General features: G+C 47.3%; 27 protein-coding genes and 4 long non-coding RNA genes across 71 annotated transcripts in view; 21 read left to right on the top strand and 10 right to left on the bottom strand.

The window, feature by feature from the left end:
* Positions 1-502, top strand: part of LOC116796904 (transient receptor potential cation channel subfamily V member 2-like) — a 14,064-nt gene extending 13,562 nt beyond the window's left edge. For all 6 annotated transcript variants that reach the window (XM_032707908.1, XM_032707904.1, XM_032707907.1 and 3 more), the window contains one exon: positions 1-502. This exon is cut by the window's left edge. Coding sequence is in view for 5 of the 6 variants with exons in the window: in XM_032707904.1 (XP_032563795.1) it covers positions 1-88 (88 nt within the window). In the remaining variant the exon portion in view is untranslated.
* Positions 503-742: 240 nt separating this feature from the next.
* LOC116796910 lies at positions 743-10,071 on the top strand. The gene is made up of 5 exons (XR_004360523.1): positions 743-5,779; positions 6,111-6,241; positions 7,473-7,600; positions 8,948-9,015; positions 9,669-10,071. It is a non-coding gene; the product is annotated as an uncharacterized LOC116796910 (long non-coding RNA).
* Positions 10,072-11,812: 1,741 nt separating this feature from the next.
* Positions 11,813-15,661, bottom strand: HASPIN (histone H3 associated protein kinase). The gene has a single exon (XM_032707902.1). The coding sequence runs from the start codon at positions 15,555-15,557 to the stop codon at positions 12,918-12,920; it is 2,640 nt and encodes an 879-aa protein (XP_032563793.1). The 5' UTR covers positions 15,558-15,661; the 3' UTR covers positions 11,813-12,917.
* An 8,390-nt stretch (positions 15,662-24,051) lies between these two features.
* On the top strand, positions 24,052-36,098 carry P2RX5 (purinergic receptor P2X 5). 2 transcript variants are annotated; one of them, XM_032707912.1, is made up of 12 exons: positions 24,052-24,287; positions 26,242-26,392; positions 28,024-28,143; positions 29,512-29,587; positions 29,919-30,015; positions 30,404-30,484; positions 31,256-31,394; positions 32,019-32,155; positions 32,416-32,509; positions 33,033-33,098; positions 33,314-33,396; positions 33,824-36,098. In XM_032707912.1, the coding sequence occupies exons 1-12, from the start codon at positions 24,151-24,153 to the stop codon at positions 33,897-33,899; spliced, it is 1,257 nt and encodes a 418-aa protein (XP_032563803.1). In that variant the 5' UTR covers positions 24,052-24,150; the 3' UTR covers positions 33,900-36,098. The 2 variants fall into 2 exon arrangements, with proteins under 2 accessions (XP_032563803.1, XP_032563804.1); XM_032707913.1 differs by having other exon boundaries at positions 24,058-24,287; positions 28,024-28,095.
* Positions 36,099-36,800: 702 nt separating this feature from the next.
* Positions 36,801-37,660, bottom strand: EMC6 (ER membrane protein complex subunit 6). Of its 3 annotated transcripts, none has more exons than XM_032707431.1 (3): positions 37,610-37,660; positions 37,432-37,489; positions 36,801-37,327 (listed from the first exon to the last, which is right to left on the bottom strand). In XM_032707431.1, exon 3 carries the CDS (start codon positions 37,291-37,293, stop codon positions 36,961-36,963), a length of 333 nt encoding a protein of 110 aa, XP_032563322.1. In that variant the 5' UTR covers positions 37,294-37,327; positions 37,432-37,489; positions 37,610-37,660; the 3' UTR covers positions 36,801-36,960. The 3 variants fall into 3 exon arrangements, with proteins under 3 accessions (XP_032563322.1, XP_032563323.1, XP_032563321.1); XM_032707432.1 differs by having other exon boundaries at positions 37,606-37,637; XM_032707430.1 differs by lacking the exon at positions 37,610-37,660 and having other exon boundaries at positions 37,432-37,577.
* Positions 37,661-37,724: 64 nt separating this feature from the next.
* Positions 37,725-42,013, top strand: TAX1BP3 (Tax1 binding protein 3). 2 transcript variants are annotated; one of them, XM_032707605.1, is made up of 4 exons: positions 37,725-37,829; positions 39,706-39,825; positions 40,121-40,198; positions 40,423-42,013. In XM_032707605.1, exons 1-4 carry the CDS (start codon positions 37,791-37,793, stop codon positions 40,558-40,560), a joined length of 375 nt encoding a protein of 124 aa, XP_032563496.1. In that variant the 5' UTR covers positions 37,725-37,790; the 3' UTR covers positions 40,561-42,013. The 2 variants fall into 2 exon arrangements, with proteins under 2 accessions (XP_032563496.1, XP_032563498.1); XM_032707607.1 differs by lacking the exon at positions 37,725-37,829 and adding an exon at positions 37,867-37,965.
* A 572-nt stretch (positions 42,014-42,585) lies between these two features.
* CTNS (cystinosin, lysosomal cystine transporter) lies at positions 42,586-49,977 on the bottom strand. 2 transcript variants are annotated; one of them, XM_032707600.1, is made up of 11 exons: positions 49,686-49,977; positions 49,179-49,252; positions 48,029-48,107; positions 47,359-47,443; positions 47,165-47,268; positions 46,076-46,207; positions 45,271-45,370; positions 45,057-45,176; positions 43,967-44,137; positions 43,655-43,772; positions 42,586-43,300 (listed from the first exon to the last, which is right to left on the bottom strand). In XM_032707600.1, the coding sequence occupies exons 2-11, from the start codon at positions 49,240-49,242 to the stop codon at positions 43,170-43,172; spliced, it is 1,104 nt and encodes a 367-aa protein (XP_032563491.1). In that variant the 5' UTR covers positions 49,243-49,252; positions 49,686-49,977; the 3' UTR covers positions 42,586-43,169. The 2 variants fall into 2 exon arrangements, with proteins under 2 accessions (XP_032563491.1, XP_032563492.1); XM_032707601.1 differs by lacking the exon at positions 49,686-49,977 and adding an exon at positions 49,409-49,427.
* On the top strand, positions 49,874-58,061 carry SHPK (sedoheptulokinase). Its single transcript, XM_032707593.1, has 7 exons — positions 49,874-50,371; positions 51,400-51,541; positions 53,854-54,037; positions 55,195-55,347; positions 56,433-56,608; positions 56,718-56,918; positions 57,644-58,061. Exons 1-7 carry the CDS (start codon positions 50,150-50,152, stop codon positions 58,036-58,038), a joined length of 1,473 nt encoding a protein of 490 aa, XP_032563484.1. The 5' UTR covers positions 49,874-50,149; the 3' UTR covers positions 58,039-58,061.
* Positions 58,062-60,222: 2,161 nt separating this feature from the next.
* Positions 60,223-78,529, top strand: TRPV1 (transient receptor potential cation channel subfamily V member 1). Of its 6 annotated transcripts, XM_032707565.1 has the most exons (18): positions 60,225-61,257; positions 63,439-63,754; positions 64,310-64,476; positions 64,770-64,922; positions 65,283-65,423; positions 65,868-66,166; positions 66,741-66,917; positions 67,151-67,315; positions 67,583-67,678; positions 68,280-68,350; positions 68,786-68,951; positions 69,686-69,752; positions 70,175-70,491; positions 71,077-71,204; positions 71,457-71,572; positions 72,128-72,284; positions 73,008-73,127; positions 78,438-78,529. In XM_032707565.1, exons 2-17 carry the CDS (start codon positions 63,453-63,455, stop codon positions 73,060-73,062), a joined length of 2,577 nt encoding a protein of 858 aa, XP_032563456.1. In that variant the 5' UTR covers positions 60,225-61,257; positions 63,439-63,452; the 3' UTR covers positions 73,063-73,127; positions 78,438-78,529. The 6 variants fall into 6 exon arrangements, with proteins under 6 accessions (XP_032563460.1, XP_032563459.1, XP_032563456.1 ...); XM_032707568.1 differs by lacking the exons at positions 73,008-73,127; positions 78,438-78,529 and having other exon boundaries at positions 60,224-61,257; positions 67,100-67,315; positions 71,711-72,242; XM_032707567.1 differs by lacking the exons at positions 73,008-73,127; positions 78,438-78,529 and having other exon boundaries at positions 67,100-67,315; positions 71,457-71,994; positions 72,128-72,236.
* Positions 78,530-82,921: 4,392 nt separating this feature from the next.
* On the top strand, positions 82,922-102,391 carry TRPV3 (transient receptor potential cation channel subfamily V member 3). Of its 2 annotated transcripts, XR_004360491.1 has the most exons (19): positions 82,922-83,022; positions 86,966-87,088; positions 89,999-90,103; positions 91,673-91,759; positions 92,470-92,627; positions 92,884-93,060; positions 93,243-93,383; positions 93,574-93,854; positions 94,527-94,703; positions 95,338-95,496; positions 95,952-96,053; positions 96,631-96,704; positions 97,124-97,289; positions 97,795-97,861; positions 98,199-98,470; positions 98,932-99,044; positions 99,649-99,719; positions 100,337-100,877; positions 101,621-101,682. XR_004360491.1 is itself a non-coding variant. In XM_032707570.1 (18 exons), exons 2-18 carry the CDS (start codon positions 86,970-86,972, stop codon positions 100,429-100,431), a joined length of 2,364 nt encoding a protein of 787 aa, XP_032563461.1. In that variant the 5' UTR covers positions 82,922-83,022; positions 86,966-86,969; the 3' UTR covers positions 100,432-102,391. The 2 variants fall into 2 exon arrangements, 1 of the variants encoding a protein (XP_032563461.1); XM_032707570.1 differs by having other exon boundaries at positions 100,337-102,391.
* Positions 84,830-111,981, bottom strand: ASPA (aspartoacylase). 2 transcript variants are annotated; one of them, XM_032707602.1, is made up of 8 exons: positions 111,820-111,981; positions 109,859-110,127; positions 107,277-107,472; positions 106,018-106,111; positions 105,145-105,252; positions 104,417-104,526; positions 102,383-103,881; positions 84,830-84,840 (listed from the first exon to the last, which is right to left on the bottom strand). In XM_032707602.1, the coding sequence occupies exons 1-7, from the start codon at positions 111,829-111,831 to the stop codon at positions 103,669-103,671; spliced, it is 1,002 nt and encodes a 333-aa protein (XP_032563493.1). In that variant the 5' UTR covers positions 111,832-111,981; the 3' UTR covers positions 84,830-84,840; positions 102,383-103,668. The 2 variants fall into 2 exon arrangements, with proteins under 2 accessions (XP_032563493.1, XP_032563494.1); XM_032707603.1 differs by lacking the exon at positions 111,820-111,981 and adding an exon at positions 110,816-110,833.
* A 741-nt stretch (positions 111,982-112,722) lies between these two features.
* Positions 112,723-156,367, top strand: SPATA22 (spermatogenesis associated 22). Of its 7 annotated transcripts, XR_004360494.1 has the most exons (11): positions 112,723-113,050; positions 114,118-114,210; positions 114,628-114,756; positions 115,485-115,539; positions 115,675-115,770; positions 116,763-117,081; positions 117,404-117,533; positions 118,220-118,317; positions 124,967-125,194; positions 126,406-126,555; positions 156,245-156,367. XR_004360494.1 is itself a non-coding variant. In XM_032707597.1 (10 exons), exons 2-9 carry the CDS (start codon positions 114,168-114,170, stop codon positions 125,144-125,146), a joined length of 1,050 nt encoding a protein of 349 aa, XP_032563488.1. In that variant the 5' UTR covers positions 112,723-113,050; positions 114,118-114,167; the 3' UTR covers positions 125,147-125,194; positions 126,406-127,134. The 7 variants fall into 7 exon arrangements, 6 of the variants coding, with proteins under 6 accessions (XP_032563488.1, XP_032563490.1, XP_032563485.1 ...); XM_032707597.1 differs by lacking the exon at positions 156,245-156,367 and having other exon boundaries at positions 126,406-127,134; XM_032707599.1 differs by lacking the exons at positions 124,967-125,194; positions 126,406-126,555; positions 156,245-156,367 and adding an exon at positions 119,505-120,096.
* On the bottom strand, positions 120,855-180,597 carry LOC116796740 (transmembrane protein 211-like). The gene is made up of 3 exons (XM_032707604.1): positions 180,281-180,597; positions 169,666-169,804; positions 120,855-123,079 (listed from the first exon to the last, which is right to left on the bottom strand). The coding sequence occupies exons 1-3, from the start codon at positions 180,566-180,568 to the stop codon at positions 122,853-122,855; spliced, it is 654 nt and encodes a 217-aa protein (XP_032563495.1). The 5' UTR covers positions 180,569-180,597; the 3' UTR covers positions 120,855-122,852.
* Positions 178,805-182,815, top strand: LOC116796742. Of its 3 annotated transcripts, none has more exons than XR_004360497.1 (4): positions 178,805-179,014; positions 181,059-181,462; positions 182,058-182,126; positions 182,590-182,815. It is a non-coding gene; the product is annotated as an uncharacterized LOC116796742 (long non-coding RNA). The 3 variants fall into 3 exon arrangements; XR_004360496.1 differs by lacking the exon at positions 178,805-179,014 and having other exon boundaries at positions 180,824-181,203; positions 181,279-181,462; XR_004360495.1 differs by lacking the exon at positions 178,805-179,014 and having other exon boundaries at positions 180,824-181,462.
* Positions 182,816-185,609: 2,794 nt separating this feature from the next.
* Positions 185,610-204,361, top strand: AKAP10 (A-kinase anchoring protein 10). 3 transcript variants are annotated; one of them, XM_032707574.1, is made up of 15 exons: positions 185,612-185,906; positions 189,436-189,483; positions 191,519-191,701; positions 192,009-192,563; positions 193,977-194,075; positions 194,508-194,592; positions 194,952-195,075; positions 196,134-196,270; positions 197,322-197,466; positions 198,171-198,344; positions 199,554-199,663; positions 200,518-200,600; positions 201,185-201,237; positions 201,873-201,968; positions 202,994-204,361. In XM_032707574.1, exons 1-15 carry the CDS (start codon positions 185,744-185,746, stop codon positions 202,997-202,999), a joined length of 2,061 nt encoding a protein of 686 aa, XP_032563465.1. In that variant the 5' UTR covers positions 185,612-185,743; the 3' UTR covers positions 203,000-204,361. The 3 variants fall into 3 exon arrangements, with proteins under 3 accessions (XP_032563463.1, XP_032563464.1, XP_032563465.1); XM_032707572.1 differs by lacking the exon at positions 202,994-204,361 and having other exon boundaries at positions 185,610-185,906; positions 201,873-202,211; XM_032707573.1 differs by lacking the exons at positions 189,436-189,483; positions 202,994-204,361 and having other exon boundaries at positions 185,610-185,906; positions 201,873-202,211.
* On the bottom strand, positions 187,689-211,849 carry LOC116796744. Its single transcript, XR_004360499.1, has 3 exons — positions 205,569-211,849; positions 189,746-189,970; positions 187,689-189,045 (listed from the first exon to the last, which is right to left on the bottom strand). It is a non-coding gene; the product is annotated as an uncharacterized LOC116796744 (long non-coding RNA).
* Positions 205,039-212,843, top strand: NLE1 (notchless homolog 1). 3 transcript variants are annotated; one of them, XM_032707588.1, is made up of 13 exons: positions 205,039-205,073; positions 205,358-205,501; positions 205,587-205,804; positions 205,909-205,988; positions 206,248-206,324; positions 207,613-207,710; positions 209,095-209,287; positions 209,742-209,877; positions 210,247-210,293; positions 210,447-210,649; positions 211,542-211,701; positions 211,791-211,861; positions 212,338-212,843. In XM_032707588.1, the coding sequence occupies exons 1-13, from the start codon at positions 205,065-205,067 to the stop codon at positions 212,348-212,350; spliced, it is 1,449 nt and encodes a 482-aa protein (XP_032563479.1). In that variant the 5' UTR covers positions 205,039-205,064; the 3' UTR covers positions 212,351-212,843. The 3 variants fall into 3 exon arrangements, with proteins under 3 accessions (XP_032563479.1, XP_032563477.1, XP_032563478.1); XM_032707586.1 differs by having other exon boundaries at positions 211,972-212,842; XM_032707587.1 differs by lacking the exon at positions 205,039-205,073 and adding an exon at positions 205,079-205,138 and having other exon boundaries at positions 211,972-212,842.
* Positions 212,844-218,863: 6,020 nt separating this feature from the next.
* On the top strand, positions 218,864-257,138 carry ULK2 (unc-51 like autophagy activating kinase 2). The gene is made up of 28 exons (XM_032707563.1): positions 218,864-219,546; positions 220,718-220,810; positions 221,952-221,993; positions 231,068-231,100; positions 231,446-231,482; positions 232,708-232,881; positions 233,930-234,003; positions 234,533-234,634; positions 234,987-235,045; positions 235,362-235,444; positions 238,233-238,283; positions 238,659-238,747; positions 239,501-239,672; positions 240,557-240,617; positions 240,858-240,950; positions 243,965-244,102; positions 245,125-245,270; positions 245,498-245,578; positions 248,333-248,619; positions 248,744-248,937; positions 249,410-249,519; positions 250,093-250,245; positions 250,953-251,161; positions 252,406-252,584; positions 253,518-253,636; positions 254,014-254,171; positions 255,075-255,210; positions 255,297-257,138. The coding sequence occupies exons 1-28, from the start codon at positions 219,454-219,456 to the stop codon at positions 255,362-255,364; spliced, it is 3,234 nt and encodes a 1,077-aa protein (XP_032563454.1). The 5' UTR covers positions 218,864-219,453; the 3' UTR covers positions 255,365-257,138.
* A 4,218-nt stretch (positions 257,139-261,356) lies between these two features.
* Positions 261,357-275,087, top strand: LOC116796734 (aldehyde dehydrogenase family 3 member A2-like). 3 transcript variants are annotated; one of them, XM_032707591.1, is made up of 11 exons: positions 261,357-261,474; positions 270,428-270,601; positions 270,819-271,050; positions 271,138-271,223; positions 271,312-271,520; positions 271,657-271,774; positions 271,896-272,037; positions 272,200-272,366; positions 272,952-273,051; positions 273,795-274,030; positions 274,176-275,087. In XM_032707591.1, exons 2-11 carry the CDS (start codon positions 270,440-270,442, stop codon positions 274,188-274,190), a joined length of 1,467 nt encoding a protein of 488 aa, XP_032563482.1. In that variant the 5' UTR covers positions 261,357-261,474; positions 270,428-270,439; the 3' UTR covers positions 274,191-275,087. The 3 variants fall into 3 exon arrangements, with proteins under 3 accessions (XP_032563482.1, XP_032563483.1, XP_032563481.1); XM_032707592.1 differs by lacking the exon at positions 261,357-261,474 and adding an exon at positions 261,950-262,065; XM_032707590.1 differs by lacking the exon at positions 261,357-261,474 and adding an exon at positions 269,661-269,755.
* ALDH3A2 (aldehyde dehydrogenase 3 family member A2) lies at positions 261,368-269,090 on the top strand. Of its 7 annotated transcripts, none has more exons than XM_032707579.1 (12): positions 261,368-261,474; positions 262,156-262,329; positions 262,722-262,953; positions 263,041-263,126; positions 263,989-264,197; positions 264,334-264,451; positions 264,573-264,714; positions 264,885-265,051; positions 265,184-265,283; positions 266,013-266,248; positions 267,191-267,314; positions 267,616-269,090. In XM_032707579.1, the coding sequence occupies exons 2-11, from the start codon at positions 262,168-262,170 to the stop codon at positions 267,269-267,271; spliced, it is 1,533 nt and encodes a 510-aa protein (XP_032563470.1). In that variant the 5' UTR covers positions 261,368-261,474; positions 262,156-262,167; the 3' UTR covers positions 267,272-267,314; positions 267,616-269,090. The 7 variants fall into 7 exon arrangements, with proteins under 7 accessions (XP_032563470.1, XP_032563474.1, XP_032563475.1 ...); XM_032707583.1 differs by having other exon boundaries at positions 267,734-269,090; XM_032707581.1 differs by lacking the exon at positions 261,368-261,474 and adding an exon at positions 261,556-261,647.
* A 102-nt stretch (positions 275,088-275,189) lies between the features above and the next one.
* LOC116796729 (multidrug and toxin extrusion protein 1-like) lies at positions 275,190-282,404 on the bottom strand. 3 transcript variants are annotated; one of them, XM_032707576.1, is made up of 19 exons: positions 282,132-282,404; positions 281,563-281,647; positions 281,068-281,313; positions 280,869-280,970; positions 280,616-280,684; positions 280,215-280,363; positions 280,068-280,110; positions 279,940-279,984; positions 279,464-279,561; positions 279,197-279,294; positions 278,541-278,654; positions 278,351-278,418; positions 277,981-278,089; positions 277,753-277,828; positions 277,605-277,674; positions 277,171-277,303; positions 276,718-276,812; positions 276,145-276,292; positions 275,190-275,751 (listed from the first exon to the last, which is right to left on the bottom strand). In XM_032707576.1, exons 3-19 carry the CDS (start codon positions 281,266-281,268, stop codon positions 275,531-275,533), a joined length of 1,839 nt encoding a protein of 612 aa, XP_032563467.1. In that variant the 5' UTR covers positions 281,269-281,313; positions 281,563-281,647; positions 282,132-282,404; the 3' UTR covers positions 275,190-275,530. The 3 variants fall into 3 exon arrangements, with proteins under 3 accessions (XP_032563467.1, XP_032563466.1, XP_032563468.1); XM_032707575.1 differs by having other exon boundaries at positions 281,068-281,400; XM_032707577.1 differs by having other exon boundaries at positions 281,068-281,403.
* On the top strand, positions 281,345-290,670 carry LOC116796743. The gene is made up of 8 exons (XR_004360498.1): positions 281,345-281,356; positions 282,061-282,176; positions 285,136-285,302; positions 286,033-286,178; positions 286,294-287,729; positions 288,016-289,078; positions 289,979-290,125; positions 290,584-290,670. It is a non-coding gene; the product is annotated as an uncharacterized LOC116796743 (long non-coding RNA).
* Positions 282,511-292,120, bottom strand: LOC116796730 (multidrug and toxin extrusion protein 2-like). The gene is made up of 17 exons (XM_032707578.1): positions 292,007-292,120; positions 290,000-290,101; positions 289,413-289,481; positions 288,905-289,053; positions 288,702-288,744; positions 287,989-288,033; positions 287,508-287,605; positions 287,176-287,273; positions 286,735-286,848; positions 286,441-286,508; positions 286,046-286,154; positions 285,580-285,655; positions 285,220-285,289; positions 284,492-284,624; positions 284,066-284,160; positions 283,752-283,833; positions 282,511-283,364 (listed from the first exon to the last, which is right to left on the bottom strand). Exons 1-17 carry the CDS (start codon positions 292,109-292,111, stop codon positions 283,123-283,125), a joined length of 1,698 nt encoding a protein of 565 aa, XP_032563469.1. The 5' UTR covers positions 292,112-292,120; the 3' UTR covers positions 282,511-283,122.
* Positions 292,121-298,359: 6,239 nt separating this feature from the next.
* On the top strand, positions 298,360-347,417 carry NXN (nucleoredoxin). Its single transcript, XM_032707713.1, has 8 exons — positions 298,360-298,734; positions 333,648-333,765; positions 335,152-335,285; positions 335,638-335,738; positions 336,259-336,365; positions 341,207-341,386; positions 343,904-344,028; positions 346,222-347,417. Exons 1-8 carry the CDS (start codon positions 298,417-298,419, stop codon positions 346,402-346,404), a joined length of 1,266 nt encoding a protein of 421 aa, XP_032563604.1. The 5' UTR covers positions 298,360-298,416; the 3' UTR covers positions 346,405-347,417.
* A 939-nt stretch (positions 347,418-348,356) lies between these two features.
* MRM3 (mitochondrial rRNA methyltransferase 3) lies at positions 348,357-350,926 on the bottom strand. Its single transcript, XM_032707870.1, has 4 exons — positions 350,667-350,926; positions 349,753-349,997; positions 349,196-349,363; positions 348,357-349,011 (listed from the first exon to the last, which is right to left on the bottom strand). The coding sequence occupies exons 1-4, from the start codon at positions 350,924-350,926 to the stop codon at positions 348,452-348,454; spliced, it is 1,233 nt and encodes a 410-aa protein (XP_032563761.1). The 3' UTR covers positions 348,357-348,451.
* Positions 350,927-350,984: 58 nt separating this feature from the next.
* Positions 350,985-355,774, top strand: GLOD4 (glyoxalase domain containing 4). Its single transcript, XM_032707759.1, has 9 exons — positions 350,985-351,115; positions 351,581-351,630; positions 352,266-352,386; positions 352,836-352,980; positions 353,185-353,321; positions 353,630-353,716; positions 353,882-353,995; positions 354,083-354,169; positions 354,685-355,774. Exons 1-9 carry the CDS (start codon positions 351,026-351,028, stop codon positions 354,748-354,750), a joined length of 897 nt encoding a protein of 298 aa, XP_032563650.1. The 5' UTR covers positions 350,985-351,025; the 3' UTR covers positions 354,751-355,774.
* Positions 355,775-356,375: 601 nt separating this feature from the next.
* On the top strand, positions 356,376-364,294 carry GEMIN4 (gem nuclear organelle associated protein 4). Its single transcript, XM_032707690.1, has 5 exons — positions 356,376-356,481; positions 356,562-359,818; positions 360,564-360,676; positions 362,308-362,435; positions 362,838-364,294. The coding sequence occupies exons 1-2, from the start codon at positions 356,472-356,474 to the stop codon at positions 359,759-359,761; spliced, it is 3,210 nt and encodes a 1,069-aa protein (XP_032563581.1). The 5' UTR covers positions 356,376-356,471; the 3' UTR covers positions 359,762-359,818; positions 360,564-360,676; positions 362,308-362,435; positions 362,838-364,294.
* Positions 361,442-366,502, bottom strand: TLCD3A (TLC domain containing 3A). Its single transcript, XM_032707691.1, has 5 exons — positions 366,104-366,502; positions 365,365-365,448; positions 363,075-363,288; positions 362,865-362,960; positions 361,442-362,408 (listed from the first exon to the last, which is right to left on the bottom strand). Exons 1-5 carry the CDS (start codon positions 366,223-366,225, stop codon positions 362,139-362,141), a joined length of 786 nt encoding a protein of 261 aa, XP_032563582.1. The 5' UTR covers positions 366,226-366,502; the 3' UTR covers positions 361,442-362,138.
* Positions 366,503-366,612: 110 nt separating this feature from the next.
* On the top strand, positions 366,613-430,987 carry VPS53 (VPS53 subunit of GARP complex). Its single transcript, XM_032707545.1, has 22 exons — positions 366,613-366,728; positions 369,003-369,083; positions 370,017-370,066; positions 370,853-370,919; positions 385,739-385,825; positions 386,102-386,217; positions 387,367-387,486; positions 392,955-393,033; positions 393,967-394,110; positions 395,388-395,530; positions 396,198-396,339; positions 397,266-397,367; positions 400,740-400,834; positions 405,477-405,719; positions 407,152-407,299; positions 408,205-408,287; positions 411,789-411,867; positions 416,905-417,053; positions 422,127-422,196; positions 424,501-424,638; positions 427,551-427,655; positions 428,046-430,987. The coding sequence occupies exons 1-22, from the start codon at positions 366,645-366,647 to the stop codon at positions 428,214-428,216; spliced, it is 2,496 nt and encodes an 831-aa protein (XP_032563436.1). The 5' UTR covers positions 366,613-366,644; the 3' UTR covers positions 428,217-430,987.
* A 3,028-nt stretch (positions 430,988-434,015) lies between these two features.
* Positions 434,016-439,811, top strand: RFLNB (refilin B). The gene is made up of 3 exons (XM_032707761.1): positions 434,016-434,219; positions 435,675-435,784; positions 437,062-439,811. Exons 1-3 carry the CDS (start codon positions 434,016-434,018, stop codon positions 437,390-437,392), a joined length of 645 nt encoding a protein of 214 aa, XP_032563652.1. The 3' UTR covers positions 437,393-439,811.
* Positions 439,812-447,447: 7,636 nt separating this feature from the next.
* RPH3AL (rabphilin 3A like (without C2 domains)) lies at positions 447,448-487,271 on the top strand. Of its 2 annotated transcripts, XM_032707529.1 has the most exons (10): positions 447,506-447,532; positions 453,822-453,860; positions 454,822-454,933; positions 456,252-456,395; positions 458,338-458,467; positions 462,328-462,414; positions 471,542-471,716; positions 478,202-478,315; positions 478,751-478,933; positions 484,364-487,271. In XM_032707529.1, the coding sequence occupies exons 2-10, from the start codon at positions 453,824-453,826 to the stop codon at positions 484,396-484,398; spliced, it is 1,017 nt and encodes a 338-aa protein (XP_032563420.1). In that variant the 5' UTR covers positions 447,506-447,532; positions 453,822-453,823; the 3' UTR covers positions 484,399-487,271. The 2 variants fall into 2 exon arrangements, with proteins under 2 accessions (XP_032563421.1, XP_032563420.1); XM_032707530.1 differs by lacking the exon at positions 453,822-453,860 and having other exon boundaries at positions 447,448-447,532.
* The last annotated feature ends 12,471 nt before the right edge of the window (positions 487,272-499,742 follow it).

The following is a 499,742-nucleotide window of genomic DNA, read 5'->3' on the forward strand; positions in this document are numbered from 1 at the left end:
AGCTGCCTCAGAGGAACAGTCACTCCTGCAGCCCCAGCCATCAGCAACAGAGATGATGCCTTTGCAGGGACAAAACAGAGATCTTTGACAGGTTTTCTGAGTTGCAACCTTGCTCCCATCTCCAAAGGAGTAGTTCTTCCTATAGCAGCTGGAAGAATTGAAGGCATTATCAGTATTAAAGTGCATTTTGTCGAGGACTGTGGTTCAGCCTGTGGCTTTAAATACTTTTATGCACTTTAATCATTAATTTCCTTTGAAGAAACTATTTTTACTCAACTTTCTCTGCCTGACACTTTCTTACTGCTATGTCTAAAGATACAAGAGCAAGAGCGAGCTCCTGGGGCAGTGGGGAGTGGTCTCTGGGAAGGCAGTGCTCCCTGAGCTGGAGCTCAGGAATAATGCTGATGCAGTGACCTAGAAAAGAGTGGGTCGACTTATTCTTTTGTCACAAGAGACTGAACTGAAGTGCTTTGGAGTAAAAAATGTCATAGAGTCATAAAAAGTTGCTCAGGGTGGAGTTGGCTTCTGTGCAAAGCGCTGCTGGTGTGAGGCACGAGCGGACAAATACTCAGTGTGCAGTCAGCAAGAGCTGCTCTGAGTGTCTGTGGCAGCACCTGCAGTGCTCTGTGGTCAGTCCACATCAGAATCCCCATTTTACAGTATTGGAATGAAATCCTTTGCACAATGTGCACGTTTGCTTAAAAGCACAAAAGCTGATGTGGATTTCCCGGACCTGTAAGTTCACACGGTGAATTTTGGAGACATCTGTCTCTCACAGGTTGCTCTGTCTCTGTAATAAGCAGCAGCAGAATCCTGCTCGTGGCTCTGAGAGACTGATGGGCCAAAACTTACTGTGTGGTTGACACTTCCTGTCAGTCTTGGCAGTCTTGGCATCCTGTCTTGCTGCAAACGTTTGCAAGGACCTCATTGCTTTCTGTGACGTGCACCCTGCCCCAGGCAGGAGGGGCAGCCTAAACTCTGTGGAAAAGAGATAAAAACGAGCTGTCTCACTTTTCACTATATTTAAGTATAATAACGTGATATTTCTGTAAACTGTCAATATAGCAAGTTTGCTTCATTGAAAATATTCATCCTTGGATATATTTCTAGTGTTTCAGTCTTTCTCAAAAAGCAGGAGAAGGTTTGATCAGTGTGGACTCTAAGGCCTTATCTAATTCCTGATGACATTTCCCCCAGTGCTGTGCTGCCCTCACTGCTGTGCCAGTTAACTTGTTTTTCACGACCTCCTGTCAGTTTGTGCAGCCACATCTGAGCATTGAGCAGCTGATGCTGCCCTGGATGAACCTTCCACACAGGGAATAATGATACCCCCAGGAAAGCTGCAGACTCTGGGTGTTGGCCTTCCCTTCAGTGAGATAAACTATGCAGCTTGAGATCTCTGCCTCATTTCTGCTCTGGAGGAGGCTTGGAGGTTTGTCTTTTGGAGACAACCATCCTAATCCTCACAGCCTGCACGTGGCTGGCAGCAGAAACATTGCCTTAAAACTTCGTCCTGCACTTAAATGGGTTCTTCCCCTGTGTTGGGCAATTCCCCTGGAGCTTCACCCCATTGGGGCTCTGAGTGCTAACTGACTTTTCTCTCTCCAGCTCCTGTTGTTTTCTTGCTTTGTGAAGCCTTCAGCTGCTTTTCCCATCTATGGCTCTGTCCTAAGTGTTCCCAAGATTTGGCAAGGTGCTCACACTGCACAAAAAGATCATCTGGCATATGATAAATCTACTGCTGTGCTTGGTGCTTTGCTGTGGTAGGGAGACTTTGAGAATCTCAGAGAATGCAGAATCAGATCTACCATCCCTGTCTGGAGTCCTGATAAATAACAAAAGAGAAATCTTGCTTCCTGGTAGTTTTGGAAAGCTGTGGGCTGTGACAGCTTGCTTCCAACATAACCTGCCTCTTCAGCCATTCCCTCAACCTCCTTCTCTTTACATCCCTTCCTTAAGCTTGCAGTGCTCATTTATCTTCTGATCTGCATCAAGAATGTTCTGCTGTGAAACAGGGCTTGGCATTCCCTGTGCTCCCCAATCCCACCACAGCCCACCAGTCCCAGGCCTCCCGAGCTCATGGATAAAGGGTGATGGGCAGGGAGAGGCCTGTGCAGCAAACAGACATGTCCAGTTGGTGGGAGGCTGCTGTCCAGCTCTTTGATGTGCTATGGAAAAAAGGGGATTTTTGAGGAGTTGCCACCTCTCTGCAGTGAGGATGAGTCAGCACTGGGGAGATTATCATCTGTAGCCTCCCAGTGCACGAGGCTCCCCTTTGGTTTCACCAGCTGAACCACTTCCCGGTTTGGTCCCGTTACAGACAGGAAGGCTGGCTGGGATTTGTTTCGTGGGATGTCTGCAGTTCCTGGCAAGAGGAAGGACTTACAAGCTGGGTCATAGCTTTGAAGGCCCAGCAGGATTTTGGGATCCACACTTAATAGATCATAATATTTTGTCAGGAAACACTTCAGTCATTTACACAAGAAATCATGAACAGATGAACTGTCTTCTCCCTTCTACCTCTTGTGACAGGAGAACCCACCTGCATGTGAACCCCTTCCTGGGCAGATGGGGAGGGTTTGCAGGGCTCTGGCAAAGCAGGAACCTTTCACAGTCACCAGTGAAGGAACAGCTGCAGTTTCTCTCCTCTGTCTGCTCTGTGTGTATGAGCCACAGAGACTCTGCAGGCCCAGCCATGCCAAGAAGAAAAGGCACCAGCAGCTCCCAGTGCTTTCCACACAGGGTTAGGAATTTTCCAACCCTCTCCTGTGTGCTTTGGTCAGAGTTGCTTGGCTCCTGGCAGGGTGGGATAGGAATGTGGACCTTGGGCTTCCAAACTTCACATGGGCACTCTTTGCCTGCCCACTGCTCCCTGTGCCTTCTCCAGAGGCTCCAAGTGCTTCCCACCTCACAGTGATCGACCTCACAGCCTATCTGTGCAATTTTCTTCAAAGAAACTTCATGTCTGGTTTGTGTAGCTCCTAATCCCCCACAAGGCCATTTTCCTCAGGGGCAGAGGTGGAGTCAAGACTCTCCCATTCCTCAGATGTTTTGCACATTTTATTTTGCTGTTGGATTTCCCCCCCCCACCCCACCCCGTTTTTCCAAAGCCTGCTCTGAAGCTGGAGCCAGCAAGGGGAGGTGTATCCGTGCCTCAGTTGATTCCCTCTCTCTTCATCTCTTCATGACCCCACTTGCAACTGAACATACTTTCCATTGCCTCTGGAGCTCGCAAAGGGAGCCTTGGAAATGTGACAGCCCAAGGGCCCCGACAAAGAACAGATGCTTTCTGTAAGTCCCACAAGCTGCACAGGGTCTGAAGGGCTGCAGCTGGTGAATTTTGCAGCTGGACTCTTCCTGGAGCTGCCTCTCGCTTTTGGGCTTTAAGAAATTTCATTATTTGTTGCTCTGGGACTAAAACAAAAATAAAGTTGGGGAGGGGAAAGACATTTTAAAAGAAAACTTCTGCTTTGCAACCTCACGTCTGCTTCAGCAGCACAAAAAAAAGTGGGGCCTGGCAGGAGCAGGCAAAGGCTCAGAAAGACGTGACTGTGTCTGGCACAGAACTGTTACTAAATCTGAGTGGAAAGGGTGGTTTTTTTGCTTCCTCTTTTAACATAATCTTATTTTTTCAGTTCGGATTTGTGAGATGTGGAGTGTTACAGCATTTCTGGACTGTGAGGATGGTTGTCAAATGCTAACACAGGGAGTCCTTAAAGGATGAGAGTTGGAGGTAGCTGAAAAGTGTCCATGTGATTTGTTGCACTCTTTTCTGAGAATTCTTGGAAAATTTAGACTGTCTGGGTAAAGAGAGCCACATCTCTATTCCACTGGGAGGAAGATCCATCTCCAGTTGACAGCTTTGGTTTTGCTGGTGCTCACATCCCCAATACAAAAGTCAGGGACTCAGTCACGTTGCAAATAAAATAATTTTGCTCTTTTGGAGTCCTTTGGCGTAAAACCTTGGTCCATGCAGGACAGGAATGATCCCTGTCCTTTGTCAGGAGAGGGAAGCAGTGGCTGCTGAGAGGCCTGGTGACCACTCAGCAGCTTTGGCTGCAAGGACAACGCTGATCCAGTTCTGCTAAAACCTTCCTGCAGTGAGCTGGGGGCTGCAGCTGCTGCTCTGGTGCTGGGCAGGCACCTGGTGTGTCTCCAGGGTCCTGCAGGAGCTGGTGGAACCACTCCAGAGTCCAGGAGAGGCTGCAGGAGTTGTTAGCCAGGTAACACTGCCCTGTGCCAACCTGCTCTGCAGTGCCAGAGGCAACTGCCCTCTGTTCCTGCAGTGTGTTGCCTCTGCAGCAGGTACCTGAAGGAATCATGAAATTTGGAAAAAGACTGGGAAAAAATTTCCCTGACTGGGGTGTGGTGTATTTATGTTCTGTTCTCATGGTTCGTGGGGAGGGAGGTCGTCAGCTTTGTTGTTCTTTTTCCGCTGTCAAACTGTTGAATAATGATTCTGTTGCTGCTAAACTGGTTACAGGATCTGTCCCTGAGGATGGCTGTAATAAAATAAATAATAGGAAATGATCCACATATAAGTAGATATGTGGTGTTTTGTTCTAAAAATTGCCTTACTCTGCTGCAAAGGACACCCATCCTACAAAGCTATATATAGAGAATTCCAGGGAAAAGGCTGCTTGTCTTTTTCTGGAGCACAGGTTGGATCTTATTTAGGGTCTGAGCTCTGCCCACTTGACGTGAGCCATGATGGGGTGACAGATCCTCTCCTTGCTGGAGCTCCGTTTGATCGGGGGAAGAAGGGAGGGTTTACGTCCATCGCCTGGAGACAGAGGTGAAAACACTGGTAGCGTAAACACTCCATGTTGGGGATTTTCCAGCCGTGCCTAAGCAGTGACAAATAAAACATTCCTGCTTTGTGCTCCCGCTGGACGTGCTCTCCCTGTATGGTAGAGGACTGCGGGCTGCAGCCAGCGCTCCTGCCTGAGGCACGAGCAAATGAAAGAGAAATAAAAAAATAGAACTCTTCAGTACAAGAAATAAAACCATTCAGGACTTAAGGTGTACTCCCATCCCAGAGTGGTAAAATCCTGGTTTTTGTCTGGACACAGACAAGTTTTTAGTGCAGCCCTTGCCCTGCCAAGTGTTCTGTGCAACACTCGTGTTGTTGGGGAGCTGCTGAAACTTTGGATCCCAGGACATGGAGAAAACAAGTGTTGTGTGGCCCTGGCTGCAGGATCTGTCACACAATACCCAGAATAGAAGTTAATTGTGTCATTTTGAATGAGAAGTGAACTTTAGCAGCAGACCAGGAGGGAACCCTCCTTGGTGCACTGCTAGAATTTGCTCAGGGCACGCACAGGATGGTTGGAAAAAACCCAGCCTGGGCATGTCAGGATTCAAATAACGTGCACCCTCTCGTGGTTTATTCCTGTCACAGGGTGAGCACACCGGATGGTTTCTGTGTGGAACAGGCTGGGGATCCCCTCAGCTGCTGTTGATTTAAGAAAAGACTTACACTAAGATTTGTTCTGTATTTTATGGGGTTTTTTTCAATGTAAGAGCTATGCTACATTTGCTGTAAAAGGATTTCTGTCTTCAGTGTTTTTCAGACTCATTCTTTCACCTTGAAAGGCCAGTTCAATGTGCAGGTGACCTGTCCCTTGGCAAAGTTTGGGTTGACACCAGTGGGGATGGATATGAGGATACTGCAGCTGGAGCCCCCCTTGAAGATCAGCTTTCAAACCATTCCTCTTTTGGCAGCACTTCCACCTTTAATAAAGGTGATAAAGACAAGATCAAGGGCTCTGTTTCCCAGGTAGGTGTGTTTCCTTAGAGTGAAAAGCTGGTGTTTTTGTAGCAAGAGGCTGGAGGGAGGACCTGCACATTTCATTGGGGTGACACATTTGCAGATGGTTTGTGTCACTCCTGCTTAACTCCTAATTATTCACCTGTCTGGGGAGGCAAAGGAGCTTCAGGTGCTGCTCCAGAACAGCCTTTTCCATTACAGGCTGTTAACTGTCAGTATTTTGCATCTCAGGGGTGTTACAAAATCATCCCCACAGCAGCCTGGTGAAAAGAAGTGTATTTTCCCCAGGACAGGGGAGAGATCCTGACTTCTATTTGTTGATGTTTCCCCCCTGTTTTAGAGAGTAAAAAGCTCTGGAATTTCTTCAGGACTCCAGTATTTTGGACACTCCATTGCTGGTGGCTTTGATTTCCCTAATGATGGTCTCCAAGACAGGGCAGCAGGATCTCTGGAGAACGTGACTCTGCTCTGGTAGGTAATAAATGTTATTTTTTGGTGTGCTGGGGAAATGCTTCAAAGACAAATATAGAATCTGTGTTCCAAGCAGTGTGACATTATTCTATTTTTAATTCAGCATCAGAGGGACATAAAAAAATCTTTCCCAGTGCTAGAAATTATATAAAATATAAACCCTTTAGTTCAAGCTGCAAAGGCTTTTGCCTTTGTATGTCTAAAGCTTTGAGCAAGTATGAGATAGTGAACATAAAGGGATTAACACAGATCCAGGTCTGCCTGCAATTCAGCACTGATAGTTTAGGTCATTTAGACAAAAAATAACTTATTTACATACTGTCCCTCATTTTCAGTCACACACCTGCTCAGACAGCTGAGTGACCTGTGCAGTTCACAAAGGCTGAGACAGGGCAGATGCATTTGATTTTTCTTCTTGCATTTTGTATTTGAAAAACAAAATTCTAGATAAAGAGAGAACTGGAACTGATGGATAATGTGTTTATCTAATGGAAACATAAACAGGGTGTTTAATTCTGAAGCTCTGCCCTCACTGGTGTATTTTGGCTGTCTGTGCCTCCAGGCCCTTGGGATTTTGTGTGTTCTGAACGTTCCCAGCAGAAACTGGGATTGCTGTAAATAGGCCAGCCTGGTCCAGGTGACAAACCATGGAAACACTGAGCAATTCTTGTTCTTGCTGCCAGGCTTCCTTAAAACATTTTAATGTTTGAGTTCCAAAATTTATAGTTGATTCTGTTCCTTATCAGTAATTCACTGACTAGCTTGAGACCAGCTGTCCAGTCTCACCAGCAGGAGACTCAACCCTGAGAGAATCCTGATTTTCCAAAATAACAGCCTTGTTACAGCAAAACTATGCTTTGGTACAATCTCAGCTTTACTTCAGTGTCTCAACAAGGTAAAAACTGGGAATTGTGACCAGGTTGGAAAGTGCTGTCTCTACAGGGAGAAAGCAAACACAAGGAGGTTGGTTTTCACAATGTGTAGCTGAATTACTGACCACATTACCCAGGGAAAGGCATGGGAGGCAAATGTATAAAATGATCCAAACAAACATTTGAGGAGCTCGTGGTCCACTGATGGCTGTTAAACACAGTGGCCCAAAGAAAACATCCGAGCCAGAAGGTCCCTAAATATGCCAGGAGATGGAAACTGGAGCAGAGATGACGTGTCAGGACTTGTGCATTTTAATGCCTGGATATTTTCTTAACTTTTTGATCTTCCTTTCTTGTAGCCATGTGAGGTCCACTGTTTTTCCAGGGTTTTTCTGAGAATTAAACATGAGAAAAATGATAACATGGAGTTTCCTGTTCCTTGTTCCTATGCTGGACAGACACTACCTATCAGAAAATGCATTTTCAGGTAATAAAACACAAGCAAAGAGCTTTTTCTCTGTCCAGGATACAGTTTTTACTACTAAAAATAATTTTTTAAAAAAGTGGTTTTGTTAGCCATTGCATGTCATCTGCCCTCTGCTGCCTTCCTACTTTATTCTAGGTAGATTTAGGCCCAGGTTTTCCCCAAACAGATACTCCTGTCTTGTTTGGAGAATCTCATCTCTAAGGTTCAACCTCAAATCTGCTAAAAACTTTTGACCACATTTGTCCTGTGCCCCTGTGCAACATGAGATCAGGTGTTTCCTGTGAAGAAGGTACAAGATCTGTGTATTTTGTGCAGTACTTTTCAGATATTGAGCTCTCCACTGGAACTTGGATCAAGACTTATTATTTGAATGGGGTATTTGGTAGTAACAACCCTATAAATTTTATAATGAAGTCATTTAAAAAATAATTAAATTTTCAAATAATTTTTTTAGTTTGTTTGTTCCAAAACAGCATTTGGGACATTACAAACTTGTCATAAACTTCAAGGTTCAGTCTGACATCCTGTCTCCTCTGTTGCAGTGTAGTACAGGGTTCCTGCAAGCTAATCCAGCTCTTTTTCAGTCTGAAATCCCAATCACAGCTTCTGAGAAAACTCCATAAAGCTCTGTAAAGAGGCATCTTTTGCTGCTTTAGTAGCAGATAGGAGTCTTTCCCACAATTCAATATTTAATTAGGTGTCCATAAAGCTTAGGACAGAGAAGTGAGGACAACATTTAGCCCTGAGCAGTAATGAACACTAATGACCATTGTCAGGCTCTCAGGCATTATGATGTTGAGGGTACATTTATTTCCTAACAATAATTCATGAGATTCTTTAGTGTTGGCCAGCGTTGCTTAGTACTTACACACATATCTAATTATTAATTATCACTGAACTTCTCCAGAAACATCAGCCACAGGCAGTAGATATTTATTGATGAATAAAACTATTGCTAAAGGAAAATATAGTGTGTCTCTAATCTGGCACAGCGTATGAACATATTTATTCAAGAAAAAAATATCATATCTGGAAAAGAAATTAATATCATTGCCCTGTAGCAATCCAGGAGTAAACAACTGGCATTTCTTTGACAAGACCTTGTCCCCAGTGAAGACTTCTCATGCTGTTGGTAATAAACCTTATTCTGGGAGCTGAACTACAAAACATCATCAATTTAGGACTGACTTATCACTAGAGGGTCTTTTAGTTCCAGCTTCTCCTCAGCTGAGGTCATGGGAACTTTGGGTTTCAGAGGATGTGTGTGTATATGCAAAGATATTCTGAATCTGCTCCCTTAGAAAAATTAGGACTGTTTGGTGTGACCTGATCTGTGTTTGCTTTCAGTTCCCTGGCATGGACTGCAGCAGCAGGACTGTCTGTGCTGCTCATTTGGCTTTGACAAGGCAGATTTGGTGAGTCATGGTAGTTTTGTTATCCAGATTTTGCATTTAGAGTTCATATAAAATGTCATCTTTGTGCAAAAGACGTTTTCTTCGAATTCTCAGTGTTGTCCTCTTGCTGACATGACTTTCCATTCAATTCATCCTTTCCATAATACCACAATTCACACAGTGCTCTCTGTGCCTCTGTGGGCATGGCTGGGTGTTCTCAAGGCTGGGAATCTCAGAGCACAGACCAAGCTTTGAACAACTACAATCATCCTAAAAATCCCAGCACTGGCATTTAATTATGAACATAAGATTTTGGTTCAGGCTGATGCACAGCACTACAGCAAAGAGCTGCTCAGTTCCCCTGGCCTTACATAAACCAGAAGGCATCACTTCATTGTAAAAATATACCCTGGAGATTGACTGAAGAGCTGATCAAGTGGAACAGAGCTTAAAGTCAGCCTTGTTGTAAAACAGGAGAGATAAAATGTTACATAAAGCATGGAAGTGTCTGCCTTTGATATTAAGAAGCATTTTCCTACACACCCTGGATATTGAATAATTAATTGGGCTATTGCATTGTCCTGCCTGTGAAAGCAATTGGAGGGAGTAATTCCCAGAACCAGGATGCTTCAGGCCTCTCATTAAAAAAAGACCCTTTTCCTGTCTGATTCTAGATAGGAGTCACTGCTGGGCCACACTGAAGAGTGCCCATGAACGTTTCACTAATGGAGGTGACTCCTGTGCGACAACTCCTGTCCTGAACCACCCCAAAAACTTATTTTGGGAAGGTGACAGCCAAGGTGGGGTTGTAGAACAGCCCCACAGCTCACAGCAAACTGCTGAAAGGAAACCCAGCACAGACACTGAAGCAATTTATTACCCAAACAAACCTTGCAATGAGCTCCAGGGGAGGGAGGGAGCATTTCAGTTGTTAGGACTAGAGCCTAAATACTGGATTTATCTGATTTAAGGCTCTCAAGCTTTTATTGGGCTATTTGTGCCTAATTCGTTTTATGGGAGCAGACCCAGGCTGAGTTGAATTTCCCAGTGTTTTTATCTAGCATTAAGAGCGTTCCTGATCCTTTGGCAGCCATCCTCTCCTGCTGGTCACTGTGGCCAACCAACACCACTATCTGCTGCAGTCTGTGACTGCAGAACTGGGCAGCCTGTGCTCAAGGAGACAACTGTGAGTAGAAATCATTAATTTCCCTTTTCCCTGCCTCTAAATGATACTCTGAGTAGCTGCTCTTCATCCTTTTTCTCTACAACCAGGCCAGAGCTGCTCTTCCTTCTAAATTCAGGTCATGGCTGGGGGGGGCATTTCCTCAAGGCAAGAGATAATTTTTATATTCCTGCACTAAATGTCTGATTTTTCCAGGAGGGAATGATGGGCAGAAAATACACCAGTCACCATGTTTTATCAGTACCCTGGTGAGTTAGAGTATTTACAGGGTAACTGATATTTTGCCTGTCTTTTCCCTCAAAATAGGCAAAATTTTCAGAGATTTAGCAATTAAATGAAAGCATGATCCAAAATAGGTCTGCAATCACCATGAATATCACTGACTGGTGTTGTCTTCATCATAAAATCCACTGTGAACTGGAAACACCAGAATTCCTACCTGGAGATCATTTGACTTATCAGTCACTGGTTACATGAAACCAGGCTTGTTCTTTTGAGCCTTCCAAAGCCTTTAGATCCATGTGAAAAATCTTCCCTTAGGATAATTTTGACTTTGCTCATTCTTCCTTGTTTCAGTAAAAGATGGAGCACCCTTGAAGGGCCTAATTTAGGTGTAGCACAAATTAAAAAAAACCCTCGTGTTTTCTGAAGTGGCAAACTGGGTTCTGGCATCCTCCTTCCTTAGCAGGGAGAACAGAGCATTAAAATATATAACCCTGCTCTGTTCCAAGTAAAGCTTTCACTCCAAGTGACTGGGATGAAAATATTTATTCAGGGCATTTATCTTGATTAGGAGGAAGTTACCATTCTGATTCCTTTCTTGGAATTTATGGGGAACTGACTCCCATTAAAATTTATGGGCACTGGCTAGTACACAAGATTTTTTTCTGTATTTATTTTAATCAGAGAGCATCTTTAAAAAGAAAATGAGGGCTCATCTGTGGCAGCTGCACTGCCTTGGAAGCACAGTTTAAGGCAAAGGTTTCTATATTAATTTAATGTTCAGCTCTGTGAGGGGTAGAAGCTTTAAATTTTGACTAATGAAAATCACTACGTGTTCACAAATGAGCAAACTGGTTTGCAGGGAAACATTCCAAGGCAATGGCAGCTTTCAAAATCTGTAGTAACAACGGGCTGCTCCAACACCACTGCCCCATGTCACCCCTGGGCTGGCACCTCTCCTTTCTTAGTTCCTGCCACTGTCCCATCCTTCCTGCACAGCCCAAATCAGCAGTTCTCAAACCACAGAAACAAAGGACCAAGGCAGGCAAAGAATAACATGGTTTATCCTTTTTTTTTTTTTTTAAAGCATAAATGCAAATAGCACCATTGTGACTGAAGAACATCCCTTATATCAGATAAGCATTCACTGCAGTTCTTACCAAGTAGGTTTACAGAATATTCAAATTTATTGCATTACTTAGTCAATTAGAGATGAAAACAAGATTGAGAGGATGCCTGGTAAGATCCCAGTACAATTTCCATCTTAATAATTTCAAGCACTGCAGGTTGTTGAGTCGCTTTCTGTGGTACTGGACAGCACAAGGAGAGTCTGGAAGGCAGAACAGTAAAACCATCACAGCTGGGGGTACTCAGGGTCTCCAACTGCTGAGCTTGTACAAAGAAGACTTCAAGAAAGGGTCAAAGATGCTTTTAATTGGTAAAGTGCACATATACACATTTACATAGACAGGCTGCACAGAGAGCACTCCAGTTATAATGAATTTGATGATGCTGCCTCTTAATTTCTTAATGCATCTGTGTCACTGGTTAACAATCTAATTCACTTTTCACTTGGTCAGTTGTTCTCTTTAGACCAGTTTCTTTAATGAATGTGAATACTGGCAAAGGACTTCTGAAAACAAAGAGCTGGGATTTAATGTAAGGATAGCTTCCAATTTAGGGCACCTGGTGCACCTGCAGTCAGGACTAAAGAACAACTATTACCTTCTGCATTTTCTTCTGTGATAAATGGAGAAATTGCTTCAAGTGCTACTACCAAGTTACAGATTTGGGTTCCTATCAGCATACAAGGTCACAAAATTACCACCATCAAAACCACATCAAGAACACACATACTTTGTCTTATTTTTTTTCAAAATCAGATACATCTTCCTTGGTCCTTAAGAGAGGGAACCCCCTCCCCATATATTCCAGATTAGTGGGTTTAAAACACTTTACAGAAACTTTTACATATTAACATTTTGTACCATCATTCCAGGTAGAAATTTCACCAAACTGAACAAAAGTTCTGTTTTAAAAACTAAATAAAAGGGTGGATTTTCCCCTTTCTGTCTCCAGTGAAGCAACAATGTTCACCCTCGTCCTCACTGTCCAGAACTGAAGGGTTTTTTCCTTTAAAAAAGAAAATGTAAAAAGCCAATATAGTAAGAAAACAACCTTTAATAATCTAAGACTAAAAAGGTAAAAAAAAATTATGTGAAATTCAAAGCATTTATTGAGCCTTAATTTATTTATTCAAACCTTTCTCAAAAGTCCACTTGACAAAAGTTGACACAAGTCAACAGGAAGGGTTGTCTCCCCTCCACCACCCCTCAAAACCAGTAGATATGGAAAAATCTTAGAGCAGAAGACTTTTTGGGGGGATTTTTTTAGACATTTTTTATAGTGTATTATTCACACTGGGAATCATAACACTTCATTGTGCCAACGTGTAAAAAGATCATGTATCCAAAAAAAAAGCAGAGGAGAAAGGCAGAATCAGTGACTTAGTCCTTGGTCACTGGAAAAGGCTGCTGTTGAGTAAAACATCGTGGGCAGACTCGAAGGTCAGCACCTCCTTGTGGAACTTGGTGAGCTGTGTCTTTGTTTTCCTCAGGGCAGGAGTTGTTGCCTTTCTCTTGTACCTCATGTCATTCAAAAGTTTATCTGCCAGGTAGTGCAGCCAGAGGACGTTGCTGTGAGGGTGATAGTCAGTCCAGCAGTTGGAATTCTCTGCTTTCATCTGCCTGTAGATGTCAAACTGGTAGTCCCCTGTGCCTTGGAACAGCTCCTCATCCGTGGAGAGGTCACAGAACACGGTCAGCCCATCCTTCTCCAGCCGGGACAGGGTGTAGTCGATGATGTTGACGTGAATCCCTGCTGTGGGGATCGTGTGTGTTGCCCCATTCAGCACATATTGAAGTTCCTTTGCATCTGTTTTTTTGACCAGCACGTTCCCCCAGTGCAGGTCCCTGTGCTCGAAGTGCAGTTCCTGCTCTGCCACGGCCAGGGAGGCAGTGACCTGGTGCAAAATGCTTTTTGCTGATTCCACTGAGGAGAAACTGCACCTCTTGTGCTCCAAGTCACTGCCTCCAAATTCAAACTCCAGAACCATGAAGAGCTGCTCGTCCCCAAAAAGGTCTGGCCGGTCGTTTTCTGATCCCATTTCTTTGTGGTATTTGTCCCAGGCTTCCAGGAGATACTTGGGATAGGCCCCTTGGACACAGTGCACAGAGTACAGGCTGATGAACCCAACAGTCCTATTCACAGATTCCTCAGACAGAAGACTGAGTTCTTTTGAAATTATTACCTCAGGCAGAATCTCCCCAAAGCTCTTTTGAGCTTCACCATTTACTTTCTCAGTCCCTTCAATGGGAATTATTTTTAGGGCCACGGGCCCTCTCTCACTGTTGATCTGGAACACCTCTCCAAACACCCCTTCTCCAATTTTCTTGCAATCTTTCATCTTATCTAAAGGAATGCATTCCTCAAAAGCAACAGGCCCTTCCTGGTGGCATTCCCCAAACACCTTCTCTGCGTCTGTAAGCATCAGCTCCAGGACAGAGGAATCCCTGGGAGCCAGCAGGATAATGGAGGAGGCAGACCAGGAGCAGCCCTGAGCCCTCCCAGCCGACAGGCTGGCTTGGTACCCTGACAGCTGGGATTTCCCTGCCGGGGTACAGAGGATGCTGCTGCAGAAACTGTCCTCAGTGGTCACTCTCTTCTTCTTATGGAAGGACAGGGACGCTCGAACTCTGGCCCAGGAATACGAGCTATTGAGGAGTGAACAGTCATTATCTCTTACATCTACAGACATCTCCAGAACACCCTTCTGCGCTCGTTTTTGCCTCGCCTGTGGTCTGAGGGAGGAGTTGTTAGGCTGCTGCTGCCTCTTGTTTTTGAGCCTTTTTGGGCGGAGCCTCGTGTGCCTCCCCCAGCGGCTGGCGCTGAAGCCACTGATACAGGCTTTCCTGCAGGTGCTGCCCTCTCCAGAGCCTTGGAAAGGCTTGGTCCTTTTATATTTACTCTCCAAGATTCCTGGGCGGCCCACGGGAGATTCTGGCTGCTGGCAGGTGGGTTGAACATCAGCCTTTTTGTTGAGCTTCATGCTCACCATCCTCCTTGGCACCTCCTGACGGTCCAAGACCACCACTGGCACGAGCTGGTACCCCTTGGCTGGGCCTGTGTGACAACCCGAGCTCCCTTTTGCTGAGTCTCTGGTGAGATGCTCACGCTGCCCATCAGAAGTGGCACCGTCGCAGGGCGCAGCGAGCTGTGTCTCACCCCGAGCGGGCGACAAAGCGCTTGGGGATTTCTGTGAGGTCGAGGCAGCTTGTGCCCGGCAGGGCTCCCCCCGCACCGACGACCTCAGCACACGGCGGGGCTCCTGCAGCCCCGGGTCGGGCTCAGCGCTCTCGAGTGAGATCCACTCCTGCTCCTTCTCCTCCTCCTCCTCCTCCTCGGTGCTGTTCCTGCCCCGCAGCGCCGGGCGCTGCCCCGAGCGATGCCCGGCGGGCGGCGGGTGATGTTCCAGCCCCGATCCGCTCTCTATGGTGGTGCTGAGCAGGAGCGGGGCGAGCCGGACCTGCGGGGCGCGGCGGCGGGGGCGGCGGGGCGGGGGGCTGTCCCCGAGCCCCGAGCACGACCCGGAGCCGCCGTCGGTGGCGGAGCTGAACAAGACGAGGCTGCCGGCGGCGGGCGGGGCGGGGCGGCGGGGCCGCGCCGGGGGCGGCCATTGCGGGGTGCTGCACAGCAGCGGGGCAGCCGCGGGGCACGGCGGGCCCTGCCGGCGGCGCCGGGCACGGCGCGGCGGGGACGGGGAGGGCGAGGAGAGGGACGGGGAAGACGAGGAGAGGGGCGAGGAGAGGGACGGCTCCGGCTCCTGGTTCTCTTTCCCCCGCGTCTCCCGCCTGCGGTCCCGCAGCCGCTGGGCCCAGGCCCGGCGCTTACCCCCGGCCCGCGGCCGGCAGTCGCTGGGCGGCAAGAAGTCCGGGTCGTCCTCCGAGCGCGCGGATAAGGCGCTGGAACCGGCCGAGGTGGAGCTGAAGAAGCGCTTGCGGTCCTGCGGCGGCGAGATCCAGCGGTCGGGCGGCTGCAGCGGGCGCAGGTACCCGGCGCGGCGGGAGTAGGTGCGGAGGAGGCGCGGCCGCGGCAGCATCGCGGGGAGGGAGGGAAGGAGGGAGGGATGGATGGAAGGAAGGAAGGAGGGAGAGAAGGATCCCGGATCCCCGGGCCGGGGGAGCGCGCCCGCCGCCCGTTCAAACCGCTATCGCGAGAGCGCGCGAGAGCGCGGCGGGGCCCGCCGCACCGGGGCGGGGCCGGGGGAGGACACGCCCCCATTGACCACGCCCTCCTATCCCGGTCCCGGTCCTGGTCCTGGTCCTGGTCCTGCTCTCCCGCAGTGTCCCGGCGGTGCTGGCACCGGCCGCTGCCGTGTCACAGACCCGCTCCGCTGCCTGTCAGAGCCCCCGGCACGGGCGGTGCCAGCGCTGCTCCATCCAGGCCCGCAGGGACGCGTCACGGCAGGACTGGCTTTACACGTGTGTTCTGTACATGCTCATACATGTGTGTATATGTAGACATGTATTTATACATGTGCAAATGTGTGTATATCTATGTATGCATGTGTTCTATACATATCTATGTATGCATGTGTTCTATACATGTCCATACATGTATATATGTACACATGTATCCTATACATGTGCATACATATATGTGTATATATGTATCCTATACATGTGCATACATGTATATATGTACACATGTATCCTATACATGTGCATACATGCATATATGTGTGTATATATGTATATATGTATTCTATACATATGCATACATGTAAATATGTGTGTGTATGTATGTATACATGCATTCTATACATGTGCATACATGTACATATATATGTATATATGTGTATACCTGTACTCTACACATGTGCATTCATGTATATATATATCTATACATGTATTTTATACATGTGCACACGTGTATATATATGTATACATGTGTTCTATACGTGTGCATAGAATGTAATTCTATATTACATTTTTATAGAATTTGTATGTATATGTATGTATATATATCTGTGCATATTACATTTTATAGGATTCTGTACATGTACATAGAATATGATGTGTGTGTGTACACGTGCACATGTGCTCAACACGTGTGTACAGAATACATGTGTCACTTTACTGAGAGGGTGATGAGGCCCTGGTGCAGGTTTAGCCTGGGGAGGTTGTGAATGCCCCTGCCCTGGCAGTGCTCAAAGCCAGGTTGGATAAGTCTTGGAGCAACCTGGTTCTAGTGGGAGGTGTCCCTGCACATGGAAGGAGGGGTTTGGGAGTAGGTGGTCTTTTAAGGTCACTTCCAACCCTCATTTCATGGTTCTGTGTTTACACGTGTGTACGTGAATACAGGTATTCTACATGTGTGAAAATACACACGTATTTTCCATGCATGTATGGTTCTGTTTCCCACCCCCGCAGAGCAACAGGGAAGTTTTATTCACGGAACTGTCTCCCAGCAGGCACTCAGTGCTCAGCAGAGGTGCTGCAGCTCTCCTGCTTCCTCCCGAAATTGCTCCTTGTGCAATGACTCTTAGAGCACTCCAGGCTTTTGCCGCTCCTGGTGTTGTCACAGCCATAACTCAGGCTGTGGACACGGGACACAGCTTGGTGGCAGCACAGGACCGTGTGCTTCTTGCAGTCTGAGTGAGGCTTTGCTGAAAAGCAGCTGAGGTTTCGTTCCTTTTGTTTCTTTTTCCATAGTTCTTAAAAAGCAGAACTGCTGGTCCCTGGAAAAATCACCTTGAGCAGAGGACTCGAGTTGGGTCTGAAAGAGGAGATGTGAGGGTCACACAGGCAGCTGGGCCCTTCTGTTGGGGCAGGAACAAGTGGGACATCCTGGTGGTTTTGCTGAGTCTAGAGAATTGATCAAGTCCCAGAGTTAAATTCTGGACCTTTTGTTCTGCCACTGAGTTTAGTGAAATCAGGTTTTGACTGTAGGACAGAAGCAGAGGGAGGTTATTTGCTAGTGCAGATCAGAAAAGCTTTTAGGGTACTTTATTGAACTCTGTATTGATGCAGCCAACACAGAGGCCTCTTGTCCTCTCAGGGATTTCAATATCAATATTCCCTCTCTTTCCCAAGAATGGACACTTGGTAGTGTTCCTATCTCTGTCCCTATTTGTGTGGTTGTTTTATTTCTGTCGTGTTTGCTTGACCATAAACCCCACAGATCTAATGTGTTTATAGACAGCAGTAGATTAAACAAAGATTACTCATTCAGACCTTCAAAAGACAAAAAAGTTCCTGTCTCCTTTGGTTTAACCAATATTGTCTGATGCAAAACTAACAAGCAATCTTTTTCTCCTTTTTTTTCTTTTTTTTCCCCATAATTTCTTCTCTGAATTAAGTTTCCCTGATTACTTGGATCTCTTTTGTTGTCCCTGAAGGCTCTCAAAGAGGTCAGCTCTTGCAGTGGGTAATGATATTTTCCTTTTTAGATGTTTTTTCTTAAATGCATTACAGAGTTCTGTGACTTGTAATTTCCGGTGAGTGCCATCCGACCATTTAATTCTTTGCAATCACTGCAGCAGCTGCCAAACACATTTGCAGTAATTGGATGGCACTTAAGGGATTAGCCAAGACTGCCAAGACTCGAGTCATCCAAACCACAGCTGGGTTTTTGTGCTGTTTCCATGGGAGCCTTGCTGTGTCGGCTTCTAAATTTATTTGCAATCTGCATTTTGAATCACATCCCCTGTGCAAAAGCCTTGTCAACATTTGTGGCCTCTCTGCGTGGCCCTGACTCTTGTGCACTCTGGCAGTGGCACAGTTATGGCACCTCCCTGAATGACAGAAAATTTGCAGATGCCCCTTTCAGAGTCGTTGAAGGTCCGACCCCAGCCAGGTTTAGGGTGTTGGCAGCTGTTTGGGGTCCAGGTGTCAGGGGCAGAGAAGCTGCTGCAGATGTTCCAGAGGCCTCTGAGCTGTCAGGATGGTTCATGACCTTTATGCAAAGGTGGCAGAGGGTTTGCAGAGCCACAGGTTCTTGGTTTCACCACCGTGTTCAGCCTTACGTTTCTTCACTGTTTTGTGCTTCCCACGGGAGGGCAGGATGTGTTTTGTGATGCTGCTTTAATCAGGGATGACACCAGCTGCTTATGGCTTTCCCATATGCCAGGAAGACTCCCAAACCTTGGGTTACAATTCCATCAGTGTGCTCAGAAGCTGCTGGGTTCATGTTGGAACGGAGGGAATGCCATGGCCTGGTGGCAGCAGGAGAAAGGGAGCTCTGCTGCTCAGGAAAGCTTAGCAGGAAAAGGGCATCAGTAGTTCTTCATTATTAAGTGCAGGGTGCTGACATGAGAACATCGAATAGGAGAGCTTTTCTGGGCTCAGGAGCCTGTTGGGGCAGCTTTATTTGGAGGTAATTGAATTGCAGCCCAAAAGAGACATTTCCTGTCCTTTATTATAACAGAGTGAGTGAGCTGGAATGATGCTGCCCTGCCACAGGCAGATTCCTTTGACCCTCTCCCTCCCAGCTTGGCTAAACTGGCTCCAGTAGGTCTGTGCAGCACAGCTGGGACACTTCAGCCTCTGCCATCAGCAGGTCTAGGGTGAGCTCAGGTGCCAGGCTGAGGGGGCTGCTCAGGAAACCTTTTCCTCTGGGAGTCAGGTCTGAGCAGCACCTGTGTTTCCCTTTGGCTGGAAGGAGTTACCACTTGGTAATTCCAGGGAGGAAAGGACAGAGGCCTCAGTCTACACTTTCTACCTCTTTCCTTGAGGAAGGTGAAGGAAGGGGATGAAGTTTTCTCCTCAAGGTAAGCTCTGGTAGGGGTATCAAGCCAGGACCAGTTTCTTGTCTTTCCAGGTCAGGAATGACACGTGTTGACAAAGAAGTAAATACTGATCAATCTGATGTATTCAAGAGCAGGACCTCACCTTTAAATCAGTGGTTCATGTGAATACACATTTTATTAAACACATTCAGCTTTCAGGCTTGGATTCAACATTCCCTAATTTCCCAACAATGCTTTTATTGGCTGACTTTAGAAGGTGAATTCATTGCAACACAGCACTGCACAACTCTGCTATCACTGCACTCAGTCTCTGAGCAGTGTTTTATGTGCACTTTAATTCCTGTTACCTGTTTCAGTGCCAGCACTGTCACAGAACAGGGCATGATGGCTTGGCTTCATTAGATGTGTAATATTTTTCCTTCCTCTCTGTTCCTCTTCCTCCAGCACTTTCCTTCTTGGGTTGGGGGAGAGGAGTGGGTAAATGTTCCAGCTAATAATAACAACACTCCTACATGCTATAGAGGAGATTCAAGACTTGGGGAATAACCTGGAATGCATTCAAAGGCTGTAAATGGCTCTCCTGGAAGTGGAGAGCTGAATCAAGGACAGAATATGTTCTGGAACTTCAGAACTCTTCCAGTTCTCACTCCTACAGACAGTTCAGGATGCTCCTGTGGATAATGACAGATTCTTCCCCCAAATTCCCTTTCCCTTGTGGCTGGGTGTGCAGCTCTGCTAATTAAGAGGACAAACACAGAGGCTGATTTACCCTGCAAAGTCACAGCCAGGGTTGCAAGAGAAGCTGAACAGAGCATTTTTCACTGTGGGCTGCACACACATTTCTGGTTTTTACATCCAAACCCATCACCTTCAGAAAGCAGCTCATGCTTGGTGGTGCTGATTTCCATGTGTTTCCGTGTGTACGAGCTGTGGTTTGAAAGCAACTTCCTCTTCAACCTGTTCAACCCTTCACCTTGTTTTTTTGTAGATGTTGACTTACCAGTATGACAGTATGAGAAGAAACCACTAATGGAGAGAGCTGCCCTTCCCACTGTTCATTTCCTTGCCAAAATAGCTTGTCTCCTATCTACATCCTCTCCTCCTCGTCTCTCTGCTATTTCAGTAGCTGGTCTGGCGCCTGTTTCTGAGGGATGATGGACCTGCATCACTCAAACATTTGCTGCAGGAGCATTTCAGTGCTGGAGAAATGTCTCAGCATTTATGAGTCAGCCCCGTGCCTTTGGGAGCTGATGGTTTCTGTTGCACTTGACAGTCAGTAAAGGGTGGGTGGAGTGGGAATCATGGAGAGAATTGATACCTGGGGGGTGACTATTTGGCTCTGGAAGTGAACAAGACAAGTGCCTAAAACAGGCACCTCCAGGGCTCTCTGCCACTGCCTGGAAAGCATCTGGTCTTCTTTGGGTGTAATTTAAAGATATTACTGGGCTGATCTTGAAATCTTTCTATGCCACACTATCATAGAGACAGACGTGACCTTACTGTGTTTCAAATGCCCCTGGATCAGGGCAGGGGCTTAAAGTTTAATTTCCACAGTCCCTTAATGTGGCATTTGCAGGCTCCTGAGCGAGCTGAGATCAGCTCCAGGGCAGCTTAACAGCAAGGAGCTGCTGACAGGTGGAGGGAAAGTAGGTGAGGAGCAGTCTGGGCAGGCAGGGATGTCATTAGTCACATGGACTCACAGGATACATGAGACAATTACTGTGAACAGTGTGAGGAATTAAGTACAGGTGTAACATGTCAGGAATAAAAAATAGAGAAAGGGGCAGTTTCAGTCCTGTTTGTGATTCCCCCTGTGAGAATTTTGGGGCTGAGAAAACACCACTCATGGGAATGGAGCAGAACCATTTTTTTTTCATGGCAAACTCAAAGTGTGGGACTCATAAAGGAAGAGATCTTGCAGGGAAGATCCAGCCTCAGTCCCTTGAGAAGGACTAAAAGAAACTACGGTTTTTTTAATCTTTCACTGATGATGGTTTGATTTTGTTAGGTTATTTACTCCCCCGCTGCAAATGAAACTGCTTATGTTTGAACACCCAAAGACACTTCAAGAAACACACCAGCAGACTTGATTTCCAGGCAAGAAAAGAAAAAAAAATGAGGCTGTGAAAACCAGGTGATGAAAAGAATATTTGTGAGAGCGTTCAAAAAAGTACCAGCTAAGTTGTTTTCGCAGCTCAGCAGCAGCAACAGCTTTGTCAGCAAAAATGTAGCTCGTACTGAGCAGTATGCAGAATATTCTGAGGCACATTTGATACAAGTTGAAACTTTTTGTTCCAAAACAGCTATTGCAACTGTGCTCCTACTCGATGTTTTAAAAGAACCAAGAAAAGTGCCAGCTTTACATTCTCTTTTTTTTATTTTAGTGGTCAAACCTGGAGCAGAACACTTCTCACTCTAAGGAACATTTTTTTTCTAACCTGTGTAAATCTTTTCTCAGATTAATTGACCTGGAAATTATTACAAAGACTCAGAGCAGACCTGTGTCTGTGCCACCAAGTAAAACCAGGCCGGGAGGTAACACACTGTTTAACTGCTGGCAGTTTAACTGATCTCAGTCTGTGCAGTCCCCCGACAGATGAGGAAGATGGAGATGGAGAAGGGGGGGTCTTAAGACACCACCAAGGGCTGAATTGTCTCCTCTGGTACTTAATTTGTCCATGAACTTGTGTGTCCTCAGTGTAGCAGGAGAGATGGTGGAGGCAGCCCTGAGCCATGGGATACCCTCACTCTTTAGTCCTGTCCCTGGAGCAGATCCAGCAGGGCCAGGGCAAGCAGGGAGTGTTCCTGTGGGACCAGCCCCATGGTCAGAAATGATGCTTGGCTGTTACATCCTTGCAAAAGGTCTCATCTAGAGGCAGACTGGGCAGGAGATCAGGTGGTGGGTCCTTTGGGATGCTCCTGTCTCCATCCAACTCTGGTTCCTGGAGCTGGGTCAGTCTCCCTGAGCTCTAACTGCTTGGCTCTGGGGTTTGGGCAGTGGAGAGGGAAGACAGGCTGAGCTCACTTTTCCTCCTTACTCATTTCTGGATTCATGGACCACTGTGGTCTCCTTCCTTTCTGCAGGAGCATGTTTTCAATGAGGGTTTTGTATTACTTGGTTATTGTATGTTTTAAGATTTTATTTGTGCTTCAGGCTTTCACATAGAGGACCTTTAAGACTGGATCTGGTGATGGTCTGGTCTGTAGGAATCTGGTAAGGAGTGGGGGGTGCAGTGGCCAAATACAGATCAAGGAAGAGGTAAAGCATGAAGAACAGATGCTTGAGAGGGAAAGGGGGCTCCAGGAGGGGCTTGGGGAGCAGCCAAAATGCTTTGTGAGCAAAGAGGGGCCACCCCTGGGGGGAATGCAGGCAGGGAAAGGAGGGGTCATGGCAGTGGGAGAGATGAGCAGGACCAGCCCTCAGCTTGTGCTGAGGCTGAAGGGTGGCTGCAGTGTTTGGGAGCGGGGTTGGGGCTATCCCTGAGCCAGGGGTGGCCTCTCCCACACTTTGGGCACACGTGGGGGAGTGGATGGGGGGTGCACAGGAGTGGGGGACTCACTCCCTGAGCAGCCCTTCACCCCAGAGCCCCTTGTGACAGAGCCAGTGCAGAGTGGGGCTGGGGAGTGCAGCAGCCACAGGGTTAAAAGGAGGCCACAGGCAGGTTTGTGCTCTAATTTTGCAGGTGCTGGAGAAAGGCTTCTTTTGCTTTGCAGAGAAACTCTAGGGATGGCTCTGGCATGAGGCACAAAATGAGTGGTTTTTTCCTTATTACGCTGTTTGTGATTCTCTCGTGATTTGGAGCAACCTTGTCACACACATTAAAAATCAGATCTAGATGTTTAGATTTGATATGGAATTTAAGGAGGCTGAAGGACAACATTTTCATAAAACCTGAGATCTTGAGAATGATTCTCCCAGGGAAGAGAATTTGGCAGGGGAGTACTACAATTGGCAGTACTAGTAACGACTTTATTGTTATTACTAATAGAAATAAAAGGAGATACAGGAGCACAGTAACTGTTAATGGCAAACAAAGGTAAATTGCAGGAAATTATATTCCTCCAAATGAGTTTAGCCAAGTTTCTGGCTCTTTCTGTAATTCATTGCTGCAGTGAGCTGGGGAGCAAAGGCAGCTGCTGTGTCATGGTTGGACCTTCAGTGGCCTTGTGCTGTTGGTCTGTAATGACTGAGGATGGAATTGGGGCAGCTCCAAAAGCTCCAGAACCTCATAAAACTGAGAGTTGGGTCTTTAGCTGTCAGAGGGTGGCAGCCTTTGGGGTAAGGTGTGACTGGCCTGGCTGGGAACCTCTTGCCCACATTGTTTCCTGAAACAAAACCAGCCTGCTTGCCCCGTCTGTCACCTGTGCTTGTTTCCTCAGGTCCAGTTTTAAGAAATTATTGTCTGTGATGATTGATCCTTAACCACGTGTAGAGTTCATTTATTAGTTCCTTAATTTGGGGATTTGGTGGGGTTTTGTAGCCAGGCAAATATTTTGGGTGACTGTCAAAGACCTCAGTACACATGTGAATGTTTAAGAAATTAAAAATTTAACCCGATGCTTTGTCATCCTGTAAAGGCTGAAGAAAGGCTTTAATCCTTAGCAGTGGGAGACTGTAACTGTGCCACCTTGGATGCTGCAACATGGTCTCATGCTATAACATGTTTCGTTCTGATCATTTTGTGATGGACAGGAGCCTGGGGACAAAACTGATGGGGGCAGGGGGGTTCCCCCAGGGGATGAATCAGCTGGAAAGCAGCTCAGGGAGGATCTGATCTTAGCGCAGCTGCTGGTTTGTGAGCCGAGAGCCGCCGGGGAGCAGCTGACAGGAGGGAGGAGATCAGTGCGAGGGGTTGGTGTGTCGGGTTTCCAGGCAGGGCACGTGTGGGGAGCGAGAGCTGCGAGCGCTGCTCCAGCCTCCGGAGCGCGGCGAGCCGGGACCATGGGGCAGGTGGCTTGGAAGGCTTTATTCCTGTCGCTTTTTGACTACAAAACGGAGAAATACGTCATTGCCAAGAACAAGAAGGTGGGGATCCTCTACCGAGTGGTGCAGCTCTCCGTGCTGGCTTACCTGGTGGGGTAAGGATCACCCTGTGTTTCACGTGCTGCTGGGGTTGCCTTTGCTTGCTGTGCTGTGTAAGGATCAATGTAGGATACTCTGCACACAGAGACATCCTGCTGTGCCTCCTGATTTTAATGCAGATAGCTAGGCGTGTTGGTACAGCTGGATTTTGTAATGTCTGGTAGGTTATATCTGGTTTTTCACCTGCTAGGGATCACTAGATTCGGCTCTACCTTTCAGATTAAGGTCTGGTTAAAAATAGCCCCAGTGCCATTGTGGCTTTGTACTGCATTATTTATACCTTTATTTCTGTATTCGGTGGGAATGGTGCCAAACCTTAACACCTGACTCATTAGGAACAGTAGCATTTATGGCCACGGTGCTGAGCCTTGGGACACACCTGGGTTATCTGCAGGACAGCACGACAAGCTCAAGCCTAGATGGGAGGGAACCCAGCAGAAAGTGGGAGATTTCTTTGCTGGAGTGGGCTGCAGCAGCCGGGGCTGTGGGGGCTGAGGCAGTGGGAATTTTGGCTGCCTTGCATTCATTTCAGAGCAGGGCGAGCTGGCATGGAAATAGCTGGAGCAGCACTCAGGAAAGGCCCAGTTCTGTAAGAGTCTGGTCACACTGGTGTGTAATGGGCACAGTGATAGTCCTTGCAGGCTCAGACCCGGAATTATCCAACCTCTATGTGATGCTTGTGCCATCGCTTCCTGAGTTTCTGAGGCTTTTCAGAATGTGATACCTAAGTCTGTACCCCCTTTGTGCTTCTGAGTCCCTTCACCTTTCTTGCACCTCGTGTTTTCACTGATTAAATATAGCAGAGTCATTTTTATGTGCCGGGTTTATTTATAGAAGGCTGTGCAGTCCCAGAGCCTGCTCTAGTGAGCAGAGCATGAGTGAAGTCTCAGCAGTCTGGCATGGACTGGCTGCTAAAGGAGCAATCCTGTGGATAACACTGCTGAGGACATATCCTCTGTCCAAGAGGGATCCAGCACGACCAGTGGCTGTGAGTGGACAGTGACTGGCTATTTTCCTCCCTTGGCATCTATTGCCTTCTGCAAACCCTTGGCACTGATGGTCCCTGCAGTGACTCCTTGGCCGGGGTTATGGCTCAGGAACATGTACCTGTTCAAAGGCTGGCTTGGGGTGGGGATCATCAAACCCCTCTAGATTGTTTCCTGCCACTGCCATTTCTTCCACCATTCACTGCAGAAAATAAGGATCTGCTTTTGAGCCCTCCTGGGAGAGAAAATGAGTGTTCTCGGGAAAACGGGAAAGTAGGAAACTTCACAGGGGTGGGGAGTGTTGTTATCCAGGTTTGTCACATGTAGCAGTGTTGCCGGTGCTGCTCAGCCTGGGATGGCCCTTTCCCTCCCTGAGTGCACTGCAGGTCAGTGCACTGCCAAAGGGAGCTCTGCCAGCAGAGCCAGCCTGGGTCCCTCTCCTAAAACCTGCCCCAGCACCCTCAGCTTCTTCAAGGGTCTGAATATTCCCTACAGATTAGGAGTATCCAGCTCACCTGCAGGAGTTGCATCTCCCCAGCCATGGATTGTTGCTGGCTGGCAGCCCAGTGGCAAGGGGCTAAAGTGGGAGAGTCAGGCACTTGTGAAAACAGCCACACTCTTCACTGCAACCTGCAAAAGCTTGTTTTGTTTCTCACCTCGAGGAAAGCAGAGCCCTGTCCTCCCTCTTTCCTCTTCTGAGGTTGCTGAGTGTAGCACAGGACCGTGAGGGGGGAGGCTTTGGTTTTTTACCTCATGACCAGTTGTTATGTATTTCCCTGCTGTGGATAAGCACAGCTTGTGTCAAAGAGTTTATTCTATATTTGTGGCAGCAGTTGCAGAGGGTTTGGTGTCATTGACATGCTTGGATTTACTCTTGGATGGTATTTGACCTTGGTGTGAATCTCCTCTGGTTGACTTGTTCCCTGAACCCCCCCTAATGCTGCTGCCTGCTGTGTTCACACAGGTGGGTGTTTGTTGTCAAGAAAGGCTATCAGGACACAGACACATCTCTCCAGAGCTCTGTCATCACCAAGCTGAAAGGGGTGGCCTTCACCAACACCTCGGAGCTGGGGGAGAGGCTGTGGGATGTCGCAGACTACGTCATCCCTCCACAGGTTGGCATCACCCTGTTGCTGCTCTGCCACTCAGCTTCCAGCATGATTGAAGTGATGTATCCAGGTGTTCCCTGTGGATAACCGGGAGTTGGGCCACGAGAAGGCAATGCTGGGCCTTCTCTTAGGTCTTTCCCACAAATATTAGAGCAACCTGGTTTCTCAGGTCCGTGATGTTTGGGAAGCAGAAATCCCGTGGATTTCTCAGCTGAGCAGTGTCTGCTCACCTCTGTTCCTGGATTAGAACAGATGTGCACAGAGCAGGGGGAGATGGAAAGAAAATGTGGTGCAATTAAGAGTGATGAGGGTTGCTGGAAACGTGTCTGGTTAAACCTGCCCTGCTGCTTCCTTGGCTTGGACACAGTGAGATGCACAGGGGAGAGGTGGCAGCAGATATGGCCCAACAACAGTTGGAATTTGCCCAGCTGTGCTTGCCAGGGCAGTTGTGCTTTCCCTACATGGAAGGATATGAGGGGAAAACCAGGGTCCTGTGCTGACAGGGCAGAAAGCTATAAATTGAACAATTTAACTGCCTGTACATAAGAATAAAACTTCCCTTCCTCCCGCTGCACTCCCCAGACCTGTGACTGTGCTCTCTGCTTCCACCAGTTTCAGTGCAAAGTCTCAGCCCCACATGTGCTGTGCAGCAGGAGGGTTGGGAATGTGCTTGTGGTGCCTCAGTCCCTGCCTTGGGGACATTGAACAAGTGGCTGGGGTGCACACCCAGGGATGAAATGGTGGCACTGACCAGTATTTTAACTTGCCAGATGTTTCTCCTGTGCCTCAATGGTCTTGTTACTGCATGTTGGCTTACTGGGAAGCCTTGTAGGGTGGTGGGCTGAGTGAAGAGAGCCAGCTCTGCCCCTGGGCTGCTGTGCTGTGCCACCTAGCCTGTAGGGCTGTGGCTTCAGGAGCACAAATATTGTGCCCCGGTGTCCACCTGCCTCCAGCAGCCTCAGGGGTGTTAGACCATGGGCTCATGGTGATGTCTGTGGGCTGTGAGACCACAAAGCCTCACAAGCTTTCCTGCCCCATGTGTGAATTGGTGTTTTACTGCTGCACATCTCAGCTCAGCCATGAGCTGCATCCTGCCTGGGTTTTGAGGAGTTCCTAAATGCCTGCTACCAGTGCACTGAGTGCTCTGCTGACTACTGTGTGATCTCTGTCATGTCACCTTGGGCAGAAGGGTCCTGGTGGGTCCGGGTGGGCTGGTGTGTGCTGGAGAGACCTGGGTAGTGGAGCAGGAGGCAGTGAGGGCTGGGAGAAACCCTGTCTCCTCCAAGCTCTATTGTCACAGAGGGAAACCTGAGATCTCTGATTTTTATCTGCAGCAGGCAGGGCTGTGTGTTGGAAGGGGGTCTCTGTGGTGGATGTGGGATTTTTGTGAGAGCTCAGGGCTGCCCTGCCTCCCCCCAGGACCGTGGGCTGGCTCTCATGGTTGTGTGTGCACCCACAGCAGGAGGGACCTCATCCAAACAAATATGCAGACAAAGGGTGCTGTTGTATCAAAGCCTGAAAGCACTCTGAAGAGAGGGAGGTTGTAGTCTTCTGCAGAGAGCTGCATCCTCCTTGTAACAAGTACTTTGAAAGTAAACCAGGTTTTCTAACCTTTCCTACTTTACTCTTTTTTTTAGGGTGAAAGCGTCTTCTTTGTCATGACGAATCTGATCGTGACCCCAAACCAGAGACAAGCCACCTGTCCTGAGGTAGGAAGAACTGAGCCCCTCGGCCCCCAGACCCCCACAAAACCAGGGGTAAGAACTGACAGAGGACACCTGGGGAGCAACGACCAGAGGAAGGACGGAAGGCGAACGGTTTTTCTCTGTAGTGTGATATCTCGGTTGGGAAATCAGACTGGTTGCTGCAAACCTGGGAGGCTCAGCTGTCTTAATTTCCAGAGGCACTGATCGTGTAGAGCCTTCCCGACTTGAGGTGAAGGTGTTGGATTTCTGCCCAAACCAGGCAGTGATTGCTCAGGGTCAGAGAAGGCCGTGGGAAAACAACTTGGAGGTGACTCAGTGTAGTTACGGGTAGAGGAGACTCTCTAAGAGCCCCATCCTGGGAAGAGCTGAACACTCGGGCTTTCATTGCCTTCCAGACACAGGAGGGTTCTTAGCACCTTCCAGAACAGAGGCATGAGGTCTTTATGTCATGTGGAAATGTCCTCTGTGGAGACGTGGCTGGGAACGGGCTGGAGCCTGGGGAAGGAGGGCCTGGCAGTGCAGGGAGTGCTGTGTCCCTCTGGCAGAGGTGGATTTTCCAGGGCCGGGAGCACCGCTGGATTGTTGAGGACACGGCTGTCCTCTAGTGGCTGCAGGAACCCACCGTGCAACCGGGAGAGGAGCAGTTTAGGACTGGAGAGCTCGTAGATTAGATCCCCGAGGTAGGGTTATCTCTTAGAGTGAAGCACCGTGGCCTCCAGGCTGGTTTTGGTGAGTGCCTGGTAATGTTCTGGGTTTTTTCCACAGTCTGTCCCTCTCCAGACTGAGCAGAACCCAAAATCAGGACTGTGTGTGAATCCTGGTGTTCCTGGTGGTGTGGTATGCCGAGCTGTTTGCATGACCCACAGTTACCACTTCAGCTGCATCTTTTTAGTGTTCATATTGAAAGGGAGTAAACAATGTTAGCTTGAATCTTACTAAATAGCTTCAACTTTGTAAGTTTGTAGTTCTTACTTAAACATTGGTTAATGATAGGAAGAAGGAATTACATTAACAAAACATGCAGTTGTGTTCAGTGACCTTTACACCCCAGAGAACTAAAAAAACCAGAAGATTGTTTAGGTAGACAAAACTAAACCAAGTTATCTTTAACTAAAGATTTGATGTCGATGTCTTGTAAAAATAAGATATGAAACTATTTCAAGGATTGTTAGGTAGAAGAAATTTAGGTTGTCTTTAACTAAAGATTGATGCTAGTGCCTTGTAACAATAAGACTGTCAGGGAGGGGCTTGGGATGCTGAAGTCTAGAAATGCTCATGAAATCTTTTTTTCAATATAGAGAATTCCCCCCACAGCAGCAGCACTTTCTTACCCCTCTGAGTCCTGTGTCCTGTTGCAGGTCTCACTTCTGTCCTCAGAGTTCTGTGATTCTGATCCTGTGATTCTCTTGCACTTTGCAGAGTGCCAGCATTCCCGATGCCCTGTGTCACAAGGACGAGGACTGCCTGGAAGGGGAAGCAGTGGTGGCTGGCAATGGTAAGGGAAGGGTCCTTCCTCCTGTGCTGTGTTTGGTGTCCTTCAGAGGCCTCAGCCTGGTTACACTCCCAGAGATCTCTGATTACAGAGAGCAGCAAAGCCTTTCCTTTCTTTACTATCTTCCATTGAGTTGCTGCCTTGCTTACAGCTCTGTGGTGGCTGGGCCAGGGCACCCCGGGCTGCTCAGAGAAGCAACAAGAGAGTGTTTGTTCCAGCTGAGAGGCCCTTTCACAGCAGGGAGGAGAGAGAAAATCATCTATTTTCATGTGCCCTGTAGGCAAGGAGAGGAGGTGACTGCTCTGTGTGACCTTTTCTGTGTGTCTGCTCGCAGGGGTTAAGACTGGCCGTTGTTTGAAAGACAGGGACAGCACCAGAGGGACTTGTGAGATACTGGCCTGGTGCCCAGTGGAGAAAAGATCCAAGCCCAAGTACGTGGCCGTCCTATCCTGTTTCCAAGCTTGAGTTGCTTGGCTTGTGTGTCACTCAGGGCAGTTTCTGTGTTCCCTCTGCTTGGGTGCTTGCTGAATGTTGGCTGTTCAGGGCAGGAGGGAGCTCTGCAAGGCCTCCCTGGCAGGATTGGCCCTCTGCTCCCCATGCTTAGCTCACTGGCTGTCCCAGGGCTGTTCCCAGCTCTCAGGGTATCCCCTAAACCTGCACCCTCCTCACCAACTCCTTTCTGGCAGTGTGGGAAAAGTGGCATGGCTGGCCTGGTGCCATCCAACCTATTGGATGAGGCTGTTTCTAAAATGGCAATTCAAGATTTAGCATGTGGGCAGGGTACAAATCTAAGACAGAGAACAAACCTTTCTTTTCCAGGAAACCACTTCTTGGCAGTGCAGAAAACTTCACTGTTTACATCAAGAACTCAATTCGCTTCCCCAAGTTTAAGTTCTCCAAGTAAGTGCAGGTGCTCAGAGATCCCTCTGTCCTCTCCACTGTGGAACCAATAACCTCTGTTTGCTCCACTGTCCTTCTCCTGCTGGAGGGCTGGGCTGGGGAGGTGGGTATTCCCTCTGCTTTGGCTTCAGGCTGTGCAGAAACAAGGAGATAACGAGGGCTTGGAGCTTCTCAGAGAGCAACTGGGAAAAGGAAGACTGTCCTTCCCCAGATGGGGTCTGGTGGCTCCTACAGCTTGGGATGCAGCACAGCTCCTAAAGCAGATGGACCTGGCATAGTCCTGAGCTGCTTCTGCTCAACAGATATTCCTCCTCTTCCACAAAAATGACGGTGCCTGGACAAGGCTGGGAAAAATGCAAATTTAAAAATAGTTGTGTGCTTTTGCTGCTGCAGAATGAGCAAACTAAAGCAGTGTAGAAAGGAGCGTGTTCTGGTTATTCTCCTGGGCTCAGATAGGCATTTCTAGCATCCTTATTGGTTTGCCTTGAGAAACCAGGTGGCCTTGGAGCAGTCTGGCAGCCTGCTCCATGCCAGTCCTTTCTTGAGCCCAGATCCAGATGGCCAAGTCCCTGTCTGTCCTGGAGGTCATTTTGGGAGGGGCAGGCTGCTTTCCCTGGGCCAGCAGCGGGGTGGCTTACGGGGTGACAGGGCTGGTGGCACGGGGCCATTTCTGGGCTGTTGGAAAAATCTCTTGTCTCTGCAGTCTTGGTGCAGGCTGTGGAGGCAAGGAAAGAGGGAGATAAGGCAGATTTCCCTGTTCTCTACATGCAGGATGAATGTGCTGGCAACTGACAATGAGTCCTACCTGAAGACCTGCCGCTACAGCGCCGAGCATCCCTACTGCCCCATCTTCGTGCTGGGGAACATCGTCCGCTGGGCTGGGGGCAACTTCCAGGAAATGGCCTTGGGGGTAGGAGTGTCCCTCGGGCTCACATGTCTTCCCAGCTGTCTGTTCTGTGTGCTGGGTGGCCGTGAGGGAAGTCACTGCCCACTGCCCAGGGAATTGCCTCCTGTCCAGGCTGCACTGGAGAGATGCCAGTGCTTAAAGTCAAGCTGGTCCCATTTATCCTGTCCCCAGGGAATGGGAGCCAGGGTGATGTGGGTCCTCTGGAAGAGCCGGTCGAGTCAGTGATCTGTTATTCTGCCCAAACCTCTGCCAGCAGGGATTCTTTGTTTAATTTCAACATTACTGCACCATTGGTTTAAACCCAGAACTTCAGGAACTCTGTCCCTGCATAAAAGAGAATCTTCTCAATTGAAGTATGGTACAGCCACTTAAATTAGTGAAATCAGTGTCCTGGGAGAAAGCTCCTCAGATATGAGCACAGGAAAGGCTGGGGTTGTGTGTAGAGTAATGGGATTAATATCACACACCTGAACTCAGCCCATCCAGGGGTGTGTGTGCTCATGTCTGGGACCAGAAGTGCAGCTGTTCTTGTCCCTGGGGAAAACTCGCCCAAGGGCCTGACAAATTTGAAGACACTTTAACTGAACTAAGCTTAAACAACTCACCCTGTCTCTCTCTTTTGTTAAGGGTGGTGTGATAGGAATTCAGATTGAATGGAACTGTGATCTTGATAAAGCCCCTTCTGAATGTAATCCTCACTATTCTTTTAGCCGGCTGGATAACAAGTCTGCAGAAACGTCCATCTCTTCTGGGTACAACTTCAGGTGGGTAAAGAGGAGGCCACGATCAGTACTGCAGTTGGGCTGGGCTGGTTTGACTTCAGGAGCTGGAGGTTGGCAGTGGAGTGGCACCAGCCTGTGCCAGGCACTGCCCCAGCCAAGCACAGTGCGCTGCAGGGGAAGGAGGGAGGGAATTGTGCTCCTGGCAGGCTAAAGTTGGTTTTGACAGGGGAACAGATCTGTTTGAAGAGACAAGTGAATTCAGAGGGGCAGATGGAGTTAAAACCAGCATTGCTGTGTTCCAGGTTTGCCAAATATTACCGGGATGCTGAGGGGGTCGACTACCGGACGCTCATTAAAGCCTACGGAATCCGCTTCGATGTGATGGTGAATGGCAAGGTGAGGTCCCAGGCCAGAATATTCCAGAGCATGGAGAGAAAAAACTTGGGGACATTTCTCAGTGGGAAGGCAGCTCTGGGATGAGGGAAGCCTCTTTGGCTTGTCATAGGAAAGGGCTCTTCCCATCTGTCCACGTGGAGCTAACCCTGCATTAGAGAGATGACCTGGAATGCAGCTGAGCCTGCAGCTCCCCTACCTAAAAGCAGGCTCATGGAAAGCCCAACAGAAGTAAATACACCTCAGAGACTTATTTCTATGCATATGCACTGCAGAAAAAAAAAAAAAAGCCTAATCCAGGGATGATGCAAGCTCAGAACTGCAGCCAGGGACAGTTGGATCTGAGGCACACACAGACCTTTACCCTCCAAGATTGTTCACTGCAGATCTGCCGTGGTTGTGTCTGCTCCATGGCAACAAAACACACCCACAGGCAGCAGCAGCTTCCCCTGGGCAGTACCACGCCCTTCAGTTTGTTCTGTGGGTTGTTCTCTCACCGATTCCTTCATGACTTTTCTTCTTCCAGGCAGGGAAATTTAACATCATTCCCACCGTTATCAACATCAGTTCAGGGCTGGCGCTCATGGGAGCGGTAAGTGAATGTTTTGTCTCAAAGTATCATATTGGGACCCAGACCCCTCCTGTAGCTGTAAGGGGGGAGAAATATAATATATATAACCCCATAAAATGCTTGGAGAATGAATGAAAACACAGCTTCTATGAGTTATTCTTTAATTAATGCTCATTGCTAATGAGATCAGAACACTTCTATTCCAAAGATAAAACACAAGTTCTTTCTCTTTGCAGGGAGCCTTCTTTTGTGACCTGGTGTTGCTGTATCTGATTAAGAAGAGTAACTTTTATCGAGGCAAAAAGTACGAGGAAGTGAAGTAAGTGGGCTTGGCTTTGTGTTAATGTCATGGCTTGTTGTTATGAATAATAGAAACAGGAGGAGATACAGGAGCAGAGTAACTGTCAATGGCAAAGACCCATTCCAGGGAAATATATTCCTCCAAATGAGTTTAGCCAAGTTTCTGGCTACCTCTGTAATTCACTGCTGCAGCGAGCTGGGGAGCAAAGGCAGCTGCTCTGTCAGGGCTGGACTGTCAATGACCTTGTACTGTTGGTCCCTAGTGATTGAGGGTGAAATTGGGGCAGCTCCAAAAGCCTCATAAAACACAGATATAGGGATTAGCTGTACAGAGGGTTCTCTGGGGTAAGATATGACTGGCCTGGCTGGGAACCTCTTATTCATGTTACTTCCTAAAATAAAACCAGCCTGCTTGCCCTGTCTGTCACCTGTGCTTGTTTCCTCAGGTCCAATTCCAGGAAGTCATTGTCTAGTCCAACACCAAATGGGAATCAGAGCCCAGACCAGCTGGGTGGGCTCTAAGCACAGCAGTGGCTCTGCCAGCTGGACTTGTGCTCCAGGAAAACCACACAGGTGTGAAACCACACCAGCACTGGGAGGTGGAGATCAGGGATACTGTCTATTACCAGGATTCCCAGAGGAAAAAAATGTCCTATAAAGACCACCCTTCTTCCCTGAGATTTCCCTGGTATCCTGAGCTTGCAACAGTGTGTCGTCACTATGGATTTATAAAAGGATTTTATAAAAGGACAAAGAAGGCACCAAGCGAATGTTTTTATACCCACTGATAGATATATCTGTACCTACACCAATAGCCAGCATTGTCCTGTGGCTGTGCTTTGATTCCATCTGTGGGAGAGCTGTGATGGGAACCACCAGTGGCACTTTGAGAAGGGCTGAGGCTGAGATCCAACCTGTCTCCTGCTCCGCTGCCTTCCAGCCGCCGCTTCCAGCTCCTGCCCGTGTGACGTGCGTGCTCAGGCGTGAAGCAGCAGGACTGCTCTGGGGCAGGAAAATGTGGAATTTGAACAGCTCTCAGAGCTGGGGAAGGGGCTGTTGTCCTGTAGGGGCTGTGGCAGGGTGGGGCAGTCACTCCCATGGGGGTGTGTAACCATTAGGGCTGAAAACGGTGCTTCTCCAGGAAAAGCCTTCCCAAGGTGCTCCGCTCGTCTCAGGAACAGCAGGAGCAGGTCCTGCCCAGCTCTGCACGGAGAACCATGGCTGGGGCCCAGCTGCCTCACCTGCTGCCCCATCCCTGCTCCCAGCTGGCTCAGAGAACCAACATTTCAGAGCCCAGGGCAGGGAAGAGCAGCAGAGCAGGGCTCTGCAGCAAGGCAGGGACAGGCAGTTTTGGGGTTCATAGTGAGAGAAATGGGGGTTAATGCGCTGAAAAGCAACACGGCCCTGGGAGCACCTGCACAGGGGTGGGTTTAGGTTCTGCCTCCTTTGTTCAGTGCCTGGTTTCATTTGCTCTGTATTGTCCTTCCTGCATCACTTACCAATTGCTCGTGGTGGGCAGTTCTGGATGGGACACTGAAAGCTTCTGTGTTTCTCATAGCACCCTGAACTGCACTGCAGATGGAAAAGGGGAGCTTTGCCAGGCTCCCCCAAATCCACCAACAGCAGGGAGATTTAAAGACATCTGTGCTACTTCAGTGCTCTGGTAACTTCCAGGAAATACAAGTGCTTGTTTCTCAGCAGAGAAATCAGTCTCACTGCAGCCCGTTTTGTCAGTTTATGCTCGTGTGGAGATGTAACTAATTTCTGAAAAGGGCTTATGGAACATCATTGTTTAAATTTTGCATTTTCTTGAGCTGACAGGAACTGACTCACCAGCTCCTGAAGACAGCAGTGAATCAATATTTCTGCCTCATTTAGAGCTTGCACAGCATGGCTGAGCAGAGTTCTGGAAGTGCTGACAGTCACCACTTACTGGGAGTCCTTGTGACAATTGATTGAATGTTTCTGTGCACTCTGAATACCAAGATTTAAGGGCTCCTGCTGCAGTGTCCTTACACATTTCTGGACAGAGGGAAGGTGGCCTTCAGGGAGCTGCTGCCATTGAGTGTCTGCACAAATGGCACCAGCAGCTGCACCCACCTCTGCTTTAACTTCTTTGAAGCAGTTGTTCTGAGGTACAGGTTGATTCTAAATTAAAATTCACATGTTAGCAGTGTCAAACTCTGAATTCAGTCATTGATAGCAACCCCACCCAGTCTAGTTCACTCCCTCTGCTTCTGTATTGAGACAAAAATGTAGCTAGAAAATAGAACTAAGCAGTGGAGGTAATTTAGTTTAAGCTGTGTACCTCTGACCTCATCCAAAACCTCCTCTCTTCGTGCCAGAAGCCTCTTCTCTAGGCAAACACCACTCACCATGTGTGTAACTGCACCAATACAACAGCCCAGGCTTTTGACTGTCAAGGGTTAATTCTAGTTGAGTAATTTTCAGATGGTGAAATACATGGTGAACCCCACATGTGGCATCAAGCCCAGGTACAACCCATGGAGACCAAGCTGCTCATCACAACATGTAGAGCTGACTGTGCTCTGCTGAAACCACTGTTTTAACTTGACAAAACAACCTCCTCTTGTCAGAGGACCAAAGCTATTTCCTGAATTTAAGTCCTCAGGCCTCCAAAATTCCCTACAACCTTTCCCTTCTTTATACTGTTTAACACAATTCCCACAACCCTTGCTGTTAATAAAACATAACCAGATTTCTTCTCAGGAGCTTGTTTCTTGAGTTTGATTTTTTTTTTCTCATTGTATTTAACATACAGCAATAAAATGTGTCCCTTTAGGGCAGTGCTCCCCAAGACTGTTCTGTACAGGGTGTATCAGGTTTCACACATCACCTTCTTTTGGTGAAACTCTGATGTAAGGAAGTCAGTTGAGCAGGGGCAGGGCTAGAGGAAAGGTATTACCTGTATGGTGGTGGAATTGTCCTCTCTGGAACCACAATGCTGCACTGGTCACTTATAGAACATGCCAGCAGGTTCACAGGGGTGTTGGTTGTCTGTGGATCATTTGACACAGCAGTACTAAAAACGAGTGAAGTGTTTGACTTGTGAGAGCACCATTTAGTGACTTTTCTGGTGGCCAGTGTCATTTACAGTTACATGTACAGACAGCAGTTGTGGGAGAGAACATTTGCACTAGCAACTCAAATACATTTCTGTACCAAACCTTTACTTACACCTAATTACATGGGTCAGTGGATTATTTCAGAGCTGTTACACACTGCTCCAGCAGGATTTGTGTGTAGGGGCAGGTAGCAAATCCAGAGGGGACTGTAACTGGTATGTCTTACCCAAAGAAAGGATACAAGGGATTACATTAACCAAACCCACATCTGTGTCTGCATTTAGGGACAGAAATTATCCCTTAGCCAGCAAACAAACACTCACAGGAGGCATCCAAGTGGTGCTTCACATTCAGTTTTAATTAGAACAGTGCTACTGATTAATTTGTATTCGGACATAATTTACCGACAGCATTAATGACACGAGCCATGGAAAACAGCTTGGAAGGTGAGCTGGCCTATTGTGTAGTGACTTTTGGCAACAGTCCTCGTGCCCCGCTCAGTACACGTGGACCATCCCGTACAGGAAAGTCCAGAACAGGACGTAGGTGAAGAGCCCCCCCACGAGCCCCCCCGTGAAGAGCGGCCGCCGCGACTTGAAGTACTTGTTCCACCGCCGCCCGGCCTTCAGCACCAGCAGCACGGAGAGCAGGACGGAGGCCAGGAAGTAGAAGATGAAGCCGTGCAGGCCGGTGAGGCCGAGGATGCCGGCGGTGGCGCCCGACAGGGCGGACACGGAGGTGCGGCAATAGTCCAGGATGGCCGCGTTGCCCCGCACGGCCGCCTCGCTGATGAACTGCGGCCCCTCGCGCTTGGCCACCACGGCGGCCATGGCTCCACCAGCGACCTCCTGGCTCGCAGCGGCACTGGGGTGAAGCACAGACAAGGCTGTACGAGCCCGACAAGGCTGTGAGAGCCCGCCCGCCCTCAGCGCGCCGGCCCCTCAGAGGCCCTCCCGCCCCCACGGTACCTCTCATCCACGGCGGCGCGCAGCTCCGCGGGACCGCCGCTCCGTCACGCCTCGCACCCTGCCAAGGGACAGCACACAGCGCCCGTCACCGGGCCCGACCGCCACCTCCCGCCCCGCCGGTCCAGTCCGGTCTGGACCTCCCGCCCCGCGGTCCCCGCCGGGCCCGACCCGCACCTACCGCGCCGCCGGCACCGCCCGCCCGCCATCTTGGCGCGGGGGCCGACGGGACGCGGCCGCGCGCGGGGCGCGGCGCGGGAGGGGCGGCACCCGATTGGTTGGAGGTGGGAGGGGGGCGGAGCCGGACCAGGCGCTTTTGTTCGGGCGGCGACGGGAGGGGAAAGAGAGAGAGGGAGAGAGAGATGGCGTTTGTACCGGGACAGCCCGTCACCGCCGTGGTGGTGAGCGGGGACAGGGGGCACGGGGGGAGATGGCGTTTGTACCGGGACAGCCCGTCACCGCCGTGGTGGTGAGCGGGGACAGGGGGCACGGGGGGAGATGGCGTTTGTACCGGGACAGCCCGTCACCGCCGTGGTGGTGAGCGGGGACAGGGGGCACGGGGGGAGATGGCGTTTGTACTGGGATGCCCGGTCTCCGCTGTCGTGCTGAGGTGGGACGGGGCGGGAGGGGTACCGCTCCGGGGGCTGCTGGTGAGGATGGGGGTGGCCCAGGACCACCCTGCAGGCTGTCAGGGGGTGGAGGTCCCGGGCCAGCCCCGGTCCGTGGGTGCGTGGAGGGAGCGGGCGAAGGGTGCGGGACGGGACGGGGGCACCACGCTGGGAGCTGCTGAGGGGACTGGCACGGGGACAGAGGTGGCGGTGCCGGTGCCGCCCGGCAGCGCCCTGCGGGCTGTCAGCGGGCGGAGGTGCCCGGCGGCGGTGGAGGGAGCGGGCGAAGGGCGCAGTCCGCAGCGCCGCCGGCCCCGGTGGCCGCGGGGGCTGTCAGAGCTCGGCCGGCCCCGCCGGGCACTCGGGGCACAAGCGCCTCTGCGCTCCCGGGTGGGAGAACTGGGGGGAAGGTCCGCCGGCCCGAGGGATAACAGACCCCTGCCCAGGCCCGCCGGCTGCTCGGGTGTTGCTTGAGAAAAAGAGGGAACGAGTGGCTGTGGTCTCCTGAAGTGCCTTCTACCGGTATCGCTGGTGTGGTGCCCGCTCTGCCAGGGCAGGGGCAGGATAAAGCACCTGCTTGTCTGGGTGGGGTTTAGGAAGCAGAGCTTTTAAAGTGAGGTAATTGCACACGGTGCAAGTGGAGGACTCTGCACCTTCGGTGGTTGGAATATTAAAGGTGGTTGTGCTCTGGGAGTGTGACTGGTACCTCGGCTGGAACGGGCTGCACAGCCCCCAGTGTCTGAGAGCTGACAGCCTTGAGAACACGGACTCTGTCCTGCTGTGGATCCCACCCTGGATCCACTGATCCCAGTCAGTCTGGATCCCAGGGAGGGTCTGAGTCCAGCGCCTGTGAGGAATTCTCACAGAATGGTTTGGGTTGGAAGGGACCTTTAAAGGTCACTTCATTGAGCCCCTGGAATAAGCAGGAACATCTTCCACTAGATAAGGCTGAACCACCTTTTGAGGGCTTATTGTGCCAGTTAAGACTGTGGCTTTTCATCGTGGCTCAGGAATTGCTGGCATTTGTACAATGCTGACATAATGCATAAAGCTTGTCAGAGGCCTCTGTGCATCTGGCAGTGAGGAACCTGCCCCTGGATTACTAAAGTGTGGATAAATTATCCTGAAAAAGATCCATCCTAATAATAGGTTGTCATTTCTGCTGATAGGACTAGCGGGAACACAGGGCACGTGGATAACAAGTGAGATGAGTCTGGTCATGAGTGACTACTGGTTATCAAGGCATGAGTCATGTTTAAAGAGACCTGGTCTGGTTTTAGTGTTGTTCCCTTCTATCCCCGGGCAGGGGATAAAGCTCTGAGTAATTAAGGTGCTTGGCTGTGTCATGGCATGAGAACCCTTGGGCTGAACATGGAATGGCTTCCTGTCCTGCTCCTCTGTGACAGAACAGTTCAGAGCCACCTGCTGTCAACACCAGGGCTGTGTGGCTGACAGCAAATGCCAGAGGACAGTTCTGTGCTGCCAGGGGGTTTAGAGCTGTCTGCTTACAGTACACAAGGGTACCAAGCTCTGGGCAGCCTCCTCTGGTGGGTGTGTGGGATCTCTGTGAAAGACAATCTGACTGGATCTTAAATATTTGTGTCTGAAACACCCAAGATTCCTTCCAATCATCACAACACTCAGCTATTTTCTCTCCTTCTCTTTTCAGCAAAGAATTGAAATCCATAAGCTTCGTCAGGGTGACAATTTGATTCTGGGATTCAGCATCGGGGGTGGCATCGATCAGGACCCAACCCAGAATCCTTTCTCTGAAGACAAGACTGACAAGGTCAGATGCTCTTTTCCTGTAGCAACTCCTTCTCCAAAAGGCTGAGGGATCCAACTCACCATCTTTGTCCTCTCACACCACTACTACTGAAGTTACTCTGTTTCCTCATTATCACTTGCAAAGTGAGGTTGTTTAAATGACCTCTCCACTTTTTCTATTGTCCAACATTGCACAAGCCTCTTTTTTAAACTCGAATTCCATAGTACACTACAAAGTATTTTTGCATTGTAGTAGAATGGCCCTTGAGTATTTAAGGCTCCCATCTTTAGGGAATGAACCCTTCATTTTTTCCCAGGGTATCTATGTAACGAGGGTGACAGAGGGAGGCCCAGCGGAAGTTGCAGGACTCCAGATTGGAGACAAGATCATGCAGGTAAACACCAAGATAACACAGCACCAACACAGCACCATGTGCACACTGCAGACAAGCCTCTGTTGGGGGAAAACGTCGTCTGGGTACTTCCCAGGACAGTTTGTGGGGTTTATTTATAAACTGAGCTGTGGCATAAGCACATCCACTGCATGGTTCTGATAGAACACTAACAGGACACCTGTGAGTCCTTGCACCTGCCTCATTTTATGGTTTTTTCCCCCCAGGTGAATGGCTGGGATATGACAATGGTGACCCATGACCAGGCTAGGAAGAGGCTGACAAAAAGGAACGAGGAGGTGGTACGGCTGCTGGTGACCAGGCAATCCCTGCAGAAGGCTGTGCAGCAATCCATGATGTCCTAATCAATCATGGAGCTGGGGCAGGGTTAGGGAGGGAGATGTATAGACTGGTATCAAAGAAAGAAGCAAATGCTAGACTGGAACAGGTTGTCTGGAAGGGGTGCACGTTCCTACCTGTGGTAAACACTACTTTATTTTAACTTCCTCTGGTGTAACTGGCAGTAGTAAAACAATAGTCCCCTAGTCCCCTCAGTAGAGTGCTTCTCTAAAGTCTGCCCTGCAGGTACATGGCAAGACTTTTGTCATCATGGCTTTTGGGACAGGACAAACTGTAGTTAACTAAGAGCAACTGGAAAAGCCTTAATTTTGACAGGATTCTCCTGTAACACAAAAGCTTCCTATTTTAAGAGGAAATGTGGCTTCTGCTATGAAAAACCAGAGGGTTTGCTGTGCCTAAGCTTTTAGAAGTGAGCTGTCCTGTCCCTTCCATGCTATCAAATGAAAATGCCAGAATTAAGAGTTGCACACTGCTGTGGGGAGGAGCACTGTACTAATCCCACACCGTGTGCGAGCTGGAGAGTGTGCTGAAGGGTTTGGGGCATTACAGTTCCCTGCAAAGATTCCATGTACAGAGCAGCCTCTTCAGACAAGAAACAACTGAGTAGCACAGAAGTATTAGATTAATCTTTGTGAAGTACACTACAGCTTCATGGACACTACAGTTCAGCCTCCCTGGCAAAGTAAAACCTTAATTCTCCTTGTTCCCAAGTAATTTGGAGCCTCAGATGAACTGAGTTTAAATTAAGGGAATATGGAGCAGGAAAGAAAACAATGTTGCTGAACTTACCAAAAAAAGCTGCTCGTATCTGTAGAGTTTTCAGTTCTTCATTCCACTTCTATCAGACTTGAAATGGGAGGGGTGGATTTTGGTTTGTCTTCTAGAAGACTTTGTGTAAATCACTGATTTATTGGATGGAAGATATGAATATGCCAGTAACTTGCAAAAGTGCCTCTTGACCAAATTTAAACTTCTGGTAGTTGTTTAAATCAACATGCCACCAGGATTGAGGATTCTTGCTGCGACACTAAGTTCATGATCTGGCATCCTGTGGTTTGTTAGCCAGCCAGCTTTACAGTTACCCAAAAACTGGAGTTTTTAATCCTCTTCAGCTGATTTATACATATCTGTACTTCCCTTAAGCAGTCTTCAGGTAAGCTGTTGTAAATGGAACATGAGGAGGTGGCAGACTAACTTATTCAGTACATTACTGCTGTGCCATGTTGTGATTGATGCATCTCAGACTGTTATATGCACACCAGCAGATGCCTATTTACCAATTTTATATCTATGGAATTACTACAATCCTGCTTTTGAATTTTTGTAACTTAAGAATTCCGTGGTAAATTTTAAGTCTTTCAAGCTGAAGTTATTTTTGTTACTATAAAGGATACACTGCTATTTGTACTGCTATTTCACTTGATTTTACACACAATAAAACAAAGTTGGATTTCCTGAGCTGTTTCTCCTTACTTTTAAGAGTGCCACATCATTTGGATGCCTCCAGCTGAGACCTTTTTTCTGCCTTGAAGTAGATTCTGGACTGAGGTTAGTAAGGTCTGGTTTCACTGGTGGGTATTTGTGGTGTTACTGAGCTGTCAAGCTTCACCTGGGCTCTAGCAGAGGAGAACCTGCTTTTCCTTAGATTGACACCTAGTAAAACACATCAGGTTTTAAGCATTCAATTATTCAAGCACAAATGCATAGATTCCCTTCTACTTCTTTTAAAAGGTCTAGCACTTACCTTCCAAGTAATTCAAGACCTTGATCTCTACCTTGAGAGTACCATGCATAGTTAGAAAGTTGCCCAGGAACAAAAGCTTATGCTTAAACTTGAATCATGGGGCTGTTAACATGGCCCACTCATCTGATAAATCTTTAATCTTTACCATCCACCCATTAGGATTTAGGGCATGTCAGTACAACTGAGCAAAATGAAGTTAGCAACTGGAAGTATTCTGAGCACTTGTCTTAGCACCTTTGAAAGAGTGAAATAAGTGAAATAAGAATAGAAATAAGAATATAGTTTCTGCTTCTTAGAATTTTTTTTTAATAAAGAGATAAAATTCTAATATTTGTGCATTTGTTACCAACCCCATTGTTGTTATGTCCCACTCTGGCTGTTATCTGCCAGCCTGAGTGGTGCTGCACTGTGAGCTGTCTGAGGAGTCAGCAGCAGCACTTGGATCCACAGTCTTCAGTCATTACATTAAGATACTAAGTGGTTGCTTAAACAAGATCTCAGATTTTTGGAAGACAGAACTCTTGTTCTTTGTGCTTCACTCCCCATCAGAAAGACATCACTCTGGTCTTTCTCTTTCCTGTTGTTAATGAAAAATAGCCACGTGTTGCTTGGAGTGCTCAAGCTAAACTGTGTGTGCAGCTTCAACAGGCACGAGTCTCCCGTGTGCAAGTGGTGGCCAGAGAGCTTGCTGTCCTTAAGGCATCTGGTAATCAGTGTTTGACAAGGCAACATTCCACACCAGAGAGGATCAAATTGTAGACACAGATCAGAATCAGTATTCCTGGTGACTGGCAGCAGGAATCTTGAAAGCCCTCAGCCAGGGTAGGTGCGAGTTCAGTTTAAAGTTTTTGTCCCCACAAGTGATGTTTGTTATTCACAAGGTTCATACCCTCGTCTCCTGTAAAGGCAGTAGTGCTGGACCATAAAAACAATATCAAAGATGATGGAGAAGACACCCAGGCCAAACTTGGTTGGATCTCCAAAGATTAATTTCCACTGATCTGTCAAACACAAAATTAGAGTTAAGTCTAACTCCTCAAGTGTAGTCTTGTCTCAAGACCACGAGGTCAGGCCATGCATGTTAGAGAAGTTCATGATTATTACCTGGACTGCTTAGACACACCTTAGGACTGACTGGAATGCACATCTTTTGCAAAGCTAATAATAACTGTTCCTGTGCTTTCTTCGGAATAGCTACTTCATTTTATATCTTGAGGGAGTATGAGCAGATTCTTTATTCTTTGTAAAAGAACAGCTCCCCATACCCCAGCACAAACATCATCCTCCTGAGATAACCTGCTGGTTTATATCTGCTTTGTAGCAGGGCCTCCCACCCAGCTCAGTTCCAGGCTTACCATTGTTGTATGACTGCAAAAACATCTGGAGAAGGCTGAAGCTTCCGCCAGTGAAGTCCAGTAATACATTTCCAATGCTCCATCCCTCAGTGCTTTTCCGACGGAAATTCATGTAAGCCTGGGAGTGTAACAAGGAGTCAGTCAGTGTGTCATGCACAGGCATTTGAGAGTAACATTTAAGCAGCTTCAGGTATAACTACGCTGGTTTTGTCACAAAAAGCCTTAATAAATAATCACTGGTAGTTTAGTATAGTCAGAGCACACACTGCAGGCTTAAGATTGTAGCAGAAAAGCAAAAAAGTTCAGATTTACCTGAGGAAAATATTTTATCAGTGTGACTGCTAACTTAATGTAGGAGAAGCAGAATAAGAACTGTAGCCAAGTCATCTCCTCAGCTGCAGCAAGAAACAGTGTTGTGAAGGTGAAGATCCAGGCAAGTGCCAGTAGTCCAACAACAACTTTGGATACTTTCTGACCCGCTCTCTGAAATAGAAACACAGATACAGTTTGGTCTGGCCATACATCCCCAGACACTAAGATACAGTTTGCCCATGACTGTGCAACATTACAGTCCAAACCTGTTTTACCAGTCAGGCTGGTACCACAAGGGAACTTTAAAATTAAGCAAGTGCTACAGCAACCAGGTGTAGGTTTGCAAGAGCTGATGAGAAATATTCATATCAATATTTTGAAACACTGCTGTCCCTGAGTAAGGGGGAAACAATTCTGGAGTATTTATAGTGCATAATCTGTAACAATCTCCCAAATTCAGTCTGATGATATGAAGAGTTCCTATGTATTCAAAAGGCTGATAATGCCATTATGGTAAAAGATGACTATTGCACCTGGCAGTGGGGACAGATGGGCTGTTACAGTTTTGGGTTTAGCATCACCAAAGGAAGAACCCCAAGAGAGAAACAGTTACCATCTAGAGAAAATTGGCTTGTTCAGATCAGAGGCTTTTACATGAGAATTAAACAAAGAACCACCTGACTGTAAAAATCAATCAGTCTCACCTGAAAAGGTGTGAATTGTAAAAGGGCATTTACAGCTGTTTTAGGTAAAAGAAGTTGAAAAAAAGCTGCAAGTTTGAATTGGTAATCTATATGCTGGCCAGAGATCTGCTTGGGAACTTTATGAATCTGGCTGTTTGCCTCAGTTATTATGAGTCCCTAAGGAACTTTACTTATAAGCTCAGAACATCCATCAGGCTGAAGCAGATACGATCAGTGGAGTTGTTGCTCACTTAGGAAAGATGAAGGCAGCTGGATTGTAAAGCCTGGCTTTTGGGAAGGCAGTGAAAGTGCAGTGAAGAGGATTTTGGAGCCCCAAAGGAGCGGTGAGGTGCCCGGCAGAGGGAGCTCTGCCAGAATCGACAGATGAACCCGGCACCCAGACCCACCTCGTAGATGCAGCACTGAATGATGGTGAGGAGAGTCAGAGTTACTGCGTGGAGACTGAAGAAAACATCATTGATGGCCACGGGGTTCACCCCGCTGGGATAACTGACCAAGAATTCCTCCTAAAGGTAAGAGAAACCAAAACCAGCCACATGTCTTAATTCCCTTCTGTAGATACCCAACCCCTGGCAAGTATTTACAGAGAATCATGCTCACCTTAATCAAGGGGATCCAGAAAAGGCCAACGTTAAACACACTGTATGCTATAAAGCCAGTGAGGTTTAATGCTATAAAGTCAAAGCTTAGTCCAACAACACTAGAGTAGGGGAAAAAAAAAAAGAAAAACATGCATCAGAGCACTACAGGCAGTTCCAGGGACAGCTTGACCCTAAAATGTACTGATTTATAGGCAATTCCTGATTAAGCAAAAGCCTCAAGCACTGTGACCACACAATGCTGTGAGTTCATGAGGAAGCAAGGTGCAATAACATAGCTCTCACTGACCAGGTTGTGCCTCTGGTGTTTAACTTGACCCCTCCATAAGTTCAGCTTGTCTGATAAATCCATTCCAGCCTGAGGCACTAGTGCATTTCTGCCAGAATAAATGCTTTAGTTCTTATATATAATCATGTTTCTCCTTAGAGTCACTTAGTTTAAGGGGAGCTGGCTTAATGATGACACTACAAGGAAGGGTCTGAGAAACAGCTCTCAAGGCTGCAACCTTTAAAAGGTTGCACAACTGGGTCAGGCAGATGATTTGCAACATCACACCAAAGGCAATGGGGAAATCTCTATCACAGATTAGTACTGGATGCCAAACCTTAGGATCAGGTGTTCATAGGATGCACTTAGTTTCCCCTAACCAGCATGTATAACAGCTCACTGGGGCTGCAATTTGCCTTGTTTTTTTCCCATCTTTCCATGGATAATTCACAATAACCAAGATGGAGGTAACTGAAGCTATGAACAGGATTTTCAGGAGTGCTTAAGTGACTTGCAAACACATCTTAAGCCTCTTTACCTTTTTCGTCGCCAGTTCTCAAAGAGTTGAGGATAAAAGGAGATGGACCAGGCAACAAAATAGATCCAGCCAATCACCTCATCAGCATATCTCACTATGATGCTATGGATCACTTGGAATCGAATTCTAGGTCTGATGGTTAATGCAAAAAGAATTAGTTAATTCTTTTTCAGGAAATTTTGTCTTGCTCTGCTTTGAGAGAGGAAATAGAGTTCAGGTGTTGAGAAAAGACAATGAAGATTCAGTTGGTTGCAGTTGAGTTGCTCCCCTTTTCTTTAGTGTCCTTGTTATGTTCGGGACATCTCTCACTCTTACCCCCCCTTTCCTTCTTGCCTGACTCTTTTCCTTTCCATTCTTTTACCACAGGACTGTTCAAAAAGGTCATCTCGTGCCTATGCTTCCACTCTCTTAGCTCAAGGTTCTGTTAGGCAAGAGAGTGTTGCACTTTCCACACTCTGTCAGCAAAGCCTCATGATTGTGCCTGTCCTGTGAGCGTTCCACGTGCTCACCTCTGCATTTGCTTCGAGTCTTAAAAGCAGAAGCAAAACCAGGAAGTAAAACAGGAGCATCTTGTTGCTCAGTGACATCTGGGCAACAAGTGAATACTGTCCAGCTTTCTCCATCTTGCTAGACTTTTCCTGTGAGGGAGAACTGGCACCTGTGAGAAGAGGGCTGCCTTAACTAGAAAGCAAAGCACCTGTATGTCAAGGTAGTGATGTGGGTGCACAGCTGCACCAGGCTATTAGAAATCCAGAACAAAGCCTGCACAGAAAGATCAGTATCCCCCTGGACACTGACAACCAAATGCTTCCCAGACTGGAAAATCTGGCATGTAGTTTTCATGCTTTTGGGAAGAGTTATTAAAACCAGACTAAGGAGCTGTCATAACTCAGCTATTTAGTAACTAAATCTAAAATACCAAGATTATCACTCTGCTTCCATGCCCTCTATTTATCTGAACACCCTGGGGTTTGCTGGAGGTTATCACATCTTCTCAACTACATCCCATTTTACTACAAGGAGGGAATAGTTACCCCAAAGTTTAGAAAGCTATAGGAGAGTAAGTGGAACTAAAAAACAGCTTCTCACCCAGTTAAGTTGGAATTAGTGGCATAAAGATAAACTGTTACTTGTCCAACATCGTCTGCTTTCACTTGGAAGTCTGCTTTAGTGTGACCTGCAGGGAACTGTACCTGCAAAGCAAAGTAGAGGGAAGAGAAAGGAATTGCACCACACCAGCAGGAGCCTTTTGTTTAAGGTCACAAGTCTGTTCTGTCACTTACTTCATCAGGCAGTTCAACGATGGTGCTGTTCTTTGAGGAGTGTGTAATATTAAGAGTTATCACCAGTGTCTCATTTAATGGAGCCCTGTGAAGGCAGAAAAAAACAGGTCAGGCTGGTGCCTGAGTTCAGAGATTGCTGCAGGGATGTGGGGGAGTATCTGCTAAATCCTCTCAGCAATGAGCAGCCCACACACAGCAGTCCCTGACTGGTACTCGGAGAAACACCAGTACCCAAGTGTGTGAGCATTGTACTGGTTCTTTTATCTGAACTAGAGAGGGCACCAGACATTATGTGGCCACATTTTAACTCCCTCTTCTCCATAAAAGTGGCAGAGAAAAGTCATTGCCACCAGGATCCCATCCTTGTGCTCATTAACCCTTGCTGGTAAGGAGGGGCAGAAACAATGCACTTGTACTTGGGGTGATGAAGGACTGAAATTACAGCAGTAAGACAAAACAAAAAAACCCTAAAAAAAACCCCTCTCCAAGTGACACAGTCCTGCACATCTTTCCTAGAGAACTCCACTGAGCATTTGTCCAGGAGGCTATCCTTCTAGGAAATGCAAGTTTCTCTTAAGCATCAATTTTTAGAAATGGAGGAACTGTAAATTCATTTATGGAGGACAGCCCCTGTTCCAAAGGGAAAGTAAAGCTGCAATCATGACTTTACCTCAGAGAGATGGTGACGTTTGTTGAACTTCCACTTTCTAAAGAAACCACTTCAGGGACAGACAATATAATGACTCCATCTGAGGGGAAAAAAAACCACCCACACAAATCTCAATTACTATGAACAGCTTCTTCAGAAGAACAACCTATTTTCTTTTGTGCCATAGACATTTCGTCAACTGGTACCTGCAGTATCAGATCAATCACATTAGTACACGTGAAAAACAGCAAAGGGAGTACAGCAACTAAAGGTACTGAAGTTAAGGTGACTAAAAAAAGGAGAAGTAAATAATTGTCACTTGAACATGTTGCAAGGAAGCAATTTAAATATGTGAAGTTCAACAAAAGGTCGTGCCAAGTGAAGGCCACAGAATACTACCACACTGATTTTTGATGTGATCCTAGTAATCTAAGAGTCATAAATGCCCAAAATTTAGTTTAAAATTGCTTCTTGGATCACAAATTAAAACCAGGTACCTAGATATCCAAGGGAATGTACATTTACTATCTTAACACTTCAAAATCTCAAGCACCTTACTTACAGTGCTCTGAAATATTGAATTAAGGGGTACATTGTACAACACCCCAGCTATGTTGTACCACATCATGCTCTTAAGAGGGCAAGATTCCAAGTGCCAGTACAACCACTATCAAAACCTGAAGCTGGTCAGATGTCACCAGTTTTGACAGGTGGAATCTAAACTTATTTTATTCATTATGTGTTTAAAAGACACAAGAGACAAGGTGAAAAAGCAAAGAGCCGCATAAAAATACAATGAGAAACGGAGAGATAAACAGTTTGCACAGATTGGCCTGGACACTTTCTTTCTTTTTACTGTTGCCACATATCACACAGTGTTCTTAAGAAGTTATTTCAGCGCAGAGGAGGTCCTCAGTTTATCACTGGCTGCATCCCAGGCAGTATTTAATCTGCTTCTACAGATTTTGGAGCGTGAGGCGAGGGCTCCCCCACAACAGTGCCTGGGCAGAGCACTGACACCAAGCCACGGTACTGTGTGAGAGAAGAGCAGATGGGAACGTGTCACAGGTATCCCTGGAGAGCTGTAATGGAATAACTGGAGAGCTGCCCTCTTCCACCTCTTGCTGGTCTGGAGCCCTGTGGGGCCAAACTGGGATGACCAAACACTCACCGCCAGGCCCCGGCAACACAAGAAAGAGGCTCAGCAGAGCGGGCAGCAGGTACCGCGTCCTCATGGTGGAAAAGCTGCAGAGAAAGCGGGGAGAAGCTTTGCTCAGGTCCCACGCGTTTCGAGGGGGGCACAGCCCATCCACTCAGGCGGCACCCGAGGCAAATAGCTCCCCTCTCAGCACCGCGGCCCCCAGCCCGGCCGAGGCACCCCCAGCACCCCTCAGAAAGCACCGATCTCCCAGTCCCTCTGTGTGCCCGGACTGCCCGGGAACATCTTTACATCTTTACTTCAGCTCTTGTCCCATGACGAACCCCCTCCCAACCCCAACGCGCAAGACTACAAATCTCGGCAGCCCCCGCGCCCTCGCCAGCCCCCCGCCGCTGGCAGCGCGCCGCGGGGCACGCTGGGACTTGTAGTCCCGCCGCCGTCCCCTCGGGAGCCCCGGCGGAGCGGGGCACCCGGTGCTTTGGGACATGCGGCGGTACCGGGGAGCGGGAGAACACCCACCTCCTTCAGCGCCCGGCGCCGTCCCGGCTCTTCCCTTTTCAGCTCTCACGTGAGGCGATCGCCTGTGGACTCTCCGCCCAGCGCCCACCGCGCCGCTGCGGCCGCCCCCGGGGCCATCTTGGGTGTGGCGGAGCGGGTCGGTGAGGGGGGAGTGTTGCGAGAGGGGACGAGGCGGGCTGGGCGCTGTCCTGGCTTGATTTTTGTCAAGAAGTCTGGTTTTCGACAAAAAGTCTGGCTTAAGGGTGCGGGTGTCAGCGGAGAGGGCTGGGGAAGGGGCGGTTTGTCACTCTCAGGGTGAAGGGGTAGTGGCCGGGGAGCGCTGAGGGGGAGGCACCCTCGGCCTGAGGGCAAAGTCCAGGTCGCAAAGTCCAGGCTCCCGTTCCTGGGAGCCCACACCGCGTGTGCCCTCGGCTCTTGGAGGCTGGTAACTCCTCCGGGGCACAAGGAACCGTGTGGGGCTCGGCATGGTGGGTGTCGGTCCCCCTGGATGCGGTGGGCAAGCTGACAGCGGTCCCCTCACGGCCATGGCGGGCAGCCCTGAGCCCACCTGGGTGCTGGGCATAGACCTGGGCACCACGTCGGTGAAGGTGGCCCTGGTGACAGGGACAGAGCGAGGGCTGGCGCTGGCACAGAGCTGCTCCAGGGAGACGCAGGCACACACCGATAGCCTGGAAGCTGGACCGCAGGTAAGGGCTGGCAGGGAGCACTGGTGGAAATTGCAGGACACCAGCCTTGCCTTGTCGTGCCTGGGTTTTGCTACACTGTGCAGACTCCAGTGGTTTTCTTGGATTGTTTTATGCCGAGATTGACAGATGGTTGCTGTGTGTTTGTGGATACCTGAAACTAGAGTTAAAACACTCCCCGTTCCCTGTTCAAGGAAGTCAGGTAGAGCTGCTTGATTTAAGAAAGACCCAGGTTTTGAAAAGTTGCCCAAGACTATCTGAAACTATTCTCCCATGAACCACCACCTTGTCTTTGACACTCCCAGTCAGGGAACAGCAACCACTTGCCAGCTGGAAGGGTATTAGGTACTTTATTGTGAGATGGAATCCTAACTGGAAATTCCCAGTGGAAATAACCAGGAACATGTACTCCTATAAAAGATCTTTTCATCCATTGTGTTGGTCAGTCTAAAAAAAGGATGAATCAGTCATAAAAAATGCTCATCAATATTTCTCTGGCCTAGTATTGTAGTGAGTCCAGGGCTAATTTCTAAGCAAAGATACCAAACAGGCCAACCCTCCTCCCTACAGCCATGTTCGTGCAGTCAAAAGTACCTGTGCACAAAGTTCACATTTGTTTGTAGACTAATATTTGAGTAGTTTTGTTTGTGATCTTGATACTGGTCTGTCACAAAGTAATCTGGATCTTTGAAAGTGTGAAAGCTGCCATAGAGCTTCTTGAGGCAGAGTTTGGTCAGTTTGATGAGCAGAGCAGTTTGCTGGGTAGTTCTAGGAATAAAATATTCAGAAGTGAAATATCAACATCATGAAAATCTTCTCAGCTTCCTAGTATTTGTTCTTAGTTTTTGTGGGTTTGTGGGGTTTTTTGGATGTTTTTCCTTTTTACAGTTTAGCAGTGAATGTTGCTCTAATACACGCTGTTAAGCTAAATGAGTTCTGTTCTTCACTTCTGACTAGAGCAGCCTTGTTTAATAAATACACTGGGTGAATCCTAATGGCTGCATGCTCAGGGTGGTGCTTTCTGATTGCAGGGAATGGAGCAGAATGTCCAGAGAATAATAAGAGCACTGAATGAGTGCCTTGCTGCTCTACCTCAGCAGCAGCTCCAGCGAGTCACCCACATTGGGATTTCAGGACAAATGCATGGGGTTGTGTTCTGGAAGAGTGATAAAGGTAACATTAATTCTTTAACATTCCTCTTCAGAGTTAACAGTAAATTTTAGCACTGAAATGGTTCTGTGATTAAACTGCTGTGTATTCACTTTGGTCTTCTGTAAAACAGAATTAACAGGTCATCTTCTGTGAGAATTTTGCTTTTTTTTCTGGAATTTCAGCTCCTTGTATAGTTAATGATATTGTTTGCACAGATTAGTTAAAGGACTTAGTCTAATGAGATCCCTGCAGAGTCAGCACAATTATATGAAGGAGGAATAACATATTTGTGGCTTGTTAATTGTGAGTAGCTTTGGGGGGATGCTGTCCAGCATCTCCATAACTTTCTGGGTTTTTTTCCCCCCCAAATGTCAAGCCATTTTTTTCCTACCAAGTTGTAGACTGTCATGTTGCATTCATTTTGTTGCTTATGCTTCTGTTAGTAGGAGCTGAAAAAGGACTATGGTCACGATTCTGGATGCTCAGCTGCTTGGCAAGACCTCAGAAACAAAATCAGCTGCAGTGAGGTGGTCACGTGGGGCTTGACTGTGCAAATACCCAGATCATCCTTGTGACAGTGAGGATACTGGAAAAATCCAGGCCTTGGATTGCCAGCCCTCTGAGATAGGGGTGGATTATCTTCTTATCTTCTTATAGCCTTATAAATCTGCTGAAGTCTGAAGCTTCCAGAGTGTGGTTCCATGTCTTCTTTCTTTTTACCTTATGATGTGCATATAATCGGAACAATTATCTATAAATACAATTATACGAGTCTTACTATAATAGGAGTTATGCAGACTAAGCAAAGATTTATTGGAAACCATAGATTAGGTTTCCCAGAAGTGCCAGTCACTGCCTATCAGAAATTGTCAAGGTCTTAATTGCTTGAAGAGACACTCTACTATTAATTTCTGGCTGTAATTTTATGTTAAATTCGAAAATGATTAGAAAGAAAGAAATCCAAAGGCTGATGGACTGAAGGAGCTGTTTTGCTTTCCATGTGTCCCAAGAGCTACATAACAAAGCCTCCTGGGTTCATAGACACAGGTTCTTATGTCATATTGGTAAATATTTTATGTCCTAAAGCCACATGCCACTTTAGTTTCATTTCTATCAAGTGAAAGAGGGTGTTTGCTCTCATTTGTTTTGAGTGGACTAAGTGAATCCAGGACCTTTGGGACACAAATAAAATTTTTAGTAGCATCCTTTGGGATTAGATTTATGGTTACTAATATTTCTTAGAATCCATTTAAGACTAGAAAAGCAAACCAATTGGAAATTCGGTTCCAACGGACTTGATAGAACAGGGAATTAAGGGAACAAGCAAGAGTATGTGTTTTGCTTTGCATGTTTCACATGGCACTTCCCAGCTTTCTTGGCTGCTCTTTGCTGTGTGAGTGTGGTTTATCCAGCCCAAGAATGACTTTTTTAGCCATATTTAAGTGAGTCAGGCAGCTGGGTCTCTTCTCTGACCTGTAGGACAAGTGGCACAGCACAGCTTGAAACTCTGCTCCCTGGCCAAAACCCAGGAATTTGCCTCAGTTTCAGAGCCAGCTGGAGACAGTGAGTGGCCTGTCCTGTCCCTGCCCTGTGTCCAGGGAGAGGCCAGGGCTGAGCCCTGGAGTGTGCTGGCAAACATCACGTGCCAGTGCTTGAGCCCTGCCTCTCAGGTGAAAGAATGTGAAGGTTTCATCAAAGCTCTAGAGTTCTGTGTTCAAAAGGAATGTGCTGGACTGGTAAAACTGAGTTAAACCCTGATCTACTTTGGTGAAGCTTCGCTGCACAGCACAGGGGAGGGTTACTCTTTAGTACTTTGCAGTCCATTGTTTAATATTTACAGATCCAAGTTTCATACTGGCTTAAAAGGTGATGAAACTTGGTGTCTCCATCATGGGCAGTTCATTGCTACCACAGCATTCTCCAGGTTGTGATGTGGCAGATCCCAGTTGAGGTTTATATGTGAGAGCTGCCATATCAGCTCCTTGCCTCCCACAGCAGAACTGTGGTTGGGGTTTTTTTGTGGCTCACCTGCTGTTTAAGTATCTTTAATATCTTAAAGTGCAAGTGGCTTGCTCCTTTAGGCACTGGGAGTGCTTAGAGAAAAGGAAGGCCTTGGATAGCATCCTCTGTTTTAGCAAAGGATGACTGGCATTATGACATTATCTAGGGCTGAAAACCATGACCAGATAATTTCATTACAACCTCTGCTGGCTCCATTTCTGCTCTTTTTCCAGTATGTTGAACAAATTATCAAGCGTGTCCAGAAATGAGGGATGCCAGGCAGGGCTGCACTGCAGGGAGTCCCTGGATTTCTTGGATACTTTGTGTTTCAGGTTGCAAGTGGACAGAGTGTGGCACAGGCCCTGCCTTTGAGCCACAGGACGTCAGTCACCTGGTGACTTGGCAGGACGGCCGCTGCAGTCCCACCTTCCTCTCTTCTCTTCCTCTGCCACAGTCAGACGTGAGCTTGGCTACAGGATTTGGATGTGCCACAGTCTACTGGTATTTAAAGAAGAGGTACATTGCTTCTCAAAAGGGCTTCTGTGACAGGCAGTTTCTCATCTTGAATTTATGTGGCAATTCCTATTCCTGTAGCACGTTAAAGCTGCTGCAGGCTGAGGGGCTGCGTTTCTCTGTAATCATAATCTTAATTAAGTTGTCAAACAATATTTAAAATGGCAGTATTTAATATAAACTGTATGCAACTGAGCACACAAGAGTCTCTGACCTCATAAAATTACTACACATTTCTAACAAAAAGAAAAGCTTCTGACCATAGAGTAACAGAAGCTTTAAAGTATCACAGAATAATTGTAGTCCATTGTACCGGTCAGAGGAGCTCTGCTAATGCAGTTTGAACACTGTCATTTTGCCTTGTGCTGTTTATGAAAATACCAACATGCCTAAAGCAGTCACAGAGTGCTTGGTCTGGTTGCTGCCAGATGCTAAAACAAAAAGCCTCTAAATTAATTTCAGTTCCTTCCTTCCTCAGACGCTGAGGTCCTCATGAGGTGTTATGAGTGCTCTGCTTTGTTGTGGCATGTTTGCAGAGGATATAATTTTTCACTTATGACTTGGCATCAGCAAGGTTTGCTCTTCAGTTTCATCTTTCTCAGAGAGCCAGAGTCTTCCTCTGCAATGAGCTCAGGTTCAATAATGGGGAAAAAATTATTATTAGATCTTGGTTTCTTCCAGTATGTCTCCAGCAAATATATGGAATATGGTGTGATCCTACTTTAGAGCTGCATTGTTTCACCATTTGATACATTTCCATTCATATAATTTGTGTATCCCTGGCCAACTGTGGGAGTTTACCTATTTTTCTCAAATGCTCCAGGGTCAACCAAGTGCCACTTTTTTCATGCAAACAATTACTACTTTCCTGGTAACTTTTGCAATGCTGTGCTTTTGAACCAAGATAATTCATTCCTTAAAGCTGCTGTCTCTCCATCTTCCATCAGGAGATAAGTATTGCTGCAGCTTGGAAAACAAATTCCATTTAAAAAAAACAAACCAAACCAACAAAATGCAGGTTGATCACTGAGGTGGCAGTTTAATTTTTAGATGAGACCACACGTGTCAAGTTCTCTGTAGCAATGGAAGTTGTCTTGCTCCCACTGCCTTATAGCAAAATACCCTTACTGGTTTTGTTTTTAAAATGTCTTGTTTAAAAGTCCAGATTTTCTGAAGGCTTATGACGCAGCTGGCACTATCCAGGACTACGTGGTTGCCATGTTGTGTGACCTGAAGAAGCCACTCATGTCTGTCCAGAATGCTGCCAGCTGGGGATATTTTAATTCCAGAAGCAAAAGCTGGAATACTGACATGTAAGTGCTAAGGTCATTCAGTGGGGCCTGTGCACTGCACCTCTTTGGGCTCTGAGTATCAATGTGCTACAGAGAAAAAGGGGTTGAAAGTTACTCCTAATCAGTTGTGACCTGTACTGCTGAACTCCTGAGTATTGAGAGTTTGCTCTGGTTTGTGAAGTGTATCTGTTTAAATCTTGTAAAATCTGCTACAGTATTTTTAGAAATACCTGCCCCCAGCAGAGCTGAGAGACTCAATGAGTCCTTGTATAGCAAACTGTTCTCTCCTTTTCCATGGTGGGATGGGATGATGGGAATGGGCAAGTGCACGTTGCAGCCATGGTGTTCCCTCATGGCAAAGGCAGTTATCACTCTCTTAGTTCTTTCAGCTGAGCTGCTTCATAACTTACTTGTTATAATACTTAAGACTTACTTGTGATAATACTTAAGGGTTATTAAGCTACAGGAAATCTTATAGGGAATCAGTTTATTTATTTACTTGTTTATTTTAATGATTTACTCTTTCAGGACTGAGTGCTAAGGCCTTATATATTCAGGGCTTAGGTTAGGCCAGGACTCCAAGGTGAAAGATCTTCTCATCAAGGTATGAAAGAGTGACAGAAACTTGCATTTTGCCAACTGAACTTTTACTAATGTGGAGTTGTTGCTGTAGCACTGTAGTGTTGTCTTGCAGCTGATTGCATAAGGAGTTTGTTTGGTTTTGAACCACTAATTGCATGACATCTTAAGTTCTTTGACACTTAGCTGCATTTTTTGCTGTTTTTTGATTGTCCCTTTACCCTGGAACTGCTTGTCCATGTGACATCAGCAGGTTAAACTTGCTGAACACGTACTGTATGATCTCAGGTATTCAGATTGCATATAAAGGAAAGCTATATATTCTTCTAGACTATTCTAGTTTACCCAGCCCACTGGACTGGAATGCTGCCCCTGTCCAGGACAGAGCTTTCTAAATAGGTGAAAGCCTCCATAAATCCAGCAGCCACAAATATATGGACAGCTTCATCTGTGACTTCAAAGAGGTCTTTGTAGTCATGCCACAGTTCCCATACTGCTTTCCTCCAATAATGTTGTTCTGATTACAGATTGAAAAGCTCCGGCTTTCCTGTTCACTTGCTTCCAGAGGTGGGAGACCCCGGAAGCATTGCAGGCAGGACAACCCGTGCATGGCATGGAATACCCAAAGGAGTAAAAGTAGGAGTTGCTCTGGGAGATTTCCAGTGCTCTGTTTATTCCTGTCTGACTGAGAGGACTGATGCAGGTATGGTAATTTTGGTATCTGATTTGATTTACTCGTCGTCCTCCTTCAGGGTGGCTCAGTAAAACACTGATTTTTTTTTTTTCTTTTTTTAATTTCTTTTGTGTTCTAGTTCTTAATATCAGTACCTCTGCTCAGCTGACCATCTCAATGCCCCCTGGTTTCCAGCCTCCAGACACACCAGATCCTTCCTCAGCTGTTACTTATTTTCCCTACTTCAACGGGGACTACTTGGCAGTGGCAGCATCGCTCAGCGGAGGCAACGTGCTGGCAACATTTGTGGGCATGGTGGCACAGTGGACAGGGGAGCTGGGTAAGTCATGCCAAGGAGAGTTGAAGCTTAAAATTGAGGTTGATCATCAAGGTAAAAGGAAGCTGAGGCAAAGGAACAAGCCTAGAGCTGTTCTGTCCTGCCATACAGGGAATGAGGATGTAACTCTTGGGCCAGGCTTCCTAGATCTCTGGAATTTCCTGCTTATGAACATGCTGGGACAGTCATGCTTGGACTCCACATTCACATTGCCTCTAGGTCTTCTTTGGTTTCAAGGACAGAAGAGAATTATTTTGTGCAAGTTGATTTTCACAAGGAAAAGCTAGCAGATTTGAGGACAACAGCCTCTAATTTTGTGTGACTGCAGTCCAGAGGAGTCCCTTGGTTGGATCAGTTGCTTTTTGCAGAACTCTAATGGATTTTAAGACTCAAACTCGTGTTATGTCTTCTAAGTGCTTTAAGTGTGGTCTTCACAGGTTTTTTAATAATCTCTTGGGTTTTGCAATACAAAAGTGAGCTCTGAAATTGTTCTTTCAGCAAGTACTTGAGGTGAGCTTCGCATTCACGTGGAATCCAGCCACTGAAGCTGCTCTCTGCCATTAGTGCCTGGTGTTGTTTTGTGTAACTTAGCACAGGAATAGCTGTATTGTCAGGAAAGGCAGTTTCAGAGAAGGTTTCTAGTGTCACATATCCTGGATGCAACTGAGTGGGAGAACTGTGGTTCATAATCCTGGAAAAAAGAGTAACCTGGTATTTCCCGTCTGCAGGACTTCAGGTCCAGGAGTCTGCCATCTATCCAAGGATAATCCAAGCAGCCTTGGCCCAAAACCACAGCAAACTCTCAGTCCACCCAACCATATTTGGAGAGAGACACATTCCTGAGCAGTTGGGATCAGTGACCAACATTGCTGCCTCTGAGCTGTCCCTGGGCCACGTCACCAGAGCTCTGTGCCGTGGGATTGTCCAGAACCTCTGCTCCATGTTACCTGTGCAGCGCCTGAGGGACGTGGGCGTGAGGAGGATCCTGGGCAGTGGGAGTGCCCTGGCCAGGAATGAGGTGCTGAAGCAGGAAGTGGAAAGGGCTTTTCCATTCCCTGTGGTTTACGGGAAAGATGTTGATGCTGCTGTGGGGGCTGCCATGGTGATGTTCCATGGGAAATAAAGTGGTTATTTGGAATGGCCTGAGATGGAAGCTTCTGTTTTCTTCCTGACTCTACAGTGTTTCTTTTCACTTTATTCCACATGCAGTCTCACTCATTACAGAGGGAAAAAGCCCCAGCACTTAATGTCCACTTCTTCTGAGTCTGCACATTTCGGTGCTCTGTCATTCCCATTTGTGAAATGAGCAGTAATTACCACATTACATTTGTCTGAGTGACTTGGAGAGATCCATTAACTTCCTGCATAAAATGATACTTCATACAAGGCTCATTTTCCTGGTAGGAATAAGTTTGGAAGGACTAGGAGAGAAGAGCAGCTGTAACTTAGTCTGATGCTTTCATTAGAGACTTCTTGTCCTTAAGCTGTCTCACAGTATACAGACAGGCAGCAGACCAAGGTGTCAGCCTTGTTTGGGGGGGTTTGGTGGCTCCTGCTCGGAACAAATCCCAGTTTTCATGGATTGCATGTTGTCTCTGTAAAAGATGGAATGATACCTTGGCTTGAACATCGACAGAATAGTGAAAATAAAACATGGAGGGTTGTTTCTATTCTATTTTTTTCTACTCTGTTTGGGTGCAGTGGACTAAGGTCAAAGGCATGACTAGGCTGTTACCATGACTGGAGATGCCTGGAGTGCAGGGATTATGGCCAAGTGGAAAATGCATTTATAGGGTGAGAAGTAATTCTTTTCTTTATTTGACATACATAATTATGTTTGAATTTTGGATCAGGGCCTCTCTGAAACAGTCAGAATTGTGATAAACTGGAGGAGCTATGTTACTGTGTTTGATCTGAAGGTGTTTCTGATTCTGCCCTTCCTGTATTGTGTCAAATTAAGCATTAATCAATTAGCTAGACTAATCTGATTTTAATGTTGGGTATTGCTCATGTGCATTCCCTTAAAATTTCCATGGTTTTGTCCCCTGTATTATGCTCTTAGACTTTATTTCTTCCCTTACTCTTTATTTTAATGTGAAAACATTTTCTAGTTTCAGACTAAACCAAGATACATGTACACTTCTTTTGCTCAAATGACCTGGGGAAGCAAGGAAGGTGTTTCATGTTATCCAGATACAGTTCCATTACTAGGCAGCAGATGTTTCCACTGAAATATGGACGTAGATTCCTATCTTGCTCATTAGCAACATCAGGACTGACATTTTTATAGTGAAAAAGCTGTGCTGAGTTCTGAGATCTTAACTACAGAGATGCTGAATTTCCAACTCCCTCCACCCTCTCTGTGTGCATCTGTTCCATGTCATGTTTAGGGAACTGCTGGCATATGAAGGAATTACAGAGAAAATGTAGACTAGATGAAAGAAAACCCTTAACTTGTTATATGTTGTTTTCTCTCTTACATTAGTATAAATTATTTTTGCATCAGCATATCTGCTTTCATTTTTATTGAATAATTGGAAAGAGCTGATAATACTGTTCCAGTGCCCTGTTACCCATGAGATCAAGTGGCATTTAATTCCAGGAGCTGGTAAATCATGGCCTGGTTTGAGGTTCTATTAGCAAAGGCAAGGCTGTCTCTGAGCTGCAGGCCAGCCCTGGATACATCTTTAGGATCTCTGGCACATCTGCTGATGGTTTTCCATTTGCAGTGATGGAAAGGGCTCTTAGTGGGTAACATCCCTCTCAAGCACAGAAGTTGCACAAAGCCTTTGCAGCATGTTGGAGGCAGGCCCAAGGAAAAGGAATAAATTCCTTCTTGCTTATCACTGGCTTGTTTTGACAAGCATTCACATCTAAAAACAAGGTCCCTGCTCAGATGGAATATGATATGTCCAACAACTATTGAAAAAAGCAATGGAGGAGGAGATAACATCTTCCCAGGAAACACAAGCCAAGGAGCTGCTAAAGGAGGCATCAGGAAGCAGCAGAAAGCTCCCAAAGCACATCCATCGAAGCACAGTGAGACTGAAAGGAGCTGATGCCTGGAATGGGAGAAGAGGGAGAAGGAACATTTAGGAAAAGGCAGCAGCAAGAAGCCAGAGACTGAATAAGGGAGATCCTCCACTGCTCCATGGAGTTTTCCTACTGAGTCCCTGCTTTGGAAATAGGGAAAGAGTTAATTGTGATGCTGAGTGAGAGGCTTTGCTCAGCAGAGCTCCAGGAGCAGCAGCTGAGGACCTGCCTCGTTGGTAATCTGTACTTATGCATTAATAAATAGGCTTGTTACTCCATTTGATACAATGCCATAGGGTGTTCTAAGGAGCATAATTAGTTTGCTATTAAATAGGCAAATGTATAATTCTTTTATACATCTATGGATAGACAGATAGATGGCAAGACTAGAAAGACAGCTGCCTTTTGCAAAACGTAGCACAGATAATTTCATTAAATAATTTCATAATCTACTCAAAACCTCAGGAGGCTTGGGGGTTGCTCCCAACCCATCAGCCCAGCCTCTGGAAAAACTCTTTCTCTAGACTAGTTTTTGTCAGAAAGATTGTATGTAAATTATATATTTAACAATATTTGACACAGTTCTTTATTTTTAAGGGTGTTGGATCCATCCTGGATTAGGTGAGATATTTTTCCTAATTACATTAATATTTAGAAGCTGACTGTTACCTATATAATTTAAATAAAACCTAGTAGGGATGTGGAACAATGGAAAGGCTTTAGGACTTTCTGTCATTGGTTCTTGCTCAGCTCTGTTCTGAATCAGCTTATCTTTAAAATAATTATCTCTAAATTAGCCACTCAAGAAAGATGTCCAGAAAGATGACTGTGGCACATTTTACAAAGTTTTGGAAATTGAAATTAAACTGTGACTCACAGAAACAATTGTTGTCTGATGGTTTGGGTGTTTTTTTGCAAAGTTGAGTGTATTTACAAAGAGGAAATCTGGAGAAGAATATCCATTACTAAATGCAATTAAAGGGGAGAAAAAAACAACAGCAACTCACTGCAATTCTTGTAAAGAGCTCTGCTAAACCTCTGGGAATCGAAGCCACTGATGCTTCTGGTTCCAGAATTGTTCTTAATTATCTTATTGCTCTATTCTCTGTTCTTCTAGTGAACTTCCCTTGATTCTAAAAATCAGCACATACCACACTTTTGCAGACAAATGAAGTGGAGAAGCAAACTCTGAGGGCTTTTCAATCCAGGCACCCTGGAGGAGGAATATCTGGCACCAAATTCCTGTAGATCAGTGGGTGCTTACTGAGACTGGACTATTTTTTGGAAGACGGGATTTTTGTCAGTATTTGTAAGTTCTGCATGTATATTTGCTGTTAGTTCTTTTTAAACTCTATTATTTATTATAAGTTGTGATGTGGCAAGGCATTCTATCAGAAATATTTCCTTATCTCATTTATTTAGTCAAATTTCAATGTATAAGGGTTTCAGAGAGTTCAAGTAGTTTATGTGTTTAGTAGAATAGATAATATTTTTTTAAAGAATCCTTCCACAGAATTGTGAAGCTTATTCCCTTGCAAATTCATACTCATGAGGAAATGCAGCTTTGTCTTCCTTATCAAATATATTTTCAACAGGGTTTAGAAAGGAAAGCACATATAATGACTAGAGTAGGTCTGAGCAATTGCCAGGGAGACAGGATTGAGCCTATTCTGCACATTTTAACATTACATTTATTCTGTAGGAAATAAGTGATTGTATTTTCCATGGCCATCTCGCTGATGTTTTTGGCTCAATCCACATTAATTTAAATAAGAGAAAAAATTAAAATTATACATGACTGTATTCCCACTGTATATTTTTCTATTTTTTTATAGAACTGGGTTTATTCCTTTTCTACTGAAATAGTTGTTCTACTGTAATTTTAGTATCCTATTCCAAATGGAAATATTTTGATTTCTTATTTATAGAACAATTAAGTTAATAAGTTATTATGTTATTCTTTCTGAGTGATTCTAAAGACACAAAGAACTTGAAAGGCGAGTGAGTTAAATTGCAGTTATTAGTGTTTTGTCCATATGATGCTGGTTTGCTTCCAGTAACGCTAAATGTGCAAGTTTGGAATTGATGTTTTCTTTACATGGAAAATACAAATGCCTGACCAAAGTTTCTTTCCTGTCTTGCACAGAAGAAGGTAAGTGACCCTTGATGTAAGTATGAAGTATTCCCATAGAACTGAAAATCCAGCTTTAATGTACAGTGTGGGTTTGCAGACAACCGTCAGAATATTCTGGTGAAGAGAAACAACCTTGAAGTGTGTTTATGATGTTGTTTTCACACTGAATTTACACAGACTACTGACCACTGTAATGTGGTTTATAATGTAAGGCTTTTTAAAGATTTTGTGACATTCCTGTGCTCAAAGCTGTAGGATTTCCAAGCAATGTAGGATTTCAGAGAATGTTTCTAAGCCAGCAGTGCAGCAGTTTGAGTATGATGTATTCCTGTCTCCACTGCTGGAGTTCTAGAACATTTTGAATTCAGTGGCATGAAGATAGCATTTGTCTGATTAAAACAGTTTGATAAGAAACCAAAAAGAAAAAAAGGCATCCTGCTCTACTTTCAGTGGAGTATCTTGTCTGTGAGGGAGGGGAGGCCCTGGCACAGGTTCCCCAGAGAAGCTGTGGCTGCCCCATCCCTGGAGGTGTTCAAGGCCACGTTGGACAGGGCTTGGAGCAACCTGGGATAGTGGAAGGTGTCCCTGCCCATGGCAGAGGGCTTGGAATGAGATGATCTTTAAGGTCCCTTCCCACCCAGACTATTCTGTGGTTCTGCCTTTGTTAACTTGTGTCAAGTTCTTTGTGGTTGTAAATCAGACGGGATCAGACGTGTGGTCTTACAGGCACCTCTTATCTGTGGTAACCTTTCCCTTTCTGTTTCTGTGTCTCATGTTTGAGGTGACACTCCTCTCTTGAGAATCACAAGCTCCAATTTTCATCAAGCACTGCTATAATTCTGGCAAAGCCATTAAGTGATAGTTTTCCTGTGTGCAGTAAGCCCTCTGTGCTCAGCATCCCAGACATACCGTGGTGGCACAAACAGGCTGTTTTCACATGCCTGATATAATCTTGAGAATAAATTGTGGCACAAACCAGCTAGAAAGTAGAGAAGAAAAGTAGAGATTGTTGAGGCTTGAGATTATTTGGGTTTTACCAATGACTGGAGGAGGATGAAGCCCTAGTTTTAAGTAGGAATCAGCTCTGCAGTGGGATGGCTGGCAAGCTCTGGGTTGCTCTGACTTGCTTTGTCCATTCTGAAATGGGTAAGGGCAGTGGGGACAGGAACAACATGGAGGTAATGACCTACTAAACTGTTCCAACTCTGTGCACAGTGAATCTGTGTCCATCTGCCTCATTTCTGGGATGAGAGCAACCAATCCACTCCCTGCTGTTCATGGAGAGTGGTCTGAGGCAAAAGGGAACTTGTGGCCCTGTAAAATGCTGACTTGAGGTGTTTGTGTCCTTCCTCACAGACTGCCTGCTCATCATGTCTTCAATTCTTGGGAAGATGAAGAAATTTGGCAGTTTTGACATGGAGGAATCTGAAGTGGCAGATGAACACACAGAAGGGGAGGACTCTGTCCTGGAAACATCTGAGAACTCCCAGGGCCCACCCAGCACCAGGGCACAGCCACCCAAAAGCAACATCTTTGCAAGGCGTGGGCGGTTTGTGATGGGGGACAGTGACAAGGACATGGCTCCCATGGACTCCTTTTACCAGATGGATCACCTGGTGGCACCTTCTGTCATCAAATTTAATGTCAATTTGGAGAGGGGGAAACTTCACAAGTAAGTTTGCCCCTTCCCAAGATGTGGTTGTAAGGAATAGTTTGACAACTGCAGACCATGGCTCTTAGAGCACCGTTTGGTCTCTCCACATGAGCACGACTGGTTTTTTCAGTTTCACTATTTTCTCTGCCAAAATAAGGAGTGTTGCAACTGAAAGGGACAATGGCTGTTTTGGCATCTCTGAAAATTCAGAGAATCCATGGATATTTTGCCCAAAATTAGCAGTAGGCCTTAATTGACTGTTCAGTGAATGGACATCACTCAGAATGAGAACAAGGGATTGCCTGGCTCCAGGCCTGCAGTTTCACTGCCATACTTGAGTGCCTCTTCTGAGTCTTGTTGTCAGTTTTTCAGCAAGTGATACACAACTTTATCAGAACAGTTGCTTGCAGGCTTTGTTGATCTTGTAGTCTTTGCAGATCTGTCTATTCTGACCTGTACTTACTACTTCACACAAGCAAATGAAAAATAGTATTCTGTTAGTTTTACAAAAAGTCTGTTAAATCTCTAACTTTTAGTATCTGATCTTTAGTAACTGAAATTTACCCCTGTTAGGCTCCTGTCTGCAGATTCCATCACAGGCTGCTCAGAAAAAGCTTTCAAGTTTTACGATCGCAGAAGGATCTTTGATGCTGTAGCCCGAGGCAACACAAAGGACCTGAGTGACCTGCTACTCTACCTTAATAGAACCTTCAAGCACCTCACAGATGAGGAGTTCAAAGGTACCCTTTAGTGGCACATACCTTCAGTTGCCCTCTTCTTCTTCCAGTAGTGCTCCTGAGATGAAAACAAAAAAATGATAATTATGTTATATGTCTGCAGGAGGTCCTTTAATAGCCACTACTGCCCTATTGATTGGGCAACCCATTGATTGTAAGGTTACAGGAGCTGAAATTTTTTGTGAAAAGCCTAAATGAGTTTCCTTGTCTTTTGAAAAGCACCTCATTAATTCCTGCTTGCCTGGATATAGATGGTGGGTCTGTAATAACAAAACCTTCAATGTTTTGTGTTATAGAGCCTGAAACTGGGAAAACCTGTTTACTGAAAGCCATGCTGAACCTGCATGATGGGAAAAATGATACCATCCCCTTGCTGCTGGATATTGCAAGAAAAACTGGAACTCTGAAAGAGTTTGTTAATGCAGAATATACTGACAACTACTACAAGGGTAAGAGAAATGGCTGCTACAGGGGAACCTCAGGGTGCTGACTGAGTCTCCTGCATGAGGCCTTATGCCTGAGGATGCAGCACCCCAAAGTTCCAGTGTGTGATTAACAATCTGTGCATTTGTGCTGGGAGTGTGTTCTGTGCAATATTCTGCCATTTTTGATATACAGTGATTTAATAGCAAGTTCAGGGAATGTCCATTTGCTGTTTGTGTGGGTTTTTTTCTGTTCAGTTCTAGAGCTTTTTAGTCTGCAAAGCTCTCAGTTCCACCATCTGACATGGAGCTGAGTGAATTGCAGTGCTGAAAGCTCTCAGTGTGTACTAAGTGCTGAAGATCTCTGTCTGATGGGTGTCTCTGTAGGCCAGACTGCTCTTCACATCGCCATCGAGAGAAGGAACATGTACCTGGTGAAGCTCTTGGTCCAGAATGGAGCAGATGTTCATGCACGAGCCTGTGGGGAGTTCTTCAGGAAAATCAAAGGGAAATCTGGCTTTTATTTTGGTAGGATTGAGCACAGTATGGACTTTATTGATTGAGTTATCCTAGCATCACCCCAAGTGCAAGCTGTTAAATAATCCTGTTTATGTGGGACTGGAGGCTCAGATGCCAGATGGGTTGTTCCACCATCAGGACAAATATTTACTCCTGAGCTTATAAACTGAGTTTATAAACAAACACAGTTGGTAGTTGATGGCGTTCAGTGTGAGCTTGGTGTTCTCTGAACACTGTATCCTTGGAAGGGTTGTAACCTTCTGCTCCTGTCCTGTCAGTGCTTTTTTTAAGCAGCTGTGTTTCTGTCATGCAGTTAAAACCAAAGAAAATCTGATTTGAACAGCTATCACAAAAATTGGTGCCGTGTCAGAGGAATCCACCTTTTCTTAGTGCAAGATGAAAACAACATGAACTTCATATTTTCTGACCACTCCTTCCCTTTACTTCCTGTAGGGGAGCTGCCCTTGTCCCTGGCTGCCTGCACCAACCAGCTCTGCATTGTGAAATTCCTGCTGGAGAATCCCTACCAGGCAGCTGACATTGCTGCTGAGGACTCCATGGGCAACATGGTCCTGCACACCCTGGTGGAGATTGCAGATAACACTAAGGATAACACCAAGTTTGTAACCAAGATGTACAATAACATATTGATCCTTGGTGCCAAAATTAATCCAATCCTGAAGCTGGAAGAGCTCACCAACAAGAAAGGGCTGACTCCATTAACCCTGGCAGCCAAAACAGGGAAGATAGGGGTAGGTGAGACAAGGTGTTTAACTGTCCTGTTATTGTATCAAGTTATAGAGAGCACATGTAAAATATTTATGCAAGATGGGGTTTGTAACTTTATTATTGGGGCCTTTTAGTTAATAGGAACTGATGCTGAAGTTTAACATGCAAACCTGCAGAGCCCTTAAAGGCCATGAAATGTGTGTGTGTGTATGTGCCCAGCTGGTGTTATTCATACACCCCTGGCAGCCCAAGAGGAAACCACTGGAGCCCTTGTACTTTTGACTGCTGATATAACTCATCTTCTGGCAGTCCCCATTCAAAGTGACTGTGTGCTCAGAGAGGTGTAACACACACCTCTGCTTTTCTCTTGCAGTTCTGAAGCAGATAATGCCACGCTGTAAGAGGTATTTATATTTCTCATCTCCCAGCATCCAGTAAGAAAATGAACTGTGTTTCCTTGAGAATGCAGTGCTCCAGTGGTTTGGCCTCAGCTCAGTTAAACTAGGGAGAAATTACCCATCCTTTCATGTAGAGATGCTGAGGGACAAGAAGTCCATTAGCACTGACATGTTGGTTGTATTGTTCTTTTGCAATTAGATTTTCGCTTACATCCTCAGACGAGAGATCAAAGATCCCGAGTGCAGACACCTGTCCAGGAAGTTCACTGAATGGGCATATGGACCTGTCCACTCCTCTCTTTATGACCTGTCCTGTATAGACACATGTGAGAAAAATTCAGTGCTGGAGATTCTTGCCTACAGCAGTGAGACACCAGTGAGTATTGCACCTCCTTTGCATTTTATTCCCAGGCTGGGGGACTGCTGGGGAAGAGCTTCATGTTCCACACAGTGCACCTTCTGCCTCCTTTCCATAAAAGAGCAGTCTCCCCTCCTGAGTTTAAGGGAACAAGAGGGAACGTTTGCTGAAGATGAATATAATTTGTTTTTCTTTCAAAGTCTGATACATGCTGGTCCCAGCAAGACTCTCCTCTTTCTCCTTCTGCTCAGAACCGGCACGAGATGCTGCTGGTGGAGCCCCTTAACAGGCTCCTGCAAGACAAGTGGGACCGGTTTGTCAAACACTTGTTTTACTTCAACTTCTTTGTCTATACCTTGCACATCAGCATCCTCACTGCAGCTGCTTACTACAGACCTGTACAGAAGGACCAAAAGGTATGTCACTGTGGCATGTGTCAGGGGAGCCACCCAGTGCATGACATCCCAGATCTGCCTCCCATTTGAATGTGTGCTCCTAACATCAGAAATGTCCTCTTTCCTGAAGGGAGGAGGGAGATTTTGACCCTGCTTGATTCCCAGTCTCGCTGCAGCACATTCAGAAACTTAACCTGTTGCCCCCCCCAATGTAGTTGCTTTAGGCTGCTGGCAAGGCCAGGTCTTTCCTGTCTCCAGTTCTGCTGAACATCTTCCTGTCTTATACAGCCTCCCTTCACCTTTGGTTACACCACTGGGGAGTATTTTCGAGTGACTGGAGAGATCCTGAGCGTTCTGGGAGGCCTCTATTTTTTTTTCAGAGGGGTAAGATATTTGAAAATTTCCCTTTTGCTGTTTGGGTAGATGTAGGGGAGAGTCAAACAAACTTTTCCTATTCATTAGCATTGCCTGCTAAAATGATCCATGTTTTAGTCAAGAGCGACAGATCTTTTTCTTAGGCCTGATTAGGAGTTCTCAGTTTACTAATGAGCTAAGATACATTTTTATCTATTTATAAAAAAAGGTTCTCCTTAGAAGGCAACGAGCATCTTGGCAATTAGCCTTGCCAAAGCTTAAGGGTGGGGTATTGCAAACAGCCAGCCCTCCACTAAAGGTTACCTGGCTTAGCCTAAAGTCCCTCAGCTTCCCTTTGGCAGCCAATGGAAAGGGTGCAGTGAATCCCAGGTCCTCAAACAGTGACTGAATAGGTTGTTGTCTTCAAAAGAGACACCAGATGTGAGAGAATTCAAGTGTTGCTGGGAGAGTCCTCCTGAGATATTGTACCAGTGCTGTTTTCCAGCTGTTCTTGTGATTGTAATAGGTACCAGCTCCCTGGTACAGGGCTCAGGGCTCAGTTGATGCATTCACAGGTGATAGTTAATCCCTCCTTGATGCAAACCTGGTCTTGGTTTCCTTTTCTTTCCAGATACAATATTTCGTGCAGAGGCGCCCGTCACTCAAGACGCTGATCATTGATGGCTACAGTGAGGTTCTTTTGTAAGCTCCAATATCTTTGGTTGCATCCCAGCCAGAAACAGATGAGTGTGTGAGATCTGTAGTTCTGGCTGAAGCCACCTGTAATAGGTAGATGCTTTGCTATAATTTCCTGGGTCTTTACAGCAGAGTAGCCAGTGGATATCACTGAACAGATGGATCTGGGGCAGTGACCTCCTTTGGAGGTAAGGCAAATTAAGTGTCTAGATGTTCAGTGACTGTGTCATGCAGCAGAGTTAGGAATAGATCTCCAAGCTGGACTTACCCACTGGATGTGCAGAAATCCTCCCACTGCTAAAGGGAGCTTTGCCTCTTCCCAACTGGAGTGCACTAAACAGGGGGAATCCCTCATTCTGCTGTACACCCCATGGGGCTCCTCTGTTCCCACCACCTGTGGCCAGCTCAGCCCTCTGCATTCAGACCATGCTTGTCTTTCAGCTTTGTTCACTCCTTGCTCCTCCTGAGCTCCGTGGTGCTGTACTTCTGTGGCCAGGAACTCTACGTGGCTTCCATGGTGTTCTCCTTGGCACTGGGCTGGGCCAACATGCTCTACTACACCCGGGGCTTCCAGCAGATGGGCATTTACTCTGTCATGATTGCCAAGGTCAGTGCAGGGAGCAGGTGTGCCCAGAGTGGGACACTGCTGCCAACAGCCCCATTTCCAGGAGACATGTTGCCATATCTGCCTCCATAATGCCCCTGGGAAAGCTCATAACACTCTGCTTAACTTTACTGTTGTCTAGTGATAAAATTTAAGTGATGTAGAAAAACCCCCTGCTCCTCATCCATACATTTTATAGCAGCCTTGATATGATGATGATGATTTTTATTAGCTGCCATGCTTCAAAATAACTATGATTGGACAAGCATGGATGAAAGGAGACTGAGAACAGTGCAGACTGCTCTGGTGTGAAATGGCCCAGCTTTCCACCAGCTGGAAATTTCTTTAGGTATCGTTCAAATGTTACCAAACAGAGAAATTAGCTAAGAGGCTGGCTAATTAACTAGCTGGCTAATAAACCTCTCTGTATGGTGTAGACAGCCAGTCCAAGAGGGGAAGAAAGCTTCAACTGTCTTAATGTGGTTTATACTCACAAAGAGGAAACTATTTGACAGGCATATGTGTTGCATATGTGTGTAAACTGTTGCATGAATAACAGAGAAAAATGTTTTCTGTATTAAAGTTTATCATCTCAGCAGGATAAACAACAGTTTAATGCATGAACAGCCAGTTCATGCAAATGCCTTCTTGAGCTGAAGCAGGATTTTCTACCCGGTTTTGGTGCAGTTTATATTCAAGTTTTAGCAATATAAAACTACTCTGTTTTCATGTTGCAGATGATCCTTAGAGATCTGTGTCGCTTCATGTTTGTCTATCTAGTGTTCCTCTTGGGATTTTCTACAGGTAATTTTCTGATTGGAGTTACTTTGTGTTACTTTAGAGAGTTTTGGAAAATGTTATTTTTCAAGTTGCTTAGACTTTTTGTTTCCAACTAAAAACTAAAAAATTAGCCTAATTACAAAAAATATCTCTTCAGAATAACAATGATCTGTAGTAGTTTCATGCAGCTTTTCATCCCTGGGTCTCAAAATGCTTTCCAAAGCTGATGGAAAAGCATTCAGTTGTCCTGTTCTGTGTAGAGAAAGCTGAGGCAATACCTTCTGAGAGGTGTCAGTTATAGGGAATATTTATAGGGCAATTTCCCTGGAGTCAATGTACCATGAGGATAACATGCTTTACCTTTATAGTCATTTCATTGCTTGCAAAGGAATTATGATCCCAAACTGTATTTTCATCCTGCCTATGTGATTCTTCTTTTGCAACAGCTGTGGTGACTTTAATTGAGGATGACAATGAGGGGCAAGAGACAAATACCTCTGACTATTCCCGCTGCTGCCACGTGAGACGAGGCCGCACGTCCTACAACAGCCTGTATTACACCTGCCTGGAGCTTTTCAAGTTCACTATTGGGATGGGGGACCTGGAGTTCACAGAGAACTACAGGTTCAAGTCTGTGTTTGTCATCCTCTTGGTTCTCTATGTCATCCTCACGTACATCCTCCTGCTCAACATGCTCATTGCGCTGATGGGGGAAACCGTGAACAAAATTGCCCAGGAGAGCAAGAGCATCTGGAAACTCCAGGTATGTTGGTTCTGGGAGGCTGCTATCCAAGAAAGAGAGTGTGGGGAATCATCAGAAATTTCAGAGAGAATCTTTAGGAACCGACATGTTTCTAAATAACAGGTCACTGCTTCTTTCTGATTCCCCTGAACAGCTCCTGAAAAAAGTATATTAGTTCCTTTTCCGTGTATATTTGATGTTTTGCCTGAGCAGATGTTCCCAGTGTTCCACAGATGTTCAGAATTTAAGAAAAGAAGTACTTTTGTAATTAGACAAAATTATTTGGGCTTTTGATGATGGAAAATCCTGATCAGACTATGGAGCCAGGGATTATGCAAGGGGAAAAGCAATCTTTACCAGACTCTCAAAGGCACATCAGTTTTTGTTTGAGGTAAGAAAGGGAACTTCATAGTTCTAATCACAGGGCAGTAATTGAGCATTTTTAATGACATTAACAGAGGGTGAGATTTCAGAGGTGGTTGCAGTGACTGCTCTAAGATGATGACAATGATAAATACGGAAGGTTTATAAAATAAAGGCAGGATTCAGGATTTGTATGTCTTTGACCAGCAGCCTCTCAGTGCTCTGCTTTCTCTTACCTGGCAGAGAGCCATCACAATCTTGGATATCGAAAACAGCTACTTGAACTGTTTGAAGAGCTCATTCCGGTCCGGGAAGCAAGTCTTGGTGGGGATCACACCTGATGGCCAAGATGATTACAGATGGTGCTTTAGGTAACCTGTCTGTGTGTCAAACGAACAGTCTTTTGTAGACAAACAACATTAAGGCATCTGGTGGTAGGAAGCAGAACTTTCCCCCTGGAGCACTCTGAAAAGTAGCTCACTAGTACTGTCTACAGTAGTCAGTTTAATCTGATTTTTAGGTCAGATCTGAGGCTTGAGAGGTGGCAGTTTGTGATAAAAACTCATCCTGGAGTTGTCTGGTGATGCTTAGAATAGATATTGGGTTTGTTGTTCTCTCCCCAGGGTTGATGAAGTGAACTGGTCCACATGGAATACGAATCTGGGCATAATTAACGAAGACCCCGGGTACTCTGGGGACCTCAGACGGAATCTGAGTTTCTCTATTAAACCTGGCAGAGGTGAGGGCTTCAGTGACCTAAATCCTAGTATGGGCTACACACTGGAGACAGTAGCAGCATGGATTAATTGTTAGAGGGCACTCAGTGTTATGCACTTACTGATAATTCAGTAACTAAGTTTATGTCATTTCCCATCAGCACAAAATGTGAAGGATGAAGTGGGCTCATCACTCACAGCAGTTTGACTCTTGGGAATAAAACCCCCATAGATCTGTCATTCTGAATGAAGATTTTACAAGAAGATAACATGTAAATCCTGAGGAGATGGAGCAGTGTATGATGGCAACCAGATAGCCAGGAGGAGCCTTTTGGAGGCCCCAAGCCCTACAGTTTGGGAGCTGAGCCCCCAGCACAGAAATATTTAACTGTGCAATCAGTCTCTGCTGTACTTGCCAGCTGAAATATGGAAAACTCATGCAACAGTATGGGCAAGAAAACCACAAAGCTCTTTCTTCCTGCTTCTTTCTTCTTCTTTCATCAGCTTCCTTTTTAAACCACTTGGATATTTTCTGATTCTGTGGAGGGGGGAAAATTAACCATTCCTTTCCTTTGTAGTTTCAGGGAAACACTGGAAAACATTGGTTCCGCTTTTAAGAGATGGAAGCAGGAGAGAAGATACTCACAAGCTACCAGAGGAAGTCAAATTAAAACCTGTTTTGGAACCTTATTATGAGCCAGAAGATTCTGAGGTGTTGAAGGAGTCACTTCCAAAGTCAGTCTAATCTTGCTTTATTTTTAGGAAGAAGTTTCATTCTAGTTGTCTGTGTTGGCCCTGCTGGAAAAAGGCCAGAGGACTTAGGAAGTTACTGTGTGCAAGGATTCACTAAGTATGCTAAATAAAATACTTGTTGTTTAAGCTCATGTCTTCATGGTTATTTTTAGCATAACCTTCTGTCTGCTTTTAATCTCTTTCTTTTAAGAAGTATTTTTATGAGCTGCCATACACCCTGATTTTGTGCCTTTGCTGCCTCAAAACCCAACCAACCAAACTATTATGACACTGGAGATGGACTCATAAAAGAGCAGTGAAAATCACCATAGATATGTTCCTGTGAGAAAAGTTTCTTGGAAAGCAGATAAATAAATGGGACAGGAAAAGAATACAAAATAATGAATGGTCTAGAGATGTTATTCTTTTCTCATAACACAAGAACAAATACACTCTGTGAAATTTGAAAGGTTGAATAGTCAAAACCGATGAAATAAATGTTTCTCTTACACTGTCTGAGTAAACTCCAGAAATTCACAGTTATTTTTACTGAGGCTGAAGGCTTAACAAGATCCCAAATTTGACATTTATTTAGATAACAGATGAACTTTGCACAAAGTAAGAGATAGTGGTGATACAGAATATATGTTTCAAAGGTCAGATGTATAATAATGTACAACAATAATAATCTTGAAATCAGAAAGTTTTTGTTCTTGACTTTGACAGCAACCACAGGGGGAAAGAAATCTGGTGCTGCAAATCCATCAGGAAAACTATCTGAGAGAGAAAATAGGCAGATGTTCTAAAACTACAGATGGGAGCTCTGGAAAGAGAGGAGAGTGTAAGGTAAATCGTTTTGCTTTCTTTCCTTGCATCACTAAAGCACTTAAGAGTTCACAGCCTTTACTGCCCACGTCAGTGTGCACATACAAGTGTCCTTAAGTCATCAGGGTGTTTGATTGTGGGTTTCAGTCGTTCCTCTGGCTGCATCTGAAGAACAGTTGTGCTCAAGTGCTGCTGTGAAACCAGCCCAGAGCACACCCAGGCTGTGCCAGGGCGAGCCCGTGGTGCTGGGCTGTGACACACCCCCCGTGCTCCGGGAACACTCACCTGAGTCACTGCAGTTGGAATATGACACACTGGAGGGGCCCCGTGGAAATCACTGGGAAAACTGGAAATCAAAGACATGGAAAATGGAGCCAACCTTTGAAACACAGTTTTCATCAATACAGCCTGTAATTTTTCTGCATTTTCAGATACTGAAACATTCTTAAAGAGAAGCAATCAGTGTATTTACACACAGGTTGCCCTTTGCTGCTACAACTGTGAGATGAAGTTTTGGGTTGTGTGCCATCACTTCTCTTTCTGGGGTCAGGGTTTCTCACCCTGTTCCTTTCTCATGGGGCACTACAGCACTATATTTGAACAAAATCTTCAAACATCCAGCTGCTTTATTTGAAATAGTAGCACCATCTAGAGGACTAGTAATTCTTGTTTCTTTGGTTAGCATCATTCAGGACAAATGTAGTTTTATTTTCACAGAGTTTGTAGGGTAGAACCAGAGAAACTTGCCAAAGGATTTGAAAGAAATGCTTGAAAAAAATCAGAATTTAAACCGGAAATAATCAGAATTTAATGTCTCTGGTGGACAGGGAAACCACAAAGGATGTTTAAAGCAGTATGTTTAATTCCATACCAATTTCAATATCAAAGGTGTATCTCTAAACACTTGGTAGCAGTCTCTGTAAGTTCCACTAAAGGCTTCGTTACACTCCATGCTAAACATGGCAAGAGACAATCCACATGTAAACCAAGCACAGCCAAATAGGCAAGACAAGCTGAGACAGTGTAACAATTTATTATTAAAACTATTTAGAATAAATGTAGAAAGGGGCTGACCAGCAAAACATCGTTGATTGTCTCTATGCCTTTGTGTTCCCGGCCAAATTTGTGCTTGGAGGGACACCAGGATCATAATATAGCTGGAAAGCATTCAGGAAATTTGTTTTCCCTGGGAGGGATCCATTTCTCATAATTATCAGCCTGAGTAGAGGCCTAATCCATTGCTTAAATTCCACCTTGATTTACAGCAAGTGCCTATCCAGAAGGATTGATCAGCTGCCCTGGGTAACCTGAACAGATTATACACCTCTGCCTTCCTGCTCCAACAAAGTTACTAATTGCAGGAGACTTCTTAATAAAAACCAGAAATGCCAGAATTCAGGCTGAAAACATGCATCAGTATAGTGCTGTGGTTAAGAATGTAAATGCCCTATACTTGTGGGATAGGGTGGTGCTGGTGGGGTTTTTGGTTACATTTTTAAAATCCTTAGTCTTGTCTGGGAAGCAAACAATATTATCCCATTTCTCCAGAGGGAGTTATTACCAACCTCTCAGAATTTCCAGCTATACCATCCCTCAGTTCCTGCAGTGGGCAGAAATTTGTTTCCCACAGATGGGGAAGCAGAGCTTGGCAGTGACTCCAACCCACTGTTGCACACGTTTATTCAGACTCAGCCAGGGCTCTGTTTGCCAGTTTACTTCCTTCATTTTCATTCCACCTCAGCACAGGGAATTACCTTTGGAGATGAAGGTGGGTCTGTTCAGGCAGACAGGGTGGGATGCCTGGAGGGGGCACACTTGCTCTGAAGGGACAGACTCTCATGCTGGAGGGCTCCAACTAACCCCAAGGGAAGAGAGGTGGCTTGTCAGGAAGTGTTTGTCCTTTAAAAATACCTTTACCAGGACCAGCACCTTTCTGTTCCTACTTGTAAACACCTACACTGAGGAGGAGAATGGCCTTGTAACAAATTATCTTTACTTGGGTTCTTTTATGGAGGTTTTGCTCAGCTTGGCAGACATATTTTGCAGGATATCTTGCAGAATCTTGAGCCCTTGGGGAGTTTTTTAGTTTGTAGTTTGCATAGTTGTTTCCCACTGAGCATGTTTAGAAACAACACATGGTTCCCATGCTGTTCTTTGGGGCTTGCAGGTGGTAAAAATCTGTCCTCTCACAGTTATTAATCACATTAATTTGTGTCCACACTAAGTGCTTAATATGAGATGATCAGGTTGAACAACTGTATATAACCACCAGTTCCCAATAACCACATGGGCACAAAAGCCAAAGAAATGGAGGGTGTTGATGTGCTCACCTCCTGTCTGTGGGTGACAGCTGTAATTAGCAGTGACTGCAAATGTGTGTGGGATGGAGGCAGCAAGAGAGCTGAGCTGGGCTGCCCTGCACTGGGAGGTGAGAATGGACTGATGAACCCGTGGGAAACCAAAGACATGATCTCAGTATTTACAGCATTGCCATACCTGAGATGCAACTGCTCTTGTCAGCCATGAAAACTGAATGGTTGTGCCTTTCAAACTCCAACGATTTCTGAGTTAGTTAAGAAAAACATACACTCTGACTGAAGAACTTGGAGCCACACGACCTGTTCGTGTGCACTTGTGCCCTCTGCCACAGCTGCAGTGGAAGCTGGAGTGTGAATAGCCCTCGTGCTAATTAAACATTCACGTTAATCACTTCTCAGAGCTGCTTTTAGTGGGGTCCACGGCAGAGCAGGGCCCACAAGAGGGCCCCCAAGCCATGTTTAGGGCTGCTGCTGGTCCCTCTGGGGCACCCCAGAACTGACTGGCCCCAGTTCAGCCCCTCTCCCACTGATGCCACTGTCTTGCTCTGCTGCCTCTGATCGTATTAATTATGCAGAATTATATTTATTTTTGCTAAATGCCAGCTAATTCTGCCACTCTTCTGAGGCATCTGTATGACACTAGCACATTACTCAGTCCTGCATCTTTGCTGGAGCCCCCAGTACTCAAAAATCCACAAGGTGTGTATGCCCAGCAAGTGCTGCTGTGCTACAAAACACAGGGGATCCTGCCAACCCCATGGCTTTAAGGGATAGAGCCAGTGGACTCAGGTTCTGATGCTTCAAGTTTTCAGAATCCCATAAATAGGATTTTTATACAGTGTTTTTCAACAAGCTGTTGTGGTAGATTTTCCAAATTCAGAAAAATTCCAGGAACATTAAAAATGCCCGATATGCTGATGATCAGGCAGTGTCCTGGATGTTTAACACCAGCTTGCACACATTAGAGAGAATCCTCCTGCAGTGAAAGGTGCTCCTTACATGTCTGCTCCATTAGGCACAGGCATGGATTTACTAGGGCTTGGGAGGAAGGGGTTTTAATTGACACTGCCAGATGCAGCATAGGCATCCTGGGTCTTCTTGATGTGGTTATAGGGCTCTGAAGTGCTTTCCATCACCCACATCATGCACACTGGGATGACTTCTGACTCTGGAATAGTTTCCACAGAGAAAATATGGACCCGATTCCTCCTACATCTGATGTTAATCTTCAAAATACGTGGTGGAGGGCACCTATTTCTCTGGGAAGGAGGAGAAATCAACCAACTGATCTCACTGGATTTCTCTCTTCCTGGCGTGTTGGTGATGCTGTGGCTGAGCTACGTCACCATTAGTAACACTTCCCGTTTCAGAGTGCAGGGAATGAGTGGGCTCCAGGAGACGCCAACATTTCCAGAATCACGGAGGTTTTCAGACTTCATCATCATCCAGAGCAGGGTTTCTCAGTCATGGCCCTAATCAGCCTCTAAAATCAACATTTTAGTCACCTGAATGTTGGCTTGAAAACTCGTGTCCCCTGGAATTGCCGTGTCAGCTGGTGAGAGCAATTCCAGATTACAGGAACTAAAGGAAGTGTCCTACTCACTTGGCCTGTAAGAGCATGTCACTAAGTCTAAGTCATTTCTTTCAAAGCTGACATAGTAGGTTTATCCCAGACATTCCTCTTATTCCAGAGGAGAATGCGGATAATGAACCACGTAGAGAAGAGGGATCCTGTCCCCAGTTCCTGTGAGTCAGAGGGGGAAAGCCAGGAGTGTTTAATTGGCAAAGAGGAAGACACAAGGAAGAAAATGTCCCTCATTACCAGAAAGATACAGGAGAGCTGAGTTTAGGGCTGGAAACAGGTAAAGATTTCTGAAGAGGAGGATTTGCAAGGGCACATGGAAACAGCTATTTCTGAAATAAGCCCTGAATAACTGAAAGTTGAAGCACTGACAAAGAGAGAAGATGATTTGCATAATAAAAGAGGTTTTAATTAGAATAATGGGTTTAAACTGAGACAGGGAAAATGTATCCTGAAAAGATGATCTTCCTGTGGGGCACATACAATGTGTGTCTGCCCAAAGAACTCCCTTTGGAATCACGAGAAGTTTCAAATATCAGCCCATATAAGCAGATAATCCAGTGCCATCCTGATTGCAGGAATGGGGGACCTGCAGGTTTTAGATCTTGTTTTGGGGAACCAAAGTAACTGAGGATTTATCTCAATTGGTAGATGTTCACCTTCAGTTCTGCTTCCCTTAATTTCCAGAAATAACTTGACAAAAAGTGGAAGGGGCCTGCAGAGACTTAATTTTGTTATAGTTAGTGAGCATCTCATATGCTGCTACAGTGGATGCAAAGTTTGGTTTTCAGTTTAAGATGTGAGAGTGGGTGAATTTTTGTTCCACTCACATTTTTTATGGGTCTAAATAGATTTTTGGAGGGGGAAGGGGAGCGAATTATTCCCCAGATTTAGATGGATGAGACAGATAAAAATATTTTCCTTTTAAAAAGAGAGATTTAATGTTCCTAATCAAATGACTAAACTATTAGTTCAACCCAAAATTATTATGACATGCAAGTTCCTCCCCAGCTGTGGTGATCACCCTCCAAAAACTGCTTGAGTCAAACAGTGGCAGAACAAACTTGAGGAGAAAAATGTAGTGTATAGGTGGGGCCAACGCTTTCTTCACGGTGTGTTCCCTCAGGCATTTTCATGTTGCTTAATTCCTCTGCACTGCTCAGCCTTACCAGAAACTCTGCACCACAACTGAAGATTTACTGAGGGTACAAGCTCAGCTGAAATAGTTGGAGAATGACCATGACCTAGCTGGGAATGTGAGGCTCAGCAGCCAAGAGAAGGTTGAAGGTTGTGCTCTGGGAGGCCTCTCTGAAGTGGGATGTGTCGCAAAGGAGATTTGGCTCCCTCCTGGGTGACTGTGAACTGAGAGCCAATGGAAATAAAAAGTGCCATCTCACGGTCTTAAAACTGGTTTTATTTTTTCCTCCAAAGGTTTCATGCTTGTCTGAGCCTCTCCCAGTGACTGTGGCCCACAGCACCAGCAGCAAGGACACGCTCACAGGACAGGGACAAGAAGCACCCACCACCTCACACATCTGTGGGGTGTGTACAGTGAGGACTGGCAAAGGGCTCTGTAGGTTTGTTCTGTTACTTTTTGCCTTAGGAGTGGCAGGGGACACTTAACAAAAGCACAAATGCAGGAAAAGACACAGGAAAAGAGTTACAGATCCGTTCTCCCCATTGTTTGTTATTATCTTGTGCTTATCTCATGTAACTTAACCAAGACAAGGGATAACTATGACCTGAAGTCAAATACTGATGCCACTTGCAAAAAGCGGATTTTTACTGCACTTATTTCAACTTACTCCATATTTAATCTATCCCTGCATAGGGAATTGGCCACAGGTGTGGGAATTAGAGAGATTCAGGTGGAAGTGATCACACTACCAGGTGGAGAGAGGGTATAATAAGGTAGGGAGGGAGACAGCTTTCTTTCTTTGGCAAGGGTGGGGTGGGTGGAAGCTGAGATACAGGATTGGGTTCATCTCTGCTCTGTTATTCTTAGTGCTTACATTAGCATAGTCTCTGGAAGCCCTGACCATGGTTCAGCAGGGCACTACTCAAATGCAGAATATAAATGTTCGTGTTCCCAAGCTCAGCTATTAAGAAGGAAGAAAAGAGCAGAGACAGACTGAGGAGTGTCATGGGCTACTCATTGTGATGAGCAGGAAGGAGTCTCAGGGCAGCAGCAGCACTGTAGCTGGAGAGCTGCTTGAATTGGGCCCAGGAAGCAGAGTTTAGAGGAATAGGAATTAATTAGGATGTCTAACTATTGGATAATTATGGCAGTCCCTACAATAATGCTGTTTCTTTGGCACACTGGACTCATCCACCTTTGTTTTTTTTCCCAAGCAAAAGAAGAAGCTGCATAGTGCCATAATTGCACTGGAGGCTTCAGTAACTCTTCTCTATCTTTCTGTGAATGGGACTGTTCTTTTATGGCCAGAATCCTGGGGGATAAAATCTCCAGGCATGTATGTCATGCAAATATGCATAACAACATTGCTGAAGAGGCTGACTTGTCCCTGCAGTCCAGACTGCACCAACTGGTAAGTGATACCCCAGTATTTTCCTGGAATGATTTTCCACAAGTCTGTTAGGTGATAGTCACACACACTTACAGGCTAATTCATTTCTCTCTGTTGCTCAGCTGCATAAAACAACCTCTTATCTCACAGTTTATGAGCATATTATTTAAATAATTGCAAGTGCTACTCAGTTGCCTGGAGTGGTGTGAAAACTCTTTGTACATGTGTGCAGCAGCACAGATAAGATCCCAGAACAAGTTTAACTTCACAGGTAAATCTTCATGTGGCTTTTCAACATAAACTATACTGCTAGCATTGAAGACATACACCTTCTTTTAAAACCATAGTCTCTGTGGGATGTTTTGTGGATTCTTCCCACAACAGATCAACAACTCTGAGTCCTTTTCAGACAGTTTAAATGGCCTTTTTCCACAGTGAAAAATCATGGAAGATTCCTGTATATCAATTAAATACTATGGAACTGGAATTGGAATTCCACTATGGTGGAATTGGGCTGCTACTACTACTTGGAGTGCTCAGTGTTTTAATACTTAAATTGTGGATTATTTTTAAGGAGTGGGGAATGGAATGATGACAGTAAGTAATTTACAATTATTCTTGCTGTTACCTAATGTTAAAAATGCTTTCAGATAATGGCTCTTCCCCTTAGTGACTACCAGTTAGGGTACTGAAAATCACAGAATTAAATACAAAATCTGAATAACTTTTAATGTGGGTTTGACTGGGACCATGTCATGTATTAGCAGAGGAACAAATGCAGCTGACTTGCTGATGTCAGATGGCAGAACTCCAAATGCTCAATCCCTCCCATCTGGGGTTTCCTTCATCTTGTTCATTTTGGTTTCTAGTGAGTCTAGCACTTGCTAGGAAAACAAAATAATGCCAGATAGGACTTCTGCTGCTTATTTGTTCTGCACAGGCTATCCAATGCTATTGTTTTCAAGTAATTTTTAATAAGGGATGCATGTTATTAATATTCCTGACCCTTATGGCATCTCTTTAGTAGCTGGAGCAGCTGGCAAGTGCTGTAAAGCTCTATAAAATGGTCTACATAGTCATGATAGAGCCTATTGCAAAACCCTCCATGGCTTCTGAAAAATGCTGGCCTTGTCAGAAACCTCAGGGTGGAGCAGGTTAATGATTAAAACTGTAAGAAAATGTTTGCACGAGTGTGACTTACTGTACTTCTGCCTCTCATTTCCTGGCTCTTAAGCCTGTCCTTAAAAATAGCTCAGTTCAGGCCATCCTATGGGTGGCATGGGATGTTCTTGTCTGTTTTCAGGCAGATCAGCTCCAAGCAGTCTGGGCTGCAGTTCCCTAAATCTCACACTTGCACAGGGAAGGCCACACTCAGGTTCAGTGAGTCAAGGCTGTCCTTGTAATGCAGCAAGAAGCTGTTAACACAGAGCAGGCAGGATGGAGTGTAACCTGTGTGTGTGAACTGTCAACAGCTCACACAATCTTCTGCACCTCTCCACAGGCAGGTTTGGAGCAGGGCTCTGCCTCTCTTGCTGTAGCTTGTCCCAGTTTTTCTCTTTGGATAACTGCCACTACATTACAAATAGACCACACTGCTAGGGCCTATATTCTGCTAAACCACACAGATCTGGGTGCTTTCAGATATAGCTGCTTTCTGAGTTCAAAGTCCTGCTTGCTGCCAAACCCATTTTCTCTCCTTAGCAGAAGAATTTCTGTTGCTGTGGTTGATGCCAGAGGTAAAGCAACAGTCCTCAAATGCACCTTCACCCAGATTTAATGTAGCTTTGCCTCTTTTCACATTTCTATCCTCAGAGCGACTTCAATTAAACAGTTTCTCACAGTTTGTGTTGAGAACTGAGCTGCTGCTCTCCCAGGCAGGATGAAATGGCAAGATTCAGTCCCTTTTCCAGGTCATTACACCAGCAGGTAAGAGACCATCAAAGCAGCTGACTCTGGGTTGTCACGTGTTAACTCGGGCACAGTCATTTGACAAGATGTGAACAATATCTCCTGGTACAGGGTTTGGAATATATCACCACAAATTTGTGTTGGGCAAAGCTTGATGTGTGCTCAGCACTTCCAACCAAAGGGATCCCCTGATGCCAAATCCAACCGGCCTGGGCCTGTTTTCCCACACAGCTCCTGGGAAGCTGGTTCATTACAGGGAACAGTGCAGTGCTCCTGGCATTTCACACAGTGAGATCTGAGGCAAATGGAATACCCAGCAGTCCTGTTTTTAAAGATATCTACTTCACAGGAAGAGTTTAGCTGCAGTTTGTAAGTATATTTTAAAGCCATATTCTTTGCATTAAAATGCCTGGATCTAGGGCATAGTATCCTAAGATATTTTGGTTTTACTTCCAAATTTTTGTTCTACCTCCTACAAAAAAAAGAAGGCCACCAAAAACCCACAAAAACTTGGCTCTTTCTTCCCCTGGCTACAGCTGGGCAAAGATTCCTGTTCTGCTGCCTGCATGGTTCACCTTAAACTCCCATCTAATAATCAAGTAAAGACCAGCAGCTGTAATTGCACCTTGCAGGTCTCACAGGCAAAGACACACAAGTTTTTAACGTACTATTTCTGGTGATAAAGGAGGAACTCTATAAAAAGAGCAGAAGAACTTACGGTCACTCTTCTGGCATGTTCCAGAACAGAATTCTGCATCAGCCATTACTCAACAGCTCAGAATTAGCAAAGCTGAGACATGCAGCACAAAGTAACACCAGGACTGTTTATGTGAAACCCAACTGTCTGTGTTCCCACAGCCCCTCTGGGTACACATTCATCAGAAACTATTATAGGTGGGGAAAGATCTAAACACGCCCACCGTGTTTTCACTGACATTATCGCTGTGAAATAAGATTTTTCTAAGGCCTTTTCTAATTCTTCAAAGTAATAGCAAAATCTTTTTGCTTGCTGGAGCACTTAGCAGGGTCCTTTCCTCATTTCTGCTTTGGAGTAGTTCCGTGCTATATAATAAACTGAGCATGACATAAAGGGGGTCATTTACAACCCAAATGCATGTGCATAACCATTTTCCTTTGAAAACAGTATGTAAACTGCAGAGCAGTGATGGTTTGAGATATTCTACTGCTGCCATTAAGTCATCCCTGAGCAACTCAGCTTTAGTAACATTTCAGTGTATAATTATTGCGTGTGTGTGTGTGTGTCATCCCACTTTGGCAGCTGGGAGGTAAAGGCTTTGTTGTCTAGCGAGTTCCTCTCTGCTCCCTAATTTCAGACGTAGCAAACCCCGTACGGCCGCGGCGCTCCGGCGCTGGCCCTGTCTGAGCTCCCCAGCTGAGCACCCTGGATGACTGGAGAAGGGGGGTTTGGCGTTTTTAGGATAGTTTTGAGCTCGAATGTGGTTTTACTCCTTTGGCAGATGAGCTCTGGATGTTGTTGCAGCATCAGCAGGGCCCTGCTTTGATCCTTGGGCCGTTCCGAGGCTCCTCGTCCCCGCCGGAATGGAGGTGTCGTAAGCAGGGTAAGTTCTCCGGGAGCTCTGTGGGTGTTTGGGGCAGGTGATGTTTCTGGAGAGAGTGAAATCTTCAAGAGACAAACACAAAAACCAGCTGTTCAAAAGGAGAAGGTTTTTCTGTCGTGCTTGTTTCTGTTTTTCTAGTTTATAAACCCTGAGCTGTGCCACGCCGACTCTTTGGGCATTCAGGAGTGAAGAAAGATAGACCTGATTTCATTTGTATTTGCCAGCCCCAAATCACTGTTGCACTTCCTAATTCCTGTGCCAAGGGGATCCAAAATATAATATCATACAGGCCAAACTTTATTACATTCATCTTCCACTGAAAGTTTCAGTTACTGTGGAGACCGTTGAAAGTAAAATCCCCAGACCTTTTAGAATAGTTTTTATTTCAACTCAGTAAAATTTCTTCTTTTTATTTAATTCAGAAATAAGCTTAAAGCACTTTTCCTCAGGGAAAAACATTGCTTTTCAGAGTCTTTTGAAACTTCTGTTAGGAAAAACCTTCATAGAAAAGAACAAATGTCTCCCCGAGAAGCAAATGATTTTTTGATAGTGCATACTAATGCCCCTCAAAAGTTTAAAAATCTTACAAAAATATGAAACTCTTTTTTATCAAGTGAAACTTTCTGCTGATAGGACTCATAATGCTTTAAGTAATGCACAAAAGTCAAAATGAAGTTTTATCAGCTTTCCCCTCGGGGAGGGGAATTTCTTTTTTATGAGCCAGTAAGAAATTAGGTCGCAGGTGCTGGCAAGTGTCATGGGCTGTTTGGAAGGATCCTGTGAATGGAACAGCTATTGACAGTCACTTCCACTCCTCTGCCCCCAGGGAAGAAGAGACCTTTGTGCCACGATATCACAGCTGAGGGTTTCTTTTGATTTGTAGGATTCTCTGCTTAACCACTTCTTTTATAGTTATTGAGCTGTGAAGTTATAGGTATGTATGATTTTTCTTGTTCTCAGGCAAGCATAAGGTGAGTCTGTGATAGTGTGTAAAGTGCCTGCTTACTGTAGGAATGGCAGAATCCCATTCACCATTACAGATAAATACTCTGCTGGGGGTCAGATACCAAGTCCTCGATGTCCTCAGATCCCCTTCAAAGTAATTCTCAATACTATAAATCAATGCAGTGGTTTTGTCTTGCTGCCGACTTCAAATAAGCCACTTCCCTGGTGGCCTGTAAGTAACAATTAACTTGATAATGGGAGTAGAAAATAGTTACAATAAAAGACAACGCTCCATATCAGGTTACATAAGTGACATGATGTGACACTTTTCAGGCTGTTGCACTATTTTTCTCTACATGTCATAGATTAGAGAAAATGATAGTGCCCTGGAAGCTGCTGATGAAGGCCCTGGCTTAGTTTTCCTGTAAGCATACAATTAATCGTGATTAAAAATGAAGCAGACGCTACCTCAGCACTGTAACGAGGTACCTCTGCTGTTGTGCCTGCAGTTATTTACTTGTGCAGGCTGAGATCTCATTTAAAACAAGCTTGCTTTTTGGCTGACACTACAGTCAAATGTCCTGTGTGCTTTTGAAAGCTTAGCCCCTGTATACAAAAGTGAAAATCTTTTTCCTTCCCAGAGTGTTTTCTTGTACTGCTGATGGTTCAGCAGCCCTTCATCATCCAGTACAGCTCCAATGCTATCTTTGACTATTTTCATCTCTCCTAAATGATGCAGCCTGTGCTTGAGCCACTGCTAAAATCTCTGTGGTGAACACTGGCTGCAGATGAGGCTTTGAGCTGCTGCCCTTGCAGAAACGTGTTGCCGTGTCTGAGCAGCTCCAGCATCACTCACAAAGGAGAGGCTCTTCCCTGTGGCCACTGTGTGCTTTAGACATTTAACCTTGGTCTTTATTTCTCCAGCTCTTCCTGCCACTCTCTCTGACCCCTCTGACTTTGCTCACCTCCCAGCTGTGCCCCTCTCAATTTGGCAACTCCTTTTGCTGACACACTTTTGGAATTTTTAGTCTGTTTCCAGTTATTCTCTTGCTTTAAAGTCACTCATTTAGTGCAGCTGTTTAATACCCATCTCCATCATATTCTGGTCCCCTCATATGTGATTTATGTCCAGTGCCACATTTGCCTCTTCCTTGAGATGGGAAATGTCTTTGTCCATACACTGCTTTGTATTCTTAAAGTACTTAGTAAGAAGTAAATAGCAGAATTATTTATGAACTGAGTAAGACAACAGTCATTTGTTTTAGCTGTGTTAAGACTAAATGTTTATCAGTGTATTCACTGACACAACATGTGTCTAGAGACTACGTGAATTGCATTTCCAATGGCACAGACAAAAACCTTTCTCCTGCCTCGACTGTGTAATATCCAAGTTCAGTTCTTTTGTGCATTTACTGTAGTGAAAGCTACAGCGTACTTTGTATGCAAGTGTACTAAGTAAAAATATTTTCTCTTTGTAAATTATTTCTATGGAAGTTGTGATATGAATTCTTAGGAAATGCATCCAAACCAGGCGCGTTTCCAAGTTGCTCTAGTGTGAACACATCTATCAATGGTAGAAAACACAATAAAAATTTATTTCCATGCCTATTTCTTAAGCCAACCTTTGCAAGGTAAGGACTCCTTTCCAATATTTGAAATTCCTATTCCATTTAGTGCCAAGAAACGACAGCTGCACTTACATGTGTTTGGGCCCTGTAAGTTCTCAGTTCTCTGTATGTGGGATTGAAAATTCCCATAATTAAACATTTGTTGTTTATGCATTAATAGACTCTATTCAAATATCAATGTATTTGATATTCCTGGCTCCTCTCTCACACCAGGTGTCATGTCTTTTCAAACACACTCCTCAATCTGCTTTTTGTATCTTGATATTCCCATAATGAAGGAATCCTGGAAGGAATCACCGACAGCACTGTGACAGGAGCAGAAAGTTTTGTGTGTACATTTGTCACATTAAGGAGAGTGGAGTAGGAGGGAAGAAATGTGTAGTTCATTTTGTGCAAACTTGCAGGCAAATTATTTTTGCCATTTGTCCTTGGGTATGGAGGGCACTCCCCTCATTTCCTGGGAAATGCATCCCTGACCTCGTAATGGTTTTTACATTCAGTGAATTTTAATGTATCCTGAACTCACCTTCTCGCTTTCAAATTATCCTGGGTGATTTAAAATGATGCCCTTGAGTGTTAGATTGAGAAACAGGGAGATAGTTATTCATTATTACTTATAGAATTCATGCTGTGGGTGTTCAGAAGCAGGTAATGTGCATTAAGATCCTTTTGTGTCATGTGGTGGTGACAATTTCCATCCAGTAGAATCACGATTTTTTTTTCTTTTTCCTGAAGAAATGTTGAGAAATGTCACCAGGACACAAACATTCTGGATATTATGCATGTGATGGTTTAGCTGAGCTCAACCTGGGCATTGGATTCAGTCTCTTACTTCAGCTATTCTAAGGCAGTGAAAAGTTTCAAGGATTTTGTTGTTCACTACCTTTCGTGTCTGGAACCTTCCTTCAAATGTTGTATCAGTTGCACAGACCTTCTTGAAATTTTTATGGAATTTACCACTTTTCTGAAATTGTCTTGGACAAAGCAGACTACTGAGATTAACTGTAAATATTCACAAACTTTAGAGGTACTTCTAAAAGTCATTGAGCTCTTTTCTTCTCTGAATAACATCCACTGTTGTTGTGATTGACAGATCCCCTTCAGTTTAATTTAGGCACAGGCTTGAATTTATACTTCTACTGGTGCCACTTTTAATGGTACTTCTCCTAGAATTAAATTTAATGAGTCAAGTATAAAACCCTCCTGCTTTGATACATGAAATGGCATGTCCTTAACAACTGAAAAATGAAAAACTTAAAAAAAGCCCAATCAATATTTGTGTGTTTATTTGTGTATAAATAAGCAATTTGGTCACTATACTTCCTTCAAATGAACAGGAGTCAAGTAACCATGAAATCTCTCTGCTGCAGGAACATGATTAAAGATAACAACGAAGTTGTTCCACTAATGGGCAAGAAAACAAATCCATCTGGAATTCCCCCTTCAAACCAGCAAGAGAAAAAGGTGACTGAAAGCACCCCCACGAAGAAAAGGTAGGACTCAGCTCAGCCTAAACCACTAAAACTCCCTGGTTTATCTCCTTTAGTTGATGTTGGCACTGAAATACCACTGACATCTGTATTTACACTGCAAATATGAATGAGAGAGACCTGGTAACACAAGATGCCTTCACATGACCATGCTTATGCTGTTTATGAGTGGAAGAGTTAGGAACACATATGATGTGTTTACTCTAATGGGACAAATATTTAACCCTTGTCCCAGAGCCATCAGGCTCATATACCAGTCTTTAAAGTCTGTTTCTGATCTATTTTGATTAACAATACTTCATTGTTTTATAAAATATTCACTTTAATTCATAATTTATATTAGAGATTAATGAAGGGACTAAGGGTTTGTATTTAATATGAGTGGGGAAATATAAGCTGTAATTCCTGCCTGATACCATGCTATTGAAGGGAACTAAGTTGCTGTAGAGCGAGGATGAATTTTCATTCATAAACTTTTCACTCTGGATGATAATTACCAGTTATTATGGCAATTTCTGAAACTCTGAAGGCCTAGGCAATTGTGGCTGTTCTGACATTTATAATTCTCAATAATCAGAGGAATCACTTTTCACAGAAATGGTGCCATTAGTTATTTGAGACCCACTGCCTGGGTGGTCCAATTTGTCTTTCTGTCATTAAATTCCAAAAGAGAAGCTCTTTGGTGGCATATGGGGGAGACGAGGTGTCTGAACAGCTCGTGATACACCCAGTACTTCAAAAAGGGGCAGTTCCATGGGAGATTGTGTGGTTGTAAGAACACTGCCAAACCCAAGCCCTTAATTACTTACCTCATATCTCACATTCAATTTTGTGGCCTCCATAACAGTAACCTTGGGGTTTTTCCCACCTCTCACACCAAGAGAGGTGTGGCCCACAACATTCCTGTGATACACAGCACCAAGGTCCCGTGAATTTTAATGCTGGGGTTTAACATGTTCTATTAATTATATGTTCCTGTGCTGCTTTATCCTGTTGCTGCAAGACACTTCCTCCAACTGTACCACCAGCAGCTGCTGCACTTCCAGGGTGGCATCTCTCACTCAACAAAATGTACTGGCAATATGCATTTTCTTGAAAGACAATGACATTCTCTTCTTGAAGGCTCAGGAATTTGGACTAACAGTATATAATTAAGTACAGGAAAACTGGGAGGAGGCTGCAAACGTTGTCAGAGCCTGCTGATGTTTGTGGGCAGTGCACCAGGGCCATGTAAGCACTTGGGTATTTGCTGGCAGCTCTCCAACTGCTTTGCACGGTGGCTTTGGGGTTTTTTTTCCCCCATGATATCCCCAGGTAACCCACATGCCAGGGTAGGTGAGGTCTGGCAGCCTCCAAAAGAGGGTTCACTCCATAGCTGCTGTACCTGCCAAAACCTTCAGCAGGAACACACTGCTGGGAGAGCAGGAGCTGCTCTGAGACATCAGCCTGTGATGCACTGTCCCCTCAGGTGAGAAGGTCCAGCAGAGCCTAGGCCTTGGCACTTCTGGCTTTAGGGAGCCTCACTGTAGCCTTCAAGAAGTCCCTGTTGGGACAGCTCCTGCACTTCATGGTCAGGGAATGCAAAAAACCAGGATGAACCCCTGTTTTTTCCACTCCTCCACAATCCCTCTGCCAAGTCCAGACCTCAGTGAAACAGCAGTGACTGGCACAAGTGATGGTCCTGGTTCTGTCTGGGTTTTTCCTACCCCCTGCCCAGGTAATTTCAGGGACACAGTCCTGCTCACCAGAAGTGACATTTTACTTGCTGTCTGCTTAGAACACATTCACAGGCATATCTCAAATGTTAAAAGGTCATAAAAGTTTAAATAACTACACACTGAATTATCACTTGGGTCACCAAGCCATTGGAAAGTGAGATGAATTAGGTCATGCTGGTTTTAGCAAACATCAGCAGGTTGTTCAGTAGGGTTCTAATAACACTACATTTTAGCATTAGTACATGTACTTGACTTCAACAGGATTCTTTGGGGAAGATGCAGTTAAAAAAGAGAAACAAATCCCCTGTGGACTAAATCATAAATATTAAACGAATTGAAAGCATTTTCCAGGTGACTACTGGAACATTTTTAGAAATGTAACACAGTTTCTGAACAACAGCCCATGTGGGAGTTGCTACACCCACCACTGGAACTTCTCTCCCTGTGGTGAACTGTAGCAATGTTTTAGTGAGATCCAGTAATACCAAGCCATTGATTTTTGCCTCTCAACTCTGCAGGCTTTTAAAGGATGATATCTTGCTGTTCTTTTCATTTGCCTTTTCTGTGTTGCTTCAAATTATATTTTTCACTATAAATAATTACATATATATTTATATAATTATTTATCAGGAAAAAAATAGTTAAATGTCATGCATGACTGTCAAGAGGACACAGTCAGTCCTGGCTGGTGGAAATGCCTGATGTCATTTAACATGTGACCTTTCAAACATTCTGATTTCATCATTATCACTGCTGATGGGTTTGAAATGATCCATCTGATGGCTCCTGGCTGGAGAAACAGGGAGTAGGATGCAGTAGATTAAAAAGCAGTTGTGTGTGTGTAGCTGGGCAGTGACTGGGATTGCATTTGGCTCTTTGCACTGGAGCTGAATGCAAGGCTGGTTTAGGGCTGCTGGGGTTGCTCTCAGACATGTCAGGATCTGATGCTATGTGTTCTAAAAATACCTTAGGAATTTTACCCATCTGCCAGCATGAACGAGCTGGGCACAGTGCTGGAGGTTGGGATCTCCCCAGGGGAAAGCAGAAAAGCCTCTGTTCCAGCATCTTGTTAGGTAATGCCAGAAAAGATTAATTGTCAAGCCTGCCCTAGGTATGTACTTGTAGAGCTCTGCTTGGTCTGTGGTTGGACTTGTCTTTTATTACTAATATTTTTTAAATGCACTGTCTTCAACAGTTCCCACTTTTTCCTGGAGATTGATGGTTTTGAAAGCAATGCCACTCCAAATAACACATCTCCCCCTGTGTTTTCAAAACCAATGGATTCAAATATTCGACCCTGGTAAGTTATGATGCATCTGCAATAGTCAGACTGCAAATATATCTATTTTCTTTCCAGCAGCTACTCCTTATTTCCCCTTAGACTCCAGGGCTAGAATTTCACATGAGTTTTCGTAGCTTCTGGTCACTTCAAAGACAGAACTTCACTGGAGTCCATTGTTGATCAGTATCTTTATCTACTGCTGACACTTGCATGGAATAAATCAGGCCTCAGTTTTGAGTAATTTTAAAATCAGTACTTTTTTTATTCTTAGCCTGTCATTAATGATACATTAGAACAAACTCCACAGCTTAATTTAGCAAACCCTGTTCCCAGCTGGGTGCTGACGTCCTCCCTCTATTGCTCATTAGCAATCAAACAACATGGAAATGCTGAGTGTGAAATATTTAAAGCAGCCATTTATGCTGAATGAATAGAGGAAAATTATGACTGGGAAGAATGCACATCATTTTTAAAAATGTGTGAGGTGCCAACAGCCAATAACGATGAATAAAGGGAAATATGTAACAAATCTGCCAAAAGCCCAGAATGGCCAAAGGTTTTTGTGTTTCTGATGGGTGTCTGCTCAGCTTTTTGGAATTAGCTGACAACCTGATTTTGGTTTCAGAGGAGAGGTATCCAAATTTCTTCCTCTCATTCAGGGGCTGACCTGCACAAGACACACACAGTTTTTGCCAGAGATTCCTCAGTTTTCTGCAGGAATGACAGATGGGATAAAACCAGACTCTGAGCTCCCAGCTTTAGTTCAAAGGGAAGGGAATTCCTTCAGAGCAGTGCTGGACACTTGCATGGCTGTCCATGCATCTGTTTTGTCAATAACTTATAGTTCAGATTCCTGAAATTATTAACCTGAGGTAGTTCATCAAATCTGAACCTTGCAGAAAACAAAAATAAAAGTAAGAAAAATTATATTGAGTTTTAAAGTCAGATCTGCTTGTAAGGCTGTCTGGAAATTATGTACAGCAATTACAAAATACCAATTCCATTGAAATTCTCTAAATATATTACCTAAATACGTATTTAAGGCCCAGTCCTCAACTTTTTTTTAGCTGCAGCTTCCATTCAAGTCAGCCACAAAGTGTTCCTGAGTTGCCAACAGTGTTCTGTGTAGTAAAACTTCAGGTAAATCACTTCCATTCTGGGTTTGCAACCCACATGCTTCTACTAATTTAGCACTTGTTTTGTGGCAAATGACAAATTAAGCATGTGAAAAGGAAGATTGTAGCATTCAGGATGATGCATAAAATGCAGTGATCATTTAAAAAAAAAAAAGGAAGAAAAAACTTCTCACATTTTCAGGATCTGTAGCGAAATAATATAACACAAAGCAGATTGCTTTTCTAATGTGTTTTCTAAAAATATAATAAAATCCTGTGAGTCTCTCAATTTTTACCACTTATTTTAAAATTCATGTGGGAGATAAAATTCCAATGTTAAAATGCACAATTTCAAATTAGACTAATTTTAGCTCTGCTGTAGATACTGCCTCCTACCACTGACTGATTCTTCATGCAGTTTGCTGAAATATCTTTTAATATCTTTGCACATGTGCTTTTCTGTTTTCTTTAGTGCTTCTGGAAATGGGGAAGACATGGATTCCCCACAGTCTCTTCAGGATGATGCCACTGAGTATAGTCCTAATGTGGACAGTTGCTGGTGAGTGGAGACAGGAATATTTCTCAGTACATTTTCAGCAGATTAAGTTTATGACAGGGAAGATATTCCTTATTTTACCTGCCATTGTTTAAGGAAAAAGGTCACGTGTGTGCACACATTTCTGATTCCTCTATAATTAAATGTTGAATTAAACAACTCTAATCTCTGCTATTCTCAGATTTCATGCTTAGTGTGAGGATTCTTCATACATAAAGTCTGTTTTCTAGATGACAACACAGGACCTACACACCATGCACAGCTTGGCATGAGCTGGGGGTGTTTCTGACTGGGGGAATTATTAAATCATTCTTATTCCAGAATAATGGATGATCAGGAAAGAGGTGTTAGATATGAGGTTAAAAACTATCTTCTGCTGGAGTGCAGCATCAGGAACCTCAGCACTGAAGTCAGTGAGTTGTGGGCAGATCAGAGAAGTATTTCTCAGCCTTTGTTCTGGGTGAACTGGTGAGAACACAAAACAAAATACTTGAAAAATGTGCTGGTTTATTATAAAACACTTCAATAACCACTTACCTGCAAATAAGCAAACTGGGAAACGTTCTGTGAGATCCATGCCGAGATATATGTGGAAGCAGGGCAGGTATGTGTTGTCTGAGGCAAGTAATTGTATTTTTATTCCCTCTTCAGTAGAAAATAACATAAAAAAATAGTAAATGTAATCAGGAATTTCGTTATTTCTTACAATCCAGTGCTAACATGTCCCAGGGACCTGAGCAGACCAGTGCCAGGAAGAAGCTGAAGCGATTCCTGTTCCGGGCAGTGTCAGAGGGGAACGTGGAGGAGCTGCAGCGTCTGCTGGGGGAGCTGAAGGAGCGATCCAGTGCCTGCACAAACATGACTGTGCCAGGTGAGGGGTGCAGATACCCAGGGGAAGATTGTTGGCTCTTCTGGCAGCACATTTGTAGCCTAAAACTGGGAATTATCTCTGTGCAGCAGCTACTCCCCTGTGAATTTGGATCTGTCTGGAGTTATGGTGGTGGAATGTCCAACGGGAAAACCAGTGGCAAAGAGTTTATGTTCATATATATCCTTCAGGTTTCACCCCTAATTAACAAAAGTTTAGTAAATCATGCTGATCTAATCCTAAAATTTCACTCTTGTAGATTATCTGATGAAAAAATTCACAGCTTCAGATACCGGCAAAACTTGTCTGATGAAAGCTCTGCTGAACATCAACGAGAACACAAATGAGATAGTGAATATGCTCCTGTCCTTTGCAGAAGAAAATGGTATTCTGGAGAGATTTATCAATGCAGCTTACACAGAAGAGGCATATAAAGGTACTGCCATCTGATACCAGTTTCAGGTATATGGTTAAACATACCATCCATAAAATACCATTCTCCTCAAACACTCTAATGATGGTTTAAATTCCTAAACTAACTTTAATTCATTTATTCACTGTGAAATATCATTGATATTTCAGAATGTACTTGAGAGATTCCTGTGTCTGTTTTTCCAGGCCAGACAGCTCTAAATATTGCCATTGAGAGGAGACAGTATGAAATAACCCAGAGCCTCATAGAAAAAGGAGCTGATGTCAATGCCCATGCCCAGGGTATTTTCTTTAATCCCAAACATAAGCATGAAGGCTTTTATTTTGGTAAGTGGAAATGTGATCTTTCTGGAAAAGTTAGGAAGGAATACCCAAAGCTTTTATAAAACAAGAGCTTAACTCAATACAATCAATACATAAATGTACTTTCATATGTTAAGATTCTTAACACAGTCACTCTTTTATAATCTGATTTGTAATAAAACATGAACACATGTTGTATTTTATGATTTTGTAGGTGAAACTGCGCTGGCATTAGCTGCCTGTACCAACCAACCAGACATAATTCAACTGTTAATGGACAATGCCAGGACTAATATTTCTTCTCAGGATTCCAGAGGAAACAATATCCTCCATGCATTAGTTACTGTGGCAGAGGACTCCAAAACTCAGAATGACTTTGTAATCAGAATGTATGATATGATATTGTTGAAAAGTAAAGACAAAAATTTGGAAACAACAAAGAATAAGGAGGGTTTGACACCACTACAGTTGGCTGCAAAAACTGGGAAATTAGAGGTGGGTATTATTTCAGAAGCATCTAAGAGAAACTAGTGCTCTGACACTTCCTTTTTCAGCCTGGTTATGCTGTTATGTATCAGTAGTATTTAGTGAGCTGATTTTGTTTAAAACACAAGCAAACATTTTCATTGCCACCTTGCTTCTACCTTTCAAGGTTTCCCTGTAACTCCCCCTCTCTGTACAAAATATACATTGTTTAAAAACAGCTTGGCAAACCCTTCTGTTGCACAGAAACTCAGAAATTCTGCATTTATTACCATATTGCACTTATGCAGTCTTTGAACAGTTTCAGAAAACTCACTGGAACTGCTCTGTTACACTGCTGTAGAATTTGTTTTTCAGAAATCTGCTGAACTGTAAAAAATTGGCAATGGGATGATTTAGAAAAGAATTGTTTGAGCTGAAGGAAGACATAAATGAACACATGGAAAATTTTGCTTTTATCCTTTAGAAAAATTACTCTGACAGAAAATATGGAGGCATTAGAAACTCTGTATTTAATTCTTGGAGGTCTTTCATCTCCAACACACAATTACAAATACACTGACTTTGCACAACTGTACAAAATGTGACAGGCAAAAGGTTGGGGTTTGGGCCGGTATGTTCATGTGCTTTCCCCTTTCCCATGACCAACACAGCTGCTCACAAATGATCCTGTTAATGTTTTAGATTCTGAAATACATCCTGAGCAGAGAGATCAGAGAGAAGCCAAACAGGAGCCTGTCAAGAAAATTCACAGACTGGGCTTATGGTCCTGTTCAGTCTTCTCTGTATGACCTGACAGAACTGGACACCACTGCAGACAACTCAGTGCTGGAAATCATTGTCTATAACACAAATATTGGTGTAAGTTACCTATTTTTAAAATACAGATCCATTTTTTCCTGACAGTACACTCATTTCAGATGTGTTAGTCTATGTATTCCAATGAATTACTTGTAAAAGTAAACTGTAATTTTTGTTCTCGGTTTTTGTATTGGGAGCAAGATAAATTTTATACCTCCTGTAGATGGTCACCTGTAAGTGAATATGCATTCAGCTCCTGAAACATGGGCTAGGCATTTTGGGAATGTCTTTTCCTACATTAGAAGCATTAATTTACCTTGTGTTTAAGTATGGCCAAGCTGGTCAGGCCAAATAAACTTCACTTAATAGGTATGTATTTTACATGTTTAGGAGTGTTTGCTTTTCAAAGCCAGAATTTTACATTTGCTGAATTCTAATACTGCCATAAAACCATAAGACCAGAATTTCACATGGCAATTTTATCTCAATCATAACTTACCAGACAGAGAATGGCAGGTTACCCCAGCATGAGTGGGAGCTGTCCCATTGCATCTTGTCACGTTGGGGTCTGACCCGTCTCTGAGCACAGATGTGTTTCTGGATCAGAAAGGGTGGGAACTGAATGAAATGCACAAAGTACATGACTGAAATTCAAGTCTTAATTGGTTTATTTTGGGGTTTTTTTCCCCTACAGAACCGTCATGAAATGCTGACTTTGGAGCCTCTGAATTCCCTCCTGCGAATGAAATGGAAGAAGTTTGCACGACACATGTTTTTTATGTCGTGCTGTTTTTATTTCCTGTACAATGTAACTTTAACATTAGTTTCCTACCACAGGCCTAATGAAAATAAAGTGAGTACAGTGACTGAATCTCACTAAATTTCACTGACTTAAAATGCAGTAGGGTTTCCTGAATTATACTGAAAATGCTAAACCAGAAGCAGTTGTGGGAATATCTGACTGTGGGGAGACCAGGCTCTGCCACGTCAGGTACCTGGAAGGAAGGAGAGCAGTAAGAGGATATAACTACATTTGCATTTTGTGAAAATGACCCAAAATACAAATACATGACACAAAGACAGGTTGTTAAATTTCTAAAAGTGTGGAGAAGGTATTTTTCTGTTAAGAGAGAAACTTCTGCTATTTCAAATACATATCTGTGAAGGGGCTAATTCTTTAAATCCACCGTGAAAAAAATCCTTACAGAAAGGGAAAGAAATTGTGTACCCATGTGGGGAGGTTTCTTGTTGCTTTGCCTTTTACCCTTCAGGTAAAACTGAGTCTTTAATTTTGGACCTGTCTTGCAGGCTCCACCTTATCCACTTGCTCTGACACGTGGAGTGGGATGGCTGCAGCTGTCAGGACAGGTGATGGTTATGTTAGGAGCAATATTTTTAGCCATTAAGGAGGTAAGACTTTTTATTAACAAATATATCAATAACTACATGAAGAACTTCTCTAGATTTATGAACATGCTGCTGCTGACTTTATTGATATCCACAATACATGTGGAGTATCTTTGATATGTGTAACTTTTTAAGTCTTTGGCACAATACATCCCTTACCAGAATGACCCTGGTTGTATATTTGAATGCACCTGTATTGCTCTGTGAAACAGCTATGAGGGTGTTTTCCCTTCAAATTTTCAAGGCAGAGATTTGATATTTTTATAACATCAACATTGTCAAATTACTGGCTTTAAGGACACTTTTGAATTAGAACTTCTACTGGAAAAAACATGGTATAATTTTGCCAAATACTGGAAGTCATTAAACCCAGTAACTTTTAAATTATGCCAGACATGACAGAATTTTAAACTTAGAAGTTACAGCTGTATAAAAAAACCCAACTCTATTTCTGGAAGTTATCATGTCTTATTAGGAGATGCATTATTTTAGAACACCAATGAAATTATTTTGAAAACTAGATTTTGAGACCTGTTTTCCCTCACGACCACATCTATATTTTCTATATCTGTCTACACAGAGTGTAGCCATCTTTCTGCTCAGGCCTTCAGACCTGCAGTCAATTCTCTCTGATGCCTGGTTCCACTTTGCATTGTAAGTCTGATGTGCACATATATATTTTATGCTCTGTATAAAATGCTTCTGTATCTCATGGTCACAGAGAATGTGCTGCTGTAGCAAATGCTCATCTTTTTCTCTAGATTATCAGATTTAGAGGGATGGATGTAATCTTACCTGCAGCTTTTCTGTAAGAGCTGTTTTGGGGAGAATAGTTCACTGAAAGTCAGCTTTAATAAATATAATCCTTATATATTGATATAATTACACCACCTGTACTGATCTATTTTATTGTTAAAAAATAATGGCAATATTCATGGGGAGAATACAAAGCAGAATGCAATTACAAACTAAGCATAAAGAGTGAAGAAGTCTTGTTTTCATATTTTTCCACTGTGTTGTTAGTTTTGTGCTAGTAATTTCTCTTTTACATATATGTGTTTGTTTTTTAACAGTTTTATACAAGCTTTGCTTGTGATCTTCTCTGTCTTTTTGTACTTGTTTTCCTACAAAGAACACCTCGTGTGTCTTGTTTTGGCAATGGCCCTTGGATGGGCCAATATGCTCTATTTCACCAGAGGTTTCCAGTCCATGGGCATTTACAGTGTGATGATTCAAAAGGCAAGTTTTTCTCTTGTTTTACCTCCTTTACAGTCCTCATTTGTTCTACAATCCATATCAAGTACATTCAGCAATTTAGGTGTATTTTATAGTTCATATTGAAATATCTTATTTTCAATTTATACATATTATTTCAGCAGGGCACAGTAGATAACTTCAGTGGCAGAATCTAGTTTATATCTTCAAACCGACATTTTATTATATTAAATTATTGTACTAAATATAATTGTGGTTTTTTTCAACAAATGTAGTTCTGCAATTTAATTGCATCATATGCTATAATGTCTGTATTGTACAGAATTAGTCACCCTCACTCAACACATCAGGCTCTCAAGCATGAGATAACAAATCAGACCTTTATGTTTCTCATTGAGACTAAACCAGTTTACTCAATGAAAGCAGTCTGATACTTTACTGTGTGCCTCACCTGTATCCCTGCAGAATTCATAAGCATAAAACTAGTCCTCAGTTTTACTTTCTGACAACAATTTCATTTAATTTCTAGGTCATCCTGCAAGATGTGATAAAATTCTTAGTTGTCTATATCGTGTTTTTGCTGGGATTTGGCGTAGGTAAATATTACTGGAGAAAAGCACTGATGCTCTGTGTGAGTAAAAATTTTAGCATTCTTATGAATAAGAACCCTGTTTTCATGATGAGAGCTCATGTTGGGGTTTCTTCTGGATATTAAGTTTAGATGTGAACAGATGAGTCATTTGGCTCTTAATTGCCTGCAACTCCATTAGGACGTGGGCTCTTTCTGCTTCCTGGAAATCCCTCATCTGGCTGCTGTGTGTTGCTGGGCAGCTCTGGCTCTCTTTCCCAGTGCACTGTGAATTCTTTAGGATAAAATGCCACGTATTCCTGAAGCATGACTGTGATTGAAATTTCCTCCTGCTTTCTCCTCAGCTCTTGCTGCCTTGATCGAGACCTGCCACGAGGGCGGCGAATGCCATTCCAACAGCAGCCTGGGACCTGTGCTGATGGATCTCTTCAAGCTCACCCTGGGACTGGGGGATCTGGAGATCCAGCAAAACTCCAAGTATCCTGTCCTGTTTCTTCTGCTCCTCATAACTTTTGTTGTGTTGACTTTTGTTCTCCTCTTGAACATGCTGATTGCGCTGATGGGAGAAACAGTGGAGGATATTTCTAAAGAGAGCGAGCACATCTGGAAACTCCAGGTTTGTTTGGGAGTTTTTGTGAAGTCCAGATGCTTGGGCTAAAATCTCTTGAGCTATGTCTATGGTAACTCTTATGCTGACAGAACAGGTTAGGCATTAATGATAATCCTCATTCATGTATGTGAGTGACTAATGGAAATAACTAATTTCAGTGTCAGAGAATTGTAATAACTTCAGATTTAACAACTTCTAAAAGTAATATTGTGGCTTGGATTTCCAACCCATGCACTGTCACATACCTTTATGACTTTTGCTCTCCTGGATATGGTGTTTCACCATCACCAGGAATCTGTGAATCCCTATTTTCCCACACAGACAATCAGTGATGTGCCACGTTATTTGGTGTTGCTTGTGGGTGGTGGGATGGAGGCTTGACATGTTGTAATGAAGCTGCAAACTGCATATGCTGTGGAATCAGACAATGTTGGACATGGTTAACCATACTCATTTATTGTTAATAGAGAGCCAGAACCATTTTGGAATTTGAAAAATTCTTGCCAAAATGTTTGAGGAAAAAATTCCAACTGGGGGAGCGGTGTAAAGTGGCTGAGAACGACACCAGGGTGTGTTTAAGGTAAAGCAAAGCTAGATCACTGTGCTACCAATTCTGCCTTGTAGGCTGCTTCAAGGTTACTTCTCCTCTTTAAAATATTCCTAGTATCTCTACAAATTGTACTGGGTGTACAAAAATATAATTTGGGGTGTTTTTTTCAGTTGCGACCAATTGTTTTAAAAAGGAGAAGGTGTAGATAATTTTTCTTTTGTAAGAAAACAGATTTTCATCTTCATATATGTCTTTACTGTGCAAATATCAAGTCTGCTTGCAGTAAATGTTACTTTGTCATAATCTCCTTTGAATGTTAGCTTAGAAGGAATTATATTTAAATTGATTGCTATTTGGTGATTAGCATATTAAAGAACGATGCTGGTTTATCAAAAATACTGAAGGTGTGTTTCAAGCTGTACTCACAATGTGTTAAATTATAAAGCAGTCTTAGTATTATTCTCACCTTCATGTGGTACCTAACACTGCAAGGGACAGTCAGCCTTTTAGTCCCAGGAAAGCAGGTGTAGGTGGTAAAGTGTGACAATCCCAAGAAAGAATAAAAAGGAAAGAGCAGCAGTGTAGCTGGGAGATAATGCATGATAATAACACAACTTATATCCAATATAAACAGGATTAATGAAGTGAAATGGACCGAGTGGAAAACACATGTTTCATTTATTAATGAAGATCCAGGGCCAACAGGTACTGTAGGATTTTATGACACTGTATTTTTGAAAGCTTTTCTTATAAATGCTTGGATATAATTTTACACCTTTAAAACCATAAAATCACATAATCTAAATGTTCAACCACACTTTACTGCTGCAAAAACTAATAGTTTACATGGTAGGGGTGTTAAATTATTTTAAAAGATTTGGAGTGAGGGTTGGTTACAAACATTTAATGATTTGTGATAGGTATTGGATGACAAATTGCTGCTGATAAATGTGGACCAGGAAATCCAAGAGACTCCTCTGCTGCCAGTGCTGGAGTGCTGTGGAAAAATGAGCTCAACCTGAGGTGTCCAATGTCCCTCTGGCAGCAGGAGTCAGGACACAACAGGGGCATGTGAGGACCTGGGAGACTTGTTCTGAAGTTTCTTCTTGAGCCAATTAGCATTTATATTGCTTAAAGAACGAGCTCAGTAATATGGAAAAGGGGCAGCCAGAACAATTTGTGTGAGATATGGTAGTAAACTGACAACTTGCTGTTTAAATAAATGCATATTTTTCACAAAAAAAGAAAGATGTAAAAAACTTTGATCTTGCATACACAGTTTCTACCATATCCTGTTTTGTTTACAATGCATTTTTTTGCAGATCCAAGCAAAATTCAAGATAATTCAAGAACTAATAGCAAAAACACCTTGAATACGTTTGAAGAAATGGATGATTTGCCTGAAACTTCCGTTTAGCTTGTGCTGTATTTGATATGTGGCTGTTCTGAAGGTTAAAAAGCATCAGCAGTGGATGCTGAAAGCTTTGTGGATGTTTTGGACAGCTGTAACCAGCTGAAACACGAACTTTCAGTGACACAGTCTGATGGCTTGAACCCATTTAATCAGGGCAGCTGAGCTGAAATAAAATGGACTATTCACTGGTTCAGCTTTGAGCCTCTCAAACCATTGCTGTCCAAGTTTGTGTGATGCTACTCAAACTTGGCTCTAGATGTTTAACTGGATAAAAAAGGTCAAATGTGAGATATTTCTTCCTTTTGTGGAAAATTAAGGTCATCGCGATCCCAATCTGCCGGTTTTTGGAATCTCTAACTCATGAGAAACTCATTTTGTACTCTGAACAAAGTTAATTTCTTGCAATGGAGCAAAGGAAAGCATTTCAGTTCTGAAGACGACTAAATGAAGTATGTTATTTTGAAATAACCAAGTTCTGGATGCATTTGCAGCTTTTGCATTGACTGTCAGTGCTATTGGAGGCTCAGTCCCACAAGTTGGAGAAGCCTCTTCAGGTCCCAGTAGCTTTGCCTGATCTGTTTTCCTCTGTGCAGTCCCCAGGGTATAATATGGTGTTTACTGCTCTTTATTTATTACTAAGTGTTTGTGTCTCCCCATAAAATAATAGGGCAGAAATATCACTCATGATGGAGGATATTTCTGACTTTGTCCCACTCACGATGTCTTTACTTTTCCTCCTTGGCTTTTCCGTGCTGTTGCATCTTGCTACATAAAATAAGTTATTGCCTTGGAGGTTCTTCTGAATTCATTTCTGCATTCAACCACTTCAGGAAAATAAGTCAGTATTTCTTCCCAAAATGAACAGAATAAGTTCAGTGCAATGCAATTGCAGACTTGTTTTTATTCAGAGAACTATGTAATGCATTTCTGTGGCACTTTTTATTTCGCTACCTGTGATGACCTAGTACTATGAATTATATTTTTAGTTTTCTATTTCATGTGTAAACATAAAAAGAAATATTTGTTCTATGTACTTTTAAATTTCAATTAATACATGATGTGTATTCAGTGTCATGGCTTTTCATCAGATCTGTCCACGTGGTGCCTGTTTTAAAGGTGCTGTTTTAGGCAAGGCTCGGGGGAGCTCAGTTCTGTGTTTGAATGATAATAAGAATTGCATTGGATTTTACAGCCAAGCCTGCTGTGGGCAAAATGATCCCAAGGACTTTCTTACCCCAGAAGAGAACGTGAGGGAAGGACAGCACAGAGCTGTTTGCAGGGATTGGGAATGTGGCTCTCACTGCCCAACCAGCCTCCTACAGATGCTGAATCCTGTGTTTCCTACCACGGATGGATGGGATCCAGTGGAAACCTTCAGTTGTGTTTGTACAGGGCAGAGGAATTTGAGGGGAAGGACCTTCACAGACCATGGAATACCTGAGCATTGTTTGCCTTTCTTAGTAGGAAATGGGAGTACGAGAAGAAAAATTCCTGTGGTCTTGGAATCTTTCATCTTTGCTGGTTAATTTTGCACCGAAACTGCCAACAAAGGACTTGCCTTGGGACTCCACAGTTCTGTTTGGATCCTTTTCAGGGCCAGTTCTTATACAAAGGAAAAAAAAATACCTCTTCACACATACTCAGGAGACAGAGAGAACCACGTTTCTGTGGGTTGTCACTGAACACAGGCTGAGAGGATGTGCTGTGCCAGTGTCCAGGTACAAAACCGAATGGACAAAGTGAGGAAGGAGCTCAGGGGCTGTTTCTGAAAGTTCTTACTGAGGAAACACCCTCCTTGTGTGGCCACAGAGCTCTGGCAGATCACACAGGCTGGCTCCTGTCTCGAGGCTCTCACCAAGGACACTGTGAATGATGACTGGAGCAGGTGATTCTGTGCTTTTTATACAGAAATGTTTATTTAAATTAAAGAAATAAAACTTGTAACTCAGCAAACATTCTGTCCTCTGTTTTTATTTGATTGCCATAGGAGTTACACAAAGACAAGGAAAAAATACTTTAAATTTAGTAGTAAATAGGGAAGACATCACTTTTCAAAAGGTATAATGTGGGAGTTATCTGGACAATTAGTCTTTCAGTTAATAGTTATTTAGAGTATCCTTATGAAAGTTCTTAATGTTTATCACTAAATTGTCAAATATGTTAAAAACAACTTAAGAAAATAAATTAAACCCCCATTTTCTTCTCTTTCTCAGTTCCTATGACAGACTTTCTCTCTGCAGATACAGAACAAGTCTCGAAATTCTGAGAAGTCTCCCCATGTGGAATCCTTCTGAATTTCCGTTCTGAAATACTCAGGTATGGTTTGTGCATTGCTCCTCATCAAAACCCAAGTAATTGCTTAAATCTTGCCTTTTTCTCTGAAAACTTTTGGGGTACAACAGCTGATGAAAGTTTTGTTTGGAAAATGTTATCAGCAGTAGGTGGATACATCTAGGAAGTTAAATGACTGTAAACTTCTGGGTTTTTCCATTGCAATAGAAATTTTCTCCTAAAGGTTCACTGGTTAAGCACATCTTTTCTTTCTGAATTTCAGTATTGCTCCAGTGTGTTTCCAACTACTCAGTACTTCCTAAAGTCAACCCTTTCGGTCTTTGAATCAGTGTTCAATCAGAAAGAGCTTGAATTAATCTTGTAATACTCGAAAAAGCTTTACATTTCTTTTTAGTGTATTTTTCTCAGGAATCCTGTATTTTTAGCTTATTTTTATCTTCGTAAGTATAAAAAGAAAAACAAAAAAACCACCAAGGCCTCCACTTCAGCACAGTGGGAATTAGTCACATATGCAGATAATATCATTTATTATATACCTTTGTTTCTCTCTCCTCAGCTGTTCCTTTGTCTCATATTTTGTAAGTTTATCTGAGGAATTAGTTTCAAGGCTCTCACCCCATTTTAAAAAGTGTTGGTTATTGGAGGTTTGGGGTTATAAAATAGAAAAACTGTAGGGTTTTTTATATATAATGTAGTTTTGTGGATAAGCATCTTCATAAAAACTTCATAAAATATTCTTTACATCTCTAGGAATCCTTTAGAACAAGTAAACAGGAGTCATAATCAGCATTCTGACAGTATGTCTCATCTTAAAAGTGCTCAGCAAGGTTAATTAAATTACAATTTAAAATTAGATTCTGCATTTACCTATTTATTCCATGAATTACTGCTGAATGACCCTGGATTTCACAAAGAAACACTTTTTTACAGAAAATCCATAATAAACTCTTAAGAAGTGCTCTGGTTTGAGACTGAGGACCTGAGGTGTTTTGCATTGAGTTTAATTTTCTCTGTTTTTACAAAAGCTTGTTTCTTTTCATAATATGCAGCTTCATTAATAAATGTTGGATAGACTGTGCAGTTCCCTTGATATGGAATTACTTTTCCATCAAGAGTCAAAAACAGAGGATCACCGTTGTTCAGTGGCTGCCAGTCTTGATCCTTAGGGAAAGAAAATAAATAGGATATATTTACTTTCAAGTTTTTATATATTCTGTAATTCCTGAGTTTATGCTCAATAATTATAATTTCTGCAGTTTGTGACAAAAGCTTTTAGAAGAATTCCTTTTAATCTGCAGCTGGTAATTTTAGGTGTCTGGCCCTCATTTTCAGGCTGGTAGAGAATTCAGTGGTAGAGGTGAACTAGAAGGAAACTGCAGATGCTCACAATTGATTAAATATATTCTAAAACATTTTAGAATTCAAAATTAGATTTATATTTTAAAATATAAGCTATCATATTGTCTTTTTCTTTCCAGTTTTAGGTTCATAACTCATTTTAGATTCAGTGATTCCCAAGTCAGTCCCTGAAACAGTGATGACCTTAGTGAACCATAGGGAATGTCTGCAGTATTCAATGAACCCATTGGGAATATTGGCATTTTAAATATTTATTACTAAAATACACAACAATGTAGCAGGAGCAACACAAGAATACGTAGAAAATGTCAGAAACAGAAACTATTCTAGCATTTACCTGCAGTTTAGGGTGAATAATAGCAATAATTTCATCATTCTTATTCCTGGGATAATCTACTTTCTCCATTATTTTAAAAACCTCGATTGTACACGGCGGAAATTCCTTTCCTGGAAAGAATGAATGCAATTTAATGTCAAAATGAACAACTGCCTGTTAAAAAGAACAATACATTATTTATTCTCTTTAGAATGGCTCAAACCATTGGGTTGTCCCCTCAAAGTGAGTTGCAAAATGAAGATCCAGTCACATATTGTAGCATATGAAGCCCAGGCCTAAATTTGCTGCTGAAATGTGACTTTTCCCTGTATAGTTAAAAAGATCTATTTTGTAGACTGAGAAATCAATGAGAGGCCTGTGTTTGCTAATGCTGCACAGCACAGAATGGTATCAGTGGTATTTAATCTTTACCATTCCAGCACAATAATGGAAATTCTGACATGCAAAACTGCATTATGTTCCTTCTACTTCCAAAAAAAAAACCAAACCCCCACTGATAAAATGTACTCTGAAAGAATTTTAAATACCTATTTTGTCAGGATGTATTTTAAATAGTACCCTGGTCTGACCAAATCTTACCAAATGTATTGAGTTTAATTTTAGAGAGCAGTTCTCTCCCTGTCCCTTTGTACCTGTTTAAGGGTAAAAATGTTGTAGCCCAGCCTATTTTAAATATTCCCTTAAAACAGCCCACTGACATGACACAGGAGGTTGTAATCTCTCATTACCTTCATTAAAAAGCTGCACAAAATCAAGGCCATGTTTGACAATCTTCCTCATTTTGTCCAAAATATCAGCTCTAGCAACACCTTGTGGCTGGGGCCCCACCTCGACACCTGTTTGCAGATGAGAGAGGTTATTAATGTTGCAATAATACATCACAGGCTTACACTGCACAGCAAAAATAGGTGTCTGATGGGTCAGTGTTTAATGTTTTTAAGAAGAATTGTAAAGCACAGTTCTGTGAGATTTAAGGCAACAGATAATTTAGCTCACCAATCTGGGTCAGTTAAAGAATTGTATGTACATTTCTGAGTGTGCTATGAGGGTAAGAGAAAGAGCCAATATGTATTTGTTTCTCTTATTCTTTTCCTCATGCTTGTCTATTCATGCTGCATTTTAGAGAATTCATTGTTTAATAGGAAAAGCAAACTAGTGATTATTTTTTTGTTATGGTTGTGATTCTGTAAATGAAAAAGTTAACCAATTCCATGCAGAACATCAGTTCCCCTTCCTTTATCACATCATCTCTTCCTGACTAACAAACAGTGTTTCAGCTTTATTTAGAGGACATAAACATTGATTTTCTGGTTCTGTTACTTCCTCCTTCTCCTCGTATATTATAAATATTTTCTGCAAAAAGTGAGTTAATTGAGTTTAAGAATTTCCATCTGGCTCCTGTATTTCACAAGCCAGAACTCTGATTGTGTAAATCAGAACTCTTCAGAAGAATGAATAATCATATAAATTCAATTCAATAAGCATATTGTCAAACAAACAACTACTGGTGATCATAACGCAGTGAAACGAACACATCTGGAAACAGCCACGTTTTAAATCATTTATGGTGGCTTAAAATAGTCTTTAGTTTTCATATTTACCGACAGGATGTTTTGCTACAGATCGAGTGGTTGCATATTTCAGGCTGGGATGTTCGATGAGCAGAGCAGGGCAGAGTTCTGGAGCCAAAGCCTTCTGTGGAGACGGTTTAAAGATGTCTTTGTTATGCAAATGGTTTAAAATGTTGTGCCACAAAAGATTACTGATGCAGAAGTGATTTACACAATGTCTTCAATATGTTGCCTTTATTTCGAGGCCCTCAAGGAAGTAGGACATCTTTAGAAAATGCACAAAGCTGTGTTTGTTGGTCTCAGTTCCATTAACTCGGGCCAGGCAGCTCCACTGAACCACAACTGAGCACAGTTCTAGTCTGAGACTGCCAGCAGAGAAAAATCCCCTCAGCAGGGTTCCAAAACTTAGAACTGAAATACTCTAAAGCAGATTTCAACTTTGCTTTGGTTTTATTTTGGTTTTAAGCGTTAGATTCTGTTATGAGGACACAGATTGTGAATTAAGTCTTATTTCAATCTTCTTTTTTGCCATTTTTGCTGGTTTAGACATCTTTCTTGATGACTGCCCCCCCATTGCCCTTCATGTAATTTCAGTTTTCTGTAGCTCCAAATATCTTAGAAAGATTTACATGGAATACATATCATAAGAAAAAATTAAAATGTTAAAATAGACCTTGTTTCTAAGGAAAAAAAAAATTAAAATTCCACACCTTTGGCCCAACCTGGATTCCATCAGTCATTGTCACTAGAATTCAACCAGCACTTTTGCAAACCTGACTCTATTAAAATTTATCAGCTTCAGGAACAGCAGAATCAAACAGATTCTAAAGCCATATCACTATTCCTATAAATACTCATGAAGGGAACATTTCTCATTACCCAGTTCCATTATTTTTTACATGTCTTTATTTAATGAAATTAATGTTTAACTATTTAGCATGTGTGACCCAAATTTATCCAAGTTCCTGACAGATCAGTGTGAAAGCAGATTAAATTACATTAATTTTCATAGATGTTATTCTAAGCATTCCTTTTTGCCCATCAGTCTTACTAATGCTCATTTTAATACATGAAGATTATTATGATGATTTAAAATCTGAATTACTTGATATTATAATCAAATTATTAATTATCTCTGATTAAAAAAGCCCATCCTATGAGTAATTAAATATTTTAAACAGTTTTGCAGAATAAAAAATAGTATATTTAAAGAAACTACAAAATAATATATAGTAATACAACATTACAACTAATAATCTATTTTAATAGTTCATTTAAATTAGTTTTACCTTGATATAATGAACCATTTGAATTGTAAAGTCATCCCTGGAGTTTTCAAGAATAAGGGTACCACCCATGTTAGAAGTGGTGTTGTGAAGGTCAAAAATAAGGTCATAGGCATCATCACTACCTTTTGGACCAAATATATGATTGATTTCCTGAGCCCTTCTCACTTCATATGGAATATCTTCCACCACTGGCCTGCTGTTAATATCAGCACAAAGAAATTAGTGAGCTCATTCCATGGCTTTACAGTCAACAAAACATGTGTAGCCTTTTCTTTTGACTTTAATTCCATAATGGACTGGAGTTGAAATCACCTATTTAATTACCAAACTCTTAAAACTGGCTGAATTTGTGCTTGAAAAAAGCAAGTGGGATTGTTCCACAGGTGTTACTGTTATGTGTCTTGTGCAGAGGGGTGTTAGAATCATTCAGTCTGATTTTAGCTGGAGACAATTTACTTCTCTCATTTCTTTGCATCCCAAAATTTCCCTCATGCATAAAACCAACTAAAAGTTCATCAATATCTTGAAGCACTTCCAAGACTGGATCCACTTCCTACTGATGACTATTCAGACATCAGTCCATGATGTTTTGCCTTGGACATCACTCTCAAGGTCTTTTGTAACTTGTTTTATTTCTTATCTTCTTGTATTCTATGGCTTTCAGTCTCAAAGCTCACAGAATATTTTGCTGCCTCAAATCTGTTCCTCCTGAGTTTTAATACTTGTGATTTCAGGTGACTCAGCCTGTATTATGCTTTAAAAAAAAATAGGTCTCAGCCTAAGGAAATGTCTGGGATCTGCTTCCAGTGTGTGTGAGGGCTCTGTAGGACACAGGACACATCCATCCTGGGTAATAACAGTGTATAAAGCTTCTGTGGCCTCAGACCTGGTCCCTGTGGACAGTAAATCTGGTTTGGATGACAGGCTTGGGACACCACCCGAGTACAGTCCAGACACACCTGCAGTGTTTTGCACTAAATTCAGTTTTCTTTCCCAATACAGCTCGAGCTTTGTAAGATTTGAATTTTGTAAGAAATACTGGTATTATGTTGCATAAAGAAAGGTTTTTTTGTGAAATGCTAACAAAACACCTTACTAATTGCATGGGTATTTAAGCATCACAGGAGGTTGCTGAGGAAAATTATGGGATCACCACTGCTGGATCATTAGAAATGGCAAGACATAATCTGCTAGGAATGTCTACATGCAGTTGATCCACTGGTGTGATGGAGGTGGATTAGATTTTTTACGTGAGCCCCTAAAGCTCCTTTTTCTATTTCTGCCTCTATGTATCACATAATCTACCTTTGTATTCTTTAGTTCTGTCTTTGGAATTTGAGGTTTCTTCACATAAGACTCTTAAATTTATGCTTCTTATTGAAGCCAATGGGACTTACACCATTTACTTGGAGTAGTATAAGGATTTCACTCTTCTTATTATTTTGTAAAATCTTAATTTATAATCTTGAAGGTTCTACACTGAAAGGGATCACTCCAAATAGTCACAGTGCTTTAACAGGACCAGGCAACTTAATAGGATTTACTGAGGAGTATTATTTAAAAAATGAAGACAACCTGCAGGTGTCTTAATCTGCTGTTTTTTCAAGTGTTTTATGTTCAAAGCAGCTGAAAGCAAACAAAACCACTTCTGGTTTTTGTATGTTTTTCCTAAATAAACAATTAAAAGAATGACCTCAACGCTTATGTGTTAACATCTGTTTATCTCAGATATAATAATCAACAAAAAAATTCTAAGATGAAGAGACAGCTGAAAAGGTGTGCAGGGTAAGAGTAACTATGTTTGCAAAATATATGCAATATGTATTTCCTTCGGTGGTATTCACCTTTACCATTAAAAGTGTTCTGAAACAGAATTACCTGGTTAGCATGCAACTATACCAGGAATAAGAATGTTTATACAGCAAAGTACACCTCTGGAATAGGTATCTCAAGAGCACAGAAACTTCAAATCCTATTCAAATTGTAAAATCACTTACTATTTTACAGTAATTACAGGTTGCATTTCTTCTAAAATAATGAGTCAGTTAAATTATTGAGATTTTTTGGCTATCCTTTTGCCATAGATTATTTCTAACTTAGCTAATTTCAAGTTTTCATCTGTTACTGTACATAAGTGGAATTAAATACAGTTCCCTGCTTTGTGTTCCATTCTTTCAGATACTCGGATGTCAACACTTAAATTGCTTTTATCTGCCATTTCCTGCAAGTGTAATTGTATTCAGAAGAGCTCCAAAGCTAAATTGCACAAGACAGTGAGAAATAATGACTTCGCAACCCAGAACTGTGATACTCCAATTCACACAAATACAGCTGATCTAATACTATTTTAAAATGCTGTGTTTAAGGTAATGTGTTGGCTCGAGAGTCATTCTGCCAGCAATAGGACTGAATCTGTTAACACTCGTGCAGTTCATTCTTTTTTGGGTTAAAGGTCAGTGATTTCAGTTATGTGACCGCACAGTTAAAGCAGCAGCGGAACTCGCGTTAACACTTTAATCTGGAAAGGATTTTTAAAACTACAGTTTTAAAAGTAAAACAACAGAAAGTCCAACTGTTCTTACCCAAGACTGTCAGGGTCGAAAAGCCGGTTGAGATCACAGTCAATGTATCTCGTGCACTTCTCCACAGCTCTGGGGTTGGTGAGAAATGGTTTCACTTCCATTCCAGGTCTTTGGATCTCAGCTCCGTTCTCTTGCCAGTGCCTGACCAGTAACACCCCTGATAACTCATTGCCATGAGTTCCCCCGAAGATACCGACCCGTCTCACCGGAGGTTCAGCAAGAGCAGAGGAGGAGGAGGAAGTCATGCTTTTCAGCAGCTCTGACAATTGCTGAAGGCAAACCAGAAAATAATGGTAAAGTAAAACGTTTCCCTCCAAAAAGAAAAAAAAAGTTCTTTTCAGTAGGAGACTCTTTAAGCCTGTTTAGGTCAGATGGGAAAGAAAGTGAATGAACATTTCTCTAAGAGTTCTCGACTCCTGTTTTGAGGTGGGAGTTGCCAACCTGACCCTCCTCCCTCCCAAGGAGCCTCCCCTCCGGTTTCCGTATTTAGTAACGTCTCCAAGGCTGCTCATGGTACTGTTACACAGTTCAAAAGTTAACTTCTCCAGGAAACCTCTAATAATATATGCTATGTAGGTAAATCCTGTGCTAATGACAGTATAAAAGACTTCTTTAATGTAAACTTTAATAAGGCACTTATATATCTCTGACATTTCTGCACTGCAAACTACGTGTAACAAGTATTCTCATGTACATTTGGTTGCATAAATATTACACTATACAAGGGCAGAATAATTTAAAGGGAGCAAAACCAGTAGAATAAGAATCGTATCTTGGCTCTAGTCCTGCACAAAATGCTGAAACATCAAGTATTTTAATCTAAAAAACCAAGAACAGCTGAGTTCCTCAAAGCATGTTGGGGCTTGTACGACCTTTTTCGTTTTAGAAATCTGAAGAACAGTGATTAGAAGGAACACGAGCTGAAATTACAGTGCAATTTATCCATGACTGACTTACCAAGCGTTCCTGGCTCCAGTTCTATCTCGGGATCTGCTAACACAGACCTCTAACACACTGAAACAACTTTGCCAGGGACAACCCTCTAACTTCTGCAGTCTCTTGCTAAAAAGGAAACAGATCTAGACCGCAATGGGACAATAGTTGTGTTCTTCCCCCCAAAAAAACTTAGTCAGCAACTTTTCTTCCATTTCCAAAAGCTTCCGAAAAGGCTTCTGAAACTTAAGCCAAAAAGCAGCTGTAACTTCCATCCTGAGGATCAAAGCATTTAGAATAAACGGTCTTAATAACAGAAAAATAAGTTTTACTGCTGTCAGTGACAGAAGTATTTGCAATTAGTATCTGACACGCAATATAAACATAAAAAAAAATGTTACACTGCAAGGGAATAAAGAATGTTTATTGAACAATTCCTTTTTATTAAGATTACACTCCAGTGACTGAGAGAGTGTTTGGCTAGTGCCTGGGAGAGGCTTTATAAGCCAGGCTGACAGACTGTAGGTCTAGGAAAAGCTAAACAGGATTTATCTAGACAAGTTCTGCCAGGAATATATTTCCTACAAAAGTTCCTCTCTCTGTTTCAGTTTATGCATTCAGATTTGCTGAACCTTACAGCAAGTTAATACAGAGAGACTGTTTACTTTAACACTCAACTGTATTGCTCCTGTACTTAGATGCTGTCAGATATTTAATCAGAGTAAGTAATTTATTAAACAAAGTAGTAAAGTTGTATTTTACAGCTCTGGACAGTCTGTGCTGTCCTTTGACCTGTCTCTTCAGTGGTGGTGCCAAAATGACCATTGACACACTGCCCGAAAACACGATTTGTGATCGGTATCTGGGTTTGCTGCATTTAAACACAGCATCAGTTTGAGGAATAAATGGCAAAATGCAAATGTGCAGGGCTAGAACATATAGTTTGTCTTTTATTGCTGCTAGCACTGTAATGGTTATAACTCCTTCCAAAAAGCTGAATGAAACACAGAGAGCGTCTGTGTGCTTCCCTCATTTAACATGCAAGAAGTTTGTCTCCTGAGAGCAGTGTTCTTAGGACAGTGACAGTGAATTTCCAAACATGAGTTTAGGAACCAAAGCCGTGGAGGTTTCTTTTATCCCCTTAGAGCACTTATGGTCCAAACACTTTAACTCCTGGTCTCCCAGGACAGGCACCCACCAATTTGGGGATAAATGTAAACACTTGGAAAGTTTTAACTCTTCAGAAATAAACACTGGGACCAATCCCTTGTTCCCATGCTTTGCCAATGTTTGCACTCTGAAAAATGATGTAGGCTATTTAGTTTATTAAGAATTCAGATTGGCTTGATGTGCTACATACAGATGTGTGGTTGTGCATCTGAGAGCTTGGTGTGCAAGCCACGAGCTGAAAAACATATGTAATAATAACATGTAAATGAAATTAAGCCTAGCTATTAAGGTCATGAAGGTACGTGTATGTGTGTGTATATATACAGTGTATAGAACTGCAATGTGGCTCTCCAGAGCCTTCCAAGGCTGAAGAAAAAGCATTACAAAACAGGCTCCAAGCACAGTGCCGAGCACTGTTTTGCACAGTTGAAACCAGCCACGTGTAAAAGCCAGAACAGTGGCTGAAGAGGAAAACAACGTGAAATTGTGGATAATTTTATTTACATCCACGTCTGTGTTCACACATTTGTGGGGATTCAGCTCCTGCCCCGTGTTCTCTTAGGCTGACGCTGGACACCACGTGGGCCAGTTTACACGTGGTAATTAAGTCCCACCTAGGACTGATTTAATGGTTCCTGGGAGCCGCGCTCCTCGCCCCAGCCCGGGCCGGGGGGTTCCCTCAGCGGGGCTCCCGCAGCCCCTTCCCGCCATTTTCGCACCGCCTGAGGCGTGAGCGCGCGGCTGAGTGTCCGTTATTTTTGGCGGGCTTCGCCTCAGGGCTGACCCTCACCCCTGTCCCTCAACCCGGTCCCTCAGGGCTGACCCTCATCCCTCGTCCTTGTCGCTCATCCCAGTCCCTTAGGGCTGACCCTCACTCCACTCGCTCAGCCCGACGGCGCCAGAGCCCTCAGCCCGCGGCCGGCGCTGCCGCCTCCGTGTGAGGCACTGCGAGGGTCGCCCTGCTCTCCCTGAGCTTACTGTTTTTCTACAGCGTTTTCTCTGGGTTTTAGTTGCTTATCTTCAGAAGAGGCCAGAAAACAACACGCTCTAAGCTCCTATGCGGTGCAAAAACTCTCTATAAAGTGAAATGTAAAACTTAATGGGGTTTTATTTTACAAGTGTTTTACTGGGGGCCATTAGGTTTCATAGTGCTAGGAATATGCTTTAAATTGTATAATAACAATGGACTAGAGGCTGCTTTAATGTCATCGCACGTGTAATTGATGTATCTCACAGAAGTAAAGACTAAATTGATCTATTAGTCAGCTGTGGTAGAAGCTGTGCTTCATTCTTATTAACATCTTTAATAGCTGCGTACGGTTAACTGTCAGATCAAAATAAATGTAGAGGGAATGTCTTGTATTATTTATACATCTAAATATGCAGTATTATTCATATGCCACTGAAGGCGATATGCATCAGTAGCTAAATCTGATAAAATAGCAAGCAAAGCTGCATATAGTCTCTGTAGTACCCTCAGTGTGTACAGTAATACACAAAGATTACAAATAGATTAATCAAAAACCAAATATGGCAAACTACCTATAACTAACATGCTAATATATATTTCTTTTGTTTGTAATATTTGGTTTATAGTAATGTCTTTTTGATTTGTGATGTACTTTATGTATGAGGGAATTGGCTAAAGGTTTTAGATCTGTACCATGAAGTACAGAAAATAAGTTTATTTTTGAACCATGATGCTATTTTTCACAGAATAATTAAATTGGTTTTGTCTTCAAAGCTTTGTACCTTGTCATCACCTTTGGCTGCAACGTATAAATATGCATTTTTTTATTAGTGTTTCATTTACAGGAATTTAAAAAAAAAATAATCCTAGTATTTGGAGGTATGCGTAGTTTTAAATTCAGGATTGAATTCAATATTTTTTCAGCACTTAAAAAAAGTAGAGAATACAACTTTTACTTCAAAAATGTAATCATTTGGGCCTTTAATCTGCAAAAACCAGTTGCATGTTATGTATGTACCTGTGGATCTTCTAAATGCACTACAGCTGCTTGTATGTTTTAGGCTTGTGTCTGAAGTGATGCCAGTCATTGAGTCTGCAGAGTTCACAGAAACTGCCAAAATCACATAAAATTTGGATGTGTTTACGGCATTAATTAGTTTACTTTGCTTATCTAACTTCCATACAGCAAATCTGGAGTAATCAATACATCGTTGCCTGTTAAGACTCAGCAAAGAAATGAAAAGGAGTTTTGGTGACACCTCAACTCGCAGCACAGCAGGTACTGCCCTTGTTTTGTGCTTTACCATTCAGACCTCACTATCCTTTTATATATAAATATATTTTTTTATATATATACACACACATAACTATACGTGCAGTGTGCACACAGGATGTTCAGAATTCAGCCCTAGATCCCCATTTCCTGAGTGGACTTCAATGGGTTACCTGTTTATTATAGCACAGGGCAAGATTTTGGATGGAGTCAAGGAACTGGCCACTCAGGGAAAGGTTTCCTTCACAAGATTATGTGCAAGACAGAGGGCTGGGAATGTGAGTTCTGTGACAGAATGGTCTGTTATGTGTTTATGAAATGTAATTACTATGGGTGATGTAAAATAACTGTTAAGTCATTTTATTTATTTATTTTACGTGTTTTGCTATTAATATGGTATTATTACTTGAATTTTAATTTTAGGTTGTCTGCCTGTACCACTGTTCAATCAGAAAAAAAGAACTAGACAGCCCCTCACTTCAAATCCAATTAAAAATGAGCCAGGTGCCAGTTCTGGGACTCGTCCATATGACTTCTCTCCCACATCATTTGGTAAATAAGATATATTTTATTTTTTTTTTAGAGGCTCTAAATCAAATAAATCTTAACTTCCTGATTGTATTCTATGTAATCAGACATTGTCTTTATCAAGAACTTTATGCACCCTTTATATCTATTTCTGAAAAGTTCATTATGTAAAAATTGTCCTCCAGGAAACTTCTTTCTCTTCCATACAATTGAGCTTTTTATACTTTGTGCCTAGAGGGAGTTTGACTCTTTGTGTGTTGGAGAATGAAGTAGCACTGGCAGTTAAATCGAGTCTCTTGAAACCGACCTTTTGTTTTCAGTTGATTTCAATCAACATTCAAGTCCTGTGTTACAAGAAGAAACATTTATAAGATGTCTTTCTTGTAGTCCAGAAAGGAACTTCTGTTCTTCAGTTTGGGCTTGGAAAGAACAGTGGAGAATTCTGCCTTTAGTGCTTTCATTATGGTCTACTTGTAATAAAGTTAAAAAGTTTCCTTATAATACAGTAAAAAAGTCTAATGTTTGTAAGTGAACCGTTGTCTAGAGAAGCAACCTACTTGTTAGAAGTTGCCTTATAATTACAAATATCAAAGGATTCCACTCCCTTTTTTTTTTTCACCTTCTCCTTCCTGCGTGAGCCTGTTTGTGGGACATTAGGCAGATATAGAGTAGGAGCCCTATATAGTAGACCTATTACCTTTCAATCTTCTCTGTTTGTACCCATATTCAATCCTTTGCCTTTTGAAAATTAGGCTGGGGAACTGCAAACCCAGAAGTGGCTGAACTGCAGAAAGCAGCAAACAGTGGGTATGTAAAAGCAGGTTATTTGTTGCTTTTTGATTTTTATTTGGATACTAATTGTTTCACAAACTATGCTCCATGTGTCTGTCTTACAATAAAGCTGCTACTATGTCACTGATACTTTAAACTTATATTTGAAAGCCAAACAGAACATCAGATGGCTCCTTCCCTCATGAAACCACCAAATGCATCAAAGTTTAATTTAGCAAATGCTGGAAAAAACTTGGCTGCCTGCAGGTTGGTGGAGTCTTTAATGTCTATTATCCTTCCTTTTTGTTCTCATGTGAAAATACATCTTACATTTTCCCATATTCCTGTAGCATTCAGAGAGACCCTTTTAATTCTCAGATCGTCACTGTAGTCCTAAATAATTACATTGTGCTTATGAGCCAAACCCCACTGAAATGACATATCTTTCTTTCCAGTGTACCTAATGAGGCCTATTAATTAGACCTAATATCAGGCCTATAATTCAGTCTTACCATAAAAGTTGATCGAATTTTGCTGGTAATTTTCTGAGATTTGCCTTTACTTGAAGTTTTGCCCACTTCCAACCCAAATTTATCAATAGGCTCAAATAAGATTCTATCAGTTTATTTTATATAAAAACTTTTAATTAAGACTGAATATAACTGTGCTTTTACAGATTCAGGAAAAGCTGACAGATTCTGATGTTTGGAGCTGGCAGGAAAACTTCCAGCAATGTTACAACTGTCCATTTGTTCCCTTCCTCCTGTTCCTTTCCAAGGGCAAAAAGAGAGTGAATGTTTCAAACAAGACAAAATGGAACAGGATTAATTTCTGAGCTGCCTTTATTAAAGAACTGTGTTAGAAATAATAATGTCAGCACTAGAGTTTGTTGTAAAATGATTTCCTCAGTGATGGTGGTAGAAGAATTTGGAAACATCACTCTCAGAAGAAACTTTGTTTATTTTACTTTAGACTTATGGAAAAAAATGTGAATCTTGGATCAGGAAAGATCCCTTGTACAGGGCAGGATAATAACTGAGCAAAGTTTTAAGGCCTGTTGAAGTCAGCTGGATTTATGCACAGGTGTGATCCCTGCCCTGCACGTGGATTTATTTCAGTGTATACTCAAGTGCTCTGAGTCTGGATGTTTTTAAAGCTAAAGCAACAATACATAGATTATTTTTATATACCTTAATTATGTATCTGAGTATTCAGAACAGATACTGTGATACTGAACTGTGTCTGATGTTGCATTGCAGGAACAGAAATGAGTATACTCTGAGTAACACAGCAGATTCAAGGTCTGATAGTGGAATTACTCGAAAGTTTGGGAACCTTTCAAATAATTGGAAAACTGTCCAGCAGCAAAAACCCCCTGGTAACCATCGTAATTCATCTCAGCTCCTGAAAACAGAAACCAGCCAGACAAACACAGCTAAAGGACAGTGGCCAGTGAAACCTAACCCTGCATCAAGAAGTCTGCAGGGTCATAGTCCAGCATATAAATTTAACTACAATATTCAGCAAAATAAAATGAATGGAAACCAAATTGATTTTGTCCCAGAAGAAAAAAGTCAGGTAAAACTTATGGGGAGGGTTAATAGGAATACACAATGAAGAAAGCAGTAAAAAAAAAAACTGATGAAAGATGAAGCTTTTGTCAGCCCAAGCTGTCTTCATAAACACTTAAGTTTCTGAAAATTTAGAATTGAGATTTTTCATACTATAATAATTACAAATCCTCAGCATTATGTTATAAACTTACAAGGAGTTGTTTGTATATTCTGAACAAATGCTCTAATGTAAATATTGGCTATTTAGCATAATATATAAATGTCTATGTGCCTTACAAAATTACGAGTGTATATGTCTAACTTGAGCTTTTGTCCTCCTCTGAAAGGAAGTTCCATCATCTCAAATAAAAATTAGAGACAAAAGGAATTCTTTGCGAGTCCTGTCTGCAGTCATTGAAAGTCTGAGGCACTGGAGTCAATATTCTTACAAAACTGCACTGTTATTTGAAGTCTTAGGTAAGCACAGCTGATTGGGCTATAACTGATAATAGTGGTAGGGCAATAGTGAGAGAGAATTTTATTCACTTTCGGCACAATAGCTGAAATACTTAAACCCGTAAAATGTTGCTGTGAGCACCATCTAATTTTCCTTCTGGGAGATCCATTCAGCTATCAAAGGTGACTGAAATAGGTACAAAATTAATAATTCAGTCATCTTCCAACATTTAAGCTTTTCCCATGCTGTTTATTTTCTTTCCTTGTTTTTAGAATGTGTTACAATCAATTTTCCTATTTTACAGGAACCTTCTGTAGAGAGGTACTGTTTGACAATAATTCTTAATACAATTAATGTAGGAATAGATTCAAGTCTGGGGTACTTCTAAATATAGGTACAGACTTTTAGTGCATTACACTTTGCATTTAATTGCTGTTGTCTGAGAAATGAACATGACAAAAGGCTGAAATGACTAAACTTTACAACAAGGTGAATAAGAATGTACAGTCTGTTGGCATCTCAGCTATTGTTTTGACAAGATTGCAGATATTTAAAGTTGATTTGCATGTGTTCCCACAGAAAGCTGATGCTGACTTGATATATCTCAGTGTTTTTGTGTAGTAAATGATGTTTGGTGTCTTGGGGTATCATTCTTAGTACTGCTCTTTGTTTACACCATGATTTCTGATTTCTGTAAATGGCACAGGCACACTGGATTCTGCAGTCACACCTGGAGCTTATGGGGCAAAGAACTTTCTTCTGAGAGATGGAAAGGAGACCCTGCCTTGTGTGTTTTATGAAATTGTGAGTATTCTGTGTCTGTACATAACACAGGCTCCAATCCCTTTTATGAAGTTAATAATATGTTGTTCTGATAAAGCAGAAATATTCTGTGTAGAAGGCAGGCTAGATGCTTATACCATATTGATCCCAAACTAGAGCAATAATCCTGTGAGTACTTAGGCATCCTTAGACTTCTGTTTCAGAAAAAAAGGTGGGACTTTCAGTTTAGCTTTTAGGTAGTTGATAATAACAAAAAAGCTGATGCAAATTCCTTCTGTTTGATGTTCTTCAGAATCCAGCCCCGCAGAAAGCTTTTATGGTAGGTGACATAATTGTTTTATTTGTTTATTATGCTTTGATGAAGGACCGTGAGCTTCCAAGACTAATTAGAGGCCGAGTGCACAGGTGCATGGGAAACTATGATGCAAAAAGGAACATTTTCAAGTGCGTCTCTGTAAGACCAGCAACTGCTCCAGAACAGAACACTTTCCAAGACTTTGTGAAAATTGCAGATGCTGAGATGACAGCATATGTAAAAACAATGAATGAAATGTAGAAGTTGAAATGGTTTCTCTAATTTTCACTGATCGTTACCCAGAAAGGCTGGACATGCTAAAACATTTCCCAAAGCTAACAGGGAGAATCTGGTTAAATAATTGGAAATATCACTGTGCTGTGTTAGCCAACAAATGTTAGTAACAATGTTTTGTTTTCACTATTACTTTCTTTAACTTACTCAGTTAAATATGCAATAACAGGCTTTTGTTACATAGTAGATTAGACTTTACTAGAGAAATTCTGAATTAAAATGCTAAATTTTGCAGTAAGGCAACTGTCTTAGAATTCAGATTTCCATTGCTTTGCATTACCTTCAATTTTGAGAAATTCCTTCAATACTTGTTTCAAAATGTTGACTGTATAATTCTCTTGAGGAGTATTTGGTCATGGTTTAATAGGTAACAAACATCACAAAGTTCTCTGGGTGGAAAGTAAAAAGATAGTCTTTATTCCTCTTCAGTTCCAAATAACAGGTGCCCTTTCCTTTGCTGGATGACAAGAACATGTGTAAAAGCTTTGCTAGAAATGAACATAATAGGTGCTACATAAAGATTCCACAGGATGCAGCTGTATCTGCCAGGTATTCCTTGGGTTCCCATTTATATGCTATCTGATTCTTTTTCTTTTTTTTTTTTTAAACAAATAATCAGTATAACACCTGTATAAAATAGCAACAGACCCTGAAGCTGTAGGAAGATTCCTCAAGGACACAGAGGAAGTCGAAAAGAAAGAATTATTTGAAGGCAGAACTTCCTTGCCTTTGCCATATAAACACCTTTCATGAGGGATGGACCATGCACATGTTTATGTGCCTTTTGCCTTCAGACATTGACTTTCACAGGTTATTCCTGCTGGTTCTATTTCCTTTTCCCCTACTTCAAAAGCTTTGTAGCAGATCTGTTGGGAGTTGTAAAACAAAAGACTTGTCAAGAAAATAGCAAACAGGATGGGGTTTTTTTATTATTTTATTATACAGTGTTGGCAATTGGAAATTTCACATTTAAAATAATTGAAATATTGTATCCAACAAGTCAAATACAGAAAACAGTTAATATTCTAAAAAGGAGCCAGCTAGTCAACGCAGAAACACATTAATGGAAAATACAGCTTTTAGTTACACTTAAAAAATTATATATTTAGAATAAAACTTGAACCTGGTCCAGTAAATTGTTTGACTTGCAACAGGAAAACGCTTTTACACAGTTTAACGCGCAGACAGTCTTTGTTTAAAAAAGTGATCTGTCAGTGTCAGCACATGTATTGTCAGCAACAGCCCCCCAGTGTTCCAGTTGAGATCTAAGGTATGTGCTTTACTAACTGCTGTAAGAATCACTTGCATTATCACCTCCACCTTCTGTGCTAAGCTGGTTCTGAGCATGGATGTGTCAAGGAGAGCTTTGTCTCTCCATTGTGGTGGTCACATACACATATTTGATTCCCTTTGTACATTATAAAATGTTAAAGTAAGTTGCACGTGGAAGCATTAGCTTAACTCATAAAAGGTGCAGAATATTACAGGATGCAGAGGCTGATGATGTTCACAACAGAAGCTGAGGTTTAAGAAGTAAAGGATTTGGTACAGCAGTGTTGTGAATGGTAAGACTCTGCCATAACAGTATTTTAAAATTACAGAGGAAGCTTGAACTCTGGGACCAGGCCTGTTATCAACACCACCCCAGAGTTGTAGTCCCACTGATTCCAGTTGAATGATTGATGCTTCCAGTTCTGCACACTGAAAGTTACATTAATAAGTAATGGCAGGAATAGGTCGTTTGTGTCTACTGGGTATGTTATGGCTGTTAATAAAAATCTAAAATGATTTTACTTTCAGTAAGTGTTTAGATCTTTGCAAAAAAAAAAGTTCCTACTTTACACTAACAAATCACTTTTTCTAGTGAAACATTAAGTGAACAGTTGTAAACATTACACAAAACAGAAAAAACCCTACACAATACAGTTTATACACACTACTCAACATTTTTCAGTTGTTGGGTGGTTTCTTTTTAACCATATTGATCCTGTCTTGTATAATGGTTCTAGTGTAAAGGCACAGGTTGGTTAGGAAAGAAAAGCCTGCATCTCTGTCTCTCTACTTCATGGTGATTATTTTCTTTTTGCATGTTGTTTGTTATTCCTCACTTTTCTGACTCTTGTATGAAAATTATCCATTTCAGCCATTCATTAAAAAAAGTGTAAGACAGTACTGAAAAGCACAGTACTGTACAGAAGTGACTGAAATTTATTCTTCTTACTTTAGGGCATTCCTTCAACCTATTTTGTTAAATATTTAGAAGATTTAATTTCCTAGTGCCTGTGAGCAGAAGTGCATGTGCTCTCTCTTTCTCAGTGTACTTCATTCTACGTTGGAATCTGTATTTTCAAAGATTAGTAATGGAACTTGATACATTTGTGTGCAGAATTTGCTCTTAGAGTGCCTGGAAATGTAACAACAGGACAATTATTTTGGAAAACAGCACAACTTTCCGCTGAAGTTTAGAAGGGTGAGGAATGTAAACAAGACTGCAGAAGTCTTTGATGTATATTAAGATAACACAGTGATTGTTCCATCTGTTTGCATTTTCTTGTACATCCTCAACACGTCTCTGTCTGTCCCTTCACATACACCTTCCGTTACAAACAATAAAAATTCAGGAATCAGTTGGACTCAGCTAAGTGAAGAACAATAAATTTGGTCACCTGGTTTGTGCCAAAACACAAAACTAAGAAGTACATCTCTGAATTAAATATAATCTATGTGATTTTTCTTTTTTAATAAATAATAGAAAATAAAAGATGAGAATAGAATTAGAATCCTATTTCTATTTAAAAGGAAAAACACAACAGGTGGGTGAGATTAGAACCCAATGTTTCTTTTGCTTAAGGCAATCAAGTGCACTTATTTCAATGCTTGATAGTAATGAATTCAGTGCTATTGTGGAAATCAGACCTCACAAAATTCCCATACAGACTAATGAAATATGGCCATTTGCTAGTTCTGACACAGCATCAGATTCTTATTAGTTGTGTTCAATAGCATTTCACTTCACTTTTGTCTTTTTACAGCAATGGACTCTTAATTGTAATGGAAATACTAGAATCTAGTTCATTCTGGCTTGTATTATCACTACATGTAAGGGCCATCGGGCACAGACAGTTTTGTAAACAGAGAGTTTTGTTTTCAGCCTTAAAAAATAAACAGTACACCCCAAAATCTAAAGTTGTAATAATTCAATGAATTTTGTAAAATTCCACTTAAAATTATAATTTAAGAAACACCAAAACCGAATTCTTAGCATTTTTTACCCCTGTTGCTAAAACTATTAAATCATCATGAAGCCTTTGGAAGTAGTTACATCTCTCAGAAAAAAAAAATAAATCTAAACTTTATGCAAGTCTTCATGCAGAGGACTCTAAATCTTGGCAATTAGAGCAGTAGTAAAAAATGTGCCCACAACTTACAATACATATATAGACTAAAAAGAAACTTTTTTCTTGTATACAATTCTTTTTAGCTATCAAGCTTAATTTTAGGCCGTGGCTACTAGGAGGTGCTTTTTTTCACTAATCAAAATAATTGTAACAAAATATCAGAATTGATTTTAAAGTTACTGGGTTCAGAAAAGTTTTGACGTTTAATAATATATCAAAAGTGAATTGAAGCTTTTAAGACTTACGATTTTGAGACACATAAGAAACTGGGAGGTAGACAGATGTTTTGAGGATAAACGGATTTTTTTTTTTTTTTTTGCCTAAGGCATTATGCCACTGTTTGTTTAGAGCAGTGTAAAGGCTGCTGATTAATCTTATTTCAATTCCAGAGTGTTCTCTGCTCGCACTTACGGAAGACTATCAATGCACTTTTGGTCTTTGTGAATCTGACCTTCTCTTCCCCATCTCCTTTCCTCTCTTTAGCAACACAGCTAACTGGAAGTGCTATCATAATTTCTGCCCATTACCTGTAGACAGGAATGTTCTGTTCTTGAAACAGTAATAAAATACTATAAAATAGTAGGTATTGGAGTTGGAGATATGTGCTCTTTTGGTGCATATTTTGCAAAGAATGGTAAAAAGACAGACAACATGACCCCAACAATTGCCAGCATGTACCCCCACCCAATCTGGCAGTCTCCTGCATAGTAGATGTCTGAGTTCTCACAGAATCTCTTCACAGTAGCAGAGTTGAAACCAAAAGGGTAAACCAAAAGCCCAGAAGCCATAATGAACACTAGAGAGGAGAAAGAAAACACACCAGTTATTATCGAACGTTAATTCCATTGGAAAAAAAAAAAATCCTTATCTTAGAAAGGCAAATATATCTTAAAATCAACGGGAAAAGTCATAGCTTAACACACCCCTTATGACTGGCAGATTCTCTTCCTTTTCATAATTACCTCTTGTGCACAGCAGTGGTGGGACATGGCAGCAAGGTGGGATTTTTTCATGAGAGCTCTTGCCACTACACAACTTCAGAAACGCTCCAATCCAAATTATGAAGCCATGTCAAAAGTATGATGATTCAGATATAATGGAATCCAGAGGAGAATTCCTAAGTTTGCAGATTCCAAACCAGCTCCATTTTCTTCTCAACAGCATTTTTGTGCTTGAGACAAACAATTATTTTGTTCTGCCAAGTAAAAACTTTCAGTGAAAGAGTTCAAATGTAGTTTTCCAGATTCTGCTCGTGAGGTTCTGGCAATGTGAGCACTTTCTCATTATTCTCATTAGTACAGACTCAAATTGTTTAAAAAAATCCCAAAGACTGTGAGATAAAAACCAATCCAATAACTTTTAGCAGTGGAGTCTCTCACTAAAGGGTTTTGAATTCTCTCTGTAAACGTAAGGATTAGAAAAGTTTTCAACCTAAGGTTGAGACCTAAAATATTAAGACCTAAAGTTCTTATATTACCTAATTTTGACAGCTTGGGCTCCAAAAGCACCAAATAAATACAACAGGACATGCTGTAAAAGTCTAAAGGTTCAGTATGTAAAGACACAGGGCTAAAGAAGGAAATTTCTCCAAGTGAGGCATCTTTTACTCCTTCTAGTCAAAGAGGTCTAAAATAAAAGCAAAGCTTAAGCCAGTCCTTGATGTTGGAAAGCCAGACTTGCCTCCTGCAATTACCCTGCATTATCCATTAGCTTTTAATAGACCTTCACAGATTTTACAGTCTTTAATGAATATAACGTTACATTTAAAGATCATGGCTTACGCAATTAATTTAACGAACATCAGGACCACTTGCCCAACTTTGCAAATAAGGCTGCCCAAGGTTTAAATCATGGCTATGATAAAGATGCATTAAAATCCTCCAGGAGCAGCTCTTGGAGCCTGTTTCTGCCCTCCTTGGGAGAGAAGAGGTGCTGAGCCAGGCTGATGTGAGGGGGTTACACCATCCCAGCACTGTGTGGTTGAGAGAACACTGAGAAACTGTGTTTTCTTCTCTGTCCTTTCTGCTCATGAATTACCACTGCATTTTAAATCTATATTGTATTTTAAAAGGCTTTCTGTTATGTACTGAAAAGATACCATGGAGCAGTCCTTTTTCCTGCCTTCCCATTCTCCCAGGATATTGTTCTGTTCAAATTCAGGGTAGTGATTCAAGAACAGCAGCAATCAGAAGTAACAGTTATGTTTGAGCTGATAGATAATTCATCACCAGCAAACATCTAATGAAACATTAGGATTGTAAAACAAACACTACATGCTATTCTCTGTGTTTGTAATTGCCTTTCAGTTAGGGCATGTGCATATAACTCCAATTATAATATTGGAAAGGCTTAATCTTAAAAGTATCCACTAAAAACAGGCAATCACTCATTAATCTTTTTTAATTAAAAACCACTTTAATAAGCTTGAGGGCTGGATGAAGTCAAAAAGTTTAACACACTCAGCCTGTGAAGTCCCTGAATAATTTGAATTAAACCTTTCCTTCTAGTCTAAATGGAACTGCTGAGTTAATCCCTTGTAGAAAACAGTAAGACAAAGAAAATGAAAGCTAAAAGGAGAGAAACTGGAGCAGCAGCAAAACTGCCAGTGTTTCCCTCTGGGTATCTCACTGAGGGGGACAAAGAGAATTGTTCAGTGGTTGCTGTGGCCTTCCTCTCTTTCCAGGCACAAGGTGATGCTGCAGGAGACAGTGAAGGGGAAAGTCCTTCCCAGCACAAGGAACATCCCCAGCACATCTCACACTCCCTGATCCTCAACCAGCTGCCCCTGCTGGAGGTGCCCAGGACAGGAAGGAGCCCACAGACCTGGACACTGAGTTCTTGGCAGCTGTGTTTCTGCATTTAGGGTCTGACATTACCCAAACATGCAGAAGCTGAAGCTAAATACAAAGAAGTAAGTTATATTATGCAGATCTCCTCTCACTACACACATATGACACCACTAAAACCAGTATAAAATGAAAATATACTAAAAGTGGAGCTAAACTAGACACACATGCCTGAGAGACTGTGGTGTCCAGTGGGTGCACAGAACGACCTCAGTGCCACCCAGACTGCTCAACTACATGAGGAATCTGGAAACAGCCCCGGGGTGCAAAACCTTCTGTAAAATGTTGGCAAAGTGAGCCAGTTTTAAGAGAAACAGCCACTGCTCTGAGCAACAATCAGGTCTAAAAGTAAAATTTCAGTTTGTTCATCTTTTCAAAGCTGAAATAGTCCTTGCATCTCATTTGGTGAAAAAAAAAAGTGATGCAGAATTGGAAACAATCTTTTTTGTCATAAAATCCTTTGCTTACTGTTAAACTTCACTGTTTTTCTGACACTGTCTCAACCCCTTGCTCTGCTTCACATATCTGTCCATATATGTTTTCTTTTTGATTGGGTTACACAGAATTATTTTGAAGGTTGTGCTTGACAGTGACACCAGTGTTTTGATTACCACTTGGTGCTGATGTTGCATGGTGTGATTTGATGGAAGAAGCTTTATTTTTTTGAAGGCTACAAATAATCTGTCACAGCTGAATGTACGTGTTCACATATCAAACGGGCTAAAAAGTTACCCATGGTTTCATATCCTCAGGCATGTCATAGAATGACCTCATTATTCTCATTTAGGTGCCCTCTTTCTTACAAAGACTCCAAATATTGAATAGCCCGTCATTATCCGCAGAAGCCAAGCTTTCAGGCATGGTGCTAATGACTCCTTAATGGGGCTGTCTGTCAGCAGCACAGTGAGCTGGGAGAGCACACAAAGAAACAGTGGGGCTCCATTTAGGCTCCTCGTAGAACACTTACGCCTCTGCACGGCTTTCCAACAACAAACAGCACTTTTAGAGGTGTCAGAATACAGCAGTGAGTGCATTTCACCCTTCAGTGGGGTGTAATCCTGCTGTCGAACAAGGTGATAAGGCCAGACAACATATTTGGGGTCTGTTCTACAGCGGGAAGCCAATTGAGTGTGAGGGGACTTGCTGGTAAAATGGGGAGTTGAGTTCTTTTTTTAACATGGCTTGACTGATCATTTGATTCATCTCCCATCAGATGCTGGGTCCTGTTAAAAACATGCTTTTCTTTGTTTGTTTTTTTTTTTTATCTGACACACAGTGTTTGTTATTGCTGGGTCTGCATCACCTGAGTTCTCACACGTGGTGTTTGTTGTTGCTGAGTCCTCATCACCTGAGTCCTCCCCAGTAACTCCCAGCCACTGCTGACTGCAGGGCAGCCCAAAGGCAAGTCCAGCACAGTGGGTCAACAGTAAGTCATATTTTATTTCTACTTTATAATCTCTTGCCCTCCCAGACAGTTACAGTCTCACCCTCATCCTTTTTGCTTCTCTGGTGTCCTACAGCCAGGTGGTAAATGGCAGTTTCTCCTCTGAAGGGTTTGAGAGCCAAGGCTTGGTTTTATTTTTACGAAGTAGATTTCTGAAGTTGTTTGATTTCTAAAGAAAACAAAGGACGGCACTTCTTCCAGGGGAAATGGGGCTTTTTGTAGCAAAAAAATTGTTGGTGATAATAGTGAATCAATGGCACTTCTACTCAAGGAAAAAAGAATTTGCTGCTATTTTAAAATCTAATAATCTATATCTCCTTATCACTGCAATGGTTTATTCATTTCATTAAGATCCTGTAAAACTGTTTAATTATTTAAATCCATCACATACCATTTTCCAGTTTATTTTAAACCAAGTCAAAGCACTGCAGTTCTCTGGAGGGTGTGCAGAGGGCACCAGTGTACAAGGCTCTCAGATACCATGACAAAAAAAGGCTATTTCCATTTCCACTTCTTTTGGCAAGACTGATGGAGTTTTCAACATATGAAACACAATAATTGAATAGTTTTCTGCATTGTGAATGAGGAATGTTTAAACTTGGCTAAGTTTGTGTTTATCCTTCCATACTGGTGTTGAAATGGATGGAAATCCAGAGGTGGATCACTGTTTTATTTTATTGTGTTTGTTAGTATGTTTAGATGATGTGTAGTACTAGTACTTATCACCAGCAGTAAAATATGATGTGTGCATGAATTTTCTTCCTAGAATTACCTGCTGTAAGGGGATTAGTTTGTCTTAGAAGTTTAATTTGCTTACTTTAGGAGTATATTGTATTCCTGATACTTGTGACAATGACAGATTAATTGCAAGCTTGTGGGACATATCAGAAAATCATTAGAATTAGGGCTGAATCATAGGCAAGCAAGAGTATTGTTCCAACCCTATTACAGATTATCACAGTCTTATGTCTTCTTGGAAGATTTTTATTGACAGAGCTTAATCTACCAAAGCAATTTTCAATCACCTCATCAAGAAGTTTCCTCTTACATATAATCCATTACCTCCCTTATTAAAGCTGGCAGTTCTTATGTACAATCAGTTGACTTTGAATAACATATTTTGTCTCAGTTTCATACAGTTTATTAACCTAATAATTTTATTAGCTCCTCTTCAGCTTTTCTTTGTGTTTATGTGATTTTTACTTACATAATTTAAAATGAGCAAGCAGATGCTGATATTTTTGTAGCATGCCTGAAGGGTTTCTACGTTTGAGGTATTTTGGGCATAGGTGGTTTAAATTCTCTTGTACAAAAAGGAGGTACCTATATATCTCTTCCATATATATCTCTTCCAACAGCTGGGAACATAAAGACAAGGCTAAATAAGATGCAAGGTTATTGTTGGCAATAGCTGCACATGAGTGTACAAAGAGAAACTTAGAAATTTCCTTTTAAGTACTTCAGAAAAGGAGGAATTCCCTAGACCTGGGGGGAGCTGAAATATATCTGAAATCAGCAGGCATCATTTTAAATGCCTGTTACATATAAGTAAAATAAACAGGAAAGCGACTGTAAAATAAACAGGAAAGTGACCTGTCAAAGATAAAAGAAACCAAACAAAATCCTACTGTTAGGGAAACAAAACTTTGGGAGGGGTGAGGCAAACAGGGAGCACTGTTAAATGCCATTCTGCTCTGCTGAGCTCCTGGCAGGTGCACAGCAGGTACCTGTAGCTCAAACTCTTGGAAGCAGCCCTGGCAATTATTCCCTCCAAGGAAACCAAAATGAAGAGCAGGGAGAAGGGATAATAATGCCCATATACTTGGTATCAAGATGTAGCTGCCTCCCTTTGTAACTGAACAAAGAGCTGGAACTCATAATAATGGCACAGCCACTCCTGACACATCACAGTTTAGCTCTTCCTTGGAAAGAATTATTCCATTGGCGTCATTTCAGTCAAACATGTTGTGATTTGAGGAGCATCTATCAGTGCTGGACTGTTGCCAAATAAGTAGATTATAGCAGTTCCTTTTCTGGCTTTTCTAAATGGTGCAACTCACGAGCTCACACTTAGCAGCTGTAATATAAATGCAGTTGTAAGGAAAGCTGTGTAGCTTGTCAAACCCCTTTGTAGCTAACAAAGGAAATGCATTCGTTTGTACCACGTCTCCAAACTCTGTATTTAAATAAATGCTGAGTATTGTGACTCCAGCTCACAAGCTAAGGAGCTGCATCAGATATAGTAACTTGTATTTTTATACATATACATATATGCAAAACTATGGGGAAATATATTTATATCAAAAGCTGGGAAGTGTTTTCCATTTCAGTTTATTTGGATTTAGCCGAGGTGGAATAGGAACAGGTTATTTTGAATAAAGCTAGCACTGAAATAAGGGTGCCCATACACCTCTTTTACACATCTTTTTAGTGCTCCTTCAATACCCTGTTCAGGTTCTGTTGGCACAACTCCCACACTCAGACCCTCATTCCACAAATAGCCTGTTTCAGAAATGTGTAACAATTGTAGGAATAGCTGAATCTACCTCCCTTATTAAGTGAAGGGAGTGGAATCTCACTATCCAGACTTTGGAATAGAAATTCTCTGAAGCCATCACAGAGGTAATTGGGCTTGGTAATTACTGCATTAGCTGCAAGTTTATTAAGGGCCACAAAAGGAAATGCCATGCCAGTGACCTTTGGGGCTGCATTTCACAGCATGTTTTCTACATGAGAACAAATGATGAAACTTCACTATTTCTGCCAAGTGAGTGGTAGCTTTGGTGAAGATTTATGGCTGTAATCTGGTAATCTATGGGCCTAATCATGCAGTTATAGAGTTGCATGTCATTTACTCAAAAAGGCTGAAATGATCTAGCACTGTGTAGACTGTGGTGAAGGAGTGCATTTTGTCATCTGCAAGGTTAGAAGAAATACAGCCTCTTTAGCAGACTGTAAAAGAGAGACAAGAGCTAATGTTTCTCAAAATAGCAGCCTGTTACACAAAATTTTACAAGAGTCAGAGGGCTAAGAAATGGGGACTGTCAGATGCACTCTCATTTGGAAACCATTATGATTTTCCTCTTTTGTACCGCTTCAATAATTATATAGATTTTCTTTTCTTTTTTCTTTTGAAATTATTTAAGTCATGCTCACTTCATCTCTTTCAGAGCAGCAAACACAGAACAGACTAATAATGTAATATTGACATATTTAAGTGTTGGATTCTTTATCTGAGAGCAGCATGTTCAGAATGTATCGTGCCTGTAATGTGCCTGTGTTCCCTTATCTCTGTGTTATGTTCTATTCAACAGTTAGGAAGTGCTAATAAAAAGTGCATATTTCAGTTGTTCTATTTTAGGTAAACATAACATGGTACACATTTCCTAAGCAATGCACATTGGTTAACTGTGCAACTCCCTTTCTACAAATAGAAATAGGGGTGGCAAACGCTTTGCTTCTCAATTAACCTACCCATGCCAAATCCAGTATGTTCTTCAGCACAAACAGGGAGTTAAATTGATGCCTGAAAATTTAAATTAATGCTTCTTTTTGTGATCTTTTGGCTAAGAACAAGAGCAGCTTCAGCTTAGCATCTGATGCATTCCCTAGCAAGGAACAGTGTCAGCCCGGGCCCATGTGCAGCTGGAAGCAGCGAGGGAGCAGACACATTATACTGTCTTTGCTTTGGAGCCAGCTCACCTGGGGAGGGGAGATGCTGCCCAGCCTGCAGCAGGTCTTGGCTCCTGCTCTGGCTGTCAAATCCAAGTTCTTAAATAGCTATTTAGAACAGGGGCTGAGGTCCAAAAGACAGGCAGTGATGTGTAGATCACCTGAAATGTCACGATTCGACATGACACATTTGCTCCCTTCTCCTCCCCACCTGCTCGCCCCACAGGTCTGCTTTAAATCAATCTTCTCACCTCTCCCAAGACTCACAATTTAAGCAGAGCAGACGCTGATGAAAACAGATTTATAATGAAGCTGGTGGCCATTAAATACCAGCCTTACACCAGAGGTGACCTTATTGTAAAGCGTTGTACAGTGAATTTATTGTGACTTTGCACATTCTCTACCTTGTCTCGCAGGCTGCAGACGTGGCAGCCGAGGCAGTGGTGGCGGGAGGTCTGAGAATAATGCCCACGTCTCACTTCATTACAGCTGCACTTCACATCCCAGCAGTCTTCAAGCCTCAGGGACAGCACATTCATTACCTCTTTCAGAGACATGTATTTTACATATATGGCTAAAAGGTGATTAGAATCCCTGACAGAACAGCATTTTATCTGGAATGCAACCATGAAAAATCCGTGCCGAAAACAAAAAAGACATCCTACATCCCTCTCCTAATTGATTTAAGCTACAAAGACCAGCCTCAGTTTTCCCGGGGCGCAGGAACTGCCAGGAAGACACAAATTGCATGTTTTCAAATCTCCTTATAAAAACTCCTTGACAGGGGGTTGAAACCGGAGTTTTGTGTTTCTCAGATGTCCTAGTGCTGTGAATGTCATCAGTCAGCAGAAGCACACGTGCTGCCACCTGATCATAAAGAGCAGTTCTGTAACAACCCTCATTTCACGCTGCTGATTCCAGCCCTCCATAAATCAGCAACACCACAAGTAATGTTGGAAATAATCGTGTGCTCCCGAGCTCCCCTCTTTTACGGCCCAGGTGCCACACAGCTGTAGCCATATGGTAGAACACATCCTGCTGAAGTGGGTTTTAGCAGCACCTCCAGCAGTGATGCTCCCTGAGTGCTTGGAAGCTTTTTAATGCTGCAAACTGGAGAAGTGCAGGTGTACTCAGTGGTACCACTGCAGTGGTTTTCCCAACCTTTAAAAAACGTCATAAATGGAATCAACTCTGGCTTAAACCAGATGCTCTGCAGCTGAGAAATGGGGCAGCAACTGCTGCTTCACTGAAAGCTGCCTGGAAATGCAGGAGGTGAGCCCAGAGCTGATCCTCAGGCAAGTCTGCTACGTGTTACACTCTGACCCAGCCTCCCTCAGTCAGTGCACCCTCTTTCTGCCATCCAGCTTTTCTTCCTGGGCAGGTTTGCTCACACTGGTTGCTGTCAGTGCAGATGAATCAAAATATGAGCACCTCATATTTTGGCTTCAGCCATGTTTGACCCCTGTGCTCCTCAGCCAAGTCTTACACAGCAACTCTGAGGAACGTGTCCTCCTAAAACACGTGGTCAAAACACTACCAGGCTGGTTGTGCTGGTCCAGCCACCGCTCAGCTGGCAGCAGACAGGTCTACTTTAAAGAAGCCCCAACCACCTCTCACACAAGAGGTTGATTTAGTCCAAGGCTGCTGGAAGAAATGAGCCAAAAGTCAGGTGGCATCTCAGTGCTGAGCACCCTGTGGGGCTGCCAGTGGGAAGGACCAGAATTCTCTTCACCTCCCACTGTGGACACTGTTTACAGGCACCTGAGCAAGTCCCTGGGCAATGGCCCCTGTCACCTGCAAGTTTGCCATTCTAGTGCACTTCAGAGGCAGGTTTGGGCTCATATACCCTCCCTGCTGCACAGAACAAGAAACCCAACACTCACTGATGTGTTCTTCAGTTCCCAGCTTGTAAACATACAAATTAACTTCAGGGCATAGGAAAACAACAACAACAACAAAAAAGAGTTGAGTTCTGAGGCAGAGCTACCTAGATTAGAAAAATCATGTAGAAATCCAGAGTAGTGATAGAAATGCCCCAAATTACAAGCTGAATAAAAGTGATTTGGGATATTTGATGATACTTATCAGGTCAGCCCAGCTGCACAATTTCCCATCTCCAATTAAACCAAAAGGCCCAGACTTCCTCCTTCATTAATGCCTTTGAAGGATTTAATGAGTTACTTCATCAGGTTAATAAATCCCTTCAATAACTTTATTACACTTTGGTACAATTATTCACGTGGTGCAGCTAACAAATGATCATCATTTATATTTCCTGACAGAATAACTTAGTTAATATATTTGGACCATGAAATACAAAATCCATAAATAAACTATGGGGACAACTGAATGTCTATGTGGGGGAGGGTCTTTTTCTGTCTCCAGTTAAGGCTGCATTGGAAATCCTGTCTGTTGTGCAAGTAACTTCAGGCAATGCTAAGGAGAACTGCAGGAGGTTGGTGCCCCTGGCAATGTCCCGCTTCCCACTGAGTGTTTAGAGGGGAGATGAGCTGCTGCAGCACATGTGCCACTGCACATAACCCATATTTATTTCCTCCAGCACTCTATCAGGTTTAAAATCCAGCTTCATAAAGGCTGTTCCATTCCCTGAGGTTAAAATCTCCGGCTGATTTTGACGAGGCGCGGTGACACCATCAGAAAATAGCATTCTATTCTGGAAATTATTTTAAAACTGGATTGAATCGGTTGCCATGCCATTTGTTTTTCCTGTGGCATCATAGTAAATGACATCATCAACAAAATAACCTTAGGGGCAAGGGTGTTTGCAGAATCTTAACCTCCGAATGGCCAGCAGTATTACAGCTTCCTATTACCAGATTAATAATATTTATGGTAGGTAGACTGCAAGAATGGGACCACACCATTTATTTACTTACACTTGATAGCCACCTCTGGCAAGAACAAATTTCCCATTAATCACCATCTTATCTCTGTAAGAAACAGTTACTCTCAAGGACATCTGTATTATTCCCATTGTTTTATTAATACAAGAATAGCTCTGCTACGGATTTTTTGACATTGAACTTTATTTATTTTCTAGATTTTCTTTTCTAAGGGAAGCTGAAATGCTTAAATAGACATTGAACTTTTTTAATAAAAAAGCTACTTAAGGCCCCAACCATAGCGAGAGACATATTTCTCTGAATATATTTTTATGTAAAGAAACTGCAAATCAGTATCTCTTTCTTCTCTTTTTCATCTGCTGAAACTCCAGTTGTGAATTCTAAGTTTCTCCAGGGAGTGCAGATGACCTTGTTAACTTGTGAGAGTGCCAGAAAAGCAGTGCCCTCCAGTCTAGGGGGTCAGGGAAGTGCAGCCAGTTTCTAAGCTCAGATCTTGTAATCAAAAAATGTATATTTCTCTCCCCTTTCACGTAGTCTATAGGTAGCATTTTAAACCTTACACATGATATTGGGCTCCAGGATAATTTTTTTTTCTAATTTTTCAAAAGCACTGCATCATATATTTTAATCTTTAAAAAAGAAATCAATACAGGCCCAGCAGGGGACAATATCAGACGGCCAAATTCTCTTTCATGTGAGAAAAGCATCAGTGGAAAGACTTCCATGAGCTGAAATTTGTGGAAGTTTCTCCCAGTTTGGCTCTGCTTAGTTTCCTAAACCAGAAGATGGTTCCAGATAAGCACAGGTCTCAGGACAGCTGGAGGGACCAGGGCTCTTCCCACTAGCCCTGGATTGACTTGTGTGCAATCTGCTCTGAAATAATGAAGCCACAGATTCCCATTTCCTTTCCTTTGGGCTCCAAGTGCCACACAGAGCGCAGGGCAGCAGGGACTGTGACTGCAGAGGAGACATGAGCAGCATTTAGCAGCTGCTTTCCCCTGCAACCCCCTCAGCTCTGGCTGGGGCAGCAGGAGCTCGTGATGCTCCTGTGGTTTAGACAGAGCAAAGCAAAGGACTCTGCCACCAGCCAGCCCTGTTCCCCCCTCTCTCTCCATCTGTCTCAGCCAGGGCACAGCAGACAGCCTCCACACTGGTTGTGCTCATCCACCCTGCAGGCCAGAGTGTCCTTTCCATGGAAACCAGAGCCTGAAGATGGAGGAAGGAAAGAAAGAGGAGAGCCAGTCTGTGCCCTCTTCAGAAGTGGCCAAGTGCTTGGCAGGAAGGACATACACCCTGTTGCCCAAACTCAAGTAATTTATCTTGCACTAAAGCCTTATGCAATACCAGAATTAGCTGTTTGTGCTAGTGGAAGGGGTGCCTATTAATGTTAATTTGCTGTTTAATTAGGTGTCCAATACCATACAATGGTGAGACACTTGCTTGGACGGGACAAGCCCCCTAATTGTCAGGTGAACACACATCACCTGCCTCCTAAACTGAAGCATTGCTCACACAGCAATTACTCTGAAGTCTGTCAAATGTGATTTAACCAGTAATTTGTTTGCAAAGTGAAAGGTGTGCTTTCAAATGTAGCAAAGGACCCTGTCCTCTTCCTGTCCCTGTGCTGGACCCAAGCCATGCTGGTCCTGCCCCAGCACACCTCGGGGACATGTCAGGTGTGGGTGGGGTTGGCTGAGCCAGGAGAGCAGAGGGGGCCCTGCAAGCCCTCGGTGAGTCTGTGCTGGTTTGGCAGGTTCTGGTGACCAGGTGATGACTGTGTGTCAGTGGGGTGTGAGGATGCTGCTGGAGGAACACCAGCCCTGCAGATGGGTTTCTCTGACTCAGGCACCTCTGCTCAGCTGTGCCTGCCCAGCTCCCCCCAGCCCTGCTGAGAGTTGGGACCCCCCCTCTGCCACAGGCACGGGCCCCAAGGCTGCCAACCCCACACCACAGCAGTGAGAAAAACCTCAGGCAGGCACTGTGTGACAGGGGCTTCCTTCAGGACTGACAAAAACAACCCCACAGCATTTCCATCTTCTTGCATTTAAATGTTTGAGTTAATAACATTTATGGGGCAGCACGGAGAAATGAACTTAAATACATCATTTGTCATCTTGGGATACTGAATTACACCATTACTGAAAGAGATACAGAGAAATGTGTCCAATAAACAGAGTGTAGTTTGTACAATTTGCTTCGCATTTTCCATATCCTGGAACAAGCACAGGATAGTCAGGCTCCTTAATGATCATAATATATGTGCAGAAAGAGCAGTTCCCTGAGGGCTCCTGATTAATCAGGGAAATACTCATTTGTTCTGGCAGAAGTGATGTGCATCTAGGCAGGGCAAATGATGAACCCTAAGTGCACACAGCAGCCATCAGGGGCCAAAAGTTTCCATCCATTTAACTCATTTTCCCTCTAAGAAGAAAAAAAAAAAACCATCACCAGGACACAACAGCACTTGTTCTTGATCCCAGTTCCTTTAGGGTTTTGTCTTGCAAAGGCAGAAAGAGGCCCTGCATTCATGTTAGAGACTTCCAAACTAAGACATCCCTGCTGCTTCCTTAGACACACCATCCAGGGGAGGATACAAGGTCTCAGCTGCAGGATCTGATTACTGTGTGAGGGACTTGGGAACAAGTTATAAGATTTAAAAGATTTTTTCATCAGCTGATCTAAATCCCTGCCTGGATTTTTAGTACCCAAGAAATGCGCCCGCTGATTCCAATCCTTCCTCCCCTCTAGCAGAGCCATTAATTTTGTGGTTTGGCACAGTTGTTGCCACCTAGAAGTTTGCAGGGTGGTGTTTGGTAGGAAGGAGGTGAATCCTCTGTGCTGTTACACGTATTTTTCTGGTGTTCATTTTCAAATTAGCCACAGAAAGGCCAAACTAAAAGCAGATGTCTCATACTTTTCTCTGTACATTTGGAAGTTCAGTCATGGAAATATCTTTGTCAGATAAATGAATTCCAGGTCATTGGGATAAACAGATGCAATAAAATACTCGTGTGTAGGAGAAAGCCTGGACAAAAATGTGATCCAACAACTCTTCAAGGAAATTGCTGTGTAAGAGATCCAGCTTTGAGGCTTACCCCAGGCTTCTGCATAACATGATAGTTAGTACTTTAAATTGGAGAAAATGTGATGGGATCTTTTAACATTTTTCCACTTGCTTTTTCAATTTCATGGGATCAGCAGAAAGGGAAGGAAACCAAAGCTGAACTAATGCTGTGCTTTTGCTTCCACCACTGCCTGAACACATGGCAGAGATCTCCTGGTGGAGAACTGAGTAGCTGTTACCCTTCTTATGGACATCCCAAAATTGCCAGGAAATGTGGATTTTTGACTTGTTTTCAACACAACATGAGAAAGAGGAAAACCAGAAATAAATGGGAAGGCCGAAATATAATTGGAAAGAAGTGGTTATTTAGTTTGGCTACTGATTTATTAATGCATGATAGTTACTTACTGAGGAATAAACCCTCACTTAAAAATGTTCCTCAGCTCTAGCTGGGATTATTTACGGGAAATAAAAGCAGTTAAAGAATTAGAATGAAATCCTGCACGTACTGAGTCAACAGAAATGTTGCCACTGACCTCATTAGGCCAGGTTTTGGCCCCAGATATCTACAAAGAACCACAATTCTCTTGCAGTGTGACTAGCAGATTAATATTTGACAACACCAGTGTATCTTTCCCTACAGAATCCTTCGTTTTTATGCAGCCAACCTAAAAACTATGCTCCACAAGTTTGTGTTTCAGTGCAAGACAGACAGTGTTCCATGTTCCTTTTAGGCTGTTTGCCCAACGTTGCCATTCCCATTTGGCTTAAGCACTTTCTGAAATTATTATTTTGCCTCCATGTCCCTTATAAGAATTTTTGTCCTCTGAGGTATCTGCTTTCTCAGCAGCAATTTTAAGGCATTTCAGACTACAGAAGTAATATAAAATGGACGCTGTTGCTCGTATGTATCATAAAGCATGTGATCCTTTAACCTTGTCCTTCTAAACCCATAAGCACTCGCTTTACTCCAGTGATTCACCATATGCTTTTGCAAGGAACATTTTGCACCTGCCACCACAATACAGGACAAATGCCAGCTTTGCAGGAGAAAACATTAACTAATTTACACAAAGCCTTAGGTGGTCTATTAGCCCTGCATAAAAACAAGAACTTGTAATTACTGGATCCAGGGACAGAATTAAACTTGATTGACTACAAAAGAAGCAACAAGTGGAACAATTAACAACAAAGCCCCAGTAAACTCCTCTGATGGGAAGCCATGGGCTGGCTGAGTGTGACAGCTCCATGTCTGCCTCTGCTGTCCCAAGGGATGTGTCCACAGCAAACCTTTAACTTCAGACAGGTGAGCTCCTGTCAGAATCACAGTTCAGCTCTCTGCTGATCCGCTGTGGGTTGTGTAAGACGCAACCAATAACTTACTCAGCACAGTAGTAGCCTTCTAGCATCATTAATTTTGTCAATTCATTCTTTCCCCTGTGTTTCTGGACATGGTGGTTGCTCCTCCCTGGCTGATGCCATTTCAAAAGGATACAGCTCAGTGGAGCATCATGAGCCCAACCTGGCAGTGCAGCAGATCCTGTCCCGCAAACCTGATGGAATAGTTGCTCTGTAGGCTTAAGTTCATTAAGGTAATTGCAACTGGTCAGTGTCACAGGTGCACAGCTAAATTTGGGATGGCAAAACCCATCCCAAAGAAAAGCATCTCCACTTTCCAGCTCCCCAGCCACGCAGGTTAATTGCAAGTTCTCTGCCAGTGCCTGAGGTAAGGCGGGAACCTGGGGGGTTCTGTCGCAGCTTCCGTCCACAGTTTGATTTAATGCCCTCTCTGAGCAATTGCATCTCAGTGCTTGCAATAAGGAAATGTCATAAAGGTACCTGCTGCCTGGTCCAATATCTTTTGGCTTTGACAGTTCAAATTTACAGCTTTAATTCAGGAGCCTGGAAGCCTTGTATTATGTACACACTTAGCAGAGGGCTGAAGGAACAATATTTTATAGAGTTGACCTGTGATCAGTGACCCATGGAGGATATAACCCCTCAGACTCTGTGAAATTACTTGCAGACAAATTCACGGTCCAGATTGTCCAGTGGCAAATTACAAAGTCCTAATCAAACCCCAGTGTGCCTGGATGGACCAACTGGAATGTTTTGCCTCCGTACAATAAAGAGTTGAGCTTTCAGCAGCTTGAACAAGTGCTCAACAGGGTTCTCTCACCCTTGAGCATGCAGGAACTGGGTCAGGGAGTGTTTAAGCAGAGGTGAAGGGAAGTAGCCACTGCCTAGACTGCTCCCCCATCCCAGGGGGAGGCCCACTTGGACGTTCCTGCTCCTTTTGCAATCCAATTTACATCCCACGTCTCTGCTACCTCTGTGTTCCCAGGGGTCACGTTGGGGGCTGTTATGAACTGCAGGCACAGCAGCACTGCAAACCTCCCCAGTGTGTGCAGGAGATGCAGCTGTTTAATGAGCCCTGCTGTCATTACAGCAAAATGACTCAAGGACTTTCTTAAAAAAGCCTCTTATTTATGGTATCATACATTACCTTAATGCCTTTTTGCTGGGAGGTGCTTTGAAATACTGTGCAAACATTACAAGGTGGTTCTGAAATAATGGGAATTTAAACATAGTCTAACAAGGAAAACATAAATATTGGATGGAAGAGAAAGAATTTGTTGCAATTTGCTGAAATCTTCAGCAAACGAGTGTCCTTAGGAAAAGTAGGCACTTCTGAGCTGGAGTTGTACAGCATATCTTGCACATAGGTGCAAGTGTGTGCTCTGGCACAGCTTCCTGATGGAGAGGTCTATGTGTGAAGTGTAAAAATTAGTAAGAATTTCCTCCTACCAGGAAAGCTACCTAAACCCCAACTTTATGAAACAATGCTATTATTTACCTGTAATATTCAGAAAGCAAGAGCTACTTTTTCCAGGCAGTGTTTCAGTTTTTCAAGAGAATGTTAAAAACCTGTACTGATGTCCAGTCCTCATCAAAGCTTTCCATAACCCTGACTACAGTTAACCTTCTACCTCTGCCACCCCACTCTGAAGTTTTCCTTCTTACTGAGTTTCATGTGTTTTCCCTCTGCTGTCAGTTTTATACCTGCTGCTATTCCATGACTTACCCAAAATTATCTCTGACTTCACCTGGCCCATCAAACTCCTCCCATCCCTTCCATCAAATTTCAATGACATCCTCACTTTTTTTCCTTTTTTTTTTTTGGTAAAGTAGAGATAAAATTTTTTTATTGTGTCCAGTTTGTATTTTACAGCATTAGTTTTAGTTTGTGCTTTAATCTGTTGTGGAGAGATGGGAAATTTGATTTGTGCCAACCTCTGTGTGTGTGAGAACAGCCTTTCTTTTGCCAGATAAACACAGTCTAGATGAGCCCTCAATGAACTATCTCTGGGCATCCCTGTTTGAACAAGAAAAATATCTGCAGTACCTATGTGGTGAATAAAGGAGATATCTGGGGTGTGCTTATTTAAACCTGGCCAGGTCCTCATGTTCCTACAGGGGATAATTACAGGTGAAATCTTAAACAGAAATGTCTTAATCCAAGTGGGATCATCTGCCAGTGCCCTTCCCATCAAAACTCAAACAGCAGCAAGGAAATGAAGTGGTAATGACAGGGCTTCCACTTAGCCTCTAAATCTTTTTTTCTTAGGTGTCCATATTTTAATGAAATTTATATGCTTTTTAATGTAGGAGACGTTTTGATGATCTGAGATACAGCCTCTAATTAAACATTCTGTAATTAATCTTGGTTTATCTATGTAAAATGCCAAGGAATTCGAGCAAGCCAGGTTAAGCCCTACTTAAACTCCAGGACGTGCAGGGAAGACAGTGTCTAACACCAGGCTTTATAAAGCTCTCCTGGGAGCAGAAGGGTGGCTGTTGGTGCTGTGTTGAGGCTGGATGTGCTCCCAGCCCAGCAGCCCACGAGCCTCTTGCCTCTCTTAACTATTTATTCAATCATTTTTCCCCAGCCTTTGATGAGATTCCCATATGGGATGTGGCATTTATGAAGCCACAGATTACTTTAATCTGAAAAGAACGTTTTGGGAAACACACAGACGACATAAATATACTGAGTTTTGAATGTCTTGGTTCTCACGTGCCAACGTGTAGCATCGCATCCCAGAAAAATACATTTTAAATAATAATTTTAATGAATTTGTGGAGGGTCTGGCTCCTGTCCTGTAGGCAGATCTATGCTATGCTTGCCTTTGTTTGCTACATCTGTGAAAGATCCATTATTTTTCCATAGTGTAAATGATCTCATTTCTGTTGCTTTCCCTGCGACACAGTGCCATGCTCATTCCTCCTTCGAAAATTTCAGGAAGAGAAGCAATTTGTAAGAATGACAGGAAAATGGCTTCTCATCTGTGTACACCACAGCAATCTGACACACAGAGAGAGGCTCTGGTGAGATTCACAAATCCTAATTCCCACTGAGTTTCGAGCAGTCCAGATTAATAAAAAAAAAATAAAAATTCACATCGACCAATTTGATCATAAAGATTCTAATTCAGCACAGGTTAATTGAGAAGTCAGATTTACTGCTATCACTTCTGGAGAGGAGGGAGATAAGCGAACACAATGACTCTTTATCAACAATATGGAGACTTCATTTAAAGAGAGAGCATTAGGTTACAGGCTGGAAGATTAGTAGCAATCAGCCTGCTCTCAGAAAAGAAAATGCACTGGGTGATAAAGATAGAAGGCATGAAGCTGGGTGCACAGAAATGAGGTTTGATGCCAAATATTACAGGTCAGATCTGAGCTATCTGTCAAGTTGGCACTGATCATTGCTGATGCACAATTATTACTACTCACCTGTGATCAGGTCATTTACCTCTATCAAGTCAATGGCTCCTCCCACCCATTTCATTTGCTAATGGCATTTTAATGAAAAAAAAAAGTCCATCTAATATCTCTTTGAGATGACTAACCATTGTATAATAGTACATAATGGTATATGAAATACATTTACTTTTTCCCAATCACCCATAAAAAGATATCAGCTGTTATTCTGTTCCTTAGCCACAACCCCATAAATCTGAGTGCAGTTCTGCCTTTAAAGGTGGCAGGCTTATTTTTCCTTTTTCTTTGTGTGCCATGTGTTTTCCATACCAAAAAGTGCCTGTTTTGTTGCGAATGACAGAAGAAGAATTTAAAGGGATGCTGGAGGATCATAAAGACTCCCTTCTATCCAATCCCAAGCAGGCATTCACCTTATTGTTCTGCTGACTAAAGAATTAGAAACTATTAATATTGTCTCTGCTGGCAGGTCAGAAAAATACTTATTCTGTAGTCGAGCAGATTAATCCAAAGGGGGAAATAACCCTGCAAAGCCCTGCACAAGCTGGGTCTCTAACCAATCCACTTTCTAAAGCCAGATGTTTTCAATCTGTTCAAGTGTTAATCTCATGATACGTCTTTTGATGCCTGGTGAAATGATTTCAACATGTATTGAACTATTAGAGAATTCATGTAATTAGTGCAGTTATTATTCCTTATGAAGGAGAAGGGATGAAGCCCTATCAGTGATTTTTCAGTCATATGCTCATGTTAATTACTGAGGTGTGTTGGGACCTCTTACCATTAGGTTTTTTGATGATGCTCTGGATGCTGCCCAACTTTAGCTACTCTTTTCAAAGAAACTTACAGTGAAGTCAGACACAGGATAATACTGGGTAAGGGGGCAGGGCTGAGGTCAGAGGTAACTGTTTTACAGAGCCCATGACAGGTATGAAAATAGATTTGCCAATGAAGGCACTGGAACCCAGTCTCTGATATTTACTCCAGCAAAAACTGGGTAACCATGAAATGTAGTTATTCCTGAAAAATGGAGATTTTTTTTTTTTCCCTTCTTATACACACCTTCTTAGTCTTTTCTTGGCATAACTTTGGTCTGCTCTGATAAGGAGCTGGTTTGAAATACGGCAGCCAGACTGTGAGTTTCAAGCCAGGGTCCCTTCTGTGGCAGGTGCTGATGGGATCTGCTGTCAGGGCCCACTGTGAGAAGAATAATGGCTTGTGAGAGGGAAGGTTACAAGTGGGGTCAGGAGGCAGCTCAGGAAGCCTCGTGTTTCATGTCAAGGGTCTTAAAGGGTCTGGGAGGGCTGCAAAAACCTTCCTCTGGGGCTGCTGACTGACAGATCAGTGTTGTGATAGTAAACTGATTTGGATAAATCATGTTGATCTGCCATTTGCAAAAGGCTTTAAGAGAGCTGTTGGCGAGTCCCTGGGACATCCTAGATCAAATCCATAGGAAAAAAAAGGAGCTTATGCCTTCCTCTGTGTCCTGCTGGCATCCCAGAGCAGCACCTCCACGCCAGGGAGCTGCCCAGCCTTAAACTGCCTTTTCCCCTCTCGTGAGTCTCCCCAGACATCCTGGTTCCCCAAGGGCCGTTTAGCCCCTAAATCCTTCAGCAAAGTCCCTTTGCCTCACAAGCAGACAGTGGGGTTTGTCTGTGGGAACTGGCTGGCAGGGAATACGTGCAGTTGCAGACGTCTGTGTTACCCACACGGGGTGAGGAGTTTATCGTGGGGCTTAAGGGAGTGTGGTGTGAGGTGAGGAAGAGGAATCGGTTTAAAATTAAAATGAGGATTTTTCAACTCGTCCTTAATATTTATAAGGCTCCTTTTGCCTCACAGACAAATCCTCCAAGAGGAGATGGAAAGCTGCTCATCCTTATTTCTTGTGCCTTTAGTTCAGCTCCTCATTGTTTATACTACTCTAAGCAAAATAACTGCTCTGGAAACACAGTCATTTACAAAATTCAGCCTACTAAGCCTTAAACAGCAGAGACATGTCCTGCTATGTTTGTTCCTTTGTTGTTGCTATGGCATTACCACACATTTTTCCATGTAGGAAAGGAAATCCCGTGGAGACCAGATAATAAAGGCTTGAATTTCCAGGGCACAGTGTCCGTCTCGCCTCTTGACCTGTTTGACACCCTCTTTCACCAAACCCGCATTCACTGAGTCCCAATAAACAGCCAGCCATCAAAGGAGACACTTTAAAAGGATTGCTCATGGTTGGCCTTGATGAAATATACATTGGAAAAGCTGCATTTTAATCACCTTTGGAGTTCTGCATTTCAAAAATGGTTTTGTTTAACTACATCAGACTTGTCATTCAGGGAAGTTTCCTTCCGTAGGATGCCTGCATTTAAAAGTCAAGTTAACCAAACCCAAACAAATTTCCCAGGAGGCTGTAACAAACCAGACAAGCGTCTGACGCGCCCGGCTCTGACCTCTGCACTGTACCAGGTGTATCCCTGCTATCTGCAAGGGTCTGAGATGCTGCCTGGTTATCCAACATCACCAATTCTCAACATGAGGTGTCATGAGGATTCATCAAAACCACTGCGTCTTGCTTGTTGGAACAACCTTGGCCTAAACTCTCCACTTGCCTTGACATTAGTTTGCAAAGATTAATCCTGTGCCCCAGCCAGCCTGCTCTGCCCAAAGCCCCCAATCATTCTGGGTTGCACAGAGTCGTTGTGCCTTGTTCTGTCTTGGAAATAACTTTCATGGTGTTACCTGAAATTACCTTTTGCATACATGTTAAAATTAACCATGTGTTAATACAAGGTTGTAAAATGCTCCAGGACATTCCTCCTATGTGAATTTTCATCCAGGCCAATATACAAGGAAGTTATCATACTCAGAACCATCATCTTCAACTTATTGTAATGCATATGTAGTTATGATTTAAGTAAGTGTCACCTGTTCATGTAGTTATTCGGGCAGAGTGTGCAGCTCATAACTGACTAAAGAGCAAACATCTCAAACTCAGAATTGTTCTGATGCAGAATAACATGGTTAGTTTGGGCCAGACTTTTTGGGCTTCATTTGTTGTCTGTCTTCCACTGCTGTCACTTCTCTGTGACATAATTCAGAGGCACTGGCCTGGCCATCCAGGGCCTTGTATCCTCTCATCTTTCCAAACTCCATATCCATATTGCACACAGGATATTGCAGCCAGAAGACAACACCAGCCAGCACAGGATAATCTGCCAGAGGCAACAAACATATAGCTTGTGGCCTTGCAAATTCTTCAGACAACACAGGCAAACAAACAGCAGCTTTACAGACTTAATGGATTTTAATGGATTTGATGGATTCTGCATCAGCAGTTTCTAATGCAACATCTAAAGAGGAAAAGTTCCCTTCCCACAGAGATTCTGAGGAGAACTGAACTGACAGTGCAAAGGCTCCTCTTTGCAACACTTGGATGCTGTGAAAGAGAACTCAATGGCCAGAGTCAAAATCTTCATCTGTTTTGAGATGTCACAGTTTTCCAGGGATAGGAACTGAGCTGTGTCCATGCCAGGGCTTGTCCCGTTCCACAGAACTTAATAGTGGCAAAAGACACCAGTAAACCATGACCTCCTTGATCAGGGCTGTTTGACTCAATTCCCCAGAGCTGGTGGAGAGAAAGCACAGAAACTGGGGCTGCAAGTCTGCTCCCACGCCCAGAGGGAAGCTGTGACTTTAGATGGAGAGTTGTTCTGCAGTTACCAGAAAGAAGACAAAGCCTCAAATTCCTTTGTTGAGTCCAGACACATTCCTCCTAGTCACATATCCTTGACTTTGTTACTTTTGAACTTCAGCTATTGATAAATAAATTGGTTTACAAACCAGAGAGTAAATCACCCTTCACTGCTGAGCTACTATTGTGCCACTCATTTGTAAGGGAGCTTTCAAGCTTGTTTTTTAATCAGTTTGGCTTGACATTTTCTTTTCCTACTATTATTTATGAGCTCTATCTTATGAATGGATTATGTAAAATAGTTTAATTCCAGTTGTGGCAATTTCTCAGATGCTATCACACAAAAGCTTGCTTTGACTAGAACACTCAGGTCCAGATTTTGTTCTCAGCTGTGCTGATACAAATTAGACCATCATCCACAGAGATCAGAAAGGCTTTCCTCAGATTTACAACTGCTACGAGCATTTAGGAAAAACTCTGAGCAATGCTTTTCTCAGAGTAAGCAAAGGCTGCCTCTCAGCAGCGTGTTCTGCAGACGGGGTCAACCCACTTAGCCACCGTCCTCAGCTCAGAAACTGAACCTGATGATTCTTCTTGCAAGGAATTATCACTGCATTCAGCTGTGACTTGACTGCTTTTGTTGGAATGGCGGAAATGTGGATGGGTGGATTTTTGAACAATTTCTAAGATTTTGGGTGCACTCAGTGGCTTTCAAGCACCTAAAACCTCAGTGGCTAATTAAAGCAAGCACATTAGTCCCCTTTTGATGGCAGGTGTTAGCTCTCCTCTGTGAGAGAACAGGCTACTACTGTAGCAAACCAACAGCTCTCGAGCCTTTGCCCATAAAAACTATCTCCAGATGCCAAAAATCTTGCCAGTTATTACTCTCCATTTCACAGGTTTCTCTGATCTCTCAGCACCTGACTTTGCACCTGAGTGTGGAGCAGAGAACATGTGAAAACAAGAGCTTTGTTGCTAAGGGGCACTTGGTCTGTATTATTGCTGTTTGTTTCCCTGTGCTAAATGCAGGTTCATTCCCCGGGATGAAGCACGTGCTGTGTCCTGCAGCAGCTGCAGCTGAGGTTCAGTGTCATGCAGAGGAGAGAGAAAGAACAGTGGCTACAAATTTCTGCTGTGTGTTTGCTCACTCAGGTTATTGCTCCGTGGTTTTCTGGACTCAGGTCACTTGGTCAAGGCCCAGCTCTGCACCCACCCGAGGTTGTGTCAGAGCAGGAGCCTCCCAAGGAGGCAGCCTGTGCTCTGCCACTTGCAAGCCAAACGGGTCACATTTGTCACCTCAGCACACGAACTAGGAATTGTTCATTTGTATGATGTTCTTGTGACAACATGGAGCCATGAAGATGATGGATGTCACACAAACCATTACAGGGCACTTTTTCAATGACTGCAAACACAGAGCAAGGCGAAAGGAATGCGGTTTTGTGCGTGTAAATGGAGCAATTACAACCAGAGGCACGAGGACTGAATGTCTGCAATCAGTCCCTTGGTTGAAGGCCTCTCAGCTGAGCTACCCAGGGCTTTCCAGGCGTGCCTGGTTTGCATCCAGACAAGGAGAGCAGGCAGGACCTGCACTGCCCAGGCTGATGCCTGAGGCCTGACACAGTGTGGCCAATGAGTTTTGCTGGTGCTCTGCTGCACCCAACACAACTCTTCCCTGTTTGAACTACAGAGGTCCCAAACACCAGCCTTTCCTATCCAGCACAAGGTCTGTAAAAGTAATTTATCCTTATTTAGAAAGGCATGTTATTCTAATGGCATCCCATGCCAGGCATGATACAGTTTAAAGGTTCCTCCCTGGTTACAAATGTGACCTTCATTAACTTGTCTTTGTGCGCCGAAATCTACAGGAACAGCTCATTGCATTTTCAATTTAATTTAATTTGAATGATAATTTAAAAGTTGTTTGATGCAAATGCGACCATCTGCATCCTCACAGCTGACACAGTTTTTAAAGATGAGTTTGTCAGCAGGGGTGGGGGGAGCTTGATGGGAAATAAGAGCCACGAGCTCCCAGGAGTAAACTGAGTGCCTGGGGCTGAATGAGGAAAAGGAGAGGAGCTGAGTCAAGCAAGTGCTGGTTATCAAAGTTGTACGTGACTATTTGAGTTTGGAGCAGTGATTACAAGTCATCAGACCATCCCAGCTCGTGGCACTGCTTGTCTGAGCCGTAGTAACTGCCCCAGGTATGTGCTCATCAGACCTGTTGGGACATAAAACACATGGAAACTCGACTGCCAGGAGGGGCTGAGCCAGGTTCTGCACCGCCCTGTGCACGGAGCTCCAGTGCCTGGCAAAGACACTGGCTATGCCTCTTGTTATGGTTTTAATTACTGCCAGTAACAACAGTGTCCTCAAACTAAGAGCTCACAGTGACTGTGTATGATGTAGAAAAAAGCTCTTGTTTTGCTCTGGCTAAATTTAAGCTGTAGGTTTCTGGGAACAAGTGCCTGCCTATTCCTCCCCTCTGCTGTGCACCCTGCAGTACTCAGTGCTTGAGGATGGTAAATAATAATAATAATAACAGTGCTAATGGCTGTTTGTTCACACTTGGTACTTTGAATAATTCGATAAAACTGAAACCCTGAAGTGTTGTGCTGACTTTTCTAGAACTTGGTCCAGCTTGACTCCTGATTTCCTCCTTGAGTAGTCTGATAAAATGGGCTGTGTCCAACTCAGGCTTTTGAAAAGGAGCCAGTGGAAACATTTTGCCCCTAATGCTTCCCTGGAAGCCTTGGTCAGGAAGGATGGAAAGGAGCTCCTTGCTGAGCCCTCACTCGGCAGCAACAGTGCTTCTACCCCAGGGAATCCTGCTTGGAGACTGGCACCCCAGGAGGCTCCAACAAAACCTACGTGAACTCTGCTGCAAGGGCGAGCAAAGGGAAGGGAGCTGGGGAGGGAATTAAATCACTTGTACCCTGAAAATCTTCTGTACTTCAAATAATGCTTTTTTTGGCACCTGTGTGCAACAGCCATTGCACTGGTGCTCTGGGAATGTGCTTGAAAGCTTTTAACTAAATTTGCAAGCATCATCTCCCTTGCCAGTGCGAGTCAGAATGAGGGAAATGAGAAAAATGACCCTTTCCAATCAGGAGGGATGATTGGCTTGGCACTGTCTGTGGCTTGGGAGACCTGGTTTTAATTCTTAGCACAACCCTGTGTTCCTGAGAGGCTGAATTCTCTCTTCTAGTGACACTCAAACTTCAGTGCTCCCCAAGAGCAGGCCATACCCATCTCTGCTCTCTTCTGGGTGCTGCTCTCCTCAACAGCAAAATATGAGCACGTGCTACTTCAGCACAGTGGAGCTGTAAGCACAGGCTGTGCCACAGCACTCCCAAAGAAGACAGACCCCTTTTTAAAAATGAGAGTGCAGGTTATGAACTGTGGGGTTTATTTAAACCTAGGAAATAGATGAAATATTGTTGGAGAAACAGCACTTGCCGTTGCAGAGACTTAACTACTGATGCATTAATCTAATATTTTTCTCACCCTTCCTTTAAACCCATGTTTTCTGCTATTTCTCTTGAGATCCTTAAATTGGGACATGAGAGATCACAACACCTTTGACAGCAGTTGCCTAGAATTCCCCATACAGCTCAGGGTGTTTTATTTCCCCATGTTTCAGGTGCCCCTGAGAGCTGTGTTAGCAGTCAGTCAGGAATACCAAAGCTTAGAGCTGCTTGTGTGGCTGCATCTGAGAGAGCACGAGGCACAAATGACTTTGTTAAAACTTGGTCCCATTTAAAGTTTACAAGCAGCCCATCAGCATCCCTGGCTCTCTATCCAACTAAATGTAGCGATCTGATTTCTAATGTATGGCTTGCTCTGCAAATGTTATTTTGACTGTATTTATGGGCATTAAAATGTTATTTAAGTCAGTTTTTGGGAACAAGCAAGAGTGTTCCCTGGTTTTCTTATGAGAGAACAGACTGAGTCAATGAGGTGAACAGAGAAGCTGAGAAGGTGGTTGGGAACAGAAGCTTTAAATTGCGACTGTGAGGCTGATTTCTGCTCCTTCTGCTCTGTGTCAGTGCTGCTTCTCTCCAAACCCATTAGAGAAACACTTAACAGAAAAAGGCAACCCCCTGGGAGAGCCTTCCACCTCCTGTAGAGATTTGGAAGAGAGCTTGCATCTACCCATTAGAGAAAAAGTACTTTTAGCTTTCAAGTTCAAATGATGGATCCAAACAACATATGCTAGAACTGAACACAGTCTTGCTGGGAGGGGACTTGCCAAATCTAAGCCTGCTCAAGCAATAAATAATAATACTAATTAGGCTCCTTCCCTCAGGAGCACCCAGTTTTGTGATAGTGATACAACAGGGCATTGCAGCCTCTCTTCTTAACAGATATTCAGAACATCACTGAAATGTTAAAAAAAAAACCCAAACAACACGCACACAAAACCACTTTTCTTGAAAACAGCCGGTTATAGACAGTTATGTTACTTGTGACTCTGTTTTCCTATCGCTTTATATCAGCCACTTCTGAAAAAAAATAAGAAAAAAAAAAGGAAACAGCAGCTGGTCTGACTATTGCATTGCTATGCAAGACAGGGAAAGCAGCTATTTTATATGAATACTGATTGCAACGTGAGAAAACTATGGACACACTTTAATTTTCTCACAATACTTAGTTTCCTGGTATCAAACATCTCTGTGATAGAAATCTTAGAGTTTGGCTTTCAAGAGGCAAAATCACTATAACTGGTGTGTTAGAAGGACTGCAGATTTCATCTGTCACTGAAAATCCTTCTGTGCTTCCTCTACAAACACACAAGCATCAAATGGTGGAGCTCTTCCAAGGCTGTCAGCTCAAATACCCTTTACTGGCCTGGAAGATGCTTATAAAGGGAAGTTTCAGAAACAGGGATGAGAAGACTCATGTTTCAGCTTCTCCAGGCTTGTTGCAAAAACTCCCACTACATGCATTGCCCCTTGCTGCTAGTTCAGCAGCAGGGCTGGGAATTCAGCTATTTTTTTCCCTCTGGATGTCTAAGCTTTGGCTTTTTCCTCTGCCTAAACCTTGAAACGAGTGAGAGGAAATGAGTGGTGCTTTTCCAGCGGCAGCTCTGCCAAGCCCAGTTGGAAAGCCGTGGCTGATGTGCCATTTAGTGCCATGAGCAGCCAGCAGTACTGGTGCAAGGGGGGCTGTTAGTGCCTTTGTTGTAGGAGAATTTTAGCACTGCTGGGGTAGGAACCCCCCAACAGCTTGGTAACTAGGCCCTCACCCCCTCGTGTCCTCATAAATTAAACATAACAGCAGCTCCTGCAGACAACCGTGTTCTAATAAATCATGTAAATAGTCTGGGAGATTCACTGCCCTTTATTTCACTTGAGTCCCGTAACTCAGCTGTTAATTGGATCTGAGATAAAATCTGTTTTACTGCACGTTCCCTACCCAGGGTTCTGTAAAGTTCTTTCCAGAATAATAACCTATAGCGTTTCCCTCTTTGTTTTGCTCCCCTCTGGCACCAAGGAGAGCAGTGAGGCAGCACTGCCAGGTTCAGGAGCATTTTCCTTCCTCGTGGCTCTCCCAGTTTGCCCATCAGCTCCAGTGTCCCAGGGGAGGCTCACCCTGGTTTTTGCAATGGCAGCACAGCTGCCGACACTCGGCTGCTCCTGCCTCCAGTCCCAAAGCAGTGGTTTCCAAGGGGCCTGGCAAAGCAAAACCCCTTTGGAGCAATTATCCAAGGCTGTTCTAACCAGCAAATACTTTATCCTAATGGTAAGCTTGTTTGTCAGAAAGACATTAGAAAGTTTTGGTGGTTTAATTGGTGTAATGCACCTTTTCAGCTGGAAAATGTCATTGATGAAACAGATGCGGGATGTATAACCAAATAGGCTTTTGGAGGGTTTTTTTTTCCTTGGGAAAGGGAACCCCAGTTGTTTGCCCCTTGCTTTCCACTAATTGCATCACAGAAGAAATTTGATGCCTTTTTAGGATAGCTGGTTAAAGAGATGAATAAAACTTTCACCTCTGGGACTGAGGAAAGAGGAGCTTTTTTTCAGGATGTTCTCTCAAAACTCAAATGGTTTTAGCAAGAAGATTTTGCTGCAAGGTCTCTTGCCTAGAAACTGTCACCTCCCTGGTGCTGTCCTGTGCAGAATGTGTGGCACCAATTCGGGATGTGGCCCCTTTTCCCTGGAAAGCACCTTGCCCGTGCCTTGCTGGGCACAGAGGTGACACAGCACATCTGCTGAGCTACAGCTGCCTGGATACTGGGTTTATTGTTAGAGACCTAACCTGAACCGGTATCTCGGAGCAACAGCAACATAATTAGCTTCAGCAATTAACACTGCTTAACTGAAGCTGCTGCAGGACCAAAGGCGCTTTTTTAGACCGCAGAAGCAGCAATTACCATTTCATTAAGGTAACAAGCCTAGAGAGGCTACTGAGCCTGCTGGGGTCTGCTGATCTAATTTTGGGAGCCATCGGTAAGCCCTAGGGACATTAAAGTGAGATGCATCAAGTCTTTCATCACCACGTTTGGAAAGCTGAGTGGAAAGTGGCATTTTCTTGGTGAAGGGTCACCTCAGTGTACAGCTGAGGTGGCACTGGGCAGCATTAACTCCGAAAAGCAGGTGGGTGCAGTTGGGTCTGTACAGCCCAAAGACTGAACATGGGGCTTCATGGGACCCCAGGAGGCAGAGGTGGTTCAGGGAGGCTCTTCCACCTCCAGCTTTCAGGTTCTACCTCTAATTTCCTGTTTTATCAGTAGCCCCAAGCAAACATCCTTTTTGTTAGTGTTCTGGAGCAGAATCTATTTGTGCACCAGTTTCACGTTCAGTTCTTTGGCTGGTTTGGTTTGAAACATGTGTTGGGAAACAGGCACTTTTATTTTTGCTGGGTTTGTGGGGTTTTTTTAAGTCTTGTCTGCAGCTGTGGCTTGGTGGTTTGTTCACCTTAAATCTGAGGTCAGTTCTGCCTTGAGGAGAAGGGGCTGACACCACACAGCCAGGTGTTAATGCTCTAGGTCAGAGTGACCAGGTACAGTCACCCCTGTGGAGTTGGGATGGTGGGGAATCATCCCATGCATATACAGCTTTGGAGTACCAGGTTTCAAAACCCATTAGCTGTAATACACTGCATGTCCCTCCCTGCCGCCATCATTTGTGCATATTAAACTCCAGCTAACACAGCAAACAGTGTTTAGTGGTTTTTCTGGGAAATACCACCATAGAATCAGCAGAACATACCTTTTTTTTTTTTTTTTTTTACTGTTCCTTGGCATAACAGAGGGAAAAAAACCATCCTGCTATGAAGATGTCTGATATTCTAAGGGTTACTACCCAATGCAGCTGCTAATGGAGCCTCTTTTCCTTGCAATCTGCTTTGCTTTTCTCTCTGCTTTATGTAACCAGTAATTGTCAGTAATCTGGAAGTTTGCTAAAAAAATAGGCACAGAGCTGTACTTCTGGGAAAGGGACTGATATGATAGAGTCAAGAACTTTCTAAATAGCAGTTTTATTGGACAGTGTTTCTTGCAGCCAACAAGGAGAGCTTTGGTGTCTCTTCTGAATCAATGCTGTTGGGGTTTGGAGAAACATTCCTATGGGATATACATTTTTTATTTCCATAAGGGCTTTCTCAAAAGAGCCTGTTTCTGGACATGCTAGAAAAGTTGGAAGGCTTTCCTATTTCCTGAAGATGAAAACTTACTAAGGAGGAGAAAGTGTGTTGCCCCATTCGCTCGTTACTTTGATTAAGTGAGAAGTTTTTATTTATGACTGTGTATCAGGCTTGGGATTTTCGAGGGGGAAGAATAAGAAGGGAGTCTCTAATCTGGCTTCCATTGAGTTTCTGCCACTGGGCTGCATGGAAGGGAAGGAGCTTGGCAATGGGACACCCCTTGACAGGCTGGGGACAGGCTCCCTCCCTGTGATGTTGGCGTTCAACACCCTCTGAAACTCTGTGACCCCAGCGCTGGTCACCAGCGTTTGTCACAGCTCATTACACAGCAGGAATGTGGAAGCCCAGTGACCTTTCCCAGAGGGACAGGCAGAAAAGCAATGGCACAAAAGAGGGAGGAAAATGTCGTACACTTCAGAAGGGAAATAATTGAATGTTATTGTGATGGAAAACACGGGGCTGACAACGGGCAGGGACAAAAATGTTCCTTTCAGGGTGTTGGCTGTGGGCTTTGGACTTCTATTCAGCTGGGTGCAGCTTCCCTTGCTGTAACCTTTGGCTACCAGGGAATTTCAGCAGGCTGGGGAATAGCTCTCAGATATCAGTGACAGTGGAGCATGGGGAGTTTGAGCACTTTGGTGATGTGCTGGAGCAAGGATCAGAGGTGGGAGAGCTGGGGATGTCCTGCATGGCTGCCAGGCAAAGGAAGGGGGGGGGCCAAAAGGGACATTTCTAAACCTCTTAAAAAATCAAGGCAAACTTTCAGCCTTTGTCCTCAAAGCTCTCCAGCTTCTGTAGTGGGAGATTGGAGCCCCTGGGACTGCTCCCAGCTGTGGCTCCAGAGTTTCTCCTTTGAAAAGGTCCATGTTTCCAACCAACTTGTTCCTCCCTTCATTTTACTTCCAGTTTTTATTTAATCTGACTTCTCCTGTCTCCTGAGACAAACTGATTAATTCTTTTCCCCTTCGTAGTCCCCTGAGTCCCTTGTTCAATCTTTCCTGCCTCAGTGAGATCTTAATAAATGCTGCCTGTGGCTGGAAGTGGAATTGGGTCTTGGCACTGTAATTAATTCTTTACTTCCTCCATGGCTTCAATATGCTATTTACAGCCGTCAGCTCCTGCAGGAGGGGAGGTTTGCAGGCTGCCTCCAACTTTTCCCTCTGATTAATGTGTTTTATCCACCTTGCTTTCTTCTTGCTCTTTTGCATTTTTTTGCTTTGCCCTGTATCCAGTTTACTGCTGACATATGAAAACACTGATGGACTTCCAGTTACAATGCAATCTCAGAGACAATTGCCAGGCTTTTCTGTTTGCTGGTGCTCTGTTATTTAAAAGCCTCTTAGTCCAGGCTGGCTGCTTGTGGCAGGACATCCAGACCCATTGCAGCTGCATGACCATGCTCTGACTGTAATCTAAGTGCTTTCTGTAGCCTCCAGCAGCAGCTTGCAGGATTTTAACTCCAGCACACTGACTGTCAGCCCAGGGAGTGCTTTGGAGGCATTGCACAGGAGGAGGAGGATGGAAGCAACTTGGAGGGAGGTGGGTGAGATGCAGCATGAATCTCTAGGAGGATTGGAAGGCCTGAATGAGGAAAGGGTTTGTGGCTGCTGGCAGATCAGCAGAGGGGAGCACAGTGAATGCTTGAAGCCTGCAAACACTATAGAATTATGTAGGCTGATACCATGGAATATAAATAGGAGTGGATAGAAATTAATCTAGGGGTAATTGGGCTGAGTGGGGGAGCTGCTCCTTGCTGGCTGTGGGAGCTTCCAGCAGGGAAGGAAGCCCCTGTTTGATATTGAGGGAAGTGCCCCAACCTTCTGCCTGGGACCTGCTCAGGGTTTCAGCAGTGAGCTGGAAAGCTGCAGTCAATATGCCAGTGAGGAAGCGAATGCAAATTTCCTCCTTCTCTCTCTTTTGGGTGAGATTTATGCCACCTCCACATGCACAGCCTCCTGGCAGCAATAAATCACAGAGGGGGAGGGAATGTTGCAAGGAAACTGTTACCCTGCAGTTTCTGCATCTGCTGCTGGACATGGAGCCCCAGCAGGGCAATCCTGGTGCAGGACAGGCTCCCACTCCTTCCCACTGCTACACTGGAGACCACCCTCCAGAGCCTGAGGATTTACCTTTTTAGTCATCTGCCTTCCCTCCTTCTGGTGCAAGTGTTGCTTGTGTGCCCAGGCTGGGTTGGAGCCCGTCAAGCCCACCCTGGCAGACAGGTCTGTTAGAGATGAGCCCTTTGCCTGCTCTGTGCCAAAGTCTTCCCCAGCCTGTGATGAGCTGGGCACCCCCAGAACTCCAGGCCTGGGCTGCTCTGCAGACCTAAAACTGGTGGTGTTTCAGCAGTGCCCTCACCCATTTGGACCCATCGAAAATCCACAAGGGCTGGAGGGCCTGGCCCAGCCCAAATCGTGGCTGTGCCCAGCTCTGCCCACAACTGGTATGGGTGGGAAGCACTCTGCTCCATCCCAGTGAGCATTAACTCTGCTCACCCTGCAGGTCTGGTACAGCTTCCTTGACCCCTCTGTCACCTGACAGAGGTGTCTGAGTTCAGCTCAGGGAAAGCAGAAGAGTCATGAAAGCAAAATCAGGAAATGTGCCCTAACAGTACCTCTCATCTGGGGACTAGAGAAGCACCAGCAGCCCCCCCCTCTCCTTGGGCACTCTCAGCTGTCACCTCTGCACTGCAGAAATGGAGGCAGGGCAGGGCCACAGACAGGAAAGCTCTTGGCACTCATACCAACCCTGCAGGGCAGTAGCTCAGTGCTCTGCTCCAGTTTGCAATTCCTGACAAAACCAACCAGCTGATCTGACAGACCTTGTCTTTCCCCAGTAGCCTCAGCCACCTTCTGGCCTTACCTTGCAGCCCCCCTGCTCCTGGGACTCTGGCTGGGCAGCTCAGGACTGGAGGCACAGGAGATGCTGATCCCACGAGCAGAAAGCACAAGAAGACACAGAAGGGACAAGTTCCCTCCAGTGCATCGTGCTGAGCCCAACACGCTCCACTCCCCAGCACCCCTGCAGCTCTGCAGGGCTCAGCCAGGGGAATGAGCCCTGCTCCAGGGGAATCCGGGTCCAACCTCTGGGGAAAGGCATTTGGCTGCTGCCTGGGAGCACCTGACTGTGGTTTAATCCCCTCTCAGGGCAGAGCTCTGACCAGCCCCCAGCACAACTAGGACAGCTAAAAATACTCGGTGCACAGAGGAAGTAGTAATTTGGGCAGGACTGAGCCAAAGTGATTTATCTCAAATCAAAAGGTTCAAGAGGTGCAAAACATGGTCCCATCAGGTCAAGCATCAGAAAAGGAGCAAAGATGTGAAGCAGTTGCAGGCCTTAAGGAAAGCAGTAAAATCTAAGGATTTTGCTAAACTTCACAGCAAGAGCAGCAGAGCCTGTAGCAGCAGTGTGGGGAGGTGCCTGCTGATTTCTCCACCATATGCTGACTTTACCTTTACTGTCAGTCTAAATTCTGCCAATTATTAAATTATCCAACTTGCAGCAGGAACGCAGTTAGATGTGATCCAAATGGTGTCACTACAATTATGGTAATTATCTGAAAACAAGCCAATTAATTCCCTCCTCCTCATGCCAGTTGGTACCAAGATAGCAGCTGTTCGAGGCAAATTTGTTATCACATTACTGTACATTTGTTAAAGGTTGAGGTTATAGATTCTAGCCTTTTAAATATTAAAAATGCTATAAAGTCATGGAGTGCATAACATATTAGGATTTTTTTTTTTAAAAATGTCGCAAAGGGAGAAATTTCTTTTATATGCCAAGAGAGCTGGTGGGGAAGTGATTTACTCCTGATGGCTGGCTGGAAATGTGTACTTTGCAATCAGCAGACAACCAAGCTATAAATTAACCTGTGGCAGCTTGTTACCTCTACCCATGTAAAATGAACTAAATGCAGAAGTTTTCTGAGGATCTTTTACATTTCTCTTTTGTCAGTTTTTGGCGTTCAGGGTGCTCAACACATCTAGAGGCATCTTGCAGGATTGGCCCCTCTACTGGATGCACTTTCAGCAGCTCGTTCAGTTTGTCAAGTCTTTTGGCTCATTTAATCCTGTGAGAAGCAGCATCACTCCCTGATGGAGAGTGAAGCATAGGAGAGCTCAGTCTGCCCAGGTAAAGTGAGTTGGGCCAACACTGGGCAGAGCCATGGGAAACACTCCACCCAGGTGAAGAGGCTCCTGAAAAGTCATGTTATTTAGGCATCTTTTACTTTTGACCCGTTCATTGCTAAAGGTGTCAACATGCAGAGCCACTGCCAGAGGTGCAAAGGAAGTGCCCTCAGAGCACAGATCACAGTGACCTCTTGTTTTGCACAGACCTTCCTTGCAGAAACTGGAGTCTTTCATCTCATGTTAGCCACCATATCCTTGCTTGGACTGACCTTAAGTTTTTTTCCATGTGATGTTTTGAAATCTTTGGCTTTGATGTGCATAAAACACTCCTTTCAATAAATGTCAAAAGCAGATTAGAGAAAATTAAATGGCAGAAAGAAGAGATTCTGCCTTTTGGCTTGAACAGCGTTTTCATGACAACTGAATGAATCTGCTATGAAAAATGTGAATTTCCCTCTCAGTGCTCAAGGTACATGCCAGTGGGATCTGTTTATATCTGTGAGCTTAATATACACCCCCATGCATCCAAAATTCCCTGCAGCTTGTGTGCAGCCACAGAGCCAAGGCACAGGGCAGAGCCCAGCTCCCGGGAGCAGGTTAGTGGCATTATCCTGCTGCTTTGCTTGAAATAATTAGCTGTGCTCACAGATGACCTTCTCAGCAAGCCCTAAAGGCTGACAGATTTGGGTTATATTGGAGCAATGGAGAGCAGCACGTTGCAGAGTGCCCCTCCTGGAGAAATCCTGCTGCTCACTCCACTGCCAGCCCCAGGAGCTGGAGCTGGGCATCACGGTGCCCACGCAGCTGCAGCAGGGGGGCTTCTCACTCCCACAGGCAGAGGATGCAGCCACTGGGCTCCACCACTTCCCTGGGCATCCCTGGTGCCTTCCAACATTCTTAACTGATACCATCTGCTTTCCTTTTCCTTTCCCAGGAAGTTCTTGTGGCTGTCAGAGCCCTGTGCCAGGACTCTCATTTGGGGTTGTGTCCAGTTCCTACTCCCTCGGCAACACGTGAAATACCACCTCCCACAGGAGAGTGCAGGTATGCTCTTCCCTCCTGATCACTCAATTCTTCCTTGTTATCATTTAAGATTTACTTATTACCTTCATCCTTTTGCTTCACATGAAGTTATTTTCATGTTTGTTGCCCGTTAAAACTGCCCAGTTCAGATTTCACCCTGTTAAGCAGCAAAACATTCAACCACAAGGATTACATTTGATAGTGGTTTTTAAAAAAAAAAGTAAAAAAGTAATCCAGGCAGTCCCCTGCCCAGTCACAGCACTAGATATGAGTGAGTGTGTAAACAGGTTTCTGCTTATCAGTCCTGCTGCTATCTGCTGCACACAAACTGCTCAGCCTCACAAAATCCAATTTCCAAGAGGTTAGAGGAGGGAACTGTCTGCAGAAACACAGCAATACAAATCTCCAAAGCCACAGCCCTCATTATGCTGATGCTGAAGAGAGCAATGATGCTTGATGACTCCTGGCACCTAAAGGTGAAGTTTACTTTTGTGGCTTTGATTAGAATCAGCCCAGCTTTGCCACGGGGTTGTTGCCTCCTGTTTTTCCATGCTTTTGTGGTGGGTCAGAGGAAGTGGTTGAGCTCCCACTGTGGCCTGAGCGGGCACTGGGCAGGGGGGGTCTGCAGTGCACCCTGGCCTGGCAGCACAACCATCACCTTCTGTTTTCCCCTAAAAAGCTTGGAAACTCAACTTGGAAACAGTGACACACCAGCAGGAGAGACAGGAACACAGCCACTGCCTCCCATGGGGTGCCTGTACCAGGCATGGAGTGAGCAGGAGAAGTGGTGTGTTCAAGGTACAATGTTTTGAGCTTTTGCCCAAGACCTGGATGGGGGCAGATGCTGCAGCTCAATCCTGGAAGAGCTGAGCCCTCCAAGTGCCTGCTGGCACTGGGGAGGAAGGAGCGCAGCACTGGGGATGCCACTGGGGCTGGACCTTCTGACTTGGCTGCTGTAGGTGACAGCAGGAAGGATAGAGCAGCATCCAGGGGCAGAAGGGATGTGAGATATAAAAGGAAAATGTCCCTCAGCCCCTGTCACAGACACGAGCTCTTTGTTTATTCCCAGATAGAGTGATCAGGCAGCAGCCAGCCCACCTCTGCTCCCAACACCTCCTGTGAAGGGCTGTTGCCCAGAAGTTCACCACATCAGTAAAAATGCAAACTGTGAGCTGATTAGATATTCATAGATAGTCTTTCTTGATTAGCTCACCATTAATATTTCAATGTCAGAACTGGATGCATACTGCCTCCCTGCTCTCTTCCTTCCTGCTTAATTAATTTTGACCATCACCAACAACAGTCTCCGACAGATAGCAGAAATTGAAGTGGGCTGTTCCATGACTTTGCTTGCTGTAAACAGCTATTTGCAATTCCTTTTCATACATCACCCAGCCGTGACAAAGAGATCACGGTAGCAGAAAATGAGTCTCCCTCGTAAGGACTTCAGAGCTCTGAGAGAACATTTGCTTATTCAATAAAAATAATCAAATAGACAATGCAGTAGGCACAACTTGGCAACAAGATTTGTGTCTCACCTAGCAATCAGCTGGCTGTTATGCCATTAAATAAAAAGAAAGGGAGAGAATTGTTAATTTATCTTTAAGAAGAAAGGGCCTTTGATGTAGGGTAGCTCATAAAAGCCGTGATGTGGCCCAGCTGTGAGGGGGTGTGATCATTGCTGCAGCCCCAGCAGTGGTATGAGCAGCTCACTTCATAAAATGCAGGTTGCATGGCTGCCTGATGCCCAGCACACACATCCATGGCTGATAACAGGACGTGCTGCTAATAGTCTGTTTGATTTTATTGATGTGCTCAAGATATATGGGGGCAGGAGGAGCAGTGAGGCAGCAATTATACAGCAGTGTTTGTTCCACCCCAGCCCAGGGGACTGTCTGCCTTCGTCCTCCTGGGCCTGCAGGGATGGGGAGCTCTCCTGCATGACAGGAGGGCAGTTGCCACCTTCCAGGTCCACAGGGTCCTGACACAACACACACACTGGGATTGCTGTCACAATGTGCCTGCCTGGGACCAAAGGCAGCACTGGGTTTAGGGAAACAGTATTTTTGTCTTTCTGTGCTGTCTTTTTGTCTTGCTGAGCTGCAAAATAAGCCCTCTGCTACTGGACATGCTCCACCTCTCTATCCATTGCTGCAAATCACCCTGCCCCAAGCTCCAGCCTCTCCTTTCCCAGGGAATACACCCTGATGGTGACCCAAAGGAAGCAGAAAGGCAGGAGCAGCGTGTTGCAGCCTTGCTAAGCTCCATCCCCTCCACACTGTAACTCAGGCTGTTAAATGCCTGGCCAGAGCTCACCATCTGCTTCCAGTCTTCTAGGAATACCACTGAGTAATTCAATCAAAAAGGAGAAGATCCTTGTTTCACCGCATCATAAGTCACTCTTCAAGTAATTATAATTTTATACCCCTATCAGGAGCAACAGGGGCTGTTCATTTTATGGGCTTTAGCAGCCAGAACTGTGCTTCTGCCAAGGTTATGCCTGGGAGGAGAACACAATTTAACATTTCCTCAGCCATCCAAGGCTTATCCATGTTTTTAGCTTTCTGGTTAGGCAAGTGAATAAAGCCCTGAAGGACCAAGGCCTTTGACCAGGAGTGCTGTTACTAGAGAGCATAGAAAATATGCTGGCTTGGACCAGAAGAGCCAACCAAACTATCAGCATGAAGTTGATTCCCAGTGGTGTGAACATGCCAGGTCTGCCCTTCCAGGGCAATGCACAGAGCAGCTTCTGCAGCACAGTGATTGCTGCCTAACCAGGGAGCAAAATTCTACTTTATCCCAGCAGCTGGAGGACACACAGCACTCCATCCCTCTCACACTGCCTTAGAGAGGTCAGATGAGATTAGTTCAGGGGAAAATCCCTACCCACTTGTTCCATCCAAAGTGCCTTGGATGCAAGTCATAGGACTCAAAAAAAATAAAATAGTCTTACAAAAAGATCCAAAAAGGAGCCTTTTGTCCTTTCTGGAGCCTTCTGATGCTCTTTGGGGTAATTTCCCCACTTAGACACTTCCCCTATCCTGTCTCCCCAGGCAGCCATCCCTTAGCACCATTGTCCTTTCCAGGGCCAGTGCTCCACCAGATGTTCAGTCTTTTAAACAAATTTATTCCCTTGACTTTGAAAAGGGCTTCACCATGTTCCCATCTGTGTTTACACTCCGTGCAGGGTAAATTTCTCCTCTGAGCAGATCTGTTCCTCACCAGCACAGGAATCCGACTCAGCACAGATCCTGACAGGAAGACAGAGCAAAACATTTCCGAGCCAGCGCTCGCCTGGGAGCTGTGCTACGTGTCCACACGAGGACTGAGACCTCTGCCAGACTTCCTGCATTGTCAGGCTGTGCAAAAAGGAAGTGGATCTGGCCCAGAGCCACTGCTCCTGTGTCTGCTCCCAGACCTGGCTCCCCAGCTCACCCAGTACCACCTCCCAGTTATCCAGGATGCTGAAGTCCAATGCTCTTCAGAGCAATCAAAGCAGGACTGAAATGCTCTGTGTCCCACCCAGGCAGCCAGGAGCCCACAGTCAACTGGGACCCTCACGGTCAACCAGGGCTGTAGGTGTTGGAAAGACTCATTTTGGTTCTGTTCTCAGGGAAATCCTCTCTCCGTGCATCCCTGCTCCTAAAGCCAGACTGGCTGATACATGGACACAGCCATTTTTAACTGCCTGGGCAATCTGTGACACAAAGGACAGTGAGCAGCTGCCACCCAGATTTATCACCCTGCTCACCAGGGATGGGCCAACACATCTCTGCTGTACAGGAATAGCAAGGCCCCATAATGACTTCCAAGGTGGATCTACAGATAACATGAGCTTCATCTAATCTCAGGAACACAGATTTTGAGGCACTTGGGGGGTTCAATTCTTCACCCTAAATTGATATCAACCTTCAGGTTTCAAGGCAGAACCTTGGTGCCGGCAGACAAGTGTATGAGCTGATGGCATCTCTGTAAACTGTCCTGCTCTGTGTCCTGAGAGCTCCTTGTATGTTCAGATGCCTGTTAAATTACAGCCAGGATCCAAACAGCCCAGCAAACATTTATGTCTCCCACCAAGGCCATCTTCTTGCTGCTCATATTGGTTTAGAACATCTCAATAGGCCAAAAACTTCCAGCATTGGCAGACAGAGAGAGCTGAGAACTGGGGATGACCAAAGCTCCCTGAAATGCATCCTTGAGCAGACTGAACTGCAAACTGCTCCTGACAGCCCCGAGCTCTCTGTCAGCATCAGAGAGGACAGGGAGGCTTTTCTTCTCAGCATTACACCCTGCACTCAGTCCAGACGGATGAGTGAATAAAGATGACAAGATCTCTACACAATTGCTTCAGGATGCAGAAATTCACCTATGAGCTCCTTCCCCGCAGCAAGGGAGGATATTCTGGTGGTCCTGAAGGGGGTTTGCAGGGGTCTGTGTCCATCTTCCCAGCCAACAAACATGAGCCAAGCAAGGTGGGGGAGAGGGAAAAGTCAAACTGTTTATGAAGAGAAACATCAGCCGAACACATAATCACATAGCAAGGAGGTCAGGAGACAGGATTCTTAGCACTGTGGGCATGCAACAAGCAGGCTGGGCAGCCACTAATCACAGCTATTAAATGATAAATGCTCTGTAGCCTTGTAGGATCTGGTTTGTTATGCAACCTGAACTTGGTTGCATAACAAGAGGGACCCTCTCCTGCAGTGGTTCTGTCCTGCAACAACCAACAAGCACAGTTAAGCTTCATTAAAACCATTATTAAAGCCACCTCTTGCCAAAAATTCATGAGGGGCCCTGCTTGGAAAGGTATGGCTGTTCCAGTAACACCCCTGAACTCCACCCTGGTGCCTTGAAAATGTTAGAATGAGAGTAAATGTCATGTCTTGTAGAAGAAGGAACTGCCTGTAAACTGAATGGAGAGTCAAAGGCAAAGAGAAGCAAATGAAATATGGATTTTCCCATCTGAAGCACGTGGCTCTGGCACAGTGCTGGGCTCCTTGGGGCTTGTATTTCCTCAGGGGCAGCAGAGTTGGAGTCCCAGTGGCACCCGTTATTTGTAGTTTCCATTTATTACAAAGCACTGTTATTATTTACAAAATATACTTTTTTTATGGGCTGCTACTGCATCCAAGTGCAATAACTGGTCTAAGCTCAAATCCCTAGGAGAACTGTTGAAAGAGAAGCAATTCAGCCACATATTAATATGACAAGGATTTCCCCAGGTTTAAAGGAATGGAAAATATGTTTTGTACAAGTGAAATAGTTCTTTCTTGCAGTATAAAGCTGCTCTTTTCCAATGATAGCAATGAAAGGATATTGCTTCTGTCACTGATGCCACTGGAAATGTATTGCCCCTCTCCAAGGAACCAATGAAAGGACATGGCTGGTTTATTCTCTAAATAAGGCTACTGAGAAATACACTGCTGAGTCCCCGGCCTGGAGGGAGGGCAAAGGCACCAAGTCAGTAGGTTTATGCCAAAAAGCACCTGGAGAAAATCAAAGCATAGTTTGAGAACTAAGCAGAGGAAAGAAAACTGTTCAAAAGTCAGCTGGTAATTAATCCCTGCCTCCCCTCACCGGGGTGGAGCAGGGCTCAGCTGTACAGCACAGCCAGGACCTGGCCCTTTCTCCCTCAGCAGCTCTGCACCTTGTCTGAAATGAGCTTAAACCCTGGGGAAGGCTGATCTACGCTCAACCTGTGGCAGGGAGCCTGGCTGTGAGCAGAGCTGCCAGCCCCTCTCCCTTTTGCTGCTATTGTTCAATGGTCTGGCTCTCCAGTGAAGATTTTAGGTTTTGGAAGTAAAATCAGGAAATGGTTCTCAAATCAAGATGTTCTATCACTTGAATGCATGCACTGAAGTGAGCACAGAGAAATTACTGTTTCAGCAAAGTAAAGGTTTCCTCCGGTGAAAGGCTGAAGTTGAGTCGATGTTTGTGGTTCCACTTTCGTGCTTGTCCACCTGCTCCCTGCAACAGGGTTCAGAGCAGTCCCTGCTCCAGGACACACTGGCACAAGGCCCAGGATGGTCATGGCTTTTACTGAGTTGAATTCTGGAGAAAACTGCCAAAAAATGCAGCAGAAGAGGACTCGTATCAGTGAAAGTGAAAAAATGAGAGCACAGGTAACTCAGGTTTAAGCAATGCTGGTGCTGGAGTGAAGCACCTCTTGGGCTGGGCTGTGACTGAGCCCCTCTCCAGCACCCTGGCAGCAGGCTCCTACCCTCAGATATTCATTAATTGTGTCAGGAATTAGTGAGAGCCCACTGACTGAATAATAATGTGTCAGAGGCAGTTTTTTGACTTTGCTAATGTAATTAAAGCAAGCAGGGAGGAAAGCCTTGCACCAGGGAAGGAACCAGGGTTCCTGACAGTGTGAGTCAAGACAAGGGGAGAACAGAAGAGCTGCCCTTGCAACTCAGGAGCTGGATTCATCACCAGACTCAGCTTTTATGCTGCTGTGTTTTACTTTCCTGCCCAAGCACCTTGCACCAAGGCTGGACTTGGCTTATTTTTGGCACTGCTTCTCTTGCTTAGCCAAATCTTGCAGTTTTGAGGGACCTTTCCTAAATGGCTGGAAACAGCTTTATGGCAACATTTTTTTAATGCTTCTCTGATGATTGAACACATCCAGCAACATCCTTGCATCAGGATTGAGCATGTTTTTCAAGACTGCCACAAGAAGAGGGACCACGTGGGCCCTGCGATAAAAGCCCCGACGCTATTTTTAAACAGGGATGGGGGAAGCTTTGGGTGATTTTAAATCAAATCAGTGCCTGGACAACAGGGCTCTGCTTCCCCCTGCCTCTGCTGCCAAGTTCCTCTTCCCAATCCCAGGGATGTCTTGTGACAAACAACCCTCAGCTTCAACAGGATGGGGCTCTGGAGCCGCCGCAGCCACAAACACGTCCATCAGGAAACTGGCTGTGGGTCGGCCCGGCCTGGGCTGGGAGGGAGGGGGTGGGAAAGGCTGCACAGCCTGGGAACAGCTCCCACCCTCGTCTCCTCAGCCATCCCTGAACATTTTTAGCGTCGGTTGCAGCGCTGGCCTCCCAACCCCAAACTGTCCCCTGCCCTGGGGACGCGTCTGCTCCATTTATGTCCCCTCACAGAGGTGCTGTGGGGGCCGTGCTGTGGCACTGCTGCACCCGGGAGCACTGGGTGGTTCCCACTGCCCGGTGGCCCCTGCAGCATCCTTGGGCATTGCTATCCAGCACTCCCGAGAGCTGCTGGTGCCACAAGTCCTTCAGTGCACTGAAAGGCACTTCAGGGGAGGTGCCTTCCCCTGGCTGTTATTTCAATCATGATTTCTTGGGGAGGAATCCAAGACTTTGCATGGGAGTGATGGCTGCAGGGAAGGGAAGAGTTTCACAGGCTCCTAATGGCAGGTCAGTAATTACCAGGCAGCCACGACCCCTCTATTTGCTGCTCTGTGGCTACACTAGCAAAGGTCAGAGTATCCAGGCAGCTTGGTTGTACACCCTCCTGGTGCTGTTTTTATCTAAGTTACTAATTACACATTACCTGTATGTCACCAGGCTGATCAATAGGAGTCTGAGGAATCAATATGGATGTGGATGACAGTGCTGTTTGCCATTCAGAGCCTGCACACGCTGGGAAAAACAGGGCACCATCGATCCCAAAGGTGGGCTGAGATGCAGGGCAGGATGGAAGGCACACTGAGGGGGGAGGACCACACTGCCTTCCCAAATGACACTGACACAGACACTGAGACAGTGTCCTGGCCAGGGATCTGCCATGGCTGTGCTCCCCCTAGCATGTGCCTGCATCCCAAGACTGGGGCAAACCTCCCACCCCGCAGCTCTCCCTTGGGAATGGCACAAGCCACTTTCATCTAGGTTGCTTTTCAGTCCTTGGGACTTAGTACATTTAAACGGTTCACACTGATCTGAAAATTGACAATTCTCCCTCTTTATGTATTCTTACTGGGTGATCAGTGCCTGAAGTAATCACAGGCTACTTCAAAAATCACAAGGTCTCCTGTGAGACCATTTTGCTTTGCTGTTTAACTGACCAAAAGCTGAGGCCACCTCTATAATGCCATCATGTTGCTGCCAGCAAGAGAGGTCTTGGCTGCAGAATGCAATCAAATTTTGCAGGAAGAAGCTCTTGAGACTGCCATGAAATTTGGGATTACAGCGTGGCTAAATGAGGGAATTGCATAACTGGGGCTTTCTGCCTGTCTTGCTGGAGTTCTGTGACTGTTCTGATTCTGTCGTAGCGATGCTGGGAAATTGCTCTTTGAAACCAAAAGAGCCCTAGAAAGGCATAGGCAGGTCAGGATCATTTGCCCTCAGCACTGGGTTTGTCATGAACAGTGAGTTGATGGTGGTAGGATCAGACAGAGAGCAGTGTGGGGTAAAAGCAAAACTCTCCCTGAAGGCTTCCTCATGCTTGACTGTGCCTGTGCCCTCAACAAGGTGCAAAGCTCTGCAGCCCTCTCCTGTCAGGCCACTTCCCAGGTGCTTCTTGGAGACCAGGGAATGGATCAGCAGCCATGGGGCAGCTGAGGTGTTGGACCAGCCACCCCTGGCCAGCAAAGCAAGAGCCCTTTGCCTGAAAAGCACGTGGCGAAAAGCTTTGAAAAAGCAACACAATCCTGGGTTTATTGAGGCTTCTAGGGTAGCAAAAGGAGCCTTGGAGGGAGGCTGCTAGTCCTGACTGAAGACTTGTTGCCTTTCCTAAGCAGCAGATGGAATCGACTCCAGTGCTAGAATAGTCACCAGGAGCTTAATCCTACAGAAGACCCATAATCCTTCCCTTAGTCCCACCAGCCCCAAAAGCAGAAAGCTGCCCAGATTTGCTGTTTGGTGGGGTTTACTCAGCCTCAGTTACAATCTCAGTTGTCACAGTAGCGAGCCTCATTCCCATGGGAGTGCAGATGCTCCTGGGCCAGGGAGCAGACACGGTCCATGCTGGAAATCTGGCAGAGGCTGCCCTGACTCCAGGCAGCCCCAGCCTTCAGGACGCTCCTCTAACTCAGTGACACTGCTGGGGCTGTGTGGGCTGTGACAGCTCAGAGCAGAGCCTTGGGGCTCCCCAGGGCATCACTGACAGGTCCCGTGGGTGAAGCCAGTGCCTGACACACCAGGATGGCCCCATATTCCTTCCAGCCACTGGAAGGAGCAGTCACTGACAGTCACTCGAAATCTGGTCTAAGAGCTTTGCAAAGACAAGCTGTAATGTCCAGCTATAAACCACAGGCCCTTGGCCAGCACGTGGAAGCCACCAGAGAGGTTGTACAGGAACAACCAGCTCTGGAGAACATTCTCTGCCCTCTCCATACAGCCCCATACAGCAGGAAACATTTCTCCCTGGAATTAACTCCTCTATTTTTAAAATCCCAGCAAAGAGGCTTTTGCTGAAGAATGACTGTGGCAGGATTTCAGCTGTGCCCCCATTTGCCCTCCTTGTCCCTGGGCTTTGTCCCAGGACCCCTCTCCATCAGCAGTGATGGGCTGCAGCTGGGGACTGGGGCAGCCCACTGACCCACACATAAATGGGCCAGCTTGGCTGCCCCAACTTCTTTGAAGAGGCTCCTCTGCAGGATCCTCCCAGAAATTTAATTTCAGTGAGCTGACACCACAAATGGGGAGTGAACCCCATCTCTAATCTCTCAGGAGCAGCTTTGACTTTGTGAGAGCTGAGCAAATGTTCTTTTATCCTTCCCCCTCTCCCTGTTGCTCCTTTACTCTTTCATTAGGGCTCATCCTCTTGCCATTTGTGTGGAGATGTTGGTTTGTTTATTTTCTGTGGGGTGGATACCAAGCATCAGGAATCATGTGTTCAACCTATGGTGGCAATTAGCCCAGCTTTGAACCCTGATGGCATGTCTGCATCTGCAATTAGTGCTCTGCTCTGCTCTGTCTGTGTGAGATTTCTATCTTCCTTCCTTCTGGGTCTGGAAAAGGCACAACTTGGATCTCTAAAAAAATTGCAAGAAAGTGTTAAAGCTGTAGCTTGACTGCCCTTGTTGTGGGGCTGTTCTCAGGATTGATTCCTGAACCAAACAGGAATCAGTCCTTGGCCTCTGCACCTGGATTTATGCAAGTGCAGCTCGGAGCATCTGTCTGAGACAGTGCAGAGCCTGTGGGAACTGATTCTGGCTCTGCTGGTGCCTCTGCTCATGCACTTTATGGCCTGTTTCATGCTCCTGGCTCAATGCACCTGGCTCTTTATTAGGACATCACATTACCCGAGTCAATGTTTTATAGTATTAAGCTTATTTACTTGTGTCTTTGGTGCTCTGCAAAATACCTCAAGTTGGATTTTTGGGATGGGAAAATGGGAGCAAAATTTGGATTTCGGGGGGGGAAGTGTCAGGGCAGGCAAAGGAAAGGTCCCTGTAGGACCTGATGTGCTTCAGGGAAACCTGAAGGGTTTGGGAGAAATATGGTCCCCTCCTCCTTCCCAGTGCTCTGCCAGCATCTCGTGGCGTTCCCCTGGCAGAGTTGCACACCCCCCACCATCAGAAAGCTGCTCTACCAAACCTCATGGGCTTGCTCTGCTTTCATTCTCTCCCATATAAATTCACCTATCCTAAAATCCCTGTTTTTCTCTGAGACAATGTGATTTTTGGGGAGCAGTTTCTCTCCCTGTCACCTGCAACCGATTTCTATTGAAGAGCTTCCTCCTGGGGAGGGGGTAGAAAACAGGGAGAGAAATTATGGAGGGGCAGCATTTCTGAATCCAAATACATTAAACTATTTAATTCTGTTGACTCAGGGCTGCCTGGCTCTGAATGGGAATTAATCCACAGTGCACAAAATTAAAAAGCACATGACAAAATGCTTAGCAAGGCACTGCCAGGGTTTAAAGCAGCCCATTAGCTTGCTCGAATGTACCCAGTAAATTTTCATTTGTCAATAACGCTTAGAGCCTACAGTTTATTTACAGCCTGTTCAATATTACCAGCACCCCTCGGAGCGCCTCATTTGTATTTATCTGCCACAGTCGCTTTCCTTTCCAGGGACTCTTCCTAATCCCTTGCTTTGTAACTGCTTGTCTTGTTGCAGAGCCAGACGCAGCAGGAATGTGTCCCCCCGCCACAGGCAAAGGTAATGTGGGGTTACCCCTTTCCATCCTAATTATGCCCTGCATGGGAGGCCACCTGCAAGGCCACCCTGAGCTGCCTCCCAGTGACCCACCCCATCCCCGGGATGGGGCTGGGACCTGCTGCCATGGGGCTCCACCAGTGTCCTGCACCCAGGGGACCCGTTGGCTGCAGCCACCAGCCCGCATAGAGGGGTGATGGGAACCCCCAAACTGGGAGATGGGGATAGGCACAAGCAGCTACCTCTAGGGACCCACAGCCTGGCCGAGCTGGAGCAGCCATGGCTCCTCCATCTGCCCCAAATCAGCTCCCGTGGGATGAGCCCTGGTGAGGAGAGCGTGTAACAGGATTTCCCCCCAAAGCTGCTTGAATGCTGCCAGGCAGATAACAAAGCCTGGCTGACCCTGAGGATTTCTCCAAGGAAAGGAGTTTATTCTTGGGCACAGACATGAACGGGCAGTTTAATCTCCTGTCGTGGCTCATGTCCAGTTGAGGTGGTTTGGTCCAACACTTCAGCTCACAGAGACGTGGAGAACTGGTCTTGGGTGGAGTTTATCCCTCCACAGGGAGGGCAGCAGGAGGACAGACCTTCCCCAGCTGCCTGCCTTCTCCCCTCTGCACTAGCACTCCTCTGAGGCAGAGGTACAGGCAATTCAATGCAACTATAAGTGGATGCAGCATCAAGGAGGGGGGGGGGCTGGGGAAATACAGGACAGGTTGGGCAACTACCTGTCTCAGGTGTAAAGCTCAGAGAGGAAGATCCTTCCAGAGGCTAACCATTAACAAAATGGCCCAAATGGAACTGCAAACTTCACAGGGGACATCTACCCCGGGAGGTGCAGCAGCATCCTGCCAGCAGCCAGCTTGGTCTCCACTACTCACCACAGCTCCCTGTCCTACACAAGATCCTGAGCCAGGAGCAGTGAGCAGGACCTGCAGCTCTGGCTCTGCCAACAGACCTGTGTATGTGGTGGAAGGTGACATTCAATAGATTCTACAAGGGTGGATGCAGGAGGCGGTTCCTGAAGAGCCACTCGCTTTACTCCCAGTGTTGGCTGGGGTTTCCAAGCACCTCTTGCTGCTGAGATCCGACATTCCGTGAACAGACACCCCATCCTCCCACCCCAAAGAGCCAAGGCCCCGTCACTTGCCTGCTGCTGTCTGCATGTATCCAGCCAGGGTGCAGACTCGCCGCTCGCAGGCTCCGCCGGGCAGCAGGACAGCGACGATGGCCAGCAGGGAGCTGAGGGCCAGCAGGGCACAGCCGCCCGCACACAGCACGGCGCTCGTCTGCAAGGACACAGGGGCTGTCAGCGAGTCACCCCCGCTCTGTCCCCACCACACCTCCCCACAAATCCCCCCTCTGCAACTGGGAAGTGGGGCCACGTCACAGGTGACTTCTCCCACCTTCTCCCTTCCACCTTGTGTTGCTTAAATTCACCGTTAGGTCTGAGCCCACAGTTCACCCCTCACCCGGTCCCAGGGGTTATCAGTATTTGGGTTACAGTGTAATAGCAAATGTATGACATGCATGAGGGGCCATGTCACTATTACACGTGCCATTAGATGTCTGTGATGTGTGTCGGTGCCTCTGCTGAGGGTGAAATCTTGTGTCAGTGCCCACCCCAGTAGGACTGGCAATGAGGGGGGATTTTGCCACTGATGCTCCACAGTGGGGATCCCACTGTACTGCAAAGGTTCCATTGTAGCTCTGCCAATACAGCGGGCTGCTCCTACCTCCTGCCCAGCTCACCTCCAGCAGCCTAAAAACTGGGAATAGCACTAATTTATGGCAAAACAGGTCACCCTTGGGTACAGGTGCCCAATCACTGCACCGTTCCTGTTTCTGTCCCCATTGCAGGTGATGTTTCCACCTCTGCCAACGGGATGGCACTGGCAGCGAGCTCGTCCCTGTACCAGCCAGAGGCACAGTGTGGCCAGGGATGGTGAGAGGACCTGTGACCCTCCTCCTCCAGCACCCAGCTCGTGGCAGCAATCAAAGAGCGTGAGGGCACCTTGGCCCCAGCACTGCGGCAGCCATGTCAACTCCTGTCATTTCACAGCAAATTCCATGGAATGTTTCTGGCTTTGGTGAGTCACCCTGCAGTAACATCCGCCTCAGCTCCCTCAGGCACTACAGCTCTAAGACAGGTCTCATTCCCATCCTCCTGACAAGCCTTGCTTTTGTAACCTGGGCAGGAGCTGCCCTGAGGAGCTCAGGTCCCACTTCCACCCTCGTCCAGCCCTCTTGTCCTGCTGAGACATCCTGGTTAGGAATGCATAACTTTCCTTCTTTATTTTTCCCCCTATATATGAGCTTTTGGGCAGCCATGGTTACTACAGAAACAAACCCAATATGTGTTTCCATTTGGCCCCTCTCACCAAAGCTGTTACAAATCAGGAGTAAATAATCTGCGAAATGTAAGTTATCCTGCAGGAACCACAGGCAGGCTGAGTGGGGGAAGAGGAATTGGATTTACCCTTGGCTATGGGGGCTCCAAACAGCTAGAAAAACTCCTCCCACTAGTGGTGTGGCCCCACAGGTCTGGCACTGCCCTCATCTACCTGTGTTATTCACTGGTGAGCTGGTTTTTAGCAGCTGGACTGGAAAGTGCTGGATGGCACAGCCACTGCCTGCAGGGTCCTGCTTGGGAGCTGCCACTGCTCCAAAAGGGACACACTGGTTCTGGTGAGGGACAGGCCAGGGGAGCATGGTCACAATCCTGTCACCCTGGTGTGAGTGTTTCCCTCCATGCTGTGCAGTGATTAGAAATCAGCATCTTATTTATAGCCTACTTATGCACTGCACAAGCAATGCAAATGCTGTCCCAGCAATAAATTAATTCCTGACATGCAATGTAAAAGGCACAGCAGTGCAAACGGCTACCCAGAGAAATGGAGAGGCTGTTCCAGCAGGGATATCTGCTCCTCTCTGTGCCTTCCAAGTCACTGAGATCTGAACAAAGTGCTGCAAAGTTAGGACACCCCATCAGGGACAGGATAGCTGCCCTGTCTGTACCCCAGGAGGGATCCACAGGGTTTGGGGTGGGGTGGGGTGGGTGACCCCATCGCACACACACCCTCCCATCGTCGGGCCCTGTGGGGAGAGCAGCCCCAGCCCTGCTCTCCACCACTCCCAAGGCAGCAGTGTGGTGAGGAAATCAGGATTCATAACAAAAAAAGGATTACTCTGCCTGGCATCTGCATTTCACCTTCCGCCCGGCAAAACCATCCTCCTTTGCGAGGACCATTAATAATTTAGAGCGATGAATTTTTCAGCAGAAGGGGGTCTTGTGAAGCAGGCTGGTTCCTCTCTCATGTGAAGCATATTATTTTTAATGATCTAGGTTTTCCTTAATTGTGGTAGCACAAATCCCCTAAAAACTCACAGCTCCTGCTGGAAACAACCGATGAGCCGCTCGGGCTGCTAATCCCCATGGAGAGGTGTGAAGATGTTTTTCAGGACAAAGTGACATGAAAAAGGGTACAAACAGGATGGGTGCAGGTGAGTGTTACACTGACTGAAGAGCTGGGTCTGGTTTGGGACCTGCCATGAGCGTTTGGAAACAAGAGTGTAGAGTCCCAGGGTCACAGCACTCTGATGTGCACAGTGGTGGCCAAAGAACCATCAAATCCAACCAGGCACTGGCAAAGGGAACTAAGGTCTTGTGAATAAATGTGAGAAAATTCATGTGGACAAGAGGTGTAGGTAAATGGTGAGGGTTGGTTTCTGCCATGTGGGCCAGGAATGCTGGAACACCAAATGGCCATAGGGCAGCTCTAGGGGCAGAAGGGGCAATGCCACTGAGAAGGTTTATGTGGGGCACAAGGGATGGCAGGGGAACAGCTGTCCCAACATAGAGGACAATGGAAAAGGCACAGCACAGGGCAGATGCAAGAGACCCTGCTGCACACTGACACTCTTGGTCTGGTTCCCACGTTATGCCAGGACACCACGGCCAGAGGTGCCTGAACACAAGGTGTGTGCTGTTGTCACCTCCCAAAACACTGGATATGCTCTTGGAAACCAGAAATTTTTCCTTTTGTCATGACCTTTCCAGGGCTTCAGCTGGGAACTATTTCAAGTGCTCCTGTCCTGTCCTGGAGTCACACCTGCAGGTCAAACAGCCACTTTTGAAGGAAAATAACAAGGCTTAAGTTTGAAGAAGTCCATGGAGCAAAGGTACAAAACAGCAGCAGCTAAAACCCTCTCCTCCCCACTGAGTAGCACCTCCCTCTCTCTCTTCCCTGTTTGTGCCTGTTGCATCTTGAGCAGAAAGGAGAGGATGCAGGAAACAGGATGCAAAGGCTGAAACCCAAAAATAGACTGGGGTGGGGGGAAAACTGGGATGCACAGAGGCTGCCTCTGAGAGCCCAGTCAGGGACAGGGAAAAGCCCATTCCTCTCAGCACAGAGCACAGCTCCCAGTGCAAATCCTGCCAGGGAGCAGCAGGACTGGGTGAGCTGCCCACCCCTGGGCACTGCAGACCCTCGAAGGTGCCAGGGAGACCCCTGGGGGGAGCCTGGGGCTGTGAGCAATCCTGCCTCTGCCACGCAGGGAAAAGACATAAAACCATGTCAGATTTTCTGCTCCCGCTCCCAGGGAGATTAATTGTTTATCCCCAAACAAATTAATCGTCCCCTGGTGGGACTGTAAATATGCCTTTATGTAGCGTAATAAATTCCGATTAACAACAATCCCCTGCCCGTTATTTTAGTATGTTACAGGTCTGACATGAGCCGTGGCTGTGCCATTCACTGAGCAATAAATCTGATGAAGATGCTGTTTCATTCACAAAAAAAAAAAAAAAATCAAAATTAGGATGTCACATAATGACTGTCCTGGGAAGAATTCCTTAATATCCCTAATGAAAACTTTTTAAAAATTAACTCATCTTTTGAAACCAGAAACCATGGCTTTCCAGCTTAAAGTGGAAAGGGTGAAGGGAGAAAAATCTGTCCAATCCAACGAGTTAGTTCTGAGAAATGTTACATGGTATTTGGCTTGGCAGAGATAAACCAAGTTGGCAAAGCTCCTGCCATCACATCCTGTGAACTGGGTCACACCACGATGCACATTAGTTTATTAATGCAATTTATTAATTGGAACTTGACCACCCCCAACAGCTGCTATGCTGGATGGACCCAGAGCTGTAGGCTGAGGGAAGCATTACAGACTGCTCGGGTGTTTCAGCCCTGCTCAGAAGCTTAAGCATCTTTGGAAATGGGAGCAGAAAATAAATATCCTAAATAACTAGGAAATAAAGCCACAGGCTAAGTGAGAAAAAAAAAGTGAGGGTCACAGTGTGTCTGGCTTTCTAGGGATGTCTGTTGAGACAGAAAATGTTTGAGAAACCCCAAATGAGCTGGAAAAAAAGGGTAAATTCAATTGTAAGAGAAGAGGGGGGAAAATTAATCAAATCATTTTCATTTTTACAGGCTGTCCCTTCCTATCAGAGCTCTGTGTGATTAAATACTCATTATAGGAATATGTTTTGGGGTTAAACTGGGTAGTGCTGTACCTGGAGAGGTAGCAAGCAAACGGACACCAAGGTTTTACACTTGTTAAAAAAAATAAATCAATGCTGGGTGGAGGTGCTGAGAGGTGACCGGGGGTTTGAGTTTTGCAGCAGTGCTGGCAAAGACCCAGGTGCCTTCTCCTTGGGCAGAGGTGCAAGGGATTTGGTAAAACCAGGGAATATCCATCTGGGCACAGCAGAGAGGCTCCTGCCTCGGTGGGAGACGCTGCCTGTGCAGGGTGGGTGGATGGAGCCTCGCAGCTTGTTCATATTTCCCCCACACAAGTCACAGAAACAAACATCCGCCATCTGGTCGGCATTAAAGCGACGGCCAGGAAGAGGATCCCACACGTCCCCATCTTCTCCTCCCCGGCAATTACCTTCCTTTCAGCGCCATCTGAGAGCTCTCTCCTTCCTATTTGATCTTCCCTCTCCTTCATCCCGGCTCCCATGCAAATGACATCCCCTGCCCAGGAGTGCTGTGAAGTGCCCAGTGTTGTCCGATGGGGATGGTGGGAGCGGGTCCAACCTCCCCAGACCAGCCCGGCAGTAACACAGAGCCCCAGGGGTGATGCTGCCGGGGAGGTGGTGATGTCCCAGTGCCCTGAGATGGGATGTTTTGGCCTGGGGCACACAGAGAAGGAGAGGAGCTAACAAGGCTCCAGCCCTAATTTCTTCCTCTTCAAATGCAGGATTTGGTTGATGGGGACCTGCCCACACCACAGCATGCACAGGGAATACCTCTTCCCGGCCCAGATTTAGCTGCTTGTGCACAAGCATCTAAATGCACAAAATTCAGCACCACCTGCACCAGGACACAGCTCAGCCAGTTCCAGCCTTCCAGGAAACTTTCCCACTATCCAGCTAATCAGGGTATTCACTAAAACACCAGAGGGGTTAATGCCCAAACTGATTCAAGGCGGGAGGGGGGGGAAGGCATTTTTTTAATTAGAGAGAAAATAAGAGACAGATAATATGTCTGATGAATTAAGGCTGTCTCTCAGTGCCATTGCATCTGGGGATGCTGGAAAGCAGTTCCTAATGGCACTGCTTTATCTAAGAGGATGATGGATAGTGGTGAAAGAGAGAAAAAAGGGAAAAAGTAAGACATTAGCACATCAATGGTGTGCCTGTGACCTCCATCAAGGGATGTGAACCAACTTAATGAAATTTTAATTAGGCAGCAAGCAGTGCTCTGTCGCTGGGTACCAGATCAGCCCTTCTTACCCAAGCTCTGTTATTATCCTTCCTTGGGATAAGCCCTTTCCTGGCACTGGCAGCAAAGCTGGGCTCATCGCCTTGGCCAGGGAATGCCCCACAGGTCACACCACTCTCCCATCTGGCTTTTCCTCACAAAGCCAGTGGAGAGGAGCCTGAAGGGAGTGGGACTTGCAGCCTCAAGAGGATGGAGGGAATGTCCCACTGCCAAAATGCCCCTGCTGTGTCCCTGCCACGCTGTGCCAGATTCTGCTCTGGGCCCTGCAAAGGGGAAATGCAACATTCACCCCAAAATGTCTCTGGTGCACCAGGACAATGCCCTTCCCAAGGCCCGGGGTTCAGGATTTGCTCTTCGCCAAGCAGGTGTGTGGGCAGGTGACCCAGTGTGAACTGACCATCACTGTCACGAGTGGCCACATCTCAGCTGAGCCCCAGTCCCTGCCCAGCCCCTGCAGCCCAAGCAGCAGCCCCAGGGCTGGCACCCACCTCTCCCTGCTTTTGTTTAAGTCAAAGCAGCTTCCATCTCCCTTTGAAAGCAGTGGATAGAATTAACCCTGAGAGCAGCCTGTCTGCATTTCCAATTAACCTGACCTCCCCTGGCCCACCCATAAGCTGGTCCTGTCTCAGCACCCCTTTCAGCCCAGCTTAGCAGTGAGCAGGTCACTGGTCAGTGAGTCCTGGTGGTGGTTTGTGGCTCGGGCACTGAAACGTGGGGCCACAGCCCAGGAATTACAGGTTTCCCGAACACTGGGTGTTTTCTGTTCTGTTAATGTAGGTCAAAAAGCTCTGGGTGGCTGATGAAAGGAGATAAAGTTTACTGCGAGGCAAATGTGCATGGAGGGAAAAATGGTGATTTCAAGAATTCCTTACACTTAGGACTTAACAACTCTTGCCAACGCTGTGTGAGTGCAATTAAAAATCAAATGGACTGGTAGAGTCAACCAGGAAAGATCTGCTCTCTTGGGAAGTTCTTAGGTTGAGGAGCTAAAAGGTGATTTCCTGATAATCTCAAATTAACATGTTGGCTTGATACATGACTGGAGGTACAGCAGACCCTGCCCAAGAGCCAGCACACACATGGCTCCCTGCTTGGGTCATATTGCAAGCCAGGGACTCCTAAAATACTCATCTCTCCCTTGTGCCAGAGCCTGCACTAGAAGAGGAGTGACAGATTTTCCAAATATCTTCCCATCTCCATGAGCAATCTCCTGATTCACTGAGATCAGGGCTGCTGTGTAACTACTCTGCAAACCTGACCCGAGCAGGCAAACCTCAGATGACATCGGGGACCCAGGGCTGGACTGACACGGCGAGAAACCAGCAATGAAGGTTTATGAAACCCTGCAGCATTTCCCAGTGAAAGGGTAAGTAGGTTTACTTTACATTTTCACTAAGCTTTACTGAGTCTTTTCAATTCCTGCTTGAAAAACCAGGAAAGACCCACTTGAGGAACTCCTGGGGTCGTACAAAGCCTTTCCCCCGTCCTGAGCAGGTTGTTTTGGGCTCTGCTCCAGCATGGCATCACTGGCTCCATAGGCAAATGGTCCATGTGGTTTTACCCTGACTATTATGGGCTGATCAGTGTCTTTGTTATTTTAAATTACATGCTTGGCAAAGCCTGAAAATAATTGGAGACTATCTGGAAAAATAAAAATAGAAATTTGAAATGTGGCAGCACTAGCTTCCAAAGTGCAGCACTGAGATAGGAACCCATGAGCCAAATGCTCCCACTGAAAGAGAAGATAAATTAGCTCAGGATGAAGCACTACTTTGCATGTACACATAGGCACACAGTGATCTGGCACCCGGAAAAAGAAGAGTACTGAGATGCAGTGAAACAGCTCAGAGCTCAAAAGTTCACTGGTTTCTCCCAGCTCTACCTGTTGGCCTCCCAAAGCAATCCCCTCTCCCCACAGTGCCTGCACCCCTTGGGACATCCCTCTCCAGCCCTCACAGCTCCAGGACTCCCCACAATGGATCCTCCTTTCCATTAATTGTCTGTGTAAGGGCCTCACTCATAAATTGGCTGGGCAATCTCACCATCCTTTCTCCTCACCTGGCTCCAGCCAGACCCTTTCCAGTTCCCATCAGCTCCTGCATGGTCTCAGCCTGTCCTCAACATCTCCAGCCATCGAGAATATTTTATTATATTCTAATCCATCAAATAACCATCGTGATGCTGAGCACGGTGCAAAGCCTCAGCAGCCTGAGCACTGACAGGGTTAAATTAAAGGTACCCATGATATTAGAGAGCTGCAAAGTAATTATGAAAGGAAGCAGAAAAAAAGCCAGCAACTCTAAGCAGACATGAAGGCCCTCTTAAGAGAAGAAAGGCATGTTAATTAACCTCCAGACATGATTCAAAGCATCATTTGTAGCATGATTAACATAATCCCCCAAGTGCACACACAAACGGCATTAACGATCATTTGCAGGACTGAACGGCTCCCCCACCCCTTCAACAAATCGGCACATTTGAGCAGGGAAACCGCTGGAAACGTGCACGTTTCAGGAAACAAAAAGAACAACGTTCCCCAGGGACGGATACCCCGGCTGTGCCCACCCCGTGTGCTGCAGGTGAGCATCGTCCCCAGGTGTGCTCTCAGCATCCTCCCCAGGTGCTCTCAGCATCCCCCCAGATGCGCCACCAGCTTCACTCTGGAAGAACTCTTGACCCTGTGTCACCTTTTGCTCCCTTTGCCAGCCACAGCTCACACCCTCCTCACCAGCCTCTGCCACTTCAGCAAACGCTGGGGGCAGTTTTCAGAAGCTCCCGGATTCCTGTCAATGTTTGGCTCGTGGCTTTCGTTTTAAAAAGGAGCTGCCCACCAGATTGCTTGAAAGATTGGAAATGAATGCCACAGTTCTGAAAGCAAAGAAAAAAAGAGCCACAATTTCCCCATCTCTCCAAAAAGCAGAATCTCCCGCTCGAACTCGTGGACAGGGTTCCCAGCACTCGGCTCCCCCCGTCCTGAGCACCGAGGCGTGTGGGCTTGGAGGCTGCTCATGCAAGAAAGCCAAAGCTGTCACCTGCCTCAGCAAAGCTGTCAGGGATATTTTATCATATTCCACCCCATCAAATAACCATCACAACAGGTATTCCCACAGTCATCATGGCAGAAAGCTGGTAGGGGAGCACTTTCCTCTGAAAGCCACTGCACGGTTTGTTGTTCATTAATTATCTGGGCGGTATTAATAAAAGTGACATGGACATGTCACCAAAATCCCCTGTTAACTCCACTCAGTACTGTGATATTCATCCTTCCACAGCCCAAGCTCAGAGGCTTTGCACTACTTTGTATTCTGGATGTCAGTGTTTTCAGAGGCTGAAGCTTGTTCAAATGAGTCACTGCTGAGCTTCGTTATCTTTAAAGTTTGTTATTACTTGGGAGTGTTTATCTGCATCACATTTGCAAAAACATCTGAACAAAGGCCAGCCCATGGAAACAAGAGCATTTTTGCACCTTTTTATATAAATAGGAAGGAGTTTATACAGCTGGTTCTTTTCTTTGCAATTCACAATATTTGCCTTTAATGCCAATTTTAAGGACCGTGATGGGATTTAAGCAATCACAGGCAGACCCGGTGTCCTGGGAGAGATAACAGCGCAGCTCCACGGCAGGCTGAGCACCCCAGCTGCTGACATCCTTTGTGCCGGGCACAGCCACGACCTCTGGGGATGCTGCCCTGTACTGTGATCTGGAGGAAGTCCAAGCTTGTGTGTTCTGAGCAGCAGCAGTGAAATCGCACTCACGACCTCGGGGTAAGAAGCTAAGAATGAAGGGAGAGGAGGAAGAAAGGGCAGGGGCAAGCAGGGGGCGGGATATTGGGACCAGGCTTTGTGTGGTCCCAGTGTGACAGGCAGCTCTTTGTCACCCTGGGACACCACAGCAACCCCAGGCCCCATGGGACAAGCGGGGAGGCCTTGGCCTCCTTCCTCCCAAAACCTGGTAAGGGCATCACCCAGGGGGGCTGGGCAGAGGGCAACCACAGTGTCCCCCGTCCAGGCTCGATTTCTGGATCCACGTGTCCCAGGGCCAGCGGTTTCAGCCACCTCCCTGCTCCCTCCTGCCCAGCAAACTCAGCTGGCAAGTGATGCTCAATACCCCGCTGGGAAGCAGCAAAACCCCTCCAGCTTCTCCCCCGACTCCCTCCCTCCCGCAGGAGCCTGCCCGGGGCAGGTCAGAGGGGTGGGAGGCCCCGGCAGGGCGGGGTGGCCAGGTCAGACCTGTGGTACGGCCGGGATGTGCCCACGGCCTCACTCGGGCTGCACTGACCCCCACACCAGCACGAGGCTTCCATGCAGCACCCCAAGCACAGCCAGGCATCCCAAAGTGGGATGTGACTCCATAGGGACCGAGGGATACCCAGGGGGTGCTGAGGGGATGCTCAGAGGCAGGACATGGGGGGATGCAGGGGATGAAAGGTATGCTGGAGAGCAGCACAGGAAGATGCAGATGATGCTCGAAGGCAGTGTGGGGGATGCAGGGGATGCCCGGGATGCTCAGGGCAGGACAGAGATGCTGGAACATGTCTGGAGGACAGGACAGGGGATGCTGGAGTGATGACAGGGGGTCCTCAGGGACGCGAGGAGAACTGAGAGATACTGGAGAGTCTGGAGCAGGTCTGGGGGGATGCCAGGAGGTGATGAGGTGACGTTGGGGAGCCCAGAGCAGGCAAGGGAGGATGCAGAGGAGGCGATGGGGGATGCAGGGGAACCCGAACCAGGCAGGGGGGGATTCTGGGGATGCCGGGGAGCTCGAAGCAGACAGGGGGGATACCGGGGAGGTGATGGGTGATGCCAGAGAGCCGAGGGAAGGGCAGGCGGGATGCCGGGGAGGTGACATAGGATGCCGGGGAAGTGATGGGGGATGCCGGGGAGCCCGAAGCAGGCAGGGGGGGATGCCGGGTCGGTGATGGGAGATGCCCGGGATCCAGAGAAGGGCAGGCGGGATGCCGGGGAGGTGACAAGGGATGCCGGGGAGCCCGGGGGAGGCGGTGAGGGGTGCCGCGGCGGGGAGGCGCTCACCTGCCAGGAACCGGAGGGGATGTCTCCGAAGCCGCCGGGGCCGGCGGAGCCGTGGCAGCCCCGGGGCGGGCCGGCGCAGCGCCAGAGCAACCCGAAGCCGGCGGCGGCTCGGCCGGGCGGCAGCAGCCAGGCCGGGGAGAGGAAGGCGGCGGCGCAGGCGGCCAGGAGGCCGGCGGAGAGCAGCGCCCAGAAGCAGCCGACGCCGCTGCACATGGTGCGCCGGCGGGGCTGGGAGCCCGCGCCCCGCGCCGCCCCCGCGCTCGCCACCGGCACCGGCACCGACAGCATCGGCGGCGCGGGGCGGCCCGCGGGGCCGGGCGCGGGGCCGGAGCGCTGCCCGCGCCCCTGCGCGCTGCCTGCGCGCTGCCTGCGCCGCCCGCCCCGCGGGGCGCGGCTGAGCACGGGCGCGGTTGCGACACCCGCGGCGGGCGGGGGGAATCCCGGAGCGGTCACCTGCGCGCACGGTTTTGGGCTGGTTTACGCCGTTTCGCTGCGGGGCGGCCGCTAAAGAGTCGTTTTATTCCTGCGGTTGCCGGTGATGTTTTTAACACACGCACGCTCCCCCCACCAGTGCGATGCTGCGGCTCCGCGCCCGCTGCGATCCCGGACGGGGACACGCGTGGGGAAGGAGGGTTTGCGGGGGGTTTCTCGCAGCCTGAGTGTCACCGTGTGTGGGGGGGATTTAAAAACGCGGGGTCGGCGGCTCCTCCGTGAGAGGGAGATCTGCTCGGGGTCTGCTCGCTTTGAGCGATGTCAATTCTATCCCTTAATCCCGCAGGTTTCTCCAAAGTCTTGGGGGCAGAGTGGGGAGCGAGAGAGGCAAAGCGGCTGCCCGGGAGCCTGCGCTTACTTTAGGTGTAAAAGCTGCGCCTCCCAGTGCAGATGGATTTTTACAACAGTCATTCGGAAACTTCATGGATCAGGTTTTATTCCTTCTAAACCTCCCGGTCGCTGTCGCTGTGCAGCAGGAATTGATGTCTTGTCCTTACGCCTCGCAGATCTGACGAGGTTTTCTCGACCTCCAGAAGCTCAGCTGTCCCCCCGGGCGGTCCCACGTCCATCAGCCACAATCCAAAAGAGCCAAATCCTTTCTTAATATAGCAAAAAATATCTTTATCCCACCCGAACGTCCTCAGCCGTGTTTAAGGCACTTAACTGCCGACACCGCTGAAACAGTTAAAGGTATTTTGGTCAAAAAAAAAGGTTTTCCTTCAGATCCGGGGTGCGTTGCCTGGTGTCTCAGTTGCAGCCTTTGGAGCGGGCTCAGAGCCCGGCGGTGCTGGGAAGCCCGTGCGGTTCCCGGCAGCAGAAGCCGGGGGCTTGGCACCCTCTCCTGGTGTGCGCCCGGAGTGCTGCGGCAGGAGCCGGGCTGCCCCGGGAGCGAACCGATGGCAAATCATCCGCACTTCCAGCTCAGTTCACGGGCACAACCTCCGGGATAACGCGCCGCGGTTCCGTCTGGATGCAGCGTTTGGGCTTCACGGGGGTGTGTCTTGTCCTGTGGGACATCCTCCGTGGGGATGCTGCTTGTCCTGTGACTTCCACGAGAGTTTCAAACGGACAAAATCACACTCAGCCTTGTTTTTTCCCCATATCCCTGGGTTGCAAAAATCCTCGAGAGCTGCCATGTGCTGCATCACTTCTCGTACTCCTTGAGGCGTTTAGAAAAGCAAAGACGGGAAAATAAAAAGCGTAAATGGAGAAATACAGAAAATGGTCTTAAACTAGATTATTATTTTTTTAACTTTTCACTTAAACTAGATTATTGTTTTTCAAGTATTTAGTACACCGTAGAATGGCCAAAAACTTGGGAAAAACAAGGCGGATTGGAGAAAGGTCATCTGAGGTGAGTCCCACACAGCTCTGGCAATTCCATGTGGGCAGAGCGGAGGTGGGAACAAGCTGCTTTGTTTTCACTAATTCAGAATAATTCCGGAGTGGCACTAAAGCCCTGCAGAAAAGGCTTCCTTGCTGGAGGAGCAGCCTGGGGAAAGGCTCAGAACCTGGTGCATGAGGGCTTTTCTGCTTGTCTCTGCTCCTGCTCAGTGCTCCTTCCCCAGAGCTCAACTGCCCAGCTCATCTCCAGCAGCTCTTCTGCTGGGACTGAGCCTGTTTTTCCCCTTCCCCCCACCCATTTTACGCTTCAAACCTCAAGTTTTAACCCACCCGCTCACCCACTGAGAGTCACCTCTTGCTTGTGCCCAACCAGCAGGCATGGAGGAACAAACCTCCCTGCTCGGGCATGTGCTCAGTGGAAGGAGACAAGGAGGAGTTGCAATGTTTTAATGAAACCAGTTATTTTTTTCCAGGCTGGGACTGGGAGAATTCCCTTCTTTGAAATCCCCAGCAGAGTTGAGAAGCAGGTACCAACCCTCCTGTTCCCATGGACTGAGGTCAGCCACATCCAAATTTGCTGGGAATTCTGTATGTGCATGCAGACACTTGTTTTACCATTAAAAAAAAATAAAAAGGAGGAAAATATAAGTCTGTAATTGAAGCTGCTGAGACTGCAGTTTCAGAGCAGCCCTGCTGTGATGTATCAGTTCCTTCTTCTTCATTTTCCAGCTTCCCCAGCATCCTGTTGTGCACCAATATATGTCTGTGCTGCATCTTTCCCACTCTCCCCACCACTAATTCTTGGATTCCTAGTGATTATGCCTGTATTGCTTATTTTGCAAGATGTCTGATTTTTTGTTTGAAATAATACTGTATTATTTTTTTAACAGTTCCAATGGCAATGTTTGGAATATATGGTTTTTAAGCTCTAGTGTGTTTCTGTACAAAGGCATTCTTGACTCTTTATATATTTTGGGCATTATTACTGATTGCAGAGTAAGATCTCGGCTGTTAAAGCCCTTTGTCATATAGTTTTTATTATTTGTATTCCCAAAGTAGTGAGAAGTCTAAATGTGAGAGAGAATCCCAGCATCATGTGAATACATGTAAACAAATGGACTGCCCCACAGATGTGAGAAATGGGAATGGCCTCTAACATGATTTGTTACATTTGTGTTTTTGTGCTGTAACTGAGCAGGGCAGTTCCCTGTGATTAATTACCCACCTCAAAGACGCCAAAGTCTTGTTCTGCTTTATTAGTTCTGTCCAAACAAGATCACTCCATTTAGATCTTATTAAAGTTTGTTTATTTTTCTAGCTGTGGAGAGGGAAAAATCACCAGGCAGTGAGGCTTTTTTTTTTTTTTATTTGAATATTTTAATTCAGGGAGGAGTCCCTCAGCTTCTCTGACATTGGCCAACCCATGTCCTGAAGTCATGTTTCAGCTGATTGCTCAGACAATTAAACTCTCACGTGCTGTTAAAGACTCCGGAACCTGCTGTCACTCACTCTTCCAGTTCAGATCTCCAGTGACCAACTGCAGATTGGAGCTTCAACCCTTCTCCACATTCCCAGAAAGGGGAGAAAATTTCAGTCCAGGAAAGGTAATTCGTGCCAGACTCTCGTATCTTGAGGTTTCCTCAGTTATCCAGAATCTGATGCAAGAAAATTGAATTATCCCAAAGACTCTGACAGGTTGGATGAGGTTTTTGGAAAAGGAGCTGCTGCTTGAAAATGAGTTGCAACATAGAAGGTTTTCCTCACCAAGTGGGATGAGCAATGCCTGCAATTCACCCACCCCAAAGGATGTAAATCACTGCATTCTTCTTCAACCCCAACACTGAAACCCAAGAGGAGTGGGTGCAAATTTCTTTGACAGAGGCTGTTAATTCAGTGTTCCCTGAGTCATCCCATTCTTTCCTATTTGCTCATGTTTTGAATGTTTTAGTCTACTAGCAGTCTCTTAGGTTATGTGCCAATTAAATAACTCCATTCATTATGCAGAAACCATATAGGATAGTTCATTATCCTCCAACCAGCCTCTGGGCATGTGTACAAAACTGTATCAAAGAGCATCAGTTAACAAAAACAATATCAAAAGAGAAAATGCAGTTGCTACAGGGTGTTGATCAGCTGCACCATCCTGCCCAAGAGACGGCTCCAGACCAGCCCTGGAAGATCCCCATGTACCTTTTATGCAATTTACAATTTATGAGTGTTAATTACTGAGTGTTTGTAAAGAGCTTTGGAACACTTGGGTGAAAGATGGTGCAGGAACTTTCATAATGATTATTAATCACATCATTTTCTCGTGGCTCAAGCACTGAGGGCAGGACAGTTACATGGCAGAGGGGTGACACGGGGGTGGCAGAGGAAGAGCTGCAGCTGCTCTCTGGGTCCGTGCCTCAGTTTCTTCATACACAAACCTGAATTTATAACAATAATCTTTATACAGTGTTCTCAAAGCATTTATATCAGAGATCTGCTCCTCAGAGATCAACCTGAGTGCTGAGTTATAATGACAAACGTCCTTGGTGGCTGAGGAAAGAGCAGATTTGCCTCGGGAGGATAATTAAGAGGATTTTTGTGGCAGGATCCGGGACGCAGACGGAACTGACTTATCAGACAGTGATTGCCAGGACCCGGCAGTGTCCCCACGTCCTGACGGGCGCTATGCAGCCTGGCAGGGATTTCTGGTGTGTCCGGGTGGTTTGGGATGGAATGACGGAGCTGCCACATTCCTGCAGCACACAAGGCACCGACTGGGACCATGATGTGCCCTTGGCATGAGGGACCAGAGCTGGGGCTGCAGAGCCCACAGACCCCTGGCAGGGGTCAGATGGGGGCCAGGGCTGGCCATCCGTCCCCGTGTCCATCCCCTCTGCTGTGGCCCCCGTGGCCAAAGGGGACATTTTGGGTCACATCCCAGAGGTCTCCAGATTCTTTGCAGGGCACTTGGCTCTCGTGGCCCTGCTATGGCACTTGCCCGCTGTCCCCTCCCCTCAGGGCCATTGTCCCCTGCCCTCAGGGCTCTCCCCTGCCTTCTGGACCATTGTCCCCTGCCCTCAGGACCACTGTCCTCTGCCCTCAGGGCCATTGTTCCCTGCCCTCAGGGCTCTCCTCTGCCCTCAGGACCACAGTCCCCTGCCCTCAGAGCTCTCTGTCACCCGTGCCCACGGGACGCGCCCGAGTTGCCGCAGCGTCCCCAGATCACCTGTGCCCTCAACCAAGATGGCAGCCCCCGCCTCCCCCGGCCCGGCGCCCCTAGCCCTGATCAAAGATGGCCGCCTCCCCTCCCTCACAGCTGTGGACCCTCGCGGGCTGCTTGCCCTCACCCAACATGGCCGCCACGAGCCATCCCCCTATTGGCCGTCTCGCCCGACGCCGTGGCGGCCATGTTGAGTGCGGGCACGTCCCGCCGTGCCGCGCGGCGGCGTTGGGCGGAAGCGGGCGCGGGGCGGTTGTTGACAACATGGCGGCCGCGGGCGCCGCCACGGGAGGAAGAGGCGGAGGGAGCGGCGGCGGCGGGCGGGGGCAGGAGCCCCATTCATAGGGACCGGCCCGCGCCCTCCCTGCCTCCCGCCTTCCCCCGGCCCGCCGGCCGCTGAGCCCCCCCTCCCCGGCGCTATGTCCTTCTTCAGGAGGAAAGGCAGGGGGGCGGCGGCGGGCGGGCGGCCGCCGGGATCGTCCCCCGCGCGGCTGCCGGGCCCCGGCCCTGCCGCTCCGGCCGCGGTGAGCGGGCCCCGCGAGGACGGCCGGGCCCTGCGGAGCGGGCTGGGCGGGAATGACGGTGAGTGTCCCCCCCCGGGGGTGGGGGGGCTCTGAGGGGATCGCGGGGTCTCGACCCCTGGTGAGCAGCTCCGAGCGCGGACCCGGGCGGAGAGGGGCCTGTGACACCCCCCACACCTCCCGCGGGCTCTGAGCCTTTTAGCGCTTTACAGGTTATTTTGTCACAATGCTGACGTACGTGGGTTTTTACAAAAATACAGTAGGCTAGAAATGTACAGCGGCGGCTGAAGACCCCAGTTAAAAAGGGAGCTCATCGCACCGAGCTCTTTGTGGAAGCCAGAGGAGTCACTGGCAGGTTATTTTGTCATTGGTTTGTTATGGAGCACAAGATTGGAAATTTAGGACTCCTGAATTATTTATAACGCTCCAATGGCACAAATGGATGTGGTTTAAGTGTTGTTTGAGAGTGGAGCGTTTTGAGGGCGCTTGTGCTCGTTCTGCAGTGAGGGGCACTGTGCTGTCAGTCCCCACAGCTGTGGTTTGGGTGGTTTTTATACAAAGCAGCACCTTTTAGGAGGGGCCTTTTGGGACAGTTCTGTCACCTCGTGACTCTGTAGCTCGAGCAGTGCAACCATTGATCTTTGCCAGTGGCTGATGCAGCGCTGTCCTAAAGCCTTTCTCGATTACTGAACCCAAAATGCACATCTTGGGAGGGAAGAACGTGGTATCTGAGGTGGTGATGTTGCTCTTGGCTGAAACGTCCTCTGGAGCTTGCTCAGCCAAAGTAGCAACACTGAAAATGTCATTCCTCGTAGAGGTTAGTTCTGGAAGAAATGTGTCTAAAATGTTCTTATCAGCAGATACGAAGACTCTGGAAGTCCACTGAGGGCTTTGCAAGTGCCATAATCCTTTTTGCAGTGCTTACATTCAAACATTGAGCTGCAGAATGAAACTTTCATAGTGGTTCTAAACTCTTCAAAACCAGCTTTTGCTGCTTCATTGGTGGGAATTGTGGAGCTGATATTCCGTCCTGGTGCGTGATCATAGGGACAAGGTCAGCTTGGGTGGAAGCTTTCTCAGGGAGAAAGGAATGAAATGTCTGATTATCTGAGATGTGTAATTGAGGATCTGTGTTCCTTTGATTAAAGGATCTTTGGTCAAAGAGGCAAATCAGCACTAAATGCCCGAGAGAGACGCTGTGAAGGAGAGAAGAGGAGTAACCTTTCATCTGGGCTGTACATAAAATACTACTTTGTGTGATCTCCATTTTTAGATTTGGCTTTTAGAGAAGATTTAAACTGCAGCTGGGAGAAAAGTAGCACTTTAAAGCTTAGGATAAAACTTTAGACCCATGCAGTCCAAAAAACATACAAACACCAGGGTTCTTGGGGTGAGCTGTTGTCGTTTAGGAGGATGTTGCACTGGGTAAAAATCAGAACTATTTTTAAATTAATTCATGACAAGGATCAAAAAACAAGAGTGAAATGTTTTTGTAGCTCGGGCCGTAAAATAAAGGCCTGGGAGACTGAGGGTGGATAATGGGTTGAGAAATCAAAGTGTAACAGTCGAAGCAGCAGCCGGGCGCTCGAGGGCAGGTTATGAAACTGCTGCCAGTGGATCAGACGGGTGACACGCTCATCCCTGGGGGTACCTTGGGAATAACGTGCAGCCCCCCTGGGAGGTTTGCACTGGGTTTTGTACACTGTCTCCTGGGTTTGTTCATTCTTGAGCGTTTCAGGATGCGAATTGAAATTCCCGAACGTCACGTGAGGGTTTGGCGCGTGACCCCTTTGGAATGGGGTTGGCTGCTGGAAATCTCACGCACCCTCAGCCCTCGGTTTCACACAGACACCACGGGACATCCGCTTTTTGAGGGAAGTGAAAGTAAATTCACGCAGTGAAACCTCACTCCCTGAAATTTGATGTTGCCATAGATAGGAGTTTGCTTTGTCCTCTGGAGTTAAGGACATTCCTTTGTTGGGCTCCAAGCTGCTGGGGACAGAGGCAGCCTGTGTGTAAGGGGTTTGGAGCTGGAACCTGGAGTTTGTATTACCAGTAGTAAGTAGGTAATTAGAGAGGAACTGAATAGTTGGTAAGAAGGAACAGGCCTATTTAGACTGAAAATAGGCTTATGGAGGGCTCTTGTGTGAAACTCGGGAATTACTACTGATAGTTAGGAACAGGTTTGATGAAATACTGGAATAATTTTGGAAAGAGAAGGGTTTGTAGTGCTGTGTAGAGGTTGCTCCGTTCCCTTTGTGCCTCAGTGCTACCTCAGACACGCAGATTTTCTCAGGGATTTCTCTCCCGCCCATCAGCTCCCAGTTATGTAAAAGGCTGGTTACTCTGTCACAGCTGCTTCCGGGTGGCAGGAGGTCAGTTTGTGAAGAATCCACCGCTTTTAATGGACACTTAAATGTCTCTGTCAGAGGACGTGCTCGCTGGTAGCTTAAATTTTAAACCCCCAGTTGCCAGTTTGCAGCCCTGCAGCTTTTTCTCCTGGCAGGGAGGGCTGGCAGGCAGCGCTGCAGCCACCGGGGCAGGGCAATTATGTAACCGGAGACTGGAGTTTCCCTTTAAAATATTTAAAATCCCTAAGTCAGGATAGGAAGAGGTTGGGTTTTGTGTTTTTTGTTGTTTTTTTTTTTAATCTGCTTGTGTTTTGTGATGTAAATGTGGTGATTGTGCTGGGCTGTGAGTTGTGGTTGTGTTTGGAAGGACTCCACAGTGCTGTTCAGGGATGACCTATTTGTAGTCAATAATCCTCGCCTGGAGCAGTGGGAGAAGGTTTCTGTGGTAGATCACGTTCTCCAATATCACCACTTCATTTTTTCCCCCTGTTTATGCCATCCTGTTTATGTATTATGTTTATGTACTGCTTGGGTTCCTTTATTTTTGTTTTAAACAGATTTCCTCATTCGCTTCCTTTCGGAGCTTCCTTTAAAAAAATAATAATATTTTTTAAAACATTCCCCCAAACACTCTTCCATCACAGCTTTTTAAACTGTTATCTCCCCATCAGTTGCTTGCCTGAGGTTTGGTGATGATTAAGCAATACTGTTTGTGAGAGAATTAAGTATTGGCAGTGTGTTTCCAGAACATTTCCGTGGTATCCATCATGACTGAGGAGTCGTGAGGCTCTGGCTTTGTGGAGCTGGTTCCATGTCATCTCTTCAGTGGTGTGAGTTGTGCTGCTCCTCCTGTAATAGGAGGGAGATGTTTTTAGGTGTGTGATTTCTATTTCACAGAGTGCATCAGCCAGTGCCCTAAACTTAAAACATCCCTTTCCCATTCTTCCCAGAGCCTGGCTTTAATTCTATGGACAGCAGACATCTTCCTCTGTGGTAATTTTAACATAATATTAATTTGTGGATGATAAGATTTTCCTTTTGAAAATAAACCAACAGGAAAGCTTTGAAAGCCTCTGTCAGTTACTGGGTGTGCATATTTAAGGGAGAGATCAGTTTTAACAAAAGCATGGCTTACATCTGCCTCTGAGACTTGCTGAAGTTGGGAATTCTGTGTCCATTCTCAGGTAAATGCCACTAGTCACCCAAAATAGCATTAACATTTTCCCTTGTATTTTACAGTGAAAGGCAAAGAACAAGAAAACACCACAGATGTGAAAGCAATTAAAAGTAAGATCAATGTTTTGTCTATAAATTCAGATCTGTCCTGTCATCTGCCATTTTTACCTTACCCAGCAGGATCATTTCCTTACACTGAGCGCAGATTTGACCTGTGCATCAAACCCAAAACAAACCCAAAACTTAATTCTGTTTCTGAGTATTTATAGTAACTAATCTTTCCTACTCATCTTGCTGAATCTGTAGGTGCAGAGGGTTATTAAATTATGTCAGCCGTGAGCTTTAATTCAAAGTGATCAGGCAAGTCGGTCACCTTGTGCATGGTGGTTATTCCTTATCTGCAACAAATTGCTCCTGCAGTTTCTTGCTCACACATGGTGTCCTTTGGAGTTTGGAAAATGCAGCTTCACTGTGTCTGCAGGATATGGTTTAACTCTGCCTGATGTGGCTTGTGAGGCTGAAGGTGCAAATCCTGGTGAGAAGGAATAGATGTTCTGCTGCTGCTCCTCCATGTGGTACAGAGATCTTGCTGCTAAATCTGTTAGAAAAGGGAAAAAAGTCATGATGGAAAAGAAATGTATAAACTGTAGGAAAACAAGTTTGCTTATCCTGTCAGTTTTTCTTGCAGTACTAAAAGGAGATGAGGTAAATGCATGAATCTGGTCTGTTACTTTTATACCCTCAGACAAAATCCTGTTTCTGTACTTGTTAATGTGTTATCTGCATATCAAGAGAGAAATAAAGACTTTTTTTCACCTTGGTGGTCTCTCAAATCAAATATGGGAAACAGTAAGTTGTGTATGACATGATGTGGTGCTCTCCTGAGGCTTTGGAACAGGTGTTTGACCCTTAGATAAAGTAGAATAATTTTTTCTCAAATGTCCATCGTACAGAATTAAACTTGAATCTAATTTACAAAAGCCTGAAGCGTTGTGAGGAGTGTGGCTCTGGTTCTCATGAGTAGCTTCCACCAGGTTCTCCCATTGCTGCCCTCCCTTGGCCTTGGAAAAAAAGGTATTTTCTCCATCGTTGCTGGTATGAAATACCAAAGGCTTTGTAAGAAGCAGCAAGTGGTGTCTGGGTACCAAACACTTCACAGTAACTCAAATGTTTTAACTCACCTGTACCATTGCTCCTGAGGGATCTGTTACCGTGACATGCGAGTCTGAAATTGTCGACTTCTGCCAGCATGTGTCATAAAATTGGGAATAAAAATAAAGTGATGCATCATGGAAGTCATAAACCCCAAGTTTCTTGACACCTTGATGAAACACATCACTGGGAAGTGGTGTGCTGAGATAACGTGTCATCTGACGTGCTTTATTTTTGAGTCAGAGGTGTAAGATGTCCCTGCATGACATCCCAGTCGAAGGCAGCTTCCTGAGAGCTTTGGAAACTGCTGTGAACATGTTTTGTTATTTTCAGCTTTGTCATCAGTTGACAATTAGTTGATGCCTTTTCACTGGCAGAGGTTTGTGAGAGGAAGTTCTTCTTTGTTCTTTTTTGTTCCAACACCCAGTCATGTCCTAAAACAGCCAGAGGGGGTTAAGCTCACATGGGTTTCACAGAAGTATTGCCTTACTGCTTCTTTTCCTCTTAGAACCAAGTGGAGACAACAAAAATATTTTTGAAAAATCCTCTTGTTAAAACTCACAGATAGCCTTGTGGTTCAGGGGCTTGTAACACACCTTTAGCCTTCAAAAAGGCATGGAAATGGATTGGCAGGAGCACTGGAATGAAACTAAATTGTTGACAGAGTATTGAGCTATTGATAGTGGTTATCAAAGAAACAGGAAGACTCAGGAATAATATTTCACGTGTGAACTTAGACTTGGCCTCTCTTGCTTTGCTGCTGAATAAGGAAAATCGATTTGGGTGGGAGTGAATTTATTCTTGCTGTAATAAAACTCGTGGTCTTCCCTCTTGTCAGAGCCTTGATCAAAGATAACACACAGTGGTACAATGAGGTTTTAATAAGGCTGAATCTTGCAAACTCCCTGGCTCATTCTGGGGTGCTTAGCGTTGGGTTCTGTTTAAAAGAGGTCTTGGGGTCCTTGTGTTTTAATCATTCCTGTCTTGATTCCAGCTCCAATCCTGGTACATTCCCCTCAAAGAAGCACTAGAAATCATGCCTTGCTGGAGGCTGCAGGACCAAGCCATGTGGCCATTAATGCCATCTCTGCCAACATGGACTCTTTTTCCAGCAGCCGGACAGCTGCCCTTAAGAAGCAGCCAAGTCACATGGAAGCTGCTCATTTTGGAGACTTAGGTAAGGCCTCATCACCTCTGGAATAATGTCAGCATTCCTTTTTTGTTTCTGGTACACTCACCATCCCTTGGTTTTCAGGCAAGTAGATGGGTAATAAGAATGTGGCTGCTGTTACAGTAACATCTCTGTTACCCGGGAGGGTTTTTGAATTGGGACAGCAGTTTGTGTGTTTAAAAAGGTTGCTTTACTTTGTGTTCCACCATTGTTTTGGAATTGTCCTGCAATGTAGCTGTGAAGAGGCACTTTTGTGTCCAACACCCACCTCTGCAGTACAAAATGGAGTCATTTCCTCTGTGTTTTCCTTTAGGCAGATCGTGTCTGAATTATCAGGCTGAAGAGACCAAATCAAGCCTTTCAAAGACCCTTGAACAAGTCCTGCAGGACAGTGTAGCCCTCCCTTATTTCATCCAGTTCATGGAGCTGCGCAGGATGGAACACTTGGTGAAGTTCTGGTTAGAGGCCGAGAGCTTCCACTCCACGACGTGGTCCCGCATCCGCGCGCACAGCCTGAACACCGTGAAGCAGAGCTCCCTGGCAGAGCCAGTGTCACCCTCCAAACAGCAGGAATTGGCATCATCTCCTCCAGCTGGGTTGCTTGAGGAGAGACTGGAGGATTCTGGCGCAGCCCGGCTGCTCCGGGCCGAGCCCGCGGCGTCGGGCAGGAAGGACAGAACTGGGAACAGCCAGAACCACGTGCTCCCGGGGCAGGAGTGTGGCAGTGCCAGTGTTCTTTGTCTAAGAAAGTCGGAGACAGGGACTCACTCTCTTCCAGCTGAGCAGCAAGAATCTTCCAAGCTTTCAGTATCAAATAGAAACAGCCCCTCCTCTGCACTAAAGGACTTGTCAGGAAAACTCATGAAAAGTAAGTGCTGTGTGTTCCCTTTCGTTGAAAAGGTGGGAAATGGGGAGTGTGCAGGGAGCTGCCTCAGCTCTCATGTTCTGAGCAAGTATGGTGGGATGTTGGGAGGAAAAGAATTTTATGTATCAGTGATATTAACTTGCTGTGTCAGCTACTGGTCAGTTTGAACTGTGTATTCTTTGTCTCAATTAAAAGTAAATATACTGCTGAAGAGACTTCAAAATCATTATGTGCTCAATAAGCTTAGGTTACTTCTGTTCTTACATCTGTAATTGTAAGAAATGAAGATGAACATTGCAATGTCCTGTTCTTCCCTCAACTGTCCCATCCCACCTTGAAAGAATTGCAGAAAATTTGGATGAAGGGGCTGAGAATTGATAATTAACTTTGTATGGAAGGTAAATATCCTGTATCACGTAAAATGACATAAGTAATGATTACAAGAGGTTACAAGAAGTGGGTAGAGATCTGTGTGTGGAATGTACTGTTTTTGTTCTTGGATTTATTTGCTAGAGTTCCTCCCCTTGTAACTGATTTGTTGTCATTTGGATTCCACCTCTTCAGAGGCTACTGGAAGTGAGGATGAAATTAAAATAAGCTACATGCAGAGTAACCTGCTTCTCTACTTTGCATCTACTCAGTCCTCCCTCATTTGTGCAAGTTTACAGACAAAAAGGGAACATTTCTTTCTTCATATCAGTTCCTTTTGTTTGCCCAACTGTTTCCTCGTGTTGCATCCCTTTCTCTTTGTTTTGTCTTTCTCATTTGGTTCTTTATCATGTGCCTCCACAGTACATAACCTCAGCCCCAAAGTCACTGAAACAAGGGAAATTATATTTTAGTCATGAAAAGCACCTCTGTCTTCTTATGCCTAAAAAGAATTTGAAAGCACTGATCCTTCTTGAGAAATCTGAAAAGCATTTTAGTGTAATTTTTTTCTCTCTTCCAGAGCAGAATCCCAAGTCTCAAAAGATGATGTGTAAAGCACACAACTTGTTTGAGGCATCCCATTTTAAGATTTTTTTTTTTTCCTTTTAGTTCCTTTATTATTCCAGTGATTTCTTTGTGATGAGAGCTAGAAATTGGGAACTTCACTTGCCAGAAAGGTGCTGCTTCTGGGACTAAGGTGTGCAGCTGAGGAAGCAGGTGCTGCCTTGTCTGGTGGCAGGGACAATTCAGAGCACGTTGCTTTATTCTATTTTAGTCCATGCTGGGCTTTTTGTGACCTGGCTGGAGATCACACAGCCACTGCAGCTTCTCAGCAGCAGAGTATCCAGCAGTGCACTGAAAGCTTCATTGGAGGGAACTTGTTGATGAGAATGAGACACTTGCTTTTCTGAAGAGCAGATGTTTGTTATTCACTCCTTGTTTCAGACCAAGGAATTCAGAGTTTGACTCTGTGTTTCTTCCTTGCAGGTATAGAACGGGATGCAGTTAGTACTTTTACCAAATATATTTCTCCAGATGCTGCTAAACCAATCCCTATTACAGAAGCAATGAGAAATGACATAGTTGGTAAGAATTAATGCTGGTTACTCATCTCAGAGCTGCTCCTTCCCTATAAAAGTGTATCTTTAATACCTCACACACTTGCATTTATTTTTATTTCTATGAATTTTAAAGTCAGTTGTAAAATGCTAGTAGATTACAGGTATCAGTAGGTCTGACCTTTCAGTAGTGATGTGCAATATCCCCAGAAGAAATTTCAGAGATTTTACTTAAATTAGGGAAAGAATTACTGGTGGTTATGGAGGGGATCCAAATTTGAGTCTCAATCAAACATTTTAGCCATAGTATTATCATTTGGCCACCCGCAGTACTTTAAAAGCTCTTTTTGCTCAGCCAGAACCAGTTGATTCTAGTGGATTTGAACTGCAGTTTTTCAGTCACTAGTCACAGTTCCATCAGCCAAATTCATATTAAAATTGCCCTGGTCTTTCTTTGCAGCAAAGATTTGTGGGGAAGATGGCCAAGTGGACCCCAACTGTTTTGTTACAGCACAGTCCATAGTGTTTAATGCAATGGAACAAGAGTAAGTTGATGGAATGGTTGGGATTCTCATGTCTCTTGTCCTTTTGCTAAAGGTTCTGTTAAAAGTGTTTATGGACACATAACCACATAAGCATTTTTCTGTGCAGCCTTCTGTATTTGCAGCTGCCCAGATCCCTCCCTCCAAACCCATTCTCGTGCTCACCTGCTGCAGTTGGCTGTGCACGCTGTTGTTGTGTTCTCTATCTCTTTCTTGTGTTGTCTGTAAACCTGCCCTGTTTCTTGCTTGTTCTGCTTTTATCCAACTGAAAGTATCAGACTTCTGGGTGAGAGCTGGTTGGTTCTTAGGGTGCCCTGAATGCTGGGGACCCTCCATACCTGATTGTCCCTCTCTCTGTGCAGGCACTTTAGCGAGTTTTTACGAAGTCATCATTTCTGTAAATACCAGATTGAGGTGCTGACTAGTGGGACTGTGTATCTGGCTGACATCCTCTTCTGTGAGTCAGCCCTGTTCTACTTCTCTGAGGTGAGTGTCAGGCTTTGGGTTTGCTTTTGTATTCCTTTCTAGCAAATGAAAAAACCTGTTCATTCCTCGATGGCTTTGGATTAGATATTAGGAAGAAATTCTTCCCTGTGAGGGTGGGGAGGCCCTGGCACAGGTCACCCACAGAAGCTGTGGCTGCCCCATCTCTGGAAGTGTCCAAGGCCAGGTTGGAAGGGGCTTGGAGCAACCTGGGATACTGGAAGGTGTCCCTGCCCATGGCAGGGGATTGGAATGAGATACTATTTAAGGTCTTTTCCAAGCCAAACCGTTTTGTCATTCTATGACTAATATCATTTTAAAAAAATGAGGTGTACCTTTTTCTGGGAAAAAATGCATGAAATTATTTCCTGCTCACATGTAGAACTAATTCAGTTGTTCAGACCCATCCACTGTATTGTGGAATGAGTATTTGTGCACATCTTCTCCAGTCAGTGAGTGCTTCTGAGTGTCTCTTTGCTTTGTAGAAGCTTTGACATAGTCGTCTTGACCTTGCAAATTGAAGCAATGACTTTGAAAGCCTTAAGTGTTATTACAGATAACAAATCGTTCAGCAGTGTTATGTGGAGAGGGCACCAGGTTGGGATGTGATAGGTTAAATGTGGGATTTCACAGTTTCAGGGTCCTGCACCTTTAGGGAATCAGCTCTTGAAATACTTGTCCTGGCAGCCTGACAAGCTGATGTAGTTTGGAACAGCAGGTGGGGAAGCTGAGACAATGTGCTGAGTTCAGTGTAAACTAAGTATAGCATGAAAATGGTGGTTTCTGTCTCTAGTGTGAGACAAATAAATAGTTGTTTGGAATCTAAATGTGAAAATCTGTATAGAAATGAAATCTCAGAAGTTTTTAATTTTTTTTAAAAACTAAATCTGTCTGCAACAGGAAAAATAAAAATATTTCTCTGTCCTGGTGACAATTCTGCATCACTAATATACGGACCATGTTTCTTGTTTCAAATGGGAAGGAGAAGCTTTGTCTATGCTTATTGAAAGTTTCTTGCTAAACTTCTTTAATTTCTCCTTTTTTTGTGATTTCCCTTCCAGTACATGGAGAAGGAAGATGCAGTTAATGTACTGCAGTTCTGGTTGGCAGCAGATAACTTCCAGTCTCAACTTGCTGCCAAAAAAGGCCAGTATGATGGGCAGGAAGCACAGAACGATGCCATGATTTTATATGACAAGTAAGGGAGTTCAGCAGTTCCTTGCTTTTGTGCTTGTAGTTTTGTGTTGCACTGTGCAAAAGGAAAATTTCATTTTCAAACCAAAACTCTGCAGTCCTGTGCTGTTCTGCTGAGATGCATTTTATTCAGGTTTGCACACAGGAACTTTTCACATTTTTCCTTATACATGAGGAGAAAATCCTTACAAGGATTCCATTCTTAAACATAATTCAGAATTTTCAAGACTCGATTGCTTGAGTTTGTTTGGTTTGAAGTATCAAAGCTGATTGGTTGCCATTTGAAAATGTAAAGGATTCAGACCTAATAGCAGCTACATCACTGTAGAAAATCCTTAATGTCCAGATACTGTTGTCCATATAAAGGCTGTAGGAACTGTTATCACACATAATAAAAGCTTGTTCTTAATGTTACAAATTATTTAGTGCTTGTTCTTACTATTACAAATTGTGTTCTTTTTTTTTAAGGAAGCAGTCAGATCCTTTTTAGTATCAAGACTTTCAGGGGAGGAACTTTTCTCCTTTAATTTGTGCTTCACTTTAGCAATAAGACAACTGGAAGACAAACATCAAAACTGCTTCCAGGAAAAGTCTGTTCTTAAGCTTAAGTGTGACTCCTTACCACGAGTTTGTTGAGTTATTACCCCAGGAGGAGATAATAATTGGAGAGGAAGCAAACAATTCAGCCTGAGGCTCATCACACCCATCCATAAACTCAGCTTTCAGTGATCTGAGCAGCAGAGCAAATGCTGCTTCAGAGTTCTGGGTGTTTCCTGCTCCATTCCAGCTTCCCTGTCCAAAGCTGTGTCACGTTCTGCTCACCAGTGATCACATCATGCTCTGCTGCTTTTATCTGTTGTGCCTTCAGGGCAGGGCTCTGAGAACCATATCTGTGAGCAGGGTGTTCTCACCTGCAGTACCTGTAGTTCTCACCTGTGGTCAGTGGGGACCAGGTGTGTGCAGGTTTTGGAGTGTCATTACTTCAGGGCCTGGGGGACAGGTGGGCTCTGACCACCTGCAAAGGTTTGCAAATCTCTCTGTTATTTGTGCTGCAGGTACTTCTCCCTCCAGGCCACTCATCCCCTGGGCTTTGATGACTCGGTGAGGCTGGAGATCGAATCCAACATCTGCAGGGAGGGGGGGCCTCTCCCCAACTGCTTCACCACTCCCTTAAGGCAGGCGTGGACCACCATGGAGACGGTGAGACCCCTCCTTCAGAGCGGGTTTGACGGTTAGAGAGGTGATGTGGAGGTTCTGCAGTGTCCCCTTCAGCATCCCTGATTTGTCCTGTTCTTTTACTGGCTTCCTGTTTGCCTGGATAATAGATAATAGCTCTGGTAAAATTTGCTAGGCTGTTTCCCCCAGCCTGATTTGAAGATACCACCCACTGGCTGCTGTTAATGCTCTGTGAAATGTTTGTCTCGGGTAATTAGTGCAGTTTAATGGAAGTAACAGAATTTCCTCCCGTGTGAATTGCTATCAACAGCTTATTTTATATCTTTAGAAAATTTTCCTTTCTCCTAGTAGGAGTTGTTTGCAAGTCTGATATCAGTGCTGTGGCTAATAATGTAACGCTGGGGTACCCAGATACTAGAAATGAGTGATTTGATTCTGGAGCTGCAGATGGGTTTGAACAACATAGCAAAATACCTGTAAGCTGTTGGACTGTCAGGCTTAGTTTCTAAAGGGGAAAAAAGATCTGAGCTTCAGCTCCTGTACTGGAGGGTTTGGTTAATAGGCAGTTGGATTTGTTCATTTTGCAGGAGGATTAAAATTTAAAGCAATGCAGTTGCTAATCCAGAATAATTCCGTGTGTGGACACTTCTGTTTGTGTTCTGTCTACCCAAGGACTGAGATGCTTGTGTGGCAGCTTCGGATTAAAGAGGATTCTTTCTGTCTCTCAGGTTTTTTTACCTGGTTTCTTGTCCAGCAACCTTTACTACAAGTACTTGAACGATCTCATCCATTCAGTACGAGGAGATGAATTCCAAGGAGGGAATATTGCACTGAGTATCCATGGCCATGGCAGCTCTCCTGACAGTGATTCCATAGGGGCCCCGGATGGCTCTGCCTCCCAGGTACGGATTCCTTGGTTTGATTCTCTTCCAGCAAATGCTGCAGTAGCTTTTCTGTGTCTGTATCCAAGTTCATACACTGTAAGGAAATATCTCATGATTTGAAGCTTCCCATTCCACTTTTATTTAAAGCCTGTTCCATTAGGATGTGTTTAACCTACTGCTGCTAAGTTCTGTCAGATATTGGCAGGGAAGGGTATCTGTGGTATTTGTTGTACCCAAAGCCTTGTGCTACTTTTAGTGCTTTGCCATCAAAGTTATATTTTTATTAAGCTGTTAATATTACTGAACACTGTTTCATAGTGCCATAACATTTAAAAACTCTTTTTATTAGAAATACCCTTTTTTTTAATCAATAGGAAGCTGTTGTAACTTGGAAGCTGTACTACCTGCTTGTAGTATATTTAAACCTCCAAATTTGCAAGGAGGGAATATTCCTCCCCTAGTTGCAAAGTGGGGAATAGAATCTGTGCTCTTGAAAACATCCTGCTGCTTGATAGTCTGAGCAGGGGGAACTGCTGGTAATTGGCTGGATGGTTTAGGAAATGAAGTGCTGCACTCAGTGCTGTACATTCCTGCTTGTCTGAATAGGAGAATCTCTGGCTCTCTGCATATTTTTGCATAAAGAGCAGCACTTAGGCAGAGCAGCAGGGAAGGAGGTTGCAAGGCAGCTGCCATGGATGTTTCTGTTCTGTGCCCAGGTGATAATGGATCTCTGTGTGTTCCTGCTCTCCCTGCTGTTGCTCTGATGTTACCTTGGCTCTTTTCATGATCTTACATAAATACTCCAGGCCAGAAGATAAATGTTTGTTCTCCGTGCACGGGGGAGGCATCTGTGTTTGGGAATTGCTTCCCAAGTGCATGAGAGGGATGAGTGAAGCTTTGGAGGTGGTTCAGTGCTTCAGGCTCACAACAGATGATTTGTGTGCACACACAGATCTGTTGAGCTGATAATGCTCAGCCCTGACACATGTGTGCTGACCTGGGCAGTGTGTCTTTGGCTCTGGTCATAGAACTTTGTCATCCTCTGTTTAAAAACAATGTCATACTGAGGTAGGAATTCATGGCTGAGTAGATGCTTTCTAATTGCTTTATGCTCATTTAGAGACTTGTTGGAGGTCTATCTAAGTGTTAAAAGCACTATAATTGCAGTTTTGTTAAGAAACTGAGTTGTCTGCATTGGGCACTAATACTTAGAATTTTTATTTGTAGTCCAATGTCAAAAAGGCTAATGTTAAAATCCTGAAAAATTTTGATGAAGCAATAATTGTAGATGCTGCAAGTCTGGATCCAGAATCCTTATATCAACGAACATATGCAGGGTAAGGTTCATTTCAGTGTATCTCATCCTTTCTGGTTACATGTTTCACCTCTGTTTCATATTTGCCCTGTCCTCCTGCATGGAGAGTAGGCCTAAACAGAAGATATTAATCCATGTCTTAGCATGTGAAACTAAATTTATATCAGAAGTGTGATTTAACACTAATAGTGAATGTTTCTCTGACCAGAATGGCAGCCAGAAAAATATTTCCGATTTATTTTTCTCTTTGTCCCAGTTATTATTCCTCTTTGATCCCAAAATACAGCCAAGTAGCTCCTATTTGGGGTTGGAAGAGAAAAGAATAAGTTCAGGCAACTTTGGTATTGTAATGGGCAAAGGGAAGTTTATTTCTTCCTACCCTCATGGAAGAGAAGGGCTTATACTTCATTTCTTTAGCTGATTGTACAGTTGCTCTTTGTTATAAAGCTCTTCTGCTCTGTGGATCTCGTACAGAAATTGTTCCTATAGCTACCTGGCTTTTCTATTGCACACCAGTCTTTTGTCCTTTCAGGTCCTGTAAACTGTTTCTCCCTCGTGACATGTTTTTGTGATAGTGCAGAGCACTTGCCAGCCCTGCCTGCTGATAGTCCATGACTGAGTCACTGAAGCATTTGCCTGCTTCTGGTTTCTAGAAGAACTTTTCGGATACTCTTCAAATTCAGATGCATGAGAAGAGCGGGAGGTTTTTCCCAGTGTATCAATTTTAGGTGGAAGAGATGGTGCTGGGTAAAATGTCAGTCTCCTGACCCTGGAGTCTTTGTTGTGGTTGCTTTGTTGTTTTCCTGACTGGTAGCTTTCCATAATGCCAAAGCTGTCCTGGTAACCCATATGGTTCTTTACCCCTCCTCTCCTCAGGAAGATGACATTTGGACGTGTCAGCGACCTGGGACAGTTCATCAGAGAATCTGAACCAGAGCCTGATGTCAAAAAATCAAAAGGTTTGCTTTCCTCTTTCTCTGCATTCCTGTAAACATCTGCAGAGCTGCTCTCTTCCCTACTGCAGTCAAGAGAAGCAGGATTCTTGACTCTTTCCAGATCTGTTTTAAGCCAAATAGAGCTGTTTAGGGGATTGTCCTATACTGAAGCAAACCCCATCTCTGGCCCAGTTTCCTATCCAAATTCTGCTTTTCTGGTCCAGCTGGACTCCAGGGAGTATGAGCAGCCTGTGGGAGTCGGAGCTGTCGATGGAACCTGGCAGGGATGGAAGCTGCTAGCAGCTGAGCTGATGATCAAACCTTCAAAGATTTAGTCTCGAGATGAGAAATAACTGCAGCTCTCCACATGCTTCCCACCCAGGCTGGGACCTGCTGTTAGTGCTGCTTTCCAGCTCTGGTAAAGGCGGATGGTTTGGGCTCAGTGTCCATGAACTGTGGCTCCCACACAGTCCCTTGTCTCTCATGCCACTCCTCTGTGCCCTCGAATGCCAGCAGTGCAACCCCTTCAGAGGGATGACAGGAATTAGCTTTGGGAGAGCTGTGTGCCACAGCTTGCTGACATACCTTGCTGCTTGTTTTTATCTCAGGGTCCATGTTTTCACAAGCAATGAAGAAATGGGTTCAAGGAAACACAGACGAGGTGTGTCCTCTTTTCATGTTGTCCTTGTGACTTACTTTCCAGTATATATAAGGGAGATAAAGTATTAAAGTCCTTAATCCTGGCTGTTTCTCTCAGTATCTTTTTTGCTGCACCAACAAGAACTGTGAGACTGTGTGCTAAATATAATCTGATTGCATGGATGTGTGAAACTAGTTTGATCTTTGCCAGTGCTTGCTGGTTTAACTAATATAATGGTTAAATGTGTGCCTGCAGTCCGAGTTTTTCTTATTGTGGTGTTATATAAAATCATAGAATGGTTAGGATTGGAAGGGACCTTAAAGATCAAGTAGGAGTGGAGGTGCTGTTGTTTGGTTTTTACCACAAAGTGACCACTGTACATGGATTACAGGCTGCATTTTTCCCCCTTAGAAGGCTTTGGACAAATCCCCAACAGCCAAATCTAAAAACTTCCCTAACTCTCTTGGAAACTGCATCGAGCTGTAAATATAAAAATAAAAGCCAGGTGCGTTTCCATCGAGGGAGACACGTTTGTACAGGTCACTGAGTTGTGGAGGTTAACCACGACTCCAAGTGCATTGTGCTGAAGGCACTGTGTTTTTATTTCAAGAACCTGAAGCTATAACTGTATTTTGGGGCTGTTTTTTCCACGGCAGGCTCAAGAAGAGATGGCTTGGAGGATAGCAAAGATGATAGTCAACGACGTCATGCAGCAGGCACAATGCGAACAGCCTTCGGAGAAGGTTACGAAGGTAAGGGGGTGGAAAGGCTGCCTGTCTTCATCTGGCTCAGGCCAGGCTGTGGGAGGAGCAGAGCTCTCACTTGCCTTCCTCGTGCCTCTGAAACCCACGCTGGTAAATGTTCAAACTGGCATAGCATGATATGAAGAAACAAAGGTTGGAAGTGTTTCGGCCTACGGATGATGTAGGAATTTCTTAACAGATGCCCGTGGTGGTTCTCCTCTGCAGGCATTAAGCTGGTCTTAGTTTGAGTCTTTACAAACCACTTCATTAGTTAAAAGGGTGATTTGTGTTGCAGGATCAATACTGTAATTCCTTACTTGAGTTCACACTTGCTGTTTCTTGTTAATCAATACTTGTACATCTGCCTAAAATGTCAGTAAAACTCTGCGGTGGGGAAGTTGTCTCGTTGGGTGCTCTCATTTACACAGTTCTGTCCTTAGACTTTGAAAGGACACAGCAGCCCTGGCCATAGGCTGGGGGTTTAGTGTTGGGTGGTGGTGTTTGGTGACTGTGGTGTTGTTCAGCCCGTGTGTTCTCTGTTTAGTTCTGATGCAGCAGTTAGATTTGGTGAAATGTTGGTGACAGCAGGTTACCAAGTTAATGTCTGGTACTTCTGACTGCCTAAAAATTAACTGGCATTATGTTTAGTTGTGGAAGGTAATTTAGTTATTGGAGCCAAATAGGTGAATCCATAGTTTCACTATGTGGCTGCTTCCTTTCTAATAGACCAGTTATGTTTAAATAACTTGTATAATGATTTCATTTGATAGCTTGGCTGCAATTCCAGTCTGGCTGGATGAAAAGGTCCCTCAGCACAGTATTTAGAAATATCAAGTGGCTGCAGATGCTCTGGATTCAATTATGCAAATAATCAAAAGGTTGAGTGTGTTGGGATTAGATTTGGGGTTTTTTCTCTCTCAAACTCAAACATACCTGGCTTCAATGTTTTTAAGCACAAAATATCTTTCTATTGAGCAATTGCCTTTGTGTGTTTTATGGTAGAATGTTCTCTAACCCTGTTTTTCCTTTTCCAGCTATGATTTTAGAAACTCCAGAACAGGAAATCTGTTTTTCCACTTTGAGAATGAATGAACTTTCCCTTTTGGTGGATTCTTTAACACAGCCAATAAAAACAAAGCACTGTTACTCCAACCGAGATCTCCCTCATTTCTAAGGAAGAATGAAAGAGAAGCAATCCTGTACCTCCACTGTAGAGAGTGAAGAAACACTTTTTCCTGTTGTATGTGGCATTCACAGTAATGATGGTTTTTAGAAATGAAGATGCAGTTTACAAATGTGTCACTGAGAAACTGTGATTGACTTCACAACTACTTGACCCTGTCTCAAAAAGACTTTTAAGCAAAATGTCTGGAATGGGACACAGGCCACAGCAGAGGGGAAGGTTTTGCTGTAATTTCTAGTTCTACTACTTGTAATTTTTAAACACAATTGCAAAGGCCTCGGGGCACATCCCCTCCACTGGCCACTGGAGAGGTGAACCTGGAAGGGTGAATTCGTGGGCAGTGAATGACCTAGAAAGTTCTTAAGTTTTATTTTCCGTTACTTGAAATAGATGAGTATTCAACTGTAAGATAAATGTATTTTACTTCATAACTACATTAACTTTGAGGGCAGGATAGAAGGATCAGGAGCAGTGTAACTCCTCCTTGCTGAGCTCGTGCCCCTGCACACACACCCCCCCTGCTTCCACCCCAGAGCACACTCGGATCCTGCACCTGGGCAGCTCCCAAGCCACGGCTCCGAGCAGGTTGGACCCTGGAAACTGCTCCATTTTCTGTCCTCTCCATCCCACGAGCGAGGAAAAAAAGTAATTGCTGCCATCCTCCACTGCTTGTTGTCCTCCAACCAACACAGTATCTAATTCCAGATGTTTGGTTTACAAAGAAAAGCAATTCTTAATGACCTCTGGCCTTCTTCCTGACACTGTCAACACTTACTATGTTACACAGCACCTCTTTTTTTTTTTTTTTTTTTCCAGTGAATTGATTTTTGCAGGGTATCAGAAGTACTCAGCGTCTCACCATTATGTTACTGCTGCATTTTTAGTATACAACACTTATTTTGGGTCTTTTTTTTTTTTTTACTCTGATGATTGCTTTTTTCCTCAAACTTGTGCAAAGAAATCACTATGCGAAGAACTCAAATCATTTCCAATGTTCAGAATATCTTGATTGACTAGCAAGTGTTATTCTGTTGCAATATTCGATTGTATAGAGACACACTGTATTGTCTACGAAAAAGCAAAAAGAAAAAAAAGGCTGTGTATAGGTTTTTGGTACTATGTACCACCTCTTATTTCTCTCATAACTAAGCATTCATGTACTTAAAACATACTATATTTAATTGTGTTTTGATTTAAAATATATAAATATTAAAATTTGTGTCAATTTTCTGTTTTCCTGGGATTTGGAAGTTACGTGGGGTTTTTTTAGTGTGAGTTTTAGGGGGTTATAAAAGAAACAAATCCCTGAATGCTTTGTCCTTGGCAGTTGTGGCCACGTTTCCTTAATGGGTTTTGTTAATGGCAGTATGGTGAAATACTAAATAATACTACTACTAATAATCCAATCTACAGGGCTAAATCACAGGACATGTCAGAATTGGCTGGGAAAGGGGCAGGGCTTGGTGCTGTAGTGCAGTATTGAACTGTGCATGCTTGAATCCTCTTCTGTGCAGGAATTTAACCCCTCACCTGTTCTTGCTTTGAGGCTGACTCGGTTTTCCAGCTGGGCAGGATCCGGTGAGTGTGTTCAGGGATTAGAGGCCCCGGGTTTGGGTGTGAATATTGCACAGGGCTGAGTTCCTTAAGCTGTTGTGCTGTCTGGGGTGGATGTGGTCACATGGAGTGTGAGACTCGGCTGACCTTGAGTCTTTTCTAGTCTAGTTTCCGTCCCGAACACCGGAGGTGTGTTTTGGAAGGGCACCAAACCCCCTCGTGTGGGCGGCGCGGGCGGTGTCCCGGGGGAGTCTCGAACCCGCGGCTCGCGGTCGGCGCTGCCCGCCGGCCGCCAGGGGGCAGCAACGCCGCGTTCGGCCGCTCCCGCCGCGGCCACGCCCCTTCCGGCCCACGTGGGGCGCGCGCACATGGCCGCGGTGAGCGGGAGCGGGATCGGGGAGTGGGGCGGGATTGCTGGAATTCCACGTGGGATGCTGGGCGGGTGGGGATGCTGGGGCGCTCTGGGGTTCCCCCGTGGGCCTCCCGCTGACCCCATCCCGCGCGGGGTCCTGCTCAGTGCGGGGGGTTTCTCCCTCCCCCGGTGTCCACGCCGGGTCCCCCCGTAGCGGCTCCTTCTCCCCCACGCGGGTATCGTTGCCCGGGTGGGGGGCTGTCTCCGCTCCCCGGTGGGGTTCCCGGCCCTGAGCGCGCTGTCCCGCAGAACATGTCGCCGGACGAGGATGTGCAGCGGCTCCTGATCCAGTTTCGGGATGAGGCAGGAGAGTCCCTGGGCTCGCCCTTCGACGTCCCGGTCACCATCACCCCAGACAAGCTGCAGCTGGTCTGCAACGCCCTCCTGCAGAAGGTGAGAACCCTCCCGAACTGCCCCGGCACTCCCGAGCCCTACCCGGAGCCGCCCCTCGCTACCTCACCTGCCCTTTCTCCCGCAGGATGAGCCGGTGCCTCTGGCCTTCTTCGTCCACGATGCCGAGATTGTGGCGTCGCTGGAGAAGACCCTGGCGGGGCAGAGCGTGGAGACGGAGAAGGTGCTGGACATCATCTACCAGCCACAGGCGGTGTTCCGGGTGCGGGCGGTGACGCGCTGCACCAGCTCCCTCGAGGGGCACACCGAGGCCGTCATCTCCGTGGCCTTCAGCCCCACCGGAAAGTACGAGGGGCTGCCTGCAGGCGGGGGGCTCGGGGCGAGGCAGCAGCTGCTCTTGTCCTCTCCTGGGGACACTGTGCTGAGCCGGGGTCTTCATCCTCTCCCAGGTACCTGGCGAGCGGCTCTGGAGACACCACCGTCCGCTTCTGGGATCTCAGCACGGAGACGCCGCAGTTCACGGCCAAAGGTGGGTGTGGGGTGTCCCTCAGGGACCCCCTGCCTGCTTGGGGGACAAGCAGAGCAGAGCCTGGTGCTGCCTGAGCTGTGTAGGAGAACCGTGGCTTGGGGAGGGAGGGGCTCTCTTTAACGAAGTGGTAGAAGAGGGGCTGGCCAGGCGGAACACAGGGGGTTCCCCCTGTCTTGTACTTCCTTGGAGTGGCTTCCTGCTGGGACACTGAGGATAATCACAGCTCTCCACTCATGCCCACTCGTGCTCTCTCTGCCAGGTCACCGGCACTGGGTGCTCAGCATCGCCTGGTCACCGGATGGCAAGAAACTGGCCTCGGGCTGCAAGAACGGCCAGGTACGTGTTGGCTCCCTCTGTGTGGGACTGGGGGTCTGTGGGAGCTTGGAGACCCTCTGCAGCCCCATTCTGAACTCAAACCAAACTTGGTGAAGGGCTGTGAGGGATTAGGGGCGAAGGCTTGTGTTTCCTGGGCTGTGAGGAGTGTATGCAGTTGTTTTGAGCAGGATTCCTGTTCCCCAGAGGAGCTTTATGTGTGGATGCGTTGTGGTATTGCAAGTAGTGTCTCCAGACTCTGTGCCAGGCAGAGCTCTGGCTTTGTCACCTTGTGGACCTCTTGTTGCTGAGTCCTGCTGTCTTGTGGCAGATGCTTTTCCCTCCGTGCAGGAAAGAGTCCAGGCTCTAGATGTGATCCTTGACAGGCGGCTCTATCACAAGGGAGATGTCTGGATTGAGAATGGTTATTGCCCAGCGAGTCCAGGGCTGCTGTTAGTGTGACCCAGACATGCAGCAGCGGCCTGTTTTGCAGCGTTCTCACGCAGATACAGCCAAATTCCCTCTTGTAGGAATGTGAGGGCGGCTCTGCCCTGGCTGTGGGGAAGAATGTATGTGCTTAAGGTGCAGAAATGCCTCGGGAAGCGGGAGCACTCAGCTGAATGCGAGTCAGGAACTTGCTGAGCCGTAGAGGGGCAGTGGCTCACTCTGACCTTCGAACAATCTGGGAGCAGTGAGAGCAGCCGTGGAACTGCCAAGGTTGTGATTCTGTCCCCAAGGAAACAGGCTGGACCAGGATGGTTCTGCCGTGGTTCGGTGCTGGTCTGGCTTTAATCGAACCCAGGGAGCTGCTTGTCCTCTATTTCCCTATTTTTCCCAGGTTCTCAAGTAGGAGATGACTAATACCTTGGCTCTTTAGATGAACATTTATGTAGAGAGAGAATCAACAAGAGAAAACCGGCATGTGTCCCACCCACAGAATCTGATAATAAGCAGCACTTAGCGCGCTGCGGCTTTCGTTGCGCTCTGCAAACGCTCACTGAGTCTCTGGCACGGGGTGGCTTTTTGGGGACCTGTATCCGTTTTGAGTTGAGTCAGATAATTTAGTCAGATAATTTGTAGCAGCAGCGCTGTAGGCAGAGAGGAGGGCAGTCAGCTCTCATTCTTTTGGGTGTCAGCTGACGGCTGCAGGGATCTGGAAAGGCATCCAGCCCCCTTCCCTTGCTCCTCCTGCCTCTGCCAGTTTCAGCGGACACCAGGGACACCTTTGCTTCCTAAACGGAGCTCCAGCGTCCCTGGGATTCACATGATGTCTGTGGCCTGACGTGACCCTCTCGCTTCCTCTCTTGGACAGATATTTCTCTGGGACCCAGCCACGGGCAGCCAGATCGGCCGGGTGCTGTCTGGCCACTCCAAATGGATCACGTGTCTGTGCTGGGAACCGCTCCACATGTAAGTGAAGGGCCAGCCCAGCCCTTCCCCTTGACTCCTATGGAAAAGAGCAGCCTGACCTGAAGGGCATTGCTCCTGTTTGCCTTTCTCCTGTTATGGGAAAAAGCATGTGCAGGAGAACGCCTCCCAAGGTGGGCTGGGAAAAATGTGTCCAGCTGGGAGAGCCAGGAGCCCCAGCCATGAAGTCACTGTCAGGCTGTGCCTCTTTTCCCCTGTGTAAAAGACATACCTGCCTCTGGAAAGCACTGCTTTTGTGGTGCTGGACAAATATTTGGTGTGCTCCTCCATGGCATGCTGAGCTGGGAGCAGGGAAGCCTGGAGGTCCCCAAGTGCAGGCTCTGCAGAGCATTCCCTCCTGCTCTCCTGATCCTGCTGGCCTCTGTCATCCTGTTTGTTTATCATGAGGGATGATTAACTGTGCAATCCCCTTATCCCTTTGATCAGCTAAAGCTCCCTCTGGGAGAGGTGGGTGGAGGGGGCAGTTATAGCCAGTAATCCAAGACGTTATAGAAATAAATAAAAAAAGGAAGAAAAAGGGTCCCTTCAGTGCAGGGCCCTGCAAATTGAATTTGCCAGTAGGAAGCTCCAGCTATTTGCAAACAATTAACTGGATTAGCGAAAAATGATTGTAAAGGAGCATGAGGAAATGGAGAGGAGAGACATGACCCTGGCAGGGCTGCACTTCTCTTTTCTCCAGCCAGTCCCAGTGCAACGGGGGGCTGTTCTTCCTCACTGCTCCTCATGGCACCAGGCTGAGTGATGAAGGTGTTGTGCAAAGGACAGAGGGTTGTGGCTCCCCTGTCCTTGATGGGTTGTGCCAGCTGCTTCCAGGTGTGTTAAATTTGCCCCCTGAGCCACATGGATGGACGTTGCTCCTTTCGGTCCTGCCAGCACAGGAGCACTCTGTCCACAGGCTGGAGATAAGCATGGCATAGGCAGGGGAGCATCCAGTGCATTCCCAATGCCACTGGTCTGCACAGCCTTGGTGAGGCTGGTCCCCTGCCCAGGGCTCTCCCCAGCCAGTGCCTGGGGAAGGTGCCAGTTTTGGGGTGCCCTCTTTAAGCCAGCTGGTTAAAGCTGTGCCCTGTGCAAACAAGGTCACTGCCAAGGGCTCAGGTGCCAGGTTTATCCTGGATTGGTGCCTCCAGTGTGCAGCCTAGGAGTTGGTTTGGAGGAAGCATTTGTCTGCCTCTCCCTTGCTCTGTGAGACTTTGGTCTCTGTAAGTCAGTGCTCTGCCCCTGCCTGACCTTTTGCAGATCTTAAGCCAAAAGACAGTTGTATTTTATTGACTTCTGGACCCTTGAATCTGCTGGGGGTGGTGGGGAAAGAGCTTGGTGGAGGAGCTGTGTGCGCTGCACAAATGGATTTGTTTTTTTTCCCCAGAAACCCAGAGTGTCGTTACCTGGCAAGTGCCTCCAAGGACAGCAGCGTCCGCATCTGGGACACACTGATGGGCAGGTGTGACAAAATCCTCACGAGCCACACGCAGTCGGTGACGTGTGTGAAGTGGGGGGGCGATGGCTTGATCTACTCCTCCTCCCAGGACAGGACCATCAAAGTCTGGAGGAGCCAGGATGTAAGTGAGGCAGCAGCCCTGGGGCTGCTGGCCAAGGGGGCTGGGCACAATGTGTGGTAGCTTTGTCTGCTCTTCCTGGCACAGCTTGTGCCCTGGAAAACAGAGCTGCAGAGCAGGTGCTGTATCTTCTTGACCTATCAAAACCTGTTGCTTGACACAATTTGGAAGGGGTGGCTGTTGTGCAATGTTTTCATCTCTAAGAGCATTAAGTGGGGCTAAAAGCTGGAAACATCCTGGAGGCAACCTGTGCTGGTGGGTGTCCTCAAGCTCCTGTGGGAAACTGATTCCTGAAGCTCAACTGTGTCATTTCTTCCCTGCCACAGTCCTGGCTGCTGCTTGGGCGAGAGGGTTGGGAAAGTTTGGCGTTGGTCCTTGCAGCCCGGTGGGTCTGGTGGGTGCTGGGCAGCCTGGCTGTGTGCTGCCCTCCCTCCCTGAGGGGTGTTTGTGTGCCCAGGGGGTGCTGTGCCGCAGCCTGCAGGGCCACGCTCACTGGGTGAACACCATGGCCCTGAGCACCGACTACGTCCTCCGCACCGGGGCCTTCGAACCCGCCGAGGCCACGATCAACCCACAGGACGTCAGCGGCTCCCGTGAGTGCAGCACCCTCTTGCAGGCTGGGGGAGGCAGTGGGGAGGATAAAGGGGAGGCCTGATACCATGTTACCACGAGCCAAACAACCTTGGGAGCTGGGAGCAGGTCCTGTGCTCATGTCGGTCATGCTGACAGCTGTGATCTTCCTCACCCTTGCCAGGGCTGAGCAGTCTGGGGGATGGGAAGGTCGCTCTGTTTCCAAGGGCTTTTGCTCCCAAATTGCCCTTGGCAAAGAGGAGGTGGGTGAGAAGTCACAAATGCGTCTGCTTGGCCCACGGAGCCAGGATTGGAATTGGCATCTCAGGCTTATAAAGTTTCCTTTCTCCGGATTGCATATCTCTCTTCCCCTCTCCTTTTCCCTTTCTCAGTGGCAGAACTGAAGGACAAGGCTCAGCAAAGGTACAACCAAGTCCGGGTGAGTCCCTTTTGTCCCTGCTGTCGTTTCTAACACGGCCACTGGTGGAAGCAGTAAACGTGCACAATGGGCTCTGGGCCCCAACACTGGTGTGCTTCTGAGCTCTCCACACCTGGCCCATACAAGACTTGGGCTCTTTCATCCCTTTCTCAGGGCCAGGAACCGGAAAGGCTCGTCTCAGGGTCAGATGATTTCACCCTGTTTCTCTGGAGACCAGCAGAAGACAAGAAGCCGCTGGAGAGAATGACAGGCCACCAGGCATTGATCAACCAAGTCCTCTTCTCGCCAGACACCCGGATAATAGCCAGTGCTTCCTTTGACAAGTCCATAAAGCTCTGGGATGGTAGGACAGGAAAGTGAGTTGTTTTGTTCTGTTACAGAGGTGGTGCTAGTATAGGGTCTGCAGGGGTGGGCTCCAGTGTCATTGCCAGCAGCCCCCTGGTGTGTTCAGCATCTCAGCAGCCTGAAGTCATGCAAAGTCATTCTGCTGCCTCTGTCTTTTTCTGCCCTGGGAAGTCCCTTGTCTGACTCTTCTTGTGTCAGGGGGTCTTCTTGTGCTTGGCTGTGTGTGTACAGTGCCACTGCCACCCAGCCACAGCACTGCCTGGCACCTGTGGCACACACAGTCTGCTGGAGGGTGAGTTCTCTGAGCTGTGGTGGGATGGGATGTTCCACTCGGCTGATCTCCTGAAGATGTGTGTGTTGGGCACTGTAGACTGACCCAGTTTAAACAGTTCCTGTGCCAGAGAACAGCTTGTTCTTGATGCAAATTCTTGCAGTTACAAGTGGTGCTGTTGGTGTTTGGATGCTCCTGGAATCCAGCTTTTAGCCTTCAGCTGGAGTACTGGTGAGCTCTCAGGGCAGCAGTCCTTCCCTGCAAAGCAACCTTTATGCTCGTGAGCTTGGCATTCCTGTCAGTAATTTTAAAGGTCCCTCTAAATCCAGGCTGCTTGGCCAGAAAAAGGAAGAACACATCTGTTCAGTAAGGCTATAACATTGCCTGCTGGGTAAGAGTTTCTTGGCAGATGAGGTGAGATGAAGAGTCATCCTCCAGAAGGTTCTGAGCCCACCTGCGAGGGTTTTTAGATGGACTGAACAACCTGTGGACTCTGTATCGCAGTTGACTGGCTGGGGTGTGCTGAGTGTCTTGTGACTGGGCTGGTTTGCTCACGGGTGGAGAAGAAACAGGAAGACAAGGGCAGGTTTGGAACAAGCTGTGCTGCTCTAACAGCTTGTGCTCTGCCCCAGGTACCTGACGTCGCTGCGGGGGCACGTCTCGGCCGTGTACCAGATCGCCTGGTCGGCCGACAGCCGCTTGCTGGTGAGCGGCAGCAGCGACAGCACCCTCAAGGTCTGGGATGCCAAGACAAAGAAACTGGCCATCGATCTTCCTGGCCATGCAGATGAGGTGAGCTGTTTGATTGAGCCAAGGTGTTTGAGAGAGGCAGGAGTGACTCCTCCTCCCAGCAGAACTAACTGTCTTTTCCGTAACATCAGGTGTACGCAACGGATTGGAGCCCGGACGGACAGAGGGTGGCGAGTGGAGGGAAGGATAAGTGTTTGAGGATGTAAGTAACCTGTTTGTCCTTAGAGGATGTTGCAGCTACTCTGTGTGTCCCTCAGAGCCATAGGCTCCTTGCAGAGACCTGCATGGTTAGGGCATGATCTGTCCTTGCAGAGAGCGCAGCGCTGGGTCACACTCTGGCTTGGAGACCTGACCTCCCTCAGGGCAGGAGCTGCTGCTGTCCCCTGGCAGCTGACTAGAAAGCAGAGTCCCTGCAGCTGAGCAGCCTGGGTGAAATTTGACTCAGATGTTTTGGCTCCTGGAGAGGGGAAAGAACATTTGTACCAGTTGGTCAGACCTTCATTTCTCACCTTGCTCCCTCTCCCAGTTATGCAGACGGACAGATTCCTGTGAGCTGGCTGCCATTTGACCATGGCTGGTGAACCCAGTCCCTGGGCCCTGCTGTGCTGCTCCCGTATGGTGCCTGTGGGCAGCACTGGTGCCCAACCACAGGGACAAAGCAGCTCTTTCCATTTGCAGATGGCGTCGTTAGGAAGAGAGACACGAAGCTGCTGGTCCTGTCCTCGGCACAACGTGCCTGGAAGATTTCCAAGGGGAAGGATGACGGAGGCCGACCCAAGCACGACTCCCCGTTCCTGTTGGCTACTCTCCCTCTTGGACTCTTTCCTTATATTTATTTAAGGAAATTTTAATTCTAGTTCTTATTAAGAGCTGTGCTTTGCAGGATGATTTCCTCTGAACGTTACAGGAGGGATATCTCATCTGCCTCCATCTCAACTGGCTTTTTATTGGAATTTCAGCCTCACAGAAGCCCTCTGCCTTGAAAGGGGCAAGTGAAGGGCAGGGATGGCTCTTGCCCTTTCTGGGCTGTGTGAAGAATCCTGTGGAGAAGAGGGATTTAGTGGGAACTGAAAGGGTTGTCCCTGTGTGATCTTCAGAGAGAGAGAAATGGGAAAATTCAGAACATCAATAACATTGCAGAATTGTGCTCGGCTGCGTGTCTGGGACAAAGATCTGCTGCGAATAAGGTCTTTGGGCTTCTCCTTATTCCAGTAAGGTTTTGCCTTTCCACTCAGCCCGCTTCCCTGTGGCCTGTGCTGAGCATTATCCGTGGATTCTCTGGGTCCACAAAGGATAGATAACTCCTTCACTCGTCTGTTCGGGGTCCAACGTGCATGGACTTCAAATGACTGCTGGAGCTGTGCAGAGTTTTCAGGTCTCAACAGCTCTTGGAAATGGGGAAATGAGACACTTGTGCCTCTGAACAGGGGAGGAAGCATCCATTTCCCATCCACGCTGGCTCAGGGGGGAAGGAAGGATAGGGTGGGGAAGGATGGAGCTGGCATTTGGGGTGGTGTTTGTCCCTTGCCCTGGATATGTGCTGACAGCAGGACCGGGACTGTCACAGTAAATGGCAAAACCTCCATTGCACAGAGTTGGCGCCTTCTGGAATTTCTTAAGTGCATTTACTTGCCCAGTGGGTGAGAGGGATTCACACTGTCAGTTGTGTATTTCTAAACTTGCTTATGAGCCTTTTTATAAGTCAGTTCAGGCTTCTAGCCATCATGAGATGAATAAACCTGGATTTACTGTTTATTTCCAGGATGCTTATGAAACAGTGAAAATCAAGATGTGATTACTAAGGAGCAGACAATTATATTGTCAAATTTAGTTGCAGCAGGTTAATATGAAGGTCAGAACATTCTCCACAGCCCTCATCCTGCAGTTACTACTCAGTGATTACAACAACTCAGAATGGGAGTTTGAGTCTCAGATGCTTCCCAGCTGCAGAAGATGCATTTTAGGACTTTTTTCCTGCTGGCAGGATTGCTTTAGAGAATTAAGAGGGGACGGTGCAGTAATGGCCATTTGCTTGTTTGCAAGTGTTCAGGGGAGAAAAAGACTGGAACAAAGGGTTAAATCTTTGATATGGCTGAGAAGACAATTTGTAGTTCCTGTTGTTAGTTTCTCTTTTTGCCAGCGAAGTCAGCGGGCTCTGTGTTTGTGGGATCTTTTGGAAGACCTCAGTATCCTCCAGCTGCTCGTTCATGAATGTGCTTCTTCCAGCTGGTTCTTGCTGACAGTGAAGGCCATGTTGCATCCAATCTGCATAAACAAAACCTTTCCTAATGCACTGAGGTAAATGTTGTGGGACAGGGTGATTTAAAACTGTAGCTGATAATTCTGCCTCCCCAGACTGCTGTACCCTTGGGAAGGAGAGGAGCAGGTCTCTGGTAGTGGCCAGGAAGTCTGCCTGGTTTGAAAGTTTTTTGGGATGCCTGTGCTAAAGAAAACAGCCTACCCTTGGGAATTCAGCTCTGTGTCCCCAGGTCTGACTTGCTGAAAGCAGCAGCTCCTGGTGTGGCTCTTTGCAGGGGAACAAGCATCGTTCTCTGCTTCCTCCCCTGAAGTGCTGCATGGGGTCACTGTGCCCTGTCAGTGCTGGCTGTGTTTTGTGTTGGAAGCAGGGATGTATTGGAGCTGAGAGAGGCAGTCCTGCCTGTGGGAGCTGGCTTGGCTGTGCATGTGTGTAGGTGTACCTAAAATAAATCAGTGTACCTTGTCCCCTGATTTCCAAACCAAAGCAATTGCTGTGCCCTCTGGCCATGCTCCTGCCATCCCTTCAGAGTCTGCTTCTGTGACATTTGGCACCAAGCAGAGCCTGATTAAAACCCACCTTCCTAATGCTGGAGCAGAAAGGTTTTCCAAAGGGAAGTGAGACCTCTTGAAGAAAGAGGGTCTTGCAACTAAGTTTACACCAAAATAAGCTCTCTTGGCCTTAATCTTTCTCTGATCTGGTAGCAGGTAGATTTTTGAACCAAGCTCAGTGATGGGTTTGCATGTAAACCGAATTGTATTTTCTTATCCGAGCATCTGCTACTATTTTTATCGTTCATACAGCACCAGCCTTCATACATGCTAAGTGCTGGCCCCGCTCCAGCTGTATTCCCGAGCAATTCCGTAACACTCCTCCCAGTTTCATTTGAATGCGGCACTTCCCGGGCCTGGCTCTGCAGTCTCCCTCCTGGAGAGCTGCTGCCCTTCCCTTCGGAGCTGGCTCCTTCTTGGCAGGAGGTGCAGCGGGCGCGTGACCTCCCTCGCTCCGCCGGCGCCGGGGGTGGGAGCTTTAATTAGCCGATTTTGGGAATTGCAGATGCAAATTAGGGCTGAGGGTTGTTATTAACGGGGAAGACGTTACTTTTTGTTAAAAGGACAAATCTAGAAGGTAAGGCTGGAGCTTCCTGATTGCTCTTCTGGGAACGGCAGCACTAACCTCTGCTGAAACAGCTGAGCTTTTCCAGCGCTGTGTGAAAGGAATCTCAGGATCTGCTCCTGTGTTTCAGTCCAAGTTCCCCCTGAGTTACTTGTTAAACATCCCACACAGGTTTTCCTACCACAGGGGTGTTATTTTTCACTGGTAATACAAGAATAATTTTAAGCATATCCAGAAACTGTCCCACAGAGCCCTCTGACACTTTCTTCTTTAAAAGCTGTGATGCCACCATTAATTTTGTTACAAATCCCCAATGGGAGGACAGTGATGATAAGGACTGGGAAGTGTGCCAGTCCTCTGAGAAAGGTTTACCTGTCTAATAAATTCCTGAGTATGATGGAGGGAAGGAAGGGATATGATAAGAACACTTGGAGTGAAGTAGATCATTTGGGATAGCGTTGAGGCGAGCAGTATGGTGCCAAACTCCTGCCCTTTGGAGGCTGATTTAGATAAGTGAGACCTTAGAATCCTTATGAAAACTGTTCTTGGGGCTGTGTGTCCTGCTTATCCATGCAGGAGGGCTGGCAAGTGGTATGTGTGTTGTGCTTCCTGGGTTCTGGGTCCTTGGAGCCACACGTTGCTTTTCTGCTCGACTCAGATGATCTCTTGAACGTTTTCCCGGATCTGTAATTTAATTTCCATGAGCATGTTTATAGCCTGGGGAGAGAGACAAGAAAAATCTTTCAATGAATAGGAAGAAAATGATCTTCATTCATTTGTCTGCACGAAAAGGAGCTTCTCTCGGCTTTTCTTGGGTCAACGCAGGCACTGTTCAGATGATGTTTCTACCTCAAGGCTGCATTTCAGTGGTATGGCAGAAAATGGCTTGCTTTGAAGACCATTAGTGCTTTTGAGGATGAAAGGTGTTATGGAAACTCAGGACAGTGACGTCTGTGTTTTGGGGAGCTGCTACCAGATGAAAATGTACTTCTCTGCACTGGGACAAGCAACCTGGAAGGTGCTAATTTCTTCCTCAAAATGCTGCTCTTGTGATCAAGAGCCCTGTCTCACACCTGAGGGACCAATTGGCTGAACTGATGTAGTGCAGCTGGGAAGGAGCCACAAAGCCATGTCTAGTGCTGCTCTTCTGTTTCCTCCACTCTGACTCTATAAATCAGAGGTCCTCACCAAGCTATGGGTTGCCAGTGGTCTCTGTCAGGGGGCTGTGGCTCTTGCAGAGTGTGCTATTAAAAATGAACAAACTCGGGGCACAGTGTCTGTGCTTTTGAGGGTTGATTACCCGTGGTACTGGTGCCCGCTGCCTGGTGGTGCTTTTGGAGCACGCTGGGTGTTTAATTGTCCTGCCACGTGGCTGTCAGAGCAGGGGGCTGCAGGGGATTCTTTGAGGGAGGGAGGGAGGAGCAGCAGGAGCCCCATGGGGTTATCCCGCAATGCTGTCCCAGTGTCTCCAGTAATGAGGCCCCCTTGGGGAAGGGCAGGTGAATTCAGTCTGTTCTGCCTGTGACCCCTTTCGGCAGCAAAAGCAAGTGAAGGTGCTCTTTGTAAATAGGTTTATTGTAGTCTGGGTGCTGGAGATAGTGACATCCCAAAACTCTCCTGGACACCAATCAGGCCCTAGCTCGAAGGAGTGACCCGCATGCAAATCCCTCAGCCTCCGGAGCGCTGTTCCAGAGCTCAGCCTTCAGATCCCGCTCGGATCCCAGTGCAGCGTGTTTAGTTATTCCGGTCAAACCTCCCTGCTGCTCCTGGCTGTTTGTCCTTGCTGTGCTGAAACAAACCTGCTGGAGGGCTCCAGCTCCATTAGGAGGACAAAAGGACATCAGGCAGCGCTGCTGCTGCCGAAGGGAGATGTGTCTGGGTTTGGAAGTGAGACGCAGAATGGGTGGCTTAGGAATTACTGTTGTGGCATTCTCTGTTCAAAAGGCATCTTCTGAATGAATTATTTTTTTTAGCTTCCCGAAAATGTAGCTGGTGACATTGACTTTGGGGTGAGGATACATGCTGAGAGGATTAATACTGAATGTGAGACTCTGTGGATGGCAATAAACAACTAGTTCTCGGGGAAATTATTTTCTGAATCAGAATATTTAACACATGGAGGCTTGTGGGCTTTTTCCTGGTTTAAAGGGGCACTGTGAAGTGTACTAGAAAGTGTCTGTAACTACCAACACCTTAATTTATTATTAACTTGGAATATTTTTACATCTCATTTATTCCTTACACGGGGGTGTTCTGAGCTGTTGAAATTATTGGTCAGCTTTGCTTTCTCAGTGTTGCTTGTTGGGGTAATACCACGGATGGATTTTGGATGGGAGCTCAAAACTTCAGCAAATAAAGGAGGGGGGGATTCAGTCTGGAGAGGTTTTAAAGCCTTTTTGTTCTCTTTGGCAAAAAACAGATTTCTTAGTATTCCTCTGATATTATGATTTAGACGTACGATGTCTAAAGCTTAAAGTGTCCTTCATAAAGCTGTCTATCTTCCCTTAATAATCTCTTGCTGAATATTTTTTTAATTAAGTGCATTTTCTTTGCAGAAGTCTTTAACTGCAGAGGTTCTGACATGGCACATTGGCCCCAGTAGTGCCTGGTTTTGAGTGCTAGAAAGCGAAGGGAGATAAGTGAAGAACGGGGAGAGGCCCAACTGCTTAAATCCTCGCTCAGTCTCTATGTTGATCTGGTGACACTGAAAGCAGAGCCTGTGTCACGTGGGGGAAGGCACAGCACAGCCATTTGGGGTCAGAGTTCTGCCCCTGTGACCCCAGTGCACCCCCTGCATCGACTGGGGCCCATGGGGATAACTGGGAGGCCTGAAAGAGCCTGAACTGGGATGTGGAGGTGGTGTGATGGTGAACATGGACAGAGAGGAGGGGCAGAGAGCAGTGAGAAATGAATGCAGAGGAAAGGAGCATAATTATGTAAACCTGGAGGTGAAGGTCAAAGGCTCCATGTGACTGTTGTGTGGTGGCTGCTTGGTTTTTTTTTTTTTAATGTTTGTACATGCTGTAAACAGCCCCAGGCTTATCCAAAGGTGCTGGGAGACAGGCTGTAAAGTACAGGCGTTGTTCTCCTTATGAAGAGAGTGAGCAACTCGAAGTGTCTTGGGCTGACAGCACTTTGCATGTTTGTTCCTCCATTGCTTCTCCATTCATTGAAGTCCCTTGTTTTAGGTTTGATGTAGAGTCTTGCTCACTGATGGAGCAGGGACTGGGCTGAGAGTGTGCTGGGTAAGCAGTGCCACTGCCCTGGGAGCCAGGGATGATCCCGTACCTGTCTTCACACTCTGACTGTCCCAGCCCTTGTCCTGCCTCGCTCTGTGCTGGGGGCAGGTGGCCCGTGGGGCACTGACTGTCCTCCTTCCTCTGCTGGTGGCCCCTCAGCTGTGTCCTCACTGTCGGGTGGGCCTGAAGCAGCCAAGTAAAGGGCTGAAGTGAAAAACGAGTGTGAAAGTGATGGCCGGGGGTGAGGGGCTGGAGTTTGGCCTCCCTGCCCGGGCTCCAGGCTGAGGGCAGGGGTGGGCCCAGGGGCCTGGGTCGCTGTCCTGCCTGAGGGGATGAGCAGAAGGGACCCCAGGAGCCATGGTGGGGCGCGGGGAGAGCTCGGCGGGTCCCCGGGAGGGCTCGGTGGGGCCCGGGCTATGGCGGTGACCCCGGCCCGGTCCGGCCCCGCTCCTGAGGCGGCGGCGGAGTGACCGGCGGGTTACCCGGGGTGAGGCACTCTTTGGCCGCCCGCGGAAGCACCTGGGCGCCGGGGCCTGCGCAATGCGGCCTATAAAAGCCGCGGGGCGGCGCGGAGGTCTGGGCACTGGCAGCCGGGGCTGGCCGAGTGCGGATCGTTGGGGGAGGCGCCGGTGGAGCGGCAGGAGCCCCGGGAGGCGCTGACGGCCTGAGAGACCCCCCCCGTCCGCACCCTCCCTGCTTCCTCCCCTCCCGCTGCGGCGGCGACAGCGACAGCCATCCCTGGAGCTGCGGGCCGCGTCTCCTCCCCTCCTCGTTGGATGCTCTGGAGCTCGGTCCCTGAGCGGGGCCGCGGCGCCAGCAGCCCCCGCTGTGGCGGGGCCATGGGGCTGGGCAGCAGCAGGGCGCGGAGCCCCCTTCCCCGCTGAGAAGGCCCCCTGGTCCTGGCGCCGATGCCGCGCTGTCCCCTCACACCCGGCCCCTGAGACTGCCCCCTTTCCCCTCCCCATGCCCGACGGAGCCCCTCGCCTCGGTGACGCCCTGCAGCAGCCCCGCCGGCCCGGGGGTCTGCGGCGGTATGAGAGGAGCTGCCCCCGCCGCCGGGGGCAGCCAGGACCGGGGCAGGCTCCCACCCCGCCGCCGGCTACCGTGAGGCGGCTGTAGCTGGAGGAAGAGCCCCTTTGTTTTCCCTCCGTTCTTCCCGGGGGCTTCATGCCCCGCTGAGGGATGATGGAGGTGGTGGGGGACTTTGAGTACAGCAAGAAGGACCTGATAGGACACGGAGCCTTTGCTGTGGTCTTCAAAGGTCGCCACCGCAAGGTAAACAGCGATGGGGCTTCGCCCGCAGCCGGAGCGGGGCTGGTTACACAACCCGGGGCCCGGAGCAGCCCCTCGGGTGGGTGACAGCGGCGGTGGGGGGGGGTGTCACCTCTGGGGAGTTTTGGGGAGGAAAAAGAGCCGGAGGAAGGTGCGGGGTGGGCGATGGTACCGAGACCGCCCCGCGGCCCTGAGCCGGGATCCGGCCCCGGCCTCCATAAACCCTGTTTTTTTTTTTTTTTCCCCTGCCCTAAACCCCACCGCGGTCCCTCCCCGCTGTTGGCAGCTCCCTGACACAGCGGCGAGGGGAGAGTTTGCAGCTGTAGGGGAGGCTGAGCCCTTTGTTTGTCGGGAGGGTCATGTTTATCTCGCTGGATAACGAGGGATCTTAATGGAAAAATTGTCTCCTTTGGGGATTGGCTGAAGATTTCTTAAATTCAGAGGTGTCTGGTTTCCTGGCGTGACTCGCTAATCGCCCCGGATATTCATAGTTACGTTATGGTTTCTCGATGCTGTGAGAGTTTATTCTGGTGTTGGTGCCTAAAAGGCTTTGCCTTCCAAAAAACACCCCATCAGGTTTATCATCTTTTAGGATTAGGGCAGTGCTCGCAGCTTGGAGAGACACAATGCAGTGATTTGGGGGTTAAAAAAAAAAGGGGGGGAGAAAGAGAAACAGGAACTTTAAAGACCAATGGAGATCCTTGCACCTTACAAAGAAATACTTAATTTATATATTGTCTGTTTATATGTTATCTGAAAACAAGCTTTCTTAAAACAGATATTTTTTTTGTGCACTTTTCAGCTGCAGAGCATAAAAAGGCCGTAAATGGGAAGTCCTTAAAGGAAAGTTAAAGTAACTCAGTCACTGCGAGAGGACTAAAAAGCACCACTACCAAAAAATAAATGGGATATTACTTGGTTTTTCGTTGTTGGAGGGTTTTTTAGTGCTTTAGAATCCATTAAAATGCAATGTAGCTGCAGCTGGATTTTAATAGCTGTCTAAGCTATTGTGGAATGAAATAGTTCTTGATGGTGTCATGTGATGTAGAAATCACTGTTGGATAGAGGAGGGGTGATCTTGCAACTTTTTCTCAGTGCTTTACCGGATAGTTGTTAGAGGATAAAGTTAAAAAAACAAAACAAACCTGACAATACAATTTTTGTTTGTTTCCAGAAAACTGATTGGGAAGTAGCCATAAAGAGTATTAACAAAAAGAACTTGTCAAAGTCACAAATCCTACTCGGAAAAGAAATAAAAATCTTAAAGGTATGTTAATATGCAGTGATTTTTAAAGCTGCTTTGCTTGAAAAGGAAAAGACTTCTGACCTAGTTCATTCCAGGTCACTGGTGGTATCATGGTAATTGCTATTGTGCTGTTTGTTTCTTTGTTACTAATCCAGAAATAAAAAGCCAAAGGAGGGAAAAAAAAAAAAAAAAGAAAAATATACATATTTAGTTCTGGAAATGTCTCAGAACAGGTTATGGGTGTGCTTTTGTGGTTAAAAGTGGAAAATTGTTGTAGAACCAGTCTCTGTGCTTTGCTTGGTGCACATGTGGAAAACTCTGTCCTTCAGGATGGCCAGTGTGGCACCTCTGCCAAGCAAATCATAGCTGAGGGCAAAACATCGGTCTTTGATCCTTCTTCACCTCTTTTTTGCCCGAAGATGCCTTGAAAGCTGAAGTCAGCACGCTGAGTTTGATTCCTGAAGCAGTAATTCTGCCCACTTCTGAGTTGGGTTAATTGGCTTAAAACGTGTAGTGTGGCTCTAACAGAGGAAATGCAACAGAGCATCGTTTGGTTTTTCAGTGCTGTTTTATGGAAACATCTCCCTGGATGGTCATTTAATATTCCCTGCTTTCTTTCCATGTTTCCAAGCCTCTTGAGATACATCACTAGTTTATATACTAATATATAAGTATTATAGTATATTTATTATACCCAGAAATTGCAGTGTTTGGTCTATTAGTGTGCTGCAAGTACTTAGCAAAGACGTGGTTTTTTGAGCAGTTACAAATAATTGCATGAGCTGTCCTGTTTCATTTGATGTTATTGGGTTTGATTTCCTTTGTATTATGAAAGCAAGAAATTGTGTAAGACTTGAAAATTGAATCTTGTCAGTTTTCAGTGCTCATTAAAGGATCTTGTGCTCCAGTACTTTCTGTAACAAGTCATAGACATTAAGTTCTGGAACTAAATGTTTTTATGACCTCTGAAGATATTGCCTAATTTGCTATTCCTGTAAATATTGTCTAAATAGCTGAGATTTCCTTCAAATTCCATCAGATGGTCTTAAAAAGATTCTCTTAGATTGTCACAAAATCAGCACTATCAGCAAATTAAATTTAAAATAATAATAGTAATCACAATAATAGCCTATTTCCATAATACAGATATTTTGTTTTACAGGAACTTCAGCATGAGAACATTGTAGCTCTTTATGATGTCCAGGTAAAATATATTTTGATGCCTTTTTCTTCATTAAAATTTGCTTGGGACAATATAATGCATATAACTGTAAGGAGTAGAAAATTTTGAATGGCCATATATTTGTCATCAGTCTGGTGTTCAGAAAAAGCAAGTGGCAGCCTGAGAATCTCTTCAGAGGCTTTTTGTGTAGTTTGGTTCTGTCTCCAGCTGGGCTGGGAGCTCTTGTCAGTGGCAGGAACTATTCTCCTGAATTAGCCTTGTTTTAATTTAATTGGAAGGTGGGTGTTTGTGGATAACAACTGGATACATCTGAAGGAAAATGTGCTGGTAGGATCTGAATGGATGGAGCAAGGGACATTAAGACAGTCAGCATAGTTAAAATAGTTGTAGACAAGGAGCAGCATCTTGGAGATCTCTGTAACAAAGAAATGTGTTGTCTAGTCCTGGGTCATGGTGAGGAGGAACTGAAGTAGAAAACCATGATCACACATGTCTGTATCCCTGTTGCCTGTGTTCTAAAGGACAGGATAAAGTATAAAAGCCTAGCAGACACTTGGATCTTTTCAAGTAGGAGAAATAAGTATTAAATTGCTTCAAATTGTCTTCCTCTATTCCCAGGATTGTGCCTGATAAGGTGGAGGAGTTGGCTCTCTAGCCTATCTAGGGTAGAGTGTTCTACTTAGTAGGAAGTACATTTTTGTATCCTAAGGCCTGTGAGTTGTTGAGCAAAGCTAAATAAGACATGAGGTAGCTCATACAGCCATTTGTTCTGCTTGAATGAGAACTATACATTCATCTCCTGGGCTCAATTCTAATTTTAAGTACAGAGTTACACTGATGAAAAAAAATTACGAAGAACCACCCTCGGGGCATTGCATAGTTAAAGCAATGCAAAATAGACATTGTGGTGTTCTTCAATGTTTTCTGTCTTAGCACATTCACATCCTAAAAGGTTTTCAGTTTGTAAATGTGTATCTTTAGCTATAGAAACCTGTGCTCATGGGACATACCTCAGGCAGGCTCAGGTTTTCTGGTGTCCAGGGCTACAGGACATGTACTGACTTGTCTTGACTTTTGGTACAAGCAGTGATTTTCGTGTAGCAACAGGTTGTGCATCAGAACTTCCCATTGGGGTGTGTGTGGAGTCCTCTCCCTCCCAGATCTTGACTTCAAAATTCTTCATTCTGAAGGATGTTATCTGCTCTGAGAGGGAAAGTATGGTCTCTTGTGCTTCCTGAGAAGAGCAGGTTTTCCTGAGTACTGCTAAGTGGAAATAATCCCTCAGCATCCTAAATTTAGTATATCCAGACATCTTAAAAGCAAGTGGAATTCTTGACTGAGGGCGTTGGTGTGTGAGCAAGCAGCTGAGTTTCAGATTTATCATTTACAGTTGTTTATATGTGAAGATTCCTTGGTAAGCTTTGCAGCTCAACCTGGGGGGAGTTGACTAGATCTGTATTTTGATGATTTAACATTGTGTATCTTCTGAGCCTTGGAGAGACTCTTGTTCTTTTAATTTATGCACATGGGAGAAGAGGAGAGAACCCTACACTTATCTATGGTTTCTTTACCTAAAGGTTATTTATAAACATAACTTTCATGCTTTTCTGTTCTACCACAGGAAAGGGTGTCCCTAGAGTTGACAGAACTTCTGCAATGATCAGTGCTGTACTCTCCATTTGAGAGAGGGATCTTACTGCTTGTCACCAACTGTTGTGTTTAAATAAAACAAACAGTTAAAGCAAAGAGAAAGGCAAACCTGTGTCTTGTACCTTGATATATTTCAAATACATCCGTGGCAAACACGAAACTTGGCAATATGATGATGCCACTTCTATAGAAGAAATTGCTCTGCAAAATATGGTCTAAAGAGTGTGACACTTGCACAAAAGAGCTTTTCCCTTTCTGAAGAGGGCTGTGTCTGTGAAATACAGACCTCATTAACTTGTGTGATTGCACTAATTTATAACCCAGCAGGAACGAACACTATGCAAGGCATTCTCATGTCTTGTAGGCTGTTACACCTACTAATTTTCTTTAGCATTTCATCTTCTAGCATGTGCTGCCCTTTTTGTTTGCCATGGCATTTTGAACACAGTGATATAGTACAGCAGATAAGACTTCAGGATTTCAAGCAATTTCTAAGTTTACAGAGGCTATTTTTTTCTCTTGGTGCTGGAGCCAGTGGAGTCTGTGGCACAGTAGCAAGTTCTCAGTGTGACAGGGAGTCTGTTTTATTTTTGTAGTTCTGTTGGTCTGAAGTTTTTCTTAACCTTGGACAGTTTGAAATAAAAAAATGTTTCAAATGCACCGTTTGAACATTTAGCTGAATAATCCAAGAGCTGGTTGCTCTTCAGATAGAAAAGGTGTGCAATGAAAGTGGCAAAACTAAGTGAAAAAAGCGTAAATTGATTGCAATGAAAAGTAAGTATTTTTACATCTCCTAATATTAAATGAAATTATGCTTACTGGCAGTACTTTGAGATTAAAGATATATCCCTGCATAGCAATTTGTGAATGAAAGGGTAGTTATTTTTTTTACATATTGCAAAAGGCTGTGGATTGATTTTTCACAGGAGGTGGTTACATTCCTTCTCCTTCATCTCTCTTCGTTTATGGTTGTGTTCCTGTTGCATGGTCAGTGGACCAGTCACACAAGTCAGCATAGTAAAGACACATACAGCATTAAGGTTTTAATTAGATCCAAGAAGAACTCGTGGCCCATTCAGCTGATAGCAGAAGAACATTTTAAAACCCCCTACCTTGCTGATGCTACACCTCCTGTGAATACCATTTTGATGTGTTACTAGTATGTCTGGAGTCCAGGGAGTTAAATTACTAGAAGTGCCCATTCATCTGGAGACACACCCGAGTGAACTGCTGTGTGTTAATGCTGTGCTTGGGTCGGCAGAAAAACGTTTTGTTCTGGAGCCAGCAGGATAATTGCCCTTGATTTCTGTGAGGTGGTTACGTGCAGCACTGGCAGGTTGGAGCTGCAGATAAGCATTTTATGTAAGCAGAGCACACCACTGCTGTTTGTGCCATCTCAGGAGGCCAGGGAGCTGCACGGTGGTGCCAAGACTTAAGGCATTCGTGGAGATGCTCAAATATGAGCCCTCCATCTGTGAGAGGCAGTGGCAGGGCTCTGGAAAACAGTCAATGTGCAGCTCACCTCTAAATATGAAATTAATTCTTTGTGAAATGCTTTAAGAACCCTCAGGTAGAATGGATGGATAGCAAGATGTAACCTGTTAAAACATTTTTCCCCTATCTTCTGGGCAAGAGTTTGATAGGCTTTCATTCAAGAATAAAAAAAAAAATCCTGAATCTCTAAAATAGCACAAAGATCCAGCTCTTTTCCCATGGTGGTGCTGTGGGATGTCATTCATCCTGCAGAAGAAGATCAATCTAATTGGGGAAGTGGAGCCCTCTGTTTTCTCAAAAGCAAAAGGAGTCTAAAATAACCTCTAGCTCACCAGCATAAAGTACACTGAGATCCTTGGATAAAGTATTCTACTGAAGTATGAAGGTATCACTAAGTTATTTGGAATGTGCTATATTTAGGGCACGAATTTACAGTTTTGTGCAGTCCATGATCCCAAGTGTGTGCTGAGTAGATCTAATCTCACACAGTGCCAGACAGTGCCTGTTTTAGCAAATAATTTAATTCAAGACCTCTCTAGAATGTCAGCCCTCAGAATGAAAGCCTGTAATGTATCTTGGAGATAACGTTTTAGGAGAGTGAATTAATGTCTTTGCTGTATGGAGTCTGAAGTTTGCTATTGGAACAGTGGTTTAGGGAGAACTAATTTCTAGAGTGTTATTGGAGGAGCAGTATCTGGACAGAAATGGTTTCTTGACTTGGCTTGTTGGTACAGAGCAGACAAAAGGACTGCAGCTGCTTCTGCTGTCCTTGGAAGCAGTGAAAGCCAGTGGGAATGAAGCCAGTGGTCCTTCTGGGACCTACACCTCACCCTTTGCTTATACACGGTGCCCAGGAGTTCTTACTAGGGATGCTTATGGAAGGAACTTGTTGTTTTACCAGTGGGAATTAAATACCTCTGCTTGATTTACCCAAGGACTGCAGTTGGTCTGGTAGTGTTGCTGATGGTTCTTGAGATATTTGCTTAAGCATCCTGTGTGTGCTGATCTCAGTGTGTCTCAGCTTTGATTGCCTTCATACTCTCATATAGCTCTTTCTGAACTACTGTCTTTTCAGTGAGGATGTCTCAATATCTTTAGTTTTTCCCCCTCAGCGCCTTGCTTAAGGCCTTTGTGTTTGTCAATATCCTTCCTCAGTCTGTGTGGAAATAATCCTATGGGAACACGCTGTTCAGATGAAAAGGAAAATCCTGCCCTGTAGACACTGGGAAGGTTTTGAAACAGTACCTGGCAGCTGATGCCAACTGCAAAGTTGGTTATGATGCTATTAACCTGTGAGGAATGACACCAGTGTAGGTGTTGGAGGCTGAGGACAACCAGTTAGAATTTGTTCTGGCCCCCAGAACCAAAGAGTTGGAGTGACTGCACAGTCCTTAGCTTACCTGCTGTGTCTAGATGCTATAAAGTGAATTTCAGAACTGTTTCAGAAAGTTTTCTAGTAGATGAGTGTGTTAAACCTTAGGTATGCTGAGGGCAGTTTTGCCTTTTCAGTCCCCTTCCCCACCTCCCATATGTGTTATTTAAGTGCAGCATTTCACATAACAGCAAATGAATGATCTGATTATTGTGGTACATTCCTCCATGGCTGATTGCTCTTTTATGTGAATAATTGGCAGCATGCACCCTATCTGAATCCTACAGGCACATGTCTAGAGACATTTAGTCTGAGAGTTAGCATTTAGTCAGAACTAACAAAATGTTCACTGCTTGAGGTGACAGGAGCTGAACGTGGTAGAAGTTGCTGCTGTGGTGCACTTGCAAAGTAAAACAAGAGTATCTGTAATACAGTGAGAAACACCCTTAAAAAGGTCTGGACCAGTGCTTTTTTACTATATCAATAGAACTTTTGCCAAATGTATTTAAAGCTCCCCAAAAAAAGAAAAGCATGTTCCTGGCCAAAAAATTATATCCAATAATGCACAAATTAATATAGCAGAAAATGAATCAAATAATAGCAGTGCACAAGCTGTCGGATTAACTCTTGTGCTCTTGGGACTCCCATCATAAACTGCAGCAGAATCTGCAGACTTGGAGCAAAAAAAGAGTATTTATTTGCCACAGTCCCTGCTTTGGCAGCTCAGTAAGCTCCTTGCAGATCTTCAGCTTGTTCTGAAGGAGTACTTCCATCCCAAGATGAAATCTAGGGAATGTTTCTGCCAGTACACTGCAGTTCTAGCAACAGCTGTCAGAAGTAACCATGGATGTTTTGACTTCTTTTTCAATTAATGTTTTTTAAATGGAACTACTGTGCTGAGATTGTGACTTGGGATAAAACTTCCCATCTCCTGAGACAACTGTTGGAAGGCTGGGATTAAAACATAGCAAATATGTTACCTCTTAACCTTCTTCTCTTATGTTTATCTGTTGGCTTTCCTAATTGTAAATTGGTTTTCTATTAGCCTTTGGTATATTCTACTTCAGCCTGCAAGTAAAACCTAGATTCAGGATAAGAAGGAGCAAAAGTAGGTTTTTGTCAAGAAAACTCTAAGCAACAAAGCAAGGTATGCTGGGCAAAACTGATTGGTGATTGTTGCAATGCAGCAGATATTTGTTTTGCTTGATTATTTATCTAGGTAGTAGTGTAGGTCAGAACAACTCCAGCTGCAGTGATTTTATGATCTATAAATCAATGCAAATTTTTGAAAGCTTTGTTGTCTGTTTCAAGAGGCAGTTTAAAATAACTTGCTAGATCAGCTTTATTCCTGAATGTTAGATCTGAAACATGCTGGTTTACTAAGCTTTCCATTTTTGAGCACTTCACTCTGTTTAGCAAGTCAACAGAAATCACAGGTCTGGGGAATGGTGATAGGAAGAACTTTATTGTTCAGCAAAATAATTTAGAAGGGAAACAATGTGTCTCCAGAATTGTCATGTCTTTTCTAAATATATTCCCCAAATGGAGATCACATTCCCAGTCAGACTGGCCAAGAACTGTAAGGTAGAATCTGAGCAACTGTGAAAGGGTGAACAACTTCAGCTGTTTTGAACTAAAAGTTGTTTTGATGGGATATTGGAAAGTGTTTAGTTATGAGTTAAAGTTGGTGCAGTTTTGTGGCTGGGGAGATTGGTACCAGTACTGTGCAAACTATTACTTCCTCAGTATGAATTAGATAGGACTTCTGAGTCTGGGAAAATGTCTGTGAAATCTCTAATCTCTTCTGCTGATTTAATAAAAAAGGATTATCCAAGCTACAGGAAGGAAACACACTCTACTTCTTACTATGACTTTACTCAGTCACTTGATTCATTTTTTTTTAGTCTAGAATATCAGTCAAAAAAAAAAAAAAAAGGGTGAGTAGTGCTATTTGAGGGAAATCCAGTGTGGTCTGTAGGAATGACTTTCTGAACAGGTGAGGGCTGGTGCAACAGGGCGAGTCATCAGCTCCGTGTTTCTGAAGAGAGCAGTTCGTTTGAAAGGACTTTGTTTCCAAGGGAATCCAGAAAACACATTCTCTCAGCTCTGTGGTGAATAAATGTCTGTCATGAGCTGAGCTGAGCATTCCATCCTGCCTTAAGCTGCTGTTTTTGTGCAGTGTTGAGTGGAGGCACTGACGCCGGGGAACATCTTTCTGATTCATGGGATTGCAATGTTCGGGTGGAAATCCACTGGCTGAGCTGCTTTCTTGTCCCTGCAGAACGGGCAGTTTCCCTGCTCCTTAGCTGGGCTATTCTTTTGCACATCACAGTTGTCCCTTAAGTGAAATGATCCTCAGTTGGCAGAATTTTCAGTTCAGTAAATTGGGATCTCAGAGTTGCTTGTTTGTCGTTTTTGGGGTTCCTGAAGGAAAGTGAGATTCTGTCTTGGAAGGTGGTGTTGCAAAGGAACATTTATCATTGTGTATTTTCAGTAACTTGCAGAGCAAGTAATTACTAATCTTTTTCTGCTTTGATGTATGCACTTTGGTTTTGAGGTGTTTATAGCAATGTAAATTATGGTTCATGTTGGCCACAGCTGTTACAGAAACATTGAACAATTGGGACTTCCTGAAATGTGATCTACTGCTGCTTTAATATTCTGTATTAGTTGGAGTTTGCCTTTCATTCCCAACAGATTTGATTAATGTTCCTAGAAACCTGCTTTCTTGGAAGCTAATTTTCAAATGTAAACAAATCTTCAATGTGCTTGATGTTCTGGGCTGAAAAGAACCTCAAATGCATTTCTGTAACCCAGACACGAGTGACTAAACTAAATGTTTCCCAAAAGTGAAGCAGGTCAGTCAATTCATCTGCAACTGTATTACAGTTATATGTGGTTACCTGGACATCTGTATCTGTGATGGATTGGTAGAAATTGGTTTTGTTGGGCTGTGCCATCCCTGAGCTCTGTGCTGTGTGTGGATTTAGGGTTGTTGGTTTCTCTGACTTGGGCTCATGGGCCCATTTTTACTTTTATTTTTCTTTTTCTTCACCTGAGCTGTCAGTGAGCCCTGGAACACGGCACTCTGGTGGCAGTTCTTGCCAGTATGGACAGATTGAACATGTGCTGAACTTTCAGTGCAAGCACTGAGAAAGGTGGCTGAGCTCACAGCATTTATTTTGCAGTGCAATGTCCCTTTTGACTTTCTTGTGACACTGTTCAGCAGAATACAGTCAGACTGTCTGCAGATCCACTTCCCACTGGGACATGTGCCTGGCCTTGTCTGGTGCCATCTCACTCTTTTCCTTCAACTGTCTGAAAAACATATTTTCCCACAATCTGTCAACCTTTGTTGAAGTCTATTTTTAAAGGGGAAGGGAGGTAACATACTGTGTAACTAAAAGCATCATCCTGTTTGGTGTATACTGCCCTTATGTTTCCTTCCAGTTCTCTTTGTGTTCTTTCCTTTCAGCCTTAATCAGCTCAGAGGGGAAAAATGCTTGTACTTTATGAAAGCTCTCAGAGTGTCTTCAACTTTGTAGGCACAGCAGAACTATTTTATGCAGGAGACTTTGTGAAAAGCAATGTTGGTCATTGACATTGGCAGGTCGGCCCTTTCTCCCATCACACAAAATAAATATTTGGAATAAGGCTGAATGTTTTTATTACAGTCAGGTTTAGGCACGTATTTCTTTTTTACTGCATTTCTGTGGAGTGTGTAGATAATTTCCAGTAGAAATTAGGTAATCTGCCTTTCAGGAACTTTTCCCCAGTTACAAAAGAGGGAATTGAGGTTGCAGGTGGTCATGGGAGGTCAGTGCTTTGGAAAATCTCAGGAGGACGAATGTAACAACTCACACCTCTGCCACGAGGTGCACAGAAGGGAGATGCTTCTGCCAGTGACTGACCAAGGGAGATACTTAACAGAAGTATCCATGAATCCTGAATTAATTATCCTACAATATAAAGTTTGGGAATCAGTTTATTCCAAACTGCTCTGTGATTCCTGCCTGACCTCGGCTTGTCAGATGGCAGAACCAAAGCTTGTTTCACCCAGGAGTGGGGAACATAAGCTTGGAATTCCTCCTTAGAAAAAAGTGGTTGTCATGGCCAAATTGTCTTGTTTACAGTTTGTAATTCTGTCCATAGATTTGACTAAATATCACTATCCTCTTAGTGACTGATTTCAGTGGTGCCTGGTAGCCAAAGTTTATTTATTTGTGAGGCCTCTTCATGGAGAGGTGCTGCTGGTGGAGCATCCAAGGCAGGTGAGAGCCAAGGGACACATCAGTGGAAAATGATATTTCTTAGTGTATGATGCTCTGTCAAATGATTGCTCTAGTCTTCAGGTTATTGCCTGGTGATTGATTAATTTCTTTTTTTAACATATGCAAATATTTTTGGAAATGTGAAATATTTAATGATGGAGAATGTGCACATTTGCTACCTTCTGAAACAGTGGCTTTAACATAAGATTTCTCAATGATTGAAACATCTCACTTTATACCTGGTAAACATAGGTACAGGTTTTGTCTTCTCACAGTCTTAAATCTGTTCTCTTCTCCTTCTCTTTTAGGAAATGCCCAATTCTGTCTTTTTGGTCATGGAGGTATGTGTTAACATGTATGTTTGTTTCTGGTTGATTTTAAAGACTTTTAGACAAAACTACTCCTTTGCACAGCTGCAAACTAACCATGACCTGTTGAAAAAGAGATTCTGAAAAGTAGATTATGAATTGCCTGTGCCTCACTAAATTTACCAGCACAGTTTAATGCATAAATTATTCAGTTTCATTTTATGAGTATTGATGGTGTTGCACCTCAAATTCTTAATTACAAATAATAAGGCAAACAGCTGGAAAGGATCTGATTTTCATGAAAAGATTACAAAGTAAAAATGATGTAACAAGTATTTCAGTGCTTGTGTTTTGAATAAAACCCTTTGTTTTCAACAGTACTGCAATGGTGGGGATTTGGCAGATTACTTACAAGGTAATTGATGGCTGTTTTTCCCTATTAAGAGGTTATTGCATTACATGTTTTTATTCTGTATTCCGGATATCTGTTGGGGTTTCTCTGAGATTTTTTTTTTTTTGCTTGTGTTTTAAATATTGGTGAATGAGGGTACATGTAATAATGCACAGACAGAAAATGAGGGTTTTTTTAGCCACAGCTGAATGTAACATTCCCTTATTTGTAAATGAGGGAGAAGCTGTAGCTAACCATTGGTAGCATGCCGAAAATTGTGTGGGTTTCTATTTCTAAAATGGCATTTTGGGGGCTGCTCCCAGTGTTTTGATTCCACCTGCTTTCTTTTTCAAGATGTGAACTTAAAAATGCTGAATTACATAATAATGCTTTCAACAAAAAGGCAGTGCTGGCTTAGGAGAGATTTTTCATGGCTCTGCCCAAAGCGAAAAGTTGCAGAATCATGACAAATGGATTCCTTTTACAGATACAATTCTGAGCAGAGATGTTAATCTTCATACGTTTCTTGATGAAAATATTCTTCTACTTGCTTTTGCATCTCAGGATCTTGAAGGAATCTTTTTGTGCACAGCCATTGTTATGGTAACTGTGTATATTAAAAGCCTAATTCACTTCCCATTAAAATCTTTGGAAAGACTTGCACAGTGAAACCCAGCTCCTGTGTTCAGTACTTCTTCAGGCTGCAGAATGAGATAATACCTTCTGAAGAGACTTTCAAAAGTCCATCTTATTTTTTTCCCCTTCTAAATAAATTTTATAATGGGTAGAATTTCTGAGCAGAGTGGTTCTCTGCATCCCCATAATCATTTGTTTAAAGGACAAGGTTTATGGCTTCAGGCTGTAACATGATTTTTGGATACACTTAATGTGAAATTCTTTTATTTTCTTGTCTCCTTTGCCCTTTGAGCAAGTTTAGGATTTAATGGTGATTGGGAAGCTTTACAATTAAGATGCTACTGAGTTGAATAAACTACTGTAAAAACAGAAAATTCAGAGCTCTGTATCTAGTGTAAATCTATGATGTATATATTTTTGGAAGAGTATATACATTTGTAGAAAAACACTGGAGATCGGATGGTTCTGCATGTAATTCAGTCTGATTTGATGGTAATTCCCTATGATACAGTTGCCTTCATTATTTTCACAGTTGATCACTGTCAACTCTTACTTTTTGCCCAAAGACACTGATATTTATTTCCTCACCTGCCCGCGTGTGTGTCGTTCCCAGCTAAGGGGACTCTCAGTGAGGACACCATCCGAGTGTTCCTGCAGCAGATTGCAGCTGCCATGAGGATCCTGCACAGCAAAGGCATCATCCACAGGGACCTCAAACCACAGAACATCCTCTTGTCCTATGCCAGTCGTCGGAAGTCGAGTGTCAGTGGCATTCGCATCAAAATAGGTAAATGTGCTTTTCCCTGGTTGAAAGGTGATAATACCTTCTCTTGGATTGTTTCCCTGCTCAGTAATGTCTCTAGTTAAAGCTCAGAGGGTGGGCTGGCTATGGTCTGTATTACACTGATGCAAGTCTAGAAGGATGAGCTTTATGCCGTGATGTAGTTTCTCGGTGTAAAAAAACCTTGAATCATAAAGACGTTTTTGAATCTGCAGGACAAAGAAACCTATTTAGCTGATGTTTCTCGTATCAAACTGTTTTAATTAGACGTAAGTCTGGAACTTTTGGAGCTTGGAGTAGCCTTTAGTGCATTTCAAGATTGTGTGCATGTCCAGGCACAGTTCCAGCTGTTTGCTTTTTGAGTGGTAGACCCTCCTAAGGGTTATTTGAGGCGTTTAGAAATGTAGGTTATGACCTATTTTTGTCAAAGGGAGGTTTGGCATTGTAACTGGGGAGAGCTGTTAACTGTTCAGGATACTATCAAACTCCTCTTTGAGGCCACTTCAGGAGTTTTAATCTCTCTTTGTTGTCTGATAAGTGTCCATTTAAAAATACCTCAACCAAAATCTGAGATCTGTTCCAACTTATTCAATCATCTGAACTGCACAGAGGAGGCAAAACAACCTCTCTTTCTGTCCTTGATAGTTTCAGATGCTTTTGCCTACATGGAAAATTCAGGCATCTGAAACTTGACTACTTCTACCTGATGTGATTTCACTGGAGCAGATTGTATATTCATGATTCTTAATGAGCCATTTATATTTAGCCAGTGACTTTAATCCTTTCCTGCTGACGCCAGACCAGCCTCTCTGCAGCTGGGGAGGTGGTGGCTGAGCAGCAGTTTGTGCAAATGATGTCACTGCTGTTTCTTGGCTTGTTTCTTTAGAAGGTGATACATAATTCTTTCGGGGTAACAAAGATTTTACTCTTCCATGTGGTTACCTGTATATTAAACCTGTAGTTTTTCAGTCTCGCTGGTAATTGTAGCAGATTTCAATGTAAAAATTTGAAAAATCCTGTTTCTTTTTGTTGACCAATGTGTTTCTTTACACAGCTGACTTTGGGTTTGCTCGTTATCTGCACAGCAACATGATGGCTGCAACTCTGTGTGGTTCCCCTATGTACATGGTAAGGACAGCACATTTCACATTGTGTTGCTTATCTCAAACATCCTCCTGCCAGAACAAAATAATTGACTGCTTGCAGATTGGCAGATGCCTGGTGTTGCTTCACAAGCATTAGGGGCAGTGTGCAGTTCCCCTTTCCATAGTTTTACTGCCTCTTTTTTCTTGGGATCTGGAGATCGTGATGGTTGAAATCAGAGAGACGTTGAACATTTCTCAGTGGTTTTTTTTGCCCATAAGGAGAACTGCATAAACCAAATAAATAACACTTGCCTCTTCTTCCCATACGTGCCAAATGCTGGATGCTTTCTCTAGAACATCAGCATTTCTAGTTTTCTCTGGTTTTGAAACACAGCTTCCATTTTAGATAGAACTGTTACTTCTCAAGTCATGTGATGCACGTTAAAATGTTAATTTTCTCTTGCAATAAAGTGGTCTCTGTTAATAGTGCTCTGGCAGAAGAACTGTAGAATTCATACTGCTGTGGCTTTGCTTTATTGTTCTCCCTTCTGAGATCTTTCTGTTCTTTCCAGGCCCCTGAAGTGATTATGTCTCAACACTATGATGCTAAAGCAGACCTGTGGAGCATAGGAACTGTGATTTATCAGTGTCTTGTTGGAAAACCACCTTTTCAGGTAGCACTTTATTTCCTTTTCCCTCTTTCCAGTCTGGAGGACATTACCAGAGCTTCTTGTCATGAAAGTAGAAGTAAATGATGGCTGAGTGTAGTGTTGATGCTGCAAAGGCCAGATCACTTGAGAATACCAAGGGAGAAGGTGCTTATGCTGAATCTGTGTCACCAGTGTGTTCAATCCAGAGGGAATAAATAAATAAGGATACTCAGTGCTGAAGTCACTGCTATGCTTTGGGTTTTCTCCTTTAATGCCCCTCTGCAAAAGCCTCTTTTACGGTGTATGTATGTGTAGGTACAAAAGCTGTTTTCTCCATGAAACTGAGCTTTAATTAATGTACATTTTTATTTGACAGGCCAATAGCCCTCAAGATTTGAGAATGTTTTATGAAAAGAACAGGAATTTGATTCCCAGGTATGTCACCGTGACCTTTCCTGTCACTTACACTTGTTGATTGAACACTTTGTCATCTTTGGGAATGCCTGGGATTCATAAAAGTGTTTGCTGTTGCCATCTTTACAAGGATGCAGAGTGATACCAGTGACTTGTGTTGCATCTTGCCTTCCTTGTACCTGGCTGAGTTGAAAGGGTCCTGTACTAAGGCTGTAGAACACAGATAGTGATGACTTAGGGACGTGGTAGAATGCTGATTTCCTGAAATTCAATGTGCTATGCATTATTTAATGCATGCATTAAATTTAATGCATGTTTTACTTCCTCTTGTGTGCAGTATTCCTAGAGAAACATCAGCTTATCTGGCTGACCTGCTGCTGGGTTTGCTTCAGAGAAACCAAAAGGATAGAATGGACTTTGGTATGTATTTTTTTTCTCTTGCTCTCTTGACTTTCCTTGTTAGTTGTATTCATGTGACCAGAATAATGGTCTTGACCTTTTGTCTGAAGCCAATTACATGAAAAGTGAAGTATCTTTTTTTTCTTCTCAGTTATCATAAAGAAAGCAGAGTAGCTAAAATAAATCACTGGATAACTACTGTCAGTACTGTCAGTATTCAGTGATGCACATAAATCCTGACTTTGTTGTTGAGTAGGGAAATATAAATCAGTTTAATTCTTTCAGCTGTGCCCATCCCTTCCAGTGTTAAATGATATACCTTAAATTTCATGCCCCAGTCATATTTCTGTTGCTGTAACTGGTGGTTTGGCTTCAGACTGGGAACAGATATCTCTGATCTCCATGTGATTGCAGAAATGTAACAGCACTGGAAGAACACACTTAAAGTTGCTTTAAATGTTTTTCCCCTGTTCTTTCTTCTTGTAGACTGTGAATATCAGTAACAGTACTAATGGGGATCCAAACTATGTATGTTTGATTTGACCTTCAAAGCTGTTATGTGTGGATATCTGACGTCAGTGAGAGATGTGATTTACATCAAAATTGTTTCTATTTGCAGAGATGAGTTCCTGGTATTGTGCTTAGGTATTGCTAAGTGTAGAGAAATATTTTCACTGGGTTGTTTTTTTAAGCCCCAAAATATTAGAAACAACAGCTATCTCTTTGTATTTCTTTAACTCCTAAAGGTTTTAAGCTGTGCAGTGACTGAGGTTTGCACGCTGTTAGACATGACTCCAGTTCAGGAATGCATTTTGCATTAGTTTGGAAGTTAAACCTGGTACCAACTAGATGGATACCCTCAACAAAAGTGGACTTGTTTGGCTCCAGTTTGCTGCTGTGTTTGGCCTTTTTGTCTTTAGCTGGAGACCTTTGGTTGCAGAACATTGTTCTAACTTAAGATTTCAAGGCCTGAAATCCCTGCTGTTGAATCCTTCAAACTGGTTACAACTGTTGCCTCTTCAAGATTAGGCAGGAGTAGAGTTGAGATTTGTGTGTGTTTTGTACTGGCTGGCTGGTCTGTTACTCACTTCTGCCTCAAAAAGCCTTTGTGTTGCTGGGCTTTTGGTTGCCCATTGCTGCACAAGCAGTAATGCTTTTTCCTTCTTTTTTTTTTTTTTTTCCCAAACTCAGGCAGCTTTTTTAAAAGACCTCTGTTGAAAAGTTAAATTTTGACTACTTCTTCTTAGTTACATCTATATGTCATGATATTCGTGATGGTTATTTAAATTTAATAGCACTATTTGTTATTGCAGTTTTATCATGGCTGCCAGGAAATGTTAATTTTAAACTTTTAGTTCAGATCCAGAAAAAACTCATGGTAACTGGGTAAAATGTCACAAATCATGATGACAGTATTCAGAGGTCAGTGTATAAATCTGTATATGTAGAAGAAATAATATATCACAAACATGGGCTGTGAGTAATTGATTCCACTTTGCACTCTGGGTGTGCTGATCCCTACAGTTTCTTCAAACATGGGAAATTCACTGTGTCATTTGGGGTAGTGGGAGAAAGCATTTGTGCTTAGAAAGAAAAATAGAAAGCAGAATGGCAGTGATGAAAGTCATGTTTTCCTTGGCTGAGCCACTTCAAGGGCCTCAAAGGGGCTGCTCTGGAATGTGCTTAGCAAAGGGAGTGAAAGGGAGAGTGTGTAACTGAGCCCAGTTGCCTGTTGTTAAAGTAAAAATAGCTTTGGAAATCTTGTTGATCTTCCAGCAATATAAAGTAGAACAGCAGGTGTTGTACAAAAGCTCGGGAACACCTGATCCTCGTGTTAAAAGTTAATAATTACATTGTCCTGGCATTGCAGCTGAATTCCCTCCCTTATCGGGCCAGGGGGGAAAGTGTTGCTGAAGGGAGGGGAGATACTTCAGGCCTCAGATTCTTTCTCTGGTTTGGTTTTTTTTTTTTTTTTCCTCCTTGTTATTTGCTCACTCCTGAGGAACAGCATTGTTTTTCCTCGGGTGTTAGAGCATTAAAGTTCACAAAGCTCAGCAGCTGGATTTCACCAACCCTCAATTTCCCTGAACTGGCTGAACGCTGCTTCTTGTAGAACAAAACTTTCCATATAACCTGGTAGCCAACTGGTTATGCTCAGTTAGAAGTACCTCAGCATATCCACTTACAAAAATAAAGCAAAATGTTTCTATTGTAACAGCAGCAAGTTAATTGAAGAACTTGTTAAAGAAACGGTGTTTAAATCTGCTTTCTGCCATGAAACGGTTGCACAGGTCGTGTTCTGCTGTTGGGGAGTGGGAAGGGGAGTGGCTGCCGCTCTGCTGTGATTTTTGGCCACCTAAGGTGTAGCATTAATGGGTTCAAAAATAAATGTCAATCCTTGGGAAAGGCAGAAGTGAAGATACTTTCAGTGTCTGATGTGAAAGATGCTCACTGTTCTGAAGAGCAGACTAGAACTGAATTAGTACCACAGAGAACATAATTTCCTGGGAAGTGTAGGAAGGCTTCTTGTGTACATGATTCTGAATTACTGGGGGATATCTGATGACTGCACTTAAGTCTGATTTGCCTTGCTGACTGATGTTTGAAGTTACTCAATTGATTTTTGTTTCCTTTCCAAATCTATAGCAGCACATAACACAGAAGGCTTTAATCTTTTATAAGCTCTTCGCCCTCTGGCTCTGAAAGGTTGATTCTGGGAAGGCAACCATTTATCACCCTCTGCAATATAGTCTGTAAATCCTGTCAGTTGTACATTTACTCACAATGGTGGTTGTTTCTTGTTCTACAGAAGCATTTTTCAACCACCCTTTCCTGGATCATGTTTCAACAGTCAAAAAATGTAAGTTTTGGTTTTCCACTTATTTGTGTAAATGATGAATGTTGGGGGCTGGAAGGGAGAAGGATCTGCCAAATATCACACTAAGTGTTTATGAGACGTTTTCCTCAGTCTGCCTGTTGTTGTGCTCTATTGTGAGCCTGAGTGTTGAATCCTTTCTTGTATTATGCCAGATGGAAATGTGATACTTATTTACAAGTTCCTTTGACGTTTCCACTGAACTTAAATACCCTCGTGTGACTGAGGATGTGCTGTGCTTATAACTTGTGTAAGGTTTATGAATGAGAAGCAGTGAGGAAATTTGTTTGAAATTCAGCCTTTCAAAATCTTAATCCCATCTTTTTTCCCCCCCCCCCCTCTGGGTTTTTCCTCCTCCAGCTTGTCCTGTACCAGTGCCCACATACCCAGGCTCAGTCTCTGGCAGTTCCTGTGGTAGCTCCCCTTCCTGTCGCTTTGCTTCTCCCCCAGTAAGTTCTCTGTGTTACAGAACAATCTGTAGAAAATACTTTCTGTGATGTTTTAAACAAAAGTTCCTGAGTTTTTTAATTCTTAAGCAGTGTAAACTGTCTTGTTTTAAGAGCAAAGAGCAAGGAATACCCCTGTCTTTTGCTAGAGTGCCATCAACGTTTTGGTTCCCTCTTGCTTCTTGTGTTGCACTCTGTGGGGTTTTTTTGCTGTTTTTCTTCATTGTTAAAGCAAAAATACATATCAAATGCTAAAGTAGCAAATCTATAGATATGCTAATATAGTTTGCAATGTAATGATTGTTACAGATAAATTTTGAATTGGCCTTTTTGGCTAAGGCCCCTTATTACAAGCCAGTGCCTTCAATCTGATGTGACGTTTGGAAGAGGTACATCTGTATCATCAGGAGTGATTGAATAAATCACAGTTGTTTAAACTCACAACCTGATCAATATAGGACTGCCTAAATTGACACTGCAGGGTTATCCAGTATTTGAAATTTCCAAATTGAAATATTGATTGAAATATTGGAATATTGAAATAAATTTGATATTTCTAAAAACTTAAATCTAGGCTGATTTTGGGGGGAGGGGGGGTTTGGTTGGTTTTGTTGTTTTGTTTTGTTTTGTTTTTTTTGACAAAGCTAGTGTTTGTTCTTACTTTGGAAGCTTCATAGTTAAAAAACTTTTCTACTTTCTGAATCACTGCACTTACAGTGTTTTTCTTGCTTTCTTTTTCCTACCACCCCCCTCCAGTCTCTGCCAGACATGCAGCACATTCAAGAAGAAAATTTGTCTTCCCCTCCATTGGGTCCTCCTAACTATCTGCAAGTCTCTAAAGACTCTGCCAGTACCAGTAGCAAGAACTCCTCTTGTGACACAGATGACTTTGTCCTTGTCCCACACAATATCTCTTCAGACCACTCTTGTAAGAACCTTCCTTGTTTTTACATTTTAAACCAATTTCCACTCATAACAAAAGTTTATGTCCTGTTACTCTTTGGCTCTGTCTTCTCTAAATGTGTCTGAATTCACAATGAAATTAATTTCTTTAGTTTGATTGCTCTTTGGAGGGAAACTATTTGGTACTGCATGTCCATCTGGGACATTTCACCTTCAGTTGAACAGCCAGATATGCCAAAGATACCGAGGTGATTCAAAGTCATGGAAAATATTGGGATTTGGCAGTAGGAGAAGAGAATCAGTTGTAAACAACTGCTGATAAGAGGCCCAAGGGTTCTCTTAGTGGAGGCAGGCACTTTGTTTCCTCCAGACTAACTGAACAGCTCATGCTGTACAGCTTTAGATAATAAACAAGTGCAGGTAAAAACAAACATAAAAGGTGGGGCATCAGGCTGAGCTTATACAAGAGACAGACTTGGATGTAGCATGTTCCCATTTTACATCATCCCCCCAACCTGAACTGCACAAAGTCAGCTGATTTCTGTACAGTGCCACCAACTTGTGTTAAATATTTGACTAAAATTAGTGCCTGAAGGGCTATTTTTATAAACATCCCAATGCTGATGTCTTGTAGTCTTAAACAATGGATTTTATTTTAAAATTATTGTAATTAACGTGGCAAAAACCCACAAACAACCAACAAAATAACTTGTTAAATAACTCCCTTCCCCGGTTACGTTTCTGTTGGTGGTCACGTTCGAGGTATTTTCCCACAGAAAACAGTTTGTGGAAAACTTTTGTACGTTCACAGAAGCGTTTTTTTTCCCCTACAACAGTGATACTGGGGGTTTATTTTTTGGTAAGGTTCTGCTTGATGACGTGGGTTTTCCCTGTGTTCTGTTGCTGCAGATGATATGCCATTGGGAGCAGCTGGCAGGCGGCCTTCCAGCGAGTTCTTGATGTGTGGAGGGTAGGTGTGCTGGGCTTTCTCCAGAAGTCTCATGTTCTAAAGTTGGTGCTGCAGCTGCAGAAGGGATTTCTGGGGTTTTGGCAGTGATGGGTTTTCATAGCTGTGTGGACTTTATCTTAAAGTCGAGGTGAATTTAATGTAAATATCTAAACCAGCTTGAATTCAGGAAGTTTTGCTTCCAGGTAAAGAGTTTCTCTGATGTGAGGACCTGTCTTTTGACAGTGGTTTTCGTTTTCACAGGCAGTCACCATTAACTATTTCTGGAAGCTCAGGAACTGTACAGAAACCATCCTCAGCCTCTTCTCGAAGTACTGCTTCTGGTACAGCCAACAGGTGTGTGATGTAGCCTTAGGACTTCCCCTCTTTTAAAAAGTTTTTCTGCTACTAAATGTTTTGGGTTGTTTGTTTTCTTTTAATTGTGGAGGTCTACTGGAAACTGGACTGAAGTAGAAGCCAGACTTCTTTTTTTTCCAGGCTCTCTACATTTCATGCAATCTCTGGTGCATCCCCAAAAGATTTCCTTAAGGAAAGTGAGTTTGTTTAAATTTTGAGCTGAGTTTAAAAGCAGAAACTTCAGAGACATAACTGACTCGTCTTCTTTGGTGGTATGAAGCACAGCACAGTCTTTGTTTAGTGAGTCCAAATGTTGAATGCAGATGTATTTTAAGAAGTAGTTGTAAGAGAAGAGGAACTTTGAAAGCCCAGATTGCTGTGGATTTGTGTCTCGTGGCTGGCTTGGCTTGTCTCTGGTCACTGGGTGTGGCTTTTGTGCAAGTGATTACTGTGAACTTCATATTTATGTCTCACAAGATACCAAAGAAGTCACATGAAAGAGCTAAACATACACTGCAGGTTTTCCATCAGCAGGACTGGTAATTAGTCCCCTTTCTTCCACATGACTGTGGGCTTAAGTTTCTGCTTGCTTGACATAGAACTGATTTTCATCAGTGGTGCCTGCACTCTTTCCTGTATTATATTGGAAAATGTAAAACTTAATCATGGTGTTTAACTACTCATGTAATATCTAAACAGAAGGGTTAGATGTGTCATTTGATCAAGTGATGCATTTCATAATGTTTTCAGTACAGAGGGAGGATGAGTGGCTAACTGGGGAATAAAGCGATTGTGTTGGGTGTATTTTTGGCTTATGCCAATACTGGAGGGCTGCAAGTCAGCATTATTTGTTTAGAAACGCTTGTCACAAGAAAAGTTTGCTACTTTGTGCTGATCTTTGTGCAGTTTGTGAAATCTGCTGACACGGGGCTGCCAGTACAGCTTTTAGTCTTACTGTTCATGTTTAAGGGCAGATAATGGGGTTTGTAAAGATCCATTTGCTCTGAGTTGGCCATGTACAGTGTATTGTAAGTACACTGTAATTTCCTGTTTTACATTGTGTCAGGCAGAATTTGAAGAGTTACAGGTTTTATGAAAATATGCCAGTTGTGTTATCTGTACATTAGTAAGTTAAGAGCTAAATGGTCACATGATTGGAAACAGGTGCCTACTGTTCACACTCTGTGTTTGTACTATAATAGTTTGATTTAATTATTGGTTGAGCAAATTCAGTAATTGAATTCAGGGCTGCTTGGGGCATGGTCTGAAGAAAGCAGAGTTTAGTTTGGGGTTTTGGTTTTTTATTTCCTGAGGAGGGTTCTTGTTTTTGTGGCTTGGGGATTTTTATTTTTTTTTTTTTTACAAAAGGTTATGACCTGTGACAGTGAATTTTTCTGGTTAGCTGATCAAACTGAGTGAATTGTACTTATAGTTATGCTGCTTTATGTCACACAGAAGAAGCTGTTGCACTTCTCAGTCTCCAGCCAGAATGGGCAGAGTAGGTCGAGGTGGTTCACTCTCCTGTGGTTTATTGCTAATTTTATTCTCTGGATCTCAGAGAAACAAGATTTGCATGCAGCTCTGCACACATCTGTATTGCATTTTCTCTAACTGGTAACAAACCACATCAGACTGGAGGATGCCTGACCAGAGCTGAGCTTTGAGGCTGAGCTGGAGAGCCCTGATGGGGCTGTGCCTCCCAGCACTGCTGCCTCCAGTTAGCTCATGGCTCAGGAGCTTGCTTGGAACATACCTGCAGGGCTGTGGGAGAGCAGGGGAAGGCATTTTCCATGCTGAGGTCTTTAAAGTTGAAGTGCCTTTGTGGTCTCCTCAGCGTCACCGCCACACTTTAATTGACATCTGGTTCCCCTCTCCTGGGGGTCCAGCCTCAGGAGCCTCCCTGTGCACCCTCAGTGTGCTGTGTTAGTCATGGCAGGTTGCCCACAGCCTTCATATGGTTTCCACTTGTGAGACCTTCTCCTTGCCTGGAAGCCTTCAGGCTTTCTGCTGACTGTGTGCCCACAGCCCACTTCCAAATTGCTCTGTGGTATCCAGAAACTGGGTGGCAATAGAAGGACAACCTTTCTTTTGCTAAGGATGTTCTGTGCATACTAGGAAGTAATATTTCATTCTTAGAGGTAGCAAAAATAATAGGACAAATAGTCAGAAACCCAGATTTCTGTTCAGCTGTAGCTGTGTGGTGAGTGCTGTAACTGCTTGTCTTCTAGAATTTTTTTCACATTTCTTCTAAGAATATGTACTCTTTTCTTTGAAGACACGGTCAATAAAGCACCAGATACTAAACTCATTATCTTTGAAAAAGGCTATTTGTTTGAAATTCTTTCCGTTGAATTCTGTCTTCCTTTAAAACTGTTGGTAACTGATTACACGCAGTGGTTCGAGCCCCTTATCAGGCAGCACACTGAGGTGATCCCAGTCACTGCCACTGCAGCTGAACTTGGGTTGTGCTGATCTGCACTTGGACTCTGTGGATTAATGTTCAGGTGTGTGGTTTTGGCCCTTTTGTCGGGGCTTGGTTACATAACGTGTTTTCCTTTCGCAAGTTCACGGTGTCTCTGGGGATATCTCGCACTGTGCTTCAGTGGCTTTTGTCCACATTCCAGCCCTGCTGCTGAACTTCCTGTTCCTGGCGCAGTGGGTTTTCCTAGAACGCTATTTTGAAGTGTGGTAAACACAGAGCGGAGCTGGCAGGCAGTCAGAGGGATCTGGGGATCGCTGTGGGGCGTGACGGAGGGTTCCAGCCCGTACTGCACTCCCGGCTCCAATTGATCCCAGCCAGTGTGGGAGAGGCAGGTGGCAGTGAACAGTTCCTGATCTTCCTCCGCACGGTACTGCAGCGCAGTATTTAGGACAAGCCGAGATCACAGTGCGCCCAGGGAGCGCAGAAGAAGTTTGTTTGCCTTTTTCCTAGATTTTTCTTGAGATTTCTACGGTGGTACAATTCTGAGAGAGAGCTGTCTCCCTGTATTCATCTCCTGTCTCCACCCCTTCAGGCACTGTCAGCCTTCGGTGTCCCCCCGCAGCGAGACGGCGCCTATCCCGGTTCCCACCCAGCTCCGGAATTACCAGCGCATAGAGCAGAACCTCTCCTCTACTGCCAGCCCCGTGTCCAACCCCCACGGATCACCGAGGTCAGTCTGGGCTTTTTAACTCCTTCCTCTTGGTTCTGGTTTGTGTCTCTGCCCTGGCAGATGTCCGTGCCTTCTTGCTGATGTAATTTTTTTTTTTTTTCTGCACAAAAACACACTAAAGAGACGTTTCAATGATAACAAATAATAGTCCCTCACAATCTCAAGATTGTTGGATGGCTACTCGAAATATGCCATGAAAACAAAATGAGCTTGTTCTTTCGCTCAAATGCAAAACAAGAAGGTAAAAAGATGAAGTCTTGCTTTTTTATTCCTCTTTGTGCATTGCATGGCATTACATCATAAATTAGAATGTCAGCAATAAGTTATGTTTTGTTTTCACACATGTAATGATGAGATGAATGCTTTGTTCTGTAGAATATCAAGGAAACAATTTTTGGCATGCCAGTTAGCCAGCTTGTTTTGTTACAAAGCTCTAGTGAGCCAGGCTTATTCTCTGCCTTGTGGTCTACAGGGTCGGGATGGTGAAGGTCAAAGTCTCATAAACAGGCTACTCAGAACTCTGGAGATCTTTACAAAAACAAACCCCAGAGTTTCTTGCATTTTTATTCAGGATCTCCAATTTTATGATAGTTGCTACTCTCAGGGAAAGGCCTTTCCCTTAAACAATCTGTTTTCAGTTTGTTCTGTGTACAGTTCTCTGACCTGTACCCCAGACCCAATATGAATCTTTGCTGATTTAAAAATGGGCATTTGCAGCAATACATTTCACTTGATTGGGAAATTAAAAATTTGATGATCAAGTTTAGAGTGTACTGTTTTAATGTTCTCTAGTTAACAGATTATTATGGCACTGAAAGTTAAAAAGTCTATCTGAACAAAAGGAATTAAAACTCGATTATTTTCATTACAGGAAGCTTAGCTTAAGTTATTAGGTTAATAAGCTTCAACATCTAAGCTTCCTCTTTTAAACATCAGTATTTTCTTTAACTGATCATTCTCCTCAGGGGATTCTGAAGCTTGTCTCAAGGACCATGTGTGTAACCATTCTTTTCCCCTTGCAGAGCTGGAGTTGTGAGGCGCTCCAACACCAGCCCAATGGGGTTCATGAAGATGGGCTCGTGCTCTCCAGTGCCAGCTGACACTGCCCAGGGGGTTGGGCGCAGGTTATCCACAGGATCTTCCAGGCCATATTCTCCTTCACCACTAGGTAAGCCCATAAATTCTTAGCAATTAGTAAAGCTGTATCTGGAACAGTAATTCAGAATGCTCCATCTTGCTTGAGACGACCTTAAACCACAATCTGCCCAACTAGGTCACATGTGCAGAAATCATTTCTGTTAAATTACTCACAGCAGTAAACTAACTAGGTTTTCACTTGCTTTACCTTCACATGTAGGTGAAGTATAAATTCACATTTTGGTTTTGTTTGCATAGTTGGAACCATACCTGAGCAGCTTGGACACTGTTGTTGTGGACAACTTCAAGGACATGAATCAAGGAGTAGAAACTTCTCAGGTGGGTGACTCTGGACAATGCAACCAGTGCTATTTTGATAGAGCTGCTAGAGTGTCTCGTGAAGAGGAAGGACAGCCAACACACATTAGTAAGGTTAATAGGAGACACTGAGTTAGTGATGCACTGAGGTTTTTGTGGAAACAGCCCAGTTGTGGACTGTGTGACACCTTTTCCCACAACTAGTTCCCTACTCAGTAAGAGAGCGACTGAAGTTTCTTTTTCTCAGAATGAGAAAGCAACTCTGATGAAGACTGTGTTTAAACAGGGATGGTTTATAATGAATGGTAGTAAAGTGCTTCTCAGAATCTGGTCTTGATAGACCAGCTCTGTCATGCCAGTTCTCCGAAAAGGGAGGAAGAACTGCCAGTGTACAGTGTGCAACACGTTTTCATCATTCCCTTAGGAAGTCAGCTGAGATCTGGTGTTAGTGTTGCTAAGCAGTCACTGAGCTTTGCAAGTCATAAATTATGATGGCATGCCAGCAGGAAAAAAAGATCAGGAAGAAATAGGACTTGGAGATGTTCTGAGATTGTTAAAGATGGAATTGCACTGTAATGCCAGAAGGATTGGGCAAAAGAATATGCAATTCAGCAACATATTCTTTTGCTCTGTGCACATTTTGGGTGCATTTTCTTCTTTGACTTTCTAAGATGTGATGTTGAAATGGTATTGTGAGTCTTTCCCCTATTTAAACACTTTCCAAAATCATCTGGAGATGATAGAGCCTTCATTTCTTGGAGTAGCCGTGTCTGGGAATGGTTTCATCCATATGGAATAAGTTCTATGATGTGCCTTCATAATTGCTATGCCATTGGCAGGCTCAACAAAAGGAATGAGTGGATCCTTAGATTTGAAATAGTATCTTCTCTTAAAAAGTGAAAAGGGGGTGTGTGAAGAGAACACAAAGCCCTGTGTATGGCTTTCTTGTTGCAACTTCTCTTTGGATAGAGTTTTGTAGGGCTCTTGGTCTAGTGCCTTTTGCCAGTATCAAACTGCCTTGTACTTGTAACATACCACAACACTGCCTTTATGGCTGTAAGGGTTTTTAATGTTTCATTTCTTCACGTGTTTTCTGCATTCTTTTCCTACTTGACTTTGTTTCTTCGTTTCAAATGACTGCTGTGGTATTTCTATTTGTAAAATACCACAAATGGCAGCGAGCCTGTTTCTCAGCACTTAAGTGGGTATGGGAAGCAGTCTTCTGCTTTGGGTGAGGTGAGGTCATCTGTGCTGGGACTTATCTAAGGACTGAAGATTCTGTTGTAATGTAGCTTCTGAACTAATTGAGCTGTTCTTCCTGCCAGTGGCAGCAGAGGACACACTTCTAATTCAGAAGCTTTCCCTGGGGTAGCAACAGCACTAGAACAGTAACCAGTGAGGTTTAAGACTGATTCTGAAACGACAGGTGAGGGCTGTCAGTGCTGTGAGACAGATGAGCAGAGGGATTTCAGGCAAGCGAATTCTTGGCTGGAAAGTTAATGAGAACTAGACTCAATCCCTCTGCTAGAGCTGCAGGCAGACAGGCTGTTCTAAAACATTCTGCTTAATGGGGTGGAATGAAATCAAGACAAAGTAGCTCATATTCAAAACCTAACTAGCAAAAGCATAGGCTTGAGAAGGTTCAAAGAGGTGTCTTAACTGCTGGGCACTTCACTGAGCAAACTGCAAGAAGTTTGTGATGGTTTTTTGGACCATACATTTATGAAATGGAGCTTATCTCAGAAGATTGTCATGGCCAGCTTTTAAAAACCCTCTCTAGTTTTATGATTCATTTTCAATTTTACTCTGTTTCTTTCTTTTTTTTTTTTTTTTTTTAAAAGCATGAGTGAAATTGTCAGTTCTTTGAGGTTACAGACAGGCATTTTCTCTTGGAAGCTGTGGCAATAAAGCTGAAGTATCATGTACTATTTGTAACCTTGCCCAATTCCTTATCATGAGACATAAAAACAAATACAAGGAACAGACCGTTTCATCACATTTCAGGTTCCTTATTTTGAAAGAGGAAGGGCACCTTTGAGTAGGTGAGATGTTTATAAGAGATATTTCCCCAAAGCCCTCTGATTAAATGACAACTTGCAGCTCTTCCATTTCCATTTGCTGTAGGAGAAACTTCACACTCCTACCTAAGTGTGGGCTTCCTTTGCAAGCTTTTGAAAAAGTCTGACAGACTAAAAAGCAAATGACTGTCCAAAGCAGTGATCCCAAACTGTTCCATCTGGATATTTTGGTTCTCTTTAGTACCCAGTTTTCCTGCAGGAACATGAGCTGCCTTTGTGTCTGCAAATGAAGTCGTTGCACACAAAACAAGTCATTAACATGCAATGTTGTATTCATGCACTTGTTTGCAAGAATATCATTCCAGGGCTTGAGAACATCTATTCAACCAAGAGTCTTGGCTGCTGCACTTGGAATTTCAGTGTTGGTTATGCCATTCCTGCTGAATCCAACCACGTTATTTGTCTTGATGCAGGTTGCCAGATGTACTGCAGCTGCCAGTACAGCTGTCACCCTGAAATCTTGCCTATTTGGCAGCTTAAACTTCTCATCAGTGTACTGTAGCCTTAGTCTAAATAATCCATGGGCTAAATCCAGTCTCCTTGCCATCCAGTGAGCTAATGATCAAACATATCTCAATATTTGCAGTCCCAACTGCAACTCCTTTCAGTTTAATGTCGTTCTCTGGAATTTTGGGCTTTATCAGTACATTTTCCAAGCACTGTAAGCAGAATTTTACTTTGTTTCTCATCCCCACAGGTTCTCCAATACCGCCTTCTCAATCTCCACAGTCGCTTCTGATGGGAGCGAGGTTGCAGAGTGCTCCTACTCTCACAGATATTTACCAAAACAAGCAGAAGCTCAGAAAGCAGCACTCGGACCCAGTGTGCCCATCCTATGCTGGGTATGGATACAGCCATTCTCCACAACCAAGCAGGCCAGGTAGCCTGGGAACATCACCTACCAAACACATGGGATCCTCACCCAGGAGCTCAGACTGGCTGTTCAAAACCCCACTACCAACAATCATCGGCTCTCCCACCAAGGTTTGTTAAGTTTGCTCTTGTCAGTCAAGTGTGAAGTGGTAACACATTGCCTTAAACCATTCCCGAGAATATTTTGGGGTTTTTTGTTCTTGATGTTTGGTGTTCTTGCTCTTGATTCTTTAAGGCAACAGCTCCTTTCAAAATACCCAAAACTCAAGCGTCCTCGAACTTGCTGGCCCTGGCGAATCGCCAGGGCTTGGCCGAAACCCCGCTGCAGCCTAAAGATATCGCTGACCCAAGAGATTTCACACACTTCCACTCGACCCAGGGAGCTGACAAACAGGCAGGAGAACAGCACAGCAAAACTACCTTCGGCAGGTGGGCACCACAGTGTTTGTAACCTGGCACACCGGGGGGTTAATGGGCAGGAGAACACGCCCTGCACGACAGTGAGCTGTGAGGGGGTGCTGAGGTTTGCTGTGTGCTACAGAAACATTTTGTACTGGGTTATAAATATAGCAGGGACTTCCTGCAGCACTTTGTGTTGCTGTCTGCTTCCCTTTTGTTTTGATTGTGTGAATCTGGAATTTCATTGCCTCTGTATAAAGCCTGTTCAGTTTTTTGCTTGAAAATATCTACAACAAAATTTGCAACGTAAGTTTTTAAGAGAAAAAGGTCTCTTTGTTTTTGTGGTTAGCTCTATTTTAGTAGATCCCTGATAAACAGCAAGAGTTCAATACTTGCTCTACTTCTGTTGAAAAATTCTCTATAGTACCAAGTCATCCTTAGTTGCAAGTTGGATGATCTTACTGAATGACTTTTTTGGGAATTTTTATGTTTTCCTATCCAGGTCTGTTAGTACTGGGAAGCTGTCAGATCAACAGGTAAAGACTACCCTTGGGGGCCAGTTATACCAGGGCAGTACAGACAGCCTGAATACAGAGCGGCCGATGGATACAGGTGAGGATCAGAGGGATATATCCAAGCTGTCTCATGTGCTCGGGTTTTTATGGAGTGCCAACTAGATACAGTTCTGCTTCCAACTTCAGTGACTGGTTCTGACAATTTTTAGCCTCAGCACAGAAGGCTTTTTTAATCTTTAGGGGACTTGTTCCATTTTTTTAGCATAGCTTTAAAAATAACTGAGACAGGAAAATATCTATTTCTGTGCTAAACACAGAAATATCTCGATTGCCTGTAGTGGCTGGAGAGGTTTGTGTTTTTCTGATTTACTTTTATTTTTGTTTCAATATTTGTGGCTGTTTCATTTCTTAATTCCACTCTGATTTCATAGGACAGCCAGTTTATGTAATTCTGCATCTTTTTTTTTAAACTGTAAACTTGACTATTCTTGTGTATCACCAAGAATATCCACTCAGCTTGTTTTATTTCCTGTCAGAAATTTTAACTAGTCCAGGTCTTGGATCTACATCAAACCATGTTGTGTTGCAGTGCTCCAATTTGCTGCATATAATTACTTACTGGTGTGATTACATGTAATAGGGACTAACTTGCTGAAATCTTCTCTTCCAGCTCCAGCAGGAGCCTATGGAATTGCAATGGCCACTCCGTCCATGGGAAGCGGGGCAAGTTCTCGGGCTGTCATGTTCACTGTGGGGTCCCCTCCCAGCAGTGCCACCCCTCCTACCTGCACCCATATGGTCCTCAGAACAAGAACCACCTCAGGTAAGGCTTTCCCTGACAGCTGTGGACTGTTCTCAAACACAGCATTTAGGCTTGTCCACTTCTTGGGCTGGTAAGCTGATTGCTGCCTTGCACAGGTCCTCCAGGCCATACAGTAAAAGTGCTCTGTAAAGTGGAGATTAATATCAGATGGTTTCTGCCTTTCCCCTCCTAAAGAGGGTCAGGTGCACAGATTTACAGTACAGCAGTGTGTAACCTCCTGTGTCCACAGCTTTACTCCACCACAGGGACTATAAACTCTGTGACAAAGGTGGAGAGGAAAAATTAGAATTCTGATTTTTGGCTGTTCATGTGCACTGTCCCTGAGACAGCACACAAAGGGTGGGAGCTGACTGCATTTTGGCATGTGTCAGCTGTGCTGCCAAATATCAAAGATCTCAAGGTTAAGGCCTTCATGTGCTCAGGGCAAGCAGGACTCTGCAGCAATGTGCTGCTGTGACCTACAGTACAACCTTTGGGCTGCACTGTTGGGCTCTCTGCCTTGTAACCCTTGTCAGCCCTATCCCAGAATCTGTGTTATGAGTTGTCACAGTTCCTTACGGTGTAGCCTTTGCATTCTCTACTGGGCAATGCAAGGAGCAACGAGGAGAGCCTCCCAAGGGGAATCTGGGATGACTCCTCATCTGTCACTTGCTGTCATCCTGTGGGACAGCCTTTTAGACTGAATCTGTGTGTTATTTTTCTTGTAGTTGGATCAAACAGTTCTGGAGGGTCCCTCTGCTCCACTAGTGGCCGTGTATATATGGGCTCTCCTCCTGGTATTTATATGGGCTCTTCTCCTCCGGGGGCCGAGGCGGCTCCGAGTCTGAAGTACATGCCTTATGGTACTTCGCCTCCCAGCCTAGAGGGCTTTATCACTTTTGAAGCTCCAGAGTTGCCTGAGGAAACGTTAATGGAGGTATAAATAAAAATAATTTAATGTTTTATGACATATAATGTTGCTAAGACAGAGGTGTGGCAAAACCAGGACTGCTCCGTGCGCTCCGTAGTTTCCGCTTCGCTGTCTCGCCTGCTCCTGTTTTAAGATCTTGAAAATATTCCTGTATCGTGACCAGGTTCTCTATGGTAGTTGTTCCTGGTGTTTCATGTGTTTGAGCAGGTAATCAGAGGAACATGACTGCTTTTGTCCACCAGAGCCTCTGTTTAATGCCAGCTCTCTGGACGTGGGTGCTGACAGTAGCAACGCCCCTCTGGGCGTTTAAATGATTCTTCACAGTCAGGGGATGACGTTAAATCCTACTTGTGGGAAGAATGTCCTACATTTCTTAAAATGTGTGGGGGAGTGACACTTTAAAAACACAAATTGAGGTGGTCTGTCACCAGAACACTATCCTTGGGCTGTACATTTCTCAAGACAGATTGCTGTTCTGTTTTCTGATTCACATCTTGCTGGAAGGTTTTTGGGTCTCTGTATGATCTAATCTATATGTTATAACATATAGACAGTATGTTGTATTCTTCCCACAGATGGAGTTTAAAGTGTATTTAGACCTACATTACTAATGAAAGTCTTATAAATATTGCTAAGATATGTTTGGTTAGTTTTGAAGGCTAACTTTTTTTTTAGCAGAGACTATGCATGTAGTGTCAGCTTTACTCACCAAGCAGGAATGAGTTGTTAGCTCCAGTTGGAATTGTTTAGTCTAAATTGTAAACTTTGGCAACAGCCACCTTTTTACACAATATAATTTTAGAACTAATTGTAAATTAGAGTGAAGGAGATTAAGTATGAAGCTCTAGCTTGTTCTTTTGTAGTTATCAAGTCTATTACGTAATAAAAGACAAATGTTACTCCTGGCTCCTCATACAAGTGCCAAGCATACTTTTGTGTTGCTGAGATGTCCACTTTGGTTCCTTTAGTTCTTCAGGTTTCAACAAACATAGAACTCCATGTACCAGTTCCTTTGGCTTTGTTGAAAGAATCTTAAGTATAAGCTACAGTATCTTGAATTCATTAACAGAGAGAGAATCTGTTGGTCTGATCGGACCCATTTGGTCCTGCAGTCCTCAGTGCTGCCTCTACCACGATGTGATTGCTGCACAGAACTGACATAGCAATAAATCCTCAAACGATTAGCAGGAGTTTTAACCGTGCCTGGTGGCTTACAATGGTTAAACTGTTGTCATCTCCCCCTCTGGCAGAGAGAACACACAGACACACTGCGTCATCTAAACATGATGCTGACATTTACAGAATGTGTTCTGGATCTGACGGCAGTGCGGGGAGGAAACCCAGACCTGTGCACTTCTGCTGTGTCGCTGTACCAAATCCAAGAGAGCATCGTTGTTGATCAGATCAGCCAGCTCAGCAAAGAGTGGGGGTGAGTTTGTGGTCAGACAGGATCAGGAGAATTAGCCAAGACTGAACACATCAAATGTGTGTTGAAACCGTGCCCTTTTAGTTGGGGGCACTTGATTTGCTGTATAGAATCTTTATAGGAACGGATTTTTTAACAGCTGAAGACAGATCAGAAAACAGCAAATGACGGGGAGATGTTTGCTAGCAGACAAATAAACGATCAGTGTTTTCTGGTCTGCCACATAGGCTGGGGAGAGTGGTGAGGAGTTCAGGTTTGAGGTGCAGCAGCGCCTTTCTAAGCGTAGAAACTTGTGCACCAGCTTCTGTCAGATCTGAGCCCTCATCCCTTCCTGTTGACTGAGGCAGTAGGACTGAGGTGGAGGTTGGGAAGGGGGAAGGAGTGTCCAAATTTCACTGTTTTTTCAGTTGAACAACAGCCTTAACACAAAATCAAAAGCAAGGAGAAATACGAGAAATTTGGAGTGGTGAGAAAGGGCAGTTCCACTTCCTGCCTTCTTCCTGAAAAAAAATAAAATAAAACCCACCAAAAAAAACCTGCAAAGCGTTTGCTTCTCACAACTGAGAATTCCAGGGGCATAGGAAATGACACTGTGAGAAAAGTACACCCAGTCACTTGTGGTGAGATGTTGACCTCGGGCAGTGAGTCCCCACAAATAAGTGTTGCTTTTTAAAATGTCTGCAGTAAAGCAGTTTGTATTTGCTGCTGCAGCTACTAGATGAGCAGATGTCCCCTCAACCCGTGACAGAGTGTTTGTGAAGGGAAGGGAAGGGAGGGGTGGAGTTGCATTTTAAACATCTGTCTTCCTTTTCTGCTGTTGCTGGGTCCTGTGGAGGGTTGTGATTAAAAAGTGGTGTCTGCCTATGGCTCGAATGTGTTCCAGAAAGGTGTTTTGATGCATAATTATTATTATTTTTTTTTCCTCCCTCTCCCTAGACAAGTGGAGCAGCTGGTGTTGTATATGAAAGCTGCCCAGTTACTGGCATCTTCTCTCCATCTTGCCAAAGCACAGGTCAAATCGGGGAAACTGAACCCATCCACTGCTGTTAAGCAAGGTAGAGGCAACGTCATCTGATTTGCTTCGCTTGTGAATTTTCTTTGCTGATGCATCACTCAGAAGAGTTTCAGTTGCAACATTTGTGTGTTTTTCTTCTGTACCAGAGAACTGAAGATATGTACAATTGCACAATTCTGATAGTAAACAAAGATACAGCCAGAAACTGTTAGGGAATGGGCAGTTATTGACTTGAAATGGAAGTTGTTTGATATATAGTCAAGTCATAGAAGGGGTGGAGTAAATAAACATTAAAAGCACAAGTTTAAACAAATTTGGTTTGGCAGTGCTGAGCAAAGCTGAACTTAGGCTATGTTGTTCGTTTGATTTGGTTTGGTTTGTTGTTTTTTTTTTAATGTCTTCTTACCTTTCTTCCAGTTGTGAAAAGCCTCAATGAGAGATACAAATTCTGTATTGGCATGTGCAAGAAGCTGACTGAAAAGTTGAATCGTTTCTTTTCGGACAAGCAAAGGTTCATTGATGAAATCAACAGTGTAACTGCAGAGAAACTCATCTACAACTGTGCTGTGGAAATGGTAGGTCACTCATTTTACCTAAACTATAGGAATTGTTTCATCATCTCACATCCCTCTTCCACCCAACCAGAAAACAGAATGTATGTTTACAGAATTCTGTTTATGGTAATTTTTGTTAGTGTTTTGTTCTCTTTCCTGCCCTGCCCTAACTGTGGCTAAAGTTCCTGGCAGATACTATTCCACAGGCATGTTTCCCCTACATCAGCACATTTGGAACATAAGCACTAGGAAATGTACTCCTAAACCACACAGCCCTGTGTGCTCAAGTCTCACCCAGGAAGGCTCACTAAAGCATAGGAGTAGCTTCAATCAATCTACCAGGTCAATCTGAACATCAGTCTGTTCATACAGAGCAAAAATAGTAGCAAACATGTGGAAACTTTTTCATTACTTCATGTTTCTGTCTGCAGGTGCAGTGACTGTACAGGAAACTTAACTGCTTTTTGGATGAGAGGGAATTCTTTTTAACATCAGTGTCACACAAAAGATTGTGGCAAATACTGTGCTTAACCCTGATAACGGTGTAGTTGTGCACAATTAATTTGGCTTCTTTACAAGACAACATAGGTATAAGAACAAGCATATTTATTCATTTGTTGTTGTAACACATGGAAACACAAAAGATCAGAAAGTGCTTTCATAGCTTTTATGTGCAGAATATTCTCACAGCACAGGTGCTATATCCTCTCAGACTTGGAATCACAGAAAATCCTGGATTGGAAAGGACCGTAGAGACCGTGTAGTTCCTACTTAATTTTGTTGTCTCAGTTATAAAAACACATCAGCTAAATTAAGGCTCAGAAATATTTTCCTACGGACACTTTTAGATCATCAATTCCGAATTTTTCATTTCATCACTTGCCTAATGCAGTTTATGTAACTGAACCTCCTGACTGATTCCAGGTGCAGTCGGCGGCTCTGGATGAGATGTTTCAGCAAACTGAAGATATCACATATCGATACCACAAGGCAGCCTTGCTGCTGGAGGGACTGACTAAAATACTGCAAGACCCTGCAGATATAGAAAATGTACACAAGTGTAAGTTCATATTGAATACTGACAGTTACATGGAGTTGATTGTAAAACAACACTGGTCATCACCTGTTGTGTCCCTCTGTCTGCAGATAAATCCAGCATCGAGCGAAGGCTTTCTGCACTCTGCTACAGCACAGTGGCTGTGTACGAGCAGTAGGAATATCCTGAGGACCAGATGGTGTGAACATAAGGGACCACATCAGTGATACTGCACTTTTTTCACTACAGCTTCATTGTTGTCCTTGTTCTGCCCCATGTGGAAGATGATTCTTACATTTCTGTGGTGACTACCAAAGAAACAGCAGCATATTCAAAGAGGAGAAATTCCAAAAGTACACTTGCCTTACCGATCCAGCAGCTCCTTTTCCTTCCTAGCAACAGAATTTAAAAGAATCTCTCTTCACATTTCAAACTGATCCTTGTACGTGTGCTTTGAACTTGAACGATCAGGGTTTGTCTTTTTTTCCTCATGAGGTTTTTAAGAGAGTGGATCCTTCTGCATCAGGTACAAAAAGACACTTCCCTCAGAAGATTCCCTCGAGAGGTTTTTAAGCTGTCAGTAAAATGTGGCTGAGTGAATTTGGGAAACCCTAACCACGTGCAAGTGCTGCTTGAAGCTTTTGGGGCTAAGCTGCCTTGTATTGGAGCTCACCTGTTGTAAACATGGCTCAGGTTGTGATATGAAGGGATGGAAAGAGCGCGCTCTTACACGGGGAAAGGTGGTGATGGAAGAAATTCTCTCCATCTGTGCAGAATCCCCAGGGGGTTTTCAGCTGATGTGGATACAATTTGATGATCTTCTTCCAAAATATTTTGTTTTGCACTAATTTACTAAAGCAACTGTATATTCATTTTTGAAGAACTATATTAAAAAAAAATTTAGAGAAAGAAGGCACAATGGACTTGGCTGAATTTCATTTCAGTGTACATAAAATTCTTTTCAGAATTTCAAATGTAGCTTCTAGAAGACTTTCAAACAAACTGTAAAAACTTGTATTCATGTGAACCTTTCCATTTTATACCTATTTGTCTAATACTTGAGTAACTACTGCTCTGGACTTTCTCAGTAATAGCAATGTTGAGTTGCTGGTTGTTTGCTTTTATATAGATTTGGTTGCATCTTTTGTTGTGCATGCAAAATGTGCATTAATGCCTGCAGTCTTTAGGGGTGTAATGACAGTTCTCTGTAGTTTGTTTCTCGGGCAGTATTACAATAAATACTGTAAACTGAAAGGTTCTGCAAGGAACCATGCAAAAAAAAAAAAAAATACCCAGAAAATAATGTTGCGGTTTGAGATGCTGATAAATTGATGTAGAATCTCTACATATAGAGTGTGTGAAAAATCAGGATTATTTTGTGTGCATTTTGGGGGAGAGGTGGGAAGCTTCATTTCGCCTTATAGGCATTATCATTTCAAGCATCCCATGAGATCATCAGGTCAGCGATTTGCAAAGTATTTAGGCAGATCAGCTTCTCTGGAAATGGTTCCTATACTTTATTTTGGGGACTTTTTTGTTACTCAACTGCTTGAATACTTGAATAAACCATTCTCCAGGACAAAATCATTTTAATCCTCTTAAACACAGTGGTCTGAACTATTTGACAAAGTTGTACAGGGCTTACACATCAAAATATTGTTTCAGTGTTCGGATAACCATGTGTTTCCTTTACTTTGACAGAGTAATGTACTTTTTACCTTATTTATCTGTATGAAATTCCAACAGTTAATTTGAAAGTGTTTGTTTATATAATGTTTGTATTTTTAGGTCTTTAATACGGTGTTTCTACCTCTCCTTTGTAATTGCATGCATTATTCTTGGAACTAGGTAATAACTCACTGAACTGTTGCGTAATAGCCTTTTTATTATGGCCTGTATAAATGTATATTAAGGTAAAAATAAATACTGACACTAGAAGTGTTTCTATGGTACAACTTGAGTTTCTGTGTCTCTGTAACCAACGGTGTTAAATTCAGGGAGAACAGTCTGTACTTGGCTGGTTAAACCAGTTGCTGAATGTTCCCCTCAGCAGCTGGAGCTGCCACCAGGGCAGGATGGGGCAGCATCCTTGAGTTCCTTATCTCTGGATAGCTCTGGCACAGGGTGTCCCCGAGTTTGTTTTCCCTGGCTTTAGGAAAACAATTTACCCTGCTTCTTTCTTTTTTAATTTTTTTTTTTTTCTTAACTTGGGCTTGAAAACGAAAATGCTAAGTAGGATCCTGGGTAACAGCTGTATGTTCTTTCAACAAGGTGCTTATTTGTTGCCTCTAGCAAAGAGGAGCTGTCTGGGCTGCCAGAACAGCCTATACAGAGCTAATTGACAAAAACTGGCAGGAAGTTACAATTTCTATCCACAGCTTACCAAAAATGGGATTTGCTCACCTTAGAGCTGATACCCTCTCCCCAGCTGAGTGGTGCTGTGGTAGCTGCTAATGTGGCTGTTGTATTTCTTAGTTGCACTATCAAAATTTTCCCAATTTATTATTGTGGCTGGCACATAAAGAGGATGAGGAAGGAGTGAGCAGGGAATGCTAATGACATGTCTGAACCCAAATCTAGGAACAAAGCAACAGCCTCAGTGCACAAGACTAGGAGATAGGCTGCTTTTCCCAGGAACTCACAGGTTTTTGTTGGTTTTCTTTTTTTTTCCTCTCAGGATTCAAGCTCATTCTCCTTCCCTTCTTGCCAGCAAGACTCCAGCTGCACAAACAGGAGGAGGAGAAGAAAAGGGCCATTCTTGCTGGCTGTTTTCAGGAGGAGGAGACCAATGTTCATGGCCTGTCTTTCTGCATAAACTCATTCCACAAAGATCCTGAAGCTGTCCTCTGTCTCCGGCTCCCCGCGCTAAACAGCAGGTGCTTGTTTTTACCAAATGCTTTTTTTTTTTTCCCCAGCCTTTGAAAGATAGGACTTGAAAGGAGATATTTGATGTGCTTTTCTAGTTCAGCTCTCCTCAAGCTCCATGTTCTGTACTTGTTCCTCTCTCTCCATAATGTCAGCTCAGGAATCTAAAACACATTTTGACTCTGACATTTGCCGCTCTTTATAAGCAAGTTGAACTCTCAGCCCTTCCTCCGATGCAGAGAATGAAATGTAGTTAATTTGACTTGCAACTAACATGCTACAAGTTACTCCAAGAAGCATTTTTGCTGCGTGAGTTGTTCCTGGGACTTGCTACCTTCTGCGTGGTTCTTGGTACTTGCTTGTACAGCTCCATCCAGGTATTGCTGTGTCATCTCAGGGTTCAGAGGCAATAACTTGTGACTCACACTGCTGTGGTGCTGTGCTCAGCTGCACCCAAAAGTGAAGCTTGCTTTTCGTCTGGAGCAAGGAAAGCTGGATCCTGCTGCCTCCAAAGCTTGTCGAGGCTTTGAAATTCAGATAGGCTGGCTTGTGACCTGACTTGTGACCCACCTCCTTTTTGTTTCCTGTTTCCTCTCCTTTTTTTTTTTTAATTTAAATTTTAATCCTTGACTTTTATGTCTGCTCTGAGCTCTGCTTGCTACTATCTTTTTTTGACTGTCCAGGACACCTTTTAAGTCTTTAAGCAAATCTCCTTTTATCCTGGACTTCCCTGTCCGACCTGAGCCATAGCCCTGGCTGTGGCTTTTTCCAGAGCGCTCCCATAGCTCCTCCTTTCTGCAGAGGAGTGAAGTCTATCCGGGTAACCCCTCTCCTGAGGTCTCTAAGTCAGCTGGAGCCCGGTGGAACTAAGCCTTGGCACTGCTCCTTTGGACAAACACCTTTTCAATAGGCTTTTGTGCACGGCAGGCTCCCCCCTCCTCTCTGCCTGAAAGCAAACCGAGTGCCAGTGGGGCTGTTGAGTCTTGTTGCAGTCCTTGTGCCAATCATTCCCATTGTTTCTTTGTGTTGCTTTTCACATTTTCCATGGCCCCAGCTATGTCTACAATGCAGCCCACAGACCACGGCTCTGCACGACACAGTATCTCCTTCTTGCCACTCTGAGATCAGCCACAGCTTTCAAAACAAGTGATGCCATAAATGAACTGAGCTCTATTTATTCCTGCAGGTTCCTTAAAACCTCTCCCTGTTGTTCATCTTCTGTGCCCGCTTTTACGCTTGAGTGCTGTTTGCGCTTTGTTTCTGCCCATCTTGTGCCACTGGGAGGATTCTGTGACTTCTGGAAAACACTTGGAATTGAGGCTAGGCAGACATTTAAGCAGAAATTGAGGACTGTCAGCCTAGCTGAAAACTTACAGTTCTGTGAGCACGGTGTGCAAGCTAAACAAATATTTATTGATTAGCCGTGGGTTTTGGTGGACTTTTGAAACCAAATACTGCACAGCTTATCTTCCAAACCAAAGTCCTCCTTCCCCAGGCTCTGCTGGATGATTTTTGGGAGCAGGGCAAGGACCAGCACAAACCCCAGAGCAGGGCAGAAGCCTGTCTCATTGCAGTTAATTGACTCCAAAAGGGGAGCAAGGGCTTCAAGGAACGAGGGGAGGAGGGGAGTCTCGAGCTCAGCTGCTCAGTAAAACCTCTCTTGTTGCTGTAAGTACAGCCCTGGGGGTTAGAACCCCCCCCAGCACTGCTCACCTCCTGATTCCTGTGGAGTTCCATTATTTACCCATAAATAGTTCTCTTTGTTGTTTCTTAGTGACTGAACAAAAATAGAGAACACTGCCAGCTCCCAGGCGTGGGGAGCACATGCAGACCACGTGTCTCACAGGTGCTGTCTGGGGTACTCCTCTGTCTCACTCCAGATCCCACACTTCCCTGAAATCTCAGCTGCTCCAGGGAGACTCAACTAGTATTTTGCAACACTTAAAACACCCTCAGCTTTGTTTCTTGTCCGTAACTGGCTGAAAGTTGTCCCTGACAAGGACCAAAAGGGACTGTCTCCCAGGATGTTGTCTCATTTCTGTGGAAGTGTGGCACAGCCCCAGCCTGCTGACCACTGGGATAACTGGGAGCTGGGATGTTTGCTTCCCATGTGTGATGCCAAGCACAAGAAGCACTGTCGTGACATGAAAACCCTCAGGCTGAAGGGTGAGAATTTTACAAGCTCTGGAGAATGGCCACTGTGGAAAATGTAGGTAAATATCCATCTCCCTGCTCCTGCTGACATCCTGGGCTGGTGCATTGCAGCACTGTTTCCCCAGGTAATAATCACACTGAGAGCTCAGACTTTTACTCTGGTTGCAGTAGCATTAATTCCTTATCTGATTTCTCTTGGACCTCCAGACATTGTGGTGCCTGGACAGAGCTCTGACCTGCCCTGCAAGGATGCTGAGAGGATCAAGGAGAGCATGTTTGCATCAAGTAATGCTCCTGCAGAGAATGTTCTACTTCTACAGATTTCTTCAATGCAAACCCATCTTTCCATGCACCACCTGGGAGAACCCTGTCGAGCCCAGCTCGTTTTTCTCTCCCGTGTTGCCTCCTGCACACAAGTACTGGCAGTTGCTCATGTCATTCTTCCCCACAGCTGGGTGTTTGCTGCTGAGATTTGTGCAACAGCTTGTGAAATGTTCACACTGAGCCACAGCCTGGGAGGTGTTAGGGAGGCCAACTGACCACAGCTGGTGTTTGGGGGGAGTTGTGGTTCAGTACAGCTTGCTGAGCTAAAGGGCACTCCCAGTCATTGAGAGATGTGTTAACGTGGGAAAAGGAGATGAAACTTGTCAGGGGAAGGGGTGCTCCATTCTAGGAGCCCTGTGTGTCAGAGATGCGGTGGGCAAGGATTTTGTGGGGGAAAAGCTCCAGCTGAGGAGCATTGGCAATAAATGGCCTGGCACCAAAGGTAGCATGTAACAACCTGCAAGTAATTTCTAAATAATCCCCGTGCACTTCTTAGAACAAGTTGTGGCAGGTCTATTTTTAAGCACCCAGCCTTGTCTCAGCTCCATTCTCTGCATATTTTTTGGCTCGGTTCCCACGCAAGTGCTGTATCAAGGTTAATTCGACTCTCCTGGCCGGGTAGGCTGTTTCTGCCGCTTTGCTTCGCCTCCCACAAAACACCACCTTGTCCGGCTTTCGTCCCTCTCAGGAGGCTGGAAGGAGGGCGGGGGGCAGTCCTGGGTGCAGCTGCTCCGATAAGGCCCCGGGGAGGGGACTCTGCCCTCCTCCCGCAGTGCTCTCCCGGCTCCACGCCCCGCAGCGTTTCACAACCGGCCCGGCCGTGCCAGATCCGCTTCCACCCCACGGCGGACTGGGGCATCCTCTGGAGCGGACGGCGCTGCCCCCACACCGCCCACAGCTGCGGGGAGCACGGACGGAGCATCCCCCGACGGTGCGAGTGTCAAGGTACCACATCCTTCACCCCGCTCTGCTCTTTGCTCTCTCGGCAGACCCTCTCTCACCGGGACCCCCGGACAGCGCAGAGCCGCCCGGGGCGGTGCGGGATGGGGAGGGGAGCGACGGCGGCCCCGCGGCCTCGCCCGTTCCGGTTCCGTCATGTGAACGGAAAAAGGAAGCGGGTGAGGCAGCGGCGACCCCGGTGGGCGGCGGGGCCGCGGGGGCGGAGGGTCCTGCCCGGGGCCGGAGGGCACCGGACCGGCCGCGGGGGCAGCAAGGGGGGAGCCGCCGCCTCGCAGCCACCGGTTGTCGCACGGGTGTCGCACCAGCCCCGCTGGCGCTCGGGGGTCCCCGGGGGGTTCCTCGGAGGGGTGACATCCCCCCGGGGTTTCGCCCCCTCGCTGGGCATCGCTCGGTGCGGGGATGGGGGAAAAGACCTTGCCTGGAGCAGCCCTCGGTTCTTCCCCCGTGACGTTCCTGCGCGCCCACTAACGTTCGCTCCCCGAGCTCCTTGTCAAACTTTTCTAACTCGGGAATTATTTAAGGTTTCAGAGAGACGCGGCGGCTTTTTCCTCCCACTGGAGCTGGGGCGGAGGTTCGGTGCGTGTCCGGGGCTCGTGGGGAGTGTCAGGGACTCTGTGCGGCAGGGAGGGCCCGCGGTGAGCTGGGTGTTGCTGTGTCTCCCCGCAGACCTGAGCAGCCATGGAGAGGATTGAGAAGGTCGTGAGGCAGGCGAGAGCCGCCTTCAACTCGGGCCGGAGCCGCTCGCTGGAGTTCAGGATACAGCAGCTGAAGGCCCTGGAGCGGATGGTGAAGGAGAAGGAGAAGGAGATCCTGGCAGCCCTCCATGCGGATCTGCACAAGGTCTGGGTCAGGGAGTTTCTCCCATCAGCCCTGCATGGACAGCAGTCAGCCCAGAAGGCAAAGTAGGAAGGCCAAGGGTTGCCTTTGCTGTGCCAGGTGGCTTTTGCTCTTGTCCCCCATGTCCCTGGCTCCCACTGTGGCCTGCCAAGGTCTGCTGCCACCATTTCTATGAAGGAGGTAGTCTAAGGCAGGACTGCAAAGGCAGGCCCTGGCTGTGAAGTTTTGGCTTCTGTCTCACACCCCCCAGACTGAATGTGTTCTCCAGGGATCCTTTGGGGCAGCAGTGCCAGTGTCAGAGACTTTGAACCAGCAGAATTTGCCTTTTGTCCCCACGGTGGGTGTGGGAGGTGGGTGCCTTTGCCGTCCCCTCCCCAAGCTCCCTGTCACTGCAGGGTGGGCCCAACGCGTACAGCCATGAGATCCTGGGCGTGCTGGCGGAGCTGGCCCTGACCATGGAGAAGCTGCCGTCCTGGGCAGCCCCTCAGCCTGTGAAGAAGAACCTGATGACGATGCGGGACGAGGCCTACATCAACTTTGAGCCTCTGGGAGTGGTACTGATCATCGGGGCCTGGAACTACCCCTTTGTCCTGGTCATGCATCCTCTGATCGGGGCCATCGCAGCAGGTGGGGCCTGTCCTTTGTGGGGCTGTGGGTGGGTGGTGGGGGAGAGGAGGGTGAGGGCTCAGGGGCCGTGCTGTGTCTGTCCTGTAGGCAATGCTGTGGTGGTGAAGCCATCGGAGGTGAGCGAGAACACGGCTCAGCTGGTGGCTGATCTTCTCCCCCAGTACCTGGACCGGGTGAGTGTGACCCTGTGCCTGACATGACTGCCTTGGTCTGTCCTGCTTCCAAGGGGCTCCTGCAGGTTCAAGTCGAATCAGTAGCCTGCTCTCTTTAAAGGAGCTTAAGCCGGAGGCACAGGAAGGATTGTATTACTCTTAAGAGTACAAGGGTGTGTTGACATATTCTTCCCATGTTTTGCGTAACCTGGTATGCTCACATTACGTAATGCTGCTGCAGCATGGTAGTTTTTTTGGCACTCGTGACCATGTGCAGAGGTGTGTGCATATTTCCCCCTGCTGTAGCTGCTCTTTTGGAGCCGTGCCGGGGATACCCCTAGGTAAACACAGGTTTGGTTGAATGCTGGCTGTGCCTGGCTCTTCCTGAGAACTGGGCACCATGGCAGTACATCCAGGGTTTTCATGTCCTGCTGATCCACACTTGTAGCAGAATGTGTTGTTTCTCCTTCACTTGCCTGGCTGTTTTGACGTCCATTGCACTCTGTCACTGAGATACTGTTGCTTTGACAGCACAGGCAGTTTCCTCCAGAGAGTTAGTGCATTCCCTAGGTGGGAGGTAAGAGCAGAGGAAGGAGACAGCCCGTGGGAGAGCCCGACAGTCCTTTGTGCCCTACCTCTTACTGTGCAGGAGCCTGACTCAGCCCTGGCTTCAGCCTCCATTTCATTAAGTCTGTGTGATACAAAGTGGGAGGTGAGACTTCATTTCAGGGGAAGGAGCAGAGCATGCCTCTGTTATCGCTGTCTTTTTTCCAGATCCTGAAGTATCTCACAAATTATCCTGCATTCTGCCACGTGCAGAGCTGCTGCCTTGATATGCGTGCTTTAAATCAAAGTAACTGTAAGGCTCTGGTTTGCCCCACAGGAGCTGTACCCCGTGGTCACTGGAGGAGTTCCTGAGACAACAGAGCTGCTCACCCAGAGGTTTGATCACATCCTCTACACTGGCAACACCGCAGTGGGCAAAATTGTGATGGCAGCAGCTGCCAAGCACCTGACACCAGTCACCCTGGAGCTGGGTGGGAAGAGCCCCTGCTACATCGACAAGGATTGTGACCTGGCCGTTGCCTGCAGGTCAGGCCATTGCACCCCCTCAGCAGTGGGACAGGGGCCATCTGTGGTCCAGTGTCCCCAGCTCAGGTGCTGTCAGCTGGGCTGTGGGATGTGGAAGGGGCTGACAGTGGAGAAACCACCTCCCTTTCCCCTGCAGGCGAATAACATGGGGGAAGTACATGAACTGTGGGCAAACCTGCATCGCCCCAGACTACATCCTCTGTGACCCATCCATCCAGAGCCAGGTGGTGGAGAACATCAAGGCAACTCTGCTGGTAAGGAGAGAGTCCCTGATGCTGTGGGAGTTGTCCCCATTGCAGCGCAGGTCTGAGTTCCTGGAGCTGTGGCTGTTGGCAGGTGTGTTGAGCACTTTGTTTCTGCTGTGCCCTTTGTCAGGAATTCTATGGGGAGGACGTGAAGTCGTCTCCGGATTATGAAAGGATCGTCAACAAGCGTCACTTCAGGAGGGTCGTGGGCTTGCTGGAAGGGCAGAAGATCGCTCACGGGGGAGAGAGTGATGAGGCCTCCTGCTTCATAGGTGCTTGTGGCTGCTGCTGGGGAGGGGAGGTGGTAGTGGGTGCCCTTTGGGGTCTGTGTGTGTGTGCCTTGCTTGGGTTATGTTGCACACAGACAGTGCAGTAAGGTCCTGTGATGGACCAGGTCTTCTGTCCTGCTGACACTGTTGTCCTGTTCTCCCGTTTGCTGCAGCACCGACCATCCTGACGGACGTTTCCCCGGATTCCAAGGTGATGGAGGAGGAAATCTTTGGACCTGTCCTGCCCATTGTGACCGTGAAGAGCGTAGAGGAAGCCATTGAGTTCATCAACCGTCGGGAGAAGCCCCTAGCCTTGTATGTCTTCTCCAACGACAAGAAGGTGGGTCTGGGCTGTGCCAGAGAAAATGAACATGATGGCCTGTTGTCTTGTGACTCCCTTCCCAGTATCCTCAGTTATGTGGCCTGATCTCTTCTGGGCTTTTGTAATGACTTGTTTGTTTTCTTTTGCTAGTTAATCAAAAGAGTCATCTCAGAAACCTCCAGTGGGGGTGTGACTGGAAATGATGTCATTATGCATTTCTTCCTCTCAACCTTGCCCTTTGGTGGTGTTGGTAAGTTACTGCAGCTTCTTAAGCATTGGGACTTGCCACACTGTGTGACCCAGGGAGCAACCCATGGTACCCCTGTGCCTGTTGCAGCCCAAGGGTCTCTGTGCATCAGATCTTGATAATAATAACAAATTCTGGGAGTGCATTAGGGCAGGGGCCAGAAAGGGGAAAAACCTTTAGGTGTATTTTTGGAAACATTAAAGCATTTAGTGCAGACTGATGTGAAAGGTACATTAAAAACATTAGCTGCAATCGGAGGGATTAGCAGTGATTAGCAGGTGGAAGGGATAGGACTTTAGCTTGGGGAGAATTGGAACAGGTTATGGATCAGTCCATGGAAGCTTCGCAAAAGAAGGTTTTGGGGGTTACAGGCAGTGAACCAGTGTGAACAGCACACGCTGACCTGGAATGGGAACACGGAGGTGTACCCTGCAAAGCTCCTCAGGAAACCATCTCACACAGCACCAGTCGGATCCCAGAACCCTGGCACGGTGCTTTGAGAGGGAGCTAAATCCAGGGAAGAGCTGGAGACAGCTCAGAGGCACAGGGACCACAACAAAATACTGGAGAGCGCGTAGTGAAAACGAGGTGGGGAAGGAGCAGGGTGGAGCACAGGTAGACATCTTAGAGACTGAGAAGTGCTGCGGGGAGGAAGGGTCAGTTGTCCTCAAGTGGCCAAAGGTTTGACCAGGCTGTGCCTGCGGGGTGACCTACCTGGCTCGTGTCCCTCAGGTCACAGCGGGATGGGCGCCTACCACGGCAAGCACAGCTTCGAGACCTTCTCCCACCGCCGCGCCTGCTTGATCAAGGACCTGAAGATGGAGGGCACCAACAAAATGCGGTACCCACCTGTCAGCCAGAAGAAGGTGGATTGGACCAAGTTCATCCTCCTGAAGCGGTTTAATAGGGGCCGAATTGGACTGGCCGTCCTGGCCCTGCTGGGGGTGGTGGCAGCGGTGATGATGAAGGTGAGTTTTGGGTCTCTTTGGGTCTAAGTGGGTGCATGTGCAATTCACCTCATCTTCTGCAAGTTCAATCTTTGCAAACTGCAGCCCTTCCTTAGAGCCTGGCCTCCTTTTCTCTCTTGAGACTTTTTTTTTTTCTGTCTCACCTCAAATTACCAAGGTCTGCTTCTCACTCTTACCAGTGGTCTGTAGAATAGGGAATGTCCCCAGAGAGATCTCCCGGGCTGCTGTACTACTTGTTGCACTGCTCTGGTAGATGACACCCGTGGCATGCTCCCTCCAGAGGCAGAGGTTGGTAGTTCTGGACAGATTAGGAGTGGTTTGAACTCCAGGGTTTCCTTTGAGCTGCTCCACAACCCTGACAGCTGCAGTTTGTGCCATGGCACCCTGGGAAAGGAAGCTGTGTCCCAAAGCCTGGGTCTACAACAAGCTCTTCATCCTTGTCCAATTTTAGCCCCTGTCTGACCTCAGCTCAATTATTCCCATTTCCTCCCTTGTTTCCAGCTGAGTAGTGCGGAAGGGTGGGATGTCCTCCCCTCTCTGCAGGAGGCAGAGGTGGAGGAGCAAGATCTAAATCTCCCAAGCATGATCACTGTTGGTTCTCTGTGTCTTGACAAACCAGGTACTGCAGTGCCTTCACTGGCTGCTCCTCACAAGGCTCAGCTGTGCATCTGTGGGGTTTAGTGAGCTTAAGGGAGCAGCCCAAGGGGACAGGAGGTGGCAGGGTGGATCAGGACTCTGCCCTTCAGTCTATGTTGTTACTGCTGTGAGGAGAGGTGCAGAAGCCCAACAAGCCAGGAAAATAACCTGCCCACATATTCCAGGAGGAGGTGCAAAAGCCAAAGAATTGGCTCAGGCTTTGAGGCACCAGCCAGGGGGGCAGGCCCTGTCTAGGTGAATGAGGGGGGAAACTCACGGTGTCTCGAAATCATTTGGGTTTCTCAGAACCACCAGTCTGTGCTGAAGAGAAAAGCCCTCTTGGTTGTGCTGGCTGTGCAGAGGCTGGGCTGGCCCAGCGGGTGGTAAGGAGGAGCAGGTTTCAGAGCACTGCTGTGGCTGTCACAGTGAGGTAGGAGCCTTTTTCTTCTCCTGTGTGTAGACCTAGTTTGAGATCGGGGAGAGCTTTGTAGAGTGGTGAATGTGGGGCTTGGAGAAAGCTCCCCAAGAGCCAGAGCACGACGCTTTCTCTGGCAGTGCATGGAGCTCATCCAAGATAACCGTGCAGTGCATGCTGAGGGGCAGGAGGCAGGCGAGCTGCGCCCTGGGGGAGTCACCAAGTGAAGAGGCTTTGCTTCAGGCTGTTCTAGAAAGGGAGTTGGTTTTGTCTCACAAATCCTTCACAGGACCTTGGTGTTGTTTTGCTCTCGCAGGTGGTTTACTGATGAAGAGGAGAAGGCCTCGTGTGCCAGCCGTACTCTGGGTGCTTGCTTTGTGTCTGTTTCCTTAAGCTGGGAAGTCATTATTTTCTTTTGTTCTGGGTGATTTCAGTGAGCTGTCGAGCACACAGAGTAGCCTTAGAGAGGCACTAACAACAAGAAGGCTCAGACTCCTGTTGGCTAAAAAGCCATGCTGGAACAGAGGGACCAGAGGGGACAAGCTCTCCGAAGGAGGACTGCAGAACAAGAAATTCCAGTCCCTATCTCCACCCCATGCCATGCAGAGTGCTGCTTGAGGGGCACACCAAACCACTTACCTTCCTTCAGTGACCAACAGGAGCTTCAGTTTCAGCAATCCTTGGACTGACAGTGTTTTCCCTGCAGTTTTTGGGATGGGCTGTCTCCTGTTGTGCTCTGAACACCCTCCCTCTTGGTGACAAGTCTGAGACAGGCCATGCTGGCTGATGCATTTGACCAAGAGTGATGGTTGTGAATGAACCCAGTGAGGTTCCCCATGACATTTGAGGTGAAATATTCATGGATCTCTGCAAATTGGAATCATCCACAGCTGGTCAGGGAATGCAGGCTGGTGCCCTTTTGGGGCTCTGGGTTTCACCATATGGCTGTAACAATTATTAACTGTTAGAAAATTACAAAAGTGGTACCTGCACTGCCTGTATTGTGCTGATGAGCATCTTACACTCGTGCAAAAGAACTTTCAGGCCTGTTTAGAGAAGTGGGAATGACAGAATACCTTGTGGGTTAGCTCAGCTCTGTGCAGCTGCTCCCTTATTCCCAGTGGGATGGGAAAGACAATCAGAGGAGTGAAAGTGAGAAAACTTGTAGGTTAAGAGAAAGATAGTTTAGTAGGTGAAGTGAAAGCTGGGAATGCAGGCAAATTAAAGCAAATTGAGGAATCTGTTCATTAATTCCCCTTGTTAGGCAGGTGTTCAGCCATCCTGGGGAAAGCAGGGCGTCATCACACCTGATGGTGACTTGGGAAGACAAATGCCGTCGTTGCCAATGTCACAAATCCAAAACAGCACCATCCTACTATGAAGAAACTTAAGTGACTATGATGAAAATGAACTCCACCCCAGCTGAAGCCAGTACAAAGCTGTTCCTGGTCAGATTGCTCCAAGGGAAAACAATTATTGAAAGAGTGTGTGCTCCTTTGTGTTTGAGCTTCTGGGGCTGCTGTAATCTTGCAATGGGGCATAATGTGGGACTTGTTCAAGCTTGGGAGGAGGATGCTGAAGGAATTGAATGTGAAAGAGCCTTAGAAATATTAATGTCAAAATAAGGCAAGTTAAAAAATTATTACTAAATGCAATTAATATAGAGTAGAAAGTTATATTTACTGTACAATAAGTAGGATTTCTTCGTGGCTGGTGAAAATCCATGTGCTAAGCCTTTTTGATGATATATTTTGCAAGTACTAAATAAACACCGAGAATTTAAGTAATAAACCGAGCGTGGTAAGTCCCTGGAGTCTCCTGAGGAATCCTGCTCATCCTCTGCCACTCCCAGCTCTGGCCATGGTTTGGCCCAATGTCACACCTGTGTTGTGAGGTGTCTCTGCCTTGGTTCAGGGGAATATGTGCCTGGCACAGTGATCTCTCTGCTCATGAGGAAGGGTCCCCCAGAGCTCTGGCAGGCACCGAAGAGGTACCTGGAGCCAGGGAAGGTGTGGGGTGAGCTGGGGCTGGGGGGCTGTGGAGGAGCTGGGCTGCTTCTCCTGCACAAATCCATCCCTGGATTGCCTCCCATCTGCAGGCACGACCTGCTGGTTGGGGTTTGTTCTGATCCCATGTCTGCATGTGTTGGATCCCAGCAGCAACTGTGGCATGTGGAAGGCGCTTCCCTGGCCTCATGTGCCCAATGTGGGCAAAGCCACGTGGTCTCTCGCAATCCCTGAGTCACTGCCCCGGCTGGACGGGAAGATCCAGGGCTTGTGTGTTCACAGCTGAGGACAGAACTGGGTAAAGGGCATCTTGTATCTAGCAAGAGCCCTGGGCCCGGGCCAGCTGCCCGCTCGTGGGAGGAGGGATCGCTCTGAGCCATGGCAGGGGCAGGGCTTGTGCCAGCTTGCACTCACTGCGGGACACTGGTGGAGAGAGAAGCTTCTCTGAAGGTAACTTTCTCTTTTCCTTCATTTTTTAACGAGTCATTTGCTTTCTTGGACAGGATTGGGGCTGTGTGAGGCGGCTGTGGCAGCAGGCTGGGAAGGGCAGATTTTAACTGTTGTCAGGGAACCTTGATGTCTTATTTGGTTGGGCAGGGATGCAGGCAGATCCTGACTAAAAAGTGCTGCTCCTGGGAAGCAGGATGAAACCTTTTGTTTTGTCATGATTCGCAAAGACATGGGAGGGCCTTGGAGTTATGGGGAAGCCGAGTGCAGACGGGCTCCGGGCACAAAGCTCTGCTTCCAGCCAGCTGCCCACCCAGGCCACGGTCATCCCAGTGTTTTGGTTCCTTGGGGAGCACCCTGTGAGTGGAGGGTGGAGTGGCTGGTGGGTTTGAGGGTATCCTCAATCTGGGAGAAAGTAGCCACAGAACAGGATCCTTCAGCCATCCCCAGATTGCTGTGAGAGGTGCTGTATGTTGGACCCTGCCAAGTAGAACAGGGCTTGGGGGCCCTGAGCAGTCGACTTGGGGGCAGGAGCTCCCCTCCAAGGAGGAGAACATCTCCCAGCCTTGCTCTGGGTGGGACATCTCATGGTGGTGACCCCACATTAAATGTTCCCAGGGTTGAGCACCCTCGATGGCCCTGTGGTGAGCTGGGTGTTGCTGTGTCTCCCCGCAGCCCTGAGCAGCCATGGAGAGGATTGAGAAGGTCGTGAGGCAGGCGAGAGCCGCCTTCAACTCGGGCCGGAGCCGCTCGCTGGAGTTCAGGATACAGCAGCTGAAGGCCCTGGAGCGGATGGTGAAGGAGAAGGAGAAGGAGATCCTGGCAGCCCTCCATGCGGATCTGCACAAGGTCTGGGCGGGCAGGGGATCTCTCCCTTCTGCTGTGCACAGACAGTGGGCAGCCCTGAGGAAAGCAGGAAGGCCAAGGGCTGCCTTGGCCATGACTGGTGGTTTCTGTCTGTCCCCCACCATGGACCATGACTTTGCTCTGACTCTCCAGGCTGCCGCAGTGGGTGTGGGAGGTGGGTTCCTTTGCCATATCCTCCCCAAGTTCCCCCTTGTTGCAGAGTGGGCCCACTGTGTACAACACTGAGATCCTGAGCGTGCTGGGGGAGCTGACCCTGGCCATGGAGAAGCTGCCGTCCTGGGCAACCCCTCAGCATCTGAAGAAGAACCTGTTGACAATGAGGGACGAGGTCTTCGTCAACTTTGAGCCTCTGGGAGTGGTGCTGATCATCGGGGCCTGGAACTACCCCTTTGTCCTGGTCATGCATCCTCTGATCGGGGCCATTGCAGCAGGTGGGGCCTGTCCTTTGTGGGGCTGTGGGTGGGTGATGGGGGAGAGGAGGGTGAGGGCTCAGGGGCCGTGCTGTGTCTGTCCTGTAGGCAATGCTGTGGTGGTGAAGCCATCGGAGGTGAGCGAGAACACGGCTCAGCTGGTGGCTGATCTCCTCCCCCAGTACCTGGACCAGGTGAGTGTGACCCCATGTTGGTCCCCAGGTTTCTCTGTGCCACAGTGATGCACAGGGTTTGGGTGACACTGACACCATTGCCTTGAAGGAGCTGTACCCTGTGGTAACTGGAGGAGTTCCTGAGACAACAGAGCTGCTCACCCAGAGGTTTGATCACATCCTCTACACTGGCAACTCTGCAGTGGGCAAAATTGTGATGGCAGCAGCTGCCAAGCACCTGACACCCGTCACCCTGGAGCTGGGTGGGAAGAGCCCCTGCTACATCGACAAGGACTGTGACCTGGCCGTCGCCTGCAGGTCAGGCCATTGCACCCCCTCAGCAGTGGGACAGGGGCCATCTGTGGTCCAGTGTCCCCAGCTCAGGTGCTGTCAGCTGGGTTGTGGGATGTGGAAGGGGCTGACAGTGGAGAAACCACCTCCCTTTCCCCTGCAGGCGAATAACATGGGGGAAGTACATGAACTGTGGGCAAACCTGCATCGCCCCAGACTACATCCTCTGTGACCCATCCATCCAGAGCCAGGTGGTGGAGAACATCAAGGCAACTCTGCTGGTAAGGAGAGAGTCCCTGATGCTGTGGGAGTTGTCCCCATTGCAGCGCAGGTCTGAGTTCCTGGAGCTGTGGCTGTTGGCAGGTGTGTTGAGCACTTTGTTTCTGCTGTGCCCTTTGTCAGGAATTCTATGGGGAGGACGTGAAGTCGTCTCCGGATTATGAAAGGATCGTCAACAAGCGTCACTTCAGGAGGGTCGTGGGCTTGCTGGAAGGGCAGAAGATCGCTCACGGGGGAGAGAGTGATGAGGCCTCCTGCTTCATAGGTGCTTGTGGCTGCTGCTGGGGAGGGGAGGTGGTAGTGGGTGCCCTTTGGGGTCTGTGTGTGTGTGCCTTGCTTGGGTTATGTTGCACACAGACAGTGCAGTGAAGTCCTGTGATGCTTCTGTCCTGCTGACACTGTTGTCCTGTTCTCCCGTTTGCTGCAGCACCGACCATCCTGACGGACGTTTCCCCGGATTCCAAGGTGATGGAGGAGGAAATCTTTGGACCTATCCTGCCCATTGTGACTGTGAAGAGCGTAGAGGAAGCCATTGAGTTCATCAACCGTCGGGAGAAGCCCCTTGCCTTGTATGTCTTCTCCAACGACAAGAAGGTGGGTCTGGGCAGCAGTGCCTCTGTGCAGTTGGATCCTGAACTTGGCTGGTGCCATACACGGATTCCTGCAGGGTCTGTGTCAGTTCCTTTTCCACGTGAGTTGCAGTGTTTGGCTCACACGGACCATGAGTTTCCCCAGAGCTGCCGAAGGGCTCTGGGTTTGCACGTCTCCCCCTCCTTTCAGCTGGCTGCCCACACGGGTGGGTGCTGGCTCCTGGTATGTCTCCTGCCCTTACTCTGGCCTCTGTTGTGCCAGTTCAGGAATTCAGGGCAGGGCTTTGTCCTGGCACAACAGCCCCAGGTGGTTTGTGTGGGAGGGCTGAGAAGCACCCCAGGCTCTGGGTGGATGCACCTCTGCCTCTGACCTGTCCCACTGAGATGGAGCCTTTTGAGGTCATGGCTGTTCCAGCCAGGCAGATCTTGTGCTTAGGTGATGTAAACTGACCTCTCCCATGGAACAAGGCACAGACTGTGCCCTGCACAAAGCAATGGGTTGGAAGCACCAACTTGAACCCTCTGGGAACATGGCATTGTGTCCCATCTTGATTTTCCCTTGTTCTGTGCCATCTCCCATTCTGAGTAGCTGATCAGACGGGTGATATCAGAGACCTCCAGTGGTGGCATGACAGCCAATGATGTCCTCATGCACATGGTGGTTCCAGATCTGCCCTTCGGTGGTGTGGGTGAGTCCCTGCTCCTCCCCCTGCCCCTGGATTCAGTCTCCCGGCAACATCCTCTGACCCATGTACTGTTGTGCCCCTTTGGGAATTCAGGAACTTTCAGCTGCATTTTCCTCACTGATGTTATTTTCTGTGGGTTTTTTTTCTGTTATTTTCTCTTTGTAAAAAGGCTCATTAGTGTTTTGGTTTTTAGGCCTCCCAGTGAGAGAGGAAAAACCTCTGGCCCATATGTGAGCTCTGGTTCTCCTGTGCTGGGGCGTGGGATAAATTGCCTGGGGCAGGGTGGCTGGCTGAGTTTCCACAGTCACTGGCAGGCTCATGTAGCAGGGACAGCCTGGCTATAGGCAGAGAGCTGAGGTCCTGGTTGTTGATGGTCTCAGGGTGCTGAATGTCCTCCTCATGTCCCACTCCTTGAAATCATAGATTCAGTTCCTCCTGTCACCAACCCCTGAGAAAATTCTGTGAGAGAATCAGGGCAACCCTGGGAGAGTTGAGAACTGGTGCCATTAACCTTTCAAGGGTAGGTGCACACAACCAGCCTGAGCAGCAGTTCAGGTCCTCACCTATTTCTGGGTAGTTAATAAAGCTGCTCTTTGCTTCTATGCCCCGGGGGAGCAGAGCAGCTGCTCCAGGTGTGAGAAGCAGCACGACCAAGCTTTCCCCATGTGCTGGGGGCTGTCAAACAGAATTTAAGAAGCGCAGGTGTCTCTGTGCATGGTGTGACCTGCCTGGGTTGTGTCCCTCAGGTCACAGCGGGATGGGAGCCTACCATGGCAGGTACAGCTTCGAAACCTTCTCCCACCGCCGCACCTGCTTGATCAGGGATCTGAAGCTGGAGGTTCTGAACAAAATGCGGTACCCACCTGTCAACCAGGAGAGGGTGGATGTGACCAAGTTCGTCCTCCTGAAGCATTGTAGCAACTGCCAAGTGGGACAGTTCCTCTCGGCCCTGCTGGGGGCTGTGAAAGCAGTGATGGCAAAGGTGGGCCTCGGGTCTCTGCTGTCTGTGTGAGTGTGTGCTCCCAGCTCTGCCCCTGAGCCCCATCTGCCCTCAGCCTCCACAGCCACGTTCCCTCGGGCTCTGTTCCCTCCCTGGGGGACTCATCCCTGTTTTTGTGCCTTTCCAGATATTCTCCCCCTGACGAGAGGGGTGATGGGCAGTCAGAAGCTTTCCAGCCCCGGAACCCACCACTCGCTCCCTGCAGTCCTAGTGCTGAATTTTTCTCTGCTGCAGTTTCATTTCTTCCAAGGCAGCCAACACACTGAAGAGGTAGAAGACAACAAAAAATACCTAGAACAGAGACAGTCCAAGCTGAAGGCTCTAGCTCCTGCTGAAGCAGAAATTTATCAAGACCTAGGCCACGGGTCATGCCTGAGCAGTGAGTGCCAGATGGAAGGAAACAGCATCCACCCTGCTTTGTAAACAGGAGCTTATCTAAAAACTCATGGGAATGGGGGAGTGTTTGTCACAAGGGTACCTAAACAAAGCCAGTTGTTACTGAGCCTGTTATCTACTTAATGCCTGCCTGATTCCCATAGGAAGCTGGCTCATTACAGCAATAAGCCTAGCAAATTGTGGGTCTCACGGCAGGGGACAGTCCAGGCTGCTTGTCCCCAGAGCAGAGGGAAGGAGCCTGGAAGAACCTGCAGCTTCCCATCCTTTATGGGACTCATGACCAAGTGGGTTGCAGGGAAATCACCCATAGCCATGTAAGATGTGCAAAGGCCACCTGAGTGGCAGCAAAGGCTCTCTGAGCTGCAGCCACACTGTCCTAAAGACTCGAGGAGTGCCAGGGACCACAACTGCACTGCTGCTGCACTGCTTTTGGGGCTGCTGGGGCAAAGACAGGGGCTTTGCTGCAACCAGGGTGCCAGGTCAGGGATGTCCTTGGCCAGAGTGGCAGAGCAGCCAGCCACCTCATCTGTAACTCAATTTCAGGTTTTTATTGGTTTTTGGGTAGTCTTTTATCTCCAAACTTGTAACTGAGAGCTGACCTTGACCCTAGCTGAATAAAACCTTTGTTTTACTGTGAAGGCCACCTGGGACAGGGCAAGACCCACATGTGCAGCCCCCAGCATCGGATGTTCTCTGCTCCAACCCCAGCCCCCCCTCAGCCTCCACCCAAAGGAGCCAACCTGACTCCAGCTGGATTTATTCTTTATTGGGCATTTGTCACGGAGCAGCCGTGTGAGCTGGGCTGTGCTGAGCTCTGGTTGGCTCTGAGCATGGTCTGGAGGGGGTCACCCACACACTCAGTGTGTGTCAGGCAGCCTAGAGCAGCATTTTGGGTGTTGGAGCAGCCTCAGGGCCCGTTCCCGAGCAATGTCTGAGCAGACGCTGCCGAACGCTGTCAGTGGCCCTTTGACTCCTGTGGGACAGGCCAGCGCTGAATTTTCTTGCTGGCTGGTCTGTGCTTTTAACATCTGTCCATCAGGAGGGGCTTTCACCACAAAAACAAGTCCCCAAAGTCCCTGCTGTGAGTCAGTGTTTGCTGGTCATCAGTTTTACGGCGATGCCGAGCGCGAGCACAGCGACGGCTGCAGCCACCGCCAGCCCACGCCGGATGATCAGCCCCTTGGTGACCACAGGGGTGGCCCGAGAGGAGATGGTAGAAGTGGCTTCCTGGAACTCCAGCTGGTACGTCGAGCCCTCTCTCCTGGTGATGCCCGTGAGCACGACGTCGTTCTGCACATCCACTCCCGCTGCAAGGAGAACGGGACAACGTCTCTGGGGGCTTTGGGGAGATTGAGGGGTTTCTTGGGAGGGTTTTGTCAGAGGGCTGAAAGCACATTACAAACAGTGTGGAGATCTCCAGCTCTCAGTAGAGCTTCAGTAGGACCTGGTGTCTGCAAGGTGAGAACTGCCCAGGCTGCCCAGAGATCGGCCCTCCACCAGCCTCCTGCACCCTCCCCAGCCCGCACTTGTAATTACTGTTCTCCCAGTAACTGAGGGCATCACCAGCACTGCACTGCACCCCCTTTTGTGGGCTTGTTCCTGACTTATGTGAATCCCTGGGGGCACTTCCTGGACCCAAACCCTTCACTGCACACAGTGCCCAGCTCCCCCATCCCACCATGCCCAGCTCCTGGCCATACCAACACTCCCCAACACCGCTCTGGCAGGGAGGTAAGTGTGGGGCTGGGGGGCTGATCCCACATCAGGGGGAAGCTCCTTGCAGGAGGGTTCAGGGCCCAGGTTCGGCTCCTCAGGTGGTGGCTGGGTCACTCCTGCACGGCGCTGAGCCTGGGGAGGGAACGTGCTGGGTTTAGGCAGCAACAGGTGGTGTGGGGAATCCCCACTGAGCAAAGCCAGTGGGTTGCCACTTATGGGGTTCAGGTCCAGGGAGACCCCAGAGCTGTTGGGGCACAAGGTGATGCTCAGGGCTGAAAGGCTGAGTGCTCTGTGCTTCATGTCCCCCAGCCAAGGGTGGCACCAGGCGGTGGCAGCAGGCACAGAGGGAGACCTTGAGGCCACTGAGTGCATGTGCAGGAGGGAGCTGAACACTGGGATGTTGAGTCATGGGAGCATTGGGTTTAGCTCGGGGCACTGGAGGACAGCACAGGCCATGAGATTGAGCCCGTGCTGCTGTCTCACCCCAGTCCCATCACAGCCAAGGCACTGAGGACCTTCCTGCTGGCAGGGCATGGCGCTGGCAGTGCCTGGGTTACCTTCTCAGCTGCTTTCTTCCAGTCCATGCGGGAGATGTAGATGATGAAGCAGGTGCAGAGGATGAAGACGCAGGCGAGCATGCTGAGCCACAGGCCTGCAGAGGGCACACCAGTGTCAACTGGGGTAAACCCAACGGAGACAGCATCTCAGGACAGCAGGTCAAGGACAGGGATGGCACCAAGGTCAGCAGGGACACAGGGATGGGGTGGTCATGGGTGCCTGCTGCAGGGCTGCCTGGCACACCTGGCAGCAGTTACTTCTTCCCAGTACGAGTAAAAGCTCTCAGCAGTTGCAGGGGCCAGCCCAGCCCAGTGTGCCCTGTCCCCAGGCAGATTCGAGGGAGGGCAGATCCAAGGGAGGGTCATGGTGAGCCATCAGTGGAGCTGGGGGGAGCTGCATGTACCTGTGGGGGATTTGGGGGCGTACAGAGCTACGTGCCCGGGGGTCAGTACCTATGACACCGATCTTGGCCACGAAGAGCAGCACAGCTGCCAGGGGCAGGCCCACACCATAGTAGCACACGGCGTTGAGGATGGCTCCGAACTTCTGCTTCCCGATGCCTCTGAGCACCCCTGCACAGGCACCCTGCAGGGAGAGGGAGAGGGGCTGGGGCAGGGACTGCCAACTCGGCTGAATTCAGGGCTGTGCTGCTTCCTGTAGATGAACCAGCTCCCCATCTCTGCTCCTTATTTCTGTGTCCCTGGCCAGTCCTGTGGGTCACCACCTCCTTATACACTCTGTATTTTCTAAGGGATGATCCTGGGATCCCTGCAGGGTCCTGGTGTGGGCACCTGTGCTCACCTGGACCCTTGACCCACCGACCCATGATGCTACTGCTCAGCACCGAGGTGCCCTATGGAAAACAGCAGTATTCCCTGGGACTTACAGTCGTGGCTTCAAACAAGTGGAAGACAACATAGACAGGCATGACCCATGCCACCAAGTCAGCGATCTCCCTGGAGACAGAGACAAGGCAATGATCACTTTTGGGAACTGACCTCCGTGCACCGAGGCCAGGAGCCGGGGGCACTCACTTGTCCTTGGTGAAGATGTATCCCAGCACGTTCTTCGTGGAGGCTAAAATGATTCCCACAGCTATGCAGAATGCCCCTGGAAACAGAGCAAAGTGCTGAGCCCAGCCTGGCCATGATGCAGAGCTGCTGAAGGGAGAGAGCAGTGGGAGAAGTGGCAAATGGTCCCTGCCCCTGATCTGCCTGGAAGGAGCCCAAAGGCAGAGGCTTCCCAGCGTGTCATGGACTGACCTGTGCAGAGCAGGCTGGTGGTGGAGGATCTCTTGGCCGTCTCGAAGTCTCCAGCACCCAGAGCATTCCCCACCTGCACACTGGCAGCTGTGCCGAGCCCCAGGGGGATCTGCAACCACAGGGCTGAGGCTCATGTGTGTGTCTGGGTAACTGGGCTGTCACAGTGACAATGGAGTAACAACCCAGCAGAGAGGGGGATCAAATCAGGATTTGATTTGAGGCATCTCTGTAGGAGGGATAGGCAGGAGCAGGGAGAGGCTTAAGTGCAGAGGGGGAAGATGGAGGTTTGCTGGAGCTGATTTTGGCTGGGTGCCTGTCTCAGGACGCTCCCCATGGAGCCCTGATCTGTAATAATAACCCCAGTCCTTACCATGAAAGCAACGACAGACACCTCATAGATGATGGACTGGGCGGAGAGTTCGACAACACTCAGCAGGCCTGGGGGAGAGGAAGGGGGTCAGTGCTGGCTGTGGGTGCCCAGGGGACAGCTGCTCTCAGCCCCTGCAGCTGCTGCAGACGCTGCTCTGGGTCATCTCCTGGCAGCTTCTCTTTCCACTGACCTATCAAGAAGCTCCCGATTTCATAGGTCCACCACTCAATGCACATCATGAGCATGCTGGGGATTGCCAGGGAGGTGAAGCTGTCCCACTCCAGCAGGCACTCGCTGGACCAGCCTGCAGAGAGGAGAAACATCACCTGATGGATGACCAGACTGGACATGTGTTACACCCTGGAGAGCACCTGAGGCAGGTAGAGGTGCCATTCCTGTTCACAGCCACCAGGGCAATGCTCCTCAGCTCCACAGGACCTCCAGCAGCAGAGCTCCACCTACATGCTGTTCGATGTTGTCCTGTGGACCACAGGGCAGCACAACCCTCAGCCCATCCCTCCCAGAGCAGAGTGTCTAAGGGCAACCTCGTGCTTACGTCTGTGCTCATCCGGCTTTGGGGCTGAACCCTTGAAAGCCTCAGCAGGAAGTTTCATTTCTCCAGAATTAATGTTTAGTGCCCGGCAAGGACCCTGCCGGCGCTCGTGCGTGAAGTGCTGCCACCAAAGCAGCTCCATGGTACCCGGGGCGTGTGGGGCTGGGGTTAATATTTCACCATCGGGACAAACAGAGTTTGTCTTCTATCAGGAACGCTTGATAGAAGTGGTGGAAGTTTTATGGACACCTGGGTAAAGCGTGAACCAGAGGGAGCGGGGGGGATGCCCTCACCTCCCCAGGTCTTCACGTGGAGTTTCCTGCCTATGATGTACAGGAACAAGAAAATGGCTTGCGAGTACTGAGCAACGGTGTTGGACCAGGCAGAGCCCCTGCAGAGGAAGTGAGAAAGGTCTGTCTCCATCCTGCTTACGCCTCCCTGGCCTCAGGGTGCTGGGACATGACGTCCTGCCATGCCTCTCTGAGCAGCAGACGCTCAGTGTTCCCTTGCCCTTGCCAGGTGCCACATTGTCCCCTCCATGGGACACAGGTGCAACTCACGTGATGCCGAAGTGGAACACGTAGAGGAAGATGCAGTTTGCAGCCACGTTGACGATGTTGCCAATGACTCCACTCAGCACCAGCGGCCACATGATCATCTGCAAAGAAGAGGGGACGGGGCTACGGTGTCTTCACAAAGGCTCCGGGAGGGAGGTGTGAAGGTCCCCACCAGCACCCGGGCTCAGCGCCTTTCCCAGGCAAAAAATAAACTTCCAGTGACGTTGCCTGCTTGGAAAACGAATGTGTTGGAGGTAAATCCCTGATGTGGGGAAGTATGAAGGGAGGTGGATGGATACACCTGGCAGTGGGGTGGGGTGATCTACGGGGTTAGAGCTGTTTTGGGGCACCTGGGCAGTGGTGGGGACAAATGCTGCCTTGTTGCCGGGAATGGTGAGCATGGAAACCCTGGGTTCATGGTGGAAGGGAGCACTGAGCCAGGGCTGACCCTTCCCGGGTGTGAGGACTTCAAGACCTACCTGGTTCTGCAGGTATCTTGTCTCCAGGTTATACAGAAAAACTGCCTGCAAAGGAAATCGGTGGATGAGATGAGCCAGTGCTGAGCAGTAGGAGTGGGATGGCATCCAGGGTGCCCACAGGGACTCACCGGGAGAGCAGGGACAAACGCCATCACATAGCGCTGGGTTAACCTGGGGGCACACAGAGGCAGGGTTAGGGAGGGGCAGGGCCATGGCCACCCTCCTCTCAGCCCCACCATGCTGGGGAGGGACAAGGGGCCATGGGACCACCTCACCTGGAGACCTCGGGGTCCTGCCGGATGAGGAGCATTAACTGCTCGATGTTGATGAGGATGGCACAGCAAGGGAAGCAGCAGAGGAGGATGATGATGGTGGCACGCTGCAGGATCACCCCCACCCGCAGCAGGTTCTTGCTGCCATAGGTCTGCAAGGCAAAGAGGGCAGTGGTAAAGTCAGCTGGTGCTGGGGGATAGGGACCCCACAGGGCACAGAGCAGCCCTGACCACCCTGGAGACCACCCAGGAAGGATTTGGAGCATGGATCTCCCTGTTATGGGATTGCTACCCAGGGACAAGCTTTCCCAGCTCGCAGGAGCAGCCAGGGCTCCATGGGGCATCATCAGCTGATGCTGGAAACCCCCGTGTCCCCAAGACAAGTGCCAGCATGTCTTACCCACCTGTGATATCAAGGTGTCACATGCCGAAGTCAGACCATAACCTACAGAGATGGCAGTAACATTTATAACCTGGGGATGGGAGTCAAGAAAACAAAGAGTGAAGGTGAGCATTTAAGACTTTCAGGTAGGGAGAGGGGTTAAAAGGAAGAGTGGCAATCTGAAATCTCCTGTCCTTTTCTGCTGCCATTCCTTTATCCCATCCCAGCGTCAGCGGGGCAGGGGGGAGCTCGTGCCTGGCACTGGGAATGCTTACAGCGATGGCCAGCGTGACGGAGGCCAGCTCAACCTTGCCCAGGTGGCCACAGAATATGGAGCTAACGAGGTGTATCAGGAAGATCAGCAGCTGGATCAGGATCTAAGCACAGAGGAGAGGAGAGGCGAAGGTTAGTGACGGAGGTGAGCAGGGGTGGTTGTGCTTGGGGGGGGGGGTATCTCTCCTCCCAGGTCCTTACCAGCGGCCCCGCCAGCACCAGCAGCTTCTTCACGTCCTCCCAGAAGTTATCTGGGACCAGGCGCTGAATCCAGTGACGTTTCTTCTCGCAGCTCCCGGGTGTGAGATTGTCCTGGCCAGCGGCCGCTGCCTCACCGTTCTCCTCGGGGAGGTTCTCTGTCTTTGTGCTGCCATTCTCCTCAGGAAGGTTCTCCGGCTTCATGCTGCTGCTCTGCCGGGGGAGTGGAACAACCCCTCCCTCCGCGCTCTGTTAAACCACGGTGGGATGAGCAATGTGTAACCACAGTGGGGTGAACTTCAGCCGGGGCCGGATGATCCGACCACACGTTCCCTGCTGCTGATGGGAAGTGTGGGCAGTGGGTCAGGGCAGGGCACGGAGCTGGGGAGCCCAGAGAGGGTCCTGGCAGCGCAGTGGAGCCCGACAAGGCACTTACTGCCTGCCCTGAGCCAGCATAGGGGCTGAGCCATCCCAAATCTGCCCTGCAAGCCCTCGTACCTCTCTCCTGCTTCACCACAGCTCTGCCGGCCAGTGGGCTGGAGGGTTGTCCTCCCCTTCCAGCAGCGATGGAGGATTCTTGGATCTGTGTGCGGTCTCTGGTGAGCTGCTGCCGGCAGTGGTGGGGCTGCTGCCTGTCTCAGCCCCTCTCATCGCAGTGACCAAGACAAGCCGGCCCCCTTGGCTCCAGCTGTCAGCCTGGCACAGCCCCACCGTGTCGGGTTTCACTGGCACAGCTCCCCCAGGCCAAATATAGTGTCCTTGGCCCACGAGGGAGGCAGGCAGAGGGAGCTGCTCTGCAGCTCAGACCTGCTCCTGCATGGAGCAGGAGGTGGGCTGGGGTAGCTCATGGGGCAGAGCGAGACCTCCCATCCCAAATCTCCCGGGATTCTGAGGAGGGCAGAGTCTACCACAACCTCCCACAGCTGGGCAGAGGCCCTGGGTGTTGGGGATGATGGCAGTTTGAAGCTCGTTTACGTCACATCTTTTCATTCCCAGCCCACAGGTAACCAGCACCCCGAGCCAGGGTGACAGGGAGGTGCCATTCATCTGCTCTGCACGGGATTTACCTCCAAGGGCCCAGCATGTGCCACGTCTCAGTCACTGAGCTGCAGGTAAGAGCCTGGGACAGGGCCGGAGGGACCCAGCGCTGAGGGCAGGCAGGGATGGGGGATTTGCATTATGACATATGGCAGTTCTTTGGTGGTTCTGGAGGGCTGTGCAACACATCCACCCTCTTCCCTGGCACTCAATGGTACAGAAAGCCATTGAGGAGCACAAACCCTGCTTTTGTACTCGAGGGGAGCAGAGTGATAACACTATACCCAGAGCCAGCCCCAAACCTCAGGGCCAGAAGCCTGAGGCTTTGTCAGGCTGCACAAACCAGACCCATGTCTTTCCTCTTAACAGCACAGTCATGCCAATGACCAGGGTCATGCACACACCACATTAAACAGCCCAACATTTACTCAGAAAACTTTATTGTATCAAAATCCCACCTTACAAAAGTGCAAAGAAGAGTTGCTTTAGGCCCTGTGCCTGCCCCGCCACAGGGGGAGTGGGGCCAGGGGCCAGCAGCCAGCACCCAAATGGCAGCCAGACATCTTCCAGCTGAATCCACCTTGCCCTGCGCTGCCACAGCAGCTGCAAGTGGGCTCTGCCACGGCAAGATGCTGGCACAGGCCAGGAAATGTGCTGTGGGCAGCAGGAGCCCCTGCCATTAGCAAATGATATGGACAAATGCCCTCAGGGGGCAGGACAGCAGCAAAAGGATCCTGTCTCCTCCCAGGGTCAGCCCCGGGATACGCTCCTGCCTATCATGAGTGACATCCCAGTGCAACGCAGGAGAGGAACCAGCTCTCAAGCACTTTTTTTCCCAAGTGCCACATCCTCACCCCCTCTAAGAACTCTGAGTGTGGGACAAAACATTGTGAGTTAACCAGAAACTGAGCAAAGGGACTTTTTGTAAAGAAGTGAGGGGGAATTCCTTCCCCGCACCATCCTCCTGGGACATCACCACGTGCCCTCCTGCTCTGTGCACACTCCCCAGTGTCACTGGCTCTAGCCATTGCCAGTCAGGAGCCGGACCAGGATGCCCACCAGCAGGACAGCCACAGCAGCAGCAGCAGCCAGGACACGACGGAGGATCAGGGCCCTCCACGCCATGGCACCAGGAGCAGGGACAACAACAACAACGGGCTCCTCCTGTGTGATGAGCTCGTGGTCAGGTTGCCTCTGGCCCACCACGATGTTTTCAGGCAGGGCCACGGTGTCCACGGTGTCCGTGTCAACAGAGGTGTAATCTGTGTGACAGAGAGGCCAGTGCTGCAGGGAAGCTGAGCTGCCAAGTCAGGGGCTTCCAGCCTGATGCTACACAAGAGCCAGTGACAGTCCTGGAGGGCCTTTCCCAAAGCTTGGGACACTAGGACATGCCCCAGCAAAGTGGCAGCTGTCCCCAGGTGAGGCAGACATGGGTTGGCAGCCCAGGCTCTTCCCTGGAGCAGCCAGCACAGTGACAGGGTATCTTGTATGCTGTCACTAAGGGCAGACCTGGGACCAGCACCAGGCACTGTGCTCTTTCCAGCCATCTGAGCCTGCAGGACAGACACGGCTGCCATGACTGGGAAGGAAAGGAAAGGGTTGGGTGGAGAATTTGGGCTCCCACCCTGGTGTCAGGCCCGGTTACATACCCACAGCAGATGTTTTGTTAGCAGCTGTGCCATTGGAGTTCACATCTTCCAGTTGTACTTTTGTTCCAGCTCGGACTTGAGCCTAAAAACACAGGGAAGAGTTGCTCTTCTCAGGGCAAGGGTGTCCTGCCCAGCCCAGAAAACTCTTCACTCTCCCAAGACAAGCATGCTCAGCACCAAATTGCTCCTCTGCTACAGGAGAAGGACAGATCCCAGTTCACTTCTGCCTCCTCCCAGGGGGCTGTTGCATTGTACTGGGACAGGAACTCACCCAGCACCTTTCAAGTGTTACCAGAGAGAAGCACAAGTCTCACCTCCTCTGCAGCTTTCTTCCAATCCATGCGGATGACAAAAGCCAAGAAGGAAAGGGCTTGCACAGAGATGCAAATGATCATCCCAACCCACAGACCTGCAGCAATGGGAAGTTACTTCAGGGAGGGCTCGAGAAAAACTTACCTTTGTCAGCTACTGCCACAATGCCCAGGGACCTCAGTGGGGTCAGAGTATTGCCCCATGTCCAACCCAGTCTTGATGGGAAACAGCTCCTGGGGGAGCTGGAAGCAAGCCTGGATTTATTGGGACATCTCAGCCCCCATTTGATGGGGGGTCTCAGCGCCTGCCCCAAACACACCAGTGTGTAATCCAGCCCCACTGATCCACAGGAAGATCCCGGCACGAGTTCCAGGGCTGGGGCTTTGCTCAAGGCAGCTCATCCAGTGCCAGGTGGAGGACACACGTACCCAAGACCCCCATCTTGGCTGCAAACATCAGTGAGAGGCCGATGGGCAGACCCACGGTGTAATATCCGACGGCGTTGGCGATGGCACCCAGCTTCTGCTTCCCGGTGCCCCGCAGCACTCCCCCGCAGGTCCCCTAAGGAGGGTGGGCAGAGGGATCCCTGTCAGGTACCACCACAGCAGACCTGGGGCCTGGCACAGCCCTGGGAACAGGGGAACCCACAGCACTGAACTGCAAAGCCAGGAGAGAGCAAAGCCACGTCCTGGAGCACACAGTGTGGGGCTCCTGTTGCTCCAGCTGCTGACACCAACAGGCACCACCAGCAGATCCCACAGAGCTTCCCATGCTGCCCAGGTCCCTCTCCCCAGGACATGGTAGGAGGAAACAGGTCAAAATTACTACCTAATGAGTTTATGAGCACTGCCAATATGCTGGGAGCACACAATATCTCTGAACACCCAGCTGCTCACTTGTGCTGCTTTGATAAGACAGTAAAAATCTGGAGCCTTGCCAGGGGAAAAGAGGAGGAAAAACTGGGTTGTTTGCAGCGATGCCAAGGGACAACTACAAGCATAGGGGACACCGAGGTACCACAGTCAGCTGCCTTGACAGCTTATCAGTTGGCTTCTCTGCATCACTTTAACAGGTCAAGAGTGAGCTACAGGCAGCTTTGCACCCTCCACGGCACCCCAGCCTGCAGGGAGAAATCACTCCACACTGGAATACTCACTGCTGTTGCATCAAACAAGTGGAACGGACCAAAAATGAGCATCACTTTGGACACCAAGTTAATGATCTCCCTGTTGGGAAGATGTATGTACTGATCAGGGCAAGCAGCACCAAGACCTCTGGTTCCCACATATCTCCCTCAGCCAGCTGCAAAGGCTGATCCCAGTTCCCTGATCCCAGCCTGCTACCAGGGTAGTGCCCCAGTGTCAGAAACCTCTGTGCTTCCAGGCAGTGGGGAGGAACCTTTGGGAACATGTTTGCCAGGTGGGGGTTTATGAACTCTTATCTGTCAGCAGCTTCTGGGATATAAATAACACCCTCCAAGAAGGTGATAATATGCGAGAGAAAGCTGTTAACGCACTTGTCATTGGTGAAGATGTATCCCACCACGCCCCTTAGGCTTCCCAGTAAAGTTGCAACCAGCACAGCAATAACTCCTGAAAAGAAAAAGAAATAGTCACATTGTTTCAAGGGCAGCATGTCCTGCTCCCGATCCAGGCCCAGACCTCAAAGGCTTCGTGTGATGGGGATTGGACTTGGCTGACCTCCAAGTGATACTGCAGCAGAGGACAAGTCTGTTTTCCTTCACACTCTCCCCAGATACTCCCTCTGCCTTCTGGAGGGGGAGGGCAGAATGCTAAATTGCAGTTTTAACTACCAAAGCCTTTGTACCAGGCTTGTAACAGAAAAGAGCAGTCAGGATCTTGCCTTGCCTGAGGGGTCCAAACAAGTGGGGTTTGGGTTCCTATGGGGGGTCCCCAGCCCTGTGAGAACTCAACTATTTGCTGATAATTGCCTTCATTCCCCTCTGCAGGACCTGAGCTCACCTGTGCACAGCAATGCAGTGATGCAGGAGGTCTTGGCTTGCACCACATCCCCCGATCCCAAGGCATTGCCCACCCTGACACTCGCAGCCACGCTGATGCCCAGAGGCACCTGAATAGCAGGAGACAAGAGGAGGTGAGTGGCAGCAGAGCCTGCAGTGACAACAGAGCCTGCAGCAATTTTTTTCTTCTCCAGAGGGGAATTTGGGACAAACTGGCATGGCTGCAGTAAAGGGATTTTCCATCTGCAGCACACCCTGGATGTGCAGCTGCTGTGGCAGGTCTGAGAGGCATCACCTGCCTGGTACTGCCCCCTGTTCCCATCTCAGATTGACCACAGAGCCACTGTTTGGGGGCTGCTCCCAGGCTGTTTGGGGTTTCCTACACCCAGCCCTTACCATGTAGGCGGCACAGGCGAGCTCGTAGATGATGGACTGTGCCCCCAGCTCCACCACACTGAGCAGCCCTGGAAAAGATTCATCACCTCCTTTGTTTGCTGACAAGGAGGCAGCAACTACAGGGTTCCCACTGAATGGATGGGAACACCTGCAGTGTCCTGCAGACCTGGTCCTGTAGGTGAGGAAGCTGCTGGCAGGAGGAGCTCTGGAGACACAGTCAAGAAGCAGCCACCAGAGCAGGCACAGCTGTAAGGCAGCCTGTTGAACCACAGGAAAAAGAGGATTTGGACTCACCAGCCAAGAAGCTCCCAATCTCAAAGGTCCACCACTCAATGCACATCATGATCATGCCGGGCACTGCCAGCCAGATGAAGGAGCCCCAGTCCAGGAGGCAGTCCCTGCTCCAACCTGCAACGAGGACGTGAAGCAAAATGAACACATGTTCTCCCTCTCCATCCCCAAAGGGGAACCATATGTTCTTCTGGGTACTCTCAGAGGACAACCATCACTGCAGCTCACAGGACACCTGCCTAGGATTGCTGCTGTGCCATGCTGCATTCCTGAGACAGGTTATTCAACAAGAATGTATTTGGAGCTACAGTAAAGGCCTTGAGGACATGACTTCAGCATCTTCCCACTGTGAGGGGATGACAATCCCTTTGTCAGGTGCTGGCGACAGTGCCAAATTCCCAGGGTCAGACATTGGTATTCTGAAGGATTAAACTATAACAGTACCTCCCCAGGTCTTCACATGGATCTTCTTCCACCACATGTAAAGGAAGAGGAGGATGGCCTGGGTGTACTGAGAAACAGTGTTAGCCCAAGCAGAGCCCCTGCAGAGAAAGATAGGCAAGTTACAAGTGACATCCTTCCCAATCTCCTCAGCTACAGCAGGAGAGACCCAGGGGTCTTGCTCAAGCCTGGTACCACACAAGCCTTGCTCCCTCCAGCCTCATCCTTGCAGGCTGGTTGTCTGGGGACAGAAGGTGGCAGAACTGGGCACCCAGGACACCCCCCCAGCCCTGAGCACACAGGGAGAGACTGTGACCACCCCTGCTCACACTTACACCATGCCCAGCTTCAGTGCATAGAGGAAGAAGGCGTTCATGGCCACGTTGAGGACGTTGGCTGCAATCCCGGTCAACACCTGAGGCAGAATGATCGCCTGGAAGCCAAGGAGGGACTTTGGAGTTTGCTCCCCCAGTGCTGCCCAAGCCCCATCCAGTGAACACAAGGGAGAACTTCAGCAGTGCCCAAGGAGAAAGCCAAGAAGGCAGCTCCTGTTCCAGGTAAGGCTGGGCTGTGTTAGACATGCAGGGCTTAGGAGCTGGTGCAACCCATAAAACAGAGTTGGGAAGTAGCCATAGGGAAATGAAGCCAGCTAAGGGTGGTTCCTATGAGCTCTCCCAGGGCCAGCTGGGGGGCTATGCATCACACATTCCTCAGCCCAGCTCTCCCAAGAACAGGATGAACTCAGATACCCAACTTTATCCATGTTCCTGGAAATACCTTTAATGTACAGCCCCAAACTGGCTGGTTATACAATACCTGACTTAGTAAATATCTTGTCAGCAGCTGGTACAGAAACGCCGCCTGCAAGAATCAGGATTCAGTTCATCATCAGACCGTGGTTCAACAACCCTTGAACACTGACAGACCAGTCCCCCCACCACCTTCTTGGGGTGCCCCAGCCAGCACCTGCCCGACACCCTGTTCCAGTGCTCCTGCTGAAGTGTGGCGCCTGCCAGCACTGCACCCAAAAGAGTAACAGAAGGCACCTCCCATTCCCACTGGGAAGAGAGATCAGTCTCCAGATGGGAAATCTCCTATGCTTCCCCATCAGCCTGAGAAAGCTTGGAAAGCTTAGAAGAAAAGATAAACCTACAGACCCTTATTCCACAGGGATACTGTTCCCTGCCTTAGAGAAGTCGGAGTAACCAGCTGGAGCCCAGCAGCTGTGAGTGTGTGAACAGCAAGCTCCAGCCTTCATTTTGGAGCTAACAGTGAGCTTGGAGCCTCTGGTTCCAATCTCCACCACCACTTGTGTGGCCACAGCAAAAGCCTTTGCACAGGAAGATCAGAGACCCTGTGTTTGCTGGTCCAGCAGCTGCTGGCCAATGCACATCTGTTAAGGCACAAAGTCAAGGGACACACTGTAAACCCCTAAACCTGCCCTGTGAGCCACAAAGCAAAGGCCTTCCCTCCTTTCCTTCGTGTTACTAAGGGACACAGAGCTTCTAACAGCTTTAGCAGAGACTTACAGGAAGTGCTGGAATAAAGATCATCACGTAGACCTGAGTTAACCTGGAAAGAGAGTTGTTTCCCCAGTTAGTATTACAGCAAAGCAAGAGCCAAGCCAAACAGCGTTGTGCTCAAGCTCCAGAGAGGCTTGATTTCAACACTACAGAGCAACCCACCCACAGTAAAAAGCCCCGATCCAGAAGGGCTGGATCTCACCCCTGACCTGGAGACCTCGGGGTCCTGTCGGATGAGCAGGAGGATTTGCTCAGTGTTGACGAAGAGTGCCCAGCAAGGGAAGCAGCACAGCAGCAGGATGAGGGTGCCCCGCTGCAGGATGGTGCCCACCTGCTTCAGGTTCTTGCTGCCATACGTCTGAGCGAGGAGAGAGAGGACCAAGGTGGGGGTCTCAGGGAGCCAAAGGGTCTGGGCAAACTCTTAGGGCAACAACAGGCTGATTAAATGCATTTCCCACGTCCTGCAGCGGTGAATGCAGGCTGGTTGGGTGTCACTGCCCTTCAGGTGGATTGCACATCCCTTTGCTACCCAAAGGGACCCAGGGCTCCCTGGGGGAGCTCCAAGGAGGGAGCAGGCTCCAGCCAGGGTGTCTGTAACCCTGTTCTGTCTGGAAGCTGCCATCCGCCTGCTCTTTGTGCCCAGATCACACCACACAGGAGACGAGACAGCACCAGGTAAACCCCATCAGGCACAGGAAAGGGGGAGCTGCCACTGACCTGGGTCATCAGGGTGTCACATGCTGAGGCTAAACCAGACCCGATGGAGATGCCTGTCACGTTGATAACCTGGAGGAGAGACAGGGATTCTGGCCCAGAGCACTGAGTCCCTCCCAGCTGGGTGGGTAGACAGTTCTGCTACAAGTTTTTGGGAAGTTTCCAGCCCTTCTCTATTTCTCAGAATAACAAATCTTGTTAACTAAATAGCCTCTTCTCCCCTCTGCTGGGGAAAAGGATCCTCTAGGAAGGGGCGAGTATCTAAAGGACCAGAAACAGTGCTGCTCCCAGCCACATGCTCAGGTCTGGTGGGTTCAGAGAGCTGGTCAGAGGCTCCAGCTCCCTGCCCAGGTTCGGGCCTTGCACTGGCACAAGCACTACCTGCTCAGCTCCCCTCTCCTGCCTGTGCTCAGGGCAAAAGGAAGAACATTTTGGTGGGTGGGATGTCTGCGTTGCATCAGGCTGTGCTGATGCACAGGGCCCTCACACATATGTTCCTACAGGTTTGAGGTTTTTTCTTCTTTTTTTTTTTTTTTTGTAATACCTAATTTGTGTGTTTTAAATCCGAGGGGAATTGGAGTGATACGTACGGACACAGCCAGTGAGACAGCATCCAGCTCAGCTTTCCCCAGGTGGCCACAGAAGATGGAGCTGACCACGCTGATCAGGAACCCCAGCAGCTGGGAGAGGAACTAGGACGAGAGGAGAAGGAAATGGTGAGATGAGGACCCATTAGGGGCTTGTGGAACATCAGCTCTCCCCCAGGAGCTGGCCTATGAACAGCCAGGTTTCCTGGTGTTTTGGTCTATGCCTCCAGGCCAGGGCTCTGCTGTCCTGGGAACCTGTCCCTGCTTGCCAACACTGCTGGGGCGTGGGAGGCAGCTCTGGGACTCACCCAGGCTCTCAGTGGCTTTGTGTTTCAAAGCAGACATCTACCTGCCCTGTGGTATTTTGGTGTTACACAGCCAATCTGCCAGATGACCTCATTTACGGGAGGCTTAACGGCTTCACTAGAAATCCTCTTTCCCAGGATGAAGGTTGCAGAGAGAGGAAAAATAAAACATCCCAATGCTTTTTTCACATTTGCGTGCATCTGTGGAAAACTATCCTCCAAAACCACAACATCCTCTCCTCCTGAAGATACGCCAAGGCCATTCTGTGTATTTCTCTCCAGGGCCTACAGCGAAGTGCAACGATGCTGCAGCAGAGATTGCACTCCAAACTTCATTTTCCCTTGGCAAGAGGATGTCCCTTCTACAGGCATCCAGGGCACAGAGTTGTGGCACAGCTCAAACCAGATGGTAGGTGTTAGAGATGTTCATACCCACTGAGGGGTGGGTACAACTGGAAACTATGCCCAGGGTCTGCTTGTGCTGCTTCCCACCCAGCAGTTGGCAAGCCAAGAGCCCAGCACCACTGGAGAACCAGCTCTGTGGGGTCAGAGGAAGAGCAGAACAAACCCTTCTCCTCTGCAGACCTCCCACTGCTGCCTGCAGGTGCAGTCCTGCTGTCAGGCCCGGGCACGCTGGACCTGCTGCTGTGAGTAATCCCCACAGGAGGGTCCGGTCTGTACCTCCACGACCATCCCAGCACAGGGTTTGACATGAAATGATCAGTAACTAACAGCAGCTGCAGGTTTGGGTTTGAGGTTGTCTGCGCAGTGGAGGAACAGGCTGTGCCACAGGTGGGACAGTTGAGGGGACCGAGGGGGCTTGTTGTGTTCAGCTACAGAAACTGAAACCAGCCTGTACTTCCCTGCTGACCGATCTCAGCAAGTCAGTGCTTTGATGTCAGGGAGGGTGTCTCTGAGTTTAGCAGTTGGCAGTTATTTACCAGATAAAGCAGAAGGTTAAAAGCACAAAACTTCACGCGCAGTTGATTCAGACTGGGGCTGTTGGTGCGTGCTTCCCCTTGCAGAAGCCTCTGCAAAATGCGTTCAGCACTGTCTGTGCCGACTACCAAAGGGTGCATCTCCCTCCAAAGGGTGCATCAACCTCCAGTTCCAGTCCAGGGAGGACTTCAGGACAGCGAGTTATAAGGTACCTTTGCACCCAGAGCCTGCTGCAAGGGCTGGCCAAGGAGCTGACACTAAGCGAAGAGATTTGCTTGTCACCCAGGGGTAACGTGGCAGTGCCGGGGCTGCAGCCTCGTTCCACAGGGCAGTTTAACAGCTTATCCCCCTCACACCCCGAGCCCACCGCTCCTCTTCCACAGCCGTATCGCAGGGCACACGGACCACGCCGGGCAGCAGCAGGAGCTCCTGGGGCGAAGAATAAGCATCTGGGCGCCAGGCAAGGAACGAAGGGTGGCGGTTTAACCCTGGCTGTGCCTGCAGCAGCCGCGGAGGGACCAGGTTGTCCCCGTCGCGAGCGAAGGGCATATCTGCGGTCGCGGAGCCGTGCCCGGAGGCTGAGGAGGTCAAGGCTCATCCCCGGGATCAGCCGGGCCCGAGGTCTCTCTGCTCCGCATCCCGCTGGGCACTGCCCGGCTCCGGGTGGCCGAGCCCCCGCCGCGATCCCCCGGCCCAGCACCTCCGGCGGGAGGGCACCGTGTCCCCCGCGTGTGTCCCCCGCGTCCCTCCCCGCCCCGGCTCTCACCACGGGCCCCGCCAGCCGGGCCAGCTCGCAGCACTCCCGCCGGGCGCCCGCGGGCAGGAGGCTCCGGGCGCCCCGCAGGCACCGCACGGCCGCCCCCGCCGCCATGGACCGACCGTCGGCCCCGCCCGGCCCCGCCGCCCGCCTTATGGGCACGGCCGGGGCCGCCTCCCGCCCGCGGGGCGGTGCGGGGGATGCTCGGAGCGGAATGGAACGGCACGGTAGGGTCGTGTCCGTGATCCGGCTCGGGGCCGGGAAGCTGCGCCGACTGACAGCGGGACACACCACACACACACACACACACACACACCCCGCCGCGCTCTGCCCACGTGTGCGGGGATGGGGACTCGCCACACACACACACGTGTTGGCCAGAGCCGGAGCGCACCGTGGGGTTTTGGGGGCGTTGGGGACTTCCCGTTTGTGTTGGTGCAGGGTTTGGGGACCTGCTGCGCGGGGAGAAGGGAGCCCCCCCGTTTGCTCACCAACATCTGCAGCTCTCCTGCTAATCGGCTGTGGGATGGGGACCCTCTGAGGAGACCACACACGTGTTGGCCAGGGGTTCACCAGAAGCCCAGAGACCCCCAGGTGGTGGCTATGGACTGGGGACCTTCCTGTGGGGCGATGGCTTAGGACCGCCTATGTGCTGGCTGTGAGTTCCAACACAGGGGTCTCTCAAAGGCAGGGACATCTGAGCACAGATGGTCCCTGTCCAAAGGAATGTCCCCTCTGCCACGTGCATCATGGTAACAGTGGGGCACCTTCCTCCTCTCTTCCATGCACCCACCAGTACCCCATGAGCAGGGTGACCTGGGATTGTCCCCCAGTCCAGCCGGTGCCCAGTGGTGCAGCTGGTGTGGAGATTGGAATGGCTGGGCTGGGGTGGCCGTGGCTGTGTTTGCCCATCACCCGGCAAGAAGGAGTTTTTGGTTTGGGTGGGAGCTTGGGTTGTTACAGGAGTGAAATTCTACCTAAGTGCAGGTGCTTGTAACCAAGTAGCTGTAACCAAATCTATTGCTAATGCATGGAAAATTACAGTGGAAAGTGGGGGTCGGTTTTCCAGCTGTTTAAATGCTGCCCTGGTGCCTTACAACTGTTGTGTCACTACCTAGAAATGTAAAATCTTGTTAATGTTTCACTTTTCCCCTTGTTCCTTCAGGTATGATGTGACATCATGAAAAATTATATAGTAGTAGTGGTGAGTCATAGCCACAGTCATTTTGATTTTATGTGCCATGATGAAATTGGGCTGTTTCAGGGCAAGAGAGTGCTCCTCTCCATGGTCCTTCCTTCCCCTGTGGCCAGCAGAGCAGTGGGTGTTGGGTGCATGTGCCAGAGCCCGTGCTGCCTGTGGGATGGTGCTGCAGGGGCAGCTATGAAGAAACAGAAGTAGTTATCAGCAAATGGTGTGTCCTGGCTGGTGGTGTGACTGTCACCAGCCTGGCTGTGAGACGGCCAGAGTGTTCCTGAGGCGCTGTTATCTCCTCTGGAGGCAGAGGGAAGTGATAAGACTCAGATGGTGCCGTTCATGGTCCCTCAACAACCAGTGCAAGTGTGAGTCCCTTTGAAGTTTACTGGTGACCCTACTGAGATCAATACCCTGGGTTGGCAAAGAGTGGGGAGACAATCAGGTAGAGACCTGGGGAAAATGACTTTGAAAATAAAAAGCCGTATCTTTTCAGGCTCGGGGGAGAAATGTGACCTCCCAGCCCCAGGAGCCAGGTCCTGGGCTAGACCCCAGAGAGCCAAACACACACAGAAGGGCTGTGATTGAAATCCCTCTCCTTGTGTTTTGCTGCTGCTGTTTGAAACCAACTCTGTTTGCTTTCAGAAGTGCTGTTTTGTGTTTCTGCCGTGACATGTGAATCCCAATCTTGCTGGGAAGCTGCAGAATGGGCACCCCAGGACCTGGTCTGATGTGCCCTGAGGCCTCCCCCATGACTGGCAGGACAGACTGGGTACTGGCTCAGCCTGCTCCCTCTCAGATGGGCCTGTGAGCTGCCAAGGGGGATGTGGATCTGTGCAAACTCTCAGGCTGAGCCCTGCCTTGGTGCTGGATGGCCCCACATTCACCCCTTCTCTTCCTGTGACAGGGACAAGGACCTTGCCAGCTGCCCGACAGGATTCAGTGGGGCTCATCTGCTGGAGCCCCCAGACGATGAGGAGGGTCAAAGGTAGCACAAGCTGCTCTCAGCAATCCGGATATTAACAGGGTTGCAACACCACTTAGAAGAATTTGAAGGGTCAAATTCCACCGGAGTGTAACATCTTTGAACTCAGCTGTTTTAGACCTCCAGTGAATCTGGAGCAGCGTTTTGGAAGGGTGACACCTTAACACAGACCTGTTTAAAGGAGTTAATGTGTGACTGGCCCCAAACCAGCTGGAGCAGGCAGATGGCTTGCCCTGCTGGAGCTGGTTTTGGCAGCTGGGACCCCGTGCAGTTCTCAGCAATGCTGATGTGAATCCAGAAGAAAGCAGCTGAGAGCAGAAGGATTGCAGTTGGCTTGCATCATCTGCAGAGCAGGATTAGCCCTTTTTTTATTGCAGATTCCCAGAAGATGGCTACCCTGGGCTTTCTCTGGATATGATGTCCATATTCTGAAATGCAGCCAACATCCTGCTACTAAAATAAACCCCACAAATGCACCATGTCTGGAACCGTCGCGATTAAGAGACACCAAATAAGAAAATAGTCAGGACACAATGGATTTATGTCAAACACTGAACTGTTTGAAGTGTGTCCCTTTCCTTTAAGAGACCCTACTACTGGCTAATGTCCAGATGCCACGGAAAATCCGCTCCCCTCTGTGCAATGTGGAATTCAGGATACAGCTAAATTAAACACTAAAGAGCCTTTTGCAGTCAAATTACTTTTTATTTAAGTGTCACACTATGGGATCAGATGATCAGAGCCATCCATGGATACAGCACATGGATTTGGGGCTTGTAAATATGGAGAACAAACCAGAATAGTCATTTTAAATAGCTCTCCTTGCGTGATGGTCTGACTGCAAAGAAAGTTACTGTATTCCAGAGTAGTAAGTGCATTAGCAAAACATGCTAATGACCTTAAACTAACCATAGTGACCCTTCCTGCAATAACAGTGGCTTCTCTATCGGGTACACAGGGTTGGTTTTCCTGTATAAACCCAAATAAGGGTTCTCAAGTCCATCCTAATGACTGATGTGGCTTCCTCAGACCCAGGAAGTCAGTGTTTCCCTGCTGCCTGTGTCCCCAAAGTATAATTAATATTCAATAATTTCTAAAAACATACTTTCAAAAAACAGAATGTCTAATAATATTTTAAATAGCCACTATTTTTTGCATAGACAGTCACATAAACAGGACTGTTTGCACCATTATTTGTCCCAGCTTGCTAGAACAGATGTACTTCTGCAAGAAGAGTTAGAGAGAAGCTCGAAACTGGTGTTTACAGTGGATAATGGAACTTGTCAAAAAGGCAGTTGCCTCTTTAAAACCAAAGCAGTGAGAAGTGTGGCATCTCTTTGGCACCCAACAGCCTCGCAGGGCCTGTGTTCCTCTCTGCTGCTGGGAAATAGGGGTTTTCTTTGATGGCTTCTTTTACGTTGCAGCTTTAGGGTAACTCAGCTGTTTAAACACAGCCCTGAGCACACCTTTCTCTTCTACTTTTTGCTGCCATGATTGATTTGCTCAAGCTGATGAGTGTATATCTCCCAGCTCGGTGTCATTGGTGCTGGGCAGAAGCCACAAAGCCTGATGAGCTCGGAATCACAGAATCATTTAGGTTGGAAAAGCCCTCTAAGAGCGAGTCCAGCCATTAACTCAGCACTGCCAGGTTACCCCGTGTCTGTGAGCGCCACATCCACGTGGTTTTTGAACACTTCCAGGGATGGCAACTCCACCACTGCCCTGGGCAGCCTGTTCCAGGGCTGGACAACCCTTTGGGTGAAGAATTTTTCCCAAATACCCAACCTAGACCTCTCAGGGACGTTTTCTCTTGTGCCATCACTTGTCACCTGGGAGAAGAGACTGACCCTCCCACCTGGCTACAATCTGTTCCCAGGTAGTTCTGTAGCGCGATAAGGTCCCCCCTGAGACACTTTTTCTCTCTCCGGTCCCATCCCGGGGTGGTTCGTGCGCGGTGTCCCCGGCAGGTGGCACTGGAGCCCCGCAGGTCCCTCCAGGCGCTCCCGCAGCACCGGGAGCAGCACCGAGGACGGGAGGGGACGGAGAGGGGGGGGATCCGGATCCCCTTTTCCAGCCGTTCTTGTCTCCGCCCCTCGGGCTCAGCACTTTGGCCCTGCCTCGTTCCGTGAGTATTTGTATTTTTCCGTGCCGACAAGACCCTAATGGGCGTCGGGTGTTTGTTAAAAATCCGGGGGAAATCACGATGTTTGCCAAATACGGCCCAAATATATGCCAAATATTTGGCAAATACTTTGGAAGAATGTTTGCTAAATAGTGAAAAATGCAATATATACTAGTCAAAGGGGACGCAATATGAAAAAAACAGTACACAGAAAAAAGGAATAGGAGTTAGAAAAATGTAGGTGGGCACTATATAGACAAGAAACTGCTTATTAAAAGCCCTGGGGTGTTGTCTTGACTCTCTAATTCCAATGTCTCAAGTTGATTCTCAAATGGGCAACCCGAAGCCATGATTTTGCTGTGGAACCAGCACCTGGGCAGACACTCAGCCACTCACCATGGTGTAACCTCAGTACAGTCACACCTCACCCTGTGATATTGTTTAGTAATAACAGCTGTTTTTTATTTTGTTGTACCTTAAGAGAGAGAAATGCTTTTGACTTGTTCTGTATTTCAGAGCATCTTCCTCCTGCTTTGTTCACTAAAGATGGGGCCAGACATATTAACTGCAGTCGTAAATATTATTTTTACAACAGCAGAATATTTATCTTGCTGCATGGGTTGGTCGAGTTCGGGGCTGCAGACTTAAAAAACAGCTTCCCTGCCCTGAAGAGCCCAGATACTTAATTAAGGCAGATAAGGCAGGACAAATAAAAACAAGACAAAACTCCTCTTGCTTTGAACCACCTCTAGGGAGCAGGTCTTGGCAAAAGAAAAGAGGGATTGTAAAGCTGTAATAATAATAATAATAATGATAATTAATTGTATTTATAAAGCATCCCCTAATGGCTCTGGATGCTACACAACGATTTTAAATACAACTGAAAACAGCAACCATTATGAGAAGCCAAATAAAGAAGGGCTTTAAAAATAAAGTGGTTTTTTTTTTACAGTAGGTAGTAAGGTTTCAGTGGGCTGGTTTGGGGCTCTCCTGCAGCATGGACACAGGGACATCAGTTGGAAGCAGCTGAGGATCCCACAGTGAATTCTGCAGGCTTGCAGATTGCAGGCTTTGATTGCAAAGAGTAAATACATTTTACAGCCTGGTTTGCATGTCACCGTCTCTGCTTTATTTCCTTTCTGTACCCCAGCCAGCCAGACGGTGTAACTCAACGCAGCCCAATTTACATTTATATTTCTGGACTGGCTTGCAGGTTTTTCTGCCCTCATTTGTTAGGGGTAAACATGTATTTATGTTCGATTTTGAAAATAAAGAAGGGAAACACTTGTTCTGAGGGTTTTGGGAGGGCTGGTCCTACCCTCACCGCCACATGGGGCCAGCGGGATGTCACAGCATGGTTTGGGTTGGAAGGGACCTTATTGTTCCACCCTCGTACTAAGGGGTGGGAGATCTTCCACTAGAGCAGGTTGCTCAGAGCCACATCCAGCCTGGCCTTTGCTTCCAGGGATGGGGCATCCACAGCTTCTCTGGGCAACCTGTGCCAGCGCCTCATCACCCTCACAGGGGAGAATTTCTCCCCAGTATCCAATCTACCCCTGCCCTCTGTCAGTGGGAAACCATTCCGCGTTGTCCTGTCACTCCATGCCCTTGTCCAAGCCGGGATCGGGGCCGGTCCGGGGCGGTGCAGAAGGAAGCGGTGCGGAAGGAAGCGGTGCAGAGGGAAGCGGTCCGGGATCGGGGCCGGTCCAGGGCGGTGCAGAGGGAAGCGGTGTAGAAGGAAGCGGTCCCAGTCCGGGATCGGGGCCGGTCCGGGTGCGGTGCAGGGGGAAGCGGTGTAGAAAGAAGCGGTCCCATTCCCGGGACCGGGGCCGGTCCGGGGCGGTGTAGAAGGAAGCGGTCCCAGTCCCGGGATCGGGGCCGGTCCGGGGCGGTGCAGAGGGAAGCGGTCCCAGTCCGGGACCGCTCCCATTCCCGGGATCGGTCCCATTCCCGGGATCGGTCCCATTCCCGGGATCGGTCCCAGTCCGGGGCGGCGCTGCCCGGGGCGGGGGCGGGCGCGGGGCCGCGCGGCGCAGCAGCGCCCCCTGGCGGGCGCGGGGCGGCGCGTGCTCGTGCGGCGGGCGCGGAGCGCGGCGGGAGCGGTGCGGGAGCGGAGCGGGATGGCGGGCGCGCTCACCGACCTGCTGGGAGAGGTGCTGGTGGCCGCGGACGGCGAGGAGGTGGCCGTGTCGGCGCTGGCCGCCCGCGGGGTCTCCCTGGTGGGGCTCTACTTCGGCTGCAGCCTCGGCGGCCCCTGCGCGCAGCTCGGCGCCAGCCTGGCCGCCTTCTACGGGCGCTTCAGGGGGGAGGCGGCGGCGGCCGGCGGGCAGCGCCTGGAGATCGTGTTCGTGTCGGCCGAGCAGGAGCAGCAGCAGTGGCAGGAGGCGGTGCGGGCCATGCCCTGGCTGGCGCTGCCCTTCGCCGACAAGCACCGCAAGGTGAGACCCGCGGCCGGGTGGGGGGCGCGCCGGGGGCTTTGTCTGGGGGCGGGGGGCGCCTTCCAGAAAGTTCCCCCGGGAGCAGGGAAGGGGGTGTCGGCTGCTGTCCCGCGGGGCGACAGCGCCTCGCCGGGCTCCTGCGGGGCCTGGGAGCCGCAGCGCTGGGGGAGCCCCGCAGGCTCCGTCCCGCACGGGTGAGGGGCAGGAAGCCCTGGGCTGCGGGTCGTGGCTTGTCGGGGGTGGTGGCACCGCTGGCCTCGAGGGGTCCCGCAGGGGAGCGCGGCTGCGGGCGAGGCGTGAGCGGAGCAGCTCCTGCGAGCCCGGACGCGGGGCACGGCACTGCTCAGGTGGGAACCGGAGCTTGGTGTGGGCTGGGGACGCGGTGCCCGGGGGCTCCCGAGTGGTCCGGGCACGGAAAGGGGCTGTGGCCTCCACCAGCCGAGGGAGGACACGCGGTGGTTGGGGAGCGAGTGAGCCCGGCTCGGCCGGGAGCTGCTGGCGAAGCTGCCCGGCCAGTTTGTGGGATGGGGTTCGTTGCTCTCGTTTCGCACTCGGTGTGTTCAAATACTCTGCAAGATACAGCCTCTCATCTGGAGAGTTTAATCAGAGGGACACATAATGGACAAAAAGCGCTGTTAAGACCCCAGGCAGGGCGGGGTGTGAGGGACGGGGAGGCACAGGCTGAGCCTCCGGTTCCCAACGAGCTCGCGACGTTTGTAGTTTAAAAAAAAAAAATCCTCTTTACAAATCTAATCTCTGGAAGCAATTGGTCAAGAATTAAAAGATGGTGCCCCACAGTGCCATTTCTAAACATCTTTCCAGCGAGGGATTGTGGCTGCTGGTGTGGAAGCAGCGGGCAGGCTTTGGTTTGGCTTTGGTGAGGCTCGTTCTCCGCTTCAGTGGGGTTGGGGTAACGCCGGTACCTGCGGGGTCAGGGGCGGCTGAACCCCCTCAGGCATCCCCTGTGTTTGGATGTAGCGAGGCTGTGTTGGGATGAGAGGGATGACTTCTTCCTGAATGGGTCTCCCAACCCGGCTCTGCCAGCACTTTGCTGTCTTCTTTAGGCAAAGGAGTCGTTTAAGGAAAAGTTGGCTGTCTCTGGCAGCGCTGAGTGATGTCCCTGCCGCTGAGAAGGGACGTAGCTTTGAAACTCGGATTTGGCTTTTTTTGCCTCGTTTGCTGCATTTTTTTTGTCACTAAGCCCCCGGTTCGTTGAAAGCTCTCACGTGTTTAATGCCATGCACCTGGATGATGATGCTGCCGAAGGGCCCCAGTTTGCCCCTTTGAAGTCCAGACACTTCTAACTGGGAGCTCGCCTGAGTGGTTGGGATCCGAGATCAGTTTCATTAATCAGAGAAGCTGTAACAGAAGCTTCTTCCTTCAGAGAAATTACAGTTTAATTCAGGTTTCTTTAAAACCAAACCGTCTTCCTACAGGGACATAAAAAGACTGTGGTTCCAATTAGTAGCTTACCATTTCCCTACTGAACATTTTAGATTATTTAGATGGTGGGACTTCTGCTTGCCATATTTGCTTTAAAAATTCCACTGCAACGCAGTTAAATGGTTGGGAAATTGTAGAAGTGGAAGGTGGCATTAATTTTACATGCTGGCCAGTGCTTCCATCTATTAGATTGGAAGAAAACATGAAATAAAAAGATTATGGGGTCTTAAACCCTTATTCCAAGAAGCCCTGAGTTAAATTCAGGATTATTTTTGTGTGGAGTGTAAAGTAATTGAAGTTCGTGCTGTATATTTTCAAAACTAAGCAGATGTGATGTGGCTTTGGAGGAAGCTTAATCTATGGATAACAGAGAACCTATTTGTAAGTTGTAAGGGCAATTATGTCAGGATATCAGATTTCTAAACAGGAGATTTATAACCTGCAGCTCAGGCAGTTAGAAGTTTCCTTGTGTAATAGGCTGATTTTTTAAATAGTCGGGTTAATGACCTGACTCTCCAGAAAAGCACAAACTTTCTATTTTTCAAAAACATGCCAGGGAGAGCTGGGGATGTCGAGCATATGTTCAGTAACTCATGGGCTTAATTTGTTTAAAAACAAAAGCATTAGAGGAATGTAGGCAGTGCTTTTGAGTTATGGTTCCTTTGCACCAAGGGATACTCCTAAACCCCAGTGAATTATATAGATTTATGGGAAGAAGGGGATATTATAGATGCAGAGTAGAGAGAGCGAAAGGGTTGGAAACATTGAGAGCTGTGTCCCTGAGCTCTCAGCTCCCTGAGCCTGTGGAAGGAGGCTTGGAGGTTGCAGGGCTTGGCTGGGAGAAGCTCTGCCCAGCAGGGTCTCATGTGGGTGATGCCAGGACTCAAAGAGTTCCAGAAGTCCCTTCCAGCCAACGCTTCCCGTTGTGGGTTGGTTACTTTATCTACTGAGATCATGAAAGCTTTGGGGAGAGAGGATGGCTTCCTGTCCTGTATTGGCTGTAGCATCACTTTTGTTGCTCAGAATTATTGAAAAATATGTCTACTTATCATTGTGCACGTTCTCTCTCTGGTGTACTCTGCATTTTTCTACATTTCTCCTTCTTCCAAACCCCGGGCATCAAGTGTTGATAGATCCTAACAACCAGGCTCCTTTCTGGGTTTGCAGTAAAATTCCCACAGTCCTAAAAGTAAATTAGCATCGTACTCTCATGGTTATTGGGGAAAGTAGTATGAATTGTCAAAGCAAACAGCCACTCTGCGTCGAATGCCTCAGTAACTCAATAATGCCGGGGTGCAGTTACCAGGGACAACCAGTTCAATTTGAGTAACTTTAGCATACAGCAATTTCTGTCTCCAAACCAGTAATAAAAGAAAGCAGTACAAGTCAGCAAACATCTGGACGTGGGGAAAGCCTTTGATTAATGAGGAGGATGGCATTATGCCTCCATCTGAGCCACAGCCAGACCTATTATTGGGTGTTTTTCTTTCAAGGACAAAACCGTAACGTGCCAAATGAGATTGGAGGCCTTTAGCTCGTGATACACGTCCCTCAATTAAGCTGTTCAGCCCCGGATTTGGGCAGCTCGACGTAGCTGCTGGTAATTGATTTGTCCTCCGATAGCGCCTGGCATTGCTGAGCAGGACGTGGGGGAGAGATGCTGCTCCGCGTCTCTGTTCGTTTGGGGTTTTGGTTTAACATCACCCCGTTGTTATCTGCTTGCATGAACATCTGCTCAAGTTCTGGAGGGTTGATTTAATAACAGCTTTAATTCCTGATTGCTACTGGGAGCCTCAGTAATGTAAACAGCCCCCATCTGTCTACATGCCCTGATGTCCCCCAGCGCCCACAACGAGGTATCTCCCTTCCTGCTGTCGGAAGGATCCCAGACTTCTCCTGGTGAGCTCCAGACCATCCCTGCTGCGGAGTCCACCTACACTCGGGGTGAATTTGGGTGCTCTTCAAGGGCTTATGGCACTCAGGCTGTTGGAGGAGGGCAGAGCGTGCTGTCCTGCTGTGGTCTGTGGGACGTTTTGGTCATCTTTGCTAAAAAAGAAAATAAATTGACCACGTTCTTTGTTGAGTAGATCCTCTCACGCTTCTCCTTGTAGGAGAGTTGGTGCTGGAGGAGAGAAAGCTGTAAGCTGGTCTGCACTGGGAGAGCAGCAGTTTATCTTTTGCTGTTCTTTATTTGCCTTTGCTTTTGTTTTTACTTGGCCCAGTCGTCTTCCTCATTCTTTTTAATCCTGAGTTTTCTACTGACGCTTGCTTGGTGCATCCACACAGCGCCAGAGTGGTGTAGGGTTTGTGCTTTGCCTCCTGTTTTGTGTTTGCTCTCCGCTCTATTTAAGCATCTGCTTGAGTGTTGACCAGATTCTTCTTGGGAAGGCAAACCCAGCCTTGGGAAGGCTGAGATACTTCTGTTCCGGATTTAAATAAATGCAAAACATGTTGGCTCTTTTTCTGTGATTATTCAGTCAAGTATCTGAAAACAATGTGAGGATCTCTCTTTGCTCGAGCTGGTAAATAACCCTTCAGTTGGGACAGAATGATTTTCCTTTATATTGAAAGTTGGGTTTATATTATCTCCCACATTCGCTAGTAATGTGTCTTTTGCTGAATGGTGTGACAGAGGCATGTGATGTTTCCCCGTGTGTGAAGATGTTTGTTTTGTCTTGCCCAAAGGAGGGGAAAGGATCAAGTTGATGTTTTGGATTTTGTAGTTTTAGTGTTGATGGGTAAAAAGAGACAAAACTCTTGCTTGTTTGCAAATATATCTTTGAAGCCTTTTACAACAAATACCCGCTCTTTTTTTTTTTTTAATTAATTATGTTCTCTTTTCTCCCCCACATTCTCAAGAAAAAGGTGTTCTCTTTCTCTCTGCTTAAAAAGATCATGTGCTGGAGCCTTTCCTAAAAAGACACCAAGTACTAATTTTGTGGGTAGAGTTTGTGCAAGAAATAGTGGGGAGGAGATAGAAATGTCATTAAATTAGACTGTACACAATTTTTTTTTTTTGTGGAGGAAAAATCCTAAAGCCCTTGATTAGAGTTTAAGGTACACCCTGATATTCAGGGACTCAGAACTTTTCTGTTTGAAATCTCCGTCTGCTGAGATCTGGGAGGCGAGTGGTCAGCACAGATGTGGGATTTGTCTAACAGGAGATTTCGTAAATCACTTGAAGCAGCTTTTGAATTTCATCATATAAAAATATCTAGGTAATCACTTTCAGCTGTATCCCTGACTTTGTATTTCTGGGGTGGGAATGTGTATGAAATCTTTGGCTCGCGGAGCTGTAGATTTGAAAAATATGGTCTTCTCATGACATAAGGCTATTGAGTATGAAGCAAGGCATTAGCAGCACCAACTGATTCTTTGTTTGCTTTGAAACTCGCTGGTTCTGAAACGTAAGAATGGGAGATGTATGAAAGGAGCAGAGGGAAGCCTGTGTGCTGTTTTTCATTGTGGCATCTTAATCCAGATGTTGAAATGAAAATGTTCGTTCAAAAATGCACGGTTGACAATTTCATTTGTTACTCTCAGGTTGCAGAACTAAGCGAAGGAACTTTGCTTTGTAAAGTAATCAGTGCATAGCTCTTCTCCAAAAATGCATTCTTTAGAGGCTGAACATGTAGCAGCTTTACAAAAGAAAGTGCAGAACAATGGAGCATTTTTCTGTGTTGATTTTGAAGAAGTGCAACAGTGAACTTCAATTATGACTGAGGAATAAGCTATTCAGTATTTCCACATTGTGCAGATGACACAGAAGCCAAAACATTTTGAATTCTTGTTGTTGTTGATGCTGCTTTTCCATCTTATTTCTGTGTATGTTTTACACAGCTTTGCAGTGATCCTCCATGCAATTAACAATCCTCTCTTGTGCCAGGACCTAATCCTTCAGTGAAATCCCCGTGTCAGTAGACAGCAAGTCTGGGGACTATCCTGGTTCTGCAAGTGTTGCAAAAACATCACTGTTGTCCTTGGAGGTTGGATTTCCCCGTATGTCCAAACTGTGGCCTACCCAAGTGCTTTCCCTGGGGCAGATTCAGTATTTTAAAAGTCTTGCTGACGTGACGTGGTGTTTACTGCGTCCTTCAGTGGGTAATTGCCCACGTTTGAGGGCCTGCTTGGACATCTTTCCATTGTCCAATTCTCCCAGCTCCAGGGTGGGGAGAAGCAGTGGGAGCTCTCGCTGATCACACACGGTTGAGTGTTGGACTGGGCTTTACACATCCCATTCCAAAAACTGACATCAGGCTTGCGTTGCCTTTGCCTGGTGGCTTCTTCAAGTGGTTTTAGTTTGAAATGCAGTAGCTGTCTCCTTGTTTAGTACTCCAGACAATCCTTTTGTACCATTGCCTGTAGGTATTTCTCGGTGCTGAGAGAGCTTGTGTGAAATCCGTGGTGAGTTCATTGCTCGCAGATTCGGGGTTTGGGCGAGTCCAGGATGGTTTGGAACGTTTTGATCCTTTCTCATGGACAAACTTTTAATGTTTCAAAAGCGGTGCTTGGTGGGATCAGCTCGTGTGGCTGGGGTAAGGTTTCACTTCTCCTGAATTGCATCTGGGTAAAGCTCTCTGTTTTGCATTCCTGTTTTTTTCAGCCATGCTCCCAGCATGGAAGTTGGGGTATGGTTTTAATCTAAGCCAAGTCAGGAGATATTGCACTTTTTGGTGACCAGACCAGGGGGATTCTTGCCCCAACCTTCCTCCCCAGCAATCCAGATTCAACATAGTGATTGTCTCCTCCTTATTGCTAGAGTTTGATGTGAAATGTAGGGAAATAGGGAAACTTAAGAGGGCACGGGAGGCTGTGATACAGCAGGCTGAACTCTAAATTCAAGAAAACAAGTTTGAGCAGCGTTTGCTTGAGCATTTGCTTGATGAGAAGCTCATTGGTGTGTGTGTGTGGATTGCTTCCTCCTCCTTCCCCTCCCCATTTTTTATCAGGGAAACAAGTTCCAAGCAAAATATTCCAAAGTGATATTTAATTACTCTTTAAAATGCAACTATTTGTCTTATCAGCCATGTGGATTTCTATATGCTGCTTTGATTTGACAGTTAGTAGTTTGTAATTTTTAAAAAGCTTACACGCTCCAGGAATCTGTGATTTTTGTGCTTTTGAAAGTCGAGATGTTGAATTAACTGCAGCTTTGAACTATTCACGGGTAATTTCAGGCCCCCCGCTTTCAGCAAATAACAAGCTGACTCCTGAGCTTTCAGGCTGGGTTGAATACTGAATAATCAGGACTTTATAGCTGCGTGCGTTCTCTAAACTGGTTCCATGGCACATCACAGGGTAATGCTCGATAGGTTTGAAATGTTTTTCTCGACAGATCACTTTGTGCTCGTGCCATCTCCAGATAATAACGATTAGGGAAGGAGGGAGCACTGTCAGCCTGGGGAGGGTGCTCGGAGTCCTTACAGCTTGGGCTTTGGGCACATTATTTCCCCTCTGTTCTTGGGGTAGGAGCCCTGATGGGGGATCTACGGGTGTTTTGGGGAGAGATTTTTTCCCTGGCACTGCCTTGCAGAGCGGCTTCCTCTGTGCTGGCTGGAACCGCTGCTTCTCTGCTGATGCTCTGCAGGGAAAAAACACAATTAGAGTTAAATCTCTACGTTGTAAATTAAAGACGGGGTCAGTGGAGAAACTGGGAGTGGGATGAGTTGACAAGTAAGCAAATAGACATGTTAAATTCTCTCGTGGGAAAGTGAATTATACGAGTGTTTCAGATTACAACATGAGCGCCTTGTCTGATAGCTGATCACATTTTCATCATCCCGGTTTTCCAAAGAAAATGTAGTGTCTTATTGATTTGGCATGGAGCACACACAATTAATGGAAGGGTGGAACTAAAAAGATGCAGGAATTTCTGCATGCTCTCACGTCTGTCTTTCAGCACCGTGAACAATTGCAACCAACAATTAATATGTAAAGAATTTGTGGTCTTTATTTAGTGTGAGTGACTGACTGCTCGGTTGCATCAGGGCATTAGCCGAGCGTTTGCAATCTGATCAAGCCCCTGTTTGGAGCTCAGCAAGCCCCTCTGGCCTCAAAACAGAGCAGTGGGATCCCCTGACAAGGCACGGGGTAGTGGGGGTGTGCAGGGTCCCTGCCTGCATGGGGAGGTGGGCAGAGCCCAAACACCACTGGTTAAGAAAGGATGCACTCCGAGTGATAGGTGCCATCACAATTGTGGCTAAATCCAACCTGACTTTAAAATATTTTAATGGAGAAAAGATGCAAAGGTCCCATTTAAAATTAATTTTCCAAGAGTTACCAGATTTTTATTCCATGTCTGAGGCATGAAAAATAGCTGGTGGCATCCTCAGCTGCGAGTGGGGGCTTGGCAGGGTTGGACCCCAGGGAGTGGGTGGCAGCTGGCACAAGGGGTCAGATCCCACCGGGAGGGATCTTGGAGAGGCTTGGCTTCGACAGCTGAGAAGGGAACATTGTTTTATGTTTCAGGGCAAGGATTTAAAAATCTGGGTGAGAATTAAGTAATGTTTGCAGAAGAGAGTAGAAGGCAACTGAAACAAATTGCAACTGCGTGAGAGAGCAGGAGAGAGAAATTTTAGTTCTCCCTTGTTCCCAAGAGATTCCCATTGGAGAGATGAGGTCATAGCCATTACTTCATTAGTGTTAACTCAGGATGCTGACAAATGAGCCCCCTTGATTTGTGCCAGGCCAATTGAAGAGAATACTTCAGTGTCTGTCTCCCCGTGCCTCGGCAGTCGCTGCCCTTGCTGTGACGTTGGCAGAAGCCTGTGCTGATTCCCCAACCAAGCTGATCCAGCTCAGCATTTGCTTTTGAACTGCCACTGCTTCATCCCTCGTGCCAGCTCCGAGTTGGCTTTGATAAATCCTGCTGTGCAGGGATGGGCGAGCAGCAGCCTTGCACTTGCCAGAACCTCTCCATCAACGCCCCAGCCCGTGCCCGGCACGGGGAGCGTTAATGGTACCCAGCGGTCCGAATCCTGCTTCCAGAGCAAACAGGAGGGTGTAGGATCTCACCCTCAGGTCTTACAGTGTTGCTGTGGGAGTCCCTTTTGGAAAAAGTGTGAAATTTATTGTAAAATAAATCCTCGTGCTGAGGATCTTATGGCGGATCTGAGCCGCTAAATCCTCTAAACCTGAGCCTGCAACTTCATTGACAGGGCCTCTCACTTCACTCAGCTCCAAGCTTATGGTTTCACTGCTCCAATATTTTTCCATACATGGAAGCATTCCTGCCCCAGCCTGGGCTAATCCTGACATGCCACTGCATCTGGATGTTAGCTCATTTCTCGCAGCTGACACTGTGCAAAGGCAGATGTCTGAACTTACTTTTGTTTAAAATAGATGTGATTCAGCCAGCAAAAGTCTCACCTCATAGGTAAGCAGGGGGATTAAAAAAAAAGGAAAGAAAGAGAAGGAAAAAAAAAAAAGGTGGTTTTCCATTTTATGAAGCTCCCAGAGCTGTTAGGTGGATGAATTGGCCCCCAGTAATTCCATGCTTTGGAAATGTATAGTATTTAAATTGCAGAGAGGTAACAAACCACGGGGTGTGTGTCTCCGGCACAAGCTGAACCCATCTCCTCGCTGTGGCTCAGTGGGTGGAGAGGAACCCCTACCCATCCCATTGGAGTGTGTTCCAGGTCTCTCCTCTCTGCTCTGATGGCTCTTCAAAGGCTCTGGGCTGTTTGATGTGTGTTTAGTAGCTCAGAGGAGCTGGGACTGCTGCACTCCTGCAGCTGAGCCGGACGCCTTGGCCGTGCCAGAGAAAGAGGTGCTTGTGCTGGTGAGCTGCTGCCTGAGCCGGGGGCCTGTTCATAATCCCTTCCTCACCGGGGCGGGCTGTAAGTTTTAATTAAATGTCTGTGAGGTGCTCTGCCATCCTCTGCTGAAAGGCCCTGCATGAGGGCAGTGCCTTTGAATAAAAGCTAGAGACCTTTCCCACCCGCCGGGAGAGAGCTGGAGCTGCAGCAGTGAGACCCAAGCTGTTGAATCTGAACAGATGTCGGTTCTCCCCCACTTCCATAGTTCAAAAGGATTATTCTGCCTCTCCCCCAAAAAAGGAGAAACACAGTGATCTTACTAGTGTTGTCAGGGATCTCAGGTCCATCCCCTCCTGCTCACTGCTAGTTAAAAGGTTGCACGCTGGGCAGGAGGGGTGAGTGGAGAGTTTTGGTTGTGGCCTGTGCTTTTGTGGTTGCAGTTTAGTATCCACTTGCCTGGGGTTCACTGGGGGTCCTGGTTGTGAAATGGGTCCTGGTTTGTCCGCTCTTTGCTTGGCTGCTGCTGTTGTGTGCAGGAATAAGACAAGTTGAACTGAGACAGGGTAAAATAGGTTTCAAATGAGCCAAGCTGTGTGATGGCGTGGGAAAGAGATGACAATTTCCAGATCTCCTGTCAGATCTGTGAAGCAGATGAAACCTCCTTTGTGGAACTGTTTCAGCCCCTGAGAACCAAGTGAGTCCAAGAATCACTGAGGTCAGTGGTGCCCCCGGTCCCACCGAGGGACCCCCATCCCTCTTGTTTGCCCCTCCAAGCACAGCTCAGGGTCTGAGCAGCAGCAGTGCTCTGGTCTTTGTGCACAGTCTTGGGTCCGGTGGGATTTCAGTGTCAGACAGGTCACCAGGGCATTAGAAATATTCTTCCCCTTCATGTTTTTTTGACTACTGTTCTGTCGCTCTCAGAGCAAATCAAAGGGCACCAGGCTACAAATCCTGCTGTGCAAGTACTGCCTGGGTGTTTGGCTTGCAGGATTGCTCCTCTTTTATCAGCTGATATCTGCGGCTTTAAGAGGGCAGGGAGCAATGCTTATTTGCTTCTCAGGGGCTGATGACTCTACAAACTGATTTTTTAGGATGCTCCCTTTTTAATTGAGGTTTGTGGCTACAGGACAGAGGTCCCTGTGCTGTGACATTACAAACTGCTTTTAATGAGCTCTTCCCTGTAATCTCTTGTGCTCAGAGACTTGCAAATAGCTGCATTCATTAGGAAATTCCTGCTGTCTTCATCCCATGGGCAGGGAAACAGCGGTGAGAGAGGTCTGGGAACTGGATGAGTGACCAGAGCCGGGCTTTGCTGCCGCCACTGCCGTGATTTCCAGGTCCCAGCACCCCAGTCTCCCCAGAAAAGCCCCATCTCACCAGCCCCACACATGAACACGACCCCCAGGCCGTGCTCTGCTTCCCTGCCCAACACTGATCAGCCTCGGCTGTTGCCCCCCTGCTGCTGCTGTGCCGTTGTGCCTTGTGCTTCCAAAATCGGTTCGTTCCAGGGTTAGAAAAGACCCGGTTTTGTGTCCTAAAGCGCTGGATTTCACAGATATAGAAGGGGAAATGCCTGCAGCTTGATCTGCTAATCCGAAAGCATGGGAAGTTGTTCCTAGGAAGATTTGCTGCCCGGATTTCTCAATGCAAGTTTGCACAAATAGGGTTTGTTCCTACAAGGAGTCGGAGCAGCTGGATGCCTCCCACCAAGATTGCTGATATTTAGGTCTTTGATTTTGGCGGAGACACGCAGCAATAAATTAAATGAGAAGGGGAGTTTCAGAGAGTAGTACAGATGGTGGGAAACTGAGGGTAGGCACTGCTTAAGTGCTAACGTATGGCACAGCTTTGACTCCTTTCTTTCTTAAAAGAATGGAAAATGCTCTGGGCTGCTGCACCAGTGATTTTGCCTCCCTCTTGTCTTCAGAGACCTGTAGACCACCTCTATTGCAGTGCTTTCTTGTAGTCAAGAAAGGATTGTCCTGAGTGTGCTCCTGCCTGTGGCACAGCGATGCCCTCCCTGCCTTTCTGTCCCTGTGCCAGCCTGATCCTGGCTTGGTGCACACTTGGGTGCTCTGTCTTTGTTTTTCTGCTTTTCTCTCTGGGAAAGGTGACTGTTAAATGAGATTTCTTGCATCCTTGTAAATCTTTTGCTTTTCCCCTCATTAGATCTGACCTGGTTTAGGTTTTGTGCAGCTGTGGGGATTGAAGTGGAACCATTTTGCTTCCTTATCCACCTCCGTCCACATTAATTTGCTGTGTCTCCCAACTGATGGTTTAATTATTGTGCATGACAGGAGCATCCAGGGCCTCGATTGGCAAAAGGTGTCTATCTCTAAGGTGGTGCACAAAGTAGATGTTTGCCACCCTGGTTGCTCCCAGGACAGGTTTTTGCCTAGAAAGGCAGTTTCCAAACCAGTTAATTGCCACGTTGTGAAGCAGAAAGGTAGGTGGCTGTCCCTGCCTTTCCCTGCAGGCATGTCCCTGCAGGCTGTGTGGCTCTTGAGGTGGAAAGATGGAGATGTGGTAGGTTGGGAAGAGCCTCCTAGGCTGGGAAGACCTGTCTTGCAGTGGGATGGTGAGTGTGGGAGAAGCAGGAGGATGGATAGATGGATGGATGGATGGAAAGAGCCATGAGGACCAGGCTGGAGCAGGGAGTGGTACCTCACCTGGAAAGTCACTTTGCTCCAGACAGCCCAGATTTGAATTGCAGGAAGGCTCCAGATTTTACTTAATTTTAAAAACTAAACACACTCTGAGCCCTGCACGTTTTATGTTGTTTTTTGGCTGGGATTGACCAAGCAGTGGCCTTGCACTGAGCCACATCCAGTGTCCTGGTTTTGGTGTTTGTCTCCATGGGGATTTGCTGCAGGCTTCACAGCTGAAAAAGTGGAGTCATCTGCATAAACCCCACTAAGTCTCTAGGTTAAGAGGCCACCAAATACCACCTCTGTCTGTGGCCATGCCTCTAATTATTAAAATAATAACCCAGGCAGAGCTTACGGCCCTGCTGGCAGCTCAGGGTCTGTTGTGCTGGCCCCTGTTCAGGCAACAGCATGAGAAAGAGACAGTCCTTACCCTACAGCTGGTTACCTAGGGAGATGTCCCCCTCACACCATGGGGACAGGGTGGGTGCCTCACACACAGTGACAGGCCAGGCTTGGTGCCTCCTGCCTTCTGGACTCACAGGTTTGGGATCTGGAAGGGGAAATGCAGAGTTCCTGGCCCTCCTTTCTGTCTTCATGATGCTGCCTTCTCAGGGCTTGAGACTGGAGATGGGATTTATACCTGGCACGTGGCTGGGGGAGAATAAGTTCTATAAAAATGCCATCTCTGGCCCAGAGCATCTTCATCTGTTTCCTCCCTTCAGCTCCCAAGAGCCAGAGCAGGGATTATCCAGAACAAATCCTGTTACCCAGCTGCCTCCTCAGTGAAGGAGTCACTGGACAGGAGCACCCCAAGGAACATAAATCTGTTAGCAGATGACATCATAGGTGAAGATTTTTAGGGTTCCTTTGCCGGAAAGGGGCAGTGTTGATTGCCAGGCTTAGTAGTGAAGAATTTGAAGTTGTGATTCATCCCTCAGTCTATGCCTTAAGTATGCAGTGGTGAAGCTAGGAAAATCTGTGTATGTATAAAGTGTTTCCTCTTAGGGAGCTGAGAAACCCTTAGGTGCAACAATTACTATTTTGCTTAATTGGGATTGAAATAGCAAATGGTCAGAACATGCCAGGTCGCGTCTGTTGTGGGGAGCACTCAGTTGCTCAAGAGAAAGGTCTTTTCATCCTGCCACACTGAAGAGAAAAACTATTGAGTAGAAAAATTCCTGACATTTTTTGGTCATCTGCTCAAAGGTCTGTCTGGGCCCATGGAGGTGGCACTTGGTGGGGAAAGTCATTTGTGAGAGGCGGCTCCCAGGAAGGAAAGTGTGCTCTGCAGATTCTCAGACTTGTGGTATTTAGTTTGGTATTTTACTTTTTAATTACCCCAGCAATTAAGCACAGTTACAGATTGTGTTTTGCCTTTGCTGATCTGTGTGAGCTTCTCACACGGCATTTGCTGGCCCTGAGGATAAACCAGCCTTGTGCAAAAGCCACGCTGGCCCTGAGGAGGCATTGGTGTGTGGGTGGATGTTTGCTCCGACCCTCTGCTGACATACAGTTGAGGGGCAAACAGACTGTGCCAGCATTTTCCTCCACTTGTTAAATAATTATGGTCAGCCTTGCAGTAGCTGAAGACCTGACAGAGCTCACCAGTGATGTGTGGGGTGTTGGTGCTGTGGGCTCATGGCCAGAACGTGAACTTTGTAAAAAGAAATTAAACTTCTTCTGTAGCTGAGCAGATTGCACACTGTGCTACAGAGGTAGAAGAGGAAAAACTCCTGCCTCACATGAGCTCGGGCAAACACTTTTCTTGCCACTTTGTTTTTTTTTCTCCACCATTACTCAAGCATTTGCTTTGTTCAGAGCTTTGAGCTACGTGAACTGGTGTGTAATTCCCCTGGAGGGTACATCGCACTGACACAGAGCTGTCAGACACCTTCTGATTTCAAAGTGCCACTTTACTCGCACATTTTCAGTGTTTCTTGTTTTCTGCTGGTGAAAGCAGCTCCCGACAGAGAAATGGGTATTGGTGTGAGCAGCCCCTGCTGCTGCGCGGAGCCTGCTCGGTTCATCGGCTGAATGAACAGTCTCATTCCAGCTTCCCTGATAAGCGCTGCTGAAGAACCCTGCAGGGTTCTTCCCCCCTTGCTTAGCTAAGTGTTACTAAAGAAAATAAGTTTAATCAAGTCCAGACCTTTTTGCAGGAGTTGTCATGCTCTTCTCCCTCTTGTGCTCTCCTTCCCCTCGCCGGCTCGGCCAGAGCTTGCCTGTTGTCTTGGAAGAGCCTTGTTTGCTTGGTGGGGTTCAAAGATCCCACAGTGACCATCCAAAGAAAAGAGCAAAATCCCAGTGGTCTACCTGCTGTCCCTCCGCTCTCCTGCCTGTTGCAGCCCATCCAAGCCCGTTTTCTGCTCAGTTATGAGCTCTTCTTCATTCTGTTTACACTCCACTCACCAAAAGAGGTTGGAATCAGATGATTTTTCTGCAGAGGATGTGATTTCATCGGAGAGAAGCAGCAGTTTGTAAAACAATCCGTGGGATTAGTGGCACCTCGACTCCTACATGATATTCCCACCCCTTTCTCGAGTTTTATTTCATTGAAGGCTGAAATTTCCATTTCTGTTGATGCCCTGCCAGGCACTCCAGCAGGGTTACTTTCCCTTGGATGTAGTTCAAGAAACCATCATTCCTTTTCTCTTATCGTTTCTCATCAAAGGGAGAGGAGTGCCTTCCCTTCACTGCCCTGTTGCCTCCAGCACTGGCAAGAGTAGACAGCCATGGATGTCCTTCAGATATAAATGTGAATTGGAAATTATTTTGGTGGCACGGAAGCTGAAGCATCCTCAAGAAAATATACTTAAATGTCTAAAAAAACCCAAACCAAAGTCTGTTCAGGATACTGGCAGAGGTCTTGGTTAAAGCCTGTGCATGTCAGTGGGGGATCTTGAATCTTGTCGATGTATTGTTTAAGTAGACGGTGTTGGGTGAACTGGTGTGTCTCTGCTTCCTGTAGGTCCACCTGATTTACCTGACCTCTCCTTATCCCCTGCCTTGCCTTGTCACAATGAAACTACAACAGGTTTTCAAGTTGGTGGGGGAAAACCCCTTTTCCTAGAGAGAATGTAGAGGTTCACTGGATTTTCAGAGAAAATGTATGAGCTTCACTGCCAGGAGAACTGGCCGAGCAACTCAGTGGTGGATTTGAAATGTTAGCTTTGTGGCTTTTGTCTACCAGAGCCTGAGCAGTATTTGATGTGTAGACATGTTTTCAGACATTTCGCATAGAGAAGGTGTTGGCAGGTCTGTTGTTAACACCCTTGCCTTTAGGCCAAACTATTGAAAATTCGAGTTCAGCTTGAATCTCATTTCAATGGCTTGGAAGGCTGCAATCTGATGGGCTGAAAAATGTCGTCCAACTCCAGCCCTTATTAGGAGCTTAATCTGAAGTGCAGCCAAAGCCCAATAAGGGAGAGGGCAAAAAAAAAGAAAAAAAGGCAGTAAAATGGAACAAGAAATGTGCATCCAATTTACAGTATTCCTCTACAACCTTAATTCATCCCCCTGTATACATTACGGTGCCGTTTCTAATTACGGGATCACATATGGTTTTTTCCATGGCACCCCTGCCCTTGCTGCTCACCCAGAGCAGCCAAGGTGGCTCAGTGAAGGATGGGGCTCCACGTGTAGGACCTCAGCCCTGCACGGCGCAGGACTTGGAGGCAAGGGAGTGAGGCAAGTCGTGGAAAATTAGCAAGGGGAAAGTGCTGGTTAAGGAGACGGGAATTCCAGCTCTGCCTCTGCCTCGGGGCTCGTGTATGGAGCTGGGTAAATTGCTTTTCGTGCACAGCAAGGGACTTGATTTCCTGGGTCCCCAGGGTGAGGGTTGAGTTGCAAAAATGCCGAGTGCTCCTGCTGCAGATGATCTCATGGGAAGTTGTACGTCAAACATTTAAAATGCCGCTCGGTGCTATTTATTTTTTTAAAAGGGAGCTGTAGGCTGATTCTGGAACTGAATGCCCAGAGCTTCTCTGTAACTCTTTTCTTCAGCTATAAACCGGAGGTGTTGTGAACGTAGCTCTCTAGGATTTTATGAAAATAAATTCAGGCTTGTTGGAGAAGTGTCCCAGTCTGCAGTGGCAAGACGCCTTCATTTTTGCCTTGGAGCAGCACACGAAGAGTGTGAAGTGAAGAGAGCTGAGTGCTGTGCATGAACAACCAGACGAAACCCAAAACTGAATAATTCCTCGCTTGTTGAGCATCTATTCTCGGTACGAACTGCGTCAGGACTGTGTGCACACGTGGTATGTGGCCATGCTGTAAAGACTAAAGACCCTCTACAAGTGGGCCAGATTAAAGCTACAGAGACAACATATTTCCAGCACATCCCAGCTTTTCAGGGCTTGGCAACAGTACTGTTTTCTTAATGTAGCCCTTTGGATGCAGTATGGTGTAAATTACAGTACTGGGTGAGCAAGGAGTCGTGTGCTGAAAGTACAGGCATCACTGTGTAGCAAACACTAATAGGGAGGAGACTGAAGATCTTGGTCCTGAAGATGGTAATTCCTTTGCATTTCTGACGTGTAGCATAAAATGGAAGGTTTTTGGGATCATCCAGGAAGTGTCTAGTTTAGGCTGCTAATGCCAGACGTCTGCTTTTGGCTTATCTGAACGTGGGTTGCATTTGATCTTTAGGTTGGACCAGTGTTGTGTGTTGGAGCCTCACTTGCATAAGTCCTGCGTCCATAGGAAGAAAGAGGTTTGAGGGAGTTATTTTTTTCTGTGGTTTTGTGGAACTCTATACCGTTGTCTGTCTCTAAGGAAGATGTGACGCACGATGGCTTTGCAGCTATGCAGCTGATGGAGAGGCACATAGCTGTGGATGCTCCAGCAAGAGGGTTGGACAGTCAAGGGGCAGGTAGAGTTCCTCTCCCTGCTTCAGTACCCTTTGGACTTTGTTCCAGCTTATCTCCTTCCTCTCAAAAACTCCTGCAAGGTTCTCTGCAGGAGGAGCAAGAAGAGCCCCTTCAACTGTGCCATTGGGCCCTCCAGGGCTGTGCAAGGGTTTGAACACAGCTCGCTTCAATCAGCAGATGTTGTCAGGCGTGCACAGGCAAAACCTTGCTCTAATTCAGTAATTATAAAAATTCCTGGCAGAAGCTGTGTGTGAGTCAGCTACAGAAAAATTACTTAGGGAAAAAAAAAAGAAGTTTATGGAATTAGGCTGACTTTAGCACACAAGAAGGGAAGTCGGGGCTTTCTGTAAATCCAGTTGCTGCTTTAAAACTGGGCAGCTTTAGTTCGCTGTGTCCTTTCCTGGAGAGAGATGAGATGGGGGAAGCAGAGCAGTGAAAGCCCAGGAGTTCATCTTACCCTGCCTGTGGCTCCCTGAGGCTGATGGAAGAGGATGGATGGAGAGTTCCTTTTCCACTACCTCAGGAGGGCCAGTGTCCAGCCTGGGAGCTGGCGTGGCTTTGGCTTGGGAATGAGGGCAGGGCAGCCCCTTCCCTGTCATCCCTGAGGATGGGAGGAGGCAGTTGCTGCCTGCTCAGCCTTTGCCTTTCCCCTCACTGCACACACCAGCTGGCACAGGGATCCGAGGAAGCCTCAGACAGGTCTTGACTTATCTGCAGAGGATGTTCCCAGCACTGTCTCCTAGGGAAGCTGCCTTTTTTTGCCTTCATAAACATTGGATTTAATTTTATTTTTGTTATAACCCACATAACTAATTTCCCTTGGAATCTTTTGCAGGCGTCTGCTCTCAGTGTGTTTTGGCCTCACTGCCCAGTGCTGATTTTGAATCCCAGTCCCAGTGGTGGGAAGTTTTTAGAATGAATGCCAGTTGTATTTTTTTTTTCAATGGAATCACAGTGTCTGCCTGTGGGTTTTAAACAAATATTCTTGCTTTTATATTTTGCCTGCAAGTAGCCAGTATCCAGAGGGTGTGTAGGCAACCACAGTGATTCGGCAAGGATGCAGCACTTCCCCTTTGTCAAAAATGACTGTATTCTTTTTGTACCCTAGAATGCACCTCCCTGACCCTGCTGCTGTGCCTTGTTCTACCCACTGCAGCAGGCAGGATTTGTGCCTTTGCATGGGGCCGTCGTGCAGGCTCCCAAGGGTGGTGTGTGACAGCCCCAGCAGTGAGTAATTTAAAATTACACCTGGGGAATGTGGAGTAGGAAACAATCCTGCCTGGTGCCTCTGGGAATGGATGTGTCTTCACAGGGTTGACTTTTCGGATGGGCAAAATGAATTTGCTTGCACTTGTGCTGAATTTTTTGCCTCCGCTGGTTCCTGTCTCGCTCTTGTACCTGGTTTTAAGATGTGGCTCCCAAAGAAGATGATAATTTTTCAGGATGAAGCAGCATCCTTTTGATCCTGACCTTCCCTGTATTTCCTTTTCAGGATGTCTTTTGTAGTGCAGCCTCACTGAGCTTTCCTCTGCTGCTGCTCTCCCTTGCCGACCTGCCGGCACAGGTTTTGGCAGGAAGGGGAACATCTCCACACACTGCTGTGCCAAGGCATGACCATGGATGCTGGCATCCCTCCCTTTGACAAAACACTGAGTGCAGCCTCTCCAAACTACCCTGTCTTGCCCAGGAGCAGCTGGGATCCAGGGAGGGCTGTTTTCCCAGGAAAATACAGCTTTCCTGGGGCAGATGGCGGGCTGTGGTCAGCCCCTCACAGCCACACGTGTGTTACAGTGACTGTTGTTCAGGTGCTTTTCATCATTTCCATTGCAAAATCTAGTTTCAGCAGCACTAACTTGTCTGTGAAGTTGCTGTTGTTTGGGTTTGTTTGTTGTTTTTTTTTTTTATTTTATTTTTTTAAGCACCATTCTCTGATGAGCTTTTAAGAACACGCAGCTCCAGTGCAGCAGTGACGCCTGTAGTGCTCATCAGCTTTACTTTTTATAGTCCTCTTCCCTTTACTCTGCAGTTTTCATAGTTCTTTTCCCTTTGATGTTGGTCCCTTTCAGCAAAGGAGTTTGAAGCTGCTCTGGTAGGTAATAACTGATAGATATTATAAAGTATTAGTAAAAAATGGAAAGTGAGCTGAGGACCATGCAGTGGTGGTACCAGTAGGAACACCCAGTGAAAATAGTTGATTTTAGTGTTGAGGAAGGTCAGTATAAACTTGTCTTTCACCTGGGATGGGAGAGGGAGGCAGAAAGCCTGAAAACTGGCTTGTATCTGACTGTAGCTTCCGTAGCTGAAGAGCCATCTATATCCTAGAAGAGGCTTTTATTTATTCCTTGGAATCCAGAGTTTTTAGAGCATGTGTTGGCCATGTAGACTCTCAGCTTTGCCATAAATCTGTGTTTTGGCAATGCTTGTCCAAATGCCATATTATCCAGAAAGCAGTAGGTAGGGGATTAGAGCAGAATCCTTTGCTATTTATGGACTCCCTTGGGGAATACATTATAATATTCTTTTTAATGGGCTAAAAGGTAACCACAACAACCCAAAGCTGCACGTGCTAAATCTTCCCTGTGGCCCTCCTGTAGATCTGCAGGGCGAATGAAGGGGGGTATTTCAGCTTGCAGATCTGAAATAGTGTTGTTCAGGCTTTAACGATCTGCCACCTGCTGATTCCCTGGGATTCAGGACAGAATCTGGGACTTGTGCTTATTTATTTATTTATTTATTTATTTTTACAAATGGGCTGGGTTTGGATCTCCAGATCTCTCCTTTCCTTAGCAAGAGCAGATTTGGAAAACATTAATTATTTTGTACAGTCTGTAGAAACGTCTTTCTGTAGGAGCTGCTAAGCCTTTTTCCCCCCCCGCTTCGGCACCGTCATAATAAACGCGGGTCCCGCGTATCCGGGTGTCCCTGTTGGATTGGGAAAGGAGGAGCGGGCTGGGTGCCAGCCTGCCAGATGGAGTCTGGAAGTGTTCAGCAAAGCTCTTGGCTCAGACTGTCCTGACACCCTTCAACAAACTGAGCAGCGAGAACTTACAGGAGAGGGGCTTTTCTCCTCCTTTTGAAGTCGTCAGTAATCCAAAGTGCCGCATCTTGTGTGCACAGAGTTTAACCTCTTGGGCTCCAGCTCTGCCCAGTGGAGAGGGAAGCTGCTCAAAGCATAAAAATCCTAGTACAGCTGTGTTTGAGTTCTGTGGTGCTGTAGAAGGGTCTGTGCAGGTGGACCTCTTCCCTTGGCTGCTTCCTGGCAAGCAGCACCACCGAGGAACAGGCACCTGGACCCTCAGATAATCTTTCCTTTGCCCACTGCCTTACAAACCACGTGTGTAGTTTATAATGTGCAGAGTGAACGCCATGAGCTTCGTAAATTGAAGTCAAACGAAGTTTTTCTGTAGGGGTGCAGCTTTACAAACTGGCTGGCTCCGGTTTGGTTTCTCCAGGCTTGGGAATTTCCTGGGTTTGGGTGTTTATCCCAGCTACCCAGCCCCAAGCAGCCCCTGGGGCATGTGTCTGCAAGGGGGCCACAGTGTGCTCCTTGCCTGCTCTGTGGGGGGGAGAGCAGTGCAAAGGCAGTGAAATGCTGGTTTCTTTTGCAAAACTCTTTTGCTTTTTATTAGGAGCAGCAGGTTTATTCTTGGAGAAGGGAGCACAGCTCACCTCCCTCATCTGATTCGTGCAGGGCTTGATATGGCTCGTTTTTTGTATGTACTCACTGAGAAGCTGCAAAAATCAGAAGCAGTTGGATGGCCAGAGCTTTCCTTCTCCTTTATGTGCCCGTCTCATTGGATAATACTCGTGGCCTTGCCTTTTTGTTTACTCTGGGGTTTGTTATGACACTGAAAGTGGATTTTCTTGGTTCTTGGAAACTGTGGGGAGGGACTCTGTCTACATCTTCAGCTGTTTTCGCTGTCCCCTTTCAGTACAAACAAGTTGCCTTTTAATCTCAGGATGATTTTTGTACAGAGTTTTCCTTTAGTTTGGGTTTCCGAGCCCTTATTTTCTACCTAGGGAAATGGGCTTTTTTCCTTCTGTGCATCATAATTCCTGGATGATTCCCGTAATTTTTCGATGGTAGCTTGTCAGCAGAGACTTGGAATGAAAGGCTTTGTAGTGTGCTGCTTAGCTGGCTGTATAAACATGAAAGTACCAGGTTTTTAACTTGCTCACATGGCTTCCCTTTGCAAAGCTTTAGCCAAAACACTCTGCCAGATAAAAGGATGCTGAGAAAGCCCAGGTCAGGCAGAGATTGTCTGAGAAGGAGTTATAACATTGATCTTCGGTTTAGTTTTATTTCTTGTAACCTCTCAGTAAGAGCAGGGAATGAGGATAAATTGTTTTCATCTCTCGGCGGTCGGAGATTAAGATGGATGAGGCAGTGGGTTGCCTGGAAGAAGCTGTTAAGTAAGAGCCTGGCTGTGACCCCCCTCTCTTGCATCTTGGATGAAGCTGACTTCATGCTTCCTGCTTCCCAGGCTCCCTTCCCCACGCTCCTCCTTAAATATCCAAGCTGGTGAGTGATTGCCTTGAGTTTTTTTGAGCTCTTTGAACTAGAATAAATGAGAGGGGCTCTGGGGATGAGGCCTCTCATCGGTCACTTGCCTTTCACCTCTGAGGACAGGGGTTTGCATCAGGTGTGGCGTTAAACATGCGGGGTTTGGTGCCTCTGAGGTCATGTCCTGCTCAGCCTGCCCGAGCTGCTGGTGCAGTTCTGGAAAACCAAGACTTTTAGATCTGAGCATCATCCTGTAGAGTTTGAATAAAGAAAGGATGAAGGAGGCTTTGGATAAGAGGCAGTGTGGTGTTTGGGTTCAGCCTTCGGGATTTCAAGGTCTGTTTGCCATTCTTTGTGCGAGGTTTCATGGAACAGGAATATATCTCTTAAGCATCCCAGATTCAATCCTGCAGGGAGATGTTCCCAGGAAACTTTGACTAATATTCATCCCAATTTTGGAGCGCGCAGGAGGGGTGTACTGTTGGGAAGTGGGATTTTTGGGCTGGCATCTGTGGGAGCAGAGGCACTGTGCTTGTGGTGGGGGCTGTACTGCAGCATTGTTATGCTTTAGGTATTTGGTGAATTCTGTTTTTATAATGGAGTAATTTCATCACCAAAAGTACCTGTGGGTTTGAGAATGCGAGACCCTTGGACAGAGGAAATGTGTGTGTTGGAGCCCCAGTATTTTGCCCTGTTCATGAGGAAGGAAGCCCTGTTTGAGGTAGGGCAGAAGCTGTTGCTGTTTAGCAGGGCCAGGCATGGCCTATTTAGGGCTCACTTTACATGGGAGATGTGAAGCTGCTGTGCTGGGGCAGAGCAGGAATGGGGCTGGCCCTGCTCAACCCTGCAACAGCTCCTGTCCCTGCCCTGGAGCAGCCCTGCCTTGGCAAGTCCTGCCTCTCCTGCCCCTCTGATCGGTGGCAGCCTCGTGTGGGTGGTGAGAGGCCGCTGGCACCTTGTGCAATGCTCTCCTTGTGTTCTCATTCTGTTAATGAGCGTTTGAAGACGATGCTGGTTGGGTCTGGGTGGGGGTTTGCCACTCTGGGACTGGATTGTTGGTCCCTTGGGTTCTGCTCTGAATGCTCAAGCACTGATGGGGAAGGAATGTTGGGGAAATGCTCAGCTTTGCACCCGGTGAATGAGGCTCCCCGGGGTGCTGCAGTAGCTGAAGTTGAGATCTGAAGCCCCAAGAGAATTCCCTACAGAAACACATCTCTGCTGTTTGCTGCTGCTGCTGGAACAGCTCTTGGTTGGCATCTTTCATGCTGTCCCTAAGGAGGGACTGAAGCTTGAGGAGGCATTTTTACTCTCTGTGCTCTGTACCCCAAGCCAAAGGGCTTTTGGGAAGGGGAGGTGGTGGGTGCCAGCAGGTCGGGCAGGACGCTGGGCAGTGGCTGCTTGCTTCCCTACCTTTCCTGCCCTTTGATGTGCTGTGGGGTATGTAATGAGCATCTGCCCTCTTAAGAGAAAACAGATTTGAGTTCTGAAGTTGAAAAAAGAGGGAGCAATTTTGTTTAATCATTTTCACACAGATCCACAGGCGTTTCTGTAAGAGCAGGAGGCATCTGGTTCAAGGGCAGCCTTGGCTGCTTTGAGCTCTCCTGCAGCTTCTGCAGTCTCAGGCAGAGATTGATGTTCCAGATGCTGTTCTCAGCAATCAGATCAATGACATTCTTATTTAGACTTTTCATTTTCAAAAGGAAAGAAAAAAGGTAGATTATACTTTTTAAGATCATCTGAAGTATCAAAGACCCGTGAGGTTTTTTTGTTTTGTTTGTTTCCCAGAGCAGGGCACTGGAAATTCTTTCCCTGTTTATGAACACCACTCAGAAAACAGAAGCAAGCTGCCTGCCTTGGTACCTGGGTATTCACTCATTCCCTCCCTCCAGCTTCTAGTCACTGCAAGAAATACAGGATTTTTTATTCTGAACACAGAGCATTATTTTCAAGGAGAAAGTGCTTAAATGCAGTAATGCCCCTGTGACCTGCAAGCCGCACAGGCTGTCCTGGTGTGTGCTTTTGGGTGTCTCCAAACTTATTTGTGTATGTGTGGGAAAATTACTGAGTGACGGGGAAAGTGCTGAGAAGCTTTGTGGATTTGATTTAAATCTGATGAAGATGCGAGGCCTCTGCCTGGTCGGTGTTTCAGATGCTGGGGTGGCTGCAAAAACAGCTGCTGTGAGTTTGCTGCTGTGGTTTGTCAAACCCAGGCTTGTTGTTTACCCGTTTCCATCTATTGGGTGTCAGTGCTGCCCTCCCAGAGCCTTGTGGTGGTCAGTGTGTTGTTTTGGAGGTGAAGAGACCCTGAGAGAGAACAATGTCACTCACCAGAGTCCTTGGATTTGGCAGGAGCGCTCCTCGTGTTGCCACAGGACTCCCATGGGAATGAGAGCCCTTGACTAACTGCCCCAGCTCTATCTGCCACCTTGGCTGATGAGTTTTAATTACTGAGATCACAACTGCTGTGTTTTCCTTGGCAGTGTTCCTTGGCTCCTGACATACCCTTGGGCTGTCCTGGGATGAGAGTCTGATGCTGATCCATAAAAGCTGCTCACCAAGGGGAGCAACATCATCTTGTCCATCTCAGCTGGGATGGACCCTGAACTCCATGCTTGGCTTTTGGTGGCGGAATCACGTGGTGTCCAAGCAGACCTGAGGTCTTGGCCAGGGTAGATGTCACAGGTTAATTTTTGCCCCTTCAAGTTGTGCTCACAGCATGAGATACAGAAAAAAAATCCCGCAAAGTAAACTGGAATTAAGCCACAGGTTTTGTTCTCATTAGTGTAAAATCAGAAAATCTGCTGTTTCTGAGGCCTCTAAGGAGAGAAGGAGAATTAACTCCTGGAGAATGTAACCAGAGGATACTTAAAAGGCAAATTGTTCACATACTTTCTTTAAAATTTGCATGAGTGTAGCAAAAGGTCATCGCAACTGCAGTCTCCTCCTCAGATCCTGCCTGCCGGTGGCTGATTGCAAGAGCCTGTTGCTAAGTGTTCCTGGAAACGGAATAAAGATGAAGCAAGATAATTGAACAAGAGGAGGGAGAGGAGGGGAAAAGCTTGGAGCTCACAGCGGAACCACAGGGCTGCCAAACGAGATGAGTGTGTTGGAGTTTGACTCCGTGGCTGCGTTCACTCGGTTCTGACCCAGGGGTGGGGAAGGGGTGGCTGAGCCTGAAACTTCATGGCAGATCCTTGGAAAAAGTCACTTGGACACAAGTGGATGATTTGCTTGCGTTTCCTGTGGCTCATCGAACTCCAAACACATTGCTTCCTAGCATCGAGGCTGGAACGGGAATGGGAAGACAGACTGTGCTCCCACGGTGCTTTGTACTCTTTTCCTGGATAAAATCTCTGTTCCTGCAGCATGAATTTAGTTAGCCTGGGATTGTCTTCTGGACAGTCAGTAGTCATGGAAAGCAACAGGATAAAACAAGAACGCAAACAGACAAATCCAGAGCTTGACTAAGGCAGAAAGCCTTCAACTCCAGGTGACTTGAGTGGTGTTTTCTGCCCATCTCAGGCAGAAAGAGGCTCCCCTCTGAGGAAACAACTGGTGATGGTTTTGTATGTTGCAGAATAAACCCCTGACACAGCTCCTTTTTATTGCTGAAAAGACAGGGGAGCAAAACTTCCCTCCTTAACTTTGGTCTTTCTTTGGTTGAAGCTCTTGTAAAAACACCAGACTTTCTCCATCTCCATGGATCGATTTCCTGGAAACAGTTTTAGTAACTGTTTCTGGAGTGATTTTTATCATCCTAGAGCATTTTACAAACTGAGTGTAGTAACAGCTGAAATGCAGCCACATCTGAGGAAGGTCGCTGCCAGCACACAGAAGTCTTGGGGATTTTATAGAAGAACAGACGATTGGCTCTTCCTTTTGCACAGAATCTCCATTATGCTCACCAAAAGGACGAAGTAGCCCTCTGTGTCACATCCTGGTTCACCTCGGCGGCAGAGCAGGTGCTGGGCATCCTTGGCTCCCTGAAGGCTGCGGTCTCTGAGCCTCCCCCTCCAGCTGGGGCTGGCTGTCAGCAGAGGGAATTAATGCACCACATCCTATCTGACATTTTGAACACCCCCGTGGGATTCACGTTTCATCAGTTCCTGGCAGCAGCTCCTCGTTCTGCCGTGGCTGTCTCTGTGCCGTGCTCGGGGTGGCAGGAGGGACGCGGCGCCCAAGGCTCGCTCACATCCCCTTCCCGGTGCCCTGTTTCATCTGTGTGCTGACTCACGGGCTCTTGCCCCTTTGGGAATCTCTGTATCTTCAAACTTCCATCAGCGGAGCTTTTGACCTTGATCTTTCGCTGTCCTTGTTCATCTTTTTAGTTGGTTCAGCAACATGCTGCCACTCGAGCCTTAAAATCAAGAGGAGGGAGGCCCAGCCTGCTGTCCCATTCCTCCCTGGTCAGTGGCTCTGGAGCCGGGGGCCTCTGGTGTCTCGGGGCTGGGTTTCTTGGGACGGATCGTGTTCCCTCGCTTGCCCTGCACCTGGCCCTCCATGTGTGTGTGTCACAAACCCCTCGGCCCCGTCTGCCAGGCCCCCTCCGGGCTCACCCCATACTGGTTGTCCCTCCCCTGCCTCTGTGCCCAGCCCATACCATGACTGTTCTCCTTTCCCTGTCTCTCTGCTTTCTCCTCACAGCGAATGCCACCAGCTTTGCTGGAGCACAGTGTAATGGGAGAGCTGCTCTGCAGAGGAGCAGCTGGGTGAGGAAATATCTTCTCCAACTTCCCTCCTGCTGGCTTGTGCTGCACTTGAGGTGTTGGTGCATCTGAGCTGTGGGCAGCTTTGTTCTGCTCTGGTTTTAATGTGTGCAGGCGGTTAATTGCAAACTTGGGACTCTCAGTGGTGTTCTCCCATTTAAAGGTCATTGGCTCATGTGGGTTTATATTTCCAGCCCTTGTGGCCTTTCTGCTGAGGGGCTGAGTGTCAGTTTGGGGAACAGGAGGAAGACGAGAAGTGCTCAGCAGGAGAGGGTTTTCCAGCAGCCTGTGTTACATCTGCCCTGCCAGTGTCACGAGTCAGTCGGATGGTCTTCCCTGCAGGGCACCCGGTACTGGCTGTGGGGCTCAGCTGTGCTGGTGAAGTGTGTTAGGAGGGCACAGAGGCCCTGAAAGCACGTTGTTATCAGTGGTTTAGCCCAGAGCAGTTTTGGTGGTGTGATGTTTGCGTGGGGATGGACTTCATGGCTCCAGAGGAGAAGTTCCCACGAGCGCCGTGGCTGCGCTGGGTCGGCGCGGGCTGTGGGATCCCTTCTGTGCCAAGAGCCGAGGAGGAGTGGGATAACTCCAAGCTGTCACTGGCAGGGATTGCTCTTTCCAGCTGAAGCTTGGGAGCACCTGGGTCTGGTTAGCTCCTGGCTTGTTCTGCGCTGTGGTTGCAGAGTGAATCCCCGGAGCTGTGCTGCTCTCTGAGCTGAGCAGAGCCTGTTGCATGCAAAGCCCAGAGCTGCCCCGGCAGCGTGGGCTGCGAGCTGGGGCTGTGGTTATGGCCCTTCTAGCTCTGCAGCTGTGTAACCTTTGCATGAAAATCCTCCTTGGGTTGCAAACCAGGAGCGCTGCCAGATGAGATTCAGTGCTGTAGGCCCTGAGACGCCGAGATGGATGCAGCTGTAGGGAGAGCCAGACCAAACAGTGCACCCTCTCCCGAGATCAGCTGGAGAAAAGTGCTTGTTTTTAAATGGTTTGAGTGTTTGCAGTGATGCAAGCGCTGTGTTGAGTGGAGGTTTCTGTAACAAAGTATCAGCAGTGATGTGATGGATAAGTTGTTGCATTTCAGATGTTGTATGATGAGCAGGTTTCCCACCCATCCAGCGGGTACCTCAGCAGCTGTGGGCACAGGAGGGTGTCTGAGGTGTCTTGGTAGTTTTACCAAGCTGGTCTGTAACTGGTCTGGGGGATGGCCTGTCCTGGGGAGGTCACTGCTCACAGGGCTCCTGGCACTGCAGCATCGTGGAGCCCTCACTCCCCAGGGTGTGTTACAGTGCTAACAAATACTCCATTGTTTTCCAGGATTTTGTTGGTCTGATTGTGTAAGGTTCCCTTTCGGATTAACCACTGAAAACAAAACAGAAACCACACTAACACCTCATTGTCTGCGTTAAACAAAAAAACCCCTCAAACAAATCCCGATTTCCCTGCTGATTTAAAAGGCTTTTGTGTTTGGTGGGAACTTTGTCTAAATTCAAGGCTTTTCAGAAGTGTTTGTTTCTTAATGATCCGGGATTGCAAGGTGTTTGACCTCGAGATTACTGCCAGAACTCAATGCAGGCAGCCTTCAAGTGAACAGTAGCAGCAAAGGCAAAGGCTGTGGGTAGGAAACTCAGGTTCTGGCAGACATCCTGCTTCCAGTGACAGATGAGACTTGGGACCAAGAGAGGCTCTGAACTTTGATTCAGTGTCCCAGACTGCCACCCCACCCCTCGCCTTTCCTATGAACAGATGGAAAAATATCCCTTCCCTGAAGAGAGAGAAAAATTATTATTTTTTCTCATTACCTTTGTGTTTACAGAGCTATTTCTTACTCAGTGTTAGTCATTCAGGGGCGTAATTTGTAAAGGCCTTGGCTGATGCACTTCTACATGTGTCTTAAATTTTTCCCACACTTTAACTCCCGCTGTCCTCACTGCTTTTTATGTTTGTCTTTCTGTCTTACCTACCAGGAAAGTGTGAAAAAATGCCAATGAAAACAGGTAACAGCAGGTGTGTTCCAGGTGCTGTCAGACCCCCTGGATTCTTCACCCATTTTTGTGCCTTGTTTCCCTGGGGTAAAGGGAGAGTGCTTGGCTCAAAGAACTGCTGGGAGAAAAAATAGGTATGAAATATCTGGCTCACATGCAAACCTACTTTTAAAAGATAAAACAGGGTGTGCACATGGAGGAAAAAAACACCATTTATTGGAAGTGCATGGAAGTGTATTTCCTAGTCCTGGGAACAGTGCTGTATGCTTAAATTCTGCATTGTCTTTGGGCTGCTGAATACAATTTGAGGAACACCTGGAAAAAAAAGATGTTTATAAAAGACATCCTCATACTGTTGATAGACCAGCCTGTCTGGTGGCATCCTCCCTGCTTCATTTCCTCCCTGTGTCGTTATCTGTGTGTTTAGACAAATGCTGCTTTGCCCTCACCCTGGGATCAAATCAAGCTGCCAGCGCAGCACCTCTTTGAAACCTGCACATGTAAAACAGGCAGGCCAGCTCCCGTGTCTGCTGCAGGCCCCGGGGCTTTGCTCTCCATAGATCATGTTAAGCGCTCTTCAGCTCTGCTCAAATTAAATGTTTTCCTATCAGATGGGGGCTGCGGAGGATCCAGCCTGTCAGCCTGCGTGTGTGTCAGGAGGAGGGGAGGCAGCCTGTGCTCTGAGCCAGCCATATGCTGCTCTGCCCTCGACTGAAATGCTCAGCTCGCAGCCCCTTGCGCGGCGTAACCCGGGAAATTGTAAAGAGCAGCAGTGCCAGCGCTGGGCAACTGGGGTGGTGAGGGGGACAGGATGGGAGGAAGAGAGGGCACCAGGACGTGAGGTTAGGCTGGACCAGGTTCCTCACCCTGGGGCTTTGGCTGTGGAGCTCCTCAGGGGAACAAAGAGTAGCCTCCGCTGGCGGCTGCCGTGCCAGAAAACCCCGTGGAGAGGATTTCCTTTTGCTTCCCTTCCAAACCTTCTGCCTGGTTGGGAAAAACAAAAGCCCAGGGTTGCAATCTGGCTCCTGCCAGGGTCTCCCCTGACCCCCTGCTGGCTGTGGGGCGATGTGGGTGGCTGCAAGCTGGACTGTGCTGTGCTGGTCTCCCACCATGGAGCTGCAGCAAGGAGAGGGTGGAAGCGACAAGCAGGACTTTCGGGTTGATTTTTTTTTTTTAATTCTTTTGCTCTCACCAAGTCATATTGTGGTGGGGCAGCATCCACAGCAGGTGCTGCCAGGCTAAGTGCCGGGGAAAACTGGTCCTAAGGTGGTTTTTAACTGGGCTTTCAGCCATTGCAGACAGTGTGCACACGGAGGGGAGCAGTAATGTAGCTGCCCGGCTGCTCACGGGTCCGTACGGACCAGCAGCCCCAGTGCCCTGCACTGTCCGTCTCAGCTGTTCACATCAATCTTGTTTATTGCAATTCCAAATCCTCCCTCCTCAGCTCATTAACGTTCTCGGAGCAGACGTCTCTCTCACCATTGTATTTTGTAATTAGATTTTGATTTACTTTCAGAGGGAAGCAGCAGCACAATAGCCGTTAATTTATCCCAAGCCTTGCTCGATCTCCTCCGTGTCACAGGGTCAGACCTTGGCGTGCACCATCTGGTCTCCCCCCAGTATTTGGCTGCGTGTTGTTCCTGCACCGTCCCCCTTCTACTGAGGGGGTTCCCTTATGCACGAAGGGAAAGGAGCAGTGAGGGAGGGCAGGAAGAGGAGCCTTCGCTCAAGCTGAGCTTGAATCATAGGGACAGGCGTGAACCAGATTTAAATCGACAGGGCGAGGGAGCAGCCTGTTGTCTGCAGAGCCTGGGTGGCCCCTGGTGCTTGTAAACCCTTTAAGGCACGATGTAAAAGCTGCAGTTTAACATTGTGAGAGCGAGGACAGAGAGGTCCCCTGCAGCGCCGGGCCGAGGGAGCGGGGTGGTGGGAATGGCCGGGGATGTCTCGCCAGCCCGGAGCCGGTCTGTGTGGCAGAGCTGGAGGCAGAGCTGGGCAATGGGCTCTGCTGGTCCCTGCGGCCCTGGACCAAGGGCACTCTTCCACCCAAGTGCTGTTCGTGTGTTCCTCAGACAGACTTGATATTTCAGCCCTGGAATGAGAGACCAGAAAAAGCTGAGCTCACGCTGTAATGGATGTGCCCTCCAAAAGTGGGTTTTTAGAAAAGTGGCTTTACCCCTGATTCAGCAGAAAGCACCAGCCATCCACATCAGAAACATTTTGTTCATTTTGTTGCTGCTTCTCAGTTTTTGTACTGCCTTTGTCTGTCTGTCGCTGCTCAGGGTGGAAGCATGGATTGCAACATGAGCAGAGCCAATGTCTGCCCTCTGGACCTCCAGGCAGAGTCAGCTCAGTAACCTATGGAAGATGGAAGCGTGAGAGCTTTTATGGTCCAGTTTCACACAACAGCAGAGAAGTGCAGCCCCCAAAGAGGGTGGGAGGACCACTTTCCCACTGGCCAGGGCTCAGAGCACCGCGAGCAGTTGTGCTTTGTCTCTGCCAGCGTTAACTGCTGCAGCTCAGGATTTATGTTAGTGACTGAATGAGACCAGGACTGATAAATCAATCAGCACAACCAAAAATAGCGCCTGGCAGCTGTTGGAAGTGGGGGATCCCTTCCCCACCATTATGTGCAGAGCAGGAGGGGATTTCATCCACCTCGGCCGAGTGCCAGCCCTGCGCAGAGAGAGCCGTGGGCTGCTGGGGAGACCTCTCGTCTGACACCTTTATCTGGAAAAATTACTGCGGCTGTCTGCAAACTCCTCTCCAACGGGTGTCTCAGCCAGGCATTTCCCAGTCACCAGGGTGGGGGGAATAACCCAGCCAGGGCCAGTGTAGAGAGCAGCCTTGCAGCCAACACCGAGTGCTGCTGTGCGGCCCGACGTCTGGGGATCACCTCAGACCTCAACCATGAGTGATCCTTTAAAGCCTCTCCCAGCTGGTCGTGGATGGAGTTGTGGAGGGGAGCCCAGGGCAGTGGTTTCCAGGACAGCGTGGTGATGCTTTTGTGTAGGGATAAAGTTACCGGAGGAATCCGGTGACTCTGGTTTTTCCGCTGGATGGCTGCACTTAAACCACCTGCACGGGAGCCAGGGAAGTTTCTGTAAAGCTGGTCAGCCTGTTTGGTGTCTTGCAAGGGGCTGCATTTCCTTGCTGCTTCTCCAGCGGGTGTCCTGGGGTGAGCATGGAGTGTAGCAGGCGTGCAGCCTGAACCAGGAGCGAAGGGCGCTCCGAGAGGATCAGCTGCTTTCAGGCTGAATAGTCCGTAGATTATTTCCACATCTGTGTTAGCTTTGGCTTGATCCCACAGATTTGCAACAGCTGTTGGGAAGCGGAGCAGAGATCCCCTCTTTAAATGGATGATCAAATCCTTAGAGTGTGGAGTATGTTATTTCTATGTCATCCTCTTCACGGCAGGAAAAACAGCTTTTCAGAGTTGCTGAGGCAGCACTCTGCCCTGCTGCCTGAGCCATCATCCCATCAGCCTGCGGTCTCAGAGCAAGTTGTAATTTGCTTTCTGCATCCCACACCCAGCCTGACACAGGATCCTTTGTGAGGTGTGTGGTTGTGCAGGTACCTGTACTAGAGATGCCTTTTTTCTCCTGGATACCCCTTCCTGCATGGGCCACAACCAGTGGGCGTAAGCTGACGGGACCAAGGAGGAGCTCGTCCTTTTTCCAGAACCTGCATATGTGCAAACCCCTGCATTTTACCCTGAGAAAAACTAACCAGTTTGTCACAAGACAGGTTAGGTCATCCCCGGGTTCAGAGGCTTTAGGTGGAGATCAGATGTCCTTTCAGTTCAGGTGCAAAACAGTGGTGTAGCATGGGAATCCCACAGTGAGCTGCCTTATTCAAAAAGCCCAGCTAAAATGAACCAGCCCCTTTCCTATCAAGGTTCTGCTCTTTCAGGTCAGACCTGCAGTAAAAGGAGCCATCAGGCTTCCTTCAGAAGCGTCGGACAGGCTCTGGAAAGCTGAGTCTGGCTGACGAGAGCCGGGGCAGTGGGAATGGTGGTGGATCCTGGCGCTGGTCCTGCAGCGCGTGCGTTTCTCATTCCCCGTCAGCTTTTCTAGCGCACAGGAGAATCATCAAACCAAACTGCTCCCACTTTAAACAGCACATTCCTGTACAGAATTAATATGGCTGGTGCATGGAGACCACTAATTTCCAATTCCAGGCTTTTATAGCTAGGCTTAAAATGGCAACCCATTTCCAGTCCTCTTACGTGCAATTGTCGTGTTTGTTGGTGCTGTGTGATGGGTTTCAGTGATAACCCAGATGGCAAATCTGTTGCAAATAGGGAGTGCAGCTCAGCATGAGACTTGTTTTGGTGTTACCTGTGCTGGTGGGTTGTGTCTGGGAGCGGTGGCTGTTGCACAGTTGCAAGGTGAAACCTTTCAGTTTGGATTGCTTTTTCTTGCTCGTCCAAGGTGTGATTGAGTGTGACATGATGCTCCTTGGGTTCAAGCCTCTGAGCCCGGTGATGGACGTGCTCTCCCAGGAGCAGCAGTTGTCACATTGACCTCTTCTGATGCTTTTTGACCCTTCTGACACACACCTAGCTCTGTGCTTGCTTGAGGGTGTTTCTCCTGTGGGCTCTCACTGATGAGTTAGAAGTGGCAGCCCCCCGTTTTGTGGGGTCAGAGTGTCTGGATTGCAGATTACCTGTGCCATGGATGTCTGGGAAGCCAAGACCAGTGCCTGCAGTTTGGGTCCAGTGGGGCCTGGTGGCTTACACATCCTGAGAAGACCCAAGACCAGTTGTTGGCAGGAGTTGCCACGTGTGCTGGACCCCGTAGACTGACTGGAGCCAGCTGTGCCCCACTTGCTCTGGTGCTTTGAGCAGGCTTGGTTTGGTGTTATCCCCTTATCTGGGGAGTTCCAGCCCCATCCCGCTGAGCACTGTGAGTGGATGCAGTGTCTTGGCTCTGAAGTGCAGACCCTGCTGCTTCCCCAGCCAAGCAAAACTACCAGGACCCGCCGTGGTGCCCCAGGGGAGCTGCTTCTGTATACAAAGGACTTGGCAAAATGAAGTGTAATGTAAGCAACTATTTAAAGAGAGCGATCCGATTGCTAGTTGTAATTTCCTTATTGTTTGCAGCACCCTGTTAAATGCCTGTGATCCTTATAAAGGGTTTTTTCCCCACCCTTTAAACTTCACAGAAGTGGGTTTTACCTTCTGTGGTTTGAAAACCCTCATTGTGAGGGGCTGGTTTGCACTGAGTACAATTACTTTTTTCTTTTCATGCCCAAGGGCATTTGGTTTGAGAATCTATTGTGTATGAGTTGGCTTGTCCCAAGAAATATGTCTATTGGAAATGGAAGGCTGGTGGGTAGGACACAAAACCTCACCTCTCTCTAGGTCCTGGTGGATAGAGGTTGATAGAGTCTTCCTAGATCAGTGGTAACACTTTCTCTCAGACCCAAGAGCGTTATGCCAGCAACTCTTGAAAGCAGTCACTTATCCAGATACAGCTTCTATAGAAAGGTGTTGGAAGAAATATTTAATACAGTGACACTAAAACCTGAATGTGGATGTGACTTTCTCCCTCAGCTGGATCTCTGGTGAGGTCTGCACCTTGCATCCCATTCCTGCCCTCGTGGCCTGGTCCCCAGATCATTCCCGGCTCGGGAAATGGAATTGCATCTCTTTGCAAATCAGGGACAGGACAAATCAGTTGCAGAGTTGTGGCCTCTTCCTCTGGAAAAACACCTGGGTGTGGTTTCTGTGTGAGATACTGATGGAGGCAGCAGGATGTTGTGTGATGATTTCTCTGGCTCTCCTGCTGGCTGGCACTGGTGGTCCCTTTCTGTGCTTCTCCCATGGCTGGGTTTTATTTTCCAAACCAGAGCAAGTTGTAAACACACGGAGCCCGAGGGGCTTTGCAGAGCAGAGCTTGATGTTAGGGGAGGGTGGTGATTAATTTCCTTCCCCTCTGGCTCTTGGCTATGGTTTGGCTTTTTTGTTTGAGCATTTGATAACTCACCACTGGGCTGGTGAGGCTGGGAATGCTTGGAGAAATGTAAGGAAACGTGGTGATGGCAGCAGCTCCTCTGTGCCTGGTGGGGACACCAACTCCTGTGGCACGACCAGCCCACACCTGCAGGCTGGGCTGTGCCAGCAGCCGTCATCATCTTGTTCCTGCTCATCCCAAGGAGCTTCTGTGCACAAGTTAAGTCCCAAATTACCTTGTGCCAGAAGCACATATTGAGAAATGTCGACCCGGGACTGTGTGATACCCAGAGCACTCAGTCACCGACCTTGTGCAGAGCTGAGCTCGTTGCGGAACATAATGACCAGCAGACAGGACCATCCAGACCAGGATGCCCAAAATGTGGCCATCAGGCTGTGTGGCTTCTGCTCATAGCCCTTGGGGACCATTGTGAAGCTGGCAGTGCAGGATAGATGAGCTATGTGGCCCCCAGGCTGGTGTCAAACCCATTAATCAGCTCCTGGGAACAAACCTGGGAAGCCCCAGTTGCAGAAGAATAATTTTTTTGTGTGTTGACCTTACATTCAGCCTGGCTGTGTCTTGGCAGGGATTGCTGGTTTGTTTAATCAACACTGAAATGGGAGGGGAGGAAACAGCCAGGGAAGCATTACAAATTACTTCAGAGCAGTGGCATTAAAAGTATTTGTGCTTAGCGTGTCTTCTAAACAAAGACCTCAAAGCGCATGGCAAATATTAACCCCATTTTACTTGCAAAGAGGTAAATGCAGGAGGAGGGGAAGCTTTACCTGTGCTCACAGGCAGGTGTGAGACACATGGTGGTCTCACTTGAGCGACCAAGAGGATGGTGGTCATGGTGAGGGTCTCTGTGGGTGCTGGAGGTCCAGGATGGCCCAGCAGCTCTTCCTCACGTTCCTTGACACTCATTCCTGAAGCACCAGCTCTGTTTCTTTGCTCAGCTTTGACCTCTGTTCTAAAAGATGCAAATGCTCCAAAATCTTCCTCTTCAGGCTGCCAAGTTTACCTTTCTTATCTCCCCTCCCAATCTCTTTTACAGCTGAAGCTGTGGAACAAGTACAGAGTCTCCAACATTCCTTCCCTAATATTTATCGATGCCTCCACCGGGAAGGTGGTTTGCAGGAACGGCCTCCTGGTCATCCGAGATGACCCAGAAGGTAAGACTTGGAATCTCTTGGAAACATGGACACACTGCTGCCTTTTCATTTCAGTTCATTCTGAATTGCCTGGGGGGGAGGGAACAAAGAACTATTGTCATTAACTATTCAAAGCACTGTGCTATTTTCGGCGATAAATTTTCTGCACCCTTCCTGCCAGATCTTGTGTTTTGGTTTTGCTTCTTGAAAAGAACAAAGAATTTCCCTCCAGGATTTTTGTCTGGAGTGCTAATGAGGAAAAAGTTAGGCTAACTGAAGCATTCAGTTCGGATTTTTCCCTGATGGAGGCACGTGGACAGAGTGAGGGCCCAGACTTTCTATACCTTGGGAGCAAAATCCTTCCAGAATACTGAATGGGACTTCATCACTGACATCACACTCTGTTAGAGTGAATTTCCCATTACTTACAAATTAAACAGAGAAATGCCACCGTTCTCCCATGCTGAGGTTTACTGTGCTGGGAGTTGATATTAAATCCATCTTCTTCCAATTTGGAAAAACCAAAATGAGCAAAATGTGTGCCCTAACTCACAGACCCTGCAGAGATCCATCAGTCAACCGCTGTAGTTGTCCATCTACACATCTTACTGGCTCATTGTTTCTTCATGCAGCAAATACTGAGCGTGGTGACTGAGTCTTTAACTGAGTGGCAGGAGCTGTAGAGTAAGAACATGTTGTGGCCTGAGCCATCTGTGATGTTTCCTCCTCTCTGGCTGAACACATGGATTGATTGCTCTGGGAGCTGGCAGCAGATGATTCAGAGCGTGTGTTTGTGTGTACACACGCAGCTTGCTTTGGGGTACAAAGGGTTAGTGTAAGATTTTTTTATATATATATATATATATATATATATATATATATATGTATATGTATATATATATAAACACACCATCTTGTACATGTATATAGCGAAGGTTTTATAAATAACAAAAATACATGTATATACGTAAAAATACATGGTTAATGTCAGTATAAGGGACACAGTCTGACTGCATTCCTGAGCAGGTACCACCTTGCCCTCTGTTGGTAAAATAAATGCTGTTGATAAGGAAAAAATGCCTCATCAGGCACTAAACCAGAGCAGGCTTTATCAAGCCAAAGGTGCTGTGACTCAGGCTCAGGTGCAGCCTACCTGAGAGAAGGAGGTGACCCTGGCTGCAGTGCAGAGCTTGGCTCCCTCACCCTGGGGCAGGGATGACGTGGTGAGTTGCTCTGCATCCCCCATGCATGGGAATAAACCCTAGTGGGATTCCTTAGATAGGATCCTCTGTATTATTGCAGGAGGAGGGATGGTTTATCTAGTGGAACTTTCTGAGCCCGCAAAAGCTGCACGTGCATGTTACTGTCTCGTGTCTTCTTTCCACCCCTACCCTGACCCCTCCACAGGTCTGGAGTTCCCTTGGGGGCCAAAACCCTTCAGTGAAGTTGTTGCTGGGCCTCTGCTAAGGAACAACGGGCAGACACTGGACAGCAGTGCCCTGGAGGGCTCTCACGTCGGGGTCTATTTCTCTGCGCACTGGGTGAGTAGTGGGTGCTGTGCAGAGCACTTGGAGTGGGCTCAGGGAGGGTTGGTCAGACCCCGAGCTGGTTGGTGTTGAAGGGTTTGAGATGCTCTGGTCATTCAGCATTGCAGTGGCCCTGCCATCCTCAGCTGGCCCTTCAGAAGGGGAAATGATCAGATTTTAAATTCAGGAGGGGTTTTGTTGGTGCCTTAAAGACCGTAAGCCCCAGCCACGTTCAGAGCTGCTGCCTGGCACTCCAGCAAAGATGAGGTCACACCTGTTCATGGTCACTGTGTCACCTGGGCCTGCTGCATGTGGGTTTGGCCCTGAGGAGGAGACAGTGTCCTTATCCACGTGTTGTGTTTTGCAGTGCCCGCCGTGCCGAAGCCTCACAAGGGTCCTGGTTGAGTCCTACCGGAAAATCAAGGAGGCAGGCCAGAAGTTTGAGATCCTCTTCGTCAGTGCAGACAGGTGAGGCAGCACTAACACCCTGTGCAGGCACAGCTGGCTTGCCCCCAAGCTGTGAGCATTGTTGGCTTGATCTGTGGTGGAAATTTGATCTGGGGCAGAGCAGGCTGGCTCTGATGTCAGAAAGGCTGAGTCCTTTCCCTCTGCCCAGTGGTGAAGTGCAGAGGGGGCTCAGCAAGGGCAGCAGTGGGATGTGGAGCAGGTCTGTGTTTTACTTTGTGGCTCATGGCTCTGGGGTCTGAGGGATGCTCGAGCTGCTGCTGCCACCGTGGGTTGGCATTCAGATGCTCCAGAGAGTTTGAAATATTTTATTGGAAAAAAAATGCACCGTGGACCTCTTCTTGAGGGACTGGGGGTTTTGAATTTCCTCCGGCTCTCCCCAGGTTGTGTCTGCCAGCAGCACATACCGGTGGGCTTTGGTGGAAGGGATGAAGGGCTTTGCAGGCCAGGTTTTTAATGAGGAAAGAGCCTGGCAAGTGGAGAGGCTCTGCTCTGCATCCCATGCCCTGTTCCTCTTGCACAGGTCAGAGGAATCCTTCAACCAGTACTTCAGTGAGATGCCCTGGGTGGCTGTGCCCTACGCCGACGAGGCCAGGCGGTCGCGCCTGAACCGGCTCTATGGCATCCAAGGTAGGAAAGGCTACTCTGATTCACAGATCTCCTCTCCGCTCCTTCTGTTGAATATTTGTAATGTCTCCCCTTGTTTAACTAAACCAAGAAAGCAGCAAAGCAAAGCACAGTGCCCCAGGCAGAGCCGCTTCATGTTTCTGCTCTCCACAAACTCACATTCCTACCACCTGCCAGGCAGGCTGTTAGTTGAAACAGGACTTCCATAAACAGCCTAATTCTTCCTGGAAACTTGGAAGCTGTTTTTGGCTTGGATGTTTTTTGTCTAATTACCGATTTATTTATTTTTGCTTTTTCTTGAAGGTTCAAATTTCGTTTTCTTGCTGTTTTATGTAATGCAAAGGCAGGCCGTCATCCTGTGCAGGGGCTGAGGAAGATGGCATCTGGTTTATGTTAGTGACATGAATTACAGAAGAGAGAGTGTTTGATGTAAACCATGGCTTTGCTTTTACTGTACGTGCCAGTGCCAGAATTCCAGCAGCCCCAGCTGCTCGTAGGGGCAGGGAGAGACTCTGTCTGTCTGGGTGGCTTCAAAGAGTCACAAAGATGATAAAATCTCACAGCAGCCCTCCTGGGGACTGGCACCTTGTTCCTGAGTTGTTTAAGGTGACTGGCTCTCACAGTCTCATGTATGGACATACAGTTTGTCCCTGTGGTTAAAGGGTCTTGCTGCAATGTGGCTCTTTCTCATCCATTTCTGTGCAATGTCAGTCAGGTGGGTGCGGGCTGGCAGTGGTAATGTGATCTACAGGGAAGGGAGAGTGTAGCCAAAGGTGGCCAAGGGCTTGGGAAGAGTGACAGGAAAAATAATCCCTCCTTAGGATCCTCTCCGAGCACCCCTTCTGGCGTGAGCTCAGGTGCTGCTGCTCAGCTCTGTTCCCTGACCTTAAACCAAGAATAACTATTTACCTGCTTTAAATAGCCATCATTTTGCTGCTTAATTGCCTTCCCATGAGGCAGGAGCTTTCCAAATTCATCCGTCTTCTCCCCAGCCCATGCACAAGCCTCTGCAGTGCTGGTTTCGGCTGAGAGCCGCAGGACTGCTGCCAGTTTCACTGGGACTTTCTGTAAATAAGGTGTCCAGACATGGATACTTGAGCACCAGGCATGCTGTATCCTGGGAAACAGTGACAACAGCTTTGCCTCTAACTCCAGCCGCTGGCTTCTTAAAGGTATCTCTCTTTGCTGTGTGCTGACCTGAAGATGTAAATATTGGCTGTTCCCCTGCACCCCAACCCCTTCCCCTGCCCAGGGAGCTCCCTGTCACCTCTGAATCCCAGCTCTGTGCAGACTTTGGGATCGACTGTCTGCAATCAGGCTCTTCACACCAGCTGTAACAAAAGCTTCCTGCAAACAGAGCTGGATGTCGTGGGCTCCGCTCATCGCCACGGGTGGTTATTCCAGCAAAGTGAAAAATCAGACCTGTGTAATCTCATCTTCCTTTCCCCAGACAACTCTGATGCTGCCACACATCTTCAGAGTTCCCTTTGGAGCTGCTCCCTTGCACCAGTGAGAGCATGTAGCCTGTTCAGTGTCCAGGTTACCATCCTGGTGGTTGGGCTGTGAGCACAGCATGCACATGGTGAGGTTTTCCGCTGTTTTTTGAAGGCTGGGTACTGAAACAACAGAAGAGCTTGTCTTCCCTGTCTGCTTTAAGTTCCTGAGTGGTGGAAAGCAGCAAGAGAGTAAAATCTCGTGTTGTTTTAGTCCTGTGTTGGCCCCTACAGCATTCGAAAACTCAGTATAAAATGTAAGTTGAGTTATTGGCCTTTATTTGGGTTTACTTGAATGCCTCTATTCATAACTCACATGCAGTCAGAGGCTGTACTGCACCACCTCTAGTAAATTGCTTCTGGGTGTAGTTCTCAGGACTGTCCTGAGAAAGAGTCATGTCTTGTGTCATGGCTGCTTAGAAATAACTCCCTGTTGTGTGGGCAGCTCCTGGTCTGTGCAGTCCTGCCTTCGGTGAAGTCCCCTGGCCTCAGCTCTCCTTCCGATGGGATGAGAAGCAGGGATAAATTTTACGCTTAGTTAGGAATTGCCCCTTGTTCTGTATCTTATGAGATTCTTTTTGAGTTCCTGAATATTCCCCCTGGACTCCATGGTGCCTCTTTGGGATTTGCAATCCCTTCCAAAAACCATTGTTTCTCCTCTGCCCCACGCTTTAGCCCAGCCACCCACAGGTCACTCTCACAGCCCGGGTGGTGGGAGCAGCCTGGAAGTCACTGTTATGGGAGATTCCTGGAGCTTTCTTCTGAAAAGATGAAAAAAATAGCAATAAAACTCACCACCCATCCTGGTTTTGGTGTGGTTGGTTCACGTAGATCGTGATTTATGCACCCAGCAGACTTCATGCAGATGAGATTTCCATGTGGGATATGGGGTTTAACATATAAATATGTAAATGTCTTGCCAGGTTCGGTAACAAACCATTTGGCCCCTGTGTTTTCATAAAATGCTGGCCCCGTGGGAGCCAAATCCATTTTCTAATGCATAAAATCCAACCCAGCCCGTCTATGCTAATTCCCATCCAGGCTTATACAATATTCATTGCAGTGTCTGATCGCTGATTCTTCTTGATAAGTAAATTCTGGTGTTATGACTTAAGGCAATTACCAAAACCCCCAAAAGGCACTAAAATAACAAATAGTGGCTGGGATGAGCAGAGAGAGTGCTGGGGAGGGGGGGGGAAGTATTTGGGTTAGCAGGTATGAATGAGGTTAAAGGCAGTTTCCCTGGTCCTGCAGGTCTGTATCCCCTGAAAAGAGGATGTATTTGTTAGGGAAGTAGTAACAAAGGTCACCTGAAGGCTGATCCTATGGGATACAATCATGAGCCTGGTAAGGCTCTTTCCTGACCCCAGGGACTTGGACAGGGATGTGAATTACCTTAAAAATGACTCTGTTTTCTGATTCAGTTTTGTATTTGCAGTTGGAGGTTTAGTGGCTGGGTATTTGGGGAGGGGGGGTGTCTGCATATGCAAATCAGGTAAAATCTAAAGGAATGTTTTGAATAGTGCATGAAATCCTTGATAGCTGCAGAATCACAACAATCTGTGTCTAAATTGGGCCCTTAATTTTCCCAGATCAGCAAAGCTCATTTGACATCTCTGCCTGGTTGTGCTGTGTCATTCAGGCTGACTGATGACCTGAACTGGAGTCTCCAGAATGTCCCTCATGTATAATGGATGGAAAAGCAGGCATTTGGGTTGGGAATCATAAATGGATAGAGATCCAAACCATGTGGGATGCTGAGTACTGTGTGCTTCTGGCATCAGGAGTACCTTGTGCCTGTGAGGGCAGGGCCAGAGTGAGATTTCCCAATTCCATCCCGTCTGTTTAACCCATCCCTGCCCTGGAGCTACGTTGAATTACCAGCAGGTAATGAATAAGCCTTTTTGTGATACAAAATGGTTTTCTTGGCATACCCTTAGGATCTGCAAGCCCAGCCATTGGGTGGGTTCCTGCACTTCTGCTTAGCACCAGCCCAATGCTGTGCTCACAGCCCCAGCGCAGCAGCAGGAATGCCGGGCTGGAATGATGGGAATGTGGCCGCTGGCCCGGACCTGCAGGCGGGCTGGGACAGACAGATGGCTGTGTATTTCCTAGAGAAATGCCTAAAATTCAGAGGGCTTGTGAGTAACCCACTGTTGTACAAACATGGGAGCACAGAAGCCTGGCAGGGGCAAGGATGCTTAGTGCCCAGAGAATGGCTCTGCAGGGTATTCCTGAGGAATGAGCTTTAAAATGAACCTTTGGGTGAGGGCAGGAGGATTTGAGTTGTCTCAGTTTGCTGGTTGTGGTTTGGGGGAAGTTGCTGGTGAAGGAGATGCTGGATAGGAAGCAGGTTGAAGCCCGGGTGATGAGCAGAAAACAGCAGCACCTGACACTGACTCTGGTCACTTCACGTGTCCCTTGGGGCCTGATCCCAAACTCTCCCTTCTTCCTTCCTTGTGGGATGTTTCTCTGTCTGCCTGATGCCAGAGGAACGGTGTGCTTTCCAGATGAAGTCACCAATATGAGCCACTCCTGTTGACCCACCCGTGACTGTTTTGTGGCCGGAAAGCCGGTGCCTTATCAGATGGGATGGTCACCAGCTGGTGTCCACCCTGCCCCACTGCCAGCTCCTGTGTAAAAGCTCCTCCTTTATGGCAGGGCTTTCCAGCCCCATAGCTCAGGGCAAAATGCTGCTTTTTCCCAAGGGCTAGAACATAATTGGATGTCCTCCAAGCCCCGTCCTCCCCAGTGCCACAATCCTGTAGACCCTGGGCATTGCTGCTGTGGAAATGGCTGGGCCGTCAGTGCTGAGTGCTGGAGGGCTGTGGGGGTTCATGGAGGAGTCTGTGGCTGCTAAAATGCATGGTGTTCCTTCTGGGAAGGGACACACCCTGCTTCCTGGCTGCTGCTGTCTGTGATCCATGAGTGTTCCTGTGAACCCGGACCAGGCTTGTCCAGCAGCAGCTGCTAGGATGGGAGTGCACAAGTGGCACTTCTGCATGGCACTGTGCGAGAGGGAGCCTGGGAGGAGGGTCCCTGTGTGGTAGGGTGGGGTATGCATCCAGGAGCACCAGACAGCAGTGACCCCTGCCTGCACTTGGGCAGGGAGAGGCAGGCAATGCCAGAACCTATCTCTCTGCTTCCTGCTCTTGCTCCTGAATTGCAGTGCTCTGCTAGGACGGAAACAGGATCCAGGGAGCCTGATCCTCACACAGTGAGCTGTGGAGAGGCAGCAGCTCGCTGGGCTCCTGCCAGAGCTGGAGGCGATAGGAAAAGGCCTTTCTCCCCACGCCCTGTCGCTGGCCAGTTCATGCTCTGGCTGATCCCCCCTGTTTTTTTCCATCGCAGGCATCCCAACCCTCATCGTCCTGGACTCCAAGGGAGACGTGATCACGCGGCAGGGGCGGGTGGAGGTGCTGAACGACATCGAGTGCCGCGAGTTCCCCTGGCACCCCAAGCCCGTGCTGGAGCTGACGGACTCCAACGCTGTGCAGCTGAATGAGGGCCCCTGCCTCGTTCTCTTTGTAGGTATGGAGCTGTGACAGCAGAGCCTGTGCTCGGGAAGGGGGCTGGGCTACCTGCCAGCTCGGCTGGAGCTGGCCATGGGGCTGAGAACTTGCCTCTGGTGGTGACAGTGTCCGTGGGAAGGGACATCAGCCCATTTCCATCTTCGAGAGCAGCGCTGACGTGTCTGCAGAGGCCACAAGGGAGAGAGCTCCCTGTGGAAGACCCTCAGGACAGACACAGCCATGGGCTGCTGCAGCTCGCAGGGGTTTCCCAGAGCCTGCTGTGCCCGTGGATCTCCCACAGCTCCCATGCACCGACCCGAAGGATGTGATGAAGCAGCGATTGGCAGCGCAGAGGAGCTGTCATGTCAAAGGTGCAGTGGTGGCTGTGGACAGGAATGCTGATGAGGTGTTGGGGAGTATGAGAAATACTCCTGTCACAGCTGGTGGTGGTGGAGATGGGAAAAGCCTTTCTAGAACAGGGACTTGAGGCACACGTGACATTCCAGAGGAGGCAGAGGAAGTGTCTCTAGGAGGGATTATATCTCTCTGCTGGAAACCACATCTCGGGGCTGGAGTCCCTGTGCTGAACAGGGCTGTGACAGAGGAGCCTCTTTCATGTTCTCTGGTCCTTGATTTCCCCTGTGGGGCAATGGCTGCAGGACAGGGCAGGCTTTTTCCCAAAGTCCCTGTCTTTCTTCCAGTGCTAACTCACACGTGAAGTTAGAAACTGGCCTAGAGCTCATCTGAAGCACAGTTGGCTCTTTCCTCATCGCTTCTCTGCTAGCAATGGACAGGTAAATCAGGCAAGGGCATGGCTGGGATGAGCTGTGCTGCAGGCTGAGCCCCAGGTGGGCAGCAGAGAGGTGCACACAGCATGCCCTTGAGTGCTCTGTGGTGCTGTGCTGAAGAAGCCCCCCTTGCCCTGAGCCTCTTGATGCTGTGCAGGGGCCTGGCCCAGGGCAGGGCTGGTGTCCTGCTTCCTCACATGCCCTTTGTGAGCAGCACACCCTTCTCTGCAGCGCTGATAACATGGCCCTCGCTCCTTTCCTTCCTCCCTTTCAGATTTCCTTTTGACCCTGGTTATTTATTCAGCAGAGCCCAGCAGGGGATGTGAGCACAGAGCCAAAAATCCTCTCCTCACGCGGGAAGGACCGGCTGGCCACGCCAAGCCTGATGGATTGGGGCTGGCGCTGCAGGCCTCTGGAAAGAGTTATTTTTATCTTGCTCTGAGCAAAGTTTTTCTATCACCTTGCTGCAAACAGCTCATCAGGAGAGCAGCTGGAGCTCTCCCTCAGCGCTTTTGGGGATGGATGGTCTTGGTGAAGTCTGCCAGCAATGTGCTGGGGCAGAGATGCAGCTGGTGCTGCATCAAGGCAGGCACTGGGGATAGGGGCTCCTGGCCAGCCCGTGTCCTGCTGAGGGGGTCTCCCAGCAGTCCAGTGCTTGTGCTGCACAGGCAGCAACACCCCCAGGAGAAGGCAGGCTTAGCAAGTGCTGGTGGTGAATAAATCCTGTCCAATCTACATCCTTCCCTGGAGAGGTTAGGGCTGGGTTAGCCAGAGTGTGCAGGGCTGCCTGGAGTGCCGCCAGCAGCCGATGTTTGTAGAAAAATCAATCCCTGCAGACACCCCACAACTCTGCGTATTTATCACTGCCATGCAGGACTGGCCCTGGAATCCAGTGAGCAGCGTCTCTGGAATCTCCTGCTTTGCTTGGAGAAGCCAGAGAGCACAGGGGTGTGTGGAGCAAGGGCAGAGAGTGTTCTGGGCATGGACATTGCCTGTCCCAGCGGGGGGCTGGACCTGTTGGGTTGGGTGGTTACATCAAGGACCACGAGAGCTGCACGCAACCAGGAGACAAGGGGCCTCTCTTCCACCTCCTTCCCTCTTTTTTTTTGTTTTTAATGCTGAAAGTTGTCCCCGAATTGGAATCATTTAATCTCAATGCTGCTCAAGGACACATACTCTCCTCTCTCTAGCTCAGTATTTGAACTTCAGTGGTGGCTGGCGTTTGATTGATGTTGCCATCTCTTTCTACTCTACCTCTGTCAAATCAAAGCTGCCTTCACAGCGCTGCTGCTGCAGAGACTCGAGCAGCAAAGCTGCCGATCAGCCGTCCTGAGGCAGAGGGATGCTGGGTGGCGGGCAGGGGTGCCAGGCAGCCTCAGATCAGTGCCTTCCTTTGGTCTTCAAAACATGCCAGTGCCGCAAAAGCAGCTTTTTTTTTTTGCGCCTGTTTGTCCCTGTGCATCAGCAACAGCACCAGGGAGTGAGCACTGAAGTATTTGGGGAGCAGGAGTTGGTCTTCTGTTACATGTTTCCCTGTCTCACATGAAAGGCGTGTTTCAGCTGCTCCCTAATTGCTACAGAGCTGTGTGGCTTTGAAGTTGGTGCTGGGCATCCGGGCCTCCCATTTTCCTGCATGGTGGTGCTGTGGGATAGAGCTGCCCGCGCCCGGCCGGTTTGCATCCGTTTGATCCTAACCTCCTTTTTGCCTTGCCTCTTTCGTTTTGTCTGCCCACCCCTGTGCCCTGCAGATTCAGAGGATGACGGAGAGTCGGAGGCAGCGAAACAACTGATTCAGCCCATAGCTGAAAAAATCATAGCCAAGTACAAAGCCAAAGATGAGGAGGCGCCGTTACTCTTCTTCGTGGCGGGTGAGGTAAGTGAGAGCAGAGTGCAGGGCTGTGTCCTGCTGGGTGGGAGGTCTGAGCTGGGTTGGGGACTGCTGTTGCCATTGTTCAGGTGGGTAAACTGAGACAGGGAGCTACTGCAGCTTACTCAGGGACGACAGAGAAAAAACAGACTTGAGGCCTGGCTCAGTCCCTGCTCTCCTTGCTGGATGTTACTTCTGGCAAAGGAGTCCCAGATGTGTTTACTCAGAGGAGGAAAAGCCTGACAGCAGGTGAGGGAGGTGCTGAGGACAGGCAGAGTGGGGCTGCAGGATGTGGGAGGGAGTGGAGCCGCCACGGTGGGGCTTCCAGCCTCATGCTGTGCTACCTGCTGGTCCCTCGAGCCCTGAGGCTGCACGGGCAGGAAAGCGGCTGGGCAGGGGGAGAGGAGCAGGGGTTGGGTTTCAGCTTGGCCCAGCCCATGAAACAAGGGCTGATTCCTGAGCTGGCCACACTGTTCTTGGCTGGGATGGTATTTGGAGCATGTGCAGGCTGCAGCGTTCCGGAGTCAAAGATCTGCGGGAGAGAATGGAAATGGCAAAATAGAGCTTCTGCCTTCCCTTTCCCCTGTGCAGGCACTTTGCCCTGCTGCAGCCTGGCAAACGAGGAGGGTTTTGTGTAAGGGTCAGGAAAGCTCCCAGTACTCCCAGGGCTGCAGTTCCCCTCCCACATTGCTGCTCAGGGCCTGGGCAGGTGGCAGCGGCTGCGCCTGCTCTGTCCCTTCACGCCCACGTCACAGCCGCAGTGTGCCGTGAGCGGGGCCCTCCGGAGCCGCCCTGCGACAGAAGGGTCCCCACTGCCACACCCCGGCCCCCCCAGCCGGGAGAGCCCCCACCACTGCCTCCCACAGCCCCGTCAGCCCCTCCGCGCAGGCACTCCCGCTCCCACCGCCGTGACGGGTCTGTGAGCGTCCCAACCCAGCCCTACACCCTTGAATAAGTCCCTTGTTGGAAAGGCTATTTTAGGAGGGTCCAGGACCTTCCCCCCCTCCCCCAGAGCCTGCGAAGCGTTTTCCTCCTGCTCGCCGGCTGTAGCTGAAACATTGCTGCTATTCATCCAGCTCCTGACGTCCCTGCGGCGGCCGGGACGAAGAATGGGGAGCGTCCGGCACGTCCCATTCATCCGTCACCTCAATAGCCGGGAGCGCTGGCCCCGGGTCTCCGCTGGCCCCCACGCACAAAGCAGCCCGGCCATGGACGGAGCTGGCGCCTCCCATTCCTCTCCCAGCACCGTCTGGACCGATTTTGCATTGATTAAAAATGTTCCTTGGTCCCTTTGCGGCGATCGGATAAAGGACGAGGCGTCCCGGAGGCTTCCCGACACCTGGGCTGGGAGGCGGGAAGGGTGGGGGGCGAGTGCCGAGGCGACGGGCCCAGCCCTGCTCGCCCTTCCAGCCACGTGGTCCGGCTGCGCCAGAAACCCCTGCAAAGGAAGGGGAGGCGCGACCAGAGTCCCCCTGCGCTGCCGCCACGCGCTGCAGAGCCCCGGCCGCCAACCAGGTGCATGGATTCTCTTACTGCCTCTGGAAAGGGGTGCGGAGGAACGCCCTGTTTTGGATGCGGTGCGTCGTGGGCTTGGCCGGGAGCGGGAGATGAATCGCCCCAGCACCGGCTTTCACACTGCACAGCCTTGGCAGAGATACTGTTCTCTCTGCCCAGAGCTGTGCTGTGCCTGGCTGAGGGGAGGGCAGCCCGTTCCCCCTGTATTGTGTGTGCCCAGACACCGGGACCTGCTGACGCCCCATTCCTGTTCTCTGCTTTGCTCTGGATGTGCTCCCAGATCCCTTTGGTGTCCAGTCCCTGTGAGCAATGAGGCCATGGCTGTGTTGAAACTGGGGGCTCACAGTTCCCACATTCAGCACTTGTCCCCAGCTCCTTGAGCTGGGGATGCCCCAGAAGCCCCAGGATCAGTCTGGGTGTGCTGGGAGCAGTGCACTGCATGGACAGTGTTGGAGGAGTGCACGTCCCATTCCAGCCTGGGATAAATCAGCCCGGTTTGGTTTTGCCTCAAACCACAGGTAGGGCAGGCAGCAAGACAGGTGCTGCCTGCTACACTTGTGGTCCTGCAGTGCTGGTGCAGAGCTCAATCCCTTGTGGGCTGGACCATGCTGTGGAAGCAGCAAACTGCTCCTGGTGTCCTTGCTTTGTTGATGACTCCCCTCTCTCTCTCCTTTTGGCCTCCAGGATGACATGACCGACTCCCTGCGGGATTACACCAACCTGCCTGAGGCTGCACCCCTGCTCACCATCCTGGACATGTCAGCCCGGGCCAAGTACGTGATGGATGTGGAGGAGATCACGCCCGAAATCGTGGAAGCCTTTGTCAGCGACTTTCTAGCAGACAAGCTAAAACCTGAGCCCATCTAAGGGGGCTTCTGCGCCAACAGACATTATTTAAAACTAGGTCTCTCTTCCGCCGCTTGTGGATTCTCCAGCGTGTCCTCACGCCCGACCCAGTATCCAACCTTCTTGTGGTGCCTTGTTTTACGCAGTGAATCCTTCTCCTAAGCAAACTCCTTGAGATGCACTTTCAGCAGGGAGTTGTTGGCGTTTGGAGACTTCGCTTGTGCTTCATGGTGATATATTCTCTAATAACCAGGCCAGAACTGTTACCGTATCGTTACTTTATACACGGCACTAGCTAGCAGGCAAATCTCCTTGCATGGTGTTCTTCCCAACGTATGCATCAGGCAGTGGATGGGGTTCTTGGGGCTCTTTTCTTTTTCCTCCTCCCCCTTCTTTCCTTTCTTACCACCCCTGCTGACTAAATGACTTCCAGGAAGCAATAAGGAAACTATCCCCTTTGCCCCTGGCTGGTCCTTCTCTCCCATGCAAGTGCCCTGACGAGGCCAAGACAAAGTCTTAACTGCTGACAACCTCTGAAAGACCACAGCACAGCCAAGCTCTTCCTCCTGGGGGTGAGACCTTTCTGGTTGGGTTTCCCACTTCCCACTCCAAGCACCGACAGCCTTAGGCAGCGCTGGCTGTGCATGTCAGGGTCCATCCGCCCGCAGTGGGTGGGTAATCCCTCTTTCCTTCCCTCTCTGAGCCAGGAGGAGGATCACCACCGGGCTGCCCTCACCTCTTGTCTCTCCCTTGTGCTCTCCCTGTCCCCCCTCTCTGGTATGACTTGTCCTCTCCCCTCTGTGTTAGTTGATTGAGCTGTTTTTCGTAGGTGTGTCCCAAACTCAACGTTAATGGTGCTGTTCTTTAAAAAATAACCAAAAAAAAAAAAGAAAAAAAAACCTAAGGAAAAAAAAAAATCTCTCCCTAACCCAAGCAGCACAGCCGAGCCCCCGAAAAGTGACATTGTAAAAACTGTACATGGTGATTGGAACTTTGTAATAAAACTGTTACAATGACCTCGTTCCTGGAGGTGCCAATTGCTGTGTCCAGCTGTTGGGGGAGAGGGAGAGCCTGTGTGTGGGAAGAGGAGCCCCCAGCCAGACCCCAAGGGTAGGTGTCAGTGGCAGCAGCTCCCAGCACTGTGGGGGCTGAACTGGCATCGTGTGTTTCCCCCATGGGCTCACACAGAGCCTGCCTGTGCCTGGTTTTTGGGGGGACAGGGTGGGTTGGTGCTCCCCAGGAGGGAGGGAGCCATTTGGCAGCCGGTGGGGTGCTCCCAGCCTGATGTCCCGCCTGAATAGCACTGTGTTGTGCAAGCCACTGCTTTTCCCTTTCAGCTCATTAGTCAGCCATGGCAGGATTATGGCCTCCCCTTTTATCCTGCTGCAGCTTCCCACCCTGCCAGGAGCTGGGAACAGCCGCCAGCCTGGCCTGTATAAATTCCCCCTGTGTTTTGCAGGTTTCCGAGGTTCTCGTGTTCAGCGGTGATGAACTGCCTGGGGAGCAGTTCAGGGAGCAGCCCACCACCTCCTGGCAGCAGTGCAGGCGGGACTGCTGGAGCTCAGACACCCCACACCACACCAGCCCCTGCCAGCCAGGCAAGGTCGGAGTGCTCGTTAGAGCACAGGGTTGGGGTGAGCACAGGCAGGACCCATTCAGGTGGCAGCAATTTGGCCTTTCTGACCCCAAAACCACAAGCAGCAGCCAGGCTGGGAAGGACACACGCTGTCAGCGTGGTCAGGGCAGTGCAGACGCTGCTGTAGCAGCTGTGCCCTGACCCCGCCCCAAGGTATCCGAGGCCTCCCAGGATCTGCTGGCTGAGAAGGGCCGGGCAGCCTCCCAGCTGAGGGGAGGGGAGGGCTCCCACCCAGCCTTTCCCTTCTCACGAGCATCACCCTGCGGCCGCCGTGCCCACCGGGAGCCACACGCTCATCCCAGCACTGCTCCAGCACTGCCAGAGCCTTAAACACTCATTTACTGCAAACCAAACAGCCCGAGCTGCTCTTTTATTAACTCTGAGGAACCAAAGGGAAGAGAGGTGCTCCTTAAGCACCCAACACGCAGCAGTTCAGCCCGCTACAGGGACCTTCTGCCTGTCATCCTCCTGCTTGTGCCTCCGCAGCAGCTGCCTCTTCCCCTCAAACAGCACGATGGCAGCAGCAATAGCAGCATTCAGGCTGTCCACGCCGGGCACCACGGGAATGACCAGTCTCTTCCCCTCCGTGCTGGCTGCGAGGTGCAGCGCGTCCGCGCTCAGGCCGTGGGTCTCCCCGCCGATCACCACGGCCACCGGAGTCCGTGCCCAGTCCTCGTAGTAACACTGCGTGGCCAGCTCTGGAATATCTGCTGCTGCCTCCTCCTCATCCTCGTGGTCAGGAGCAGCTTCAGGTCTGGATTTCACAGGAGCTTTTGTGTTGCCAGGAGCAGAGCCAGCCCTGCCAGCCCCTCTCAGCATGGACGTGGTCTTGGCCAGAGTGCCCGGGTCTTTGTTGTCGGCCACGCAGACCTGGGTGCCGGCAGGAAGGTTGCTGGGAACAGATTCCCACTCCAGGTTGGCGACGATGGGCAGTCGGAAGTGAGCCCCCATGCCTGCACGGAGCACCTTTGGCTCCCATGGATCCACACAGCCTGAGAAGGATCGGGGAAAAACAGTGACAGTGCAGGGATTCCCACAAAGACAGGATTCAGGAAATGCTGCTTTCCTCAGCGGATCATGTCTGTGCCAGGCACTCCTTACAAACTTGGGAACATCTTCAAGCACCTCATTCCCTGCCTTAGCCCCCAAATTACTCAAACTAAACTCTTCTCTTACCTTTGGTGATCAGCACTTTCTCACAGCCTGCTCCTGCTGCGGATCTCAGAATAGTGCCCAGGTTTCCTGGATCTCGGATATTGTCGCAGATGAGGAGCAATGGCAAGGAGTTGGTGAGCTGAGCGGCAGGGTAAGACATCTTGGCATGGTCAGGCTTGGAAAAGATGCCTGAGGAGACAAAGTGTGACAGGTTTCTGATTGACCCACCCCAAGGACAGGGCTGGCTCTGAGTGAGTTGTCCCAAATCTCTCTAAAGATGTGCTGGAGGAAGCATTAGGACAAGCACCACCTAAAAGAAGTTTGAGAAGAGTTTGTCACTTTACAAGGGAAAGTATTTCCCAGCATTGTGCTATTAGAAATGAGTGTTAGCACCTTCGGTGTGCTCTAGGAGCCACATTCAGTTACCACAACAGGCCAAATCAAAGGAAATTCTCCCAAATATAGCACTCTTCACACACCACCAGAAAGTCTAGGGAAAGTTTATGGAGAGTCATTATCCTGAGTATGAAATAAGCTTCCCTTTGAGCAGCATTGTGACTGTTCCCAAGGCAACTTACCTAGAAGCCCCTGAGGAGTTACGAGGTCAGACCAGATCTTAATGTCTTCAAATTTCACCTTAACCAAGCTGGCTCGTTTTATCTCTGCCTCAGGCAGCTCCTTCAGGTGCCCCACAGTGCTGAAGAAGAGTGTCTGCGGCACAGCTCCTGCCTCCAGTGCATCCTTGATCAGCCTGTGACCCTCCAGCAGGACCTTCCCGTGATTATCCCGAAACTTCTTCGACTTGGCGATAGTGACCACTTTTCTGTGGGGAAGTTAATCAGAGAGAATGGCTATGATGCTGACAACACCTTCAGTCTGACCTTTGCCAGCTCCCAAGAGCTTCACTGGGAAGTCACAAAGATGATCAGAGGGATGGAGAACCTCTCCTAGGAGGAAAGGCTGAGATTTGGGACTATTCAGCCTGGAGGAGAATGTTCTAGGGTGACATTAGAGCACCTTTCAGTACCTGAAGGGTCTCCAACAGAGCTGGAGAAGGATTTCGACAAGGGACAGAGTGACAAGACAAGAGGAATGGCTTCCCACTGCCGGAGGGCAGGGTTAGATGGGATATTGGGAAGCTATTCTTCCCTGTGAGGGTGGGGAGGCCCTGGCACAGGTTGCCCAGAGAAGCTGTGGCTGCCCCATTTCTGGAAGTGTCCAAGGCCAGGTTGGACTGGGCTTGGAGCAACCTGGGCTAGTGGGAGGTGTCCCTGCCCATGGCAAGGGGCGGAATGAGATGGAATGGTTTGGGTTGGAAGGACCTTAAAGACCATGAACCGAGGGGGTCTGTGAAGCCCCCCAGGTACCTTCAGACCGTCTGTAACAGTCAGTGGGTGTCAGTCTCCCCCCTGACCCCCCCCGGGTCGGAATCTCCCTCCCATCCCGCAGGTGCGGCTCCGGGCCGGTTCCAAGAGGAGGGGGATCAGCTCACCCCAGCCTGCGGTCCCCGGGCGCCGCCTTCTCGTACCACAGCCCCGGCGCGGCCGCGCTCCGCTCCACCGGGGGCGGCGGGGGCCCCTCCCGGCGGGGTCCCGGCGGTGCCTCGGCCGGGGCCGCTCCCGCCTCCTTCTTTGCCGGCGGCAGGACCCGCACGGGGCTCCTGCGGAGCGCCCGCACCCCGCGCCGCCCCGCCGCGCCCGCCCCGCGGGGCCGCAGCAGCGCCGGCCCCCACACGCGGCCCAGCGCCGCCATCGCCGCGGCCGCGTGACGTCACCGCCCCGCCCCGCGGCGGCCGAGTGACGTCACGGCCGGGGAGGGGGACGGACGGACGGAGTGACGTCACGGCCCGCCATGGCCGCCCGCAGAGCGCTCCACTTCGTCTTCAAAGTGGGCGACCGGCCCCGCACCGCGCGGTTCTACCGGGAGCTGCTGGGCATGAGCGTGAGCGGCGAGGGAGGGAGGAAAGAAGGAAGGGAGGGAGGGGAGGGGGAGGGTGTCACCGGCCCCGGGGGTGCGGGAGAGCGGCGCGTTCCGAGCCCTCCGAGCCCCCCGGGGACGCGGCACCGGCAGAGCGGGGGTGCAGGGCTGTGCTACCGGGCCTGGGTGGTGCTGCCGGACCCGGGTGTTCCTGCCGGGGCGGTGTCGGGCCCGGTGAGGGTCCCTGGGGGAAAAGGGGAAGGGCAAGGGAAAGAGGGACGGGGAAGGGGAAAGGGGGACAGGCAATAGGAAAGGGGGATGGGGAAGGGGAAAGGGGGGGACAGGGAAGAGGAAAGGGGCATGGGAAAGCAGGAAAGGGAATAGGAAAGGGGAAAGGGAATAGGAAAGGGGAAAGGGAATAGGAAAGGGGAAAGGGAGATGGGGTCCACGTCGTCCCCATGCTGACCCCTTTCTCTCCTGATTCTAAAGGTGCTGAGGCACGAGGAGTTCGAGGAGGGCTGCAAGGCCACCTGCAACGGGTGAGTGCCCTGGGTCCCTTGTTTTCATAAAATACCTGCCAGCCATGTACTGCTATAGTAAAATAAGGGTTTGCTTGATTTATTGTGCTGTTTTGTTGGTTTTTTGTTGTTTTTTTTTTTAATTACTTCCCTTGGAACCAACAGACACCCTTTTTGTGTAGATATAAAGCTTACATTGAACAAAAGTATTGCTGAATTACACCCACAGACTAATACTCAACTTTATTAAACTATTTCTAAACTTACCAAGAATTACATTTAATTGATTTTTTTTCATGGGCATGGGGCTAACTAAGGTTGAGTTAAAAGTCCCTCCTGGTAGCCCCAAAGGCTTTTGTAAAGACAGAAGAATGGAAGAAAGAAGAAATAAGAACGTGTTTCTTTCTAAAAGGAAAGAAATCTTCCATCCTGGTGCCCTTTCCTACTTAGCAATAAGGAAGTGCTGATGTAATTTCAGTTAACGAGCAGCCTGTTCTCTTAAATTGTGAGCTGTTAATGAGGTAGAATTGCTTTTGCCCAAGGTCAAACCCTCCATTTTTTCACTCTAGAAATGCAATTCTTCCTTGAAACGCCAATATTTGCATTTCACGTTGGTTACTTTTAATGCTCCTAACAATTAAATACGGATATTCCAGCCCTTATGATGGAAAATGGAGCAAAACCATGGTGGGCTACGGGCCAGAGGACAATCACTTTGTTGCAGAACTGACTTACAATTATGGCATTGGAGAATATCGCCTGGGCAATGACTTTCTGGTAAGTACCACTCCTAGCAGCAAAATCTTCTGAAGCTAAGTTTATTTACTTTAAAGATTAGGAGTCTGTTTGTCATATAGGTTGTACCAGCTGCTTTTTTTATGCTGTTTGGTCCCCTAAACATTTTATTCTTGCTGTTGTGGCTGTCTCCAAGTTGGAAGAGCAGAAACTAGAGCAGATTTGTGCTCACTTATGGTCCAGGAAACACTTCCTTGAGCTCTGCCTCTGCTGTGTGTGTAGGACAGCTGGTGTTTTCTGCCATATCCAACTTGGAATGGTTAGCTAAGAAGGATCTTGCTCTAGGAAGACAGAATTATTTGTTATTACCTGTTTTTTTGTGATTTACCTACTGACAGCGGATGGAGATCTCGTGTTTCATCTATGAAAACACATGATGTCTTTGCATCCCCCCCTATGAATTTTGTGTGTCTCTGCTGTGTCCTCACCAGGGCATCACACTGGTGTCCAGCCAGGCTGTGAGCAATGCCAAGAAGATGGGGTGGCCCCTCAAAGAAGTCACAACTGGTGTCTTTGAAACTGAAGCTCCAGGAGGATACAAGTTCTACTTGGAGGACAAGGAGAAGCTCAAGCAAGGTGAAACGTTTACCCTCACTCTAACTGGTGTTCAAGAGAGATTTACCACTGGGATATCAGAGAGGGCTCTGTGTTTGCCTTGATGGCATTTTATGAAACAGAGCAGGGTTTTATTATTTCTTTGTTACTTCTAACGAGTGTAAAACTGTGCCTTTAAAACCGTGATACATTTGTAACTGATTCCCAATTGTTGCAATCCTCAAGATCCCGTGCTGAAGGTAACCCTGGGTGTCTCAAATCTGCAGAAGTCTATTAACTACTGGTCTGGTTTGCTTGGGATGAAAATATATGAGAAGGATGAGGAGAAGCAAAGGGCTTTGCTGGGCTACGCAGATAACCAGGTCAGTCCTTGGAAAACTCATCCTAGAAACTTCTTCTTTCATGAGAACAGAATCTTAAAAGCAAAAAACCTCTTAATTAAGGCAACTGTGTGCTTAATTCTGAGCATTTTAATTGAAGCTTGTGTATACTCTCAACTACATTTTTATAAAAAAGGAAAAGCTGTGGTTTGCTCTGGTAATTCTGGCCGGTTGGGAACCGTGTGAATGGGGGGTTTTGAAATCATCCACATCCTGGAGAAAAAGCTGGAGTGAATGCAGCATGGAGAACAGTGTCCCTACAAGGCAGGCTTGCTTTCTCCCTGTTTCAGTGTAAGCTGGAGCTGAAGGCTGTTGGAGGAGCAGTGGATCACGGGACAGCCTTTGGACGGATCGCCTTCTCCTGTGCCAGGGAAGAGGTAACAGTCACATTTCCCTTTCCCCTCTCCTTACCCAGAGCTTGAGAAGTCAACTTCTTGTGGTAACAAAATATCTCATGTGTGAACAAAATAATATCAAGCAGATAGCTTATCTTTTCTTGCAGTGGTTATACAAGTTTGGGTTTTATTGGTTTTCTGTTTAAGTTGCCAAGCATTGAAGCACTGATGAAAAAGGAGAATCAGAAAATTTTGACACCCCTGGTGAGCTTGGACACGCCTGGCAAAGCCACAGTGCAAGTGATTATTTTGGCTGATCCTGTGAGTAATGTTGGAAATAAGGATGAAATCGGGTTTAAATTTCTCTCTGCCTTTTATCTAACTGATCTACTCTTGAACTTGGTTTAGGACGGCCATGAAATCTGTTTTGTGGGAGATGAAGCCTTTAGAGACCTGTCCAAGGTGGACCCTAATGGTGACAAGCTGTTGGATGATGTAAGTAATTCTGCCTGCATATTCATTTTCTTCCTGTTTATAGATACCAGTAGAATCTTAGTTTTCATGCTATGTTGAGTTTTAACAAGAAGCAAATTGCCCAGGCTTGGTAAGGAAAATAAATCAGTTTTTAAAGCTCACTTAGCGCCCTGTGTGGAGTTTTCCAGCTTCACTCTCTGGGCAGCTGGGTGATGGTGTTTTTTGCTGGACACACCAACAACACTTTGATGTAGGTTACTGCAAAAAGTGATTTTTGAGCTGCAGTAGCATCAGTGCAGCTGGACATCCCCTGGAGGCAGAGGGACATTCCCTGGGATGGAATGTGAGCTCTGAGGGAAGGCTGTGTCCAAACTGTCCTTGTTTGATCATGTGTTAACCAATCATTATTTATTTGCTGTGCCAGAGAGCATTGGTTTTCAGTGTCTGTTCTCCTCACTAGTAGCTAAAAAAAATAATTTATCCATCAAAATAGCTTTCCCACTGCTCTGACCACGTTCACACTTGTCTTTGTGCAGGCCATGGCTGCAGACAACAGTGACAAGTGGTTTGCTGCACGTAACATGAAGAAAGTTTCAGCTTAGCTGGAGGAAAGGACTGGGCTGCTCCTTTGTGCCTTGGATTTCATCCAGGAAAATGCCAATCCTGTGGAATGTGTTGCACTGCCCTCCCAATCTGAGGGTGTTGGTTGATCAGTTGGTTTGATTTAAGCTGATGTCTGTGACTGCTGCTCTCTCCTTTCAAGCAAATGGCATGTTCTTCTTCTGAAAAATCAGGCTGTGCATTGAGGAGCAGGCTGAGCACGTGGCTTCAAGTCCAGGGATTATCAGTTAAGAAAGCCTCACATTTCAGTGTTGTTGTTGTTGAAAAAGAGATTGATAGATACGTTATAATATCTAATTTTCTAATGAATTTGCTTTAGCTGTCCTGGAATTGCAGCTCAGAGAAGAGATTTTCTGTGGCTGTGGGTACTGCAGATGCCCTACTCCAGTGGCAAAATGTGGGGCCGTGGGTGGAGAACTGGAATAGCTCAGCTGTCAGAATGTTTATTGGGAACAAAGAAACGATCTTGCCAAATCCTATGAATATTCTAGTCCTTATTTTCATTCCAGGGTGCTTCCCCAGCTTTTGAGATGCAATGTTCACTTGAGAAGCCCGTGGTGTGTTTCTCGCTGGGATCATGTTATTGATGTGGTGGTTTCCACCCCTTTCCAAGGAGCCTTCCACATTCCAGGAGGCAGCTGAGGCTGTGCTTTGGGGGGTGTAGCTGTGCTATCCACTGAGGTGCTGGGAGGCAGCTTGAAATAAGTGAATTATGGTTTTGCAATTAGCTTTTGGTGAGGAACTGCCTTTGGAAGCAACACTTCAGGGTTTATTCGAGCTTTTTTGTTTAGTGATGAATTTTCAGTGCTGCATCGATCAAATTAAATATGTCACATTGAGCTGTGCCCTGAAACAAAAAAAAAATGGTTGGGGAGGATGGTTTGGGTGTCCACCTGCTGTGCCAGTGCACCAGGGGTTTCCCTCGCTGTTAATTGCATATCTGAGCACAATAATTAATTACTTAATTGATTGTCAATAAACTTATTAAAAGTGAAATATAAATACGACACACTATAATATGTGGTATACGTAATTACATTCTGTATTACATATATAATATAGCACATTATAATATAGAAGTACAATATAATAATAGAAATACAATGCATTATAATATCTGGCATACATAATTACTTCGTGTATTATATATATTATATAACCTTACACCTTATAATAATAGGAATGCATTATAATATCAGGCATACATAATTACTTCATGTATTATATATATTATATAACCTTACACCTTATAATAATAGGAATGCATTATAATATCTGGCATACATAATTACTTCATGTATTATATATATGAAGTAACAGAACACATTATAATATAGAAACATGATATAATATCTAGCATACACAATTACATATTATAGTGCATATAATATGTAATATAGAAATACAATATAATAACATCAATAAAATACAGTATATCTAGTATACATAATTACTTCCTATATTGCCTATAATATATAATATAACAATTATAATATAGAAATGCAATATAATAATAGAAATACAATGCATTATGTATACCGGATATTATAACTACATATATACTATAGAAATACAATATAATAATATAAATAAAAAAATTAATTCATTGACCTCACCCCCCGCCGGGCCTCCAGGGGGCGCTGCGGACGAGGTAGTGACGTCATATCGGGCCGCCCGCGTGACGTCACAGCGCGCCGCCGCCATGGAGCCGGGTGAGTGCGGGAGCAGGAGCGGGAGGGACGGGAGGACCGGGGGGCACCGGGCCGGGCGGCGCTGACGGTGTGTCCCGCAGGGCCCTGGGCCGTGGGCGAGCACACGGCGATCCTGCACGGCGGGTTCCTGCTGGCCGCCCGCCTCATCCAGCCGCGGGCGCTGCGGGAGCTGCGCAAGGCCGACTGGCCCCTGGCGGGGGTGCCCATCACCGACGCGCTGCGGGAGATCGGCGAGCGCTGCCCCTCGCCGCGGGAGCACGGCCGCTGGAAGCGGGAGGCGGTGGCCATCGTCTGGGCCAAGGTGCTGCTGCCCGCGCCCCCGGCCGCCTCGCTGGAGTGGGGATGGAGGGACGACGGCTTCTTCTCGGTGGGCGCGATGATCCCCGACGTGAACCACACCGCCCTCTTCGAGCTGGTCAAGGCGCTTGGCGTGCCCCGGGTGTTCGTGGAGCTGCTGCTGGCGCTGCCCCCGGCGGTGTGCCGGGAGCAGCTGGAGCACATGGTGGCATATGTCACCAGCGAGACGTCCCCGTCCGACATCAGGCTGTTCTTGGACGTGTGGTGGGAGGTGATGAAGCACAAGGAAGGGCAGGAGGACGCGACAGTCTCTGCGTTCAGCGCTCTCATGCGCCAGCACGGGGGTGAGTCCTCTCTGGACGATGGTCTGCAGCCCCCAAAGAGGTTCAAGGGTGACCCTGTGAACATCCCCCCAGCTGCCCCCGGGTTGTTCATGGTCATGGTGGAGGGGTTGAAGCAGATCCACGGGAACATCACCCAGCCCCGCATGCAGTGCTACGCCCTGGCCAACCTGGCCGAGCTGCTCTCCGTGTTCACTGAGCTGGAGCCAGCAGGCAGCTCCCTCCCCACCACAGAGTACCTGCACAAGGTCAGTGCCACAGTCAGCCTCTGGACCAGCGACCCTGACAGCCAGTTCCACCACAGTGGGCTGGGAGAGAAGGTGAGGGAAGCAGAGAGAACCGTGAGCCTCCTGTCTGTGACCAAACTCTCCCGTGAGGAGCTCTTTGTTGGCTTGGAGTTCCTCTGCAGCTTGTTACGTGCCTGGGGAGAGGAGCTGCAGGATGCTCTGAGCAGCTCTGAGCAGCTCTGCTATGAGAGCTACCGGCTCCTGGACACTCTGACTACCCTTGGGAAGAATCTGGTTTGCTTCTCGGAGACCAGAGACGTGGGTGAGGATGAGACACGTGTAGTGTTAGAGCTGACACAGGTCACCAAGGACTTTCTCAAGGAGAGCAGTGCCAGCCTGAAGAGCAAGGATTTGGCCACCACCAGCCTTGTGTCTTCAGTTGCCATGGCAATCATTGCACAGAAGCTGGACCGGCATGCAGACATGTGCTCTGTTTTTGCATCTGAAAAGACCTGGGCCTTTTCAAAGGCCTGGGTTGACTGCCTTGTGCAAAATAAAGCTCTCTTCCAGAAACCAGAGCTAGTTTTGAAATTGCTGGAGACACTGGTGAGCTTTGCTACATCCTGTCAAGACAAGGAGGCCCGAGAGCTGCAGGTGCAAGTCACCAAAGCCATCATGGACTGTTACACTGAGCTTTCATTAACTGACAAAAACAAGGTGATCTCGGGTGTCCTGACGTCCTGGGGTGGACCAGGTCTGTCCCTGAACTTGCAGGTTGTCAGGGAAGGGTTCCAGGAGGATCTGAATGTGACTTTCAACCAGATCACGAAGAGTGTGTCCGATGAAGGCCTGACCAGGGCTGTGGCTTCTGTGGCCAGGCTCACGCTGCTGTACCCCGAGGCCACGGTGAAGCAGGTTTGTCATCTTGCTGTGGTCAACCTAGGAGCACACCAGTTCCTCGCACAAATCCTCTGCTCCTTCCCAGCACTGAGGTTTCTGGAGACCCAAAAGGATCCAGGCAGGCCACACAACCTGGTGGTGAGGTGTCTGGAGGAGGCAGTATGGGGGAAGCTTTCCACTGCAAGGGAAGAGGAACAGTTCCTTCAGTTCCTTACCTTTCTCATGCAGCCAGGCTCAGCCACCCCACTTGTGTCACCTGCAGAGGTGACCAAAGCTTTTGTCCTTCCCTATTTGAAGTCAGACTCTCCTCAGATTGAGCTGAGCCTGCAGGTCCTCAGTAAGGCTTTGGGAATACAGCCCTGTTCAGAAGAGCACTGGATCAAATCCTGTCACCCATTCCCACTTCTACTGAGCCTCTGCAAGCTTCTGGATGGTTACACCAGGTACTGGCATCAGCCTAGGGAGCAGCTCTTCCCTTCACTGGAGACCAAAGACCTGATTCTGAATATCCTCTGCCAGCTCTGCGAGGTGGTGGGACCAGAATCTGCCCTCTCCCCGGAGCTGTGGGTCCAGTCCCTGGCCTGGCTCCACAGGAAGGTGGCATCCCTGGACTGGACCATTGGGCTCAGACTGAAGAAGCTTTATGGAGACCACTTCAAGAACGAGGTCCCGGCAACGCTGTTCGAGATCTGCACCCTCCCTGAGGACGAGTGGACATCCCAGTCTTTGCCAGCCTACGGACCAGGCAGCGGGCTCCTGGCGTGGATGGAGTGCTGCTGCGTGTCCCCAGTGCTCAGGGACACGATGCTGGCGCTCCTCACCGTCAACGTGGACAACCCTGAAGAAGTGAACCTCTTCAGCAAAGGGTTCCTGGTGGCCCTCATTCAGGTGCTCCCCTGGTGCAGCCACAGCGAGTGGAAGAGGCTCATGCACGTGGTGGAAAACCTGCTGCAGAAGCAGGTCCTGCACGTGCCCTACACTCTGGAGTACGTGCAGTACATGCCCCTGCTCAACCTCCGCCCCTTTGCCTGCTACCTCCAGCTCTCCGTGCTCTTCCTGAGGGGCTTCCAGCTCCTCTGCAGCTCCAGCTGCTCCACCTGGCTGCCCCCAGAGGCCTGGCTCCACGTGGTGCAGCTGTACTGCGGCAGCCTGACGGACCTGCTGACCTCCGTCAAGGGCACGGCGGGACCCCCCTCGCAGCCTGCCAGGGACGGGACCTCCCCGCAGGAGGTGTCCTTCGTCTGCATCCAGATGTTCTGCCACCTGCTGCACGTGGCTGCCATGCTGCCGGGCGAGGGCTGCGGGGAGCCCCTGGTGGTGGTGGCACTGGAGATCCTGTCGCAGTACGAGGTGTTCAGCAGCGCCGACACGTCCCCCAGCAACACCCTGCGGAGGGCCAACGAGAGGCACTTCCTGGAGGCCATCACGGACAACGTGGGGGACAGGGAGCTGCGCAGCACCCTCCTGCAGAAGCTCAGCAAGCTGGGGGCACATCCGGCCGGGGAGCTGGATTGAGGAGCTGGAGAGGGTGACAGAGGAGAGCACCAACAAGGGACCCCTTACCTGGATGGTGTAAGATCTGTAATAAACCCTATTTTTCACTTTTGTATTTATTTCCTCCCTGCTGTGTTTTCTCCCACCCCTGCCTAAGCAGTGGAGGGGCTGTGTAAAGATGGGTAGGAGGAACCACTTCAATTTTCCGTGGGAATAACTGTGGACAGGAGCTGGCAGTTCTGTGGCTCCAGCCTTGCCTCCTGGCAGTCCGGATTTACAGAGAGCCCGGCAGCCTCCAGCATCAGGGAAATTGTTTCCTTCCAGCTCCTTTGCCACCAGCCCTCTCCTAGTCCTGGGAGGATTGCTGGGTTTGCCAAGTGCTGCCAGAGGCTGGGAAGCAAGTTGGAGGCTGGGAAGCAAGTTGAGTGAGTTCAGGACAGGCAGGAACCTTTAGAAATACACGTGGTTTGCTCCTGCCCGGAGGTGGGGGTGCAGCAGTAACACTGTGTGTAACACCCCCACCCAGAAACAAATGGCACGTGGGAGAGCCAGCCAGTGGTGTGACTCAGAAAGGAAATCTTTATTGGTCTCCAGATAGTAAATAGGGCAGTGTTAGTGCAAACTGAGGTGCCTCATTGGCTGGGGGTTTTTTTTTGTCCTTACATAAGGCACGTTATTTGCAATGAAAACAGTGAGATACAAACATCTGTAACGAGTTGCAAGCAGTTTATAACATCAGCTGGTCTCGGTGGTTACTGTAACAGCGGCACTTCTGCAACAAGTTGGAAGAGGCCCTTTTTCCTTTTTTTTTTACTCTATCCAGAACAACAGCCGTGACTGGGACGAGATATAACACCCAGAAGATCCAGATCTTCCAGAGTTTGGCTGCTGGTTTCAGAAAGAATGAAAGGCACAGCGTGGTCACAGGTCTCCCAGGTGTGGGCCCGTGCCAGGACATGGGCTGGTGCAGTTTCCTGCCCTGGAGCGGGCACGGGAGGCTGTGGGGAGGAGGTGGCTGCCCTGGCTTGTGCTGGTGGCCGCAGGGAAGGTACTGAACTGCACTGAACTGCTGTGGTCTGACTGCACACACCCGCAGGGCTCGTGAACCCCGTGGTGCAGGGCGAGCCAAGCAGCCTGAACCCATTTTGCTGTGACTGAAGGTGGGAATGGGCTGAACTGGTGAAGGAAAACCAGCTCAGCACCCTGCTCTGGGGTTGCTAGTTCCTTCTGTGCTGCCCCAGTTCCGTCCCTGGCAGCCTTGTGGGGGAGTAGGATGGGGCTGGAGGGATGGACCATACAACCGGAGCTTGGGCTGTACCACAGCTGCTGCCAGGGCGTGGTGGTGCCAGCTGGAGGGCAGAGCAAGGCAGGGCGTGCCAGATGGTCTTAAACACCTGCTGAGGGGATGCAGGGCAGATAAAAGCAGCTGTGGTTATGGGAGGGGGTGAAAGTTGCATCCCTTGCCAACAAAGGGCTCTGCATAGTGTCCTGTGTGTTGGTGAGACGAGGACTTGGCAGGTTCCCATCCCCATCCTGCCCTTCAGCCGTGGGCACCCTGCCCTACCAGTGTTGTTTGTGAGACAGTGCAACCGTTGCCCTGTCCTGGTGTGAGCTTCTTCCCTCCAGCCCTGCTGGGAACACTGGAGCCCCCCAGCCTCAGGACTGTCAGACAGACATCAGACAGTTGTAATGAAAAGCACCTTCGGGTTAAGTGGAGATTTAAGTGAGCCTGAGCCCAGCAGCAGCAGCAGGAGGTGCACGTGGAAGGTCAGAGGCTGAACAGGGCTGTAGTGTAGAGGTGAAGTCGGTAAAGGTCAGGAGCAGCTCTGCAGAACTGTGCTGCAGCTCCAGGCCTGGCTCTGCTCTCGGCTGGAGGCTGAGCTGGAGCTGGAAGAGTGAGCTGGGGCTGCGGCAGGTTGGGCACACAGCTCCCCATCCCCGTCCGTTCTGCTGTAAGGGCTGGATGCTGCAGGATCCCCTCCTCTGTCTGCAGGCTCCTCCACACCACCATGCCGGTGTCTGGTGTCAGCCCTGGAACATGCAGCGGGGGGGGGGTTGTAACAAACCCCTCTCGTGTAACCGTCAGTTCCGTGCCACGGCGTTGAACCCCAGAATGGAATGTTGTGCTTACGATCCAGCTCCCACCCCGGGCTCCCACGGGCGGGTGGACACAAGGCGCTGGAGCGGTGTGGGAGGAAAGCCTTCCTAGCCCAGGCTGGCGCTGCCTGGCACGGCGGTGGAGACGTGAGGCTGCTTCCAGCTGGGACAGCCCGGCACTATCCCTGCTCCCGCTCTGGTCCCTGCAGTGACGGCGGGAGAGCCGGGGGGGCTGACCCTGTTCAGCCCCCGGGGGGGCCGACCCCGTTGCAGCCCCCGGCTGGGCTGGCAGGGCTGGCCGTTATCTGCTCCGGTCGGCGGGCGGGCGGCCGTAGAGACGGGCGGCTTTGCGGCAGATGAGCCTGAACCAGTAGATCTGGGGGGCGATGAGGGAGGCGTTGGCGATGTTGCAGTGCAGCGGGATGCGGAAAGGCACCATGTACACGGGCATCCCCACCTGCCGCCCGTAGGCCGCGTACATGAAGGGGAAGAGGAGGATGCGGCAGAGGAAGAAGGTCACCAGGATGAGGATCCCGTTCACCTTGTGCAGGAGCGTGTCCTGCATTTTGAGCTGGGGAAGGAAGGAGGCCAGCATGGGGTGAGCAGCGTTTCTCCTTGGGCACTGACTGTGCTGGGGGCAGGGAGGTGAGCATTCGGGAGGTCTGGAGGAGCAGGAGCAGGAAAGTAGGGGGAGAAAGGATGGAGGAGGGTAGGGGGAAGGGAGATGGGGGCAGAGGGCTGGGGTGGGAGTGAACATGGTGCAGGGGAGGGACAGGCAGGAGAGGGCAGCACCAGGCCGTGGCACAGCCCTCAGTTCTGGGATGCTGTGGGGTGTGCTGCTCACTGGGGGAAAGGAATGGGATGCAGAGGGAGGAAGGCAGCACTGCAAGGGAGATTGGGGTTACAGCTGTGGGACTGCCTCTCTCTGAGACCTTTGGCCCAGCTGCTACATGAACAGGGGCTGATGGAGCCTGGGTACAAACTGCTGTGGGGTTCCCAGACCTGAGCCCTGTCCCTCCTCACCTACCTGCATGAGGATTTTGCCCAGGGATACAAAAGGCGTGCTCAGCTCTGCTGTGAAGATGCAGCCCACGAAGAAGTCCCCCAGCTCTCCCCTGAAGTGCTGTAAAAGAAAGGCAGCAGTGAGCACGGGGCCCTCCAGGGAGGTGACTGAGAGCCAACACGCAGCATCTCCAGGGGGTCATGGGCTCCTGCAGCAGCCATGCCCAGCCCTTACCTGGGTGATGGGGGTGAGCACGATGAGGATGAAGAGGTGGTGGGTCACCATCAGCCGCTCCTGCAGGAGGAAGCTCCACACGCTGGCCAGCGAGTGCTTCTTCTCTGCGATTCCCTTTTCCAGGCTCTTGTGCCAGTGGCAGAGGTACATGACATAGATGTCATAAGTCATGTAGGGAACAAGGACCCAGATGTACTCCACGGCCAGCCAGTGCCTAGGGGAGGAGCAGCACACACAGAGGCATTGCAAGGGCTCTGAGCACCTCACGATGCTCTGGAAGGAGAAGAGAGTGTTTAGGTCTGAAATGGCAGCAGTGGGTTTTGAAGGTGATGGCAAACTGAAAGGGGGGAAATTTTAACTCCATTTGGTTCAGCAGGTACAGACTGTCCCAGGGAAAAGGTACCTGGTACGTGTAGAGGACGACTTGGCGCTGGCCCCGCTTCCCCCTGGGCTGTGCCAGGCACCAAGCTCAGCCTGGCCAAGCACAAACACGGCGCTAACGAGGAGCCTGATTAGCCCCACAGCCAAGTAGCTGCTGCACGGGCCAGGGGCACAGCACCCCTCAGGATCCAGCACCAAACTGATGCCTTTGCAGCAGGTGATCTTCCCTAAGCCTTGAGACCGCCAGAGCTGGTGCTTGGTGGGGGAGGAAGGGGAAATTCTGATCCTGGCTCCCTCCTGCCTGCCAAGCCACGTCAGCTGGCTGCCTAACCCGGGGAGGGTTTGGAAAGCTCCTGGAGAACTCAGAGTTAACTGGCTATGCCTGGTCTGGAGTTCAGAGAGTGAGGCGCAAAATATCCAATATAAGCAATAAACCCCCAAGAGGCGTTTGTCAGTTGGGAAATAATTGCAGGCAGCTGCCTGTTCCCAAAGCATGTCGGAATCCCGGTTGCACAATCTGGGCAGCAGCAAGCCCTGCTCTGCAGGGACTCCAGCCTCCTTAAAAAGTCCTGAGTGAAATCACACTGATAAAAAAAAACCCACCCCAAAACCACCCCGCGCTGTTGCTTAAAGAAACGTAGCTTGGGGCTCAAATAAAACTGTTTTTGCTCTCCTGCCATTCCAAGGAAAATTCTGTTGCACACGTTCCTGCTCCGGATAGAAAGATGTCAGTGATGTAAAGCAGGGAGGGCAAGCGATTGTGTTTGCAGAACTTGCCCAGGGCTTTGGAGGGCAATTAAAGCTCAGGCAATATAATGATTGTCTGCCTCTGTAAATAAACTGGCAGTTTTACCGCAACCTTTGTGATGGTTCCTGGCGCGCTGTCTCGCTGTCATTCTCCGAGGCCTTCCCTGCTGAGCACTGGGCTCTATTTCCTCCAGATTCAAAGAAAATCTAGGTCTCTGCCCACAAAGTGTTCGCACAGGGCCACTGGCCTTGAGAACACCCGGGCAAGCAGACAGCTCTGGGGGGAAGGAGGGCTGCTGGTAGTGCCTTCCGTCTCAGTGCTCTGGGCTTCATCATCTGCCTTATCTGTCCAGCAGAAATTTTATTTTAGAGCAAAAAGGTAACTCATAGACTGCCTGGGTTAAGCAGGGCTGAGCAATTGGGATAGATCTCACTATCTAGAGCAAGGCAGGACACTTCACATCTGTGTATTAAAAAAAAGTCTGCAATGACCAACGGGACAGCCCTTCCTAAAAATCAGTGTGTGACAAATTCCAGCTCAGCATAATTATATTCTTCCCTCCTACGATCTTCTCTGCTAGTCTGGATAATAGCTCTGTTTTTAAGTCTTCTGACCCAGATTACACTATCACTCTCCTCCTGAGAGCCACTTATTGGCAGTTTATCTCGGAGCATTCAGGACAAGGCAACAGGATTTTCTTTCAGAGCAAACTCCATTCTGATTTTCTCATTTCTGGACTCCTTCAGAATCCCTTTGGCACGGAGAAGACGCTGCACCTCTAAAATCAGTTCTCGCTACATCTGCTTGACTCGGTAGTGATTTCAGCTTCCAGCAAGGAGACTCCCTACCACTTTAGAACTGATGATGTCTATAGTTTTTGCTCACACACAGCCTGTGTTACAGCCCATCCTGTGGAGGAGACTCTGTGCTGGCAGAGCAGCCCCGTGTCTGAGCGCTCGGAACAAGCCGGTGCCGTGGAGGGGGGGGTGTACAGCCAGCCCATTGCCCAACCCTTCACACAAAGTGGAGGAAAGGGGAGCATGAAACTGGTTTTCCTCTCCCCTTTGTACGTGCAAGCCTTTGGCACAAAACATTCCAGCCCTGGAGCTGGCTGGGCACATCCTCTGCGTGTTCCCCGAGGGACAGTGGGCGCTGGGTTACCTGTCGTACACCACGTTCTTGCAGCTGAGGATAACCGTGATCCCCGACACCGTGGCCATCGTGGCTTGGACCGTTGACACCAGCCTGAAACCGAGAGAGAGGAAACAGGTCACTCCAAACGTGACCCCAGAAGGGCCGAGGCACAGGGCTGGCACCAGGAGAGCTGGGAGCACTTAGACACCCACTCCACGCACACCCCAGGAGTGTGACACACCACAGCGAGGGGTGGCTGTGCCAGCGCTGCCTGCCGGGGACAGGCTTCTTGCCAGAACAGAGAGGGGGTTCTTGCCACGTCTCATCCCTTCCACCCCCCTGGGTCACCCCCCTGACCCGTTCCCCGTGGGCAGAAGGAGCGATGCACTGGAGCATCCCCGCTCCGACAACGGGTAGCACAGCGCGGGGGGTACGGCCGGGCAGGGCTGCCCGTGCTCGGGGGGATGCCCACCCTCGGGGGCTGCCTATGCTCGGGGAAAACCCGTCCTCGTGGAATGCCCAGCTTCAGGGGCTGCCCACCGTCGCGGGGCTGCTCCGGCCACCGGCCCCTGCTCCCCTCGCGGGATCAGGGCTCGGGACAGCCGGGGTCCGGCCCCCAGAGCGTCGCGGGCTTGGGCATCCCCGGATGCAGGCTCTCGGTGCTCCTGGCCCGCCCGGATCGCTCCCGGTCCCGCTCCCGGTGGTACCGGCGGCATTGTCCAACCGGGGTGCGGTGTCCCCTCCCGCCGCTGCCACCCACCCGTACCTGCCGCTGAGCAGGATGCGGTCCTTGAGGCTCCATCCTGGGGCGGCCCAGCGCAGCAACCGGATGCAGAGGACGAAGAGCCCCGGGAAGAAGGCGGAGGCGAGGGCCAGCGTCCGCCACATGGGGACGAGCGCGCTGACTCCCGCCGCCGCTTGTCAACAGCCGGGCGGGCGGCGGGAGGGTCCGGGGCGGCTCGGCTCAGCTCGGCTCGGCTCAGCTCCGCTTGGATCGAATCGGCTCAGCTCAGTTCAGCTTGGATCGGATCGGCTCAGCTCAGCTTGAATTGGATCGGATCGGCTCAGCTCAGCTCAGCTCCGCTTGGCTTGGCTCGGCTCGGCCCCTCTCAGCCCAGCTAGGCTCGGCTCAGCTGGGCTCGGTCCGGTCCAGCCCCGCCGCCGCCGGGACTCGCCCCGCTCCGCCGGGCGGGAGGCCCCGCCCCCGCAGGCACAAGCCCCGCCCCTCACCGGGACCACGCCCATATAGACACCGCCCCCCCCCTCACGCAGGCCCCGCCCCTCAGCGCGACGGAAGCGGCGCCGCCATGGAGGAGGACGAGCCGGAGCTGGAGGCCGGGCTGGAGGCGGCGCTGGAACTGGCACCCGCCGTGCAGGCCGCCATCGAGCAGGTGCGCCGGGACGGGTCCCCCCGTGAGGGGGCGGCTGTGGGGCGCGACCTGGGGCCGCTCGGTGAGGGCCTGGGGTCGGGCGAGTCCCCGCCGCGCTCCCCGGGCCTTCCCCGCTGCTGGGCCCGGGGAGCCCCGGGCAGAGCCCCGTCAGCCCCGGTTGGGCTCGGACCCTCGGGTCCGAGGTGCTCGGGCCTGTGCTGAGCGTGTCCCCCCCACGTCCCCATCGCTGGCAGGCGGCTCTGCGGCAGCGCAGGGCTCTGTCGCTGGTTGCAGGTGCGTTCCGTGGTGTGTGAAGCACCTCAGTGCACTCGGATGCCTGTGGCTCAGTGGAGGTCAGGGTAATCTGAATGGCTTGGTTTGATTTATGGCTGATACACAGGAGGGTGTTTGGGCACTGGAACAGGCTCCCCAGGGTAGTGGTCACGGCCCTGACAGAGCTCAAGGAGTGTTTGGACAATGCTCTCAGCACGTGGTGGGATTGTTGGGGCTGGGCTGGGATCGTTGGGGTGTCCTGTGCATGGCCAGGAGTTGGACTAGATGATGCTTAGGATATTCTATGATTCTGTGTTCAGCCCAAGTCCTCCAGGCTTCCCTGAAACCCTTTGTGGCACTTGAAGCCTTTCAAAATCCCATGAGAACCCAGGGTGAAACCATGTCTCTTGTCCTCTGTGAGCCTGCACTGCCTGCAGCCAACCCTTCCATCCTAAAAGCTCTTTGCTGTAGCAGAAGTCTGTGAGCAGCAGTAGCAGCTGTCTCACAAAGTATCATTCAGATAAGTTTTTTCATTGTTTTGAGTGTTGAGGCTTGTGGCTCATTTCTGATGGCTCTCCTTTGAAGAATTAGAGCAGACCCTGGGAGCTGGCACAGCATCCCAAGTGAGCACCAGGAGAGGGGGAAGGCAGTAGAGCTGTAGGCAGATATTCATGTCCTGAGCAAGGGGAGATGTTGAGGGTGACACCACCTCCTGCCTTCCATCCCTTCCTCACTGGCACTTCTCAACCCAATAACACTTGTTCCTTTGAGTGTTCCTTAATCAGCTTTGGGCAAAGCCTGCCCAGTTGTGGGTCAGTGAGTAGAGTTGGCTCAGCTGACCTGCCTGAAGCAGGGTGGGGAGCACAGGCAGGCTGGTGCTCCACCAAACCTGGGGTAGTATTTCTGATTAATGGGTTGTGACAAACTCCTGGGAGTGACAACTCCTTGAGCTGCTCCAGCTGCCTGCAGCACTGATATCTATCTGCAGTTTGAGTGGAGCTCCTTACCAGCCTTTATCTTCCATCTCACCTCTTGTTTCATCTGCTCTTAATACTTGTGGAGGTTTGGGTTTTGTGGAGTGTATCTGACAAGGCTGGGTGTGATGCTGCAGCTGTGCTCTTACCATGGGCTGACGTCAGAGCATCTTCCTCAGTCAGCGCAGCCTCATCCTCATGCATGTTTAGCTGCTGCCTGCTTCTCCTTGGCCGCAGGAGTGACTGGGAAAGCTGCCCAAGAGGGCTGGTTCAGGGACCCATTCCACTAGACCGAGTTGCTCCATGCCCAGTCCAACCTGGCCTTGAACACTTCCAGGGATGGGGCATCCACAACTTTAGTGTGGTAGGAGGGAAGGGAAAGCACCACATTTTAGTCTGTGGGGACAGAAAGCAAAGCCTGGCAGCCACATTTGTATAATTTGAGTTTCTTCTGAGGAGAGATGGGATCTGTTTGCACCACAGCTGCTCTTTTCCTATGAGTAGGAACAATCATTCAGCAGATTCTTATTCTCCCCCTCTTCTGTGAAATGTGGCAAACCCAAGCCTCCAGAGAACTTGTACAACCACTTCTCAATTCTTCATGTTTCCTGTTACAAGGCTGTGAAAAGCAAATCATCTGTCTGTCACCACGGGGCCTTGCAAAGCCCAGGCCAAGAGAAGGGCAGAGCCTCAGTGCTGGAGTTTGTTCCCAGACAACAGCAAAAGCTTCAGGATGGTTTGGGATATGTGATTAATAGCTCGTGTGTCCTGGGAATTCCTTGATGGATTGTGCCAGGGCTGTATGTGGAAGCATGTGTGTAAGTTATCTGTGTTTATCCAGGCTGATAACCACAGGAATTTTAGTAGGTCAGAGACCTGCAGAGCACGTGGCTGCTCTACTCCTGGGCAGAGGCCTGGCCACTTGTTAGAACAATGTGAGATACAATCAGAAGTGGGTGCTGAAGTAATTAGAAGTGGTAGATAGTGTGTAGAGTTACAGAAATTATCAGTGGTTGTTGATTCTGTTTGTTTTTCTCCCTCTCTTCAGGTGTTTCCCAGCCAAGATCCACTGGACAGAGCAGATTTCAATGCTGTGGAGTATATTAATGCTCTCTTTCCCACTGAGCAAGTAAGTAGTACTCCAAGTACAACCCTCTCAGACTCTACTTTCATACTTTTTACTATCAGGTTTTACTTCCACCCTTTACTATTGGGGTGACCTGATAGGAGGTGACTAAAGGTGTGTTTAAACCTATACCCAAACCTTTTCTTTTAAAGAGTAACACAACTAATGAGCCTATAACAATAATTGCTTCTTAAATTTGCATCTCACAAGGTTTACTGTCGTTATGTAGTCTCTTACCACCCAGAGTACTTGCTGCAGGAAGAGTCCTGCTTTGATCTGTAGGAGTAAATTAGTTTCTGTGTAGATGTTTCTCCTGCAGTAAATGTCATAATTGACTGTGTGTTAATCATTGCTGAGTTCTCAGGGGTTTCAGGCAGGTGTTGCCTTTTGCAGTGTCACAGGAGAGTCATCCATGTTTGAACCATTGTTTCTTTTGAGATTTAAAGAGTGAGGTTGCTGTGGGCTCATATCTGCACTTTGTCTTCCCCACATCGGCCCCGGGGGGAGTTCTGGACTAACATATTGCGAAAAAAAGATGTTTCTGCAGCTGAAGATTGTGTTAGGGGTGTGTGGCTCTGCGAGAGGGTCTCTGCCCAGGAAAGGCAAAGGCTCTGTCCCCATCCCCTCTGCCCACTGGAGGTCACTGTCACACGGCTTTTGGGAGCAGTTCTGCTGACAAAGGACAAGGCAGAGCTCAGGGATAGGGGCAGGCAGGAGCCTTGGCCTGGCCTGTCTTTTGCTGCTCTTTGTGATGTAGTAGAGAAGCAGTGGAGTTGTTTTGTGTCTCAGTTCCTCCACCTGTAAAACAAAGCCATTACTCTCCTCTTTGTCAAGAGCCACAAGGGGTACAGTGTTCAGGATCACAGCTGACATATATCTTTGTAAAACATTTGCCATTTCACTGCTCTCTGATTTTTTTTTTTCTTCATGTTCTAGTCTTTGGCAAACATCGATGAAGTTGTGAACAAAATCAGATTGAAAATAAGGTAAGTATTTCTCTGTTTCATTGTGTCTCTGGTTGTCAGTGAGACTTCATAAATGCAGCCTTTGCACTGTAGCTGATAGGAATTAATTTGCTTGAAAGGCATGAGCAGGCTCAGCCTCAAGGCTAATAGTGCTTCCTTTATTATAATTCTTTATATTTCACCTGTATTGTACAATATGTGCCCTTCATGTTATTTTAGCTGATGAGTTGCAAAGTGCAGCTTTGAAAAAAAAATAAACGATGAATCAAAAAGTACCAAATCTTTCCAAATTTTAGAACAGTTTGAAGACTGAGAGAACAAACTGCCCAGAAGACTCAACTGCCATGAATTTATGTTTTGTGATGCTAAAATATCAATTGTAAAACTCATGTATTTTTTAATTGGCAGTATTGGTCCTATAAGTACAAAATAGATATAAGAGGGCAGGAAATGCTTAAATTTCCTGTGCAGTATGACATTACCAACCTGCAGTGTTTTAGACAGCACTTTAATATGTGGAAAGCTGAAATGCAAACAGACAAGGCAGAGCTGACAATATTGCTTAAAGGAGAACTGCAAGAAACCCTGATTGAATTAAGGAATTGATTTTTGGTTTTGCAACAGGAGTTTTTAAATGATATAAGATAATGATGTCCAACAGAGAGAGGAGGGGGCAAAAAGTGAGTTTATCATTGGTAGCATTGACTTTTTTATTTAAAATTGGTTCTGTAGCTGTCAGGGTTCCCACAGTTGTTTGGGTCAGGCACAGAGAGTCTGACTTTGACATTCTTGGGTTCTTTTTTCCAGGAGGTTGGATGACAACATTCGAACTGTGGTGAGAGGACAGACCAACGTGGGACAGGATGGCAGGCAGGTATGTGCATCTCACCTCTGGTAGTGCCAGGGGTTCTCATCTTGGGATGATGAATTGAGGAGTAGAGGAATAGACCTGGCAGGCAGGTCTCCTCTCCTGTAATTAGTGAGGTGTTTCTGTGCCTCTTACACTGAACAGCTGCTCTGACCTGCTTTCCCATCACCCTCTGGAGGGAAGGGAATGAGGGATTGATTTAAAGATCAGAAGCAGAACCAGGAAGCCTATGTTTGTGCCACTCTGAAGCTAATGATAAAATGAGCAGCATTAAATAGGTACAAGTACATTTGCTCCTGGGTAGGGATCAATAAAAGGCTATTTGGCCTTTTCACTAAGTTGTTTGCTGGAGTATCCTGAGTTGTTGGTTGCTGTGCTGATGACTGGCTGCCACTTCTTCTTGCTCCTCCTGTTCAGCTCTTGGGTTTTTATTGTCTTTTGCTTGGCAGATGTGTTTGCTGGGAGTACAGCATTGATCAGCACAGCCATGGCTGCAGGGGTTGTGAGTGCTGAGCTTGGCTTTGCTGATTTTGAGGTAACACCTGGTATGACTGTATTTCCTGTGTCTGTCGTGGTTTAGACCAGGAAGATTGAACCTTGAACCATCAGTCATACTTCTTTCCTCGGTGACTTTTGAATACCAGATTTAAGACTAGTTTGCTGGGATGGGGTAGTCACTCCCTCACCAGCAAGGCTGGCTGTATTTGCCACTTCTCACTGTCATAGCAATTGGTATCTATTTCTAATCCCACCTCTGCCACAGTCCGTGACCTCGAGTGAATTATTTAACCTATTTATGCTTTTGTATTGCTTTAGAAAAACATGGGACATGCTCATCTCTCCCAGCAGAAGTAGTTTAATCATGGTTGCCTGAGTACTGCTATTAAAGTGGGGATGTGCTTGGGATGTGGCATACCTGGGAGTGGTGCTGCCTGTAATTACTGTGCAGGGGCGAGACAAGAAATGAACCGGGGAGGCAATTACAGAAATTGAGGAGGGAGTGGAAACTAGTGCAGTACTTGGAGAGTTTGTGTATGATTGGAAAGCTGGTGCTGTTGTAGCCTTTTGGGCCCATTTGAGGGGATAAAATTGGAGAAGACCACACAAGAGAAGAGCTGTGGGTGAGACTTGGCCCGAGTGCCTCAGAAAAGGACTTGCAGAAAAGGATGAACGTGGGGAGAGATGAACACAAACAGTGCCATGGGCAGCTGTGCCCCTGGGATGACAGGAGTGTCTCTGTGCTGTGGAGATTGGCAAGGTTTGTTTAGAGCTTTGTCCTATGTCTGTGCTTTCTCACTCTTTAATCCCTTTGAAGTTCTGCAAAGCATGTACAGATGGACCTGGACAGTGTCCTGCTCTGAAGTACCAGGGAGGCAGAGCTCTCTGTGCTGCCCTTTGTTAGTTTGGTTGTAATGGAACACTTAAACTCCTGATTAAGTAAAAACCTTAAAATGTGCATGTGTGTGTCCACGCAGGACGTATTTAAAGTAGCCTAGAGCTGTAGTTAATCGCAAACATTCCTATATTTAGCTGTGAATTTTCCCATTTTCCCTCACTTTGCTGCTTTGTAAGGTAGAAGCAAACTTAAAGACAGATGCCAGAGCTTGCAGTTGCAATATTCCAGATGCAATATTCCTGAATATTCCCTGGGCTGAGGCCAGCAATCTCCTAGGAGTGTAACTATTGTTTTTTACTTCATGAGATCTTAACAACCACTGGAACCATTCAATTATTTTAAAGTGTTAGTTCTCTGGGAAGAAAAACACTTTGATTCTGAAATGCTGTGAAATTCTTTCTATATTTCTAACCCAAACCCACCATTTCATACCTGTACATGCATTTCATATGTGAATTGCTGGAACCAGACTGTTGGAGTGGCAGGACTTGGATGGATCTTGAAGGTTAAAGCAGTAAAGGAGCATCAGCAAGCTCAGGCCTTGCATGTGAGCTGGTCACAGGGACCTGCAGCAAAGAAGGTGCTGGGGAATGCTTGAATTGCATTTCATTTCGAGATGGAATTTCATATTTGCCTCCCTACAAGCAGAGGAAACCTAGAAGAAACATCTTCTGTTCCTGTCACCCCTGCACTGTGTTCCCTGAGTTGTGTATCCTGGGTGCAGTCTGGGGGAGTGAGGCAGCCCTTTTCACATGACCACCCTGTTGATACCCGATTGTGGGGGTGAAAATCTTGTTTTTCAGCTTCAGCTGCCTGTTCCTGTGCTGAAAAGTGCCTTTGTTTTACCAGCATGTTCTCAGGGGAATCAAGGTCACTTGGAAATGTTTTCATAGAGCAAGAGGCCTGGCGTCTCCCAGTTGGAGAGGAAGGGTTTTATTTTCCAGTGCATGCTAAGAAATTGTTTTGAAACAACTGAAAACAAGGTGCTGTTAAGGCAAGTCAGTGCTGTGCTTATTTACCTATTCTGGTAATAGTTTGTAGTTTGGTCTTATGTTAAAATTAGGTTATTTCTTCTACTGATCTTATATTCTTATTAAATTTGTATCCTCAAGACCAGTATTTGACTGACATATACACGTGGATAGATAATGTCATCCTGTGAGCCTCTCCCTTAGGAAGCCCAGGATGAAGGTCATTATTGCACTTTATCATAATAACTACAACTGCAAACCACCCTTGATTAACAAGGAAATGGTTGGCAACCAGCTTTTGCAAGAGGTTTGAAACAAAGCTTAAAACCAGCCACAGCAATAAGTTTAATTCAATCTTTTCCCATTTGTAACTCTTTACCATAAGAGATGTCTGTAGCCTGTAGTGCACAGTACTTGCAGCAGATTGGCTTTTGGAAAAGCCAAAACTTTGTGGAAAATTCCTGTCTTTTGATTTCCCTGCCTTGACACACTGAGACCCAAGAGGAACACTGCAATCCATTGTCTCCTTGAAAGCACGTGCTGTAAATAAAAGTGCATTTAAACTCTTGATTTTGTAGCTGCTTGAATTTCAGTGGGAGCTCAGGATCCTGTGTATTGAATTGTGAGATTGGGCCTGGAAGGTGTTTTGTGAAAGCCCCTTCAGTCACATTCTCTCCTAAAAACCCACGATACAAATGGTAATCAGCGTTTGCAAGCCTTGGCTGACTGTGTTGGGAGCTAGAGGAGATGTCCTTGTCCAATGAGTAAATAACAGTTTGAATAAACATCCTTTCAGTCTCTGACTTCCTTCCAAAGGAAACATAAACCTTGGATGCAGTGGCAAAGAAAAAAAGGTTCTTGTTTATGTCAAAGCAGTCCAGGAGGGGGTTCCCTGCTGAGACCCTGCCCATGCTTGTTGCCATCCCTGCTGCCCTCACAGCTGAGGGAGCACCCTGTGCTTCAGGAAACACTCACCTTGCCTTTCCCATCTCCTGTCAGCAGTAACTGCCCAAGAGGGGTTGGAAATCTTGTGCAGGCAATTGATTCAAGTGCTGCCCAAATTGTTAGGGCCTGGGACCTGCCATCAACCCACCCAATCTCTTTTTTTTTTTGATGATGTGTTAGAGACCAGGGGTCCAGGATGTTCCTAGAAGACAAGCTGAGGGTGTTAGCCTTTGACAGCCTGTTTTCTTTTTGAGGAAGGGGCCATTTACCAACTGAGTCCAGCAAAGAGCTTTCCCTCTCTTGTGGAGGAGCCTTGAAAGCTGCACCTTCCCAGCTGTCCAGGAGAGGGGAGCCCAGCCTTGGTTTTGAGACCAGGATAGCATTTTGCTGATAATTGATGACGAGGGAGCGCTGCCAGCAGAGACATGTCTGAATAGTGCTGCATGTTATTCTCCCAGTCAGAGCAATCTAAATCTCAGTCAGACCCATGTGTAGCATGCAGCTATGAAAATGTTCTCTCTGTGCTCCTTAAGGAAAAGGGGACCTTGGGGATAGAAAGCTTAGAATCCTAATTGCAGATCCAGCCACTGTGCTCCCTGTGATGGAGTCTCCTGTCCCATCTGTCTGGTAGCATGGCAGGGATAATGTGCCCCACTGTCCACTGTGATGATGGAGCAGACCTTTGAGGTGAATTGTACTTAGGGGAAGGATGTAAGAGTAGCTTTTTATAGTCTATCAGCTTTTAAACTGTTTCCCAAATATGTGTTCATATAATTTAGTAGTGAGGTGTCTGAAAAAGCAGATTCTGAACCTAAAAATGAAGGCGATCAAATAGATGTGGCCCCAACAGAGTTATTTAAGCAGCTCCCAAGACAGGAATGCTCCCTTCTCCACAAAGCATAATGTTTCCCAGTTCAAAGCATCTGCCTTTTTGAAATTTTGCCCTAGAATTTCCTCCAAATGCAAAAGCCTTAAAATAGTCTGGCTCATTTGGCTTCCCCTTCCTGGTGCGATGTTTCAGTAAAATCTGCAGACAATACCCCGAACCTCAGAAGTTATCTCACTAATGATCCTTTTATGGGAGGAAACAACAGCCGTGGGTGGAACATTCCTCTGCAGGGCGTAACAAAATTTTCCTTGGGAGTCCCAGACTTGGACTATTTTGGATGCCTTGGGAGAGGCTGGGAATGCAGGAGCTGCCGCGGTTCAGTTGTAACAGTTTCTGGGGAGCCAGTGCTATCCGATTTTTTCCTCTGCAAGGTTTTTCTCAGAGCTGCTGCTGAACTGAGAGTGTGGGCTGACCTTGCTAAGAGCTGCAGTCCAGTTGTGGCATAATTTCCTCTCTGCCCTAGGGTGTAGTATAAAAAGTTCCCATAGATTTTTCCGCCGAGCGTTTAACACGCTCCGTACGGTTTGATGTGTCACTCTTTAGTTGTGTTTATTGCTAAAGCTTCTGCATGGACTGGCTGTAATTTTTTTGACAGTTGCTGACATGCCTTTACTGGTTGTTTGGCTGAAGCTGCTGCATCTATCAGGCTTTTGTCCTTGTAGTAAGTAGCCTCTGCCTTTGCTGCTGGTTTAACCCATGACAGTAACTTTGCAACCAGGACAGGGTGCCTGGGTGGGTAATGGTGAGGTAGCTTCATCTGATATCCATTTTGGAAAGAATTGAGAGTTCCAAAGGAGTCCCAAGATCCCAAATGGATTCATGGCTTTATAGTTTGAATCTAGGAAAAAAAGTACTTCTGTTATCTCTGGTCCATCTTTGCCTTCCTGCCCCGTGTGCACATTTGCATAAAGTAGATGACTGAAATTGCATCAGTAAGGCCTATTTAAAAGGAAAACTTGGTTTATTGCTTAGTGTCTCTGACTGCATTAGGGTCTGGCTCAGTAAGTGCTAGAACAAAGTTAAGTGTTAACTAGAAGAGCAAATGGATGTGTCTGGGCTGGGAAAAGCCTTGGATGTTTATCATGGCTGGAGATACTGGCTGATAACTTGGATTGCTTTGGTTGGCTCCTTCTTCTTCGTTTTGCTCCATGAGAACAGGGATATATTTTCTTTTTCATAGCTCCAGCAGTACAAGAAAAGAGATGGCAGCTGCTGTGGTTAAATAACAGGAATATATCCTTGGTGCCCAGCCTGAACCAGACAGTTCAGTTGGCCATCCTATCCTTTGGTAGCCAGTGCTGTCTTTTCTCCTGGAATGTGAAAATAAACATCTGGGCTCTGCAGCTGTGGGGAGACTCTAACTGCATGCCCTGCCCTGTGTGTGCTGCAGTGCCTGGCAGTGTTTAAGCCTGTGGAAGGAGGAGGATGTGTCTGGCAGAGAAAAATGCCCATAGGTTGTGGATTTGACAAGGTCGTAGATGGAAGTATGCTAAATACTTTGGGGGGTTTTTTGTTTTAAATAGAGATCAGGAAACAATTTGCAGAATCAATATAGGGAGGAAGAAAGAGATGAAGATGGACAATGAGCAGAAGAAGGGAGTGATGCAGTTGCTGCACGTGGCAGAGAGCAGTGGAGTGTGGTCCCGCCCTGCTCATGGGCTCATCCTGGTTACTGGAGTTTAGAGAGCAGTGTCCTGAGCCGCAGGGCAGCTGGTGGATGGTGTCACTGGAGTCAGCAGCTTGTCCTCCCCAGCTCTGTGTGGGCTGAGTTACAGGCAGTGTCAGCCTGGCAGGCAGGGAGGTGATTTTGTGCCCTGTTTGCATGAACATGCTTAATAAGCAGCACTGTTGCTTCAGCCGCTCCCCTTCCCTCCACCTGTTTGTGTGGAGGTGGCTTTTCTGACTGCAGGTTGTGTTTCACACTGAACTAAGGTTGTCAGTGCTTGCAGATCTCCTACCATAGGCACTTGTCTGTCATTTATTTATTTATTTATTTGTGCATATCCTGAGTTCCAGCCATCAGACTGCAGTGTTGCTTCCTTGGCCACAGTGCCCAGATTTGGCTCACGTGGCTGGTGTTGAAGTGTCCCTGCTGCTGGGACAGCACTGACTGTCATAAGCTCTTAATAACTAATTAAACCTATGTTTCTAAAATATTTGGGAAGCACTTTGTGTCACAACCCCTGATGTTGTAAGCACCATCTTTCAGTTATATTCATTCTCTCCTGCCTGGCTAAGCTTTATCTCCTAGGTTTTTTTATGAATTGGTCATTATTCTGAAATATGAACATATGAAACATGACTAGTGTTAAATTTCAATACATTTTACGATGGTGAATGGATTGGGATTAAATATTGCATCTTAAGCTGTGTGATTTTATATATTTTATGAAAAGTCATGCCACAGATCCTGTAAGACTCCAGCTGAGTGATTAAAGTCCCATAATACTCTTTTGTAACCAATGAATAATAAGCAGGAGTTGAGCTGCCAAAATAAATCAAAAGTGAGTTTCATTCAGAGTCATTTCCCTTGTGAATTGTGACAGTTGGACAATGTCCTTCCCTCCTAGAGACACGATGAGCTTTTCTAGCCTAGAACACGTTCAGTGAACAGGGTTTCAGGTGAATGGCATGCCAGGAAGAAATAGTGCTGTTCATTCTCATTCTGGCATCACTTTTGCCATCTGCTGCAAAGCCTGGTTCAAGGCAGCAGCAAGTCTGAGCTTGACCTTGCCTTGTGCTTCAGAGTGGAGGTGCCTGTCGCTGTCCTGCAGCCTGGGGCTGGGAACAGGGTCGTGTTTGTGCTGGCAAGAGGCAGATGTTGGTGCTGGTGGTGTCCAAGGCAGTGCAAGCTGCAGAGTAACCACCAGGCTGTGCACGGCCAGTCCTGTGTGGGTTTGATGCCAACAAAGCGAGAAACCCGGTCTGAAAATAGAAATCCTGACAACAGGCAGGAGATTGTCTCTTAGTGTGGATATTTTTTTTGTTTCCTTTTTTTGACTTTTATTTTGTTGTGTCACATCTTTGGTGTGCATTGATGTTTATTCCAGCTGTGTTGCTTCCGTGCTTACAGCAGGCAAACTGACAGCAGTTCCACTGGGAAATGCCTGCTTGGAGGGTTCCTGGTAGGGTTGTCCATTCCACCCACTTATATCTTTCCTTTAAGGTCTCAACCTGTGCTGGTTTTGGCTGGGATACAGAGAGAGCCACTGTGAAGAAAATTAACTCTACCCCAGCCCAAACCAGCACACAACCTGAAGATAAATTCATCTTGCAAAATCTGATGCAACTCGAGTGGTTGCTAAATTTACCCCACAGAAATCAAGCGGGGCTCTGATATTGCAAATACCCCTGACTGCAGTGTGCAAACCCATCAGCAGACAAATCAGCTGGAACCCCTCAGTCATTGACAGACTCTCCAAGTAAATTTAGTGTGCTTTCCTCCTGATCAAACAGAACCAGGCAGCTCCATGATGGAGTGAGGGCGAGCAGAGGTGCGGGTGTGCGTCATTGCCGAGGGCACTCGGTTATCGAGCGCTGGAGCAGAGGCCTGGCAGGACCAGGTGTGTCCTGGGCACAGGGAGGTGCAGCAAACAGGGCAATCAGGATGTCAACAGAAGCGGAGAGCAGAGACTCAGAGCTTGGCTATTCCAAAATAGATAAGGGAAATAAGTGTCTGCACGGGGAGTTATTCCTGAGTGATAATAGTGTTTATTGTGTTGAGTTGGGCGTGGGGGGCTGTGGCCGTTCACCTGCCACGTGATGGAGCTGTAGTAACCCAACATGAAGTCTTGATGAAGCTGTAGTAACCCAGCATGAGGTCCAAGCCTGATGAAGATCTAAAGGCTTTACTAGAGCGTTGTGCAACTCACACAATTAGCACATAAATGGCCACACCGCTGTAGTGCAAATTAGATGCATGACTGTAAAACTTGTGTAAAATTACTCACTGGAGCAAGACCACTCAAGCCACAGTCACAACACATCACCACCTTTCTCATGCTGCAAACACCAGTGTGCAGGGGGTGCACCCACTTGGAGGGGTGTTGGACCAGCCCAGGGGTGTAATTTGGGTATTAAGCTGCAAGGTTTTGACCAGCACAACCTGGAAATCACCTCTCTCTTCACCCCCTGTGTCTGTCAGTGCTTGTACAACTGTTCAGAATGTGGGGTTTGATTTCTAAGCACAATTTGGGGTTAAGTGAAGGGGCAGTAATAGCAATTTTAAGCTTCATGCAGTGTCGGACATAATCTGCTGATATAAAGAGTTCTGTGCAGCCTGAGTGGTTGGGATTGGAGCTGATGATACAAAACTCTCTTTAGTGACAATTGTAGTGGTTATGTACTATTTGCTGAACTCCTGGAGTAGAAATCTGCTAAAATCAAACCCAAGGGTGATGAGCCCTTCAGGTTTGTCTGCTCGGGGTTATCACTGGCACAGCTGCAGTGCAGCGTCGTCCTGCTCTGACAGACAAGCCCAGGCTTCAGCTGCAGTGGTTTATCCCTGGCTGTAAAACTTGAGGGTTTTGTCTGAAATGAAATCAGTCTGAGAATCAAAGTATATTTCCACCCTTTCTCAATCTGGAGGGACTCATTCGTATGAAGTTTCAGCGGCAGAAATTGTGAGGCTGGTCACAGTGTGCGAGGGCTTCTTTGAAATCTCCATGGCTGAGGTTCCTTGGAGAGTTGGGGATGGGAACTTATTTTTAGTCCTGGGTTAGATTTTCATTGATTTGGGCTGTAAAGTGTGGCAGCAAATGAAAGAGGCATTAACACTCGGTATTCAAGAGCGGGGACCAGTCCAGGAGCATTAAATTCTCAGCATCCTGACCACAGCCCAATTTGTAACATTAAAAATACATTTGGATGCTGTGAATTTGGCAGATGTCAAGTGTCTATAAAACACTTAGGAGAGGGCAGCTTTCTGATGTGAATAATAACATTCAATTGAAATATATATTGGCTAGAATCAAATAAAACTAACACGTTTTTAGCACAACACCAGTGAGCAAATAGAAACCATTGAGGTATTTTAACCATTTCTGGGGAAAGAACACTGTTATTTTGGTTAATCCCCAAGCTCAGGGCTTCCCAAGCAAGCAAATCTCCTCTGAAAATTTGCTTTTTTTCCCCAGTTCAGTGACATTCTGTAGTAAGATACAGGCCTCTCAATTCCTATTTGCATATTTCCTGGTATTTAATTATTTTCTTGCACAAGATTCCTGATAGGATGAATAAAGAGGTATTTAGAAATCAACACACCCACTAATGAGATGCTGCTTGATAGAGTGATGTGGCAGGTCTGTACCTGGACTAGGAGGGGAGGAGGAGGCTGTGTCCATCTTCAGTGCTGTGGGGATTTGGAGAGACTGACTGTAATTCCCTGGACTGGTTTTTTTGGTTGGAATATTGTTGCTGACGCTGCTTTTGTGTGTATGAATGTCAGCCTGGCACTGTAAGTCACTGGAACGTAACCTTTTAAAGAATACATCTCTTCCAAATCTTATGAATCAGTCGTGGGCTTGTCCCACCTCTCACTTGGGTTATTTTCTTTCCTCCTTTTGCTGCTTGGAAGAGCTCATGTGAAAAGTTGACACAAGGAATGATGTCCAGACTGACCTTAGGAGTCGCCTGGGATAATGCCAAGGAAAGCTGTGTTTTAGGCAGTCTTTTAGTGATTGATGATTTACCTCTGCTCCCTATTGTTTTATACTGATGCATTTGGATTCTTTTCCTGTCGCATCTCAAGGTGAAGGAGGTTGAAGAGCTGTAGCTGATTCATGTGCTGTGTTTTTCCCTCCAGCTTTGGAGAATTTGATAAACAACCGTGTCACTCACTGTGTGCCCAGCTTACCTGGGCTCTGGCTGTGAGCCAGGCTTGGGTCTTCCCCTTCCTGTGTGTGGTTCCTCAGCCTTCTGCTTTTTACCTCTGCTGTGGACACAAGAGCAGGGGAGGCCCCACTGTGTAAATACTGGCTGAGAAATGGGGATGGCTAAAAATACATCGTGGTCTTACACTGGGAGATCCCCTTGTCGTGGCCTTTAACTGAGAGATCTCCCATGTGGTGTCCCCCCCCAAGAACTGTGTTTTGGGAACCTGCTTCTGTGGGCGCTGGGGCTGCACCTCCCCAGGGCCTATACATGGATGTAGGCAGTGCCCACAGGGGCACCCCCAAAACCACGACACCCCACCATCTCCTGCATCCAGGACGTGCTCCCAAGCCCGCGCCAGGGCGGGAGATCGGACACTCTACACCGGAGAAGGAGGAAAGTGATCCGTGGCCTGTCTTGTATCCAGCTCTCTGTCTGGAGTCTCTCACCCTGGAGCTGGTCCTGCCCTCTCTGCTAAATTTACAGTTGTCAGAGCAGCAGGGAGCCCTGGGGTCAAACATTACAGAAGAAGCCTCGGCCGCTGCCAGCCGCTGGCTCCGCTCTCCCAGGCAGTCAAACCCTCTCCATGCCATGTTTCTCAGCTGGTGCCCAATATTCAGGGACTCAAGAGGTTGCATAAAATTGAATAAATAATGCTGATGGGTTAATTGTAGCTTGCAGGCTCAGTTGTTGATTAGAGTCATATGGTGTTTTTCCAGTACGTTGCAACCTTCATTTCAACATCCTTGTTTCGTATAACCACAACAGATTATGTATCCAGTCTCTTTATTTATCCGTGGTCCTCTGCCCCTGAAATGAACTGCTGTTGGAGGGAAGGAAATGCAATAACTTAACTCCTGGTCGCTGTTTGGGGTGTGTGCATTTACATGTTTCCCAGTTGCACTGATGAGGAAACCAATAAATTAGTAACGCAAGGTGAACCCTGCGTCAGGCCACAGCTGGGAGATTACTGCCTGCCGTTCATCAGGGAAACCAGATCTGCTGGAATAAAGGCAATTCCTGCTCTCCTGATATTGTTTGTGTTAGTATCTCTGGCCAAAATAAACGTATTAATAAAATAATAACAAAAGCAGTGAAAACAATGCTTTTAAAATTCATGAGTCACTGTTTTAGCAGGAGCAGAGTGTGAAGGGAAATGCATTTTTCCAGTACATTGTAGCCTGGAACAGGGCTGTGGTTTCCCCTCTCCTTTTACAGCTGAAAGCATAATCATTAGGTCCATTAAAAAACTTCTATATTACACCTTGAGCAATTAGACCTACTTTCATGCCCCAGATGATGTTGGTTTTATATCCCTTAATAACACCATTTATTAAATATGAGGTGTTTTCTTATAAATGAAGTTTGTTTTTCCTTGGTTTTATTCTTTTCTTTACTGTGTCTTTGCAGTGACCAGGAAGGTGATGGGTTTTCTCCATTATTGGTTAATTTTCTTTGTTTCTTTCCTCTATATGCAGTATTTGCAGGTGCTACAGTTAGAATGTTACAGCAAAAAAAGGTTTCATTGGTTTCTTTAAACTTCCTTCTGGTTCTTTTTAATTATAGATATGCAAGAAATAAAGCTTTTAATTCAGTTCTGAACTTCCCACCAGATCTGTCTGACAGGGCCCTCCTGACTTAAAAAAACATAGCTTTTCATGCAGTATTGCTTTCAGCAAATCTTACGTATGTTTGAAGAAATGTTTTCATCTCTAAATGTAAGTTATATAAATTATATATTCATTACATAAACATATATATTATAGAATGAATTAGTGTGTTCTGACTTGAGGAATATGCAGCTCTTTTTCAGGCGGATAGATAAAGATTGATGACTTAATGGCTAAGCAAATATTTGGAAGAAAGTTTATGAGCAGTTCTGATTTACTCAAGTCTGTTGAGCTTGCTGTTGAGTTCCCTGGGTGGTTTTTTTTCTATTTTTTATCAGTTATGGAAGTGTTTCCCCTTCTCTGAGACACGCAATGCAGGATTTGAACAGAGCGGCAGCTGCTGTTCGGTCTCTCCCCCCCCACCCCAGCCACGTTATTTCTCACAGCAGCAGGAGACCACAGTTCTTTAATTCATCAGATGGGGCAGAGCACATGTTGTCTCCTTTGTGTTTTTCCAGAGTCTGTAAGGAGGTAAAAGCTGCAAGTGTCAGGACTAGGTGATGTTACTTATTTTTGGCAGTTTTAAGTGTTCAAGGACAGAACCCCATTTTCCTTTGGCTGGTGTTCCAATGGCAATTTTTAGGTGGGGAGTTTGCCCAGCACTGCATGTTCTGGTTTCCAACAAGCAGCAGGAACGTGTTCTTCAGGTGTAAACCAGTTTTCCTGTAAATAGTCTCTGCTGGTTTTTGTCACAATATTATTAAATAGCACCGTGACCTGTTAGAGAAATAGATTGAGTGTTGTTTCCTCACAGTGAGCAAAGAGAAACTGCTGATATGTGAGCAGCTAGAAATCCTTGTTGGGCTGTTACCTGAGTATAAGTGATAGGCAATAACTTTGGAAAAGGTCTCTATATTCAAGTAGATGATATTCTATATCATGAGGAAAACAGATAAGATAGTTTTCCCTTTGTGGATAGGGATTCTAATGTAAAACTTGTGAGACCTGGAATCCTCACTCACAGTATTGTTTACTCTGAACTTGGTTACTGAAGGCTGTCAAGAACATAAGGCTTTGAGCTGTGTATTGATGCTTAAAGTAGAAACTCAAATACTCTCTGCCTTGGAGACAAGTTGGAGGTGCCACCTGAAGGGGAAGGTTTGTGGTGGATGGTTGGAAGTTTTAGAGTTTACCTTGGCAGTCATGCCATGGAGAGCTGCTGTGGTTACTGTCCAAGCTTGCATCTGAAAAGCCCTAGGAGAGGGGAATGGGATCAGAGAAGTGTCTAAGAAGTGTACAGCACACTGGGAATTTGGGGTGGTCCTGCATTGCTCTGCTGTGCTGTGTGGTGTGCAGGACCTCCCCAGACTCATTCCAGCTGGTCCTCTGTACCCTCCCTCCCTGTGGTCCTGCATGTGTGAGATCTTAACAAACACCTGTCCCTGCAAGTTGGCTTAGGGTGATCCAGTTTCTTTCAGTTGGTTTTGGGTATGAAGGAGGATAACACCTCCTTTTGGAGAATCTTTAATTGGCAGGATAAATCCTCATCTCTTCTTCTGAAGAGTTCAGCTCTGACTTCTCTGGGATCGTGCAGAGAAATTAGGATTTGACATTAGTGCTGAAGCAAAGGGAAACACAGCAATTGGCATCTGAGAAGAATTTCGGGCTGACTTTTTTTTAATACAGACCTATCCAAATCTCAGACTGTGCAGGGCAGCTGCTGCTTGCTTAATAACCCACTTGAATAATGTGCTGCAACCGTGGTCTGGGCCTGAGTACAGAGACAGAGTTAAATATGTTGAAAGGAGCATTCTTTGGTTCTTTGGTTTGCACTTAATCCACAAACCTTTAAAAGGAGGAGAAAATTTAATCCTAGAAGGTGGCCAGGCTGGAGCCCAAGGAGAGGCCTGATGGAGGAGTTCAGTCCTGGTACAACCATCCCTGCAGCCCATTTTTGTGTTCATGTCCCATAGTGAACATCTATCTGACACCTCTGTGACACCAATCAATAAAGTGTTAACTTGCACATGATTCAGAAGATATTTCAGAGGAGACTTCCCCCCTCCCCCTCTGGAAAATGAATTATAAACCGTCTCCAACTTTTATACTTTTATTATAACACAGCTATGTTCCAGCAAAAGCTCCTGGCAGATAGTTTCCTCATACACTTCCAAATGAAGATGTGTTAAATTTATTTGCTGAAGGAACTTGTAGCTTGTGCTGTAACCTTGGTCATGGGACTGGGTATAAAAACAGAGGGATAGAAGCCCACTTAACAGCGGGAAACAAAGTGGAGCTGGAGCTGGAAATGTTATCAGACTGGGAAGGCAAAATGTGTTGAGTTACTTCAGAAGTCAGATTTTGGACATGTGATTTCTGGACATGTGGCTTCACTCATGGAATCCACGTGTAGTTCACACTGGTTGTGTGAGGTCAGGGTGCACCATGGTTGTATAAAGGGGACCAGGTGCCCCAAGAAACTTGCAGTAAAACAGCACAAAAATCCAGGTGAGATCCATTTCCTGGGCTCAATCCTCTTTGCCTGCTAAAGCTGTGCCCTCTCTTCTCTCCTCCTTTCAGGAGGAAAGAGCCATTCCTCCTGCAGGTGGGTGGGAGAGCTGCCCACTGAGGGAATCAGCATCCAGTTTTCTAACAGGATAATATCCTGCGAATTTAGGGAGGAGTTTAGGCAAGCACTCTGTGTTCTATATGTAATCTTGTGTATTTTTTTAATTAGAATTAATGGTGATCATAGAGGTTTTGTGGAGGTTTCATTTTTCTGCTCTAAATATGTATGGATCAGGAGTAAGTTCTACCTATTTTTCCACACTGAGTCCATCAAAATCATTCCAGTAACCTTAAACCTGTTTATAGTTCTTATTGCAGAGCTGCTTTCATAGAATATCTCAGTTAGATTTTGCCAAAACATTATTGTGAAATGGATACTGAAACCCTGATCCGCTCAGGTTAAATATTCCAACATGGTACATTGACTTTTGTTGTGCTGATGATATTTTCTTTGTAAGAAAACTGCTCCCCTCCACTGCCCCAGCCCAGGGGCTGTCGAGAGCAACTGTGTATTTCTTAGAAGGTGAAAAATGAATGCAGATTTTCTTTCCACTCTGACCTTGTTTCTTTTCCAGGCTCTGGAAGAAGCCCAGAAAGCCATTCAACAGCTCTTTGGTAAAATTAAGGATATTAAAGACAAGGCTGAAAAATCTGAACAAATGGTGAGCAGCACTTTCTTTCTGGGTTTTGGAAGGGAGGGAACACTGACTTTTGCTGCCAGTTCATGTTAAGAAGGGAACATTTTTGTCTTTGGTTCTGCTGACTGGTTGGCAATTTGCTGTCAGGCATGTGTTGAACCTGTACCCTTGTCCTTGAGTTAACAGGGCTGCAGAGCTGACACCTCTGCAGTCCCAAAGAGGGGAGAAGAACAGCTTCTTATCTACTGAAAATTTTATTGCTGTGGCTTGATATATTAAAAGTGCATTTTCATTCACTAGGTTAAGGAAATCACACGGGATATCAAGCAGCTGGACCATGCCAAGCGTCACCTGACCACCTCCATCACCACCCTCAACCACCTCCACATGCTGGCAGGGGGGGTGGATTCACTGGAGTAAGTGTGGGAATTTTCGGTGGTACTTTGGCAGCACCGCTGAGTTCTGAAGTTCGGTGCAGTGCTCTGAATGGGTCTGTCACAGCTGCTTGGGTTTTTGGAGGGAATTTTGCTTAACAGGCTGCAGTTCTTGATTTTTGCTGGCAGATCCTTCCTGTGCAGCTCTGAGTGACCCTCAGCCCCTGTTGCTGTGTTTAACAGTCTGCAGCATCGATTGCTTGAATTGCTGTGTTGATCCTTGGTGATAAGGAACGGTGTGGCTTCATTAAGGAGCAAGTCAGCCTGTGCAGTTGGGTATCCTCATTAAGGATGTGCTCTTGGGGATTTGGTGGGGGGTTTATCTTAAACTGTAATGAGTTCTCTTTTTGGTAAAGGCCTACTCTAGTTTTCATTCTAGCACGAGTTTAAGGAAACCTTACGGCTTGTACTGTGTATGAATTGGAGGTTAAATATTTCTAATAAACCTTTGTGGTTTTTTTAATGTGCTTGAGGAGCACACAGGCTAGAAAAATACAGTTTTTTACATGTTGCATCTGTGAAGTTGCAAGTCCCAGGCACAACCTGTTCTCGGGTTGTAGCAAATTCTGCACGAACACTGGGTTGTTAAGTGCTGAGAATAAAATTTTACTTAGGCTGCTGTCTCCACTGGAACGATCCTAAAGGATGATATAAAAATAAATTAACTTGATTTTCTCTTTCGCTGTCAGTTCCCTGTGAAAGTTATTAACAGAAAAGTCAAGGCTAATGGCTTTTCAGCATCGCTCTCCTCCCTGAGAAGCTTTAACTCACACTTTGTGTGTGATGACGAATGGCTTCACTCGGGTCATTATAGTGAAATAACATTTACTGCCTCCGGACCCATACTGGGAAGCGGATGCATTCAGTAGTTTACATGTTCTTTGCCAAGTGTTGCTTTTGACATTTATGTTTTTTTGAGGCATTGTTAGATGTGTGCCAGATTGGTTTATTTTAGCATCAGTTAAGTGAAATTTTAATGCCGCATTGGAATGTTAATGAAGAGTTGTGTATGTTAGAAAAATAAATTTCAATAGGGACAGGCATGACCCAGTGGGGATGAAGTAACCTGTGGAATTACCACCCAGGATTTTCATTGCATCTGCCTTTGTAAATCTTTAATTTCCTCTACAGGGCTATGACCAGGAGGAGACAATATGGGGAAGTTGCCAACCTTCTCCAAGGTGTTGTGAATGTTTTAGAGCACTTCAACAAATACATGGGGATCCCTCAGATTCGACAGCTCTCTGAAAGGTAAAAGGTTCAAATCCTGAGCACTTACATTCCTGCTGGGAAGGAAGGTTAGGAAATGCATTAGACAGGTTCAGTGTCTCAAGGATGTGAAGGCTGGACATGGTCCTTTGAGCTTTTTTCCAGCCAAAGCAAACATGTTAAAATTGGACACAGTTTGCTCAAATCTTGAGCAACACATTGTGTTAAATAACAGTAATTAGTATGGATGTGATTCATGAATGTTCTGTGCTTCTCATTGACTGGTTTTTCATTTTCTTACCTGGAGTGATCTGTGGAAGTGCAAATTGTTTTATGTGATCTTCACGTGCGGGTGTTTGTGGTGAACCCCGAGGCGACGCTTTCTCCTGCTCTCTTAACCTCAGTGATGGAGCTCAGCAGCCTGGCATGAAGCACAAATGTATTCATGACCATGGTGATGCCTGGGGCCCCCTTGTGCCTTGACAGTGCCAAACTGCAGTGCCCAAGGGGTTGGGCATGCAGGATTTCTTTCTGTGCATTTTCCAAACTCGGTTGTTCTGAGCACCTTGAGTTTCTTCTGCCAAAACCTGCTCCCATTGCCCAATTCTGCTGAGATTTGAGGCTTGTAGCCAATCTTCCCAAGCTGGCATGCAGCACACCTGACTGCTCTAAACACTTCTGGTTTGTGGATTTGTGTAGTCTTGATTTTCTAATGTGGAGATACATTAGAATTTAATTGGGTGACTTTTGGTGCAGCTCCCGCAGCACGTCCTCACCATTCTCAGCAGTAGCAGGTGAAGGCTCAGTGGTGACTAAGCCACCACATCCTAGTTTCATTTGGGATGTGACAGCTGGGTGTCAAGGGAACAAGGCCCTCCTGTTCTAGGGGACATTGCTGACCCTGCCTGAGATGACTTTGCTCATTACAGAGGTACTGGAAGGAGTCTTCCAGGCACAGTAATTAATTTTTTTGGCGACTCCCTTTGCTAAAACAGCAGCTGGCTGCCTGTGCTGTTCAGTGATGGAAACAGTGTTTGAATGATTTGTTTGTAATGTTTTCATGTAAATCTGTTGGACTTTTTTTATGGTATAGATACCTCTTCCAGAAACCCCAGATGGAATCTATGAGACAGAGCAGAAGAAAAATCCACTCTAAATCTAGAGAGGGATGGGGCCTTGTTTTAACAACGCATTTGACCATAAGCATTTGCTTAAATGAACATGAACATGAAGGAAATGTAAACATATATCAGTGCTCTTCTGAATTTAGGCTGTTGTCTATTGCAACCTCATGCTCAGAAAGATTGCTTGCTTCATTTTCTTCCAGAGTGGTAATGCCCTTTCGGCAGAAACCTGCTGTCATTGGCCATTTTAAGGCCAAATATAATTTAAGCCTTGGTCCAGAACTCTGGCTGGTTTTCCCTTTCTGGTGGATGATTATTTAATACTTTTGCAGTTGCTGATGGTTAGAAAAACGAATTCAGGCTGCTGCTAAAAGGCACAGTGGTTTCGAGTCACGCCAGCGAGACTGGCAAGGACGTGGAGGAAAACTTCTTTTGTTTTATTCTGCCTTCGAGATAAGGATCTGAAAAGCTCAAGAAAGTCTGTTCCTCCTATTTTTAGAATTGCCTCGGCAGGGTTTTCCTTCCAGTGTTTATACAGGGAGAGTTGCACCATCTGGTAGTGATAGAGGCTGCTGCTTGTGGGGCAAAAGGAGCTGCACTGGGGTGCTGCTGGGAGCTCTTTGCTGCTCTCACATCCAGGCAGAAAATTCCTACAGGGAGGTCTGTGGCACCATAATTCTGCTTTGGAGTTTGACTGTTACGTGTATGTATTAGGGCCCGATTTGGAGTTGAGTTTTCTCTCTCTTTTGCTTGGAAATCCTTTCGTGATTCATGAAACATCAGAGGCACTTTGCCTGGCTTCTCGCAGTGATATTTTTAGACCGTGAAATCGCTGGGGTTTGATATCTCCTGGATTTGTTTAAATGGTGCAAGTGAAGCCTCTAGCATGTTTGGGAAGGCAAGAAATGCTTTAGTAGATGTTGGCACGGAGCTGTGACAGTAACCAATGTCTGTTATATACAATAAGTCCATTATATGCGCTGCTAAACGAGCAGATTCTGTTGCTTTCTGTAATAAAGAGCCTCTCTTTCTTGGCGTGAATGGAGTGAAGCCAAGTATGAATGGGAAACCATGGGAAGGAGAAGTGCCTGCTCAGTGGTGGTGGATGTGCTCTTTGTCATGGGGTATTCAATTTAGCTTCCTGCTCCTGGATGCTGTGAAAAGTAATGATGTGCTTTTAATGTTGTTTTCCACCTGTTCTATCCCTCTGAAAATAACCAAACAAAATCCCACTGTATTCGTTGGAAACCTGGGCTGAACTCTCAGTGGTTGGCTTCTTGTGCTTATCCTGTTGAGTATTGACGTACAAATGTCACAATTCATTTCCAAATGTAAATATTTTCCTAATAGTGTTCCTAAAACAACTTCTAATGTGGTGCCTTGGAAGTTGTTGTAGTAAATAGGAATATTTTCTTATCTCTCAGTCCTCTTCTGTTTTCTGTCTGTAGACGGGGAGGTACAATTAGTGGTCACAAACCCACCCATGAGAGTGGTCGAGCAGGCCTAGCAGGTAGTGGAAAAAAGCCTGGAAAGTATTTAGGAGAAAGATGATTACAAGTTTGCCACAGAAAAACAGGCTGGCTCAGCCTCTTTTTATCTCAGCAAGCTGCCAGGCGTGGTTTAAGATTTCTGGTAGCTTTGGCTAAAGGAATTGTGGTTTCTAGTAATGTAATGTCATTTGAAACAAAACAGTGGGTTTTCTTGTTTTTATTTTTTAAGGGCAGGGGAATCAGAGATCAGAAGCCACTAATAATAAAACAGAAGTCAGAGAAACAGAAATCATTAATATTTGGATAACCAAAGGGTTTGGCACATGTGAGCAGCCCCAGGAAAAGGCAATTCCCTGCTGCGTGGGACGCAGGATGGCTGCTGGGATACCCCAGCATGTTTCTGGGGGAAGCTAGTCATGGAAAGATACCCTTATCAAACTGACCTGAGGCTCTCAGAGGTCCTAAATCTGTTATCTGGGGTTGCTGAGCCTTAGTGGGCAATTCACTTTATACAAGTGGTTAAACACACAGGCACGTGCAGGAAGGTCCTTCAGCGATAAATGGGAGCACAGCCACTCGTGGGGTTGAGACTTTTGTCCCTGCAGTTTCCATTGCATGGGGATTATTGGGAATTATTGAAAGGCTCACAGCTTGCCATGGGGGCACTAATCTTCTAGTGGCTAAAGCAAGTGCCTCCCGTGTTCTCTGACCAAAGCAGTCACGCTGTAAAGAGGTGGCAGAAAGGTTTTCATGTTTCTGGGCGTGTGTTTGAAGACAAAAATAATAATAATTGTGAAAATAACTGTGTGTGTCTGTGTGCTTATGTAAAGACTGGTAGATACTGGTAGACAGTGAGGCTCCCTGTCCTTGCTCACACCGAAACCTTTGGCTACTTTAATGGCTCTGCCCCAACCCTCTCTTACAAAATATGAAGGAAAAAGAAAAAGGTTAAAATTCCTTCTCACTGTTTGCTTTTGAGAGATTTTTAAGCAGGACCTATTTTTAAAAAATACATTTTTTTAACATCCCACTTCAGCAAGGCATTCCTGCAAGTTTCTTAATTTAAGGATACGAGAATCCCCATTAAGACTACCCTTAAGTACTTTCCTGAATCAGAGCCTAAAACAACAAAGCCTGTGGACAGGGATTTTAACTGCTTGACAGAGCCTCCTTTAAATTTGTTGAGTCTTTAGGAATCTGGCTGCTGCTCTTTTCAGTGCCTCCACTGTTCTGCACTGCAGCTGTTGTCAAATAGGAAGGTCCCTGCAGCCACTCACAGGGAAAGAAGCACCACTACTAAGAGCTTCCAATTGTTTATACTACTCATTATGTTCATTAATTTCTGTATTCTGATTCCTAATACAAAAGATTTCTTGCTTCTCGATTATTTGAAAGATAAAAATTTTCAATCCATGTTTTACTGTCTCTTTTTCTTCTTTTTTGCCCCTTCTTTTTCTGAAGGATCAAAAGGTTTCTCACATGAACTGCTCGTGCTTTCTTGTACAATTTAAGCACAAGTAAACCTGTAGTTGTGGCTGCTGAGCTGGGTTCCTCCTTAGTGCTTAAATTTCTCTCTCTATTTCAACACATTAGTGAATCCCTTTTGTTTCACAGTTAGGAAGGTGTTAACTGGGGATCTTTACCTGGAAGAGTAGAGGAGTTTCTGAACATTCCTGTGAAGCAGAGAGCTTAAGTGAGAATTATGTTTGACATTGCAGGCAGGAAGCTGTTCCAACAAAATCCCCATAAATAAATCTTAGGGAAGGCAGGTCGTACATCCAGTTAAATCACAGATATAAAGTTATATTTCAGCTGTCATTTTTAAAAGACTAGAATTTTCTGCCTTTGGCACCATTAAAGAATCCAGCCTTTTCTCCAGCACTGTCAGGTCATCTCATAGTGTTTTGCTACTAATGGAACTCAAATGGGAAGATTAAAGAAGCAGATCATTCCTTGATAAGGTTGAGGAGTCTTAAACAATCAAAAAAAAAAAAAATCCAAAGTCTTCTTCCCCCAGTCTGAGCAAACATTTTCACAACAGTAAATGTCTCTGCTCTCGCTAACATATCAATCTCAGTGGAAAAATCCACTGCTTTGAATGATCAGTTTAGACCTGAAAGCATTTCCAGTATAATAAAAACTGATGGAAGAATTCAAGGGCTGCAGAGGGATATAAGTGCCTTGCTGTTTGCTTTGGCTCTTTCTAGTATGTGTAGGCATTTCCATTTCCCTAGAAGTATCAATTAAGCTATATTGACTTTTATTTCTGGAAATTGGACGCTTTATTCTCTCAGCCAAATAAAGAGCAAGATTGTGGTTTGTTCAAAACTTTTAACACCCATTTCATACCTTTGCTCTTTTATGCATGGAGAATCTATAGGATAAAACTGCAGCCAGAAGAACATGGATGCATTTAAAAGTAGGTCAGTACACCTGGAACTGTGAAAGGTTCACAGTGAAGACTGAGACATTGTGAAGCTTTTTACGTGTTAGGAACACATATTTGTTGAAATGTGATCAACATACACAAAAGTAAAGGTAGATTGATCACACTGGCTTTAAAAGAACCCTGCTGATTTCTCAGCTGATTAACTGGCCCTTATTGAAATATTAAAGTGGCAGCAGGACAAGAGAATCTAGGACATGTTCTACTACAGCTGAGGGGTCAGTGCTGTATAGAGTTGTCATCCCAGTGTCATTCAAAGAGAAAACACTCTCCCAGGTCTGACACACAGACCTTCTTAGCGTGGATGTTTTCTCTTTAGCGTCCTTTTTATCCCTTAAAAACCTTCAGGTAGCTGTCAGTGTTTCAGTCCACATTGCAGTAATGTTTGCAGGCAATGAAACAAAGAGGTGGTTGAGCCAGCACCAAAGCCCTCCTTTCTGTCCTCCCCAGGGTGAAGGCAGCACAGAATGAGTTGGGACAGCAGATCTTGGCTGACTTCGAGGAAGCCTTTCCTTCTCAAGGTACAAAGGTAAAGTTCTCACTTTCCTCCTTCCTCCCATTGGAAAATTGTTGCTGAAAACTATTCAGTGTGATTGTCACTGGGTTTTGTCTCATTTTACATCTAGATTTGATCTCTCTCTGTTTCAGGAGTTACTTTAGAAAGCAAAGGGTGCTGGGTGTATTTCTCACTGTTCCTGTTGAGTGAATGTGGGGAAGAAGTGACACTTTCCCCTGTCACACTGACACAGCTATTGCAGTGAGGGCTGCAGGCAGTCAGGGAATGCCCCAAATAATTCCTGTGTGGCCCTATAGACCAGCGTGGGGTTCCCTTGGCATCTCACCCAGTTACTGGTTATTTGTTTGTCACGAGAGGTTCATGTTGTGTTCAGAGAAAGCCGAGCACAGACTGTCTGTTGATGTGGTGCTACCAAGTTTGTCTATGGTTTACTCAGACAGCACAGACACAAATCTGGACTAGGGCTAAGGCACCAAATGTGCTTCCCCAACATTGTGCATCCAAATGTTTGCAAACAGTAAGGGAGGTAGGTGTGAATTTGAATTTACTTCAAAGAAAACACTAGTGGTGTCTTTCCAGTACCAGCTCTGCTGGTTACTTCATAAAACCGGCAAGTACAGAAATGAGGAAAGTGTTTGGAACAGTTGATGAAGGATAAATCTATGTCCATGTGAAGCAGCATCAAAACAGCATTTTTTTAAAAAATGTTTTGTAAATTTTCTGTTTTCTCTGCTATGGAAAAACTTAATGGCCAGTGAAATAGGAGCAGCTCGATTTTCATCCCAGGGAAGGAAGATGCAGCGATAAATAAAGAGTAGCAGCAGAAGCACTGAAAAGCAAATAATGGGAAAGGATAAAACCAAGATAACCTGGATGCAGTGCAGTTTACAGTCACTCATTCAATTATTTAACCTTAAATCCCTTTCTTCCTGTTTATTTTGATAGAGGACTGGTGGACCCAGCAATGTCCTACGTGATGCATGTCTGGTCGCCAACGTCCTGGATCCCAGAATCAAACAGGAAATCATCAAGAAATTTATTAAACAACACCTCTCGGAGTATCTGGTGCTTTTCCAGGAAAACCAAGATGTAAGGGAAGCTTAAAAAGCTGCATTTGGATTTCACATTTTGCTCTGCTGGCATTGACAAAATTCACGCTTCCACAGGTTCCTGTGGTGAAAAGTTTTTATCCCCGAGGGTTTGGAAACAGTGGGTGTGATATGGCTGATGAGCTGGGAGTCAGTGTCCTCTCTGCCAGGATGACTTCCTCCCACCTTAGACCTCAGTTTCATATATCATCACTAGAAATGTTTTCAGATTATTCTTCCTGCCCTGTGAAGAGTTGAAAAATTAAACTCTGAAAATTGCAGAGCACCTCCCCCCAAACGAAGAAGAAAACCCGCAAAATGCTTAAAAAGCCATGGGGGAGGGATTTCTAGGAAGTTATTTATCTTTGTAGCTAATTTTTAAATTTCCTGTTCTGATACTAACAGCTTCTTAAAAATGTACTAAAACCTTCTTAAATTTGGAAAAAGACCCACCACAAACCAAAACCACCATTTGATCAAAATGTATTTTATCAGTTTCAAGAGTTTGACAAGGGAGAGAGAGAGAGACTAAAATGCTTACTTTTAAATAGCATATTTCCATCAAATTTTTTTGGATTAATCTTTCTACTTTTTGACCAGAAAGCACTAATGTTAGGGGGAAAAAAATCCTCAGGTTCTAAGAATTGTTGTCGAATTTTGAATGTGAGCTAAATGTAAGAATCTAGGAATTCCTGCATTTTCATCCCACTGTTGACTTTCACCTCTCTGTCTGTGAAACAAAGAGGGTGGGATCAAGTGAAATATTATTGGATTGAATTTTCAATAATCTCTACATGATTTAGGAGTACTGTTATCCTCATTTTCAACAGAACTTGCTCTCTTAATTCACACAAGATAGGATTTTCAGTCTGGCATGTGTTTAAGCACTTTGAATCACAAAATCATTTAGGCTGGAAAAGACCTTTAAAATCATTGATTCCAACCATTCCCCAGCACTGCCAAGTCCATCACTAAACCCTGTCCCTAAGTGCCACATCCACACATCTTTTAAATCCCTCTTGGGATGGTGACTCAGCCAGTTCCCTGGGCAGCCTGTTCCAATGCTTGATAACCCTTTCAGCGAAGGAATTTTTCCTAATATCCAATCTAAACCTCCCCTGGCTCAACTCGAAGCATTCAGAGTAATATAAATAAAGGTCAAATTAGCTTCGATCGATAGCCCAAGCTCCTCTGCAGAACTATGGCAGCAGGGTGAAGGAGCCAGGCTGGATATTAGGAACTGCTGCTGTTAGAGATGATGTTCTCCATGTGATCCAGGTGGCCTGGCTGGATAAGATCGACAGGCGCTACGCTTGGATCAAGAGGCAGCTGGTGGACTACGAGGAGAAGTACGGCCGCATGTTCCCGCAGGAATGGTGCATGACGGAGCGCATCGCCGTGGAGTTCTGCCACGTCACCAGGTGAGCCTCCAGGAGGCTTGTGCTGCCTCCCAGCAGGCCCATCTTCCCTAAAACAAAACCTGAGCTTGTCTCCCGCCACGCTGGTCGTACGTCCATCGGGCTCTGAGGGCGCTCTTCAAACACCTCTGTAGAGTTGTCCGTGATTAAAAGCAAGTGAGGGGTGGAAACCCTGAGAAGTATCACTAGAACTGCAAGAGAGATGGTGTGGAAATCAATTTTCAATGGAACAGAGGTAAAAATCAGTAATGTTAGAGGCCAAGTGGAATAGTGTGAGCTGACTGCAGTGTGCCTGCCTCAGACTGGGCTCTTTGTCAGCCAGAAACAGGACCAGAGGAAGGTGCCAGTCCCAGTAGCACCATTGCCTTTGTTCTGGGACCCCCGTGGGAGGCACTGTGCTTCCCAAGGTTTGATCCTGCTGGCTTTCCCTGCGGCAGTGCTGTGCTGGCTGTTAGGAGATGGGGTCCTGTTACCCAGAGAGCTCTGAGCAACTGTGGTTGTGTTTGAAATGGGATCTACAAAGCAGTTTTATGTTAGAGAGCATCTTAGGAATTAGCTTGAATTTTGTGATGGAAGTCTCTCCAAGGAATAGGCCGAATTACAGTGTTAGGTTTCAGGTCTTTATAGAAAACCACATTTGTTTTTTCTATTTCCCCCTCTCTCTTTCCAGGGCAGAGCTCTCGAAGATCATGCGCACAAGAGCGAAGGAGATTGAGGTGAAATTGCTGCTGTTTGCAATTCAGAGGACAACCAACTTCGAAGGATTCCTGGCTAAACGCTTCTCAGGCTGCACTCTTGCTGATGGGACAGTGGTAAGGGGATTTCTAAAGAGCAGCCCTTTCTTAACAGCCTCCTTGGGATAAAGAAACCCTGTCACACGTAGCTCTGGTAGTGGGAGACTGCAAAAGATGTCACATCCAGCCTCCTCCTGCACTGGCACATTTGGGTGTTTGGTAGACTGTAGTTTGAAAAGTGGTTTTTGATCGTGCAGACTGTGTAGAGGAGAAGGTGGCACAGGACTCACAAGAATAAAAATACACTGATTGTGTCCTTTTATGGTTCTCCTGGGCCCTGTGCTGTTTTCAGCTGAAGCCACATAACTATGGGGAACCACAGAGTAATTATGGAGTGATGACTGTGTTACGATGTTTGTTCTCTGCATGTCAATGACACATAATAACTAAAACTCCCCTTCACATCTACTTACCACAGGTTCACCACATGGGACCAACTTTCAATCCCACATTGTTGGGTCAGTCTGATTTACAGGGATGTTGGTAGCTTCAACTTTTGTCTCATTTGGTAGATTGTAAAGGCCTAGCCAGGGGAAACAGCTCAGGGAGTATCTATGAGGCCATCTCTGCTTTTTCTGTCCAAAATCTCAGCCAGGAGCTTTGCCAGCCAAGTGCTCTGGAAGCACAGAGTCCACGTGTGGCTCAGAAGCCACTGGTTTGAGGTTGGCTCTCTGTCCAGCTGGTGTCTTGAAACCTCCTTGGATGTGATAATTCAGCCTACAAGGAAAGCTTGCTAGACCCACTTGTAATTTGCTGGTGGGTCAGTGGGTGCTGCTGGTTAAAAAGGGAAGTCCTGTCAGGTTTTCCTCCAGGCTGAATTTAGATCTCTCGAGAATATGACTTTATTTTTTTTGAAGGGCTCAGTAAAGCAAAACATGGATGCAGCTGTGTGCCAGAGGGCACAAAACTGACTGTTCTCTAAGGAGCTTCCTCTTTTTCGACAGAAGAAGCCAGAAGTGTCACCTCCTTCCACCAACCCATTTCTGGAGGATGAAACTGGGACAGAGACAGATGAGATTGTGATTGAGAAAAGTGATCCAGACAAAGTAAGTCTTTGAAGTTCTCCAGTTGTCAGTGAGGCAGTCTCTCTGTCAAAATCTCCAGTGGTGCCTCAGCTTTTCCCATCACATTGATTTGAAAGGTTTGTTTTCACAGCAATTAATTCAGTGCAGTTTTGATCCTTTGTGCAGCATAGAGGCTCCCAGTACGCCCATGGTTTGCTCTGGCTCACTTCACTGAAACCAAAGCAATCTTTATTTCAGTTAATAGTGCAGAGACAATCCTGCCACGTGAGAGTGAGTTGGATTCTGTTCTAGCCTGTACAGCAACAGCTTAAGTGTAACTACAGGATTTCTGTCAAAGAAAGATGAACTAGCGCAGTTGGGCTTTCAGATCCCAAAAGAAGCTCCTCCACAAACAGTTGCAATTCATATTTTGCCCTGTCAGCCAGGCAAACTGTCTGGAGTCACCAGGCAACTCATTGAACTTTCAAGTGTCAGTTTTAGATTTGCACTCCAAATAAATTACTTCTGGGATTTTTATCTCTGTAGTGCTTTTCATCCATTACCTCTGCAAAGCAGGCAACACCTAATGGCTTGTACAAGCACTGAGCTTCCAAAGCCCTCTGCAAACATTAAAGAAGTGAATAGTAAATGCAATTGTTTTGATTGGCACCAATATAAAAGCTTATAAGCCCAATATTTTTTATTCACCAGATGGATGTTTTCTAAATGTTCAATTGTAAGTTGTTTGAGGCTGGTACTCTCTCCTTATTTAGTGTGTTTACAGCCCTGTAAATGGGCCATGTACAGGTGTATCCTGATGGATGACCAGGGCCCCAGGACCTACTCAGATCCATACTCCTGGGGATATTAGGGGGTGGTAGTTCTCCACCAGCAGAGTCTGGTACATCCAGATTTTTACGTGAGCAGGGCAGCCCTGCCTTCCACCCACAGCCAAAGTCCTGAAACAGAATGATTTCAGTGAATTTTTGCTCTTTTTGTTAAAATACAGCTTGGACAGTTGGTATTGGCTGGACTTTTATCAGTGAAACAGTGACTGGGAACTTGGGGAGACATGTGTGGTGTGTGTTCTGGGAAGAACTTGCTTTCCAGTATCTAGTGGCTGGAGAAGGTTGGCTTTGATGTGCAGTGTGGGGTGAGGAGACGTCCTTGGAGAGGTCGATGTTGCTAGAAGGCAGATGAGAGATAATTACAGTAATTAGTGCTGGGTTTATTGAACAGCAGAATGCACTGCCCTGGCCAGAAGCAGTTCAGGAGCTTCTGAGAAAAGAAGTGCTGTGCTCCCTGTACCTGGGGAGGCTGGTGCAAAGCCATCCACAGAGGCATCCCTTGAAATGCTGTGTGTGTTGAGGTTGCCCTCTTCTTTTGGGAATTCCATGTGTTAATGCTCACAGTGCAGTGCTGGGTTCTGCTGCAAGGGCAGCTGCCCTGCAAGGCTTCTGTCTGCCAAGTGGGAGGCCTGTGGGCTCCAGCATTTCAGTGTCACAGTGCCAGCAGCTGGTGGTTGTGCTGAGACTTCATGTTGGAGGACTCATCTTCTGCTGTCACTACATGGAGAAGAGAAGGGACAGGAAGAAGTGAAGGATTTTCAGTGGAAGAGCCCTTCCAAGACACTAGTCCCAAGAATTCAAGACAGTGGGGAGTATAAGAGGGAGCACAAGAGTTTGGGGGGGAATCCATGCTAAAAAAGCACCTCTTTTAGCAATCCTAACAGTTCGGTTTAATCTGTTTACTTTGGATAGTAATGAAAGGAAACTGGGCCAGCTGCAGACCTCCTTACTGTGACAACAGTAACCTTTTATTATTTCCATCAAACTCAAGGAGGAAATAGCTTAAACATCTGCAGCTTTTGGACAGGATTGCACACTCAGAAATACAGCGTCAGTGCTACTGTTAAAAGATTTAGTATTCTCCCCACCAGACACGCTGGGAGCAGCGAGATGGGGAGACACACGCACACACAGAGAGCCAGTCCTGCTTTATGAGTTGGCTCTTCCAGCTTGGTAAATCATAAACATGGTGAATTTGCAGCCTTGTGTTGGCACTGCCATCCTGGGGACTTGGCCACTGGGAGGTTTCTGCGATTACCAGCTATTGTTTTCCTCCCGGCTCTGACGAGGGGCAGGAACAGGCAGGCCCTGGCAGAGGGGCAGGGATGGAGGATGCTGGTAGTGGCTCTGTCCCAAAGCTGTGCAGACTCAGTCAATTCTCCAGTCATGCTCTGGGTAAGAAGGTTAATGAAGCCAGGCTCATAAAGGTGGTCTGGCCTCCATAAAACCTTTTGTTCACTTAAGGTTTGCAGCCATCCATTAGGATTCATCGTGTCTTTGGGGCTGAATTATTGCTAAGAAGTGTTTGCCTTGTCACTCCCTGCTGTTTCTGCCAAAGACTTAGTGCCACCTCCTCTGTTTAGGAGAGAATGTCCTTTAAGCTCTCTTATTTTGCTTTTCTTACACTAAAAAAAATTTCAGCTGGAAAAATTCTTATCTTCGTTGGCTGGGAGCTCATCCTGGCTTTTTGTAGAGAGAGAAGCAAGAATTCCATTCCAGAGCCACTGCAGCCCTCCTTGCAGCCAGTGAAAAATTTCTGGTTTGTTGGGAAGCAACAAGAAAAATTGTCCATTAGTAAAAAAATAATAACAACTGAGCCATAGGGCAAAAAAGAGCTTGAAGCCCCTGCCCAGCCTGGTACTTAAACATGCACAAATTTAAGCATATGAGTAGTCCCAGTGGCTTTGGTGAGCTGTGCTTGGCCATGGTATAGAGTGCTGCACTAAACTAAAATGAGGCTAAACCAGATGGCTCCCAAATGGCACATGTGCTTAATGCTCTAAATGTAATTTTAAAATAGAAATCTTTGCATCCCCAGAAACATGTTTTGCAGAGAAAGCAGGCCTGTAGTGTTGCCTGTATCATTCCTGCTCCTCCAGTAATTACACCCTGTTTATCTAAATAAAATTCATCCAGATGAAGTCTGCAACTTTGAGTTATTACCCTTGATATTCTAAAATGTAGGGATTTTTGAATCTTGCTTCCACATAGCTGCTGCATTTGATTTCAGAGGAGACTAGTGGAGTCTTGTTACTGTTTGAAGGATTCAGTGAGGCTTTCTTTGCAAACTGCATTAAGATTCTTTTACTGAAATCTGTTAGCAGGGAGCAAGCTTCTCTTTAAGGATAAGAATATTTTACAAGTGGAAAGATAATTCCTTGGATTGCCAACAGCTCTGTAAGAGGGAGGGAAGACTTGCCTGTACTGTAAATTATATGCTTTGATTACTTGACAGTAAATTTCTGTTAAAATATCTCCAAAGACTTACATCCTTCTGTGCCGTTGCTGTTTCTTCAAGGTCTTACAGGGCAAGTTTGAAACCAACTCTCTCAATGTTTTCTTACAGCCCAAGAAGCCAAAGGTCCCTGACAATCCTTTCCATGGCATTGTTTCCAAGTGCTTTGAGCCTCACCTTTATGTGTATATCGAGTCCCAGGACAAGTGAGTAACCAGCTCCTCTTTGGGGTTTGTTTGATTTTGAACGTGTTGGGTTGTACTGGATTCTGTACTCAAGCTGCAGAAAATTAATTTATTGAAAGTCTGCTTTCATCAGGAGCGGTGTTTGTGGTTCAGGAAAGTTTTAGTGGGACCTTTGCTTGGGCAAAATGAGTGTTCAGGGGGCTGTGGCTGTTGGTTTCACGTGTAATTGCAAAGGCCTGCAGGAATGGTGCCTGCTGCCTTTCTGGGGAAGAGGCTTAGTGTTCCTGAAATTACTTCTGTTGCCTCTGCAATTCCCACTGCAGACATATGTCTTTCTTTCATCTCGTGTCTTCCACAAATAATAGGTTTGGGTTTTCCGTAAAATACACATGTGGCTTCGTGGCAGAGGGGTTTCAAGATTTGCTTTATAGAAATAAGTTATTCAAGATCCTTAGATGAAAGCTGCTGTAGATGAGCTGGCTGTAAGATAACATTATCGTTGCTCACAGACTGGGACTTTGTCAGGGGCTTTAATCCCTGGAATGCTCCTTCATCTTCCTCTTTGACTTGCAGCAAAATAACTTGAATGAAAGGAGCTTTCAGCTTAGAGCTCAGAGAAGTTTTTAGAGCTTTCACCACACTTTCTTGTGCACCTTGATTCACACCAGGGTTTAAATAACATCTCGGTAACAACTGCAGTGCCACCTCAGAGAGGAGATAGTTGAAAAAGGTTCGATTTAGTCTCTTAGCACAGATTAGTGGCTGGAAAGGGGAAGGAGGTGCCTGCTTTGTGTATCTCATCTGTCTGTGCCCTCCTGTCTTCAAGGACTTACACATGAGAGAGTGCATAACTTGAGGCTCCTGGTGTCCTGATTTTGTCCAATCTCCACAATAACCACCTTGAAAAAGCTTTCCCATGTCCCATCAACCTTTTATGCTTAAAAAAAAAAAATAAAATAACTGAAACCTTGCACAATGGTCTGTCATGCTGGGCTTAGGTTCCGCTGTGCAGTATAACAAAGGGAAACTGATATTTCCCCCCCTGCCCTCAGCCAACTGAGCACTGACTTGTTTGAATATTTCTTCCCTTCCCACTGGGGGACATTTTAATCCCCGTTTTGGTAATTCTACCCCACTGTGCTTCTAGCCCTTTCAGTTGCCTTTTTTTTTTTTTTGCCTTTTCTTTTACAATCATGAGATGTTTTATATTAGCTTTATAGCCACAGGCTGCAAGGAGTTCAAAGAAAAACTGCCACAGTATTCCCCATGCTGCCCCTGTCTGCCAAAAATTGCTTTCCTTCATGATTTTCTCTCTTCTTCCCCCTTCGATTGAACTTTTGAGGAATCTGCTGCTGATGTCTGAAAATGAGATGTTGCTTAGATCATTAATTGTGTGTTTGGGCTCTGAATAGTGAGAGTAGTGTGATAGTTTTGTTCATCATTGCCTGAAATCTGTGGCAGAAAGCAGCCTGGGCTTTTTCTTTCAAAAAATTGTTTCCATGCCCACTTCAAGAAACACATTGCCAAAATCTGTAGCAGTTTAAGAGGAGACACCTGAAAGAAAGACTTTAAAGATGCTGCTCTCCATTCTCAGCTGCAGAGTAAATATCAGATTTCTTAACAGCACAGTGGATTTCATTTCTGCCCCTTCGGGGCTGTGCGTCTGTAGCTCTTCTTTGTGGTCAGTTGGAGCAGCAGGAGCACACAGACATGAGCTGAGCTGTTGTGCTGGAGGGAAGGAAGGACTCTGTCAGGTCTGCAGGGTTGAGCGTGTGCAGAGCTGTGCTTTAGTCTGCTGAAAGGCACGTCTGAGTTCAGATTGTTCGGAAAACTGGCGCTTCATCCTGTGTGTTTGCAGCCTCAGGAGCAGAGGGGCTTCCAAAATACCCAGTCCATGGAAACTACTCTGCAATGGTCCAGGTGTCTCAGTGCCATTGCCCTTTTTCAGTGCCCAGCAGATACCACTGTTCACACCACTGAGCAGACCAGCTTCCCGAGCACCGTGTTCTTCTCTCGTGCCGCTGAGGAGTTGCCTGGTTCCTCTCGTGATTGCCAGAGGTGGAAAGAAAACCAACTGCTGAATAGGTTGAGTGAAAGAAAAAAGGAAGAGGAATGCAGGAATGAAAAGATTTAAGAACCAGAATAAAATTCCGTTTGGATGATTTCATGTCATACTTTCTCTTGGTTAGATTTGGCGAGTTCTCGCTCCCAATAAATATGCTACTGTTAGGAAATACCACATCTGCACTACCAGAGAATTTTCTTGGAGCTTTTTCGTAGAGGCTATGGAGAAAATATTAATTTTCTGTAGCTCTCCTGCCTTCTTCATGTTTCATCTCCCAGTAGCCTTTTCTGCCAAACTCTCTGTGCTCCTGTTGTACCACACAAAGGTTTTTAGCCTTCATATTATATTTGGGAAAACTGAGACTAATGTGAAAGTTTGCCATCAACCGAGGTGGGCATTAATGATATATTAGTTCCCTTAGTGCCCAGTATCCTGATGTTTTGTTTGTACCAGTCCCATGCTGAAATAAGAGCAGTCCCATAGCCTGGTTTGACAGGCAGTTTGTCCAGGTTGGGATCAGAACAAGCGTGAAGCCCCAGCACTGCTCTCCCAGCTCTTCTGAACAGCTGCATTTTCTCCTGCACCCCAGTTGACAAGACCTTGGGGGACCAGGAAAATGCAGATACATTTCACTTTGCCTTGGAGAAGAGAACATGTGGACTAAGCATAAAGAAACAAAAGCCATTGACATTCCTGACCGTGTCTTGAGACTGAGAGACTGAAAAAAAACCAAAGTGACTGGTGAATGCTAAGAAAGCTCCACTTTGTTGCCCATCTGGAGCAAAGCACAGATGCAGAGGTGGAGATGCAGCTGTTTAATTTGACAAGGAGTGAGCCACGTCCGCTTTCCTTGAGAACCTGCAGGAATCTGCAGCACGTGTGAGCCCTCCTGCAGCTCCATCTGTTTGGCTCTCCTACAGCTACAGGGGGAGGTAAATTTTGCTTCACTGTGGCCGAGTACAATCAATGCTTCAGTTCAGCCTTCAATTGCTCCTGCCAGTGTAGAGATTTATCACATCAGTCGAGCAGCCTGATGTTTTTACAGTGCTTGTAACACAGCCGAGGAACTGTGTATAGCTGTGGAATCAGAGCTGTGTGCACTGCTCAAGCAAATAGCAGGAAAAAAGGGGGCTACTTGTCTTTGCAATAGCCTGGCTAAAGCCAGAGAGCCTCACTCCTGGCTTTAGCCCTGATACTGCAAACACATTTCTGTAGATTAGTTTGGCCCAGTGGATCACCCACAGTAGGAGCTCATCTGTTCTGGGGCAGCAGTCTCCTAAGTTTATCAGGGAAAAGACTTGTGTGGTGTCGTGGATTCTTTGGTAAACTGGAATCAGAGGGGTTTTCTCTTTCACAAGAGGAAAAGAAAAACAGGACAGAAAGTGGGGAAAAGTCGTCATTGTTGGCGGATTTTCCCCTTTTTTTGGCAGAGGTAAGTGAGAATGTGCTGAAGAGTCTCAGCCACTCTCCTAAGGATTTGGCTTTCTTCAGATACCCCAGATCATGGCACAGCACAGCCATTACACCCTCAACAGTGAGAGGGGTGAAGGCTGTGCCATGGGAAGGGGAGAGCTGGAGGAAGTGGAGCCAAGACCATATTAGAAACAGGAATATAAAATACAGGAACCCCTTTTGGTCAGCACAGTACCACTCTGTCATCTGAAAGGCCTATGCATTCCTCAAAAGCCAGACAAAAAACAAACTGGGGGAGGAGGTTTATTGCTGTAATTCAGTTCATCTGGCAGAGGTTATTCCTTGGAGCTGAGCTCCGGTGTTGGGAGAGCAGGTCTTGGTCACTGACACGGATGTGCTGTCTCTGGAGGAGTAGGACCAGAGGACCAGAGGAAGTCCCTGGGATCAGAAGACTTCTCTGGTTCTGTGTTGAAGGCTCTGGCCCTCTGCCACACTAAAAACCTTTTTGTCGTGGTGCAACTATGGAGTGAGTGAAGTTTATCTTTGCCTGAAGACCGAAATATTTGAGCAAGGACCAGGCTATAATGAATCACTGGAGACAATAGGAGGGCTTTTTGTGCTTTTAAAAGGAGTTTAAGTAGGAAGTGGGCTTTGTGCTCATGCTGAATAAAACTTCTTTAAAGGATGTGTGAAGCTGTGCTAAACCAGGTGGTATCCAAATGGGACCAAGAAATGGCAAATGGCACACCATTTCGAGCACATCCCTTTAAAATCCATATTCCCCAAGGTCTGCTCCAGAGGCTGCTGAGATGGGAAGCCTGCCTGTTACTTTTCCTGGTGCCAGGAATGAAACTTGAGCACATGCTTTATGCACTTGCATCAAATGTGCTGAACCCAGTCCTGGCAGACTTGGGAGCTTTTATATATGACTGGAGAACAGATTGAAGCTGCCACTAAAACTCTGGAGCACAAAAGGTCGTTACTCATCGGTCTGGTCTGTGCTGTTGTGTGAGCTTTGTGCTGGGAGGGTGGGATAAGAAAGGACCAGGATACCCACCTGCTAAAATCTGAACGTGCTCGCTGCCGTCACAAGACAGGACGTCCTGGTTTTTAAGCATTATTATCTTTCTTCCCTCCCTTTCCTCCCCCAGCAGACTAAAGTGTCTTTGTTGTTTCCCCCACCAGGAATCTCGGGGAGCTGATTGACAGGTTTGTGGCTGATTTCAAGGCTCAGGGTCCCCCCAAGCCCAACGTGGACGAAGGAGGAGCCGTCCTGCCCAGCTGTGCCGACCTGTTTGTGTACTACAAGAAGTGCATGGTGCAGTGCTCCCAGCTCAGCACTGGTGAGCCCATGATAGCCCTGACCACCATCTTCCAGAAGTACCTTCGGGAATATGCCTGGAAAATTCTCTCTGGAAACCTGCCCAAGTGAGTCTTGCTTTCCAAACGCTGCAGCAGCACAGTCTGGTGAGACATTCCAGCGAGGAGCAGATGCTTTGTAAAGATAATTAATAAATACATCCTTGTGGACACTTATTTCACTGTCAAGGACCCCATGTAGCATTGATAGGACTACATTTACTTCATGGTTTTCTCAAAAGTTCAGTTTGTTGCACTGAGAAAAAGCAGGAGAGCAAAAGGACAGTCACACATTGTTTTTCTTTTAAGGACCCCTGGAGAATAGTTTCATATTTGGCTTTGATTAGCTGCCAGACTTACAGTTTCTTGAAGTTCCTTTTGAAATGCCAGCCCAAGTCTCTTCAGAGAGGTCTGGCTTTCAGAATTGCTACTTGAGCAACCAGATCACACTGAGATTCTTTGCTGCCTCAGCTCAACACTATATATATGATAATTTATAATGAAGGTGGTTTCTTTGTGTGATGCTAAAGTGCTTACCTGTAACTCCCTCTGCTCTGGGACATTTTATCTATGTATAAATAAAATATATAGACGGAAATCCCCTGAAAATAAAGATCATTATGAGTTTACACCAATATGGATAAGTGTACAGGCCAAAGGAGCTCCTGAGATATTGCCAGCCTTCACTGTAGATAATTTTATATGCTATTTACCATCTTCAGTTTGTTTCCCTTATAAAACTGGGAGCAACAAAATGAATTTCTGAAACCATTAAAATCTTCTACAGGTGGAAGGGGAGAGGGTTCCATCCAGACAAGTGGAAAGATAAATTTAATGTGCATTCTTTATACACGGGTTTTTTTGCGTGCTCCGTTTCTGCTTCCAAGATAAATATCACTGTCCTATTTTTTTTTAATGGATTTGGATTATAAAGAGTTGAGAGGTAGGGAATTTCCTGCCTCTGAATTGTTCTTTCTTTGTTGATATGTGAATGTTCATCACTGGAAGACGATGGAGAGATGGCACATCTATAATTTACTTTGTTGATATCATCAGCTTTTAAAACAGGTTACCAAAGTCTCAAATGCATGTGGACAGCTGTTTAGTGCTGCAGAGATAAATATGACAAGTTGCCTGATAGTTCTGAGATTTTTCTGTAATCTTTAATTAGATTTTGAATAACTGGCAGTGAAGGTGAAGCTGAGTGGGGAGGGCTGTGTTCCACTTGCATCCCAATCCACCTTGTTGTGAATGAGTGAGCTGCCCTTTGCCTGGACACTTGATACAAGGCTCTGTTTGTCTTTCTAAAAGATATTCCTTCACCAAAATAGCAGCTGTGGGTTTGATGTAGGATGACACTGACCTGTCTTGCACAGGGTGTTGGGCTTTGTGGTCATAAAGGCTTTTTATGGCATTAAAATCTAGCAGTAATTTTGCCCTGTGTGTGTCTGTACACCAAAAACCTTACAGGTTTTGTCTGTTTTGTTGGGTTTTTATCCAGGACAACCAGCAGCAGCGGTGGGCTCACCATCACTAGTTTGCTGAAAGAAAAAGAAGGCTCTGAAGTGGCAAAGTTTACTTTAGAAGAACTCTGCCTCATTTGCAGCATCCTAAGTACTGCAGAGTATTGCTTGGCCACCACCCAGCAGGTGAGGTTTCCTCTGCAGCACCTCTGAGGTGGCACCCAGCAGCAGCCCCTCTTCTGCCATGATATTCTGTGCTGCTGTGGAGGCTGGGAGAGTCAAAAGTACTGCAACATCCATAGCACAGTCAGCCCCACATGGATTATTGAGCTCTACATTATTAAATCTATATTTCAAAGAAAGAAAAGTATTGATTGTGCTGTTCCTACCTGAGAAAAGTAATTTGCTTCTAATCCTGCTTTGCAGCGTCGGTTTTGGGTTCAGTCCTTTTATTCTTGTTACCTAATTCGTTTTGGATTGGGGACCAAATTTTTTTAGAAGACGACTCTGGGTTCATCATCTCCCTTTTATAAAAGCAAGAACAACAATAATTCTAAATGGGTTTGGGAAAACACTTGCATGAAATATTGGGGGAAGGTGGAGTGAAGAGAGGAGGTATTTATGCTGATATGATTTGCAGCCTCATTGCTTGTTACCTTCAGGTGCTTCCAAAATGCCACAGGTCAGGAGATGAGCTGTGATGTTTGGCTGTATCAAGGCCTCTCCACCACTAGGTCTGGCAGTCCTCCTCCTCTGCAGTTTGGGCACAGACAGTGTGTTGAAAAAACATCTTTATTAGCAGGACAGATGCCACGGTGTTAAGCCAGTATGGTGTCATGTCATACTAGAGTTACATTTTTGACCTTGGAGGTTTAATTCTTTGAGGACACAGAGCCACCATGGCCCTGGCTGATCAACAGGTCTGGAATGCCAAGAAGGAGAGATTTCCAGTGTCACTGGCTGAGTTTTGGATATAGTCTGGACACAGAGGAGGTTTTAACAAGCTGACTTTTCCAGGACATAAGTTTTCAAGAGTGGTCATTTCAAGTAAGAAATCTGATCTCTCTGTTGCTTGTTTTGTTTCCTAACAGTTGGAAGAGAAACTCAAAGAAAAAGTGGATGCAAGTCTAGTGGAGAGAATCAACCTGACGGGAGAGATGGACACTTTCAGCATGTATGTTCAGCAGATGCATCCTCCCAGAATATATCAAACATCCCTGTTTGTCAGCCAGATGGTGCTGGAGTAATACAATCCCGAGATCCCAGTGTCATAGGATCCACCCAGATATACAGCCCTGGGCACAGGCATTTCCCTGGTGAAGGAATGGTCATCCTTGGGCTGTCCAAGAGCAGCAGTAGTACAGGCTTTAGTTGTTCCCCATCATCCAAGCCAAAGGAACAAGAGCACTGGAAAAGGGAAAGGAAACAGTGAGTTTCCATTTGAAACATCATTTGCATCTTGGCAGCTCTGCGAGGTGGCTGTTACATTTCAAGAAAGGAAGCTATTTCAGTACATTCCTTCCTGCTCTAACTTCCCCCTGTTAATCAGCAGCCTTGTCAGTATGATCAAACCCCATTTCAGATGACATAAAAGACTGATCCAATCTTATATTTGGGGATTATAATTGAGAGAAGATTATCATTCATTAAAATAACTTTTCACGTACCGATGCTAAGAATATTCCGCTCAAACATCCTTTCCTCTCCACCACTGACAGATAGACTGAATATTTTTTGAGAGAAGAAAATTGAGGCAAAAAAAAAAAAAAAGTTGTTTTGCCTCATATCAAACAAAAGAAAATCCTGGCAAAGCTGGGAAAATAATCCCTATCAGCAGCTCTCTCCCTAAAACTTAAGATTCAGGCCAGAGAGCAGTAAGATACTTTTTTTAGAAGACTTCCTTCCTGTGATTCCTCCTTTCCTGCTGCAGTGGACAGGATCCCACTGAATCTCCATCCAGGTTTTTCACATGGTCTCAGGCTCCATTCCAGGCTGCAGAGACTCCCTTCCCTTCGGATACTTCTCAGACCTTTTTAAGGGTGAATCCCTGACCAAAAGCTGGGGCTGCTGTGTCCACTAAGCCAAAGCAAGCAAGGTAGCAGGGGAGTAGAAGTAAAATGTTCCATGTGATGGGATTTTCTTAACATGGACAAGTGGAGGGTGACTTTTGCCAGCAGGAACCAGCAGCCTCGAGTCGTTCCTCGGTTCCCAGTGGCTGCTTCACGAGGTGTTTGGGCACAGGCAGCCAATATGATGTGTCTAGGAAATTATTTAATATATAGTTCACGTTTGCTGTTTTGGACAGCTTTAAAGTCAAACTGACAGGGCTGATATATCTTGTAAGAAAGGCTTTTTAATTGACTTTCATTCTGTTCCAGTGTAGTGCTTTGTCCAGCCTTCTGTCAGTGTAAGTCATAGCTATAAACCTCTCTGGCGTTCACTCATTCAGCATCAAACAAGTTGTCTCTTTTGGGATTTGTTGTCTTGTTAGGCACAGCCATAAAGCAAGTGATAAAACTGTTTATGCATCCTGGAAAGTGTTTCTTCTTTCATGGAGGCAAGTGCAGAACCACCTAAAATGTGTAGAAAGGTGGGGGGTTTATCCCTGGGGTGACAAAGAAGTTTCTTTAGGAAATATGGGAAAACTGATGAGCTCTTCTTGAAGTTCAGCAGAAGAAAAGATATGTAAAGCCAGAAATCTGTCATTCCCACCTCCTGCCCTGATGATCTGTTGTGAGATTGTGGGCAGCACTCAGAGACCCTCTGAAGGCCTGAAGCGTTGGGCTCACGTAATGAGAACTTACTGTACTAGGACTGTACTGCTCCTTCATGGCTCAGCTTCCCAATCCATCAGCTTCTGTGCGTGTCAGGGATTGCTGAGGAATCACTCACTGCTGCTGAAGTACTTCATGTGCTGCCTGGGGTAAGGATTTGAAGTGTCTTCTTGCAGAACCAGGATCCAAGCCCTCACAGCATGTCATGATCCTTTGTGTTTGCAACACCCTTCTTGCTGCACTGTTACCCCTCCACAGCAGGTGTTTATTTTGAAGAGCAGGCAAATGGGGTTCTCTCCCTGTTTGCAAACTTGTAGTTTTTAGGTGAGAGCCTGCACTTGGTGACTCCTGACACGTGAACACACTAGTGATGGAGTCATTTTCCATCCACTCAGAGCATTGTGTGTCACTTTGGTGCTGAACCACAACTCTTCCCTCCCAGTCAGTGGCAGCAGGTGCCCTGCAGGAGTCAGCTGTGCCCACAGGATGGTTATTTCAGTCTGGCTCCCTTGGCATTGCTCGGGCTGGTGGAATCCCCCAAGGGAGTAAATTCTGTAGTGCCCAGCAGAAGCAGTGGCACCAGCAGAAACAGTCACAGGCTTTTTTTAACCCAATGCAAGTTTTAGATCGTGTAACTTGAAGCCAGTAGTCACTTTGTCTCCCATACTAATTTTTCCAGCTGATTTTGGGTGAGTTTCCCTTTACAAACAAATTAATTGCTTTGAAGGAAGTCTTTTACTTTGCATCCTGTTCCAGTTATGTGCTGTAGCTGTAAGAAAGAGAACAGGCAAACTTTCTGGGTCATGGTGAAGAACAAGACACAAATCAGAATTAAGTGTGGGTGAGAACCATGTCTCAGTGAGGAGGTGGACACTTAAAAAAATATTTTGAACAGTGAGTAGCATCCAGAACTTCACAAAGACAATGAGGGGGAGGAAAGATGGTTTGAAGAAGCATTGGTCAGATTTCTCACAGTTCTGTGGTTCTCATCTGTGCTACCATCATGAGAACGAGCAAAAGTAAAATCCAGTTCTTGCAAATATAATCCTGAGGTTGTAAACAGGCATCTGTGGCAGATTTAAAGTTTACACTGTTTTTAAAAACTGCACTTAGTGAAACACAGTCAGTTATTGCTTCTAGCAGAAGCTGTCTGCAGTGTGAGTGCTGGTTCAGTGCCCATGAGGGTGGTCTGAGCTGCTGCTGCTTCTTGGCTGTTGTTTTAGGATCAGTTGCACCTTTATGCACATTGTAATATGGTGGCATTAAATATGTCTCTAAGCAATATCACGCTGTTTAAAAAAGAATAAAGGGGCATGGAGGGAAATGAGAGAAATGTGTTTGACTAATGTGTCCTTTAGTCTGGTATATGTCTCAGAAACTCAAACAATGGATGGCTGCAGTCCTAGACATAGTGTAAATAAGACATCTGCCTTCATCTTCGCACTTGGGAGACACAGAACTCACACAGATGTAATTTTTAAAATCTTCTTTGCAAGTTCCTGTAAGCAGTAGAATATTGACTGTGAATAAATGGAGAGACAATAAAATGTTGGTGTTACACAGACTAGATTAAATTTGAAGCTGAATCCCAGTCTGGTCTTGGTACTCAGGGGTTTCTCCCTTTCCTCATCTGTCACCTTTGATCCCCAGCCCTTTCTATGTGTCAAAACAGAGAAAGGTCAACTGTAAAAACATCCTCTCTGCACTGAAGCCCATCCTGTAGCTCCCTGCAGAACTTCCAGCTTCTTTTCAGTACATGTTGTAGCCATGTGTGTTCACATCACAGTGCTACTGTCAGCCAGTAGATGATTTCCCTCCTTTCACAGTCAAATGCTCCAGTTCTGGCACTCAGTTACTCAATATGATTCTAAAACTCCTGATTTTTTTTATTTTTTTTGCAGTGTGATCTCCAACAGCATCCAGCTGTTAGTGCAGGACCTGGATGCAGCCTGTGACCCTGCCCTGACTGCTATGAGCAAGGTAGGGGGGGGATTTTTGGGAAGAGGTTGCCTTAAGATCCATGTGGAGTTCTTGTGTGCCTTGATTGCTTGATTTCATTATTGATATATCCTTTTAGGCTGCCTTGAGATTTAACCATATATTGATTTCTTGCTCCTGAGAGCAGCAGTTGCTGTATTTATAAATATCCCTCACTCCAAACCCTCTTATTATTCAGAATAGAGCCTTAAGGCTTTTGCAGCACATTAAAACACACAGACAGTGAAATACATTCAGTAAATACATAAGGCTTTCTCTTTCCACTCCTGATGCCAGTGAGAGCATTTCAAATTGGGGAAACTTTTGTTAGCGTAAAATTTCAAATACACCTTCACATTTGCTCTCCTCTTTGTCTTCCTTGGCAAGAGGAGTTTTACTTGTTTGTGGCTGTTAAATGGAGGTACTCAAAAGGTGATATGGAATTGAGATTGAGCCTTATTGCTTCTGTGATTCTCTCAAGGACGTATGGAGCCATTCCTGGAGAGGCCCCTATGATTGGAGCTTAAGGATTTTGTTGCAGTTACACTGCTGGCTTTTATATGTTTGAAATGCAGAGCTGTGTTTTCTTGCCAAAGTATTGTGAAAACCCAGACTGCTTTAGACAGAGGTGAAGACAACAAAAGTGGATTGAACTATTTTTTTTTAATTAGAAATATTAAACATAGAGCTCCATTTTTGTAGAATCAACACACTGTCTCACTGCCATGAATTTTAATAGCTTTCTGCTTTATGATGTATTCCAGCTGTAACTAGCCCAGCCACCCCCAGCTAATATTTGAAGTGGAATGCAGCTGGTAATAGAGCTTGTACAGGTTCCAAATGGAAAGAGGATTTTTTTGCCCAGGAAAATAACACTGTTAGGAAGGGCTCGGCACTTCAGGTGTGCCGTGTCAGCTCCTCAGATCTCCTGAACCTACAGGGTGTAGTAATATTTGAATCACTTAGCTCTGGCTGTTTATACCCAAGTAAACCACAACCTTGAGAAAGCAGCAGCTGGTAGGCCATTTATTTTTGTCTTTGGAACACTGGTAAAATGCAGCACATGTGATGGGACTGATGATATATAAACAAGTTAAGTGTTATGAAATTAGCTAAATAAATACTTGTCACTTGTGCACACACTCCACTATTTGCATCAGACAGAGGTGCTTTTATGTGATTTTTTTATTAGACCTGGATTTGGTGCAAGAGGTTTTTCCTTCACCCTCCTCTTCCCTTCAGGGCTGGGTTATTACTCTAACATTTGAATAAGAAATGCATATTTAAATGCAGAGTTAGTATTTGCAAATGTAAAATTTCAGTCTCTATTAGAGGAATAAAGGCTCTGTGGATGATCCATTCCAATTTTGCTATCTCAAGATCCTTCCCTGTTAGGGCTCTTCCTTTGTTTAGCTTCTTTTCATTTACTTCACTCTGATGTCCTTCAGGATTGAACATTCCCGGTCCTTTGTTGGAGTCTGGCTTTTGTTTTTTTTTTTTCCCTTGCAAAAATGTTCAGGAACTATAGAGGTAAATTATGAAATACTTAAACCTCTCAATCCACTTTGGCTGCAGGCCACTTTGAGAGATTTAACACAGCAAACGGCATCGGGAATATTGCTTTCAGCTGGGAATGGTGCTCAGTTTCCATGATTCTCTACCTTGTGTGTTCTGGAAGAAATGGCAAATTACGAGAAGGCCCCGTATTACAAAATTTGTAGGTGATAATCTTTACTCAAACTTTACAGCAGGTGTAGAATGATTAAACATGGCTGTAGGACAGGGGAGCTGGGATGTGAGTGGGAGAATTTGCCCTAAACCCCTGTTGTGATATTCTGGATAACAAAGTACTGCGAACATGTTGTACTGATCAGTAACAGGCACTTACATTGCCTGGTGTGCCGCATTTTTAATTGTTGGGATGAGGGAGCTACTAATCTGCATGGGATATTTTTGCCCCAGTTAAGTTTATGGGTTGCACTGGATAAGGCTTGATTTAATTGCTGAATTAAGCATCGATTTATGTGTAAAACTGTGCTTGTAAGTGGGACTGGGGGACATTTTAGTGACTCATGTCCATCGCTTGCTGGCTTTTTATATTTTGCTAAAACCTTTTGGCACAGCTGCAATTCCCGGCTTCCTTACAGCCGAGTGGACAACAGCAAGGGCTTGAACACGGAGCTTTAATCATTTCTCCAATACACACACGGAAAACCCCGAGAGCAGAGCAATCAGAGCTGCCAGCTGCTAATTAAAAGTCCCCAGGAGAGCATTCTAGCCCTCAAACACGGTGCAGAATATGACAGTGCAAAGCCCAGCTCGTGTCAGAGAACGGGGGGGGCAGCGATATCTACTCCTGGCAGCTCCCACCAGCTTTCCTCTCCCCTCCCACCTCTTCCTGTGGGAGCAACACAAGGTCAAGGGAGCAGGTGCTGGCCGGGGTACGGGTGCTCCCGTGCCCTGTAAGGGCCCTGTAAGTCTGGAGCCTGTAAGGATAAACTGGCAGTGGGATGCTACTGGGAACGGGGACACTTGGAGACTCAGTCATGAAGCAGCCCCTCTGCTGGAGTATCAGTGCTGGACAAGGAGGAGGGACCTGAGTTGGCTCTTCCAGGTCTTTGTGGGCACAGGGACATGGGAACCCACAGCAAGGCAGAGCCAGGAGCGCTCTTGAGCCTTCACCTTTCTCAGAAGGTAGCACAGCTCTTGCTGAATACCAAACCCCCCGAGTTTTGCTCAGGGTTTCTGTTTTCTCCTCCCTTTTTTGAGAAGGAGCCCTAAAGCCATGGCAGAGCTGTGTTTTTGTTGTGAGAACCAGCTCTGAAGGTGGCACCAGGACTTTAAACCCAGGTCCTGCCCTTGCAGGCACTGTGTCCTCACAGTGTGCAGGTGCCTTTCAGCAAGGCCTCGATGCTCCTGTTCTTTGGACTCATTTTCAGTTTGTGTATGTAAACTATGTGGATATCCCAAGAAAAACATAGGATGAGGGAAAAAGAGGAATAAATTTAAAAGGACAGGAACAAAGCTGTACCAGCAGAGTTGGGCTCATATTTCTTCTGATGACTTTTCAGTATGTGTGCTATTTCTTTCACTGCAGCTACTGGGTGCTTTTTTTCGGGTGAAACACGCCCACATACACACACACACACACAAAGGATTATTTTTACTCTTCATGCTTTAAAGGTTTGGTTGTAAAGTATTGCTTTTGGAATGAAGACCGACAAAATGAAAAAGCTACTGTTTTATTGTTGGTGCAATAATTCAACTCAGCAGTCCCTTCCCACTTTCTGGCCATTCCCACTCAAATGGGGATGGTGTGTTGGTTGAGGATTGCTGTCTGTCAAGAAGGGCCAGTGCTGGGAGTGTGTGAGTCCATCAGGAAGAAAGGCACAAAGTATTTTTTTTGGATATGACCAGAACCATGAGGAGTAGAAAAGCAGTTGTCTCTGGTCACCCATGGCAGGACCTGAGGGAATGTCTGGAGCTGTGTCGGGGAAGGTTGGATCTCAGGAAGAAGTTCTTCCTCCAGACAGTGGTTGGACACTGAACAGGCTCCTCAGGGCAGTGGTCACGGCCCCAGGGCTGCCACAGCTCCAGGAGTGTTTGGACAATGCTCTCAGGGACAGGGTGGGATTTTTGGGGTGTCCCATGCAGGGCCAGAGGTTGGACTCGATGATCCTTGTGGGGCCTTTCCAACTCAGGATATTCTGTGATGCTATGAAAACCTGTGAAGCAGGTGATGCGAAAGATATCCCTTGTAGCTCCCCAGCTGATGTGAGATAAGCAGGTTGGGGGTTGGTTAGTTTGGTTTAAATACAGACAGCTTTGGTAGGACATGTGTAGACTCAGACACTGTGGTTTTGCAAAGAATTTGGCTTCTCTTTCCCACCAAGTCGCATGTTGTTTGGATGGAATTGAGTCAACTGAGTTGCAGGGGGCAGAGTAGCCATATTAAGTTAAATTAAAACCAGGAATAAAAAAAACTTTATATGCATAATCCAGAACTTGAGAAAGCAAGTTTGAGGTCAAACAGCCCCTCAAAAAAAAAGAAGCTCATCTTCCACATGTGCCTAGTTTCCTCTCCTAATTTCCTGTGTGTTTTCCTTCTGTCTCAGCTCCAGCATGAGGAAGAGATCTCCAGTTATTGGGAGAACATTGCAGAGTGCCTAGTGTCTGAGCAGTAGCAGAACTGAGTGTGCTTTTCTGGATGTTCATGTTCCTCAGTGAGACACTGTTATACACATGATACTTGGCCAGGCCATACCCAGTTGCCTCTTGGTTTTTTTTGTTTTCCACATGACTTACAGAGGGAGTACCCTGTGTACAGCAAACAAGGCTCAGGGAAAGTCAAGTGAGCCACACATGTGGCTCCCCGGGGGCTGTTCTGTTGCAGTTCTGCTGACAATAAATGAAAACAAAATGGGAGGTTGAGTAACTCTTCTTGTTTTGTATTTTTACATGTATTTGGAAGAGCCGAAGTTGGGCATCCTGGCTTGTACACCCAGCAGTGTTTTCAGTGAGCTATGCTGGTTTACAGTGCTTTGGACTTTAAGACTGTTTCTACCTCTTCCATCTATCTGTCATCAGTCTCACCAGCATTAAAGTCTTGGCTGCCATACAGGAATCCAGACTTTGCAAGCTTGCAGATATTTTCTTAAATGCCTGTAATCTGGATTTATATGGGCACTTCATCCCGGCAAACTGGAAACTGTTAAATATTAAAGCAGCCTGGTGTGCTCCAAAAGCTTTTTTAAGCCTTGCGGTCCCTGTTCGTGTAGGTTACTCGTTACAATCTCTCTGTTCTCTGGTGCAAAAAAAAAAAAAAGACTGTTCTGGGTTTTCTTTGTGTCTTGTTTTGGAAGGGTTTTGCCCAATCAGTGTAGTGACGAAGAACTTGACCTTGGTGGTGAATTGCAGGGGCAGTCTCTTAATGATTCCTTAGAGATCTTCTGGCAGGAAGTTTGTACAGTTTTCCTTACCTATTGCTTGAATCTTAATGAATTAAACAGTCATTTTGGTTGTTTTTTCCCCTTTGTGCAGATGCAGTGGCAGAACGTGGAACACGTCGGTGACCAGAGTCCTTATGTCACCTCAGTGATTCTCCACATCAAGCAGAACGTCCCCATCATCCGTGACAACCTGGCCTCCACGAGAAAGTATTTCACTCAGTTCTGTATAAAATTTGCAAAGTAAGTTACCAACATGGCACAATTTGTTGAGGTCTCTGGTTCTCACTGTTCTGTAGCGTCCGTGGCTGTCAGTGTCTGGGTGAAGACCCTCCATCCAAGGAAAGCCCAGAGGGAGGTGGGATAGGGCAGCAAACACCAGCAGCTGCTGGCAAGGTTCAAAGAGACTTCAATTTCTGGTCTCAAGTTTCCTGCTCAGGCAGGTTTTCTGAGATATTTCAGGAGCCAGATATACACTGGCTCCTCCTTATGTGCCTAAACCATCCCATGAAATAGCGTGATGGTCACAGTCTGGTGTTTGCCAAGTACAGAAGGGTTTGGGTTGGACATCTTTGAAAAACTTTGAATATCTGACCATAGACATGACTCTTCTTGTGGGAACCTACTTTTCTTCCAGAAATAAGCAGCTGTGGGGCTTCCAGGTACTGAGAAGTTTGGTGCATCATTTGCCTCGAAATAACATTTGTAATAGCACTGTAAGGAGAGCATGTGTGAGGAGTATGTTCTACCTTCATAGTCTAAAAGCTGCTTTTCTGTGCAAAAATAGCTCAGTAAGGAGGGGAAATACACATTTAAATTTTGAGGGGTATTAGAGTGTCTTCTTGGCAAGTCACTTGAAGTTGAGCAGATGAGACAGAAATGCTTCTGGATTCAGGATGCAGCTCTCCAGCATCTCTTGGATATCCAAACTGTCTGAAACACAAATTCAGTTCTTTGGGAAGATACTTTGAGCTCTTCCCTGCTTGCCTGTGGCCAGCTGAGCTTCACATGGCAACACCCCAAGAAAAACCCTTGGGGGGACTCTGCCAGTTGTAGCTGCTGCTTTTGGTGTCGCATGTGACTGCGCCGGTTGACTTGTGAGCAGTGGCGTGCGTGTCATGTGTCACTCTAAAATACCTTAACATTTCATTCATCTGTAATAAGGTAATCACCCTGAAATAAGCTGGGTGGCCTGGCAGTTACTGTGTGGGTTTGAGACTGGAGCCTCAGCAGGGCGGGATGCAGCAACTCTCCTGGGAACTGTGAGCTTTCACAGCAGGGAGGCTGGCCTGAGAGTTTCATCCCCCCTCTCTCTCTCGGGGTACTCATTAGTTTGCATTAAGGAGCAGTTACTGATAAATCATATTATGATGTTGCCCATAATCACTGTTTGAAATGCTGTCTCAGTGAAAATTTATTGCATGAACGCCTTCTGTGTGGTTACACTTGAATTTTATATCACGCGGTGGTAAATAAAAAACCCCATTTACTCAGCTGTTCGCAGCACACTCTTAATACCTCAGCTTAGTTGCCTCCCTTTTAACTTTATTGCTCAGCACATACCAAGTAAACTCCAGATGAAACACCCAGCTCTCCCATTTGAGAGAGGTTCCCATCTGAGTGCCTTAATCACAGCTTGTTCCATGAGCACAGAAACCACTGCTCCTCTTCAAAACTTTTTTTAAGGCAACTACAGCTCTGATCTACGGCACATTAAAATTAAGACAACAGTCCTGAACTCACTGTGCCATGGATCAGGTGTGGAAAGAAAGATTATTTTTGCTGGATCTGTACAACTTGGTGTTAAGGAGAACTTGCCCAGTGATAAGGGAGCACCAATCTCCTCAAAACGCTTATGCCATTTTAATGCAAATATTTGTATTTTTTGAGGCCCTGAATTCTTAGGGAATATGCTGGCCTGCCCACTTTAAATACCTGGCCTTTTGTGCGCCCCACAACACCAAAAATCCTTTTAACAAGCACTATGCCTCTCCATATGTTAATGCCTGTGCCTTTGTGAGCTGCCACTTCTCAGCTCTAATGGATTGTATAAAGCGCGAGTGTTGAGTTACAGGACCACAGGGGAGAAGGCAGCTAAAGTCACTAAATTTAAAACTGCGGGATCTGAGCCAAGTCTAGAAAGAAGAAAAATGGCCATCAGAAATTGCATCAATCCTCTAACCTAATTTGTCATTTTTGCTTTGTTTTGACCCGTGTGCAGCCCTCGCCCCCTCGGGATGGCGAGCAGCAGTCGGCTCCCTGGGAGGCACTGCAGGCAGGGTGGGGGGCTCTGCTCTCACTGCACCTTATCCTTTGAAATCAAAAACCACAGCGGTGGAGCCGCGGCTGCTACGCCGGGATGTGTTTGGGAAGTCTGTGACCTGACCTCAATGAGGAAGAGATTAGAACTGAGAGACAGGAAAAGCAAACAAGCTCTCCCCCTCGCCAGAGGTGCACCTCCTCCGTTACCAACAGCCAAGCGTGGTGGGTGATGCAGCAGGGTCCTTCCGGGTGCTCCAGCCTAAAAAGTGAGAGGAGTTTGGTGGAAGAAGGTCGTGTTGAGGAGGCTCCTGGAGGTTTCAGGGCTGAGCTCAGCCTGGTCACCACCTTGGAGGGTGGCATAAAGCAAAACTCGCCTCAGCTGCAGTGACTCAGTGACACCAGAATGCTTTGAATGATGTCCTGTCCATCTCCCATCGGACGGACAGACAGACTGTGGTTGCATGTCTGTCTGCCTCGTTCAGCAGGGCATTGTGTTTGATGCATCATCATTGCAGGGGATTAGGAAAACACAGGCTTTGGCAGAGCCACTCCTGTTGGATGGGAGCCTCTCAGATGCTGTGGTTTCTGTGCTTTAGGTTCCTCATCTGCCTTGCAATGCTTTATTATTACACTGGGGACTTGTCTGCTTCTATGGAGGGTTTGCTGGGTTCAGTTTTATAGCTGAAACTGTAAATGAATTCTGGCATCCAGTCTAGCTGTGAATGTGCAGGGAGTAAAGGCATTCAGAGCACAAACCTCGTGCAGAGCATTAGCACTGAACATGCACGTATTATTCACATCAGGATTGCCTGAGAGCGCCAGGCATCGAGTCCAGCCAAGGCAAGAGGCTCAAGTGCATTTTTCTGTTAAGTGCAACTGCTCTTGATGGTCCCTGCTAGTCAAAAAACTTAAAGAAAAAGAGAAAAAAAAATCCAGAGCTGCCCTTGGCTCTTAATGGTTTGTCTTGTCTGTCCTGCTGGAGTTGGGAAGCTGTTTCCAATAAGGCAGCGTGAAATAACAGGCATGTGGGGATGGAAGGTCGCTTTACCCCTCTGCACTGCTTGTGGGTGGCCATCCAAAGGGGCCTGGGAATTGTTTCATGGAAGACAGAGTGCTCTCTATATGGGACTGTGTGGTTATGTAGAAAGGAAGATAAAAAAAAAGAGAGGAGGGGGTCCTTTGGCTGCCGATCTACTCCCCTGCAGAAGGAAAGGCTCACGCTGTTTCTCCTACCCAACGTGGGCTTTAGCTCCATGCCTGACCTTGCAGAGGGAGAGACAGTTGGACCTACCTGCAAGATCAAAGGTACAATTTATTTCTTGCACTGTTCTGCTAGTAGCGACTGCTGCATCCAGAGCTGCTGGCAATGGATCATTTTCTAGGATCACCTAAGCTCCAGCTGTGCTCAGCACTCTCTAATTGCCCTCTGGGAATTATTTATACACCTGAAAAATGGGCTTTTAAAACAGGTTAAATTTCCACTGTAATGCTTTTGTGCAAGAGGAGACAGGGCTTGTTTTCCTTCTCCTCTTTGTATTTTGTTGCCAAGGTTGTTTCTGTCGTGGCCAAATTCAAAGCTGTTTGGGGCAGGCCAGTAGCTGGTTCTCAACAGTAGTTTGAAATTGTTCTCCTTGACACCTCTCCAGGATAAAATGATTCACTGAGAGAGGTAGTGACTGTCTGAGGGAAGGGGAAGGGAAGAAGCCTTTGCTTGGATGGGCTCTTCCTCGTACCATTTCAGTAGCTTGGCATGCTCCCTGCCTGAGTTACACTTCTGTCATTCTTCCATGAGAAAGGGCGAAAAATTAATGTCCTGGCTTGGAAAACAGGTGGCGGGACAAACAAGATGCTGTCCGTGCTTCTTGCTTTGTGAGGAGGAAACAAATAGCTTAACAGATGCATGGGGGAAGCCACGCTGAATTTAGATCATCATCAACATGAACATTGCCTCATTCAAAGGGACAGAAAACAGACTGACTGATATGAGCTTAGGACTGAGCCATTAAAGTCTGAGACATGCCACCAGGTCACGGACAAGGTCCTGGAAACGTGAGCCCTGTAGGCATTCAGCCAAAGGAGGACATGTGAAAGAAGCAGAGTACATTAAAAACAAGGCAGCAGGAGGAAGACAAGCCAGAGTGGTGTGGTCCTGACAGAGGTTGTGTCTCTCATGCTGACCCCTCTCCTCTTGTTCAGCACCTGAGTTTTCCTGATGCTGCTCCTTGGTGGAGTAGGTGGGCAGGAGCTTGTCCTGCAGGTGCTCAGCCAGTGCTTCTGCTGGAAGGGAGCATCTGCTTCTCCACTGAGGAATGAAACTCCACCTCAAAGCCTAAAATCAAGAGGCAAAAAAACTAAAACCAAAGCTGGTGCTCTGGAGTACCATGTGGTGGATGTTGGGCTTCCATCCTTGCCAAGCTCTCCCTGGTTGGGTAAATGCACTGTAGTCATTTTTCTGAGTCTGAAGTCCATGTCAGTAAAACATGGTAATGGTGTTTTCCTTTCCACAAAACTTTTTCTTGTCTTGATTGTGTTGGCCAGGAGCTTCCTGGACAAGTGCCTGTGTGTGAGTGTCCAGGGCCCAGCAGACCTCCAGCCTTGGCTGGACCTCAAGTTCAGTCTGTAATATGCATGTTGTGGAATTACTTATATGCAGTAAAATGTAGGTTCTGGATACAGTCAAGATACTTCCACTTGTGAATAGTGATGCTAATCCTGACATGTTGCTGGTTTTATTATGGACAATAGTTTGTTTGCTTGTTCTTGACCTTGTACTGTAATGCTTCTTATGTAGTTTATAGCAATTTCTTTACCTAGAGTATGTGTGCAACTTCTCAATTAACTTTGAGATTAATAGGGATTGAAGCAAAAGAATTGTGCCTAGGGTTTGGAATTTTTTTATTTAGTGTACCTAACGTGTGTGGAATTAACTTGGGAACCAGGCACTTGGAGTGTCTCTGTGGAAGCCATCCTGGTTTGGTTTTACCAAACCACAGAAGACTCTGTGACTGCAAATACTCTTATGTAATTGTGTCCTTTTGTATCTCTCCTCTGCAGCTCCTTCATTCCCAAGTTCATTAACCATCTCTTCAAGTGCAAACCTATCAGCATGGTGGGTGCAGAACAGGTAAGAACAAGTAGGTGCATTAGCTGTCATGTTTTATGGCTTTTGAGTTCAAGAAATTGAGGCAGGGACTCTTCATCTCCCACTCCTGCCTATGGGCTGGGATCCTGCTTCTCTGTGAGGATGAGGTTTGGGAGAGGCAGGGTTTCATCTGTCCCCTGCACATGCAGCTGCTTCCCTGTGGGCTAAGGAAAAAAAAAAAAAAAAAGAAAAAAAAGCAGAATCGTCCCTAATGGGACTGCCATGAACTTCAAATCAGTGCCTTCAAAGCTGCTTGGGTTTTAGGCATCAAAGATGGTTCTGAGCAGTGTGTGTCTGCAAAATGAAACAGGAGCTTTACATCAAAACCTTCCTCTTCCTTAATGGAAAGCAAATGAGTGAAGCACGGTGCCTGTTCATCTTCTATGATGAGCAATAACCTAAGAGTGATTAAAGGGAGATTTTTTAAAATAAGCTTCTAAAGTGATTAACCAGCAGTGGGCTTGTGTCTAATGTTAAAGGGTTTTAACATTCCTGTATTGGAATAACAGGCCCAATTTGCTTCTTCAAAGCAGACTGGGAAAGTTTTTATTAGCCTGATTCCCAGTGAATATATCTCATTAGAAGTGGGACATAGCTTTCTGGGGTTAGGGGTACAGAGGTCTCAGCAGCTGATCTCTGTCTCTCATGTAGGACCCCATTTGCCTTCACATCTTTTGAACCCCCTTGGTCACCCACCACTATCTTTCCGTGCCAGTTTCTCCCCTGGTGCAAATGTTGCTGGGGAAGAAGCTTTCCTGGCTTTCCCTGTCCTACACACAGCTTTTCCTGCTGTTTGCTAATAATCATGGTTGAAATCTGGGTACTAGGGTGGTATTTACAGAGGTGTTCAGAGCGGGGAATGAGGCCTGTGGGGTTTTGCTTTTTGTGTTTGTCTCTCTGACTTAACAACTCTCTGTCTCAGCGAGCTTTGTTAGTGAGTTAGCAATGCCAGGGACCTGGAATGGATAACAGGGGGAAATGGAGTGAGGGGACAGAGCCTGCGAGGGCTGTGCCTATGGGAAAGGCTGCAGAGTGTGCAGAACTCCTATTAGACATAAGAGAGTTTATGTGGGAAAGATATGAATTCCCCAACCGTGGAAATACCTTCCATCTATGGGATCCCTCATAGACACAGGAATCCGGCTATGCCAGCGTGAGCTGACAGCGGGCTCCAGCATCCCGGGGTGCACAGAGCTGCTCATTTGTGCTGTGGTTTCCTGGCTTCCCAGGATGAGATTGATTGCATTGGTTCTTCTCATGCAAACCATGAAACAGGCACCACACAGCAAGGACACGCTGCCGCACATAACGGGGTCCAGATTTGAGCCGGCCTGACCTGCCTCTCCTCCTCTGTGGCTCAGTCCTTTGTGTTCAAACTGAATTCCCACATGTGCTGAAGCCACGTTCACATTGTTGTGGTGACTGCCAGGGCTTCTGCAGTGCCCATAATGTTGTGTGTCCCTCCAGAACGAGCTTCTGAGAACCCTTTTTGAGGAAATGCACTGGGTGTGCCGACAGCCCAGCGGGCTCTCACACTCACTGCTGTGTGAATAAATTGTGCTGCTCTTCCTCTATCTTGATTTCAGCTTTCTGTTCTTCGCTGGTCTTGTCTCTTCTTTGTGCAATCAGAGGAGTGCGGTATTTGGGGTAATTTTGCTCTAAGAAGCCCTTAGCCACAGCATTTTGTCATCAAGACAGTGCTGCTCTGTCTGGGTTCAATTTTCATGGCTGCTGCTTATTTATCTGCTGGTCTAGTAATAAACAACATCCAGGCTGTGAGTATCAGTGTACTGGTGAGTGCAGGATACTGAGCAGCAATCATTGTAGCTCTGTTGTGTCACAGTTTTTAAGGAAAAAACCCCAATCAAGTGGTTGAGTAAATGCAGAAAACCTGACACTGTGGGTGGCTGGGTGTGGGGGGAAGCTTGGTGTTAGTTCATTTGCCCTCAGTATCTAAATCATGATACAGCTACAGGTAATCAAGATTGTTTCACTTTATACTGTCAGGGGGAAGGACTGGAAATCCGTGCCTGATGTGCCAGATGTTGGCCTGCCATAAGTTATTTCCAGTCAGCAGAGCAGTGCTCTGTTAAAACCAACTATGGTGCTGATGTGCAGCCACGGGTGATTGTGTCTCCTCAAAGTGTCGTTACGTGGGTAAAAGTCCCAAATACCAGGACTTTTTCCAATGTGACAAGTGTTAAACTTTTAAGGATATTGGATTATAGCAGCTAATGGATCTTGGTAAAAGGGGCCTGAATAACAGAGTGTGATTAACTATTGCAGCTGCTGCTGGACACTCACTCTCTGAAGATGGTTCTCCTGGATCTGCCCTCCATTGGGTCCCAAGTGGTGAGGAAGGCTCCTGCCAGCTACACAAAGATAGTGGTGAAAGGCATGACTCGGGCTGAAATGATCCTGAAGGTAACTCAAGACTTTTGATAACCTGCCAGCCAGACTGCTGGACTGGGAATCGGAGCGAGCGAATTCCAGGGGGCCCTTCCCTTGAATGCAGCAATCTGCAATTGCACATGAACGTATGTGAGCTCGTCCGGGTGCGCTGCCAGCTGTTCTGCAGAACTGGCTCACTTGCCTTGGGTTTGCCCCCACTCTCCTTTAGTATCGCATTTTGAGTTTTCATCCTCATTTTTCAAGGTAACGAAGGGCTCAAGTTCTGCTTACTAGGAGAGTTGGGGCACCAGGTTCCCTCAGGAGCTTGTGAAAATCAGAGCTAGCATCCGTGTCTGCCTCAGGGCAAGCCCTGGAGTTCAGGTTACTCCAGGCCTTTGTGCAGACTCCGTCATGCAGGGGAGCCAAGCCGTGCTTGAGTCACCTGTTTACTGTCTAGTGCAACAGCCAGTGCAAACATGTCTGAGTTACTGTATTCACCAGAGCCCTTTTTCATTTTCCAGACCTGGTGCCTGGAAAATGACCCAAAAGCAGTGTGTTGTCTTCATAAAAAGTAACAAGCAAAGCAATCTCCCCTTCCCAACTGGTGCTGGAGTAAGAAGTTAGGTTTGGTCCCAGGAGAAGCCACGGGAGCTGTACAGTTGTACCCTCCTGGGTGATGGGATTGTCCCCTGCTCACCAGCAATGCTGTGAAGACATTCCTGTGAGGGAATTAGTGGCACCTGGGATCAGGCAAGACAGGCAGCTGCCAGCCAGAGCCTCCTGTAAACCTCAGCCAAGGCAAGGGGGGGTGAGGAGCCCGAGCTCTCAGTGTCCCCCTGCTGCTCAGTGTGGCTTTGCTCCCATGCCCTAGGTAATGTCACAGCTGAGTTTGCCTTCTGAATTCAGAAATGAGTTCTCCACTTTCATGCCTTTGGAGTAGGATGACTGAGATGTTAGTAAATACATTAAAATAAGTGTAAATTTTCATAGAAATGACCCGAAGAAAAATACCCTGGTTGTGCTAATGGGAGCAGAGAAGGTCGGTGCCTGTTACATACAGAAACAGATCTTTCCTTGGAGTTTGTATGTGAATCAGAAAAGTAATGGAGTTAATTTGTCTGCCCTTAGCATCCCACTGGCTTCATTGAGATGGAGATGAAAGCAGTACAGAGAGTGCCTGGGGCAGGGAGTGCAGGCTGTGGAGTGCTGCTGTCCCCAGGCTGTGCAGCAGCAGTGGCACTGCTGTGTCAGACATCCCGTGCTGGCCCTGCTGCTGCACAAAGCACGTCTGGCCCCAAGTGAGGGCTCTGTGTCAGTGTAACTAGAAATCAAGCAGCGATACCCTCATGGCACTGGGTGCTCCACAGAGCCCTGTGGGATCAGTGAGGATGGGGCTGAAGGGTCGTGTGGGGCAGGTTGGTTAATTGTTGTGGCTGAATAGATCCCTTTGAGCCTTGGTAACCCACACACAGCATTTGGAGCTGGTGCCAGCACCAATCTCTTGGGTTTAGGAGAGAAGAAAAGGCCTCATAAGTGCCTGCTCCTGGTGGACCACCAGTATTTCTGCAGGAAGGTTTCCTTGCAGGAGCCCAGAGCTCACTGGTCATCGTATGCCTCTCTTGCATACAACAATACTACCAATGCAGTTATGTGCCCAGTCTTGTATTGGAGCAGCTAACTCAGAAGAATCACTAAGAATCACTGAGCCCATGGATAGCATGAACAAATTCATTCAGCTGAGCCCCCCAAAGCTCAGATGCAAGGGGGGAGGAGGGTGTCAGGGCGTGCACATCCCGCAGAGCTCTTTCCCTTCCCCTCTGGCTATGGTCTCTGAAGTTCCAGCTTTTCATCTTGGCAGAAGATTTTTACAAGGGCTGTAAATTAAGGATTTATAAGTGTATACATGGCTATGATGTTTCATTGGTCTGAAGTGCAGGGAAAGAAAGAAATGTCTCAGTGACAGAATACAGTGTGGGGTGAGCTGGGTCAATGGAAACATATGGAAATGTTTTTGGAGACAGGGAAGAGTCTGGTCTTGTTCTGTTTCTGCCCTGTGTGTGCGCATGCATTTACACACACACACACATTTTTCCCCAAAAAGATGGTTTTGCTGCCCAGCATTATCCAAAGATGTGTTCTCTGTGGAGCTCGCTGCTTATGTAAGGAAAGCACACCAATGAGGGATCATCTTTCCAGCTTTGAGGCTGTTTTGATTTTTTTCCTGACTTCTGCTGCTCCTCCTCGGCAGATGTCAGTGAGGGGTTCCCACACAGCATCCCAGTCTCTCCAGAGTGTATGAGAGGAGCTGCACCCAAAGGACAGAGTGGCTGCGTGTGGCCCTGCTCAGCCATCAGGTGACATGTCAGCAGCAGCAGGACTGCAGGGCAGGGAGCTCTGGCCCACTCTGGGGATGGAGGGAGTGACCACAGTGTTGTCACATTCCCCTGTGACATGCTGCCTGTCCTGCCTCCAGGCAGAAGGGAGTGAGAGGGACACACAGCCAAAGTGAGGGTCTGGACTGCATCCAGGCTGCCTGATCTCTGGGGACTTTCTGAGTGTCACCACCAGCACTGCCTTTGTCCCCTGAGCGACTCCCCAGCTTGTCTTCCCCACACAACAAGATAAAATCATGATCTTTGACAATATGCCAGTGCCTGCCAGTCCACAGGCCACAGACAAAGTCCTGCTGCTCTCTGAAACATGATGCACAGCCCCTTGGCTCCAAGCACTGCTGTGCTAAAAGAGACCTGTCCTCCTCCCTGCTCCGTACTCTGCTTCTCCTCACTCGCCCTTATCTCTCTTACTAGCAGCACGTGCAGCCTCTTTCTTGCTCCTTAAGCATTTTATTCTAGGAGCCAGTCCTGCTGTCACTCCTTGCCCGAGTTGACTGAGCACTGGCTTTAACTCATATTATTTGTCTGATCTCTTTTTTCTTGCCTTGGCAGGTGGTGATGGCTCCACATGAACCCCCAGTTGTGTTTGTTGACAATTACATCAAGCTCCTCTCTGACTGCAGCACTGACACATTCCAGAAGATACTTGACATGAAGGTTAGAATCTGTCCAGAGCTTCTGCTCATCCTTTAGTGCTGCAATGAAATCATTGGTGACTTTGTTTCAGTAGCAATACAGAGGGGCTTGGGGGTGGGAAAAGCACTGTAAGGCAAGTTTATTCTCTGTAATCTGGAAGTGTGTAGAGTAGAGTTACTGAAGAAAACTGAGCTGCTGAAGAAAAGCTTTTCAGTTCACTTCACATGCTCCTGCCTGCTCTGGCTCCTGGGGCTGAGCTCAGTTGTCTCAGGATCATCCGGAGGTCTTTGTGCAGCTCTTGGTGGGTGAACAAGGTTGAAATGGGCCCTCCTGCAGAGCTACTCCCACGCACATCCACTCCCAGATCAATGAATCCTCACCTCCTCGCTTCCCTGTGCTTTGCTCCTGCAGGGCCTGAAGAGGAGTGAGCAGAGCAGCATGCTGGACCTCTTCCGCCTGCGCCTCCCCGCTCCTCCCCCCGGCGGGGACAGCACCGGCTCCCTGTCGCTGAGCGCCCCGACACCCGAGCAGGAATCCTCTCGGATACGGAAACTGGAGAAACTCATCAAAAAAAGACTCTGAGCAAGCAGAAGGAAACTCCGCTGCTCAGGACGGGCTGCAGTGAGTGGGAGCAAAGCTCGTCAGGCTTGTGATTTACAGTGTGCTGCTGGAAAACCCGTGTCCCGTCACTCCCCACCCCTGTGATCTCTTAACCATCGAATACTGTGACGCTTTCAGACCAAGGAAGAATCTGACCAAGGTGTTTGTCCTTGGCTTAGCAGGAGCGAAACCCAGGGCATTGTCAGGTCCACGTGGTGGAGAAAATAGAGGTATCTGGAAGTCAGGAGCTACAGAAACAGTTTAGGTGGACTCAGAGAATGTCTGGCTGTGATACACTTGGTGTCACAGCTTTTATCCTGGCTGAGCTCCTGCTGCAGCACTGAGGATTTTTGCCTGAGAGTTCTGTGTTACTGCTTACTCCCTGCTGCAGAGCTGTTCCTTTGATAGATTATTTATTAGGGGTGAACCAACCCCGTACCATCACCACCACCAAAAAACCCCAACCCTTTGACAGCTGGGATCCAGGCATCTGCAGCTCCACTGGCTCAATGAGATGCCCAGGAGAGAACCCCAAAGCAGATTTTCCTGCTGCTCCCAGGACAGGCACGCACAAAGCACCGTGAAACAGCAAGTCAAATCCTTTTCAGAACAAGGGGAAAGGGCTGAATTAATGCCTTCTGCACCTTGGCAAACCTCCTGCCAGCCCAGCTGGCAGCCTGGGTCGCTTTTAAAGGCCAAACAGGACATCTGCAGAGCCCGGCTCCAGCTGCTTGTTATTTCTCTGGCGTGTGCTGGGCTCGCCCGCTGTCCCTGATGGGAGTTCCCATCCGGCATCTCTCCCTCTCTCCACAAAGAGCCCTTCATGGAGCAAGTGTCAAACAGCACCAGCCCCTCGTTCTCACACCACCCGGTGTGTCCCGAGCAGGGGTGTGCCCCTTTGGCACCTTCACTGCCCTGCAAGGAGAGGTGCTGGAAATGTTGGCTCTGACAGGGAGCCAGAGCTGCTTCCTGGGACAGGAGCCTTGCACGAGCCTCAGCCTTCAAGGCCCTTCTTCTCCTCCTTAGCTTCTGAGCTTCAGCTTGCACCAGTGCAGAGAGGAGGAGAACCAGGGGTGAAATACTTTGGATAACCCAGGCCCCTCTTCCTGGGGCCCAGCTCCTGGCTCCCAGCCACAAAGCCAGTGTGGAGCAGGGGTGTGGATGCTTCCTCAAGGAGTCTCCATTCAGGGAGGCATCACCTTGTTGTTAGCACTGCTGGATTTCTTCCCAGACTCCTCTGTACCCTGTTTGGAGGACTTTGAAGGCATATGCCCAAGGATTGAATCCCATGGGGGTGTAGGGGCAGATTGACCAGTCGTGCCTGTGTTATTTAACTCAAGCTTCACTTGCATGTGCAGGAAAGAGAAGTCCTGTACCAGTTTGGTGGGTGAGGAAGGACCATGCTGTCAGATGCCTTCCTGGGAGGGTCTCTTTCCCACCAGGGTAAGTTTGGGCCTTAGGACTGTATTTATTAGGGGCTGTGTTCACAGAGGTTGTAATACTCACTGCTGCACATCAGGGAGGGGGGATTAGACTCCAGGCATATGAGCTCCATCCACCCAAACCCAGATTTTCACTGGGATGAGGGAGGAAGTGAAAGGAGAAATCCTTGAGTAAGGCAAAACCTGAGCTCATGCTGTTTGTGCATCAAACATGATGCACAGACGTGAGCCCTCTTGAGCATGGGCTGCTCCCCATGGCTATGGGAGGGCAAATTCGGTGCCTGGTTGGTAAAATCCCGTCCTCCCTTTGCACAGCAACAGGTGAGTGTGTGTGAACAGGCAGGATTTGGTCACAGAGTTCAAGCAAAAGGAGTAAACCCACAGAGATGCAACCCTCACCAGTCAGGTTTTGTAATGCTGCTCAGACCCAGCTGCTGCTGCAGCAGGGTGTGCACTAACAAGTATGTTAAAAAAACTCTTCAGGGTGTATTTTCAGGGGTCCCCAGGCTTGGCCCTGGCTGTGTGGGAGCTCAGCTGCAGGGCACAGTCCCTCCAGAGCAGCAGTAACAGCACCTGTGGGGAGGGACAGCAGTTTCTCATCACTCCAGTTTTACAAACCTGCTGTTGCCTCGTTTATTTCCTCTTCTGATTTCACGCTGGCTGACAAAAGAAGGAACGGTTTGAAAGCACGTCAGGGCTCTGAACAGCTGTTCCCCAAGGACAGATTATCTCAAGGTGCATGTGCAGGATGGCTCATGTGTTATCACTTTGCATAGCCAGGGAGGAGGGAACATGGGTTTGCAGAGATTCATTATTCCCAAGGGGGGATGAATAATTTATTTTAGATAAATTTGTCTTTGCTTTTTCTAAGGATAAGGCTCTAACTAAATTATGAATAGCTGAAGACGATGTTGAAGTTATCATTGTGGGTCTTTCCCAAAGGCTTCCCCTGTTTCATTCTCTGCACTTCATTCTGTAGATAAGAGGAAATAAAAGGAGAAATGAATTTTTAGTTTCAGCCTTTGAAGAATGCTACAGGGCTGGGTGTTCAGAGTTTCACTTTTAGAGAGCAAATCCACAGTTTTCTGCTTTCATTGTAAGGGTTTTGTGCCCCTGGCTCTTGGGTGTTTATCAGATTTGGCAGGTCTCTCTGTGTGTGTTTGCTCTTTGGGTTTTACATCTCTGGGGAATAAAGGATGATTATTTGTTTTCTGTATAAAATGCCACTTTTTATGGTTTCGGGCCAAAGCGTAATTCTGGCTGTATGTCGGGGTGTGACACTAAAATGAATTAAATGGTTACCGATGTTCATTGCTGGGTGTTTTCTGTACTGCTGCCACACAGCAAACCCCAGTGGCCGGGACGGACCTCACCCAAAGACACCCCTTCTGTCTGCCTTGCTCGCTCCTGCAGCTCCTCTCTTCTGCCTTTTCCACCCTCTGCCATTCCAACAACGTCGGCAGGAGCTCCCCATGTGGGCGGTTCAGCACAACTGACCTCGTGCCCCTAAATAATCACATCATTTCTGGTGACTGTGGCTGCGGCAGAGATTTCTGAGACCTCCTAATTTTTCCCTTGAAATTAATTAATAGGTAGTGCCTTTTTCCACGCGCTGCATGACGCTGGAGCCGTTTCTTTCGCTTGGAGAATTAATGACTCATTTGCTTTTCTCCTGCCGGTCCTGCCCCCTCCGCCCTTGGGCAGGAGCAGCCTGGGCCGGGCGACGGGTGTTTATTTCTTTCACCAGATTTACAGCCGGGATTTCGAGCATCCCAGTGACGATGTCCAAGCCTCCACGAGCCTTTCCTTGGCTCGTGGCTCGGCCATCCATGAGGGCGGTGGCGGCAGGGCTGTAAAAGCTGATCAGACCTCAGCGACTCCAGCGATGTGCCGTCAGCGTTCATCCCTGAGCCGGACCACTCCCAGGGCTCCCGTCAATCCCAGGGCTTGGCAGCTCGCCGTGAGCACAACTCCTCTGTGCCACAGGGAGCGGCCTGGCATTTCCCATCGGTTGGAAATAACTTTCCATCGTTGTCAAATAACGTGGGATCCTCTTGATTTGCTTCTCCCGGTGACGGCCCCCGGGGTGTCTGTGCTTCAGGTGCTTATCGAGCTGAGCGCTCCTGGCCCGGTGGAAAGTCCTTTATGGAAGGAGGATCCTGATAAGAGACTCTTATCTTCCCTGTCCCACCTGTGCGTGGGCAGTTAAAAAGTAAATAATGTGGACAGACTGGCTGGGATGTACAGACAGAGGAAAAGATTTCCAATGTCAGCAGGGATGGCACAGATCGGTACAGTTTGAGAGGCTTTCCAAGAGGGCAGAGTACACATCCTGAAAAGTAGAGCCCCTGTACACAGTGACTCAGTGGTAGGAGAGTTATCAAGCAGTTAAAATTCTGGTTAAACATTCCCTTTTCATCCTGGCAGGCGGATTTGCAGATCTGGATGTTGCTGCTGTGGGAGATCCTCAGGTGGGCAGAGCCCCCACGGCTGCTCAAACACCTCCATTCACCTGCCAAGTCCAGAAATGAGAGCCTGGAAGGACACAAAAAGTTGTCCTTTGTGTCAAGCCATGCCAGAGTGGGAGGTTTTTTGCTAGTAAATAAGAAGGAGAAAGACTTCCAGAAGCCTGTGGGGCTCTGCTCATCTCACAGGCACGGCTGGCTGCAGCCTCATGCAGCTCCCCAGGCTCTGAGAGCCCTCTCATTCAGACCCTGATCCCCACGGGAGTGGCTGTGGGGACACCCACAGCCCTTGGAGGTGACTGCTGGAATGTGCCACAAGTTCCCTCCCTTCTTAATTGCACTTAGTGGGTTGTTGGCAGTGCAGGTTTTCACCCAGGAGCTGCACAGCAGCTCTGAAATCATTATTGTGTTCATCTGGAAACTGCTCCAGTGCCTTCTGAGGCGTCTAATTTCATAAAGGGCTTTTATGGGAGATTTTGGAGCCAGGAGTGGTCAGCTTTCCCATTGTTTGCAGAGACCAGCATCTCTTTTTTGGGGATACATTTAAATCAAAAGGAAGAAAACACCTGTCCAGCACATTTGCTCAGACTCCAAAAATCTCAGTGAAAATTTTTAATGTTCTTTTTCTTTCCATCTGCATTTTTCAGCGAAGACAAACAGCCTCATAGTATTTCTTCAAAGGAATGTAAATTCCTTGAGGAAGTCTCCGGAGTTCCCAGCACCGCATAGCTGCAAACCACAGACGCCTACGGCTGAAAGTTCTGCTCTGCTTTTAATTTCGGGGCAGGGAAGGAATTTTTTTTTCAGAGGTTTGGGTTCACTTGTGCTGGGCCCGTCAGGCCAGACTGCTGGTTTCTGCACAGGGGAGTGTTGACTTTGGCCGGCTGCAGACAGTTCTTTCCCTCCACAAGAGTATTCCCCCACCGAATCTGATGACACGGCGCAATTATTTCATTAGGATTTTCCAAAAAAGGTTCCCTCGGTCTCCTCCAGTGCTAGAAAGGCCTTTTCCTTCTGTTCTCTTATTTCGGCTTCGGCAGCTTTGCCTGAAAAATGCAATTAGGGAAGGCAGCGCTGCTGCCTGAGTCTGAGTCCTTGGGAGGGGGGAGTGAGAAAGAGCAGCCTGAAGGGAAAATTTTGGGGGTTTAACCAGGCTGCCTGCAGACCCCTGCTGTTGGGGAAAGCACCACTGGAGGTGGGGACAGCCCAGCAGTGTCTGGCAGCTCTTTCAGTGCTCCACAAAATCCGTACTGGCACAGGAAAGGGCAAGGCATTGGGACAGTTGGACCGGGGATGCGTTGGGGCTGGTTTCACAGAATCGAGTAGGTTGGAAAAAAACTCTTGAGATCATCGAGGCCAACCTCTGAACACCACCTTGTCACTGGCACTGAGTGCCACGTCCGGTCCTCCCTTAAACACCTCATGGGACGGTGACCCCACCACCTCCCTGGGCAGCCCGTTCCCATGCCTAATTCCACACGGCTGGGGACGGAGCGATGGGGCAGGGATGCAGGACGGGGGTACGGGGATGGAGGCACCGGGAGGGCAGGGACACTGGGAAGACAGGGGAGCACGAGGAGAACGGGGGCCCCGGGAACACCGGTAGAACTGGGAGGACAAGAGGGGCAACCTGGAGGACGGGGGGAAGCGGGAGCACAGGGAGAACCCGGTACACCGGTGGGACGGGGGCACCGGTGGGACACGGGGACACCGGTGGGATCCGGGCCGGGGCCCGCCCCGCCCCTGCCGTGTCCCCGCCCCGGCCCCGCGGCCGCCCCGCCCGCCGCCGCCGCCCGGGCGCAGCCGGCGCAGGGAGCGGAGCGGCGGGACCGGCGGGCAGGGGCCGGGCCGGGGCAGGGACCGGCGGCTCCGCCATGGTGGGGCGGCTCAGCCTGCGGGAGGTGCCCGACCTCCCGGACATGAGGAAGCGGGGCGACTCCGGGCTCGACAGCCCCGACTCCGGGCTGCCCCCCAGCCCCGGGCCCGCGCCCCCGCCCTGGCTCCTCTCCTCGGGCAGCCCCGACCGCGCCGCCGCCAACGGGCTGCCGGAGCCCGACCCGCCCGCGCCCTCCGCCGCGGTGAGTACCGGCCCGGCCGCCCCTCGCTGGGTCCCGGGGCCGCCGGACCCTCCCTCCGGGGCCGCGGGCAGGTGCCGGGCCCCGCGCCCCCGGGGAGCGGAGGAGCCGCTGCCCCTCGCACCCCGCCGGGATGCACCGCCCGAGACCCCGCGCTGTCGGCCCCGGCCGCGCTCCGGGCCCCGCAGCATCCCGTGGGAAAAGGGGGGTGGAAACCCGCGGGGGTTACCGGCGGGTCGGCGTGGGAATGGGTTGGGAATAACCGCCCCTGGTTTCCCTCCTTTTCACCGACCTCTCCGGGGGCTTTCGTATCCCTTAAGGGACGTGCACCGGGAGGGATCCCGCCCGGAACCGGGGTCGCGTCAGGGATCCCTTTTACAATGCCTCCAGCTCTGAGGTTGGTTCTTGGTGCAAGGGAATCCCTGTCCCTCCTGCCCCAGGTCGAGATTGGGACAGGTTTGCAATATGTCTTTGAAAATCCCTGCGGAAAGTGAACTCCTGTTTTTCCACAGTGACCCAGAGTAGGAAGTTTGTGTATAAACTTTGGTTTCAGTTAATAGTATCAGATAGATATGTGCTGGTTTTTTACCAAATGGGTTTCGGATGTGAACGCTGAGCTGTTGTTACAAGTACTTTGGAAACTGCAGATTTAGAGGGAAAATCCCTTTTCTACAGGGGTGCTGCTGTGAAATTGGAAAAGGCCATAGGAAAATTGTGTGTTGAACCAGAGAGATGCTCACAGCCCCCTTGCCCCTCGTTAGTAAGCACATGTGCAGAGGTGGCTTCAAAAGCACAAGCCCATTGGGTTCCTTCCCTTTGGGGCCACTTTGTGCTGTGGGACGTTGCTGGGCCGGTGTCGGCTCATGGCTCTGGGTGTCCAGGAGAGGAGCACAGGGAAAGTCCATGAATCACCGCTCAGTGGGAATGAGTTAATCCTTCCCCACATGCTGTGTGTGAATTAGGTTGGATTTAATGCCTTCAAATAGGAGCCAGGGCGTAGCTGTGAAAGGAGGAGGTTGCTCACGGGAGATGCCCTGCGATGGTTTCCTGCCGCAGTCTGTCCGTGGGTGTCTCGGATGAATCCGGCAAGGAGGGAGCTCTCATACACCCATGTAATGTTAGCTATAAACTGAGCGTGGGCTCATGCAGGGAACAGACTATAGTTCATGCTGCAGAAGCTACGCTGCACTGAGGGGTTGTACTCCTCTCCCGTTTTCCCGAGTGGCTCCTCTGAATTAAGCTCCCAGAGTTAGGGCCTTGCCTTCAAACGTGCCCCTTGCCATCTCTTGGATGCTGTAGACCAGTGTGGACTCAGGCCTGTGGGATGCACCTGTAGGCACCTCTTGGACTAGCAGATCCTCCTGCACATAAATGTGAACCTCAATACCAAGGGATAAATAAATGTCTTTTATTGAGAATACACTGAATTGTAACATAAAACTTTTGCATTTTTTGCAGAATTCCGTGTTCTCCCCCAGCCCTGTTCTCTCCAGCTGCCCTCCAAGATTGTGTCCCTTATCCTTTGGCGAAGGAGTTGAGTTTGACCCTTTACCACCAAAGGAAATAAGGTAAATACTGTGTTACAGTCATCTCATTTTGAAGGACTTACAGGAGATAGCACGTAAAGGAGCAGTTAGGCCTTATCAGTGCCTGTGAGTCAAGTTAATTTATTTGCAGAGCTATTGTTCACTGCAGCTGTACATTCCTGGACCTGGACATTTGTACAGGCTGAAGGAGTGTTCAGCCTCTTTTAATCCCACCCATATGGTTGGGTTTGGTTTTTTTTTTCCAGGAAGACTTTCTTGTATTTTACTTTCCTGCTTTGATTTCCTTGCACTGCTCCAAAGTTGCCTTTCAACTGATTAACCAGAAGGTAATCATGAGGGAAGAGCTTCAAAGTTATTTCTAGGACAGTTTTATTAGAGGAAAGGAATTTTGCTCTTGTAACCTCATGGTTTGATAATAAGCACTTTCTATCTTAACAGCTGTGGCTGGTTGTGTGAAATAAAAGGAAAGGTAATATTCAGAGGAGTGCATAATTATTTTTTTTAATGCACTGCATCGCTTCACAGCCTGTGAATTATTCCTTTGAACATCATGATTTGCAGTAATGAGAAATGAAGGCTCCCAGTTGATGACTGTGCAAGCAGAGGTAGGCTGATAAAATCAAACGGAAGCCTAATGCAGGGGAGGGTAGGAAGAATTATGTCCTGGTGTGGGGAAGGAGCCTGTGCCATGGCTGGAACTGGAGGCAGTTAGCACTGTGGAAAAGCCAACACAGAGTTGTCACAGTGTGAAGGAGATTAAAACTTTCTGTTGCAGTCCAGGCACGGGGGACTTTCTCACCAGCAGAGATTGGTGTGCAAAATGAAGTATTTTCCTGTCAGTTGAATCTTCACAAGTTTGTCTTCAGAGAGTGCCCCGTGCTGGGAGTGATAGCAGAGAACTCCCACGTGACTCCTGGCAGAGCAAAACTGAGAAGATAACATGTGCTTCCATGGACTTGGCACTCCGAGGAGTCAGGATGTTTATGTGCAAAGCCTAAATGTGGATCTAGGCCCCCGGGTTTAGGAATCTGAAGGAGGTTTGTAGGTTCACAGGGCTCAGGGTTAAAATGATGTACCCAAGGATTGAGAAGGCGTTTGTTAGTGCTGGCAACTGGACTGAACAGTGACAGTTCTGGGTGTGCTGCTAACGTAAGGCAAATGTGTGAGTAAGACACCGGCAGGCGTTTCTTGCGTGGTGTGGCAGGTTCGGGGCTGAGGAGCCACCCTGGTGCTGTGCTGCAGAAAACACACCCTGCTGCTGCTGAGCCGAGCTCACACACGTGCCTCTCGTGTTTCAGGTACACGTCCTCCGTGAGATACGACTCGGAGAAGCACTTCATCGACGACGTCTACATGCCCGTGGGCTTGAGCGTGTCCTCCTGCAGCCAGACGGTGATCTGCGTCCCCAACTGCACGTGGCGCAGCTACAAGTCAGAGGTGCACTTCGAGCCCCGCAACAAGCCCCGGCGCTTCACCAGCACCACCATCATCTACCCGAAGCACGCCAAGACTGTGTACACCACCACGCTGGATTACAACTGCCGCAAGACCACGCGGCGGTTCCTGTCCAGCATAGAGCTGGAAACCTCGGAGTACCTCGGGAACGACTGTGTCCTGGATGGGTGCTGACTGCCGGCCTCCTCCCTTGCTCTGATCCATCCCGGCCCCACCTAACGTACTGTGCTAACTCCACTAAGCTAAAGCGGGTACAGACCCTCCTTCCCAGCTCTAAATTCCTGCTTTAAGCATCAGAACGGCCCGAAACGCAGTTTACTTGTGGGAACATAACTTAGTAAGGGACTTGTTTCTTCGCCTCCAAAGCCGTGAGTTCCCTCCCCTTCCCCGCAGTGCAGTAATCAGGTGAAAATAACGGAAGGTATTTTACCAGAGGAAAAGCTGACAGGTAAGAAAGAACGTGGAATAGTGCCTGGCAGAATCTGTGCCCCATTTGATGCTTTGGGGTGATGTGCAAAAGTAAGGGCAGTTCACTCTCTTGCAGAGAATCTACCCGGTCATTTGGTTGCAGTTAGCCAGAGCTGTCAGTCATTTCAGTTTAGATCACGAGAGTGCTTTCTCTAGAAGGACCATCTCCTGGAAATTCCTGGAAAAAGCTAACAGAAAAATCCGGAATTCTGAATTTAACAGGTTACAAAAGCGCTATCACATGGCATTCGTGTCTTGGTTGAAGGTGTAAATTGGAAAGAAGAGGAATTCTGAGTAGCGCAGGAGATAAAACTGCTTTTGCAGCTTCAGGCAAATTCGGGCAATTCCAATTCTTTGGATGAACAACACGATGTATCCTCTGTTCTTGCAACTTCAGCAGCGCAGTTGTCCGTGCAACACACACCTGTGTGAGCGTAGCAGGACTTGTACCAAAGATTAAAATTATCCAGGCCAAAAATCATCCCCGGGTTGTTGGAAAGTCGGGTCTTGACAATGCGGAGGTGGAAAAAACCGCAAGTGCCTTGTTTTTACCGACATGGAACTGTCTGCTCTGAGGGAGCTCTAACCAGGCAAGTTTCAGATAATGTTTACACAGGCAAAGAACAGCAAAGGAGGTGCTGGGATGGGGTGTGAGGCACTGTCGTGGCGGGGGTTGTGAGGAGGTCGATGGCAGCAAAGGACGGGCAGGTTTTTAGTGCGTAGCGAAATCCAGGGCTGTGGCTCTGCTTCCCATTGAGCCTCTCTGTGTCCTCGCTGGACTTTGGTATCCGGGATGTCACTGGAGTGGGGTAGCCTGTCTGTAGGTGCCGAATAACCCCTCCAGTCCCAAGTGCATGCTGAGTTTGGGGACCAAAGGGAATAGCTTCAGGCACCACGAACGTCTGTCTGGATGTTATGTACATTAGTTTATCGTGTGCTTTGATGGAAATAAGACAGAGGGGTTTCCTTCTTTTCCCAGATTTTTTTTCCCTGTACTGATGGAGTACAGTGCAGAGAGCATCTGCTTTGGGGGGTAGGGGTTACATGGGGAGTAGTAGCCCAGAAGCACCTGGTCAACTTGTCTTAGCTGGGCACAGCTTTTCCACGTGTTCCAAAACTCCTCCGAGGTGTGGGTCACTGTGTGGTGCAACACCAGTCCTGGAGCTGCTTTTAAGGAGGGCTTAGGTAGTGCATGGCCCCAAGGGTGAGTTTTGTCAGTGGTGAGTTAAACCTCAGGAGCCTGTTCTTGAGCTGTACTTAACATGTGTTTGTGCAAGTGCGATGAGTGGTGTGGAAGTGCAATCCAGGGAACAGAAACGATTTGGGAGATGAAGAATGCAGCAGGAAGGAAGCCTTCAGTTTGTATGGTTTGGGTTGGGGGTTTTTTTGTTGTTGTTGTTGTCATGGTTTTTTACTTATTTATTAGCTCAGAACAGAACATCCTTAACCTTTGGTACTTGCCTCTGAGATCCCAAACCAGCTCCAGGAGGACACAGTCAGGTAGGCAGCGCTCCGGAGTTAAGAGCAGCGCGATGTTGTTATTAAACACGTTGGTTTCAGACTACAGTATTGAGGAGATGTGTCTTAAGTTCATGTTGCAATTCCCCCCTAAATGTTGCCCCAAGATGTACTTGTGGTGCAACAGAAGGCACAGCTCACCCCGGAGCATGTGGGGTTTCCAACGGACAGAATCCCCTGTGGGAAAGCTGTTGCACCGTTGCTTTGCTGTTCCTTGTACCTCGCTCCAGAAACACCTGGTTGGACACGGGACACTGGAAGGACGTGGACCCTGAATTGCTCTGACAACGCTCTTCCAGTGAATTCATTTGCAGGAGGTCTAAGAGGAGGTGGTTTTAAGTTGTAATCATTAGTTGTCCCTAGTTAGAAACAAAGTGACCCTTAGGCTATAAAGCACCTGATTTTTATAAAGCAAGCAAACTTAAATATGTACCTCTTAAACATATTTTAATTGGTAGAGATACCTTTTAAATTATTTATGTTCCAACATTTGCAAAGCTCTGATTAGCTCTGTGCAAGTGTTCTGATGTCTGTGATGTTTCTCACCCCCTCCTTCTGACTTTCAATTTGTCTTTTACTTCATTGGTAATAAATGATCTGAAAACCATCCTGTGGGGAAGTCTCTTTATTTTTCATTCAAAGCTTTTCAGTGTTTATTGTGGTAGTTACTTAGAAATAAATACATAATATGTCTTGCCAATCCCAGCTCCCCTCCTTTCTCTTCTATCATGTGTTACTGTTGTTTACATATTCTGGGAGGGTGTTTCCTATATAAAACTCTCTATATTAAAAAAAACCCAAACCAATGCCAAATGTTGTGGCTTTGTCAGTTTAGTAAGACACTGATTAAGTGCTTTGAAGACAGCTGAAAATCCTCTCCAGTACGTGTTTGAGCCGTTCATCTGGTACAGTTTTATTTTTAAAGAGAGTTTCTGGTATGGATTTCAGCATATCCTATAAGTGAAGAACTAATCCCTTTCAAATATAACACGTATTTAACCGGGCGGGAATTTATTTTTAAAATGTCGACGCTCAAATGCTACATTAATAAACACAGCATAAAAATAAGACTGAAATGTGTTGCTCATTAAACTTTATAAAAACAGAATAGAAGGTTATAAACTATTGTGTTGAGAGAAACGCTGTGGTGTTTTTCTGGATGCTTAATCTGCTCTTCCAACCTTTCTGAATTTGCAGGCGTGCTGATTTTGTTAGTGACTCCGGCAGGGTAGAAGCGGATGCAATTGAACATCAGTTAATTAATTCCTAATGGGATTTTTTTTTTTGCTTACTTTTTATTGTTCATCTGGTTATCTGCTTGCGAAAAGCTCCAGAGTTGCACGTAATGACATTATTGGAATCTGGGGAGCTGTGAAGCCGCTGCTCCTGCGAAAGGCTGTGCGAGCATTTGGGTATCCTGCAGTGCTTAAAGTATTAAACAGGGGAAAAGCCAAATAGAAACATCAATTCTGTATAAAAGAGTCTATTGGAAGAGCCATTAAGAAGTAACTTTTTAAAATCGCAACAGTGTCTTTCAGGGGGGTTTCAGGGAAACTTTCTCTCCTTTCACATGTGTCACCCAACTTCCAGATACTTCCCTTATCATGGCCTGGGCTGTTTTCCTCAAGTATTGTCATAACACTCTGTATGAAAGTTCCTTTACTATGAGAATTTGAAGTAGGGAAGTAAAAGGCAGCGGACTGCTGGACGTAATTTTTAATTCATATTGTCCAAATGGGCTTCTAGTTGCTACCTAGATATGCCAAGGATAACCCTGTTATGAATGTGCTCTGTTTTTCTTGTCCATCTGTTGTGCTTCTCCAGAACATCACATCTGAGGGTCTGATACAGTGAATTTTTATTAAAAAGTGGAATACTGCACCTAACAACTGGATCACAAGCCAGGAGGAGAGGGCTGGATTCCCATCCTGACTTTGCAGCTTGCTCAGTCTTGAGTAAGGTAAGTCCGTGTGCCTGCAAATCATTTCAGCCTCCAGACAAGGTGTCTGGTCCCTCAGCTCCCCACAAACCAGCAATGGCCAACGGGAATACCTGGAAAGCCCAGTTGTAATGCAGTGAGTATTATTTTGAAACAAACTAACAGCAGTAACTAGAGATGCTCCAGGACAAACAGGCAGCGGGGAAAGGAGCACTTTTAATTGCTGGGAGCAATCTGAGTTGCACCCCTATTTTAACAAACAGGTTGGTTTGTTTCTGAAATATAAATGATATAGACAGTGAGTAGTCAGTACGAAGCTACAGAAGTCGTTGAGATTTTTGGGTGGCACCCCTGGTGCAGCTCAGAGGCTGTGCCAGCTCGTTCAGGACCAGTTCACACTCGCTTTTCCAGAGAATAACTGCAGCAATCTTCTGTACCTGCTGTGTGATGGCTGGGATGGAGCAATGGGGAATGCCTGGCAGCTGGGCACAGCTCAGCAGGGTGGATACACAGCTCCTACCATTTCCTTCTGTTCACCTCACAGACACTCAGCCTTTCCTCCTCTGCTTCGGGATCCTCAGGAATCCCATCCCATCAAAGGCTTTGGTGAAGCTGAGCTGAAATACCTTCCTCTGCTTGACTAGAATCCAAAATGGTGGAAGCTGATGCCACGACCTTTGTTATTTCTGCATCTTCCTGATTCTCCTCTGCAGTACCTTGGGCTGAGTCAGGGTTCCTCCTGGGACTTGAGATTTTAAGCACTGGAGGGGAGTGGGCCCGCTGCTTTCTGCTTTTGTGGTGGTGTTTATCTGTTAAAGTGATAAATGCTGTTAGCAAAACTGTAAGCAGTGCCTCTGAGGCTCTCCTGCTTATTTCATAAAAAGAATGATGAGAAAACTGCTTGCCCTGCCTTCATGTGGCCATTAATAAGAAACCAAATCTACAGGAAAATATTAATGGCCCAAAAATCTTATTTTAAGTGGGAAATATATATTTTTCCAATTGGCTAACTTAGCGATTCTCACACCTGTAAAATGTATTTATGGAGGCTGTTAATGCATTAATAGCACTTCTGCAATGGCATCAAGTTCACTGGTCTTGCCTGACTCTATTTAGGCAGGAAATTGATTCTTAGTTGTTGGGGATTTTTTTAAGCTGTTATCCATTAATGCAGCAAGCCATGTGATTTTTTTTTAATAGTACAATTTCTGGAAACTCTCAGGCACCTTTTGTACTAAGATACTGGAAGTGAATGGAAGTATTCCTTAACATGGAAGGAATTACATGGAAATTAGCCTCCCCTTTCTGTAGTTTTAACAACCACTCACCCCCACTGATGGGAACTTAGAGCAGGGCCGTGACTCAAGCCCCTGGAACGGTGAATATTTAAACAAATATACTGTAGCTCACCAAAAGAAAACCACTAAATATTTACAGCATCCCAAATCTCAGGCAGTTTATGAAATTTCCTACTTCCTGACAGATGCCTTATGCCTCCTACTGCTTATGCAGTGTAGTTACACGCACTCAATATTTTTTTTTTTTAATAGATTCATAGCTACATGTGAAACTATGTGTATGAACGGGCTACGGGTTCAGTAAAAGGTTTTAAAGAACCATCTATGGTTTCCTGGGAAGGGCTGGTTTTTTTTCTCTCCAGCTCACCTGCCCTCCTGGTGGTGATGGTGGTGGTGGTGGTGCTTCCTCATGGTGGCTTCTTTCTCTGTGGTGGCTTCATGCCAGCCCCTGGTGGTGGAGCCCCTTGCCCTCCACTGCCTGCCCATGCTGCTCTCCTGCCCACAAGGACCTGCAGCCACCCTGGCATGGCCTCCCAGAGCTGACATCCATCCCGGAATGCAGCAGGGGAAGGGAGGTCAGCAGCCCTGGCATGGCCTGTCTGTGACCCCTCTCCATCTTCCTTCCCCTCAGGGCCTTCCCCCTCCACCTCTCCTCAGGTTCTGCCCTTCCATCTTTCCCCTACCTCACTGCCTTCTCCCTCCACCTCTCCTCAGGTTTTGCCCTTCCATCTTCCCCCTACCTCAGTGCCTTCCACCTCCTTCCCATGCCTTTCCCTTCCACCTCACCTTTTCCCTTCACCTCTCCTACTGCCAGGTACGTGAGAACCAGTTCCTGAGGCAGCAACAGCTCTCCCGAGGTTTTTGGGGCTGGTGCACCCTCAGACCTCCTGCCCTTGCTGTGTGTGGTGGTGGGAAGTGCTGCAACACCCTCACAGTGAGGGAGATCAGCACATCTCCTTCAGAGGTGAACCCGGACAAAAACCATGGGAGCTCCAGGAACAGCTGCTGAAGCAACGCTCCTCTTATTTGTCATTCTCTCCCTGGGAATAATACGTGGTTTAATCCTCTTTGGGTGTTTTCTTGCCCTCCCTGCCTCTTCCCTTCTCTCCTTCTCATCTATTTAGACGTGAAGCCTGGCAGGCGCTGGCGGTTGCATTCGGACAGGTTATGATGGAATCAGGCTCCCAGAGGCTGCTCCCACGGCTGATCCCGCGCCGACTGTCGCTCATGGTCTGACTCCATGGCATCAGCAGCAGGGGTTCTCACTGATGGTTATTGCTGATGCTGTACTGCAGCCAGAAGGTCCCCCAAAGCCTGCGTGGGGATAAAAGGGATGGTGACACAGGGCAAAAGACAAGGAAAACGACAACGGCAGCAATGGGATGTAAATAATTCATCCAGACTGAGAAGCGAGTGTGATATTTTTGGAGAACAGCTGAGGGAAGGGGATTACTTGTTGTTAATGACAAGTGGGGGTTGTCATTAATTTTATCATGATAAAACCTGACTTGCCAGCCAAAATTAGAGCCCAGTGGGAGTGGCTGAGCTACACACAAAGAAAACATTCTGACAGCTCCTCGCTGGAATAGCAGGATGGATAGGGACGATGTTCTCCTGGTTAACCTGCCCTTTCTGCTGCTGCAGGAGGCCGGGAGGATGCTGGGTTGTGAGGTGCCCCTGGGAGCAGATAATGTTGTTCTGAAAGGGCATCACCCCCAGGCAAATCTTGGTGCACTTTTTGACTTCAAATGCAACTACACTGAGAAATTCCTCTAGATTTCCCCATGGAACCAGTTTATTCCCAAATGTGCATCATTTTCCTGTGCCACAGAGGCATGGAAGCTGTGTATAGACTTACCACATGGGCTACTAGAGGAAGTCTTGTGAAGTGGTACTGTGGATGCTGTAGGCTTAACACAAACAAGGAAAGGGGAATTAGACCTGAGCCTTGCCCTTGCAAGGGAAATGTGATCAGAATTTGGAATTATTCTTTAAAACAGGTCAAAATAAGCAATCTAATTTGCTATGAAGCATCAGTATTCTTTCAATGCTTGCTTTGTCTTGTATCCTTGAGCAGGTGTGCCTCACAGACAAGATTTTTTTTGGTTCAGATTAGGGACAGAATCATTGACATTTTTATTAAGGAATGGTAATTAGACGGGCGAATACAAATTGAATCAGAGGATTGCAATCAGAGTAGCAGCTTGGAGAAAATCCCTGGCCTTCTTGCTGTGAATTGTGAAGCAGCTAGACCGAGCTGGAGCAGTCAGGGGGATGGGGAAGCAGTGCCAAACAGCCCTGGCTGAGGCAGATCCTCCCCAGTTGTCAGCCTGTGTCCCTGGAAAATGGTCATTCAGAGACAAGCAGAGGGCCAGTTTGGCCTTTGGTTCCTCTGTGAGTTTAAAATAGCTCATAATTAATATTATCTGAGTATTAAAATGCTAATTGTCCACCTGGAACCCATGTGCAAATGCTTAATAGAGGATGAGAGCCCTCACCTGAAGGACCCTGTGATAAACCAGAGATTACAGCCAAGCTGTGGGAAGCAGCTCAGCAGGACAACATCTTAGTTCTGACACAGCAGAGAATGGGAGCCCAGACCCTGCTTATGAGTCCAGTGTCCAAACTGGGAATCATTTCCTGTAGCCCTCCAGGATTGTTACACTTTGGATCCTTTTGGTGTACAATAGGGCTGCTTTTAAACACCTGCAGTTCTTCCGAGGGACAACTTCACACCCATGAGTTTAGCAACTCTCCAGAAAAGGTGATTTTTTTTTTTTATTTTCCATCTTTGGAAGGATGTGCTGGTCCAAGGGTGACACAGGAGGCTGTTCCTGGTGTGCCAGTGTGTGCTGAGCTGAGAGGAGATGGGATCAGCTCAGGGCACCCACGGTGCCCCTGTCAGCAGCACTGGGAGGCCTGCAGGAGGAGGGGGAGAAGGTTTTTCTCTATTACTGTCCTTGTCACATTTAAAACCTCAGGCAGCTGAGATCTGGTGAATAATTCAGTGAAACTCATCATCGATAAAAGAGTGGTTTTGAAGGGTCCTTCGGGTGGAATTGGCAGTGCTGAGAAACGAGTATATTAAAAATTGACTTTGTGCTATGAAAGATCAAACTCGTATTTAGCCTTTAAATATTTTTTAATGTAATGTCATATTTATTCTCTCTGACTCCAGTTACCAGGGCCCAGCCTTGCAGTCAGACTTAGAAGATTCTGTGGTTCTGTGAGGATCCTGATGAGCAAATTCAGCAGCAGAAGGGATGCAGGCTCTGAGATGTGTCATTTCCCCGCCAGTACAGGTGGTTAAATAAGGTAATTTATCTTTTTCCTGAAGTTGGCTGAACCGTGTGTTTAATTTATTTATATTATTGACTGTGGAGGAACTACCCTGGTGTGAAATGTCATCGTCAAGTGCTTTCTTCCACAGAAATCCAGGCTCTGTGTTCATGCAAACTGCTTCCTCTGATGTATTTTTCAACAGTTGCCTAAACCGAAAAGCAAAATATATGCTCAGACTTGAATTCCATTTAAGTGAAAGGTGACTGAGGGTCCCTCAGCTTCTCCTGAGGTCTGGTGGATGTGTGGAAATGATGGGGCTTTTAGGGCCTGCAGATTTCTCAAGAGCAGGCTCTGAACAGAGAGTGAAAACACAGGCTAAGGATTTATTTTTTCTTCCTTCCTCTTTTCCTCCTGTCACATGGCAAATTTACTCACAGCATCCATTGGACATTTAGACAGTAATGAGCCTGAATTTCTGTGTTCTCGGGCTTGTGCAAAGGACTAATTGTGTTCCTGTGACTTTCTGTTGACTCGCTGCATGATCTCAGGTTGTCTCTTCACAAGACCAAATTTTGCTGCTGTTACCAGCAAATGTTATTGGGATCACTCAATAGATTTGGACCCTTCAGTTTTAAAATTTCCAAGCTCCCCGTGGCTGTCCTGGGGCTGACTTGGCAGGTCACCTTTTGCTCTTGGTTTGAACATTTTTTTCTTACCCATGAAAAGTTAATTTTTGTGCTGAGCTTCCGTTTTTCTGTGATTTGTTTGTTTGTTTCTTAAGGTTTGGGGGTTTTTTTGTTTGTTTGTTTAACTTCGAGGTCTTGAGTTTGGGGTTTTTTGTTTGGTTTTTATGGTTTTTAGGTTTGTTTTGTTTGGGTAGGTTTGTGTTTGGGGCTTTTGTTTGGTTGGGTTTTTTGTTTCGTTGGAGGTTGTTTCACTTGTTTCTGTTTTGAGGGTGGGGTTTCTTGGTATTGTTTTGGAGAACTCCTTGTTTGGGGTTTCTTCGGGTTTGTTTTGGTACGGCCTTTCCTTGTTTATAGTTTGGTGCTTTTCTTCCCCATGGGTGTTTTGGGACACACATGTGGCAGTGCCCGCTGCCCTGCTCTGCTCCCAGCACAAATCTGGCTGTGCCCACAACCCCTCCAGCCTCTCCCAGCACACATCTGGCTCTGCCTGTATCCCTGCCATCCCTTCTCGGCGCACATCTGGAGGTGCCCAGAGCCCCACACAGGTCCCGGTGCGCAGCTGGTGTGCCCACATCCCCACTCCCAATGCACATCTGGCTGTGCCCACATCCCCTCCGGCCGCTCCCAGAGCACATCTGGTCGTGCCCACATCCCCCCCGGCCTGTCCCGGCGCACATCTGGCTTGTGCTTGAATCCTCCCCACCCTCTCCCGGCGCACCTCTGGCGGTGCCCGCATCCCCTCCGGCCGCTCCCAGCATACACACATCTATGCCTGCACCCCCGTTCCTCTCCCGGCGCACCTCTGGCGGTGCCCGGAGCCCCGCACAGGTCCCGGCGCACATCTGGCTGTGCCTGAACCCCCTCCGGCCGGACCCAGCCGCACATCTGTCCGTGCTCCCGGCGCGCCTCTGGCGCTGCCCGCATCCCCTCCGGCCGCTCCCAGCGCACACACACATCCACCCGTGCCCGCAGCCCCCGCCGGGGCCGGTCGGTGGCCGCCAGGGGACGCGCGGGGGGCGGGCGGGGGCGGTGCGGGAGCGCTCCGGGTTCGCTCCGTTTCCGCCTCGTCCCGCCGGGGCAGCGGCGGCTCCGCGGAGCGGCCGCGACCGAGGCCCGAGCTCAGGTGGAAGCCGCGCCGGGGACCGGGCGGGGCGGCTCGGCTCAGCTGAGCTTACTTTAGCTTAGCTTAGGTTAAGCTCGGCTCGGCGCGGCTCTACCGGGGCCTCACGGGCGCTCCGGGCGGAGTTTGAGCAGAGTTTCAGGGCTCGGTCCCTACCGGCTGCCAGGTACGTGTCGCTCCAAGGAAAGGGCCGTGCCCGTGGGTACGGGTGGGCTGGGACCGGGGAGCTTTGAGGAGGGGCCTGGGCACTCAGAGCCGGCGCTCTACAGGTGGGAGAGTCTCTGTGAAAGGCTGCGGAGAGAGGAACAGCGGGGTGAGCCGCACAGGGCTGATAGCCTGGATGTGCCCTGTGCAGCCTCCTCTGGGGGTTGGGTGATCTCCAGAGGTCCCTCCCCACCCCAGCCGCTCTGTGAATTCAGGTGGAATTCAGCCCCCTGAAGTGGCAAAGGTGTGGAGGGAAACAAGCCCGAAGTGGGAGGTTAAAAGCGACGTGTTCCGTGGAAAAAATTATCAGCCACGTCTGTTTGGGCTCCCGCGTGTCGTGGGGTGGGGACAGCCACGTGCACCTGATGCAGGATGGACTGCTGTGGTTCTTGGGCACTCTGGCACAGGGTGGTGGTGCTGTTGTATGTGCCCCCCTCAGAGTTTTTGGTTTGCTTCAGGTTGGGTCAGGTACTCTCCAGGGCCTGGTCAAAGTCCATGACTTTTCTTTTTGCTTGTACCAACAAAGGGTGATAAAGGTCTTTGAAGTGGCTGTGCTTGTGTTGTTCAAAAGCTTCCTAGGATGCCTAAAACCAGTACTGTACCTTAAGGATGCTGAGAAAGGCTATTTCATCCTCCACATGTGTTGGCAGTCCTGTGGCTCAGAGCTGTGCTGGACAGGGAGTTTTTGGCAAGGCCTGGGGTCAGGCTGCTCAGCAGAGTTCCTCCACTGTCCATGAGCTGTGTTTTTCCTGTTTCACTTGAGGTTACCTGTGGAACAGGCTGGCATGTGGTTCTTCTGCAAGGGATTCCTTGGCATACACGGGCCAGTGGTTCCCTACTATGTCCAATTTTTTCTAAGAAACCTGATGCTTCTCTAGAGGCCGGGAGGTGCGGATTGCACACGACAACCCTCAGCTAAGGCCTCCTGAGCTTTTTAGCATATCAGAATAGTGAAATGAGTTTCTCTAATTGGCCATTTAGATGCTAATTTGCTTCTCCTAGGCCTCTGCCAGATCAACCTGCCCCAGAACGTGAGTCAGAAAGAGCCCTGCTGTCTTCATGAATTATTCACTTTGCATAACGCACCTGCCTGGCTGGGGATCAGGAGGAAATAAGTCCAAAGTCTGATAAATAAAGATATACCTTGGCAGGTGGAACAGTGCTGGCTTTTCTCCCCAGCATCACAGGGTGCTGGGGCGCCGAAGACTGATTTTCTTGGGCAAAAACCGGTTTTTTTTATAGCTTACCATATATCAAGTAGCCACACTAACAAGTGCCTCTCATTAATAAAGGGTTGTTGGTACTGTGTGTCGGCTTTCCTGTAGAGCTGATTTTATCTTCCCACTTGTAGGACTGTCAGGGACCTCCAGGGCATTGTATTTTATAAACTCTTTATAAGCTCCATCCTAAAAGCAGTTAGGCTTCTTGTCACTGCTGCCAGGATTGGGAAGCAGCTCTGGTGTATGGAAACATTCTTTGTTTTCCTCTCAAACCTCATCCTTACTTGCTCCTTTGCCAGCTTGGCCTTATGTGATAACGACACCTCTCAGTTGCTGTGTGCTGCAGCCAGTTGGTGTTTAATTTGGTCTGGGCCAACCAGAATTGACTGAATGAGGCTTTGAATGAGGTTGTGCCTGTTTTGCTGGCGCTGATGCTGCTTAGATTGAGCTTTCATGGTGAGACAGACTGGAAAAAGTCTGTCTGATTGGGTTCTTAAGTTGTTGTCCCAAAGCTTGCCAAGGCTTTGTGGTGTTTATTTGGACATTGTGTTTTGGCCCAAGCCACAGAGCTGCGAGTCAAGTCTGATCGTGTTGGATTCTTTGTGTCTCTTGGCTCTCCCTCGGCTGCTGAGGGTTTGTGCTGCTGTGAGGATTTGTAAGGAATGACAAAAGGCTGTTCCTCAGCTGTGCCCCTGTGCCTGGGTGTCTCCCTGCCTGAGAGAAGGGAGCAGGAGATGATGGGGATCACCTAGCTCCACTCTTGTGCTTCCTGCCTGCTTAGCCCTTATTAAAATCGTTTTATAGCATTTTATTGATGCTTACAGCAGGCTCCTGTGCCACTGAAGGGGCTGACGAACTGCCAGATGTAGGTGCGAACGGGCAGTTCAAAGTGGGTTGTGTGTGAGAAAAACTTCCATAAAGCCCTGATTCAGCCAGCACTTGTACAGCCACAGTTACTGCCCTGGTCTGGCTCTGAGACTTGGCCAGATCTTCAAAGTCAAGTGCGTGTCTTCTGCCACGTTTCGACAGCCCCGAGAGTTATTCCGTCGCTTCAAAACAGCCGTGTGCTTTGAAATACAACCGTGGCACTGAGATCTTTAAATCACGAGGGGAAGACTTGCGTCTGGAGTAAATGGCCTTTCCCTGCTTGCTCGCCCTTGTCTCCCCGGTGTCTGGGAGGAAAAGGGACGGGCCGGTGGGCGGGAGGCAGGGGCTGGGTTAACCTTATCAATCTCCGCCAGTCATTTACCCTCTGTCATAGCAACACGAGCAAACACTCACTTAGTTGCTAAGGTTTCCCGGGGATAATGGGGTCTGGTGAGCGGAGCAGAGAGTAATTACACTGCTTCTTTGAGGGAGCAGCCTCTAAAAGGAAAAACAGCCCAGCAGGTACCTGATGCAAACTGGGAGTCCTGGGGGAGGTGACGCCCTGGAAGCAGGCGGATTAATTACACCGGCACAGCACGCCTTGGGAACTGGGGACTTGTCCCTGGCCAACTGTTTAATTTTGATTTTTTTTTTTAAATGAAGTATTTAAAAAAAAAATTTGCCTAATTAATTTCCTATGAAAACAAATTAATGCAGACACGCGCTGCTCAGCTGAAATAAGCAGGCAAATGAAAGCTGACTGGAGAGCTCCTCACGGGCCTGTGTAGGATATTTTTGTATTTGCAGGGCTCTGAGGAATTAATGCTTCGTGGGCACCTGTAATCAGCCCAGCTGCAGGAGGGCTGGTGCAGGCTGTGCTGTCGCTGTGTGGGGAGGTGTTTCTGCTGCAGTGGCTGCCTCAATGTCGACAGGACCCTCCAGTTTTAACTTTGGTGTAGTCAAGGTAAAGTCAAAATGTGTTCGAGGTGGAGGAGCGGGGAAGGGACTTGGTGTAGCGAGATGGTGCTAAAAGTACTTGAGCTGAAAAAGCAAGCTGATAAATTTGGGATAGAAAAACGTTAGGGGTGTTAAATACAGAGCTGCAGCCTGGCTCACAGAGTGCATGATCCAGGAATCTCTGGAGGCTGAGAGGGTATTCTGGATTAGTATTGCTGTGTTGTGCTCTACTCTTACACTCTTCTTGAAGCATCTGCTCTTGGAGGTGGTCAGATAGCAGGTACTGTGCTCACTGGACCTTTGGCATGACCTGCTGTGACTGTGTTCTGTTACAGAGGTAAAGATACATGATGTTCAAGTTGCTGTTCTGCTGAGGAAAATGACCTTCTTTCGCAGGAGAGCCTGAAATTCTTTGAAGAGCATCAAGTCAAAGGGCTCTGTCTGCCTGCCCTCGTTCCCTTCACTCAGACCCCACTGGAAGACTTTTCCCTCCCAGACTGAAGTCACGTTCTCAGGTCCCCTGTTCTGTGGCTGAAGAGCACAAGTCTTATCATGGGGAGAGCAGAAGCAGAGCTACATCAGAGCTGCAGGCAGAAATGTGCTGGGTTCTGCATCCTCCAGGATGCTCCAGGCCCCATGTGAAGGGTTGGCTCACTGCAGGGCAGAACTCCTTCCGTGCAGAGCTCCCCTGTGCTTCTGTGCCCAGGGCAGCCAGGTGGACTCAGATTTAATGAGGTTTTGTTTCACATGACTTCCTCCATCACAGGAAAGGAACAAACAGGTGGAGTGCTTTTAAAGCAGGTCATAATATTGGTAAGAGCTCCCTTTTAATTCAAGTAAAAAGCAGAATCTTGGACTGGGAAGTTTTCTTTCTGTAACACTAAGTGACACTGGCTGCTTCTACCCTTCCTTAAGTCTGTTGAGAGGAGGACAGGGAGGGGATGGCTGGGTGAGGTAAGTGCTAACTGAGTATTTTTGAGAGAGAGTGCAAGAGATTGCAAGAGAGGGATGTTTCCCCACAGCCCATGGAAATGACTCCCCAGGCTGGTGTGGTTTTGCTATCTTGGTGTTTCTGATTCCACTGTACTTCTTGTCCTGTACAGAGATAAGAGGGAGGATGCTTCATCCCTTCCAGATGATGGAAACCACTCCTCTGGCATCATTCCCACGCCCATGAGAGATAGTCCTTTCCCTCCAGTCCTGCTTCTGCCCCAGCAGACTCTGTTCCATTCTTGTTTCCTTCTCTGAGGTAGTTGTGTCACTCCCCACCAGGCTTTTTTTCAGAGGCCAAGGTGCAAAGCCAACTGCAGAGCCAGCTTAGATGAGAGGAAACAGCACATCCTGATGCCACCAGAAGAAAATACTCCTGTAAATATTTCAGGGAATAATCTCCCTGAAGACTGTTTTGGGATATGATGGCTCTTCAGGCAATGTTTTTTATTCCTCCTCTCTTTGCAGATGGTGCTCAGGGAATGGTGGAGAACAGAAAGCGTATGCTGAGTAACAAGAGGCAAAAGAGCATGACATTGCTTGTTTTTGTTCAGTCACGCTGAGCAAAGCTCACTGTGCTGTAAGGCTGGAGAATGCATTTAGGTCTCTCCTGAGAAAAATGCTCAGCTGATGTGCTCTGTTCTGACTCGCCTTCAGCTCTGTTAGAGCAGATAAAGCTCTGCTGAGGAGGGGCAGATGTTTTCAGCACAGCTTTCCGCCCCGAAAGCTCAGCTGCTGGCAAAGCAAACTCCCCTGCCCTGGCTGTCATGTGGGGCTCGTCTCCAGCTCCAGTTTTTATGCTAAACATCCATCCCAGAGGCACCGAGTGCCACTCACGGTGTGTGCACTGAGCCTCGCCAGTGGACGCAGAGTGTGGGCTGTGCTATTCCTCAGGTGTGCCCGAGTGGGAGGGAGGAATACGTGGTGCAGCTGAAGAGTAATTTAATATATGCATATGTGTGGGGGGGCTACATGTGCATATAATCCTGTAACCACACATCACAGGCTTAGAAAATCTCTGGAAAATCCCAGGTCAGCCATTCTGTGTGAAATTGTAGCTTCTCTGTTCTTCTAACCCTGCCCCGGGGGCGGGAGCCGCTGTATTCTTTTGCTGCTCATGCTAGATTGCTCCCCTGTGTGTGAGCTGCTGGGGGATGTGTGTGGGGAAGGTGTTCTCTCCTCGCTTGAGATCGTGGAGAAGATTGAAAAGAGCACGAGGTGTTCTGGAACCAAATGGAAATGCAAACCCACAGCATGTGTAGCGCTGAGCAGAGCGGGGAAAGCACTTGGTAAATTGAAGGTGCCAGGGTTCAAGGATTTCTTCACTTTCAGAAGTGATCACCTTAACTAATGTAGTAAAGGTTTAAAAAATTGAAAGTGACACTTCTGTCTGTCCTTCCTGTCTCAACCCTCTTTCCTGCAGCTTCCTGTCTCCTCCATGCTTCACTTTGCTGTACAGTTCGGGTTGTGTTGAGCCCTCACCCTTTTTATAGATCTGTCCCCTTGCTCTGAAAGAAATCTGTGCTCCATGTGGAATTTTCCCTCTTCTCTCCTGCCTGTTGAAATCACTCCATTTTCAGACTCTTCCCAAAATTCAGGTGGTCAGAGAAGAGAGAACTGGTTCACTGTTAGTAGCTGGTTTGGCTCTCAGGGCTGCCGTGGGGTTTGGCAGGAGGGAGCTGTCAGTTCTCTGACACAGGTTAGTGTTTCTGTGCTGGGGGTGAGTGTGGCATGTGTGGCACGTGTAAGCTCAGCACAGGGAGGGAGGGAGGGATGTGCACAAGCTGTGTGTGCCTGTGTGACAGGGCCAAGGCCATCAGCCTGTGATGCCCCTGTGCATCTCCATGCAGAGAGCTCTGTGTGTCAGCAGCAGATAGCAAGGGTAGGTGCAGTACTGACCCACAGGCACTGCTGGGTAACTGTGCTGTGGGTTGAGACTGGAGCAAGTGTTTGCTCAGGAACTGCGGCACAATTGGCAGGGGATGCACCTTCCTGCCGTTGTATCTGATTTCTGTTTGCCAGCCAGCATTAAACACGTTATCTCTGCCCAGCAGGTATGGTTTCAAAGCTGGCAAGTGTCTGTTCTGGGGAAGGTAAGTATTAGTACCTGGAAATTTATGCATTAGGGCTTGTGAGACACTCACTCTGCTGGAGACCAAAGCCAACTGGTTAAAAGCTTGGTACATCAAGTCTAGTTGTGCATCCGTTGAAATCTTTTGGCTGTACCTGTCCCCTGGTGCTTTCCATTCACCCAGGCTGCTGTGGTAGGACTCACAAGTGCTTAGCTGCAAAGTTTCTTTGGGAATGTTTCTCCCATGAGCACAGGGAGGTTGGCTCTTGCTGCCTTTACTGATCAGTTCAGTGAAACTGTCACCGAACACGAGGAATCACTGGTGTGACCGTGCCAGGGACAGGAGCCACAGCAGGAGATCTGCTGCAAGAGGTGCTGTCTTCAGCATCAGAGAATGCAAACAAGCTGCTGTTGTAGGCTGTAGTTATAAATATCAAGCCATTATGGAGGCAGTTTTAATGAACTAAATGACTTGCCACTATTCATGCTGATTGTAGCGTGGGTTTTTGTTTGTTACCCCATTAAGAGGTAAAAAAGAAAAAGGCAACTATAGCTTCTTTATGTCCTTTTAGCATGGCTTTTTCTGTCAGAACTGCAGCATTGGGGCTCTGGAGGTGGGAAGGCAGAGATTATTCTTACAGACAACGCTTTTCTCTAGTTTGAAATGAAAAATCAGAACTGACAAAGAGTGTCTGGCTTTTTTTTGAGAGTACCATAAAATCTAAACTTCCAGCCTTGCCTTCAAGGTATTTCAAGATATTTATTAGCTTATATTTTATGAGGATGATGGTATGTTTTTATCGCTGTCTGTGGGTGAGAGTCTGTCTCCTTCCCCTGTGTGAGATGCCAGCAGATCACCTCCCTTTGGTTTGCTGGAAGAGTGGCCCTCTGGGATGGTTAATGAGGCTCTGCCAAGTGCTGCCCTGTGCTTTCTCAGGGGTGGAATGACAGCTGTGCTCCGTGCTGCTGTTTGCTTCTTCCAGGTGTGATCCCTGCCACTCCTGCCCAGCCTGGTGCCATGGCTGACATGATTTTTGGGAGCGGGACGGGCCAGTGGGTTTGCCCCAACGACCGGCAGCTGGCACTGCGAGCCAAGTGAGTCCTTGTCACCCTCCTCCTCTCCTTCCAGCCTCAGCTCTGCCCTGAATCCTTTCCTGGTGTCTGTGTGGAGCACTGGTCTGCTGTCCTGTCACACAGACCCTTCTGTACCCTGCCTGGTGGGACAGGAGCCTGCAAAGCTGGGGCTCAGGGCTGCCAGCCCGCCGTGGAATGTGCAGTGTGGTGGGAGTCCGTCCCACCAGCCCTCCCCTGGCTGAAAGGAAGGGCCTGGAGGCAGGCTGGTATCTCTGCAGCACCCTAAATATATTTGATAGCATCCCCCAGCTGCCAGCAGCGCTCTTTTGTTTTAGGAACTTGTCATTTGATCTCGTTTTCCCCTGAAGTTAAAATTGCTGCATAACCTAAAGTCTAAAAGGAGGGAGATGAGTCAAGCACTAGAACTGCATTTCTTTCTTGGATGCTTTCCTTCCCTGGCAGCTGGTACCATGCCTCTGCCACCTCTGCTCTTGCCTGAACCCCTGGGGTCATCCTGCTGCTGCAGAGTGTTGGAAAATAGGAGTGCACCCCATATTTTGGGGGGACTGCCTGGCTGTGAACAGTGCACACCTCTGCCACTTCTCCAGCCTGCACCTGAAAGCCTCAGTAAGACAGTTGTGCCAGAGAGTGCCCTGCATTCTCTTAGCAGCCATAACTTTATTCAGTGACCTCTAAACCCCTCCTGAATGGTAATTAATTGAGCTGTGAAAGCTCCTGCCTGTCGCCAAGTGAGCCAAGGAGAAACATCAGCTGCTGTGTGTGAGGCACAGAGGGAAGTGGCTTGCTAAAGTCCTCATGTGAACCTGGCTTAGACCAAGCAGGGAAGTTGCCAAATTTTTATTTCCAAGCATGCCCAGTGATTTGTGTGTTTGAAAGGAGGACCTTAGAAATGTGTGATCTGGAGGGAGGAGAATGCAGGTAATCCCTGTGTTTAGAAGTCTGCTGTTGGCATTTGTGGTGTCTGGCATCAGCACCCACCTCTCCAAGGGTACCCCCAGGAGTAGGGTAACCATTCCCAGGGGCACTGGTTTTCTTTATGGGCAGAGACAAACAAGATTGAGGGCTTGGAGTGGTGAAATACGAACTGGAGCAGAAAGGGAAGTGAGAGGGCAGGGAGAGACAGCACAGCACTTGGGATGCTGGAGGAGTGACGTGGTCAGTGAGAGGAGACTCCTGCTTTGGGCGTTAGTCATGGAACAGACCCCTCTGGCGGAAGGCTGACGTGGGTCTGTGCCTGGCAGGTTTGGCCTGTGGGGCAGGGCAGGGGTTTTGTGCTTTCCTTTCACAGCTGAATCCTGCCCTCCACCCCCTCCCACAGGCTCCAGACGGGCTGGTCAGTGCACACATTCCAGACTGAGAAGCAGAGGAAGACGCAGGCTCTGAGCCCGAAGGAGCTTGAGGTCATCCTGGAAGTCATCCGCAAGGCAGAGAAACTGGACATCATCGAGCAGCAGCGCATCGGGTACAGTCACGTTCATTTATCCCCTTCCCTCCCAAGGAAAGGTCAGCACAGACAGAGGGGTGGCTCTCCCACCTGCCTGACCTCAGCCTCCATCAGTCAGAGCATCCCTTAGGTCAGTTATTTTCTCCTCCCACGTTGCTTGTTTGGAGGTGACGAACACTGGGAAGGATGTGATGTTTTCCTTCTCTCCACATCTTGAGCTTTTCTCACCTCGGGGCTTGCTGAGGTTGCAGCCCTGACACAGTCCCTGGAAAATGCAGCCTGTGCTGAGGCAGCTGCCCCAGTGGCTCTGGAGGAGGCTGGGAAGATACCCAGTGCTGGTGGATGGATGGCTCAGAGGCCACTGCTGGCAGTGCAGTCAGGTTTTCCCTCGTCTGCACCAGTCCCCTGGGATTTTGCCTGGAGCAGTGAATGAGTTGATGTTCTAGTTGGCTGAGCCCTCTGGATGGGTTTGCTAGCTTGAATTATTTAATTTACAGGCATCCTTTTGCTGCTGCAGATTTCCATTTGCTTTCAGTCCTGCTGGCGGTCTGGCCTCAGCTGTGTCTGTGATCGTCCTGCACTACCTTAAAGCCAGGGAGTTGGGCAGTCCTGTAGCATTTCCCAGCAGCTTCTGTGCTCATAAGACAGGAAACCCCACTGACTCCCACCCCGTGTCCAGCAGGCCCAACTTCCTGCCTCTCCACTTCCCTGCACAGAGCGTGTTAATGAGGGCTGATGAGAACTGACAGTGAGGTTTCTGTGGTAAATGGGAGACCCCAGCAGCAGCCAGTGACCCTGAGGAGCTGGTTGTTCCTGTGTGGTGGTTGGTGTAGCTGCAGCAAGTGATGCTCTTGCTGTTCCTGTGCTGAAGCATTCTCTGAAATGCCTTTGTTAACTCCTGGGAGTTCTCTTGTGCCGAAGTCGAGGATCATAAATCCATTAATGATGGCTCGGTCTGGCTGTGCAGTCTGACCTCACCACCACAGGCAGAACCTCTTTCAAACAGACCTTACCTTCCTCTCAGTGTGGGGCTTGGTTGACGGGACATTAGCACTAATGAGGATGGGACTGCATGGATAGCAGCTCCTGCACACACATGGCTGTGGCTGGTCACTGCCACTGATAAATGGCCTGGCTGTTACTGTCCCCATCTACAAATGGATGCCTGAAAATTGCCAAGCAGTGATCTCGTGACAGCAGCCTTGCTCTGCATGCTCTCCACATCCTGCATCCTAATTGCTTATCCTACCTTCCTTCCCTTTCCTCATCCTGCTGCTATGGACATTGTGCATACATATGTGCTTCCTGTCTTCCAAGTGGGCTGTGGAACGAAGCAGGGAGCAGTTACTGGCATTCCTGTACTGCAGCCAGGCTCATTTTGGTCTGATGGCTTCAGTCTGGCCTTCCTGCTTCTAATGGGATGTGGGCAAGTCATGTGCCTGCAGTGCTGCTCTCAGGGACGTGTAAAAATGGAGAGGGCTTGGCAGGTCTAACTCCTCTGCCCTTTCCCAGTGCTTTTTGACTTGCCTTGCTCTGAGTATTAAAAGCTTTTCCTGCTCTACAAGCAGGAAATGTTTGTGCTGAGACTGTGGCCCCAGTGACACTGAGTTCCTGAAGCGGTTAGGATCAAGCTCTTTGTGTGAGCTCTCTGCCCACTAGCTGAGTCAGACCTCTCAGTGGTATTCCCAGTTTGATTATTATGAGCTTGGTGAACGTTGGTAGATGGGCTTACAGGGGTTTATATCTCCTGAAGACCAGGAGCCAGCTGATAGGAAGCACTGAGTACAGACACTGAAGTGAAGGTACATATGGTCCCAGCAAGGGGCCCAGAACTGCACAGGAGAGGCAGAGGTAGGCTGAGTCTGGAGCACAGTCTGCGGGTTTTTGGCAAGCCTCAGTACCAGGTGCTTCCATTTCCAAGGTGAGTGCTGTGACCTCTGCTCTGCCTCTCTCCCCGCAGGCGCCTGGTGGAGAGGCTGGAGAACATGAGGAAGAACGCGATGGGGAACGGGCTCTCGCAGTGCCTGCTCTGCGGGGAGCTGCTCGGGCTGCTGGGCAGCACGGCTGTCTTTTGCCAGGACTGCAAAAAGGTGGGTTTGGTCACACAGGTTCCTGCTGTTCCTGATGGCAGATCTGTCTAGGAAAGGCCACCAGGCCTCCTGGAAGCTGGATAACTCTGCACAGTTAACTTTGGCCCCACTTGTCTAGGTCGGTGCTGTCAGACCATCAGATTTTCTCTTGCTTGTCTTATTCCTCGGGATCCTAAAGTGCCTAAACTGCCCTTAGTACTGGGATGGGGTATCTCAGCTCCCCCTGCATCTCCCACTTGGGGACAGAAATGTACAATCATCAAAGTCAACTCATAACAGAGTCTGTGAGCTTTGCTGTGCCCTTAGACCTTGCAGCCATGCCTCTCTTTGAGAACTCAAGTCCACCCTCACTTTCCAAACCACTGTGAGTTTTCCAGCCCTGTGTTGTGTGTGTTGTTAACAGGACTTCATGGGTGCTGTTTGGGCACCAGTTTTTGGGGAGACCGCTGCTCTGCCAGCGCTCCAGGGACGACTGCTGCTGGTCTAGGCTCCGCAGCCAAGGGGTTAATCTGTATTGCTGTGGAGATGATGATCTCCAAGGCAACCACCTTATCCTGCCTCTGCTGGGAGGCTGGTTTTTCTGCACTTGAAGCCCATCTTTCCCTGGGGAGACACCTCTGTAAGTTATTCATCTCAGCGTGTTACCTGTGCAGGGCTGAGGGTACCTGCTGTGTGCTGGAGTGTTTCTGACTCGATGGTGGTTGGGTGGAAGGGAGCAGCCTGTGCTGACTCTGTCCCTGTTGGGTGCTGGCATCAAGGAGACACTTACCAGTGTCACCCAACCTGTCACCGAGGAGATGTCCTGTGGAGCCCACAGAGTAAAACCTGCAGCTTTACTGTGGAGTGCTCTGTGTTGGCACCTCTGTGGTTAAGGGGCCGTGCAGGCCACGGTGGAGAACGTTCTGTGCTGGCAGTGCTGGAGTTAGTGAGATGCAGTTCTCATGCAGAGCAGGCTGCCAAACTGGGGCTGCACTGGTCCACAGTTGGCTGCAGCATTGCTCTTGAAGCTCTTGTGGGAGAGGGAAGGGAGGTGGGTGTCCCATGCAGTCAGACCCGAGGTCCCAGCACCCTTCCATCACACTTGCAGGGCTGGGAGCTGCTGGGAGCTGTGCTGTCTCTGCTGTCAAGTGGGTTTCTCCACCGGATCCAGTTTGCAGAAATAGCTTGACTGATGCAGGGATTATGCAGAAGATTCCTTGTAAGGCAGTGTCTGGGAAAGGAAATGCAAATCTTTGAGTGCCTGGGTCCTAAACCAGGGAGAAAGTAGCTCTTGAGGAAGGGGTGGGGAAGGAAGCAGCAGTAGAGTACTGGGAAGTGAAAGGTCTGGTTTGAATGGGAGCTGTGGGGCAGCTCTGAGAGGAGCGTGGTCTGTGTGCACGTGGCCTGTGGAGAACGGGTGGCAGACAGGAGACGCAGGCTGCTTCCTGTGTTTCAAGCATGTGGAATAACAGGATGTGCTGTATTCCCGCCTTCTTCCCCTGGCAGTTCTGCTCTCACCTTGTCAGAAGCCAGCTAGGTCATGTTGCCACAGGGCTTTCCAACCTCCCTCCTGTGAGCCCAGTACACTGCTGAGGAGGCAGAAGCTGATTCAGGCACTTCCCAGCCTTTTCCATTTGCAGCTGCAGACAGGAACCCCCAGTTGGTGGCACAGCATGAGCCTGAGGCTCTGGGAGGGCTGTCACCAGAAAAACCCAGGGAAAGGATGGGTTTTTGTCTTTATGGTTATTCACTTTTTGTTTGGAGTCTGTTGGGCAGTTCAGGAGCATTCATATCCAGGTTGATTTAAGGTGAGACCCTACTTTTCCTGCGTGCCTTTTGCAGCTACTTGCAGCTTGGCTGCACTTTTCAGCTGTGTGCAAGCCTAGGGCAGTGCTGCCTGGGTGCCCTGGGCTTCTCCCCTTGCTCCTTTTTAATGTTGTGGAGTGAACTTAGGGAACAGTCACCCCTCCAGCAGAGCACACAGAGTGAACTCCTGCTTCAAGCTTGTTCCCTCTTGTCCAGGGACATCCATCACTTGTGCAGTGCTGTATGCAATAAGCAATTTGTCAGGGAATTATGGATTTTTAAAGTTCGTATTTTTCTCGCAGGCAGTGCTCTGTTACCATCTCATTGCAGGCTGTTTAATTCAATAACTGGAATTGTAATGATGCATCTGAAACATAGCAAAGAATTTACCCTCGGCAGGCCCCTTCTGCTGAATGGAGGTTCTTGCATTTCTTGTAGCCCGACGGATTTTTCTAAGTGCTGCATTCTGCTTTATGAAGAATGCTTTTAATATTAGTTTTTATTATCTTGGAAATGAAGCCATTATGCCAAGACAAAGATGCATGCAAATCCAGGTGTGTTAACAATAGCAGGAGTTAGACAAAGCAGTGTGCCGTTTACCATGCAGAGGGTATCCTGTATAAAAGGTGAAGTGTGAGTAGGAGAAGAAAGTGCTTTGTCTTGTATTTAATGAGAAATGGGGCTGCATTTAATGTCCTTGATTTTTATGTCTTCTTCTGAGGGGTTGTGAGTGATGCTCAGTTTTCCAGCTAGTCTGCAGAGAAGGGGAGGGGGAAAGCGCCGTTCTATATTGGAATTTTGAAAATTTACGGTTGGGAGTAAAATCGGTTGGAAGCTTCCACTAGAGGGAGCGTTTGAATGTGCTATTCGTGTGGGGATTGGGATCTTTGAGGGTATTTCAAACTGAGTTCCTCCCTCAGATTTTGGTTTGAGGCAGGGAGAATTGGGGGTAGCTCGGGTGGTGTCTGCTAATTGAATCTGCAAATCCCCCTTGGCTTGAGTTTTGATGCGCCAGACCCAATAGGTTGTTCCTTGTTTCCCTGTGAGAATGAGGGCAGGAACAGCAAGATGGAGAAGAGCACCAACCTCTGTGGGGGCTGCTGGTGCCTCCCTGCTTTCTGTGCAGCATGAGTTGGGAACAGACCTTCCTCTGGACTACACTGACCAAAACAGTTGGGTGTTTATTCTGCCTCAGGTGCCATCATTCTGCAACTCTCCTCCTCCAGACCTGGACACTGGGGGCTGACTGAGCCACTGAGACCTTTGTCCCTGGACACAGACCTCCAGGCTCATGGAAGCCTGGTTAGGGGGATATGTAAGACCTTACTTGGGGATATCAAATTCTCATGTATTTCTCAGCAAGGTTTTGCTCTCCAGAGCCCTCTGGCGAGTGGCTTTTGCTCTGTGAGGATCAAAGAATTCATCCAATTTCTCATTCAAGCTGTATGCCAAGGCTGATAGGCATCAGCTTCATTATATAATATTAGGTGATTCAGGTTGTAAATGGCTTGTAATGCCAGCGGAGACATGAAAGGTCCCTTGTGCAGCAATAAGGGCTGTCAGGCATTCAGGAAATGTGAGTGTAGCTGTGGTCCTGCCCACTTCCTAAACACCACAAATCAATAGCAAGGAGCATGTGGTGAACTGGAGGGGAAGCTGTGGGGTTTAAGACTGTGTGTGTGAGGGAGGGGAGGATTTCCAGTCTTGTACTTGGTTACAGCTGCTTTCCATGCTACAGAGATTGGGTTTAGGATTCAGAGGAATAAAAAAAAAACCATTCTGGAAATATGTCTGTGGGTCATGAGGTTTGATTTGCCCTGTGCAGTTCTTTCTCTGGAGTCAAGGGCTGTGCTGTAGGTTTGCCTTTGTCTCATGTCCATATAGATCTGAAGCAGCTTCCTGCAATGAATGGTTCTCCAGGATAAATAAGAAAACTGTGCCGTGTTTAGGTTTCTAAGGAAAGCAGAACAGAGCTCTTGGGAGAGGTGTTTCTCATCCTTCTCTCTCCCAGGGGCTCTGTGGCTGTGGGGAGTTGCCAACACCACTTTGTTTCTCTCTCTCTCTCCTTGTTTCAGAAAGTTTGCACCAAGTGTGGAATAGAAACCATTGGAGCCCAGAAACGTCCTCTTTGGTTGTGCAAGATCTGCAGTGAACAGAGAGAGGTAAAATACATCTGTGGAGAGATGGGGCTCAGCAGCTTTCACCTGCCTGCCCCAAGTCTGTGCGGAGCCTGCCTGAGCTCTTCCCTGTGCCTCCACACTTGTGAGGCAGCTTGGGATGGGGTTGGGGAGGCTTGGCTGGAGGCCAGGCAGGCTCAAACACACACAGTGGTGACAACTTTGGTTTATGAGGGGGTGGAGGAGAAAAACCTCACTGGCACCTGGAGCCTGTATGGCTTTGTGGAATTTTTCTAGCCATGGCCATAAAGAGACTGTTACCTTACACTCTTTCCCTCCTGGCTCTGTGGCAAATAAACTTGGCTAACTGTTTTTTTTAATACAGCTTCAGAGATGTAGAGCGTAACTGCAATATTTGTCCCTCTAAAAATAACTAGGATTGCAGCTTTTAAATCTGTTTTCCTCCCTGCCTGCAAAATCCCATAACTTGCCAGTGTGAGACTTATAACACACAGCTCTCTAGATTTTTATATCCTTCATCCTCGACTTTGCACTGCAAAAAAATAATGGGCTGCCTCAATTCTTGTCTACCAGCCAGCATCCACCAACATCAGGGCTCGCTGCTCTGTGGTGAAGTCCACGAATTTGTTCTGTGATCACAGACAGATTTTCACTCGTTCCCATCAATCTATTTTGGTCTTTTGCTTGTGGTCCTTGAGCATCAATCCAGTGCAGCTGTTTCTGACCAGCACAACTGAGTGTGTAACCTGGGTGCTCTGCTAAATCAGTTTTTGAGGCGTAGTGACAGCGTTTGTGCAGGTGTTAGAGAGGCAGAAATTTATTTTTTTTATACTAGTTGCGGAAACTCAGCATTGCTTGGGTTTTCCGCTGGAGGGGATTGTTTGTGTGGGAGCACTCACAAAGCCTGTGTTCAGGCAGGATGAGGGATACATAACTTTTGAACGGCAGTGTGGGTAGGGCAGGCAGAGCTCCTTGGGTTTTGATAATAATTTGATACACTGAATCATCCAGATGTTTTGAATTCCGGACAGAGATCCCAAAATAGAGAGTGAGGCAGGTGTATGTATTTTCTGTGCTCTGCAGGGAAATGGGTATGGGGCTAAAATTTACTTTATTTCTTTTGGTCTGTTTTTTTCTGTGTTTTTTGTTTTTTATTTATCTCAGTCTGTACAACTGGGTTTTTTCCTATTTCTTCAAAAAATGATAAAGAACCCTGGTCCCTGGACAGAGAATATTAACCTGTCTGGTATGTGTTACCTGCGGCCAGTGTGTGAGGGTACGATAACCTTCAGCACTTGCTCTCTCTGTGAAACCTGAGATACAACCAAAGTGCTTTCCTGATGGAAATGGATGGAACTTTCCTTCTTAGACTAACTAAAATATAGCCCCATCTTGCCTCCCAGCTCTAAGCTTCTGCTTTGTTTTTCTATTCTCTTTAAGGTCAGTTCAGGTCTGTCTCCTTTCTTGTTTGTGATGGTGCTGGTGCCCTGAACAGGAGAAGGTTGGAAGGGTCACAGTGTGGACACGCAGCCAGACATCAAGTCATACATCCCCTCTGTCCTCCCACATGCCCTGCCTTTATTTTGAGGGAATTGGGAATTGAGAAATAGCAGAAGCCTTGAGGCATGTCAGCCAGGGCAAGGAAGTTGAGGCAAATCAGAATAAATGCCTGGAAAGTGACTTTGATCAGTGGCTTTGGTCTTCCCTAAGTGTGTGAGGAGGAGATGAGGCTCTTGGGCTTCAGGCTGATGGCTGGTACAAGTGCAGTCTCTGAAGCTGGTTCAGGTGTAATGATATTACTGGGCATGCACTAAATTAACGGGTTTCTTTTAAGAGCGTGTGTTGACAACCAGTGCCTTGTTGGTGTCTGTTTCTGTGGTCTGACTCTGTCTCGTGTTGCCCTCTGCTCTGGACCAAACCCATTTGGCCATGCTCTTTGCTGCAGGTGATATTTGCTGTCGATGAGTGCAGATGGATGTCTGCTCTTTGGGATCAGATAGCCTCATTTCTGTCTAACCTCTGAATTCCTCATGTGGTGATTAGGTATCAGCCCCATTTTATTTCCTGGAATCCAGGCAGAGAGCTTCAGGAATGCCCTGGAGTACTTAGGGTTGTGTGATGGAGTAACAAGTCCATATCACCCTTCTTCTCTCCCCTTGTCAGTGCACAGCATGACTGAGCAAGGTTCTCCTTTAGCCAACCAGATATGGACTTAAGGAAGGCTGGTCCCAGGCCACAGACCTCTGGCAATGCCTAAACTTGACCACTGTAGTGGGTGAGTGTTTGATACTGGTGCAGAGTCCCCCTCCCCAGGTGTGTGATGGGATGTGGTGTTTCCAGGTGAGGTGGTTCCCTGCACATCAGCACTTTGATTGCCGTCTGATCTTCTGAACCACCGCTCCAGCTATTTGGGCATGATGTTGGTGAAGCTCTTGACTCTCTTAGTGAGAGACTGCCAGGCACTGAAGTGGGAAGGGGAGGTCATTTGGAAACCCAAGTGGACTAAATGGTGTTGGCTGGAGTTAATCAGCGTCATCTGGCTGGAAGGAGAGCCTTGGACTGTAATTGTCCCCCTTAGCCTCTGCCATGCACTGAGTGAGCACTTGTGTCCCACCAGGCTCTCAGGCCAGGATGGTGGGGTGGGACATTCCCATGTACTAGCTAACAGCTGCAGTGTGGGGCATTGTTCCTACATGCCAAAGCTTTCATCCCTCCACCTTCCTTATCATTATTTATCCCTGCAGGCTTGGTTTAAACCAGCGTAAGTTTAGTGACATGTGGCAGTCATTTCCCCCTTTTGCCGTGTGGACAGAATCTGAGCTGGCTCCAGTGATGATTAAATCATCACTTTGCCTGGGTCAAATGAAGACAGAAGTAGCAAGCTGTTGTTTAGATGAGTTCTTCAGCTGGAATCGAGTGCTTGGTGTCCACAGATCCCTTTGGGAATCCCAGCCTCAGCCACTCAGAGGTGTTCCATGCTGCTTTCTGCTTCCTTGAAAACCTCCACTGGGAAGCCTGTGCTGCATAGCGATGAGGAACAACTTGCTCTGACACTGTCTTATTTCTGGAGAGTGGAGGCGATTAATGGGCTCTGCCTGCTGCTGTGCATCCCAGTGATCCAGAAACAAAGCAGAGCCTTTGGCACTGCTGGAGCTGCCGTGCGGGATGGGCGCAGGGTGAGGGTCTCCAAGGGGCCAGGAGGAGCTGGGAGGAAAGTACTGTGTTCTAATGTGGCCAGGACCTGACAGGGCCTGGATGTTCCTCTTGGCAAAGAGAGCATCCCCAAGGACCAGCAGACAGTCCTGCATCAATAGTGCATCTCTTCTTCCTGAAATAAGATAGAGCTCACCTGCTGCAGGCCAGAACTGGCCTGTTGGAGATTCCACTTGTCCCAGGTGTTTGCAGAGGCAGCTGTGGAAAACCCTCTTTTGTTCTTCCAGGATTCTGTGGTTGTTTTTCTTTGCAATGTCTTCAGAGGTCAGTGGAATTAAAGCAGATGTGGATTGTGATTAAGTGTTCCTGCAAGCAAGGGTAGAAACAAATTTGATCAAGCTTCCATTCAGCTTTGAGGGCAAGACTCTCCCTTCCTACTTCCCTCCTCCGTGTGCTGCATCACCTTTCTTGACTTTGATCTTGCTCTGCCTTTCTGAAGGCAGAATGGAGGGCTGATCCTCCTTGGGGCAGTCCTGTTCCTGCCTGTGTATAGAATCCCATGGCATGGTAGGGGTGCTGATCCCTGACTGCAGCAAACACTGGCTGTGGGTTTGCAGTGAGTCTCTTTGCTAATGTGGCAGTGAAACACCCATGGGAATGAGAAAGGGAGCAGGTCCTCCAGTGAAACAGGCTTATTGCAGCAGCTGTCAGAGGAGCAGGACTTGCCTGGGAGGAGCAGTGGTGGATATATATACAGCTGGAATGATTCCCTGCTGCCAGGCCTCTGGCAGAGCACGTGAGCTTGATAACAGCTTGGGCAGCAGTGCCCATGCTGAATTAGTCGCATGTGGCTGGATCCTGCCTCTCACCTCCTGGCCTGAAGGGGAAAAGAGACCTGCTGTGCTTTGTCAAATCCCTGCCCAGCCGCTTAACTCTCTGCACAGCCTTGTTTTGACTGATACCACCAGGTTCTGCAAAGCACCTTCCCGAATTACCCCTTTTTTATATATATATATTATTTTTTATATATCCATAATTAGCGATGCTATCATCGTAATTAAAATCCTCTTGGAAGCATTCTTGCACATTTACATTTGAATTGACACATCCAAAATTGTAGCGATAATGAAAGCAGTTTCAGAAGAGTGGGGGGAGAAAGAGAGCTTTTTCTTTTTTTTTTTTTTTTAAAACCCCATCAAATATGAAAGAGTGTGTCAGCTATCAGGGACCTGTTAAAAGTTTTAATTTGCCCTCTCTGCTTCACTTTCCTTTTAATTTCTTCTCCTCCACTAAACAGCATTTTCATGGCTGGCTGCATTTCTCAGTTTATCACAATAAACCATGCAGGGGAGGAACATTGGCGGGCTGGAGGAATGGGAGTCATCTCCTCCCCTTTTGCCCCCAGGGCTTCCCTTTTCACATACACACTCATACCGTTTTGAGCATTATAAAGCAACATAGCCCAGGGTTATTCCTGCCTGGCATGATGGTTTTTTGGCAAAACACCACAGTGATGGAGGGGAGTGTTTATTTTGGGTGACTCCGGATTGAACCGGAGGGATGTGCACCTGTTTGCAATTGAAAGAACTCATCAATAGCCTCTGCCATATTATTTTGGGGGTGGTGGCAAGTAGTTAGACTCAAAATAGTGTCCTCTAGAATAGAGCCCCGGGGGAAAAAAAAGAGGCCTGATTGAAAGGGGAATGATAAATTGTTGAAGGCTGGCAGCCACTGCAGCTTGAGAAGCGTCGGGGTCAGGGGTGCGATAGATTTTGCTATTCCGGAAACAAAGCTCCGAATAGTAATTCCACTGCCTTTTAATTTTCTTCATCCTCAAGTGCTGAATGTGGGAGTTGACAACAGATTGCTGTAAATAATGTAATTGGAAATCTCTGTGTTATGGAAAAGCAGATGAATGCAAATAACGAAGCTGAAGAGCGCTCGCTCTTTCTCCCTGCCAGCGGTTTGCAGCGTGCCAGAGCCGTGGTGGAGAGCTGGGACAAAGTGAGTGTGTGGGCATGTGCTGCCTGCAGGCGATGGCAGCGAGGTGCTCCCGGGGTGGCTGCGCTTTGCAGGTGCCTTTCTCTTCACTGTAGCCCAGGAGAACCTGCTCCCCCACTTTTTGGGGGGTTTGAGCGGTATTGCTGGTGTCAGCATGGGAAGCTAAAGGTAGTGGTTTTCCTCTCACCAAGCCTGGACTGCTGTGAAGGAAAGGGCTGCAGGGTGAGAACAGCGACCACGTGGCACAAGCAGGAGGTGGTAGAGCAAAATGTGGCTTTGCAGCAAAAGCAGCTCTGTTTAGGGGACCTGGTTTGGTGAAGAGAACTCTGGGGGGGCTGCAAGTGTTTGTTATGATTCCTTCAGCTGTGATCCCATCCCTTCATCAGCAAGTCGTAATGTTTTCCCTGTTTGGGAGCCTGTTTTAGCACTTGTATGCTCAGAGAAGTTTGAGCAGTAACATGGGTTTCACCAGGGCCCAGCAATTCTCTGTTAGGTCCCATTTACAGGCTGCACTTGAAAGTGCTCGATAAAATACACATCTGGTTCTGCATTTCTCATCCTGTAGCTGTAATGATGGCTTGATGCAACTTTAATAGAATATTATCAGGGTTATAAAAGGCATTGAGCCCTCTGGACTTGTCATGGCCGTGGCTGTTAAATTGGTTTGAAGTAATAAAAGGAGTGTGGTGCTGAATAGCTTTCCTCACCTGCTTTGCTTTGGGGTAATTTAGGTGTCAGGGGAGGCAGAAGGACAAGGAGCCTGAAGGGAGTTGGTGTTTAGTGTGGATTTTGGTTGTGTTGGGCCAGTTTGAGCTCAGGGCCATGGACAGATGGTGAACTGTGGTGTGGCTGCTCTGTCCTGAGCCACAAACAGGGCCACCCCATCCCGATCTGGAGTAATGCAGATACTGATCTTTACTCCCCTCTGTCGAGCACCCAGAGAAGGGATGATCAATGTTCCTCAAAATTGGGTTGTTGCAAGAGACTGGAAGGGGCTGGCTGGCGAAATTCCAGCTCCACCCAAACTCAGGCTGCCGTGGGGCACGGGACTGGTGGGAGCAACGTTCTCTCCTCCTTGGCAAGAGTCAGCTCCTGCTAATAAACAGGAGTTTTATTCTTGGAGCGCCATTACAGATTTATTAATTTAAAATCAAGCAAGAACTTTGCTGTCAGGCCACTCTTGAGATCAGTCGAACTGCCATCAATAGCAGTCAGCAGCATCGATCTGTTTTGATGCATGGGTACTAAAACTGCCCCTTGTGCCCATGTGCAGAACAGAACGTGATCCGTGGTGGTTTGGGATGGGCCGTGCTGCTAAACTGGGGTGGCAGAGGGACTGAATTCATACAGGGGAGAGCGTCTTGCTGCAGCTGTTTTAGAGCTGATCTCAAAATTATTTCAGTGCTGCTGTAATAAGACCAACTCTATTAGAGGCACCAATTTAAAGCGAATATGTATGCAGAGAATCGATTTTATACTACTATTACCACATCAGAGCTGGGTGTATTATATCATTAACTCTTTCTATAACGACTTGCTTTGGGGTAGTGAGAAACCTGGGGGCGACCAGCCTTTGTTGCAGCAATCCTTGCTGTGTCTGATTGGTTTTATGGTGTGCCTAAATTGTAGTTCGCCTGAAGATAATAGGTCTCTCCAGTGCTTCAAATTAAATTACAGATGTTGCAAGGTCTGTTCAGAGAATGGCTGTACCAGAGGGTTGTTTCCTCCCCAGCAGTTTATAGAGGGAAGGTATGTGTGCCCCAGCTACTCACTGAGCATCAGGGGATGGACAACCTGCCCTCCTCAAGCCGTGGCGCTGCTCAGGGTGCAAACCTCGTGCCTGCCACAGTCCCTGTGCTCCCACTGTGTCCTGTGTGTGCAGCTGCTCCCAAAGCCTCCAGCCTTCCTCTCATGAGGGAGAGCAGGGCTTACCCAGCCTGCAGCTCCTGCATGGTGCATCTTCACCTGAGTTGCAGGGGGCTAAGCTCCATGCAGAGCTGTCTGTCCCAGACTTAAAAAATATATTGCATTTCCCAGTTCTTGGGTTTGCAGGGATAGAAGAGCCTGTTGCTCCGGGATCTCTGTGCTGCACTGACGTGTGCTGTTGTACACACTGTACCAAAGGCTGTGCAGTCCCCATGTGCTGGCAGAGGGGACAGAAGGAGCTGTGTCAGCTTGTGCCTTGACTGGCTGGGTCACTGTTGTGGCTGTTGGCACAGTGGTGAAGGAGCTGGTAAAGTGTCCTGCCTGCCAAGACCCCCTCTCTGTAGAAGAACTTGCAGTCTTGGGAAATTGGCTTCCCAGCTATTTGCTTGGATGTGAGCCTCACCATCCGTCTGGGATGTTACCCACCAGGAAAATGTTGGTGTAATTGTAGGGTGCTCTCACCTACTGGTTTCTAAATCCTGCTGTGTTGCACATGTGTGTCTCTTGCACTCTTAGAGTAACTGATGTGTGTGCTGGGTCACAGCAATGCTCTGCTGTCTTCTGCTGGGTGCTCTTTTAAAAACCTTACTCTCAGGTTCCCCCCTGAGTTCAGATTGCCATCAGTTGGCTTTCAAGACCCCAGACACAGAGATCTGAACTCTCCGAGTTGATGGCTCTGAACGAGGAACCAGGCAACCTGCTGAGCAATCTCCTCCCATCAGTGAAATGGGACCTCTGGTGTCCTGCTTTTTGTGCCTGCATGAGGAGAACTCCTGAGTGCCAGGTTTTGTCACTGCCCTCTGATTAAGCCCTAAATGCAAATTACAAATGTATTGCTGCAATTAGGGGTATCTGCATTTGCACCCATTGCCATAATGGTGATACTGTTTGGAAAATGCTTTGGGAACTTGGAGTGAAAACACTGATCTTCACTCTAAACAACAGTGCAAGGTTTCTACCTCCTTGCATGAAATAAAAAATGATATTTTTATTATATTAACGTATTTTTGCCCTGGCTGTCTCATTAGCTCATTATTAGACTGCTGGAAGGCACGAAAGAATTAGGTTTGTAGAGGCCATTTCTCCTTGTCTGAGCTGCCACCCTTTTCCCTTCCTCTGTCTCAGATCAGGCTTTATATTAAATATACTTAATAGAGTGCCTTCATCATAAGCTGCATTAAAACTAAATTGGAGAGGAGAGGCCATTCTTACAGGAGATATTACAGTTTAGTGCTCGCAGTCCATTTCCTGCTCCAGGTTCAGGTTATTTGAGTGTTGTTCTTCTCGTTCTGGGGTTTTCAGGCTCGTTAAATGATCTGGCTTGGCCTGAATTGCTCTGTGAGATGAACATTGAGGTACGACACGAGGGGACATTTCTGCTGTCCCATTCTCCAGCTGTTGCCAGACTTCAACTCTCAGAAGTAAAGCAACCCAGGCTGAGGGACCCATCCCAGGAAGAGAGACTTGTCAGGGCTTTCTGCTCCTCCAGCCAGTGCAGGGCTTGTTTCACTCTAAGCAGAGCATGTGCTTGGGGCTGTTGCCACTCATGGCACCGGCCTGCTCTCTCCAGGGTGCTTTTCTTTTTGTGTATTCCCAGTGGGAGAGCAATGGATGCAGAATCTGAACTGCTGAACTTAGTGCAGGACAGGGAACTTCATCCCAGTGTGGTAAGTCTAGGAATCTGTATTTGGCTCAAGCATAGCATCAGAGAAACATCCAATCATGACCTGGAGAACATAAGAAGCTCTGCACAATCACCTTCTGCTCCTCCTTCAGTCTGTGCCTGCTGCTCATTCACATTTGTCATTTTTTAGTTGTGGGAGAAGGACTGTGGTAGAGCTGGGCTGACAAGGATTGGGGAGGAATTTGGGATGCTATGGTAGATTGCAGATTGCAGGGGAACTGTTGGGCTTTGTGAGCTGGAAGGGTTGACTCCCCCATGTTTGAGTGGGGTCCAGGTAGCTCACAGGGAATGGCTGGGCTGAGCTTGGTGGGGAGCTCATTTTGTGGTGGTTGTGCTCTCTTGCTGTAAAAACCCAGGCTTAAGGTGTTGTGTCTCTGTCTCTGGCAGGTTTGGAAGAGGTCTGGGGCGTGGTTCTACAAAGGGCTGCCCAAGTACATCACGCCTTTGAAGAGCAGCAGCAAACCCATTGAGCTGCACTCGCAGCCGTGGCAGAGCGAGCTGGCCATGCCAGAGTCGGAGAGCGTCGGGACCAGCCGATCCTTCACCTGGGCCAGGGGAAAAGGTGGGTTGTCTGCTGCCCAAAAAGGCCCAGAAAGCAGGTGGGAGAAGGACCTGGCTTCTACTGTTGCTAGCAGGATTCAGCTAATAGGGGAGGCCCTCTGTTAGAGGTGAGGGTTATCCCACAAGGGGTGGTGTGTTTCCCGTGTGGGCAGTGCTGGGGTTTTGTGCCGTTGTATGTTTTTTCAGGGTTCACTGTTAGTTAAGTGCAGGGCCCAGGCTAGTCCCAGTCCTCCTGAACTCCTGTTCCTTCAGTCTCTCCCTGCTTTCCTCCGTTCCTTGCAGCTCCCGCTGTTTTTCTGGGACTGCCAAGGGCGGGATGAGCTGTGGAAGAGACACCTGTCTGCAGTCACAGCCCAAAGAACTGCTCCTGCTGAACTCCTTGGGATTGTGCCACTGATGGACACTGCTGTGCAGCCAAGGCTGACCAAAGGCTGATCTCATTCCTCCCTCCTTGGGGCTGCTTGCTCCTTGCTTCTGCTGCTCTGCAGAACATCCCTGGGCAGATCTCCAAGTTGCTTTGAGATGAGTTAGAAAGTAACACCGCCAGCATCTCCCTGGGGATTTCCTGGGTCCTGGAGCAAGTGGGCAGAGACACTCTTCTAACAGGCAGTGGGCAGGAGTGAACTGCTGCTGGCTGTGTCCTTTTGTGCCTGACCCTCTGAGCAGGTGTCAGGGAAGAGTGACCTCTGTCCCCAGGCCTTGGGGAGGGGGCTGAGGTTTGCAGCATGGAGACCTCAAGGCTGAGTTGTCCTTTAAATGTCTCTTGGCGAAGCTGTTGATTAACTTGGCCCTGTGCAGGGCTGAGGCCAGAGCACTGACAAGCCTGAAGGTTTATTAGCTTCAGCTCACATCTCTGTTCTTTGGGGGAGACCTTGATTGAAGTAGACCATTGTATCGCATCTTGGATTGCCGCCCTGTCAGATCCCATTCACAGCACTGCCTTGTAGGGCTTTTCCTCCCCCTCTCTTCCATCTGCCCACCCAGCTGTTGCTCACACACACACCCCAGTGCTGTGCCCAGAGCCAGTGGGGGGGATCACAGCAGCTCAGCATTGAGGAGCCGAGTGCTCGGGGTCCTCAGCACAGCAGTGGCTGAGTGCTGCAGAATTAGAGCTGCTGCCAGTCTGCTTTGATTTCTCCTCCTTTCTTTCTGGTGTGGATTAGCAGAACTGTCTGGCCTCTCTCCCCTTCTTTTGCTGTTAGATCCCCTCAGTTGGAGAAGTCCTCTTCAGCAAACGAGCTGCGTGCACTCTTCCACTTACCAGTGGTACAGGGGGAAATAACCCTTTAATAAAGAGGGCTCAGGAGACTTGGGTTTACAAACCTTCTTTTCAGGCCCCAGCTAGGAAAGCACTCCCAGCCCTACTGTAACTTTTGTAATTAAAGACAAATTAGATCAACGGTAGATGGTTGTGCTTCCCTCCAGGAGATGCTTGGAAGGAGTTGTCTTAGCAAAGAGACTGATTGATGAGGTTGTTTTTCGTTAACATGATACAGAAAACATTAGGAGTCAAAGCCTTTGAACCTAGACCTGACCTGCTGTTTAGTTTGGCTTTTTAGTTGAGTTTAGTTTTTGGAGAAGGCCTCCCCATAAATATTGGCAAGGGCAGCAGAGGAGCAGGGGAAGGACAGCAAAGTGACCTTTGGTAAGCTTTGATGTGGGTGACGAGCTGCCCTGTGATGTTTGTCTGGCTGTTCTTTTATGGGTTGGATAATACTAATTTACGGCTTTATTTTCTGGTGCTTTCTTTCCCTGTTGCCCTTCTCTGTTAGGCTGCCTGTCCTCTGGACAGCTCTCAGTGGGCACTGCGGGCTGTAATTCATCTCTGGAGCTGGGAGCTCATACACCTCGCCCCTCCATTTAACTCTTTTTCCCCTGCCAGTGCTGAGGCTCCTGCTGTTTGTCATCCCAAAGCTGTGCCGTGTGCAGGGCAGCCGCCTTCCCCCGTGGAGATGTGTATCCATGATATTGCAGTTGTGAATCCACAGCTGGGCCTGGACTGAGCTTTCCAAGGCCGTGACTAACAAGGCAGCCTGGCTCACCCCTGCCTGGCTGATAGCATTTGTCAGCTCACACCTTGTACACCCTCATCCAAACACATCCTTTCGGCACTGAGGAAAGCCCTGTTGCTTGTTTGGCAGGATGTTCTCAGGAATGAGCTCTGGCATTTAACATGCTTGCCTCTGACAGGCTGCTCTCCGTGGGGTTTCCATTATCTTGGAAACCATGTCTAACCCCTCCACTCACCTCCAGCGTGCTGAAGGAGCCAGCTCTGAGCTACTGAGGGATTCAAGTCAGGTGGGACCAGCACAGGCGTAGCCAAATCCTGCCACAAGCCCTGGACATCCTCCATGCCAGGAGCTGCCTTTCAGCAGGGGTGGGACAAACTTCAAGTGTCCCTTTTCCCCCTTTCAAAAGCAAGGGATTAGTGCAATCCCTGAGTACTGACTGCTCCCGCTGCAGCAGGACCAAGGGAGCACAGGAATGTGCCTCTTGGAAAAAAAGCCAACCCCACAAGGATGAAGTTTTATTTTTGCACACCCAAGTGTTTCTCTTGTGCTCATGGACACTGGGATTTGCTGTTGCCTATAGTTTTTCTGTAATAAACAAGCAGTTGCCATGGGAACTCTGCTATTAGTTAAGGCACAAATGTATTGTCAGGGGGAGAACAGCAGTAATATTTCTTGTGCTGGGGAACAGCTCTGCTCCATGTGGTGGAATGTGGGTGGGATTCTGCACCGGGTCAGGCGGGACGGGGCGTCAGGGGGTGGGGAGCAATAGCAGCAGGGCTTTCCTTCTTCCAAACTCTGAGTTCTGCAGAAAAAAATGGAAAGCATCTGGGTGGAAAAAAAAAAAGTGTGATCCCTGAGCTGTTGTACTGTTTGGCATGAGGGCTGCCTGCTGCTCTGCTCGGTCTCTGTGTTGCCAAGCAATGCAACATGCTGGGCTTGGTGCTGGTGGCAGCACTGGACAGTGGCAGAGCAGGGGGGTGCCGTGGGTTCATCCAGTGTCTGTGTGCTGGAGGCCAAATCCTGAGTGATGAAGCAGAGAGGAGTGTGCTGGGGCATGTCAACAGCTTAGCAGGCCACCAAGGGGGGTCCTCCAACTTGCCAACAACTTTGGACAGTGACAAAGCTGCAACTTGTGCTGTTCCTGAAAGGGAGAGCGGTTTAGTCCAGTCCCCTCCTCCTGCTTAGGGATGTTCCTGCAACTGTGGGCAGTGCTGGGTGTGATCCAGTGCAGGAGCTGCCCTCAGTGAGACACTTGGGCTGTAATAATACTCATCATCTCTGACTCTCCCACCCGCAGGGACCAGAAGGTTGTGGGTGCCAAGGATCCAGGTGCCGCAGGGGATCTGTGTGCTCAGGGGCTCGTGCTCAGCCCGCTCACCCGGTGCCTCTGGGCTGTGCTGGGGGTGTGTGGCTGTTGAAGCTGTTGCTGCAGGGTGTCCTTGTGCTTTTCCTGTGTTTTTTGACAGCTGCAGGAATCGCCAAGTGTGGTGTGTGCCGGGGCTTAGCTCTGCCCTGTGCCGGGCAGCAGGAGGGAGCGTGGCTGGCTCTTCCCAGCGCAGCCGTGCCCGTGCCAAGTGCACGCATTGACTAACAGAGCTCAGCCCCAGCCAAATGCTCCTTCTTCCCAGCCTCAGCACAGCCTCCCCCCACACTCCTCTGCTGCTGGGGTTAAGTGCAGCCAGCAGCCCTCCACCATTCCCTGTGGCTCTCTGTGCCACAAGGCTCCGATGCCTCTGGCTTGAGATTGAGCCACGGGCCATAGGGATCGTGGGCTCTGCCAGCAGCTGCAGGGCTTCAGGCCCTCGATGAGTGACCCATTCCCTGTGGGAATACTGCTTTTCTAGCAAGTTTTATCTCAGCATATTTTTTTTATGAGCTTTTTTTCCAGTCAGCTGGAGATAGGGATAAATCTGTTCCCTTCTCTCAACGTACAGCTGTCCAACGACTCTTATTGATATATCAGCAACTGCTGGAACGCCAGATTTAATACTTCTGGGCTCTGGAAAGTGCCAGCAGAAGGTCTGGGAGCTTTGGATGAAGAATTACCTTAAAGGGAAACATTGGTGCAGTGAGTAAAATACACTCTTATTGGCAGCAGAGGAAATGAGAGCAGACAGGGCTGCTCCTGTGGTGTGAGTGCCTTCGTGCCATTAATATTTTTTTCCTCTTGTGCTGGTTCTCTCTGAACTACTGAATGGCAGAAGGGCAGGCAGCTAAAGTCACCTCCACTGATTCACTGGGGCCTTCTCCAAATAAATCCTGACTTCCAGCATTTTGAGAGGATTCATGGAGGAAGGAGCTGTTCTAAAGCAATGGATTTTATGCATCTCTGCAGCCAAAAAAAGGATAATGACCAAGTGGAACAGGAGTTCATTTTCTGAGGGAGTTGAGCAATGGGATGGTCAAAATGACTCTTACAGCTGAGATTTGGATTTTATAGTGAAAAAAAATGCATTCTGGTATGTATGGGTTGTTATTAACAGTTTTTATATATAATCCCCCGCCTCTCCCAGGAAGTTGTGGGGAAGGAGTGAAGCTGTTGTTAAGACAACAAAGCCAGACCTTTGCTTTGAGGACTCTCAGCCAGCATTGCAGCCCCCCCAGTTTGTAACAGGGCTTCACTCCCTGCCCAGCTCAGCTCCACAGCCCCTTTCCCTGCAGGTGAGAGGTCCCGTTCCTGATGATGGTGGGAGGGGAAGGCTGGGGGTGCAGGAGGAGGCAGTGCCAGGGAAAGGCTGCACAGGAGCAAGTATGCATGGGGAGCTGCCTGCAAGGGCAAATTCAATAATGCTGTGCAATAACACTGGCAGCCAACTTTAATATCCTCAGAGATGTTAACTCCAGAAAAGTGCTACTTTAGGTATTAATTTTTTTTTTCTAAATAAAATATTTTGTGTAGTACAGATCCCTGCCTGAATACAGGAGTGTCTGCAGAGGTCCTTGGCAGAAACATTTGACAGCTTGTGCTCTGTGCAAGAGGAGGGATACCTGTCCTCCTGCCCTGGGGAGTGCTAAAGGGATTGTGAACTACATGTAGTGAATTTTAGAACTGACAGCTCTGTGTTACCCCGTGGTTGTCACCTTGTACCACTGCACCCACGTTCCTCCTGCACAGTGAGTAACACAGAGCGGGGGCAAAGTGGTTTCTTCAGTAGCAGAGCAAGGAACTTGTTTCTCACATGAATGTGAGCTTATAAAGACATACTGATGAGTCTAAAAAAGTAGCTGGAGTTTCCTTTTTCTACAGTAAAGGCTGTAGGTTGCAGTGTTGCCTTTTCTATTATCCCACATGGACCAATATTGTTCTTTTTACCAGGGGTTGTGACCTGCTGTTTGAGATGACTTTTGAGCTGCCAGGAGAGCTGATATCTGCCTGGTCAGATGGAGAAGTGCTGTAGGTGCAATGCCTCAAACAAAAGACAGTTGTTTTCCCATTACCTTCCTCCTCAGCCCCATCATTTCTCTTTGAGATCAGACCATTACAAAAACCCAGGAGCTGGGAAAAAAACCCTTTCTCTCATTTTACCCAGAGCAGCTGGCATTTATCTTTTACACCAGTATAAGCAGGAGAGGTGCTTGCATAATTGCATGGAAAAGTGGAAAGAACCTGCCAGTTTGGGAAGCTGTGTTTGGCAAAATGAGGCTCCTTCAGCTCTTGTGGAAACTATGAAGGGTGGAAAGCAGCCAGGACCAGGGCCAGGATTCAGGGAGAAGAAAAAAAATGAATTAAAAAAAAGTAGTTTTGAAATGGGAGAACAGTCTCCTTGAGGAAGAGGAGTGACACTTACCTTTTAAGCTTTGGGGTTGTAGGAGTAACATAGTTCTGGGCAGTTTGCTGGTAGGGATGATTCAATGTGCTCAGTATTTATCTAGTGTTTTCCTCTTAGATCCTGGAGCCTCCACAGAGACCCTGCTACACTTGAAGTGCAGCTTGGAGCAAGGCAACCCCTCTCCCCACATTACCCAAGCGTGGATGCTCTTATGGTGCAGCCAGGACCCCTCCACCTGCAGCTGAGCAGGATCCAGCCTCATACCCAGTGTCGCTCTGTGTGGGAGACAGCAAACATCAGGAACAGGGGGCTTGCTGGGGTGCCAGCACAGGGGTCAGTGGGAACAGAGCCCAGTGCCCAGGCCAGCCACACCACAGCAAAATGTGGCACAGGAGCACTGTGGTCCCCACGGTCCCAGTCAGGTTTAGGAGAGAAGCACCGGTGGTGTGTGTATCTGCTGCTGGAGCGTGTACAGTAGAGTTATAAATCATCTGTAGAAAGTAAAACCACACCATGCTTGAGAGACAGAGTGAACAGCTGTGGGGGAACTGCAGGTAGGGCTCCTTTTGGAGAGGGGGAACGTGACCAGTGAGTCAGTGTTCGTTCGCGTTTTATTTGGGTCCATCTGGCACCCTCTTTGGAAAGTGTTATGAACGTTGTGAATAACTGTCTCTCTCCTCTCCTCCCCCCGATCTTTCCTGCAGTGGTTTCTAGTGACAGTGAGAGCGACTCGGAGCTCAGTTCCTCCAGCCTGGATGACAAGCCTGTGCCCGTGGGGTCAAAAGGCTCACAAGGGAGAAAGCTCCAAGCAGGACTGGGTGAGGAGTTGCTGTTCCTTGTGGCTGGAGGGCGGGAATTGTAAAGTGCTTGAATGTTTGCCTCTCAGTACTGGGGGTCTTGGCTCAGCCACTTGTCTGCCCTACTGGCTGTAGCTGTGTCAGGTGAGGGTCTGATCCTTTCTCACTGGAATTGTATCAATGGATCAAACAGGTGGAGGGTCATTCCATTGCCTGCAGCCTCTCAGGGCCTGTCCTTGCCGTTGGGAGCTGCTCCTGGCTGCACATCTCCAGCCAGCTCCTCACTCCTGGCTTTATAGCACTGGAATTGCTGGTGCCATTTTGGTAGCAAAGCTCAAGAGCTGGCTTTTGACCCTGTTCCTGAGGGAGCCTGGCTGGGAGCGGGGAGGCTGCTGCTCTCTTAGGATCTACACTCACTTCCCGCTCTCTCAGCAGTATCTCTGTGTGTCCCTGCAGTGCCCACCAGGGAGCCCAGCCAGGCCGTGGGCAGGGGTCTGGGCAGCACCCACTCCCTGGTGCTCTCAGGGAGCCACAGCAGCCTGGGCAGTGAGCAGGGGGCCGAGCTCAGTGCCACGGAGAGCTGCCACAGCGACCACCCGCCCGACGGGCGCGACAGCGACGCTGCCACCCGAGCCCCTGGTAAGCCGAGCCTCCTCTCTGGGCACATCCCTGCTTTCTGGGCTGACTTCCCTCAAAGCACAGCTTTCTCAGAGGCACAGCTGGCAAAGCTATAGCTCGGGATCACCTTTCCCTGCTGCTTTTTCTCGTGGCAGATGCTGTGACAGCCTTACAGCTCCTCCCCTCTTCCCCAAATGCAAAGTCTCTTCTGCAACTTGAATAATTGTCTGGGGTGGGAGCTGCACCCACGTCCAGGAGCAGTCAGAGGCTGGATCTGTCCCCCTACAAAGGCCTGGAGCTCCTCTCTGTCTTGCAGAGCCAGTGGAACAGATTGAGCTTCTCCTGAAGCAAAGCAGGAGTCCAGCAGCTTTATGAGACTGAATAACATTTTCCCTAAAGTAAGGTGGCTCTTTAAGCCAAGTGTGGCTCTTCCCAGAACTCTGCAGCGCAAAAAAAAGACACTTTTTCTCCCTCAAAAACCTCAGAACAATTAAGTGACTGGGAAAGCAGAGGCTGCTATCACATCTGATCAGGAGCAGCTGAAAGAGATGCAAATGTGTTCTCTCTGCAGTTCCCACTGATTTATTCAATAACCCCTCAAGTAAACGTTTAGTGCTGCTCCCTCCCAAGCCTTCCTGCCCTCTGAACTGCCTCCCCTGTTGTTCCTGAGCCAGGTTTGTGCTGGGCATGTTGAGGAATAAATTGGATTAGAGAGAGCAGGTTTATCCTTCAGTGCAACATGGAGTCATAGTCCCCCCTTTCCCAGCTTCCCGCTAGAAATAGCTGGCATGAAATAGTTTCTCTGCTCTTCCCTCTCTCCCCAAGTTTCAGGGATTTGCAGTTTTCTTCGATTTTAGTTTTCACAAGGCAAATCAAACAAGTGATACTTCTGTTCTGTCCTTCCTCCCTGTGGATTATAGTGCTGCCCTGGACTGGGTGTTTTATTTTAAGCTGCTCTTGGCTGTGGCATTAGAGACGGCGGATTCCCGCTGTGTGTTGGCTCTGCTGCCTGTGGAACAGAGCAGCAGGTTGTCCTGTGGGATTGAAATGGATGTGGGTGGACAGCAGGTGTGACCCCTTGGGTGCTTCTCCTTGCTGGTGCTGCATGGCCATGCCAGAGGCTGGATGGATGCACTCAACGGCGTGTTTGTACTTGGCACTGCGGAGCTTTCTCCGCCTCCTGTTGGAACCAACTTCTCCCTGGCCATGGCGGTGCAAACATTATTTCAGAGGCAAAAAAATGGCCTTTTTCCTGCCAAAAACTTCGTATGCAAAGTTTGGCACAAGGGGTCAGAGCTTTCCAGTGGGATCTCTCCATGTAGACGGGGGAGAGCTAACATTGACAGGCAGCATGGACATATATTTAAAAAATGAAAACTGTAGCAGTCTCATGAGCCCAGTTAAAGTTGTCCCTGAGACGTAGAGAGGATCCTGTTAAGGAAAGGTTAAGCCAGGTTGGCTGACTAGGGAGTAGCTGTAAAGATCTTTATTATGTCTGGGGTCGTTTATTTCCCAGTCTTCCTGCAAAAGGGGCTGCTTTGTTCAGACAAGAGCCCAGGTAAGAGAGCTCTGTGGCCCCCTGAGGGAGGCAGGGAGGCAGCAGTGAGTTCTTCATGATGGATCCCTTTGGATGTCACTCTTTGCCAAAAAGCAGAGGCTGCTCTTGCTGTTCATCTCTTTAAGGAGAGGTGGAGTCGATTGGTGCTGGATGTCAGTACTGGCAAAGCCCTTCATAGCATCTCCCTGCCTGTGGGGCAGTGCCCAAGGTCTGCCCTGACCCAAAATCAGAGCAAGGGACAAGGATCCTTTGTCATTTAAATTGCAGATCCTCGGCTGCAGAATGGGGACACTGAAAGAAGATTTTGCTGTAGTTTCTCTGAAGGGCTCTGCATCTTTATAACACTATGTCAGGAGCAATTTTTACTTCATATTATCACCTCAGGTGTTGTTCTGCCGGTGACTTTCTTTCTGCTTCTTTTTCTCACCTCTGCTCTAATTCTGCTCTCGAGTGTGACTTTGCAGAGCACTTAAGCATCCTTAAATCCCAGGCCATGTCCAGAACAGGGAATTAGGGAGTGGTGCTGCAAATTGCGGCTGCTCTCACAGTCCTTAACTCTTTAAGCCTGAAGGCCAAGCCGGCAGCATGGTCGTGTGACCAAGGGAAAACAAGGAGCTGTTAAAAAGAGGTTGTGGGTTTCCAGTGCGTTGCTCCAGCTCCGGCTGGGGTTTGGTGAGGCAGATAATGAAGCCTGGGGTTTGTCATAAAATGACTCATTGTCAGAGCTGCACTGGGATTTAGGCAACCTCAGCCCATGAGCCAAAGTTTCAGAAGAGCGGTGAGTTGAGAGCCTGCCAGTTTTATTATTTTTTCAGCCACCTGCTCTCAAACCCTTTCAAAAGCATCCTTTTCTGAGGGACTGGTGTTTCTTCTTCTGAAGCTCCAGTTCCTGGAGGTGCCTGCTCTGACGTGATAGCTTTTAAGAGGAAGGTCACGCGCTCATTTTCCTGAAGCAAGTTTTATCCTAAAGAAAATTAAATTTGCACACGGGGAAGAAGCACAATCTTCCTTTTTTCCCCTTACTTGCTCCCAGCTAGGGAGAGGTGACTCACCTTGTTCTGGCTGTACTGCTGATGTTAAGAGGTGCCTCAGTTAAAAGAGAGCACAATCCTCGCTGTTGTTGATTATGACATTTTGATTAAGGAAAGGGAATATTAAACAGAATGAAACAAGGAAATAATCAATATCTTACAGTGGTTTTCGTTAGCCCGTAAAGAGTTTTTAATGGAGATAACATGTTTGAGCTTGGGGCTGCTGCAGGGGGTAAATTAAGCAAAAGGCATCTCTTCTCAGATCAGTAGCAAGTTCTGCATTGATGGGTCCCAGTTAGTGGGGTCCTCAGTGTCCTGTGAGGATCTTGTCCCAGAAATGGGTCAATCCTCTTTGCCATTCCATGGGTCTCCTGAACAGCTTGCTGGTAGGGAGTGGTGAATGAGCCTGACATGGGCTGTGGGGCTGGAGAAAGCTCTAATTTCTGCTGAAAACAGGAGATTTGAGAAACAGCCGTGAGAGAAGCTAGTGAGTGAGTAGCATCCATCTGAGTGGAAATCACAGTCTCCCTATCTCTGCTTGTTTGCCAGTGTGTTGTCTAAATTATTAATACTTAAAGAGCGGTGCAGCAGCTGACGGTTAAACAGAGCCACGTTAAACAGTGGTGGGGCTGAGCCTGGGAGCTGAGACCATGATGGGGTGTAAGAAGTGCTGTGGCTTGCAGTCACGGCGTGAGACCTGCTGAAGGACTCCCAGATGTCACCAGGTCCAGCCTGGATTCTCCTCCCAGGGTGCTGAAGCTGTAGCTCCTGGATACCAGTTTAGCTGCTTTGTAGCTGCTGTGCTGGGAGAGGCTGAGCAGAGCTGAGAAAAGGGCCTGGAGCTGAGGGAGACGGACAGGGAATGCTGCTTCCAGCTTTCTTAATTTGAGGAGATTTATGCCCTGTCCTTCAGGAATTGACTGGATTTAGAAATGAGGTGGTGTCACTCCGTGGCTCAGTGCCTCCCCAGCTGAGGTAGGCATCCACTTTTCTCATAAATATGCGAGCTGTTAATACACGAGACAGGCAGAGCCATTTGGCATTATTTTTGTGGCAGGAAATTCTCAGGGCATCTTTGAAGTTAAGGCATTAACTTCTATTTTCCCTTCCATTCTGTTTCTCAAATGCCTGTTTTGCTCCCTCAGGGACGATGAGGAGGTAACATTTTGCTTCAGTGGGGCTGACTGCTCCCTTCCATGTAGGGAAAAAAATTTGTCCTAACAGTAATTAGGTTCTAAATGGGATAGTAATTTCTGTAATGACTTTCTTCATGGCAGTCTTTGGGGAGCTGACTTTTGTTTTCCTGTGCTTGGTGAGACAGTTGCTTGAATGTTTTCAGGCTGCTCTCTCCCTTATCCACGTGATCCACAGCCAAGCAGCGTGGTCTGCCAGGGCTGGCTTTGCCGAGGAGGATAAGTTGTCTGCCTTCCACAGAGTGAAAAAATTGAATTGTGCCTTCATGGCTGAGGAGCTTTGAGCTGTCTCTGCCTCCTCATATCCGTACCGCAGAGCACCGAATGGTCCTGCTGTATTTATAAATAAAACATGTCTTTGGGTAGTGACAGCGTTAGGAAGTGATTCAAGGTTTGCATTCCAGATACAAAGCGTTTGTAAATATGAACCTCGGGAGAAGCGTGTGCCCCCTTCCATGTTTTAGGGAATTAAAATATTTTCATCCTCAAGTGGTAGAACCAAAACACTTTCAGCTCTTTTAAGCCAGCCTTGAAGTTAAGTGAATAAAGGCTGGAGTTACTAAAAAATAAATTACTTTCCCTATTTCTGTAATTCTTTATGGAGTTTTAAATTGAAGGCTTTTTCCTTGAAAATAGAAGGATGACAAAGATTCATTCTCTTGCCTCTTTCACTCAATATATCTGGAAACAAGTCTGCTGGTGAAGATGAAACTCCTATTTTTGTGCCTTCTTTCACATTGCAGAGGTCTGTTCTTTGGTCTTTGATCAAACAGCCTGTCTGGCCTCCTGCCCCCCACCTCCTTAGACTTATTCTCTGCCCTTTGCAATACGTTTACTCCTCACGCTTCCAACTTTCTATTCAGCATTTCGCACAAAGCACCAAGGGCAATAGTTGATGTCATCTTTCAAAACAAAGCATAAAGGAAAGAGCAGGGGAAGTCAGTAATACAGAAGTTAAAAGTCTGGGTTTTGGAGTCTCTGTAAACACATTGAGAAGTTTTATGGCTCGGGAGGTTGTCTTTCAGCTGGGATGTCAGGCGGCAGCTGGTGGGAGGAATTTGTCGGACTCCTTGTGCCTTGAACATTTCACATGAATGCAGTGACTCCCCTGTCCTTTCTCCAGGAGGAGAAGCAGCGTGTCCCAGCAGAGCCTGAGTTTTGCCAGGTGTGCTGAAGTGATCAGCTCATGTTTGTCTGGTTGACATGTGCCCGAGTGCCTTCAGTGGCAGAGCACGGCTGTCCTGAGCCCATCCCCAGCCATGGGAATGCTGTGGCCCCTGTCCATATCCCAAACACACAGAGGGCAGGAGGGTCACATGGAAGGTCTGCTCTGTCACCTGGTTTAGAAGGCCTTGAGAACTGAGGCTTAGCTTTCTGTCTGACCTGGCCCTTTGGGAGATGCACATACCAGAGGACCAGTTCTAGCAGTACAGCTGCTTTCTCCTTCTACCCACATTTCTTTCCCCGTGTCTTTTCTTTCTTTAATCAAGTTTAATGGGCCCTTACTGCTGACAGAGTGTGGACTAATGATGCATAGATATTCTCTTTATTATTTGTAGGAAGCTCTTAAAATGGCACCGACCATGCAAAAGCAATGTAAAACAACTTTGTCAAGAATCTCCCCTTCACTGCTTTCCAAACAAACCTTTTGTCTTTATGTATTTTAAAGGCAAACGGTGTGTCCACACCAGAACACGACGCTGACGGAGGTGAAGATGGAGCTGCTTTGCCTGGATCCAACACTCACCCCTTGCCCACGCCTTAGACCTCGCTCCAGACAGCGACTGCTGCCGGTGGTGACTTTATGATTCGGGCTCTTCAACAGGCATTGGCAACACCTGGGAAAGCACCTGCCTGTCCTCCCTGCCTCACTGACCTGGTTTATGGCTTGGTCTGGTTTCCTCTCCTGCCGACTGACACCACTTTGGGGTGCTGCTCGGGGAGGGCTGCCCTGCTCTGTGGTGCTGCCGTGGGGTCCAGAGCCGTGTTTGCTGGAAGGGACACGCAAAATGCCCGCTGGAGCTGAAGAAACGTGTGACACCCCTGCTGTTCCTGGCTTGCCAAGCCCAGCCCTGGGCTCAGCTCCTGTCCTTGCAGGCCTGGCTCTGAAATCTTCAGGAGAAAGGGAAATTCACCACTATGTCCCTGAAACGGGGCATGAGGAGACTGTGGCCCTTCTACTGCTTCTCAGCCCCGGGGGGTGGATTTCCCTCTGTGAACACCAACAGTGAGACTGGGGCTCTCATTTGCACTTGACTCTCACAGGCAGGGTGTCACCCCTTGTGTTTCTTGTCACTGTTGTTCTGGTTTGAGCTGGTACGAGTTTGGTGGGGGCATTTGGAATCAGCCAGTGGAGCTGAGATCCCGCTCGCTTCCACTGCAGTCTCTCTCTGTGATGGGTGTCTGCTCAGGGAGACACTGGAGTAAGTAAAGAAACGCTCCAAGAAATGTGCTATGATTTTTTTGGTCCTCCTGTCTGTGCACTGTGTTTGTGTGTCCTGGGGGAGGGTGGTCCTTTGGCAGGGGGATCATGGGCAGTGTGTGTTTGCTGCAGCTCCTGGTGGGAGAACAGCCCTTACCCCGTGGCCCAGTTGGCTGCCTTTGCATACCCAAATTGGATAAAAGCTTTCAAATTACTTTATCTTGTTAAGCTCTGCAGATTCTCCTCCCACCTGCGCACGTTGTCATCTCTTGCATGAGCAAAGGCCTTTATTTTACCTTTTTCCTGTAAGTCTTGAGCATCTTGGTTGTCTGTGATGGTGTCATCATGAGTCAGGCTGTTGAAAACTGCATGCCCCAGTCCTGCTTATTCTCCACGATGGACAATTTCCCTTTAAGACCTGACAAATAAGAAAAATCAAATTACCTGACATCTCTAGAGCAATTAGATCTTTGAAGACTTGAACAAAACCCACACTAGGCTGGTAGGAGTCTGTGGATTTTATTAAATGCTTTGGAGCTGACCTGTCTATTATGAAGAAACAAAGGATTCCAAAAAGTTCCCTCTGAAATCGTGGAGTTAAAGGCAATTTGTGCCCATTAACGTCAGTTTTTTCCCTTGGTTATTACTCTTTTGTTGTTCTCCTTTGCTGCTGGGCGCTTTGTGTGCATATAGTGTATGTTCTTACAAATGGCTGCAGTATGAAGATAAATGAGATTGGGTGCTGGAACACTCTAGCAGGAGATCGGAAATCAATCCTTGGCTTTCTTTTAAATGAACATGGTCCAGCAGAGGACCATTCCCTCACTGCTTTTCCAGTTAATGTGCTATGGCAGGCTGCTGGGAAAACGCTTCCAGCTCTTCCTTTGTGATCTGTTCCTGCCCTTTTACAAATGAAAACAAAACCTTTGTGGGATGGCAGAAAGAGGAACCACTGAATGTGGGCATCGCAGTGTCGGTGTTGGAGAGACCAAGGGATGAGGTTGTTCTCCACTGGGGGATCCTTTATGGTTTATGATCTGTGTTGTCAACCTGGCCACTGAAACTCGACCAGCTGCATGTCTGGAAGGAGTATTTCCAAAATTACTAACTATTTCTGAAAAAGTAACTCCAAATGTCAGCTTTTGCTGAAATGCCGGTCTGATTTCAGAGCTGGAGTCGTGCTGTTTCTCCTGAGAGCTGTAGGGTCTTCAATTTCAGAAGTGTTTTGCCACCCAAAAAGTCCTGTTTTGCCTTGAAGCTTTTGACAGTGCAAGTGAGGCTTGTCTTGCTCACGCTCTCATTTCTGCAATGCCTCAGACAGCCTGGCCTGCCAGCCTAAGTTAATTTTATAGCAGAAGGAGAAGAAAAAAGACATTTAAAAATTGACTATTTTCTTTAAACCTGTTACTTTTCTCTTCAAAAACTCTGAGTTAGAAAGAATTTTTAAAATTGAGCGTGTCATTTCTAACTCTTCTTCTGTTCCTTGTGCTTCGTTCCTGGGCAGTGCAGGCAGGTCAGATGTGTTTCCACTCCCACTCTCACTTCCCACAGCCATTTACTGCACTGTGGGTTGCCAGCTCTGCACAGGAACCTGGTGGTCCTCACTGGCTGGCTGTGCCACTTTGAGGCATGAGCTTGATTTTTAACTGAGACCAGGTTTTATAAAACACTCTCAGAGATAAATTTGGGACTGCTCTGGTATCAGTGAGACTGGAAACCTTTCTTTCTTACCCCTGTATTTTAGCTCTGTGAGGTAATTCCACCTGAGTTCAAACCAGAACTGTTCAGTCATCTATGGAAAGACTCCTCTTGGGTCGAGGGAAGGATCTGGCCATGGAGAATGTGATCCAGGCACATCTGAATGTGATAGAGGAACATTTGCAGCTCTGTGCACTATTTTCTATTAAAGACCACTTTTTCCTTTGTGGTGTTACCCTTTTTTGTGTTTTGTAACTTTTGTTGGGATATTATCCTAAACCTGTACAACTTGACTGTCTTTTGAGTTGGCTCAGTGTGAGCAAGAAAGGCTCAGTGAATGTGCTCAGTCTCCTCTGGTCATTTGTGTTTATTATTTTGTTGTTCTCGTCTCCATCCCTTACAACTTTTATGTAGTGTTTTACTACTGGAAACAATAAAGCTTTTGCTTAGTAACAACTCCTTGCCATTCTTGAAAGACTAGAAAGGGGTTTTTTCCATTCCCAGGTTGCACATACTCTCCAAATCCTTGGGCTGGCTCCAGCAAGGAAAGAAAATAATCCAGCCAGTGGAATAGTGATTCATGTGGCTGGAGTGTAATTGAATTCTGCACTTGAAAGTCTTCTTTTGTCTTGCCCCTCTTTAGTCCCTTGTGCTGGCACTGGGGGGGGTCACAGGTCTGCTCCTCAGCCCCTCCATGGAAGGTTTTCCATGCTGTAACCATGAAGCACAAAGCAGCACCCATTGCCTTTCTGTCAAGTGCCATCCCCACAGGCTCCCAAGGCTCTTCACTCGCTCGTGTTTGAGGATCATTTGCTGCATTTAACTTTGCCCACAGAGAAGTGTCCCTGCATTGTTTGCCGAGCGCGTGCAGCCCTGACTGCTCCGTGTTCCCTTCCACTCTGCGTTCTGCTTCAAGGTTCCAAATGGCTTTTTAATCTGTTTTTGCTTCTCCCATTTTAGAAGAGCCTCCGTAATTGCTGCTGGGATTGTTCTGCTGGGGAGCTGCCGTTAGTCCAAGGATGGAGCGTGTCAAGGACTAACCACCTCTTACGTTGTTGTCATGGCAAGCTGAGCAGGGAAGGATGATCACTGTGTGGGGAAAGTGGGTTGTGGGATCTCTCCGAGTCAAAAACGCTGGCCACGAATTGCCAAGTTTCCATGTTTGAGTTTTACAGCTTTATTTTGAGGGGAAAGGGAGTGCTTCCTCTGTGAGAGCTGTCTGCACATTCAACATAACCAAAGCAAATGGGCTACCAGCTGATGTTTAGACATGCGTTTCTTGCCATTACTGAATTGGACAGCAAAGGCTCTGGAAAGTCAGCTGCAGAGCTTGGACAGTGCCACAAAATGGCAGAGTTCGTTTGTAAAGTGCAGCAGTTGCTCTTCTCCCCTCCCAGAAGATGATTCCTTCAAGGAGAGAGGGCTGCTGGCAGCAATGCCTCACCCAGCCCACCTCTCCCATTTCTTCCTCCCATCACTGTGTTCCCCTCCAGGAGGCTGCTCTTCTGACCTTAACACCTTGTTCTGCGGGTGGGTGTGGCTGACAGAGAGTTCAGGGAAATTTTTTGAAGGGCTGATGCTGCAGCCACATAATGAGACTTTCAGCAGGCGCAGGATGGCTGGTGATGGATGAACATCTTTTGGAAAAATTTCATCTTGAGCTGCTTTTTCGTATTCCTTCCTGCCCATTGCCTCTTATTAGCAGGGTGTTCAGGTAGCACTAGAAATGCCTGCAGTGCCTGGGGGGCACGAGATGAGTATCTTGCTGTTCATTCCATGGCAGCACAGTCGGGAACACAATGCTACAGGTCATCTCCTCCCAGATTACTCTGGAGTTGACCAAATGCAGCAAACAGGCATCACCACCTCCATTTCTCATCAGTTCTCCTACCAGCCCAATCACTGGAAGCTGTTATTATCAGGGTGGTGACCTGCTGCTAATCAGAGCCTTATCAGGGGTGCTGGCAGAGACACCTCCCCCCCCCCCCCGAGTGTGACTGACTTCTGATTTCACTGACTAATTATCACAGAACTGTGGCTGCTTTTGATTATTTGCAATTATATACCTCCCTTCCAGCTATCATGTCCCATCCCATCAGAACCTCTCTTGTGGGATCTGCCCTGCAGTAGCTACTTTCTGGGCTCAGTTTTTTGGGCTGGATTTGGGAGCTGGGTGGAGAGAGAAACTCTGTGAGACTGGTTCTTGCTTTGTACTAACAGCCCTGCATCCAGTTCAGCTGCTGGTGCTGGGAATTTCTGAGGCTCATTCACCCCCAAAAAAGTCTCCGGACTGATCCATGCCTGGCCCCTGGATGGGGACAGCAGCTGGATCACTGAGGGCAGCTGAGCCCAGTATTAGTTATTTTTCAGCTGGTGAAGCCAAGCCCAAGAGACCAAGAAAATCTCAGTGAACAGCTGAGCCCCGCTGAGGGAGGGCAGGGGGCAGGAGCTGGGCCCTGGGTGAGCAATCCTTGAGCTGCTGACGGGACAGACCTTCATCTTCAAATGACACTCATGCAAAATTAAACTCCTCCAAGCAATCGCACCGTGGCCGTTAAAATGGTGCCTTGGAGGGGAAGAAAAATAAACTGAGAAATGCAAATTAGGGATGTAAATCTTTCTGGCTGTGTCTGGGAGGTACCTGTTTAATTAGCATCATTGAGCAGCCTTGATGTAGTAAGTGCTAAGTAGGAAAGTTGCCAAATTTCCCCTGTTTTGATAGCAGGTGACTTGTGTTGTGTTTGAATTTCCACCTTGTGATTGTTTTTTCTGTACTTGCTGGAGCTGTTGTGTTGCCTGTGGCATGAGAAATTAGCTGTTGTCATCTGGGCTGATCAGATGCTGCTGCAGCGAGGAGGAGCTGAGCACTGTCCTGAGCCCTCTGCATCCTGGGCATCTTGGCTTCGAAGGCCAAGGGTTTGCAAAGCTATTTCAATGAAGTGTTTTGTGGTGGGTTAATGTGTCTGATCGTGTTTTGTGATCTCTGTCCTCCCAGAGCATTTGCTGCCTTGGTGAGCCAGGATGCCAGCGCGAGGTGCTGAGCCCACGTGTTGGTCCTGTGTAAGAGACTATCCCCAGGGCATGGAGGAGCCTTCTGCCCTGTGTGCCCCCTCTTGCACAACTCTGTGGTGGGCTTTGGGGACCTATTCATGTGATGAATAAGGATATCTCTGCGAGGATGTGGGTTAGGGAGTTACTGAGCCTGTGTTTTATCTCTCTCTCAGAGCACATCCCAGCGCTCTGATACTAATTGGCATCACTGTAACATGGATCTCTTTAACACTGATAATGTTTGTGAGTTATTGGATGCTTGGCCTGGACCTGCATGGGAATTGCAGGCAAGATGTCCCGAGGTGCTGCCATCCCCCAGGCATTGCCTCGCCAGGTTTGCATCCTGCCTGTGTTCATTTTGGCAGCCTCTGGATCGTGCTATTTAGCAGATCACTGTTACTGACCTGTCACTGTGGGAGACGATGGGATTAGGATGATGGAGTGGTTGGAGAGGATAAACAATAATGATGCTACGTTGGTGCAGCCCAAACAATGCCTTTCGCTTCCCTCTTTTCTTTTTCTGTTGCTTTCCCATTCAAGTGTAATAAGATCAGCGCAGATAATTTCTGTATTCATACAAAACATAATTTTCCCTCCTGTGCTTTACCAGCTGCACTGCAGTCGGACAGGCAAATAGGCACTTTCTTTTGCATGGTTATGAATGGGTGCATCTGTTCCTCGAAGATAGGGAAAGGAGGGTGACAGGACTGGGAAGGGAGGGAAAAATCAGATGCAGCCTGTTTCATTACCTCCCTGGAGCGGGAAGCGTCCGGGGATCAGCTTTTTGCAGCACGGGCTCAATCCCACCCTGATGTGTTTAGGAGGTGGGTGAGACAGCAGCGTGTGGGAGAGGCAGAAAAGGGGGTTTGTTCAATGGGGGAGCACAGCAAGGATGCCCCAGGGAGCTCGGAACAACCTTGATTAGGGTCTATGAACCACCATGCCAGGACAGCCAGAGCTGTGCACGGGACTGGAGGCATGAGCTGAACTGGGCTGGGTTTGCTCCTCCCTTGCTGGAAATCACACCTGCCTTGCTCCCTGATCTCTCAGGGGCTGCATCCCTGATCCTGCATCTCCACATCCCCCAGGCTCTTCCCGGCAGCCCTTGCTGGAGCTCCAACATCCCAGTGAAGGCAGGAGGGCACGCAGGGCTAGAGGTTGTTGTACAGCAGTCGATCTCATTTATTGGGCTTTCTTTCCTGCCTCCTTCCTCTTTCCTACAGGCCCACTAGAGAGGCAAGGGGAGGGAGCAAAAGGGGTTTAATTTTCTCCTGTTATCTGGTGTCTCCAGCTGTGAGCCACATTGACAACCCCAGGCTGATCCAAGGGCCTCCATTCAGTGTCCCATCTCTGTAGTCATAAATAATCTAAGTGCTCTGCCCCTGCCCAAGCCCAGATCCTGGCAGCAATGCTCCAGCACATTCCCTCCTCCTGCTGCCATCGTGTTGGGCTCCTGCCTTCATTGCTTGTGACACAGAGTCATTAGGCATTAGCAGTTGGTTTTGGCACCTAATGACACAATCATCTGCAGGCATGTTCTTCCTCCAAGCAGAATTTTTTCAGCCAGAAATTCCAGTGCTGTCCATCCCACTGAGGTGGGAGTCCTTCTGACCTCTCTGCCATGTTGTTTCTGTTTCTCATGTGCTTTGTGAGTCCAAAAGTTTCCAGGCGTGGGAACCGAGCACTGCTTTGGAGTGAAATACAATTCACGTCACTTAAAATAAGGATGAAAGTTTTCCAAAGCCACTGGCAGCTTCTCAGCTGCCTTCTGCCAAGGGTCTTGACATGGCTTTTACAAGTTAAAATGTCCCCATTTAACAGCCTAAGTGGTTAAAGCAGGGATGTGCTAAATGCCAGGCTTTGAAGCTGTATGAGGCGGGTGGTGGAGGTGGTGGGTGGGAGCTGGGCAAGGCAGGGACAGGCTGCCTTCCTCTCCATCTTCACCTCCCTCACCTTCCTCTGTAATGCAGCAACACTCTTCTTAATGCTTCTTTTCTTTGCAGCTTCTTCAGCTGCAGGAAGCAGCAAGAAGAGTGGCTGTGGGTTGGTTTGGGAGAACAGACCCTGGAAATACCAGATGATCTTGTCTGAGCAGTGCTTTTATTGGCGTGGCAGCATCGTTGTGTGCACCAGCTAAGGGGAGAGAGGGCTGCTCCAGCTCACAGCATCCCAGCAAACTTCCCAGCTAGCTCCCTGCAGGATTTGCTGCTCTTGTTGCTGTGGATGAGTTCAGGCATGTTTAGTCCCAAGGGCACTTTGGGGTTTAGCTCTTCGTGTCTTGCAGGCCAGCACTCAGAGATAAATCCCTGTAATTTGCAAAGCTTTCAGTGGTAGTGAGGCCTGTGGGTACTCTGTGTCTTGATGGAAATGGTTTGGACACCCCTGGGCTGGTCCTGATGTCTGTTTTCATGACAGCGTTTGGAAGGAGCAGAGCAGCAATTGCTGGGGATGGAGATGCCCAGGAGTGAATGTGCACCTCCTGGTCCCTCCCAGCTCATAATTCCAGGGGCTGTGAAGGAACCTGGTGACTCCTGAGCAGCTCTACATTAGGAAAGCACTCAGGGACTCAGCCAGGCAGCTGCCACCGAACACCTCTCACCCTGTAATTTTGTGGGTGGGCTGCAGGACTTTGTGCTCAGATATTACTGCACTACTTCAATGCTGGGGCAGGTTCTGCTGTGGTGCCCAGGAGGGGAAACTGCTTATTTCTCACAGCCATATAAATCTGATGGTGCCACCAAATTGTTGTGATGCAGCTTGGAAGGGATTTTTACCTTTCTGTGGTTGCAGGGTCCATATTTTTATGTTAAGAATTCGGGAATCAAGTAATTGAACCTCTCTCCCCCTTGCTATAAAATCAAGTAATTGAATCAAAGAGCACGTGATTTTAAAAGAAAAGACAGCACAAGGACTTCATTTGGGTTCCCTATATTGGCCTCTTAAATTCTGAGCTTTGCAGCCTCCTGAGAGTGTTTTATCGATCTCTTTTCACAGCTGTGAGTAGGATGGACTTAACTACCCATTATCCTGGGAGCTGGGCTGTTGGGGGACAGCAAGAGTTTGTGGGAACTGGGAAGGGGACAGCTTTAACCTGGATGACCCCAATGCTGAGGCTTCAGGCCTCAGCAAGGGACATGTCCATCCCAGTTGAGGTGCAGCCTGTGTGAGTAAGACCAGGAGGAGGGAGAACTTTTCTGGAGAGAACTGGCATCTGAGTGGCCTGGGATTGTGCCTGACAGCAGGAGATGGTCCCTGGGGTTGAGCTGCCAATGGCCATGACTGGTCACCCAGAAAGCTGCTGAGGATGCAGTAGGATGAGCTTCATTGGGATGCAAATGGATGTAAATTCATGTAAACATATGTCTCCATGCAGGTAGCAGCTCGTGCCCAAATTATGCAAATGTTCTAATCCAATAATGCTAATGTCATGATTATCTAGCAACACGATGTTCATTAATATGGTTCCCTGGCTCTTACACCCATCACTGTCAACATGATTACGCTGAGGCAGAGACTTGCAGCATCTCTGGCAGGTAGAGCTGCTCTCAGGGAGGGAGGAGGACATCCAGGTCATGGTGGGACTGGGAAGGACTGCTCATCTGCCTGGTGAGGCCCAGAGGTGCCACGTGTCGTGGGGAGTCCCCTCCACGTGCCAGCCAGGGTACCACCTGGCTGCTGTGCTCTCCTGGAGAGGCCCTTCCTCCCAGAAGGAGGCTCAGAGCAGATTTCCCAGTTTCCAAAAGCCTGCAGAGCAGCCAAACTAGCATCTCCTAATATCCATTGCTGTGATCAGATGAACAGGACTAGCAGGGCCATCTAGTGACTCCTCTGGCTGCCTAATGACCTGGGAGGTGCCCCCCTCAATGGGCATCATTTTAACGTTTGTGTTTTGAGGAATGCCCCGTACCTGTCCACCTCTCCCTCCATCTCCCTTTTTTTTTTTTTTCAGCTGGTGGTTATCCTCTGCTCTGCAGTTTTGTTTTCCCTGGATCACTACAGAGCTGGAAAACGCTTGGGCTTCCCTACAATGGAATGGGAATTTGTCCTGCGTCCGGTGACATGAGGTCAGACGGCTAAATAGCCCGTGGATTGGAGAGCAGAGGATCCTGCAGGCTGGCTTGCCTTCCTCAGTGCCACTGGGCAGGAGTCAGCTTGTCTCGGCTGTGGCCTCAATTCCTCAGCTGCTGCCCCGCAGGTGCCGGTGTAGCCGCTTTCCTCGCCTCCGGCAGCTCCTGCAGCTCCGTGCCGGCTGCAGCCACGGACGGCTCCGGCTGCCCGCCCTGGGGAAGGGCTCAGCACATCGCCCCGCTGCCTCCCCAGCCCGCAGGAGCATCCACAGGGTTTGCTGTCCCCAAAAAGCGTGAGTTTGTCTCCCTGCCCAGTTTGCCCCTCCTGACCCCACTGTGCATGTGGATTTACTCTTCTCCTCGCCCTTTCGGTCGTGTTGCTTTCTGCGATGTTGGCGCGAGACTGGGATTTGGGGATGGGGCCAGGAAAATGCCTTGGCAGCCACGGTGGACCGTTCCCTCGCAGCTCATGGTTGAGCCTCATGATCCAGGGATGGGCAGGAGAACTCCCAGCCCTGGGAGGAGCAGCAGCCAGGACAGAGCTCCACCAGCCATGGCAAGGCTGTGACAGGTACACTGAGTGCACGGGGGCTTGGGGTAGATTGCTTTTGACAGGATGTCGTTAGCCTGATGTGTATGTGGGAGAGGAGCAGCTATAATGCTCTCTTAATGCAGCCAAATTGCTCTTTAATACTGCAAAACCAAGATGTTATTTCACGAATCCCCGGAGCTCACTCTGCAGCATCTTGATGCTGCCGGTTATTGGTGGCCTTTTCCCTCTGCTTGCATCCAGCTCCGAATTCTCGGAGCGTGGGGTGGGAACAGTTGCCCCCCGTGCCTCCCTGAAACTCAGATGTTCTCTGCCCTCACTTGGCTTCCCCATGTTAACTCTGGATGCTATTGTGCCTCCTGAAATGCCTCATCTCACCAAAATGTGAGCAGAAAGTCTATCCATTTCCATGGTAACAGGGCCGGGCCCTAAATGCTGGTGTTAACTCTGTTTCTGGACATCTATGGAGTTGGAAGAGCTGGGTGTGCAGGAGGCAGCAGAGCCCAGCTCAAGCACAGCTCCCCAGGCCCAACATCATGTCCCAACCACTGTAAAATAAGGTGCTGCTGCAGAATAAACATCAGGCTTTGCTCCTGTCTGCCCGGAAAGTCTTGAGGAGAGATGTTGTCATCCTCCTGCAGCTGGGAGACAGTCAGGTAAAAGCAGGGTAAAACTACTAAGACAAGTCAGCTGGGTAATCTCAGAGGACGTTGACTCCAGCTTGGAAAGGCACTGAGAGCAGATAAAATTAGTTTAATAAGAGTTGATGCTACACAGAACTCTCCCCTCCCTTGATTGCAAGGGAGTGGGTCTGTGTCTAGCTTACAGGCACATAACAACCAGAGCCAGGGTGATGGGAGAGGGCGTCTCTGCCTGGCCTTGTGATGGCAAATGCCTGCTAAGGCTCTGGAGTTAGGAAGAACCTACAGACCATGAGGGAAATTAGAGGAAAAAGCCAAAAAAGGGTCATTACTAAGAAAATGCCCCTGAGGACTGGGCCCTGGACAGTGCTGTGCCCCAAGACGGGATGTCACCTTCCTCTTGGGCACCATTCAGTTGGATTTTCCTGCAGCTCACCCTCTGCACAGACCCACCCCTCATCAATCCATGTGAATTTACTATGTGCTCCGTATAGCTGATATTTACAGAAGCTGAATATCTCCTCTGGTTGATTTGCAGGTGCCTGGCATGTTGGAAATGGTGTGCCAGGACAGGCACAGCACGTCCCCTCCCCGAACAGGAGGGCGAGGACTCCGAAAAACCAGAGCACTGAAATTGCAAACCAAAACACCAACTATTTCGGGACTCACATCGAAATGGCAACATATGCTACACGTTAAACATCAGCCCCTACCAAAAGCAGAGCTATTTCTGGGCCCCTCCTGAATGGCACTCAAGATGCAGGAAGAGCAGATGCCTCCCAAACTCCTCCTGGAAGCTCCCTTGCAGGTCCATCTGCAGGTAACAAAGTGCTGGCCAGGAAGATGCTGCTAGTTGGGTGTTTCACAAGGTCTCTGGGAACCTTAAGCAATATTTTGAGGGGAGAGGGCTCTTCCTTGCTGGCATTTGGCCTATCCCTGGCTTTCTGCAAGGGTTTGTTTGTGTCTGCGCCGTAATAGAGTGTGGGTTGTATTTCACCACAGCGATTTCGTTCGCAGCTAGTAATTGCTGGTTAAATCTGGTCAAATGATGGTTGTTAGCAGGGCCTGTTTGAGCACAGATAACCTCAGATATTATTCATGCAGAGGAGCAGTGGGGGCCGGGGTGTGCTGGGATGTCGGCACTGCCGGGGAGCCGTAATCGGCACAGCCTGGTATAAGCTTCTTAGGATTATTTAGCCAAGTTTCCGAGTTATCATCATTATTATTATTGCTTTACTTAGCAAATGCAAAGGATATTTAACCAGGTAGGGTCTGCAATCCACTCGATGGGCTCAGCCAAGCCTCCCCAGCAATCGAGGGCAGAGATCTTTCAGGGGAAGCAGCCCGGTTGCCAATAGCTGTGCGTCAGCCAGGAGACAGTGCCCTGAGTGAGCCAAGGAGCCAGGCACATGTTGCTTTTCAATTAACCCCCTTCCCATGCACACAGCCCTGCTGGAGCTAAGCTCATTTGAGGAAGAAAAAAATATGTTTCATACCTACCAGCCAGGGGAACTGAAGGCAACGTAGGTACCGAGTCACCCCAGAGGGATGGAGGGGTCTCTTCCCAGCAGCGTTGGCGGAGTGTTGGCACCCCCTGACACTGTTGATATCCCACATTCCTGCCCCTGCAGCCAGATTGGGCTGGTGTTATCTGCTGGCACCCTCTCATGCCTAAGGCTGTAGGTACTTGCAGTGGCTTAATGCAGGTTTAGAAATGGTTGGGAAAAAGCAAAATGCAAGCCAAGGCTGCGCAGGCTGGTGCTGCCCTGTGTCACCTCCCTGGGGGGCTGACAAAGCTCCCTGCTCCCAGCCTGCAGTGAGTCCCTCCAAGTTCAAGGATGAGTGAGTTTCAGAGGTAGTTCCTCCAGATGGAGGCTTTAATTTGGCATCATCTCTCTGTGCTCTCTCCAGGCTCTTTTCCAGCAGCACCAGCAGAGCAAGGGGGTTCTGTGAGATCCTTTGGGTTTGAGCTGACAAAGTATTAAATAAAGAACTGGTGGGTCACTCACTGACTCTCTGGTAAGTGATGGGATGTGCCGTCCTGCTGCTGTACTTGTCATTTTGGAAAGGAATTGATCAAACTGGAATCAGCCCCTGTTCTTATTGATTTAAACCTGGAACGGCAGAATTTGATGCTTAAGTGTTTGAAAGAAAATTGGTTGAAGTGTGTCCTGGGGACAGCCTGTGTTTTTGGATGCATGTTTGATTGGTGTGCTGCTGTTTTGTGGGCTGTAGGAATATTCCTAGTATTCCTCCTGTTTGCCTGTTTGCAGGGCAGATCCCTGCTCACAGGAGGAAGCCAGGCTGTGGCCTGGCTTTGCACAGATTTTGTCTGGATGTGCTTAAGCCTCTGCTTGTGTCCCTGTTCAGGACAACATTTAAATGAAACTCTAGGCTGTCCCAGGTCAGGATACTTTTCTGAGCCTGGGATGGAGCTGGAGTGATGGTTCCTACATGCCAAGTGCAATGTCACTTGTGCTGAGCTCAGGATCTTGTCACAACTTTCAGGCATCACTGGGAGGAAACACAGCTTTTGGCAGGGACAATGTGCTCTTCTCCATCATCCTGCTTTGATGCTGTCTCTCTGATGGCCACCTCCACCTTCTCTGGAGGATGTCCCCCGTTCAGGCAGGGATGGGTGTCCCTTGGCTTTGCTCCCTGACAGGCAGAGCTGTGGGTCCAGCTGCAGAAATTGGCACTGTAATGTTTAAAGTCTCTCTCTTCCCTCCTGGGGGACTGGTGAGGAATCCACATCCTCCTTTTCGGGGCAGCAAAGGCCACGTGCGTGGGCACTGCAGCGGCTCAGAACCGCCCTGGCAGAGCTGGGGATCAAATCAAGTCACATTCCAGGGCATTAGACAGACGGTGGGAATTAAAAGCTTTACCTGGAAACTGGCTTTGTATCTCCAAGCCCTGCTTTTGTCTCCAGCCCAACTCTCTATTTTTGTCCCTTTTACCTTCCATGTTGTCATGTGTGGCAGGACGTGGTGCCTGGCTGTGCAGCCAGCCCCCGACCACATTTGGGGAACCCTTGGAAAATATGGGGCTGTGCTGCCCAGGACAAAACACTCAGGCAGTATGAGAAGGTAAAAAAGAGTAGTTTATCAAAACCAAGCTGCTTTGGGACTCATTAAAAGCTAAGGAAAGGCTTCAGCTGCTTTCAGTAGGCTTGGGATCAGTCAGGGACTAGAAAGTCCCGCCTGGGCTATTAGCAGTAAATCTTGGGTTTGTTTCCTTCAGTCTATAAGGCTGGGGACAGGGTCTCCCTTGGGGGCCACTCCTACCCTGATTCAGGGAGCTTTGTCTGCTTCAGTTCTGCCTTTGCTTTGCCCTTCATCTGGTCCCCTTGTCGCTCTTCTACATCCCTGGGTGAGCTGGGCACCTCTCAGTTGGTACTGCTGGGCAACCTGGTCCTGGCTGTGGGCTGTCGGTGCAGGAGGAGTAAGAGCTCAGAGTTTCACCTTAATTCCCAGAGCCTTGATTTTCTGACCTATAAAACAATCCTTCTCTATATTGGTCTTGTGCTCTTTGAGGAAACATTTGAAATGACGACGCTTTTGTAATGGTAATAACGACATTAGGCCCTCATACCTAACTTAATTTTATTTATTTATTTGTTTGCTCTTTTCTTAGTGGAAATTGCTGCTTTTTTTCTGGGCATCGGGCCCAATTTTTGCTTTGTTCTGAATCCACACCACATCTGGATGCTGCACCCAGGCTGCTCCAAAGCCAGAAGCACCTCTTTGTGCTTTCCATGACATTCCCACCTATCATCAATCCACCTGCAATATTTTCAGCCTTGACACGCAAAGCAGGTGGCATTTCCATCTGAATTAATGTCCTGGGAGTCGCTGGATGTGGGAAGGGGGCTAAACTATCTCGGGCTGGATCTGCTACACCCATCACCCCTGTCCAACAGGCGGGAGCTACCTCAGAGTGAAAACATGGCAGGGAGAGGAAGGAGCGGTGAGCAGTGTCCTGCTTTCCCAGGTTATTAGAGCATCCATGTTTGTCAGGTCTGGGTACAGAGCAATGACAAGTTTGGATGCTTCAGGAGAGAAACATTTGCTTCCCGGTGAGAGTAAATTAGGTTTGCCTAGTGTCAGTGTGTTATGAGTCAGGGACGTGCATTAACATTTACCAAAATCTGAAGGAAAATTGAACTCCGCATTAGGCAAAAAGGTTGGGTGTCATTTTCCTGGGATTTGGGGAAATCCTCTGAAGAACAGAGCTTTGTTTTTAATAGACATCTGTGTGCCAGCCTCCAGGAGACTGCAGCTCTGTGTGCATTGAGAAGGGATCTGTGTCCTGTAAGGTTACCCAGAGGTACCAGCTGTGAGCAGCTGGACATGGTGCTGGGTGACCAGAGCACACTATGTGTCCCAGCCTCATGCCAGACCTCCCACTCCTCAGCCAGCTACACTTGGGAGCTGCCTCTCTAAAATATTTTAGACACATTTTTCTGGGCAGGATGAGTTACTGGGCAGCATTTTGCACCAAGTTCTCACAGCGTTTTTCTTCTGGCACTCCTTGCTCAAAAGTCCACTTTCAGTAGCTTGTGGAACCACAGATTTATTGATTTCAACGCAGGAAGAGATTAGTAAAAATAGCAGTTTGAG

Source organism: Chiroxiphia lanceolata, chromosome 20 (genome assembly GCF_009829145.1).
Source record: "Chiroxiphia lanceolata isolate bChiLan1 chromosome 20, bChiLan1.pri, whole genome shotgun sequence".
Classification (NCBI taxonomy): Eukaryota; Metazoa; Chordata; class Aves; order Passeriformes; family Pipridae; genus Chiroxiphia; species Chiroxiphia lanceolata.

Coding starts and splice junctions, on each gene's coding strand:
- RPH3AL (XM_032707529.1), top strand. CDS start 453,824: ATGGTTTCAAAGCTGGCAAGTGTCTGTTCTGGGGAAG. Junction 453,861..454,821: donor AAGTGTCTGTTCTGGGGAAG/GTAAGTATTAGT, acceptor TGCTTCTTCCAG/GTGTGATCCCTGCCACTCCT. Junction 478,316..478,750: donor AAAGCTCCAAGCAGGACTGG/GTGAGGAGTTGC, acceptor GTGTCCCTGCAG/TGCCCACCAGGGAGCCCAGC.
- ASPA (XM_032707602.1), bottom strand. Junction 105,253..106,017: donor TGTAGCAAAACATCCTGTCG/GTAAATATGAAA, acceptor ATCTGCAAACAG/GTGTCGAGGTGGGGCCCCAG. Junction 104,527..105,144: donor TGTGCAGCTTTTTAATGAAG/GTAATGAGAGAT, acceptor CATTCTTTCCAG/GAAAGGAATTTCCGCCGTGT.
- RFLNB (XM_032707761.1), top strand. CDS start 434,016: ATGGTGGGGCGGCTCAGCCTGCGGGAGGTGCCCGACCTCCCGGACATG. Junction 434,220..435,674: donor CGCCCGCGCCCTCCGCCGCG/GTGAGTACCGGC, acceptor CATTTTTTGCAG/AATTCCGTGTTCTCCCCCAG. Junction 435,785..437,061: donor TTACCACCAAAGGAAATAAG/GTAAATACTGTG, acceptor CTCGTGTTTCAG/GTACACGTCCTCCGTGAGAT.
- TRPV3 (XM_032707570.1), top strand. CDS start 86,970: ATGATTAAAGATAACAACGAAGTTGTTCCACTAATGGGCAAGAAAACA. Junction 87,089..89,998: donor AGCACCCCCACGAAGAAAAG/GTAGGACTCAGC, acceptor TGTCTTCAACAG/TTCCCACTTTTTCCTGGAGA. Junction 90,104..91,672: donor GATTCAAATATTCGACCCTG/GTAAGTTATGAT, acceptor TGTTTTCTTTAG/TGCTTCTGGAAATGGGGAAG.
- CTNS (XM_032707600.1), bottom strand. CDS start 49,242: ATGAGGACGCGGTACCTGCTGCCCGCTCTGCTGAGCCTCTTTCTTGTG. Junction 47,269..47,358: donor TCGTTGAACTGCCTGATGAA/GTAAGTGACAGA, acceptor TTTGCTTTGCAG/GTACAGTTCCCTGCAGGTCA. Junction 45,371..46,075: donor GAGAACTGGCGACGAAAAAG/GTAAAGAGGCTT, acceptor CCCCTACTCTAG/TGTTGTTGGACTAAGCTTTG.
- LOC116796730 (XM_032707578.1), bottom strand. CDS start 292,111: ATGGCGGCGGGGGCGGCCGTGCGGTGCCTGCGGGGCGCCCGGAGCCTC. Junction 288,745..288,904: donor CAGGACCCCGAGGTCTCCAG/GTCAGGGGTGAG, acceptor CTCTCTTTCCAG/GTTAACTCAGGTCTACGTGA. Junction 287,274..287,507: donor GCACTGAAGCTGGGCATGGT/GTAAGTGTGAGC, acceptor CTTTCTCTGCAG/GGGCTCTGCTTGGGCTAACA.
- P2RX5 (XM_032707912.1), top strand. CDS start 24,151: ATGGGGCAGGTGGCTTGGAAGGCTTTATTCCTGTCGCTTTTTGACTAC. Junction 29,588..29,918: donor AGCAGTGGTGGCTGGCAATG/GTAAGGGAAGGG, acceptor GTCTGCTCGCAG/GGGTTAAGACTGGCCGTTGT. Junction 31,395..32,018: donor TCCAGGAAATGGCCTTGGGG/GTAGGAGTGTCC, acceptor TCTTTTGTTAAG/GGTGGTGTGATAGGAATTCA.
- SPATA22 (XM_032707594.1), top strand. CDS start 114,168: ATGAAAAGGAGTTTTGGTGACACCTCAACTCGCAGCACAGCAG. Junction 114,211..114,627: donor CTCAACTCGCAGCACAGCAG/GTACTGCCCTTG, acceptor TTTTAATTTTAG/GTTGTCTGCCTGTACCACTG. Junction 117,534..118,219: donor ACTGTTATTTGAAGTCTTAG/GTAAGCACAGCT, acceptor TAAATGGCACAG/GCACACTGGATTCTGCAGTC.
- NXN (XM_032707713.1), top strand. CDS start 298,417: ATGGCGGGCGCGCTCACCGACCTGCTGGGAGAGGTGCTGGTGGCCGCG. Junction 336,366..341,206: donor CCGGCTCTATGGCATCCAAG/GTAGGAAAGGCT, acceptor TTTCCATCGCAG/GCATCCCAACCCTCATCGTC. Junction 344,029..346,221: donor TCTTCTTCGTGGCGGGTGAG/GTAAGTGAGAGC, acceptor TTTGGCCTCCAG/GATGACATGACCGACTCCCT.
- HASPIN (XM_032707902.1), bottom strand. CDS start 15,557: ATGCTGCCGCGGCCGCGCCTCCTCCGCACCTACTCCCGCCGCGCCGGG.
- LOC116796740 (XM_032707604.1), bottom strand. CDS start 180,568: ATGCTGTCGGTGCCGGTGCCGGTGGCGAGCGCGGGGGCGGCGCGGGGC. Junction 169,805..180,280: donor TCCCCTCCGGTTCCTGGCAG/GTGAGCGCCTCC, acceptor GTGTCCTTGCAG/ACGAGCGCCGTGCTGTGTGC. Junction 123,080..169,665: donor ATACATGCAGACAGCAGCAG/GCAAGTGACGGG, acceptor TCTCCTCTCTAG/TGTTCATTATGGCTTCTGGG.
- ULK2 (XM_032707563.1), top strand. CDS start 219,454: ATGATGGAGGTGGTGGGGGACTTTGAGTACAGCAAGAAGGACCTGATA. Junction 244,103..245,124: donor AACCCCCACGGATCACCGAG/GTCAGTCTGGGC, acceptor TTCCCCTTGCAG/AGCTGGAGTTGTGAGGCGCT. Junction 250,246..250,952: donor CAGAACAAGAACCACCTCAG/GTAAGGCTTTCC, acceptor TTTTTCTTGTAG/TTGGATCAAACAGTTCTGGA.
- NLE1 (XM_032707586.1), top strand. Junction 209,878..210,246: donor ACAGGACGTCAGCGGCTCCC/GTGAGTGCAGCA, acceptor TCCCTTTCTCAG/TGGCAGAACTGAAGGACAAG. Junction 211,862..211,971: donor AAGGATAAGTGTTTGAGGAT/GTAAGTAACCTG, acceptor CTGTCCTTGCAG/AGAGCGCAGCGCTGGGTCAC.
- ALDH3A2 (XM_032707579.1), top strand. CDS start 262,168: ATGGAGAGGATTGAGAAGGTCGTGAGGCAGGCGAGAGCCGCCTTCAAC. Junction 262,330..262,721: donor TCCATGCGGATCTGCACAAG/GTCTGGGTCAGG, acceptor CTGTCACTGCAG/GGTGGGCCCAACGCGTACAG. Junction 265,052..265,183: donor TCTTCTCCAACGACAAGAAG/GTGGGTCTGGGC, acceptor TTCTTTTGCTAG/TTAATCAAAAGAGTCATCTC.
- LOC116796734 (XM_032707591.1), top strand. CDS start 270,440: ATGGAGAGGATTGAGAAGGTCGTGAGGCAGGCGAGAGCCGCCTTCAAC. Junction 271,051..271,137: donor GATCGGGGCCATTGCAGCAG/GTGGGGCCTGTC, acceptor TCTGTCCTGTAG/GCAATGCTGTGGTGGTGAAG. Junction 271,521..271,656: donor GACCTGGCCGTCGCCTGCAG/GTCAGGCCATTG, acceptor TTTCCCCTGCAG/GCGAATAACATGGGGGAAGT.
- GLOD4 (XM_032707759.1), top strand. CDS start 351,026: ATGGCCGCCCGCAGAGCGCTCCACTTCGTCTTCAAAGTGGGCGACCGG. Junction 351,116..351,580: donor GGGAGCTGCTGGGCATGAGC/GTGAGCGGCGAG, acceptor CTGATTCTAAAG/GTGCTGAGGCACGAGGAGTT. Junction 353,322..353,629: donor TGGGCTACGCAGATAACCAG/GTCAGTCCTTGG, acceptor TCCCTGTTTCAG/TGTAAGCTGGAGCTGAAGGC.
- EMC6 (XM_032707431.1), bottom strand. CDS start 37,293: ATGGCCGCCGTGGTGGCCAAGCGCGAGGGGCCGCAGTTCATCAGCGAG.
- SHPK (XM_032707593.1), top strand. CDS start 50,150: ATGGTGGGTGTCGGTCCCCCTGGATGCGGTGGGCAAGCTGACAGCGGT. Junction 51,542..53,853: donor GTTCTGGAAGAGTGATAAAG/GTAACATTAATT, acceptor TTTGTGTTTCAG/GTTGCAAGTGGACAGAGTGT. Junction 54,038..55,194: donor TACTGGTATTTAAAGAAGAG/GTACATTGCTTC, acceptor CTTGTTTAAAAG/TCCAGATTTTCTGAAGGCTT.
- TLCD3A (XM_032707691.1), bottom strand. CDS start 366,225: ATGTGGCGGACGCTGGCCCTCGCCTCCGCCTTCTTCCCGGGGCTCTTC. Junction 362,961..363,074: donor TGCTCACCCCCATCACCCAG/GTAAGGGCTGGG, acceptor TTTCTTTTACAG/CACTTCAGGGGAGAGCTGGG. Junction 362,409..362,864: donor TGGGCAAAATCCTCATGCAG/GTAGGTGAGGAG, acceptor TTCCTTCCCCAG/CTCAAAATGCAGGACACGCT.
- VPS53 (XM_032707545.1), top strand. CDS start 366,645: ATGGAGGAGGACGAGCCGGAGCTGGAGGCCGGGCTGGAGGCGGCGCTG. Junction 370,920..385,738: donor TGGGACAGGATGGCAGGCAG/GTATGTGCATCT, acceptor TTTCTTTTCCAG/GCTCTGGAAGAAGCCCAGAA. Junction 397,368..400,739: donor AGAAAAGTGATCCAGACAAA/GTAAGTCTTTGA, acceptor GTTTTCTTACAG/CCCAAGAAGCCAAAGGTCCC.
- TAX1BP3 (XM_032707605.1), top strand. CDS start 37,791: ATGGCGTTTGTACCGGGACAGCCCGTCACCGCCGTGGTG. Junction 39,826..40,120: donor CTGAAGACAAGACTGACAAG/GTCAGATGCTCT, acceptor ATTTTTTCCCAG/GGTATCTATGTAACGAGGGT. Junction 40,199..40,422: donor TTGGAGACAAGATCATGCAG/GTAAACACCAAG, acceptor TTTTCCCCCCAG/GTGAATGGCTGGGATATGAC.
- LOC116796729 (XM_032707576.1), bottom strand. CDS start 281,268: ATGAAGCCGGAGAACCTTCCTGAGGAGAATGGCAGCACAAAGACAGAG. Junction 278,655..279,196: donor CCACGTGAAGACCTGGGGAG/GTGAGGGCATCC, acceptor TCCTCTCTGCAG/GCTGGTCCAGCGAGTGCCTG. Junction 277,675..277,752: donor TACATCTTCACCAAGGACAA/GTGAGTGCCCCC, acceptor CTCTGTCTCCAG/GGAGATCGCTGACTTGGTGG.
- TRPV1 (XM_032707564.1), top strand. CDS start 63,453: ATGTCTTCAATTCTTGGGAAGATGAAGAAATTTGGCAGTTTTGACATG. Junction 66,918..67,099: donor CCTACAGCAGTGAGACACCA/GTGAGTATTGCA, acceptor TTTCTTTCAAAG/TCTGATACATGCTGGTCCCA. Junction 68,351..68,785: donor GGCTACAGTGAGGTTCTTTT/GTAAGCTCCAAT, acceptor CTTGTCTTTCAG/CTTTGTTCACTCCTTGCTCC.
- AKAP10 (XM_032707572.1), top strand. CDS start 185,744: ATGTCCTTCTTCAGGAGGAAAGGCAGGGGGGCGGCGGCGGGCGGGCGG. Junction 185,907..189,435: donor CGGGCTGGGCGGGAATGACG/GTGAGTGTCCCC, acceptor TGTATTTTACAG/TGAAAGGCAAAGAACAAGAA. Junction 192,564..193,976: donor GTCAGGAAAACTCATGAAAA/GTAAGTGCTGTG, acceptor TCTTCCTTGCAG/GTATAGAACGGGATGCAGTT.
- MRM3 (XM_032707870.1), bottom strand. CDS start 350,926: ATGGCGGCGCTGGGCCGCGTGTGGGGGCCGGCGCTGCTGCGGCCCCGC. Junction 349,998..350,666: donor CCCGGGGACCGCAGGCTGGG/GTGAGCTGATCC, acceptor ACTTCCCCACAG/AAAAGTGGTCACTATCGCCA. Junction 349,012..349,195: donor GAAAGTGCTGATCACCAAAG/GTAAGAGAAGAG, acceptor GATCCTTCTCAG/GCTGTGTGGATCCATGGGAG.